The sequence below is a fragment of the Archocentrus centrarchus genome, chromosome 6 (genome assembly GCF_007364275.1).
Source record: "Archocentrus centrarchus isolate MPI-CPG fArcCen1 chromosome 6, fArcCen1, whole genome shotgun sequence".
NCBI classification, from domain to species: Eukaryota; Metazoa; Chordata; class Actinopteri; order Cichliformes; family Cichlidae; genus Archocentrus; species Archocentrus centrarchus.
The window spans coordinates 29,587,309-30,104,319 of NC_044351.1; the positions used below are offsets into that span (position 1 = coordinate 29,587,309).

The 517,011-nt window shown below is 39.2% G+C and overlaps 1 protein-coding gene across 1 annotated transcript; it reads right to left on the minus strand.

The window, feature by feature from the left end:
* Positions 1-79,377: 79,377 nt before the first annotated feature.
* cdh13 (cadherin 13, H-cadherin (heart)) lies at positions 79,378-446,791 on the minus strand. Its single transcript, XM_030732385.1, has 15 exons — positions 446,561-446,791; positions 342,596-342,716; positions 304,267-304,478; positions 290,320-290,433; positions 275,275-275,280; positions 274,460-274,612; positions 244,684-244,828; positions 199,129-199,307; positions 161,676-161,816; positions 148,005-148,187; positions 147,653-147,906; positions 122,321-122,463; positions 100,413-100,646; positions 95,823-96,041; positions 79,378-79,619 (listed from the first exon to the last, which is right to left on the minus strand). Exons 1-15 carry the CDS (start codon positions 446,603-446,605, stop codon positions 79,612-79,614), a joined length of 2,157 nt encoding a protein of 718 aa, XP_030588245.1. The 5' UTR covers positions 446,606-446,791; the 3' UTR covers positions 79,378-79,611.
* Positions 446,792-517,011: the final 70,220 nt, after the last annotated feature.

Consider the following 517,011-nt stretch of genomic DNA (forward strand, 5'->3'; position numbering starts at 1 on the left):
AACAGTAAAATGCAGTTAAAAAAAAAAAAAAAAAAGTTCCACTTATGTGTCGAACAGTGTGGCAGGTTAAAATAAATCTAATCAAACTGCAATTATTAAAGATATTGTAACAAAGCCAGAGGATGATATTATTAAAGATGTGTGAGCAAATGGCAGTAATTGCTATTGGATTTCCAGGTTACAACTTTTTGAAGCCAAACTTATCTCCAAGTATTCTGGTCACTCATGATTTCCTCACTGGCGCGCTGTGTGTGTGTGTGTCTGTGCGCTCATACCAGTCTTGATATTTGTCTAATCAGATTGCAGTTTTGTCACATTTCCAGCCCTGTGCATGTTGATAATGGATTCACAGCCAAGTTCAATATTGTGCTGCTCCGTTGTCTGACACATCTTAGAGCCAATGCCCCCCCCCCTCCAAAAAAAGCAGCAGAGAACCTAATTACAATTGATTACAAAACTGTCTGCTGTGGAAAGTCATGCCTCATCTAAAAATAATTCAGTAATTCAGAAGATCCTTTTCTTTTCTTTTTTTTCTTTCCTAGATGTTAAGTGTGTGTGTGCATGGCACTGGGGCATTTCATTTCTTGTTCCTCGTTCGGAGGAAATTGCCTTACAAATGAAGCTAATCCATTTTTTACACATCGCAGTGACCAGAAAAGTCAGAGAGTGGTGGCTATGGTATTTTCACGTTTTAATTCATTCTGATAAGGTCTGAGATTTAAAAGCCTTTTGTCCTTCTCTGTGCAGGGAGTAAAAAGGGACAGCAAAGGAAATAAGTGCTGCGGGGTAACACTTTTAAAACTCTGATATGTCGGACTTTATTTTAAATTAGCTTAAAAGTAAATAGTGGTTTATGACTTTGAAAGGGTGTTAATCACTCTTCCAAACATCAAAGCGCTGCGTTGCATCTTTCTTCTCCAAATGCTATGATTTCATTTCTTTTCACTGAAGTGCTTGATTAATTAAGCGTTATAGACTATAGAGTATAAACATTGGCACGCAACACAAACAAATCCGTTCCAACTCAGTGTAGTCCAATATTTGTTGCGCTTGCTGTGCCACAGTGGAAAACATGCAAAAATGCCAAGTAAGATTTAATCCACTAGTGACATCCTCAAAGGTAATTACAGAGGAGAAAATGCGCAAGTAATTACTTTTTTGAAACACAAACATGATGGAATTTTTTTTTTTTTTAACCTTCCACACAGGCTGCCATTATGTTCCTGCAACCACTGAAATATTGGCCCACACACATGAACTCTGACTTTTACCTGAGTACTGATAAACAGTTAAATTGTAGCCAGGAAAATCTACTACGCACAAAGCTTCAAGAACTGGAAAAACCTTTCGCTAAAACACATTACAGGTCGTATTTATTAAGCACTGAGCACTCAAAACTCATTTAATATGCCGTCCCATGACTGTTTGGATTTGTTTTGACTCCCTTTGAATGACAGTGGCACAGCAACAGCCTGCCAAATGTCATCAGATTTCACAAAATTTCGATCATCTTTTTTTCAAAACGAGATATTTTAAACCAGCAATAAGAACACTGTTTAAAGAGCACAGACAAACGTCTTTGTGCTCACGCAGCACTTCATTGTTCATACCAGCACCCTGCTGACATAGACTGTTGTTGATTTACCCCAAAAAAGGCAGTTTTGTTTTTTGTATGTGCTTTTGAAGTTTATCTGCTCACTTTGAAAGATGTATCCTCTGGAATTTTATAGAGTGTACTGTTTTATTGCAACACTCACTCCTGACATTTGAGGGAAATCAATGCATCTCGCTTTTTGGGCTTGAGTCGTTTTTTTTGTTTTTTTTTATGATGAAGGCTTTTGCACACATGCTCTAAATGTCATTGTGTGGTCTATTCACTGCTGCATTTGCAGGTATGTGATGATGTGAGGAAAAGTGGGATTTTCAGTTGATACTGAGCTGACTTCACCTGCAGGCCACTGACTTTCCTGTGTATGTGTTCGAGTGTGTGCAGGGAGGGAGGGTTCACCCAAGTGTGTTAATCCATTCTTCCTGGTTGCTGTCCCTGGCCCTCCTTCATGCTTCTCACCTCACATCATCACCATTCTCTTCCTTCCCCACCCCCTGGTAACCCGACCCTGCACCCACAGCCCATCCAATCCCTTGGTCCGTCTTCAAAGGACTTCACGGTTTTACGAGCAATCAGGACACACACGTACACGCACTGTCATCATGTGCGTAGCCGCACACTCTAGAGGGATACACAGTTCCTTTTGAATCTGCCAATATTTTTTGCAAGATGTAACCTTTAGAGGGCAGCAGAGTTTCACTTAGAGAGAGTTGCGCTTATAGTTCGAACAGCACTGCTGTGATGTGTTTGCTGGCCAAACACCTTCATTCCCTCCCTTTTATAATTTACCATAGCCCCTCTCTTCCATATCAAGTTCTTACATACCTCTCTTTCGCTCTCTTCGTTTCATTTAGGTCTGTCCTTTCCTTTAAATTCACCCCAACCACTGCTCCTCTGCTCCAGTTGTGGAGCAGATTGGAGATTGACAGATGTGCTATATCTGGTTATAAGCTGTAATTAAAACTCATTTGCCTTGCTGATGGCATTTTCCACCCCCCTTCATTCATAGCAATTAGTTAGTATTAGTTGACCTGACGTCTTGTATCAGATTGAGTTATTGAATGAAAAAGAGGTAAACAGGCAGAGGTAGCAGTGGCATCACCCTAGGGTGACAGCCACTTTATGCTCTGATACAGTTGCTAGACAGATTGAAATGAGTGTGAAAACTCCCCCTTCTTCCTCCCTCCCTCCCTCCCTCCCTCCCACACACACACACACACACACCTTTAAAGAGACATCCTCTAGGTGCCTCATTGACTCAAAGAGTTGAACATACTCCAGAAATAGAAATGTAAGGTAATGCATATGCATACAACACACATGTACACACTAGGCTCTGTTACAGATTTCATTGATCAGGTGATCAGTCCTTAAAAGTCTTACTCACCTCTGTTTCATCGTCCTCTCTCCTTTTGCCCTCAATAGTTGGGCCACCTGGAAAAACCTGGCAACACGTTTCCGTCTCTCACGTTGCTGATTTAAATTGCCTCCCGCTGTGCATGGGCCAAATTTCTCAAACTTTTGACAGTTGCGAAACAAACCAGATGTTGAGATAAGTAATCGGAGCAGATGTTCTGACTAATCTTTCAGCAATGTTTAAGCACTGACAAAGCAAAATCTGGGGACCAGGGGAAGACATACATGAACTATAAAATATTTGCATCCATGAACAATAGCACTTGTAACTGTCAGTAGCAACAACTACCCCATTTATAATTAGGGTCTTATATTTTTTGGACAGTAACATAGTTTACAAACAGGTATATGATGAATATGCACACTTCATGAAAGTGCAACCTTTCTGCTTTAATCTGAGACCTTGAACAGAAATTTTGCATAAAAGGAATTAATTTTTAATAAATTTTAATCCCCTTTTATATTGTCCAGTCACATTTGAGCCACTGAAAACAGGTGTAATCATCAACTTGCAGAGGCTTGACTATTTCGTGACACAGAAAATTCCATCATTGTGAACTTTTCATTGCCTTCATTTTTGTCCAACTCATGTTATCATTTGCAAGAATGCAAATCACTTAAACTTTCTGATGATTAACGCTTCCGTGAGGAAAGTTTCTCCTTAATCTGCCTGCTGCCAAGACACAGAGGATACTTAATAGGGAAGAGTCATGCTTTCAGTAGGAAGAATATCCGCACATGCCCCCCCCCCCCCCCCCCCCCCCCCCCCCCCATCCATCCACAGCCATCATCAAACTCTACCCTCCTAAAGACACAGCAAGGCCAATTAACCTCCCTCATTGCCACTGCTATAAGCCTTCCTCTCCCAAGGAAATAACGGCATGGGAAACCGGATGGAGGAGTGGCTGAGTTGTGGGTTGGGGTGAGGGGTGTCGATGGGTGGCAATGTAGTAGAGGGAAGGAATAAATTAGCGGAATGAAAAATAAGAAAATGCAATTTATCACACCATTGTCGACTTCCTCTCTCCTATTGCAAATAGAGTATGAGACGAGGCTTGCGTGTCAGCCCAGCTGCTGCATCTGTTTAAATGAGACTCACAGCTTCATGAAGTGAGACTTCGTATCCTCTCAATATGCAGCTCTGCAACCACTGTGCATGTCTTGATGAAGGGAGGCAGACGTGGAGGCAAGTCAAGATGGAGAGGGTGCAGTACGAGCTGATGTGTGGGAGAGAAAAAGAGTAAACCAATTTTTGAAGTGCAGAGGAGGGCTATATCCTTAATGGGTTGCAGGGATGCACGCAGCGACTATAAAAGACAAACCGCGTTGACAGGAAAAGCCAGACTCATTATTCAGTTTGTCTGTGAGAAAAAGTAGGATGAAAAGTCTCACAGTCACTGCATATGGTTTCCATTTTATCAGATAAAGAACAATTTTGAAGATACAGACAGCAATTTATTAGGAATGCTAGTATCTCATGCTATTATAGATTTTTTTTAAAAAAAACTTCGTACTGCGCATGAATGATGCACCTGACAGCTTTTCATAAAATATTAATTACTTTTGCTTTATAAATGAGAACAAAATTGACTCTTATGAATATGGGAAAAGAAATAAATATTCAAGAGGTTTTTCTCATATCATTTAATGGAATTCCGGTGGTTTTTACATATAAAGATCTCAGGGAGTAATTATGTGAAAGCAGTTGTATAATCTCTGAAGAAGTACTTTATCAAGTCTGAGGAAATAACCATGATCATATCATATGAGTTATCTGGGTTGGAGGCTTTATAGAAGGCTCGCCAAAAATGATCTTGTAGTTTGAAAAATGCAAATATTAAGGCAAGGAAAATCAGTTAGATTAATGAAAATGCTGGATTAAAAGGTAATGTGTGATTACCGATCGAGTTGAAATTGTTGGATGAAATATCTCAGTGATTTTTTTGGTTGTTGTTTTTTTTTTTTTAACATCCATAATTCAGAATTTCAGGATATTATCTAAAAATTTTGAGCTGGGTATCTTTACATTTCAACTTACTAACTCAAACATCTGAGAAATAAACTTAAAATTGAGAAAATAACAAAAATTCCAAGCTCTGCCAATGACAGTGGCAGAAATATGCTTCTACAGGACCCACTTCCAGGATGCATGAAGATAAATCCGAGTCCAAAAAGGGAATCCAGATGTACAAAGGCACCAGGGAGACCAGAACATCAGGAAGAATCACAACACAGGCACCACAACTAAGTAAAATGGGGCACTGCATACACACACAGAGGACTGATTAGTTATGGAAACAAAAAGGGAGAGGAACACAGTTTTACACAACTAACAACAGGTAAAACAATCATGGAGTCAGGAATACAGACAGGAAGCAAAATTAATGAAGGACAGGAAAGAAAACAACCTTCAAAGTAAAACAGGAGATCAGAGACTGACAGACGTGAATACTGACACTGAACAATATGACAGAAACAAGGGAGCACAGAGGAACCAAGGAACACAAACGGAGACGCAGGGAAGCACAAACAGAAACAACAGGGAGACTGCTGCAAAAATTGATAGTGATCACACACAAGAGCCAAAACAAGATATCACAAAAATTAAAGTTATGACTAGAAACCATAAAGTGATGATTGCCAGAACTACAACTTGCAATACACTATGAATAAAAAAAAGGAAAGATACAATATCCACAAAAATGTAAACTTTAAACACCAGAAATGTAACAAGAAAAATACAAAAATACTTTGTGGCCTTTTAGTGGCCTTCCTACCTTTATCTTCAGCAGGCTGAGATCACGTGATTAACTTGGGTGATGCAAAATATTCAACTTTCTGACTTTCCAAGTCTCCTGGATTGGTTTCACAGTATGTTTTGTACCCATGCACTGCACTGCCGCCACTGTTTCATACAGGTGATGTTGTACACTTCATATCATAAGCTGTTCCGAGCCTTGCCTTGTTTGCCCCTTGCCTTTCTGTTACAGGCTACTTTATTCTATCCAAAGAATGCTGTTCCAGAGATGGTCTGGCTGTTTTAGGTGTAGTATTTTAGCAAACTCTAATCTGGCCTTTCTGTTCTCAAGACTCCTCATCAGTTTGCACCTTGAGGTAAACCCTCTATATTTGTTCCCTCTGTAGACGTGGATAATGGCTGGATTTTGTTAAAGTGTTTTTCTTCACCATGGAAGGGATCTTGTAATCGTCCATCAATGTCTGTTGTAGTTGTCCAGGCCTTTTTATGTTGCTGAGCACACCAGTGTGTTCTTTTTTGTTGTTGTTGTCAGAATGTACTAGGCTGTTGATTTGACCACTTGTAATGTTCCTCCTGTGTCTCTGATGGATTTGGTTTGTTTTTGCAGCACTGAGAGCAGCTACCAAATGCAAATGTCACATTTGGACTGAACTTGAGATTTTTTTACCTGCTCAGTTTAAATAAAGAAATAATAAAGAAATAGCATAGACTAGTAGCATGTTAAAAAAGACATCTTTTGAGTAAATAGTCTCACTACAAAAAATGTGCATAAAAATGGCTGCAGGACTAAAATTAAAAAAAAAAAAGTGCTAGTGTCTAAAATATATATTTACCTGAGTTTTCATGGCCTAAACTTAGATCGATTTTTTGTGAAAGAGTATCTGTTGATTGGCATGTCTGCTAGAATAGAACCGCCATGTTTCTGGGGATCATATTGTCATGTGTGTAGTTGTGTATATTCACTATCAGTTGGCTCATATTATTTTAGCTGTGCTGATCAGTTTCACCCACAAAGTTTATAGTTTATGGAAGAACAGCAAATTGCACGGGGTTGACTTGAAGACAACTCCTCAACCCAGGTACAGTGTCTGAAGTAATCACTGGCTTAAAGGTAAAAGTTGAGGAGCAAACGTCTCCTGTGCGACCGTAATACCATACACTCACTGGCCACTTTGTTAGGCACACTTGCTAGTAGCAGTCTTGATGCGCTTTGCCTTCAGAACTGCCTCAAAATGCTGTTGTCGTTTACAACTACACCAAGGCACCAGAAATGTCCCTCAAAGATTCTGGTCCATATTTTGGTCTATACTTTGGGGGTGGCTGTGGCTCTGGTAGAGAAGGTTAATTGCCAGTCAGAAGGTTGGTGGTTTGATCCCTGGCTGCTCCAGTCTGCATGCCAATGGGGAAGATACCTTTGGGGTGCCTTGGGGAAGATACTGAACCCCAAGTTGCTCCTGATGTGTTCATCGGAGTGCAACTGTGTGTAAATGTTAGACAGAAAGCGCTTAGATGTAGAAAGTGCTTGTATGAATGTGAGTGACTGAAAGAGACATACTGCATAAAGCACTTTGAGTGCTCATGCAGAGTAGAAAAGCACCACATAAGATTCTATCACTGACATGATAGAATCACAGTTGTTGGCTGCACATCCATGATGCGAGTCACTGTTTCGCCATGTCTCAAAGCTGCTCTATTAGATTGTGATCTGCTGATTGTGGAGGCCATTTGAGTTAAATGAACTTATTGTCATGTTCAAGAAACCAGTCTGAGATTATTCAAGCTTTGTGACATGGTATGTTATTAAGCATGAAGAAATAGATATGGTCAGAAACAATACTCAGGCAGGCTGTAACACTCAATTGATGCTCAGTTGGTACTAAGGGGCCCAAAGTGTGCCAAAAAAGTAATGTACAATGTATGTATATAAAATGGAAAAGTAAAAAATATCCCCCACACCATTACACCACCAGCAGCAGCCTGACCTGCTGACACATGGCAGGCTGGATTCATGCTTTCATGTTGTTTATGTCAAATTCTGACTCCACCATCCAAACAACATGTGCTTCAACTGATCTCCTTATTTTATTTTTGTTGTATTTTTGTAGAATTTCTTTTCTTTTTGTCAAGTACTGATGGAAACGTCTGTGGGGAGAAGAGTTTAATCAAGAGAAGAGCTTCTTTCATTGAAATGGAGCAAATCTGGAAGCTACCACCCTGTTCCAGCTGAGATAAAGAGGCATTTTCGTGGTTGTCGTGCTGGTGCAATGGTGAAGCCTTGGAAGCGGAGATATAAGCCCTTTTTGCCAACAGTCATCATGGGAAATGTCAACTCTCTGCCCAACAAAAGTGATGAGCTGGAGATATTAATGAAGACCCAGAAAATATACCATGAGCGCAGTCTCACATATTTTACTGAAACATGGTTGAACCAAAACATCTCAGATTCTAATGTGAATCTACCTGGTTACACTCATATATGGTCAGACAGAGATGCTAAAGCCAGCGGCAAGAAAAAAGGTGGGGGTCTGGCTTTATTTGTGAACTAGAGATGGTGTAATCCTGCACGTATCACTGTCAAGGAGAAGATGTGTTGTCCTGATATTGAATTATTGGCAGCTGGTATGCAACCATATAATGTAACAAGAGAATTCACTCATGTCATAACAGTACTTGTGTACATTCAACCCAAGGCAACAGTCGAAGTTCAATGTGAACTTCTCCATCAAACTGTTGCTAGGATACAGACTAAACATCCACAGGCGCTCTTCATAATTTCAGGAGACTTCAATCATGTTTCTCTCTCCTTCCACCTGACTGGATTCACACAGTTTGTTGGCTGTCCTACCAGAGAAAACAAAACCCTGGATCTGCTGTACGCCAATGTCAAAGAACCTTACAGAGCTACTGTCTTGCCACCACTCGGTATATGAGACCACAACTTGGGTTTTCTGCAGACATGTTACTAAACCCACAGTCAGGTTATGGACATCTGATGCTACTGAGGCTCCAAGGGACTCCTTTGAATGCACAGATTGGAATGTGCTGCTGGAAAGAGATGAGAACAGTATGGACACTGGCAGGTGGATTGCTTTACTGAATACATCAACTTCTGTAGCGACACAGTCATACCTACAAAAACTGTTCGCTGTTTCCACAATAACAAAACCTGGATCACAAGTGACATAAAGGCACATCCTCAACCAGAAAAAGGTAGCTTTCAGAGATGGTGATAAAGAACGACTCAGACAGGTGCAACATGACCTGAAGAAGAGACTGAAAATAGCAAAAGTGAAATGCAAAAAAAAGATAGAAAGGAATCTCCAACACAGCAATATTTGTGAGGTGTCGAGTAGAATCAATACCATCTCTGGCTACAAGAAAAAGAAATGACAGCCACTTATTGGTGATGTGGAAAGAGGTGATGAACTCAATCAGATCTTCAACAGATTCACTTCTGCAGTCACACCTACTTCCACTGCTGCTCTTCAGTCTTCTTCTTCTTCCTCACCATGCGGACATCCTCACTGCTACTTTTCTAATCCACAAGTGTGCTTCTCTACTACAGCCAACCCATCTCCTTGCATCTCTAATGTGGTAGCTACTCCCCCTCTCACATCTGTTCCTCCGTCCTTGTCTGTCACAGAGACAGGGGTCAGATTAGAGCTAGGAAGACCATGTTCTGGGAAAGCTGCTGGCCCTGATAGTGTGTGTCCAAGGCTGCTTAAGGACTGTCAATTTCTGCACAGGATCTTTAACCTGAGTCTACAGTTGGGACGGGTGCCGTCACTGTGGAGGACATCCTGTATTGTACCAGGTTCCAAAAATAAAGTATCCAGCTAACTAAAGGACTACAGACCAGTGGCCCTTACATCGCACACCCAAAAACCTTGCAATGGCCGATTCAAAGACAAACTTGATCCCCTGCAGTTTGCATACAAACAACACACTGGAGTAAATGATGCTGTCCTTCACCGACATTCTTCACCGAGCCCTCGGTCATCTGGAGTTATGTGGCGCTTATGTGAGAGTTATGTTCTTTGATTTGATCACAGACTATTTGACAGAAAGTTTGCCACATTTTGCCAGGTTGTGGAACTGTGTTTCTGGGACATTAATGAGCAGCGTGGGTGCTCCACAGGGGACTGTCCTGGCTCCATTCCTTTTCACACTGTATACCGAAGACTTCAAATACATTTCTGAGTCCTGCCACATGCAGAAATACTCGGATGGCACTGTCACTGTGGCGTGTATCAGGAATGGATAGGAATCTAAATATAAGGATTTTGTTAAAGCCTTCAGCCACTGGAATCACAAAAACCACCTCATACTGAACACCTCTAATACGAAGGAAATGATAATAGATTTCTTTAAATTAAGGCCCTCTTTACAGCCAGTGAAAGTTTGTGGGGTGGACATAGAGGTGGTAACAAAATATAAATATCTAGGTTTACAACTGGATAACAAAGTAGGCTGGTCCCTGACTACAGATGAACTATACAAAAAGGGGCAGAACCGTCTCTTTTTGTTAAGAAAACTAAGATCTCCTGACATCAGCAGTAATATGATGAAGATGTACACCAGTCTGTGGTGCGAAGTGTGATGTTCTATGCTGCAGTCTGCTGGGGTGGCAGTATCAGAAACAAGGATGCAAGGAGACTGGACAGACTAGAGGATAACTTGAGGAAAACTGGCTCTGTAATTGGAGCAAGAATAGACACACTGGGAGAGGTGGTGGAAAATGCACACTAAAGACATTAGAAGCCACCCTGAACAACTCTGATCACCCCTTTGTAACATTTTTATGGAACAAAAAACATCAGTGCCAGAAGACCCCTCTGTTTTACAGTGGAGAGATACAAAAAAATCATTTGTACCCACAGCCATTAGGCTTTTCAATTTTCATACAAATAACAGATGAGTTATGTCAGACATATGAATTTCCCTCTGGTATCAATAAAGTTATTCTTATTCTTAAATGTTCCAGACTCATCAGACCAGACAATGTTTGTACAATCTTCTATTGTCCAATTTTGGTGAATTTTGGTTAATTGTAGCCTTAATTTCCTCTTCTTAGCTGAGAGGAGTGACACCTAATGTGGTCTTCTGCTGCTGCAGCCAATCTGCTTCAAGGTTCAATGTGTTGTGTGCTCATAGATGCTCTTCTGCATGCATTGGCTGCAACAAGTGACTATTATATGCCTGACGAAAGACGGGAGGTATACCGTGAACACCCATGGCGCACTGGTGGGTATCCAGTAGTGTCCATTGAAGTGTCCACTCAATAACTCAAGAACCATGTGGCCTACACATACCAAACTTCATGGGGAAATGCTTAAACACACTTGACCAAAACACACTTGGGATTGTATGTGGGTTTGTCTCCAGCACTTTAGGATTGTGACTCTTTATTTGTTACATGCCCATTTTTTTTATACTGTACAGCTCATTGGATGAATTTAAATCAGCATACAAACTGAATAATTAAAAAAAAAATCTGTTTATGCTTATTCCATTAAACGAGTACATAGAACGATAACTGTTTTACTTCTTTACAAGTTTTGCTTCTTTATAACTCAATAAGTTATTTCATTAAATGAATAACCACATCTATAATGATCATTTTTTAAAAAGGTTTTCAATGTCATTTGAAAATGCTAGGTCTCCTCACGCTGCCTTGAAGCCAACACAGAGCTAGCCACAGCCACTACTGGGTTCCATCAGTACAGACAAGATGCTTCAGTGACTGGAAATAAAAGGCCAACTCATGGCATGATACTATGCAGCAAAATACCTGTGAATCCAGTGACTGTATCTGCATGTTTAATTTCTCCTAGATATTTGTGATTAGATGGACCTGATATGTATATAAACTAAGCTTCCTCTTTGAACAGGAAGTTACATTTTGTTACATGGCAGTTACATACCTTTGTGAAAAAAAATGTCCTCAGATGTGGACAATGGTATTATTTTATAGCACAACACAACAAAAACAACATGACTTAACAAAGTATAAAACACTATTGAGCAGAATGAAGTATAAGGTGCAGCAAAGCCAAAATGTAATGTCCCCACATGTGGACACAGGGTTTCAGGAGGTTAAAACACAGCTGAAATGATTCTGGTTGAAGTATTCAACACAAAGTCTTATTTGTGTACAAGCCAACATCTACAAATATTTCAGTGTTGCTCAAAGAATTGACAGTAATCCATGAAGAACATTTGCAAGGTAGAAATACTATTCTCTTTGGACACTTCAATGTGGTTTACAGCAAGAACTCACTACAGCAGCTAGCCCTCCAGAAATTTGCCTCAGAACACAGCTATCGACAACAGCTTAGTGAGCCTACAATGGGCAACCAATCAACAATAGACTCGATCTTCACCAACATGACTGCTATGTGGACTGAAGTACTTGAGGTATACTTGGGATGTAAAACAGATTTAAATATAGATTAAAACCATAGAATCAATTTCATTTCTTGACATTGCACTTTACTAGTTCACCATATCAAGATGATATGCACTGCTCAACCTTTGGAGGTCAAGGTCAAAGGTCAAGCTCATATGGTTAAATCTTTTTTTTTTTTTGTTAAGTTTTTTTCATGCCCACTTCATTTCAAATTGATAGTTTGAAGGATTTTGATGAAACCTTGCACGATTATTCTCCATATCAAGACATTATGCAGAGATCAACTCCTGGAGGTCAAGGTCAAAAGCCAAGGTCACTTAATTATTAAATCTTTGTTTTTCATGTGACAACAAACAGGCAAACAAGGCATTTTTGCCCAGAGGACTGCAGCTCACTGGATGTTTTCTCTTTTTTAGCCCATTCACTGTAAACCTCTGGTTGTGTGAACGACCAGTTCAGAGAGATCATAATACCTGTTTTGGGTTCAGGAGCAGGCTATTGGTACATGTTGGTCCCCAGCTTTCCTTTTGTTATACTGTTTTTCTTAAAAATAAATCTTAAATAACAAAGGAAAACAAATGTGCATGTAATAACAGTGAGTGGCTTTCTTGAAGATATAGTATTTGTTAAGAATGGAGAACGTCCAAAATCCTCAAGACAAACACTTTGTAGTTGTAGTAATAGATTTAAAGACATAAAGACACAAGTGCGGTTGATGTGTTCAATTATTATAACATCAACAGAAATTAAAGTCCCGCTGAAACTCTTGTAATAGTAAGTGCACTATTTCCCAGAAGGCGTTAACTCAGAAAGATATTGGGAGGTTGATGTGATCTATTACTCCTCATTTGTCCTTTCTTCTCTTTTTTTCTTCTTTCCCTTACTTTAATCAGCACAAACACCCTCTTCCTCACTATTTTCACTCCATTTCAGCCTTTCTCCTTTATTCCCCTCATTGTTTCAGATACTGCGGTCAGTAAGGCCACTTCAGGTGACCAATGAACAAAGCAGTTAATCACCATGAAGTCAAGCTTTACACTTAATGAAATCCTTGCCTGTGCTTCTCCACACATGCATAGTGCTCAGATGAGCCCTCCCACACACAAACATACACAAATACAGACATATGGACACTGAGTGTTGGTGGGAACTTTGTTAAATTAGTGCAAGTAGGGAGAATGAGAGAAAGGCAGATGGATTCAGCAGAACGTATTCATGTGCTGCACTCTAGAACACATGAATACGTTCATCATCAAGCATCTGCTACTTTTTCTTCTTGACTTTTTGCCCCCCGGCTGTCTCGCTGTGCCTCTCTGCTTGTTTTTGTATGTAGCACTTATAAATGATTTAAAGAAACTTTTCATTTGAAGGGTGTTCAGATACTCAGGTACATCTTGTGTAACTGACACAGTGAGAAGATTCATTCATAAAAAACTTAATCATATGTATTTCTCAGAGTGCTTCAAGAAGGACCAAGGACACAAGCTACATTTACAATGAAAGGCAACTAATACCTCAAACTATTAATGAGAGGCTGATGCACACGAGCTCAAGAGGGAATTCTTAAAACCTTTGTCGCTTTAAAGAAATACAACTATGAGAGAAAGAAACACTGGCACAGTGTTGGATGGACATGATTAATGCAACTTCACTTTAATTCAGCAATGCACTTCATGAATGAGTGGTACAGTATGCATTTTAAAATGCTGCACATATTGCACTGGTATTGCAGCATACAGCAGCAACAATAAGAACATACTATATATAGTATCTCAGTGCTGAGTGGTATATGTTAATTTCTACTCTACAGCCACAAACTGTTTTTTGCACTCCACTCCTATTACTAAATTACCGGTTTGCATCATTTGGAATGCTACAAACATGAGCTGATCCAACCTGAACTATAACTTTGCTTTTACCTGTGTGGGGGAAAAAATGAAAATGCACTTCACCATATTTTTATAATCTTAAAATAATTCTCTAATGAGACTACCCTTGATCAAGATAAATCTGCCAAAGAGACCATATTCCTCCAAAAAGAATCCACCTGTAGCTACCATCCAGTCACACTATGATAATTGAAAACCTAAATTAAAAATTTAGGGTGAATGTTGGTGCTAATTAAATCTGTGCAGTCGGAGAATTTCAAAGACAAGAGCTGGAGGCTTCAGTTTCCAATAGGGCTCCCCTGCTGAGTTCTAATATGCAGCTAGGATAGGTAAGGGCTGCAGCACATTTAGGCTTCTCCATACCTTTATGAGAAAAAGCAATCAGATCTTTAACAATTTAAAAGTACCATTACAAGAAAATGAAAATACATGATGCACTACATCATGTTTGAAGTAGCAAAATTGCTGAAGTATTAGCTGCAAAGAAGCAGGGGGTGGAGATAGTTATGTACAATTTATATACAAAGATGCTGGGCAGTCCAGTGCTTCCCATTCTAAGCCATGACTTAATATTTAAGGTTTTGTATTTTCTAAGCTCATTGTTTAATTTAAAATGTACACTGCTCAAAAAATAAATAAATAATAAATAAATAAAATAAGGGGACACTTTTTTAAAATTAAAGAATAGTATCAAGTCATTTGAAACCTCTGGGATATTGATCTGGACGGTTAAGTAGAAGAGAGAGTCGTTCAGCTGCTTTGAGTGTTAATGAAATTAACAACAGGTGCACTAGAGGGGCAACAATGAGGCAACCTCCAAAACAGGAATAGTTTTACAGGCTGAGGCCACTGACATTTTTTCCTCTTCAACGTTTCTTTTTCTTCATTATTTTTGCAATTGGCTAGGGTCAGTGTAATTACTGGCAGCATGAGGCAATACCTGGATCCTACAGAGGTTACACAGGTAGTCCAACTCCTCCAAGATGGCACATCAATACGTGCCATTGCCAAAAGCTTTGCTGTGTCTCCCAGCACAGTCTCTAGAGCACGGGTGTCAAACTCCAGGCCTCGAGGGCTGGTGTCCTGCAGGTTTTAGATGTGTCCCTCATCCAACACACCTGAATCAAATGACTGAATTACCTCCTCAGTATGCAGTCAAGTTCTCTAGAGTCCTGCTAATGACTTCTATATTTGACTCAGGTGTGTTGAAGCAGAGACACATCTAAAACCTGCAGGACACCTGCCCTTGAGGCCTGGAGTTTGACACCCCTGCTCTAGAGCATGGAGGAGATTCCAGGAGACAGACAGTTACTCTAGGAGAGCTGGACAGGGCCGTAGAAGGTCCTTAACCCATCAGCAGGATCGATATCTACTTCTTTGTGTGATGAACAGGATGAGCAGTGCCAGAGCTACAAAATGACCTCCACCAGCCACTGGTGTGAATGTCTCTGACCAAACAATCTTAAACAGGATTGGGAATGGGATGAGTGTAAGAGTGAGCCAGGAAATAAAGAGGCTGAGCATTATAAAAGAAATAAGATAAACTGCTGAGCTTCAGTATATACTATTCATTCAATAATTTGCTTCTCTGCCTTTTTTTATTTATAGGAACATATTGAACAATATTCATTAAAACATAAGAAAAATCTTAAAATATAGCAGATCTGATTGGTAAGAGTTGCAGTTTCCCTTTTATTTATTTATTTTTAATTATTTATTAACATTTTTTAATTTGGTTAAAAAATATTTTTAAATTAAATAAATTTTATTATTATTATTATTTTTTTTTTATTTCCCTTAGTAGTTTCTCTTTTAGATATAGAAGTCACTTGTGACTGCAACCCTTTGTTAAAGACTGGGAGAGGTTGCCCAATATGGCAGATATTAAGGTCAGGGACTTGTTATTTTTATTGTGCTAGATTAGTAATTAATGTTTGAACAGACAGTCAAATTGGAAGAGGTGCTGGAATTGTAGCAGCACTGTTAAACTGTGACTAACACAGCACTGTTTTGCAGTTTGGTGTCTTAGATACAAAACCATAGTAACAATGAAGGTAACCCTAAAGCTCTTTTTTTTCTACATCAGTGCAGCCCACTGGAAAGCCAGTCAACCTACTGCCAAAAACCTACCCGCCATGGTGACCCTTGTGAAAAAGGAAACAGCCAAAAGTAAAAAGCTAGCGCGTAATGCAAACACAAACCTACTTTTGCAAATATGAGTCAGGGGTCATTTTTATTTATTTATTTTTACATCTTGTCCAATTGTTCATGCCCCTGAAATCAGACAAAACTCCAAGTGTTTAGAAGGTTTAGGTGAGCACTAACAACACCAAAAAAAACCCTACTCTCCCGCTACGCAACAGCAGTACTGTACAGTGCGCAAATTAACTGAAGTCAATCTGAATCATCTATTTGATCTTTTTAGCCTGAACTAGAAATAGTAAAATAATCGCATAAAACCATCTCACTGACATTAACAGTCACCCCCCAATGTGGGAAGCATTGGCAGCTACTCGGGTAGATTTGGAAGATGTACTAGAACTTAAGAGTTCATGTATTCTTATTTTTTTTTATTTATTTTAGTTTAGTTTGACAACCACACTCTTGCTTACTGTAAAGCAGTACAGTTCTCCCAGCAGTGTGTCATGACTGTCTCTCTGACCCTAACTTGGACAGACAGAAACTTCAGGTGGCCTGATAATCCACTGCTGTCAGAGAGGTGTCACATTATTTATGAGACACCTGCCACACACACTCACTGCATTAGAAATCACAGCAGTGTTCAAAAAAAAAGGAAGGAAAAGAAAAGTTTTGAAACGTTTCTGCCATATCTCATGTCCTCAGAATACCATTAGAGATGTAATGCACATTTATTTTCCTTAACCCCTGCCTTAACCTTAACATAAAATCTTAATTCAAAACCTAAAACCTTAATCTAAATTTAAACCAAGTCTTCATCACAAAACTCGACATTGTAAACAGATTTATATCCCCAAAATGTGAATAATATAAACAAACACAAACACTGTCAAAGTACCTTTTTAGCCATGAGACTTTTTTCTCTGAGTTTTCTAAAAAGAAACACACACACACACACACACACACACACACACACACACACACACACAAAATGGGCATTAGAGCACTTGTGCAGCCTTGAAATGGAAGACCAAAGGAGCATTAATGGAACTATCAAGCCTCTCACTGTCATCCTTCCGACCGTACAGACATCACAAACAACCTTGTTGCTACTCTGCCATGGACAGCTTAACCAATCTAAAGCAAAGCAGAGAAATAAACAAGTCTGTGGAGGAGAGCAGATGAGAGCAGAGCAGCACTGAGAGCAAAAGATGCAGGGAGGAGCAAAAAAAGAAAAAAGAAAAAAAAAGACATAAATACAGAGAATGTTAAGGTTTTTAGGCAGCTTTGCTGTGCACATGGAATATAGCATTATTTTTTCTATTTATCCTGACAAGACCCAGAACACTTCCCTGTTTAGCCCTTGTCTCACAGGACTGTTCAGTAAGTCAGCTTGACCAAACATAGTTTATATTTAATAAAGTTAATAAAGCTGCTTCCACCAAACATTGCCTCTTTGTCTCTGTGGAGAAGTCAAGTGGGTATTGCTACATCTATCACTATGACCTTCCTCCTCTGCTTGTACACCATTACCATGTCCGGTTGGTTAACGATCACCACTTTGTTCGTCTGTATCTTGAAGTCCCACAGGATTTTAGCTTTGTCATTTTCAACCACCCTTGGAGGCGTATCTCGGGACTTCCAGGTCATACTTGGCACAGATGTTCCTGTATACTATGCCAGCCACTTGATTATGGTGTTCCATGTATGCCCTGACTGCTGGTATCTTGCACCCTGCTGTTATTTGTTGGATTGTCTCAGGGGTATCTTGGTGCAACCTGCACCTGGGGTCTTGCCTTGTGTGGTAGACCCCAGCCTCCATCGATTTTGTGCTTGTTCCTGTGCTGCCATAATTAGTGCTAAATTTTAGCCCAACTTTGCCCAGCCATTGGTAGGATTTTTTGACGCCAGCCACTTCTTCTATCTGCCCGTGGTACATGCTGTGCAGGGGCCTGTCCTTCCATGATGGTTACTGTTCTTTTCTGCTGCCTGAGGTATTCACTAAGCATATGATCACTTGTAGCCATCTTCCTAATGTATTCATGGATCTTTGTTTTTTCATCCTGGATTGTAGTTCTGACACTCAGTAGTCCTTATCCTCCTTCCTTCTGCGTAGCGTACAGTCTCAGGGTGCTGGATTTGGGGTGAAACCCTCCATACATGGTAAGGAGCTTTCTTGTCTTAATGTCAGTGGCTTCTATCTCCTCCTTTGGCCAGCTTATTATCCAAGCAGGGTATCTGATGACTGGTAAGGTGTAGGTGTTGATTGCCCAGATCTTGTTCTTCCCATTCAGCTGACTCCTCAGGTACTCGGTGATTGCAGCTTTCCTAGTGGCCTCTTCCTGGTTCCCATTTTCCTCTGAGGTCCCAAGGTAGTTGTAACTGTCCTCAATGCTACCTTCTGGTAGCGAAATCCCATTAGTTCTGAATACCTTCCCTGTCTTTGTCTTTGTTACTATTAGACTACATTTCTTCAGTCTGAATGACATTATATATATATATATATATATATATATATATATATATATTAGGGGTGAGACTCGATTAAAAAAATTAATCGAATTAATTACAAGCTTTGTAATTAATTAATCGAAATTAATCGCATTTTAATCGCATTTCAATATTTGACATGAGAAATATTAATTTAAGTTTAGTTGATGAATAAATCAATATACATAAGCTTAAACTTCAACATTTTGTTCATTTTCCCACCAGTCTGCTACACAGACCAACAAAGGGCAGAAGTGCTCCTGTGATAAGCAAACACCTGAAATTAAAGTTAAGCATCATAACTGGATAGTTTTATTCAACATTAATGTCTCACTTAATATAGTTGGAAATTAATCATTAGCTCAGCTGTATTCCTTGATGTTGAAATGTGTTATGCTTGTTTTAACAGCTTATTTTGAATTAAAGACTTAAAATTAAACCACAAAAAGGAGAAAAAGTTTGTTCTCCGTTTAACCAGCTGTTTTTACACAGCTGTGCTTCACACTCACTGTTGCTAGGCGACATGAGTTAGGCAGAGGTGATGGCAGATGACGCTGATATGAAGGCTAGCCGCTCACTTCCGGCCTTTGTGGGCCGGGTCCTTCGCAGGATTCGGCCCCTAATTTGGACATTGTGCGTCGATATAATCTGTATGCCTGGAACTCGTGCACTGAGAAACGTTCCACGGTGCAAAGTGCGATTAAAATGCGTTAAAATTTTTAATACGTTAATTTGACTCAGGTGTCAAATATATATATATATATATATATATATATATATATATATATATATATATATATATATATATATATATATATATATATATATATATATATATTATGGAATGCCGTTTAGGAAATATTATATATATATATTAAAATGAGAGTCTGAATATATTGAATGAAACTTGAATATATTGAATGAAAGTCTGAATATATACAATGAACTCTGAATATATTGAATGAAAGTCTAAATATATGGAACGAAACTTGAATATATTGAATGAAAGTCTGAATATATTGAATGAAAGTCTGAATATATTGAATGAAAACTGACGTCACGGAAGCTCTTGCGCCATCTAGTGTTTTCGTTACGTAAAGCACATTATGTCGCTAGAAGAAATGACACTATGAGTCAATCTGCAGGGAATTTAGTGGCAGAAATCCTAAATAATGAGTAGCTAATTAACACCCTGGCAAATGCATGAACTGGCCAACATAATGCTAGCAGCAGTGTTCCTAATCATACTACTGATGAAGAGTTTTATTCAGTGAATCTCTCAGGTCAGACAGCTCCTGCGTATCAAGCTAACAATAAGCAGAACATGCCTTCCACATCCACATCTCCGATTCTAGACAGGGCCTTCTAGACTTTCATTCAATATATTCAGAGTTCCTTCAATATATTCAGAGTTCATTCTATATATTCAAGTTTCATTCTATATATTCAGACTTTCATTCAATATATTCAGAGTTCATTCTATATATTCAAGTTTCATTCTATATATTCAGACTTTCATTCAATATATTCAGACTTTCATTCAATATATTCAAGTTTCATTCAATATATTCAGACTCTCATTTTAATATACAGTGGTGTGAAAAAGTGTTTGCCCCCTGCCTCATTTCCTGTTTTTTTGCATGTTTGTCACACTTAAGTGTTTCGGAACATCAAACCAATTTAAACAATAGTCAAGGACAACACAAGTAAACACAAAATGCAAGTTGTAAATCAAGGTGTTTATTAGTAAAGGTGAAAAAAAATCCAAACCATCATGGTCCTGTGTGAAAAAGTGATTGCCCCCTAAACCTAATAATTGGTTGGGCCACCCTTAGCAGCAACAACTGCAACCAAGCGTCTGCGATAACTTGCAATGAGGCTTTTACAGCATTCTGGAGGAATTTTGGCCCACTCATCTTTGCAGAATTGTCCTAATTCAGTTACATTAGAGGGTTTTCGAGCATGAACGGCCTTTTTAAGGTCATAGCACAACATCTCAATAAGATTCAGGTCAGGACTTTGGCTAGACCACTCCAAAGTCTTCATTTTGTTTTTCTTCAACCATTCAGTGGTGGACTTGCTGGTGTGTTTAGGATCATTGTCCTGCTGCAGAACCCGAGTACGTTTAAGCTTGAGTACACGAACAGATGGTCTGACATTCTCCCTCAGTATCTCTTGGTAGACAGCAGAATTCATAGTTCCATTTATCACAGCAAGTCTTCCAGGTCCTGGCGCAGCAAAACAGCCCCAGACCATCACACTACCACCACCATATTTTACTGTTGGTATAATGTTCTTTTTCTGAAATGCAGTGTTCCTTTTACGCCAGATGTAATGGGACACACACCTTCCAAAGAGTTCCACTTTTGTCTCATCGGACCACAGAATGTTGTCCCAAAAGTCTTGGGGATCATCAAGATGCGTTTTGGAAAAATTGAGATGAGCTTTAATGTTCTTTTTGCTCAGCAGTGGTTTTCTTCTTGGAACTCTGCCATGCAGGCCATTCTTGCTCAGTCTTTTTCTGATGGTGGAGGCATGAACGCTGACCTTAACTGAGGCAAGTGAGGCCTGCAGTTCTTTGGACGTTGTTGTGGGGTCTTTTGTGACGTCTTGGATGAGTCGTTGCTGCATCCTTGGGGTAATTTTGGGCGGCCGGCCACTCCTGGGAAGGTTCACCACTGTTCCATGTCTTCGCCATTTGTGGATAATGGCTCTCACTGTGGTTCGCTGGATTCCCAAAGCTTTGGAAATGGCTTTATAACCCTTTCCAGACTGATAGATCTCAATTACTTTCTTTCTCAATTGCTCCTGAATTTCTTTGGATCTCGGCATGATGTGTAGCTTTCAAGGATCTTCTGGTGGACCTTACTGTGTCAGGCAGCTCCTATTTAAGTGATGTCTTGATTGGGAACAGGTGTGGCAATAATCAGGCCTAGGTGTGGCTAGGGAAATTGAACTCAGGTGTGAAAAACCACAGTTATAGTATGTTTTAACAAGGGGGGCAATCACTTTTTCACACAGGGCCATGATGGTTTGGATTTTTTTTCACCTTTACTAATAAACACCTTCATTTACAACTTGCATTTTGTGTTTACTTGTGTTGTCCTTGACTATTGTTTAAATTGGTTTGATGTTCCGAAACACTTAAGTGTGACAAACATGCAAAAAAACAGGAAATGAGGCAGGGGGCAAACACTTTTTCACACCACTGTATATATATATAATATTTCCTAAACGGCATTCCATAATATATATATATATATATGCCATGCCGCCCCAAATGCAACACACTGGGATGCACTGTGTATTCTGACAACTTTCTATCAAAACTAGCATGACATTTTTCAGCTACAGTAGCTGTCTGTTGGATCGGACCACACGGGCCAGCCATTGCTTTCGACGTGCATCAATGAGCCTTTGCCATCTACGACTCTGTTGCTGGTTCACCACTTCCTTGGACCACTGCAGACTGGGAACTCCCCACAAGAGCTGCAGTTTTGGAGATGCTCTGACCCAGTTGTCTAACTATTACAATTTGACTCCTGTCAGACTTGCTCAAACCCTCAAATTCTTACACTTGTCCATTTTTCTTGCTTCTAACACATCAACTTTGGGGACAAAATGTTCAGTTGCTCTCTAATACATCTCACCAACTAACAGGTGCCACGATGAAGAGATAATCAGTGTTATCTGCTTCACAGTCAGTGGTCATAATGTCATGCCTGATTGGTGTAAATGGTGCAATATGTGAAAAAAAACAAAAAACAGATGGGGTAAGGTTTAAACTTCCTCCTACACACACACACACACACACACACACACACACACACACACACACACACACACACACACACACACACACACACACACACACACACACACACACACACAAAATAATTAAACATAACTACGGCTTGTTACAAGAATACTGTAGGGTTTTTAATTAAAGTAATATGCACAATATTCTCAGTCTGAATTTTTCTCTTCAGTTCAGACACAGATTATCCAATCAAACATAACAAAACATGCAAGATTTACATCCCTCTTCTACTTAGTACTATTTTGCCATAACTTCAATATTTAATATAAAAAAAGCTCAAATTTCAACAGCACAAAATGCTTAAAAATATTAGGCCACATAAATATTCTGCTAAGGCAGATTCCTACATATCAAACAGAAAACAGTCTCTTTGATGACAGACTTTTTCTACTTTTCTGCAGAGCACCATTTGCACCGCGTCACCCTCTTTTACCCACATGTACAGGGAAGGAGTCGACCCAGTTCACTTACAGAGATCAGCAACAGACTTTTCAGTTTGAGAGCTAATAAATATGTAGAAATGACTTGTCTGTATCAAGTGTTCTACAGCATCTTGAAATGTAGGTTCCAATATATGAATGATGCAGTGAACGATGGTCAGATTAGGGTTGACCTTTTTACAAAGGAATGTGTCTGCTCCTCTCCATGAGCCTATCACAGCAGCTGCACCATCACGCAAAGCCAGCAAAGCCTGCACGTAATGACTGCAGTATGTCGGAGAAAGCAGCCAGGTGCACAGCCGCAATTCAACAAGATGAAAGAAAAAGCTGCACAACTCACCTTTGTACGGAACTGTGATATCAACGCTCAGGCAGGTTGTTGACACGTTAGGATTTTTATGAGTAATGATGCTCTGAATCTGGTTCATTCCACTTTTATGCAATTATCATACTTTTTAAGAGCGGTGCTTTTTGACCTAACGAAAAGCTAATTGTCCTGCCCCACACAAGATCTTGAGCACTGAAAGTGAAATCAGTTTCTGAATTGACTGATATTTGCTAGGCTGTTTCAAGATGCAGTGCTAAAAATCTGAGTAGGGGATAAAAATTTTATCCCCCCACTTTTATATAAACCTGGCAAAAAAGTAAGGCAGTTTGTGTTTGGTTATTTCTTTGTTGTAATAATGCTTCTTGGCAATATATCTTTTATGGTTGGAAAGCCTTAGAAATATGGCGCCATTTAAGGGGAAATACCCTTAAATATTTATGGGCCTTATTTTGTGCACTGATGTACAGTCATGTTGGAACAGAAAAGGGCCATCCCCAAATTTTTCCCACATATCTGGGAGCATGAAATTGTCCAAAATATATTGGTGTGCCCAAGGATTAATGATTACTTTCACTGGAACTAAGCCCAACTCCTGAAAAATAACCCCATAATCCCCATCCACCAAACTTTACACTTAGCACAATGCAGTTAGACAAGTACCGTTTTCCTGCAGGGTTCTAGCCAGAAAAATTTAACAACCCCGCAGTATAGGTTAATCAGACTGCTTGCTAGTGCTAATATAGTGCTAATAAAATTCTTCATCCAATGCTTTGCATTGCTCTTGTTGAGGTAAGACTTGGATGCAGCTGCTTGGCCATGGAAACCCATTCCATGGACCTCTACGCACACTTCTTGAGCTAATCTGAAGGCCACATGAAGTTTGGAGGTCTGTAGTGATTGACTGCAGAAAGTTGATGACCTCTGCACACTGTGCCTCAGCATCTGCTTACCTCACTCTGTGATTTTATGTGGCCTACCACTTCGTGGCTGAGTTGATGTCGTTCCCAGTCGCTTCCACGTTGTTATAATACCACTAATAGTTGACTGTAGAAAATATTTAGCAGTGAGGAAATTTCACAACTGGAGTTGTTGCACAGGCGGCATCCTGTCACAGTACCACGCTGGAATTCACTGAGCTCCTGAAAGAGACCCATTCTTTTACAGATGTTTGTAGAAGCAGTCTGCATGCCTGGGTACTTGATTTTATGCACCTATAGCCATGGAAGTGATCAGAATACTTGAATTCAATAATTTGGATGGGTGAGTGAGTACGTTTGGCAATATAGTGTATATATAAAATATGAAATCACTGTGTGTCTGTTTCTTTGTCCACCAACTCCTCCTAGGCCTAGAAAGGTCCTTATCTACATCCTGTTGCCTAGCAAGCACTTAGCACTGGGCCAAAATGACCTGCTTTAGCTATTAGGCCCCATGGCACCTTCTGAAAGCATCCTGTCATTTTCATTTCATAATAACATCTTATTTGTAGCCATGGAAGCTGAATTATGCACATTATAATATAATATCATCATGTTGCCAAGCAGCCACTTAACAATGGGCTAATATTACCCATTTTTTAAAAAAATGTATACACCTACACCTTATAAAAACACAATATATTTTTCATTTCACAACCAACAGCATGAACCAGCCAAACAATATCATAGCATGGGGGTGCACTGTAGTAATATATATATATACAAAGCCTGGAATAAATATAAAAATAAAATTCATTCATACATATGGGAAGCCTCTTTGGAGGTATTGTTGCCTACTCAAGAGCAAAATGAACTCAAAGCAAATAAAATATGAAGAGGAAACTTGAAAGACAACCAGCAACAAGAAGTAACAACTCTATTTCCAAATGTAACCAGGCAGACAGGTGTGTCAGTCAGAGCCCTGCCTGTGCGTTTCTCAGTCAGACAGCCATGACATGAGGCAATGAGCTCACCTGTGATCAGCCAAAGAGGGTCCTCAGAGTGTGTGGATACTTTGATTCTTAACTCACCCTTCTGTGTTTCTATGCCTTGTTTCACTTTCCATCCCATCCCTCTTATTTTTCTGCTTCACTGTGTTTCACCTACTTTACATCACACAACCTCCCTCAGCTTTTAACCTACAGTATCTGCTTCTTCTGTCTTTATAGTCTCTTTGCCAAGTGTACCTCAATGACTTTGCCTCTGACTGAAATTGAAAATTCTTTTCTATTAGATGTAGGTTACACTGGCATTACATGAACATTGCTTACAAAACAAAAACAAAAAGGGTGGAATTCTGCTTTTAATGCTTGTATTATCTGAAGAGCTTCCTCTCTGTGTCTTTCTCACTTTCACATCAGACATACTAATGGTGTGCTGGCACATGTTTAATGGAACAGATGCATTTATTTATGATTACTGACCACTAGTTTCTTCTTTTGAGTCCCACAGTATTTTTTACTGTTCACATTCTGCCACATTTCCTTTTCCATATTTCCATATTCCTATTTTTTACTCATAAAAATTATTGATTTGCACTATTTCTCTCTGACTTTTTATTGCAGGTAGCCGTGTACTGGTGTCAGTTTCTATGTATAGCTCAGCTAGTGACATTGCAGAGTGTACAGACTGTGTACCTCATGCAAGTATAAGCATTATTTTGAATTTGCATGTAAAAGGGGCAAAAACAACATCTCAGTGAAATGCAAATTGTACCAGTTGATAATAAATGCTTGTCAGCTGGAAAGAGCTCTACTTCTGTTTTCAGCGAGGACACCTGCAGACTCACCTGCAAACTTGCCTTCTTTGCCACACATGATATTGTTCTGAAACAGCAACAGCTAGCTTATATTCATCTCAGGCTGTTACATAAGACAGCTGAGACTTGTTCCCTAAGGTAGTTTCACTTTCAGTTTCATTCATAAATAATTTTATAAGGCAAAATAACCCTAACTTTAGATGAGGTCAACAATAATAACTGCCTGAATTAACCATGAATTACAATATAAAATAAACATTTATAAAATCACACCCACAAACAATAAGCTCATATCATCACATGTATAAATGTGCATCTAAATATTTTGTAAATCACTTACTTAGATTTTCTCAATGATACCATGAACACATTATATATGAGCTTATTAATCAAGAATAGATGTTTATATCTATGTTTATAAATTGCATAATAAGGGGGGTGTAATGCTTCATGAATGATTAATTAAACACTTACAAATACATATAGCATTTGGACACAGCACAGTGTTTTTTTTTTTTTTTTTTAATGAGAAGAGAAAAAAACAGCCAGGTCCTAAAAAGTGTCCATTTAAAGACAAAGTTAAAGAGCAATAATTTTGAATCTAAAGTCTTTGGGACAAGCTGTCAAATGCAGTAAGGATTGTCATATTAACTACTGTAATCAGAACATTGCTTTTGCAAAGGATTAATTGCACTGTGGTTGGTGGTGATTCAGCAGAAAGTGTGCTTTGGATAAAGCATGTGAACATTACACTTTAAAATATGTGATTATCTAGATTAATTAAGCTACACAGATTAAACAGCAAAACACCACTGTGCTCCGGAACAGGAAACAATACCACAGTGAGAGCCAACACCAAGTGACAGCCATATGACTTTATCAATTGTTCTCCAGTAAAAAAAAAAAAAAATCCAACAGGGAAAAAAATCCAATTGCAAACATTTTTTCCTTAAACCAGACGTAGTCAGTTAGTATATAAACAATATATGAACAATCTATATATGGTGAGTTTAGGCAGACAAGAAAATCCTTCTCCTCTGGATGTACCAGTAGTGTCAATAGAAATGTCAAGTGCTGAATGCCTCATTATGATGTTCACACAAGACTGCATTAGCATATCAAATGGTGCTAGTGTAAGCTGCCCTTGAGTTGAAGACACAAGGGAACACGTGTATGTTTGCATACCAGAATTAGACTAAGCAAAGTTCTACAAATGCACAATACACAGATGCAGACTAAATATTGTCTCAATATTTCTCTCTTTCTAATTCTAAAACAGCAACACTAGCTAAGTCTTTAGTGATGGCAAAATAGCACTTTTTTTTTTCTAATAAAGGTACAATTTTGCTCTTTGGCTGCATCATCACCCTCACCAGTAATTAAACAATAAATCATTACATACTATTGCTGTAAACTGTGAAAAATTGGGAAATTGGAAAATTTCATGCATTGTTTTAAAATGTTTACCAGTACTGCCATTTGTACAGCAATGTCATATTCACTCATAACTGCCGTCTAAGGATTTTCATTGTGTAACATTTGTTTAACCCTATTCAACAAAACATGTTCAAAGAAATAGTTTTTTTTTTAAAATACAAGCAAATGGCTCAATTGAGATGGTGTAACTAAAGCCAATAGCTGTTTCTGGGTCCCTTTAAGTTTTCTACCTCAGAGCTGCAAAGTTCTTTCTTCCTATTTTTTAAGGCATCTTTCTGTGGAAATCAGTGTTGATGCCAAAGATGTACTTTTTGTGAGTGTCCCCCTTTTAATTCAACCATGCTGAACAGGTTCTCCTGACCTCTTACAGGTTACCACAGTTCGTCCAGGCAGTTTTCTTCCACTTTCACAGTGGTTGGCCTCTTCTCTTCTGAATTCCCCTTTTCCCACTCTGATGTGATTACTGTTGTCTTTTACAGAGACAGCTCTGATCTTCTCCCTGTCCTCTTCCCAGGCAGCTGAGTCTGTTGTTTCTCTCCCACTGTGCAAAAAGAGCTCCCTAAAGCTCCTTTTTATTTGTCAGTCCTCACATCCATGTTTGATGCCAAATAGGTCTTGTTTGCATTCTTTGTTCACCATATTTTTGGCATTTGTTTCAGGTATAAACAACTTTCCACTGTCCTCTGTGGAGTCTCATTTGTATTCACCATTTTTATTGTTTTATCTTCCCTTATGAGGTGTTTGATAGATAAGTTACTGCTCTCTTCCCTCAGGGTTTTGTTCTTTACAAGTTCTCATAACTGAATAAAGGACTTGTCTGCAATTTGCCACATCAAAAAAAAAAAAAAAAAAAGAGCTTGTAACTATTTGTTATTAAATTAGAACATATTTATGGAGATTTATACAATAATTATATGGGTGGTTTTACAGAAGGAGCTACACACCTCTTACTGTTTCTCTCTGAGTTGTGAGGGATATTAATATAGTAGAAATAATGGAAATAGTTGACAGTAAAGTATGCTGAATGGCGCATAAGTGTAGACATATACACTTCATAATCAGTGAGTCAGTTATTAAGTACATTTTAAAAGTGACAGTAACAGCCACAATAATAGTTGTAAAATACATATACATACATAACATCAGTGTTACTGATTATAAATGCTGTTATATTCATTTGATTTGGTTATTCCCTTTATTGCAATACAAAAGAACATTCTTGCTGCAGCAAGGTAACTTCGAATTCATCACTGTGAGCAATCCAGCTGTGCAACTGGATGTGAATGGAAATGTGTGTGTGTGCGTATTTTGTGATTTCTCCTTGTTCCTCATTGTGGAGTGGGGGGACTACTTTGACTACAGTGGTGCTCACCTTTTATAGAGGCAAAACAAAACGAAAATGATTGGCAACCTGAGATAGACACAAAAAGTACACAAATCACAAAAGGAACTGATGGAAAATATCTCTCAAAAAAGAATCCTCCAAGTTAGCTTGGAGTGCAGCATTAGATACCAGCTTCAGTGATATGATCAGAGGTACAAAGTGCCATATGTGGTGGAAAGTGCAGCACCAGAGCTATTGAGGAATTAACAGGTTAGACTGCCACTGTAACCTAGTGTTTGCTACCAGTAGCTTGCTTTTTTTTTTTTTTACATTGTTGGCCACAGAGGGCGACAGGAAATGGGGGAAGGATACAGGGGAAGACACGCGGGCAGGGTGACGACAGGCTGGGACTCGAGCCTGTGCCGCCCGCGCCGCAGTGCGGCATGTGTATGTGGTCGCCACCCGGGCGCCCCAGCTTGCTTTATTTTGAAATATGGAAAACGTATACGATAAAGCTGTTATGACATTGCAGCAAGGTGTTTTCTACCACCGTGCTGTGTGCACATCCTGAGCCTTTTGTAAATGGAAAACATTAAAAGGTAAACTGACTGCTTCATATGATGTCTGCTAGCTGTTTCATGTATTCTATCTGATCATGGCAGAAAAGAGCAGGCCCGCTTTCTCAACATACCCACCATGCATTATGCAAAGAAACATTCTGTGTGTCTTCATACATATTCCTACACAAGGTTACACACACACGCATCTTTGACAGTTTTTGATTATTTTTCTCTTTTAGCCAAATAAAAACTCCCTCTTCAACCTTGCTTGCTTTAAATTAACCCTTACATAAATTCAAAGTATGCCTAAACACCCACTGCCAAATGCTCATTTGTAAAATATATATATTTTTTGCCTTCATTGCTTTTAGCGCTCTAGAGAGCGGTAGGCAAAACAAGAAAATTAAAAAATAACATATGCTCAGCTATTCAAAGCAAAGATAAGCTTGAAAGATGAGCCTTAAGGTGTTCAGACTGAACACACTGGATATTCTAAAGGGTGGTGTGACAGCATGTACAGTCAAACGAAATATGTGAATGTAAATTCTCTGAGAACAGGGAATTTATGTTTGATCAGGAATTCTGCTAGGGGATTTTGCTCATTTATTTCACGGTCACACTGTGGATTCACTTGCAGTTAAACAGATAGATACTTCATGACACAAAAGAATTGTATCTGTTACATGCCGGCAACAAAAAGAAACCCTGATTCAGTTATCAAAACAGGCTTTGGTAGCAGGACAAAATCATGGAGAGTGCTTCTGAAAATAGTGCTAGAAGTTTCGCTGCAGATTGTGTGGGGAAGCAGTGGCAGCCAAAAGTATCATACTATTGATACAGTGTCATTAGACATACATCAGTAAAGTCAAGATGAACCCTTTGCAATTTGCAGTTCGAGAACAGACACACAAAGAGCAGGATAAAAACACATTTTAATTAAAGATGCTAATCTGTATTTGAAAAGAGCTGCTCATACTGAAGAACTCAGACAATATCCCCCAGCTATGAACTTCCCCAGAGCTCTAAATAAATGCTTATGTTGCTCTGTGATGCTGTTATACACAACTGCTAGCTTACCAGTTTAAAAGGCATTAATAGATCATTAACGTTTTTGCAGCATTTTACCCTGCTGCACAGTGGTACAAAGAGTGGTAGTTAATGCGGGTTTAAAGCAAAGTCAATACAGGCTTTAAGTCAGACATGGACTGTCAGGAAGAACATTAACTTTTAGTAATGTGCACACCAGCGCGATTTTCCAAAGAAATCTATAAAAAGCTTTTAATCCATTATGTTTAATTAATTGATTAGCAGGCTAAAGCTAAACAAATCAACACAATCACAAAGCAAAGAAAAGATTACTCGGATAAAAAGCTGGAAAACGCTGGAAGCATTTGTTAGCTACAGTCATTTGCCCTTATTTTCCTGTCACAGTGGCATCACGGGATACTGTTGAAATGTGATGCTATTAAATCTGTGTACAAGTTAGCAGAGACCTGCAAACTTTTTATGTGTAATTGTGTGGCAGACCTCACAATGACTCTCTTTCTCTTTCTTTTTTTCCCCAGGTACACCTTTGGTAACAGCAATGGCTTCACTAATGGGGGTATTTGCATATATCACCACACCCTGACAATATTCTTTCGCACAAGTGTATACGCTTGTTTTTCCTTGTAAACACAATTTCCACTTATTAGCCCACAAGCCTACAACACTAATTGTCTGAATGTCTGATGCATTTAATTCTGCGTTCATCATCAATTCGGTCTGCGGGCCCTCTGAAAGATTGCGATGAGTCATGACAAATTAGAGGAGTTAAATTGTTTTGTTTTATGCTCTGTCTTTGCAATCACTGTGGTCATGGCATTAGAAATAGGTCTCACGAAAAGAGCTGACCATTAAACAATTACACGCAAATTAGTAAACAAATAAACAACATGATTAATTAATGAATCCAAGAAGTAGAGTGGTCTCAAGACAATTTCATTGCTCTCCATTGTCTGATGGTGTAAGACACTCAGATGAGTTGTTTAAAAGAAGCAGACAGTTGATAATAAAATAATTGGCTCTTGGCCGACATTAAAAATTAAGCTTGGTAAACAATTTAACCAAAGCTTCTCCATCAACAAGTAAGCTTTTTATGTGTTCTCTGTTTTATCTTCAAAATGTTTTACACATGATTGTAAAACTGAAAAGCTGATTCACCTTCGAGGTTTGAGCTGTCTACATCAACTTCAAATTGATTGACACCAGTAGGATCTTAATTCTAAGCTCTCCTCATAAAACCAGGCTCATAGTTAGATCAGTCAGACTGTAAATATTGATTACTGAGCACCTGACATGGGAAGCAATGAAGTACAAAGACTTTGTTACTGTACTAAGTAGATTTTTCACGTATCTGTACTTTTCTTGAGTTATTACCGACTAACAACTAACTAACCAATTAGTTTAACTGCAGGAATGTCTTAAAGACATAAAGACTAAATTATAAAATATGTAGGACTGCTTTCTTGCATTTTCTTGCATATCTCTAAAATTAGAAACATCCTGTCTCAGAGTGATGCTGAAAAACTAGTTCATGCATTTATTACTTCCAGGCTTAACTATTGTAATTCATTATCAGGTTGTCTTAAAAGCTCCCTGAAAAGCCTTCAGCTAAAATGTTGCAGTTGCAGTGTACTGACAGGACTTCCAGTTCAATCCAGAATTGAATTTAAATTCTTCTTCTCAAGTACAAGGTCTTGAAAAGACCTCATAGTACCATATCACCCCAACAGAGCACTTCGCTCTCAGATTGCTGGCTTACGTGTGGTTCGTAGGGTATTTAAGAGTAGAATGGGAGGCAGAGCCTTCAGCTTTCAGGCCCCTCTTCTGTGGAACAAGCTTCTAGTTGGGAGGCAGAAATCCTCTGTACTTTTAAGATTAGGGTTCAATCTTTTCCTTTTCATAAAGCTTACAGTTAAGGCTGGATCAGGTGACCCTCAACCCTGCCAACACTCCTAGGCTGCAGGGGGGCTTCCCACAATGCACTGAGTGTTTCTTCTTTACTCACCTCTTGTCAATCTCTATACACAACTCTGCATGTAATCATTAGCTATTATTAATCTCTGGCTCTCTTCCACAGTGTTCCTTTTGTCCTGTCTCCCTCCCCTCACCCCCAGCTGGTCGCGGCAGATGACTGCCCCTCCCTGAGCCTGGTTCTGCTGGAGGTTTCTTCCTGTTAAAAGGGAGTTTTTCCTTCCCACTGTCACCAAGTGCTGCTCATAGGGGGTTGAGTATTTGTTGGGGTTTCTCTGTATTGTTGTAGGGTCTTTACCTTACAGACATAAAGCACCTTGAGGCGACTTATTTTTACTTTTACTCCCTACATTTTAACACAAATATGTCTACTTTATACCTCTTATTTTTTCAAAACAGGTTCCTTACTTTAGAGTTAAGACTTTTGAGGTAAGTTATTAAGACATTGACGCTGGAACTACAGAGCCTGTGGTCATGAAGGAATGGAAGGATTACACCAAGAAAATCTTGCCAATTAAATCTTTTTTGCAGAGCACAAGTTCTCAGATATCTATCCATAAACTCGTTATGGTTTCTAAGTTTTACCAAGCAAATAGCGAAATAGTATTTCTGGCAAAGCTTTGGAAAATCAAGGGTAGCAACAGTGTCATACACGAGCAGGGTATTTAGTCAATTTTAAGCAATAAATAAAAAGCTCTAAATTTACCACATTTATCTGTGGCCCTGCACAGCTGCTTCTGTCTCAGGAGAGATCTGTGGTCTCCCACTGTTTACCCATCCTTGAATTAAGTAAAACTGTGCAAGATTTCACACCATCAAATATTCATCTTGCTGTAAATAAAGATATGTTCTGTAGTTTATATGCTGCTGTAAACAACCAGAGTCAGATCAGCCATTATGCTTTTCTCTTTGCTTTTCTCCTTTCTGCAAGAGGAGAAATTAAACAAACACTGCAGCAAATTATGCCAATAAGTGTGATGTATTTGTGTTTGCGGTGACCTGTTTGGTCTGCAAGACATTTTTACTTCAGAAATTCTATATGAACATTTGAGAAGGAATGTCTGAGTATTCTCATTTATTTCATTGCCACCTGAATAATTCACTCACACTGAGACTGATGGAAATTCTGACACATAACCCATTTGACGGGAATGTAGTTATATCACATATATAATAATAAAACAGACAAAGCTGCAGAGCCAAAGTGAAAAAAATACCCCTAACTCCTAATGTAAATATAAAAAAGTTTAAATTGTAATACATTCACTGACAAGAAAGGTAATAAATCCACAGGAATACACTCACATTTGAAAGTGACACATTCACCATGAATAAATTGATATTCCCTGTGTAGAGACTTGCGTCACTTTGATTGTTCTTACCTCAGTTTTTGCTATAGGACACTTTGTTCACATTTCCTCCTGCCTTCTACCCTGTTTTTTGTTTCACCCCCTGCATTTATTACTTGTTTTCCAATTTCTCGTCTTCACACATAAAAAAAAACAAACAAGCAAAAAATTGCATTAATTTACAATGGCTCATATTCTGTGTCCTTCTGTTTATGGCGCATGTGCACATGCACACTCACATAATGTTGTAGTTTTTTTATTGTCCTTTTCTCCTATCATGTAATCCAGCTCTTCTGGGGGAAAGCCCAAGGCATTCACAGGCCAGATGGGGTATGTAATCCTTCCAGAATGCTCCAGGTCTGCCTTGGGGTCTCCTCTTAGCTGGACATGCCCAGAATACCTCCCCAGGGAGGGGACCTGGAGGCATCCTGACCAGACTGAAACAACTCAAAAGCTTCTTCAACTTTGAAGTTCTTCCAGCTACCAACACTTCTCAGTCTGTGCCAAGCAGTGAACCCTGATTGTGAAGAAAACTAATTTTGTTTGCTTATTTGTAATTTGTAAAACTGTAAGTGGCATTATATAATTTCCTTCTATTAGACATTTGTGGGAAATCTTGTCCTAATTGTTTAATAAAGTCAAGTGACCTTGTTCTTGACCACAATTCTAATTAGTTCATCCTTAAGTGCAGGTGAACCTATGTGGCAAATATATATTTTCCTTTAAGGCATTCAAAAGATATCTCATTTGGACAGATGGACAATTTAGATCCAAAACCCCTATGGCCATAACTGTTGCCTGTGGAAACACATGACAACTTCCCTGAGCTAGAATAGAATAACCAGAAATAAGCTCTGAAGACAACATTAACAACGTGTTAGCAAATACAGCTCAACGTTATCACTCAGAGCCATAACAGAATAAGCGTGACCATGCAGAGTGTGAAATGCCTGTGAGTGGCTGTCATCAAGTGAATCTTCAGCTCCTGCATAATATAGGTCTCGCTGAGCATGTTGCTGCTAATTGTATGCTTTGAAAAAGACATGCTAATCTCATCTGTCAGCACATAAGATCTCTAATAAATCTTGGAGGAGTATAGAAAAGATAATCAGTACATTCAAACAAGTTTTGTGTCAGTCAAAAGAAACAATGTCCTCTGCCAAGACTTTGCTGGGCTGTTTCTAAACGCTCTTCATCAAGAAAATTATCACTTTATTTTGGGAACCTCCCACTTTTCAAATGGAAGGCTGTAACAAATTGCAAAGTCAAAAGGGGCACAGTTCTGTTTGCCAATTTAATATTTTGGGTGTTTAATTGATGGCCATACTGATTTTACAATACCAGTTAGAGTTTGCCAGAACTGTGACTGGTTAGTTATGCCCTCTAATGTTTTCTCCTGCAAGCTTCCAATGCCAGTGGAGACTATTAATAATAAAAAAACCCACACTAAACAAGTTAAAGAGAGGCTCAGATTTCAGGAACTTGTCTTATTCAGGACGATGTCGTTCAATGTGCCTCAGACAGGCAAAGTTTCCTCTTTGATTGTGATGGAAATGAATAGTTAGTTTTCTGTTTTGGTTGTAGTATCATACTCACAGCAGTGATCATCATGCTTCATTTCACCTAATTGTTTCCAAGTATGTTGGCTTTGGTTTAGTGATTTCATATTGCCCTTAAGCAACCTTTTTGTGAGGTTCCTCTCTCTCTTCATCTCCATGGTTCAGCACAGGTTGGAGGAAATGCACCGTGTAAGACTCTCTCTTGGTCTTTTGCACTTTTTCAGTGATCATTTTATTAGTAAATAAAGTTGAAATCACAGCACAGGCATTATCTTTGGACTATTAATTATGCATTTGTTGTGCATGTACACACTAAACAGGACAGAACACCACAGCACAGGACAATAGAGAACACAAAAAGAGCCAATTTATCACCATTAATGGCTCACAAAACAGGAAAATGTTGCACCTATCTTACTGTCACAGCCACTGGTATGGTACTGTACACAAAATGACTATTGTCCTCCTCTATGACTTTGTTCATTCTGGCAGCAGGGATTTCTCTTTTTTTTCATCCAGTTGCACTTTGGCTCACTCCTAATCCGTGATTTCACACTGTTTCCATCATTTTTAACTGCATGTCTCAGTGCCCATCAAAATAAAACAAATGAAAAGTGTGTTGTAGCATAACAATTTTGCCCATGAAGTCATGCGGTGACAATGAGCCTGCGGGAGCATAATAGCCTCAGCGGAGTGGTCACCGTGATCGCCTTTCATCTCTCTGCATGCTCCTTGATAAAGGGACAGTCTGTATTTTCGGTTGAACTTGGAAGATTCCATAAAAGCACAGGAGGCTAAGCTGTTCATAAACTCTCAGTGCTTGTATCCATCTGTGTGTATGTGGTTGTGTGTGCCGACGGGGCCAGCTGGTGGGACATCAGGTTGTTGCGGCTAATGTGCTCAAGGGGCATCCAGTGCCAAATGGACATATCCCATTTCACTGCTTCATTAGACACACTTACAGTAAACACGTACACAACTGCTGATGTTGCCTCTAAGTCCGGCTATATGAGCATTATGGCAAATTAAAGGGGGACAGATTAGCATGTGAAATTCACTTGTTGAAGAGTCACTGGAGTGAACAGCAGTTCAGCCATTTTAACTAAGGACATTACGCAAAATGCTTTCTAATATATGCCGCTCGGTAAAATGCCTCATTTCAGCCTGTCATTGTTATCAATGAACAGCTCTTTGAGCCCCTGCGGTGCTCATTTTGGCTCTTCGTGTCTTTGTTTTAGCCAGTCAACTGTGTTAGCCTTACCACACCTCCTCCTAACCCCCTCCTCTCCCTTTCTTGCTTTGTCTCTCGTTCATTTTCTCTCAACGAAAGTACAGACGCAAAGTCAAGCTGTTAAGATCAGTGGTGTCTCTTGATGAAAACCCAGGGGAAATGTCCTGGGAATTGCTTTCATTTTGTTAAAGACTAGGCCTTTCTTTTCTTTTGTTTTCAGCTCGACCAGGCACAGCTGTTTGCTCAATTCAATACCAACCAACTCTCGTACAAATGGATTTTCCTCCTGTGTTTTTTTTTCTCAGCCTCTTCCTTCCTTATAGCTTTGTTGGGACTATATGCTCAGTTGTAATTAGTTTGCTCTGAATTAGAAGGATTGTAAGTGTTCAAGCGGTAAATTTTAATATAAAAAAAGTAACACTTTCCATCAAGTACATACCCATTTGAGCCTCATTCATAGGATATTATTGTAAATGTCTTTATAAATGATTAAAATAAATAACAACTTATAATAAGTTTAGAAAGTACTATTAGTAATAATATTTATGTAATATAGATTAAATATTCACTGTTAGGTCATCACTGTGTATGTCCCTGGATACTGTGGCTCCTCTGGAAAAAAAAGCAACAAATTAGAGATGCTTGACTCTCTGGTATAACTCACAAATGTGCACCTTAAAGCAGATGTGTGTAAGCTGGAGAGGAAATGGCATTGCACTCATGTAGAAGACCTTCATCTGGCATGGGAAAAAAAAAATCATTTGTTACTTTATAAAAAAAAGCCCTCTATAGGACATCTTACTATTTGTCCCTGATCAAGGAAAACAGGAGCAACCCCAGGTTTCTCTTCAGCACTGTAGCCATGCTGACATAGATTCAGAGCTCTGTTGAACCAAGTGTTCCTTTAACTTTTGCTTCATGAATTTCCTCACAAGTAACATTTTAACCAGAGGAAAAACAATTTCACAGCCATCCCAAAGTCATTACGATCAGCAACTTTAATATCTGCTGATATTTACTTAGACACTTTATCTCTTATTGATCTCTTTCTGAGTTAAGGTCAATAATGTGTTATTATTATAACATATTATAATATGTTAGTACCAATAGCATTTTTAAAAGTTATGAAATAGTTAACAGTTGAAAAGCTGAACCTTTCTCAATTTTACACCACAAGCAATACAAGTCAGTGGACCCATGAGTGGTACTGCCATTGTAGCCTGAGACATTTGAGTCTTACAGACCCTATTACGCTCCTCTTTGCAAATATAGAGCTGGGAGATTGCTCTATCCTTTCCCAGTCGTTTATTTTGGCCAATGTGTTTGCTATGATGTAAACAGTTTCTGTTTTATAAAAATGTGATTGTTGTTTTTTATTTTACTTTTTTTCAGCCAGCGAACATTACTCACAAGCGCTCATTAATCTGATAATATCACGCAATGGATGATAATCTACATACAGTGCTGTCACTTTACTTAAAAGCCACAAAATCATGCTGCAGGGGATCATTGATGTTCAGGCATATTTTGAATTTCAGAAGCACTTTCAACATGTCTGTATTTCTATGTGTGTTACAGACATGTCCTTCTAAGACTGAAGCAAACTGAAGTGAAAACCCAACATTCAAGCCTGAACAAAGGTTAAGGAGAAAGTACACAGTGTAATCACCTTTGTTACACCTTTGTTATTTGTAACTGCACTCTGCTATGTGGATAACTCTAAAACCTGAATGAAATATAAAGGTAGTACCCTGGCTCAACATGGCAACATGGAGCCTGTTCTGTAATTGAGAGCACAGGGAATCCAGGTTAGCACAACCTGGCAGAAGTGTGTGAGTCCCACCAGCAGTCAGTGACTTGTTTATGTGGAAAAAAAAGTTTATTTCAACAATTTCAGTTTTCCCTTTCAAACAATTTGTTTAAAGCACAGTGAACATAGAAAAATGTATACTAGCTCCTGAAGAAAAGTCTGGTTCAAAGCACTGATATATTGCCACATGAGGAAGTTTGACATTACATTACACATCTGAAAGAAAACAGAGTATTGTTTTTTTTTAATTTAGTGGCAGATACAAAAAAATACATATTCATGTGAATAAGAAAGTTTTCACACGACTCTACGCAGTCCTTTGAAAAACTAAGTACACCCTTACTGCATCCATAGGAATTAGGAGGGTAAGAAGCAGTTAGGTGCTGCTAAAAAAAAAAGCGCTTGATTAATTGATTGTCAGCAAGTGTGATAATGAAGCACTACACAAGAGTTAAAACCAAGGTCTGTTCTGAAAAGAAAATATTTCTTTCCTCCTTGATTTGTTAGAAAAAGCATACGAGCTGTATGTGTTTCTTTCCTTTCAGCTTCCCCAAATGAGAAGAATTCCCTACTCATCCCTTCCTCAATTGACAAACTGCTGATTTGGCTCAGTCTTGAAAATTTCACAGACCATCAAGCTCATCAACCTCTTCAGTAATCACAGTTTTGGTTTGGTCAATGCTCATCAGGTCATACTTGTTACTCCTTAGTGAAGCTTTTTTCTGGCCTGACAGGAACCACACATCTACCATCTGCCTTGCTCCAATCAGGAGGACTTCAAAGGCTGCTATAAGCAGCACCGGGGAGATGAAATATCCCATTGCTATTCCCACTTACATCTGTTTCCATCCAGGTGTTAAATCTTGTAAAACTGTGAGTAAAGTACCTTGTGATTAGTGTCTTTATGCAGCTAGAATATTGTGAAACAGATGAGCTTGTGCTGAAAAATCAGAGCGAGCATTCTTGGGACAGTGTCATATCGTACCTGACCAATACTGGACATGTACTGATGACACAAACTACATTATGATACAGAGGTGGACAGCCAGAGGAGACACTGTTTCCCTAATCCAGGAGTGGTTCAGTCAGAATGTCTCTTACAAACCAAGATATAATTATTAATCAATTCCATGTACTAGGAAGACCAAAATGCAGGGCATGCAGGCAGAGAAAGTAAAACAACAAAGCAAGCCTTTAATGTGCTTCAGCAAATCCCAAAACAAAACACAAACTAAAAATAAATCAAACCGAAAGAACATAAATCAAACCTGAAAAACATGGGCGGACAAATACAGGAGCTAAACAGATGCAAATGGATCAAATCCTACACTGAACTATGAATTTATACTAAGTGCATATGCATCAAGGAGTAAACACCCAGACAGAGGTGTGAGTCTGTCTTCACACCTACAATTTCAGCACAGCTCTAAAATCTTTTTGAAATACACACACATTTCACAGTTAGTGAAATAATATGCTTCTCACTCACACACACACACACACACACACACACACACACACACACACACACACACACACACACACACACACACACACACACACACACACACACACACACACACACACTTCACTGCTTGCTTTTAAGCACGGGAGAAATCAGGTGATGTATTTCATTTCCATTATAAAAACACTGTGATTTTCTAAGAACCAACTGGTGATTAGTAAACAATTTCATTATTGTGTAGTTATGCTGTCCATTCAGACACTGTAATTTCACACAAAGACATATGACTCCACTCACCATAAAAAAACAGCTTCCCAAACAAAGACTTGTTCTACACCATTAACCCTTTATAGAGCCCTCACTGAACTACTCGGAAACTCAAAATTTAAATCCTAGAGTGTTATTGGATTTTGTGTTTTTATAAAATAGATTCTTTCAAATCAAGGACAGTGAAGTTACTATACACCAGTCTAGCATTTTGACCACCTGTCTAACATTGTGTTGGTCCCGATTTTGCTGCCAAAACAGCTCTACCTTAGGTACATGGTACATGTCAAAGAAACAGCCACATGGATGGCAGGACCCAAGGTTTCCCAGAAGAACATTATCTAAAGCATCACACTGCCTCTGCCAACTTGCCTTCTTCCCATAGTGCATCCTGGTGTCAGGTATTCCCCAGGTAAGTACATGCACCTGGCCATCCACGTGATGTAAAAGTCAAACCTGATTTATTAGACATTTTATTAGACATTTATTCTGACACCTTTCTGTCAAAACCAGCATTAACTTTTTCAGCATTTTGAGTCACATTAGCTCATCTGTTGAATCGAACCACACAGGACAACCATCACTTCCCACATACATCAATGAGCCTCGGCTGCTCACGACCCTGTTGCTGGTTCAACACTGTTCCTCCTTTGGGAGACTGACCACCTCAGACCCCACAAGAGCTGCAGTTTTGGACATGCTCTGACCCAGTCATCTAGCCATCACAATTTGCTTATTGTTAAACTTGCTCCAATCCTGACACGTGCCCATTTTTCCTGCTTCTAACACATCAACTTTGAGGACACAATGTTCACTTGCTCCCTAATATATCCCACCCGCTAAGAGGAGTCATGATGAAGAGATAATCAGTAAGTATATATAAGACGAACACATGACACCATCAGCATGTGATTCTACAACCTCAGGGAGACACGGGGAGGCCAGTTTTGATGTACACTGAAGTTACTGTGTGTTGTTCCTTTCCCTCTAAAGGGTTAATGCTGCAATTTATTTTCTAGATATTATAAACACCACATGCTTCTGCGTGCAAATATTGTCCTCTATGAGTCTAAAAGAAGCAGTAAAACAGAAGTACATTTGGTGTCTATAACTGATGAGTAAATAAACAAAGTCACATGTTTTTAGATACTTCTCCAGCAAGTTGTTAAATTATCTTAGGGTATGTCACATTTTTTACTGTGCCCAGCAGCCCTTACTTTTAAAGCCTTAAACGGACTGGCACCTTTGTATCTGTCTGAGCTGCTTCACTGTCACACCCCTGTAAGAGCTCTGAGGTCATCGAACCAGCTGCTCTTACAGAGGCCTAAAACTAGACTAAAACAGAGAGGTGATCGAGCTTTTGCAGCAGCAGCACCAAAGCTATGGAACGATCTACCTCTCCATATCCGCACAGCTCAGACGATACACACATTTAAATCTCTATTAAAAACACATTTCTTTTCCTTGGCATTTGGCTGCAGTGCTACCTCCTTTTAGATGATTGTTTTATGGTATTTTATGGTACTTGTTTTAAACATTTTAATTTTTAATTTTCTTATGTTATTTATTGTTCTTAATGTTTTTATTTATTTACTTTTATTTTATTATTTTATTTATTTATTTATATATTTTTATTTTTATTTAGTATAGTCCTTGGGGTTACAGATCTTGTACAGCACTTTGGTCAACGTCGTTGTTTTAAATGTGCTTTACAAATAAACTTGACTTGACTTGACTTGACTCTTTTGGACAGGTTTAAGACAGGAGACCAACTCAGCAGTCCGATCAAGGACAACAAGAGGTTATTAAGTAAATCTACTCTACGCAATTGTTGTGTTCTGCTCAGCTCCCCTTCAGTCTCTGCTAGGGGCCCCCTGTGTGATATGGATTGTTTTCAAGTAACAGGCGGTGAAAATGGCCATCTCATTATTTTTAATGGGTATTTGAGATGGGTTCCGTCGCAGTGGTGCGCTGTCATTTAGATGCCTGGGCAGCAAGCGGGATGAAAAGGAAAAATGGATGAGGAAACTCCTTCATTTTGGTGGAGGTGTTCTCTAACTACTTCTGCAGCTGCAACAATGTCTTAATATGTGTTTACCTTTATCAGAGTAGTTGTGACACAGGGCTCGGGGAGGAGGCTGGGAATGTGTGTGAAAAGCAAGCAATAAAAATGCTTCTATTGTCTGTCCACCACAGCACTGTGTTTTCATCTGGCTGTAACCTGGGAGGCCACATCATATGCTAATTGTGATAATTTTTCAATCAACATTAGTAAGTTGGCTAGTGAGCACATCTTTAAAACTCCCATCCCAACAACACTGTGATTAGGCACACATATGTTGTATAACCCTGGAGCTGCCAGCAGGCTATACAAAATGGATTTTTCTTTCACTGTGTTTTCCATCTAGATGAGTTTTAATTAAGTCTCCTCGCTGTGATCCCCAGCGGCTGCTCTAATCAGACCACGGGAGCGTTGCCTCTTGCTTGCATTGTAAGGGATCCCACAGCATCTGTTGGGCCCCCTACCTCACTGCAACACCCCTGTATCCAACTATATACTAGGACAGACCCAGAAACACGGGCACCGGGGCAAGCATTTTGATACACCAAAAGACGATCGTTGGGTGGTTGTCATATCATTGATTAAGATTGGTGAGGTTATTATACTGCATGGATATGCACAGATGCTCTCTGATGAAGGCTGGGCTGAGGCACGCTGAACTACTAATTCATAAAAGTAGACATGCAGAAGAAAACCTTTAAAAATAAGAAAATTGCTTTCATCACAATTCTTACTAAAAGTTTTTTGTTTTGTATTTATTATGTCACATGAAATATATTATAAATGTGTTGTGAGTCAAAAAAGCAGGTCTGTCGAGCTCTAAGAGTTTGGAGGGTTTCAGGAGACTTCTTTTAGCCTGAAATCAGATAAACAAGAACAAAAATGTAAAGAAAGGATCGAGCAGTGCAGTTATCTGGCTGCAGTCATTAGGATGTCTGACTTACTAGCTTACACTCTATATGCAGTAATACAAGCAACACAAACCAATTTCATTATTTGAGAGTACAATTACATTAAGAGATTTTCACATTCACTGTTTGGAAGTCTGCTCTACGATAGTGTTTGGAGCTCTGTCCTGCTCTTAATGTGATTTCAGGAGCTTTGAACAATCTGTGAAATGCAAACATGTACTTGTAGAACTCTATGTGTTATGCCAGATATTGCTGTTTATGTAAAATTGTTTTTTTTTTCATTTTTAACCTTTAGTGAACGTTTTCCACAAACACAGTCCCTAAACGAATCCTTGGGTTGCAGTTAGTGCAAATGCAACAACACCAGCGAGGACAGAGAGGTGCAGATTCTGCAGACTTTGACAGACTTTATGAACTTACAACAAAATGCACTACTGTACTGTCTCATTAACATGTTGCACATAGCTGTGCATTAAAAGTTGTAGTCAGTGTCACACATAATTTTATGATGAAAACAATATAAAATTATGTATTTACCAACGTTACAGACCTAATCTTACCCCATTTTCTACTGCTTGTCTGAAAATGGATACATGTCAAAGAGCGAAACTGGGAAATGAATAATTGCCTTCCAGCTGTTTTTTGAACAATAACTTTTTGACTGTTATGGACCCTTTAAGTATATAAGATAGGTTGAAATTTGATGATTTTTAGCATGCCTTACTTCCTCCATCAGCTATGATCACTTATAACTAAGCAAATTTGTCAGGCCTGAAAAAGATATTTAAGGCCTCAGTCAGACAAAGAGACTGCTCAGTGACCCCCGGTAAACCTCTGGTCACTAGGAAGAAATGTTTATTCCACGACCGACTGGTGAGTGGTTGTTGTTGGCTGCTGCCAGGTAAAACTCATCACAACCTGCTAGCAACCACTCTTTGGTTGCTAGCAGGTTGCACTCATAGTTTGCATGGAAGTTGCTGCCAATAACTGGCCGAGCAGTAGTGAAACTTGAAAAAGTGCGACACAAACTGGAAACAGAATTTTTGCCTTCAAAGTAAAAATTGTGCCACTGCAACAATATGTTTTAAAAATGTGAAAAGAGGTTCCGTTTCCGCTTTGCACTGAACTTTTCCACAGTTTCATTACTGTTCGGAGGGTAGTTGGTGAGTCTTTGCAGAAAGTCAGTGTCTTCTAAGCAAAATATGGACGACTGTTGCAATCCACAGGAGGTTTCTGGTGAAGCACTGTATACGTCTTTGCAGCCAATTTCATCTAGTGAATACCTGCAACCTCCAGTAATCACTCACCAACTGGTCAGGGTATTTTTTCCTGGCAAAAGGTGGTTGTCACGGGGCAGCTGACCAGTCACTCGGTCTGTGTGATTGAGGACTAAACTGTTAAAAACTGCAGCCAAATCAGTTTTATTTTATACCCATAGGAAAGAAAAGTGTTGGATAGCAAGATGATAATTTGTCACTATTGTTCACTGTCTGGTGATAGAACGCAGCACTATCATAGTAGAATTTGAAACATTCTCAAACAAGCACTGAAGGCTCCAAGTTTATATTTATGCATCCGGATCATATCCTGATCAAATGTTACATGTCCAGGGACAATACTGATATACTTCTCACTGCAACAAATGAGGATGAGCCTCTTTTTTTTTAGCTGAGATATTCAAGGAGCCTGCAAATCCAGAATCTGGATCAGATCCAGATGGTGTCTGGTTTGGCACTAGTTCTTGGCCCTCCACATCTGTGTATGAAATACCAGGTGAATCAGACCGGTTTTGAGGGAAATGTGATATTTTAAGAAATTGCCCTGTGTGGAGCCTACAGGATAATTGGCTGGTTTTGACTACTTTTGATTTTACCTTTAGATTTCACTTTAAAACCTGTTTACTTTGCCTTGTTTGGTATCATTTTCAGCACAACCTTTTTTTTTTTTCATTTTGACAGACTGACAGACATCACACAAAAAGGGAGTGGAAAAAAGTTCAATTTTTTTTCTTTTACTGTGAAAACCACAAACATGTTTAAAGAACAAGTCTTATAACTTAAAAGACAAACATAAGTTGCAATTTAAAAAAAAAATGATATATAGAAATTTAGCAAACAGCAAAGTTACATGTGCCACACAAATTATTTGTGCCACTCCAAAAAAAAAAAGAAAGAAGGAAAGAAAACAGTTCCTGTCTACCACAGGACAGAGAGGCACATCACAGGTCTGACACTTCCAGGTGTGTCACTCCTGCTGCTCTACACCTGTATACAGTGTTCACATTTGAGTCTGCCTTTGTTGGTTTTTTTTGGCTGGCATCTATGCCTTATTCATGACGACACAACACACTAAAGAGACTACACTACACACAAACTATACACTCCAATACACCAAAAATCTCTTAAATTTCAAAACTCACTATCAACATCGCTGTCTGTCTTTTGCCCCCGGCACTCACACGTTGCCATATAATTTTTTAAGTGGCTCATGTGGTGCATTTTTCACCTATATAATTTTTCTGGATTTCTTTTTTTTTTTTTTTTTTAACCTTGACCCAATTATGGCTAAAATGTAATCAGGTGATCTAGGGGTCACTGGCCATCTTTCGTACAAATACTGTTTGAATCAGACTCGTAGTTTTGCTGTAATACAGACAGACAGACAGACAACAATACCCTGTTTCCCCCTCTGGGGTAACTATATTAAAAGAGAATGAATCACAGCTAGAAGGTGAGCCTGGTGTCATAACGCAGGTAAAAATTATATATGCTTGTGGGTACCAATGCTTGTTTCTGTCGCTCTACATCATATGAAACTATGAATAAATAAAACAAAAACATCTTAACATTGTTTATGCATCCAGCTCCTGTACTTAAGAGGTTTTTAGAACTCAAGAATACTGGAAAAAATAAGACAAATAAAGATTTTATATGGAATGACTTATTTAACATCTAACTGACTCAAACTTAAATCGTCCCTTTATCAGTATGCTCCTGGTCATTCTCGTGACTTGATTAGGCTCAGAGACTGCACCCTCTTTCACAGATAACTTCTGTTTGGTCTTTTTTGATGCCAGAAACTGAGCTCTGATCGTCAGCAGTGATGATCCTCAACATGAATTTTTGGGCAGGCTGACACAGAAATCGATGTTTGCTATAAGATGAAATTGCAGATGCGCATGTGCAAGCTGTGGGAATGGGACTGGGGAGCCATCCAGTGGGGAGAAGCCCTTGAAGGGGACATCTGTCAAACTTAAATTAGTCATGTTCTTTCATTTTTATGGCAGGAATCACAGAACTTCATAAATGCACCACGTAAGTCATTAAGTACTGAATACTTAACGATGTTTGGGTTTCACTCTTTAATATTGTAAGATCTTGATCTGACTATGTTAAGTGCCTCGAGATGACTTACACTGTCATCTGGTGCAGTATAAATAAAACCGAATTGAAGCGCGCACAAAACCAATTAGATCAGTGTGTACTTATGTATTTATATGTATTTATCTATGTTTGTGAAAAGGTTCAGCAGGTTTAGGATTTGTGCAGTAATCAGAAAGAATGATTTAAGCAGGGCCGAACCAACATGGCGCTTTACTCTTTCAATTACATGGCTGTTTTGTTTGGAATTTTCAATGTGATAAAATGAAAGTTGGAATTGGAAGTGTTCAGTTTCTAGAAGAAAGAGCTTTGTCTTTTCATAATTATGCTCTTTCTTCACATTCAAAAGGATTAAAAGAAAAATCCAATTGGAGACGGTCGGTAGGTTTGACGCCTTATCTTTGCTCACTTCTCCATGTGCAAATTTGCTGGTTGATATCCTCAGTGTTCTCGCTTTATTTATGGGTTAGATCTAAATTAATTAATCCTTGATTTCCTCACCAGCCTTCACTTTGTCATTCAATGTGGAACAATGGACAGTAATGGAAATAAAAGCATGATTAAAATTAGTCGTATTAGGTATCACTTTTTCTAGCACTACTAGTAATACTGACATACAGGCATCTGTGTGTGTGTGTATGTGTGTGGGTGCATGCGTGCGTGTGTGCGTCTGTGTGTGTGTGTGTGTGTGTGAGAGAGAGTGTGGGTGGGTGTAGGCTCAATGTTAAGTAGGAGGAAAATAGATTGTTCCTTTTAAAATGTAAGACTGCTGCTTGTTTGTGTTGTCTGAAAACAAGAAACCTTTGTTTATATGTACTTGTCCCCATGTGGCATCATTAGCAGCAGAGTAAGGTGATAAGATGAGATGACAAGCCCTGACTTTAAATCACATCAGTTTAAGAGCAAATCCACAGAGATCTCAAGAGAGTATTTTAGATTTCACCTGCTGCGTTGAGGAAAATATGCCAAAACACTGACACAACTTTTACTACACACACAAATGTTTGTAATAAATGCAGCCCACTAAGGCACGATTATAACAATAATTACTTCTAGGTTGTACATTTTGCAGCAGTTAGGAGTAGAATATCTTGCAGTGCTGTGCATGCACATGAGGAGCTTGGGAAATACAGTGCTGTGCAAAAGTCTTGAGCATTTTCAGAGGAATGTTTTGTTTGTTAAGCCAATTAACACTGACCTATGAATCATTCAAGTATGAAAAAGATCCCTAATTCAAAGGATGAATCAGTGCTGTATCTACACATAACACAGGAATCAATGTTAAATTGTATCTTTTGGCACTTTGATACCAGCAGCCTGTCACAAAAACACGTTTGTTCCCATTCCTTTAGAAGAAGCTATAAAAAATGCCAAAGATAACACAGTTTGACAGACATAAAATAGTATTTTTGCACCAACAAGGTAATTCCCAAAGAGCTAGTAACCAAAAAGTTCATTTGTGCAGTGTTCCTTTAAAAAAAAAAAAAAAAAAACTAAACTAAAGGAACTGGACAAGTGGAGAGAAAAAAAAGAGGTGTAATGAAAGGCTTGTTGAAGAATAAAGGTGGTCATACCAAATATTGACTTTAAAGTTGGAAGTGTACAAACTCTGTTTTTGCCTTATATACTGTATTTTCATGTGTGTTTGCATGTCTGAATACATTGCTGCACGTCTTTCCCGTCTTTCTAGCAGAATATAAAGAAGCAAGGGCTTTTGCAAAGTACAGTTTTCATTTCCAACTACAGGGAACATGTTTTACTACACTGCATGGCTTCTAGCTGAGTCATTTGTGGAGTGTGCTCTACTGTTGGCCTGATGGATAAAGAGGTGTATTTTGTGCAACACCAGTGAGTCACTTTGTCAGTAACATTTGGGCATTTGGTTGTGACCTTAAAAAATACATAAATGTATTTATATTTCCCAGAAGTATCTTTAAGATGCAAAATATGTCTTACGAACAGTCTTAAGCTTAAGAAATGTCTCCCAAAATCAGAACATACTGAACTGCATTTTAACCACTGGGAGGGGACCATTTTTAGCATCAACTTATGTTAATAACATTGTAATAGTGTCTGAGGCCATTCTGTCGACTTGATGTGAAATGCTTCACAGAAAAGCTCCTTCAAACTGCACCTGGACAATATTAATATACACACTTGTATAAAACTAGGTCCCTATGATCACATGTAAACACTTAATGACCAGACTAACTCATCTGAAATGTGATTTTTGCAAATTAGATCAACTTCACATGCACACTCACCCATATAAGCTCTATTAAAAACTGCAAACAAATCAGCTTCAGATCTGAACAAATCTGAAACCAAAATCTAATCACAACAGCTTTTTGATAACCAGTATCCTATTTTCAATAATAATAATAATAATAATAATAATAATAATAATAATAATAATAATAAAAACACAACTGCACCAATTTTAATGTCCTTGATGTAGAGTAACAGAAAGAAGCATTGGTGCCCTGGATGATTTACCTCTATTCTGATTCTTCACTGGAGGAAACTCCAAAAGCATGTTTTTGAAAAATAGGGTTTTCTCAGCTGTTCATCATGAGAATGTGATGTTTAGCTGGTGCCATAAAGTCAGTCCAGAAGGCAATATAATGTGAAGAGTCAACACTCAGCTAGCACTGAGCCAAAAATAAATTTTTTCTGGACGCCTATACAATTGTGCCTGATGATTTAAAATACTATGATATATCCATCTGTTTTCTGCTTATCCAATTCAGGGTTGCAGGGGAACTAGAGCCTGTCCCAGGTGTCATAGAGAGGGGCGAGGTACCCCATGGAGAGATAGAGAATTTAGGGGTTTTGTTTTTTAATTCACACAGTGAATATCTTAGGTATTTATAATGTTATAGCTTCATTATCAGTGTACGGGATCCAAACTGAACCTGCTGAGCAAAAACACACATTGCATGCAAGCCTACAATCATATGTACACAGCTGCCATAGAGCTTAGAACCTCTAGAAATTTTGCATTTCCATTTTAATTATACCACCCATTCCCCAACAACTACAGTGTACAAACACTGAGATGCCTGATACAACAATCTATATCAAAATATAAAAATACAACAGGGGATTATGTGAACATTCATGCTTCCTTTATGTGCATTACTGGCACTCTTAATGCAAAGAACAATTAGCAGGGTTAAGTTAATTGGTGATTCAAATGGTTATGTCCCTGGATTGGATAAGCAGAAGAAAATAGATGGAATCTAAAAGGTTTATGAATACCGATTAGCTTTATCTTTAAGGACTTCAACTTTTACACATGATATTCTTTTTATGTTTTATATATATATATATATATATATATATATATATATATATATATATATATATATATATATTTAATATAAATTGGAAGGATAAAAAAAAATGAGAAAAGGAAAAAAATGAGAAGTTTTCACTGATTGAAGTTTTCCTAAGCTTCATGTTTTGCCGCATGCAGTTTGGGTCTTTTCATTCCCAACCAATATAATTAGTGGATTACAGGGTCATGCTTGTCAACAGTGAATGGAACCATACTGCTCGCAAATGATGTTGGGGAGTTCTAATTCTCTAATCACCTTAGAAACAGGAGCACCATTGATACAGCAGGGCTGAAAATAATGCTGCAGCAGTGCTTTTGCAAATGTCTGTGTGCATAAAAAAACATATACTCATCATATCTTTATTGCTTGTGCCAAAGCTAGGGAAAAAATTTGGGACAGCAGCCATTGTGCTTATTACAGCCAAGTATGCACATATTAAAAACAAAAGGACTTCTGTAAGCTCCTGATTTCTATTAATTAAAAAAAAAAAAGCAAACAGGGATAAAACTGGGATAAAGTCAAACAGAAAAACATTTGTAATAACTGCATAAGTTATGTTTATCAATATATTTTTAAAGATAATTTTAGATGGCATGCATATTTGACGAATGTTGTTAAAATGGAAAAGGAGAGAGGCACAGAGACTCAGGTAGCAAAGAAGCTAAGAGAGCGCAGAGGTGAGGGAGGACATGGACTGCAGCAATGGATGAATAAGGATGATAAAGGACCATTGCCCAGGCAAAGTTTATCCCTTGGGCTTGTAACATGGCTCTGTTGCTCCAGTCTGAAGGCCCCTTTAGGAGGTTAGGGTCAGGCAGCAGCCCAAATCGATGTGCTGAGAAGGGACTGTGGGGCTCCATGCTAATACCTGTTCCATGATAATACCGCCTGCTGAATCCCTGCTGGGCAATGTCATCCATCACCCTGCTGATGCCACCAGCACAGACAGAGGCGGCGGAAGCAAGAGACACAGAATTGTAAAGATAGATAGATGGCTTAGAAATTCTCTAGCGTCTTTGCTGTATATCCCAGAGCTGATTTTAATAAAAGTGGTAATAGGGCAGGAGGAACTCCCTGCAATGTGTCTCTGGCCATTCAGACAAAGAGATAAATGCCAGGTCTTGCAGGTCTTGTGGGACAGAAAGATGTTAATCCATATATTACTTGCCTCAGCCTCAGCGTCACAGCACTGATATATCATAGTAGTTATTGATTGGCCCCTTGCTTGACAAAGACCGCTAAATGAGATATTTCACCCTCAAGAGAAAGGCTCACTGCATTAATTTTGTAGGCCACTGTCTGGCCAGTGTTGTTTTGCCTCAAGTGTAATTTAGTTTCATGGAAGGTCTGCTGGGCCTGAAAATATGCTGTATCACTGGAGCATGATGTCTTAATATTTTTAATTTGTATTAATTTTTTGAGATTCATGGTGGTAACATTACAATCAGCCCTCATATATCTTAGAGGCATTAAGAAATTTCCAACTCTGCTACAACCTTTTCACTACAGAAGCAAAGTAACACCTCACACAATTTTAAAAACATTCATGTTATGATGTGTGTGTGTGTGTTTTTACCTTATTACCTTATTGTCATCAATAAATAAATAATGTTTGAGGGAATGTGTCCATTTGAAAAGTTTCCTGTGATTTTTTTTTTCCTAGAATTTTCTACTTAGATGATGACCCTGTTTGACTTTTATGAACAGCATGTTCATATTAAACTAAAGGAAAAGGTCCATATAAAGAGTGCGCTGGTGTCATCACCTGCAAACGCGGTAAAACTCAACACCCTGCCTACATAGAAAATTCAGCTCTCTAACTTGTGTTTAGCATTGTTAAAGGGTTCATTGTAACCCAGGATATGATTTCTAAAAATGAGACTCAAGTTCTAGTCTACTATTTGAATGTCAACTTTTTTTGCTCTTTTGATGTAAAATCACTCTGCATGGTTTCAGTTACAGTTATTTCAGAAAGGAGGATAAAAAAAAATACTATAATTGTTTAGTTGGTTTGATTTGCTGGATCAGAAATTATTTGAATGCTAGAAACACATTTTCAGGAGCTAAATTTCTTAAGGTAAAAACACTAAGCTCTGCCTTAACACATCTCAGCAGGCATGCAGATCAGACAGACAGACAGAGTCCACTCACCTTGTAAACTGCGCTCTTCTGGACAGAAATCTCAGATGTCGTTCCTGGAATCTGCTGGAGCCCCTCTCCCAGCTTGCGGGTCACTGTCCCGAGTGTTCCGATTGCCACAGGGACCGCTGTTACCTTCACCTTCCAAATCTAGCTCTTCTCTCAGCTCTTTATATTTCTTGAGGTTTTTGTGTTCCTTCTTCATAATGTTGCTATCACTTGGTGTTGTTACATCTATCACTACAGCTTTCTTCTTCTGCTTGTCCACCACTACTATATGGTTAGCCATCACGAGTTTGTCATATGGAGAAACTGAAAGTCTACTAAAAGATGTGAATGCAGCGCTATGGACAATCCCTACTGTATGAAGAATATGAAGATGCAATATGAAAAGCTGGACATCGCTGGGTCCTGACATGATTCACACCTACTGGCCACCTACTGGTCACTCGAGACTGTAAGACCAGACTGACCAACCTGTGCACCACCTGGATTGACTACAAGAAAGCCTATGACTCAGTGCCTCATCCATGGATCCTGGAATGCCTAGAACTATACAAGATCTACAGGAACACAAGAACCTTTATCAGGAACTCAGTGGGGATGTGGAGAATAACACTACGGGCCAACGTCAAGCCAATTGCACAAGTTACTATCAACTGGTTTTCTGCATGAACCTGCTCAGCCAGATCATTAATAAGACTGACTACTGACACAGACTGAGGAACAAACATCAGGCACCTCCTCTACATGGATCATATCAAGCTGTATGCCAGGAGTAAATGAGACATCAATTCACTGATCCACACCACAGCAATGACATCACTACAGCAATGACATCAGAATGTCATTTGGACTGGAGAAGTGTCAGATGGTCTCTTGTCAAATGGTAACAAAGAGAGGTAAGGTAGTTAGAACTGAGGGGCTTGTACTACCAGAAGGCAACATTGCAGACATTGAGGACCACTACAAGTACCTTGAAATCACACAGGCACATGGGAACCATGAAGAGGCTGCTTGGAAAGCTGCAACTGCCAAGTACCTGCTGAGAGTAAGGCAAGTCCTGCGGAGTCAGCTGAATGGGAAGAACAAAATTTGCACCTACGCCCTGCCAGTCTTCAGGTACCCTGCTGGGATAATAAGCTGGCCACAGGAGGAGATAGAAGCTACTGACATCAAGACAAGAAAGCTCCTTAACATACATGGAGGGTTTCACACCAAATCCAGCACCCTGGGACTGTACGCTAAGTGGAAGGAAGCTGAGGAACTGCTATCCTGGATGAAACTACAAAGATCCACGATTCATCAAGAAGATGGCCACAAATGATCATGAGCTTATTGAATAGCTCAGGCAGCAGAACCCTGAGAAGGAAGAGGAACAAGAACAGGAACCATCATAGAAGGACAGGCCCCTGCATGGCAGGTACCATTGGCAGATAGAAGAAGTGGCAGAGACGCACTAATCATGCCAGCACAAGAACAAGCTCAAAGCACAACATCGATAGAGGAAAGGCAAGACCCCTGGTGCAGGCTGTGCAGAGAGGCCTCTGAGACAATCCAGCACATAACAGCAGGGTGCAAGATACAGTACTAGCAGGCAGGGCATACATAGAACACCATAACCAAAGTATACATAGTATACAGGAACATCTGTGCGGATTATTACCTGGAAGTTCCGCGGTCATTGGATACAGCCCAGAGAGTTGTTGAGAATGACCAAGCTAAGATCCTGTGGGACTCACAGATACAGACAGACAAAACAGTGGACAAGCAGAGGAGGAAAGTTGTAGTGATAGATGTAGCAATACCAAGTGACAGTAACATCAAGGAGAAGGAACAGGAGATGCTCAAGGGCTCAGAGAAGAGCTAGAGAGGATGTGGAAGGCAACAGCAGTCCCTGTGGTAATTGGAACACTTGGGGCAGTGACCCCCCAAACTAGGAGAGTGGCTCCAGCAGATCGCAGGAACGACATTCGAAATCTCTCTCCAGAAGAGCGCAGTCCTGGAAAGAGCTAAGATACTGCACAGAACCCTCCAGCTCCCAGGCTTCTGGTAGAGGACCCAAAAAGACAGAGTGGGGAGTTTTATATATATATATATATAATTGCAGTGCAGCGTACCACATTCATTGTTTTACTTTTTCAAGTCTTTGTCCTCTATATTGGCATCTCCACTTTGATGAATTGAAATGAATGAAAACAACACAGCACGTCAATCTGAATGACCTGTGAGTAATGGACCCTTTAAAGCAGATATTTTAACATGTCACAGTATGAAAGGCATCAGTATAATTAATGAAATTAATGATAGCTGAATTTTATATAGCCCCCCCACCCCCCCCCCCGAGTCCTGGTGTTGTGCTTTCACACTCATTGTCACACTGTCATGGCTTTTTGGGGCCATTAATTTTAATGTGATTAGTAACAACGTGGTTCTTTCCTGCTGTGACAAGTCAAGATATCGTCTTTATTAGCCAGTTAATCATCAACAGTTTGACCATAATTCATAAGCAGTGATGCATTTTGTATTTTCTATCAACCCATCATAAAGACTTAATCCTGTTTTACTTGTTTATATAATTCAGATTCAGACAACACACAATACTTATCAGGTCATGGCAACACATGCTTCATTACTTCTTTCATAAGATAACAGTTAAATCCTTGCAATAGGTCTATTTAGATGTAACACATTAGCTATTCAAAGTATCTATTTTGAGTGAAGTTAGACCATGACCTTTGGGTCAGTCTCTTTACTTTGTTCATAGAGAGATAAAAGCATGCTGTGGGTGTCGGCATATTTACAGTCACTATCTCCTCATAGAGAAGTGGTTTAACTGTTGCCTCTTATCACTAGTGTCCTCCTTCACGAATACACAGAGCCCTTAAAGCGATCCAGTGTGCCGATCTAATCGCTTCCTCCATCACACTCCATCTTTTTCTCCCTCTTCTTTTTCTCGCAACAGAAACCTTCTGCACTCAAAAGAAGCAGAGACAAGGGCATTTCAGGAAACTTCACTCCTTAGTGTTTGTTTCCCATGAAAGGGGTTTTTTCTTCTCCCTCTTTTATTCTATTCCTGCCTTATTTTGAGGTTGTATTAAAACGTGTCACTGGGAGAAGATAAATATAGTCAAGGCTATCAGTGAAGGCCAGTGAGAAGGGTGACAGAGAAGCTATAAAGGCTAACATTCATTCTCATTAGCTCACAGCTGAATTACTGAGCCAATTGACTTCCTATATCTCCCAACTGCACTGCTTGTCACCGAGTTGCTCTAAAGCCACTGAAGACTTTCTGTCTATTTTCTTATAGATGTTCCCTTTCAGTCCATACAGATATTCTTTTGTATTTCACCATTTATGCATTTGTTTTCACAGGTAGTAGAGCCACTTCATGAGTGATGTGAATTTTTCATTCGTTATTACTCTCTCTTGAGAACATATGAGACTGTGAAAATGCTCGGGGTAGAAATTGAAAAGAAAGAGGGATGATGCAGTTGCTGTGATGGATCTGGAAATAACTGTCATGATGATAACAACAACATATTGCAGGAAATCTTGGGTCGCTTTTATGTCTGTGGTGCTGTGGAGAAAGTGGAGGCTGAAATAGTAGCCCATTAGGGCTCATCATTTTGGAATAAAAAGTTTAGCAATCACAGAGCGTATGTGTATAATGTCCCGATGTCCTCTTACAGTACTTTGTCCAGATATTTTTGATCACATAATACTTTTTCATGGTTTCGACGAATGAGTTCTCAATCCTCTTTCCCTATAGGTCTGTCAAACATGAAAAGCAATGAAATCAGTATCACAGAAATTCTTGTGATGTGAAAAACATTTCAGAAACACTTCAAGAAGTCTGAGATTAATGTTTGTTTCATTATTGCTAGGCCTGGATTAATTAGTCACATTACAGACTAATTGGTTCCTCCATCACTTCCACATACGATTAATCATACCAACAACTAAAGACTAATGTGGGCCTAGTTACTCTATCATATGGCACTGCTTTTTTTCATGTCCTCATGAAAAAAAATCCAGCACAATATGGTTATTAGTAAATTCTCCATATTGCTTGGCTTTGGCAACATGTTTCTGTGGCTTGTTATGCTGATAACAGGTGAACACTGAGGATGTGTCAAAAACAGAGACCTCCAGGGAGGAAAATGTGAGCGTAATCCACATTTTTGTGTATGTTTTAGGCAGCAGTCCTGTCTTTTCATTGGCATAAATGCCAGAGCATTAATTTGGATTTTACTTTGTCGCATACTGCACACTTTCTGATGTCCAGCAAGACAATGGCCTCCAAACTCACTAGAGTCCTATCTGATTGTGTATCCTCAGAATTCATGGTAGCTCCAATTGGCAACAATTGGTTCCAGACACCCCGGGACACCCCTGGAGTCAAAGCTGTTTTGCAGGTGTGAGGGGAGCGGTGAGGGGGTATTAGGCACATGGCTATGATTTAAAAAAAGACAAACATTTGCATTTGCAGAACACATGGATGCACACACATAGTGATACTGGCTTACATTTATTTCCTGTTTATCTACCCTAACATTAACCATAACCACTACCTGCTTAACACTGCTGTATCACCAATTTGTTTAAAACTTAATTATTCACATTATGAGGACATGTTTTTGTGTTTTTAAAAAGGGAGACCAATCCTTACAGTGTGACACACACACACACACGCACACACACACACACACACACACACACACACACACACACACACACACACACACACACACACACACACACACACACACACACACACACACACACACAATTATGCAGACTTCAATTACGGTTGGAGCTGACACCAAAGCTTATCTGTCACCAGAACTGGGCAGGAATGAATGAGAAAATATTTAATTCACTTGCACAGTATCTGCATTAACCTGTCAGAAATATGTAAGTGCTAACACCTTTAATAGCTTTTAATATTCAGTAAAAAGTGCTGTAATTTGAAAATCTGTCCATTACCACTGCATTCATATTACAGCACCTCTGACTAATGTATACAGTGTGTTTGATCGCCAGTCCCCGCCAATGTCTCACGATTAACTGTGCCTGTCAGTGGCAGGGTAGAAATGTATGACCATTTTATCACCCGTTAAACAATCTCAATAATATCTATTCTTCTGTATGCTTATAATCACAGCCTGTCAATCAAAGTGCCCTCTGGTTTAGATTTTCATTTCTTTGTGTGACACAGTCTACTAAATAAAGTGAATTCTAATCATTTTCACACAGCTGGTTTATTCGTCTTTTTCCTTTCTATTCTGTAAATGAAAGTCAACTGGAATATTTTTGTATCTGTGTGTGTGTCAGTGTGTTATATAGATTTTGCTTTGTGCCCACTGATGCAGAGAATTTGAATTATTCGCTTTATAACAGTTCAGTTCAAAGGCTGTTTTCAATTATGATACCTGATTAGGACTCCTCTTGGGACAATGTGGGTGTGAAAACAGTGGTTGATTAGCATCTTTGTAAAACTATTGATTTTATTGCATCTGTTAGAGGGAAAGATTTCCACTTTTAATTCTTAATGGTTCATGGAGTTTGCTGACTTCTTGTTATTCAAGCATAGCTTTGACAAATTCAGCCAGAGGTATAGTCGACCAGAATAAGTGAAAACACTGTTAATGAAGCTGCCTTTAAAATTATTCAACACCACTGCTATCACAGTGTTTAATAATTTCAAAAATAGGTTAATTTATTCATAATAGCATTCAGTGTGTTGTGTTATAAGCTGATCTGTATATATACTTTAAAGCAACATTAGCATTCATTTCATGTCATGTTTCTGGCCACCTTAATGAGCTCAGAGCTGATACTCTCAGAACTGTTTGGGTCCTTTAACAGCTGAAATGCTTCACTAATTCCACCAGCAGCACTAAATTGGTATCAGACAGCGGCCTTTTAGAGCTCTTTGCTGAAAACCACAGTCTGGTATAGTTTCAGGGGCTGATGTGTGAGGAGGAGCAGGGTCAGCACCAGGGCATGTGAACTGGACAGGCAGCCAGCTTTGACGGGGGGGAGGGCATTTGGCTAAAGTCAGTTTGGTATTGCATATATATAAAAAGAATAAAAATTTAAAAAAAGAGAGAGAATGCATCCATGCTGTTACTTATGTGCAACTGCACTCCCACACATCATGGCAAAAAAAGAAAAACAAAGGACAGTAACTGTTAAATTTCCATTTCAGTCTCATATGATTAATAAACCTATGCACTGCACCACATTCACAGACTGCACAACAAATCTGAGGATAACCAAGCTACTTAAAGCCCCATCATAAACTGGCACGCATAATTACAACCATATATGGATAGCATGCTCATATGGAAATGTACTCACTGCTACAGAAGTGCAAAAATATCTGTCTTTGATTTTCTATAAGTGTAGAAATTGATCAATGAACAATGAAAGGCAAGTGGACTGTGAATACTGAACATCTTTAACACATTTCCATTTTCTTTGAAATTTTCAGTTGAGGTCATGCTTTAAAACTTCACTACATGGACTGGGCCACCTACACATTACACCTACAGGAACTGTTTGGCCATGGAAACCCACGAAAGTCCCAGAGGACAGTTTTTGTGCTGATGTTAATACCAGAGGAGGTTTGAACTCTGCAGTTGAGTCAGCAGAGCGTTGGCAACTTTTATCCACCATGCGCCTCAGGACTCAGTGACCCCGCCCCCCTCCCCCCGCCTGCTACATGGTCTGCCACTGTGTCTGAGTTGCCGTGGTTCTTAAGTGCTTCCAGTTTACAACAATACCACTTACAGCTGACACTGAATATCTAGGAGTGAAGAAAATTCACGAACTGTCTTGTTACAGCGGTGGCATCCTATTATAGTACCACGCTCAGATTCTTCAGTCATGCTGGTTACATGATTGCTGCAGAAGGACTAAACTACTGTACTTTTTTGGAACCTCACATAGTGCCCTGGTATGGGGCAAAGTGTGAGATTTTTTTTTCTCCTCACTCACCCTATTGTATTCACTATGTTTCCATCTTCTTTTTAAAACAGCAGCGCCTTTGATGGCTGCAAGGCCGCAGACACTTATGTCCCCTGTTTGTTTGATTTGCTTGTCTTTTCTTGGATGGGTGTTCTGGAACTCATTTTGTTACATGTCTTACATGTAATGACAATAAACTGATTCTGATACTGTATTATGTGATTTAACATATAGTTGTAGAAGTGTATCAGTGGAAGACAGCTGAGGGAGCCCAGTGACCTTTTTGGGCAGGCCCGAACCTACAAGGCCTGTCTATAATGCAGTTGCTGAGGGAGAGTGACAGGGAAACCAAAATGGTGAATTGATAAGCCATAGGGCCAAAATAGCAAGGTAAAAATAATACAAGTAAAATGCAAATGCGTTGTTTTTGTTTGGTTTAAACAATTGTGCATTCAAATTTAAATCTTCCCTTTCCCTGTCTTGACGCTGCCTATGATTACTTCACCAGCTGAGCCCTGTTTATCAGAGTGCATCAGGCTTTGTCAAAAATGACAAAATATTAGTGTATGCATGGCATGGACTCATGATATCCATTCATCTATCTGTGTCTCTAACGTAGCTCACATCTACTCTTAAATCTAGTAATTAACACCCCACTAACCTTGGCAGCATTGTTTACAGGTATTTTACACCTTTGAAGTGGAATGAACTGAAAACTGCCCTGCAGTTGAATTCTGTGACTTTATTGTATCATCATCTAACATTTTTTTCATTCTTTTGCACTTGGTTATAATGAAACACTGCTGGCATCATCAAGCTGCTGAATTGATGGCATTCTGTCATTTTGACATGGGTCAGTTTAACCTTAATGGTCTTCAAGACTTCATTCTGACATTAACAGACCACAGTACACGTGCAATATTTTGAACTATGCATGTGATTTTACACTAGCCCATATGACTCATAAAGGATCAGTTTTCTTAACACGGTGTATTTTGATAGTTACTTTTATAATTAGAGATGCTATCACTTACAGAAATGATGGCAACATATTTATACAGACTTTAATAAACTTTAATACTTGGCCAGTTTTTAAACTTTAAGCCGTGTGTTATGGCTCACCTGTGTTAAATAAAGAATGGAGTTTAATTTGTTGTTAGATCCTGATCGATTCTGCACTATAAGTCATTGATGGAGTTACTGCTGCTGTGCCATGGCCATAAATGCTTGCAACTCTCTCACTTTGCAGAAGCATATTTATAGATCCTGCTGCTGTCTGGTGCTGTAATTATGAACCCAGAAGGACTTTTAAAAACATCTGCAAGCAACTAGCTTACTTCAGCCCCTTGTCAGAACTCTTTATTTTTTATTACTGGTGAGTCTTGTTAATTTGATCTGTCACAGACTCTTTCTTCATCGTGGTAAAAACAACCACAAACCTGTTTTAGTCTCTAGGAGGTGATTTGCCTCCATCAGCTGATAGCACATGAGCTATGTCTTTACTGTGTTCATATGGCAGTTTTAGTGACGAACTGCTGAAATAGTCTGACATTCGGGTTGCATTAGCAGAAAAACACTTATAACTAATACTTATAAAACATATATAAATATTTTATCATAAAGGAGCAGCTCTGAAGCTGAAGATTAGCTTGGGCAGACTGAGCCTGTAAGACCTTCTAATTCGCTGAGTCATTATCTCCATGGCATCAACTGAAAGAAATCCCAAGCTGAAGGACATGAAAAATCAACTTGATGACGTGGCACTGCGTGCTAAACTGCCAAACAGATTTAAATACAAATTAATTAAAAGTGCTAGAATGCAAACTCTGGTACTTGTGATGGTACAGTTGGCAGATTGTTATGGCTCACTTTAACCTCTGACTCAACTCGAGGTTACAAAAGTACCAGTGAAAACTTGCTGGATGATTGAGTTGATTTTTTTCCCCTCTCTTTTTGATGTTTGAACACCTTGATTTTTCCATCTTCGGTGAAATCATGTTTTTAGCCTCTAAGATGCTCCAGCAATAAAATGACACTCTTTACTTTTTTAACTTTGGCATTAACATGACTACCAATAATTCTTACATTCTTATTTGTACTCGAAATCTCAGTGTGCGAAGAATTTTTAATTACTTACTTGTAAACAGCAATTAAAAATGGGAACGCAACTCTCTCAATGTGACCTTGATGAAAACTGTGTTGGTGCTGGGATGTGTTGAGCTGTTTATATTTATCTGTTTTGTTTTGTTTTTTTTTTACTCTGCAGTGAACTAAAAAGAATTATAGCTTTAACTTTTCTTCAAGCTTTTTGCAATATACTGTCGCTACATTGCCAAGGAAACAAGGAATTATGTAGCTTTGTTCTCTTGTTTTTGTGTTTTTTCCCCCCCCTTATTTATCCTCCATATTCCTTAAGGGAAGACAGCAGAAGTGTTTGCAATGAAGGCTTCTCAAAAAGAACCAAGCAAAACATGACAATAACTCTCTATAATACGATAAGTAGCTTAGCTAACCACTTTGCTGACACACAACCTCTAAACTGGTCTCCCAAATCCGTCGCTTCAACTTCAGGGCTTCTTGTGTCAAATCAAATTCCGGCATTAACAGGCAGAGGTTTGATATTAAAGCCCCTAGGTGATGCAAGATTGGGTTTGAAAAATGTTTGCAATTAATGTTTGCAGAAGCATAGTTAGTCTTGCCTTGTAATTCAGTGCAGTGCTTAATTCAATACACTGGGGCTGCCTTTAGTATTGGCGTGGGCAATATTTGGCTTAACTTTAGGTGCATCAGGCTGTCAATAGCACCACTGCTAATCAACACATGGGCCTGTGATAGTGTGGGTGCGTCAACACTGGGTGAAGCATGAAGTCTAGTCAAAACCTATTTAAGCTAAAGACAGTCACTTGCAAACAATGCAGTAAACAGGATTACACAATTCAATGTATATTACTAAATGGATGCTCAAATGTAGCATAGTGTATTGCTCTGAGCTGTAAATTATTTGATATATATTTTGACCTCAGTAAGTAATGCCACCACTAACATGGAGAAAATTATCTTCCCTTATTTAAAAAATGGGAACACCTTAGGAAATAAAACCCAGCATTCATAAACCACATTCATGACAATGGCACACAAAATGCTGTGATTCTCCGCCCTGTCGCTTTTGAATTTCCTGAATTGATAGCGGCACCATGGCTCATTTCTAAATTACTGCCACAATGTTAGCATTCATTTCCTCCATGGGAACCCAATCCGCTGGTGCATGAAGTCAACAGGCACTGATTGGACTGGAGCAAAGTGCAAGTCAGAAGACAGAATGTGAGTGCAGCAGTGGCCCAGCCACCAAGGAGTTCAGTGGTTTCTAAAAAAAGCAAATTGCCTGAATCAGACCATGACCACACTACGTGAATAATTCACTTACGAGCAAGTGTAGTGTGAATGAGGGACCTGAACTGTTTTTAAAAAATATATATATATAAATATATACATTCAATATAGCATTTGATTGCAAACTTTCAAACATAATTGAAAGAAACAACTTTTGGGGCAGAAAACTTGGTGCAATGTTGCAGCAGGTCCACATGTTCAGTGAAGCACAGCATTAAAAATTTAAGTATCCTGCAGAATGTGGATTAGACTGCTGGAGACTGCTGTGCATTAAAGTGAATGTGGTAAATATTAAATTAAAAAAAAAAATTACACAGTTTCCCTTATTTAATCGTTAATGGTCTTGGCTATAAGAAAATCTGATATTTTACTTTTGCAGTTCTTCAAATGGAGCCTTGTCAGTGACATTTTCTACTTTTCCCCCCAGGAATTTGTGACTGCTGCATTGCAAGAGTCATATTCAGAGCCAGCACTCCTCAGGCTCCAGCTATCATCATTTATTTAATATGTCAATACCTGGTCAATGTATGATCACACAGTGCTGGCAGTAACATTGTCCTGCATTACTGTATGTTTCTGCTGTCGGAGAACTGAACGCGCAAATGGTTGAGTACATAGCTTTTTTGAACAGTTACACATTTTTGCCTCTCTCCACCATCACAGTGGATTTTAAATCAAACATTCAAGATGTGATTGAGGTGCAGACATATTTCATGAAAAATGAAGCTGTAAAATACAAATTCAACAGTCTGAATCAAATTCAGATACTATGTCTACTTCATTTGTCATGAAATAACGAGGGAACAGACCTTACCTGGCCATTAAATTGCTTTTCAGTGAATTGCCTTTGAAAATATTAAAAAGCTGATAAAATGGCTGTAATTCTTTTTAAAAGTTAATGCAATGTGTCTGTCAAACCCCTTGAATTAAAGTTGAAAGTCTGCGCTTCACTCCCATCTTTATTGATTTAAAATCCACTGTGGTGTACAGAGGCAAAATTACAAAAAATGTGTCGTAGTCAAAAAACTTATGGACCGAAGTGTAAAACTGAGAATAAACTTAAATTAGTAGTGAAGAAACAGAAACAGGAAGTATCTGGGTTGCTGTTCATTACAACAATGACAGAAAGGTACGCTGAGACTCTTTTTATAGCAGTGAAATGATTTAGCATTGACCATACTTCCGCAGTTTTAGTTGTCTAAACTCAACCTAATTTTATGTCCCACAAATCATACAGAATCAAAATGCATATTATAAAACCAATACAAAAAAAATGCTCCAGTGTGATAAGCCTTTGAGGAGACAGAACAATTTGACCAGTTTTGATTGAGCTCATAGGTTTTTGCCATTGAACCCTACTGTCCCTTTAAAAAAATTATTCACATCATTCTTGAAATTAAGGTTTTCTTCTGTCCCTAATCATAGGGCATAGTGGCAATGCTAAGCCACCTCAGAAAATTATCTCAAATGTTGATGAATTATGGGGTCCAAGTTCAGTTCAATTCAGTTTTATTTATATTGCACCAAATCACAACAAACAGTTGCCTCAAGGCACTTTATATTGTATGGTAAAGACCCTACAATAATTACAGAGAAAACCCAACAGTCAAAATGACCCCCTATGAGCAAACACTTCGTGACAGTGGGAAGGAAAAACTCCCTTTTAACAGGAAGAAACCTCCAGCAGAACCAGGCTCAGGGAGGGGGGGGTCATCTGCCGCGACCGGTTGGGGCTGAAGTAAATGATAAACTTCAAATCAACGTTTTTTTATGCAGCCATAATTTGAAAAAAAAAGAAAAGAAGTAAGTTTAAGCAACAAAATGGAACCAAACAGACTTCAGCTTTCTCTAACGCCAAAACAGCCGCCCAACGCACACACGCACGCACACTTTCTAGAAAAAAGAAACACAAAACTACAAAAACCAAGCTTACGCTTAGTCACAAAACAGGAGATTTGAACACAAAAGAACAGGGACTAAGGGTACAGTTGAATATTTAAAAAAAAATGACCTCCTACCTTCTTTTCATTATTACTTTTCCTTGACCTCTGAGGAACATGTTATGAGTTCAAGGAAAGGTGTGAAAGAAATGTGGAGAGTGGTGAGCAGAAAATCTAACTGCATTAGTCTTCTTAACAAATGTGAGAGTGGATGCCTGCGGTGTTGGAGCAACAGTGTCGAGAAGAATGACAAATCATATGTGTTAGTTCACTCCAACATGCTCTCACTGTGCTGTCGAATGCAGGACGTAGAAACGAGGACAAACGGTAGAATTGCACAGAAAAAGGAACTTGTAGCTTTTTATTTTTTCCTGCTGGGGAGATGAACTCTTTTTTACATCCTTGTTTAGAGTAAAATTCCCTCTACCCACCATTTATCCCTGCAGACCAAAAGAAAAAATTAATTCATGGTAATCCAAAAGGCTGGCAAGATGACAATGGGCATTACTCTTGCAAACTGAATTATACAGAACCTTAAACACACTGATCAATAAATGTAGTTCATAATCTTGATTTAAAGAGGTCATATAAATCTGCGTTCTTCATGCAGGTCAATACCTTGACAAAAAGCAGGTTTTATTAGAGCAGAGTAATGTTCATACAGTTACCTATGTGTTTAACAGCCTGTTGTTTAAAATTCAAACATATCAGCACCTTATGGGATAAAATGGAGAACATACTAAACATTTACATGAGCTGCACCAATTTGTCAGATTTTTGATTGTTTTCCTGAACTGTAAGATGGTGCATCACTATCAATTATATACTCCCTTCTTTTCATAAAATATGGTCCATTTTGTGCTTTGCTAGATGAGGCAATAAGGAAGCACCTTTCCTTAGTAATTGGAAAGTTCACACAGCTCATATGATGTGACACTTCTGGGTCACTGTTTCACCACTAAGCTTTTACAGGTTTGCCACAAGTCATTTTAAAGTGACACATTTCAAGTTATGTTGAACACGTCTAATCCTAACAATGGCATAATATAGAGCCTGAGGGCCAAATGGTAAGGAGCACTTGGTGGAGGGGCTAGATATGCATTTTCACCAATGAGCAGAATGCTGTTCAACTGTGGCCTTTTTTGTCCTCCTACAAGCTCAAGTCCCCTACCAGAGGCCTGGGAGCTTGAGGGTCCTGTGCAGCATCTTAGCTGCTCCCAGGACTGTGCTCTTCTGGACAGAGATCTCAGATGTCATTCCTGGAATTTGCTGGAGTCACACTCCCAGTTTGGGGGTCACTGCGCCGATTGTTGGGACCACTGTTGCCTTCAACTTCCACATCTTCTCTACCTCTTCTCTCAGCCCTTGGTATTTCTCGAGCTTCTTGTGTTCCTTTTTCTTGATGCTACCACTCGGTATTGCAAGGTCTGTCACTACGGCTTTTTTCCTCTCCTTGTCAAGTCTGGTCTTACAGTCTCGAGAGACTGCTCTATTTACCAGTAGCTGGTGTTTTGCTCCTCTGGTGTTGCTGTCAATTCTTTTCTGGGCCCTGCTCATGTATTGAGCCATGTGCCTGTTCATCTTAGCCACTATGATGCTCGACAGGAGCTTCCTTGTTGTACTGAGGCAGATTATTGGTTGGTAGGGATCAGGACTGTTGATATAACAAAGTGTCTTAAAGCAAAAGAACATGAAAGTATTGTTCATAGTTAGAATTTTGAACTGCTGTTCAATCCTAAATATGAATTAGCTAAATAAATAAATCTTATAGTAAAACAATGTGTTATAAAGCAGAGCAACTCAAAACAGACGTGTGCTTGTACAAATGCAAACTATAGGATGTTTTTGATCTGTTTGCTCATGTTCTTACTGTTTAGTAAATATTTCGCCTTCTCATCACTTGCTGGTGTGGCTGATGTTCTTACTTTTTTTTTTAAGACTCTGCAGACCCAATTTGCCCTTTTTCTGACAAAATTATTAACAACTTGCTCATTACAATTTTTTAAATTTTCATAGAGGTTGAAGGAGCACTAGAGGTAACAATGTGATGTGCATTAGCAATGCTAACAAGTTGTACTGTTGTTTGCAGGTCATCGAGTGCAATGAATGCACTTAACAGCAATTGGTTACTTTCACCCCGAACAATGTGCATTCAGAGCGAGCGAGGCTACCAGCACGTCTTAAGCTGCAAACTCATTCATTTAATTTGCTCGACAGGTACAAAAAATATAATGGAGAGAGTTTAGGCTGCATGTGTGGCACTATGTGCTTTCAGAGATATTAGAAAAGTGATAGGAAAAGGGCTAGATTGAACCGTATGACAACAGGGTAATGGATTACTATAATCTGTAATCTCATTACAAGTTAAAGTTTTACAACAGTCCCCATAAACATCAAAAGCCTATATGGTTTAAATTTGACTGAAATCCCATTTAATATCATCTCCATCTCTTGACATATGTGTAACAAATATGCAAGATAAATAAATATATATATTTACTTTTTCATAGCACTGTGTAAATTTGTTGCAGAGTATTTTTTAATACTCTCAGCAGCACATTGGTGCATTGGTTAGTTCTGTTACCTCACAGCAAGAAGATCCTGAGTCCAAATCCAGTGGCCTGCTGGGACCTTCCATAGTGCAGTTTGCATGTTCTCAGAACACTGAACTGAGGCAAAAAGGCACAACTTGTAGGTAGTCCAGCTTCCTCCTACAGTCCAAAGACATGCATGTAAAGTTACCTGTCAATCCTACATTAGCTGTAGGTGTGAATGATTGCCTGTCTCTCTGTGTTGGCCCTGTGATAGACTGGTAACATATCCAGGGTGTACCCTGCCTTTTGCCCTATGACGACCAGGATGGGCTCCAGTGCCCCCGTGACCCTGAATTAGGTAGGTGGGAGAAAATTAATAGAAAGATAAATAAGCATTAAATGTTACATTAATATATTATGTGGACCTAGTTACAGCTTGCCTGCATGCAACATCTTACTGTACAATACTGTTACTACTAATGATGTTGGAACTGTAGTGGGGATTTAAATACAATTTTCAGAGACATCCACTGAAAAAAATTAAACAATTGACAGCAACAGGAAGTATTGGCGCAGTTAAGTGCACAGTTAGTTCCTCATGGCTTAATTGAAAGCTCAGGTTTGCAGTTTGTATTATTTGTGTTTTACTGGAGGTCATCATGGGTGAGTGAGAGCAAATATAATGCAGGGGCTTTATGGTGTAATATCCATCCTCAGTGATTTGATGGCTAGTAAGAGGATAGGACATTCATCACTCTGTGCTGTTAATCCGAACATTTTTTTTATTATCTGTAATTCAAATTGACTTTACTTGAACAATACAAATTCAGTTTGATGAGCTACAAATCAAATACAAGTTACTGCAGTGAAGTGTTACATAAACCTAAATGTTTAATGTGTTGAAAATTTTGGTGCTCAATGGAAGAGCAGGCGACCCTGTAGCCTGGGTTTGCATCCTGACCAATGGACCTTTACTACGTGTCTTCCCCCAACTCTCTCTCGTACACTATCAAATAAACCCATGGAAGGCACATCGTGTCAGAAATACACAACTTTCACGACAGGTTTCTCTTTCTTATTTTGCCTATAGAAGCTGAAAAGCAAGTTATTGTGCTGTGTATTATCAGGACTCCATTCTCAAAATAGAGCAATTTTTCTTCAATTTACAGCAATCCTTGTAGATGACATTGTGGATTATAATACCTGACTGTTCAGCATATGTCACATCAAAAGGCAAAAGAGCAAGTACTTTATGTCATTTAAAAGCAGAGTGAGAGAGAGAGACCTGCACCTGCAAAGATAGGAAGACAAGATGCCTAACAGTCACAGACAGAAGGTGGTTAGGTCTTTTCACTGATGTGGTGCAGAAATCTACACTCCTTGGCGTTTCTGTTAAATGATTCTCGCTACATCAGGAGTGATATAGTCCAAAAGGCTACACATAAATTTGCCACTAAAGTGATGCAGTAATCATGCAAACATTTGAAAAGCTGCATAAGTGCAAGCCCATCCAGTGAATGTGCTGAATTCATCCGCTGCACCTCATCATCATAGGGAGGAAAATCGCAGGCTTCAGACTGCAAAGCCACATCAGCCCAGCAGTGAAAACAAATTGGTACTAAAAGGCTTCAGCTAAAGCAGTGAAGATTGTTATTGTTATTATATCTGTGCATATGTTGGAGGTATAAAAATTAAGACAACCATCATGCCTTCTTATACTGAGGAGCTCAGCATGGTATCTCCACACCTGGATTTATGTCTCATATTGGATTGGAAAAACTTGTAAAGGTCAGGCTGAAATACATGACATTAATATAAATCTTCATGAATACGCAATATTAACATTAATAATAATGGTTAGTTTTCCTGTTGATTTCATTGTTGTGTACTTGTATTCATTTTCCCCTGGGGACACTGAATGGCAGTATTCAACATAATGGTGTGTTAAAATACAGCAGCAGAGGAGCTGTGTTCACCTTTTTACCTTGATGGTTGCCACAGGTGTTAACATTACCCCCCGATATGTCACATTGTCGGAACTTCCAAAATCTTAAGAATGTAAAACAGCTTAAAGATAAATCCTCTGAGGCAACACAACATTAGCCTATAATGCAAATTATTAGACACACCATGAAGCCATGAAAACAAAAACAACTTTAGCTACAGTACCTGAGATGAATACAAACTGTCAGTGACCTTCTTTTTATTACACTGTGCACACACTGGTAATGAGCTCAACAATATACTTTCCTATGCTAAGTTTGCATAAAGTGATGTCTCTGCTGATAAATGTTATTTTGTATGCATAGAGATTTTTTTTTAGCCAGAAATATACAGGAGGCTATGTTTGGCAATATACTCTCACTATAAGGACAGATGGTATATTGTTGGCATTGCACACTGACATCCGCAACCTCCAGCTTCCTGTTATTGCCTAATTATCAAGGCCTCTTCTTCAATACCTGCGTGTAAAACAACACAGAAAATGAGGTCATAAAGTTCCACAACACTGATATGTTAGGAACCTTGAAATATATTAATACAAACTGACAGAAGTATAGAGAAGATACTTCTTAAGGTGCATTCTGTGTTTATGTGGACTTCATAAAATGGATATTTGAATTGAGTATGACCACTCAAGACTTATTTACAGTTGTGCAAAGAAAAAAAACTAATGTCCCCTTGAAACACATTTGTAGAAGCAAACCCTGATCTTATTCACCTGCTGACAAAGATGAGATACTTGAATGTAGTTAGATATAATATTATTCAGTAGAAAAGGTAAGTACATTTTTGTCATTCGAAGCTATTTCTGCCCCTGTTAGTAGAAAAACCTTTTGCATAATTCCCATTCGGTCTCTAACACCAGCTTGATGAACATTTTTGCATCTCTTCATTGCAAAATTCCTTCAGTTTCACAATGTTAGGGGGTTCTCTGTGTGCGTTGCCCCCTTTCCATCTCCCCACAGTGTTTCAGTGGGGATTTAATTTGCGCTTTCCAAAGAGCCTCCCCAAACCCTCTATTTCTTCTTTCTGAGCCATTCCTTTGGAAATGTTCTAGTGTACTTAGCATCATGTTGAAAAGTATACTTGTTGCTCAGCTTCAGCTTTTGGACAGATGGCCTCACATTATTTCCAAGCACTTTTTGATGTGACTCAGAATTCACAGCTGAATTGTGAATGCAAACTGCATTGTCCCAGAGAAAGTGGAGCAACCCCAAGCCATAAAATTTCTACCACTATGATTCAAAATTTGTATGAGCTTCTAATACTCCAAAGCTTCTTGTGGACTGTATCAAACACTGCAGATCAAATTTGTGCAGTCTCAGTAGAGGCACATACACTTGGAAATAAAAAAAAGGTACAAGATACCTGTCGATCCTGAGGTAAAATTGTATGCTTCTTGGAGACTTATTGTTTGCGAGGACAAGCAGTTGAGCTCAGTCCTGGCAAAACTGTATTTGTCATTCGGTTTAGTAGATCCCCTTTATCTGTAGGCATTTTTTCAATGAGAATGTCCAAAAAGTCCCATAGAGTGTCTTATACTGTACATGTCCATACAGCACATTGGCTGTGCATCTTTGCATGTAATAAAGGAGGTAGTTCTTTCTTAGTGGCATGTGCTACTTCACTTAGAATCTTTTAAAATATTAAGCCTATGAAGACGAGGAGACATTATAAGGTAAAGATGTTGTGTTGCACACACCCTCATAATAAAGATATTTTATTGCAAGTACAAATTCTGCAATCAAAACAATATATATATATAAAGCAAGAGGATACTCTCTCTATTAGCTGATGCATATATATTATGAATGCTATTTAGTTGTAATCACCATTTTATTTTTGTAACATTAGCCCAATCTTTATGAATCTAGGGACCCAGTGCCTTGGCAAAAGACAAGAAACTGAACAGTAATTTGAATGTTCCTCATCTGGAAAAACAAACTGTAATCCATTCTTTGTCTCTAGAGTTTGAACATTGTTACAAAACAGTTCAATTTTATTTATATTGCACCAAATCACAAGAAACAGTGGCATTATATTGTAAGGCAAAGAGCTTACAATAGTTACAGAGAAGACCCAACTTTAAAAAAAAAAAAAAGCCTAGCTCTATTGCAGCATAACTAAGGGATGGTTCAGGGTCACCTGACCCAGCCCTAACTATGAGTTTGATCCAAAAGGAAAGTTTTAAGCCTAATCTTAAAACTAGAGAGGGCGTCTGTCTCTCAAAACCAAATTGGGAGCTCATTCCACAGAAGAGGGGCCTGAAAGCTGAAGGCTCTGCCTCCCATTCTACTCTTAAGTATCCTAGGAACCACAAGTAAGCCAGCAGTCTGAGAGCAAAGCACTCTGTTGGGGCGATGTGGTACTATGACGTCTTTAGGATAAGATGGGGCCTAATTATTCAAGACCTTGTATGTGAGGAGAAGAATTTTAAATTCATTTCTGGATTTAATAGGGAGCCAATGAAGAGAAGCCACTCTGAGAGAAATATGCTCTCTTTTTCTAGTCCCTTAACTTCTTAAACAGAGGGATTGGAATTACAAACAAAGGAACAATAAACAGACTATAGAGGTAGAATTGGGACTAATCATGGGGAGTGGAAACAAAAACAGCAGAAACTAGTCAGTGATAACACGACAAGAGAAATAAGGGTGTGTCCCAATTCAGGGGCTGCATCCTTCTAAGGCAGCATTTTAAGGCCGATTACATCACAGCCAGGGGGCGAAGGCTGTCCCAATTCGAAGGTGCCTTCAAATGTTGCCAACAAATGCAACCTTGTTTTCCCCAGATTTTAAGGATAAGTCCAGTGTATCCTTTGTGCTTTAGCCTATCCCACGATTCAAGCCTGTTGCGGGAATGGTGGAGGAGAGTGGCCGAAAATTTTGAAATGTTATAGCTTCTGTGACACATATTAAATTTTTATGATGTTTTCAGGTGAGAATGTAGATATGTAAACTTTAAATATCTGCTCAATTTTATTGAGGTACAAGGGACAATTGGTTGAATTTTGCTAGCATAGTAATGGCACATAGAAAATTTGGGTGGGCGAGGTATGCACTCTATTGAGTGCCATCTAGTTATTCCTTTTATAGATGTTATTAAATGTCTCACTCCACTTCAAAAACGAGACTGTGGTAATACTTTTCACTGGTTTAAGAATAATAATAAGTGGCAGTTTATCCATGAAATCTTCACAAATGGGATCCATGGTCACTGACTGCTAACCATTTACCAGGGGAAGTTCAGTTTCTGTTGATGAATAACCCCAGTGGTGACCTAATAGCTGATGAAATAAAACAGGGAAGTAATTATTTGTCTACATCATATTATGTACAAGGGAAGACCTGGACCGACAGACTGCTGATCAAAAACATTACAGATAAAGGCTGTTGGAAGGTACATTCATTTCAGTGCAGATCAAGGTCAGTGTAGACTCGTTTTCTATCTGCCTCCTTCATCTGGAGGGTGCAGTACAGCTTGACATGTGTATCCATGCCCTTGATAGTGGCATCCCTGTGTGCCAAGGTTCATAATAGAGTAGTGATTATATTTGAAGAATATATTTGGCGTGCATTTACAGGGGTGATTACAGAGCACTGCTATTTTTTGTATTATTATTATTATTATTATTATTGCTGCTATTTTGTATTTCATATTTATTGGACAAGCTGGGATAATAAAAATAGCAAATTGGCAAAAAAAAGAAAAGAAAAAAAGATAATAACTAAGCAGATTATTCTGGTATCATGCTGACACTTGTGAACTACCATTAATACAAAGTACAGCTGAGGCTAATGTCAGTGTTTTGAAGGTCATTGTTTACTGCAGTGCATTCTCAGGGACTCGTGACCATCCCTATAAATGCTTTAATTTGTTTAAATGAATATACAAAAAGCTGTGTCATCTTTGGTAAGGCACAGCTGTAGTTATGATGATTTGTCACATTTTGAAGTTGACTCTGGATATATGTGTCACTGCTGTTAAGGTTCAGGATGACATGGTCATCAGATTGAAGTGTGGTATTCTACATTATCAGAATGAGGTGTGAAGGAAAATAACACTTGATGGATGGGGAAAATAATAAAGTGACCCTTTGGGCCTGGTTGAATATATTGGTACTGTAATTACCACCAATATCTGTCAATGGCCCATTCAGCGTTTGTCACAGGTTCAGGGCGTTACTTAACCTTGCTAAGCCAAAGTAGAATGAGAGTGAAATGATAATCGAGTAGTCATTACAGATGAGGATCTTGTGTTAATAGGTGCTAAATGATCATCTAGGAGGGAATAAATGAGTCTGAATGGCTGAGTGGGAGATGGTGGATGAAGGATATTAGTATCATTATTACTGGATAGTATGGTTGCTATTGGCATTTCTAGAATTAAATGTATAGATCCTACACACTGCAAAAGTTATAAAGCAGCCACTTGTAATTAGGAAGCAAAATTAAAATGCTCGGCCAATGGATGGTTTTGTTTTTAAACCAATGAGGCATAGGAAAAGTCACTTTGACTTCCCTCCATATGAAACTCATAGTTTGTTTTTCAACTTTGCAACCACTTTAACTATTAAACTTCCTGTGTGTCCTTCCTGTCAGTAATCACCTTGTCCTACTTTTTCAAATCTTCGAGCCTCAGAAAAATGTCTCATACCTGCTTTTTACCCACGCCTGTGTGATATGAAACACACACAAGAAAATCAATCAAGTAACCACCAGGTAATGAGCATATAAAAATATGTGCCAATGCATCATAGAGAGTATTCTGCATTTAGATGTAAATGAAGGGTATAAGTAAGCGGCTGCAATGTTTTTTTTTTTTTTTTTATTATTTAGGTTACTGTGTAGGGCTTACCCATAATTTCCTCATCTTCTCATCATATGCAGTATCTTGTGATAGTGTGTTGTCCCTCATGTTGATTTCCCATGAATTTATTAAAATGTGTGGCACTAAAGTTGAAGGTAGGCTGGCTGGGTGTTTGCTATGGACTCAAAGTGTTAGGAAAAGATAACAACAGGAAATTAGTTTTCGTAGTGTGCTCTGTTATTTTGGCTTCCTTAGTAATACAGTAGCTAGAACTGCGGTGACAGTGTGAATACTTTAAATCAATCCAATGTCCTTCTCTGAGTTCTGTCAGTTTTGAGCACAAAGACAATGAAATACACACTTAGAGGTTGCATTTTCTTAACTTACTCTTTGCTTGGATATCATTATCATGTCCCCAGCAAACAAACTGAAAATAAATAAATAAAGTTGCTCATTATAACCCCAGAAGAAGCAAGTTTCTTTTTTTTTTTTCCACTAGAAAAGCTATCCAGTGAATGTTGCCAGCACATTTATGGGTGCTTTGCAAAAAGCAACTGCTATTAGCTACTTCGACATACTTTTAATGGCTTCATTTTGAGTGCAACCTAATAAAGGCTCCGTAGGTGCAAGAATAAACCTATAATCTACAACATTAGACTATAAGTGAACATTTTTAAAAGTATGCTTGCTGAGTCATTGCTTGCTTTTTGCTGCCACTAAGTTTCCATTTAATTCCAAGGTCTAAAAGTTTTCCTGAGTGTGAAAAAAGCTAAATACAGTTTTAGTTCAAGCAGTTTCTCTTTGTAAAAATAATCAGTGGTTAGCAGACACAGTTTGCCTGTGAAGTGTTCACATCTATGTCAAAGTCAGGGATCAGAGATTTCATTGTGATAGCAGAATTTCTGAAAACATATAAACTAATCTGAGTTACAAAGTGACTCACAAGTAATAAAGTGAGACACCAGGGGTGTTAGGACATACTGTTTGTTAAAATACCTTGGAAAAATAAGTAGAGTTGACAGTGATCTGCACAGGGAGCAGACATCAAAATCAAATGTAGACATCACATACTGTGTTGTATCTCCGTTGCTGCTGAAAACTCAAAGACTGTAAAAATCTAAAGCCACGAATGAATAAAACGTACTGTTTTGAATCGAGGATGTAACAGCCAAGTGACGCTGGGGTTTGGTTGCAGCACTAAAGAGATACTGCATCAACCTGAAATAAAATGGCCATTATTATTGCTTCACCATCACTCCAGATGGTGTCAGCATACATCAGAGGAAACACTCTCTTTTAACCTCTCTGGATAAAAATCACTTTGTTGGCTTAGTGCTCAGCACCTGTCAACAAATGAATAGAAGAGTAATAGAGCAGGAGAGCAGTCTTTCTTGCTGTGTCCCTGTTTCTTTTGTTTGCCCTTCTCCTTCAATTCCCCTTTTTCTTGCTCATTCTCTTTCCCTATACATATTTTTCTCTTTCAATAGAAATTGGTTGGTTTGAGATGCCAAACCGTACTATATAATAATGCAATATTTCAATATTTATTTGAGTATTTCAGCCAATATTCAGTGTGCTGTGCACTGGTAATGACTTTTAACAAGGTATATTTATCAGTCACTATTGTCTGTGTAAAAGAGCACTGTTAACATACTCAACACAGTTACGGGTAAAGGCGACTCAGTTAGGTACACTCTAACCATTTATTTGTTACTGTCATTTAGTTTATGACACAAAAGCAAAAACATATGTGTTCCATGTATGTTAAGGGCCACTAACATTCTGTGATTATGGTACCAAAACTTTGGATCATCCCATACCTCTTCACTGAGTCCTCAGCCTAAATGTTTACAATAGAGCCCTGCACATTTCGTCTTCTTTCTGCTCCTTCCTTTAAGGGTTGATACAGTCGATCATCTGCCTCCGTTTCACCCTATCCTTAGCATCCTCTTCTATCACTACATCCATCAACCTTCTCTGTGGTTCTCTGTCTTTTCCTCCTGCCTGGCAGCTCTCAACCTTGCCTCTCTAACTTTATCTCCAAACTTCTCAACCTGAGCTGTCCCTCTCATATACTCATTTCTAATCCTGACACTTCTAATACAACCTCTTGTCTTCTTGTCAGTAACACCATTTCCAAACCATACATGCCAAAAATTACCCGGTAGTCATCTCCGTCTGTTCCATCCTACCTGCACTCGCTTCTTCACTGCTCTTGTGCGCTGTCTGTTGTGTTGAATGGTTAACCCCAGGTATTTCAGTTCACCCACCTTCACTACCTCTACTGCTTGGATCTTCACTGTTACACTTGGCCTCCCTCTCACTCACACATGTATTCTGTCTTGCTTCTATTGGCTTTTCTTCCTCTTTTCTCCAGAGCATGCCCCCACCTCTCCAGGCTCTCTTCTTAATGCTTCATACTACAGATTGCAATGTTGTCCCTCCATGAAGACCCCTGCCTGACCTCATCTGTCAACCTGTCCATTACCAAGAAGGGGCTCATATCTGATCCCTGATGTATTCCCACCCCCACCTTGAACTCATTTGTTATTCTACTGCACGCCTCACCTCTGTCTCACAGTCTTCATGCAGGTCCTGCACCACCCTTCTAACGACTTTATACAGTGCAACAATTCTCCTCTTGGAACCCCTTCATATGCTTTCTCCAGATCCACAAAGACACAGTGGAGCTCCTTTTGACCTTCTCTTTACTTCCATCAACATTTTCAAAGCAAACATTTATTCTGCAGCACTTTTTCTGGGCATGAGGCCATACTGCTGCTCACCACCTCAAATTATTTCAAGCCAGCCAGAAGTTGCACCTAGAGTCTTCTGATCTATAGTCAGATGTTATATCCATTGCATTGCATATTTCTGGTCCTCAATACTGCTATTTTATGTAACACTGCAGAGCATAATAGGGAGAGAATAGTAGTCTAACACACAACTCATACGAGCTATGGCTGTATTACAGGCAGCAAAATGACATTTTACAGTGAGATGAGCAGTTTGCAGCATCTTACTTCTCTGCTTCTTGTCTTACAGTACTTCTATTATATTACATTTGAAATGTCTCTCAAACAGGAAGCTAATACATTTGAAGTGTCTTGATGGTTTTGTTTTTAAACCAATGAGGCAGAGGAAAAGTCACTTTGACTTCCCTCTGTATGAAACTCATGGCTTGTTTTTCAACTTTGCAACCACTTTAACTATTAAACTTCCTGCGTGTCCTTCCTGTCAGTAATCACCTTGTCCTACTTTATCAAATCACGAGTCTCAGAAAAAATGTCTCATACCTGCTTTTTACCTGACTGTGTGATCTGACACACACACACACACACACACACACACACACACACACACACACACACACACACACACACACACACACACACACACACACACACACACACACACACACACACACACATTTCTGGTCCTCAGTACTGCTATTTTATGGTAACAGTGCAGAAGATAACAGGGTGTGTAGGTGGGAGGGAGAGAATTGTACTCTAACACACAATTCATTCAAGCCATGGCTATATTACATTTTACAGTGAGATGAGCAGTTTGCAGCATCTTGCGTCTCTTCTTCGTGCCTTACTTCTATTATATTACACATTTAAATGTCTGTCAAACACAGGTGATAAATTTGAAGTGTCTTAGAATAATATATGAATCTTATAATATGCCGGTCAGGTGTCACTGCATATATTTTGCAAAAACTCTCAGACCGTTGCCCAGGTTCTTTCATTAGACTTTGATAAATACTTGCAGCCTCACATGGCACGGAGTGCACATTATCAGTAACTTCACTGAGACTGGATCAGTTAGGCTCTGACAGTAAATAAGATTTTTTTGCTCTTTCACACAGCCTACAGGTCAACTATAGTACACAGATTTATATGATGATCTTTTTTTTTAAATAAAGCAGCTCTTCTCTATATGAATCCTGTTCTCTAACTAAGCTGTCAGATTAATCAAAAGAAAAGCTGCCCAACCTCCAAGACCCACACAGTCTCCATCAGTTTCTAGAAGATGTTGCCCTAAATCAGAACATAAGATTCTCCTTCAGGTGCCTCTCATTGATCTGAACTACCACGCTGTTTCCGGAGAGAAATAGACGGATCAAGTGGCTGCATCTATGTTCATAAATTAGCAACACTGTTAGTAGATCATGCAACAAACTCTTTAAACCCACTGGTGCAAGGTTTATGAGCATAGCCTCATATTAATTTGCCCAAAAAGTGCACTAACTACCCATCACTTGTGTTGATTGAGCTGACAGCATGTTCCACTAGAGAGTAAAAAAAAAAAAGTTTTCAGGAATCAGACAATCTGCAAAACAGTATTGTGGGAATTTTCAGTAACGGCTTTATTAAATTAGTGCAAAAGACAGACATAACTCATTCAAAATGTCATCTTTTTCTTTAAGGTGGTCTTCCAAACGGACCCACACACGCTAAGTTCTTTAGATGAGCGCAAGAGAAAAAAGCAGAACTATCCAGCAAAACCACAGCCTTTGTTTTCTTCTTACACATCTTCTTGTGTCTTGTAATGAGAGAAGGGAGAGTGAACAGGAGAGGGCAGAACTGACCGGGGACATAATCAAACCTAAACACAATGCAGTCGTATAAACAAGACTCCTGATTCTGTAATTAATCACAGATTTAAAAAGAAAGAAAGAAACAAACAAACAAAAAAATGTTACAATAAAATAGTCAACACATCAATAGCATTAGAAATAGTGCCTAAAATTCACAGAAAAGGTTTCCTCTTTTTTATTTAACCACTGTCTGGGCGACTCAAGAACTTGCAATCAAAGTACATAAGTTAATCAATAGTATATATTTATACAATGGTAAAAAATAAAATATTTATAATAGTACTTTTTTTTTTAAGGTTTACACCGTTACTATAAAGATAGACTGTTTTCCACTCCATGACAACTAATGCAATAAAAACAGAAGCAAATCGAAGAAACGACTCCAGAGAGTGTCTGACTTTGAAGGCTTATGGCTACCACCTTGTCCTAAAAGACAACAACCACTGCAGACAAAGAAAAGAGGCTTTGTTCTGTCTGCTTAAAGAGGGAAACAAGATCAAACACAGTCTGTGACAAGAAAAGAAAGAAACACATCAAAAAGTCAATGCTCTTCCCTGACCAGGACAGTAGCTCAGTGTTTGCAATGTTTCCTGGTCCAGTGAGAGACAGAGAGAGGTCAATAGATAGACAGGGAGGCAGGAGATGAGTAGCTGATAGATACCGGAGTGATTTTTATTCACGGGTGTGATGAGAAAAGAAAGGATGGAGCAGAAAAAGAAAACAGAGAGAGAATTGAGTGGAAAAGATGCCAAGAGGGTGAAAAATGAAGCTTGGGATGAAGCGCCAGGTTTCAGATGAGCTTGGGGAAAAGACTGGAGGTTTAAGGTGTGGTTCGATATGAATTTGATTTCTTTATCTTTTGTTTTGTTACAATATCAATATACATGTTGTTTCAAGTATCTTCTACGGATGTGGCACGTTGCCATGAATGCTCCTAACACCCAGTATTTTGGCTGCCAGCGCAGCAGAGAGGTGCCAAAATGGGATACAATGAAAACTGTAAAAAGAAATGGAATAATCAATAGTGGATGAAGTACAGGAGGGAGAGGACAGATGAGCTGAGATAAGAGATGATTGTTACAGGAAAGGACAGATGCAACGAGGAAAATACATATGAAGAGAAGGAGACTAGAGTGGCAGGAGGATAAGTGTGAAGTTTAGAAAAAAAACGCACGCACGCACGCACACACACACGCACGCACGCACGCACGCACGCACACACACACACACACACACACACACACACACACACACACACACACACGGTGGTGTTATACAGCACTTGGGCCAATGGGGATTGTGTGTATTTTCTTGTTTGATTTGTCGTGGTTTAGAAGACCTCTTCTCGTTCCTTCTTCTTCCTCTTATTTGTCTTCTTTTTCTTCTCTCCTAAGCCTGGGTTGCGTGGGGGAGATAAGTCGTTGCTTTTCGGTGTTGCAAAAAATGACTACAGGAGGTTTCAGCAGAATCTACAGGCCTGGTGGGAGAAAAGATGAAAGAGAGGAGAGGAGGAAATAAGGGGAGAGAAAGAGAGTGAGAGAGAGAGAGGAAAGAGGAAAAGATAGGAGATACGGTAAAAGTCAAGGTCATCACTGAACCTGATCAACTGCAATCAATTACACAGGACAGGTGATGGTATCGCATCATTAAAGATTCAGTAAGAAAAGAAGAGAGAAGTTATAACTATTCACTCTTAGGCCACCTTTAGGTGCTATCAACTATGTTATTTTCTTTAATGTGCAAGTCCACAGTAAAAGTGTGTCAGCGTGTACTTTCTTTAGCATTCTGGACAGTTCAATCAATACGGCTGATCACAAGCGGCTCTCTCTAAAGGAAGAGCTCAGACTAGTACACCAAGCTTTTGATTTACCATCCCATTAAGAGACAGCTTCTAGACTGGTTGCTGTTAAGATTAATTGGGTGCTGATGCGTATCTGTATGATACTTTAAAGTTTAGTTCAGGCTATAGCACTGAGGACAGGCCTGAAGCAAAAACAAATATGATGTTCAACAGTATCCAACAGAGTAGCCTGGACTGAACTCCTGAGGAGAATCAGGATATAATCTGTGTGAGAACCCCTGTCCATCATAGGTCACATGTTGGGTTTGGACAGTGATACAGAGAAATAGGGGAAAAAAAAAAAAAATATCAGGTATATTTTCTAGTAATGTGACAGCTTGTCTCATCAGTCCGGTACAACTGCTTTCAGTGAGGTAGGTTAAAATTTGATCCAACAATGCTCATAGTCACAAAAATACACAGCAGGCACATACACGCACACAGACACACTGCAGTATGAAATGTGAAAGTTTATTGATTGCCTCTCTGGTAGCCATCTCTGCAGAGTCTGCTCTCTATTTCTGATATGTCTGGAGACGGCTGAGTGTTGGATAGAAACCCTTAGCCCTGTTTGCCATTTTGCTTATCCTGCCGCCTCTTTTTCTTCTATTACCTCCATTTTTATCTCTGCTCTGATGGGACGTGATTATAATACTGGACATGGCATGTTTTAGGCTTCTGCTTTGTCCTTTAACTGTACTTTTGGACAAAGTCATAGTCATACAATCAGGATATGAACACTACATTGGCTACATGCTTTATGAGTCCACACTCCACAAGGCTAATCTTTATTGAATTAAACTGAATGAAGTTACTAATAGCAAACTTATGGTAACAACAAATGAGCTTAGCTTTTACTTTTCATATTGCTGCACTAATCCACATTATTTTGTGCTAATTCATAAGCAGCACATGGAAAAAGGGGGATTCTCAGGTTCTTTATATGACTGTACACTGTCTGCTATAGCAGAGTTAAGCTGCTAACTTGTAGACATACAGTAGGAGAAGAATATGGTCAATATACTGTAAATGGTGCAACAAATAAATAAAACAAACAAACAAACAAAAAAACAAAGACAGCCCTCCTCCTGCAGGGTCTCCCCTCGCTGTCCTCCCCTTCCACCAGAGGAGCTCAGACACATTTTCCATGTCGAAAAATAAACTAACGCTTCCTTCTGGCTCTACAGAGGGTCTAAATCCCATATCACTACGCCTTACTTGTTCAAAGTAGACTTTTCCACTTTCTTCACTATTTAATTGATCTGGTCATAAGAAGATGTATTACTGGAAAAGTCTCCCATGTCAGGTTAGATCCTCTAAGAACTAAAAATGTAGTCTAGAGGATGGACGAGAATCTAGTTCCATCTCAGACAACTAGAGCTGCAATATGGTGTAAGCTGTTGTGGCTGTTTTGTTGTTTATGAATATGACAGCTGGAAAGAGTACTGCTAATGTTACTAATATTGTCTGACTAAAGGACAGTCGCTTAGGTTAGCCTAAGTGAAAGGTTAAAAAAAGGCTCCTATTAGATTAACATGAAAATGTGGTATTTGCATTTACAAAGATTAACAGCTGCGTATTATATGGTATTTGACCATATAAAAAAAAATTCAGTAGAGCATGGAAGAAAATACACTGAGTGGGCTATTATATAATGACATAAGTGATCACATACAAGTTTTTATTGTCTGCTATTGTAATTATAGGAAACTGAGGGAAATCAATCATTTAAAATTTAAGTGAGTAAGAACAGAAGAAAAAAATAAATGAATTTAAAAAGAATCACTTAAACAAGTGGGATGAGGTTTGTGAGGATGAGGATATTAATAAAGCATATGACAAATTTATAAAGATAACAAAATATTATATGCTAAGAATTGTCCCATAAGGCGATACAGGAGTGGTCGAAAACAAACAGATAATCCATGGATCACTAAATGTATAAAACTGCCTATAAAACCAATAGAGAAAGAGAGGAAATATAAAATATATCAAAATAAACAAACTAATTATGAGGATTTGTAAAAGTGAATATTATAATAAAATATTAGAGAATAATAAAAACAACATTGAATGTATTTTGTATGTGTTAAACAATATTATAGAAATAGCTCAAATAATGCAGCTTTCCCTGAATATTTGGTTGAAAATGACCAAATCATAAAAGACACGACAGATGTAGTTAGTGATTTTAATACATTTTTTGTAAACGTGGGACGAGACAGGGTTGGGGAAAATCTGTAGGAAAGAAGTCTTCACTCTTTCTTAGAGCTGTAGAAGGGGAAATAAAAACCAATGGAAACTGTAAAAAGAGGTAATAATAAAACATCAACTGACCAGAATAATATTGATATAACAATAGTGAAAAGAATTATTGAAGAAATTGGAAAATCGCTAACACACAACTGTAACTTGTCTTTTCAAAGCAGTGCATTTCCAAACAGGATGAAAACAGCAAAAGTAATGCCTTTATAGAAAACAGGTGACAGACACCATTTTACAAATTACAGCCCTGTTTCTTTGCTCTCTCAGTTCTCCAAGATACTGGAAAAAGTACTTACAGACAGACTAGAAGACTTCACTGAGAAACACAAACTGCTCACTGACAGCCAACATGGATTCAGAAAAGAAAGATCAACATCTGTGGCATTACTAGAATTAAATGAAGAAATCTAAAATTCTATAGACAAAAAAGGGTATGCAGCATGAATATTTCTAGACCTTAAGAAAAAACTTTTGACACTACTGATCACAACATACTACCCAACAAACTGAAAAGCTACAGTACCAGAGGGGTTGGATGGGATTGGGTGATGAGTTATTTAAGAAATAGGAAGCAGTTTGAATAAATAGGTGAATACAAATCAACCTGCATGTCTATATATTTGGGAGTTCCTCAGGGGTCGGTGCTAGGTCCAAAATTATTCATATTATACATAAATGACATATCGAGAGCCTCAAACATACTGAAATGTGCATTATTTGTGGATTATATAAAACCGAATAATGTGAAACAGTGGTTTGATATTAATATATTGTCATCAAATTTGAGTTAAACAAAGATTATGTGGTTTGTAAAACAAAAACTAACTAATCGGTTAGTTTTACACAAAAATAGCAGGTAGAAACGTCCTCCAAAGAACTACTTTTACTTTCTTACTTTGAGTACATTTCAGAGCCTGTACTTTTTCACTTTTACTTAAGTAGAGAAGTTGAACCAGTACTTTGACTTTTACTAAAGTATTTTTAACATAAGTACTTGTACTTCTACTTAAGTACAGAATGTCAGTACTTTTGCCACCTCTGCTGAGTAATGAGCAGAAGGTTGAAGGTTATGCGATGTCTACAGTAGATACACTCAGCATTTTGCCTTACTTAACAGGTTACCTGTAAACCTTGCCTTTTACTCCTAATCTAGCAAAATGCAAGCAACAAAATGTAAAACAACAAATTTGTAGGTGGCAATTTGTCATAGATAGTTTTTCTTTCTAAAGCATTTGCTGTTGCATTATGCTTTATGGATTTCTACTGTCAGCACATGAGTGGGTGCAAGAACTACGGTCACAGCTCTTGTGTGCTTTGTATAATAAGTTGGCAGTCGCCATCAGTCATAAAAAACAATTCATTTGGCCTGTTGACACGCTGATATACCTTTCAGTCATATAATAATTCCTTATCTTAACCTCGTTTCCTTTGCTTTGTGACATTATGGTGCAATATTGAGGAAAGTATAATATAATATTTTATATATATATATATAATAATATGATCTAATATAATTGTCCCCAGCACTGTAAAAAGACACAGACTGTACAATTCCAAAACATATATGTATATATGAGATTTATTTAAGAACGGGGTGGTATTTTTAAAAAATTTTTCCGTGTACTTTTTCTTGCAGTCCCCCTTTTACAAAACTGGAAAGTACTTGGAGGCACCTGAAACTCACATATTGGGTTTTGGAAATCTAATGAGCGTCTGACAGCTTTGTTTTTCATCTAACCTGAAGAAGTGAAGATAGAAGGTCTTCACGAGAAAATACACTGCAGAATCCATTAACCTCAGCTCAAGAGCAGACAGACTATGAACAGATAGACAGGAAGAGATGGAAGATGGAATTAGACTGGGAGAGACTATGTTTTCTTTTTGGCCACAGCAACATTTTGTTGACAGTGTAGAGACAGGAAATGGGGGAAAGACATGCAAATTGGCGACAGGCCAGGACTCGAACCCGTGCCGACCGCCCGGCAAAGCGGCATATGCATGTGTTCGCCTGCTCCACCACTGAGCCTCCAGGGCGCCCAGGGAGAGATTATGTTTGATGAACAGAATATAATTACTATATATGAGACTGGCCTGGTAATAAATGAGTCACTTCATGTTTAAGCTAGCAGAATCAACTACTCACAGACAGTGACAAAGGGAAAGTTTCATGATTCCTGCTACATTACATTTCTTAATTCACATCGTTCACCATGGAGTGGCTGCTTATAAGTTTATCAAACACAGAAGTACTTAAATATATGCTCTAAATACAAATTTAAAGTATAGGTTATGCTCTCTTGTGTGTACCTTTCATTTACCCATTCCTTTATTTTTTTTTTTTTGATTTCCATGTTCATTTCCCCAACCTGTGCCAAAAATCAAATCAATCTTCATTTTACAGTATGAGAAAAATGGAAGCCATTCCAGCTCCCACCTCCTATTACCATGAATGATCTATTTGAATATCACACAAACTCACTGATGTTGACTTTGTCTCATCATCTCCACTTATGGTAGATCTCTGTGGGTAAAAGCAACCGCTTAATGTGTAAAACCCAAATTTAACAAGCTGCGGGAGGCGGGGAAGAATCAGGACACTGGAAAGAACAGTAACAGTTTCCTGGCCTGCACTGTAAAAACAAAACTGGAAATATTTTTACAAGACAGTAACTTGAAATACAATTGTTTTAGCTTTAAATTTTCATGAAATATTGTGTATTTTTTTTCAAATTTTTAAATAAAAGGTATTTACATGTGTACAAACGGTGATATTACCTAATAATATGGTCAAACACTGTTAATACACCTAATCTGACTTAAAATTACAGAAAAATACTGTTATTAATTGCGTTTTTATTATATAGGCTTTTTGACATAAATTGTTGTTTTACAATGACAACAATTAGGACACACTTACTCTCTGTGTCTCAACATTTAACTGTTAGCAAATGGACCACAACAGATTTAAATTTAGAGTCACTCTGAACACGGCACGGTTCCCAGGTGCTGTAGACACCTGACGATGTTCGGACACTTTAGCAGCAAAGTTATGTTTCAATCCAGGTTGATTTGATGCAGTTGCAGGAAGGTTTGCTGTGTCTCCAGAGTGTGGTAGAGATGGGCTATTACACAAAGAGAGCAGGCGGGACAGGACTGTAGAATGGCATTACCGAGCCACGAGACCAATGCCTGTTTCTTTGTGCAAGGAGGAACTGAACAAACACTGCTGGTCCTTTAGTGGGACTTGTGCTCACAGCCCAGCACCATGCAGATCAATATCCATTCCCCAGAGAAACTGGCTGGTCTGCCACTGGCATTCTGTTCTCCTCTGAGATGAGCACAGGTTTCAGGGAAATGTGACCGTGAGCCGCCTGCTCAAAACATTGTACTTCTTGTTCTCATTTTTTATGCTGGGATTTATCTTAAAAAGCCATCTGCTTATTTAAATACAATAAATAAATAAATAGTAATCAGTAACTGAATGTGGGCTTAACTGTAATATCTTTTTAAAGAGATATTACCCATAAAAGCAGCAAAAGGGTAGGAATTTGCAAAGAGCATGACTGTGGTAGTAGTCTGCACCACAGTAGTGTGTATACCCAAAGAGGTTAGGTTAAGTGGTTGCTTCCCTGTTTGCTGGCAGTTTGACAAAAGTCTTTATCTTCTCTTCCAAAGTTGAAAATTCCACTTTGGAAGTGCCCCATAATCCACAATGGCCTCTCTGTGTGCTGATTTGAAAGTGCCTGTCACTGATATATATATTTATGTATATAGTGCTTATGTATATGTGTATAGTTTTTTGCTATTTTATTTTATTCTATTGAATTTTAGTTTTTAGTTTAGTTATCTGTTCTTACTCATCCTTTTCATTTTTTCTCTGTATTGAGCTGCTGTAATGCACAAATTTCCCCGTCGTGGGATTATTAAAGTTTATCTTATCTTACACCCTTTGGTACTGTTCAAAACTAAAATGTGAAATCTGACTGGTTGCAGTACGGTTCCTGATTTAACCCTCTCAGTTCTTAATTATATGTTTATATTCCAAGTAACTAAGTAATTACAGATATATATTTGATATTTTTAGTGTTACAAACTTTATTTTAAAAAAAGTAGTTACCAGGGTTATTATAGTTAACGAAAACGAACGAAATAACGAAAACTGAAATTGAAGAAACATTGTCGTTAACTGAAATAAATAAAAACTAAAATTAAAAGGAAAAAACGATAACTAACTAAAACTGAATTGTGAGTTTACAAAACTAACTAAAACTAACTGAAATTATAGATATTGTCATTTTTTTTAAAAGTCTTATGGATTGATATGAAATCATTTTTTTCCTCTCTCCGAGTTTAAGCTCGGAACGCCGTCGGGCAAATGGGTGCGCATGTGCGTGCGTGCGCACACCGCGCTGCTCCTCAGAGAGTCCATGTGGAGTGTTTTTTTTTTTTTGTTTTTTTTTACTATGATAGCACAGATAGCAGCGAGTGTCTTGTTGTGGATGATGTACGGAACACTTCTTAGTCAGGAAAAAAAACACCAACATCAAAGTAGACCTGAGAAGCGCACACAAGGCAGCTACGGAAACCGCTCTCATCCTACAAGGCAACCCGGCCTGCACCTCCAGAGAAACGTGACTACTCGTCGGGTCAACGCAGCCCACAACGTTGTGTTTAGTCCTTGTGCGTTTCCGGCTACTTTATCAGTCAGATAATAACAATCAGGACTAATAATCAAAGCATCAATATAAGGACTCACAAATGTCAGCAAATTCCTGGAGGGAGCTGCTGAAACTATGGGAATGGACGTGAAGGAATGAAGAAAGTGAAAAAACAGGGACAAATATGTTTGCACCCTAAAAACTGAGCACAAAGAGCGAGGACCAAAAAAAAACCCAGCACACAACCACAAGGTAATTAACACACGCAATCCAGCTATACACGCATAAATGCGGACATGAGGTCGGACACTTCCGTAGGCTACAGAGGCCGCAAAGACCCTGCAAGTCTAATCAGCGAGCATCTAACCAAAACAGAAGCAGCATCAGGTGGAGAGAACATCAGGATGCAGCTGGATTTGAGCTTTGACTCCTTCAAGGAGTTTGTTTTTGTCAAACACCACATGTAGCTGTTGTTAATCTGCTGCACTGAGGCTGAACTTTATTGGGAGTTTATTGTAGAATTTATCGAGTTTTGGAGTTCATATTGTTCTTTGTTTCTCCCTGTTGATGTTCATGTGTGTCCTTAATATTACACACATTTAGCATGTAGTTCTGCTGTCTGTGAACAGTTGGTTGCTGAATATATTTCTTTAAAGGGTATCTTTAAAGGGTACCTGATTAAGTATGCAAATACTAAAACTAATACTGAAACTAACTAAAACTAAGCATAAAACCAAAAATAAAAACTAATAAAAACGAGAAAAACCACTCTGAAAACTAATTAAAACTAACTGAATTAAAGAAAAAAAAGTAAAAACTAACTAAAACTAAACTATAATGTAAAATCCAAAACTATTATAACCCTGGTAGTTACATGTAAAACTATATTAAGTTATACTGATTTTTAATGATGGAAGCCTGTAATTTGACAGGCATTTACCATTTATTGTTCACAATTAAATTTGTGGATCTCTCAAGAAGAATACAGTATATACATTTCTATTTTCATTATTTTCTGTAATTTACAAATTTTGGTAATATAAAATACACCATCTTTGAAATCACCGTAATCATACCTTTTGACAGTGTACTAATACTTGCAGATGTTACATATTCATAAATAAATAAATAAATACATTTATACCATTTTTTGGGTGAAAACTTCCATAATTACAAAACATATGCTGGCATTGTATATAATGAACAAATCAATGTAAAATTACAGAAACTTATACACTCAATGCATCAAATTTTAGATATGTATTTGGAGCATTAAACTAGAATTTAACAGTTTTCTTTTAAATAAACATGGCATATTCATGAAATTATATTAATCTTCTGACTGTATTTTTACTTTTTGTGTTGAAAAAAATTCTGTTAAAAAATCATTTATTCACACGCACTGTTTTTTGTAATTTTATTTACATTTTCTGTATTTAAATATAACAGGAAAATTCTGTAACATTTATAGGAAAATTTTTTACAATGTGTCTAATTGTTGAGAGGAGAAGAAGGTGCCAGTTGATTAACCCAAGTATGCCATGGTTGCAAGACGAAAACAGAGCCACTGCGGCTTGAGGAAGAGCCATTGTCCCTATATATATATATATATATATATATATATATATATATATATATATATATATATATATATATATATATATATATATATATATATATGAGAGACAGAGAGAGCTCTTTCTGAATTTCCTTTACCAACATGGAGATGTTTGATGACTATGACAATTTCTGTCATTGATTCCTGGGAGTAAGCTTATCTCCTGCTCCATATCAGCTCCCCTGATGTAAACAGCGGTCTATGTCTTTGCCTCCTTATTGCCACTGATACAGATTATGTAGATTATGAGTTCTGTTTGTAGCAGTTTGTACTGATTTATCAAAATGTTAAAAACTGCATGCAAGACTCAATTGTTCAACAGAATCTTCCTGCAGCTCAATTATAAAATTGACTTAAAGCAGCATGAATAAGGATTTGTATACTGTACCAAGGCCATGGAAACTAAATGTGCCATAATAATAAAGCCGTAATGAGAGTAGGCTATGAGAATGCTTGTGGAAATCAAACAGTTGGTGTTCAAATCTGCATTACCTCATCTAGGTTATACATTTTTTCTTCTACTTCAGATTGGGGACTGAGAAATTCCTACACGTCCCTGCCGTTTAACAGATGTACTAACAAATGTAGCAACAAATCATTCATAATACATGAGAGCTGTCTGATGCAGCATATTCATAACCATTAACTATTTATGAACCCTTTAAGCATGACTTGCTAATGATCAAAAAATTATTCAAACATCTTTAAAGCAAATACAACAACATTTCTGGTATTCTAAAATGTCAACATGTACACTTTCCATGCTACTTAGTGATTTTTAGTAGAATAAGTTACTTATCATTACTTATTAATAACTTCTAAAGGCCTCAAAGCATTCATTACAGAATAGTTGGAGCTCAACTGGTTAGAAATTGTTGTCCTAAGAAACAGTACAATTCTTCAAAAGCTCTAGTGTATCATTTCATATCTTGATTTAAAGATCTTCAGAGCTTGATCTAGGGAAGGATGAGACAACCCTTCAGCCGTACACAACTCTCGGCTTGCGGCCTCTTTAAGAAAGCTTTGAAAAAGCCATATTTATACAAGAGTAAATAAGCCTCTAAACAGGCTGTCTCAGTAGCTGGGAGGGGATTAGTGTAGAGCTAGAGAAGGAAGAGGAAAAGTGGCTGTCAGAGCAAAGCGAGGGATCAGAAAGGAGGAACAGTGTGGTCTAAAACCCCAAAAGGATGGAGGTAAATTAGTGGCATCTGGGCTGGGAGTCGCTTGTTGTGTTTCATGATAAATGCCTTGTTTTTACTCCACCCTCTCACTGTCTCTCCTGTACCCTTGGAATTACATCATTACACTTGCTGAAAACACTGAGAAACAGAGAAAAGCAGTGGCTCTCTGCAGTGCAGTGCGTTAATAGCAGGCAAATCTGCAGCTGAAGCCTGTGGTTCTGAGAGGAAAAGAGTTTAGTACGCAGTTTGAGCTTGAAGACCTTCCCAAACTGAGCGCATGCTGGGTGACTTAGTGCAGGTAGGATGAAATGGGTGATTGAAAGTGCAAAAACTGGGTAGGAACTTCAGCACTCACTCCACTACAAGTTTTCATTTTATCAACCTATTTCACATGAGCCAAATAAGCTAAATACGTCACTCTGGGCAAAAACATATTAATCTCCAAAATCCAGCAATGTCCACACTGCCAATAAATACACTTGATTTATGTACTAACCATATTGGCCAGCTTATTGCTTCCAGCCTCACATCATCAACTTTGAACTTTTTTTTGCAACAGTGAGGCTGCTGCAGGGAGATACTGCATGTTCTGTACAGGGCACATGAGTTCACGTGCACACTGATAGGGGGCAGTGTGGCCATCTATAATAGTGTGCCACCTGTGAGTTGTATTAAGCAAAGAATTCCTCCTTGTAATTCTAAAATTAGAACTCCTTCTTATGAGTCACTTTAATTTTTGAGTGCATCTGCAGCCTATGGGGGAAAAAAGCCCATTGGCATCACTCAGTGTGCCCAGTTAGGAAATTCTATCTCTTGTGAACAATAGAGATTTAGCACCCTAGATCTAAATATGCATTTGTATGCGTGTTTGTCGCAATATATCTGCATATATTTCCCCCTATAGGACTACAGAACGATACTGTAATTGTTTCCTACTTTTCATCGTAATCTTTATGATTGTGTATATATATGTAGTGATGCTTGGGAGAGTCTGTAGCGCAGTGAACTACAAAGAAAGCTTTACAGTGGGAGGGAGTGAAAGTAGGCCCCCGCAAAGCCCTAGGATTTATCTACCAATCCTGCAACTGCAAACAAAGATTTGTTGAGCATTAGAAGACACAGTATATGTTGGCACTCTGCAAACAGAGGCACACGTTCACACTCTGTATTTGTCCAGCAGGGTTACATACATTATTTAAGGGTGTCAAAAACAACCCCAGTGAAGCGTTGAATGGCTGAGACGATGCAGAAAGTAAGCTAGGACATGGTGCTGAAGCTATTGGGGAGGGGATGGACTGAAAGGTGGGCTAAGTTGATGCTGGAGACAATAATGGTGCAGTTCTCCACCATATTATGTACATACTTCACAACCCTTTAGATACACAGCACAGGGGGAATCTGCCAGAGAGGGGGAGATGATGCAGTTTTCTTTTCTTGTTCTTTCTCCATTGATTCCATTTTTATGTATTGATTTTTTAGGATCTTTGAATCCTCATGCTATTTCTTCGGACACATTTATCATTACATGTTTAGAGTAAAAGTGCAAAAAGACCGATCTAATGAATAAAATAGTTACCTTGAAAGTAAAATGTAATAAATGTAATAAATGTAAATGTAATAAATTGGCTTATTTTTTTACTTTATTGTATGCATTTAATTGTTATTTTGATAATTTTACTTAACTTGTGTGCATACTTTTACATTAATCTATTTAAGTGTAACATGGAAAGTTGAATTCTTCTACTACAGTACTGCACCACTGTGTAGTTTAAGGCTTCAGTGTACAGCAACAACAGTTGATCTCCACTTACAATTATTTGAAACTGCTGTGCATCTGGAAAACTCACACAAAAATCTCACACAAAGAGAACCAATGTCATCTACTATAAATAAAAAAAAAAGATTTATAGGATATTAAATTCATAGTTCTCAGGTGATGTCAAATCATTATAGGAACAAAACCAGTTTTCTGCTGCCAGTTATTTGCATCGAATTTGCTTCACCAAAATACCCAGTAGTATTTCCACTGGATGCACTAATGACTAGCCACTGCATGCAAACACACTCCTGTTAATCCTTTTACAAAGTTAAACATGTAACATATATAAATGAGTTCCATTCCATATGAAAGTAGCGAGACCAGTGGCATTTTATGTGTTGGCATGGCTGCTGTAGTTGTTTACCCATCAAACATAACTATAGGCCTCTAATAATAGATTGCACACATGCGGAGGAGACAATCACACACAGACACACACAGATATATATAACTATGGAACTATTGGAGTCTTAAAATAAATAAATACGTAATAAGCAAATGGCATCCTTTGGCGGTTGTATCTTGAAGCCACAGAAAAAGAGCAATGAAAGGTCCAGTTTAATAACACATAGTCCACATTTGGTATTTTCCTGTGTCTGTGACTACCATTTCTGTTCTTCATGAAAAGATCATTTATGATATTGTTAATTTGTCTGACTCAAGAAGTGTCTATTCCACTCGGTCAGCTCATTCTGAGACTGATTGTTGTGCTGCCGAGCTGGCTTCCTCAGAACAGAGACTGTGGCTCTGTCAGGACCCTTCCTATAGTCTGTTTTTACACCCAAGGCCTCTCCTGGCCTCGAGTGCCCTGCACCTGTCCCTGTTCCCAGGGTGAGGGTGCCCAAAGTTAGCCTGTCCTTGCACCCACTACTGTTCCCAGGGTGGGGGTGGTTAGAGCTCAGCTTGTCCCTGCACCTGTTCCAAGGGTCAGGACTGTCAGGCCCCAGCCTCAACATCAGTCTCTGGAATCAGCAGTGGACCCAGTTGAGTAGCCCCAACCATCGGAGGAGACACTGAGCAGCCCAAGCCAGCGGAACCAGAGCTTCCAAAGCCGCCCGAACAGTCCCAGATACCTGAACCTCCTGAGCTGCCAGAGCCTGCTGAGCAGCTCCAGTCTCCAGAATCACCTGAGTCACCTGTGAAACCTGAGCTGAGGTTGCAGGAGCCCCAGTCATTGGAGGAGATGGTTGTGAGCCCTGCACAGCCCCAGTCTGTGTGTGAGTGTCCTGTGCAGCTGGGCCCCAGCCAAGGACTGCTTTTTCACTTATGACTGTTGACGCTAGGCCTCTTCAGCCTGTTTAACCTCTGGCTGGCTCAGAGACTTTTGATGGTTTCTGCTCATGGCTTGAGTCAGAGGGTCCCGCTCTGCCTGAGCCAGAGTGTCTGGAGGCAGAGGGTCCCGAGGTAACTAAACATGAGCTTGAGCCTGAGGGTCTTGAGCTACCTGACCTTGAACCTCAGCCTGTACAGCCTGGACCTGAACTGCCTGAATCTCAACTTGAACCTGGGCCCAAGGGTCCTGAGCCTGAGGGTCCTGAGCTACCTGAACTTGCGCCCGTGGTACCCATTGGTCTCAGCCTCCACTGCTGGCCTCCAACAGAGCCACCGGAAGTGGTTCCTGTCCCAGGCTTCAGGGTTGTTCTTTTACATGGATTACTGAATATCTACACAGAAAAGACCTCCATTCTTCTACATATAACCATAAATAAAATTCCCAAAAGTAGATACTGGAGGAAAAGAAATGAAATACACAGACTGCAAACATTCTGCCAATTCCTGCAGCATAAACATTTTCTAGGCAGTAAACAGATTCCAGACACATTTAATATAGATACTTCCTTGTTATGTTCACTAACAATAATCAGTATCCACAAATAATTTCTCTTAATGCATATGCAGTTACTAATTATTTTATGGATTACATTTTTAGTAGACATGGTTGGGAATTAAGAGAGAGGGAGGATGAGTGAAGAAAGAAACAGATACAAGAGAAGAGAAGAGAGAAAAATTAAAATAGCTGTTGCGCTGGCCATGCATTCTACACACTTTTAGCATGGTGCACAAAAAACAAAGAGTTTAATCTCCACACCTTTACTCTTTGTTCTCCTTTTCCCATCCTTCCCCTCTGGCTCTTTCCATTTTTCTTCCTCTCATCTCTCTCTCTCTTGTGGGGTCAGAGTTCAGTTTGGAGATAAGGGAATTGGAACAGGATCCTCTCTGCCTCTCTGTCAGACTATCTGACTACACACTGCAGTGATCAGTCCCCTCTATCTGTCCCCCAGCACAGGTCTCTGTGATGAGCTTGAGAAGAAGTCATCTCTCTGGGCTCCCGCAGTGTGTGTGTGTGTGTCTGTGGAGATGTTCTGTGTTTGAATTGGTGGAACCTCTGTTGCTGAGCTGTAATACTGTCTGAGATTCCCAGTAGAGATACATAGACACGCACACACACTTTTCTTGTTTCCTCTCTGTCTGTAATCTCCAACCTCCAGCTCCAAGGAAACTCTGCTGTCTGCTATGTGTGTTCCAACTACACAAACATGCTTCGGGCCAAATGAATGGACGCGTTCACAGTCTGCACAAGCAGCCCAAGAATCTGTGTTCTGAAGCACCTATTTGGTTAATGAATGCCACTGTCTATCACTGCACTAGTTACAGTACAGTAATGAAGGGTACTGACGCTCAGAGCAAAAAGGACATCTGCGGCAAAGACTCTCCTAATATCATCTTGGCATGTCAACCAATTATAATGCTTTCAAGTTCAGACACATGTGACTGCTGCCATGGAAACCTCATATAGCAGGATATTTCTAAAAAAGGAGTCCGTGAAAAGCTAACTGACTGCTCCAGCTGGGATACTCTCAGGATCACTGCCATAAAACTTTCCAAGAGGTGGCTGTTTGTCCTTGAACGCTGATGCAGCATCAGCTTATGATTAGTGTGTTGCAGTGAAACCGCGACTAATGGCCTATCAACGCTGTCGTGCGGTGTGCTTATGCCACTGCTTGCTACACGCTGTCATTTTAATTTAATACTTTGTGTCCTGTGAATCATGAGTTGTTAACAGAAGTTGCAAGTAACTAAGTGCAGATAGCTGGATCATTAGAGAAGAGGATGAGGAGCGGGCTAAAGGTGCAGCTTCAAACAAAGCCTTCCAAAACACATAACAGTCATCTATTAAATTAAAAAAAAAAAAAAAAAAAGACATTATTCTACGGGACGAGCAACGGGTCATGCTAGAAGCTGTGAGTCACAGATACTGTGAGAAAGAGAGAAGCAGAGATACTGCCCACAAGCAAAGGATTATGGGGGAAATGTGGCAAAATAGAGAGAAAACAAAAGAGAAAGAGGAGTGGTACAGTCAAGGAAAAACTGTGGCAGAGGGGGCTGAAGGAAGAGGGCTTGACAGATTGACAGTAGATGAGAAAAAGGGAGGAAAGAGATATTTAAGATCAGTAAAACATGACAAGAAGAAGAGCTGAAAGGACAAAGGGAAGCACTGACTGGAATCTGTCGTATGATCAGAAGTAAAACGTTTCATAGTCAAACACAAATTATCGAAACAAAGATGGAATAATTACAGCTACACCATCTTTTCAGAGCTGAAATTCTTTTTCTGTCCTTCCCATCCATCACATTCATTTTCTTTTTTACACTCTCATTCCTCATCTTCTTCTTTTCTTGCTTTACTCTGTCACCATCCCTCCCGCTGTAGACAGCCGCCGGCATACAGTGAGCTTGCCTATAAACTACAGAGAACAAGCCCAGACAGAGAGAGAACAGGATCCGGGGGACTTAAAGATGCAAATGATTTTTCTTCGCACCAAAACTAGCTGTTGGATGTCCTCCATTACGTATGTGTTGTAAATGGAGAAGGCTGAATTATTCATACCATCACTTGGCTTAAATGAGATATTTAGAGTAAATTCAAGTTTGACTTGCTGGAGAGTGCCCTAGGCTTGTAGGCAAAAAATATAGAAACATGAAATGTACAAGACAGACTTTTGCATAGTGAATTAAATTATGTAGTCTTGCCAGGCAAGAATGCAAAAGATTTAAACACTCTAACTGCACATGTGAACACACATTATAAGTTCTTTATTGTTTCTCAAGCACAAAAACTGCCTTTCTTCTAAAATAAATTATGCTAGAAGTCTGCACCATTTTGCTTTTTGCCTCTATTGATTTTGTACCAAAATTTGTACTGGAAGCAGCACAACTCTACTTTTGAACTGGGGATAAACACACACACAAAAACTTGAGTTCTCATTTGTTGTGGGAGTTAGGTGTGAAGGTACTTACAGAGTAGGGTGAGCAGGAGTGTTGCGAGCAGCACGAGAAACCTGGCACGATGGGAGTGGGCAGAGCTGCAGTGCATCCGGTTCTTATTACAGATGCACACCTGAACTTTGACCTCTGTGTTATTGGACAAAGGGGGCACCCCTGAGTCCGTGATGAGCAATGGGAGTTGGTAGTTGTCTTTCTTCAGACTGCGCAGAAGCATGATTTGGGAGTGTGTAGCTGTGGGAGACAAAAGAGAAAAATACAGGTTTAATTGGATTGGATGGGGTGGAATGTAATCACCTGTTTTCAATGCATTGTTCATCTTCTCGACATTAACGGTCACTTCTTTTGCAAAGCACAACTAAATGTGTGCGCTATAAAGACGAACATACTCCTCAAGTAACTAGGTGCAAAGGCGTTCCTGACAAGTGAAGCAACAAAAATTGCCACCACTTAAGTTGCGTAAGATTTGTTACATTTTGTTGCATCATACTTTAAAATTCCTCAAAAGACACAGCAGAACATACTGAAGCCAGTGCACTTCATGCTGAAATGTGCCACAGTATGCATAGCAGCACATTTTACCTGTCTGCCAGAGCTGATGGCTCCAACTTGGAGTTTAGGAAGTTTAAGAAAATATACTGATTGGTGACAAATTACAGAAAATAACATTGGGTTTTGTTGTTCCAATGCTGACAATTAATTCCATAAGATGGAACACCCTTTTCCCAGAGGACGTTGCCTTTCTTGACCTAACGGCTTTGGTTGTAGTGGTGCTACGTTCAAATCTCCCATGGGTATTCATTTGGGTTGTGGTTTGGTGACTGAGTGCCATAGCAATGTGAGGAAGAAGAATTTTTTTTTTTTAGTTTTCTGAAGTCTCATTCATCTTTTTCATAAATGTTAGGGAATTGGTTGGAATACTTCCAATTAGGGCAGTAGTGAAGTTGTAGACTGTGAAGAAGAAAAAACTGGGCCTGAGGCCACTATCTTAAAATTTCTCTTGGGAGAGCAGTGGTTGGGGATTCACTTTGAGATTCTGGGTTAGTTTTGTATGAATTTGATCAACTGCATTTAATTCATCTGCATGACCGCAACATAGAGTTCTTTAAGTTCCTTACAACTCTTTTCCATGCTTCAGGACATCTTCTTCAAAATGGTAATGTTGCTGACCTGAAATGTACAGCTACACATCAATGGTTGGGGAAGTAGGCAGGCTACATACCCCTGTCCCTTATACTTATAAGTCATACACATCCACTCTAAGACATCAGGTAAAATAAAGCAGATAAATATACAGCTGACATGCCACTGCACTTACATTGCCTTAATTGTTTTGTCTCTAGTGTGAAGATTCTACATTGAATTACCATATACTGTATATTAAAAATGGACATCACTGGTCTGAAAAGAAAATCCAACATTGAAATGCCATAAATATGGCAATTACTTTGATTGCAAAAAGAAATCCAGTTGTACTGAAGTCTATGAGAATATGGCCATTGGCACACTTGCACTATGACCTCAGCAAACACATTCTTGACAAGTTTATGGTTGCAGGTGATAGTTTAGAGTCTTATGAATGTGAATTATTGTTCTCATTAGAGAAATAAAAAATAAGGGTATGCCTTTTTGCCTACCTTGTAATTGACAAATCACTAGTGTATAAGTGTGAAGCATCGCTTGTTTTTCAATATGATGGATAAAGTTTGTAGTCTTGCTCACTCACTAACCAATGAGTAACCACATAGTGGCTTTGCCCATCTTTTAAGCTATGCCACTATGAACTTATACTACAAACGTAACTTATGGAATTTATTATATTTCATAAGGTCAGCAATTTGACTCCCAGTCCCAGCATATCCAGACAGCAAATGAATACAGCACTCTAGCCTCAAAGCTTCCAGTAATGAGAGCAGCTTTAAAAATGCATGAAAAAAGTTCTGATCTTTTCCTACCTACTTTGTTTTATATGTCAGCTAATTGCCCATCATAGCAATTGAATCATATAGAAACTTAAACAGTTTTAACACACTTCACTACACCGCAGCATGCAGAAAGGACAACGGGAGGGATTGGGCCAAAGTGTGGCTTTAAGCAGCACAGGTGGTGACTGACTGATATATGTTTTCCCCTCTGGGCTTACAGCAGCTGCGCACTTGCTGCAGAGACTGTTCATAATTTCAAACATACAAATCCATACTGACATCAGCCCTCAACACTTTTCACACATGCTGAACTTTTCCCTCGCTGAAAAATATCAAAAAGACCATTAGACAACTTCAAGGTTCGCCAGACTGTCCGAGTTCTGGATTCAAGCAAAAACTTTTTTTAGTTTGTTAGCGTCTTGATTCTTGCTGACTTTAGACAGATTTGCTGATGCAGTTTTGGTTAAATTGCACAACTTTTACTGACTTTCATTAGATTATCCAAGAGACTCCTATATTTTGCTGTTCAGACATACACTGAGGAACAGTTTAAAACAGAAATTTAAAGTGAGGAATACGGAAACATATTTTTCATAGCCACAATACTTCTCCAAGCTTTTAATTGTAATTGCATTTTGTGTGTATGTTGCCAAGACCCCTCAAGCTGTTTTTACACAGAAATATACTGTATTGTCACGGCAGAACCACCAGCTCTCCTGGTGCTACACACACACACACACGGACACACACGGACACAACTGAGATGAGCACAGTGCCAGTCTATTTCACTAGGAATGGGTTCTTTCTCTGCTGGCCCTATCTGTCTCTTCCAGCGGTGGTGATTGAGGAGTGTCTGTACCCCCCTCTTCCACTGTCAGTCACAGCTAATACCTCTGGGCAGGTTTTAGCTCTGGTCTGTCACTCAAACAAACACAGACAGCACTGTCGGTCATGCAACCCTGATTCAGTGTCTTGGTTGTCGGTCTATCCTTCTCCCCACTTCTCTCAGTGTATCATTTTTCTCCTCATCCTTATCATGTGATCTGTAGGACTCTCTGCAGTCATGACTGCTCCACTATTCTGGACAGACCAAATCAACGCTGTGTGACAGGATATCAAATTGTACTCAGATGAACTGACCCTTAAACATTTCTGACATGAAATTTACTTCAGTGCTCTATCAGCTTTCTCTAACACTTCTCATACATTTTCCTTTAAACTTCTAAATTCCCCAGGCTGCTTTCCAGCAACTCTGTGAGAAGTGGGTTAAATTCCCCTGAGAAAGGAAAACCAGTATACAGAGAGAAGAGAGAAGTGTCCTTCAGTCTGTTAAGGTTATTAGGAGAGCAGTGGCCAGCACTGTCACCTCACAACAACAGGGCTCTAGGTTCAAATTTCAGCTGGGGGCTTTCTGTGTGGAGTTTGTTTGCTCTGCCTCTGACTGAGTGGGGTTTTCTCTCAGTGCTCCACCCTCCCGCAGTCCAAAGTTGTGCATATTAGGTTAATAATTTTTCTAAATTGGCCATCTGCGTGGATGTGAGGTAGACGTAGTGCTGTATAAAGAAGAGAATGCAGTTTTAAGTCAAAACACTTAAGACTAGGAAAGTGCTATATAAATGCCAGTCTATTCCACATGGGCATATTTCCCTCTTGATGTTTTATTAGGTGAAGCACTTCTTGTTATACAAACTCAATTATTGTATCTAAGTAAGGCACTTTCCTTCAAAAACCTCAAATACTGCCATTCTATTAGCTACTGCAGGCTTTGCATATATAAACACAAGGTGTCCTTTAGCATCACTGCTTTGACACACCGGTCATGGTAATTATGGATGCTGAGACATAATGGTCCTGTTCTAAAGAGAATCAAAGTCTGAATTAGGAGGAAGGAGCAGTGATTGTGGCATAAATCACAACGTTCTCAGTCACGAGTGTGCATCAGTTCTTATTTTAAGAGCTATGCATGTTTCTTATTTTTATTCTCACTGGCTGATTACTTTTGCATAAACTCTGTTTTACTTTGCTTCCACTCACATAATTACTTGGTAGATTTAAAAAATTGACTTAAGATCTGAGACTTTATAATATTAAGCCTTCACATTGAAAAAATAGCACCTAAAGCTACCCAGTGCATTTTATGTAACAATTTGAGAGTGAGCCCAGTTTGACTATTGTCAGCGCATCTGTTGTGACCTGGTAATCCACTTTTTTTTAAGGATGTAAAAGTCAACACATGCGAGTCTCACAGTACTGTAGAACATGCTGATCTACATTACTGTGCAAAAGTCTTGAGCGACCCCTCGTTTAGTTTTGCCTGATTTCTTGTAATTTTTGAAAGTGGTCTTGAACAATAGTAAAACTTTCAAGGATCTTCAAGGTGGACGCTGGCACCTCTCAGTATAAGCTTTCTTTATACCTGTCCCACACCAAACAGGTATAGTGTGCAGTGTGGGACAGGTATAAGCTTTCTTTATACCTGTCCCACACTGCACACTATACCTGTTTGGTGACCTTGGGTGTGTCATGGGACCAAAATCAATGGACACCTTGTGTGTAGCTCTGAGACATTCTATCTTTGATAGAACCGTACAAGCAGTATGCAAAAATAGGCTAATCTGTCACAGTTCAGTTTAGTTCTGTAAGAAAGCAGACAAATCAAATTTTAAAATAGAATACTTACAGTTAACCCTGGTAACTTTCCATGTTTTGTCTAGGTCAGGTTGTTTTCCCAGTTCTATCTTAAAGGGTGCAGCGTTGGGTGGGAGGTCCTTGTCCCAGCCCCCAACTACAGCAACAGTCACATCATGGGCATCCTCACACACTCGTGCTACTGATGGTAACACATAGGGGGCATTGTCATTGTAGTCTTCCAGGTAAATGATCAATGTGCCGGTACCTGTAGCTGGAGGAGTGCCTGGAAACAGACAAAAAACATACACGTATGAGGAAAGGCGGGAAAATGGCTACTAATTCCCTTTGCAAAATTTAGTGCTCTTCTGTTGGCCTGGATGCTCATGAGCATGTGGTGAATGTGAAATGTAATGATCTGCACAGATGTGAAAAGAGCAATAATACAGTGTGGCTGCAGTAAAACATGGTGTAGTCATTATTTACTCCAGAGTAAATTTTGGTTTTTAGTGTTTTACATTCTGCCAAGTTAAAACATATTCAGTGGAAATCCAAAACAAATCAAGATCTGATGCCCCCCCCCCAAAAAAACAAAAACAAAACAACCCCAGTAATGAATAAAAAAATAGCAAACCCCCCCCCCAAAAACTAAATGACACTACTCTCAATAAGATCTGCGCTGCTTAGCTGCCCTAATTTAACCCAAACAATAAAACACCGTGTGTCAATTTGGTGCCGGAAGAGCATGAATCACAGTGGCTCATGTTTTGCAAAAGCGCGTTCTGACTTGGCATTCAGCGAGCTTCTGTGTTTGGATGAGATTACACCTTACTGAAGGATGCTGTGTTAAAAAGCACCTTGGCACTTCTCTATTATGGCTCTCTGTTTCACTGCGATTAGAGGTTATTAAAAAACCTGCATGGCATCCAATAACAGCTCCGGAGGTCAGTCAGCAATTAACACCTAAAGACAAGATCTGTAATTGGAAAATGGGTCTCCTCCACCTTTTCAAGGTAAAAAAAAAAAATATATTTGCAGACAATTTAGGGCAGAGAGGGGAGAAAAACAAGTCAGGATATATGTACAATAAATGTCAAGTGATTCCGGGATGAAATCCAGTCTGGGTTTTTATAGTGCCTTTAGAAAAAAGCTGCACACACTGAGCAGGAAATGTTACAGCTGTGAAGAGCTAATTGGGTGAAAGTTCAATTTTTGAGGCACACTCTCTTTTTAATACACTGTTTGCATTAATATGAACCACTTATTAATTTCTGAACAATTGGATCATTTGAAAGAGAAACACAAATGATGGATTCTTGTTCCATCAGTGTACATTTTCAATTGTCACAGCAGGGAAAGAACAGGTGTATTAATGATGGCCACATTTCATTAGGAATGTACATGCTGGTCCACTGTCATAGCTTACTGTAGGGGCACCTAATGAAATGGGGCCATCATTAATTCAACCTGTGCTTTTCCTGCTGTGGCATGTCAGTGAAAAAAGGGCTACTGACTGGAATAATGTCACTACTGTAACTTATTTATGCCAGCTTGCTGAGATGCTTAAAACACATTGTTTCTGGATGATTCTTTTATGTTGTAGCTGACATGCTTTAAGATGAAAATATTGTAAAACTGGTCTCATCCAGTTGGCTGTTACATACATTTTAATCATGCTAGCAGAACTAGGTTAAAACTGCTTCTCCTAGAGACTGTGCATCATCCTGAGCTAATGGTCATCATGTTCAAAACATTAACAATATATTTGTTTGAATGTCTGGCTGCATAGTTTACACACTTTTATTTCGAATATGATAGAACATTAAGGGTGATGCTTATTCGAATTTCTACTCAACGCCCAAAATCCAATGAACAGCATGGGTAGGACCACTAAATAATGCTAACCCTAAATTCTTATAATGTGTACAGTGAATAGATGCAGATATCCTTGGACATGGAAGTAATACTTAATTACTATCTCAATTATCAATTTGTGTGGACAAGAAATTGAAGCTTTGGGCTGGATAACCACTGGCATTTAGTTTTTGGTTTTGTATGGAAAACTCTTACTACACAGTTATGTGTTAGTATTATTTGGGAATGATGCAAAAGATAACTTTGCTTTTTTGCTTGGTCTATGCCAGACCTCTGGCACTTTATTTATTTACTTTGTTTTACTCTTTTTTGCATGCCAAGTCCTTTCCCCACAGATTTTTTCCTTTTTTGAATCACTCTTTATTTTTTTTATTTAGTTTTGATTTACCAGTGATAAAAAGTTAAATGTTCTAACTTAGACTCAATTTGTGTGGTACTCAGTTTGTGATGGATTTATGGTATTTCAGTAAGATGCATCTGCTGTATATGTGCTGTATCCCCCCATTGATCTGAGATGAAATCTCCTATAACTCTCCTTCCACAGTTCTTTCCTATTCTTCAAGGATCACAGTGGAATTTCTGGGATGCTGCTGAATCCTCTTTGTTGTATTCCAAAAGCCAAAGTGATCTAATTTAAATAGGTTATCTATAGAAGTCAGGGAGTAGATAATTTAATAAATGGGTAATTTTACTGAAGCAGTACACTGTGTAAATTTTATTTAGGGCTTCAAACTGAGGAGGAACTATTGATCTGTTTTTGCAACACTGTGAAAACAGTGGGATTCATTTTCTTTTGCTTTTTTTTTTTTTTTTACGCCTATTTCAGAGAATTCTTGCATAACATGAGTATATCAGCATGCCATTTACAGCATAGCTTTAGTAGAATTATCCAATTTTAAACACAACACACCTACAATTAACAAGGTTGATATCATTAAAAATCTGCCTGTTTCAAACCACATCAGTCTCTAAGCCAAACACTACCCTGGAAGCTGATCAGCTAATCCACAGTTTTTGGACCTACACCTGCAACTACTGCATTTCAGCAAGTGATTCCTCAGCTAACAGCTGTGTGACCCCCCATAATCATTATGAGCATTCATTACTCACCTGATTTATTCAGTGACTTGTATAAATATAGTTGCTGTCTTGTTTATTCCTTCAAGATCATGGAGGCCAGTGTATAAAAAAAGTTACTACTTGTGCGAGTGAGACTAATTAATAGCAATGTAATTAATCTGAAATATTGTAGTGCCTCAGATTTAATTTGTAACCATTTTTAACACAGCAACACTAACTTTAGATGTCATTAATACACATTATGAGTGGCATGCACTTCATGAGACACATCAAACACGTTGCAATTTTCTGTCTACAAAGAAAAAAAAAGCTCAAAAGATGTGTACTTGGAAAACATTTCCAAGGATAAATAACAGAAATGTCAAGCACACCTAAAAATATATCAAATGGAAAATTTCCTATCTCCAAGCTTTTTATTCACATAAAACCTCTTAAAGAGAAGCCTTGTTGCCCAGGCTACTAAATCCCTCTGGCAGGGCAAAAGAGGCAAGTATCCAAGTGCTAAATATTTAGAATTTGTGCAAGTGCATGACTGTACTGCATGTGAAGTGCAGTGAAACCTTCAAGGCATGTAGACATGCTGATTTTTTAGCATAATGGCCGTAATCCAACTCCCTATACACCATCAAGACACCTACCCATCCACATAGACACAGGAGGCTGTGCTTATATTCCCACAAACCCACGTGCTTTGGGTCAGCAAAGCTTAAACACTCTCAGTGTACCTGAATAAAAGTAGCAGTGATAACACTAAGTATGTATACCTGCAACTCCCTCTAAAAATACAGCCGGGTGTAGCCAGTGAATAAGGACACGAGAAGGAGAATCTTATATTCACCTGCAAATAAAACATCTTCTGTCTGAGATTTTTTTTTTATGGCAGTCTGCAGAAAAATTATATCTACAGCTGCTGGGACTGTTTAGTAGATAATCATCATGATGTATTCGCTAAGCTCAAAACTTTAATTTCATTCTCAGCTGTAAAACCATCACTGGATTGTGATTGCAAAAGATATGGAGAAATCAAATGTAATGGTCGGGAGTGTGGCATTTCTTCTGTTTAATAATCGTGAAATGACTGCAAACTCTGCACTCGGCTCCTTTTCTGCATGCAGTCAAGGAATGAAACAGAAAACAGCCCTTATAGATAAGTATGGCTGTGACAATATCAGCAGCAGATCAAGAGTGGAGAGGAATTACTTGAGCAAAAGCAGACAGAAAATGTGTTCAAAAACAAATCAAAGACAGTAGCTCTTCAGGCGAGACCCTAGATAATCTATTATCACTTGAGACGTGAGACCAAGAGAGTGAGAGCTTGGATCGCCTGTCAGAGGAAAAAAAAAAAAAAAAAATGCAAATTTCAACCTATTTGTAGTGGGAGAGGGTGTCTCTGTGCTTGGCTAACTTTAAATGAAGCTGTTTGTCTTCCTAAATGAATACTCCCCACACCTAATCACTCTATTTCTCTGCTCCTCTCTTCTCCCACTCCTCCTTATCTGCGTTGCATCGTGGCTATGTCATCATCAGCCTGCCTCGGCATTAATGGAGCTTGTCTGCTGGCCCTCACTTCACACTGCTTTGTTGCAAAAGTTCTTTTTGAACACACCATAAGTTTGTGAAGGAGACAGGTAATATATGGATCTCTGTAGCTACAATGTGCACACCCATCTCTGCATGTTAGGCACTACAAAGAACATAAAGAAGAAAGTAGGCAAAGTATCATTTGCGTTAAAAGGGAAAGAAGATGAGTTTTCATGAGTTTTCTCGCTTCTTTTTTATTTAGATGCAAACTAGAAAGCCAACGTGGAAGTGCCAAAAACTGCAATTCCTCAGTCATTTGAAATTGTTGCCCAAATCTAGTCAACCTACATACTGTAGACCTCAATGCTAAAATGCCCACATTTAGAGGAGAAATAAACAGATTCACAGCCTGGAACAAAATAGAGTGTTGGTCTCTATAATTAACTTTCCACTTCATAACTAGATACAGGCATAGTGGTGAGGTGGTTAGCACTGTCGCCACACAGCTAGAAGGTCCTCGGTTTGAATTCATGCTGAAGCTTTTCTGTGCAGAGTTTTCATGTGCTCCCAGTGTCTGTGTGGGTTCTCTCTGGGCACTCTGGCTTCCTCCCACAGTCCACGGATATTGGACATAGGTTAATTGGTGATTCAAAATTGGCTGTAAGTGTGAATGTGAGCATGAATGGTCGTCTGTCTCTATGTTAGCCCTGTGACAAACTGGTGACCTGTCAGTGTTGCACCCTGTGTCTCACCCTATGACAGCTGTGGTAGGCTCCAGCCCACCTGCGGCCTTGAATTGGATAACCAGAAGAAAATGGATGGATGTATCACAGTCTGTGATAAGGTTTTTTTCTTTATAAATAACCACTTTAAATCATATTAGGACTCAAAGATATGCACTGTAAAGAGTGTGGCTGCTTTTACTCACACTTGGATACTAACAGAGGCATTTGAAAGGCTTAATGTCCACTGATTTGACTGCTAATTTAGACCATGATTGTTATGTTGGTGTCTTTTGGAGCCTTAACTTTAAAGCTGTTTAAAATATTGTGAGGCTCTGACATAGCAGTGGTCAGAACAATATTTAAAATGAGGACGGAGGTGCTCATAACCTTTCAGGTTTTGTGTGGAATCATAACTGCTCTTAATATATGTGTGTGCGTGCGTGCGTGCGTGCGTGCGTGTGTGTGTGCGTGTATACGTGTGTCATTTAAAACTTGAGTCTCTTCCTCTAACACCGATAAGAATTGTGGTCAGAGTGACTTACTCAATTATTTTGTTGTTTTAGCAACTGCTACATTCCTAATCCACATTGTCTATCTTAATGGTCATGTTGGCGGGTAATGAAAGAACAACAACTGCAAATAACTGGTGTTCATGGCAGTTTAATAGTTGACTGTTTCAGGTCTGTGCCCCTATTTCCTTTCACATGTCAGAGTTCATGTAAAATGCAGTACTGTTGGCTATGAATCAGCCATTATTTAGCACTCTAGTGGCTGTGTCTTGAGTGAAGGTTTACTTATTTACTTGTTTTCAGTTATCAGAGACTTGAAGGAATTATTAATTTAGTAATCTGAAGATTTATTGGTAAACATTTAACAAGACTAAAAGTCTTCAACAATATACTTGCTCTGTGAGACTGTGCTCAAGCACAGCATAGAGAAGTAAACATGCTGTGCACAGCTAGCTCAAGTGTAAGGCTAGTTAATCTTTGCATACAATATGCATTTTTAGCAGGTTTAATATTCAATTCAATTCAATTCAATTCGCAACATACAATTGCTTCAAGGTGCTTTAAGGCAGTGGTTCTCAAATCCAGGCCTTCTGGCCCAGTGTCCTGCAGGTTTTAGATGTGGCTCTGCTTCAACACACCTGAGCCAAATATAGAAGTCATTAGCAGGACTCTGGAGAACTCGACTGCATACTGAGAAGGTAATTCAGCCATTTGATTCAGGTGTGTTGGATCAGGGACACATCTAAAACCTGCAAGACACTGGGCCACGAGGCCTGGATTTGAGAACCACTGGTGTAAGGTAAAGACCCTGCAATAATTACAGAGAAAATCCAACAATCCCCTATGAGCAAATGCTTGGTGACAGTGGGAAAGAAAAACTCCCTTTTTAACAGGAAGCAACCTCCTGCAGAACCAGGCTCAGGGAGGGGCAACCATCTGTTGTGACCAATTTGGGGTGAGGTAGGGAGACAAGACAAAAGACATGCTGTGGATGAGAGCCAGAGATTAATAACTAATGATTAAATACAGAGTGGTGTATAAACAGAGAGTGAAAAGCAGAGCGTTAAAAAGAAATGCTCAGAGCATCATGGGAACCCTCCAGCAGCCTAGGCCTATTGCAGAATAACTAAAGGAGGGTTCAGGGTCTGTCTCCCAAATCCAACCTGGGAGCTGGTTCTGCAGAAGAGGGGCCTGAAAGCTGAAGGCTCTGCCTCCCATTCTACTCTTAAGTATCCTAGGAACCACAAATAAGCCAGCTGTCTGAGAGCGAAGTGCTCTATTGGGGTGATATGGTACTATGAGGTCTTTAAGATAAGATGTGGCCTGATTATTCAAGACCTTCTATATGAGAAGAAGAATTTTAATTTCAATTCTAGATTTAACAGGGAGCCAATGGAGAGAAGCCAATATGGGAGAAATCTGCTCTCTCTTTCTAGTCCCTGTCAGTACTCTAGCTGCATCATTTTGAAGCAGCTGAAGGTTTTTCATGGAACTTTTAGGACAGTCTGATAATAATGAATTACAATAGTCCAGCCTAGAAGTAATAAATGCATGACTTACAGTAGCTTTTCAGCATCACTTTGAGACAGGGTGTTTCTAATTTTAGAAAAAACAGTCCTACATATTAGTTTAATATGTGCATTGAAGGACAAATCCTGGTCAAAAATGACTCCAAGATTTCTCATAGTATTACTGGAAGCCATGGCCAAGGTTGGAGATTGGCTTATAATTAGCTAAGACAGCTGTGGTGCATTATAGCTTTTTAAATATTGGTTTAATTACTCCTGTGGTATGTAGCCAGTTAATAGATTACAGATAGATTGATCATGTTTGAGATTGAAGCATTAATTAATGGTACTGTAGGACTTCTTTGAGTAGTCTTATAGGAATGGGGTCTAACAGACACGTTAATGGGTTAGAAGAAGTACCTACTGAAATTAACTCAGAAAGATCAATCAGAGAGAAAGTCTAAATAAATATAAGTAGTATTGAAAGTAGCTGAACATATTGATATATAAATAAAAACTACCACTGGCAGCAATGCCAGCTCACGTTTAAAAGTGTGACCTTGCATTGGTGCTATACAGAGTTAGAAGATACAGCAATCTATATAATAGGATGACTAAAAAATTGCAACACTAACTAATTTGCTGTGCAGTGTGTGTATGTAACAGAAGAGTCATTTTGCTGCCTTTATTATAGTCCTTTTCCCTCAGTGGTCAACTTTGTGCATTGTTATGCAGTGTAAAACTTAATCCCAGCATGGCTGCAAAATGTTTAAGTACTATTAGAGCTAATGTAATCCAGTCACCTCCGAGGCCCTGTAATTTTAGCATCTTCAAGACAGGGAAAAATGGCATGAATGCAAATGCAAACCCCCTGCACTGTTTTATTCTGCAGCCCTCATTTTTTCCACTACTGTCCTATGTTTAGTGTTTAATTAGTTTCGGAAAAAGTCAAAGTTTTGGAACCAGTATATCCTCTTTATTCAAATGAGGAGTTTTTTTTTTTTGTGCAAACGAGATGATTAATGATGTATTATTTCCACTGAAAAATTTAACAGTCCAAAGCTAAAATTAACTTTACATAAGTTGGTATCAATTCTAATAAATTGGTTTCAAGAATTACACTAATTAGTGAATGAGATTAGGTCTAATTGTCCTCATCAAAGTAACTCTTCAATATTATAAAAGGGCGATGCCTGGGAGCCACTTCAGGCAGACAACTCCAGTAGCAGTTCTTCACTCACACACTCAGTGAACCATAAATATCAAAAGCACTCTTTTGGTGTCAAATTTAAGATGATTTCTGCTTGGCGTGCTAATCATTTACATTAACCAATCATTGCAACAATTTTCTGTTAAACCCAGCTGAGTGTTTGTGCTGCTCTTACTGTATTTAAAAAGTACCACTTCCAACCTTAAACCTCCTTTCTCAGCTTCTTTCTGTGTCTCCCTTTTATGATGTCAGAACACACACCACAAACGGCACAGGTGGTATTCTGTAATTACTACAATTAATAATATTTAATGAAAACAATATTTTAAATGCATGATTGAAGTCAATGAAGAAAAATTTGCGCAACTGCTTGTTAACAGCAATGAGAAATTTAAAAACACCAACTACACTTTTCTTTTTACCCTGTCCTCTGAACTGCCTCACCCACTGCTGGAGAAGGGGCAATGTAAGAAGTATATGAGGAAGCGCAAGTGTGGGATGAGGTGCTAAGCTAACAAACCTAGCAAGCTGCCATTCCCAGTAATCCTATTCTCCAATGATCACTTCCCAAGAGCTTCAGCCAGGGTTTACTGATTTCCTGTCATTAATTTCCTGGTTGACAACAGATTACTGTTTGGATTCCTCCTCTGTCCTGACTCAGATGTCATCTAAATAACTGTAGCTGTGGTGAATGGCTACGGCCAATTCATAGATGTTGACCACCCTGTGCGCAATTTACTGGAGATGCACCTGAACGGTTTCTCAGTGTCCTCAAAAATGTGTTTTAAATGGTTATGTCATGGTCCCTGAGTCCCCAGCGTTTTGGGATTTGTGGTTCATGATTTATTCTTTGGATGAAAAATGTGACTCATTTTCAAGTTCTGCCTCTCAGAATGATATTATTTCTTTGTGCTTCTGAGTTTGTAATCTTAGCTTCTAGCTCTTAGTTCCTCGTTAGATTATGCTTGTTCCCTTTCTGTTTCCCCCATAGTGTCCCCAACGCTGTCTTGTCTCTGTGTTTTGCCCTTTGTCTCTCCTGTGTTAAGTCGGTCTCTTCCCCGTATTGTTTATTTTCTGTATCTGTGTCTTAGTTCTGGTCTGTGATTCATTCAAGTGTACTGTGTTATTATATTTCCTCAGTGTGCCTGCCTCCCTGTGTAGTCTCAAGTCTTTGAGTTTCTGTTTGTCTACTTCTTGCTAATTTGCCAGTCCCTTGTATCGCATGCTTTGTACTCAGTTTTGCTTCCTTTGTCTCGTTAGTTAGATTCAGTTCACCTGTCTTCCCCTGTTATCTCCACTCTTCCTGATTTCCTCATGTGTGTATATATTGTATGTGTCCTCGTCCTGTTCTTCTTTGTGTCCCTGTCTTTGGCTCCCCTCACACTGTGTGCTCCGTTTGTACGAGTTTCCTCCTAATTTCCTAGTTAGTGTCTCCCTGGCTCCTGTCCAGCCCAGTCAATATATGGTATATTTTCCCTGGTGTGAACCAGCAATAAAGCTGAATTTAAGCTCAGCCCTGTCTTCTGAGTCCTGCACTGGGGTCCTATTCCTGCCTGCGACACAGCCGTTCCATGACAGGTTATTAAAACACCATTAAATAATATTAACCTAGCATATTAACTCTTGGTCATAAAGAAAACATGCTAACCTAATGGAGGATACTAACGTATTAAAATAATGTGTTAGAGAAGTAATGAAGTAATGCTATTTTAGAGTGAATATATTTGGTATAAAAGTCAGAAGGAAGTGATTTAATAGTGTCTGTGTGACAGCAGCGACAGAGAGAGAAAATCATTGTTTTAATTATGATGACATTGAGTGACAGACATTTCAGCCTTTTGGGTGAAATCTCAGCCTGAGCTTCAAGGACAGGTGAAAGCCTTTATTTTCTGTGTCCCAACCCCCAGCTTCTACCCTGCTGGGCTTAAATCATTACTACTTCTGATATGTGGTACCATTATGTTATTTCCTATTGTTCTCTGGGGGCAAAAATGCATACTTTTTTTTTTTTTCTGGTCTTCTGCTTCTAATAGTAATTTACATCGGACAGGCAGAGCAAGCACCGGCCATTTAGGAGGTGTGGAGAATATCCTTTGATAAGATTTCTGTGTTTATCAGAATGCCTCCTGGGCTGTGCTAGTGATTTCCTATAATACACTAACTGCTCACTTATAATGTGCTGAAAAGTCAAGCACCTCTCAATCATAAACAACTGTGATTCCAGACTACTGAAAAATATTAAAGTTAAAACAAGTATTTATATTTTCATTTATTTAGTCTCTAATGCATTAAAACAGAGATTAGCAGCAAATACAATGAAATTTACACAAAATATGAACAAAACATCCATGTACAGTATCCGTGGATGAAAGGTGGACATTATTTGTGGACACTATAACCAGATATATTGAATTACTGTGATAGTTTTTACACATTTCTACAAATTTTCAGAATCTCAAGCTGCAGCAGTCAAATTTTGCAGAGCGCATTTTTGTTGATATGGATGTAGGAACCACACAAGTTGAAGAAATTCTGAGTTGATATTCTTTCTTTAGGCTTTGCTTTCTTGCTCCATCTCCATCGTCCACCACTATTCCTGAAACCTCCACCTGCCCCTGGCTGGCATTTAGACAGCCTTGTTATTCTCCAGTCTGCCCAGAGATGAGAGGAGCAAACAGACTGATTGACTCCTGGGGCTGTCAGGATTAATCCACAGCTAAAGGCAACAAGCTAAGATTATTTTTTTTTCTCTCTCTACCCTTTGTCTTCATATGTCTTCATCTACCCCCAAACACACTTTTGCTCCCAACATTTTAGCTTTAGGCTAATGGTCTCTTTTTGTCTGACTGTCCCATTCGGTTATCACTATATATATTTTATTCTGTTGTCTCACTTTTCCTTTCCACGGTTGCAGAAGAGGAATGAAAAACATGGTTTTGACCAGCAGCACTTTGAAATGTACCAATTTGTGCCCCTGCACGGTATGGTGAGTATAAAATCCGTGATCTGTTTGCGCTTCATCTTTTCTCTTGAGGGGAAATGTGTCATAGCAATGAAGTTTTATGAGAGGAGATGAGGATGAAGAGCACAACAAATTCAAGGAGGAGAAAGTACAACCAGTTATATTTTCATTTTTGGTAAAGAGATCAGTCCTTCTTACTGTGAAATAAAGTCTGGCAAGTACAGTGGCTGTTGGTGAATTCACAAGGTAAAGAATGGTATACTTGTGAAGGACAAAGCTGAAACAGGGCTGGCTATATTTCTTGTGCTCATTAGAATAACTATTATATTGCAGGGCAGCTTAAGTGCAAACAACCAGTGGATGATGCCCTTGGCCAAAAATTTTCACTATTGTTATTACAATTATTTTCCTGAGCCACATAAAAGCGAATGATGAAGGAAACAAAATAACAAGCAAAGAAGTCAGGAGCAGGGCTGTGGTATGAGGAATAGCTCATTGGAAAATGTCACAATATATCATGCTGCTGCTAAACAGGCAGGAAGAGTAATTCACAGGTGGACTACACCAAGGTAATAGAGGAGAATAAGAAAAGATAAATGAAGGGAATATCTAAAATGAGAAAGGGAGGAGATGAGAGCAGGCTAGCCAGCATCGGGGGGAAGTGAATTTGAAAATTATATGATTATATAAAGTGTCTACTGTGCCGAAAAATTGTACACTAATCTAGTTAAACCTGTTCCCCATCACTTTACAGTGTCTTCCAGCAAAATAGGAAAAACCTTACTCTCTATTACTAACTGCACAGCACAAACCACACACACACACACACACACACACACACACACACACACACACACACACACACACACACACACACACACACACACACACACACACACACCCAAAACTATATTTTCCCATTTCCCTTCATCTGCTGAAACTGCAAGAGTCCACTCTGGTTCACACTCTTACATGAGTTCATTCAAATGCATCCAGCTGCAGTATGGGCCACAGCACTGCAAATGATGATGTCTGTATACATTCACTCTAAAATGTATTTCAGTCAGGACCACTTTTTTCTTAATTTCCTCTTGCACAAAATTTATATTTGGTGGCATGGCTCTCTTCTGGAACCACTCTGCACCTTAACATGCATACATGGAAAGCTGAAGATGAGGAGATCCTCATGCAACCAATATGACATTAAGTCAGACCCAGCATGAAAGGAGGAGCTGAGTGGGAGGCAGGCTGATTTGTGACAGAATGTTAGCATCAAGAGTTGAAAGGGAAGATTTACAAGATGCTAGTGAGACTTGCTGATGATAAAAAGAGGGGACTGAACTGTAGCTGGGAGAGTTGAAGATGCTAAGATCTTCATTGGGAGTGACCGGGATGGACAGGATTAGAAATTAACACATCTGAGGGGGACAGCTCAGGTCGAGCAGTTTGGAGACAAAGTTAGAAAGGCGAGGCTGAGATGATTTGAACATGTGGAGAGGAGACATAGTGGATATATTGGACAAACAATGTTGAATATGGAGATGCTGGGACTTCTTTCATTTGCTGCCACAGACTGATGAGCATGTTGTCCCAACAGAGCACTTCCCTTTGAGAGTGCAGGTTTACTTATGGTTCCAAGAGGTTCCAAAAAGTAGAATGAAAGGCAGCGCCTCTACTTTTAAGGTCGGACTTAAAAAAATTACTTTTTGTTAAAGCTTAACATTGGGGTTGGATCAGGTGATGATGAACCATATCTTAGTTACACTGCTGCTGTCTCACTGGGAACAGTGGGAGGCATCCCATGGTGCGCTGAACATTTCTCCTCTCCTCAACTCTTTTCACTCCCTATGCATTTATGCCACTGTTGCATGTCATTAACTTCTGCCTGCTCTCCCATAGAGTGTGCTTTGTCCTTGTCTCTCTGTGACCTCTTTTTATCTCATGTCTTTCCCCTCACCCCCAGCCAGTTGTGGTACATGTAGATGATTGCCCCTGAGCCTGGTTCTGCTGAAGGGACTTCTCCTTCCGTTGGTCCAAATGCTTATTGGGATTTTCTCTCTAATAATGTAGAATATTTATCATTGCAACATAAAGAGCCTGGAGGCAACTGTTGTTGTGAATTGGCACTATATAAACAAAGCTAAATTGAAATGAGTTTGATCATTTTATAAGCAAAACTATATGTTAAGCATTAATAAAATTCTATTTATTTATTTATTACCCTACAGGCGATATTTGATGTTTTGAATCTTTATTCACATGCGCATGTAGTGCAACTGGTAAATTACTGCACATTCATGTCATACAGCTGATACATGACATATTTGCAAAATGGAGTCCATGGCTGGCCGAAGGATCGCTCTGGCACCGATGTTACAGTCCAGCCACAAATGCAAATCTGAGAAATGGAGAATTGGAATGTTGAGTCAGACTCCCCAAACAGATTTTTTTCATTGATTCATTCTGAGTCAAACAAATAACTTTAAAGTGTTATACACTCAGTCATATATCCTCCTTTGATTTCAGCTAGCAAGAGGATTTCACAGAAATAACAGGTGTCTTCTGCACTCTCACTACAGGATTCGCTCTCCTATCTGTTGTGTTTTTCCAGTTCTCTATCTATCTTGCCACTGCTTAAGTCCCAAACCTTGTTAAAACTCCCTTCAGATAACCCACTTCATTCTGTCCCATCATTCATCAGATTCCTCAGGGCTTCAGCAAACACTATCACATGACATACTGCTAATCTGATTGGCTGATCAGAACTGTAAATGAAACCAGCCAGAACAAATTACAATAGGCACAAGTCATTAAGAGAGATGACTTCAGGGAGAGAAACAGGGCTGGGGACAGGTGCATCGCTGCTAGTCTGGCAAATTACTTTCAGAATAGAGTTTGGGTTATCAGTTGCTGCCTATTATACACGGTGATTGGAGAAGGGGGGTATTGATACAGCTTTAAGTGGGCTTACACTGCAAACTCTTTTTGTGCTAATTAAACATCAAAAATTGCCCTCTTTGGGAGGTTTCTTGTTTGGTTTGCTCATAAAAAAAGAATATTTTTTTTTCTGTGATAAGCTGCCAGATCAAAATGTAGTAATGGCTACACATCCAAGTGAAAAAAACCAAACAAACCAAAACAGCAGCAAAACCAACAAAAACCCTTTAATTAATCAGGTAGTTAACTATTAAAATATTCATAGCACTTAAACAGCAACTAACTGAAATTAAGCAGCTGTTTTGTCAGCTGATATAGAGTCTAACCATTCTTATTTTCATGGTTTGCCTTCTAGTTTTTGTAAGAAAGCAATAAACCAAAATTAATTACATGTTCAAAAATAATTAAATACTCTCTCCAACCTGCTTTCCTTAGCTTTTACAGCTGAACCTTTTTTTCCAGTTCTTTGCCAGATTGATAATGGGCTCCTTTCACACAGTGCATTGACAGATGGAAAAGCACACCTGCAAAAAACATTCGGAAATGGCTGAAAACCATTTTTTTTTTTTTTTTAGCCCTGATCTTCTACACCCTTGGTCACTGTCACACTGCAGTGACTTACTTGGATTCTTCAATTAAATCATGCCATCAATACCATCATACTATAATGATCATAGTATATGTATGTATGTATGTATGTTTGTATGCATGTTTGAATCTTCCCCATCTTCTTTTAGACGAGTTTACCTTGATGAAACTTTGCATAAACACTGTCTAAATTTGATCCATGTATTTAGTGAATAAATTTTACAATTTGAATTATCTGATGATCTCAGTATAGGGTAATCAATGTTAAATCATTATAAATGATTAAATCATAAAGAATACATTCCTTTTTTTCAACACAGATGATTTATATGCAGAGTCGTCTGATATTTAATCCTTTTTCAGAAAGCAATGCTGTTGACATTATCAGTGAATTACAGGTAGTCATAAAATTGTTAAACTAAAAAGATGTGCCATGTTTTTAGTGATCAAGTGTTCCAGGCCTGGCAAAACCCATTCACACACACATTCATATTGGACTTTTGGGAATTCAGTCTCTTGCCCAAGGACGCATTAACATCCAGACTGGAGCAGAGGCCGAACCATTATGGGTAGTGGATGACCTTCCACTGCCACCTCAGCATTCTTTGGCAAACTGTTATTTAGTAGTCTAGAGCCTAACAACTTCATAATATTAATCATGAATAGATAAAGTGTTTCAATAGCAAGGATGTCAGCATGGTATCATTTCCACAATCTAAAGTGTAGAGCATGAGCAGACACTAATGTAATGTAACAAGTTTTGCAAGTATTTGTTCAGCCAGCAATGACATTTTGACATAGTGATGAAACTAAAGCCTGGGGATCACTAAAGTCATCATGACTCAAAGAACCATGAAAGCACTTGCATTTAATAAAAATCCATTCCACAGTTGTAAAGGAGCTTACTAATGTAAACTATAGATTGATATCAGATGACAGTATAGATAGAACTGAATTGATATAAATGCAAAGACTGGTGACTCAGATACCAAATATATCCAAACATAGACAACATGTTGATATGGGTGTAAATGGGCCTTGAGAGCTTTTTGTTTGGACTGATTACCTGAACATACTGTACTCATGCAAATGAGAATGCAGAGTATCTAAAAAAACAAAACAAAACAAAAGTAACCTGCACATAAAGCAAATGACCAATTTGACTCAAGTTAAAGTATTTGTTAGAATGTTCATGCATATGTGGGTTAGAGTGATGTGTTTCCACATGTAAAGGAGGCAGGGAATCTCACAAACACAAGTGAGCAGTTTCTCCCAGGTTTTAATTTAGGTGGCATTTCAAACAACTCAAACTACATATCACTGTGGAATTAAAACACCATCCAAACCGTGCACAGCACACTCCCACCCAATCCTGATAGATAAATGCACACAAACACTGAGATGCACAGATGGTGTGTTCAACTCTTCATCGGGAACTAAGCCTCTGACAGATTTCCTATGTTGGTCTAATGACATGCTTTCTAGATAAAGCGAAAGACACTCTCCATCAGCTGTGTTTGCGTGATTCCATCATCTGACTTCATTTTTCATTATCCATCTCTTTCCATCTCCACTACCCACTCATCTGATTTCATTTAGATCCCTGTCATTAAAACTACACCCCGGCAGCAATGTGCTGGGCGAGGAAGTACAGGACCCTCGTTAAGTTTTAATAATTTGGAATACACTCTGATTCAACATCACCAGTAGTTTCAGTGTTTATTAAATAAGTAGCCAGATATTACTGTACTCAGACAGAGGCTCTCTTGCTGCGTGGGCCGAGCCACGTTTTGATTTGGTGTGCCGGGCACAGCGAGAACTTCTGATCTGTGGATAAATCAGTATTCCAAGGACACGAGATGCAAGGCCAGATAACAGACAATAACAGAGAAAGACATTTCTTTCCCTGGCAAAGCCGTACAAAGGTATTCTTTAATCACAGACACAACGTGAGCCTGTTTACAAGGTGGAGACTTCCCCAGTGGGTTCTGCTACAAGTCGAGAAATAAAAGACAAAGGCAGTCAGTGAAGGACAGGGAGAGAGGCAAAGGTTGGGGAGGTGCTACTGAAGCTTTAAAGTGAGAAAGACACTGAGTATTTGGGGTTAATGAAGCAGTGCAGGAAGACAGGGGAGGCAACAGAAGGCAAGACAGTGTTGAGCTGCGATCTTCTGTGCTTTGCAGAGCATATCCATTACACTGTCATTATCTTGGGTCAAGTTGTCTTTATTCTGTATCCTGAACTCTTCCCTTACACTGGCATCACCTTTCCCTACTGCTATACAGGGTCATGACTGATTGGCTGGGTGAGAACATGTTTCAACACGGTGGTTAACCTGCCTGCCTGTGTGGCTGTGACCATAAAGGGGCTGACAGGACAGGAGCTAGAAAGATGGAAGAGTGGGAGTGAGGAAGCACTTCCAGAATTCATATAATCAAGGTTCAGTCAAATGCTGCCTCATTAGGCCCCACATCATCTTTTTTTTTTTTTTTAATATAAATTTAACTCCTCCCAAAAACCTTCATTTCTTTGTCCCGTATGTCATTAATTTTCACCTTTCAATTTTCTCACTACCTTGTCTCATTTTCTTTCATGTTTCTCTTTTTTGTCTTTTTGACACTGAGTCTCCTGTTACTATATTTATCTTTTCTATTAGACACAGTCTCCTCGTCAGCTCTGGCTCTCTTGACTGCACTATACCGGCTCTTTTGCAAAGGTATAGCAGGCAGACAAGGCTTATTTCTAGCATTCGCTATGTTTGTATCTCTTAACAGCTCATAGCTTAATCATAGCTTAATCCCTCATTAATCAAAAAAAAAAAAAAAAGATTCATCAATAACAAAATCTGGGTTTAATGGAGTTCCATTATAGATTAAAAAGCCAGATCTAGAGAACTAGAACATTTGGTTTTCCATAACCAAGACAATCATCTCCACAAGGTTAGCATTTTCACTTCTGTTTTGTTTCTCTCTTCTGTTTTCTGCCTGATGATTTCAGGCCCCGCGCACTGGCCTGACCCACTACCTCATCATGCTTTATATTTCCCTGCTGTTGTTTGAGACGCCCTGCTCACAGCTGGCTGAAGACACAACATGAGTCTATCTGCATTCAGCCTGCCAGGCTGCTTCACTGTACGCTTGTGACATGACAGACACCACTGTATCTGGGCTCGCCCGAAACAGGGAAATTACTCAGCCCATTACGGCAATGAGCTGCACATTGGTTCCCAACGCTTAGTACGGCAATGAGGCAGCACACCAGGCAGCCACTGCACTCGGAAATGGACATATACAGAGACACACAAAGGTGTGCCTCCGCACGCACACACATGTACAGGCAGCCTGCTACCACCATCATTATTTTTTCTCTCTTTTGAGAAATAACGAACCTATTATGTTCCTTTCATAGAGAGAACAGAAACACATATTATGTACATGCATCCCCCCGCCCCACCCCACATACACACTCACACTAATAAATTTTAAATCTTTCCAAGCACCAAAGAGTTTTAATTTGTGACCCATTAGAATTCAGCAGCTCTTCTCTACTTTTGCCTCTCGCTTTTGATTTAAACCAGAGGGGATGTGATGTGACTGTGATGAATGCTGAGACTTATCATGCTGCTTAGTCTGGCTGTATGTATGTGTGCAATACTTAATATTCTTGTAATTAACAAAGCTCTCTGACAATGTTGAAACCGATAACATACACACAAGCAAAAATATTTCTGTCTAAATAGAGGTCTCTTCTCAGTATATCCATGTGTTTAAAGCAACGCTGCTCTGCTCTTTTGCACATAACTTAAGGGTAGGATCGGTGGCAGCAGACACCGAAGATTGCGAGCGTGTGCTGGCGTGTTTCAGACGACTGGGGCTTTGATAATGTATTCATGCCTCCCGATGACAAATGGCTCCCTCCAGGAGGCGGTTTAACATTTAAATGATGAGCAGGAGAAAACATTGAACCACAACACACAGCAGTAAGAGGATACGCAGGTGCAGTGCAGGTCAGAGAGCCTCTGCACAGAGTACGACAAAGACATTAAAAAAAACAACTTTAATCTACCCACAGGAACTAATGCAAAGGAAAGGCAAGGGGGTAAGAACAGCTGGCATCCCAGCAGGGAATCAGAGAGCAGAGGAAAATTCAGTGGCGTGAAAAACCAGCAGCTACTGATGAGTCTATATAAACAGCCCATCAAGCCCAGTGCTCAGGTTGGAACAATATCACTTCAAATAATATTATCCTGCTCCATAGGCCTGCCAGGTGCCGCTGCATAGGCAAAACTCATTTGTGGCTTAAGTCATTAACTTGGGATCAGAAACACATGTGAGAAACAATACAATCTGCACAAGTACAAATGAAGCAATGGCCACTAAATAACAGATTTCCGTTCCGAAATGTGTATGGATACATGTAGGTGTACACAGAGTGGTAAATGATCTGTTCGCTTCTTCTATAAGTGCAACTGATTACTATGGCAACAGAATGCAGCCTCCAGGCTACATTTTGCTGCCGCTAAGTTTTTAGCTTATATGACCTTTGACCTGAGACCAATATCATCAATTTGTTCCCTTATTAAATCTCTCATATGTCTGTCTTTCTCCTTTCTATTATTCTTTTGTTTTGTCCTATTTCTGTCTCTTCATCTCTTCCTTGATCTGGACTTCAATCTTTCCCTGGGAAGGGGAAGCGTGTTTGCACCATCTGTTGCCACCCAGAGGGCTGTTTGAGTTGACCTGCCCTCATGCTGCTAACCAGGAGCTACCATCAATCTGTTGCTAACCATGAAAAAAAAAACCCTTACACTTACACTTTTTGATGTAATTTTATTGAATACCTGTCTTTAAACCTCTTACCACCCATTTATTTCAGTAGATTTCTTTGCTGTTCTGTTTATTTTGTACTTTTATTTTCAGGCACTTGTGAAATAAGCCTCTCCTTTAACCCTTTCTTTTTCTGTTAAACACAGTCTTTCTGCTCTCACCCTCCTCATCCTCTGTGGGTGGATAGTATTCAATGGAGGTCTCTGCATACATATAAAGATAAAAATGTAAGGGTCAATCGATATCCTGTTGGTAGTCGACACAGGCTGGTTGTCATACAATCATGGCGCTGATACTGTAGCTGTGGGGAAGGAACAGATTTGTCCTGCTGATGACATAGCATGCATAAAAAGAGTGGAGGCAGCAGTCAAGCAGGTATGCATCAGTATTCTGTGACTATCTCAGCCAGCTACACACACACACACACACACACACACACACACACACACACACACACACACACACACACACACACACACACACACACACACACACACACTTAAGAATTGTAATTTTTTAAAGGACTGTTTTTTCTTGTGTATATTTCTGTAGGCAAATTAGGAGATGATTCCCTAGATGCCATGCAGTAACTCGTGGTAAAAGAGACCCAACCAAGTACTAAGTGTATAAACATATTTTTCAGAATTATTTTCATTAGCTATAAACCATAATCATCAAAATTAAATGCAAAAAAAAGGCTTAAAATATATTACTTTAATGAATAAAGAATATATGAAAGTTTCCTATTTTTAATTAAATTATATACATAAAGATTTTTCACAATATTCAAATTTTTTGAGATGCACTTGTACTTGCTCGGTGTCGTGCTACTTGCTGCCTTGGACACAATTCGGTTGAAATTTCTAGGCACTGAGGTTTGCTACTAGCCCACAACCTCATTGCATAATGTAATAGCATTGAAAGAGATGCATCCATCATAGCGCAGGCAGTGTCTGCATGCACATAAAATTGCAGGGCACTTTTGTGAGTTGTAAAGGGCTTGTACTTATGCTTATATACTAACATGTGGACCGGAGCATAGCATTTGCTTTTCAAAACTGACATGAGGAACTTTTAAAAACATCTCAGATTACATGTCAAAGACTTTACAATAACTTCCTCCATTCTTCCATCTTTGGCTGGCTTTAACACAGATCTTACTCTTTCACCTGGCTAAGTCCACTCTCCATTTCTCTTTTCTCCACCTATTCGTCACACCCTTCTCCTGCTCTGTATCTTTTTCTTGTTATCTCCTCTTATGTCCCTTCCTTTCTCTTCTTCCCTTGACCCTTCCACCCCCTCCTACCTTCTCCTCCTGCCCCATCATTACTCCTCTTTCAGCGCTCATCTTTCTAAGGCTGCCGAATTCCCCAGCACAACAGTGCTATTCTGCTGCCTACTAATAGAATCCCTCAGTTCCTCTAATGGATCTGTCAGAATCTTCTGAGCACAGGAGACCAGATGGATTGATAGGAGAAGGGAGAGAGACAGAAGAAGGGGGACAAAGAGACAGAGACACAGAGAGATGATGAGACAGAGCGGGAAGCAAAGAGAAAAAAAAATAAAGAAGAGAAATCCGGCAGGGCTCTCAACACTTTCATCTGTGCTTTGGAAAGTCTCAAAGCAGCCGCTCCACTGACACTGCCAAGCAGCCACCATATGGTCTGATAGACGCAGCACCACAAAAGGCCATCCTATTGTTACCATGGGAAAATGACAGTTTGACTGTTGCCAGGTAAAGTCAGGAAGCTTGAGTCTTTTCCAAGAGTGCTTGGTATGTATAAAGCCAGTCTCTGTTTCTACTTTTTTATGTTTGCTGCAGTGCTTCTGAACGGAAACTCATCACCCACTAGTGAAAATGGGAATGAAACTACAGCAGGATACCTTGTTACATGAAGTAGACTGTTTAAGATATATCCATAACAACATTTTGAAAATAAAGGAGTTATTGCAGATTTTTGTTATATGCATCAAACAGAAATGGCAGCTATTTAGTCCTGTGTATGTCCTGTACATATTGCAGATTCGACAATAAAGTTGACTTTGACTTTGAAATAAATATAAATCCTATCAATAACTAAACTGATGATATAAAATAAAAAAAAAATACTATTGCACAATATCAGTCAAACGTACAGTATATGAAGTCATCTAAAAGGGTTTACAGATTACTCTAAATATATAGATATCTTCCATTATGGCCATAAAGTGCAACTCACCATTATCAGTGGCGATGAAGACAGCTGTGTATTTGTTGTCATAGACATACGGAGATTCGCGATCCAGTGAGGCTGAGGTGTTGACAGTTCCTCTGACTGGGTTCACACTCAGCCAGCCTGCAGGGTCTTGCAGAATAGCATACCTGCAATAAGGTTTAGGGGGAGAAAAAAAAGGTTGTGACCATGTAAGGAAAACAACTCTGTGTTCTAGCTTTTGCAAAAAAACCCTTCTGCCTTAAAAAAAAACATTTGCAACATTATGCATGCGACATTTGGCTCCTTAAGTGAAGAAAACTTCAAGAAAACATATTTATAGCATGAAATACATAGGATATTGCTGACACAGCAGAAAGCATCACAGAATTTTGAGACACATATTCACATATTCCACTACTGTGTAAGATGCTGCCATTATTGAAAATGGCTATACTGTATTTAAAAAAAAAAAAAAAAACTATACTTAAAAATGAAATACCAGCAGACTGCAGTTTGATTAGATTTTACCATTTAAAAAGATATCCTATACAGAGCTGAGGTCTGAAGATGATGAGGACCTCTCCAAAAATCTTGTGGGCGAGCGGCCAAGTCTGCATTGCTTTGAAAATGAGCCTGAGAGCAGATCACGACCTTGCTAATGCGGCCATTCAATCGGCCACTGATGGCTGCTAGATGGTGACTGGAAGGGGCTTTCACCTATGCTAACATTGCATTACATGTGATTGCTGTAAGAGCTATGGATCACCACACTACACACACACACACACACACACATTATATATATATATATATATATATATATATATATATATATATATATATATATATATCTATATATATATCACAAGATCGATAGAGGCCGGGGTCTATCACACAAGGCAAGACCCCAGGTGCAGGCTGTGCAGAGATGCCCCTGAGACAATCCAGCACAGAACAACAGGGTGCAAGATCCTAGCAGGGAGGGCATACTGTACATAGAACGCCATAACCAAGTAGCTGGCATAGTATACAGGAACACCTGTGCCGAGTATGATCTGGAAGTCCTGAGGTCAAAATGGGATACGCCCCCAAGTGTGCTTGAGAATGACCAAGCTAAGATCCTGTTGGAATTCCAAATGCAGACAGACAAACTTGAGATGGCTAACCAACCGGACATTGTAGTGGTGGACAAACAAAGGAAGAAGGTTGTAGTGATAGACGTTGCAATACCAAGTGATGGGAACATCAAGAAGAAGGAACACGAGAAGCTTGACAAATACCAAGGGCTCAGAGAGGAGCTGGAAAGAACGTGGAAGATGAAGGTAACGGTGGTCTCTGGTATAGGACCCAAGCTTGGAGGGAAAAGGAAAAAGACTGGCCATAGGGGCCATAGGGGCGATGTGTGTATGTACAAAAATCCCAGCTCGCCCCTATGGCCAGTCTTTTTCCTTTTCCCTCCAAGCTTGGAGTGTGTGTGTGTGTGTGTGTGTGTGAGTAAGTGTGTCCAAACTTTTGACAGGTATTGTACGTATATATACAAAGTATAGCACACACCAGTTTGCACACACAAGCTTAAATATGCTCTCCCCATGTGAAATCATGTGAAAAAACAGCACAGGCAGCTAAAAGTTTCTCTAACACACACACAAGGAGACACACAAATGTGTAGACTTTCTTCAACACAAGGCCGCTCTTTGCCAAAGTGCTCAGCAGTAGACAAATTGTCTTTGAAATGGAGCTCCTCAGCTAACAGAGCGCAACAAAGCCTCTGGAAATGGCTTTGCAATCAACCTCTGCTCACACCTTTCCCCTCTCACTTTCGCTCACATACACTTACGCTACCAGTGATTACTACTGTTAACAAACACATATGTTTTACTGTAACAAAAGAGACAACGCTGTGAGGTTAAATGCACCATTAATAATGACACTTCTATCATTGTAAATGGTCTCTTTCTGCCCATATCTCTTTATTTTAACACACACACACACACACACACACACACACACACACACACACACACACACACACACACACACACACACACACACACACACACACACACACACACTCTTTCTAAACATACTGAAGATCCACATGATTCATAAGGCCAACTTCTCCCTTACAACAGAACTCGGCTGACAGGTTATTAACCTCCATATGTCTCTTTCTTTCCGTCACTGACTGCAATTGCAGACACATACTTTGGTTTCTGTCTTGCATCACTTTTTCATCATCACTGCATTGTGACTGTGAAACACACACACACACACACACACACACACACACACACACACACACACACACACACACACACACACACACACACACACACACACACACACACACAAGCATTTACACAACAATGTTGTGAAGATATTTGCTGTCCAATACAAAAGCATATTGGTACAAGCACAATAACATTGTTGATTTTATTGGATACAAATTGCAAAATTAAGTGCATTAAGCTAAAGTTTCTACTGAGAAATGTATACATGTGTGTAATCTTTCTTTAAAGCAGCTGTGGTAAAAGAGTTGTCAAAATAACCAAAATGTATACTGGCCCAGGGGTTTACAGTCCCATAAGTACCAAAGGTAATACATATGCTCCTCACTCTTTAAACTAACAAAACATTTTCCTTCAACGTAAAGAAACACAACTCTAAAGTTGAGACCCTATTAACTTCTTAGACATGTGATACTACACAAACACTCATGTAAAATATGACGGCATTATGTTTCTTCCTACAGTAGGAGCTCTAAAGGAGTGTAATGCCATTGTCTGCTTTAGTGCAGGCTCAAAGCTAACCACTAAATGAGTCAGAGCCATTGTTTTTTCCTCTCTGTGCAAACATGGGGACAGTCCATTAAAGCCCTTTAAAGGGCAAATTAGAAAGACATTAAAAAGCCATTAGGAATATTCATATCTGGTTCAACATGTTTATCTCCAAAACCAGAAAAGGTCCAAACAAATCAGTCAACAAATGAGACAGCCCACACAGACAATGCTCCGCATGTCCTCATTTAGCTGCAACACACACACACACACACACACACACACACACACACACACACACACACACACACACACACACACACACACACACACATTTCAAAATACAAAAGCAAGCAAAGATAAAACACACAATTTAAAGCAAAAGTGACCTATATATACACAACACTGCATTTATTGTGAAATAACTGCCAAGACAGCGAGGTGATTTGTCCAGATTTTCACTTGAGTTGCAGAAAACCATTACATTGCTCTTTCCACTGGACTGCAGAGCTACACCCTTAGGGGCTACTCTGACCTGCTATGGCTGTGGGAAGGTTTTGGTGAGGGATTGTCCTTAGCTGTAAGAGTACTCTGAGGAGACTGGCCGGGGATGGCAAGAGTCTGCTGCAACTTTCTGATTGTCTTATTAGAAGTGATCTTGGGCCGGAAGCATAAAACAACACCAAACTACAAGGGTTTTTTAAATTGTAAAGGCTCTTAGAGAAGCCATCCATGAAGTAAACTCTATTAAAAACAAAAAATGATGTAAAATATGAGTTTGGTGGTTTGAATTAACACACATATGTAATGCAGATGCAACAGAAACCTGGATTGCATTGAAAATGTTAATTTGATAGCTCATTCTTAAGTTCCAATCTGAAATTAGAGCTTCACTGTCGCCACTATGGCCGTGTGAAAGACGAGCTCGTTCCAAAATTCTGATCTGAGTCTTGTTCCTCAGTTTTTTCAGACAACTCAAAGGGATCTGGGAGCGGGGGGGGGGGGGGGGGGGGGGGGGGGGGGGGGGAGAAAGGTTTGCCACCCACATGTAATCCAGTTACACCAGGAACAAAATGCTGGCATACATTGTGTGCATGTGTGATTATGTTTGTGTCAATAGCAGGTGTGGGTGGAATACACAGAAAAAGAGAGACAATTTGCAATAAGAGCTAATTTAGAGAGAAGATGAAAGCTGACTTGCAAAGTGCTCTAAAGGAAAGCTCTTTGCATAAATTCTGATTATTTCTCTTGTTTGTTTTAAACTTAAGTAGCCTAAGACGTGTTGCTGGCACTCGTTCCTAGTAGCAGTAATTTAGTCTAGTTTGGGTAAATTCCTCGTTTAAATACAGAAAGTGTTATTGGATTTGTCATCTAAAATCCCAGGAACAGTTAAAATTCTGTTCTTTGAATCAGAGGAAGTATTTTAAATTCAAAAGTTGAGCTTTATAAGCTTTCCAACTCGTTTCATTTGATTCATACCACTTTGTATGTTGTTGTTCCTCCTTCTGTGTGCAATTATGTTCAGTCTAAATATCAGAAAAGGCAAAAAAACAAAACAAAAACAAACAAAAACACAAAAAAGCTAGAATAGCAGCCTGTAGATCAGGATCTCTCCTTACCCTCATTCACCATACAGACACAGGCATATACACACGTTTTACAGGAAACAAAAACATGAACATAAAATAGCCACAGCTGCTGCTGATGAAATGAGTATTTTTCCTTCCGGGAGAAGAATAGCAATTTCTGAACATAGTAGTTAGCCTATGGGCATAACTCCACTTCTATAAGTATACTTCCCCAACATTAGTACTTGTTTTAATCAATAAATCCTCTAAATAACTCATTTGTTCCTGCCAGTAAAACCAAAAACATCAGCATTTCTGAGATGCCTTGAGACGTTTGTTTGTTGTGATTTGGTGCTATATAAATAAAATTGAATTGAATTGAAATTAATAACTGCAAAAAAGTCAGCATTAGGAAGGCTGGCTTTTATTTTTTACATGAGCGGAGAAAGTACCAACACACCCACATTTAAAAATTAAAACAAAAGCTTAAAATACACTGTTTTACAATATTAAACACATGTTAGAGAGCTCCATTTTTCCAGAGAGTAAGTAATTATATGGAAGTAGGGTAATGGTATTATAAGAGAGCTGGATGTAAAATGTCTGTCTGGTCCCCAGTGAACATTCAAAGCTACAGTTATGCTTTACACATAAAATAAACCCTTTTGTAGTGTGAATAGATTCTCCAGTGATTTAGTATTTCACTTGGAAAAAGTTGGAGGACTCAGAAGAGACAGGCAGATGAAAAAAATTTTTTGTGACTTTTAATGTATGAACTTTCAAGAATCTTACATTATCTTGCATTTTCCATACTACAACTAAAAGCATTTTTGTTAGTCTCTCCCTGTTTCCTCATAAGTGGCCATCAGGCAATGGCAAGCTGCCTTCAAAGCCCCTGAGGCGATCACACAACGGTTTTCACAAATCGAGTAGTATGCCTTTAATAATGACTTTGACCATTCCTTAACCTAAATCAAGCTAAAGTTTCCTAAACAGCGTTAACTGCTGGGCACAAAACTACACAATAAGATTGTCATAAGAGACTTATGTGACACAGGGACCTTTTGCATTTTACCCCACTAACTCCTGAGGGATGCATCTGCTGTTTAGCAGCTAAATATTTTGCTATCTTCACAAACTTTAAAGCTAACTTTGTTTCTCTGCCATTTTATGTGGCATTTATGAGAGATTGTTTACTGGAAACAGTTGCCTGCTCTATTGAGACTAAAAGATTAGATTAGAATGAAACTCTCAAAGCAAACGCTGAATTCATCTGTTTCTCCCTTAAAGCTGAAACTGTTTTCCTGTTGAGCCTGTGCGGGTTTTACAGTGATGCGACGGATAACTAGGCCCTCGCTTCCCTTTCTGAATATGTACCACTGTCATTTCAGTTTTTGGTATAATTACTGTTTTCATGGCTGTTTTATTTTAAAACACACTGCTTTCATACACACATACTGTACATTTCATGCATCGTCTGCATTTTACCAGCCAATCACTTTCTAGCAGTTCACTTCCCATTTGCGAGATCACCTTAAAATTCCTGGCATTTAAGGTCCAGCGCTCCCAGTTTTTAATTCCTGGAGTTTTACTTCTTTTTCCTTTAGCCCTTTAATGCTGTTCGGATTCTATGCCTTTACAGTATGGCTCAAGTCAATTTTGATCCTGGCCAATAATTCCCTTTTATTTTCTAGGCACTATAACTATCCTCACTTCTGTATAATAACAAATTATCATAAGTACCATTTATATTTATAATTATGAATTCCATATGAATTAACAATTGGAGCCCAAAACATGCTTATGGCAAACTAGTCTGTGTATTCAAAGAAATAGTAGGAAACCTTGTGTGTTTGTGTTTCCCACACTCCGTGAAATGGCAGCTCAGGTGATTTATAATCTTATGACTGTTTCACTGTTTGGAGATTTTCCCCCTGATGCTTCAAAGACCAGCTGGTGCCCGTCTCTGTGGGAACCTGGGCAAATGTGCTGAGAACACAGACAGTTCTCATGACAGTGTCATGGTCTGTCACCACTGTCCCATAAAAAAATAAAAATAAAAAATGCAGAGACATGGTATTTATGATTCAAGCTTCCCTAAAACCACATTTTTTCTTGATTTAACTCACCCTGGCAGATCTGAAATCCAGATTTGAACTGTACAGTTTCAATGTGCAAAAATGTGTAGCATCTGTAGCGTCTCAAAATATTTTCATTTTTGAGTATCATTGGACCACTTCAGTGAAAGTCATCAAAAGTCAGGCTAAAAGAAGGAAATTTAGTGAAGTTGTCCTGCTGTCAAATGTCAAATGGGTCAAATTTGATCTGAACATAATATAACGGTTAACTTTGTCATTGCATATTCTTCTATGGCCGTGTTTACCCAAGAATGTTTTCAGATGAAAACTGTGAAGTTTTGATGCATTTCAGCCTCTCGTTTAATACAAAAATGGCGTGAAAACGGCGTGTAAACGCATGTAAACGGCAAAAATGCTACTTTTTGAAAACGGGGGGTACTGGCACATTTGCACTATGATTGTGACTCCTATATCCACACCACCAACTTGTGGCCTGCCAGTGGGAAGTAGTTGGTGTTTTTAACATCTTGCATTTCTGTGTAAATGGAGATTGTTTTTGAAACGTTTCCATCTGAACGCGTTGCTTTTTTGGTAAAACGACACCATTTCCACTGAAAAAGTTCTCGTGTAAATGGGGCCTATGTTTCCTTGTGTTTTTTTTTGTTTGCCCCTTGCCTGTTTTATGTAACTCACAGGCTGCTTGTGTGACCCTTGTTTGGGTCCTCTTTTGCTGTATGCAATCAAAAAACAGTTTCACAAAGGTTTTACAAAACACTTGTAACAAAAACGATGGCTGGTCAGATAACGCATACACAGACTTTAAGCAGGTGACCAAATGCCCCAATGTTCCTAATAAAGGTGACCCCCCACCCCCCCCCCCACCCCCCCAAAAAAAAAAAAAAAAAAAAAAAAAAAAAAAAAAAAATATATATATATATATATATATATATATATATATATATATATATATATATATAAATAATTCTAAGATGCTTAAGCTCATGCCAGTCCTTCTGCATTTATCTTGCTATTTTACTTTTCATCTTTATATGGTAATTTTTTATTTTGCTTATGGGTTTCCTTCAATAATCAAATAAAATTGAGAAAAAAAACATAATTTTTTTGTGACAAAGTTCATTTCCCACACACCTATATCAGAGTGATGCAGGCATCATTTCATATTCAGAGAGGTCTGAGTTGTTCAAAGATACATAATGAATACAGGTAGGGGTGCCGGAAAGGCTGCAAGCTAAACTACTGTTTTCCTGATTAAAATGCCCAACAGTAAGAAGAAGATAGTGATGCATAATGAGACAAGGATCAGAGTCAAATAACAGAATATATGGTTCCCAGGTGTTTCCGCTGGTCTTTAAAGTATAATGATGAGGATATATCCGAGGCAAAGGGAAACGCATCCAATTGAATATTTAATCCTGAGAAGCATGTGTACACATGGAGAGGAGAAGGTCATGCACCTCTGCTTTACTGGGTCACTTGATAAACTAACCATTTTGTACTCTTATGATGCTTTATTACAACAGTGAATTCAATGTACGCAACCATCAATTTTAAGCAAACTCTATTTTCTCATGCACCACACAAAAGCACATTTTAAGCTTTCTGCAGTGCACCGCAGTAATACACACAGATGGCAATGACAGCGTATTACAGTAAACAATGTTATGCACTCGTGTCACTTGTTTCCCTCGTTTCTGTTTTCTTCCTGTTGGGACTCTCAGCTGGCTTTAACTTTAGCTCACTGCCTTTATCTGTCTCTCTATCATTTTCTTCTCTCTCCACTGCCAACAAGATCTTCTTCTGATTGCAGTCTAACTTACTGTGGGAATGGAAACGGCACAGAGCCAATGCTAATAGTCTGTTTCTATCTGAGAGCTGCTGAGTGTGTGTGAGCGATAGATATGAGAACATCAATCAAGGGAAGCAGCAGAAGTACAGAGGTTGTGCTGGCTTGTGTTTGGCTATGGCAACTGTATGCTTCATCCAAATTTGTGGTTAGCAAAGCGAGAGGAGGAAAGAAAAAGGGAAGGGGGATAGCAGGGAAAGCGAGATAAGGAGAGGGATCAAGGATGGCGATAAGACAGGGACGCATGAGACTGAAACTGTGAATAAGTACATAATGAAAACAAATTCTCGCCCTTCTGGATCACTGAGTCCTACTATATTCTCTTGCTTCTGCAATAGTGATCTGGGATGAGTCAGAATGTTATCAAGCACAACTCTGCAAACTAGTCTCTACCACCATTCTCAGCGCTAGAACTGACCCATTATTCACAGTTATCTCAAAATCAGATAAAGCCTGATTCAGGCAAGACCTGTGACCCAGCACCACCTGGCTGAGCTGAGGTTTCTGACACTACCCTGCTGTAGTGTAAGCAACAGTCTGGCAGTATGTGCAGATCAGTTGGTTAACACACTGCATATTTTACACTGCACTAGAATCTAACACTAATTGACCTTCTCTGCTTGTCTACATATTAGTGAGGTATTTCAAAAGAGTTTATACAATCATCATCGTTTATGACATCAAACTTTTCACTTTAAAAATGAGCAGACTTAAGAAGTGCAAACACAACACAACACTACAAACAATGCGATGTGAGCAGGGTCTGCCAAAACAGGACTCATGAATCCACATTACACATTTACACTGTGCCTGCAGTGTATGCAAAGAGACCAAAGCTTTGTCATTTAGCTTTCTCAAAAAAATAAGAAACCACCATGTGAAAACCACTAGAAATTTGAATGGCTGTTTGTGTTCGTCCTACAGGTTTTGCTGCATGTAGAGGCTGATTGCAGTGAACACAAAATGTTAAACATGCTAAATAGTCCCAAATTCTATTACGCAACACAAAATTAAAGGAAAAAAAAATGACTGTGGGTAATGTAGCTAAAGAATATTACGGTATAATACACCCATTTAGTGTTGTGGTTGTGATGTAAATGGATGGGTGATGGACCAGCAATGCAGGTGTTTATGGTGGGAGTCACTTTAACCCCTTTGTATAAAGTATAAATCCAGTTTGAACACTGAGCTGAAGAACGCCTTAAAGCTGCAGGGAACTGCAAAGTAGGGCGAGGGTTTCTCTTTAAGACCTACCCCTTTCATATTATTTCTCCGACCCATGATTACTTGAAAAATGTGGATATAACCAAAGCCCATTGAAACATTAGTCACAAGGCTTTACACTTTGAATATTGAACTGACCTGATTTATAGTAACTGAAATCAGAGGTCAACAAACATTAACATTGCTTTAGCTGAGCTATAATAAAATGTCCTTTTAATATGTTTTTTCTTTTTCTGAGACACAGGAGGTGGGGGGATTTGGCTTTGAAGCCATGTTGCCAAAACACAAGTGACTTCTTTGGGGTCACCTACAGAGACCTTGGTCAGCTTCTGTGAGCTGGATTTCAACTCTAAACCGAGCTGAGCAGCACCATTTTGGCCAACCACTGCTCTAGGCCATGTGAACAAATTACCCATGTCACACCTGTTCATATTTCTGCTGCGTATCAGCACAGTGCAGCAGGTCTATACGGGGGAAATAAATGTGGCAGCACTGAGAAAACCTGGCGAGTGTTGCATCAATCATCTGTCAAACTGATTCAGTCGAGGTTTGTCTTTGTGTATGTGCCAGTGAGCTAAGCAACTTGGTATAAAGGTGAGAAGGTGTTTCTTTTAGGATATGTACAATGCTGAAGAGTTCCACTGGCAGCCACGAGGAACTGTTAGGAAGCTGTCTCCTGTGAAAACATGTCGGTAGGCAAGAAAAAGCTACTGTGACGCGGCACATCGGTGATTATCACCCATTTAGTGCTGTGGATATTAATTTTATCATGACACTAGCAGAAGCTAGCAATAATCACTGATGAATTATAGGTGTTATATGCGTAAATCAAACAAGAGAGGAGAAAACGCGATATAAAAGGTGTTCTGCAGAGGTGTAAAAAGACTGCCAAAAAGAGAGAGAAAGAGAAAAAATCTGATTGTTGCAAGTAAAAGGAGCCACTTGACATTTCTTTTTCTTTCATTACATGCTTTTCACTTTGACCCCCTTATAGCACGTGTCCACGCCGGCAGCTCTAGAGAGAGCAAGTCTCTTTGCGCCGCCTTTTTCCGGTGCAGTTACTGATCTAGAGAACACTGAATCCTGGATTAAATCAGAACTAGCAAGTGTATGACTGAATATGAATATTCACCCTGCGTCTGATTTTCTTTTTACACAACCAGAAAAGCATCAAAGCCTCTTTTCAGCCTGCTGACTATTGTCTGCTGTGAGCCAGGTAAAGTCTCGAGGAGGCTCTGTGCCAGCTTCGCTGAACAACTGCAGACACTCCGCAGAGTATACTGAACAAAGACCCACTGTGTCGATTTAACGGCAACAGTGGAGCGTGTGCAGAGATGGTGGCCTGAAACTCAAAGATGAACATGAATGGTTTGCATTATTATTTGGCAGGAACAGAGAGGAAAGTGCAGGAACCCTCCTTTGACACATGACTGCATGGAGAAAGCAAACTGGCGATGTACACAAGTGTGCCTGAACATACACGCTGAGTGACACCACTGAGTGTAACATTGTTTTCATAATTTACCAAGCTTGAGTAACACAACAAGGAATGGAAAAAAAAAAAAGTTATTATTATAATAAGGTGCAAAATAGCACCTCTTTGCATCAGTTGAAAAGCATAACCCTGTAATTAACAGGAAGAAAAGCAATTTACTGCTGCTTCACAGCACACTAGCCCTCTCTGCCTTTTCCTCTTGGCATCTTTTAGGATTGTTTTAATTATTTGCTGGCACACTGAGTGTATGAAAGCCTCTCCCTGCCCCTGATCTGCCTCCGTTTCCCCGTCGTCCACACACTCCCTCACTCTTCTCTCTTCTACCACACATTTGGCAAGACTTTACTCAGCTGCAAGAAATGAGAACCAAATTCTAAACATCTGATTAGCCCGTAATCAGTCCCTTCACATCTCAGGACACAAGGAAGAGAGAGAGAGAGAGAAAAATTGCGACTGCATGACTCAGCCTGTTTTGCTCAGTAGACTGACATTAAAATGAAAAACGGCAGCTTGTATCCTTGAAACTTTCTTCAACCTTAAGTCAGCGGAGTAATGGGCTAACCGTACTCTGGCAAATGGGAGTTTGATTTTTATTTCACTGTGGGCACAAAGAACACCAGTTCAGGTGCTTATTACAGACATTCACATCCCTCGTTTTACTCCACTTAGATATTTATTTAAGCTCCACACACTGAAACAATTAGAATGGTGAGAAATAAATAACATTTCCAAGTCTTCTTCTTCAGCTACTTTCCTGTGACTATTGATTTGTCCTGCGGATACCTACATTTCAAATAACTTGGGAAACACTTGCCCTTTGCTCTCCTTGTTTGTGTGGGTGTATTTTACCAGACTAAATGACAAAGGTAAATCTAAGAAAAGAAAAGGAAAAAAAAAAAGCTACTTCTGCCTCACTTGTGTTGGTTGGCTAGTTAACCAGGACTGGAACATTTGGCACTAATGCTGTTTTCTATCATGCTCACACTGACCCATGAAGTGCATACAAAAACACTTCTTCAACTATTTCAGAATTTCCAGGAGGTAGGCGGTGTTTCCTAAAGCACACTAGCAGATACACTCACCCTTGACTTTATTAGGTATATCTTGCTAGTACTGAGTTTGAGCGCTTTTTCCTACAGAACTGCCTTAATTATTCAGGGTGCTGGAAATATTCCTCAGAGATTTCACAGGATCTCACAGTTACTGTAGATTTGTCAGCTGCACATCCACAATGCAAATCTACTGTTCTACCACATCCCAAAGGTGCTCTATTGGATTGAAATCTGGTGACTGTAGAGGCCATTCGAGTTCAGTGAACTCATTGTCCTGTTCAAGAATACAGTTTTAGATTATTTGAGCTTTTGACATAGCATGTTATCCTTCTGCAAGCAGCCATCAGAAGATGGTACAATGTGGTCATAAAGGGAGGGACATGGTCAGCAGCACTCAGGTAGGCTGTGGCATTTAAACAATGCTCAGATGATACTAAGGGGCCCAAAGTGCAGCAAAAAATACCCCCCACAACATTACACCACCACCACATGCCTGATCCATTGATAAAAGCAAAGATGGATGAGCCTACCATCCAAACGCTGCAGCAGAAATTGAACAGGTGTACCTAATGAAGTGGTCAGGGAGTGTACCACTTTGGTACTGGAACCAAAGAATACCAAAGAAAGTGAAGACAAAGTAGCAAAGAGCACAAAGCAAATGGGAAGAATATAAAACAATATAATGCATTTAAATACATGTAATATATAGTACAAAAGAAAATAGCTTATTAATAACTGGATAGCTTCTGATTTGGATGTGAACTAACAATTTATGCACATTGCCATTATACATAGGAAGAAACTAAAGGAATTATATGCAGTTTTTAAGAAATCTGCAAAGACTGTTGCTTATAAATATCCACACTTGCTGTTGTACACTCATTTCTCTCGACCTCTCGTAACAGTGAACCCACATGCAAACCTTGTTAAGTTGTAGCAATGACCCAGTTACTAACTACTGGCTGCACAGTCCTTTGAGGGTTCATTTGTAACGTAATGTGTTGAGAGAAAGAAAGATTGGATGTAGGCAAAATCCACCGAGTAGTATAATACATTTTGTGTCAAACTTTTGGCCAAACAAATGTGCTCTGGTCTTGTGTGTACATAGCTACTTTGAACTTTGAGATGACTTTTGGAATTAGCTAGTAAAAGTTCAGCAACAGCAATATTGATTTCCTCTATACTTTACTTTCCCATTCATCCCCAGTACCTTGTACTTTGTGCACTTTGCCGCAACCAGAATATTTAACTGGCCCAAGATACAGGATACAAGAGACACAGAAATATGGAAAATAGAGAGCTACCCAAAATCAAAAAAAATAAGTTTACACACACACACACACACACATATATATATATATATATATATATATATATATATATATATATATATATATATATATATATATATATATGTGTGTGCCATTTAGGAAATTATTATATATATATTAAAATAAGAGTCTGAATATATTGAATGAACTATATATATATATATATATATATATATATATATATATATATATATATATATATATATATATATATATATATATATATATATCCTCTACTATAACTGTGTGACAAAACAAGGAGAACTCTTTGGAGAGACCCATGATTTGAAAATAACTTTATCCCAGTAAACACCAAATTGTTCCAGTACTATAAGTTCCAAAAGCTTTCTAAATCCAAAGATAGGCAGACATGGACTCTGTCTGAAATCAGATAAAAAATTCTCTATCAGTCATTGTCCAGCAAGATTAAATACCCAGATGATATAATTACCGGTTCCCACCACACATCCTGGCAGTTAATTGGAAATTTTTTTTGCCTAAAGCAACTCACTCATACAAGCCTGACAGAAATGTAGCATAGGGATCATTGAGATTTGTCCACTGTCCATACTTTTTATGTGTTTCTGTAATCTTTTTTCTTAGGTGTTATATCTGTCTGCTTATTCCTGTGTTGGTCATCCTGCCGCAGACGGTGACAATTTCAGGCTGATGTGATCATGATCACTAAATCTGACCCCTAGCAGGTTAGCCTTTCTAGCACTCAGCGCCTCACTCCTTTATACACACGCTGTCATACCTGAAGTCAATCTGTCAATTGATCTGTCTCACTCTCTCCTCTCTTGCCTTGGTTCCTCAAAGCTAGACACCAGTTTTCATGCCTGACATTCCAGTACCCCATCCTCTTACTTTTAAGTCCCATTCCTTTTAACTTGTACAGGACCAGAGTGAGAAGCGAAAGCAGACAGGTAGCTGCTGAATAATGTATGACTGAGCTGTTTGAAATTCTCCCTGTTTTCAAAAGCAAGGGGAAGAAAACAACTTAAATATTTTGGAGGAGATGGAGAAGTCATAGTAGAGAGCTGGCCAAGTTTGGAGAACTCTGAACATTGGCTAAACTGGGACATAGGGTGCTATGTGACAACACACACTTTCACAAACACACTAGATGTTTATTTTTATTGTCACTGCAATTTTCAAACAAACCAAACTTTCTATCGAAGACGTATTTAAAGATTTCTGTTCAAAAGCATTTTTATTTTTATATGTGTGTGTGTGTGTGTGTGTGTATGTGTGAGCTGGTTAGTATCAACTCCGCACAATTTTTACAGGCTAGTGCACACATTGTGACCATGAGTGCAGTTCAGGTCCTTCACGTCCTGTCTCCTTTTACCATCAAGTACTTTAGTGTAAATAGTTGTTCGGCAACTGATGAGTGTCTTGTCACTGCAAATGAGACCTAATTAAATTCACCAAACTTTCTTAATGGCACTTCTGATTAATTGCTCCCCTCTTCACAGCCGACGAGAATGACATCAGAGCAGCACGATGAGTCAAATCTGAGATAGGATTTGGAGAATGTGTACCCCCCCCCCCCCCCCCCCCCCCCAAAAAAAAATTCCAGGGTACAAAAATACCTTGAAGTGCAATATATTTGTCAAGTGCCCACACAACAACCAGAACACTTGTGGTTTATGAGAGATAAACTTTTGTCAAAAAAAAAAGTTCAGCTTTTCCCGTCTCAAATCCTCAGTGTCACATCTGTCTGATGTGGCTTTCCTCCTCAGCACTTTCATTAAACCATTCTGCTCAACTAAAGACCTAAACCAGTCAAGGAGGCTGGAATGCTTTTTCTGCAGAAATATGAGGCAAATCCCCCAGAGTCTAATGGTTTGGCCTAAATACTGAGTGGGATTAACATGACTCACATTTTACTGTAATTATGTAACTTTACAGGGCCAAATCAGAGTAGAGACTATCATAGGTCAGTTCCTGGAGAAGTGCTGTATATAGTGGCACTTGAGCTGCTCTGTTGTTTTTCAAATAGTGTTTCCAGTACTGTCCAAAATACCACAGCACTGTTTTACCCTGAGCACAGGCTTTAATTTCCCCGCCCACAAACAGGGGAATGGGGTATTGCTTTTGGTATGTTTGTCTGTTTGTTAAAAATATTACAGCAAAACTACCAGTACAATGTGTTCTGTGACCCCCCTAGATAATCTGATTTAATTTTGACATAACAGGAAAAGGTAAAAAAACAAACAAAAAAAAACCTGAAATTGAAATGAAAAAAAAAAACAGCCCTGGAGTTTATAGTTAGCGTGTTGTGTAGTGTGTTTAGTATGTTGTGTAGAGCGTTGTGTAGTCATAGACAAGACATATTCAACTTTGTTGTTTGCTAAATATATACATACGTTTTTGAAAATTACAACTTATATTTGTATTTTAAGCTATAAAAAAATAACTCGTTACACATGTTTGTGGTTTTCACAGTAAAAAATTAACTTTTTTCTACTCATATTTAATTTTTTGTGTGATTTTTAGGTCCAATGTGTTAATGTAGTATGTCAAAATAAAAAAAAGGCCCATTATACGCTAGGGCAAAATTAAAAAAAAAAAAAATCATATCTCCCTCAAAATCTGTCGGATTCTTCTGATAGTTGGTACACAGTTGTGGAGGGCCATGAACTAGAACCAAACCAAACATCATCTGGATCTGAATCAGATTCTGGATTTGCAGACTACTTGAAGTTAACATGGGAAACTCCATTCAGCACATCGTTTTGGCCATATCTCAGCTGAAAAAACATTATCCGCTAGGGGTGGGTAAAATAATTGAAGAATCGATGCATCGCAATAATTTCACGCAAAATTCATAATCGATTAGGGGGCTCCTCAGAATCGATTCACCTCCTGACACGTTGGGGGCGCTGCGAGTTTGGTTACTGTGCTGAGCACCTGAGCGCATAACAGTCATGGCGAGCAGCTGTAGAAAGCTAACTCCGTCAACTTTTAAGTCAGATGTTTGGGCTCATTTTGCTTTCCCGTCTAAATCTGGAACTCTAGAAGTCGACAAAAGCAAGGTGGTATGTAAGCTGTGCCAGAGAGAATTAAAGTACTGCAGTAACACGACAAACCTGCGCAACCACTTAACCAGATACCACGCAGATGCGCTACAAAAACCCGAAGCACAACCTGTTGACTCCAAACAGACACAAATCGACAAATCATTCATCTCTAAACTTCCGCCAAGCTCTGCCCGCGCACAAAAAATCACAAAGTCTGTAGCCGTGTTTATTTGCAAGGACCTACGACCGTACAGTGTTGTTGAAAACAAGGGTTTTAACGCTTTGTTGCAGTGACGTGCAGTCAGGGGAGGCAGGTGAGGCACGGCCTCACCTGTCATCGTGGAAATATAAAATTAAAAAATAAATTAAATGGTTATATTCATTCAGTGATTTGTATTTTAAAGTTCTTTTCCATTTAACTACACCATTTTTAGATTAGTTTTTTCAAAATCGCTGAATTTTCGCATTTGCCGGTCAAATACTAAGAGACGAACGGTGAGGCACCAGCCCGGCGAGCCGCACCACGGATTGCGCAATCCGTGGTGCGGCTCAGTATAGTCATTGCCAATGACTACTAACTGTGCTGGCATGCTATGCAGTGAGACCGGATTACTTTCCCTTTGCATGTGGCTATTAAAATGTTCTAACACTTTTACTATATGAACTAAATTTCCATATTTTAGCTGGTGTATATAATGCACAGTTTTTTTTTTGTTTTTTTCATTAACAACTGTATGTGTGTGTAATGCATTCTTGTGTTGAGCGATCATGAAACTGCTGCGAAGAGACACTAGGTGAGGCACGCAGTTCTCGTGCCTCATGGTAGGGGGCGCTGGTGATCCCAGGGACTCTACGACTCCTCGGCGGCAAGCTACCATAAACAGTTAGCAAGGCCAGTTAGTTTTTCCTGTTGCTTGGCCTTATGTTCAACATGGAAGATTACATAACTCAACTGAAAGAATTTTCTAAACTGGACTTTCAATCGAAGCAGAAGATAATAATTAAAGGAAGACCAACACCGGAGCTAAAAGGTTTGCTTCAGACTATGTTAATGTTAAACAAAACAACTGTTGCCAATCAAATGGTGAATAAGCTATATGTTTGTAAATCTGATGTGATGACGTCAGTGCCTCACCAGTCACGACCCTCACCGCACGTCACTGCTTTGTTGTCATGCCAAGCTAAAAGGTACCTTTGCATCCCAGGCAGTAGTGTACCTGCTGAAAGGATCTTTTCCACAGCAGGTGACATAGTCACAGCCCAGAGAAGTGCATTGAAGCCTGAGCATGTGGATCAGCTGCTTTTTCTGAACAAGAATCTCCACGTACCCACTTAGTCTGTAACCAGAAATGAAGAACTGTACTGTTACAGTACAATTCTTCATTTCTGGCTACAGTACTATAGTTCAGTTCAAGATATGTTCAAAAATTAGAGGTTAATCACTACATGTTCAAAAGCTAAGAATGTTTAAAAGCACTAAACTTTTTCAGTGCAATTCAGTTGAATACAACCCTATGATTTGTGTTTAAATCTGCACTGATATGCAGAGATGTTATTGAAGTGCATTTTTATTTATATTAGACTTCCAAGAGATAAGCTATGCCTAATTTTATTTTACATGCACTTTATTTTTTATTGTTTATTAAGAACAGTTTTCTACTTTAAGCACATTGCAGAAAGAAGTTTGTTTCTTTGCTCAGAAATGTGATGTTACAGAAGTTTGTATGAAAATAAATATTTTAAAAATATCAACATTATCTTAAATCATTTGTGTCTTCACAACTTTAAATCAATATCGAATCGAATCGAATCGCAACAGCAATAATCGAAATCGAATCGAATCGTGAGGTTCCTAACAATACCCAGCCCTATTATCCGCATTTGTTGCAGTCAGAAGTATATCACCATTGTCCATGGATAGCTAACATTTGATCAGGATATGATCTGGATACATGAATAAATGACACTATTTTTTGACTCTCTATCAATCTGATCACTCAGATCGCGTACTTTCTCTTTAACACAAAAAGCTTCTACAAAAAATGAAAACAACCATAAAATGAAGCTATTTTAGTCATTAATTTAATTCTGTTCACCTGTGTCCTGTTATCCTCAGCTGTGCCCTTTCTCCCAAATTACCTCATGGGTGTATTTAAGCCCTCAGTTCCTTGTCATGACCTCCCTCATACATAGTGTGGTGTTCTGTTCCTGCACCAAGTCTGACTCCCAGTTCCGGTCTACTCCGGAGAATCTTCTGCATTAAAGTTGTACTTTCGGGATTTCTTGGGCCTGACACCACTTGTTGATTGTGTTGAAGATTTCAAACTAAATTAGTTGCATCTTGTGGTTCACAGAAACTATAAACGCTGTGTGAGAAACTTATTTGGGATTGTAAATTCTCATTAAACCTTTTCTCTCACATCATCAGCAGCATAAAAAAAAGAAAAGAGCTGATGAGATCATTAACTGCCGCGAGACCTTTAGGGGCTCATCAGAGCCTGTGCTGCTTCAAAGGGTTTGTGGTCAAAGTGTATCAGATTTCATTTATTCTTTGCCAATCTGTTACACCCACAAGTAAATAATCTGTTACTCGACAAATTTTAATAAAAACAATAGGACAAGGAAGGATTTGTAATCCATTGGATGATGGGTTACTTTAGCCCTTGATTAACCCTACAGGGTCCTTCATAAGAAGTTTCACAGTTCAGCCTGTCCCCATCCTCAGTGCATCTGCTTGAAACATATTCCCATAGTTTATAGCCTCATAACAGAATCAATAATTGTCATAATTTGAATGATTAGACCTTCAAATCAAATATCATTAATGTTCATTAATGTGGAGGTAGTAAGTTGCCTTGAGTTTGATCTCAGATCAGTCATCCTTAACATGCGTGAAAGCTTCATTAAGTACTTTGTGTAAAATCTTTACAGATTATGCATAGGCTGTTATTCAGATTCCCACTTCACATAGCATCAGATCCGTGCTGTTGACAAGACTCTATCAAGACCTGCCTGGTCACCAAGAAATAGCAACATTAGCAAAACAACAAAGACAAGGATTTTCCCTCCAAATGTTGACGTATTTATTTAAGTTTGTTGCGCTTGCTGAGGGGAAATTTGGTAGTCATTACCGCTACCACTGAAATTTGATTAGGAAACAAAAGCAATCAAAAGAATGTAATTTAAAATAAACTTTTTACTTTTGCTTAATAGATGGCATTGGGATCGGAATACTTTGATGACCTGTTGTTAAATCTGAAATTCTGTGTAAATAGTTGATGCACTAGTATATACGTGTGTTTTTACGGTGCTTGCAAAAACATATGTCATCATGTCTTTAATTTAGCATTGTCTTCTGAAACATTGATTCTTATCACTTCATTACACTTGTAAATACTAAGCAGCTTGTTAAAGGCCCTTTTAAACCCACACAAGTGTGTCTGTCTTATCTTAATAAGTGGAAGATAAAAAAAAAAGAGATGTCAATCAAAAGACTTGTACACTTCTACACGGAACTGAAAAGGGTTCTGATCAGTAAAATAATTGAAACACTATGGACTGATCAACAGGAGTGTAAAGTCATAATCACGTTTAATATGCACTACATTCACTCTGGGAAAAGAAACAAGTCTGCATACATACTGAAAAATGTTTGATTTATCATTATTATTCTCCTCCCACACTGAAATACACAAGCAAAATGATAAAGCTACTCACAGCTGGAAATTATTGTTATCAAACATTTTTTTTTTTTGCACTGATTGCTGATGGTTGTGAAACAGCTCTGTGAACACTCCAATGAAAAAGTAACTGTGCTGATATATGAAAGTCTTCCAAAGTTTTCCTTTGGACATTGGCTGCTTTGTCACTCATTTTCCATCCAGTCCTTGAACCTGTTCAGTGTTTTTGTTTAAGCCACTTAAGAGTAGCTCCAGATAAGAACAGCATGAAATCAGCACTACTTGGGAAATCACCATCTCAAAATGGGTGAAAGGAAATTAAGAATTTATGGCTCATTTTCTTATGAGTATTCTGTAAGAAATTATTACAATTAATCCTTTCCTTCACTTTTGATAGATGTTTGTGTGTAGTGTGTAATGTACAAAATGTACTACATGGTCATATGTCGGCGATGCATATCAACACAGGTTTTCTTCCTAGAAATGAGACATGTTGACCTAACAGAATAGATTTTGCTAAATATGATGTAATTAGCTGCACAAAATATCATAGTATCTGCTATTTTTAAAAGGTATCAAACACATGCTGTAGACATGTTTGTGAGCACAACATTTTCCCAATAAAGAAACGCCTGTAGGGTGAGTGGGGAAATTTTTCTACATGTATAAAAGAGTACTGTAAAACAGTATAGAGGTGTGACAGGGTTCATGTGTGTGAAATGCTGTATTTTGTTTCCCACCAAAAATAAATTCAGTCAAGGTAGCACAGAAAATATATATTTTTCCCTCTTGTACTGTTGGAATTTGAATCCTATCTGCATAAGGGCCGAATCTGCCTCTGGGCTGAGCTGCTGTCCAGCAGTGTCTCACACACAGCAGATTTATAGAGATTTAAAAACACCAGTAGCCACTGCAATAATTGCAAATCATAAAAGGACCCCAGTTAACAATAGTCTATTGTATTCACATTGCATTTCTTAAAGTAAAGCACAAATACTAGACTGTTATGGAAAATACGTGTATATCTTTAAATGAGTCTGACCTCTCAATGCTAACAAAGTGCCATTTGGAGAATGAATGGGGTTCTCCAAAGACGGGTATTCAGGCATGCATGCATGTGTGCACTGGGCACTGAGGACTACAGATTCTGACCAGCAAATCAGACGAATTGTGTTCCATGTCAAATACGTTTGACCTACTCAACCCAGGGGGCAGACACACTGGGGCATACACTAAAAACACACACACACACCTGCACTGTTATGCAGAGGCAGATAGGGAAGGAGAGAAAAAGCAAAAGAGATCTCCTTTTCATATTGCCATTTCATTCTGTGCACACCTCCTATTCTATTTCCACCTCTCCAAGTGTCTGTCTTTCACTATGTCCTCCACCTGTCTGCGGGTCACAGTTGTGACAACTCAAAGTCAATGTTACTGCCAAAATGTCAAGAGGGTGAGATGGCAATAAACACAGTCCATAAAATGAATATAAAAAATGTATGCGGAAAATAAGAGGAGCAAAGTGGTGAGGATAAAGTTAGAAAGATTTATCACATTCAAAGAATATGCCAAAAACAGAGCCAACTGTAACTAGATAAAAGATCATCAAAATTGAAGGCTTTTAATGATTTAATGATTGCCAGTGATACTGATATTGAGACTCAACTAGAAAAGCTTTATATGATTCACAGCCCAGAATATATTTACTGTATCTTAATGTACTGGATCTTAAGATTTGAATGAATGAATGTATGTATAGTGTGTATGTATAGTATAGTATGTATGTATAGTATAGTATGTATGTATGTATGTATGTATAGTATGTATGTATAGTAAGTAAGTAATAAAAGTATAATATATCAAAGCAGTGGGAAAATAAACAGATGGAAAACGTTATGCTGTAGTTTGATGAGAACATACCAGTAAATCTTGAGTCTTGTGTTAGTACAACATTTTTCTGTTGGAGTTCTATTCAGGAACAGAGAATGTGGTAACGGGGTTACTGAAGACCAAGGACAAGTACACAAGATGCAGTCAAAATTTAATGTAAAATGAAGAAAAAAATCCCCCCAAAACAAGCTGTTTTATGCCTTACTTGTTTTGATGAAAGCTTTTTCTTAGCTGAGACCACCATCAATGAGACAATTTCATACGTTAGTCAGTCCCATTCTTTATGCTTTTTTTCCCCCCACCTTCTTGTAATATGAATAGATTCTTTCAGTAATATCAATTCACATACACTACAGTATATTGCCAAACGTATTTGCTTGTCTGCCTTCATACACACATGAACTTGTGCGTGACTTCCAATTCTTAATTCATAGAATTTAATATGTCAACCCACCCTTTGCAAACATAACAGCTTCAACTCTTCTGGGAAGGTTTTCCACAAGGCTTAGGAGTGTGTGTATATGGGAATTTTTGACAAGTCTTCCAGAAGCACATTTGTGAGGTCAGACACTGATGTTGGACGAGAAGGCCTGGCTCACAGTCTCCACTCTAATTCATCCCAAAGGTGTTCTGTTGAGTTGAGGTCAGGACTCTGTGCAGACCCGTCAAGGTCTTCCACACCAAACTCACTCATTAATGTCTTTATGGACCTGCTTTGTGCACTGGTGTGCAGTCATGCTGGAACAGGAAGGGGCCATCCCCAAACTGTCCCAACAAAGTGCGAAACAGCCATCCATCCATCCATCCATCCATCCATCCATCCATCCATCCTCTTCTGCTTATCCTGTTCAGGGTCGGGGGGGCGGGGGCTGGAGCCTATCCCAGCCGTCATAGGGCGAGAGGCAGGGTACACCCTGTACAGGTCGCCAGTCTGTCGCAGGGCCAACACAGTTGGAAGTTGGAAATAGGAAATTGTCTAATTGGAGATAAGGACAGGCACAATCCAAAAATGTAAAAAGTGGATGCGGAGCTAAGTAAAAAGAAAGAGTCCACACACCAGCGAAAGCTCCTGAATGACTTTTAATACAATACCATAATGTAACATTTCGCTCACAGCTTCCCTTCCTCAGACATGAACACACTGTCTGAGGAAGGGAAGCTGTGCCCAAAATTACATTATTACATTAGTTCCTTTCACTGAACTAAAGGGCCAAGCCCAACTCCTGAAAAACAACCCCACAGTATAACACCATACTCCCCCCTCTACCAAACTTTGGTACTTGTCTGACTGCACTGTGCCAAGTCTATTCTCCTGGCAACCACCAAATCCAGACTCATCCATCGGATTTCCAGATGGAAAAGTGTGAGCTGTCATTACAGAGAATGTCTCCACTGCTCTAGAGTCCAGTGGTGGCGTGCTTTACACCACTCCATACGACGCTTTGCATTGTACTTGGTGATGTAAGGCTTGGATGTAGCTGCTCGCCCATGGGAAAGCATTCCGTGAAGCTCTTTATGCACTGTTCTCGAGCTAATCTGAAGGCCACACGAAGTTTGAAGGTCTGTTGCAATTACCTCTGCAGAAAGTTGGCAACCTCTGCGTATTATGCGCCTCAGCATCTGCTGATTTCACTCTGTGATTTTACACGGCCCACCACTTTGTGCCTGAGTTGCTGTCATTCCACTTTGTTATAATAACACTAGCAGTTGACTCTGGAATATTTAGTAGCAGAGAAATTTTATGACTGGACTTGTTGCACAGGTGGCATCCTATCACAGTACCATGCTGGAATTCACTGAGCGACCCATTCTTCCACAAAATGAAACAGTCTGCATGCCGGGGTGCTTGATTTTATAAACCTGTGGCCATGGAACACCTGAATTCAATGATTCGGACAGGCAAGTCAATACGTTTGGCAATATAGCGTATACACGTACCCATACATGAAGCTTGACTCTATTATCACATATCATCAACCACTTGTGATGGACTGAATGAAATATGGTTCAGACGGGCAGAATTCCGATGGGTTTTGATAATTCCATGACTTTACTCGTGGACCACGTTGATGTTCACATTTGTGGTTTTCAGTGAGATACCAAAAAATTATTGGATGTCTTGCTTCTGAGAATATGGTGATCCCATAACTTCACATGTGCTTGATTTTATAAAAAAAATTTGATTTGCAAAACTAATGGTTTTTCAACCTCAAATAGATAAGTCATTATTCTTGTTAGTGTACTGTGCTGCACAGATGGGTGCTTTGACTTTGACAACTGTTTGCCTTGGATTCTAATTTATGTTTTCTTTCCACATTTTACTTCTACTCGTGTTTGTTTTGCTATGAAGAGTTTATTTTAGAACTCAGACAACTATTAAGCTTACATTTTAAAAGAGAAAACACACAAACAATCCAAGAAATAATGAATAAAGTAAGCTTTTGTCATTAGGTGCCCCATTGTGCTTTTCTTGATATTCTTTGTGAAAAGCCAGATCAAAACACAAAATGCCTATTAGCTCCCCTGGTATGTCTAAAGCTGTCATTCAAGGCCAGTTGATGTTATCCAATTTTTCTGAATTTTATAGGATCATAGAGGTGACTTGTGGTGCCACGCAACCAGCTATCAATGTTTTATTGGTAGAGGTTCTGATTCTATCACACCATTTATTGAAATAACTCCATGTTATGTAGCATTTAATACTGTCACGGTGACTACATTTTACAGCACATAAAGCAGTGTCAATAATTTGGGCAGTAAAGGCATGATCTGATGAGTTTTATTTCCACCAGTCTATAATAGCCCCTTGTGTTTACTTAACACTATTTATATGTGATATATTACTCCAAAGGTGCAGGAAAAATGAGGATAATTTAGGTCTGAAAGCCAATAAATGCAGTGATGAGTTATCTTGTAAAATGTAAGTACAGCGCAAACTATGGCACTCCCTCTAGCAGCAAGAGGAATAATTTTTATTGTAGCACACAGTGCAACTAATAGCCTTCCTGTTATGATGATGGTGATATTTGAGAGAGGGCTTCTTCTGTAACAGAGTTAAAGTTAATGAGCTGCCTGATTTCTGTGACTTTTCACTTGACTGGGGAGAACAGTTTGGCCTGTGCCAATAAAGTTCGGATTATCTGGGCAGTATATTTTGTCTGTTTACACAGACAAATAAAACAACCTAGCAGGAACACTAGGAACACAGAATGCAGGGATATGTAATTCAAATTTAGTGGTGCAAAGATGAAATTACGACAGCTCAGCTAAACAGGATACAAGTGAGCCAGATCACCTTGTTGAATCATTTCTCCTATCTAAGATACTTTGTTGCCCATTTACCACAAAAATGTATCTGAGAAACACCTTACCTAATACTCTGTATCTCTAATATGTCTGGATCTGTAGCATTAAGTGAAGCCACAAAGCTGCCCACAGGGATGTTTTCCATTCTGGTGACTATCAGGGGGTCTGGGAAGAACACAGGGCCCTCATTGATGTCCTCAACTCTGACATGGACAGTGGCTGTAGAGCTAGGGCCATATCCGACATCAGGAACAAGAGGATCCTCATTCTCTACTTTGATGAGCAGCGTACGGAATGCAGAGGCTTCATAGTCCAGTGGCTAAATGGAGACAATGATTAGAAAGTTAAGGTTTGTGTTATTATGTTATGTACTAGAATACAGGAATGTCTCCAAATGTTTCCTACAGGGTGCTTTACCTTGACAACTGATAACATTCCCTCATTATTGTCTGGGTTGGTCTGAATCTCAAAGTTCTGTGTAGGGTCTCCACTGATTATAGAGTACATAGCTCTCCATGCTCCTGTGGCTGGATCATCTCTGTCGTCTACTGTCAGGTTGACCACAACACCCGTCGAGCCCTCATACACATGAGCTTCAAACTGTTAAGGGAGACAGAAACAAATTGATATTACTGAGAGAGGCCAACCGAGGATGCTTAAATCTAGAAACCGTAACAGAACAAATCAGACTGGTTCCAGACAGTGGAATCAGTCTGATTTGTGGCAGAGATGAAGACTTCATATGCATTTAAAGGCTTCAAAGACTGAATGTGAAATAAATTTCAGCGGCAGCACTATTGCATACTAAGCCAATCAGACTTATGTAAGGAAAAAAAAGAGGGCTAAATTAAGGCAAATTCATCTTCCCAAGTTAATAATGTTTCTAACTTGAGTAAAAAAAAAAAAAGAAGTGCTTATTTCATATCTGCATAGTTTTAATGCTCACAAGGAAAAAGCAACGAGTATGGAGAAAAATAACAAATGACAGATGTTTTTGCTGAGTTTTACAGTTTGCATTCCCGTGTTTCTTTGCAGCTTTGCAAAGAAACACACTCAGTGTAAACAGTCCACTAGACAAATTTATATGGTACAAAGTCAAAGGCATCCTGTGGAGTTTTTGACTACTGGCAGTACTATAGAGCAAGGTTTCTGTGAGTGCATCCCAATTTTGTTTCCTTCTTGCAAAATATGAAGCTGGTGGGCAATGTGATACGCATTCCTGCTTGCAGTTTTATCCTCCACTATGTTTACTTTTTTTTGCATAGCCTATATGAGTAATTGTTATCCTTGCAACATTAAAATTAATTATTTCAGGCAAACTGTAAAGCGTCTTGTTTTTTTTTTTCCTCTCGTTGATGTTGTATTTTTAATAATGACAGAACATCTATGTAAAGAAAGAGAAAGAAAAGCACGATAAGGCAAAAGTACACAAAAATATATGTAACAGTAAATAGATGAGGTGAGATTCTCTGCAGTCACATCACTGAATGGACATGAATGCATGGAGAAACGGCACACACAACACAATAAACACCATTTATGTCCTCCACTACCAATTCCCCACAGCGAATCTCATTTATTTTTCAGTGTCAGTCACTCACTACCTCATGGCTCATTGTTGGCAGCAGACCTCAATCAGATTCTTATTGATGCATTCTGCCAGGAGGGCTTCCTGCTAAAGACTGCATTGTGATCGGGGTTACCCTTGAAGAAGCACTGGGCAGGCATAAGCAAGTCTGTCAGTGTGCATGTGTGCGTGTGTGTCAGGATCATTACTGTGTCAGAGCTTACACTGTAATCTTTCAGGCACAGAACACTCTGTTTAAGGATAGCGCTGGTCCAGCCTAGATTACTGTGTCTCTTGTCAGCCCATGGTATTGTTGTTTCACAGATTACCCTCTTTCTGCCTTACACAGCCGAGCTTCGTGCATTTATCTGAAGAGAGACCAACATTGATTTTTTCTCCTTCCTTTCTTTTCTCCTTTTTTTATTCATCCAAAGCCTGTTTAAAAAACACTTTGAACCATTCACAGTCATTTAGAATCGAAACACAGTGTTCTTAAAAATGTGAGTTCTCACACGTGCACTGTTGGTCCTTTTGTCCTGCAAGCCAGTGGTTGCCTGTGGGTGTGTGGTTATGGGTTTGGGGATGTATTTTTTTAATGTGATATTCTATTGTTGAGATTTTTTTGTATATAACCTGCCAAGGGACTGCAGATGTAAATTAGCTTTACGCTAACTCTGGTACAAATGGTAACATTTATGTTAATATTGCAAATGGTCCCTTTTTTAAATAAAATTAAAGATAAAGGGAACAAAGGCAAATAGGAGGGTGTTGTAGACATAGACTGATACTCACCTGTAAACAAGTGAAGTATGGTAGAATTTAAATTTACACAACTCTGCTTTAATTTTACTGAGAAACCCTGAAGGCAGGAAGTCATTTAGAAAAATCTTCACCCACAACACCGAAAAGATGCCATGATCAGAAACAAATGCTTGTCATTGTCATTCCCGTGACCATCCTTGTGTGGACTTAGAACGACAGATAAGCTAAAGATAAGGCACATCCAGAAGCCCCCCCTACCCACACGCACACAGACAAAAAGGACGGACAGACAGACAATAGCCAGTTAACTGGGTTTAATCATGTGAGGCAGTCATGCGGTTTGGAGAGAACCTTCTCTGTGTGATGTGGCCACTGGGGCCCTGCCTTACCACTGATAAAACTCCAATTCCAACTAGAGCACAAAACAACCAGACACCTTAAAGGTTAAAAGGAAATGACTAACTACTAGGCAGAGCACCTGGCCTGCAATAACTTAAACACACAAAGAAAGATCACAGGGAGAAATGATAGAGTGTGTGTGTGTGTGTGTGTGTGTATGCACTGCCTTCAAGTTTGTTTTAATCTGTATTCCCTGTAAGTGTGTTATTTAGTATCTGAGACCCCTGTCCCCAGACAGAGATCTTTAGAGTTAGTAGATCTCAGAACAAAAGATGACCACATGACCTGGACACACGCACGTGCACACACACTTAATAAGAAACATATAAGACACACACACCTTCAAACATGTAGATAGATAGAAAGATAGTCAGTCAGTGTTTGCAGTGACCATAAATCTGAGAGTCCTTCACTTCAGACATTTAAGATTCCAGGGAGAGAGGGAAAAAAAAACCCATTGTGGCATTGATTTTCTGCTTCCCATCTCTTTTTATGCCTGACTTTTCAATAATCTGCCCCATGAATCTTCGAGGTAATGCCGTGCTGTCAAAAGATAATTGGGTGATAGTCATTTGAGGCACAACAGCTTAAGAAGGAAAAATAAACAAATTGATTACGTCATATTTAAGTTGACAGTTTCAGTGCTGTAATTTTGATGACTACGATGTTGGCCTTTGTTTACATCTGTCTTCATTTTCCTTTTGAAATGCAATTAGATCTGTATTTTTGTCTTTTATCTTGTACGTCACAGTAAACTTTGCAAACATTCCTGCTGTACTTTAGAAACATCTTTGCATCGTGACTGCTCTTCTAAGCATGTGCTGGTTTGCCTGGTGCCCCGGTCACACAGGCCTCGAGACTGGTTGGTGACTGTCTGGCAAACACCGGTCGCTACTGAAAACTGAGTCTGAGTCTATCATCAGAGGAGTCTATCATCTGTAGTAAGTGGAGGCTGTCAGTCCACCATTTACTTCATCTGGTGTGCATGTCTATTTACTCTCAAGGAGGTTGTAAAACAAGTCCATGAGTCAGTGAAGCTCACTTCTCTCTGATGACAGTGATGCTGGAGTGAGTTGTTGAGGATATCCTGAACGCCGCTGTTAGCTGGTGTTAGTAAAGCTTTCTTTGAAGTAACATTGTTGGACTTGGACACATTAGCGGGCATAATGTTAACTAGCAACCAGCTGTTGTTGTTGCTGTTATTGTTTAGCCGGCTTGTTGTCAGCTGTCCAGAGAGTAACTGCGACAATATTGGGAATAAATACGCATGTTTGTGCATGTTTTAGTGTGTTAGAGCCATGACTTCAGTTCAGATGATGAGGCTTGAAGTGAGGGGAGGAGAAAGATAATGATAAAGAGATGATGAAAATACACATTCACAAATGTTAAAGTAAGTGATGTAATGTTACAGTATTTAGTTTGAAAGAACTATTTGTAATCTTTAAATTAAAAGTAACTTATAAGGTGTACTATGTATGTGGCTGGTCTCTAGCCACATACCTAAAATGTGATTAGGCAGAATAGTGACGTCCATTTTGGCCACTGTATTCAAGATGGTGGGCGACCTGTGTATTTTTAATGGATTAATTATTATTAAGTTTATGACAAGGCATCTGTACTTTATTTAGATTATGTGCACAGCAGACTGAAAGTACCATAATTTTATGATGTTAGCTTCCATATTAAATCATTATCTGTAATATCCCTTTTAAAAGTGCATTATTGCACCTTACAACAGCACCAAGGTACAAGTGAAATTTTCAGTTATTTCTAGAAAAATAAGATAAGCTTTTTCAAAATTCTATTCACATTTGTTTATCTAACACTTTTCCTTCCTTTCATCCATCCATCCATCCATCCTATGGCCAAATATCTGTAAAGCAGATACTGTTCAACATAAGTCGTTTTCCCTTAAGAGTGGTTTTCTCTAAGAGTATTTTTAACCTGGTGCAGTAAACATCTCCAACCCAAAGAAAAACAGCTGGTTGATTTATGAAACCACAACATAATGCCACAAAACGTTCATCTCAGCACTGTCAACAACATTCATTCCACTCCTCCAACAGATGGGTGTGTAAGAGAAACCCTAACTTCTGGCAAAGAGCCTGAGACAGAGATGTGAAACCTTAGAAGAGTCTGCACATCTGTCAGCCTTACCAAGTAACATTAAATGCACTCTGCCTCATTAACACCACTATCGAAACTGCCTCCTTTTTTCTTATACAGGCTTTTAATTTGTCTTTCATTGCCAGCTGGCAATTTCTGCCTGTTTCAAACGAGTAACCCTGCCCTTTTTCTTCCAGTCTGGCTGTTGTGTGCAGCTCTATGGTGTAAAAGTCTAAGTATGTAAATAAAAATATGAGTGCAATACTGTAAACCATTACATATATCAATATTACTTTTCCATCTTGCGGTCCTATTACAGAAATACAAGAATGACTGCACACAATTCCAGTCAAGTAAATTCACATGGTCACCATATTATTAAGACTGTAGCATGTGCAATCATACACACACAAACAGAGATGAATGAAGATCAACTTGCATTATTCCTGGATGTCTGTCAGAATGTGTTATGAATACAGATGGCAGCCGTGGCTACACTGACAGGCAAGCCAACAGGCAGCTGAGCAGCTGTTGATTTGTCCTAATGGAAAGTACTTTGTGACACGTCCTTGTTGCCCTAAAGATTTTCTCTGACATGGAACACACATAACAGCAGCCCATCACGTTAAATCTCCTGAGACAAGACTATTTTGCCTCTGAGAAGCACAGCAGGGAGACACTGCAACACAGGCATTGTGAAAATTTGCAACAAGGTACTATTGTGCACGTGATTGCTCAGGTTCTCACACAATCCTGTACCCAGGAACAGAATACGTTTCTACACCCCCCCCCCCCCCCCCCCCCCCCACCACCACCACCAGGCCCCTTCACCAGAACACACTTACACTCCCCTCCCCAGCTTTAATCCTGCATACACTAAGTGCGCCTGGGGAGTTAATGAGCTTACCTGTGTCTTTATTAAATTTCCACCGCTTCTCTGCAGGCTGTTTCCAGAGATAGATTTTTGATGAATCTGACATTCAGTAAAGCAGCTTTTCTTTTTGGAACATGACAGAGTCTCTATTTGTCAATTAGACCTGTTAAAAAAAATATTCAAGGAATACAGGCAGGCATTAAAAACCCATATGCCTCAAAAGCAAGGTCAGCCATTCAAGTGCTGCAACTGATGCACGGAAGATTGAGCACAGGCTTGTCCATCTGGAATGACCCGAAGACTGAGTTTTGTAACTTCCTGAACACAATCTGACAGTTCAAACTCACTTTGTGCTCCAATTCACTTGTGTGTTTTCCTGTAAAGTGAAGTTTCCACAGTTCACTTTAACACTTTAGAAAGTTACTTAGTCTGTTAGCTGTAGAGTCCCTTTCCAATTGACAACCCCCCCCCCCCAAAAAAACAATATAAAAATAGGTATTGGCTGCACTGGAGGGTGCTGGGCATGGCTATTCTCTCAGGATAGTAATGTTTCATTGAAAGAACAAATAAATATAATTGCTCAGAACAGCAAAAACGGGATAAGCAAAGCCAAACAATGCCAGTAAAACACTCCAACAACATACCAGAGAAGCCACACATTTAGGAGACAACAGCTCAGGTCTTTCTATGAATTTGTCAACCAACTGTCTCTCACAAGAGCTTACTCTAACCTGATTCACTTGTGCATTTTTCTATGTCAAAGAACCACACACGCACACCCACAAGCCCGCATGCACAATTTCCTCTTGAAACATGCCTCCAACTTGTCATACAGCACACAAATCCTTCCCCATTCCCTCCTGTTTGTGACAGAGATTTCTGGCCAGCTATGCCTCAGCATCACCCAGAGTAAAGTCCTGTGTGTACCTCAGAGCTAGTGAAGCAATCATGCAAGGCTTTCAACTAATCCATGACACCTGTTAGCCATCCCCTAAGATAGAACAACACTGACACAGCTCTGTCGCCCCATGCCTGGTGCTACACCCATCACCGCAAATGTCTTTATCAGTGGGACAGATGGATTGCAGGTGAGCATATTCTCGTGGTCGTCATAGAGGAGAGCGCGGAGAAAAAAAAAAAACTGAAAGGAAGGAAGAAGGGACGCAAACAGAAAGACAGACAGGCAAAGAGAGAGAGGGAAATTGAGGGAGGGAAAAATATGGGCTCTGACTGTCAGGGAGTTTGAGTGACAGGAGAGATAAGGTCCATCACAGTCTTCTTATGAGGAGCAGGAGGGGAATAGGCCCAGTCAGACATGCTGCAGAATTAACAGAGCCATTGAAGACTGGAGGTGAGACGAGTAGTGGAAGTGTAGAGAAAGAGAACGGAGGCGAGATCAGGACATTGGTGGAGGTGGGTTAATGAAATAACAGAGTACGCAAGAGACATGAAGGGCAAAAGGTGCTCGGTATGGGAAAACGCATGACTGCCAGTGTCTACTCCAATGCAACATCAGCTGGTAAAAAGTTTAACAATAGACTCTTACTAAGACAGAGTAATATCAAATTCAGCATAGCAGAAAATCTCAGAGACGCTGCACCTAATACTTTGAGTAAATGCATATAGATAATAAAAACCCAGCTGCGACAGGCAGATAAAATTCATCAGGAGAAATATCCATCTTCGTGACAGGAGCATACACGTCTGGCCTTTCAGATGACAGCGCTAAGGGTTACTACATAATTTTTTCTTCTTGTTTCTTCTCCTCATAAAAATAGGATTAGACCCTCACTATAAAAATTAATCAGGCCAGAACACATTCCCCTACAGAAGGAGCTTCAGTAGGAAAATGTAATAAATTTCCCAGTAAGAAAGGATACCTCAGCTTATGATTTTAAAAAATGGCAGATAGATTACATGGAATCATCCATCCTTAAAAAGAACTTACTAAGGAGAAAAGTAATGGAAGTTTGGCAGCTAATTCCCTATTTTTCATAAAAAAGGTTTTAAGCATTCTCTGCATGTTCGTATTTCAGTGTTGCATCAGTGACTCTACAGGCAGGTTGTATTGCAACATTTAGGATCACTTATCTGTTAACTTTAAGCTGCCTTTCACCCCTGAAAATGTGCTTTGGAGTCAAACTGAAATTAATTCATTTGTAACAGGGTAAGGATTTTTTTGCTTCTTGCGTAACGTTAATTTTTCAAAGCTCTGATCACTAGAAGAAGAAAGAAGAAGATAACATAAATTTGGATTTTTAATTGGCAGCACTAATACTCCAGTTTGATTGGAACCATCCATAAATATTTGTGTGTTTACATCATTTAATTTGACAATAATGAGAGCTAAACCCCATTTCTTGCTTTACTATGGAGCAGTGCAGCATATAACATAAAAGGAGATCTGTTCACGTGTGGATACAGTTACTAAAACTATTTATTTATTAGTCACTTAAATTAGCTCTTTTTATGAATAATCTTAATATCTCGCCAAATCATTATGCAAATATTGTATTTTTCAGCTGGGGTGTAGAAATAGAAGTACTTTTATTTCAAGCCATATCTCCTGCATGGGCTCCTGGCTCTCCTCATTGCTTACGCAGTGCTCACCTATATCCAGGAAGCTGGTTATTTAAGTTGGTTAAGGATTTTGAGCGAGTTATTTATTATTTGGAAGGTCAGTGGTTCCGTCCCCAGGTTCTCCTGCATTGTGAAGCCTACTTGGGTAACAAACTGCCTCGGATACATCCATCTGGGTGTCCATGTCGTTTAAATATGAATATGGTGTGTAGTGTAACAATCACTTTGACTGCTTGGTAAGAGTAGAAAAGTGCTACATATATAAGAGTAGGAAAAAAAACTATACCAGTTACTATGGATGAAAATGGTGCAGGTAGAACACAGATAATCCAACTAGTCAATTAAATGTCAGATTAATTTCTTAGAATTACAGAAGACCAACAGATACTGATAATATCACTGCTGTGAGACTAAACTTGGGGTTCATTGTCAGCTTTATTGGCTGGCTAGTGTATTAGTAAGATAGCTGGGCAGTGCAGTATTTAGCACAGACAATTTTATAACAAGTAGGGTCTGAATTCAAATTGTATGAAATGACAACACTGACAATGATTTACACTTACGCTGTGGGTGTAAGTGTAAATTATTACCTGTCTTTGTGTGAACATATTCAATGTGTCCTGGAGCTGAGGGTAAGGGGCGTTTATCCCGGGAAATACATGAATTTCACTGAATCACAGAGGATTTAATTGGCACAGGAAGTCCAAATGTAGTTGTATCCATCAGTGTTATCAAAGTGGTAAATGGGTAATGTCTCAACCTGCACAGCACTGTGCAGCGGCAGCTGTCGTGCTCTGACTTGGATCAGTTTTCAGTTTTTGATATGTGGCAAAATACGGAAATAATTTTATAATCCCTTCAGTATTTGCAAATTGTCACAATGAATGCATCATTGCAATTATCTGGTGTTTTACATTAAAAAAAAGAGAAAAAAGTGTCATGATCCTGGGCCGGTGGCCCAGTGTTTTGTGTTCTTTTGGTTATGTTTTGTTATATCTCTGATTATGTTTATTTGGTTTCTTTCATGTGGGTCTTCAGTTGGTTATGGTTTTGAGTTAGTCGGGGTTTTGTATCCTTTTCTTGTCTTTCCACGTCTTGGTGTTCAGCGTTTATTAGTTAACTGTCCTCTTGTCTGTGTTATTTCCTCATGTTGTGCTTAGTCTGCATTTGTGTCTTTGTTTACTTCCTGTTTTAGTTTGATAGTCTAGTGCTCCCTGTGTGTCATGTCTAGTTTCGCTTCCCCTGTTTGTTAGATTCTGTTCACCTGTGCCCTATGTTCCCCAGCTGTTGTTTCCCAACATTATCTCCTGTGTGTATTTAGGTCTCTGTGTTGTTTAGTTCCTTGTCGTGTCGTCAGTTAATCATTGGTTTTTCCCGCTGTGTGCTTCATGTTACGCATATGTCTATGCTCCAAGTTCATGTTTACGTCTATGCTCCACGTTCTCGCTATGTTTTATTATTAAAGTTTGGAAGTTTAAGCTCCTCGCCTTACGAGTCCTGCACTGGGGTCCTCTGCCACTCTTGCCACAGCCCAAAATCTGACATAAAGAAGTTCTTAAGTAGTAAATTTGACTTCCCCAGAATCACAAATATTAAACGAAGACTAAAATCTCTGATTTTGACTCAGTGACTAAATTTTGTACTAAATTACCTTTTTCATAAGTTAGAAAATATGGGCCTCTTGGGAAATGTAAAAATCATGAAAATTCAAGGGGCTAATTTTTTTCTTTTTTTACATTTTTTATTTATGACTCCAGAGGGACAATCCCACAAATTTTACTGCTTTTATCAACTTTTGAAAGATTGTTCCAATTATTTCCTGCTCTAGAAGAAGAAGTAGTTGTGTGTAGGTGTTGCAGGTGTTAGAATAACATAAACATCTTTGCTACGCAACATAGTGAAGCCTCAAATGTTTGATGTTGATGCAGTATACAAACAGAAATGTTGTGTTGATAAAGGGACAGAGGAAACTCTTGTGAGATGTAGACTCACAGCATACTGTAGCCCCGTTTGACTAATAAGCTGACACAAGTTAACAGCATTGCGCCACCTAATATAAATCAACTGAGACAGTGGAAAATGACCATCCATCATTATGTGTCCAAATTGTAAGCTCATTAATAATACATAATTCTTTGTCTTTCACATGACTGTGTATACATGTGTTTTCACTTTTAGAGCTCTGCAGTGCTGTGAAAAACTAAGCACACCATGTGATTCAATAGCTAACAGCAATAAATAAGTCATAGTTTTCTATGTGACTTTATCAGTCTCTCAGAGTATTGTCAAAGACTTTTGGCCCATTCTTTTTAACAGTGTAGCTTCACTTCATTAACATTTGCAGGTATTTGTTCATGCACAGCTCTCTTAAAGTCTTCCATTTCAATTGGGTTGAGGTCTGGACTTTAAGGTTTAGATGTCAGACAGATGGCCTCACATTTGACTCTAAAAGACTTTGGTATGAAGAAGAATTCATAAAAGACTCAATGGCAGCAAGGCCCCCAGGCCACGTGGCTACAAAAGATCAGATCATCACCCCTCCATCACTGCGCTTGACAGTTGGTATGAAATGTTTGCGCTGAAATTCTGTGTTTGGTTTTCACCCGAAACAGTGCAGTGGATTATAGCCCAATAACACCCTTTGGTCTTGCGTCTCCAAAGGACATTTATCTCAGACGTCTTGCGGTTTGTTGAGATGTAACTGTGCAAACCTAAGCCATGCTGGCATGTCTTTTTTTTTTTTTTTCTTTTTAGAGAGAAGGCATTTTTACTGGCAATTATTCCAAACAAACCATACTTGTTCAATCTTTTTCTAATTGTACTGTCATGATCTTTAACATGTGACATTCTAACTGAGGCCTTTGGTAGTTTTTGATTTTTGTTGCAATTTCTCTGAGCACTGCACAGTCTGAACTTGGGGTGAATTTGCTGTGAGGTCCACTCTTCGGATGGTTGTGGCATGGTGCTAAACACACACCTGAATCCGCCAGACCAGCAAACTGCCAACATTCAGGCTTTTATGGAGGTGGTCACACTTCCTCAGTTAATCAAGTGCATTTGATTAGCAGCACCTAGCTGGTGCCTCCCCTCTTAATTCCTACTTTTTCATAGGACTGCATAGAGTCCTGTGAAAACTTTCTTTTTCACATGACTGTGACTTCAACAACTTCAATGTGCAAAGATGAATTAAGAAGGAAAAAGAGAACAGATTCCCTGCTGGTTGATCTGAGTAGACAAGTGCTGGTCTGAAGTAAAAATGTTCTAAAACATGATGGTTGTCTCTATGCATAGAGCTGTGGTAGGTAAGTCTGAGGGAAAACAGAGGCACCCTGCATAGGGATTATGTTTGCTGAATTCAAACAAAATGTCAACTCAAAAAATCCAGCAACAGTGCATTTAATGAATAATAACAGGAAGGAATACGTCACCTGAAAATTTATGTGCCAGCTTCATTTTTTTTTTTCTCTTCTCAACTCCATACATGTCTATGAGTGAGGTTTCACTTTTTTACTCATCTTTTCATCCTTTTCTCTATCATTCTCTGCGTGCGCTATTCTCCTAAGCTGGAAAAGGAGCTTTTAAAGCTTACATATGGTCTGCAGGTGGTGGTGTCATGAGAAAAAGACAACACAAGACTCTTCTTAAGGAGGGGCCTGTAGAAAGTTCTATGAAAAGCCTTGAATATTTAGCTGAATAATTTATATGGTGAAAGCTTGAGAGCAGCTACTGACACAGGCTTAGCACCAATGTACACTCTCTGGCACACTCACAATATGATGGCGTTCATTTGAGAAGTCGTAGATGATTCATGGGCAGGTTGAGAAGCGGTCAGGGAGAGAGCAGGGTAGAGGATTTATACAGGGAGCTTAACGTCTTCAAACACTTGTTTTATAAAAGCTCAATTTCTCCATGGCATTAAACATATCTCTTCCCAGTGAGAAATGAGAACATTAACTGGGACATGGACATGGTGCACTCTGCATGGCCCTGCCAAAGCCCTCTGAGCTGTAACATTTCACGTCTGAGCTGCACTCCTTACAAGCTCCCCTGACACCCCAATGTATCATGGGAGGGCTGTAGGGGAGGTTTAGTTAGGGCAAAATTTTGTGTCTCAAAACCTGACAACAGCTGTGGGCATTTCTATTAAAAAACATACAACTCAGTGTTAGAACTGCACCTTAAGGTGTAAGAGGGGTCTAATTCTACCAGAACTCATTCTTCCTGTTTTCCACAGGTGAACAGGAAGGATGAAGAGGGACATGAAAATAGCCATAACACATTCATCTTCAGGGTGCACTACTGGGCAATAGCAGCAATATATTATATAACAGCTGATGCCAAGGTGCTATCTATCCATCTACATACATATATATATATATATATATATATATATATATATATATATATATATATATATATATATATATATATATATATATATATATATATATATATATATATATATATAAAATATGGATGAATTGTTCTGAAAAAGGTGGATTGTTTATGAATACTTTTGTATCCTGTATCTTGAATTACAGCTGAAAGTTTCACTTCAATCATCAAATTGATTGTTTGAGTTAAAGTCCGCAGTGGTGGTCTACAATGACTGGCTGGTACCAATTTAGTCTATTAGCTTTTTAATAATTTCTCAAAGCTTTGCTGCTGATGAAACAAACCAACAGGCTACTCTCACCCCTGTTCAATGATTTCTCTATGTGACCTCTGCACCCTCATCACATACTAAAGTGATATGCTATTACATATCACCCATCTGCACCCTCTGTGATCTTTTTTTTTGAGCTTTTCCTGAATTTTACCTTTAGCACAGAAGGATGAAATATCTTTATATGAGAAAACTAAAGGTTGTATTGACTTAGACAGGTCCATGGGTTGGGTGAAAACACACATGTGCAGGAACTGTGGGGTGGGAATATGTGTAGAGGCAACTGAGTGTAGCACAAATGTATGTCTCCATAAACAAAGTCCATCTGTCAAGGCATTGCAAAGGGCAAACTCTGCATAAACCATTGCTTTAAAGACTGATTACCACAGTACAGTCTTGTTCTAAAAACATTGTCTCTACCATAGGGCACCAAACAGAGCAAAGGAAAGAATAGCAGAAGTACAAATGAATATCTTAATTTCACTGAATGTGAAATTGAGAATATCTCAGTTTTGTTTTTTACGAGAAAATAAAGTTTAGTATACACTAAGATGATCTATGCTTTTTTTATATTAAGGTGTTTATTCAGTCTGTCACTGTATCTGGATTGGCTAGGTTTATGACATTTGTTTATATATTACTGCAATTATTGCCATAACTTCTTGTGTATATCCTCTCAACTGTTTTATGCAATTGTGTGTAACTGTAAAGGACAAGGAACTGTTTACAATTTGATTAAATCAAAGAAATTCTTTAGAAAGCTGTAGGATAATAAATTTGATCTGAATTTGCTATTAAATCATTTATACATAAATTATTAGAGTTAAAAAGGCAATATACTATTTTTGTCTTTAAACCATTAGAGTGCTCATTACAGCCCTGAAATGTCCAGCTAATTAAAAATCATTTCAGTGAAGGAGAGACCTTGGTTCAAGCTTGCTATTGGGAAGCATCTGTACTGGTGTCCTGACTCCTTGAAGATGCAGTTTATCTACTAGCCCACACTGACTGTAACCTTTGAAACTTCCTGGAGGGGAAACTGCATATATACATACAGGCAACAAGGGAATAAAAAAAAAAAAAGACCTAGCATTAATAAGAACAAGTAGAGAGCAAAAAAGGGATTTTTCTTACCAGTGGATGTGTGAACTCAGGGGCATGGTCGTTCTTATCTGTGATGGTAATGGTGGCGGTGGCCGTTCCTGTTAGGCCCACCTCACTTCCTGCCATGTCCTTGGCCACAATCTCTAACTCGTATGTTGTGGTTGGCAGTGTCTGGAAAATAAATACAGTGATTCAAGTTTTTTTTTAAAAAGAAAACAAGTACATAAAAAGCAAAATTATACTTTTATGGTGTACAGACGTTCGTAAAAGTATGTAGAAGATCTAATAAAACTGATAGAACCAACAATGTGGTTACACATTTTATCACCACAAAGGTGGTCAAATATATGATTGCTGAAGAAAGGAAAGTTGCACATAAATATCCTTGGTGATTAGAAATGTATATATCTATGTGTATAGATATACCTATTAAATAAGAAACTATTTAATAGGTATATCTATATACATAGAACCTGACTGACAAAGTGAAGTGGGTTGAAAGATCTCAAAAAGCAGAACATCATGCCACAAAAACAGCTGAGAAAGTTACTGACAACTATTAGTCTGGAAATGGTTACAAAGCCATTTCTAAGGGTTTGGGACTCCAGTGAACCCCGGTGAGAGCCATTACCCACAAATGGAGAAAACCCAGAACAGTGATGAACCTTCCCAGGAGTGGCTGGCCTACCAAAATTAGTCCAAGAATGCATCCATGACTCATCCAGGAGGTCACAAAAGAACCCAGAACAATAATCTAAAAAATTGCAGGCCTCACTTGCCTTGGTTAAGGGCAGTGTTCATGATTCGGCGATAAAGAGACTGAGCAAATATGGCATCCACGGGAGAGCTCCAAGGCAAAAACCACTTCTGAGCAAAAAGAACACAAAGGCTCATCTCATATTTGCCAAAAAATATTCAATTCAATTTTATTTATATAGCGCCAAACCACAACAGTTGCCTCAAGGCGCTTTATATAACTAAATATCTTGATGATCCCTAAGACATTTGGAAAACTATTCTGTGGACTGACAAGAAAAAAGTTTAACTTTTTGGAAGGTTTGTGTCCCATTAAATCTGGCATAAAACTAACAGCATTTCATAAAAAGAACATCATGCCATTAGTCAAACATGGTGGTGGTAGTATGATGGTCTGATGCTGCTTTGTCGTCTCAGGACCTGGATGCTTTGCCGTAATGGAACCATGAATTTGACTTTCTACCAGAAAATACTGAAGGACAATGTCCAGCCATCAGTTCATGTCCTAAAGCTCAAGCGTACTCAGGTTTATTCAACAAAAACAAACAAAGTCAAAGTTTTGGGGTGGCCTAGTCAATGTCCAGACTTAAATCTGATTGAGATGCTTTGGCATGACCTTAAACAGGCCGGTCATGCTCCCAAACCCTGCAATATGGCTGAACGAAAACAATTCGACAAAGAGGAGTGGACCAAAATTCCTCCAGAGCGACTCAGTGAAAGACTCATTGCCAGTTATCACAAATGCTTGATTGCAGTTCTTTCTGCCAAGGGTGGCACAACCAGTTATTAGGCCTAGGGGGCAGCTACTTTTTCATATAGGGCCAGGGTAGGTTTTGATAGCTTTTTTCCCTTAAATAATGAAATCATCATTTAAAAAATGGCTGCCCCTCCCTGAGCCTGGTTCTGCTGGAGCTTTCATCCTGTTAAAAGGGAGTTTTTCCTTCCCACTATTGCCAAGTGTTTGTTCATAAGGGGCTGTCTGTTTTTTCTCTATTATTTTAGAGTCCTTACCTTACAGTATAAAGCACCTTAAGGCGACTGTTGTTGTGATTTGGTGCTGTATGAATAAAACTGACTTGATCTGAGTTAAAAACAGGAAAGGGCAAATACTTTTTCACAGCACTGTACAAGTTTTAAAAGCTCAAGTAAACACTTGCTGCATTCTTAATGGAAAGGTCAAGAACACACATTGTGAAGTCCACACATAGAATAACAGCCAAGGTGTTAAAACAGAGAGAAAAAAAAAATGATACAAAAGCCGTGCAGCACAGTATCAAAGTATAAGCATACACATCCATTTTAAAGATCCCCAAGAGCTCAGATCTATTTTTTCACCCATCCTCCACAATGTTCTCCAGCATCGGACTTCAATGTTTCTAGACCCTGCCTCAAAACTATCCATTTATATGCTATAAATTGTACTTCTGTGGTTTTTGCCTTGCTTTCAGAATCTTCACACATACTTTTAGATATTTTTGTGGCTTAGATGTCATAGATTAAAGACTGAGTTAAGGATTAAAGACTAGACTGAGTACACTTTAATTCAGTCGTAAAACTCAAATTAAGTACTTTGCAAGCTAGAGAGATGGCTACGCCCTTGATTAGAAAGTAGATTTCCTGAAGCTGGAAAGTAAACAGCCAAATTAAGCATCCAATCCATTTGCTGACCTGCAGGCATCTGCAGCCTATACAACAATTGGAGAAATATAGCCTATAGATAGAGCGAGGGGATGAGATCCATAATGATCAGAGCAGCAATAACAATTTGTTGCCATAATTCATGTCTAATAGAAATGTTTACTCCAGTGCATAAATAACAGGAGGAAGGGACTGGTAAAGCCAACATTTATTTATCCACTGCAGTGTTTTCGCTCTACTGGGGGTGTTAACTGTCACATGCTTAATAAACTTCATCCATCTGTCTGACTGAAAATGTTGTTGGAGCTCTCCTACACTGTAGATTCACCTCAAAATGCACATAAACTACTCTCCTCGTGCCCTGGTACAAAAATGAGACACACACCCTGGAACACTCTTAGAGACACACAAATTAAGCAATCATCCTGATATTTGCTATTTTGAAAAAAAAAAAACACACACCACAAAACAAATTACCAAGGGATTCATCACAGAGGTCCTTCCTGTTTTGTTTTTCTATTGGGGTCATAACAAGAAGACAAGCCTTCCATGAGGCCCTTTTTTCAAATGCCAACAGAAGGGGATTTAGCTGATGGCTTAAGGTGCTGGCCCAGCTTTGCCTGTTTTACAGTTACATTGGAGAAATGTTTGAGCTCCTTGTGAAAGTGTTTTGTTAGTTTACAGCATATATGGATATATGAATATCAAGATTGTATCAGTTGTAAATGGGTTTTGATTATGTATTTATTTGGGGTTAATATTTATGCGTTCATGTTAAATGTTTGTTTACATTTGTTAAGAATACACACTCATTGGACACTTTTTGTGTGTGTGTGTGTGTGCGTGCGTTGGGGGGGGGGGGGGGTGTACAACTGCACATTAATGCAATCAGCAGAACACATGGCATCAACTCAGTGCATTTAGACATTTAAACATGTTTAAGACAACCTACTGAAGTTCAAACCAAGCATCAGAATGGGGAAGAAAGTTGCTTTTAAGTGACTTTGGCATGGTTGTTGGTCCCAGGTGTGCTGCTGTGAGTATTTCAGAAACTGCTGATTTGTGGATTTTCCTCACACAGCCATCTCTAGGGTTTATAGAGAATGGTCAGAAAAAGAGAAAATATCCAGTGAGCGGTAGTTGTCTGGGTGAAAATGCCTTGTTGGTTTCGGATATCAAAGGAGAACGGCTGGTTTGAGCTGATAGGAACGTTAAAGTAACTCAAATAATCTGTCATTATGATCAAGGTATTTAGAAGAGCATCTCTAAATACACAACACTTCAAAACCTTGAAGTAGACGGGCTACGGCAGCAGAAGACCACACTGGACGCCACTCCTTTCAGCTAAGAAGAGAAAACCGAGGCTACAGTTTGCACAGGTTGACCAAATTTGAACAATAGGGGATTGGAAAAATGTAACCTTATTTGGATAGTAGGGTTAGAATTTGGCATAAACAAAATGAAAGTATGAATCTATTTTGCCTCGTGTCAGTGGTTCAGGTGGTGTAATGGTGCGGGTGATACTGGGACAATTGGGGCCCTTAATTCCAACTGACCATTGTTTAAACACCACAGCCTACCTGTGTATTGTTACTGAACATTTCCATCCCTTTATGACCACGGTGTAACATCTTCTGATGGTTCTCAGTCCAATAGAGCACCTTTGGATGTGGCATTTCTGAAAGCAAAAGGGGGCCCAACCCAGTACTAGCAAGGTGTACCTAATAAAGTGGTGGTTGAATGTACATTTCCTCCAGTTGCATTAATATTTACCATGCAATCTGAGTATCCTTTAACCACCTATGTACTCCACATTCTCTGCCTCATCATGCCCCTGATCTTTAACCTCATTAGTGATGCCGTTATTGTTTATGGACAAAGAGCTGTGACCTGATATCACCTTAGCCTGTACTGAAATCTTGTGCTCTGCTCACTGTCAAACTGAGTGGCAGCGGCAGTTGTCAGTGTATGTGTGTGTGTGTGTGGATGTATACTTTTGCCTGTTCATCAGAGATATTGCGCTAATCAATTTTATCTGAGGCAGGCAGGGGGAGATCAATGGCTAGAAACCTTGAGGCTCATTTGAATTATCACATCAACCAGAATTAAGCGTAAGGAACTGCAGGTAAAGCTAAGGAGAAACTCTCACCCACATATGGACAGCTTAATCAAGCTCATAGTACTTCTTATCAGAAGTAGAGCTCAGCACAAAAAGGTAAAACTTCATACCTGCCCTGCTCATTGTTTCACTAAAAGTGCCCTCCACCTAACCACCTAACCATAAAACAACGGATACAGAGACTTTCAGATAACAGTCAGTAAACCTGTCAAGTCCAGAAAAGACTGTGTAGCCTGGCAGTCGAGTTAACAGTCTGTACATGTGGCTATATGATCAACGCTTCCCTTAAATGATAAACACATTCACGGAGCAGAGCTGTATGGGGGGTCATGCTAACAATCCATTAAAATTTGGCTTGAATTCACCAAGGTCTTCAAGGTCAACTTAACGATTTATTGGCTGAAAATTGACAAAAAACCTTACAACTTAGAAACTATGATTTTAACAAATGTGGTGTATATTTTCAACATATGGAAAAGTACCATATAAAGATTTAAAATAATCACATCACATTAGACCTCTGACTTCTCCTCTAAGATCAATAGATTGATCTGAAGGTCAAAGTGATAATAATGCTGGATAGTGCCATTTAAAATTATGCTTCTTACTGCTTTTGTTTGTATTGTAAATGTAGGCATATAGGGAATGACATATGGCACTTTGGACCGCTGACCTCTTCTTCAAGGTCAAATATGGTCGAACTTTCATAAAATGCCATTTCTCTTTAAAACTGTGCTTAAAATTCTACTGCCCAGAGAGTGAGCTGCCTTGGTGGAGGTTTGTGTTCTCAGAGGGCTTCTTGCTTTAAGCTGACTCTCACTCTTAGACTATATCATTAAATTATTTAACTGGTTATGCTTAGTGATTCTGACTAATGCAAATTTTTCCCATAATCAAGCTAATTCCTATACATATTCTTCCTGTTATTAGCGGTGCTTAAAAATTCTTATCAGTTCCATATTCTCCACATTAGGCTAATTTCCTTATATTAGACAGAGTGAAACAAAATGTTTTGTTTCAAACTCATTTTGATTTTAAAAACACTACCTTCAGTGTTTACCATTTAAATACAAAATGAACCAGGAAAAGCTATTTTTTTTTTTTTTTTTTTTTTTTTTTTTTTAATTGTGTCCAGAAGACCAGTCTAGAGGTCAGTACAGCCTTAAAACATAAACTCCATCCATTCAAGCAGCCGCTCCAAGGAGCAAAAGCAAGACAGTAAACAGGTGTTTCTATCAATAATTTGTCATACATAGCGGGTGACAGGGCTGCCCCTCACAACCAGCTCCTGTTTGATCAAACACTGTGCTGGCAGATGGTGCTCCACGAACCTGTGAGTTTATTAAACCCTTGCACGCAATCACACGTGAACACACACATGCTGACTCCAAAACACACACATGCACACCTGAGCACAGACATATACTTCTGCCCTCCAGCTGGAGAAGAGCAAGGCTCTGGGATACCTGCAGTCTCAGTGGTGTCTAAACACATTCAGCGTGGCCTCCTCTGGCGACTGACAACGTCTTAATGAGTATTTCCTGAGTCTCAACTCAATTATAAACTCGCTGGCAGTATCTGGCCAAGAAAAGATGTTCACATTCACTCTGGGCTAGAGTTACGGCAAAAGGGAATTTTCCCTCCAGGTGTCAGAAAACTTCTACTGGCGGCATGCTGATTGAGATACTCCTCTGTTAGCTGCTTAATTTTTCAGCCTCTTGTTAATCTGTCAGGAAACACTCAATTAAACTTATGAGCAGCTATCCTGTCATAGTCCGTAGGAAAAAAGTTATGTTTCCCCTGTGTGTTTCAGTTTACAAAGTCAATTCACTGCCACGACATCCTTAAGATACAAAGCAGATTAACAAATATCTCAAACACACCATTTGTGTCAATGATTCAAGTAAAATAATAAACAAACAAACAAACAAAAAGAAGATCATAAGACTCAAGAAAATCAAATCACATCAAAGAAAACTGAGTTTAACCACTGAATTTGACAACTAGTATTCAAGGAGAAACCTTTAGGACTGAATAATAAAGACAACCTGGAAGTGCCCAAATGTTCTCAAATGACCACATAAGGTTTCAAGGGTTCTTTGTCATTCACATCACATTTGCATGCAGTGGAATAAAATTCTGTCCTCAGGTCCCAGTGTTGCCCATGTAATAGTTTCAACAGTTTCAAGTAATTTAAAGGACAAATAAATATAAGTAACAATAATATAAAGAAAATACATACATATAGATATACACATACACATACCTTTATATCCACACACACACACAGAAACGTGTGTATATGTGTACCTTCCAAGGTAAATAATATAAAAATAACAGTTTGAGATGTGGAGTAATGGCCAGCTAGAGACCCATGGTGCCACAGCAGTGACTTGTGCAAATGACAGCAGTATGGACGTATGCAGAGTTGTGCAAGAGCAGTACAGCTACAAAGCCCCACCAGAGTTCAGCAGTCTTACAGCTTCAGGGAAGAAGCTGTTCCTTACGCTGGGTCTAAAAGTGACATTGTGAAAATGTTTGTGGTGGAGGTGGCTTTTAGCGAAATTTTTTTTTCATTGCAATTATCTGACAACAGCATGGCTTGCTGTGCAGTTTATTGTACTAACAGCCTGTCCAAAAAGTGATGCAGGTTTGCTGAGTGATGTTCGAATGTATAATGTGTACACTACTTAACGCTAATTAGCAAGTGCTCTGCGTCATTGAATCCTACAGTCTGGATTAATCCTTTCTAAGCTTGCTAATATTAGCTGTGAACTTCACACTCTACCTTCTCAGTTAAATATGGCCACTTTTTCCTTCCAAAACCAAGATGGTGATGGACAAACCAATCGTTGGCATCAGTGGGGCTACGTCCACCTTTCATTTTTAGTCTGTTTGGAAACTCTATTACTTGCAGCTCAACATAAAATCAGGGGATTATCTGCTATAAAACATTAATGCCTGTATAAAATGATGCAAGCCCTTAAATAGACAGTTTACTGTTCACTGTCGTTAATAGTGGAGGTTGGTGTTACTGTTAGAGCTGTTTGTCTGAAAGGCAGATATATTTTTGTCAAGGGACACAAGTTATATTCATAAATGCCCAATGGGACCTTTGCTGAACTCTTGGACTATGAGAAGACCGAATGGCAGAATGAAAGATGTTTCTGTATTCACTTGAAGAATGGCACTGTCTTCTTTCTTATGTGTGTATAATTGTTTTGTAAAACATAAGTGGGGGAAAAACTAGGAATCCACAAGTGATTTCTTTGAGCGATTGTGGTGGTGAAAGCTGACGTAAAACTGAACAAAGAGCTAATGAAGTCGAGCGTACCAAATGATATGACGGGCCTCGTTTCAGCGACATCTGATCTGGGAATGACATTTCAGGCCATCGCATTCTGCCTTGAAAGGATTTTTTTTCCTTTTTTTTTTTTTTTTATCAAAGCCTCTCAAGTAAAGGCTGATCCCTGGCACAAAGCAAGGAGAAAAGAAAGGATGAGAATAACAGAGGTAGAGAGACAGAGAGAGAAATGGATAACTGAGGAAAGGATGAGTACAGAATGAGAGAAAGAGAGCAGTCTGACATCTGAGACACCACATTAACTCTCTGCAAAGGTGTGATATTATAATCAAATCGGCAGTGGGTTCTTTGTTCTCCTCTGGCCCTTCAGTAGTGCTCACTCACAGCACCAAACCACTGGCTAGTTTTCAGGCCTCTTTTCAAATGCTTAGTGAAATGATGACAGACATAAAAAGGCTTAGAAAAAAAAATTAACACGAGTTATATGAAACTCCACTAGTGACAGATTTTCTGCAAGAGCAACATTATTCCTTTCACCTTTATGTATTTCTGCTTAACATTTTTCCTGCTACAAGTGGGTGGGGGGTGGGGTAAACATCAACTTTTCTTTCGTCCTCAGAAATGAAAAAAAATGAAAACACAGTCTGGATTATCAAACTGTGTTTTTTGAGGTTTTCAGAAAATTTCTGTTCTTTGTCAGATCAAGTTTTATTTTCTGTTTATTGTGCTTGGCAGGCTTATTTTGAGATGTACCAACACCAGATAACAATAAAAGAAATGCATATCATAAAATGTAAGATTCAGTTTTCCTTTATGAATCTCTGGAGATTGTTTCTTCTGCTGTTCCATCCATCATTGTCAAAGCCCATTCATCCTTACTGCCTCTGAATACAAATATCCATACTGATATTTGTGAAACTTTGGGACTGAAAGCATTAACTGACCTGTTCTTTGTAAGGGTCACTTAATCAGAGACAATAATAAACGAGATCAGAATATGTATTTTATTTGCACCAGCACAAAGCAATACACCTCGGACAAAAGCTGGAAGACTACTTGGAAATCACTCCTGTGATCTCCTAAGTTGGATCATACAAGTCAGATTTTTGCCTACCTCGGAGGACGAATCTGGTCCCATTGCAATACATTTCCAATTAAATGTGATCGCATGAGTTTAGCGCTAACGCCCTCCTCAGCTCCCGTAATGCCCACTTCCAGTATGTACAGTCCATGAATTTGCTCATTCATGCACAACTACACAAACTAACAACACCTGGATATTGTGTGAGTGTCTTGACAGTCACGTGACATCTGGATTGGCTGCACTGGACGAATCGGTTCATTTCACAGGAGACAATCACGGCACGCCCAGGAGGAAACTGTAAGCTAAAAACTTGCACTTATGAGCAGAAATACGACATTATAAAATTTGCAAAAGCAAATCCAGTGATGAAACAGAAAACCATTGCCATGAAATTCAATATTAGACCCCAAACTGTCTGATATTTTTAAGAATTTTTTATTTTTTATCAATATTTTTTACAAGTCAGATGAAATCTAATCTAATCTAAGGATGGTTGACACTTGCAGCCCTTATCTGGGCCACATGAACCTTGAACCTGTTTCTTTCATCAGCTTCTTCCGCTTGTTTAGTGTTCACAACAGAAAGCCGGAGAATTATGTAGATTGTGGTACAAACTGATAACTCTTAATAAATGTTCTTCCTCTCCAGCTGCTTATGTGTTGAATCAAAATATTTCAGTGGACCTGTTCATCCAAAGGGGAGAGAAAGAAAATTTGGAATGACTCAACTTTGACATTTAGCTGAACATGTATCATTAGGCGATAGATAAGGATTAAACGTCAGTGTAAGAAACCAAATAAAGCTAAAAATAATAGATCCATGCATCCATTTATCCAAGATTACATACTTCATGTGCATCTTGTAGACACAGTTTGCTCACACAAGAACACAATTATGTCAACTACCCTCTGCATCCAGCCTGGTAGTGTTAGCACTGCTGCTCCACTTCAGCAGTCTTCCTGTGAATTTTGGCTAACAGCATTAGCTTCCAGGTCCTCCCCAGGAGACAAGACTGTTTTACTTGCAGATCTGCTGATACAATTTGCTGTTTGCTGTATACGGTATTCTGACCTGCTGATTTTACCTTTGACTTGTAGTCCACATCATTATGGTGTGATTTAATTCACTAAAAGATTTTTATAATCATATTACATTTTCAATACACACTGGACATGTTCCCACTTACTGCAAATGCAGTAATCCATCCATTCATGGCTCCAACTGAGCTCAAGCATCTTGAAATGAAACTTGATGAAATACTTTTTATATGGAAAGTTAATGATTGGACATTAATTATTTTTAAGTCTTACATAGGCAGGACAAAATGATCTTGAAAAGTTGTAAAGTGTGAAATACCCAGAGGTCCATGTCCTCACTGACACTGAAAAAAAGTGTCTATTTTCTCAAAGGGATTTCATAATTTCAAACTGCTTACATGCCACAAACTTTATGAGATTTAAATAATATTTGATATGATGTGCATTATAAGGTAGCCTCAGGCATTTTTCTCCAAACTCACCATCTCTCTCTACTGACACTGATGCAGTTATATATGTGTGTGTGTGTGTGTAAATATATATATATATATATATATATAATTTTTTTGAGAAGATAAATATAAAATAACATCAATTAATTATTAAATTATATACCCTCTAACAGTACATGGGGACAGTAGTCTGTGTTTAGCATGCAGATTATACAGCTGCATCATTTGCTCTATACATTTTACTTGACTGAGAATTTATAGGCACCATCGATGAGTTATACACTGCATACAAACCAAAGAACATTTCATTGACCGCAGGAATAAGCCGGCTGATCCAGAGGTAACTCATAAAGCACTGACATGAAGGACTAAACCAAGGCCGCTTGATTCTTGGCTCTACAAGATTCAGAACCTCATGTTTCATCTTCCCACTTGGGATAACCCTGTGTCCAAAAAAGACTAATACATGAGAAAAGACTGACCGAGCTTTTCCATCACAGGCCTGGAAACTTGTTGGCTTCCTCTCTCTCAAAGAGGTGATAATAACTGACAAATTCTGTGACAATTTGTTTAGTTAAAATTGCTCAAGACTAGAAAGCTTTTTACTAAATAATAATAATAATGATCCTTGAAGTTATAACCAATGGCACAATGGTCTCATACGGTCTACAGCACAGAGGTACCATCAATAACACATTATCAGGACAGGAACTCCCATATCCACAAAACCTTTCCTCACCACCTGCCCCACTTACCAAATTTGCCTCACCTCATCCACTTCTCAAAAGTGAAATTCAAGTTGTAGGATCACAGATTTGTTACAGCAGAGGTGATCCAGCACACGTTTCAGAGCTACAAATGCAAGGGGACATAATGGGAATCCTATGGTGTGATCTAACCTTTCAAGGGTGCATGAGAAGAAAACTTCTGACTTATTCACAATAAAACTTTCCTTTGAATGTATATAGATTGCACTTTTTTCAACTACAAAATGCAAACAAAATTCACTTTGAACGTGGGTGCAGTTTCTGATTAAACCAGCATTCCCTCAGATAATGTCTGAATTTGCCTTGTCCACTTAATGTATTGTTTTTAATGTTTCACAGCATTTTTTTTTCTTTTGCTGCAAGATCTAGTTGTAAAAATTTTAAACCTTGTGTAAAAGGCACGAGCATAAACAAGACCTCAGATAGCATGTGACAGCATTTAAATGAGGGCAGGTGATGGCAGTACAACTTTTAGTGTCTCCACACATAAAATATACACCACACATAAAAAAAAAAAAAAGAAAGAAGACATGCTGGGTTAAGCTGTAGCTGGTTTAAGAGCTTGATGGTCATGCATGGCAAGAATGAAGGCAGGGGAATACAAGGACAGGGATGAATAAATGATACAAATTTCAAATGATTTCCTCTTAAATAATTTTCTTTGCATAAACCATTTCAGGGTTGGGTACATGCAGTACAAACATCTGAAGTGGGAACTGTGCTGCACTCATGTTTACAGATAAAGAAATCCATGGTCAGTATCATCTCATTCACCCAAAAGGACTGAAAAGTACTAAAGAAAAAAAAAAGAATCATAAAAGTTATGTGTGGAAGATTAAATATGTAAATGGGCAAAGAACCAAAATGACTAAAACATAATTTCATTGATCTGACAAAAGTGCAATTCTTAATTTTCTTTCAGGACGCAAGCCCAAGGCATAAAAATGCAAGTTAATCATCTTAAATGCCTTTCAGACTTTGGTGATCAGTGCAGTAAGGCACCAAAAGCCATCGTCTTGTGCCTTATCTCCTGTAGCTACTTATATCCTGTGAGATTTATCTGAAAGGGGGCAGTGCCTATTTATGACAGTAGTAACAAATATAGACAGACTTGCAGTCCCTTGACAATTATATCATGTTAATTGCAAAAAGAAGGATTTGTTATTGAAGCTCTGGAAGCAGAAATGTTCCTTTTTAGTGAGCAGTAGTCTTGTAAAAAAAAATACAGGTCTAAAGGAGAGGGGTTTATAGTCCCAGAGATATGAAAACCCAAGAACATAAAAAACTCTGCTGCAGTCATTGTTAGATGTGGTTGCTACATCCCTAACATGTACTAGAAATTTCTGACTTGCTGCTAGTTTCTCTTTGGCTCAGCTTGAGTCATAAAAACAACAAAACAACATGATTACTCTATATTTTGTTTTATGGGGATAATAAAAGAAGCAAATACTGTTTCTCATCATAAAAATCAGCAGGTTTTACTCACTTTTTTTGGCCAAGATGTGATGACCACTTTTAAAATGACCTCCTCTAACACATGTGGGTGGGAACCCTAAAACTCCCCCATAAAAGTTTGGTAATCGATTCGCTTAGAACATTCATTCTGCACCCATATCAGCATCTAAGGACAGGATTAAGTGAAGCTTCCCTTTATAACATGGGGCATTCAGGATTCAAGCTCAGAAGATGCAATGCTGATGAAAGCCATCATAAATTCTTTCCATTACACATTTATTTATTTATAAGTTTAAATGCGCAATATAATATTTTTTGACAGTTTTCACTCTCTGGTTAGGTTTAGGACAGGATCATGGTTGGATCATGGTGAAAGAGATTCTTCTGCAACATTAATCATGATTAATTAGATTCTTGTTCACGTTCTGTCTTACTGTACCAACATGATGAGCTTTGTAAGCATGGGGGAAAAAAAATGGCAATAATATGATGTACTGGTGATGCATCTCAACCAAACAAAATGGAGTAAAAATGTTTCTTGAAGCTTAATGGAGAATGTACTTAACAGAGGTGGGAAAGTGCTGCCTTTGAAATTGCAAAATTTGAAGAGAATGTTCGGCATTTAAAATAAACAGTCTTTGAATGAGGGTTTTTAGTGTACTACATGTATGCGGTTAACACATCTACTTTTATTAGAGTTTCGAGGTTTCTTTTTAAACATAGAATTGATAAGCTTCTGTATCTTTTGGAAGAACCACATTTGATTAAAATTCTTTCAGGAAATGTTTTTTGAAAGAGCTGAAATCTAGCTGTATTGTGATTTCATTAAATCAAAGCCTAGTTTGTTTGGTTTTTTTTCCTTACACTGGATTTCCTGGCTGATCAAGGCTGCATGAGCCCTAAAACACGCAGCATCACACACAAAATTAAAAATGAGCCAGAGCGGCAGGATTACACGGTCTGTCTGATCTATGTGCACAATAAATACTTCTTTGGACAAGTGAACTTGATAAGTACAAGTGTCTGGCTGTACCATCATTTTAGCTCTCCTCTACTGAGAAAAAAAATGATAAGTTCAAATAATTCAGCTGGAAAGAAACTCGACAAAACAGAGAGCAAATCAACATCCCTTCAAGTGAAACAAGTCTCAATTTTCCCCCATGCTTGATGCTCTAAGGACTGTCAAGTGGTTTTTGTACTTCTCTCCTTCTCCTCCTTTTTACTATCTTTGAATTTCAGCCCCCCCCCCCCCCCCCCCCCCCCCCACTACCCCCCGGCAGCACTCACAAGAATCTTTTGCCAGATTATGTCTTTTTTCTTCTTCTTGTATTTGTTTTCTTGTGTCCTATAGACACAGTGTTGAGTTTACTTACTGCAATGAATACATGAATTCTTCAAGGTATGCATGAGAATTTTGACCCGTGCTTGATGAGCTGCAACAACAGTCAGCTCAAGTAGGTGTTGCGTAACTACACATTTACCCTGCTGCTCAAAGGTTTGAGGCTACCTTAGCAATCATCACCCATGCAATGACACATTGTGTTGCACAATGTTAGTCATGTAAAATAGCAAAATGATCATTAGAAAACTATTTTCCAATTATGCTACCACAGTCACAAAATGCCCACCCCCCCCCAAAAAAGAAAAAACTAGTCAAAAGTGTCCATGTTCTGCTTTCTTAAAACTGTGTGTACTACCACCAACAGCATAAACTGCTTCTGAACAGAAGAGAAAAAGTCCTGTGCACAACTGAAGAAGAGGACAAGAACATCAGAGTCTTCAGATTTGACAACAGATGCCTCACAGGTACTCAGTTTCATTAGATGGTAACCAGCCACAGATGTAAAATATATACAACCCCAATTTGAAAAAACTGAATTTGAATTTGTGGATGGCACAGTGAACTCTGTTCAGAATGATTTCTAGAATTGTTCCTGAGCCCATGCAGTGATTTCCATGACAGAATTTTTAATGCCGTGCCACCTGAGGGCTCTGAAGCTCACGGTCATCTGATGCTGATTTTCAGCCCTGACCCTTGCACACAGAGATTTCTCCAGATTCTCTGAATCTTTTGATATTATTTACTGTAGATAATGAGAAATTCATTATTCAGAAATTGTACCACAATTTGTAGATGCAGGTTTTTGCAGCCTGGTGAACTTATTAAAATTATTATTATTATTATTTTATTTATTTATTTATGGATTGGGGGGGGTTGAGTGTGAAAGGTTGTCTGTTTCTCTATGTTAGCCCTGCCACAGGCTGGGATAGGTGTACCCTGCCACTCGCCCTGTGACAGCTGGGATAGGCTCCAGCCCCCCGCGACCCTGAACAGGATGAGTGGAAGCGAATGGATGGATGGGGGTGTACTGGTGAAGACCTTGATGACATTTGCTCACAACAATGGGATATTTTTACAAGATAGCCACCGTTATCCGAGACATTCTATCACTTCATTTGCAATGTCATGCCATACCATATCCTTTCTCATTGGAGTCAGTGTGCTCCGCCATAATATGGAAGAACTACATAAAGGAGAAGCAGGTTCCAGGAAGCTGGCATTCTGTTTTTAACTGAGCAGTCACCGGACCTCAACTCTATTGAGCTGCACAGGTCAAAGTGCACATCAAACCAGCCTAACTTATGAGAGGTAGCAGATGATGCTAGCAATAGGGTGAGATGGAGGCTGATGATCTGCTGAGATAAACCCTAAAGGGAGAAGCCAGAAGAAGAAAAGAAGTAGTCAATGACTGTACTACAAATTTCTTTTCTCTTAGCAACTCATGTAAAATATGCATTTTTAATGATTGTATGCTGTCAGCGTCCATGCTATTGCAAATGATTTGGGTTATGCTGATATTGTCACAAAACTGACACATTTTCCTCCTTAAAGTATTGATTTCCTAAACAATTCTTGAAACTGCTAACTTTGAAAATGCTGACACACTAAGTCTACATACAAGATACAGCTATGGACAGGATCTCATTAGTACCCTCCATATAATAAATGTCTTCCAATATACTGCCAATCTGTCTGTATTTTACTGCCTTGGGCTAAATGTAGGATGTGGCGATCTCCCGTCCCTCGAGATCACAACAATGACAACGTGGGCATAGAAGACGTATGGATTGATGGATGGATGGATTAATGGATGGATGGAGTGGCAATAAACTGTATTTCCATCTGTAAGGAGACATCTCCAATAAAACTGGACCATATCTGATTCCATTTCAACCCAGGACAAAATTATACTAATAAAACCAGATGGCTGAGGAGTCATGACTGCTAACACTGATTTAACCTTTGTATCTTTTTTCCCATCATTCTCCATTGTAATGGTAAAATTCACACTTCTTCTCTTTCACTATCTTTTTGATCCTTTCTCTCCTTTCCATTTTTTGGCTTTTAATGTGTACATATTGATTTGGGTCTTGCATTTCAGCATTAACCATATTTATCCTGCCTCATCAGGCCAATTAGTAACAGGATGATAAGCTGTTGCAGCACCGGTGTCCCTCAGCTCTCTCTGATGAGTGTGGGGCTAATTGGGGTCAAGGTTGGGTTTAAGGCTGTGGTAAGTTAGAGCAAAAAGCACAAACCAGGGCTAATCTAATCAGGTGCACCATCAGACCACAGTCTAATCACATCATTTAATAAGCAGTTAGATGTATATTAGGGACAGAAATAGTCTCTTATTACCATAAACCCCTGCAGTGTGGAACGTGTGTGTGTGTTTATGTGTATTTACATAAGTATAGATGTGTGAGTGAGAATGTGTTTAAGTTAAGTGTAAACATTATCTTGTGCCTGCCACCATCAGAGCTATCAAAGGCCCATCTGGGAAACGTGCGTGCGCATTTTTGTGCATGCATCTGTGTGTGTATGTGTGTGTATGTGTGTGTGCACAGCAGTCACAGATCCTTCAGTATAGAACCCAGGTGTTCCTGTTTAAGTGTTAATTAGATTAGTGCAGATCAAACGGGGGTGCCATTCGTTGAAGAGTAGAGGTGGCAGGTCCATTCCGCCGGGGAGCTAGTTCCAAATACTCCTCGTCACCTACCAATTAGGATCAATTAATCATCGCTGGACCCCTGTGATTGGTTCCCATGAACTGCTTATCAGTTCAATAAGTGGGGGTGTATGATATGGTGAGAGAGCAAGAGAGCGTGAGACATGATGATGACTCACAGATGTTGATTATCTGGTAAAAAACAGCACATGCTAAGGGATGGTGATCAGTGTTAAATTATTTAAATTATTTTGGCCAGATGGCTGGAGCATCGCTTAAATGCCAGCTTTTCTAAGTTCTCCGGGTTTGCAGGGATACAGTATGTATCCCTGCAAACCCGGAGGGACAAAATCCTGACAGTATGTGTCAGCTCAACTTGCTGAACTTCAAGAATTATATGAAAATGCTACATTATTGTGATTTTAATGACATTTTAAAATCATTAATAACACACTTTATATTTACTCCAAAACACTATATTTGCAATGGTGCATGCACAATGCACAATCTAAAGCAAAGACATAAGTTAAGAAGTTAGCCCGATATAGTTCTTTATGCTACGATTATGCACAAGTACACAGACACATACCTACACCAACATCCCCAGTACTTAATTTCTTTATTGAAGTCCACAAACATTTGATAAAACAAAACTAACCAAGTGTGGCTATGTTACTGCAGAGCAATAGAAACTGAGGACCAGGAACAGGAAGACACAGATCAGTGGTAGCACACATCAATTCCACATCAAGTAGCAGCTACTGATGTGGAATTTTCTGTAGTGCACAGCAGGGAATGACAACAGATGTTTACTTAAATCCTTTAAATTTCAGTATGTTACTTTTTTTGTCATTGTGCCATTACTAATATCAAAGAGAAACTCTCTAGTAGTCATTCGTAGGCTTTGCTCCTGGAAATCTGGGCAAATGAAAGCCTGTGAAAAAACAGCTTTCATATACAGCCATGCAGACTTCATTAATACACCTGCGTGCTTCCTGACAAATCAAGATGTCTGCTGTGAACAAGGTTACATATAGAATGGAATAGAAAGCTTTTATTGTCATCAAACATAGAGTATGATGAAAATGTCGCAGCTGCCACAGTTCAGTGCCTTTTCTTTGTAAAAAAAAAATAAATAAAATAAAGATGATAAGAAAAATACTGTAAAACCAGTATGTATATGCTACAAAGAGCAGGAGAATAAATATCAAAGAAAACAAGGACTTAAAAGGGAATAAATAAATGTAATAAATATACAAAATATTCCACACATGCCAGTTAATTTGCAGAGAAGAGAATGTACCAGATATTATATTGAATATACTAATATAGCACAGGGTTGAGGGATAATACACAACAATAGCTTCACTGATTTACTACTCACTTAATACTCACTACTCACTCAAATAAATAAATATGCCACTTATTCACAGTAAACAGTGGTCTGTGAGTGGTCAAACACTGAGCAGTGTGCTGTGAATAGGTGAAGTAGTCAATAGAAGTGAGTAGTAAATCAGTGAAGCTATTGTTGTGTATTATTGTGTAGTTTTCAAGAGTCTGATGACCTACAATCATACGTGCATGCATTGCGTTTATGCTTCCTTGCTATCCTCATGTTAACAAATGCAGTGTATTTTCCCTTTCTGCCTGGTCCTGAGGCGGGTTCTGTTCGTTTGCAATGAAACATTTGAAAGTTAGCAAATTTATATTTAATTTTAGTTCAACTTCAAAAATACACTTCCTGTGTTCAAGTCGTTCATTCACTGATCGATATATAATAGATACTCAATAGTAAACATAACGCTTTACACTTAAAGCTTTGAACCAAAGTTAATACTTTTTTCTTTTTGTTGCTAAAAGACATCCACTCCGTTACAGATTCGTAGACCCAGTATAGTAAACAATTAATGGTTCAGATTTCAGTTGACTTCAGTTACAACATACCAAGGACCAACATCAGCTGGTTTCCTGCTGACCTTTGCTTGCTTGTTTGCTTCACAAACCCGACGTTACACAATTGCGCAGATATCTGAACCTGCTCAGTCAAGGCTGACAAAAGAGAGACTACCAGAACAAAGCCTATTACAACTCATGGCCTTAAAAATGGAAAGTGATGGTGCTGACTGAAAGCCTGTAACTACAAATAGTAGGTGGACCAGGCATCTGACTCCCAGAAATAATACATTTAACGCTGGAGCCAATTATACTGTACTTGCATTGCAAAAGAGCTTAGGATTTAATATGGATTGCCGCATCTAGGGAGCCTGCTATTTTTTTTGTCTTTGCCTCTCAACTGAAGGACTCTTTTATTAGGGAATAAGGAATCCAGTGGCAGGACCACATGCTGAGTGCTTAACCCTGTCTGTCAACTGAAGTCGGTTTTTGCCACATCTCTCCAAGGAGATGGCTTTCAAAGGGGAAAAGAAATGCTATTGGCAGTATAGAAGAGTATAACATTTTTTACAATTAAAACATTTTTTCTAAGTTTTACTTTCTGTCCAGTTTGGAGGATGGCTCAGTTTGATGAAAATCTGCTTGTAAATTATATATCTTACTACAGTTGGGGAAAATCTAAGTGGCAGGTGAAGTCCACTTCTTACGTCTTTGACAAAGGCTGTGCTGTTTGATGTTTCTTTGTAACATATGTTTATTCCCAGGTAATATAGGGCACAGTTGAAACATATGCCCAGTGATACGTTCTTTCGAAACACCAGAAAAAAAAAATATATGGGTGCATATATGGGGCCTAACAGTAATTGCAGTAATTGCAGTAAAAGCCATATGAAAAAAAAACAAAAACAAAATACATCTAAAGCTAAATTTATTAATACATGTAGTCAGCAGTAAGGCTCCCCAGCCAGACAAAAATAAGGGAAAATGCTGACAGAATGGTACTTGTGTTTTCTCTGCTACTTTTTGTTCAGCCAAATATAAAGGTATCTTTTTATGATTTTATTGGTTTGGCAAAGTGCAATTTTGTGTGGGCTCTGACTGGTCCTATAGTTAAAACTGGCTTGGCTCCCAGGGTTTGTAAAATAGTGATTAGAACACAATGGACTGTGGGATAGTCTATAAATTCTAGGTTAGGTGTCTAGATGCTTGCTGCAGGACACAGTTGATTGAATTGTTTTTTGTTTTTTAACAGTTAGATACTTTAAACACACACATACTCTATATTTCCAAAAGCATTCACTCACCCATCCAAATTACTGAATCACACTTCCATGGCCACAGGTGTATAAAATCAAGCACCTAGGCATGCAGACTGCTTCTACAAACATTTGTGAAAAAATGGGAGCTCTCAGCGTGGTAATGTGATAAGCTGCTACCTGTGCAAAAAGTACAGTCATGACATTTTCTCACCACTAAATATGTTCTCACCACTAAATACGTCAACTGTAGATTTATAACTAAGTGGAAGTGATTGGGAGTGACAGTAACTCAGCCACAAAGTGGTAGGCCACGTGAAATTACAGAGCAGGATCAGCGGATGCTGAGGCACACAGTGCGCAGAGAGTCAATCGCTACAGACCTCCAAACTTCACGCGGCCTTCAGATTAGCTCAGAACAGTGCATAGAGAGCTTCATGGAATGGGTTTCCATGGCTGAGCAGCTGCATCCAAGCTTTACATCACCAAGTGCAATGCAAAGTGTTGGATGCAGTGGTGTAAAGCACGCTGCCACTGAACTCTAGAGAAGTGGAGACGTATTGTCTGGAGTAATGAATCACACCTCTGTCTGGCAATCCAATGGAAGAGTCTGGGTTTGGTGGTTGCCAGGAGAACAGAACTGAGGGGGGAACTCACTGCACTGGGTCAGGTGTAAAGTTTGGTGGAGGGGCATTACTGTATGGTGTGGGGTTGTTTTTCAGGAGCTCGGCCCCTTAGTTCCAGAGAAAGGAACTCTTAATGCTTCAGCATACCAAGACATTTTGGACAATTTCATGCTCCCAACTTTGTGGGAAAAGTTTGGGGATGGCCCCTTCCTGTTTAAATATGACAAAGCAAGGTCCGTGAAGACATGGATGAGCGATTTTTTTTGCATATAAGAACTTGACTGGCCTGCACTGAGTCCTGACTTCAACCAGACAGAACACCTTTGGGATGAATTAGAGTGGAGACTGCGAGCCAGGCCTTCTCATATAACATCAGTGTCTGACTTCACAAATGTGCTTCTGGAAGCATGGCCAAAAATTTCCACAAACACACTCCTAAATCTTGTGGAAAGCCTTCCCAGAAGAGTTAAAGCTGTTATACTGTAGTGGCAAAGGGTGGGCTGACGTAACTCAAGTTCATATGCATGTGAAGGCAGATGAACTTGAGTTCATATGCATGTGAAGGCAGATGAGCGAATACTTTTGGCAATATAGCGCATATCTTAACTGGGTTCAGTTTCTACGCTGCCAAATATTTACTTTAGGCACTAAATTGACCTGTTCCTGTACTTTAGAAAATAAACTAGGACCGCTTTTATTACCTCTTTTTAATTAAATCCCACCTACTGAACTCTTCATCTATTTTTGGGAAAGTACCATGGCATTATGGTTTCTGTGAGGACATTTCATGTGAAAATAATAGCAAAATGCAGTTTATTTAGAAAAAATGACCCATTCCATGTTGTAAACATTCTTCATGGCTTTCTTGCTTTTCTCAGATTAAATGTCCTTATCTCTCGTGGGACAAAAGTGTTGTCACATTGGCACTGTGGGGCAAATGGAGTGATCCGTCTCCCAGTGCCTGCTGAAATGAGGACAGCTTGCTTATAATTGCTGGAAAATGTCACCACAGTTGATTACCAGTGATTTGTACTACTGCAAAGGGAATCCAAATAAAATGTAGAGTTGATGAGTGCATCTTTAATGAGACTCATGCATAGTGATGCCGGCATCTCATTCCACTCTATTTCCTCACCTAAATACATGCAAATTCAAGTGACAAGTCAGTGAAAACATAAGAAGCCATGCTAATGAATTAAACTGAGTTAGAAGTTGTCATTATTTTAGCTAAGTGGTGCTGGTTCTTCGAGCTGGCAACAAATGTCCACAATTGTATTAGACTCAGAGAAAAGAGACCAGTATATGCAATCAGATAGCAATGAGTTTAAAATTTTAAATATGCTACTTAGCAGTTTAGTACGTGGCATGGAGATGCAGGTTTATACTGAGATAATGTGATAAAAGATCATAACTGAATGTTAAGCTCTGTGTTGCTGCACTGGAAAAAATATGTGGGAAAAAAAGAAAAAAGACAAATTTATTTCATTAAGATTGGGATGGATGGGAGGTTGGCTTTAAACAGTCATTTATTATAACAACACTGTTCATTCTGTGGAGAAATTAACAAAGAGAAGGCCACCTGACTCCTGCTGAGCAGTCATTAAGCTTCCTGTTCATAAAAGAAGTGAATGATGAGCAGATTAGTGATTTCAAATTTTGAAACAGAGAACACAAATGCAGCTTAATTTGCATTCTTTCCTGATAGTACTGCTTGGAACTGCTTCCAGGAGTTTTATGAACTAGCTAGCTACTTTCTTTGTAACACACACACACACACATACACACACACACACATACGGATGTCATGTTCAGACTAATGCACAATGAGCAACAGCTACAATCTGCTAAAGGTAAAGAGAATGATTTGTGTCATGGCAAGCATATGGGTTTATGATTTTGCTTACAGCACAGACTGTAGTTAAGTAGCTTGCACACACATTTTTAACACACACTCACATAGCTAAGTATGACAGTAATGGGTTGTGTGACCGTAATGGACTATGTGGTACCTGCATTGGTTTCAGACTTCTATCACTGCTGGACAAAGACACTTATTTCATATAATTTGATGTTCACAAGGTAGTAGTCTATTTCTTTGATAGTGATCCCTTTAAGCGCAGCACTGTCTTCAACAAGCTGTTGACTTGCCATGCTTTATTTTGCAGTCACCTGTTCGGATTCACCAGCATGTAAATCTGCCCAACTCTGAGGGTCCATCAGCATCTGGTGGGTGCAGGCGGGGAATACAGATACAGCCAGATATGTATTTAGGAAGGCTTCTCACGTCTGCCTTCTAAGAAGCAGCACAACAACTTGGCCACAGCCACAGCAGCTCCGACACTTCCATTCTTCAACTGGATTGATTTTTCCCAACCACTGGCAATCTGACTCATCAATATTCAGAATCAGGCTGCCCTAAAATAGCTTCAGCCTCAGGATTTTAACCCTTCAAGTGGAATGCTGTGATTATGATCAAGAATAAGTCAGAGAGAGTCAGCTCTCTCTGACCAATCAGACTGACATTATTTATTTATTTTTTCTTTTCAATTTTATACTTAATCCACCAAAATCTGCTAAAATTCAGAGTTACCAAAGTGTTATTATGTTGCAGAGCATCCTACAGTTGTATGGATCTATCAAAACAAATGTTGAGTGGAATCCTGAGAGTGACGATGAAAGGTGCCACTGCTGAACAGCCGTTTCTAAAATTCCCAGAAATCTGTGTTTTTTCCAGCATTTTTGATCCCTCATGGCTTAGTACATGAGATAAATGCATGATGTTTTCAATGTTGGAAAAGCACATTTAAGTACTGTTAAAAACTGGCAGCCAAATCAGTTTTACACCCACCCTAGGTGTCACAGTATAAAGCAAATCTACAATCTGTATGTAGAATATTTTCTATGGCCACCTTTGACTATTAATAATCAAGGAATATGTAATAGTTTCAATAGCAAAACTCCCCCAATTTAATGTCTATGACATAAAGTAGCAGAAACACTTTAAAAGTGCTTTTTAGCAATGATCTGTTCCCTTGTTATGAAACATTATGGGGCCATTATGGGACCTTTTGGCGTCATGAAGTCTAAATGGCTTGCTTTGTTCTCAACACGACAACAATCAGGAAGTACTGGAAGGTACCATGTATTTTTGTAGATGACAGCTACTTAGTGACCAGTGTTAACTTGTAAGACTGCTGGTGGTCACAGCAACATTGCCAGTCTGGACCATGGTTGTATTTTTGGCTCGGTTTGGTCGCCTGGAGCAAAGCTGTGATGGTTGAGGGTTACTATGACTTCTCTAATGGACCAACTTTCTCCTGTTACCATTAACACTGCAGGCTAAAACACCAATTGTGCAGGTATCTAGATCCATGATATGTGTTGGGCTTTGATTTTTCAAATGATATATTCCCATCTGGACTGACTGTATAGCACTAGCTAAGATTCATACAGTCATGAAACCACCTAGGGAAATCCTAGTTTTATGACATGAGTATCAATACTGGGCATTGTGCTCGTGGCATTAGCAAGTTAAACTTGAAAACCACATATTTGTATACATGCATAGTGGTCACTCATTCAGCATTACCTTGGTTTTAATACCTTGAGCAAATACAGTCTACAATCTTTCAGATCCTATAACTTGTTTTGACCAGCAACCTATCCCACAAGGTGATATGACACTAAAGTTTACCCAAAGTGGCGCTTGTTCAAGTTTCCTCCACTGAATTATCATAAAACAAATAAAACATCTAGAGTGCCAGTGCACATCTCTGTTACTCTATATCTAAACTGGACACTTTTTAGGAACTGTCACAGTTTGGCTGTGAAGATATGGTGACAAAAATGACTGACTTGACTAAAAATAGCCTCCTGAGTGCCCAACCTTTACTTAATTCTGGTGACATTTAAATCCAAACGACAGACGGTAATTCCACCCACAGTGGAGACAAAATGAAAACATTCTCATGAGTTCTAGTTCATGGAGCACATGTCTCTTCTGTTCCTTAATTAGTGTGACCAAGGTCAACATCAAATTCTGTTGCAAGCTTAGAGTAATTTGACCATTGACAAAGACAATGGTGCGGTGACACTTATGCAAAGATCAATTGCAGTGTTGTGTGCAATGACCCCAATTGATTGTTCACTGTAAATGTATTCATTACAATAAACAGAATCTGTGTATATAGATTTTAAACTATTTCTGTAAAGGAGGATGACTACAGCTTTAGATTTCACTTGAGCAATTTGTTAAACATTCATCAAACATTCTGTCAGTGATTTATTTGTTGCCGTTAGGCCATTTCTCAGAAATATCCATCTTATCTGAATGCCTTAATACATCCACCAGATAACTTTGGTTTAAAAAAAAAAAAGAAAAGCTTCCTACAGTAAATCTCGGTTGAGTCAGACCTTTGAAGTGGGGCATCTAGTCCTGCCTCCTATTTCTAACTGAGCCCACTCCTTTTCACTCAGTACTTCAGAGTACATTGTCATCTCGGTACTGGATGACAATTATTCAGACAGAAGCTACACGTATATTATATAGTTCAAATACAAATGTTGTGCTTCTTTCTTTTTTTGAGGGATTTATATCAAAGTCTAAGTCAGCATTATCCTCAAAAAGTATGTAAGCTTTTGAATAGGATCTGTTCAAATCTCCCTAATCCTTGACACCAAAACTGCAATACTGCAATGTTTGATCGTCGAAGGCACACTCATTTCAAGCCTATCCTCCCACTTCAGCATAAAAGACACAACACACACATACAAAAAAGTGTCTGTGCCAAACTAAAACGCTGATATTCTGTGGTCTCCTACCTGATAATTTTGACAGATTGCCATATTTTCAACTAAATTTGCTTCCCTCTTTCATACATATGTTTTGCTATCAATGACTAAGAGAGATCTAAGGGAAATTTTGTCACATAGCAGTTCACTCTGTAAGCAATACACAGGCTGATACGAATCATAGGACAGTTGCTGAAAGTCGTTGGTGGTAATTCCACGGGAAATTAAGGTTTGATCTTTGTAATAGCTTTTGCAGCTTTGAGACTACTACTCTTCAGTCAGGATTAATCATATCAAACATTTCTGACAAAAATATATTTTCTTTTTTGTAAAGGAGAAATCTTTTTATATTTTACAATTCTACTGAAGATGGCAAGGAAATTCTTACACTTGATGTGTCACTTCCCAGGCAGGAATGTGCACTATGCCAGTTTTGAGAAAGCAATTTGGTTAGGGTGCACCACTGAAGATTTTACAGGATGGGTTTCTTTTAATAATAAACAGCAGAAACTGTTTTAAATGATTTTTCTTTTTTACCATCTGTTTTGGTGAACCACAATTTTTTACTCATCAAATGACATCAAGAGGACCATCCCAACTAAGCCTAACGGCATCTAAAAGTATCTAAAACCAAAAATGTTGGCAAAGGCGTGTGTATGAATTTCATTGTACCAATTCTTGTGGTGATCTTAATCAGAAGGAAAGGAAAGAAACTGAGTGACCTGGAATGTCCCTCAGGAAGTCAACGGGCCAGTGGTAAAAGTGCAAAATGAAACTTTCCACTTAGAGCAGAAGACCCTCAGCCCACCCAGTTGCTTTTAACCTGATGGCTTCAACTTTGCCTGTCATCACAGGAGTGGCTACAAAACCCATGCATCAACATAACACTGAGTTGGTGCAGGGACTGGATGGGACTGAGTGTCAAGAAAAAAAAAAAAAGACAGTGGAGGATGCTGGAGCTGGCACTTCAGTAGAAGAGTGATCCCTCTCTCTGAGAGAGAGATTCTTGCTCGTGCATGACTTTGTAAGCGTCTCAGAATGTGTTTCTCATTGGTTGTGAAGACTGATTTTAACTAACTGCTTTGGGCAAAACCATTGACCACACTATAGTATACTCGTACATAGGATACATACAGCGCATTGCTGTTCTTTTTCATCTTTACACATTCCTTTGTTTCACTCCTTTTTTGATTTAAGTGCCACTCCGTGATAATGCAGGTCAACAGATTTTAAAAAAACAGAAAGGTGGGGAAATACATTCATAAAGGCCAAGGTATGATTTATGTGTAGGTGTGTCTGTGTGTGCCAGCCTGTGTTTTGGCTGACCATAAATTTGTAAATAGAGTTTGTGAGTGACTTGCATTCTTATTTTTCTGACATAGCACTGCTTATCTTTATGGCCCAGAGGCCACAAGACTTATCAGGTGCACACTAGACTATACAGGTCACTGCCTGAACCTAGACCAACTCCCTGATGGCTACAGTAGGCTTTGGCATCCATGCAAACTTTTTTGCACTTCATTTCACTGAACATTAAACATCATTTCTGTGGTGACTGCGTCAATGTGTGGCTGTCGTGTGACACCACACGCTTGCCGAGCTATGGGATACTGTATCTCCAGCTTTCAGAGAGACCTGGAGGTCTTTCTCTCTGTGCTTCTGGTCTCACTTGCCCTTTAAAATATGCCATTATATTCACAGTATTCAGAATGTCTTCTGAGCCCCAAGTGAAAAGAGTTTATACTCACTGGAACATAGCAAAATAAAATGGAAATGTTTACACCATGCAGTACTGTAGCATGATACACAAGCAAAGCCATTAAACATCAAGGAACAGTGCACTGTTTAGAAAAATATACTTGTTTGATGCTAGATAGAGTTATATAAGAAAATTCTGACTCTCAGAATCAATGCAAAATCAGTATAAAGCAGGAAGCTAGTATCTAGTTAGCAAAGTGCAACTGAATAGTTCAGTTACTGGAAAAGGCAGAAAATTCTGCTCAATTTGGCTTTTATCCACATCAAGGTACAGTAGTGCCCCTCCTGGCACTCTTTACAAAGTGGACAGTATCCACTGGGTCAAAAAGGCATCTCATCACCTTGAATCTCACTTCGGGGAAAAGGAAGAGGTTGCAGGGTTGGTGGCAATGACAATGGCACTGGTGTTGCAAAAACAAAAAAAAAATGTGGGCAGTGTGCTACATACTAAATTTCAGGTTGTTGGAATCAAATGTTCTCCCTCAGATGACTCATGACATTGTAGTGGAACTTGACAGTTGAATGTTGACAGTCCGAAGCATACGTTTCATTTTTACATTCCTCACCTCTTTGGATCTGGAGACTGCAGGCCCCTCCCAAAACTGCTGTTTGGCGTCTGGGTCACAGACAAAACTTTTATGCCCACTGAGGATTCTCGACACGGAGGTCGGGTCAGTTTGACACAGAATTTGATCTTTGCTTACTGTGTGAGTTTTGAAAATGGAAACATAGCAGGAGCACTGGGAGCAGTTTATGGCCGCACAAGGACACTGCCTTGAAGTGGGTAACAGGTACATGATTTTACTGGGAAAAGTTGAACTTTTTTGTGAACATCAAAGAAAATTGCATTTGATTAAATTCAAGCATTTTATCATATAATAGAGATATAAAAAATGATTCTGCTGAGTACACTGCAAGCACATACATTAAATAAAGACAAATAAACCACTGCTTCCTTTGTCTTTATGTCCAGGGAGAACAGGACTTCTGAAGCCAGAGAGAGAGAGAGCATGAGAGAAAGCTAGATACAGTAGATGATGCTACTTTGCATCCATTCAGTTCAGCTCTGACTCAGACTGGCTACAGATAGATTAAACTAGATTAATTGGAAAATGGCAAGGCAGAAGTTAAACCCCTTGTTTGAGATTCAGTAGGTACTGGGCTTAACAAAATTAGACCATTTACAGAATCCCACTGCTATGCTCCACAAGGAGAATTACTGTATGGCCTCGGCACATATGGCACAATTTGTGTTAATTACAATTTCAGCTGCTTATTTTCTCTTTTACAGTACAACACAAATCCCTGCTGTAGTTTGTGCGACAGGATAAGTTTCTATGGTATGGTGATCTATACACTGATCTTTAGTGATCTTTACCCTGTGGCTGTGTTGACTGATACCTAAAGGGAGATGTGCCCCGACTGTATTGTTTCTGGTTTAACAAGGCAATAAACTAAGCTAACTTTCATCAGCAAGAGAAACTAGTATGGGAAAGGGGGCAATAAAAAGTACTCAGGACACAACAACAAACTTTTCCAATCAATGCGCCTTCATGGAGACAGGGCAAAATTAATTCGCGCTTGAAGTGCTATTGTAAGGTGGAGGTTCAATGAAGAGTAAGAGCTGTTGACAAATACTCTTTATCCTGAGGTCAATGAGGATGGGGAAAAAAAAAATAAGGGGTGAAGGAGAGGGAGTGAGGGCAGGCAGCCAGTGGATGAAATGACACTGAGCACAGACAAAAAGAGAAAGTCAGAAGGTAGAGAAAGAGCCATCAAGAGGGAGGTAAGAGTGCTGATGCCCTCTCTAAGCATAATGACAGTGTAGCGTCACCAGAACCTCTCTGACATTACTGAAGCCCTCACTTCCACTTAGCAGAGACATTTTCCTCCAAGCAGCAAGCAGTTGTCTCGTCCTAATTATTCAGCCTTTCACCTGCATGCCTCACTCTTCTTGTCATTCTCCTTCATCTATCCATTCACAGTTCTCACCCCACTGTCCTTTCCTACTTCCTCTTCTCTGCTGCCCTTTCAGTACCTCCTTAGGACTCAGGAAAAGTCAGAATCCACTCCACGCTCACAGATTACTTTTGAATTTTAAAAAGGTCTTGTGTTTTTTCCCCCCCCTGCACCCCCTGCATAGTAATTTGAATGAACCAACATTTGTGCTCTGCTAATATTTAGCACCTACTGCCACTTCAGCTTTGTTTGTTTAATGGAAATTGTGCAATTTTAAATCTCGCAAAATCGCAGTCATGACACTAACAGTTAGTGGTGCCAAATAGATATATTCTATTATAGACACGTCCAACTTTTTACACCTACTTTAAAAAAATATGTATCAATTAACATAATAAGGCATTTCACTAGCATTACTCGTTCCAGGTGGTGCTAACAAATTATAGCGAGATCTTGATGACGTGTGATATTACCCAACCTTTTAGTAGCAACACTATAGAAACTGCAGGATTGTGAACTCTCAAGAAAAGGTCCCACAAAAGAAGACACTGTGCAATACTGTTCATATTTAAAATTAGGTGTCCCACTGGGTGCCATTAGATGCCCCGTTATGATGACGATTTCCCTTTTCCTGTGTGTTCTTCAGCAGTCATCTACCATCTTCAAACGTTTCAGAATATGAACAGATTGTGTTGCTGCAGTGTCTCTACCCCCGTGACTCATTGAGCATAAATTATGGATATTTGAAGAGTTATTACAGCACTCTGGGATGGCAAGCAGATTACTGAATGTATGCAGCAGTAAGGCATTGCTGTCCTGCAAACCAAAGACAGAGAAGGAGCTTATGCTGTCATAGTACATGCTGATAAGAAAACCCAATTATGCAGTTTTTTTCTGTTATCAGAGAACAAAATCAGAATTGGTTAAACTGTTAATGTTTAGTGATATTATCCAGATTACCTTTATTTTAAAGACAGTAAAAGAAGAAAAACTCTAAACAGAAAATATTAATAATTACCTGGAATGATGGATATGTCTCATTGCATGTTTAAACATTATTTTAATATGGAATAATTTGGACTGTCTCCCACTTCCCTCTCTCTCTTTGTCCTGTCTTATTAGTTTCCATTGTTCCGCCCTCTTAGTATCTTAATGATCCAATTTTTCACCTTCATCTGTCTTATTTTCATTTTCCCTCTCTCATCTCTTCAAAATGTGCCTCTCTTCTCTGCTCGTCAGGGGGAATATAATTCTCTAACTTGTTGTTCTGGTCCCAGACTTCCATTGAGTACTGTCTGTAAGACTCAATTAAAGCAAGAGAGAAAAAAAATAAAGATTAACAACGTGCATTTTTACCCGCAATGCCCAGGGGGCTCAATTTATCTTGAGGAACGCTCAGCTTGGAAAAAAAGAAAAAAAAATCTGTGATTGACACCTCTAACCTTCATTGGGGTGTAATCTTCATCTTTAGCACTCAGAGATCTAATTAATTAGGGGGAATCTCATTTCCTCACTAATGCAACTGGACAGAGGCGTGATAGAGGAGTGGGAGAAGGCAGGAAGAGGAGGAGGCTGAAGAGAGGAAGGGTTGAGATGAAGTCGGAAAGTAGGGGTGCTGTATTTCATCAATGCCTGTGAATGGTGTTCACCTTGTTCATTTCAGGGAAGAACAAGAGAGACTGAGGTGGTTGGGTTCACACCAACTACATTGTATTGATTACAGCTGCCAGAACTCTGGCTACTGGCCATCGGAGACACTGCAGTAACATTCTTTATTATGGGATCTCCTGGTAATGTACTTGTGTGTTTCACTTTCTTTTCTCGACTTCTTTTCTCAGTTAAAGCCATCGTTTATGTGTGAGCCAGTGTGATTGTAATTGGTTTTGACTTCTTGCTGCATCACAAGCAAAATGTGCCTTCTTTAAGACTTTAAGCTACTTAAATAAAAATATAGGGGGAAAAACAAATGTAAAACATGTATATGATATAATAAAAATAGGTGAAATGGGTAAGTAAATAAATATTTGAATACATAAATACAGACAGTACTTAGAAATAAGGACTTGGGTAGTGGTTATAATAAGCCAGATACCACTAAGTGCAAAACACTAGTCATAACAACACTTTATCTAATATGAATTCATGTAAATTCCACAGATACCTTTTACCCTATGTATGTTAGCTCAGAGAAAAAAAGAAATTTGAAGGTAGGAAAGCAGAATTGTAGCACTCCATCCATATGTGTCAAGAAAGAGTTCCCCTCCAATCCAAAGTCTGTTTTGCTAATTGTTATTTCATTGAATGTCTGACCTTTACTCTGAAGAGTGAGCTATGTGCTAAGCTTGTTTTCTCCTTCATCTGTTGAAGAATGAAGGCGTCTCTGTGCTCACCTTAAGGGTGTTAAAACGCACACTGAGAACAAACAGCAAATAAGAAATATATTGTGTACCATCTTCCAGGTTATCGCCACTCTTAATGCGGTCCTGATGTGAATTAATTTCAGATACTGAAGGTCAGCGATGCTCGCATACAGACACACATTAAAGCTGGCAAACACAGGGCTGCTTCAGCTTGATTAGATTAGGAGCACAAATCAGTCTCAAAAGATCAGTATATTAGTCATGAAAAAAAAACAAAAAAACTATCAATTTAGCCAGTAAAAAGCTACCACCCACGCACCTCAGAAGCCTCGGAGCTATTTAAGTTCAAACTGAAACTTGCTTCAGAAAGGATGCAACAGGGATTTAACAGGGGAATGCAAAGACCTATGAATATATTTCACATTACCTGTAGTCCGAACTGGCTGCAGTTCATTCCATTCTTTATTCTCAGGCCGGTTTTCTCAGATATACACTTCTGTAACTCTAAGTTACTTCCACAAATCTCTGAAAGCTTGTGGCTACAGACAGCCTCAGAAAACATTTCAGTAAGAAGTGAATACAAAGTGCCTTGTATTCATTGTTGTTGCTATGAATAAGATCACTATGACGCTTCTAAATTTGTTCTCCATTCTGCCACTCACATTAGCTTTCGCCCATTCTTATTTCTCCATTAAGTCGCATCTCTTAGCAGATATTGAGTCAGAACTTTCTGAGCACACGTCTTTCTTGCCGGCTACGCCATGAAAAGGGCTGAACCTCTTCACGATGATGGAGAGCTTGCGTTTCCATGCCCTCTCTACCTCTTATCCACTCTGAGAACCTATGCTTCAGTCCATACCATCCTGCATCTCTCTCTGTTCAGCTCATCTACTCACACCTTTCCAATCTCCAGATGATAATAGGAGAATGAAAGGGAGTTTATAAACTGAAGTGTACATCAAATCTGCTGTAATGAAATCTTATCAATGTGTTCCCTGTGCTGTATTATTTGCATATAAATGACATAATATAATAACTCTCTCCGGCCTCTACCTGGGAGGAGTAAATATTTCTCTGTCTGCTTTGTCTCGTTACTGTGACACGAGGAAACGAGATGCTAATTGAAGAGAGGAAAGCATCTTTATGTGACGACTGACATTCAATTATGTTTGGGGGATCAGATTAGGTGGTGGCCCCAGAAATGTTTGAAAACAACATTTTGCAGAGTGGCAACTCTGAAGGCGGCCAAGGATGTAATTTGAATGGCTGTTTGAGGCCTGCGCTGAATGGTGCTGCTCTGAATGGAATCACTATGCTATGACCTGCGAGTAATTGGATGTCCACAGTGAAGTGTTGACAGAGAAGGGGAGGCAAGTCTGATGGAAAAAAAAAAGAAGATAGACAGTAAGGCGGGAAGACGGGGAGAAAATAACACAAAATGAAAATAACCAAGAAAACAATGTGATGAACATGACAGCGTAGGGGGAAAAGGAGCAATGGGGTGTGGGGAGTGCAGGAGATCACAGCAGTGACAATGGAGAAAATGAATGCAGTTTTCCCTTAAAGTGGAACCTGCCAAAGTTTCAGGTTTCATCCATCGCAACACACAGGCATGTAGCCACTCCAGCCACAGAGCCAAATAAGCCATTAGACAGGATAAGCTTTCTTATCAGCTGAACGCTGTCAGGAAGCGTGCTGCCAAGGTCGCACTAAACAAACACCAGGTCACTTTACTTACAGCCACCATAGCTTTCTGTGCTGATCAGGGATAAGCGTGCGCATCCATTTACCTGTCACTCTGGATTTGTACTAGTTAAGCATAACAGAGTGAATAATGTCATGTAAACACATTAACAGCACAGGCTGCAATTTCAGTCCTTAATATACACAGCATACAACCAAAGATGATTTGTCAACAGATGATGCATGCACCTCAACAAAGATTATAAAGATTATAAGATTAAACATCCTCCCAGCAGAGACTAAATTTTATGTAATTTAATGACAGTAGAAGAGATTACAGATAAAAATGATTTTGGACTGTTGCTTTCAGGTTTTCAAAAGTACTTTTAAAATTGAAGTTCGACTAATTGTTAAGATGTGCTTTAGTTTAATCTATATGACTTTAAATATCACAATTCTGTGGTAAACACATACACATACACGCAACCAGACATCCTCTTCACCACCGTGTAATTCATGTTTGTAAGACACAGAGGGGGGGGGGCCGAAGGGGTCAGTCAACTCTATCGATTGGCCATCGTGAGCAGTGACAGCTCCCAGGTTGGCCGGAGCATTACGGAGTCGGAAAGTCACACTGCCATTAGCAGTCTGTCCTCTCTGGTTACAGCCAGCCCCCCCATACAGACACTCCATAGACCATAAGAGATTAGAATGACTGGTGTGTGACACAGACAGATGTGTGCGTAATTGCGCATGTCTAGGAAATGTGATCATTCTATGACTGTCCCGTAACAAACATATTCTGCTACAAGTTCAAGCTAAAAACATTGGAAACCCTTCTCATTTGTGTGTCTGTAATAAGGACATCTTTAAGATTGTGTAAGCACATCTCTACATAGACTGTTCAAATGCTATTCATTGTGACACAGTATGAATAAGACTATACCAGAAATGCACCAGTCAGTGATCATCCACCTCAAAATATTTCCTCAGATATATCCAATATGTTGCCAGATTCATTTGCCTATGCCACTGCTTGACATGCACCTCTCCTGACTAGCATGATTAGCTCGGTTTATTCAGCATCACTCAGTGTGCACAAAGACATTTAACATAGCACAAAATCCCACAAACAGTTTATCTACATTCATATAACAGCATGTTATATAAAGTGAGATAATATTGCAAATCCCTTTTATTTGGACTTTATCGGTATGAAAAAGCTCTGTCCAGTAAATTGAAGCATTTTATTTTCAATATCAGTGTTTTATTATGACCACATATTGATGAACAGTTTTTTTTAATATATAATGTATATGCTGTGAATTATAGTTTTAAGACAGAAAGTTGGTCTCCATGGTCAGTAGGTCAGACTTGCAAGCAGCTGTATATAGTTTGATGCAAAATGAAACACCTGATTTAAAATTCAGAGCAGCCGTGTGATTTTGAAGACAGAGGGAAATTTCAGTGCCCCCCCCCCCCCCCCCCCCCCCCCCTGCCGTCCTCCACCTTTGTGGGTTTCTTCACTCCTGTTCTGATTCACATTTCTGCTCTTTCACTTCACGAGCCTTTAAAAATGATGTGCTGCGGTACGGTTGTGACAATGGGAGGTGGTGCATGAAAGCACAGCTGACTGATGAAACTAAGGTTAGACTGATAAATGAGATAGTGAGATTATTTTTTTTTTGTGTGTGCAGGATGAAGGATCAGCAGGAAGATGTGCTCAGCATGAAGCGCCACTATCTCGCAAGGTGTTTTGTTTTCTCTGAACAGATATTATATTAATTTAAGCATATCCAAGATATTCTCACTGACAAACACTCGCACACGCATGCTTAATCACACAAAGGAAGAAAACACATCAACAATCAACTATCAGCAATCTAACATCACACACATTGCCTCTGATACATGCTCGCCTTCATGAAGACCAAGGCAGGTGGAACATGCTTATTATCAGTCTTTATATCCTAGCATCCACTGACACGTGCAGATAAAAAGTTAAATAAATGAAAATTCCAGTGTGTGTACCATATGAATAGTGCTCACATGTGGTAGCTGCACTCTACACAGCCCTACCTCATGAGTAGAAATGTTGCTTGTTTTAAGACAGCCGGTTAAAACAGACATTTTTGTATTGCAGACTCATTAACGGGCGATTTCCATGTAAATCCAGTGAAAGATACAAACACTCCTTGATCTTTTCAAACTTACGAAAATGGCCTCGTCCCTGCAGCATTACCAGTCGTCAGAAATTACAGCCTGCCATTGATCCAACAACCTCGCGTGTCAGAATAATATTAGACAGCAAGGAGAGACATGTCTACAATAAAGTGAGGAGAAAAACAGAGAGTGCTGGAATAAATGTGCATATCAAGACAGGATTTTACGCCTCAGAGAAAGCACTAGAGGGAAAATCAAACTGATTTCAATGTGACAAAATTGATTTTCCAATTTTCTCCGGATTGCTTTCTGCTTCCCTGGGGCAGGTGAGGTGTCTATCCAAATACACTTACAGCGCCACCTAAATTATGTTTGAGGAATTTGAAGAACAAAGGGGGAAAATTTTTCTCCTTGCCTTGGCGTTTTGTCTTTGTTACAAAACAAAATATTGCAGACATACAAAGAACATGCTGTATTTAAAAACTATACTGGCAGATGGATGGCAGATGGAACTGAACAGTGTCATGCTGGAGTCATATTTATGACAATGTGCTAAAGTGGCTGGATGTAAATCTCTTCAAACCTCGATGAGGACAGTTTTGAGGCGATCCTGTCTGCCCTTCCATCTGCCCTCTTTCTGGCTGCATTATTTATTTTTATTCTTTTTTATCCACAAAGATGTTGCACTGCAGCAAGATGACTTCTAAAACCCTGAGAATGCTTGTGAAAAACCTTATGAAAAACCCAGCATACTTATACATTTTTGCAGTGTGTAGATGGGGAGTTAGATACAACATGAAGACAATCATATATGTTGCTTCAGGCTTTTTGTGTTAATACCACAAAAGGTCTATCACATATTGTGCACGGATTAGTCATGGCTGTTTTATTAGAGGAATAAACTCATTCCACTTTTTCTTTGAACCCATTTAAAAGTGAGGAGATTTCAAGGACTGTGACATTCCTCCATGCAGACGTAAAACCGACTCACTGCTTAAAACACTCGACACTTAAAACGCCTTTTTGACTTCTTCCTTCCAATCCTTCCTTCTAAATTAAGTTCTGACAGGTCTCACCAAACTTCAAAATAGCTCCAACTGCTTAACAGATAATAAAAAAATCTCTAATACTTGTTGGTCAAAACAAGTGCAAATCTGATATGTGTGTGAATAAAAAATAAGAAAAAAGAAAACTGAAAAAAAAAAAAAGATGTGTCTGGATAACTGCAGTATCAAAAACCACCAAGGTTTGTAGCTATATGACTAATAATATCTCCAATTTATTTTCATTTTACTTTACATACAGAGAAAAGTAACTTTGCTCTTAGTTATTGGTTATTTTAAAGAAGGTGCTATTAATTTCAGGAGTTTACAACTTGTGGAAAATAAACTGAAAGGAAGAGAAAAAGTGGGAAATTCTGGCTATGTGCCTTCTTCAAAAGCATTCAGATGCATTTTCGAATATTATCCTGTTAGCGGTATAATAAATCTTGGCTGCCGACACTGGAGGAGTACTGTTATTGGTACTGGGTTTTTTTTTGTTTTTTTTTTACACTCTGCTGGAGCATTATCTTTAGAAATATCCTGGAAATGATATGCTTCCAAAGTCTCACTTTCATCCTCTTATTACAGAGGGAAAAAAAAAACCTCACCAGCCTTCTTGGGTAATTTCTCATTCACCTCACAAAAGCAGCCAACAGTGCGCATGCATCGATTACATCTCATTTCATCCTACTTTTAATCAATTAGGCCTCTATTAAACAGTTTACTGTAGCTCATGGATTGGCTCATCAGGGCAGTTAGTCACCATGGTTCCAACAGTTCCGGATGGGAGGTTTTTAGCTTTCAGCATGTTGGACACCACCAGAGTCGGCGGATGAGTGTGTATCACCTCAATTAAACTATTCACTAAGTGTCTGACAACAGCTAATATTCCTCTTCCACCGGCGAACCCAATCGATGTTCTGGCATTCGTCACCCTGCTGGAAAAGCAATCATCCCGTTGTCTCGCTCTGGTTTTACGGGGAAATGGAAAGACGCTCATCTGGCTACCGCGCCTGCTAGCTGGAACGCACCGGTGCTCCCTCACACAAAAGTGCACACAAACATCTAAGTGGCTTCCATGACACACACACACACACGTACACAGACTCTTGAGTCTGCTCGCTGGCGGCACTAGTGACATGTCGGGAAAGAATGGATGCAGGAGCTTCATTTCAGAAATTCCAGTGACAAGTGTAAATCTTGTGACAACATCCTGACCAGCAACAACACACACAGTTTTTTTTTTTTTTCCCCACTTGGGAAAGGATCATCGCTCAGTGTAGAGTGCTACACCACAAACACAGAAATGGATTTGCCAAGTGAACCCACCTCTCTGTCAAGTACAGTGGGAGATATGACTGTGACAATGTCTCCTCTTTCTGCATCAATGTAGAACATGTTCGGTGAAGGTTTGTCTGGAGACTGTCTGACGATGTTGTAGCGCAGTACAGCGTTATCTGTGTTGGGGTCGTCTGCGTCAAATGCTGTCATTGTCATCACTGTGGTTCCTGGAGAAGGCAATAAAGAACAAGGTTGAGTCAGCGCTCAAATATCTCTCTCATATAAAATGTATGAGAAAGGGAGCATAATGTTAATGTCATAAGTGATAGAATTTTACAGGGATTAAAAAAAAAATATTTAAAAAGACAGTAAAATTTGCTTTCTAGTGACTAGGAAATGGACCATTTTAAACCCCCCCTCCATAAATTTGATTTAATTTTCAGTGGGCACATTTTTCACTGCATTAACAAAAACATGAAGGGTGAAAAACCCTGAAATGAATCTCAGGTAAACATTTGGAAGGATGTTAAACTCCAGCCGTAAAAAAGGGAAATCAGCTACATTTCATTTTATTATTTGCACCTGTTCTTTTTCCAACTGTGAAATGTATTTGTCATGAATCGCAGAGTTTAGGACTCAAATGCAGAGATGTGGAGACAGGCTAAATAAACCAAAAAGCAAGTCCTTATTTTGGCTGGTAAAAGCCTACAATGCGAAGTCCACCAGAAAAGCAAACAGAATCCAAAACCTTGCTGGAAACACTCAGGGAAAGTTAACAGATGCTGCGACACTAAGGACTGACAGGACTATATATACACTCACACCTTGAAGGCTAATGGGAACACAGGTGAGAGGAAATGAGACACAGGTGCATGGAATCAACATAGTCACATGGGAGTCACAGAAGATAACTAACTAGCAAAGTAAAACAGAAAGTAAGTAACTAAACAGGGAAACATAAAAGTGAAATTAAATGAGGAAAAGAGAAGGAAAGCATGGAGGGGAAAAAACCGATGGAACTAACAAACTCTAAAATAAAAGGTAATTGGATAAATAAATAAGCAGAATGTGTCCAAAAACTCAGAACCTTGGGTCTAAGACCTGGAACCATGACACAGTATTTTGTGATATTGTTGTAATAGTTAAACTATGTTAAAATACTTAAAACCTCTAAAGCCTGCATATCCTTCAATTAACATAAGATTAGCTACATGATATATTTTATCAATTGAATTCAAATTGAATTTGGTATTCTTATGAGTCCTAAAATGATAAAATCATGGAAGTAAATCCTCAAAAAGCAACATTTTAAGCCACTCCTGTCATGACAGCTGCTTAAAAAGTTAGCCTTTGCTATTAATGTGTTTTCTTCCTCGTGTCAGCTGTAACAGCAGGGTGCACTTTATTTGGTAATGGGAAGAAAAATGGAAATCCTGCCCTCCACAGCTGAGCTAAAATAGGAGGCAATCCTTGACACGCCCTCAGCCCTCAATCTCTGTCTCCTTTCAGTGATGAGATACACTCGCACCAATTCAGGGGGACACGCACTCAATCCACACATCCAGAAGTGTACACAATCAAGTGCACAGATTTGTGTATCCATGCATGCACACATACACGCAAACCCAATCAAATATAGACCATGCAAGGAATGTCTCTGAATGGTGTTTTCCATTTCTCCAGTGTGGGCAGGAGTGTCTATTAACTCCATATCAATCCAATACTCTATGTTGTTGTTCTCATTGGCATGCAGTCAGACACGTCGGGTGAAAATATCACCAACTCAATACCTCCTTTTTGTTTCTTTTTTTTCTCTTTTATATCTTCAACACTTTCTAATAAGTGATGTGTTATTGCATTAAGGTGAGGCAGCATGATGGATCATCTTCTTTGTATTTGAAAGTATTAATTTAAATGATGAACTGTCATTTTTAGCAATACTCTGCTATAATTCTTAATTGACTCAATTAATCATTCTCGAGGATGATGATGTGATTATGGTTCTGGTTTCTTTTCTTTTTTTTTTAAGCAATGTGACAACAAGTAAAATAAAACAAATACATGAAGCAGGTGCCTTTCATTTTTGATATTCACTACAGTTTTATGTGTTTCTTGGCAATAAATCCCTCCTGATTCTTATTTGACCCACATATTTAATAAAACATTCCCATAAGTGCTAAATAACAGCACTGCGTTGCATGGCTCATAAGCATCGATCTCGTTTCATGCTTCTCCTTAATACCCGACAGTACTTTGCCACAGTGCATTAGCCAAACTACTCAAATAAGACACAAAAGAGCTAATGGAAAATATGCAAAGTCTACACTAAGTAATAGTGGCTTAGTAGCAAATGTCTTTAGTCCAGTTGAAGGTAATGAAGGGCAAAGAGGTGTGGATTTTATCCTTCTGGCATTTGCACTTCAAGGTGAACCTGTTAATGGTTAAGTAAACTGGTAATCCCTCCTCTGCGTTATAATTACACCATCCCATCTCCCTCATTACCTATGCTCTGTTTCGCTTCACACCCCAAAAGCTTCACCGTGAAAAATGAGCACGCACACAAACACGCATTATCACAAACATGTGCACACACAGTTTTGCTCACAGCCACACCAACTGGCAGCAACATTAGAGTGTTATAAACGATGACTAAAGTGGTTATCTTGAGCAGATCTCAGTGAATTATGTTCTCATTCTGCTGGAAAACGAAGCTCTCTTGAAAGCAACGCAATCATATTCCGTGCTGATGTCAGAGGCAAGCTGACCTTCTCAATGATTACGGTCTTCATCAGATACCATAATTCCTCACACAAATGAGCATCATGTAACCAGTACACATTCATCAGTCCAGGATACAACGCAGCCATCAGCATCAATCAGCTTGTGATAAACATCTAGCATTTTATAATAGGGCAGTGGTAGTGGGTATACATCCAACACTGATGTCTGTTGTATTACATCATGCAATGATACCATGTGGGTAGTGTCTGTGAAAAGTCATTGGCCTCTCTTATCAGCTTTATCCTCCAGCAGGAGCCAAGCTCAATCAATCCTAACTGTATTGGATAGCTATATGGATGTGAATGCACAGGACTGCCATTACTGCTATCACTTGCACCCATCTGCTGTGCTGCTAGATGACACCAGCTCAGACTGCATGAAGAAAAAAGTCACATAATTAATATGGAGATTGCAGAGTGAGTGTAAACAGTGTGTAATGCATTTCTATCAAGTTACTGAATAATGATTTGCCCAGTCCACAAAAACAGAGCAAAGGAAACTGCAGGGCTTTGAGGTAAAAGATTAGCAATTCATACATAAAAAGAAGCCGCAATTGACAGCAAAAAAGAGAGTAAAACCAGATACACATGTGGATTGATTTCATCACGTAGGCTTGTGGGGCAGTGTGCTGTTGCGTACAGCTAGCTCCTATATCTTTCTCAAACACCAAGGGAAATCAGCAGGGGCCGGCAGATCTCTGGTTGCCACCAGGGAACTGACAGAGTGTCAAAGTCAAGATGAAGCAGGAGAACATAGACAAGACAGGAGAGTAAATGTGATTTTAGTGTGTCTACTGTGTGTTATGAGAGTGGACATGACACAATATTCACATGAACGCAAGTGATACGAATTCTTATTTTCAGTTATTTAGCATGCCCAATGGAGATTCTAAAAACTAGAAATTGGATTTATTTTAATCACAATCAAGTGACAGAAAAAGAGCTGAACCCTTTCTACTCTCAGGTGTGAATGCGATCAACGATAAATCACGTTATCCAACATCGATTTGATGGTGCAGTGAATTATAGCCACACATTCAAAAGCAGAATGCAGTGAAGAGATCGTTGCACAGATAAGAGCACATGAAAGTGTTACAGAGCAATTTGCCCATCTTAGATTTTAAAACTGGATATGAAAATCTTATTCACTGTATGATGGATGCTTAAGGCTTTTAAGAAATAATTTATTGGCCCTCTATTCCATAGCACCACCACATGTTATTGAAGTCAATACCACTTCAGATGGGCTCCTTTTAATTTGAAGTATTAAAAAAAAAAAAAAAAAAAAAGACGACGGAGAGAAAGCAGTATGGTATGCCCAGGATGCTGATTTTCAGTATGTCTAATAAATTTTGTTCACGGATAGTGGATTCATTGTAGTTCTTCAGTTCTCTTAAAAGCATAATAGTAACACCACTGAAGACACAATATTATATACAGTACCAGTCAAAAGTTTGGACACATGCATGACTGGTACTGTATATTAATTCATTTAATATCATTTGCAGTGGTCTTCAAAATTGAGGTCACATTATGAATCTGAGCGACTGCAAGATTATTAACAACAACAACAGAAATTAACAGAAAAGGCACAACTCTTTAATCTTGTGTGTTTTCTTTTTTTTCCTGTTTCATTTGAAAGCTTACACCCTGTCACTCTAGTTCCCGCCCTCACGTATGCAAGTTACCGTACTATCACTCTTTATGCCACCCCCGCCTCCTCCATTACCAAACAAATACATACTGTATGCGTGTCTCAGTTCTCCTTGGTTTTTTGCCAGATTGTCTCTGTTCCCCTCATGCTCTCATAGCATTCTAGTCTTTTCTCCGTGTTGTCAATCTTGTTAGTTTCATTTTATTTATTTATTTTTTTTATTTCTGACTGGAATGGGTTTTTTTTTTGTTTGTTTGTTTTTTTGTGCTGAACTGATCTTATTTGGACTGTCAGTAAAGAGCCTGGCTTTTTTTTTTTTTTTAGCATTACAGTCACATGTGTATCTATGCATCTCACTGTTTATTTCAGACATTTTTATAATTTACCTTACTTATACTACTTAAGTAAGGTAAATTACTTAAAGAAAAACTGTTCCAATCATCACAAGAACCATCAAAATCGTGGCCCGAGGATGCCTCACAGCAGCTGCGGGACTGTTTCAACAGGACAAAATGGGATGTTTTTGAGCACCAGGACCTGGAGGTATTCACAGACAGTGTACTGTGCTACATCAAGAACTGCATAGATACTGTAGCTGTGGAAAAACGCATCCGGGTCTTCCCCAACCAGAAGCCCTGGATGACTCGGGAGGTCCAGCTACTGCTAAAGGCTAGGAATATCGCCTTCAGGTCTGGGGACAGGACCGTCTACAGAACGGCCCGAGCTAACCTGAAGAGAGGCATCAGAGTGGCTAAATCTGATTACAGGAGGAGGATAGAGGGATTTCCTGCCACACAGCAGGCAGGTGTGGCAGGAAATCCAGCATCTTACCAACTACAGGGCCAACCTTGCAGCTGCGGAAAGTGACGCCTCGCTGGCAGAGGAGCTGAACCGCTTTTTTGCTCGCTTCGAGGTGAAGCCAAGCGATCCACAACACCACAACCCTCGTTGTAGAGGAGCATGAGGTGAGGCGCACACTGCGGGCCGTTAACCCAAGGAAGGCTGCCGGACCTGACGGTGTCCCTGGTCGTGTTTTGAAGGACTGCGCTGACCAGCTGGCTGGAGTCTTCACCAGGATCTTCAATAAGTCCCTGGCCCTGTCCACCGTCCCATCCTGTCTGAAATCCTCCACCATAGTCCCCCTACCCAAGAAACCTCACATCTCAAGCCTCAACAATTACCGGCCAGTGGCACTCACCCCGGTGGTGATGAAGTGTTTTGAAAAACTGGTCCGGGGTCACATCACAGCACTTCTCCCTCCTGGCTTTGACCCACACCAGTTTGCTTACAGAGCCAATAGGTCCACAGAGGATGCGGTAACCACAGCCCTCCATGCTGCACTGCAACACCTGGAACAGCAGGGGAGCTATGTGCGGATGCTCTTCGTAGACTACAGCTCTGCTTTTAATACTATCCTCCCTCACAGAATGGTGAACAAACTGGGGGATCTGGGTCTTCCTCACTCCATCTGCACGTGGATTATGAGCTTCCTGACTGGCCGACAGCAGAGAGTAAGGGTGGGAAAACACACATCCACTGCCCTCAGCCTCAGTACTGGCTCTCCACAGGCCTGTGTGCTCAGTCCCCTGCTCTATTCTCTGTACACACATGACTGCACCCCTGCCTACCACAGCAACACCATCATCAAGTTTGCTGATGATACTACAGTGGTGGGGCTCATCTCAGGAGGCGACGAGTCCGCTTACAGGGGTGAGGTGGAGCGACTGTTAGTGTGGTGCAGGGAGAACAATCTGCTTCTCAACACCTCAAAGACAAAAGAGCTGGTAATAGACTTCAGGAGGAACAAAACGGACATTACACCACTGACCATCAGGGGAGTCTGTGTGGAGAGGGTGGCTGACTTCCGCTTCTTGGGGGTTCACACTGAGCTGACAAAAAAGGCCCAGCAAAGAATGTACTTCCCGAGGGTTCTCAAGAGGAACAACATCAAGCAAAATCTGCTGGTATCCTTCTACAAGTGCTCCATAGAGAGTGTACTAACATACTGCATTTGTGCATGGTATAACAGCAGTACTGCAGCTCAAAGAAAAGCTCTCCAAAGGGTTGTGAATACAGCCCAAAAAATCATTGGCTGCCCTCTCCCCTCACTGGAGGACTTGCACAGCGACCGCTGTATTAAAAAAGCACAAAACATCACAAACGACACTTCTCACCCCGGACACTCTTTGTTTGCACTCTTGCCTTTGGGTAGAAGATACAGAGCATTAAGAACAAAAACGAACCGACTCAGAGACAGTTTCCACCCCACAGCAATAACTAAACTAAATACAATTTCAAACAAACCACAAAATCAACATGTAAGATGTGTGTGAGAATGTTATTTGTTATTTATTTGTTATTTTACGTGTAAATGATTAGTCACTATAGCTACTATTTTATTATTATGGCTATTATTTTCTCTTTCTTTCTTTATTTTTAGGCACCGACTGATGGCACTTTTAATTTCGTTGTTCTTGTAACAATGACAATAAAGAAATCTATCTATTTACTTTTATGACACATGAAGTATGAGATTCTTTTTTTCCTTCATTCTGTCATGTACCACTGTGTGGCAGACAGGATGAGGACCCCACTGCAGGACTCTGGACACGGACGTAAACTCAAAAAACACAACTTTATTGCTGGGACTGCGGCGCCAGCAGAACAAACTAGGAACCTTCTTTCACAGGAATGCAGACTGACAGAGGGACACACAGCAGGCAGGAAAACTATGATGAGGACACAACAGAGAACTAAGGGAAATGCAGACAATATATACACATCAGGGCAATCAGGGAAATAGGACACACCAGGGAGCACAGCTGAACAGAATCACACTAACAAGATGGAGGAAGCAAAACCAGAAACAAGCCACACAGGACGAAATAATCCCAAAAGAAAAGAATCAATGGTGACAAAACTTAAGAATCAAAACACAAAACACTGGTCAAAGCCCAGGATCATGACACACACAGCTCTAAAACTATTACAATATCACAGAATACAGCTGAAAGAAGAACAGCTGAAAATAATGAAATGAAATATGGTTTTATTCCATTTGCTGCAAGAGTTTCACAATGACTATAACTCAAAAGTCAAAATGTTTTCTGTGAGAAGAAAACATCACTTTCACTGTACACTTGGCATTACTTTAATTACAGGAGAAAGAATGTTTAAATGAGTCCATTCAGCTTCAATTATGTCTATAAGGGATTAAGACAGTAGTTTTGGAAGAGTGCATTGGTGAAACAGGTGTCAGCAGATGTTTTTGCCTAAACTATTCATTTTTCTCTACCTGTCTATGTTGTTTGCCAACCTACAGTTACCACTACATCACTGCTCAGTGCAAGGATGCTGGCGTGTCTGCTTCCCACGGTGTCTTTTGGTAAAACCTGCCATATGAAGGAGATGATTGCAACCATTGTGTTTCCTTTAAGGAAAATCGCTTGATGTCACATACTTATAATGCATCTCATAAAACAATCTTTTTTTTGGACTATATACTATTTCTTTTTCATGTAAAATAACTATATTGGTAATTGAAATTTTAAAAAAAAAGATGTGGTTTTTGACTGCTGCTGATGAAGGTCATATCATAAACAATAAAGCCATATGATGAGTTGTAAAACTGGTTCATTTTTTCACTGCTGTGAATGTGTTTTTCAAATGCACTGCAGGTCTGCTCCACACAATGCTGTCATGTCACAAACCTACAGTAAAATGCATCTTACACATTGCTCTGACTTTTATTTACTGGACTATCTACCATTTGCTTTCACGTGATATTAGTAAAAAGCTTTGCAAGCAAGATATGATTTATGACTGCTTTTGATGAAGATCATATGATAAACTGTAGAGGGCTGTTCCACACAGTGTTGTTTTGCTCGCTACTGTTCTTGTCTGAACACCCATTTGTTTTATTTCTCCATCTCATTAAACTGATTTGTACAACACCATCTTATAAAGCACCATTAGCACTGCACCACCTATTTGCCAGCTCATTTATTCCGCTGGACTTCACCTGCTTGCTTACTTGCCTGGTTGCCTATCTGGCACACTGCCATCCTTCTCCAGTGTGGTTGTAGTGGCCTCCTGTCAGGGGCGGACACGCAATAAACATTGTGGCTCAAGTATCAAACAAAAAGGAGCAGAAAATAAAACACTATTTCTACAACATAAATAATAAATACATGAAAAAAATATCTTAAATAACCTGTTTCACTAAAACATTAAATGGTTTTTAATGAAGCTGGTGAGGGAATCACATTCAAACTAACTTAATTTGAGTTGTATATATAGTAATGCGCAAAAATCTTGACCCACCTCTTATTTTTTTATATACTTTTTTATATATAAATATTTTATAACCTTGACCTTATAACCTCAAGTGGCCTTGAGCAATAGTTCTCCAGCTTTTCTGAAGTTATTTCAAAGTTTCTTTGGACATTGGCTGTTTTTTCACTCATTTTCAGTCCATTGCTTGTGCCTGACCATTTTCTGAGAATTTTTTTTTTTTTTTTTTTTTTGCCTTTGGTGTTAGGCAGGGACCGGGTTTCCAGGGACCCACCCTGGAGCCAAGCCTGGGGAGTGAGGTCGAGGGAGAGTGCCTGGTGGAGGCCCACTCTGCAAGATCTTCTCAGTCTGCTTTGAAGCGATTCTGGCAAACTGTTTGGTGACTCAGGAAGGCATACTGCGGGTGGGGCACAGCTGACTTCAACTGAGACTATAGTCGGGCAGTGGAAGGAATATTTCGAGGACCTCGTTTCTAGGTGGAGCCAAGCAGCAGAAGGCGTTCACTTTGGTGGCCACAGAATATCATCTCTGCTTTTTGCAGATAATGTGGTCCTGTTGGCTTCATCAGTTGGTGGCCTCCAGCTTGCACTGGAGCAGTTTACAGCTGAGTGTAAAACAGAAGGAATGAGAATTAGCACCTCCAAGTCTGAGCCCATGGTCCTCTGCCAGTAAAGGGTGGGGTGCCCACTCTGGGTCAGGAATGAGTTGCTGCCCCAACTATCTCTGGGTCTTGTTCATGAGTGAGAGGAGAGGAAAGAGGGAGACTGACAGACAGATTGAGGCCTTGTCTGCAGTGATGTGGACACTGCACACTGCAGTGAAGAGAGAGCTGAGCATAAAAGCAAAGGTGTCGATTTACTGGTCGATCTACGTCCCTGTGCTTACCTGTGGTCATGACCGAAAGATTGAAATTGTGGATACAAGTGGTGGAAATTAGCTTTCTCTGAAGGGTGGCTGGCCTCTCCCTTAGAGATAGGGTGAGGAGTTCAGTCATTTGAGAGGCACTCCAGCATTCCTGAAGACTACTTCAAGAAATTACATGAAAGCTTGCCTAAGAAAGTTCAGGCTGTGTTGAAGAATGAAGTTGGTGAGACTCTTTAATGCTTTTCAGAGTTATACAAACTCCATTTTACTGCATTTCCATGTATGTTTGTATATGTTTCAATAAATTACCACACCTATTTCAAATTTTCCTAGCAAGAAATGGCAGGTGGCTTAAGACTTTTACACACTTCTGTACAAGAAAATAATTGCTATAAAATCTGAAAATGAAATTTCATGCCAACACTACCATAACAAAGAAAAAGACCATCAAGTTGGTAAAAAGGTTTCAGTGGTTCAAACATGTTTCAAACAGTAAAACTGCTACATAGGCAATTTTCTGTCTTGCAACTAATTCCTGATTTTCAAACAATATTTGCAATCCCTTCCCTTATGGAACGCAATTTAAGCTTGTACAGTATATGGACTGGGTGTACAACTTTTCACACTGTGTGGTGATCTATTTGTAACTTTATTTCAGTTTTAATATTTTTTTCATTTGCAACATAAATATTGATAGGAATCAATATTTATAGCTAGGAAATGAAGTAACTGTTGTTTTCCAAAAGTTTGACAATTCAGTTGGTCAGAAAACTTCTCTAAGAAAATGAATTCTGGAGCAATAACAGTAGCAGCAGAAGCCGGAGATGTGGAAAGCTGTTGTGGAGCTGTGCCGCACGTAAACTAAATATGAGATAATGAGCCCCGAGCTGACAGCCAAGTAAATGGAGTGAAATACCGTCCAGCTGCCCTATCCTGCCTCTTTTACAATGCAATTTCTCCATTCTATCTTCTCAGCCAGTATCAGCTTAGGCTACAACTGGATCACTGGTAAAAGCTAAATTATAAACAATTCATTGGGGATACAACCACTCAGCAAAGAAGAACAACACAAAGCTATTTTGCAACTTGCGAGGATAACAATTGTGTGGATTGAAAGGTACCATAAAATGTCTGTGCCGGTGCTTATGTATAGTTTAAAATGATTGACAGGCAGGACAGAGGGATAGTTATCCATTCCACCACACAATACTGGTGACACATTGGCTAATAGGACTAAATAACACTAACTAATGAACAGAGGATCCTTCCAAACAAGCTCAGGCTACACAGTGACAATCAAAGCTTGGTAATGATGTCTAATCTTAACTCTATAATTGAAAAAGTAAATGAAGTGTATTAAATCATTTACAAAGAAATAAAAATGATTGAGAGAAAAGCAGAATGCATACAACAGACACTTGGTGTTTAAAGTCCAATAGTGTCATTTCTAAAACTGACTGATTGGGTTGATGTTGAGGTTGCAGAAGTTACAAATGGGAATCTCTGAACCTAGTTAATCAAGGTTTTTATGCTCAGCATCACTGTGAATTGAATCTGAGCACACAGCAGGGAATTATTCTACTGAGAACATTTTTATAAATTAAGTTTCAGGTATGTATTCATAGGCTTTAAGATGCACACTTTTAATGTGAATGAATAAATCAGATTGTTAGGCCAAAATCTGCACAAAATTTATGTCAAATGCAATCCAAAAATAGCTCACGGCAGTTAAACTAACACCAGACCACATGTTAATATTTTCTGTGACCGGTGATAATTATATATGTACCACCTCAAATTGCTCATTTCAGGAGTGCCTGGAACAGGGCCTTGGTTTCACCTGGTTTCACGTTCTACAGCAAAATTCATTGTTTTTAAGTTTATAAATCCACACTGTGGCCCTTTTATTCTGGGTATAATGGTATAATGTTACACTTATTTAAACCTATCAAAATGGATATATCCATAATTGTGGACAGCCCTTAATTTTTAATAAGTATAAAGTTGAGGCTTAATTCTAATCTGCCCATGCATCAGGAGCCCCTCTGTTACTGTGTTACTCCACACAGGTTTTTTTTTTCTTGTGACTACTTTTCAGAAATGTTGAATGAAGTGCCAAAGCCAAAACAAATATCATTAGTATTTTCCACCTTAACCTTGCCTCCAGTAGTGCCTCCAGTAACTCAGATTCTAGTTCTTGAAGCTAAACAATCACATTTATACATTTTACAAGTTTACTGGAACTAAACACTGCTTTCACAGACAATGCTTTTGGCAGTTTTGTGTCAATCATCCCACTTGTGTTGCAGGGTCTTTGAATTCAAAAGCAAAAAAAACATGAAAATACAGAAAAACAAGCAAACATTCGATCGTACAGGCTTATAACAAATGTATAACTATTTTAAATTGGGGAAATTAGAGTCTTGAGACAGGCAGCTTGTCTGTTTTCCTGGATTAAGATAATCTAATTATGTTCTAGATCAATTTTTTGTCCTATTTACAAGTACTATAACGTATATGCACATGCATATGCTCTATACACACTATTTTATCTGTGATTTTAAACAGAGCGTTCTCAGATAGGACAAAGTGTAGCTGACTACACTTCTCTTCCATTTGCATATCCTTTGCCTGTCCCCTCCCCTCCTGCCAGCATAATGAATGCTACAGGTCCCATGAAGGAGTCAAATGTCAGGTCCTGATGCTGGAAGACAGTCCGCAGAGCATAATGACCAGCTGAACCATCTTCTCTCATGACCCCAAACAGAGCAGAGAGGAGAGAAAAGTCAAGTAAATGGGAGAGAAAGGAAAGGGAACGAATTAAGAAATGTCAGACCATGCGGTCAAGAACCTCATAGTAATGGAGCGAAAAAGAAAAAAAAAAGATAAACAACTACTGTATGAAGCACCACAACAAATATGTAAATGAGAAAAGGGTGTTATAAAGAAGGAAAGCAAATAGTGGAAAAAAGGAGGACAAAACTGGTTAGAAACAGGATGGATGGCTTGAAATGAGGTGCAGGGACCAGTCAAGGAAGTAAACCACTGATCAAGAAAAAAAAAACGACTATTAAACCCTGTGGATGGTTGAGGGTTAATGAAATGTTATATTTCAAAAATGCATCAAAGCTGTTGACTCAGTTGTGTACAGTACACGTTTGCAACGCTAATCAGCTAACTCAGTCACAACCTACATTCATTGATTAATGGAACATTGTAGCAGAAATACCATATGATCCCAATCATTATTAAAGAAAATCTAATTACCCTGTGGCTGTGATGCCACCAGACCTGTCCAAATGTTTCATGCTTTTAATGTTCTGCCAAAGAATATGCTTTTAAAAAACAAGTCATTAATCTAGCGAGGCAAGGAAATGACAGAATATTGCTTTTCTTTTCTTAGGTGTAATTAATAATCGTGTGTTCAGCAGATCATGTCTGGTGCTACTCAGCATGCTTATACAGCTGAAGCTACTATAGAGAAATTTTGACTAGAGCTACAAAGGCAGAGACTCTGCAAAGGACTCTTTGGAGATGGCCTTTGTGGGCTGTGGGTATATGGGGAAACTGATTGATTCAGTGGCTGAAAAAAGCTTGTAATTCATGAGTTAATTTTGTTTAGCTGTTTATCCAACATGCACTGGCATTGCCAAAAGCCAGGCTAAAAATTTCCATCACCAATTTCATTTTTGCATAACAGAAAGAAAAAGTCAGTGCTTCTTATCTATGCTCGTGCCTCTGTCCATGTCCCTCCTTTTTTTTTTTTGCACTTGGCTTTAAGGATGAGTTTCTTAGCCAAGGTTGAATCATAAGGTGAGGCTTCAATCTTAACTAGACTAAGGAATATGAACTGAAGGCTCAAGGCAACTTATTAAAATGCAAGACCCCAGAGAGCTATTAGAATGAAAGATCACAACCTTTCACACAGGAATTTATGCAGGAAGTATGCCAACTATTAAGAGACAGATTACACAAAAGAGCTAGACAGTGGTAGACCTGCAGAAAGTGGGGTACTATTTCATGGAACTTAGTAAAATTTGATATGGTATTGTGTTTCATTTTCACCCACACACATGCTAAGCCACAACTCCTGTCTTTTACTTATTCTTGGTTCTATCATCAGTGGACCAATCATCAGTCGGCATACAAATTGAAGGAAATACCTGAGTAAATGATGGCGAACCATAACAGATAGATTCTTCAGGGTGTTGGGGGACCCTGAATGGTTTCATGAGTAGGTAAATTATGTGAATCATACCGTGGCCTTCAGCAGATTTTAACCCGTGTACAGTCTGGTTGAGACTATAAAGTAAGTCTGCCAAAAGTTTTTCATTTGAAGTTTGTTTAAATTAAAATAACTATCACGGAGTACAGACTATAATTAAATTAGTGGGTGAGAATAATCACCCAAACAATCCTAGTGCTTATGTCTTGTTATGGTGATGAATGTATTAATAAGCTAGATATTAAGGAGAAATTAGTTTACAAATACATTTGCTGTCTGGAAAAGTGAAATTACATTTAAAACTATTTATGTAAAGACTGAAACCACATAACCAAACAACAACAAAAGAATAGATGTTGCAAGAGGCTTAAATGAAATAAAAAGATAAAACAAACAAACAAACAAACAAAAAAACAAAACAAATGTCAGGATATAAATGTCAGCAAAAAGCAAAACTATAATTTCTTACATTCTAAGTGACATCTAAGATTGTCCTTTTTGTTCAAAACTAAAATGCTTCCTGTCAACCAACTAATCATTTAGTAAACGGACTAAATGAATACTGCTAATGGGTGCAGCTCTAATTGGATCGTTTGTTTTTAAGTTTTGGCATTTTTTGATCTATATTCAACTTTAATCTCCCTGACAGAATATTCCTAAAGGGATTAATAAAGTTTTATCTAATCTAATCTAATCTAATCTAATCTAATCTAATCTAATCTAATGTTCCAAAACCAAATGTAAGCTGAGCGATCTGATCAAAGATCAGATTGGGTGCTCTGTATTTATATTACACAGTAACACAGGCAATGCTGCTTGATTATAATGTACAATGAGGAGATATTCCTATTGATAAATTACAAGACGCAGTTTAATGTTAACAATGACTTTCCATGTAGCCTTTTGACTCTCTCAAAAATGCCTAAATGAATCTGGAGGGAATGTGTGATTCACAAATCCTCAATCTGCTCCACCACCATTGAGGTTCTAGCTAATGACTTCGCTCACTTTATCAAGACAAAAAAGATACTTCCCCTTTAAAAGGGCACTTCAATTAATTACTGCCGGAAAATCCCCTTTAATTCTGTACTAGAGGCTCAGTGAATAAAACTGAAAACCTATTAGTGAGCATTCATCTGATCGCACACAGGAGAAAGAAGGCTATCAGTGCAGAGCAGCGAGCTACTGTACAGCAGAGCATGGGGACGAGCAGGAGAGGAAGAGGGATGCAGGGCCTGGCATTGGTCCTAGCGCTGGATCAAAGGTAGCGGTGTAAAAAGGTTATTGGATGATGGTTTGCTGTATTTATCCCGACTTCATTCTTTAAGTAGGTTTGACGTGCACTTTCCCTTGACCATTATTTTTTAATGAAAGAAAGAGGAAGAAAACAAAATGAATTCTGAGGGGGAAACCTAGAAATCTGAAGACTGATTTAATGTTATTACTATTTACGAGAAATTTCCTCTTTTCCTTTCAGTCCGTTCCCATTTGCAGGGTGTCAATACTATTTTGTCAAACTCACCGGCGTGACTCATTTATGCACAAAATGTCCTTTGGCTGAGGCTTGGAGCATTAGCCATGGTCACTCTCATCTCATCCTTTTTCAAGATTACTGTTGTGAAGGAGCACACTTTATTACAATTAACCAACATTTTTAATGATAGGGATAATGATATTTTTGTCAATATTAACAGATTTTTTTTTCTAGACCTAAAAAGTAGTGCTTTTATGGTCCTAAACAACCTTTAGGGCCTTATTTATGGTCTTATTCATGGTCAGCACACAACCCTCTTTTGGTGTTAAAAAACTACTGTTGGGATTTACTAAGGAGACACAGTGTACAGTATTGTTTACAGGCTATACTGTGTGTATAGCCATAGTAGATATAGTAATACAGAAAACAATTAATTTAAATTATTGCTGCAAAGATGTTTCTTCAAGCTACTGAATCATGAGGTGTACGTAGTTTTTCACAGGACTGCATAGAATCCTATAAAAAATTTAGTGCACAAAGTTTTAGGAGGATTTACCACACACTGCAGTAAATTTAACAAAAGCACGTCTTATTTGGCACATGATGTGGTTGTGGCAGTTGCTGCTAGGAGTGTTCATTTATTTGGAATGACAAGAGGAGATTTTATCAGAAAGGGATGAAGATACTCCCAATACAAGTCAAATACAAAGGTGTGTCTTTATATGTGTTTTATAGGCAGTGAAGTTATTTTAACAGTGTTTCCAATTTTTAGTCACATATCTACACTGGGATCGGTACACAATGAAAACATTGCGCACGCGCACACACACACACACACACACACACACACACACACACACACACACACACACACACACACACACACACACACACACACACACACACACAGAGCAACATTCCTTTAATTTCTTTTTTATTCTTTTTTTTTAATTCTCTTTAGTGCCAGAGCTGTTACATAACATATCAAAATACTGGTCAAAATTGATCTTTTAATGGGACTGTCTTAATGTGTTTGGATAATTTCTGAATGTTACAATATGTAATATTAACTTTAATAAGTTCCTGCAATCTTACACAGCTAACAGGAAAAAGAAGAGATGCACACATTTCTCCGTGTGGCGCAGTAATTGTATTTTCACACACGACGGCTCAGGATCTGGTGTTAAATAATGTTTTGAGTTCTGCTACACATTGCACAGGTCACATGTATTTCAAGTTTACATGGTGGAATGGTTTGTAATATCAGAGACCTCCTCTGAATGAATCCTGTGCTCCACCTGAGTCTCAACCCACAGGACCACACACACTCCCCTGCATTTTCTAATAGAGGAGTTCACCCCTAAATCAGAGGCTCCAGTGGGAGTTGAACTATGGTTTCCTGGCTGGCAAACCTATGACTGAGACTGGCAGCTGTCAGCCAGTGTTGCTGTGGCCAATGTGTCAAAGAACAGATGCCAATGGACACCTTGTGTGTAAGGGGAAGACGCAGGTATAATATAATGCTGTTTGGTATTTAGGTGTCAAGTACAGACGGACATTAAGCACAACCATCCGTTGAATTTACTTGACATTATTCATGTTCCATTGATATTAACACAATAAAATCACAATCAAGTTTAGAAAACAACAACAACACATTTGGTGTTTGTAGTTGTATTGTATCTCTCCTTTGCAACATTTAAACAAGACTGTGTGAGCGGGTTTTAGTGTGAAAAAAAGAGGCAGGAGCAGAATATGCATGGAGGGGATAGTATTATAATGAACCACCATACTATATCAGAACATTACAGCTCTACAGAGAATAAGGCAAACAATGCAAATGCAAGGAAAGTCTAAGTAGAGCAATGAGAAAATGGCACCGCTAGGTCCAATAAATAAAATAGAGCATACAGAGTGGAGGAAATTGGAAGAAGTATGATCACTAAATCGCAATAAAAACATGAACTTTACTTTCCCTTTAGAGATCTTAGTATTTACACTATAGTACCAAAAGTATTTGCTCATCTGCCTTCACATACATACTGTATGAACTTGAGTGATGTCCCATTCTTAATCCATAGGGTTTAATATGATGTGCGCTCACCCTTTCCAGCAATAACAGCTTCATCATCTGGGAATCCTTTTCACAAGGTTTAGGAATGTTTATGGGAATTTTTGACCATGCTTCCAGAAGCACATTTGTGAGGTCAGAAGGCTTGTCTCAGTCTCCACTCTAATTCATCCCAAAGGTGTTCTCTGGGGCTGAAGTCAGGACTTTGTGCAGGCCAGTCAAGTTCTTATATGCAAAAATCGCTCATCCATGTCTTCATGGACCTTGCTTTGTGCACAGGTGCGCAGTCATGTTGGAACAAGAAGGGCCATTCCCAAAGCGTTCCAAAAAAAAGTTGGGAGCATGAAATTGTCCAAATTGTCTTGGTACAATGAAACATTGAGAGTTCCTTTCACTGGAACTAAGGGGCCGAGCCCAATTCCTGTAAAACAACACACACCAAACTCAGACTCGTCCATTGGATTGTCAGAGGGAAAAGCATGATTTGTCACTCCAGAGAACAGGTCTCCACTGCTCTAGAGTCCAGTGGTAGAATGTGTTACAACTCAAGATGACACTTTGCATTGTGCTTGGTGACGTAAGACTTGGATGCAGCTGCTCGGCCGTGGAAACCCATTCCATGAAGCTCTCTATGCAGCTTGGAAATTTCATGATTGGACTTGTTCCACAAGCGGCACACTATTATGGTACCATGGTGGAATCCATTGAGCTCCCATTCTTTCACAAATGTTTGTAAAAGCAGTCTGCGTGGCACAGGTGCTTGATTTTGTAAACCTGTGGCCATGGAAGAAATTAGGACATTTGAATTCAATGATTTGGATGGGTGAGTGAATACTTTTGGAAATAGAGTGTACAAAGATTTGAAAAGCATTTTTCACCACTGAATATTAATAAATGGAGATGAAATGTTCAAGGCCCAGAGTGCACAAACAAAACTGAGCTGTAAAAGAACAAATCATTCGTAGTACATGGTCATGTACGTTCCTTAATGATCAGCCTATTACCCAATTACCAGGAGTTTTCAAAAAACACAACATAGTGAGAGAAGGGCAAAGTCATGAATTAAACGGCTTTTTGAAAACTGCTTTCTCCTCCAATTGTTCTTGATTTATACCCTGCAGCAACACAATCAATGACCTCAAAACAATCAAAACTTGATGATGCCCTTTATGCAAAGTATTTTCCTCTGTCTTGCGTGCTCTTGGATCTATTTGTCATCCTCATTCTTTCCACTACTTACAAGAGTGGTTTCAGGATGAGAGTTACAGATTGCTAGTGCTCCACTGCCATTTGTTTGTCCTTGACTGAGGATTATGATCATGACCATACATGGCATTCACTGAGCTTGCAACAGTGCAGGATGTTGGAGCACAGCATTCTAGTGACAAGGGATGATATAGCTGGCTATTAGATAGAAAATGCCTTTTACACTCTTTTGTTACAAACAGCAAAGATGCTTTATAGAACCAGAAACAAAACCTTTTCTTTTCATCCAATTCAAAGTCAGGCCTAAAGGTGGTTAAAAAAAAGTGCCACATTTCAGCTATTATGTACCACAAATTACTTTTTTGTAGTGCCACTTATCTTACATTTAATTACATGTCTCACACTGAGATACTCACATTCAGTAGGTGAATGTGAAAACATCCTTCTATGCTAAACTCTGCACTTACATCATTTTACTCAGTAAAGGTCAACCAACGAAGAGAAGGAATCATAAGCTAAATACATTTTTCCAATGTCAGAAATACATTAGCAATAAAGAAGATCAAACTATCAGCAAGTTTCAGGTAGACAAACGTACCATGAGATCATCAAAAAATAAATAAATAATAATATCCTAACAATATCCTTCACTAAACTGCATCACAGACAAAGTGTAAGTATTAAAATCACTCTGATCCTCACCTAAATTTCTGACTTGGTGGCTTCAACATCACTCAGTGCTGTAACAGATGTACCTTCAAATCACTCTACAAAGGTGTGCCTGTTATATATAAATGGATGCTAAGAAAATATCATTTCTATTTTCTATACAGTATTTTTACTGGCTAGTAGCCTTCAGTAGTCTATTCACTGCCATTTCTGTATTTACTGAACTATAATTATTTCAGACAAAGGAACTGAAAAGAAAGCTAAAATAAACACAAACAAAAAAGAAAAGAAAAAAACAATTACAGCTTTCACAGAATATACATTTCTTTTTTTTTTTGGGGGGGGGGGGGGGGGGGGGGGGTGAACACATGAGAACTGACAGATGAAACACTGACAGAAGTTCAAAAATGTCTTTAGGGCGTCAGGAAGGGCAGAAATGTTTCAGTCTGACCTTTAACTCACCAAAGACACACTATATTGCTTTGATGGATGCTCTGATTTCTTTAAATTGGAGTTTTTCTCTTGGCTACAGAATGGTGTATGATACACACAAAAGAACAACGCAATAAAAAGGAGTCAGTTCACATCTGCGGGGGCATGGCTGAATCAATTTTCACTTAAAAGAATGTATTTAGAGCACCACTCGCACAAAAGTTGGATTTCATCACCAATTAAATATGACAAATAAAGGTCTAATATCGCAGCACGGTGGTTAGCACACTTGCCTCGCAGCAAGAAGGCCCTGGGTTTGAATCCACCATCCGACTGGGGCCTTTCTGTGTGGAGTTTGCATGTTCTCCCTGTATTTACGAGGATTCTCTCCAGGTACTCTGGCTTCCCTCCACAGTCCAAAGACATGTACTTAGTGAGCTGATTCTAAATTGCCCATAGATCTGAATGTGAGTGTGAATGGTTGCCTGTGTCTCTGTGTTGGTCCTGTAAAAGGCTGGTGACTTGTACAGTATATACCCCGCCTCTCGCGCTATGGCAGCTGGGACAGGCTTCATCCCTCCCTTGACCCTGAACTGTATAAGCAGCAAATGGATGGATGAATGGATGGTCTAATGTCATCAAAAGGTTATTGGCAATACAATGCATTGATGGTTATAATAATGATAGTAGTTTTCATGTGCTGAGAAAGGAAATGCATTGCGCTGCATTAGAAATTACCTCTTCAATGAGATTAGAAGTATACATTATACATTGCATAATGGCTCATTAAGAGATATTTTCCTTATGAACACTAAGACAAATCCATTTTTTTTTTATGCTACTGATGCTTCTGACAGACAAATGCTTTTCATGCTGGTTAAGCAGTCAGAAAAGAATGAGTAGTCTGGTTTAGGATGATTAAGATGATGGTGATTAGACAATGCAGATAACTTTTTAAATACCTTGAACAGAAAAGCATTTCATGTACAGCATGTTGAACCACGTTATGTTCCACACCTGTCAGTGAAGTGCAAAAAACTGAGGCTGGAGTGATCACAGGTTAAACAAAACTGTGAAAACATAGCCTAGTCTTATAAATTTCAATTTCTGCTGAGGCATACAGATAGTAGGGTCAGCTCGGTGATCCCGTCCTCATTTCCAGGCTGTCAGACGATGCCTGTTTCTCAGAGTCTCTGGTGTCTCACAGACAAAGGCAAGGTTTCCTGTGGCATCAGAGCCATGACACCCTACATTAAAGCATTACTGAGACAGATATATTTTCAAGCTCATCACATGGGGTCAATTCTTAAGGAGACCTTCACATCACATTTAAACTCTTTATGTTTTGAAAGAGTATATTTTGACAGAAACAATGTTTTTTTTCCCCCCAAGAGAAAGCAAAATTAAAAAGGAAGTGAAAACAAAACTGATCACTGAAGGAAAAATGATGTACAAAAACCAAAGCTCCCAAACAGGACAATAACCATTTTCTCCTGGCTGATCAACCATAGTCTCATGGTATGCCATTACCACCCCTTCTGCCTACAACATGCTGGGATGGGAACACGTCAGATAGGTCTGGGTGGAGATAAGACACTGCTGGCAATGCAATGGACAGCATTACAGCATTTTTACTCTCTACATATGAACCATGTGAAGCAAAACATAGTCCCAAGGATATGTTATTGTGGAAGCAATAGAGAACTGCTGCCTACAGTTAAATAGCCCACTACTGAAGAGTTGCAGGGATGGACAGATCAGCTCGAGAGGCTCGGGCTGACAGTGATGGGTGATAGATGCTGCGCAGCCAGAAAGCCCACAGAGATTGGGAGGGGGTATTTGCTGCAACAAATGGGATTATTCACATTTTCTGCTGTACTCCATGACTAAAACCAAGAGTGCGAGAGTGTGTTTGACTCGGAATCTGGACTGAACAGAAACTGACAGACAGCAGTTAAACTGGGAGGTCAAATAATCTAATTACAGAACATATAAAAAGCGTAGATAAGATTTATATTCACAAGCATGCAAGCAAAAGAATGTTTAATTTATATATATATATATATATATATATATATATATATATATATATATATATATATATATATATATATATATATATATATATAATATTTTGTTCCTCCTGTGTGGTCAGCAGTGGTTCAACATTAACTTCCTTTAAGGATAATGTATGGCATGGTTAACATGTTCCTCCCCTTTATTCTCCCTTGTTGTCCCCTTTCTGATATAAAACAAACAAACAAAAAACATGGCAACTGAAGGCTTTATGTGTACATATATGTTTTTTATTTGATCCTTTTTTTTTAAGTATAAATTTAGATTTTGCCTTTAAAGGACACTGTTGATGAGAGTTGTCTTCAGCAGAAAATCTAAATGACCTTTATAAAAGACTGAGGCTGAAAGATCTTCAGTGGCTGAGATAAGAGCCCATTTTGATAGTGCAGATCCATATCAAAAAATTTCATCTCCAAACGCCCGCTGTATAAAACTGAATGTTCCATCAAACTCTAAAAAACACAATAACCTGTTTTGTGAAATGTGAAGACCCAAGCTGCTCCCCTGCAACTCCCTCGTTTTGCTTTCACTTCTGATGCAACCACAGGCAACAGCAAAGTACAGGTTTAATACAGGGGCCAGTGTCCAACTGTGTCTGCGACAAAACTAGGCATTAATATATGGCCCTGTTGGGGTATTTACAAAATATATATATTTAGTACTATCAGGGCAGTGAGAGCATTATAGCGAGTAAAATATTTAAAGGAAATCGCAACAAGAAAAAAAAAAGCTAAAACTTGAAAATAGAAAACTGTCCTCATGCAGATCTAATCTCTCTCCACTAGACAAGGACATATGCAGCTGCTTTCTGTAAATCACCCGAATATCGCCTAACTTTTGGCTACATACAACAGGTCAACCCTATTCTTGGAAAGCAAAGCCCTGTTTAACCTATTGCAACCTCATATCTGACATCTGATATAAACTTCTTTGTGTTTTACTTGTTTATTCTGACAAAAATTGAAATTTCCCAGTATCTCCCACATGGATTCTGAGGAGGTGGCAGGTGTTAAGATACCTCTCAGGTTGATATGGGAGCCTATCCCAGCTGTCATAGGGCGAGAAGTAGGGTACACCCTGTACAATTTATCTAACCAATTTCTATTACTTTTTTTAACTTTTAAATTTAAAAGTGGAAACTACTACAGCTTGAGGAAATCAAATGGAGGAAAATTCAAAACCGCAGTGCCACAGACAGCTGCTTGAGACTGGCTCCTACTCAAAATCAATCAACTTCTTTCACAAAATACTCACTTTTAATATCTACATTACTATTTGGCTCAGTTGCTAAAAATGGGCCTTCCAATATGTGCATTGATGGCCATTTTGGAAATGATTACTCAGTTAATCATATCTGTGAGCTCAGCATGTTTCAGGAGTTTGACACCAACAATAACCAGCAGAAATGTTACATCTTGTTATGTTTATATGCTACTAACACTTTGTTAATAATAATTTACCACTAATCAGTGGCAGCAGTTTGCAATGATATCATATCATGCAAATACATTTATAAACTTCTTCTGCTTACTTAATCATTCAACATTAAGTAAACTAAACTATAGGTTATTCATGTTACTGCTATAAAAAGTTTGATTTGCTGGACATAAATGGCATAAGAGTGAGATAGATAGACAGACAGACAGAAATCCACTCAGTCAATCAGCAAAAAGACAGAAGTATAAATCATAAAATCATGCACAGTCAACATCTGAATGGGGAAAATATTGATCTCAGTGACTTCTATCATATCACGATTGTGCTTTATTCACTGAAGACATACTATGAGCTGCAGTTATGTAAAATGCCTTAATATTGGTCTTCTACCATTCTTCTTGGTAGAAGAATGAAAAAGAAAAGTAGTTCAAGCTGAAAGAAAGCTTATAGTGACTCAGATAACCACTCTATGTAACTGTGGCAAGCAGAGCATGTCAGAATGCATTATATGCCCAAGTCTGAGGAGGATGGGCCACTCCTGAAGGCAAAGGAAAATCTCTAGAGTTTACTCAAACAGAAACACCTAGATCATTAGAAAGGTCAGAGGAAAATGCTGCTCAGGTTTGAGATGATAATAAAATGATAATAAAATGAGCAGAGCCAAAAAGCATCTTCCACTGTACAATAGTTTGAACCTTGAGGAAGTTTATTGTTGAGAAACAACAGGAGAAGACATCGGGTTTCATTCCTGTCAGTCAAGAAGTGAAATCTAAGGCTGAAGGGCTCCACTGTACACCTGTGCACATTCACCAAACTGAACAGCCAAAGACTGAAGAGGAAAAAGAAATGTTGCCTGGTCTGATGAATTCTGACTTCTGCTGAGGGACACAGACAGTTGGGTCAGGAGAAGGCATCAACAGCATGGACCCAATCTGCCTTGTTGGCAGCTTTACTCCAGGCTGGTAGTTTGATGATCAGAGGGCTATTTTCTTGGCAAGCGTATACTCAGTGTGCATCCTTTTATGATCACAATTTATGGCCTTCTGATGGCTACTTCTATGATAACATGCAAAATAAATATTTAAGAGAAAAAAAAAACAACTTTTTTTTTTTTTACTTAACTTCAGTGAATAAATAAATATTCAAAGAATAGGTTCGATGAAGAGTTGTCGTTTTCAGTGGACATCAGATAAACCTATGGCACTGGCTTTCCATGTTCTAAATGATAAATATTTTTTCCTTTTCTAGTCAGAAGTCCATGATCAGCAGAGGTTGGGCCTTCACTGTCAGAAAGAAAGTGTTTGATAGCGGCTCTTTTTCCACTTAATCACAGCCACTACAGTCACGCCCACTGACACCGAAGTACGCATGCTCTATGATGAAGGACAGAAATCTCATTAAAAGCAATAAGACTGCAGAGATTAAGCACCACCCAAAAATGTATCAGCGATGGCAGACTAATCTCTGGGTCCATCATAAACTAAAGCATAACTACCTCAGCTCACGCTTTGCCAAATAAATTCCAGTGTAAACAATTCATGCAACAGATGGTATGTCTCCCACAAAGCCCTAATCTCAAATGTGCTAAATCACATACATTATAGAATGGATAGAATCCTGGAGTGTGCCATCAAAATAATTTCAACACAAGCTTGAGGTCATTGTCCCTTTGGGTGCAGATGAAAGTAATGAGGCACCTCAGTGTAATCTACTCCTTTGAGAAGGACAGGCAGATTAATGGGACAAGAATGTCAAACCAATAACAGGCTTCTCAATCTACTCTACTCTACACTTATAGTTGTGAACTAGTATACTGGCATAGTAATAATATTAATGAAAAGCTATTTAACTTCAAATGATACTTTCATATTCACTGCTGACTACATCAATGATAATTAGGTGCTAGTGGGAATGATTTCACTTGTATTTGTTACAAATGTAATAATTTAATGCCAAGTAATTGAAATGTCACACTTGCTTTCATCTTTAAATGCATTTTTTGTCCAGTTATTTATTGTGAAACACTGCCTTCGAGCACACATGTGTTGCCTTCCCTCGTAGAAAAACCTTACTAGATCCCTTATTTTTGCAGTACTCTGGCAGACTGGTGCCTTGCATTCGTGTTTAGGAAGTTCTGTATTTGGGATCAATTGACTTGTTAATGTTCCATAGTCACTTTTGGTCCACCTTGTAAATGCAGTGGTCTGCTGGAACTGAAACCACAGCAATATTTATAACATGAACAGTGGCTCAGAGTTCATTTACTACTTAACACTGGGTTGGTGAACAAGAAGTAGAGCTGAATCATAAAAACAAAAGACATAATTTGAGATGTGGCTATCTGAGTAACTACAGGTGTGTCCCAGGCAAACAAAAAATTAAATAGACTTCATGTATTTACCAAAATTCAAACAAGAAATTCAGACGGATGTAGATTTTATAAACGAGTTCACAAAGCTTCACAAATGTTCAATATGCGCACCACCTGTGACACGACACGGATCAAGTCGGTAGTCCAGCTCCTGCCAAACACGCTGTAGCGTGTCTTGTGTAACAGTCTTTTTTGTGCCATGTCCAAAGCTGCTTTCCAGTTGGTGCATTTTTATTGTATTTTCTCGAAAGCGCACGCTCTACACTCTTGTTTGACTCTGTTCGAGCATATTCTAACAGACAAGATGCCTTTTCAGTTCCAGTGCACACCATAGTTCAACCTGGGAAAAAAAAAAAAAACATTAAAAATTAAACTAGGTTAGTTTTACTAATTTTGTTCAAATTTGAGATCATTTGTACAAGGATTGTCTGTTATTAGAATACAAAATTATGTTAGTTTTTTGGGACACCCTGAACTTTCTATTATTTATTTGTTACAACTTTTTTTTTTTCCTTTTAATTTGGAGCAAACAGAGAAAACAAGAACAATTTTTAAAAAATGAAATAATTTTTAGCACTGGCTTTGCTCTTTTTGCTGATTCCCAACTAGACTGGCCTGTGTGAGCAAATGTGGTAGAGCAGCAATTTTGTAATTATTGTAAATATCTCCTTTAAAAACAGTCCTGGTGTCTGGAGAGGTGGAAGCTGTTTTCTTTTTGAAACATATTTTCTCCTGGTTTTTTTTTTTTATTTTTGGTGGTGGTGGTTCCTCATTTCCTCTAGGCTGGGGGATAACACAGCATATCTCACATTTGACTGCACATTTTAAATATTTTGTTTCAGTCATTACAGTGCAGTGAGTCTGTACCAAGAATACATTTTGATTATATAATAAGAGATCCTGGCACATGACTACATGCATCTTCCAGTTTTTTTTTCCCTGTTGGTTACACCCCTATAAAACACTGTGATGGCTGTGAAGGTATCGTGTTGGCTGTCCACAGACAGACGGAGATATCAACAACTGCTAAAGTACTTGAACCATATTTGCCATAGTTCCCAAAACATTAGGTGTCTGCCATGCAACACACAAATGCACACACTTTGCATTTCATAGCAATCAATGCTTAAAAAGAGATACTACAAAAAACAAAACAAGACAATGATCTTAAATGTCAATAACTATGAATAAATAAAATGTTCTGAGCTAACTGCAGTTGCTTTTTCAGCCAATTACTGTCTAACTTACAGTATCCGGGAATTGACTCAGTTACCAAAATTACCTCTATTGCTCGGAACCATAAAAGCATTCATGGAGGCAATTAGAAGGTTCTCTGTTGTGTCTCTAGAACATAAATACTGGATCAGTTTTTCCTCGTGGGACTACATGAACCAGCACGTCTGAATAAATGAACTCAGAAAAAAAGCAATTTTCATAAAGCTTCAGGGAAATATGTCTTTGACAGCAGTCTATTTATATCAAGTCATATATGTTTAGCTTTTTTCATCACTAAACCATTTTTCAAACTGTCAGTAATTAAACAACAATAAATGAAGATAAGAAGAGACACATACCTCAATCTAGACTTCTCTTTAGTTGGTAAACCCATTACAAACCTCTTATTAATACAGCAATCCCTCTATAACAGGTAGTTACTACGAGCATCTTTCCAACACTTATCTTTCACAGTGTCCCATTTAGACTGATTTCTGTCTTCAATCAGTGTTAATCCCTTTGCTTAATGGTGATGTATCGCATGTGCTATAATTTTGAGAGTTTGACAATTCTATTACAGCTGCTACTGTATCAAATACATTTTGACAAGACCAGCGACCGCATGATCTCAGCTCAGCACACAGGACAGATGACAGGATCATGGAATTCCTGACTGATGGATACATCACTTTGGACTGCAGAGTTGATTACAGCAGAAAATGTACAGCAGATCACTGGCTTGTTCTCATGTGTGAACTTTGTCATCTCTGCTTGTCTGACAATCCCAGATCAATACTCAATCAAAGAGGTTTTTTTTTTTTTGCCTTTAGCTATTCTGTTGCTTCTAGGTGCAAAAAAAAAAAAAAAAAAAAAAAGACCAGCTTCACTCAAACACAGTAAGGCACAGGGGTTATTGGCAAAGGCGGGAGACTATACAGTGAAAGCGTGACCTGCTGAGGAGGCTTTTTCTTCCAAACATATGTCATCAGAATGTTAAGCCTGTTAATGAAAAAAACTAAAGCACCTTACTGCTTTGAATAAAATAACAATAAGGTTCAAGGGACATCTGACACTTCACTTCAAACACAGTATAATTCCAGGTTCCTGTAGGTCACTCAGGGTGATAATAATTATGAGCTTAATTAGAATTCTTCTGAAACTTCTTCAGTCAGAAAAAGAAAATCTCCAATATGTAATCTCTGTGTTTTCCTTTGAGCCATCCTCACAGTAAACAAGCTATAAATATGCTGTTCTTTCATATTCCACTTGCTAAGGCCCCCCTCCAGTCTTGCACTATGGTGAAAAATGAGAACACAAGGATATGAAATTGAGATATGTGGCAATGATGAGGGTGTGAGACTATTTTTATGATCCTTCAATTAAACTGTTTAGAGCACTTGCAAAGTATCTGTTACAGTTTTATGGCTATAGTGAATTAAAATATTGAAGAAACACCAATGCTTTTCTCTGCCTACTCTCCACTGTACACACAATGTAACTGTTTTTTTTTTTTCAAACATGCTGCTGCAGCTATTATATAATGTGCTATAGGAAAGAATGGGAGTATTGTGTTTTATTTTAGGATCAGCTCATACTGTATGTGAAAATGAAGGCCTAATCAAAGCAATAGTTGTAGGTAAATGCTGCAATATAATAAGAACATATGTTTCATACATTAGCGTCTGCTCAGAAATACTCTCTGAAAACATTTTTTTTATTAAAAAAAGGGGGGGCGGGGGTTAGAGAGTTAACTTTAGGGAAGCTGATTTCAAATATGAAAGCATTATAATGGCTGTGATCAGTGCTGTGAAGCAACAGGGGGAAGATAATCTAAATTGGAGAACCTGGAGTAAAATGAGGGTTTTGAAAGAGGCAATGTCTGCCTTCTCTGGTCAGGGAGGGCGATGAGGAGAGATAGGTTGGTCTAGTTGAACTCGGAGTTCTGAAATTGTGTGTTGGTGAGAAGAGCAGATCCCTGCTGAACTGAAAAGAGAGACAGATAATCAAGCCTGAGTTGATGTAGGGCAAAGGAGAAAGGAAACGCTTTAATAGATTAGCAGTAGAGGAAGGGCCACCAGGGAGGCCAAGAGTTGAGGTATTGTCACACCTTCAATTCCCAATCCTCTATACACTCTCATAGAGGTAGTTTTGGGTATTGTTATTGTGCTTTTAGGCAAGTCGCTCCTTTTAAAATTAAGAATAAATTCTCATCTACAAAACACTCATGCATGATGAGGTGAATACAGAGAAAAAGAGGGGGAAAAGAGGGAATGCCGGGAGGGAGAAAGTTGATGCTATTTAGCTTTGAAATGATGCAGCGAACAACATAGAGCCCATAAGGGAGCAAAATAATTTACTCCAAACTAGAGAAATGTATTCAAATACAGTCCTATTCACATATATTCAGATCAAATCACTACTGAAAATAAAGCCCATTTAGAATACATTTTTTTCTCTCAGTGGTGTAATACATATCACTGCCTATGGTAATTCAAAAGAAGATAGCTCAGTTAAGAAGGCTCAGGAAAATCAATGAAGCCTTACTGTTGAGAAGAGAACAGATGCATATAAATGATTGAATACTCAAATAGTTTCTCACTAGTGTGTCCTTGCCTTGCTACTCACTGACCATAAGGAATCACAGACATGTTTATACAGTTATACAGATCCATAATTATTTGGCCAATAACACAAAGTTTTTGTAATTTTGCCTCTGTTTACCATCGAGATGTGATTGAAGTGCAGACTTTCAGCTTTAATTCAAATGGTTTTGCAAAATGTTGTGCATTAGCTGCTGAGGAATTTATACACCATTTTCAGGGTTCCCGTTTTCAGAGCCTCAAAAGATCATAATAATATGTCCAAAGACATGTCAGTGCAAGTAAGGGGGGCCATCATTACTCTGAAAAAACAAAACAAAACAAAACAAAACAAACAAAAAAAACCAAAGAGAAAAATAAACCTAATAATGAGATAGCAAAAACTTTAGATATTCTTCTGTATCAAGGCCTGGCAGAACATTTCAAGGGAGGAAACAAAGCATTTGCTTCCGGCAGTCACTGGCTACAAAGGATTTCCATTCAAGTACTAATGAGTACAATGAGATCTCCAATCTCATTGTACATCCTGTATAATGACAATAAAGGCATTCTATTCTATTCTATTCTATTCTAAAAACCTTCTTCTTCCCCTCCTCCTCCCCCTCCTCTTTAGGGGTCACCACAGCAGATCATCGGCCTGCATCTCAACTTATCCCCAGCATCCCCCACAGTCACACCAACCTTCTGCATATCCTCCAATATTACATCCATGGACCTCCTCTGTGGTCTTATTCTTTTCCTCTTGCCTGGCAGTTCCATATTCAAAGTTCTTTGTCCAATGTATCTACCATCTCTTCTCCATACATGTCCAAACCATCTCAGCCTTGCCTCTCTAGATTTGTCCCTAAACTGTTCAACCTCAGTTGTTCCTCTGATATGCAATCCTGTCCATTCTCATCAATACCAACAAAAATTGGAGTATCTTCAGCTCCACCTCCTGTCTTTTTGTCAGTTCCTCTGTGTCCAAACCATACATCATAGGAGGTCTCACTACTATCTTGTAAACCTTCCCTTTCACTCTTGCTGCTACCCTTCTGTCATAATTTAAAAATCACCCCTGGTACTTATTCCCACCCTCCCTGCACACTTTTCTTCGCCTCTCTTGTGTACTGTCTGTTACTTTGGATGGTTGACCCTGGGTATTTAAACTCATCTACCTTCACTACCTCTACTCCTTGCAGCTTCATTGTTAATCCTCTCTCCCTCTCATTCACACAAATGTATTCGGTCTTGCTTCTACTGACTTTTATTCCTCGTCTCTCCAGAGCATACCTCCACCCCTCCAGGGTCTCTTCTACCTGCTCCCTACTCTCACTACAGATCACAGTGTTGTCTGTGAACGTCACAAACCACGGACACTCCTGCCTAACCTCATCTGTCAGTCTGTCCATCACCACTGCAAACAAAAAGGGGCACAGAGCTGATCCAGGATCTAATCCCGCCCCTGCCTTGAACCCATCCGTCCCTCCTACCACACACCTCACCACTGTCTCACTGTCCTCATACAGGTCCTGCACTACCCTCACATACTTTTCCTTGTGCAGTACCATAGTTCCTCTCTTGGCGCCCTATCATATGTTATCTGTAGATTCACAAAGCCACAGCGCAACTGACCTTCTAAATTCTCCATCTTTCTCTGCATGAAGCCGTACTGCTGCTCACTGATCATCTCCTCTCTTCTCAGTCTGGCTTCAACAACTCTTTTCCATATCTTCATGGTATGGCTCATCAGAACTAAAATCAATCATTATATTAAAAATTCAGAAAATTGGAGACTCAGAAAATGGTGTAATCAAAGTGGCTGTAGTTTTCAGATCGTTAATGGTATACTTTTGTTAAACTTCTTAAATTAAAAGGCTTTTAATAAGTTTAATTTTTCAAAAACAGAGACATCTCTGCTTTTAAAGGGGCAAAAATTAAATCAGAAAGTCTGCACTTCAATGACATCCACTGTGGTTCTGCACAGAGGTAAAAAAAAAAAAGACCCAAATGGTTATGGACCTCACTGTACACTGAGCAGGCATAACAGTATGACCTTGTCGATTTAATAGCAACTGGATGCAACAAGAGTTATGATCAATAATTTATGCCATGCTTTTTCCTTTGTCCTCATGTGTGATGCCCGTTTGGTGCAGGAAGAAACTGTAAAAATGGAGGAGGAGTGACACACCTGGAAGTGTCAGGCCTGAGATGTGCCCCTCTGTGTTCTGGTGCACAGAAACTGCTGATTTGTAGGCTACTTGAATTTAACATGGGAAACTCTATTTAATGCATCTTTTAGGCCAAATTTCAGCTAAAAAAAGAGACACATCATCATCATTTGTTGCAGTAAGAAACATATTACTGTTGTCCGTGGACTTGTAACATTTGATCAGGATATGATCCGGATACACGGATATAACTAAGACTGAAAGGTTGAAGAAGAGTTTTTACCCACAAGCCATCCGTCTGCTCAGCTCTGAGCCCTAACTGGACCATTATTGCACAGTGTAAATATTATAATTTAAAAAGTGTGTATAGTGTATAGTATATAGAGTATAGTGTATAGTGTGAATTACTTTTTTTTATTTTTATTCTTCTTATTTATATGTGTGTGTTTATTAGGTTGCAGGTACAAAATACATTTCACTGTGCATTGTACTGTGTATAACTGTGCATGTGACAAATAAACACTATCTTATCTTTATCTTATCTTATATATGACACATATATGACACAACTTTTGACTCTATCAATCCGATCGCTGAGTTCCCCTATTATCGCCCAGTTACTTTAGTTCAACTTTTTAAACCTTGTAAAATTATGGGCATGAACAATAGGACCTATGTGTTATCTCAGTGATTGGAGAGTGACGTGTTTGTGAGATGGACAACGCTCAAATCAACCCGTTTGAAGTCTCATTTGTTCTCATCTCTCCCTCTCCCTGTGCTCCTCATAATTGCTAACCTAAAAGCCTCGCCTAGAATCTACTGGTTCAAGAATCTACTTACTCACAATCAAGCTGCTCCGCTCCACCTCCTCTCCACCACCCGGACCTCTGTGACCCTCACCCAGCCAGCCTGCCCACTCTACACCTGCTCCCCACAGATACCCACCAGTCTTCTCAGTACTCCTTCCAAGTTGAACCTCTCCACGTTCCCAAGTAAGACTCAATCTGATTCAGTTCATGCACCAGTCAGCTGTATCCACTCTCTTAATTAACTGTATTCCTTTCCCCGTCACCGTCCTCTCACTACTCACCTTCCTTACAATACAATTTACTTAATTATACACAACCACTTGCCGAGTCTGGTCAGTGGGTCCAGCTGGTCTCGCATCATGACGCCTATATTAGGGAGCAACATTTGTCCTCAAAGCTAAAGTCTTAGAAGCAGTAAAAATGGGCAAGCTTAAGGATTTGAGCAAGTTTGACGAGGTCCAAATTGTGATAGATAGATACCTGGGTTAGAGCATCTCCAAAACTGCACCTCTTTGTGACTTTTCCAGTCTGCAGTGTTCAGTATCTATCAAAGTGGTCCAAGGAAGAAACAGTGGTGAACTAACGACAGGGTCATAGGTGACCAAGGCTCATGGTTACACGTGGGGAGCAAAGGCTAGCCCAACAGACAAGCTACTATAGTGCAAACTGAAAAAAAAAGTTAATGCTGGTTCTGATAGAAATGTGTCAGAATACACAGTGTGTCGCAGTTTGTTGTGTATGGGGCTGAATAGCCACAGACCAGTAATGGTGCCCATACTGACCCCTGTCCACCACTGAAAGCACCAACAATAGGCACGTGAGCATCTGAGCTGGATCACGGAGCAATGGAAGAAGGTGGGCTGGTCTGATGAAACACTTCTTTTACATCACATGACCAGGTGTGTGTGTTGCTTACCTGGGGAACACCTGGCACCAGGATGCACTATGGGAAGAAGGCAAGCCGATGGAGGCAGTGTGATGCTTTGGACAATGTCCTGCTGGGAAAACTTGGGTCCTGCCATCCATGTGGATGTTACTGTACTTTGACACTTACAACTTACCTAAGCATAGCTGCAGATCATGTACACCCTTTCATGGAAACAGTATTACCTCATGTGTGTGTCCTCTTTTAGCAGGATATTGCACCCTGATACAAAGCAAAAATGGTTCAGGAATGGTTTGAGGAGCACAACAATGAGTTTGAGGTGTTGACTTGGCCTCCAAATTCTCCAGATCTCAATCCAACTGAGCAGCTGTAGGATGTGCTGGACAAACAAGTCTGATCCATGGAAGCCCCACCTTGTTAGTGACAGATACTTAAAGTATCTGTCACTAACATCTTGGTGCAGACGCCACAGCACACCTTCAGGGGTCTAGTGGAGTCCACGCCTTGACAGCTCAGGGCTGTTTTGGCAGCAAAAGGTGGAACCAACACAATATTAGGCAAGCGGTCATAATGCTATGCCTGATCACTGTATATGTTCATATATGCTCATATATATAACTGCAAAACAATCATTCATCACACTATATGTAATTTAAATAGAATATATTACTGGCATACTGAGTCATCCTTTTTTTAGTTTAGACACTCTCTCATGCAACTCACTGTCATTACACATGAATCGCCAAGTAATTAAAGAAAGTTAAAAGTTGAGCAGGTGGGCTTATTACTTCATTGGGCCAAATGGCATCATGCACATACACATTCTTAAGTGCAAGGGGGGGGGGGAGGAAAAAAAAACTAATTTATCCCAACATAACAATACCCAAGAGTTAATTGGGCAACAGCCTCTGTAGATACCTTGGACATTAATTTGCCAGGCTTTCTCAGTCTGACAAGCTGATAATGAGGTATTGTGGGACAGCAGGTCACCTGGTAGGGTGTTGGACAGATTGCTCTCCAGCTAACAAAGGTAGAGAGAGAATAAGAAAGGTAGAGACAGAGACCATAATGGGACAAATGGGCACTATCATGCAACAAATTACCTGCCAGTTTTGGTGTAATCTCTCAGCGGAATCACTTTCTCCTGAATCACTCACTTCCCGGTTTTCTTTGTACCCGCCATCTACTGCTGGCACCAACTAACCTTCTAACTCAGCTACTTCTACTAGCTTTCTACTAGCTTCCTAGCTTTCTTTTTTATTATTTGCTGTTTTTTTAGGCATCCTGGCAGCATGCAGTTACTGCCCAACATTGTACAAAGCAGTCGTGATGCTGCAAAAAAAAAAAAAAAAAAAGAGTTTGAGCAAACCCAGCAGACAAGAAGGGACCAACAACAGTTTTAATGACTGGGCTTCAGACAGTGTTGTGTACTGGCTAAAGTTGAAGATGAGTCGTGATGGGATTCTAGGGAAGAATTCAACATAAAGCAGATCAGACCGTGATACAGTGTGTTTCATCCTGAATGGAACAGGAATTCAATGCTGCTATTTCACAATGGCAACCAATTAAGGTTTGTTTCTTTGTATATATGAAGTTACAAAATTTTTGTTTCACTCTTTTTTTTTGTCTTAGTAACACACACATTTTATTTGTAAGTGCTTATGTGGAAATCCCACAGCTTTCTTACTGTGCAATACCTGCACACCATGTAAACTACACTACTGGTATAGTAACTTTAAAAAAAAAAACAGTGCACCAGTAGCTAGTTCACAAAGACAAGACTTCAATCAAGGTTGTGGAAATAAGAAGCTTATTAAAGAGAAAAAAAGATGAAGCAAAAGCTGATGATGTAAAGAGGAAGTTATGTCCTGTAGCTAGCGTGCCAGTGCCTCATCTACAAGCTCAGGTTGGGGAAGAAGCATGTTCTTTATCTAACTACTTAGCCTTGCCCAGTGGCTCACTTTAAGATATAATTAAAGCTTGATAAAAGATACTTAAGATTAGTTTAAAGGCACGCCTATAGTTCCCTTGCAAATTAGTCACCATGGGAGGGAATAGTGTGTTTAAATAATTGGCTGTTAAAACAATTAGTTACGTATATGCATGTAAAATAAATCGATTGATAACACGTTTCTGAGTCATTATTCAGATAAAAAAAAGTTGACACTACGAGAGTGAAACGATAAAGAGGAGGAGAGCACAGAGGAGATGGCAAATGTAGCAGATAGATGAGACACCAAAAGAGCTACTGGAGACATGAAGAGAAGGAAAGGATCAGACGGCTAAGACACAGAGTTAGCATAGTTTGTTACACCTTAAATTTGTCGCAGTTTAAAAGGAGGCCTTGTGAGACTTGCGGGGTTGTACTCGTACTGCTAAAAATAAAAACAATAACAAAGTTGAGTGGGAAGTCACACTGCATCAGTTTTTGCTTATTTTGATTTCATGTTATGAAAACCATAGATGTCAGGTTTGGGCTGTGGCAAGCGAGGCAGAGGACCCCAATGCAGGACTCAGACGAGGAGGTTAATGATAACTTGAAGCTTTAATCCAAAACACTAGGCAGCAAAAACATGAACATGGCATAAACATGAACGTGGCATAAACATGAATGTGGCATAAACATGAATGTGGCATGAACCACACAGCAGGGAAAAACCAACGACGACGCGACAAAGACCAGGGAGAACTGCAGACAATATATACACAAAGGGATAATGAGGGGAGTGGAAATATGTGGGGAGCACCGCTGAACACAATACACTGAGGAGACAAGGGGAAGCAAAACTGCATACAAAGCACAAGGAGCGCAAGATCGTCAAAATAAAACAGGAAGTAACTAATCATGACATGTAAATTTAACAGAGGGAATCTAAACCAAATCAAAACAGAAAACTAGATACAACACACAGGAAACACTGGAATGTCAAACTAAACACAAGACATGAGACTAGGGACTAAGACATGAGAAGAAAACACACATAGGAACCATGACGGAACAGGAGGACATGGGAGGTAAACCAGACTAGACACCGGAGGGATAACACAAACACCTGAACACAGATCACGGGAAGACAACATGAGGGAAACAGGAACTAACCACAAATAACTAAACAGAAAACCATGATAACTAAAACCCTAATACAAAACTAACACCACAACTCAAAAAACAGAAGGTGCACTGGGCCACAGGTCCAGGATCATGACAATAGAAGCAATTAAATGGAACTCCTGCATACTGTCTCACTTAGATGACAAAAGACTATTTGACCTTCAACATGCACTGAATGCATTAATGTCCATCTGGAATCACAGCATACCCATAAACTTAATAACTGATATAGTCAAAGAATCATATTACTATTATTTTGAGGCTTACATTTGTAGCACCTACCACAATATAATACTTTTTCTGCTCTGAGTGGACTAAAAGCCACATTCAATGAATCACACAGCACATTATTCTGTGCCTTTTATTGCTTTCTATCATGCCAAGAATTGAACCACCAACTTTCCAATTAGTAGTTGACCCGCTTGACCTAATGACCCACAGCCACCCAAATATCCATAACTATTAGATTTATTATAATTCAATTTAAGCCTGACATCAAGTTATCATTTTATTTGTCCAGTACTTTGGTTTAAGATGAAATACCTGCAATACCAGCATTATTGTGCTCAACTGTAGGGTCACAGAGCTGATATAAAGTTGCTGTATAATTTCAAAAGATAAAGATAAAACAAAGTAGTGATCACAGTCAACATGTTATATATTGTTAATTTCATTTTTCTGTATCTGTATCTGTACTGGTCTACGTCTCCAGTCTGAAATTATTAAAACACAGGTGCTGATTTCACCGAGCGTGATTGATGTCATCCTCTCAGACATCCATTGATAAAGTATTTTCCTGATCTCTGTTTCCAGCAGTGCCACGCTGACATGTGTGTACTGTAGCTGAGAGAGATGACAAACAGTCACACCACATCCTGCGCACCTAGACTGTGCTCTGCATCATGGGTTCATAATAAAAGGATCCCTTGGGTGAACTGAGCAAGCGTCTGTGGAGCGATGTAGTGTGCTGAAGAGAGGGATGGGGTGTACTAGTCAGACACTTTTATATGCCCCTATTTTTGTGCCTTCCTTAGGCAAAATGACATTTGCTCCCTTGATATTACAGGTATTTAATTTACCAGAACAACCAAATATGGGCAGTCCCATTTGGTTATATGATATAAACAATTTCCCAAAAGCCCTTTTTATAGGAAATATTTTAACTTGTCCAAGCAGGAAAAGCTCATCTGTAACTAATATTATAATAATGATGGCTCAGTTCCATTTAAGTATCCCTGTCAGCCACGGCAGTGAGCCAGAAGGAAAAACACTAGAACAGTGGAAGATAGGACACCTAAAATGGAACAGAGCCATCACTTATGCTATCAATTCCACTAGTGTTTCTTTTTTTTTTTTTTAAATCTAATCTAAAGTCAAAATGTCTGCTGTGAAAAAAGATCTGATGGATTTGCAGATTTACTATAATGTCACATAAAATTACATCTGACGTGACCGGAGATTCAGTCTGTGCTGCTCATCCTTCAGCTATAGCTAACCTGCATCTGTGCATCTCTTTGTGTGTAAGGGATGAGAGCACAGCGGAACAGCAGACCAGAATCTTCCCCCCACTCCCTCCACAGCAGGAGATCAGGACTTAATTACTTCTGATATAAACACAAATTAGTCTGGAACACAGAGATTCAGCTATGAGTAATATCTCCATTTATACCCCATCATGTCCAATTACACAAGATGTATCACCTAGATGTTAGATATAACTTGTCTGCATGATGTTGGCAGACCAAAGATAAACACAAATTACCAAAAAGAATATCACAGCAATTTTCCAGAAGCATTAAATTCCATGCCTAAAATTCAAATCTGACTATTTTCTCTCAGTGAATCCACTAACAATAGGCATAACTCTTCATTATTTGTTCTGTTGATGCCAATGATTCTCAAGTGACTCCCAAAGTTATTGGATGAGTACACTCTGAGACAGACACGTGTGACAGTAACAACTGGTTTTTGCCAGTGAGACGAGTTTCCCAGCAAAGATTTCTCCTGATTTTAATGCAATTAGATTCAGATTTTAGAGTTTCTTCTGCTCATGAAATGCATCTTTTGTTTTGCATATGCAGTTACCACAAATCCATTGTTTTAATGTCATCACTCTCATTTAAGGATAAAATAGCAAATCCAGACCACTCAGAATAAATTAATATTATCATTACTGTTACCTCCCAAATTCCAGAAAAGTTGAGATGCTATATAAAATAGACATATTGGACATCAGAAGATCATGCGTTCACAGAGATTTCTGATGATGATATGTACTGTAAATGATGAGATATTCACAGTCTCATTCCATATTTTGTAGACATAATCTTTTGCAGAATGGCAACCCTTCCCCCATCTTTACAGCTGAGAAACTTTTCCTCTCTAAGATGCTTTTTAAAATACCCAATCATGTTACTGACATGCAGGCAATTAACCCAATTACTTGCAAAATATTCTTTTTAGTTCACTGTTTCTTTTAGCTCCACTTCCTTTTCCACCCTTTTGGTGCCCCGGCCCCAACTTCTTAGAGACGTGCTGCTGCCATCAAAACTCAAAATGAGCTCACATTTTTCATGACACACTAAAATGTCTATTTGATGTGTTTTCTGTGTTCTACTGTGAGTAAAATGTGATTTTATGAGATTTGAAAATCATTATGTTTTTATTCATACTTCCACAACTTTTTTGGAATCAGGGTCGTATGAAAACAACGCTGGATCATTAACGCAGGTTTTTGCAACCTTTTTTTTCTAAATCACATTCTCTCAAAAACATTATAAAACTCTGCACATTAACTCTGCGCTGCTTTGTTTCAGGGATTAAACAACTTACATAATATGAATTCAATTCAAAAATGTCTGTTCTGGCAAGCATCCACATTGGGAGCTTGCATATGATTTTGATGTGGTGAAATACAAATGTGGCGGGGGTGTGAAAATCCCACCAATGAACAACACCATTATCATGCAGCCACTACAATTTCTTTTAATTCCCTCATTCACAGCCTTGATGCTGGTAGAACTAACTTGGGGAAAATCTGTGTATTAATTTACCACTGGAATTAGTCCTCTATGAATCTGCTACTACTCCTGTGAGGGCGACATTCTATAAAATTAACAGTGCCCAGCTGTTTTGGAAATTTCTGAGTCTTTAATTCCTAAGTAATTATTGTTTTGGGGAACATTTTTTTGCATTTCTTAGATAGTGCTGTGTTGTCAGATAGGAAACTCAAGGGAGGACTGCAGAATGGCAGCAGCAAAGGTCTGGCTGGCTAAGAGCAAGTCTGGTGGAGTGGCAGCGACTCGGCCATCAGGTTACTGCTTGGCTTTTTTGTTTTTTTTCTTCTGCTATGTCAGCTCAGATATTTATGATAGGAGAATCTGGGATAACAAGAATACAATGGAAAGTAAATCAAAATGCCTCAAAACTAAAAAAAAAAAAAAAAGAACTGACATTGCTGAAAAGAAAATCAGAAAACCTCAAGTGAAGTCGGCAAAAGAAAGTAAGCAAATATAAAGAGCTCTGAAAAGCAAAGAATGAGAGAATAGAGAAACAGTAAAACTGGTAAAATATGTTACAGCTTAAGAGAATGTAGCCATGAAGGCAAAAGAAAATGTGAGAGATAATGTGGAATAGAAACAAAAAATGAGTGGAGGCGTAAACGCAGAGGAAGGAGAGGGCTTGCCAGTAGACCCAAGCTTTGGCTGTCTTTGTTATCAGTTTGCACAGAAATGTCAGAGCACTGTGACATTCTCCCCTACAGCTTCCCCTGCTGCCCAACCACTACCCTGTAGCACACACACACTGTGAGCACATGCACACTTATTCACATAAACACACGGCATACATACACCATATGCATGTACTACAACAGAAAACAAATATAACTTTCATTATACACTCTCACATTCTTATGGAGCTGGAGCTTTTTTTTATTTTGTCACTGAAAAATAAAGAAATAAAAATATGCAGTACTGTGTAAAAGTCTGGAGCCATCCTTCTTTTCTTTACATTTTGCTGGGCAAATGGGAAGTAGGTGCAACAACTTGTAATAACGTGCAAAAATGCACAGAAATGCAGAGTATAAGGCCAAAACAGAGTTTGTACAATTCAAACAAGCTTGAAAGTCAATATTTGGTATGATCATCTTTATTCTTCACCACAGCCTGAACTCTCTTAGGCAAGTTTCATTGTGATGTCTTCAGGAATGTCATCTTCAAGAATAGTTTTCCGGACTTCTCGAAGGAGATTCCAAAGCTGTTCTCTGAATGCCTTTTGTTCTGTCAGGATGATCCCACACTCCTTCAATGATGTTGAAGTCCAGGCTCTGGGAAGGCCAATCCATGACTGATAGTGTTCCATTGCTTTTTTTTTTTTTATCCAGGGATGCATTTACTGCATTGGCAGCGTGATTGGGATGATTGTCATGCTGAAAAACGAAGTGATTGCCAATCAGATGCTTTAAGGTAGTATTACATGGTAGATCAAAATATGACGGCACTTTTCTGCATTCATAATTCCATCAATTTTGACAGGATCGCCAACACCACTGGCTGAAATGCAGCCCCAAACCATGACAGAGCTTTACAGATGGCCGTAAACACACACTGTACATACTGACGATGATTTGAGACAAAATTTTAAAATTTGGATTGATTTCTCTGTAAGACCTGTTGCCGCTGATTATCAGCCCAATTATTGTGTTATTTGGCATACCTCGGCCTTCTCTCCTTGTTTCTCTTCCTTAAGAATAAATTCTTGACAGCCACCCTTCCACTGAGGCTATTTCTGATGAGGCTTTAGTGAACTATAGCTGGATCAACTGAAGGGCCAGATGCATCTCTCAGGTCCTGTCAGGTCTTTGCTGGATTTCTTTTTCTTATTTCTTAAGGACATGACTTTTAGATACTGTTCACCTACTGTAGATATTTTTTAAGCTTGCTACCTCTTCTTTTGTCCTCCACTTGGCTATTGCTCTCAAAACATTTTTTTTTAAAGGCACACTGCACACCATACTGAGATATGCCAAGTTTTTGGATAAAAGCTCTCCGGGAATCACTCTGTTGGTGCAAAAGTGCTGTTTCATCCCTGTCAAACTGTGTTATCGTTGGCATTTTTTGTAGATTCAACTAAAGAAATTATGTGTTTTTGTGACAGGCTGCTAGTAACAAAGTGCCTAAAGATTTAGCATTTAAAACTGGTTCTCTGCTAAGGTGTCTGTTATGTGTTATTATGAAGAAGAAGAAGAAGAAGAAGAAGAAACAGCCTTTATTGTCCCACAGAGGGGAAATTTGGGTGTAACAGCAGCCGCAGTTATTATAAATATAAATAAAGATATAATAATTCACACTATTATGCATACAGCTCAAGAGAACTTTGACACAACACTGAATCATTGCTTGAGTTAGATACATTTTTTATACTCTCTTATATCTTATCTTATATCTTGTTGGGGGGGGGGGGGGGGTGTCATAGGGCAAGAGGCAGGTTACACCTGTACAGGTCATCAGCCTGTCGCAGGGCTAACACAGAGACACAGACAACCATTCACACTCACATTCACATTCACCTATGGGCAATTTAGAATCACCAATTAACCTAACCCCAGTAAAATCGAGGATACATTACTTTCTGGTAATATGCACCTAAAAAAAATTTAGAGATGAATGATCCATTTGGCTGGATTTTCAATTGCATTTTGGTCCTCCTGTAATTGTGATTTTAAACTGAGCCAAGTTAATAAGTGTGCCTACATCCACCATTTCCTCTAAAAGAAATGCTTCGTGTTTCACACGGCATCATTTGAGATCCAAAGGAGGTCACTCTCTTCTCATATATCTTTATGGATAGTTTCTACACGCACCCAAAGAAGGATGCTAGACAATCAGTAATTTTCTAATAAAACTTAGTAACAGGACTATTTATATGGGAAGAGGTTGTTTATAAGATGAAACCACAGACAAATATCCCCCAGCTCTACAGCTCCCTTCAGCTCTACAGAGCTTATTAGCATCTTTCATCTCATTGTTTTGATTTTATGCCCAGCAACTTCACTGTTGGAGATAACACTCACTGCTCTCATAGCATTTCTTTCTTTGTCAGCAGGAAAAAAGAGAGAGAGAGAAAAAAAAAAGTAATAGAATGGCATTTTTTAATGGTTGCACGACCTGGTGCATACTAACATGACTAGATACAAAGAAAAGGGTAAAGAGAAATGTTTGCTGCAGAGTGCACTTAAAGTACTGAGAGAGGTTTACTGATGTCAAGAGCAACAGCAGAAATCGTTAACAAATCATATTCTTTTGTGTGGCCTCTGTCTTCTCACAGTCTACAGCTACTGATCAACAGGTTGTTGAATAGATGATGTGAATGAATGACTTTCCACAAACACATTACTGAGGCTGAACTGACATGTTGAATAAGTAGACTGTTTAGTACACAGATTTTCAGGCATATGTTAAAAAATCTACGCTCGTCAGAACTCCATCCTTCATCTTATCTCTGAGCTCAATTAGGTCTGGCATCCATGGCAACTACAGCACAAAGGAGCTGTCAGATTACACCATACTGGAAATAAAATCAGTTCATCTACTTTGGCTTATTCAGACAGGGACTTTTTTTTTTTTTGAATACACCATAATTTAATTGAGTTTTAAAATTTGATCAGGCAGGGCTGCAAGATGGTTTCTAGCAGATGATGTCAGAGTTTACCCAGTAATCTATTTTATAAAATAAAATAATTTTAAAATAAATTTATTGGTACTGATATTGAAGAAGTCAAAGGAAACTTGTCTAGTAAACCAATTCATCACTAAAAGCTAGCACAGTGTGATGATTCAGGTGTTATATGAGATATTGCACCTAGTGGGCCAAACCCATAAGAAATTCCCCTTCTTGTCATATTTCATAGAGGCTGCTGGTGCTGCTACTGGCTCAAGCATATATTTGTACAATGTGCACAGACAAACATACACTGACACGTAAACCTCACACACAGACACATGTATCATTGTAATCACAGAAAAGCCAGAAGCAACAAAAAAAAAAACAAAAAAAAACCCCTCCAACACATTATCAACATCATAGGTGCAGGAAGCACATTGTGAAACTCACACAAGTAACAGTTAAAACACACACACACATACACACACACAGCCAATTATTTGGTATTTTTCTTGACATCACAGCTCAGCAGTGAGACTTTTGACAAGATTTCTGACATCAAAATGCACTTTTGTTTTGACTGCATTATTCTAACAGGATTTAACTGTGCAAGTTTGTCAGCCTATTATCTTGTTCCGTATAGCCAGTAATGACATGTTGTTGCTCACCAAATGTATACCATTGCATAAGCAATGTCACACAAGTCAGCATGGAGTTGTCAACAATTCAAAATGTCTCTATGGGAAGCTGCATGTGCGCGCGTGTCTATTTGTGTGTCTCTCCTGTGCCTGCTGACTGATCCGTCTTATCTGTGAAGCTCTGTTGGTGATTAAGGTGTTTGTGAGTTGGTGTTTTCTGTTAACAATGTCAGAATAAACATAGTGAGAAGTGTAATATAATGTGAAGTGTGTATGTATTTATTTTACTATTTGTCCTTTGTGCTTCTAATCATACAACTTCATATTTTACATCTGACAGTGTGTATCTGTAGTCTGTATATGTTTGCCTTTAGGGCAAAAAGACTGAAAGAGGCTATTTTTTTTTTTAGCAAATTGGTGCAAAGAAATTCAAATTCAAGTGGAACAGCGGGGGGGCACACAGGTGAAGCAACTGATTTTTGTTAATTTCATCATCAGTACCAAGCATAGTGCAGCTATGACAGTTAAAAACACAGTATGACTTAGAAGAATTAACTTCTCTGGTATGAACTGACAAAAGTAAAAGCAAAAACAGTGACCCCTATTTTTCTTCTAAAAGCAGTGTATTCAACGTTTGAAACAGCTCTGTCAGAAAAATCATCATTAAAACAAACCTTTTTTTTTTTATGAGACATAAATTGAAATGTCTTCACTCTGATAAACCATTTAACACCCGAACATAATTTGGCAGTGCACAGCAAAAGACGGTATATATATATATATATATATATAAAACCATTGTTTTGATTTGCCATTTAAACTGTATTGTTGAATCTTGAATTTCAGCTTTGAAGACATGCATACACAATTTGCTTGCATATAAAGGTGACAGTCATGAGCAAGGTTGAACTTTCCTGAATTAGAAACAGTGTACATTCGAGTTGGATTTATTTATATTCTAGGTGAGTAAGGGCACAACTGTCACATTAAAAAAACAACAGTTATAGCAGTGACAGCAGCTCAGAGAGCAAAAAGGGAAGCTATGGTGACAAAATGACACATACATCTAAGAGAATATCAGCATTTACAGTAGAAGCCAAAGGTGAAGAGTCTTCATAAAGGCTCCACCAGCCATGCCTCAAAATGATTTATTTTGAAACACTTGACCATGAGATACTGGCAGTAGAGATGGGAAGAGAATTTAGTGTTGAGCTGCAAAGTCTACAAAGAACATGACAGTATTTATTTAAGAGGACCAATTTTCAAGAAAAAAAAAAAAAAACTACAGTTGAAAATGTAAGAAAAATAATTTCTTAAATTATTCTCAGAATTTCATATAAACTCCTGTTTGGCTTAGGTATACACATGCTGGGAAAGCAGCATCATAATCATAATAATAAAAAACCTTGGTGAACAAGAAAGGGAAATAATATAACAATAACACAATCCAGAGTGTCTACACGACACGATTTCTATGTTACATAAATGGCTTTTATCTGCTTTATAATATCTCTCTTCCTAAGAAACACCTTCAGTCAAATAGTTGCAAAAAATAAGTCCTATCAAAATTTATGATGTTAAACACTGTAAATTCTGAAAAATAAAAGTGTTATTTTCTCTATCATATCTGTATTAACAATGTGCATAAATCAAATAAAGCCAATACTCAATACTCTCTTCACTGCCCATGTTCTTGTAAACATGGGCAGTGAAGTGATAACGTGGAACCACATGAAGTTCACTGCTTTCACCAATCATGTTGGTCTTTAAGTGATTTTATTATTAAAGTTTGTGCCATGTGATACTGACTCTGGCACTACAAATACACAGCCAAACCACGTCATCAACACAACTGCTCCTGGCTTCAGATCAGAGGACATCTCGAGCATCACAGTGTATCACAGTGTATGTGATATTATTGTCTAGTTAAATCAAATAACAGTCCAGTTCAGGCCTTCAGTAGAACAATGTCACCTACCTGTAGGGGATCCCTCAAGCACCTTTCCGGTGTAGCGTGTTTCTTTGAAGATGGGTCGGTTGTCATTTTGGTCAATAACAATGATCTTGACTTCTTCGGGTCCCTCGATAAGGTTTCCAGCAAAGTCTGTGGTTGATACCTCCAGCTGTGCGAATCAAAAGATAAGAGAGTTTATTTTCCACATAGTTCTCAACTAACTTTCATTTCAAGAGTTCTTCAGAAAACTGTCGGTTCAAAAAGACGTGCTGTTGTGCATCTTAATACCCCCACCACTCTTTTAATAAAAAGTCATATGAATCAGCAAAAATGGCCTTTTCTACAAACATCACTGCTAAGGTAAAAAAAACAAACAAACACCTCTTTCAAGATTTTATATATGAAAACATAATAAAAATCCTCTGGTCCTTAGTGGGTCATCTAAGTACATCAGATGAGTAACAACACATGACATATTACACCATGTGGTTATTTATTTAACAAAACAAACCAAAATGCAGAAGCAATCTGTGAAAAACTAAGCACACCCCTACTGTTTCCACGACAATTAAGAGGGTAAGTAGCGACCAGGTGCTCCTAATCCAACGCACTGTGTAAGCAGCTCTATCAAAGCAGACTATGTGTTAGACTAGAGCATTCAGGTGTGTGTTACTGTAGCACAATGGCAAAGAGGAAAGACATCAGCAATGATCTTAATAAAGCACTTGCTGATGTTCATCAATCTGGGAAGGGTTATAAGGTCATTTCCAAACAATTTGAAGTCCGTCATCCCACAGTGAGAAAGATTATTCACAAGTGGAAAACATTCAAGACAGATGGCAGTATTCCCCGGAGTGGACATCCACAGCAAAAACGTCTGGCTGCCTTAGTAGATGTAGAAACTTCTTTATACTGAATATTAATAATAATCTTTGCTATAATGATCGTAGCATATGCATGCATAAATGTACATTTGTACCCTATCTCCTCTGAATGGAACTTTCAGATTGAAAATGGATGGATGGATATATTATCTTCATCCTTTTATCCACAGGCCTGACAAAAAGACTTTTGCTTGTCACAGTAATGAAAATTATAATTTTTTGTAGTAGTAAATTTTTCCTTTTGGTCATTTTTTTTTTTTACTGTTTTTCTAAACACTGTTCAGAAATACAATTAATTAAACACAAATAAAATATCAGATTACATGTAAAGAAAAATAAAATGCTAATTGAAAAGCTGGCTCTTTATAAAAGGTTTCAGTCTTTTAATTTATCCTGATCCATAAAACCTTCAAATTTACAGAGAGTATACTTTCTTTGGATCATAACTGTATATCTTGTGTTCCTTTGTAGGCACTTATAAAAACACAGATAACATATAAGACAAATACTGACTGGACTTATCCTGTCCTCCTTATTTCTACCTCCTTTGCCTTGGCTCCTCTTTTACTGAGGTATCTTATGTTGGCCTACATTAAATATTAATGTTTGCAGTTTTCCTTATGCTGCAGTATTTCATGTGATTCCCCCAGTTCACCTAGGGAACTGGACTCAGATAGTAGAACAGTAAAAATATGCGCAGTATCCAATTCAACAAAGTACTATTTTTTGTTCTATTCTGTCAGCCAACTTCTTTCACTGATTTATCTAAATATTATTTCTGACCAGTCTTCCTCCTGACCACACTAACAGCAGTGATGTTAGATTTACCATAAGGTAATTAATATATTTATGCTAGATTTATTTATTTGTATGCTATACCCTATAAGCTACTGTGATGCTAAATAGCGTGACTTCTTGAGTTAGTGTGCCAAATAGATGTATTTGAGTTGATGGGCCTTCATGGAATAATAAAGTCATCAGGGTTTATCCTCTGTGCACCATGAGTCTTTCCTCAAATTGCACAGTAATCTATCAGGGATTCCCATCCAATGCAAGTCACTGAAATGTGAAAAACTGTGAATAGATCAGTTTGTATTGATCTAGCCCGTACTGGGGTAAAATATGAACATTTACATTCACTGTTGCATCCTTATTTGGTTATTTTCAGTTTCATATTCAAAGAAACTCAACACAGTTTCACACACCTCTCTGTTGCACTTATTTTTTTATTGCTGGCAAGATACATTTGCTTTGGATGAGAAGCTGCACTGATGTCAAAACACACTATGTACAGTGCATGTGAATTGCTACCAAATTTGACCTACAGCAGAACATTTTTCAACAGCAAATCTTACCACTTAATCAGCTACATGAAGACTTACTAAGAGCACCAGTATCAAATTAATTGGGATGGCTTAGTGTGATTACCATAAAAAAAAACTAAACTTTAGTCGACAACTGCTGGCTTTATCTCGCCTATTATGAAAGGCGTTCTCAGCTGTGTTTTCTTTCGTTTAGTGCAGTTAGACAAATTGGGAAAAAATGTGGGGTTGTTTTTTTAAGCTCTAACTGCATATGTGGCACATTTAAATGCAACGAACAGACTGGTACCCAAGCCGGTACCCATGACGTCAGCAGTTTTTATTCTATAAAAATACTATGTGTAATTATCTCATTTCAATCTAAATCTCTGGCTAAAACGAGATCAGTTCACTTCCTTTATTACTGCCAGGCTGCAGAGAAAGTGAGTCAAAGAGTTTCTGCTCTATCTCTAGCATCACATTATCAGTCTTTCTTCTTCCTATCAGCAATGCATGGCATCACACAACCTCTCTATCACAGGTCATTCCACTAGTCTTTCACTATCTCATTCCACTGACTTCCTCTTCCTTTGTCCTCCTATCTCTCTATCACCATAATGCCTAGAGCATATATTTTAATGGCCGTAAAGGCACACATGCAGCTGAACTAAGTGTTTTAGGTGTAAGGGGCCTAATAGTTTCATATATCATCTCATCTTTCTTCTGCTCTGAGAATGGACCATGGGAGCTTTGCTTTGAGTAGGGCCATTTCCCCCCTCTAACTCCATCATGCAAAACCGCTGAATCTCAACTAATGATGATCTCAACCCAACATGTGATTTCATCCTATCCACCGAACAGCTCGCAGAGAGGCTCACACATAATAAGAGGTAAACTATTTGGCTGAGACAAGCATTTAGGGATCTACATGGCAAATGAGTTACCTTCCTACGCCAACAAGCAAACTGTATCGCCATGACTTCAGTTACTCACGCAGACACATGCATACACACATTAATATATGCACACAGTGTAGGATTTCATCTCAGCATGTCTGAGCTCTAATGAGAACATTAGCTGTGAGGTGTCTATGCAGAGTTAGATCATTTGAATGTATTATCACACCAACAGCACAGCAATAACCTGTTTAACAGAAGGAGGGAAAAGATAATCAAACACATACCGCCACATAAAAAAAAAGTGTCTTTCAAATAAAAACCAGCCTACACTTGCTGATTTACACAACTTTATTTGATCCACGCCAAAGCTAATGTGTGTGTAATGTGCAAACACCCTAGCTGTGTCTCTACAGCAAATAGTATTTTTTTGTAACCAGAAACTAGAAAAATGTAATGGCAGGAAAAATGTGGTGCTCCATCCTCACGTGAAATCAAAGAAACTATTGAAAAATGTTCTTTGTTACGATTAGTAAATGTGGGAAATAGAGGAGTAGCTGGATCAAGCTGTACTGTATTTGTTTCATGATGCTAAATGTTCCTCAACACAAATATCTATAACAGTGCTGCTTGTTTTCGTTCTGACCTGTTGGTATAGTGATGTCAACTTTAAAAAAAAATGTTTTCAATACTTGAAAAGAAACTGATGTGACTGACTTGTTGTCTGACTAACTTTTCTGTTAAAAACAAAAAGATTACTAAATACAGAAACTATACACTATAAATGTAATGCAGATTTGATGTGCTGTGTGGAACTGGGTCAGAGAACCAAATAACAGTGACTCTGTGTGTTGATGCAATGAACCAAAAACACAGAGAGGTAAGACTGAAGGTGTATGCAGGATGCCGATGGTCTCAAAAGCATCATTTTTCACTAAAAACTTTTCCATCCTGCAGGATTTTTGCAACAGCTGCAATTTTAATCAAATAAATTTATCAAAAAGAGCAGCATAGCATTTTCTTTACACTCATCTCAGCAGTGCTAATACTAGTACTGGGTCACCTCTAAAAGCCTTTTTTTTTAACATTTCTATGAAAAACAAACTCAGTGCTCAAAAAGTCCTCAATGGCTGGATGCTTGTAGAAATCTACTTCTATACTGCCTTCCTCCTCCTCTTTGAGAAGAAAGACTGAAGCAAAAAATGTGTTTATCATTTTTTTTTTTTTTTGACATGTGGGAATCTTTGAAATAAAGTCTTCTGAGACAAAACCAGCTTCCAGCAAATTGCATGTACGAGTTATACTCTACACACTGCCATCATCAGTCACTCCTACCTCCAGGGATCTGCCAACTTCAAACAAAAACAGTAGAAATGAAATAAAAGTAGTGGTCAAAATTAAGTAGAAGAATGTACAGTGTATATATATATATATATATATATATATATATATATATATATACACACCCCGGTCATGCTTTGCTTCCCTTTTAATTAGTTAAATATAATTCTTTGTTTCTGTAATATGCAAAAACTAAACCAACAAAAAGGAAAAAAACAAACAAACAACGAAGCAAACAAAAAAGATCTGTTACATTCCTGGTAAGATTACGTTATAACTAATGCATTACATACCTCAAACATCTCACAGGCTTTTTTGTCCTCTTTCACTGATCATAGCCCAATATTGAAAATTAACATGAGCGCAAGATGGGATAGTGAGTCCATTTAATGGTAAAATTACTAATTAAATGCAGGGATGTATGGATGGATGCATGACTGCACCATTATAGGTCTCTGCTCAGCAGTTTCTCTTTCCTCTCACTCTCTATGATGCCCTGAAACTGTATCAGATGAACATGACTCAGAGCTGAGATCATTAGCACACAGAAACAATGACATTGCTCCACTGTGGAGCAGTCTCAATTTGTTTTAAGGCCAACTATTTGTTTAAACAATGGCTAAATGTACTTGTTATTTGAGTGTTGGTCATACAACTATTAACCATCATTATACCATGGTTTACTTATCTTAAATTCACACTACATTCACTAAAACATTAAAAGCAGGAATATCTTTTGGAGAAACATTGTTCACTCCCTCTAGCAGAATCTTCTATAGACTTGTAAAATAACTGCCAATGGGCTTTAAATATGTTTAATTTATTCTTCGGGCTTTAAAGAACTTAAGTCACTTTTGTTGTTGCTTCGCTGACACAAAGGTATACCAAATGTATACCTGTAACTGAACTATTTAAATGTGCATTTAATTCTGAAATTCTATGGCTTGTTTACATGCAACTTTAGAGCTTTCCAATTTCCTTCATTTCCCTTGTCAGTCTATAAATAGCACAAACCTGGAAAGGTCTTTGTGCCCACATGAGAAGCTAGGTTGATAACAGGGTAGACATATAGGCTGAGGTGTGAGCTAAAGCCCCAGTAAATTTGACACATGGTTTATTGTGTCAGAAGCACAGGAAAAGGTAGATGAGCTGGGGTAGTTTCATCACAGCTTTAAACACAGACAAGAATAGGAAGAGTGAAAAGGAAAGTGCTGAAAGGGACTGAGTCATGCATATGGAAGTGCCTCCGCTGCTTTCCACTGCCATTGCCTCATTTCACATTCACTCGGAATTCATCTCCTCCTGAGCCATTCAAGTAGCCCTCCCTTTGCTGGGGAGGTGAATTCAAAGGGTCTCTGCCTTGCTGCCATTTTCTTAAGATCCCAGAGAAACTGCTCTGCGGTAGCTTCAAGATGAATAGTACCCAGCACCTCCCAAACAGTCCTGTGGCTCAGCCTTCATCAGCAGGCTGCACTCCACCCCGGTCATGCCCTAACACAGACAGACCCCAGGTGGGAGAGCTGTCCCACCCCCAGATACTCTTCTAGGCTCAGTTCGACATACAGCAAACAGGCACAATATGATGACTATGGATCTTGCAGAATTTCTTGACTGAATGATATTGAGCACTGCAATAACAGTGACCTGGCCTGTGAGCTAGCCAGTAGGGAAAAAAATGGGATAGCCAGAGCTTGATGGTTAGTGGGTGGTGTTGTTTGGTGTTGCATGCTCCATAATCCAGGTAAGAAAATCAAGTCAAATTTTAATGTTGCAGAAAATCATTACTCTGGAGATTTTGTACACAGATTGATAAAACAAGCATTTTATTCTGAGTTAATCATGTTAATGCTTCAGTTTATTTCTGACTGATGGGTGCACATCAGAGGTCTCAAACTAGAAACTTGATACTTTAAAAGATTAAAGTGGTTTAGTAAAGCATGCCCTAACATGTTACATGTATAAACCTTTTTACCTATAGCACATAATCTACATCACATTTTAAACATGCTGCAAATAAATCAGTGCAAACATGGTGAGTGCAGACGATATTAACCTGCAACTCTGAACATAACCTGCTCCTCCACAGGTTAGGTGTTAAGCATCAGCTACAATGGTGACGCAGCAAAGTTAAAAGACACAGAAAACTCTCAAAGCTCAACATTGCTTGCTAACCCATGAATCTAGCTTAGTAGCACACCCGTCTGCTGACACGGTTGTCAAACAATAACATTTAGGATCATTATCATTTTGACAGCATGAGACTTGCTGAGTTTAAATTATGTCACACAGATCTGGAAGCCTGTATTTAAGTGGGGTATATAAATCACAGGTGTTTACTTATCATACAGCTTGCATGCTGAATTTTGGTTGTCTCTAACTTAACCCTGACCGTACTGCTTACATGTGAAATATCTATGCATTTTTTTATTTTTCATTTTTGCTTTTGTTTGTTTTGTTTTTTTTCTTCTTCCCTCAAGTCAAAGCTAGCCAGTTGCTACACTGGCAGTTTTTAGCACCACACTTTTGGTAGATAGAAAAACAATTACAATAAAGTTTGAAAAATGTGTGGACTGACTTTATGACAATCCTAACTGCCTGGCATCCACTTGTGTAAGCTTGCATGCAAACATGTTATACTTAGGTCACAATCACAGTAAACTTCACACATTCTACAGTCAATTGGCCTACTCTCTAACTAACTAGTAAAAATTAAAAAGTGAGTATGAGCAAAACTAATCAGTGAGTCAAAACAATGTGAAAAAAAGTCCCAAATGACACAAAAACTGGTCTCCTGCCTGGCAAACGTCTGACTTATTCAACTTCCAGTGAGTTCTTCAAAAAAGCAGATTTTGTCGCATTATAAAAGAGAGCCATTATATGCAGGCATCCAATATTGCTTTGACTGCTGCATCAAAGCACCTACGTACTCCAAAGGGCACCTGATGTGTGTCTCTGCAGCATCTGCAGAAAGGCAGCACTTGATGCCCTGAGATGAGAATGTGTCACGATGAACATGTAAACAGGCTGACATTAGTCCTTACCTCAAAACACTGTTGTATCTAAATATGGCTTTACAGACCTGCTGAGAGAGATATGGACTATTTTATTATCTAAATCTAACCCATGTGATCCGAGGAACAGGCTGTCATTCGCCACTCCACCTGTTGGTGGAGTGATAAGCCTCAGTGTCACCTCTGTCACTTCCTGCAGTCTTAGACTATCACAACAGGATTGCACATTAATACAGCTCTTAATATCCATGATATCATTGCAATCAGGTGAAATGAAGTGTACGGATTATAGTGCCACACTTAAATACGTTAATAGAATTGCAACTGACACAAATATCTTTATCCCCATCACCACAAACTTATGATTTTATCCAATCCCTTTCAAACATACTGATAAGGCAGAGCTTAGGTAACAAGTAAATCTAGGTAAGGAGGAGTGTATTCAGTCATGTTTATCAACCAAAATAATTATTATAAACCAGAACATCAATGGTGTAATAGCTCATCCGGCTCACAATCCAGCAAAATCACATGTAAAACGACAAGGGTGACCTTGACCTTGAGCACATTTTTGAGTGAAGACCCATTAAGTGATCATTGTGTCTAAGTTTGATTAAATTATGGCCAAAACTGTGCGAGAAGCAGTGATTCTTGTACGAACAGACAAATGACAGATACTTTCCGTGGCATAAAGGTCATCAGTTCTTAGGCTGGATGAGATGAAAATGTTGATGTGGTCTCTAGCAAATACAACTCGGATTGTGTTATGTGTGGATTTCTTTTTCGGTCTCTCTAATCCCAAAGTCACTGATCTGAAATGCTCATAATTACATCAAAAGAAAAGAGGCCCTTGGAATGGAAAAGGAGATATAAATAGATGGTCTTTGGAGGGAGAAAAAAATGAATGAAAGATGGAAGGTGAAAAAGAGTAGGGGAGTTAAAAGTATAGAGAAGATACAAAATGATAGAAATGATCTTTCATACAGCTTTCCGTCTGGCAAGATAAAAAATAATCCTGCTTCTGAAAGGCGCTGAAAGAGTCACAAAGGCTCTCCCTGGTGTATAGTGGTACCAAACACCCCCTTCGTATAAGGTATAATTCAATCTTCTTTTGTCTGGCACTCAAAGTACTGTTTGAAGAGCCGGTGGAAAACTAGGCTTACCTGTATTCTCCTATGTCTGGCACATCTTTTGTAATGTTTTATATTTGTCCTTATAGAAGACACTCGGGTTGGGTGCACTCAACATATGCAATCAAGAGGAAAGCTGCATGCAATTAATCTAGATTTAAATTTTCTCTTGAAAATAAAAAAAGAATGACGTGTAAATATATATTGAAAAAAAGTTGAACAAATTTCAATTTTTTTCTTCATTTAGTCTTAATATAAATTGTTATATTGCAAATTATTCTGCCCCAAAAGAACAGCTCTAAGAATCCCTGAAAGCTTGATATTGCCACATTTATACGTACCTTTCAGCAATTTTATACAAGTGATTCCCCGCGCATGGATTATTCGGATCAGAGCATTCTCACTACTAAATGTTTTTACAATAAGGAATGAAAAATTTGGAGATACATTTTTTTCTCATTCAAACAGGTGGTTCTGTCACCCAGCAGATAAAAAGTAAGAATAAAAACAAAATACTAAGTCATACCACAATATTAAAAATTTATGGCAACACAAAGTGACTGAATGAAACTAAATATCAAATGAAAACAAAACAAAGTCAGACAAAAATAATGGTATGACCTCAAGACACCCACAGTCTCCCTGATAAAAAGCTCTGAGACTGCCCTGTGCCACCCCTCTAACCTTCTAACACAGATTTTTTAGTTCTGTCTAAATGAAAAGTAAAGAAACTTGAGAGCAATGTGATTCTTTCAGGCAGCAGAAAAGACGAGTAGGAAACATCATCTTTCAGTGTTACAGTCAAGCAAAATTTCATGCTGTGGATCACTGTGTGAGATCATATAGCTCACATTGTTCACTTCGGACTCTACGACACACAGCTTCTATTTAATAATGTTTATCAATTTCAGTATGTACTGCACAGCTGTGTCAGTTAGATACCAGGTGGCCTTGACCTGAGCAGCGTCAGAGGGTTGATGTCAAAAAAATCAAGAACAAAACTGAAAACTCTTATTTTCTTCACGGATGGTGGTTTATACACCAAGGTATACAAATTTACATCACATAATAACAGTAACTATCTCTATGCAAAATATTGGAATATGCTTTCCTATTAAAAAAAAAAAAAAGGATAGTAATTTTCACAGTTTACTGAGATGAAACTACTTGTACGAGTGTAACTAATATTAATGATGAGAATTAATATTGCCGGGATGTCATAAAGACCACAGAATGAATATATTTTAATTGTAGATGTCCTATAATTCTTAGCACTGATTTACTTTTTTCTCTCCCTGAGGACAGATTCAAATAACTTTGTGACCCTAACAGGTCCATTTGCATTTTTTTTTAAACCAGTGTCGTCAGTTTCAGTCAATAACACAGAGAGCGTTTCTAAAGTATCTACAGATGAAAGTGGAGCTGCCCCTGTACTAAGGTAGAGTGCATTAGGGGTTGTGCCATGTGGCTCAGCAGGCGACAGACAGGCTGAATTAGCAGAGGTAATGCCGGAGGCTCAGCAACAGGGCACTCAATGTTTAATCAGGTTATCTGGGAGAAGGGGCACAGCAGTATGTCTGCAGGGGTTTACGGGGATTTCTGGGAGGACAGCAGGATAGTGACAGAATCCTCAGTGTTGAATGATCCTGACCTGAGGGAAGACTTGGAAACAAGAAAAAATGTTGAAAACTTTGAAGAGCCTCCCTCTTAACCAGTCTGTAAAAAAAAAAAAAAGGATATCACAGGGTGGGGGGCAGGGTTGCTTACATTTGAAGCTACATTTTCAAAACTAATTTTAAAAAAAACAAAAAAAAACTAAGCAGCTGAGGAACCAAACAACTCATGCAAGATGGACTGTTTCTTCTTCTATCAGTGGAATGGGAAGGACATCTCAGAAACAAAGCTAACGAGACAATTACAAATGTGTAAAAACAACGTATAGACCACAGGCATTACCAGCAAAGTGCAACGGCGTGTGAGCCTGTTGCTTGAAAGCACCGGGGTTATATTTCTTAAAGGTAAGAGCTATTATGGCAGCTAGAGGTTTGTTGGCTTTGAGATGGTAGTGATGGTGTTAGCTGTGTGTATGTGTGTCCTTTATCGCTTGCCCACATACAGGGACTAAGTGCACATCAGGCCTGTTTTCCTGTGTGCAGGGCAGCGTATCCTGCTCTCCAAAGCCCAGGAAATTACAGTCCAGCCAAGCAGAAAACAGGAGTGGGATTTGGACCAAGCTTCACCTGTCTCAAGCTATGGGCTCATAAAGTTACACCTACTGTAAATGAGGAAAGCATTAGATTGCTATATGAAACAGCAGTGTACAGGTCTGTGTGTACAGTATGTGCATGCTATGGAATAGAGCGTCAAGTACAGCACATACTGTTAAGTTCTTTATGAATTGAGAAAAGAGCTCCAGAGACACTGTCGGTACACAAGCCATGTGAAAGGGACCTTCACATATACATCTTTTCTACATCATAACTACATAAAATCTGTGTGCATCCAACACATATGACATAATTATGCCCAGCATAAGTCTTTCTTAGCACATGTGAGTCTCTCTCATTCTTAATCTTTCTTTCTTTCTTTCTTTCTTAGCTTTCTTAATTCTTATTCCTGACGCATTGGCATGTTCATACCCAAGCACTTTTTTACACAAATTAAACCCCAGCTGAGATCATTTTAAATAATGGATGTTGATCCATACATTATTTTAATGCACACCACTGTGCATTAAAATACTAAAGAGTTTCTGCTTGGATGATTTAGGCGTGGCAATCAGGAGATTATAGTAATTCATGTGCAATATGCAAACAGATGACCCTATTAAATAGGTGTTTAATGCGTGCATAGCCATTACTGTATTTACTGATTTTAAAAAAGAACACTGATAAGATTAAAGTCAATCAAATTAGATGGAGGGGTAGGTTTATATTTAAAGACAAGCTAGTCACGTAGCTCCAGTTGGTTAACATTAATAAATAGCAGACTGCTCCGTTACACACACTTTACCATCCTTTTATGCAAATTTTCAAAGGTTTAAGGTTATAACATTTCACATCCCAGTTGGCCATCCTATGAAGACTTGATGTAAAAGCAAAACATTGCCTTGTTTGATTCTAAGTTTAAGTTAGGCTGTGTGTGTGTGTGTGTGTGTGTGTGTGTGTGTGTGTGTGTGTGTGTGTCTGGGGGGGGGGGGGGGGTGTTGTTGACTATAAAGACCACAAGGATCTATGATGATATACTACATAAACATGAGCAAAAATATCCAAATACTTATACACAGAAATACATTTCCACAGAAATCATTCACATGTAGGATTACAGAAAACAGAACAATACACACAAGGTCAGGGTCAAATGTTTGAGCTTTTACCTAGTCATAGTTCCTTCACTTCAGCAACATGTAGATTAATACCCCCCACCCCCCACCCCCCTCTCTCATTCTGACACCTAAGCAGAAGAAAACAGCCCCTGGGAGCAGGTATAAGCCAGAAGGACAGATAGAGAGGGAAGCAGTGACTGTAAAATTTGATTAAACAACAAAACCATGTAGACATTCGTGAGATCGGTACTCTGTGCTGCGAGGTATGAGGATCAAATCTTGCAAAGTCACCAAATTGCCAAATCGTGGAAATTATGCGTTAGGTATGTCTGCAAAAATGAAAAGCCTTGAGCAATTTATTGCTCACTTTGAATTTTAATACATATCAGTGAAAAATGCTTTAACTAGCATCTTTGTGCTGTATGTGCTTCGTGTCTGAAGGGGGGGGGGGGGGGGGGGGGGGGGGTTAGTGAATGTGTGTAAAACTGGAGCAACCGGGGGAATTGCAAGCAGTGGGAAAATACATTTGAAGAACTTTACAGACTGAGGAGAAAATCAACAAGCTGTCAACAGATCTCTTATTTCTCTTTCAAACTCCACACTCATGGAGGGCAATGCTAAGTTGCTGGTTAGTGGTGAAATATTTAGCTTCCTAGCATGGGTCATATCACCGTGTAACTGATGAATCTAAAATGCACAAATTGGATAAATGCAAATATCATTCAGATATGTTTAGATGGAATTTCCCATTAATGACATCATTGTCAGGAATGTTGCATGACACAGCTCGGAGCTGATGCAACTCAGTGCTATCATTTCCACTGTTGGTTGTAATGCATTAGAAAGTGATTACAGTAGTGCATTACTGTAATCACATTACATTTTCACTCAATGTAGTAACAAGTTACTTTACTAAATTCAGTAATTACATTGCAGTTACAATTATGTCATTACGGTACTTGAGTTAAAAAGGTCAGGCAGATAGAAAGAAAAAAATCAGACATGCTTTTTTCTTCCTGCTACAATCAGCTGATTTGGTTCCCACAGTGCAGGAGAAGGAAAGTGGTGGCGATATGGACATTACTTCTATTTTTATTGCACGAAAGAACAAGAGTGTGATGGTAAAGTGAAAATCGCATCCAGGACAGAAACAACTACATTATACGGCTAACACAACTTCGGCTCTTTGCACGCATCTCCACAGACAACATGTCACTGCAAAACAAGACTTGACTAAAGTTCATTTATATGTAATTCCTTGTTTCAGTTATTCTGCTTTTCCAGAGTTACTGCGTTTCCTCAGTGTGCCGGCCTCCCTGGGTTCTGTGTCAAGTCTGTGTTTCTCAAAGTGATAAGAGCAGGCACATCCCGAAAAAGTCAAAAAAGGGTGCAGGAACAAAAATATAACAATGGCGGAAAGAAAGTCTGCACACCAAAAGAGCTCCTGGATGAAATTTTAATACAAAAAGACTAGAAAAAGTGACGTTTCAGGCACAGCTGCCCTTCTTCAGATTAAGCCTGTGTTTCTGCCATGACTAGTCATTTCCTGCTTTATTTTGACAGTCCCTTGTTGTGTGTGTGCACTGCGTTCAGTTTTGCTTCCCATTAGTCTCATTCTGTTCACCTGTGTCTTATTCTCCCCATCTGTCTCCACCGCCCCTAATTACCTTGTGTGTATTTTTTGCATCCTTGTCATTGGCTTCCCTGCTAGTTCGTGCTCTTTAGTCTCGTCCTTTGTCTTAGTTTGCAGTTTGTTTGCTCCTGACCTGCTGTTCTGTAGCCTTTGTTAGCCTTGAGGATTGCCAGCATAAAGCTGAATCTGAGCTTTGCCTCCCGAGTCTGCAGTTTGGGCCCCCTTCCTTCTGGCTACACAGCGCACATGACAAACAAAGGCAGTGATGAGCAGTGAGGCTTGCTGCCTCCGCTTCTACCTGTTCATGTTTCTGAAATAGAATCACCAATTGGTTTGAAATCCCTTTGGGCATTTCAGGTCATTTTAAGGAGTAATAAGAAAAGTAATGAGTAATGTGTAATACGCTAACTGGGGAGGATCTCCTGATTTTGGTTTGTTATGTCCATAAAAACAGTTTTGGCTTATTCTTGCTTCTCACTCTCATATCAAATCTCTATCTCTGTGTTCTGCATTTCCTTGTTCCTAGTTACTACCCATTTTATTTAGTTTTGTCTCCTCAGTCTTTGCCTCATTGTTTTGACTTCTTTCAGCTACTTCTCATTCCCTATCTGCTTTCTCTTTCTCTGGTTAGCCCTCAGCGTGTTGGTGCATTTAAAAAGCTCTGCCCTTTGTTTTTTGTCTGATTATGTGGAATCCTCCCGTGTATGTTCCCTACCGGGTTCATGAAAATTTGGGGTTTGTTTTCCTTTTCTTCTGGGCTTGGTTTATGTACCAGATATCTACCTGAATTAAACAGCACATTTTTGTCTTTTTCTGGAATTGCTTGCTATGTGTCAATAGTCCATTTTACTTAAGAAGGTGCCTAACTGAGTGAAGTTAGGAGTACCTCCTTTAGCATAGGATAGGCTGGGACCAAAGGAGAGGACAAAATGCTATCCCATTATCCACAGGGATGGACCATCTGAGCATTCATGAAAACAAAAGTTTTCATGAATGCTCAGACACTGTCTATAATTCAGTGTCTGTTGTTGTTTTGCAGCTTTTAGGAATATTATGAATTCATTTTAACTTTGGGTCAGCTGGGAAAAGTGATGGATAGAGGGAATTTTATTTTGGTCATAGAACCCTAAAGGAGGAGGAGGAGGAGGAGGAAAGGAGTAACACTGGATCACTTTCCACCAATAAACATAAGAAAATAAGATGTATTTAATTTATAGGCTATGAGACAGATTTACTAAACGGGGTAAATTATTTTGATGCCGCAGTTGCAGATCTATTAACCTGAAATCTGTGTGTAACAGCTGACCTGTATAATGTGCAAAAGAGCACCAAACATCATTTACCATCAGGTCACGAGCTGTCCCTGTGTTAATGAAGGTACTGTGCCACATGGATAAACGTTTGCATCACTTTGTTTTTTGTTTTCAGCACACTGCAACATTCAGACATTAATCTAACACACCGACATAGTCCTATCAATAGCTGCATTTTGACATTTCGCTTTTATTCATTACCGATTCAGTAGAGAGAAGCTGCTTGCTGCGTGCACACTGCTGAAAAAAAGATAGTTCAGGTCAGTTCATTCCTGCTTTGTTTCATCAAAATACCAGCATTATTGAGGAGTAGAACTAAGTTGGGCTCGCCTCTAAATACTGACTGAAGATTTAATGCAATTTGCAGTGAAGTGTTTGCTGCAAATGTTAGTAAATCACATTTGCAGGATTTATTTAAATATTCTTCTCCTGAAAGTGAAACTCCCACAACTACATATGTCATAAAGCCAGACACAAAAATACCCGTTCACAACTTTCAGTCATAAAATTGACACCTTGCCTCCTTCAGTAAACCTAGTAGTTTTTTTTTTTAACATCAAAAGAATTGCACTGCCACAAATAAGGGATATTTTTCACAAGTTGTTCTTGTTTTTTGACCTGACAAAAAGGTAAGAGCACATTGTTTTGAACTAAGAAGCGTCTTGTGTAGTTCATCTTCTGGACATTGTAGTTTCAACATACAGTAGCAGAGACTGTCTCATTGTTGTGTAGTAAAGTCATTTGACCTTATCAAATCTCCTATCCATCTTTCATTGACCTCACGATGTTTTTCATTGTGGTTAAGGAAAAGTGGTTGGGAGACGGAGACAGGAGGTACTTTTGGAATGTACCTCTTGTATTTGGGTCCTCTCGAGGGTCCAAATGTCTTCAAAAAAAAAAAAGGTAGGCTCTTTTAGATGTTTTCTGCTAAAATCTAATTAGACCTTCCTGTTCTTGAGTGTAACCAGTGCTGTAAACCTCTGTAGTTCCGTTCCTGAAGGTGTCTTATGGTTCTAGACTTTGGCAATGATATGCCTGCATCTTCAAGAGTGGTCTTGACTTGACTATATGTTGTAAATGTTTTTTTTTTTTCTTGACCAAGAAAAGAAACTTGTGATCAAACACTTTAGCTGTCATCTGTGGTCTTCCAGGCTTTTTGCTGACCTGATCAGTGAATTCCTTCTTAGATTTCTTTCCTAGGTTTATCTTTTTTGCTTTTTGACCCTAATGATGGCTTTCTCCATGATCAACATCCCTTTGGACCTTACACTGACAATTTGAATGAAAAGATACCAAACACAAGTTCAACACTTGGAATCAACACCAGATATGGTCTCTGCTTAATTTGCTGTTGAATAACAAGGAAGTTAAACTGCTTGGCAGGTGACTGTCCAATTATTCTGGAGTATAAAAATGGCTAAAATGTAGAAACATTTAATCCAGTACTTTTAATAAACTCTTGAATTAAAGCTGAAAGTGTGCACTTCAATACCATCTTATTGATTTAGAGGCAAAATTACAAACTACCGGAGTCCGTTCATAGAACTGATCTGTCAAAGAATGCTATGATTCATAGATGTCTAATCTATGAAAATAGGTAAATATGGGTTTAAAAAATACAGATTTATACAGTTTGACAGCCCAACAAAACAATTTTGAGGGGGCAGTTTTCTAGAGTTCTTGAAAACTGATATTTCTAAATCTAAATTTCAAAACAGCTGTCAATTCAAATCTCAGCCATTTTAGAGTTGAGATGGATCCATATAGCTTCTTTTTAGTGAGCACCTCCTTTGTGACTGTGTTCTGTGCCTTGACAGACAGAATATAAGGAGCAGAATACGATGCCTTTATATCTGCTGTCAAAGGATGTCATAAGCAAAGATCACCACTTTCCACTACAAGACACAGGTTGCAACACCTGGAGTTCTGAAGCAAACATCCAAAAGCAGGAAACCAAAATCCTAACCAATTATTAGCATGTTTCGTGTTTATTTTTTTTTTGTGTCTTTTTAAACAAATAAAGCATTGACTGATTTACTTTTTTAAATGAACTACAATTGACTTTGTGCAGTGAACAACACACAAAAAAACTTTAGCGTAAAATGTGTGCAAGACTATTTTTTTTGTACTTCAAATGTCCACTTCTCCAAGGTAAGCACGTATAAAAGACTCAGCACAGTTATTGTTGTGATGACCTGTATTACTGTGGGTCATCCCTCTACCAGTGTAAACAAGACTGTTATTTATCTCTTCACGTTCTCTCCTTCCTCTGTTCTAAGCCAATTAGAGTTCTTTCCCGCCACTATATCAACCCGACCCAAGCTTGTCATAATTGCAGAGATAAGCCTCATACTCCTCTCCCTTCCTCTCTGTTTTCCATCTCATTAACATTCATTTTCACTCTAATTGAGCTTAATAAGAAAATAATGTTTGACATTAAATCCTTGTGAACATGTGGCCCAGCTGATCACTGTGTCTGTTTGTTCTTTCACAGCAAATATTTTACTTTGTCAGGGGTTTGTTTGCTTGCCTTGCTTAGCGGTGCCGCTGCCGTAACAGCCTACTTAGAATTCCCAGTTTTCATCTGTTTTGTGCTGACCGCTTGCTGTTGTTATGCTGAAGTTAGACTGCTTTCCTTAAATGTTTTTGCCCAAGTTTTGCTTAGTTTGGGCTTTTGCTTGCAACAGTGTCTGCATCCATAAATTCCCAAGATAAAGAGTCCAAAACTCTGACCATTGCATTTAGACACCACGTCAGTCAACTTTATTGATTTAAGTTTTTGTTATACTGTGACCTTGTGGGTGGGTACAGCATTTTTGCCAGAAGTAATCAATGACATTAAAGAGTAAAATCGAAAGGAGAATGGGAGAAAGGAGTTGGAGGAAGTATAAGGTATGTGCAATACAACTTTGTATCACTAGCAATGATACTTAAAGAAGACTTTATACCTAAAATATACTGGTTAGTAGGCTATGTCTTACACAGAAGGCTACCAGAGGGCATATATTGACTAGCAGCAAGCTGCAGAGACATGAGATTGATATACAACACTGGATATGAGGAGATTCAGTCAGGACAGAAAATCCAACACTTGACAATAAGGGCTTCTAGAGGTAACAGAATGGAGTTGTATCATGTCTCTTGATGGAGAACAGCCTTGGTCTTAAATATTACTTATAGAAAACAGCTGTTTGCTTATTTTCCTTATTACACAAATTGTATTTTGCAGTAACAGATTTCTGCCACTTGGGGGAAGTAGAAACAAAATATAAACACAAATTTGCCATATTATCATAGTTTTTGTTGCAAAATTGTTCAGTCACCTATTAAGATTGTTGTCAGGATATGGGAGGGCATCATGTCTAATTTGCTGACAATAACTAACCGCGACAATATCGGGAATAAATATGCATGTTTACGCATGTTTTTTTTCCCTGTCTTCAGTTCAGGAGATGAGGCTTCCGGTGAGGAGGGAGAGGATGAGATGGAAGTGAGAGAGGAGAGGGCACTTGTAGAAAAGGCAGATGCAGAAGAGGAGGAGTCAGAGATAATGAAAATATAAATGTACAAATCTTAAATGGTCATATATAGTTTGAAAGAGCTATTTTTGATCTTTAAATTAAAACTAATTTGTAATTGACATTTTTCAATAGTTCAGAGGTTAAGGACGTCCATCAGATCTCCCCTGTCTTTCAGAATTCTAAGGAATCTGGCACTTTCTGCCAGGGTATACTTGCAAAGTCTAGTGAGTCTTAGCAACCCTTTTCAAATGCAATTAGTCATGTGAAGCAACATTAATTCAAACATATTGAAAATAGCAGATATAACAGATTCATCTAACACATGAAAGGGTTTTCCATTTGTTCGTTTTACTTTGCCTATAAAACGTATTTGGAGTTATGGTGATTTTAATCTACCACTGAATATTTCATGTTTCATTTCCATGCAAGCCATTAGCTACACTGGGAAAGGAGACACCCTTAATGAATGTGAGTAGGACAGACTGTGACAGCCACTGGGTAGTACAGACGTATACAGTGTTGGCTCAGTGATAACAAGACTAGGTTGAACTGGATAGAAGACCCTTGTAGCTTTTTGTTATGAAAAATAAATAAATAAATACATGAAAGCAAGTTATCATGTAGGCCTGGCTGGGAAAACAACAGGAAGATTAGAAATATATATATATATATATATATATATATATATATATATATAAGTGAGAATGTGAGGCCTATATGCTCAGGTGCATTATGCAGATGAACAGTATGTGCCTAAAAAAATTTAACAACTATCAGGTTGGAAATAACAATCATCATTAGAGATGGCCCAGATACAATGAATGGCATAATTGATATTAGAAGCAAATTCACTTTGGGCCTTTGAAATAATGACATATTAGACTGGCTGAGTTTTTTTTGAGTTTGCGCTTATGCGCCGAATGACAGTTCAGGGTACCCACCCTTTTTGGAGTTGCTGGGTGGGGTGCTGGAGAGTGCTCCATCTGGTGACTCCATAGTCTTGCTGGGAGACTTCAACGCTCACGTGGGCAATGACAGTGAGACCTGGAGGGGCGTGATTGGGAGGAACGGCCTGCCCGATCTGAACCCGAATGGTGTTTTGTTATTGGACTTCTGTGCAAACCACAGTTTGTCCATAACAAACACCGTGTTCGAACACAAGGATGTCCATAAGTGCACATGGCACCAGGACACCCTAGGTCGCAGGTCGATGATCGATTTTGTAATCGTATCATCAGATCTGCGGCCGTATGTTCTGGACACTCGGGTGAAGAGAGGAGCTGAGCTGTCAACTGATCACCACCTGGTGGTGAGTTGGATCAGGTGGCAGGGGAAGATGCTGGACAGACCTGGCACACCTAAACGTATTGTGAGGGTGCGCTGGGAACGCCTGGCAGAAGCCCCAGTCCGGGAGATCTTCAACTCCCACCTCCGGCAGAACTTCGACAGCATTCCGAGGGAGGCTGAGGACATTGAGTCCGAATGGACCATGTTCCGCACCTCCATTGTTGAGGCTGCTGCTCAGAGCTGTGGCTGCAAGGTGGTTGGTGCCTGTCGTGGTGGTAACCCCCGAACCAGATGGTGGTCACCGGAGGTGAAGGGAGCCATCAAGCTGAAGAAAGAGTCCTATCGGGCTTGGTTAGCCTGTGGGACTCCGGAGGCAGCTGACAGGTATCGACAGGCCAAGCGGAATGCAGCTCGGGTAGTGGCCAAAGCAAAAACTCGGGTGTGGGAGGAGTTCGGTGAGGCTATGGAAAAAGACTTTCGGACGGCATCGAAGCGATTCTGGCAAACCGTCAGGCGACTCAGGAGGGGAAAGCAGTGCTTCACTCACACTGTTTATAGTGCGGGGGGGGTGCTGCTGACTTCAACTGAGGCTATAGTCGGACGGTGGAAGGAATACTTTGAGGACCTTCTGAATCCCACTGACACGCCTTCTGTAGTGGAAGCAGAGTCTGGGGATGAGGGGGATGACTTGACCATCACTGGGGGTGAGGTCACTGAGGTAGTTAAACAACTCCTTGGTGGCAGAGCCCCTGGGGTGGACGAGATTCGCCCTGAGTTCCTGAAGGCTCTGGATGTTGTAGGGCTGTCTTGGTTGACACGCCTCTGCAACATCGCGTGGAGATCTGGGGCAGTGCCATTGGATTGGCAGACCGGGGTGGTGGTCCCCATCTTTAAGAAGGGAGACCGGAGGGTGTGCTCCAACTTTCGGGGGATCACACTCCTCAGCTTTCCCGGTAAGGTCTATGCCAGGGTGCTGGAAAGGAGGGTGCGTCCGTTAGTCGAACCTCGGATTCAGGAGGAACAATGCGGTTTTCGTCCTGGTCGTGGAACGCTGGACCAGCTCTTTATCCTCTCAAGGATATTCGAGTGTGCGTGGGAGTTTGCCCAACCAGTCTACATGTGCTTTGTGGACTTGGAGAAGGCATTCGACCGTGTTCCTCGGGGTGTTCTTTGGGAGGTTCTGCGGGAGTATGGGGTGTCTGGCCCATTGTTGCGGGCCATTCAGTCCTTGTACAACCACAGTGAGAGCTTGGTCCGTATAGCCGGTAATAAGTCGGATTTGTTTCCTGTGGGTGTTGGACTCCGTCAGGGCTGCCCTTTGTCACCGATTCTGTTCATAATTTTTATGGACAGAATTTCTAGGCGTAGCCAGGTGGCGGAAGGCTTCTTCCTTGGTGGCCTCAGAGTCTCATCTCTGCTTTTTGCAGATGATGCGGTTCTGTTGGCTTCATCGGGGGGGGGCCTCCAGCTCGCAGTGGAACGGTTCGCAGCCGAGTGTGAAGCGGCTGGCATGAGAATCAGCACCTCTAAGTCTGAGGCCATGGTCCTCAGCCGGAAAAGGGTGGAGTGCCATCTCCGGCTCAGGAACGAGTTCTTGCCTCAAGTGGAGGAGTTTAAGTATCTCGGGGTCTTGTTCACGAGTGATGGGCGAAGGGAACGGGAGATCGACAGGCGGATCGGGGCTGCTTCTGCAGTGATGCGGACGCTGCACCGGTCCGTCGTGGTGAAGAGGGAGCTTAGCGTAAAAGCGAAGCTCTCGATTTACCGGTCGATCTACGTTCGTACCCTCACCTATGGTCACGAGCTTTGGGTAGTGACCGAAAGAATAAGATCGCGAATACAAGCGGCAGAAATGAGTTTCCTTCGAAGGGTGGCTGGCCTCTCCCTTAGAGATAAGGTGAGGAGTGCGGCCATCCGGGAGGGGCTCAGAGTAGAGCCGCTGCTCCTCCACATCGAAAGGAGCCAGTTGAGGTGGCTCGGGCATCTGATTAGGATGCCTCCTGGCCGCCTCCTGGGTGAGGTGTTCCGGGCATGTCCCACCGGGAAGAGGCCCCGTGGTAGACCCAGGACACGCTGGAGAGATTATGTATCTCGGCTGGCCTGGGAACGCCTTGGAGTCCCTCCGGATGAGCTGGAGGAGGTGGCTGGGGAGAGGGAAGCTTGGGCTTCTCTGCTTAGGCTTCTGCCCCCGCGACCCGGCCCCGGATAAGCGGAAGAAAATGGATGGATGGATGGATGGATGGAGTTTTTTTCACTGTGGCGGTGATATTAAGACATTGACTGAAGCCTCCAATTAGATTTTTGAGCCTTTATGATGACACTATGAATGCAAAAATCACCCAAGGGTAGTGTTTGGAAGGCTGAAAAATGTCCATGTTGGACCAGCAGTCGGATGCATAATCACGGCAAATGCATTAGGTGGTTCAAGCCATTCTAAATTGGCATTGTTGTTATGTGTTGACATACAATGAGTTCATTAAAACACTTTCCTCTGACTTGTAACTCACAAATTCTCAGACTCTGAGGGTCTGTAAATTCTGTTATGGATCTGTGTAACCAAGCAGCAAGCTCGGGGACTGAAAAATGAAGTGCAGTTCCAGAGAGGCAACTTAAGGCTGTCTGTAAAAGTGAGCAAATCCCCCACTGAGCATTAAAAAAAACCCTCTGGGTGGTTTCCTCCTTCAGAACAACTGCATAGTTCTTTTTTTTTTTTTGGAGGAGTAAAGGAGGACATTTATTTCAATTCTTTTTTTTTTTTTTTATATAGTGCCAAATCACAACAAACGGTTATATTGTAAGGTAAAGACCATACAATAATTACAGAGAAAACCCAACAATCAAAACAATGCTCTGTGAGCAAGCACTTTGTGACAGTGGGAAGGAAAAACTTCATAGTCATCACTGGCTCCTGGGCTGCACACCTAGAACCCACAACACTAGCATTCTGGCCTCTGCCATGTTGTTTTTTGAAGGTTTTTTGAGCCAGAAAGTGCTGTTTCAGCATCAGTCATGTGATGCTGAAAAGCTAATTTATGCATTTATTACTTCTAGGCTGGACTATTGTAATTCATTATTATCAGGCTGTCCTAAAAGCTCCATGAAAAGCCTTAAGTTGATCTAAAACACTGCAGCTAGAGTGCTGACAGGGACTAGAAAGAGAGAGAATATTTCTCCCAGATTGGCTTCTCTTCATTGGCTCCCTGTTAAATGCAGAACTGAATTTAAAATCCTTCTTCTTACATACAAGGTCTTGAATAATCAGGCCCCATCTTATCTTATCAGACTGCTGGCTTACTTATGATTTCAAGGATACTTTTTAGTAGAACAGGAGGCAGAGCCTTCAGCTCGTCTGTGGAACCAGCTCCCAGTTTGGATTCTGGAGACAGACACCTCTCTAATTTTAATATTATGCTTAAAACTTTCATTTTGATCAAGCTTAGAGTTAAGGCTGGATCAGGTGACCCTGAACCATCCCTTAGTTATCCTGCAATAGGCCTAGTCTGTTGGGGTATCTTTTTCATTCACTGCTTTTCACTCTGTTTATACACCACTCTGCATTTAATCATTAGTTATTATTAATCTCCGGCTCTCTTCCACAGCATGTCTTTTGTCTTGTCTCCCTCCCCTCACCCCCACCCAATTGCGACAGATGACTGCCCGTCATTGAGCCTGGTTAAATATAAAATAATAAAGAAGCAAGAAAAGAGAGATGGACAAATTACTAAAAGTTAAAGAAAAAAGTTGTTTCTCTGGAACCAGCTAGGTGTAGAAGGATTATTGGGTAAAACTTGAATCAGCTGCTTTTGGAAAGTCAATATACCTAATAATATTAAGATCACAATTTCCTGCTGAATAAATCACCCTTACATTGCAGCAGAGTTGGTAATAGGATGTGAATACCATCCATTGATAACTTGTATTTTGGATCACCTATATCATAAAGTCATGCAAACTCTACTAATCAAATACATTTTTAATCATTATTAATATTCACAAAAATGTAACACCTTCCTATTTTTCCATATTTTCTATTATTGTCTCTTTTCTCTATCTTTCCAGTTCAGCTGAAGAGACCATATGTCGCAATTTAGAAATGCTCCTTAAATGAAAGAAACAGGAACAAGACAAAGATCTTACCTGTGAGTCGAAGCCCAGATAGGAATCAAATATTGAACAGAGATTACGAAAACTGGACTAAGAGGTAGGACAAAAACAAGCAAGAGCCTGACTGATTTTCGTTCAGGAGGAGCTATAATACGGTATACAGTAATACAGTAATTACTAGTGAGCCAATCATTAATAAGGGTAAACGCTGGACTGGGGTGGACAACCTATCCAGTTCGTGGGGCTTAAAAGGCATATAGAGCTGAATGTCATCAGCATAGAAATGAAAAGAAATTACATTAAAAGACTGAATGATGCCAACTAAAGGAAGCACTGTTTAAGATCTGATATCAATAAAACAGCCATGCTTAATACAAACTAGGGAAAAAAGATTATGAATAACAAGAAACATTAAAAGTAATTGATTTATTGTCACCGAAGACAACTTCATTTATGCGCAGATGGTCAAGGGTAACACCATAGGTAAAGACCAAGTCCAAAGTATGTCCTGCAATGTGAATAGGCCCAGATACTTGTTGAACAAAGTTAAAAGAGTCGATGATGCTCAGGAACTCCTTAGTAGTAATGTTTGATGGGTCTTCAGCATGAATGTTGAAGTCCCAAACATGAATAATCCTGACTAGTTTAATAGTGGAGAATAAAGTCTTGAAAGTCTGACACAAAAGATGTAGAAGAGCCAGATGGACGATAAATTAAAATACCATGCATGGGCTGAACTCGACCATTTTTGATCATAGTCATTTTGAAGGAGTCATAACAACTCTCAGAGATCACCTGGCAAGGAAAAAAAAAATATATATATATATATATATATATATATATATATATATATATATTAATTATAGCTGTCCCACCAGATCCATGGTGCACTGAAAAATGAGCAGTCTCCAGGACACAGTTCTAAAAGATGTGAACCTTCCTTCTCAAAATGCCAGGTCTCAGAGATAAACATAAAATCCAGCTTCTCACAACAGAACCTATATTCATTTAGAATATGAGACTTATTAGCAATAGAGTGGGAATTAATTACCATCATTTCGACAGAGTACGTACAGCAGAGTAAGCTGCGGAGCAAATCAGGGTTCCCACCGTGTTAAGCGGAAGTACGCCAGGGGCCATGCCACACTCTAGTGGCAGTGGAAAAACAAACATGTTTTGTTGATTCTGGAAATTATCCATGACAAATTTGATCGCTAGCAGCAAATGGTGATCATATATCTGTAGAAAGACGATGCCAGACATTCCACATTGTTCATGATAGGATCAGTTGTATTTACATTATATATTCTTCCCTTAGGCAATTTTATTAGAAAGCATTGCATACATTTTCTTTGCTATGCAGATGATATCCAGCTTTATCTATCTATTAAGCCAGATGACACACATCAGTTAGTTAAACTACAGGCATGTCTTAAAGGCACTTAGATTACTGTACTTGGCACTGAAAGTCTTAGAAACATGGTGTCTAATCAGATATTTAGACATGATGACATTACCTTAGCCTCCAGCAACAGTGTGAGAAACCTTGGAGTCATTTTTGAGCAGGGTATGTCCTTCAGTACACATTAAACAAATATGCAGGAATGCCTTCTTGCATTTGCACAATATCTAAAATATATTTTAATATAAAATGTTTCAGAGTGATGCTGAAAAATTAGTTCATGCATTTAGTACTTCTGGGCTGGACTACTGTTATTCATTGTTATCAGGCTGTTCTATAAGGTCTTTAGAAAGTTTTCAGTTAATCCAGAATGCAGCAAGAGTACTGACAGGGGCTTAAAAAAAGAGAGCATATTTCTCACATATTAGCCTCATTTCATTGGCTACCTGCTAAATATAGAATTGAATTTAAAATCCTTCTTCTCACATACAAGGTCTTGAATAATCAGGCCCCATTTTATCCTAAAGACCTCAAAGTACCATTTCACACCGATAGAGCACTTCACTCTCAGACTGCTGGCTTACTTGTGCTTCCTAAGATATTTAAAAGTAGAATGGGAGGCAGAGCCTTCAGCTTTCAGGCCCCTCTTCTGTGGAACCAGCTCCCAGTTTGGGTTTGGGAGACAGGAACCCTCTCTATTTTTAAGACTTTCCTTCTTGATCAAGTTTATAGTTAGGGCTGAATCAGGTGACCCTGAACCATCCCTTAGTTACGCTGCAATAGGTCTAGGCTGTTGGGAGCTTCCCATGATGCACTGAGCCTTTTTTCTTCATTCATCTCTTTTTTCACTCTCCATGTATTTATACACTGTTGCATTTAATCATTAGTAATCAAATTTAAACTCTCCCTCTGTTCCATGTGTATCTTTTGTCCTGTTTCTTCTTCTGAGGTTTCTTCCTGTTAAAAGGGAGTTTTTCCTTCCTACTGTCACCAAGTGTTTGCTCATAGCAGTTTGTTGGAGTTTTCTTTACCCTACAATATTAGAGAGGGTCTTTACCCCAGCAGTCTTCATTCTACAATAGCAGTCACCTCAAACTTAGAGCTGCTATTTTAAATAAGACTGAATTGAATTGTCAAAATCTACAATCATAAGATATCTTCATGAATGTCAATATGGATACTTTACAACAAACTACTAGCTACACTCAAGAATAGTAGCATCATATTAGACTTTGCCAAAAAGCATCTAAAAGAACCTGCATGATTTGGAGAAAAAAGAAAATCTTTTGACAGATGAAACCAAGATTAAGTTGTATCAAAACAATGAGAAGAGAATAACACGGAGGAGAGAGACAGCTCATGATCTGAAGCATGCCACACTACCTGTCAAATATAGTAAGGAAATGTTCTGGAATGGGCATGTATGCCAGTGGAATCAGGCCACCAGTGTTTATTTGACTGTTGATAGAAGCAGCAGGATGGATTCTGAAATGTATAGGGCTATACTCTCTGCTCAGATTCATTCAAATGCTACAAAACAGATCAAATGGTGTGTCTCATTGCAAATAGAAAATGACCCAAAAGAAAGTGCAAAAACAAGCCATGATTTTCTCAAAGAAAGGAAATGGGATATTCTTCAATGACTGGGACAGTTACCTGATTTCAACCAAATAGAGGATGCTTTCAATTACAGAAGAAATAACTGAAAGCAGCCAGACCCACCAACAAGTAGCAACTGAAAGTGCCAGAACATTGCAAGGGAGGAAATACAGCATTTGGTGATGTCCAAGGATTCTAGACTTTAGGTGGTCTTTGGCTGCAATGGATTATCATTTAAGCATTAAAAACAATCCGTATATTTAAAATTGTTAGTTTGTTCAAATCTCTGAAAATGGGGTACTAATAAATGGCTGTCAAAACAGTCAATGCAATACTTTTATTAAACCCTTTGAATATCTTGATTTTGTTATTTAAAATCCACTGTAGTGGTGTAGAGGAAAAATTGGAAAAAAAAAAAAAGTATCACTGTCCAAAAAGTATAGACCTAACCATATACCTGTGTGACTCTACTGTTCTACAATGCTGATACAGTGTAAGTACTTAAAAATAGAGCCAAATTTGCAGCGTAAACAAAAGCAACTAAATGATCATCGTTCAACAATGGGCCAGTGGGATGCCAAAGCAGGACACATTTTTTTTAAGAGCCCCTACAGGCCCATGCTCTGCAGTTCCTTCATTCAACTCAAAATAGTCACAAGTCAAACTAGTCACAAGTTACACTTTCTGTGTAAATTTTACAATTAGCACATCTGAGTGAGAAAATTGTCTTTTTTTAAATTAATTTAGGGCAGCATGGTGGCGCGGTGGTTAGCACTGTTGCCTCACAGCAAGAAGGTCCTGGGTTAGAATCGACCATCTAGCTGAGATCTTTCTGTGTGGAGTTTTTATGTTCTCCCCATATCTATGTGGGTCCTCTCTGGGTGCTCTGGCTTCCTCCCACAGTCCAAAGACATTCAGTTAGTTGTTTTAGTTAGTGTTTTTTAAACCTGGGGTTAGGTTAATTGTGTTGCCCCTGTGACGGGCTGGTGACCTTTCCAGAGTACCTTGCCTCTCACCCTATGGCAACTGGGATCACACACACACACACACACACACAGTCTCCCCACATTTAGAGACATTTAGAGGCTGACTGTGGTGACATCAGTGTAATGTGTATAGCTATAACTTGGACACCCCTGTGATGGTTATACCCAGACAAAGGGGTCTTTTTGACCAGAAAACCCCTCTGGCAAAGGTAACTGGAGGTCCTTGTGGTATGTGTGCAGGGACTGACAGGGGTAACAAAGGCCCAGGCAGCAGCATATTTACATGCCTTCAGAGACCTGCACGGAAGCCACAGGGAGCAATCGAGAACCAAAGCCAACTGACACTCCTGTCACACCGCCAAAAGCAGAGTGGGTGCGAGTCCCTTAGCAATTCTGGAAACAGATAAAGCTGCACGCAAACTTACTCTTCCACAAGTTCACCTACAGAAGCCTTGTTACAATTTATTGACCTTCTGGCATGTTGGCTAAGCCTCAAATAAACTGGGCAAAGATGAATGAAAGGGTTATGCTGGATTTATAAGAAAAAAGAAGAGATTTAGGGTTAAAAGGAGGGGCTGGAGCCTATACTAGTTTCAGAGAGTGAGAGGTGGGATACACCCTGGACAGGCGACCAGTCAGAGTAAAAATAAGAGTTCTATAGTGAAAATGAACAAGACAGAAAAGTATTTATTTTATAATCTTGCTTATTGTGTTTTGATAATCTTTGGAAGCCAAAGTGAAAATACAATTTAATTCGGCCAGCCCTAACTTCACCCCTGACAAGCAAAGTCAATAACATTTATTATTTTGTTACAACAGCACTTGCTAAAGGGCTAAGACATAGTAAGGACCAAGCAGACAGCCGGTTCTTGAAGGAAAAATGGATGAACATGTGCATCTCAGCTCAGTAAATGATCAGATTTGAATGGCTAGACATCTCTAAAACAATAAGTCTCATAAGGTCTTAAACTAAGTAATTTAGCACCAGCCAAATATTGCATATTTGCATGCAATCAGATTTATTCACATGATAAAGAAACTGTCAGCTAGCATGTCAGTATATTTGAATTGCTAATATCTATAGACATTAATTTGGCTGTTTTTAAAGACTGTAAAGGAGAGAGTGTGAGCTACCCTTACCAGACAGCAAAAATATTGCTTGTAATACTGGGTCATCATTTCTTTTTAAATATATTTGTTAGCTGCAGCTGATATTTTGTATACAGTACATGTTTCTCTAGGAGATGATTGTAGGAAAGCCAGACCATTGGGTATTCCTGTTAGTAATCCTAATCAGACTGTAGCCACTGCAATCTACTGCCCACTATACATCATGCATGTAACTGAGCAGTGCAAAAGAACAAAATTTGGTGAATATGAGTTGTTCTTTTTCATCAGTGTTTCTAATTGCTCCTCTTCTTCTCACTCTCCTCTCACATCTGTTGGTATTTACAGAGTCAATTATTTCTGGGTTTTTAAAAAATCCAGTTAGCTTATCAACAGCTTGCATCCAGCTGAACACCCTCACTCACGTCTGATTTCAGAAAAATGGATAACATCAATTGACTGACTTAAAAAGTAGACTTTCTATGGTTTTTCTTTTTAGGGGAAATGCTTTTGTTAGGCAGACAAACCCCCAGAGCACAAAATCTAGTGGGCACCTCAAACAGGCTCTAATGTTCTTTTAACATAAAAGAAACCTTCAACTTCTGACTGCTTCTACAAAGTCCATCCTTTCCCAAATACCACCACCAATATTTGTATAGCTGGTTTGCAAATCAATAGCTTTTTAACAAACCACAATAACATTGTTTATTTTTTATATTTCCGTATGCCAGTGTGATGAACACCAAAGAAACCTTTAATTGAACTATTTAAAGTAATGAATAACTTGACTGAGGCTAAAAAACAAACAAACAAACAAATAAATACATGAGCAAAATAAGAACAAAGAAAATGACAGGGAAGACAGCCAATGTATCCAGGAATAAGTGAAACAATGAAAACAACACTGCAATAACAATGTAATAACCACCAGATCTTACAAAGGCTCACACACATGCTGACCTGGTAGAAGCCAGTGGTCTCCCGATCCAGTGAGCGGCTGACTGACACCACTCCTGAATCCATGTCAATGGTGAAGAGACCTTTGGGATCCTGGTCAGCACCAGGGCCTGTCAGTCGGAAGATATGTTTCCTTGATTCCCCTGATGGAATCACCTGCAGACATATAGGCAAATGCACACATAAACACACAAACACAAGTATCAATATCCTGAACAATTCTAAGCTTTACCCATTTCATTTTAGTCAGCTCATTTTCTGAAACAAATAATTAGCCAATTATGATTTCTGTTATTTTCCTTTTTTAAAGCACAGTCCCTTAAAAAAGCACATATTACATTGTTTTTGATATTCATTTCAGTTAAAGAAGCTTACTGAGGCTTCAGTGGTGATGGAAATCCCTGATAACTACCAATTAAAAATTTATATCAGCTAAGACTTTAATTTAATTTCATCAGTTGGTAAATTCATCATACATCTAAAACAAGAACGTTCACATCATTTGTCTGAGCACTGGAGGCCTGCTGTGACCACTTGCACAGACATGATCGGATTTTGATAAGATAAAGAAAGTAAAACAGTTAAATAATAATTAACACAAAAATCAGTTTCTTAATAATTAATTGAGAATTTTATGTTTTGTTGTTGCTTTTATTATTATGTAGGCTCCAGGAAAGAGATGAACTAAAAACTAAACTGAACACTATGAACAAAGCTGTGATGCTTTTCAGGAATTCTGCCAAGTTAGTTGGCTGCAAATTCTATTTTCTCAGGCAGAACTGTTCTGACCCAGGTACTTTTTGGATAGATGCACTCACATGAGTCTGTCGTAGCCAGCAGCATTCATGGGTACCCCAGTAACAGGAACAGGCCGGTTCAGAAAAGAACAAGAGACAAAACAGAGCACGTTAGTCACACATAAAAAGTTAGATATATGGCCAAATATTAGTTCCTGAAAGGTTTGATGGGCGACCCTTGAGGAACTATGTGAATTATAAACCCAACTAAACACCACTGTGAGACATGCTCCACCAACTTTATCATTAAAACATCAAATGAGGAAATGTCCTTGTGAAAAATTGTGTTCTGTCTGTGCAATGAAGTTCAAGAAGAAGCAACAATGTTAAAGATGTTCTGTTGGTGAATGGTAGACCAACACCTTACCAAGATGCTTTATGTTGGTTCTTCCTTTGATTTCTCACCCATCATAGTTTGCCTTTCTGGAAATATAGTAATATATATATACTTTTTTCCTTTGCTAAAAGTCTGAAAAATTATATAACAAAATATTTCCAAGATGGGTTTTTTTTTGTGTGTTTTGGCATGTTACATAAGTGTACCAAATTTCATACATGCATGTGGAACACGGTGGTGGGGCTCATTTTTTGCAACATCATAGGTTTCACCAGACCTGATGCATGTGTAAAATTTAATGAGTTTTTGAGCATGTTTAGACCCTCAAAAGGCAATTCATTTGAAAGAAAAAAGAAACAGAGCGATTGCAATAGGGCCTTTGCACGTTTCATTCTTGGGCCCTAATAAAACAGAGAAATGAAATCAACAAAACTCCAGTTCTTGTAAAGGCCACGCATGTCTTTTTATAGCATGTCTGTCTCCCGAATCCAAACTGGGAGCTTGTTCCACAGAAGAGGGGCTGAAAGCTGAAGGCTCTCTGTCTTCCATTCTACTTTTAAGTATCCTAGGAAATGCAAGTAATTTTAATGCTTCTTATCTAAACAAGATCACTAAAAAGCTGAGGAAAAAATTATAATGCATCTCCAGATTTCACATGAATTATGGGGGAACACTTTGAGGCATATTCACAAAAGTTCAGTTCAAAAACTGAACAGATATTGCATGATCCAAGTGTGTCCAGTGGTGGTAGTAGTTAATATATACTCTGCCAACTAAAGATTGCTAGTTCAATTCCAGCCGGTGATACAAATCCCCTTTAGGGTTGTGTCAGGAAGGATATCTTGTGTAAAAACTCTGCTAAGTCAAACATGCAGAGCTACCTGCCGTGGTGACCCCTTGTGGCAAGGGTGCTGCTTAAAGTACTGGCTGATTTATCTTCTTGAAAGCTAAGCTAATCGCTCAACACATTGACAACGCTGAAAGGATGACACCACCCTGTCCTAGAGCTTTGTTATGCCCTAAAATGCAGACTTAGGCACAAGCTTTTTGATATTACATCTGAGATCCTACACATACTATCAGAACCAGGCTGTCAAATAGTTAAAAAAAAAAAATATGTTCATTATATCAGTGGTTGAAATCAATGAGTTATTTGTGACTTTTTCTAATTTCAAGCGTTTGCCATCCCCACATAAACACGCAAAGGGTCATCACCAGTGTCAGCACTCTTTTGGGCATGAGCACTGTCGCTGTGTCAAGGATCTAAATGGTCGCCCTGTATGGTGCCTGTGATAAGAGAAATGCCATGAAGCTGCCTTTAATGAGAATGCACTTCAGTGGGACAGCAGCTAAAATGAAGGTCTTTCTACTCCTACTTGAAAGAGCATGGGACATGAGACTACAGCGTTACAAGCCTATGCCAGATGAGGTTGAAATGCTTATAGCCTCTCCAGAGCTCTCTGCCATTTATCTCGATGTCCCGCTTCATCTTTTCCATCCGTTCCCTCTTGCTCTTAGGCTCCTTGCTCCCCCTGCTTGTTACTCTCTCTAATATGTCCATCCTCGCTCTTCTTTTAAGCCTTCATATTGCTTTCTATAGTTATCATTTCCCATTTTTCTGTATCATATCCTCCTCCTCTGCCTCTACTTGTTTTTTGTTTGCCATACCAAATGAAGACAAAGAAATATCCAAAATTTCACAAAAGCATACTATTAGTCAGCTTTTTAAGAATAAGTATTCACATACTGGGGATATCAATTTCAATTCAATTTGATTTGATTCAATTCAATTTTATTTATATGGTGACAGATCACAACAGTCACCTCAAGGCACAGTAAATTGTAAGATAAAGACCCTACAATAATTACTGAGAAAGCCTAACAGTCAAAACAACCCCTTATGAGCAAGAACTTGGCAACGGTGGGAAGGAAAAACTCCATTTTAACAGGAAGAAACCTCTGGCAGAACCAGACTTAGGGAGGGGCAGTCATCCGCCATGACTGGTTGGGGGTGACGGAGAGAGACAGGACAAAAAAAAGAAAACATTGTGGAAGACAGCCGGAGATTAATAATAACAAATGATTAAATGCAGAGTGGTGTATAAGCAGAGTAAAAAGAGGTGATTGAAAAAAAAAAATACTCAGTGTATCATGGGATCCCCCCAGCAGCCTAGGTCTATAGCAGCAAACTAAGGGATGGTTCAGGGTCACCTGATCCAACCCTAAGCTTGATGAAAGAGGTAAGTTTTAAGCCTGATCTTAAAAATAGAGAGGGTGCCTGTCACCTGAATTCAAATTGGCAGCTGGTTCCACAGAAGAGGGAACTGAAAGCTGAAGGCTCTGCCTCCCATTCTACTCTCTCAGTATCCTAGGAACCACAAGTAAGCCAGCAGTTTGAGAGTGAAGTTCTCTAATGGTGTGATACACTATTATGGGGTCTGATTATTCAAGACCTTGTATGTGAGGAGAAGGATTTTAAATCCAATTCTGGATCTAATAGGGATCTATTGAAGAAAAGACAATATCAGGAAAATATGCTCTCTCTTTCTAGTCCCTGTCAGTACTCTAGCTGCAGCAGTTCTGATCAGCTGAAGGCTGTTTGGGGAAGTTTTAGGACACCCTGATAGTAATGAATTACAATAGTCCAGCTTAAAAGTAATAGATACATGGATTAGCTTTTCAGCATCACTCTGAGACAGGATGTTTCTAATTTTGGAAATATTGCGCAAGTGCAAAAAATCAGTCCTACATATTTGCTTAATGTGTGCAGTGAAGGACACATCTTGGTCAAAAATGACTCTCACACCATTACTGCAGGCCAAGGTAATACCATCCAGAGTAAGTATCTGGTTCGACACCATGTTTCTAAAATTTGTGGGGCCGAGCACAGTAACTTCAGTTTTATCTGAATTTAGAAGCAGGGAATTAGAGGTCATCCAGGCCTTTATGTCTTTAAGACATTCCTGCAGTTTAACTAACTGATGTGTGTCATCTGGCTCAATGGATAGATAAAGCTGGGTATCATCTGCATAACAATAAAAATGTCTGCAATGCTTTCTAATGCTGCCTAAGAGAAGCATGTATAGTGTAAATAAAATTGGTCCTAGCACAGAACCCTGAGGAACTCCATAATTAACATTATAAATAGAAAAAAGTGAGAGAAACAATCACTCAGAGATTGAGAAAGAGAGAAGAAAGAGGGAAGGCGAGACAGAGGAGAAGTTATTTTTAAAGTTAAGGACTGCTCAGGGACATCTGATAAGCTGTAAGTTTAAAGCTTACATTTTAAAATCAGATCTTGGATCTGTATATGATGTGAAGTTCTGGTTTTTAATACTGTGAAATTTCCTGTAAACTGAGGTACACCAACTTTGTGTTATTCAAAGGTTGCATGAAAATACTGCTGTTTAGTGCAGGATAAACAGGTTGTACTGTGGTGAGTTTACAGTAAAGCTCTGTGTTGGACTGTGCACAGCAGCTGATGTGTTCGTGGTCTGAGTTACAGGTTACATCAGTACAGCAGAGAGGAGTTTGAATTTAAGCTGATGATTCATTTGTTGGATTCCATCTTTATACCAACTGCATACTGTCAGTTTAAAGACAGTAAAAACAGCATACTGTCATTGTAGGGGTGGAAATCAGCTAAGAAAGCTTAGCTGATTTCCACCCCTACAATGACAGCTAAGAAAGCTTGTGAAATACCAGGTTAGATCTCATTGAATTCAGTTGTGCAAATCCACACAGAGCAGTAAACCTCAGAACAGCAGCAGCTGATAGCACCTGCACACAGAGAAAACCTACTGGAACTCACTATAGAAATTATTGTGAGCTGGGATTCTTTTCCCCACTATAACTGATCTTAGTGTCCCCCCCACCTGCTGAATCCCACTTTAACCCCTGATTATGCTCATTTTTCAGGGCCACCTTCTACAATATAGGTTAAAAACAAATAGAGCTATTTTTAAATTCTCTCTTTTTCTCTGCTTATGTTCTACATAACAGTGTTCAGGCTGAGTGCATTTATTAGAGTTAGAATTTAGACTGAAATAAAGTTCGTATTCTCATGTACTAATATTGTTTTTTTACTACACTAATATAGCACAAGGTTCAGTTAGATTTGCACAAGAATAGCTGGTAGAAATGTCCCTCAAAGAGCTAAAAAAAAAAGTTGTTAGGGGAGTCTGAAAAGTTGCTTCTGTTTAGGACTACGCTCCCTCCTCACACTCCCCCAGCTGGTCTGCTTTCCCGGCTGCTTGGGATCTGCTGGGGGAGAGCTGACACAGAGAGCAGGAAAATGCGGGAAGAACAGGAGAAGCAGCCGTGCTTTAGTGACTCAGCTAAGGTAAGCTAATAACTGCACTTAGCTAGCGAATTCCTAAAAACACACTAATTGAATGTGAATATAATTTACAGGTGATTCAGCAGACAGTGTGCTTTGGATAACACTATGAAATATGTCGTTATCTAGATTAATCGAGCTACACAGTGACAGCGCCACCCCTGAGAGACAGCTGTATTCTACATCTAGTTTCATTGTATTCTTTAATATAATTTAAAACTATCAGTGTTTTCCTCGTCTTTGTTGTCTTGTGAGGACATGAGCTAAAACTAAATCTGCTACTCAAACAGGTGGCATAGCTGTCAATAAAGACAGAGATATTTCTGGTCTGTAATCACAGTGACAGCCAGCACCTGCAGAGAGTGACAAACTGGGTCAGATGAAGAAAACTGAAAAAGAATGAGGTACAACATTAGTTGGATTCACAGATGGCTTGGCATCAAACTTTGATAGATGCGGGGGGAGTGGAGGAAAAAACAAGAACAGTTGTAGAGGGAGGCTGGATGAAGGGAGAACAAGTGAGAGACGAGGAAGCGGAGAGCATGCGAGAGGGAGTGATCACTGATAAAGATACAATAACTTCAGCTGGAGAGTAGCTGAAGTGTCAGGAGAAGTTTAGACTGATTAGACAATGTCTCTGTGGGGTAGAAGTGTGATAATTTACTGTGCTCATAGACACATACTCACTCTGATGTACATGCATGCTGGCAAAGAAATGTGCACCCAGTGGCTTTGTCTCCACTGAGTCTGTCTCCCTCTGTGTGTGAGTGGGAGGACTGATGGGAGAATCTCACCTCTTTCTATCAGCTCTCATTACCAGCCAAGCATACATGAAAGACTGTGGGGCTTGTGATACTGCAGAAAGATGACAAGAGGTGTGGTGCTGCTCTGCAACACCAAACACCTCTGAGCACGCTGAGAAAAACGACCAGCAAAACAATAGATCAACAACAACAGAGTGTGGGTTTATAAGTACTGGTTTTAGTGTGTCAAAACCAGGACGCACAAAGTGTCAGCTGGAAAAGAAATGAAACCCTGTAGGTGAGTACAAATACAGTAATGTGAAAAGGGAAGTTTTCACAGGAGTCTATGCAGTCCTGTGAAAAAATGAAGTGCGCCCTTGTTGCTTCCATAGGAATTAAGAGGGTAAGTAGCTTTCACGTGTCGCCAGACAAATGCACTTGATTAACTGATCATCAGCATGTGTGACCACTTCTATAAAAGCAGAAATTCTGGCAGTTTGCTGGTCTGGAGCATTCAGATGTGTGTTAGCACAATGCCACAATCTTCCCAGAAGTGATTGTCCTAGCAAATTTACCTCAAACCCAGACTGTGCAATGCCACACAACAGGACAAGGATCCAAAGCACACCAACAAATCTACAACAGAAAAAGGATCAAAGTGTTGCAATGGTCCAAAGTCCAGACCTCAGTCTGATTGAAATGCTGTGGCTGGACCTTAAGAGTGCCATACATAAACAAATGCTGGCAAACCACCGAACTGAGACAATGCTGTAAAGAAGAGTGGGCCAAAATTCCTCCACAATGATGTGAGAGACTGATAAAGTCATACAGAAATCAATTACTTTAAGATGGTTCTGCAAGGTACTGAATCATAGGGTATACACAGGAATACATATAGTTTTGTGAAAATTTTGGTTTTAACATGACTGCATGTACAAAGATATCGTCCTTAAAAAAATAAAGTTTATGCAAAGAAAACATCACACTCAGTCATTACCATGCAAAATCTCTCCCCACACAAACACACTTATACTAGTCATGTCCTTGTGCTTCTTAAGGGAGAATGAGGAAGTATTTCGACTGTGTGTGTGTGTGTGTGTGTGTGTGTGTGTGTGTGTGTGTGTGTGTGTGTGTGAGAGAGAGAGAGAGAGAGAGAGAGAGAGAGTATGCACTAGCATCCCTCAGTGGTGCTTCTGTTATCCCTGTCAAGGTCACACGGCCAGCTGCGAATGACAATCACCAGCCATAAAAGGACTCCTGGGACCATGCCAGTGTGTGTGTGTGTGTGTGTGTGTGTGTGTGCATGTATCCATGTGTGTGCATGTGTACAAGCATGCAAAGCTTGGACCAGTGCTTTGCCTGATTGTCCTGCCACTCCAGCCTGCTAATGAGAGGGACGAGACAAGGCGGAAAGGCCTAGTGAAGGCACGGACAAATAGAGCAGAGCGAGTCCTCTACACTGGGCGATGGGAAAAACAGTTGGGCTAATTAACATGCTTTGACTGGTTAGTAAGGCCACTGCTAATCATTACCCATGAGCCAATGCAATTTAAGCCAATCACAACAAGCCTGAGAGGAGCAACAATCAAGAGGAACCCATGTATGAAAAAAGGAAGCATGAAAATAAGAGTGTTATTAAGCGTCAAGACTGTGCTAAGAGGGTCAGCTGGAACTGCTGTAATGGGAAATTCTGCTCTTGAAAACAAACTGCAGTTCACACAGTAGCAAGTCCTTGTCACCTTTATAAGTGTTTTTTTTTCAAGGTAACAACTCAGTGGCATTTAAACTCACACACCCACAAACAATGGAGAGCATAGAAAAATGCTAGTTTTCATGATGGGCAAAACGATTAGCAGTCTTTCAATCTTGTTTAGGCTCACACTCGGAGAGCATCTCTCACGTGCATAGTTTACAGCCGGCAAATCTGTCCTTTATTGCTTCCTCTCCTTTTTGTAAGCCCCTCTCATCAAAATGGATTTCACATCTGCTCTGTGTGTCTGGAAGTCCAAGCATGAATTGGAATTTGCATCAGATGGTTTTAACAAACACCATAATGGGGATGATTATCATGCTGAAAGACAGACAGTGAGATAAAGTCAAGAACTTTGTGGTCTTCGTAAGACAATTAAACTAATCAGTTAGATGTCACGAGAAGGCCTGAAGGCTGCCTACTTTTCTAATGTTGTAAACTGTCACAATACAACGTACTCACTGCTTGGATGCTCAGACAGAGCAGTGATGTTAAATACTTTATGTAAAAGGAGAAGCAATAACAGGAAGACAAAGATAAAGTGGTTGGAGAAAAGATGGAGCAGTAAAAAGAAACACTACAGATGACAGACAGCAGACAGAGGGTGAAAAGACAATGGAAACATACAGACTGACAGGCAGAGCAAATCAGGTTGCACTCCTCACTGAAACAACGAAACAAAGGTGCTAGACACATCTATTCACTGTACTGTATTCGAGGCTGTGGCCACAACCAAACCAGGGCCTCATTCCTCTCACCAAAAGAACTTTATTGGAGCTGTCATGTCAAGTCAGACACATTGAGTTGATTTGTGAGCTGGACCCAAAGGTAAGAAAGGATAAACACAGGGTGAAAAACTGACAGCTCCAGTACAATACAAAAAGTTAAAACTCCTCCGCTGAAGGGTTTGAGACTTCATGCTGACACATTGGAGACTTTGTTATTTAATGAATTTTCCTCCATGTGTTTTGTTGCTAGACTGTAAATTTGTGCTTCTTTTTAAACTTAACCAGTGAGACTGAGTTAATGGGTTTTGGGAATTGGTAACCAACTAGCAAGAACCTTACCATTAGGATCCCAAACTTGACTAAACTATTGCTTCTGTTTCTACAACTATGTTTTTGGAAATGCAAACAATTGGAGCCAAGCACGGCAGTTGGTAATGCAGGCTTTTTTTTTTCAACTTAATTAGCTTTAACAAAGTTGAACGTTTATCTATTTTAAGCTTTTACAAGAAAATGGGCTGCATTAGATTACAAAGCCTTCATCACTTCCACTAAAATAAAATTTCAACTAAAATGCTCCAGATTACAGAACACATTTTTTTTGTCTGAATAAACTCCAAATGAAAATAATTGACACATTATTGGCCACTTTACAAAGATGTCCTCTAAATCATCTATGAGAACTTGCTTAAGTTTTCCATATGGTGGAAAATCCATTATAATTCATGCTATATAATGGGCTGAACTTGTTTTTGTTCCATGGGATTCAAAGGGGTCATATTTGAAAATAGGGCATAGTTTTTCAGAGGTACATGCATACATAAAGCTCCTGCACTTGGCATGGCACTCAGTGAAAAGAATCACTGAACTGTCCCCAGTCGCTGTGTGAAATCTCAACACTTTTTGGACCGTGCGTTTCAGAGAGTAGCCACACACTCCAATAGCAGAATAAGACGGATGAACTTAAAACACTCTGGGTTCAACACTGCTTTGCTGTTTGGCTCTCAATTACATTCTGTCCTGTGTTACTGAGGGTTCAATTTTCAGTTTGTTTTTCTTTGGTCATCACTTGTGATTGGCTCCCAACCAGATTTAATAGGGTGCCATGGCTTTAGGAGAATTGCAATTTGAAACATCCATTAGATAAAGGGAAAACAGCTCAAAACTGGAGCAAGCTGATCGCTGTTCAATCAAACAGGAGAGACCCAGGAGTAAAAACATACCAGTGAGTCAAGTTATTTTAAGGTGCTTTGTAAAATAGGCAACTTAGGTATTTTCAGTCTTCAAAAAAACCCAGTTTCCAGTGCATGGCTTACTAAACTACCAAAAATTAATACCACAACAATTAGAATGGCTGCAAAGTAAGAAGTTCATTAAAAAATGTTCAACTATCTGAAATAAAGATTTAAGATGGTAGTGAGACTTGCTATGATACTATATATGGTTTGGAGATGGTTGCAATGACAAAAAGACAGGAGGAAGAGCTGGAGAAGGCAGAGTTGAAGATGTTGAATTTTTCACTGCAAACGACCAGGATGGACAAGACTAGAAAAGAGTATATCAGAGGGACAGGTCAGGTTGAGCAGTTTGGAGACAGAGTTAGAGAGGCAAGGCTGACATGGTTTGAATATGTGCAGAGGAGGGATAGCAGATATACTGGACAAACAATGTTGAATTTTGCAAAACATTTTCCAGTTTCTGTAATGCATGGTGCAGGCAAACAAGTAGGGAATTGTATAATCAAGATGCTCGGATGGTCAGACTGGCAGAATTGACTGTATAGTATTAAGATTTACAGACTTTTTCCTTGAACCTTGAAGTTATCAGCCTTCTATTCGTGCATGATTAAACATTGCGGATTAAATGTAGGATTAAACATTTATTCACCATTTTTTAGACTATCAGGTGAAACTGCAGTGGCATCTACAAAGAGAAACATGTAAGCATATCTGTTTCATTGCATGTTCCAACTGCTATGTGAGTTTTTGTGAGCAGTTTAAGGGCTCCCAAGGGAGGGCAGGGGAGAGACCTCTGTATCAAAACAATTCCACAGCTAGCAGGAGGTGTGACATAAACAACAAGGTTCTTACCTTTCCCCTGTGAGCCCTCTTGACAGCTGACCCACCCAAACCTCTACAATACAAGCCACTACAATACACACACGCACACACACTCACACACCCCACACATGTGCATGTATTCACACAGTACCACATCCAAATTGTAGTCCTCTCAGTCACCACCCTCCCTTGCTTCCTACTGCTTATCTCAAAGAAGGAAGAAGGAAGTATGAAAAATGAATGCCTGCCATATGGAAGTGGTATGTTGTATAGGAAGAAGGAGAGCTACTGGTGTGGAAAATCAATTTCGCCAAGTTACCAACACATAGCTTCTATTAGGTAAAATAGCCAACATTAGCCTGTCTTCTCATGCAGAGCTGAGTGTGGAGATTGAGGGATGAAGTGATACAGGCATGAGAGGAAAATGGATGGAATGTGCAAATAAAAGTGATGAGAAGCAGGAATGGGGCAAAGAGAAGGACAGTTAAGGGACACCAATGGAACGAGAGACCAAGAAAATAATCAACGTCCTGTACGCACAATGCTTCTATTGCCTCATTTGAATATGTACAAGTACTGCACAGGCTAAGGCTGCTCCTGAAGCACTGTTTAACACTCAATCCCCATCAGGTCCATAGCATACTGAAGAAATAATGTGTCCCACACAGATTAGACTATTACGCTGATTCTTGTCTTCCTGCTGTTGACCAGACAAGAAATTTGCATAACCCCTCGGACTACAGACGTCCCTCAAAAGTATTACCTAGTGGCCTGACATATGCACACACAGTCAGTCCAGTCCAGCCTTGTATATCTCCAGGCTTCACAGGAACCATACTGAGTACAGCATTAGTATGAGAGGTAGACTCAGGCTTTGTGCTGTGGTCATGCTCTCCAGGGTACAATTATCCATTATGCGCAGGGTTCAGTATGGGATATCTTTTTATTTTAGTCTCAGTAAGCATTGAGAGATGTGGATGATCTCCTAGTGCCTAGACTTAGAACAAAGCATATTAATCAAAGCTTTGTAATACAGATCAAGATAAATACCTTACACAGGTATCAAAGTTTATGACTTTTGGCTTATCATTTGTTCTACAATAACTCAGGTGAACCGATTTACCTGTTGCAGAGATTTCTCATGTTAAAAAGTCAAATAAAACATGTCTGGAAGAGAAAATGGAGGAGTTTCAAGCATGCTAATATATAATGACAGGTTTATTTGAAGAGTTTCAGTCAGGTTTCAGAATTCATCACAGTACAGCAACAGCATTAGTGAAGGTTACATATGATCTTCTCATGGCCTCTGACAGTGGACTCATCGCTGTTCTTGTCCTGTTAAACCTCAGTGCAGCTTTTGATACTGTTGACCATAACATTTTATTTATAGAAATTAGAGCATGACAGGGCACACGGGTGGCTTAGTGGTTAAAGCTAGCAACCACATACATGCGGCGCGGGCGGCGCAGGTTCAAATCCTGGCCTGTCGTCAATGTGCCCGCATGTCTTTCCCCGTATGTTTCCCTAATTTCCTGTCTCTCCTCTACTGCAAATAAAGCCACTGTGGCTAAGGAAATTAGAGCATGACATTGGTATTAAAGGTGCTGCAGTGGTTTCTATTATCTATCTAATAGACTCCAGTTTGTTCATGTACTGTAAATGGGGAGTCTTCTTCACACACTAAGGTTAATTATGGAGTTCCACAGGGTTCTGTGCTAGGACCAATTTTATTTACACTATACATGTTTCCCTTAGGAAGTATTATTAGAAAGCATTGCATAGATTTTCATTGTTATGTAGATGATACCCAGCTTCATCTAGCCATTGAGCCAGATGACACACATCAGTTAGTTAAACTGCAGGAATGTCTTAAAGACATAAAGGCCTGGATGACCTCTAATTTCCTGCTTCTAAATTCAGATAAAACTGAAGTTACTGTACTTGGACCCACAAATTTTAGAAACATGGTGTCGAACCAGATACTTACTCTGGATGGCATTACCTTGGCCTCCAGTAACACTATGAGAAATCTTGGAGTCATTTTTGACCAGAATAGGTCCTTCAATGTACATATTAAGCAAATATGTAGGACTGCTTTTTTGCATTTGTGCAATATTTCTAAAATTAGAAACATCCTGTCTCAGATTACCAGGCTGTTCTAAAAGCTTCCTGAAAAACCTTCAGCTGATCCAAAATGCTGCAGCTAGAGTGCTGACAGGGACTTGGAAAAGAGAGCAGATTTCTCCCATATTGGCTTCTCTTCATTGGCTCCCTGTTAAATCCAAAATAGAATTTAAAATTCTTCTCCTCACATACAAGGTCTTGAATAATCAGGCCCCATCTTATCTTAAGACCTCATAGTACCATATCACCCCAATACACCACTTCGCTCTCAGACTGCTGGCTTACTTGTGGTTCCTAGGATACTTAAGAGTAGAATGGGAGGCAGAGCCTTCAGCTTTCAGGCCCCTCTTCAGCTCCCAGTTCGGATTCAAGAGACAGACACCCTCTCTATTTTTAAGATTAGGCTTAAAACTTTCCTTTTTGACAAAGCTTATAGTTAGGGCTGGATCAGGTAACCCTGAACCATCTCTTATTTATGTTGCTCTCTTCCACAGTGTGTCATTTGTCCTGTCTCTCTCCTCTCAGCCCCAACCAGTTGTGGCAGATGACTGCCCCTCCCTGAGCCTGGTTCTGCCAGAGGTTTCTTAGTGTTAAAAGGGAGTTTTTCCCTCCCACTGTCACCAAGTTCTTGCTAATGGGGGTTGTTTTGACTGTTAGGTTTTCTGTGTTATTACTGCAGGATCTTTACCTTACAATATAAAGCGCCTTGAGGCGACTGTTTGCTGTGATTATAAACAATATTGAATTGAATAATCTGTCATACAAGTACTCAGCTGTGTCACCCTTGGCCTTTTCACCAGGGGTCAAGCTAAATAAAATAAGGTCCCTGTTAATTTCTGTGATGAAACAATGACTCAGTCATGGTCAGGTATCATGCTATGGAGAAACCATGCCAATTAAATATTCCTAATTAAAACTCAAATTGACACCATGTGAAAATCACCTTTCATTGAGAAGCAGTCCTAATGATAGGTTTGTAAATTAGTAACACCATAGATTAACACAATTATTTTTTATGCCTCAATGCAGCCATGGTTGGAAGAATTCTAAATATGACAGAAATGGAGACACTGAGGATATTTCAAATTTGGTTGGATACTGAATTGATGACACTAATGTTTTAAGACGAAGCAAACAACCTCAGGGCAATAGTTCTATTTTCCCTACTGGTGAGACTTCAAAAGATTAAATGGAGTAACCGCTCTGGCTTGATTAATAAAAATTTGCTTTGCCTTTTTTTTAATATATATTTTCCTATTTCATTTTCAGCTTTGTCTTAATTATGTGTTTCCTAAAAAAAATAAATAAAATGTGCACATGGTAGTTTAATCATGCAGATGACTGCCCACAATATCCCTGACAGAACTTTAAGTGAAAGGTTGTGTATTTACATCTAACATGCATGGTATGAAACAATTATCTTGTTATTTTTCTACTTATTATATTTGCTAGAGATGAACCAAATTTAAAGCTATTTTATTATACTGACTTAAACTGAAAATGATATTTATCAACCTCACATGTCATTACAACATCATCATGAAATGTGTATACAGTAATATACACATTTCATATATATACACTCCAACACTACATGAAATCCTAATATATTAATTAAAAGAAATTAGTTCATAATCTTATCTAAAAGAAAAATTGTATTAATGATTTCCACATACTTTGATTTTTTTAAACCCAGAATTGAGAAAGCACTACATCGCAGTACGTTTGGATGTTATTATTATTTTTAAATGAACTGATGGCATTTAACAGTAACATGTAACAGAGCTTTCCAAATTGTCCCAGACTATGGCTGAAACTAAAACTGAACATCTCCAAATCACAAACTCTGTATACCTAACTTACACATTTCCTTGAGGAGTGAAGACTTCATGAAATTTCAATTGGCAAAGGCAATGCCTGTGATTCTGTTTTTAATAATTTGCATTTCCCTTTTTGAAGTCACACTTGGCTGCTTGAGCTCAAAATAAAATACTGAAATCTCTACCTGCGTTGATCATGATATCCAAAACACAAGGACTAACTCAACCTCTTCGACTAGAAAGTCATGTCTTAAAAGTGATTGCTCTTAAATGTAAAAGTGTATCATCGAATAAGAGCCTGTTTTGTGGGTAGCTGTCTCTTGTTTATATTGCCACCAATAACCACATTTACTAAAAAAAAAAAAAGATGCTCAGTGTCAGTGTAGAATAAACACAACTGGAAATGCGTGGCATTAGTGCTCCAAATACAAATTGTTAACAGCAGGACCCAATAATTAATGTAATAATGCATATTTTATAAACAGTCATTCAAGAAAGTATTTACACCATTTAATTAATTTTCACACGTTTCACATTTTAATACTCTCTCAATAATGTAACAATAATAATCAGATTAGCATTTCAGATAATATTTTTTCAAGTCGTCATAGCTTGTCAAGATATCAAATAAACCAGATAAGTGGGCAATTAAAAACAGCTCAATCTTGTAATTAGTCTGCTTTTGACTGTGTGCAGGATAAATTACTCCTACACCCTTTGAATATTGAAAAGAACTAAAAACTATAATTACATAGTCTAAAAAAAAAATACTCTAAAGTTTAAATGTAAACATATTCCATAAGTGAGTCATATTTTGAAGGTTAACTGATCAGAAAACCTGACAGCCTTAGTCCTTTTGGAACATGCTAAAGACAACACTTGATTATTTTTGCCTTTAAAAAGTTAGTTTTTTTTTTAACTAGTCCAGGCTAATGAAATCTCCCTTATTTTTACACTGCCTACTACAAAATATATCTCTCTACTATAAATTGTTGCTGAAATTGTAACAGATTATTTTGTCTTTGTCTATTTTGGTTAAAATACTGAAAGAAAGCCAATTTAGTTTCAATTTCATTTTATGAAATACAAACTAGTGCACTTTAAAAGACGGATTCATCTGGGAAAACAAGACAAAACTGAACACATGATAGGAGCATGTGTTTCTTACCGTGCCAATGATCTTGGGGAAAGGAGCTCTCTGGTTCTCACTCACAACCATAGGAGGAACCAGCAGGGATCTCTTGGATCTGTATGGCAGCTTTTGGCCAGTACCCAGGATATTCTACAAAACAGAGCAGAGAAACCATATTGCTGAATCTGCCAATAACAGCCCTTGCATTTCGCACCTCGAAAAACTGAAATTCTCCCACAACGTCCCTTAAAATTCTTTCAACATTACTTGTTAGCATATTTTTTTCAATTACTAAAACTCTACAACAACATGTAAACACATACACGCACACAAACACACACACACACGCACAGGCACAGAGCAAGCTGTCAAGTATGCACCGAATACTTTAAAAAATACTAATAGCAGAAAAACCCACACTTAGAAAAACTGCTCATTTCTTTTTTAAAGGAGAGTGGTATATATAATATATAATGCAAAGGGGCTGAACGCTTGCATCTGGCAGGAAGCACCATTTGCCTTACACATTTGGAAAGAAGGGCATATTCTCTGGGAAAACATGAAAAAGCATCGCTGCTGCTCTCACTAAATTTTATTTTATATTCTTCATTTCTGTATTCAGCCTGTATGTTAAATAAGAATGGGAGGGAAAGCAAATCAAAAACAACGATAACAAGAGATGGTAAGAATGAAGAAATGAGCAATGGCAAGGTTTTGGCAAAGTAATTGAATTGTTCATGCAGAAGGAGCCCATCTGAAATGTTGTTTTTGCTCTTGAGAACACAATAGCATAATGTAATTTTATCTTCCATCCTGCTGCTGTAAACAAAGACATGCTTTTTACTGTGTAATATTGTGAAAAATGTTCCCTTTCCTTTTGAAATCTCTGATACAGTTTAGCTCTTTCTGCTTTGATGGTGAAAATAATACAGATGAATGACCCCAGGAAGCTGGAACCTAGGCTGCAAGCATAAGGTGATGGCCTGTCACTGGACGGCAGTCTGCTGATTGCCTGTATACCTGGACTCAAGCCAAGGAGCACTAACACACATTTAAATACTCTGCAATAATGATTAAAAATATATCCAGAAAGTTTGAATATAATTTAGTAAATCTCACTAATAGTACTAAGAATAAAATATAACATTAATCAAATGTTTATTAATGATGTAGCCATAATTTTGGGACCTTTTAATGTAATGTATTACACCAAAATCTAGTTACCAAAATGTTTATGTGCTCTCTGTTTGTCCATATTTATGTCTTTTAAGACTCAATATCTGAGCACACAGCTGAGGCTCAGCAGGGGTGGTGAGATGAGGCCACTCAGAGTCTTGGGTTGAAACAACTGTCTCTGTGTTCATGTTTTAGTGTTATTTGTCTTTTGGTTACATCCCATTTTACTTTGAAGGCTAGTTTTTCACATTTATATCACTTTGGCTTTTCGTTTAGCTTTTGCACCTTTCCTCCCGTTCCCTGACTGCCGGTCCCGCCTTAAAGGTCTCCAGATGTTTCTGGTGTGTTTGGGTTCTAAGTTCTGGCTAAATCATGAAACCAAAACCAAAAGTCAAAATAGAAATTCAGGAGTTCTATTTTACTGCAATAATATATCATAACCAGTTAAAAACTATGCCAATACAAGGAGTTAAGACACTTCATACCTACATAAATAAAAAAAATAAAAAAATACTATTAATATTACTCTCTGATGCTGTCATTTCCGGTAATATTTAAATTTTAATTTTACAAGTAACCATTTGAAAAACTTTGTACTGTAACTCTCTAAGTGGTCAACAAAAACAGAAAACAATTCATAAAAACACAAAATGAATGAAAATATCATTGTTTGAACATGCACGCAGTTGAACAGTTATTTAATGCTGTCCATTCGGTCCAGTCCACTTATATTTCTTTGTTATAATTAGATTCATTTCGAGGAAATAGTCAACACAGCTAATAGCTGTGCATATTTTACTGGTACTGACATGTTAATCATGATGTATACTTATTTCATGCTCAAAGAATCAGCGCTCTGTCTTATCTGCCACAAATCTGTTTTTTTGTTTTGTTTTGTTTTGTTTTGTTTTTAACCCATGCACTACCAACCCCCTACAATTATATTTTCTTTCAATTTATTTCTGTCTGAGTCCTTGGCATTGTTAGCAAAAGTCACTACAGACACTCACTTTTGATTAACCTTACAGGGAACTGGCACTGTGGATTATTCAACAGCAGGACAGACTAAACATTTTCATTACAACTAGGGATATGGAGCAAGACCAAAAAAATAAAACCCAAAATTAGCCCATCCAACAACCACATCACTTTGGAAGGCCATAGCTCCATCCTTCCAATAAGTGCAGCAATATTCAGATGCATACGGATCCCTCTAAAATAATCATAAGTCAGGCCAGAGAAAAAGTAATTATCTGCTTAGAGAGCTAATCTACAACCTGCTTCTTGCCAACCCAAGGACAATACCAGAGCCTTTTCAGCAGAAACGCCATAGTCTTTTATATAAATTAACACAAAAAGTGAAGAAAGTTTATTACTATGGGTAAAGTACTTCTTACATTATATATATATATATATATATATATATATATATATATATATATATATATATATATATATATATATATATATATATATATACATATATATATGTCTCTTATAATCTAACTACAAATATTGACATCCTCTTTGTTGCTGCCTTTTCTGGTTAAAATATTGGAAGCTTAAATCTAGGGAGAAAAAGGGCTTTTCAAAACTTAATTTGGCAGGCTAGTTAAATGATTAGCTTTATTAGCTAACTTGTCAATTTTGCTTATTTGAAAAAAAAAATACATGTAAATTTAATTTCTTTGCCTTTTTTTTCTGGATGCTAATACGGTCGCTGCTATTCGGCACCACCTTGAACAAAACTGCCTCTGCCATTTGTAAGCTCCAGATTCCACTGTCAGAGCTAAGCCTGCCAGTAGCTGTCAATTAAATGGTTACATGCTCCTCTCTAGAAGGCTTCCAGAAAAGGGTCATTTGTGATATTTTCTGAATGTCATATACAATAAGTTTGACTGGAAAAAGGATGACTAAAGACACAACAAAAAGCCTTCTGATTTCATTTTGACTTTGACATTGAATTTTGTCCATATAAGTGAGAAAACAATGGCAATCAAAGGAAACACACACACAAAAACTCTGGCCATTGAGCAAGGGTTAAAGTGACAGCACAAAAATATAAAAGGGGGAATACCAACTTCTATTTTTTGTGAAATAATATACAATATAGATATCCTATTTTGTCCTTCAGTTCTTTTATAGCCTATAGTGCATCACTTTAATGATAATGTACAGTGCACAAAGATATGGTTGCATGAATGCAGTGAGCACTTTGCATGTTTACTGTTTACAGTGCCATTAACACTGCTGTTAGCGGCTTACAGTGACAATGGTGTTGCATTCACCTCTGTCAGCATGATGGAGAGAGAAGAGGTAAAACTGAACCATTTATAGACAATGATTTGGCCCCAAACGCCAAACACTCACATCACTAACCACAGCACCCCTCCACCATCCCAGCTACAAAGTTCAGAAAGCACACAATGAAACAGTAATCACAAACACAACCCAACCAGAACAAACCAAAGACACACCAAGTGGTCTTTGAAATGACCACTCTTATCAAATCCACTGGGGGATGACCTTTGAAATGTCAAAGAGAGAAATCAAAAACCTGACCTTAAACTGTTAAATAGAACACTGTGCAAAAGTATATGGGATTATATGTTCTATTTTGTGTCTAAAGAGCACAGTCAGTGGTGTGTGTATATTTATGTGAGCGGTTCACAACAAGTTTATGGACTTTTAAGTACTGCCTGTAAAAACCTGGCCTGAGTTTGAAGCCCAGGGATGAGCGCATCAATCTCATCGTGCGCAGGTCTCAGCTGTGTGATTTTTGTAAAGATAGGTAGGAGGAGCTGGGAGACACACAGAAACCATGAGGTATTTTTAACTCATGGCGTCTATGGCAGGTTAGAAAAGTAAAGGCTAAGATAAATCATGCTGTCAAATCCACGTCTTCAATGAGCTGAGATACAGTGGATATGAAGAAGGAGTGATGGTGCTTTAAAACCTATCAATGTTCTGCAGGTGGATCAGGACAGTGAAATGCGAGCCTGGTGAACAGCGGGTTCATCTGAATTGAGGATGGCTCACCGCAGGGCATTCTGGGAAAGAAAACTTGCAGCTCTACTCTCTTCGCTCTCACCTTTATACCTGCCACTTTGCTGATCTCACTCATTCTTTTCTCTCACTTAGCCATAGCTGTTCTTCTCGCTTTCACCTTTTGTTTTCTCCCTACATGTGTGATAAATAGTTTTCTTAGAGTTTCGTGACACTATAAGATAAGGGAGCCATGAATCTTTAATGTGTTCTGTTCATAAATTACTGCCGCACCATCAACCCTGATCCAACCTTAAAACATCTGCATCCCTATCTGTCTCTGTCTTTCATGTGATCATTAGGCCATCTCATTGTGCTGAACTGAAAGAGTCATGACAAGAAAAAGGTCTTGTTAAAATTATTTGAGTAGGCTTGATTAGTCATAGGCAACAAAGGTATGCATGTGTGTGTGTGTGTGTGTGCATGTATATGTGTGGATTTGTGTCCATGTGCACATTCTGCATGCATTGCACTATAGTATGTGTGTGTCTATGTGTGTGAGGAAAAGAAAGATTGAACCTTTGTCATTGTCATCTGAGCCCAGAGTTACTGTGGCAGGAAAGTCATGTCCTTGTCCATTCTGCCATTTTCACTCTTAGTGCTATATTGAGAAGTGTCATTACTCATTGCTGACAATGTGTTGGATACCTGGTGAGAAATGGATAATATCAAGGCCGGCATCAGCCACTGGTGACAGGAAAGTAGAGCTACAATTTTCAGAGTGTTATAAACTCTTGCACACTGTATGCAGGAAAGTCAGGCAATTAGTCCACTCACCTAATGTGCAGATGAGCTAACTTATGTTGGTGTCAGCAGTATGTATATGTAGAAAATAATAAATTGGCGTGCTGGCCCGATTACATGTGACTAAACAAAAAAATGTGACATTTTGTCAGTGTATAACCAATAAACCATGAACAATTTTCTTCTTGCTTAATCAAATATACCAAGACACTAATGGCTATTTCAGTATTTAATTAGCTGAATTAATTAATGCTGTGCCAAAGAGATAATGTGTGTGTGTGTGTGCAATCTCATCTCCAAATACTAGTATGGAGTGTGCACTTTTAAAAGTACACACGTAGCTTAAAAAAATATAAATAAAAACTTAGCACTTCTTAGAGACAAATTAAAGCTAAAGGCATAAAACATATTCAAGATTTGGGCATTTGTGATCCAAATATAGGAGCCAATGCGGTATTTCACTCATTAAAAGCAGCAAAGTGCCTGCCAGAGCTCAACTTTGGCAATGTGTACATATAGCTTGTGAAGAATCCTTCTGCTTTCACTGCCACAAGAAAAGTGTACAAAAGCAGAGAGAGCTATTTCTATTTTAAATCTAGATGGTCAATAATGCTGCCAGTGCTTTGACTGGGGAGAGATTTGCATATATTTTTAGACAAATCCCTATTCTTACACTGTATTGTGGATGAAAGTTTGCTATATCTTTTTTAAAATCTGGACCTGTGCTGCTGTTTAGCAGATGAAAGACTGAAGGACACAAAATTCTTTATTGTCAAAGCAGAGGGTCATTGTAGTTTAGGGCAGTACAAAAAGGTGGAAATTGTCAGCTTTGTTCCAGTAGCCATTACTCAGATTTTGAAAAACATGGCTTTTAAGGCTTTTATTTATTTTTCCCTTCATTACTTTGTTCTGTGCTCATCTGTTGTGTGTGTGTGTGTGTGTGTGTTTTTCATTTAAGTGTGCATAGAAAGATGGATGATTCATCTACTGCAAACCAAATCTACGTCAGGGTATAAATAAAGTAATGTTAACCTGAACCTGAATTGTTTTGCTTAGGTTAACTACACTAATGCACACATTAGCAAAATATGGCCCAAGGGCTAGGACCATCACATGAACCACCTCATTCTGACCCCCAATGCCCTAAAGGATAAACAAAGCAAACCCCAAATCAATAAGGCAGAATTACTTGTATGGCAGGGCGAGGCTAATTCAATTCAATTCTCTTTAAATAGCAAATAAAACAACAGTCACCTCAAGGCGTTTAATATTGTAAGGTAAAGACCCTACAATAATATAGAGAAAACCCCAACAATCAGTTTTCTGTTCTTACATGACAGAATTGGTACCTGGTGAGTTCTTCTGCTTCTGCTTCAAGGCTCAATGTGTTGTGCGTTCATAGATTCATCGTGAAATCTATGGCTAGCTCATTTGTTATCTACAGACGTGGGAAGTAACGGAGAACAAATACTTTGTTACTGTTCTTAAGTAAAATTTTCAGTTATCTGTACTTTACGTGAGTATTTATTTTCTGACAACTTTTTACTTTCACTGCTTAGATTTTTAGACAAATATCTGTACTTTCGACTCCTTACATTATCAAAACAGGCTCGTTACTTTAGGTTTCAGATATTTGTGGGAAGTTTTCATTTCTGGTCACTGCACATTCAAACATCAGACCGATCCCAGCTTAAATGGAGGAACAATAGCACGTAAGAGACAGTCATACTGGTGTATCCTTCATCATAGAGCAGTTTTTAAATTCCCTTTCACAGCTTGTGTCCTATATTACAGATTCAAGCTGAGTACATTCATAAAGATTAAAATTTAGATTAAAATGTATTCTCATGAAATATTATTTTATATTATAGCAGATTCAATTAGCGTTGCACAAAAATAGCTGCTAGAAACATCTAGAAATGTAGAAGAGGAGCTACTTTTACTTTCTTACTTTGAGTACATTTCAGAGCCTGTACTTTTGCAGTTTTACTTGATCAAAGAAGTTGAACCATTAGATCAACTTTTACCAGAGTATTTTTTAACACAAGTATTTGTACTTCTACTTAAGTATAGAATGTCTGTGCTTTTCCCACTTCTGGGTATCTATGTGAGACCAGATTAATGGTCACCATGCTTGGCGTTTATAAACTCCTGCCAATGTAGAGAAACTTTGATTCTGCTTTTCTATGTTTTTCATTATACAACAGGAACAAAATATTAGCTGTTTTGATTACCAGCAATATTTTTCCATTCCTTCTCTAAACTAAAACAGTGTCTTTGTTATCCTTTGCTGACCTCAAAAAGTCATCCACGTGATGATCTATGTTTTCCTTGACTTCATCAAAGTCAGACTTTTCTTTCATCCACAGCCAGTACTAAACCCAAAAAGGCAGCTTTCAACTAAATCTAAGAGACATGTGCATCATTTTCATAATCCAATTTTAGCTGCTCTATTTCAGCTGTCACCTAATTTTAGGATTTATTCCAAATTTTATACAATCACCTACTTATACCCCTGACCTTTAAAACTGCTGTATGCCTAATTGGAGACTAACCATCCAAAGACACAGCTCCAGGCAGAACCACTTTCAGAATATTTTTTTATACCTAATTAGTCTCACTCCTGTGAGGGACATTACATAAAATGAATTCAAACAAAACATTCTCAGGTGTTTTCAAAACCTTTGACAGCTTGAGACAAAAGTAATGCAAAATTTCTTTCTTTCTTTCTTTCTTTCTTTCTTTCTTTCTTTCTTTCTTTCTTTCTTTCTTTCTTTCTTTCTTTCTTTCTTTCTATAAACAGCAAATTACTGCTATCTTGATGGGAAAGGAGCTGGACTAAATTGGTAGATAAACCTCATGGGTGGCCTCGAAAATGATTCAATGGTTTCTTTATCTGAAAAATGATCACCAGTTGAAAAATTATGTGCTTTGTACTTCGCTTGCTTAATTATGATAATCAAAACACCATTAGGCAGCAGGTCTTTTCAAAAATTCAAACACAAGAGACTGTCTTGCTGTTCTTGTAAATGAACACTACGTTAGGCTTTCCTGTTCAGCATTTACTCCCACATATGGAAGCTAACAAAAAATCTGTAGGTTAGCAGACATATTAAAGCACTTCAGCAGAGATGGAGAGTGAAGAGGAAATAATGTAAAAGAGACAGAAAACACACAAAGGCAGTAAACAGAATTAACAAATGACAGCTACAGAACAAGCTAAAGAGAGATAGTGTGAGTGGGATGGAAACAGAGAGAGGAAGATTATTTGTGTTGTATAATGTGAGCTGTTGTGCTGTGGTTGCAGGATGTCACATCATAGCCATCCCCGGAAAGCCTTACTGAACACTGAAAGCTTGGTTAGAGAAAATCTATTTGCCATTGCCGGATGAGGATTTCGCACAGGATGCAGTATTACATTTCATTTGGTGCACGAAAATGGATGAAACATAACAAAGGCAAAATAAATAGGCTTTTGGACTCAGATTATTTTGCCTGTTATCAGTTGTTACATTTGAATGGTGCCTGTTTATGCCCCCGAAGGCAAGAAAATGGTCTGCGTAACTGTTATTATGCATAACTGTTGTTCTGCATAACTGTTGTTCTGCACAGTATAACCAAAACACCGAGGAATAATACACATAAAAATAGTCCATATCTTGGAGCATGCATTTGTTAAATTGAAACGCATTCTTCCATTAATTCATATATTGATTGGTTGCAAAAAAGAGGGGAATAAATTACCCATTGAATTCAGGAGTTTCGCTCACAAGGAATCATTCATCAGCTACTTCTTTCCCTCAGGGCCTGTGTTACGCCAAGCTAGCAGCCACACTGAGGAATTAAAAACTGATTCTCTACACCTTCGCTCTCAGCACTTATCAATTATCACCAGCCAATATTTGCTGCCACAACGGCATTTGTTATGCCAATAAATTCACCTAGAAATGTTTCCGCTCTACTTTAGACAGGAAACAAAGGGAGGTATGGGCAAATACAAAATCTAACTTTAACAGGAGCATAACAAAGAGATTTCATAATGAAAATGGTGTTTCAAAAAGACTCCTACTCTGGTACAGTAATTTAAAACCAGGAAGGAGGCATCAAGGCATCGAGGCTTGACTCGGATGCTGAACTGTTCTTACTACTTAAGAATAGTTCAGCGTCTGAGTGCACAATGTTGTCGACAGTCATTTCACAATTCAACCCCCCCAGCTCATTGAAACAAGCTTTTAAATATGCCATGACTTAGTTACTGATTCTTTAGAAGCTGCTGTTGCTCTGAACATGTTTGATGGGCCACTTGAGACGGCGTGGAAGCGCGTGGTGGGGGTGGGGTGGGGGGGCTACAGGATATGGACAGAGAAAGGAACAATAGATTTCCTGATGATACGAGTCCCAGAGCTTGAGGAGCTTCAGCAGATTAATTGATACTGAAATAATGAGAGCTTTTAACCACTCTATCTCACAAGAAACCTTTTCTTCTGCCTGGCCACTATTTTTTTTTTTTAAATCTTTGTTTCTCTCTACCCTTTGCTTAATCCAAGCACTTTGCAACTATGCCTCTGCTGCCTGTTAACTTTAACATCAACAGAGACATTAAAGCATCTGTTGCTAGGAAAGATAAAACACTTAATTGGAGATGTCAAGTTTCCCCAATACAAACGAACAGAATATTACAGCAGGAATGGAAGAAAAGTGAAAAACAAAGGCATAATTATCAAAACACTGTTCTAATGCATTCCTGTTTTTTATCAGTTTTTATTTTGACTTCTGTTGTTGCCACCATCAGACTCTAAAAATGGCACTTTCTTCACTCTCTAGGATGTTATAATAATGCCCATGCAAGCATTTCTCTGAAGTTGTACTTAGGCACCATAGTCCTTTGAGATAAATGCTTATTTCAGCATGCTAATAGGTTCACAATGACAGTCCTAACAGGTGTGACATCTGCCATAGCCACAGTCATAGTCTATCATATTGGCATGCAGATGTTTCAGTGAAACGAAAAGTTGAGGTATTAGGTCATAAACAAAAGTATTTGAAATGCTGACGTCGACTATGAGTCCATAATTACAATTCATCATGAGGGAGGCACGCATGTACCAAGTATCAGGTTTTTTATGGCAGTTTCTGAAATAGCTATTGAGACTTTTAAGATAGTCACATCCATCTTCCAACATGTGTTTATACGCCACAGAAAGATATGTGACAGAGTTGTAAAGAGGCAGGTTTCTTACAACCCCCCTTTGCTCGGTACTCGTGGGTTGAAAAACACTCATTTTCACACCTGATCTTCACTCAGATCACACATTTAAAGTTTTGTAAATCTAGCTTGCACAGCTGCAAAACTACTACGTTGGCAGTATCTATCTACTTTCTGCTACTCTTTTCTATTTTTTTTGTAGGTGTCTACAGAAACACATTTGGCCATAATGACATCTGCACACATAGACACCTTAATGCAAAAGGTGAAATGCTGTCCCAGCAAGTTCTTATAGGAATTCATCTCCTGTGGACTTTTTTTTTTTTTTCAAACTTTCATGGACATATACTGATAACACCTGAAGAATTGACTCTTAGAGCATGGGGATCTGTTGGCTCTGGTAGAATCTGTAGTGGCCACAACTTCCTTGCAGTGATTTCACAGCCACCTTTGACAGTGTGTTCTCAGAATCTATATGGAAAGCTTTGATACCTGATAGCTTCCCATTGAAGATTGTGAACATCCTGCATAGCCACTACAAAGCTGCAAAATGCCATGTTTGGACGGGACATTTGAGACAGAGACTGGTGTATGACAACATCTTTAATATCACAATCAACTAGATTATAAGGTCGGTCGCTGCATCTCTGTGGCCCCCATCTGAGTAACAGAAACTGCATATAGAAGACTAAGCTAGATGACATAGCTTTACTCGCAGAACCTTATCAATCAAATAGATATGGCCTTGAAATATCTTGGCCTACACATCAGTGGAAATGTCTATACAATGCACTTACTGTAAGAAGCAGTGGAAAGATCAGATTTTAACCAAACTGCAATCAATCCCGCTACTCTACAACCATGCAGATGCTCCTTACGCTCTGCACCATCACTGACAGTTGCAGCATAACTACACTGCAGTCGACAAACTAACACTAACACTGAAATCTCCGTGTTGCTAGAAAATGTAGTTCACTGAAAAATGCAGCTATCATGTTTCTGTTAAAATGGAAGAGAATCACATAATGAAATAGCCAGTGAAAGAGATCCACAAACAGAAATGCCTCATGAAAAGCAAACACAAAAGTGCACTCACTAATGCAGAGCCATATGGCCATATTCGTCACCAGGAACTTCACTTTCCGCAAATAACTTGCCAAGGACTAATTAACTTACTTCTACAATGACTTGCCAAAGTAACACCCGTGGACTACCTAACCAAATAAATGATGGTTGCAGACACAAATAAATGAGAGCCACATCATTCCAAAAGGGATGGGGATATCCATTAAGCCTGGTGCTGCAGGAATGGTAACAGCAGGACTCTGAGCGCTGCACCAGAAAGACAGATGATCTCTGGGAAGGCAGAGAAACACCAACTGTACCTGCAGTCTCTGGAAACTTTTGCTAATCAACTTTGCATATTTGGACAAAACTGATGGAGAATTGGGGTCTATTCAGAAATATGAATCAGGGACAATGGTGTGTATTCAGGTGCAGAGAGTTTTGTAAGGCAGTCAATTTGCTCTCAGCAAAAACAAATTTCTCTAGATTACACAAACAAAGGGACACATTTGCAGTGAAACAAAGCTCAGCATAGGGTTGCAGGCTTATAGGCTAAAATCCAATATAACTGAAATTGGCCAGTGTAATTCTTTACACTGAAAGTTGGTGCAAAAACACAGTTATTTGCTTTGCCTTGTAGAGTGTTTCCCTTCCACTGCATTTTGATGTGACCTTGTACACATACGGATTAAATAACACGCACGGAGAGAAATGTATGCACATATGCATATTCATCAAAGTTTAAAGTGTTCAGATACACTGAAGACAGATTTTAAACAGACTGTCTCAGAGCATGTTTGAAGCACTTGTAAAACAATAAATAAATAAATAAAACACCCATTTCTAGTCTGTCCCTTTCACGGGGACATTCCCCTGCACATGTCACCTTTACAAGAGCTGAATATTTTTATATTCTTGGTCAATAATCTGAACCGTCTCAGACACCACGTTTCTCTTTTGCCCTTTTGCTATCTATTGTGTGTCTGTTTATTTTACAGTAGATCAGAAACAAGTATCCCTAGCAGAATGGCATTATTATAATATCAGCATTTTGTCAGAAACTTTTTACTTACTAATCCTAACATCCACTTGGTTTAAAAAAATAAAAAAATAAATAAGGATGTGGGTGTTTTTCCCACTGATCATATGGGATGTCTTTGAGGCGGTTGCAATTATGTTAACTGTTGATAATTAAGGTTGCATGAGCATGCCTCACATTTACAAGTGATGGAAATTCATCAGCATATGCATGAATGTGAACATTTGATGAATTTGGTTTTTAATGTGTTTTAATTTGCAGTTAATATCACTAATGTCTGAATGCTTTGAGAATGGCACGGCGCCTGGGTTTAGATGCCAATCATGTCTCTCTGTTTAAAATAACAGTTTTACATTTAGTGAAAAAAAAGGATATTTTTAACACTTAAAAGTGGAACAGGCAGCACAAGCTTAAGTTTGAACTTAACACAAAATATTTCAGCATAAAAACAAAGAAGAAAAATCTGCTCACAGTGACAGACTGAAGTGCATCCCTATCACATACAAAGGATGTCTGCTGCTTGCCTCCGGTGATTATGTTATGGTGATTAACTGTCTCATTAATACAAGTACAGCATGAGCCTTATTTATTGCCATAGCCAGCAGACACGTACCTTACCTCACAGTAAAAACTCACAACAGGGTGAAAGAGGTTGCCTAGCTCTGTCCAACATTAACAAAATCCATCCGACTACTGAACAATTTCTTTATTCCACAGAGACAGACATGATAAGCTCATGTAAGTCTGTAATAATTTATTTATACTTGAGTTTCCACACAAAAGAGACTCAAAAGGAGTCAAAACAAATGCTTTGTTGAAAAAGCATCCTAACTTAAAAAGTGTCTGTCTGCATTTTAAATATTTCTTACCATTTAGAGGCTGCTAACATGTCAGTCATTGTAGCAGTCACCACTTAGGACAAAGCATAAAAGCTTATGATGCGATCGCTTCACTGGTACATGGCACTGCTTGCTCTGTAGCTAACTAGTAGTGCCTGCCTAATACCCTGTACTGATGTGCTTCCCTAAGTCTCTAAAACTCTCAGAAGCCACACCTTTTGATTTTTCTGCATGAACGCAGACAGCACTGCCAGCAGAAGACTGATGCTATCCACTGACTAGATCATCTGGGCCAAGGTAAAAATGCTGATTTTTACTGAGAAATAGATTAATTTGACTGCAAGACAGTTTGCTGATAGTTTGAATGAAACATTGGTTTGTCTGTTCTGAGTGTATCTTGAAATCAGATCAGACCATAAGAAGCTTTTCAGAGAAATGTCACATCAGGAACACCCAGATATCACAGTTGTGTACTTAACAGCTCAACTGCTAAAGAACAAGATATATTTATGATGTGATAGTTATGAGCTTTACTGGTGCTGAAGGATAACGTTTTTCTTTCTGTTCCAAGTGTTTCTGCTAAAAATAAGCCAACAGCTATTGGCCACTATAAATACATGAGAGTGAATCACTCATCTTTAAAGCTTGATAAGAAAGATAATAGACATGTTCAGCTGTATCAAATTAAGAAAAACCTTGTTAATCTTCTTATGTTCCCAGGAGCTTTGATATTTAATCACAGTGCCTAGTTCTTTTTTTCAGTAACCTTTTCTAAATTTAGGCAAGTCTAACCTTTCCAGTTATGATGACTTACATGTAAAGAAACTGATATAGAAAATACATGCACACATGCAACAAAGTCTACTCACCCTGAGCGTCTCTGCTGACTGACTAGACATCCCTGTGATGTCCACCTGCGCTAGGTCATCTGCATTTGCACTGAGGCCGTGGATGAACAGGACCGGCTCGCTGTGCGGAACATCTCGCAGAGGAACCAGATTCAGATCCTCGTCCACATGAAAGTTGGGATCCGACACGCCGAACGTCACATCCTCATTCCCCGCACAGTCATCAAACTCAACTGTAAGGAACACACAGAGACCTAGTGTGCATTTTGACATCATTCCAAACAAATTACTAACACCAGAAATATGAAGAAAAATCCCCAAAAAAACACAAAACACTGAGTCACTGGGGTATTCCCTGCATTGTAAGGAGCGTGAGGAGCTGTCAAACAATCTACAAAAAACAATTGTATTTCTTAGATATAAACATATGCCCGGAAGATAAACAGTTACCCTGAAGAAAGAGTAGGATGTTCTGAAAGGCTCTGTCAGCTAGGCTACAATAAACTCAGTGATCTCTTTTCATACAAGCCTGCTGCAATATTTATGACCCACCGCGCGCTACGCATTGTCGACTTATTAATGTTTCTGACTTGCTTTCGTGGGACACTTTGTTTTATTAAAGAGAATACAGTTGCACATAGTTGCAAGGCGGAGGGAGATTAAAAAAATACATGAGATATGGAGAAGAAGAAGTGTCACCTCTGAGTTATGTGCATGTGACATGTGCACACGTGGGCTTGTCTTGTCTGACTGAGGGAGATTCTGTCAAGGACTCTACCAAGCTTTATCCCCTCTGATCATGTTCATCCTCGCTTTATCTCTCACACACACTCCCCAAGGTGTTGCAACATGATCCCCATGTACTCCCCCACCATCACCCCCTGACAATCCTCACCTCCCTCATCCCTCACCTTCTCTTTACCTCAGCCTTCTGTAATGAATCCTACTGTTAAGGAGGATGAGGGAGGGAGGAGGGGCACCACAGGAAGTCTGCATGTATGGATGTTGTTTATTAGGAAAGCAGGTACACGTACCATTTTACAACTGTCTTTTTCCTGGAAGTGTAGGAAAATGTGTGGAGGACGAAGACTTACATGGTGGCTTATTAAAGTCTTCATCATCTGTTTTTTTTTTTATTCTGTTTAATATCAGGAGTTGAGTGAAATTGGAATAATGAGATTCTGAATATTCCATATGGTTAGCATTATTAATCAAGCTGTGCGGTTCTGGACTCACAGGTTGTCTATTACAAAGTCTACAAAAGCTAGTTAGTGCATGATAAAAACAAAGATAAGTCTAGATGAAAAAGACTGAGAATCATTGCCATCTCCTCCGAGACTCCGACAGGATGCGGTGCTGAGAGGCGATGACCTACATGACTCAATCCGATGCTTATCTTAACTCATTTCATGAAGAGCTCTGCAGTAACTCATGAGGAGTTGAAGGAAAACCTTCACAAAAGCCTAACTTTTGCATGTTCTGTTCACAGTGGGGACTCAGAGGCCATCTTTCTGAGGAAGAAATGGGTTTAGATGAGCTCATATTCATCTTGCTTCTCAGAGCAACTTGTGGATCAGTGGTGCCTCTTTGAAGATGAAGCACAGCTTCAATGCAGAGGCTACAAACTTTCTGCGCAGATTGAGCTCATTAAAAGTTAAAATAATATTCAACTGTATCTGTCTTGACATCTATATATGTATATATATATATATATATATATATATTTTTTTTTTTTTTTTTTTTTTTAATCAGCGCAAATCACATGATAAAACAACCAGTTAGCACAGGGGTGGGCAAACTTTTTGACTCGTGGGCCACAGAGGGTTCTAAAATTTGACAGAAGGGCCGGACCAGGAGCAGATGGATGGAGTGTTTTAGTAATTCACCTCATAAGAGAAAGAATAACATGGGATATGTAGAAAACGTGCTTTAATTTTAATAGAAAATTAACAAAAGCAATACAACAAAATATCTCTTCCAAGTCCCACAGTATTTCTTTATTGAAATGACTCTTAAAACACTGAAAATTCCATTAACAAAATACAGTTTAAAAAAAAAAAATACTAACAGTTACCATTTTGAAGCATTTAAAGTTTTGATATCCTTCAGGATATTATCATCACTCTCCTCCTCAGCATTTCAAAAATGGTTGGACATGCAGATCGAAACAGTGACAACATGCCAGTATGTGGCCATGTTAAATATATCTGGTGTGCATTGTTTATATTGAGAAGGCAGTGCACCTGCACACCACTTATGAGCACACCTTAACAGAAATGACATGTAACACGTAAATGCATGTTTAAGAGCAGAGAAACTTACTTTTGATTTCAGTGGGAACAGTGTTGTTGGTGTCCCTTTTTAACAAGCGCATCAAAGTCTGGAGTCAGTTTTGTTGTGGCGATTCTCAGGATGGATCTGAGGTGTTGGTCAGTCAAATTGGATCTGTGGCTGGCTTTGTTGAAGTTCATGACGCTGAACGTCTGTTCACACACATAGGTCGAGCCGAACAACGCCAGAATCTTCTGTGCCGTCCTCCGGAGGTTTGGAAACACCGCTTCATTAAGTGACGCATAAAAGTCATTCAGTTTAAGAGAGCTGAACTTCTCTTTCAAGACAGCATCAGCCTGAAGGTCTATCAGTTCCAGCTGCATCTCTTCTGGTGCTGTTTCGGGGTCTTGTGACAGGGGACAGGCCACCAACTGAAGTGACTTGTTAATTTTCTCAAAATCAACAAAGCAACGGCAGAATTCTTTGTGGAGCGCATCCAGTGTCTCGCTGTATTTCTTAACTTTTGCGCCAGCCTCCTCTTTCAGTGTAGCTAGTGTGGGGAAATGAGTGAATGACTCATTTAGGATTTGCTTGGAAAATAAAGCCAGTTTGGCTTTGAAGGCTTTCACGCTTGTGTACAGGTCATGCACAAACCGATCATTCCCCTGTATGTTCACGTTCAGCTCATTCATGTGTGAAAATATATCCACAGCAAACGCAAAGTCACAAAGCCAGTTCTTGTTGCTCAGCTCAGGAAATTCGTCGGCCTTCCCCAGTAGCTCCAAAAATGCACCGATCTCCTCTTTGAGGTCCCACACTCGTTGAAGCACTTTTCCCAAGCTTAACCAGCGGACACGGGAGTGATAAAGTAGGTCATGGTGCTCTGCATCAGTTTCCTCCAAGAACGCGATGAACTGACGGTGCTGAAGTCCCCTTGCACGTATAAAGTTGACAAGTTTTACGATAGGATTCACAACATGATTCAGCTGTAATACAGATTTACATAGAGATTCCTGGTGGATGATGCAGTGAAAGAAAATAACATCCTGGTCAGGATTTTCTTCTTTCACTTTATCCTGGATTCTTCTCAGCAGGCCAACATTTTTCCCTGTTAAATTTGGAGATCCATCTGTGGTGACGTTGATAAGTTTACTCCAAGACAGCTTCGTATTTTCAATGACAGCAGACACCCGGCTATACAAGTCCTCCCCCCGTGTTTTTCCTTTCAGAGACTCCATTGTCAAAAAATCCTCTGTTATTTCAAAAGTATTGTTAATTCCTCGGATAAAAATGAGGAGCTGAGCAGTGTCATTTACATCGTTGCTTTCATCCAGAGCTAATGAATAAAACGTGAATGACTCCGCCGTTTTTTTTAAGTTGCTAGTTAGCTCTTCGTCTATCAGTTCCACACGGCGAGTCACTGTCTTGCGTGATAGACTGATTTTTTCAAACTTGTCTTTGGCCTCTGGACACAAGACACCTGCTGCCTCCACCATACATTCCTTTAAAAACTCCCCGTCAGACAGAGGCTTGCTGGCCTTTGCTAATTTGAATAATAGCATAAAACTGGCCTTGGTACTTGACTCTTGGATGGCACTTTGACGATGAAAAATACGTTGTTGAGCTTGTAAATTAGCTATCAACCTCTGAGCAGTAGCTTCCCGTTCTTTCTCTAACTGCTTGCTAGCATAGTTAGCATGTTTTGTGGTAAAGTGACGGCTGATGTTAAACTCTTTAAAAACCGCCACAGTCTCTTTGCATATCAGGCATACAGCAGTAGATCTGTGTTCGGTAAAAAAATATTTAGTTGTCCACTCCTTATTAAACACTCGACATTCTCTGTCCACTTTTCTTTTTTTAGCTCCGCTCATCATTGCAGAAGTGTTGAGCTGTCAAAGAGGGAAAACGCTGAATAATGATGCGTTCATGCGGTGTCGGAATGATCGTAAAAATCACTTTCCTACTGGGAAAAACAACTCGGCAAGATGGGTCTTCCGACACCACTTGAATGCAGCGTAAGAGCGCACCTCAACAAAGGTCAGTGTGTCAGAGTATCCCATCTAGCGATAAACGCCACAATTGCAGGGAGAGTAAAACATTAACAAGGTTTACCATTATAATTGATTCAAATTCGGGGGGCCGGATTAAAAAGCTTAACGGGCCGCATACGGCCCCCGGGCCGTAGTTTGCCCACCCCTGAGTTAGCATCTAATTTATTCAGACTACCAATCCTCATAAAAATTTATCAACAAAGCAAACTATTGCATTTGTTTTAGAGGATTACTTTTTCTTTGTGCTGCAGATTGTGATATTGTGTGGATTTTTCCCTGCTTGTCACTCTGTGCTGCCTTACAGGTTGCTGGTGGGTGGAGTAGATCAGTTCCGGAGCACCTGGCCACTCTTCCTGGAGCTTTTAAATGAATGCTGTCTCACACTTGAATCTATGCAGAGCCTTTGATGTAACAAGCGGCAGATGCCGTTGTTGTGGTTGTGTCAGCCGCAACGTGTGCCGAGTAACGTTCATGTCAGGTTACGCCGTAGGGTTTCAAAAGGGTTTGTGGTTACGACGCACCTACAACATAGATTTAACACAGAAGTATAATTCCACTGCTAGTCTTTGCGCTCTCACTCTCCCTCCACCCAGCACCAGATTATTTGTTCGATTGGCTGCAGCCATGTTCATTTACAATTCAAACTATGTAGCAGCTTGTGCTTATCATTGAAACACTCATCTAACTGGTGGATGGATGAGTAGTCCAGTGTTATCATTCACCACCACACTTCATAAGCTTAATTAGCATAACTTAACATTAATTGTGGTTTTGAGGGGGGTTGGTAAATAAATTGGTAAATTTGGGTCAAAACTGTGTCTTTCTAATTGTAAGTCATGGCTCGTAAATGGCCCATCAGCCTCTGCCCATTAGATTTGTATTAAATTAAACACAGTCTCCTACAACCTCTGGCTAAGTCTTGGATTTCTTTTTTACAGTGGCATGCAAAAGTTTGGGTACCCCCCCCAGACAAAAATTATAGTTCAGCAAGTTTACGATTAAATTATCTCCAAAAGGCATAAAGTTAAAAATGACATATTCCCTTTATATTTTAAGTAAAAACAATTCTTTTAATTGTCATCTTTTATGTTTTCAAAATAACAAAAAAGGAAAAGGCCAGAAGCAGAAGTTTGGGCACCCTCACGGTTAGTACCTACTATAGTAGCACACCCTTTGGCAAGTATAACAGCTTTGGATTTGCTGTTTAAATCCACCCAAGAGTCTTTCAACTCTTGTTTGAGGAATTTTTATCAATTCTTCCTTGCAAAAGTCTTCAGGTTCTGAGAGATTCTTGGGCTTTCTTGCATCACTTGTTCTGTTGAGGTCTATCCACAGATTTTCAATGATCAGGGGACTGTGAGGACCATGGTAAAACCTTCAGCTTGTGCCTCTATTAGTCTATTATGGATTTTGAGATGTGTTTAGGATCATCATCCATTTGTAGAAGCCATCCTCTTTTCAATTTCAGCTTTTTTACAGATGGTGTTACGTTTGCTTTCAGAATTCGCTACCGATGAAATCTTCCTCGTCCCATTGGCTGCAACACAACCACAAAGCATGATTGATCCACCCTCATGCTTAACAGCTGAAGAAGTGTTCTTGTCATGAAATTCTGTGCCCTTTTTCTACAAACATACCTTTGCTTGTTTCTGCCAAAGAGTTCCATTTTAACCTCCACAGTCCACAGGACTTGTTTCCCAAATGCACCAGACTTGTTCAGATGTTCTTTGGCAAACTTCTGACGCTGTATTTTGTGGTGACGACACAGGAAAGCTTTTCTTCTGATGACTCTTCCATAAAGACCATATTTGTGCTGGTGTCTGTAAATCTTCCTAAAAGTATTTTACAGTCAAACGGGGGTTCTGAATTTCTTTCTAACAATCCTACGAGCAGCTCCCTCTCTGACATTTTTCCTGGTCTTATCCTGGCCTTCACTGTTCCTGTTAACTGCCATTTCAAACTGGGGAAATAGCAACCTGAAGACACCTTTCTATCTTCTTACAGCCTTCTCCTGCTTTGTGGGCCTCAACCATTTTCATTTTCATAGTGGTAGGAAGCTGCTTAGAAGAAAACATGGCTGGGACTACCTTAGAGAAGTCTGGGTATTTATAAAGCTTTGAAATTTGCACCACCTGGCCTTTCCTAATGATGCTGTTAACAAGCTATAACCCTAACAAACAAATTAATTTGGTTGGCTGCATTTTTTTCTTTTCCTTTTTTCATGTTTCTGAAAAAGTAGCTGTTCAGGAGTGTTTGGTGCCCACAGAACTGGTTCAGGGGTCTTGGAGTATTGACCTGTAGTTGCTGCTGCAACAAGTTACCACAGGTATTGCAAAAGCAACCAGGACTGAGCCCATCAATCTCTTTTTTAGATGCATCAGTGTGTATATATATATATATATATTAGGGGTGGGACTCGATTAAAAAAATTAATCGAATTGATTACAAGCTTTGTAATTAATTAATCGAAATTAATCGCATTTTAATCGCATTTCAATATTTGACATGAGAAATATTAATTTAAGTTTAGTTGATGAATAAATCAATATACATAAGCTTAAACTTCAAAATGTTGTTTATTTTCCCACCAGTATACTACACAGACCAACGAAGGGTGGAAGTGCTCCTGTGATAAGCAAACACCTGAAATTAAAGTTAAGCATCATAACTGGATAGTTTTATTCAACATTAATGTCTCACTTGTTATAGTTGGAAATTAATCATTCGCTCAGCTGTATTCCTTGATGTTGAAATGTGTTGTGCTTGTTTTAACAGCTTATTTTGAATTAAAGACTTAAAATTAAACCACAAAAAGGAGAAAAGGTTCGTTCTCCGTTTAACCAGCTGCTTTTACACAGCTGTGCTTCGCACTCACGGTTGCTAGGCGCAGAGGTGACGGCAGGTGACGCTGATATGAAGGCTAGCCGCTCACTTCCGGCCTTTGTGGTGTTCGTGGGCTGCGAAAGACGTGGGCCGGGTCCTTCGCAGGATTCGGCCCCTAATTTGGACATTGTGCGTCGATATAATCTGTATGCCTGGAACTCGTGCACTGAGAAACGTTCCACGGTGCAAAGTGCAATTAAAATGCGTTAAAATTTTTAACGCGTTAATTTACCCGTAATTAATTAATCGAAATTAACGCGTTAAAGTCCCAGCCCTAATATATATATATATATATATATATATATATATATATATATATATATATATATATGTGTGTGTGTGTGTGTGTGTATATGTAGATATATACACACACACACACACACACAAGTATATAAAATGGTAAAACTCAGTATACGTGTACGGTTCTGTAAGAAAACTGTAAGAACTGCTAAAAACAAGTTCATAAGTACTACAAAATTACAAGCTATTGAAATATTCCCTCTACTTATTCATTTTATACAAGGTTACACTGCATTGTTACCATATGATAAACACTCTTGACTAAATGCAGGCGCACACTTCGGTTTCTTGGAAACAGTATCTACCACTTAATTTTAAAAATGATGTGTTGACTGAGAAACACAAAGCTCACTGCATTTAGACTAAGTGATAGTTCTAATGCATACAGATTAGCCCACAGTAGGGGAAAGGCTGTTGTTCAATTCAAGTACAATGGCAACCCACTGCTGTAATTAACACATATTGTTCCACTGATGAAAGTGCTCTAACTTTTATTACCAGCCACAGCAGCAAGGCTTGTATTGTTTTTCACCTCACGTTTTGTGTGTGTGTGTGTGTGTGTGTGTGTGTGTGTGTGTGTGTGTGTGTGTGTGTGTGTGTGTGTGTGTGTGTGTGTGTCTGTCAAATTGCAGTTCTGGTGGGACCTACTTGAACAGGAACGAACATGCTGTATAGGTGCTTGTACATGTAAGTACATGGACACATGTACAGATGTATGTCTGTCTTTCTGTATTTATGTTCAGTCTGTAAAAGATTTTGTCAGATCAACAGCATTTCAATTGTTACATTCACTAAACATTACAGGTCTCACGGGTCAAAGTCCAGTTGAGAAATTACCTCAAGAAAACAAAATAAGACCTTCCACCCTGAATCTACACCACTGTTGCACAATCTTCTTAATTTGTAATGCATTCGTAACGCCTCACTTGAGCTACAAATGCTATGAAGCATAAGTATAGATCTCACTGCCACTGCAGCTGATGAAATTTCATCTTAAGACAGTCTCTAGGTGTTCATGTTTTTAGCATAACATCAAGTGCAATGTGGCTTGGAATTAAACTAGTTTGCTGGAAGACTATAAAGTGAATTTATTTTGAAATCTACTTACTGCAACAACTTGAAGACAAAATGGATCAGAATCAGAAGGTTTTTATTGCCATATGGGTGCATATCTGACTTTAAATTGTTAATCCATACACATCTATCTTCCATCACATCAGGACCAAGTCGACTGAGAGAAGTTTGTACGAGGCATAAAACCAATAGACTGAAGTTTATCAAAGCTCTCGTTAAGTACACTTAACCTTTGTGACTGTAGTCTGGTTTATTTTAGTTTTCACTGCAGACATTTTAAAGTCTTTCCTTTGCACAGAATCTTCTTCTGCCCTCTGGAGTGAAGAATAAAAGTAGGGAGAAGAAGAAGAGAAAGTAGAATGAAAAAGAAAATGACAGAAATGGCAAGGCTACAATGGACAATGAGGGAGAGCTACAAAGTCAACAACCTACTCTCTAGGGAAACAAAGCTCTGTCTCAATATTCAACTCTCCCTTCTAAGCCAAAGCATGAAAGATGTGTTCATTTCCATTCCCATTACAAGCCTCAGATTTATTTCAATAACATGGGCGCGCTCTTTAGAGCCTGCAAATTGCTGCACCAAACAGTGTCAGTGGCATTTCAAAGGCAGCCAGAGAGTGTTTGATGGTATTCTAATGTTGTCAGGTTTTGGGGGGATTTCAGAAGAGGGTATGGTGAGCTGGCGGCTTTGAAGTCAGGCAACAATGACAGAAGCAACTTACCCCTCTCAGCACCCACACCCCCATACACCCACTTTCTGTCTGGCTCATGGTTGAATAACTGTGCACAACATGGATTAGGGTCACCAAAATCCCTCACTGATGATTCAAGAGGAGAAGCAGGGTGTGTCACAGGGGTTCAAGTTTTTCCTAAAGTTTGACTTTCAAGTTCCTTTCAACACAAACACTCCCATGGAGCCTATGGATAGCAAATGTCCCAGAAACTCACTCACCATAGGCCAGGGTTAGTCTAGACCTGATCATCTAACCCATCAGTATACTCCAAAACCTCAAGTTCTCATTTAAGATGTAAAAAAAAAAAAAAAAAACCCACTCACACACAACTTATCTAGAAATTCGAATCCACTATTTATTTAAATAACCAAAGAAACAAAACACTATCAGCATTGTAATACTTTTTGTCTTTTGCATAGTGCTTATCCATGAAGCAAATGCATTAATCTCAGTTCAGACTGGCTTCATATCACTGGGGGAGGTGGGAAACTTCTGATATATATACATTTATTGCAAAATGGAAGGAAAACAGGATGAGAGCTGCAGTGCAGAGGAGACTTTTGGAACCTGCAGTTGACATCATATCAAGCTAATTGATAAGCTCAATATGGCTACTCTTTGTTTCCATTCTAACCCACTCCCCCATTAAGTTACACATTTTTCAGTAACTAAACATACACCTTATATTCCATCATGTCGCTTAACTTCTAAAAGATCAAATATCTTGGGATATTTTAAAAGGACCATCAAAACTGATGACTTCATTTTCTGTCAAAATCATGCTGGATTATGTTGACATCCTGCATTGTATTTTCACTGGCTCCACTCTTTTTATTCAGCCACATAAATCGGATCTCCCGCCTCCCCTGTCAGGTACTAAAGTTTTCCTTTGAGGTGTTGTGAAGACAATTTTCTATCTTGTAACTAAATGTCAAGTCTGCATGATGGGAGAGATGGGAATCAGAGGGCTAATCTCAAAGGTGGCAGCACGGGTGTGTTTAAGCTGATAGCTGCCGTGTCTAACCACACAGACTATGCTCAGCCCCATAAAAAGCCTCTAGAGAACACTATTCTCAAATAATCACCCAGCATTAGAGAGGGAACTGCTTTTGAAAATGTATTTACATCCTGAATTGCATTTTACCCCAGAGTTTCCTATCACTGAGCATTGTGTAAGGCCCATCACTAGGATTGAGTAGAAATGAGGCTCCAGCTTTTTCATCTGGGAAGACAGTTTATACATATTTTGCCAGCTAGGGTGTCCTGATGGCAGAAGCTTTCATCTTGGGTTTAACCAATGATTAAGACCCCCCACCTCGACCTTTACCGCCACTCCAACCAATCCCGTCATGTCAGATGCAGAATTTCTAATCATCAAGTGTAGCAAAAAAGTGTGGTTTTTGCAAACCAGAAAGTGTTTTTACTTTCACCCAAACCAAGCAAATTGTATCAATTTCAGTTGTCAGTGTAAGCATGGTCTATGCCTGCTTTTTATGCACAGTGTTCTAGGGCCCTTGATCGGACTTTGATGTGTGGCCCTGTCCACTGCACTGGTGACTAAAGCCAATTAAAGTACAGCTACTTTCTGATCTCCAGCAGCATCAAAGAACTCCTATGTGGACTGTTAACAGTCAGTCAAGCATGCTAACTACCTGGATAGATGTTTCTATCATCTCAGCACATCTAAGCTATAGTTAATAGGCTCCCTTTCTAGAATGTCATATTGCCTTGGTGCCTTAGTAACATGTGCTTTTGTATATGAGTGTTTTCAGACACAAATGCACTTGATCAAAGCCAGAGAGCAGAAATTGCAATAAGTACTGGCTCCTGTTGTGTTCTGGCTGTTTATGTGATCTAACTGGTGCAGGGCTGCAAAAAAGATGCCTGTCATTGTTGCTACATAAGGTAAAGAACGTAACTGAGTTGTGTTTTTCTAAGCAAATAGTTAAGCAATATATTTTTTCTTAATGTAGAAAATTATAATGGTCATTTTAGAAATGGTTCCATATTGTGGTGGTTAACATATTCTAACAAGCAAAAGATCCCTGCTTCAAGGCCGGGAGGAGACACACCCCTTTGGGGTGTGTGGGTGTGTGGGTGTGTGTGTGTGTGTCGGGGGGGGGGGGGGGGGGGGGGGGGGTTGCTTTACCCTAAACCACTCACAGATCTTTGTCAAAATAGACATTTTTCTATCATTGGTAAGGTAACATATACTCGTGTATTACGACAAACAAACAAACAAAACCCCAGAATATTCATATATACATATAAAGTGAAAATCTTTTGGCTTTTTTTTTTTCTTTTAACTTTGATGGTTCTGGCTTGTAGCTCATGACAATCACAAATAGAATTACTAGAATATTTCATCTAGAGTTTAAGTAAGTTACAATTCAGACATTTGACATCCTCCACAAAGAGGGTAAGTCAAGGAAGAGCTTTTCTGAAACTGTTGGCTGTTCACAGAGTTCTGTATCAAAGCATATTAACGGAAACTTGACCAGAAGGGAAAATCGTGATTGGAAAGTGTGAACAAGCAACAGGGATGACAGCAGCCCTGAGAGGATCATCAAGAAGGAACCAAACTGTTTGTCAGTGGTCCAAAGTCACTTCCCTTCATTTGAAAGAAAATTTTGCATTTCATTTGGAAATCACGGTCCTAGAGTCTGGAGAAAGAGCGGCGAGGCACAAAATCCAACGTGTTTGTGTGAAGTTTCGTCAGTCTGTGATGATTTGGGGTGCCATGTCATCTGCTGGTGTGGCTGGTCCACTGTATTTTATCAAATCCAAAGTTAAAAGAGCCATCTATCTGTTGAGATTCTGATTTCCATTTCTGATAGTACTTAGCACTTACCCACAGTGCCAAAACTACTACGAAATGGTTCACCAACCACGTTATTACTGTGCTTGATGGACTAGTGAACTCTGACCTGAACCTCGTAGAAAATCTGTGAGATGAGAAACACCCGACCCAAAAATGTAGAGGAGCTGAAGGCTTGTATCAAAGCAACCTGGGATTCAATAACGCCTCGGCAGTGGTACGAGCTGATCACCTCCATGCTACGCAGCACTGATGCAATAATTCATGGTAAAGAAGTCCTAACCACGTTTTGAGTGTAAAAACGAGCTTTACAGAAGCCGGGCATTTCTGTATTGTAAATCCTTTTTTGATTCTAATATTTGAGATCCTGGATTTTTGATATCAATGAGCTAGAAGCCCTAATGATCAAAATTAATTAAGGTGTAATGAATATAGAAACTATGAACATTTACACATTTGAAATCAACTGTTTGTTTTTTAGCCTCGATTAAACACTAGATGGACAGTTGTGCTATTCTTACTGATGAAGCTGTCAGGCAGGTGGCTTATTACTGTGTTACACTGAAATGCTTAGTGTTTGCTTTAAAGAATAACTTTTTAATTAAAGAAACTGTTTTGATTTAAGAAAATTTGAGGGTAATATACATATTCATTGTTTGATGAAAGCAGAAAAATGGTTTGTTTATCTACTTATTTTAGAGGCACAGTTTCTTATTAGTGGTGTTTGACATTCACTGCTTTCTTGAGCTGTTTTCTCTCACATAGTGCAATTAATTTCAGCTAGTGGAAAACAGATAGCTAATTATAACATGATGTGCCCCTTGAGTGTTCTTACAAATAACAGGGCTCTGAAATGTCACTGTCAGCATATGCCCACAGAAAAGTATGTCTATTGTTAGTGTTTTATTTTATTTTATTTTTTTTATTTTAAGCTACAACAAACACTGTCAAAACAGTACAGAAGTTACACTGTGCAGGACTGACATTCTTACAATTGTTTACTTGAGGTTCAGAGATGTTGAATCACCAGCTCAGAAATGTGCAAAAGCTGATTATGATAAGCTGGCACTTACAAAATAGATCAGTCACTAAGAGCTTAACAGCAGAGTTAAAGTCATCTTACAAACTGCTCAGCACCGAGGCTATCTGGAGCTGCAGCAGTCTCATTTGAATCAGAATCATTATCTTTCACCGTGTACATGAAAACGGTTTCTGGTGTTGTGCTAAATACAGCAGCTGGACCGGTCTTAATTTGATGGTTTGGTTTGTTACACTAATCTGTGTGATTTCTTGTTATCGTGGTCACCAGCCAGATATATTTCATTCTGCAGTGTTTCAGTTTGCTCCACTGATGGGTACTGATGTTCCAGCTTGTCTACCTATCCTACTGTAAATCTGTAAAATCAATACAAAGGAGAGATGAGACAGTGAGCGAGAGAACAGTGAGTGTGGCAGTAATTACGATGAGATAATGAGGGCCAGCTCTGTGCTCAAGTTACAGATCCTCCACCCGGCCAGGAATGCCAGGACATTGCCTCCAGGCAACACACAAAATGCACGCACGCACGCACGCATGCATGCATGCATACCACACAATTTAGTCGATACTGAACCCAATACTAGTTTTACACTAATTTGTTGGACTCTCATTTAAAGCTGACACCAGAGGCCTTATCAGCCATAATTAATGCCTAATCAGGACCATGTGAATTGACTAATGGTCACATATAGTTATATACATAGAGCCAAATACAGAACAGTTACTCTCAAATTTCATCTCTTCATCCCAAGGCTGCCATACATGTTCATTTTCTCCTCAGTGCTACCTACTCTGTAATGAATGGAGTCTCCAGAAGTTTTATCAGTCATTAAACACCAGCATGGTAACATGACAGTCCAGGCAGTATTTCAAATTTGGGCCTAACAACGACTATTTTTGGCATCTACAGCTCAGTTATGGCACTGGCAATAACTGATAAAATGGGTGGGCCAGATGGGTGGGTTATGACATGTGCTGTGTAAGCCAGAGGTCCAAATATCAACACACTTGACAATGGCTGGCAGAGTTCCCACATCCCACAGTCAACGTTGTGAGTTAGGGCCAAATCTATCCCAAAGAAAACTGCTGATGTGTGTCACAAATCCTCAAACGCTAACTTAAAGATATTAGGATTTGACATCTAAGGAGGCTGGATATCTTGGACATGAATTTTGGCAAATTTATTTAGAAGTTATTGAAACAATTCACAGTACTTGAACACTCTGACATGTTTGTACTTCTATAGTCAGACAGTTGTGAGAATATTTTCTCATGTCATGGCCATGATTGAGATATTTTAACACTGACAAAAAAAAAAAAGTTCCCGGTGGTGGAAGAGAGGTCAGGGTCTGATGAAAGGCAGTTGGATTTATCTTTTGCAGATATGAATGTTAATAGAGCAGTTACTCTCCATTTCAGCTCTATTTTCTCATTTATGGCCAGTTGCATTTTCTCTTGGCCATGAGAAGAACAAGTGAAAATGCAACTGTAACAGAGCCACAGAAGTAAACACTGCTCCAGATGCTATGGCTTTTCTGCTATAGCACAACCATGCTAAACTGCTGTGGGTAATTTCTAAACAGTGTACATCTGCCATGGATGCAGCACTAAGTCAGCGCAGTGTGAGTCATGCACCTGACAGAAGGAGTACAATAGAAAATTCAAATTGACAACCTGTCCATCGATCTGTTATTTTCTCTTAGTTCTATTTAATTTGAATATCTGCAATCAAAATATTCAGCCTTGACAAAGCAGGCAAAACAACAAAGAACTCAAGGCTTACTTGATTTTAACAAGGTTTTCTGAGAATCTTTTCTCTGCCATAATTGCACTGAGTATTTCCCCCAACGGGCTGCAACACTTTTGTTTATAATCACTGGCATTCATCAGGATGCAAAAAAAAGTCTCAGACTATCGTCTCAGTTGTTCATCGCTAGTCACAAACTCAGACACAACACAAACCCACAAATCAGATCCTCATTACTGGCAATGCCACTTTGAGGGGTTTAAGGTGTATACAGTACTATAAGGATAGCAAACTGCACCTCTCAAATGACTGACAGGAAAAGCAGGGTATTTTTACACATACCTTCATTTATTTTTTCATCTGTGCCTATGCATTTAAGCAAGCAAACTGGTTTCTCATTAAAGAAAGTGAGCATAAGTGAGCAATGTTCCCCTACATATATTTAATTAATTCCTGCATTTGTCAATGAGGATGTCAGCCCATGAGTAAAAATATATTCTTCAAGGTTTTTTTGCGCTGCTTGCATATGTAACACTGACAGCAACAGTAAACATCTTGTGTCTCCACACAAGCTGGAAATGTTAAGGCCTACAGGCTTGGTCTTTGATGTCGCCTGTTTCAAGGTTACACCTGCTTAAATATGAATTCATTTAAATTCCAGTTTTCAAAACCCACAGTTGCACTCCTCACCCAGTTTTTATATGAAAATTTAAATGAAAATGTATCAGCGTCTCTAAGCAATTGAGATCCCCTGAAGCCTAGCTTGACAAGGTTAACTGCAGCAACAGATCTGAAGGGAATGAGTGGGGTTTATTCAAGCACCATAACAAACTTCAATCAGCCTGTGTTTGTTAGTCAGTGGCAGGGCAAAGGGTTTCATCAAAGAGGGCTGGGGCATGGCTCGATACCAGCAGATGATAGTAAGATACCCTTGCAGAGGGAGGGAAACAGAGTTATTTCTCCAGTCACATAAAGATACATCAAATGAAAATCTATTTCAGAGTTATGTAGTAACAGTACATCTCTGCTTCATTACAGACTAGCACAATTAGCACACCAAGTATAAAGAGATATTAAGAAAATGCCGTTGGTGCTTAATTGGCACAAAAGCAAATTAGAAAAATTACGATCTTGTCAGTCATTCGTCTGCACCACAGGCAGAAAGCACACCTGCATCACCAAATGATTCAACACTACTCTGTCAGACATTCAGTCTCCTCAGGCAAAATAACTAGACTATTAAAATATCAGAAAACATGCAATCACTGGGGCCATGAAATGGGGATGGATACCTGAATCATGTCATTAGTGGATCTGACTTCAGACAAATGCCCACTGTGGATACTGTGGCTCACAGACAAATGTGTAAAAACAGGACATTGCTTTTCACACTATTTGAGAATTAGCCCTAAACCAATCACACAGAACGTAGTTCCAAAATAAATTATAGATGTCAAATCTCATTCCATATGCAATGAAAAATACATTTACAACATTAAAATCATATGTTTGATCTTGTCTAAGTTCCTCTTGTCGGTCTCGACCCCTGGAGTTTTCCTCTAGTGTGGCACAGGGTTATTGGTACTGAATTGTTGGAGATCCGTGATTTGCAATATATGGCCTCCATTGAATCAACTTTCCCTGGCAACTTGGGCTCTTTTGTCAAGTTCCTTGATTTTGGAGTAGGTTTTATGTTGTTGCATTATGCCAGGTGAGGCTCTTGGGGTGTATGCTACCTTTCTGATTATATTTGTTCTGCAACATTTTTTATATGGCTCATTCTGGTCATCATCCACATAAACATCCACATAAATGCCCAGAACCAAGTTTTATCCACAGAAAATTGCATTGTAATTCAATAATTAATGTTTTTCACTTCACCTATCAGTGATTTTTAATGCTCTGGATGACTAATGTATGATTGCAAAGGATTGAGTATCGCTGTAAAGTAGCACCAGGGGAAGACATTGACAGGGTGTCAGGGAACACTCATCAACTACTGCTGCAATGATGCAATCTTGAATTCTGAAAGTACAGGAGCTATAAATATTAGATATTGTTTTTGGTTCTTCCATATTTTGACCACTCGGATACCCCTTTTCCTGAATATGTAATCTATCATAGTTGTACCTTGCATTTTAAAATGATAGACATGTCACAGTTCAGATTTTAGGATTGATACCCATGTTTTGCCGTGGGCATAAATGATACATTGCAATGGTGCACTGACTGTTTCCAGTTAAAGCTGTTGACATGTTTCCTTTGACTTGTAGGAGGTCTTGCGGCTGCTGTGGAAGTACTAGAGGGATGCCTTGTAGACTTTTTCAGTGTTATATGCAAACTTTTCTAAGTATACATACTTTGCTTGATGAATTTACCAACATTTTGAAACTAAAAGGGCAAAAGCAAACAAACAAACAAACAAAAAATTGAGAGCACTCTTGGGAAACTTTACATGTACAATCACGTGACAAAGTTATTACATCGAAAATAAATAACTTTTATTTATTTATTTTTTTCAGCAAAGAGCTGGTGCATTTAGCCTTGCAGCATATGGTTGTCTGCCCAATCTAATTTAGTAAAAAAAATATATTATGTTAAATTTTTTTTGAATAATAACTGTATATACTAAATCATGTAGGTATGCTTGTAAAACAATATAATAAGTAACATATCAATAAATATCATACACATCATTTATATAGGGTCTTTTGTAACAATCGGTTCAGACACTCAAAGATAGAGTTGTTTCACCAATAACAGCATGTTATTGTTAGCATGTTTGGTGCAGAACAATGGCAGTTTATCAGGAGAAGAAATGCAGACATTATAATGCAGACATTATAAAGGATGGTGGTAATAATTCTGTAGTTTGATATGGAGTTTTTGGTACTTGAAGAACTGGATAGCTTTTCTTCTTTGATTCAACTATGAATTCTGAATCATCCATCCTTCAAAAATATTTGAAAATAATGTGAGGTTAGCTACCAATGTTTGGACCAGCTCTCCATTAAAGGGCCTATATCTCTGATACCAAAGGGTATTATCCTAATAGAATTTACCAGAAACTTGTTTAAGCTGGTGGTGGGGAGACATGCCTAGCCCTACCTGCCTATGTCAGAGTGTCTACCCTGTTTCCTCTACTAATACATCTAACCGAGCAGCTCCACTAGTCAGATACAGTTACCACACCACACCTGTTAATGGCAGCTCTCTCCTTAACCCATAAGAACCCACACCCATTTCTCCTTGGAGGAAAATTATGTGGGTCATCATTCTTAATGAACAGATCACAAAGAAAATATTTCTGACATTTTTTTCAAAATAACTTCCCCCAGATGCAAAGATCTGAAATGTTACTGATATGTCACATCGGGCGTTAAAGGTACATATTATCCTCAATATTAATGAATTTGCTTGATAGTCTTTTCTTGCTTTGTAACACTTACTCCCTTTTTATTATTATTTCCACAACAGTGGGTCAAAATAATAACTTTAGCTCTTGGATTCAACAACATAATCCTCCTTAGAGTTGCTTTACAACACAAAAAGTTGCGCACAGCTACATATTAGAAGTCTTCTTCACAAATGAGTGGAATTGTTAACAAAACTGAAAAAGTGACCAATAAACTACTCTTGGTCAAAACCTTTGTGTATGTGAGGTCCGCTTGGACCAGTGTGACCAGTTTTCCAAGCGAACTCATACTCTCTTTGGTGGTGGAGGTGGAGATGTGGTGCAGAGTAATGGTCAACCCCTTTGTGAGTGCCAGAGAATTAAGCTTGATGCCACCTCTGCCTGGAAGCACCTTTGTTTCATTGGCTTGTTGACTTCAAGTAGATTACAGTCGCGATGGTAGAGCAGCCATGCATTTACCATGGCCAGCATTATGGTCTGCCAACACAGGTACAGGTATCACCTCCGTGACCTCATGTGGTACTTGTGTCTACCAACACATGAATCTAGGAGGTCTACCCCTCCCATGTATGTGTTTTACTCCTTCACAGTGTGTGGCCTGTTGACTTCCACAAATGCTTTGTCTCATTTGCCCCAGCATTGAGCTTTGTCCTGAGGTTCTGCGGCACAGTAAGGGGAGATCAGGGTAACACATCTGTTGTCATACCACTTAACACCGGCAATGCTTTCTTTTTTTTCCACTCTGGCATCAACAGCCCCTCTGCCTCTCTTGGCAAGACTTTTCTCATCCTCAAGCTGACAGCCAGGCGATTGCTTCTGATTGTTCCTACAAAGTAGATCTGCCACTGTAGAAGCTCAAGAACCAGTGCCACTGAAGTGAAAAAGTTCTCTGCAAACACTGTGTAGTTTTGGTTTGATGGCAGAGTTCTTCCTTTAAACAACAGTATTTTGCTGGGCAGGATTCATCTTGGGCTGTGGTTCCTCATTTAACTCACTATCGTCTGAATCGCAGGACTCACTAGACTCATCATTATCAATGTCTTTGCTGCTGGGAGTATAGTCAGGGTCTTCATCTGAGCTATCTTCACATCCCTCAAACTCACTGTCATCTCCTTGAATAATTTCTAGTGCATCCTGGACACTGTACCGCTTTTTGTTCTTCATGCTACAGAAACAAATAAAATGGTAATGAATTATAGTGAATATATTTTGCAGTAGAAACTTGTTTATTAATTTATTTTATTAATTTATATTTATTAGGGGAGCAGCAATTGTTTCTTAACTTAAATCAGCCAAAAAACCTCAGCAGAACATTACTTTATTTTTTTTTGTGACAAATATGCCACATGGAGTTTTTAATGAAAATTTTTTGTGTAAAGTCCCGATGTGACATATATGTCACAGCTATATTTTCCTCATTTGTTTTATATCAAATTATTGAAAGAATTTGATCAGGACAGAATGAATACTATCAAGGACCTGTAATTGAAGGAAAACAATTGATAAATGGCTTGAATATTACCTTTTGAAACAAAAAACAAGCTTTTTAAAATTGGCTTGCTCTGTGACATGAGCCAGTCAGGCACACGGACATCTTGGAAATGTTGTCAAGGTAACATAAACTCACATGACATGTCACATGACCACATCAGGTTGTTCACTATGTGTCACTTGGGGACTCCATGGGTTAAAATATGAGAAACAGCTGAAAACGAAAATTTCCAGAGCATTTAAAGGGGCGGTGACACCTGTGTCACGGTGGGTTCTTATGGGTTAATGATCTGTGTACTTGCCAAATTGCTTTAGTGACCAAGAAAATATATGGATCTGTTACTTTTATGGTTTAGAAAATCTTACAACCACCACAATTGGAAATAATTAATGAAGGTTTCAAAAAGATATTGTCCACAATTTAGTCTTATGCCATTCTAAAGTTGCTGGTGGCCAGAGTAGCTTCATTGGTATGTTTATCCGTTCTCCTATGATGGTACTCACCTCCAACTACTGCTTCTCATCCAGTCTGTCCTGCTATACACTAGGTAATGCATAATCCCTCTTTTTGACCTCAGGCACATAGGCTTCCCTGACATTTTTAGTTGTTATGGAGACAAACTGCAAGCCCCTTGCCAACTTTTCACTGGTCCAGTGCACACTGACTATTTCTGCAGGGTTTTTTTTTTATTTCCTTTCTATAGCCCTGTTCTTAGCTATTCCTGGCCTGGCATTGAGAATACACTTGCCTCACCACCACCCTTCTCTATGTCTGCTGGACTGGCATCACCCCCTTCATTCAGTTCTGCTGGGTCCTGCTCGCCTACCTCTGCAGTTTTAATCCTAGGCGCACCTTTGTTGCTTTCTGAACTTGGCAGGCATTCAAAGCTCCACCTGGCTCAACCCAAATTAATCTCCAGAATGCTTGCCTAGAATCTTCAAGGTCCTGACCTCACTAAATCTACATTTCATGCTGAAAACTTCCTCCAGGGAACTTTTCCCTTCCTTAGGGCTCATTGCCATCTTGGACTGAAGAGCAGGTTCATGTTCTGATTGTCTGCACCTCTTCTTCTTTCATCAGGGTCTAACCCTTCATTTCTGCTTTGGTCTTCATCCATGTCTTGGGCTGGATTATATTAGGGCTCTCTGAAGGTCGTGATTATTCTGCTCCTGTGATTGAGTTAGTGATGATTATCACTGAAACTCACAGTGGCTAGCATTGCCTCTGGTTGCTCCCACTGAAGCGTACCAGATCTCAGTCTGTCAGTACACATCACTACTCTCCTGAGGCCTATCTCACTTGCTGCCCTGAGCCTCTTATCCAAAGTAGTTATCATTGTCTTCTGACAGTCCATAGCCATCTCCTGTCCCACATATTCCAGGATGCTCCATTTCAGGACTTCCTGCTTTTGAGTTGATTTTTAACTTCTTCTCTATAGTCTATAGACTTTATTTCCTCGGAGGCCATTCCTCCAGGCCCTGCTTTGTCACCTCGAGTTGCTGACCGCTCCAAGCTTCTTGTAATGCCTTGAATCAGGGACGAGTGGTCAAATGGTTGGACTACTCTGCACTGCTGACTGGAGGTGGTCAACTCTCCCTCAACACATGCTCCTCTTCCCACCTGCTTGTAGTAATTCCTGTGGGTCAGACAGCTCTGCTTCCCTGGCTGACTGTGTTATTCCGACACTCAGGCTGATAGCTGATCAGCTGTACACCTCGTTTACTGCAGTGGCTGCCTCGACCCAGCATTCACATGTTCATGTTGACATCCTGTCAGCTACACGCTTCCTCTACAGCTACAGCTGCCTTCTAAGTACTCTCTCAGGTCATCATAACACAAAACTGTGGTTGGCTGTCTGCTGGGGTTCTTCCTGAGCCTTTTGTTTTTTTCTGTCAGACTCCATGTTGGGCACCATGTGTTTGATTCCAGATACTGTTAGATCTCAGCTACAACTGTTAGATGCCACACCAACTTTCTTTGTTAACCCAGCCTTTCTTCTTCAGGCTCTGTGTACACTTGCATAAAAGAGGGCATATGATGCGTTAGTTGACTCTTCCTGCAAAAATTGGATTAACTGAGCTCTGCCTGCTCCAATCACATACATTTTGAGAAGAACAGGCGATGGAGATCTATAAAGATTCTAAAAATATATCTGTAGAATGCAGCATTTGTGGTGCAAATAAGACAAGAAAGTAATGCTGCAGATGATCAGTAATGTTATAAATTCATGATTATTGAAAGCAAGCCAAACGGGGAAAAAATGCCTGATCAAAGTAAAATTTACTTTACTGACTAAATGTATTTTATTTTCAGATGATATAATCCATTAAAATATACAGAACTCAGTAGAAAAGCAAACAAAAAACCAACAACACAAGGACAACAACACACTTGTGCACAAAAAAATGTTTTATCATCAGCAATAAAAACAGTGTTTCCAGAAGAAGGAGGGATATTTTTTGTTACTTATCCTCATGAGACCTGAGCTCCTGTTTGCTATGCATCTTTTACTTCTCCTAGATATTTGTGATTAGATGGACCTGATATATAAATGAACTAAACGTCCTCTTCGAACAGGAAAGTGTAGCCAAAGCCAAAATGTTAGGTTCCCATTTGTAGAAACAGGGGTTTAAAGTAGTTAAAGTTAACGCCATTGTAACCATATTCTCAGAATCAGTTAATCAACACATAAATCTATACATGAAATTTCTCAACACAGCATGACAGGTGGGAACAATCATAAACATTTGACTTCCATCATTATATGCAACCTGACGCTTTTTGATTTTTTGCTTCAGCAAAAATGTGCTTATATATGCTGATGTTAAAAGATATTAAAATAGACTCTGAATAGAGCTATTTTAACATCTGTACACCTGTAGAATTTATGGGATAACATATTTGCTTTTGCATACAGATTACAACATTAGCACTGTATCTCAGCAGCAGAAGCAGCATCATAGTGATCATTTAAAACTTGATCTCCCAAACAGAATGAGGGAAACATTTTCTTCCGATTCTCCTTAATTGAAATGATCATTACTGCACGCCTTTTAGAGTTTAATTCAATATCAGACTGCAAACCATAACTTGAGAAAACCCTGAACAGTTGAAGGACAAATAGACCAGAAATGTAACTGATCAGTTTTCTAAGCTGTGTTCTGAGTTGCGGTTTGAGCAGTATAAAGGACTTTACAGCATCGGGATAAAAATGTTTACACAACACTTTCTGCATCTCCAACAGAAAATGTGCAAATTCCAGTGACAATGCGAAACTCAGTTTGTACTGCTGTAACTTAGCTGGGCTTCATTTGTTGGGTTTAGTATGGTACAGCTTAACAAGTTTCATATATAAAATGCATTCCTTCAACAGAGAATTTATCACAATTAAAGGTTATAATAAACAAAAGAACTAATGAAAGACATGGCACTTCCAGCTGATTGTAAATTCAAACTGAGAACAACCTGCTCAGGCTATGTGTTAAGCATACACAATTTAAAAAAAAATCTAAAAAAACAAAAAAGTAAAAACATAGTACAAATGTGCCATTTCAAAATGAAGAAATTTACTGTCTTAATTTTCTATGGATGTATTTTTTTTAACCATGCTTTGGATTTTACCATTTATGGAAACTTTTGTTAAAAAACAAAAACAAACAAATAAAAACAAAAGAAAAAACTAATGTACTGTCAGAAAATACCATTCCATTTTTTTTTTCATCCATCCACTTCTACTTATCCGGGGCTGGGTCACAAGGCCAGCAGCCTGAACAAAGAAATCCAGACACCTCCTCGAGCTTATCCAGCGAACACAGAGGTGTGTTTTGGGTCTACCCTGGGGTCTCCTCCCAGCAGGATATGCCCAGAACAACTCAACTGGCTCCTTTTGATGTTGAGGAATAGTGGCTCTACTCTGAGCTCCTCTTGAATGACTGCACTCGTCACCGAATCTCTAAGGTAGAGGCCAGCCACCCTTCAGAGTAAGTCCATTTCCGCTGCTTGCATCTTCTTTTTGTCACTACCCAAAGCTCGTGACCATAGGTGAGGGTAGGGACATAGATTGACTGGTAATTCGACAACTGGGCTTTTACGCTCAGCTCTCTCTTCACCATAATGGACCAGTACACGATCCGCATCACTGCAACTGCAGCCCCAATGCATCTGTCAATGCACTTCCCTCTTCCCTCACTCGTAAAGAAGACCCTGAGATACTTAAACTCCACCAATTGGGGCAGCAACTTGTCCCTGAGCCAGAGTGGGCAGCCCACCCTTTTCTGGCTGAGGATCATGGCCTCAGACTTAGAGGTGATAATTCTCATTCCTGGGAACTACCACCCCAGTCTGCCATTCGAGAGGCACCGCCTCAGATTTCCATGCAGTGTTGTATAGGTGTGTCAATCAAGATAGCCTTACAACATGCAGTGCCTTCAGGAACTCAGGGTGAATCTTGTCCACCCCAGGGGTTCTGCCACCAAGAAGTTGTTTTAGTACCTCAGTGTACTCACCACCAGTGATGGGCAAGTCATCCCCAGAGCCTGGTTCCTCTACAGAAGATGTGTCAGTGGGATTAAGGAGGTCCTCAAAGTGTTTGTTCTACTGTCCAACTATATCCTCAGTTGAAGTCAGCAGTGTACCACCCGTACTAAACACTGTGTGAGCACAGTATCGCTTTTCCTTCCTGACAGGTTGCCAGATTTGATTTGAGGCAGACTGAAAGTCTTTCCGAGCGCACCCTCAATATACATTTAGGTGCACCAGGTCTGTTCCCCCACCACCTGAATCAACTCAACACCAGGTGGTGATCAGTTGTCAGCTCAGCTCCTCTCTTCACCTAAGTGTCCAAAACATACGGCCGCAGGTCTAATGATGCAAAATTGATAATTGGCCTGTGGCCAAGGGTGTTCTGGTGTCATTTGCACTTATGGACATCCTTATGTTTGAACATGGTGTTTGTTATGGACAAATGTGATTTGATATTACAGAACAACACTTGGGTTTAGAGGCACGCTGTTCCTCCCAATCACACCCCTCCAGGTCTCACTGTCCTTGCCCATGTAAGCGTTGAAGTCTCCCAATAGAAAGATGGAGTCACCAGATGGAGCATGACTGAGCACCCCACCCAGTGACTCCAAGAAGACTGTTTTCCCTGAACTTTCATTTGCCTCGTAAGTACAAATGATGGTTAGGACACGTTCCCCGACTAGAAGGTACAGAGAAGCAACCACTAGAAATAATCCCAATGTACAGGCAGCAAGCTGAGGGGATACAAGTCTGCCATCTCTTGCCAAGAGTAACAGAGACCAGACCATGAGGTGAGGTGAGCCCAACTCTATCTAGCTGCTTTCTCTCTACCTCATGCACTAGCTCAGGCTCCTTCTCCATCAGAGAGGTGATGTTCCATGTCCCACTCACCAGCCTTGATAGCGGGGAAGTTGTCTGCCAGGGGCTCTGCCCTTGACTGCAACTTGACACATACTGCACCCGACCCCTACGGTGGCTCCTGTAAGTGGTGGGTCTACAGGAGGTCAGACCCATGCCTTCTCTTCGGGCTGTGCCTGGCCGAACCCCATGAACTAAGCACTCTTGAGCACCCTCCCCAGGCCTGGCTCCAGTAGCCTATCAGCGAGAGGCAGGGTACGCCCTTTACAGGGTGCAGAATCTCACAGAGAGACTCACACTCACACCTATGGGCATTAACTTACTGAGGTCAGGCTTTCATTATTAGATAATCAGATTCTCTTCCCAGCTGTGTGCAGTATTTTGTTTACTTCTAGTTAGTAATAAATTTCCTTTTAACAACTAGCCTTCAGCTAACTGGTTATAAATGTGCTTTGCCCCATTGCATTGTAAATTGTAATTTTAAGCACATATACTATTTTGGGTTTGAATATTAGCATCATTTTGGCCATCAACACCTTTTGGCATGGGTATATTATACATTGTAAGCACACCCAATGTGATTTTGAAATGAGTATAGCAGAGCCTTTATGGTGGGCACTGAAACAAGGCAGTCTTTTTAGGTCTGTGGAGGCAGCAACTCAAAACTGTGCTCTGCTGTTCATCGGTGCTGGTGGAGTGTATATTTATTTATTTATTTGTGCAGCTGTAAAATGAATGCATAAGACATAAGATACCAGATGGCACAGAGATTAGATATGTGATCAAGTATATATCCACTGTGGCATCATACCTGTCATATTATACATGCAAGTCAAAAGTATCAGTGCACCTATAGCATATGCACAAATAAGTTCATGCCTGGTTTTAAAGGTCTTTTCTGGCCAAACCAAAGGAGGGGATATTTGCCAACCCATTTAACAGCCAAGCTGAAAAAAATGAAACATTCTTGCCAACTGCAGCAAACCCAAACCTTTCAATCATTCACCGCTGTGCTGGAAATACACACATGAAAACGCACATAGGCACACATACAGTTCAGCACACACAAAGCTATAAGCAGGCGTAACGTCAGACACAGCAACGCACAGGCACCCAGCAATGCATTCAAGCATTCAGGCAGATCGATAGGCTTTCAGGAAATCAGTAACACCCAGGTTGAGCCCCTGAGGCTTTGGCCAAGTTATTCAGCAGTTTCCCTGGCCGCTCAAGAGAGCCCATACTGGGCTCTGGGCCAAGAGCCAAAGATGGGAAAGCAGCACATGGGTGGGAACAAAACTTTTTACTATTACAACAATACTTCTGTCACGTTTATGAATGAAGCCATCATTGTATGTTAGTATGTTCACAGTTAATTTAAAATATGGTTTGAGGTCATCTGTATACTCCCTGTTGGTCCAGTCAAAAACAGACTGTCAAGACTTAAGGTGAAAAAGCAATGCCTTTTTTTACCCATCTGTCTTGACAGTCCATCTGTATTACAGTAGAGTAACTTTTTTCTGCTTTACTTAATTGTTGTTTTTGTTATACAAATGCCTGGATTGCGGACATCTCACTGGACCAAAAAATATCTCAGTGTCTTTGAAAGAAATTTTTTACAAATGAAAAAGATCAAAATCAAACTGTCTGCAACAATACTGAATCTCCATTTGGGAAAACATGTTTCAGATATGTTTTATTTATTTATTTATTTTATAAGATGTTGAGCATTATTCAAAGTATTTCAAAATGGATTACTTCCAAAAAAAAAAAAAAAAAGATCAAGCAACGTATTTCATTCAAAACGGGAGATTGGGAAACTTTTTTCTAGTCTGTCTAAATCAGAATACAAATATGAACACTGGTAAGGAAAAGCTGCAATAAGAACACAAGAAAAATAATGTTTTAGAACATTCAGTGTTTGTGAACATGTTTCTAACAGAGAGCAACTTGTTTTTACATTTGTTTTAACAATACGGGATAACATCAATATAATTACAAGAATGGCAAAAACTGGTCATTTTTACTGCTTTAAACATGTGTCCTTTATTCACTGAGTAAAAAATAATCCCTAACAGGCCATACAATGCTTATTTGAAAAAAACAAATACAAAGACCCCTGCTGGTTGACATGCACAGATTTAAATACAGCAACCTAGTTGTGGATACTGCAAAAGGAAACATCAATAGATGCATTGCTTATGATTAGACCATTAGGTTCAGAAGCTGAAAGGACAGAAAAAATCTTAAAAGAATGTCAACCCCAGCATGCTGACTTTACTGTTTGAGTGTGCATTTTTAGCGGTTCATTTTAGGTTTGACCCAAAGATGAACAGCATCAAAATTTCAAGTAGACCATGTACCAATTCTGACTGACACCTGTATTCTTTTTTTGAAAGCATAAATCTCTGGCACCGCTCAGTGTGTGTGGTCTTATCATAAATAACAGGTATTCCAAAATAACACAATACAGCTGCCTGTGTCTTGTCAGTAAAATGGAATTTCCTCATAATTAGAGTTATGCTTTCTGCAGAGCAGGAATGCATGGAGACAGGAGTAATAATGAGGTGAAGATACTTGTGTGAAAGGGTCTGACAGAATGATAAATATGTAACTCGTTTGGTGGCTGTTCTCTGCAGCTGTGTTTAAAGAAAAGACAGATAAACATACCGTGCAATGGATGAAACAACTGCACGCAACAATATATGCGCACTAAGTTTTATCATTTCAAAGTAGCAGACAAATCCACAGATTCACTATGTATACATCAGAAAAACACAGAGCTAGAACATGACAAATATCTGTTAGTTTATATGCATTATTGCTATATATTTTACTACTACTTTAGAGGTGTGTATGTGCTAAAATGTAAGCACATAAGACAATGGCACTTTTGTTAAAAGCTTATCTTTCTTTCTTCCTGCATTTATATTTATATTTACAAAATAGCATCTCAGTACGTAACACAGCCCTCATTTTTTTTTTTTTTTTCAAGTTAGGGACAGAAAATCTTTCATTGAAGTCAGAAAGTTAATTGGCCAGTGCTTATAAAAAATGGAACTATATTTCATCAGCAGGGTTTCTCAAACTGTCACACCAGGAAAGTTCTGTTAATGTAGTATCCATTTTTTCATAGTGTCAAAAGAACTCAATGAGGCTGAGAAGGTTTCGTGTTCTCATACTTGAGGGAATGTTTCTCACCAGGATAAAACCAGAGCTAAATGAAAGTTTCCAAGAGTATTGCAGTAAAGTTATTTCCCTGATATGTTATAGTCCTGATATGACCTAAAGTGGCTATACCCTCGTTTGACTAGTCTATCAACTTGAGTTACAAATTAACTAAAGTCTAAAGAAAATGCAGTTGTTGAGCTTATACAGGGAAAAGCTGCACATAAAGTAAATTCAGTAGTGCATAAAACATACAATGAAAGGTACCCTGGGAATGACCAGTTACTAGAGGGGAGTAGCAGAGGAAATGTTATGCAGGTCCCTATGGCTTTTAGGTGTCTGCTGAATCATCCTTACATCCTCATCCTTACATTAGAGTTAACCAAGTGAAGAGAAATAGGAAGTACTGTATGTATGATGGGCAAGTGATTCTTGTACCTTTATTGTGTGAGAAAAACTAAAAATTGCCCCAAAACCAACAGAAATGTCTGATGTGGTGAAGAATCAGACTGCTGAATGCCATGTACCTCTAAATATGACTAAACACTTCATGAGAGACGGTACCCACACAGCCAGCTATTAATGAGAGTTCTGCTTTAGATAAAGCAACTCAGATTTATTGAATCCTATTATGATAGATGTAAATATTTATTACAGGAAAAGAAAAAAATGAAACAGCATCTTAAATGTAAATGGTGTGCAGAACAATGTCTGGCACTGGTTTCCAGCATTCTCGATTTTACTCTCTGCTTTGTCCATATATTGCAATCTGCCATGAGAAAGTGGGCAAAGGGCACTGAACAGAACAGAGTTCGCTGTAGCATTTAGACTTTAGATCCTATAATTACATTTGCCAGTTTCAATAGATAAAGAAGAGCCTTTTAGTGTGCACACTCCTTCCCACCTTCTATAAACCCACTTTCTTGTTCTGTGCCCGACAAAGCAGATGGATGATCACAAGAACCTCGGACAAATTTTCTTTAATAGAAAGTCGCATTTTAAACAACAAACCTACAAGATGTTTGCAAGCAGGATCCCATCTGGTGCAAACCACTCTGATTGACTGCAATCTCTGATCATTTTAAGCCATCACATGCTTTCTGAATGAAGATGTGCCAACGTCTGGTCAGAAGAATGTAATATTAATCTTGACAGTTTATATCTGCTTGCCAAAACCTGCTCTCTAAATTCCCTCAAAGCTGCAATTAAAAACATCATGTTACTAATTGATGAACAGCGTCTTAGTGAGCAGGCTGTATTGAATTAAACATGTGGATATTTTTCATTCCAGGAGTGCTGTGAAATATATTTGTTAGATCTAGGAAAAGACATACTGCAATTTGCATCAGAAATGTATACTTTTTTTTCCCCCCTGTTAAGTAGGTTAGGCAGAGTCGACACATGATTATAGGAAGGAAGCCAGAGTGATCTCCTTCGGGGGCATAAGAAGAAAAGAGTAAGTGAGAGAGACAGAGGGCAGTCACAGAGAGACACAGAGAGAGAGAGCAATAGTATATCAGTTGGGTGCCAGTTGCACCATTATTGCAGATGGGGTCTTGGCACTGCTGTCTCTTTGCCCCTGATGATCTGTGATTGCAGCCTCTACAGGCTTCCTCTAATGTCAGCTTGTGTTCCAGAAGACCAAGGGGTCCTGTTCAAAGCCTGCTGCATTTGTGAAAGGTGAGATATTCATCTGAATGTCACACAAGATAAGAATTAATACCATAAGGACAATCAAATAAAATGCATTTGAGCCTAATTAAAGTTCCCCAGTGTAGCAAACTGACAGCCCATATCTCGAATGTGATATGGCCTGGCACCTTGTCATTCTTAACTGCAGCTGTAATCAATAATTGAATAACAACAGTGGAGTGCGCATGTTAAAAGGGATCAATGACACTGACAAATTCACAGGAAATTATCAGCTGACTCTGCGATTCCCCTTAGCATGCATTGCAGCATCTTTAAGCTTATTGTTTTTGAGTTTTCTTTATTCACATGTTCACAGGCTTGTTTCATTTTCAGTTTCTTCTACAGTTCCTTCACAGTTTCCTTCGATTTAGCAGCCAGACAGCAACATATTTCCCTGAGAAGTAAAAAAAATGTTAAAAGTGCTAAATGGAGATAAATATTGAAGATTTATAAAGTGCTTTATGTGGGTTATATGTAATTAGGCCACTGTTCATCAACAGGTTTGCACTAGCAACTCACTCAGTTTAGTCCTCACAGCTTGTTTCTGTTGCTATTTAGTTGTTGTACATAACCACTAACCACATAACTACTAACCACGTTAACTTGGATGTGTGACACTCATTGTGGCATTTTAGGATCAAGTGACTAAGGACCCACCCACACAGGTTTAAAGACCAATATGCAACCACCAGTTGCCAAGAAAAAAATGTGTATTTGTCAATTGGTTGCCAAACCTTGGTTGTTAGCATATTGCTGCAGTCATAGTTTCATTGGAAGTGATGGACTTGTCTAAAAGCACTGACCAGCTGTGAAAAGTGGAAAACAAGCCAGGAATGGAAACCATTTGCCTTCAAAGTAAAAATTTAGAGACATGTTGTCTGCAGCTTTGAGACACAACTTTTACTTTGAAGGTGAACCTTCTCTGTGTCGGATTTGCATCACACTCTTTTGAGTTGTTCTACCACTCAGTTAGTAGTTAGCGAGTGTTTGTAGACAAACATGAAAAATTACAGGCAACTGTGACAATCTGCTAACAACCAAAACAGTTACTGGGAGTTTTTTTTTTTTTTGGTGCAGCATCTTCTATGCAACCGATTTCACCCAGCAAGAGCCAGAAACCACAGCCAGTCAGTCAGGGAATACACATTTTCCCCCAGCAACTGGAGGCTGTATCATATCCAGTATGACACAAGTGAGAATCCTCAATAAGAGGCATTAGACATCATTTTTATCAAGCTTGATGAAACATAGAAGATAATGGATGTTTTTCTAACTATTGAGTTTTTCTTTCTTTCTTTTTTTTTTAAATAAAGCTCAGTGTTGTGTGGCTTAACAAACAAACAAAAAAACATATTTGCAGAGTTCTGCACATGTGAACTTTTCCACAAATCACCATTACTTTTTATTGTTATGATATACTATTTTTACTGGAAATGAACAGCGATGATTGCATTTTGGCAAATTAATTTTCAGCCTGCTTGGATAGATACAGTACCAGTCAAAGGCTTGGACACACTCACCCATTCATATGAACGGGTGAGTGTGTATATCTAGTGTAAGTGGCAGCCTCCTGTGCTGAAAAATTAAGCCAACAGAAAGGCCGATAACTGCAGTGTCTGGAATGGCCACTTGATGTCTGATCCTTAAATCTCTCAATCTCTATAGACTCTAATGTCCAAAGGCTGAACATCACATGGTTAATTTTCCATTTCAATAAGACACTTTTTATGCAGTTAGCCATTTGAAGTGTATTAATAAAGATGATATGTTAAAACTTTAAGGCTGTGGGTACTGAAAGATGGGTGCTATTTTGCCTTGGTCTGTTTTCAGTTATCTCTTGCATTTAATATCACAGTGAATTATAGATGTAGCTTGCCTGCAATTAGAAGATGACTCCCAAGAAGTGACTGGGTCCAGTTTAAAAAAAAAAAAAAAATCAAGAAGGCCACACCCAAATTTCCAGCTGAAGGCTTCATATCCACAACTCTCAAACCAATGTGTAACATTGCAGTGGCTACGTCCATATACAGTTTATAGATATATCCTTTTATATTTAATTAAATCAATAATTCTGCTACATATTATACCGAAGGGCCACACAATAATCTACATAAGAAGTCAGAAATTGTCGAGGCATTTTCTTTTGTTACTGATGAGTTGTGGTGTGCCGTAAAAGAGCTGCTGCCACTTCAGTTTAACATTCTGATCTATCGCCTCTCTAAAACCGTCATCATTTACTCTCCTCTTCCTGCAAAAACATTCACTCGCTGCTCTCTCCCAGCCTAAAAGCAGGCTCCAGCCATGAGATGACCCATATAAGGTTGAACTTAGGTGTGAGCCAGATAAGTCCACTAGGAAATCTTACTCATTCTTGTTTTATGCATAGTATCACCTGTTATAAACAAATACCAAGCCCACAGTTCACATACTGTACATACAACCCTCAAATTCACAAACATGTTGTTTGTGAAACACCCACCCACATAATCCACACATACACGCTTGCATACCCGTACTAGTAATGGCCTTTCCTGTAATTACAGTCATTTGTCAAAAGCACACCTTGATTTATGGTCAAATTAAAAATACACCGGAAAAGAAGCTGCGGGTCCTGTAACTCTGGGTATAGTGGGTGATTAATGCAACGCCATTACAGGCATGAGAGTGGCATGATCCGGATATGCACCTTGCCATGCAGGGCATCGTAAGTAGAAACATCAATCCATGCACTCCCAGTCTCTGGATGACAGAGTAGGTGTACTGTGGGTGGGTGAATGGGGTAGCATTGGTCAGGGTGATGGTGGGATGAGAATAGAGTAGGACTGCCAAAATTAGTAAGTAGCACAAGAATATGAGGGACACAGCTGTGTTATTTCATAGAAAAAGTAGATTGTTTATGCAGTAACTCCTTGCAGGGAATCTCCTTAATAAGTTATTTGCTTTACTTTCTGTGGATACCAGGAGAAAAAAACACTTGGCTATGGGCCATGAAACCCAGTGGCTTTTTGCCGAGGAATACCAATAAGCAGGGGATTAAAATGTGTTTTCGCTATGCTAACTTGTAAATACACTCCTTGCATTTCTGTTATTCTTCTTTCACTGGAGACAGTTTGATGGCTTTTTGTCTAAAGTAACAGTGGTAGAATAATGAGGTACTCAGTGACATTGTGAATATTTTGAAGCAATGTGCAACCAGTAGAAAAGCAATATTTTTTAACTGTAGCTGTGGAAATAAGGAATAACAATAAATCAGAAAATTAATGATAAAATTCATATTTCATGTGCAACACGATGGACTGCTTGGTCACAGATAAATATGTGTTTGTGTGTTGTTTGCAGCACGATGAAGTCCACACACATCATCTCAAGCCCTGTGAAGGAAGGACAGCAAACTCTATCATCTAAACTTGGACAGCAGAGCTGAGCAGGAGGGAAGCATATATAAAACAGATGAGAGAGCTGCTCCATTTGTCCAGTTTATCTAAAACCACTAGGCTATATAAGAATTCAAGTACTTTTAAATTGCCTCATTGATAAAGTTGAAGGGAATACAGGCAAAGAGACATGAATTGTGCCAGTGAAGAAATCTTCAGAGCTCAGTGCAGTTAATATGCCTCAGGGCCTGCACTAGCCAGGAGAGCTCCAAAGACTGTTGCTGAACATGAAGTGGAAGGCTTATGGTAAGCAATGCCAAGCCTAAAGAAGTCCAGACCCCTGAGGTAAATTTTTTGAAGTCTTCACAAATGCTTAGTTAAGAAGCATGAGTAATGCCATATAGAATGCTAAAAGCTGCCATGTTTTTATAAGGACTCGTGTGGGATTGGGGGCGGGATTGTGGAAAGCCTTTACAGAGCTATGGTTTTGCTCTGCAGGAAACAGATAAGGTGGCTTTCCCCTTTTTTTTCTCCATATTTTATCAACTGTCAATGTGGTGTGTCCTTAACTCCCAGTACAACATAAAATCGAAACTGTATTTCCACGTAAGGTTTGCAGAAGTTATCAGAATGTAATGTCTTTCTAGGGTGCCTCCTGGCTATAACTGTTGATGAAGAAGTCATTTTTTTTTTTTTGCACAGTAACAGCATCAGCAATACCCTGATATACCAATATTTCTGACAGCCTGCCAAAGTGGTGACAGCAAACTACATCAACTCTACCACCACCTCTGTGAGGGCAGTGATGAAACAAACAAGTGTGCAAAACAAAGTTAAGATGTAAAACCATTGCAAAATCAATACGCATCATTGCTCTATTTCTCCGTAACATGACAGGAACTTCTGAGAAAACTATGAAGTTTTTCAAAAGAGGAATCTTGCTCATAGCAAATGTCACTCACCACACAACCTGCCTAATGTTTCTCAACCCTGTGACAAACCCTGGTATTTGAAAGACTCAAACAGATTCTGTCACTTCTTTTCATAAAATAAATGAGGGTGTCATCAATTTTCAAAATTCCTCCTTCAATCAAATCAAAGTCATTCAGAAAACAGTTTCTATCCTCTTCATCTACATACATATTTTGTCTCTGGAAGTGTTGTGGGAAATGCTTTCTGTTCCTCATATATTGTTCTCAGTTTTCAGTTGCACTACAATTAGATTTAGGCAATGAAACTAAACAGTTTCATTTTTTGAAGTTTGAAATACTTTCTTTTCATAATGTTGATCATATCATGGTACGATTCTGGAAGAAAGTCCTGCAGTTAAACCTTTTTCAACGCGAGGAAGCGGCGATGGTTGCTGTTGCAGTAAAACTTAGAGAATCTTAAACTGAATTGAAAATTTAAATGCAGGATCAGTTCCACTTAAAACAGTTGTTTGATAGTAGGATTTTTTTCATTTTGTTCTTTATTCAGCAAAAATTGCATTTCTCAGCATTAAGTTGAACATCTTTTACTTTTTAACAAGGAGCTGAGTTTATTAAGCAGTTTCCAGGCTTTTCTATGAAACCTTTTACAGTTTTTAATTAATTTCTTCTTTGTCCAGAACATAGTGGTATTTCTATGGTTCAGAACCTTTTTTTAAATTGAGGTATAAGCTGTAGCCTGCATTAGGTTAATTCAGTCTAGCAAAGCAGATTATTTTTCACTCAAATCATAGTTGGTGCATTCAGGAATGTGAATTTTGCTTACAGAACTTTTTACAGTTTCAGTAACAAAATTGGAAGTGGGCAAAAAGTTTCCCTGAGTGTGGATTAAGTGTAGTTGGAAGAAATGGATGGAACGCACTGCTTCTCCTGAAGGTTATATACCTTACATATACAGTACACAGACCACACACCAGTCTTTATATTTATTCTCTTTTAAATTATTACTTTTATGATATCATAAGCCAAGGAATAGCTCTTTTTCCCAGTCATGCTCTTCACATTTCCATGTGCCTACATTTCTATCACAAATATTAAATGTAATAACCAGCTGAGTGGGATCAAAAACAAGAGGTGCAGAAAAAAAAAAGAAGCTATGATTAGGAGCAATACCTAGAGCTAGAGAGGAATTATAAGGCAGTAGTGATGGAGTAATAAAGAGCTAGCGAGGGCACGAAGAATGGGAAAGACAGAGGAAAAAGTCACTGTTACAGTGTATCTGTATGCATTTGTTTCTCAGAAATGCCCATTAGCCGAGATGGATGTCCTTGAACCCAGGTCTGCGCCAACAGGTATCTCTCACTAACAGACCGCCCCTCCACTAGTAATTACACAGGGAGGTCTACAGCAGGTGGCACTGGGCTGAGCAGAATTTACATAAATCTGCATGTGTCACTGAGCCTGGCTGCAGCCTCTGGCACTCTGTATAAATCCTGCTCACACTCAGCAGACAATTTGTTAGAATTTAACAAAAATGGATAGTGGTGAGGAAAAATAGCATCACTGCGCTCTCTGAAACTGAGATATACTAGTAAAGCACTAAGGTATTTCCTGCTAAAAAAAAAAAATGGCTAGCTATAGTTTGACATCACCCACCCACTCTCTCTCTCTCTCCCTCTCTCTCTCTCTCTCTCTCTCTTTCTTTCTCTCTCTCTCTCACACACACACACACACACACACACACACACACACACACACTGCAAGGTATGTGCAAAAACAGCCTCTTTGTCAACATGCTGTTATTTTGCTTTGATTGTCTATATAATATTCTTGCATCTGGTCAATTCATAAGTATCACAGAGCATTCACTAACAAAACAATGTAGTCAATACCAGTTATACATCTTTTGTTGAACACTGAATGCTGAAATCATGCCCCCTATCTGTTTCTTTTTAGTAGGTTTCAACATTTCACATATTTCTCTGGTCTTTCTGCAAGCTATTCAGCTTTAGTAACTGCTGAAGTGTTTGTACAAGTGATTAAATCTTTCAGAAACACTTGAAATTATCAAATAAGCGTTTAGAGTAGAACACTTCTGTTGCATTGTTATGAGCAAATAAATCAACAAAGCAGAATAGAGAATGGATCCCCAGCATGCATCTCAGATTTTTCTTTGTAACAAATCCACTACAAGCCTGTACCTACATTTTTTATGTCCGTATTGAATGTGCACGCATGTGTGTGTGTGTGTGTGTGTGTGTGTGTGTGTGTGTGGCCGCAAACATACCTATACTTTTGTGAGCAAAAGTATAGGTATACTTTTGCTCACCCCCCCCCCACCCCCCCACCCCCAATAGTGAGAGGTGTTTCTGCTGACAGGAGCATATTCAAGGTAATGGAACCACTCTGTTGTCCCAGAGCAGAGCACTAAAGCAGAACTGAGTTCTGTCTCCTACTACACGCACCACTGAACCTCCAGATGACAAAGTGCCTCACAGGCTGACCAAATCAAATACAATAAAGCTGAAAAAGAAGAAAGAAGATTGAAGGAGAAATTCTTAGATTTGTCATATTTTGCTGTATAGGCAGGAAAGTATGTATTTTCAATTGGAGAAGCTGTCCATCAGTTGAATGCCACACAAAGAAACTCTACAAGCACTAAAAGCACTGTGGCGCTAAAAGAAGTAAACCTGTTACTGCTGTGTGTATACATACAACACATTTTGTGCATGCCGGTGAAGCAGGTGATTATATTCTATGAGTGTAGCCTCTTAACGTAGAGAACAATTGGGAGAATAGTGGGGATGATTAAATAAAGAAGAGGCTGAATAATGAGAGGGGAATGAAAACAAGTTCCACAATAAATGACAGAATGAATAACACACTATAAATTATTCCTATTTCAATTTACATATTTCCTTTGTATTTCATCATGTTGTACAAATAAAGCAACAAGTGAGTGGAAAAATGAATTATTAAGCTAATAAATTAGTAAAAAAAAGTTAGCTCTGCAGAAAAACTACTGCTAGCTGACTTCACCTTGTTGATATCTGTGGAAAGATGCCATAGCTCACAACCCCAAAGCAGCAGACTGCTAGCCAGCAGACATTATTGCTGATCTCTGTGGAGACGAAGTGAAGCTGTATAGATAGGCATTGCCAGAGTGCCCCAAAGGAATAAAGCGGACCAATAAGTTGTGGTAGCAATATGGAGTTGAGATTGGACATGTGCAGAAGGCTGTGGGGAATCTAACTGGCCACTGCTTTAACTTAAGGGTGACGAGACTGATTTACAACTGGCTCAGAGATGGCGCTAAGCCTCCATGACAATAACTCCTCAGCTGTGAACTCTCCGACCTCCTTCTCAGCTCCCTCTTATATCTTAAATGTTTTGGTTTTGAATGTGCTGAGATCAAACACAATTTTCTGCATACAGATGCAATTCAGAGTCTGTTACAGACTGAAGCTTTGCAGAAAGCTAAGTCAACTCGAGCATGTAACTGTTGGACTGGGACTCAAAAGCTCCAACAAACACACTTGCGTATGAGCACACAACATACACAGCTAACTAAGCAGCTCAAAGCTGTCTTCAGGGGAGGAACAAAGAGGGAAAAATACTTTTGTAAATATAATTCAATCAAGGAGAATAATTCATTTGCAGACAAAAATGATGTTGTTGTTGTCATTGTGGTGCAAGGAAGCAACCCATTTTACCCCATGTTTATAAACCAGAGGAATTTTAATGAATGTGAATGAAGAGCCAATATGCACACGCATGCACACACACACACACACAAAATTCCACCTTGACATAGTAGGAACCTGGTTCTCCTCAGCATAGATCCCCTTGATATGCTGCTGTTCAAATCCTCAGAAGCCAAACAAGCAGAGTGAGGGAGGTGTATTTGTGTTCTTACAACTACATGCTGAATAGTGTTGTGAAATTACAGAATTTAACTTGTATGTTTGCTCTGTCCATTTTACTGACCTTGCAGAAGGGGTTGGCCTTTCTGGAAAGGTCCTCTGTACGCCACCTGGTACTTTTTGACCTGGAAGCCAGGCACACAGCCCTCATTGCCACCATCCTCTTGGCCACCCACATGGGCTACCTGCAACACAGAAAACACACTAGCTGTCAGAAAAATCCACATTAGCAACTTGGAATCACACTTCTAACACTGTAGGACTTAAAAATACTTCGTTTTTAAAATCAGAAACAAAATCATTGCAACTCAACATATGACATTTCCCCCTACATTTTCACGTCACACCCAAACATAATACAATAGAAGTTGAGTTTTTTTAGGCTAGCAACTAATGTGTCCTTGAACCAATGACCTCGTAAAAAAATGATTTCCTAATCATCGTTTTCAACGTCAAACAACTCTGACTTTACATTCACAGTAATACTAATCAAACACTGCACATAAAGGCACAGGCACAATTATTATCTCAGAAAAATAAAACTGATTTATTCTGTTTATAAAAATATTTAAAGGGAAAAAGGTACTTTGACCCCTCTTTTTTAAGAGGGCATTCCTTTAAAGGGTGGGTGTTCCCATGGAAACTGACTATAAAGTGACTGAAGAGCCTTTCAGTCCAAACACCCTCCAGGTAGGAACATACCAGAGCATGCATGGTATGGAGCTTTTTTGTCCTGATGTCAGTGGCTTCTATCTTCTCCTTTGGCCAGCTTATTATCGCAGCAGGGTTTCTGATGGCAGGCCGGGCATAGGTGTTGATTGCCCAGATCTTGTTTTTCACATCCGACTGACTCCTCAGAACTTGCTTTAATCTCTGCAGGTATTTGGGGGTTGCAGCTTTCCTAGTGGCCTTTTCATGATTCCTATTTGACTGTGAGATTCCATAGTACGTAAATGTCTGCAATGTTGCCTTCTGGTAGTTCAATCCCCTCAGTTCTGACTACTTCCTCTCTCGTTGTTTTTGTCCAAATACATTTCTCCAGACCAAATGACATTCTGATGTTGCTGGAGACCCTACTGGTGTGGATCAGTGAATCAATTTCTCATTCGCTCCTGGCATAGTCAGTCTTGCTAATGATCTGGCTGAGGGGGTTCAGGCCTATGCAACATTGTAGACACTGAGGATAGTTACAAGTACCATGGAATCCTACAGGCAAACCATGAAGAAGCTGCTAGGAAAGCTGCAATGCCAAATACCTGCAGAGAGCAAGGCAAGTCCTGTGGAGTCAGGTGAATGGCAAGAACAAAATCCGGGCAACCAACACCTATGCTCTCCTCGTCATCAGATACCCTGCCAGGATAGTAAGCTGGCCAAAGGAGGAGATAGAAGCCACTGACCTCAAGACAAGAAAGCTCCTTACCATGCATGGAGGTTTCACCGAATATCCAGCACCCTAAGACTGTATGCCAAACAGAAGGAAGGATGCCAAGGACTAGTGAGTGTCAGAACCACTATCCTAGATGAAACAACAAAGGTCCATGAGTACATCAGGAAGATGGTTACAACAAATGCAGCAATGTTTAGTGAGCTCCTCAGGCAGCAGAAACCTGAGAAAGAAGATATCAAAAAATCCTACCAACAGCTGGACAAAGTTGGACTGAAAGACAGTACAAAGGCACTAATCACGGCAGCACAGGTACAAGCTCCAAGCACAAGATCGATAGAGGTTGGGATCTACCAAACCAGGCACCAGGTGCAGGCTGTGCAGTGATGCCCCTGAGATGATCCAGCAGAAAACAACAGGGTGCAAGATGTATGGAAGGTCATAACCAAGTGGCTGGTATAGTATACAGAAACATCTGTGTTGAATATAGCCTGGACGTCCTGAGGTCAAAATGTGATACGCCCCCACGGGTGGTTAAGAATGATCGAGCTAAGATCCTGTGGGACTTCCAGATACAGATGGCCAGAATGGTGCTGGCTAACCAACTGGACATAGTAGTGGTGGACAAGCAGAGTAAGAAGGCTGTAGCAATAGATGCAGCAATACCAAGTGATAACAACATCAGGAGGAAAGAACATGAGAAGCTTGATAAATACCAAGGGCTGAGAGAAGGAGCTAGAGAGGATGTGGAAGGTGAAGGTAACAGTGGTCCCCATGGTAATCGGAACATACAGGGCAGTGACGAGTGAAAGGGACTCACAGTACATTAGTGAATTTACAAACTCCTTTGATCATTAACCCCTTAACTGGCAGCAAAAAAATCACCTGACAAAAACTACATAACGCCTTCTGGTTATTATTGGCTCTGAAAAACCCATTTCATAGCCTATTAATCGGCTGCGTCTGGTCCGCGTGCAGAATGAAGTGCATTTATATGGCAGGCTAGACCCGCCCATTTTGACTGACACCTCATTCGGCCAATAATGTTAAGAAATGGGTTTCCCAGAGCCAATAATACTCAGAGGGCGTCACGTAGCTTTGTCAGGTGATTTGGTGCAGCCAGTTACATGATTGGCCGAATGACGTGTCAATAAAAATGGGAGGGTCTAGCCTGCCATATAAAAGGGACTACAAACGGCCCGTCACCGGGCCCTTGCCAGTTAAGGGGCTACAACAAGTTGACAACTATACAACAATAAGTTCTGGCTATTTCAGAAATACTTTTACAATTAGGTGAAATTATACAATTTCAGACAAACTAAATTTCAAACTCACCACACCCCATGAATGTGCTTTCCCTGGAAATCAAACTGTTAATTCCATTTTGTAACAAGGCTTCTTGACACGTTGGTCCATAAAAATAAAGTAGGTTGACTAAATGGTCTGTGGGTAATGTTGGCACAGCAAGAATACAAAGACATACATTCAAATGCAGATAAGCACGACTATACGGTCACAGTGTTGTGAACACAACCAGAAAACACCACTACACACTACACGCCTTGCTCAGCAAGCAACATGAACACCCATTTTAACATCCATTAAGGGGGAAATATTATAATCTAGCCCCAATGATCAACCAGAGTATTAAGGACACAATGCTAATGGCAGTGGTGTTAGAAAAAGAGGGCTATTATTGTGGGCAATACTCTCCATCAGGGATCCATTTAAGAGTGCACTGGATATGTGAAGGTTATATCGTCCAACTGAGAGATATTATCATTAATGTCAGTCTTTTTACTAATAAACCCTTTTTTATAAAAGAGAATCAACTATAAAACATTTTCAAAGGATGCACAGATGCATTGTATGGAGATAAGAGATTTCTGTGGGTTGATGTATTTGTGTCTGTATACATGCATGTTTTATTGTTTTGCAACATTAGTTTGTATTAATGCCTGAGCTGTTTACAATACATGAAATGATTTTATTTTTTATGTATTTAAGCTTGCTGGTTATATATATATATATATATATATATATATATATATATATATATATATATATATATATATATATATATATATATATATATATATATATGAATCTAGCAGATTTAAAGGAATTGGTAATCTTAGTACAATGATTTAAAAATCCTCTGGTTTAATAATTAAATTTGTTTGTAAACTGTACTATATTGCTTGTGCCCACTTTTATACTGGGAGTCTGCCCGTGTACACCAGCACAGACATGCTAAAAAATATATTTACATAGAAAAAAAAATATGAAATGATTCCCTAATTTTAATATGTGTTTTCATCTGAGGGGTCCAATTCACTGATTATTATTATTATTATAATTTTTGGGGGGATAATTCACCCCAAGTACCTTGTATCTTTTTAATGTTTCTGTGAGGGCATCATTGTTTGGCAGTGACTGGCTCTGTATAAGTTTGCCAGAGTGCTGCACAGAGGGATAGCTATGGTCTGGACTCAGGAAACAAAGAGCCTTGGGTGCACGAAAAGAATATCTATTCAGCTGGAACAATTATCTTGTTCAAGCAACTGAAAATTGTGTATTATGTAACAATGTAATGAGATGATCGACACAGAGCCAAGGAGATAAATGAATCAGACAGCATTTAGCAAGATATGTGGACAACATGAGAGAGAGGAGTGGAGTAAACAAGTCATCCAAATGGTGTGTGTCAGCGGGATCATTTGGATCTCGTAAAATTCTATTTTCACCTTGATATATTACTTATGACTGCAGTTTAGCCTTCAATATACATGTTTAAATCTGCCAAAAAACTGAGATCACATCCAAACCTTTTTTTGTGAGAACTAAACTCTGAGCACTCCTCTACCATATTGCTAAATGTTAAATCATTTAATGTTATACTCTTTTGGTCTTACAATTAAAGCAAACAAACAAAAAATTAAAGTTCCCATCACTACATGCATTTTCTTCCTCTTATCCAATTCAGGGTCACAGTTGGGCTGGAGCCAGGGTGTGGTACACCCTGGAGAAGCCACCAGTCTCTAGCAGGGCTAACACAGAGAGACAACCATTTACACTCACATTCATACCTATAGCAGACTATAGGGACTTTTGCCCCTAGTGGGGTCTCCCAAGGCAAATTGGTCCTGGGTGAGGGACCATATGAAGAGCGATTCAGACGACTCTTATGACAGAGAGATGAAGGGAAGAGTTTAGCGATGCCTGGCTATTGAGGCTGGCTTTTCGAACATTACCTCTCTGGCACAGCCTGAGCTCTAGAACTTGTCTCCTGGAGAGGGGCTAGACTATGTTCTAATCTAGGGTGGATATCCTTGTATCCCCTCAGCTCGCTGCCTGTACGTAGGAGTTTTCACTGGTGGACAAGAGGGTCACTTCCCTTGGCCTTCGGGCTGGGGAACAGATCTTCTCTGTTGTGTGTGCTTATGCACCAAATGACAGAGTACCCAGCCTTCTTGGAGGTGACTCCTACTGGGAGACTTCAACATTCACATGGGCAATAACTGTGACCTGGAGGGGTGTGACTGGGAGGAACAGCCTGCCTGATCTGAACCTGAGTGGTGTGCTGTTTTTGGACTTCTGTGCAGACCTTAGTTTGTCCATGGCGAACACAGTGTTCAAACATAAGAATGTCCATGAGTGCACGTGGCACCAGGACACCCAAGGTCGCAGGTCGATGATTGATTTTGCATTTTTGCAAGATTAGAGTCATCTACTCCCTGAGAGATTTAATCGGTCATCAAAAATACAGGTGAAATACCAAATATTGGCAAAATAGAATGAAATATGACTAAAAGATGCACTCACTTATGTTACTGTTTTCTTCTTAGTTACACTTTGAGGCAAGTCTTTTGAATAAGTCTGTCATAACTGTTTATACATAAAAACAAATACCAACTCACTGTATTTATAATAATAATAATACAGTTATTAAAAGACAATTATGTAACGTATCACTGTGAGTGCATTACATAATTGTCAGTTTGAGTTTGGAAGACCAAAAATTAAGACAATCCACAAACGTGATTTTTCTGTTTCTTTGTTTACTCCACTTCTGATAAATCTTTTGTGGATGGTATTTTTGTAAGAAGTGTTGTTTCCAGGTTGGAAGTCATTCTTGTAGATCACAAAACAGATGCATTATATTTTTTAAAGGATGGTGCGTTTTGTATAGATTAGTTTCTAGGAGGAGAAATAATCAGTTATTTATTGACAACTACTTGGAGTTGTCTTTAGGTTCATATTAGCTCTCTAGTGCAGACAAGGAATGCTCAATTAAGAAAAAAAGAACCATATTCTTTACCTTCAGCATTTCGATCATGCAGTCCCATTATAAGATCTGTTCACAGCATTAAGGTGAAAAGTGCAAAAATGAACATAGAATGAAAAGTACACTGCAATCATCACAAGGACAGTATTTTATGAGGCAGTAAATAAAGTAAAAAGTGTAAAAGTTGGCTTTACAGAGATGAGTAGATAGTAGTATTGATTAAAATGACAGACAAGGGTGACTAAAGGTGTGAGGTCTGAGAGGCTCCGGTTGCTGTTTTTTTGTTGTTGTTGCAGTTATGATGTCGGTCAACACATATTCATTCGGGAGGAGTAACAACAGGTCAGCTCATCACTTGAGAGTTGACATCTGATTTAGTTCAAGTGTGAAGGACCAGTCAGGTGATTAAGGCAATGACTTGGGAGAACACACAGTAAATGTCACCTCTGGTGGGAATCAATACTGCCTCAAGAATTCAGAGTGCATCGATAGATAGAGATGGAGAGGACCGCTATGCCAGATATTTTCTGAGAAGCGTGTGGCAGAAAGCGGTTGAGAGAGAGGCTGTGATGGGTGTTAGAAGTGATGTGTGAGTATTTGTACGTAGACTGTGTATGTGAGAATAAATGCAATTAGACAACGGAAGAAAGAAGAAAGGCAAAGGAAAAAAGAGAAGACTTTCCTGTCAGAGTCTATGTGTTTAATGCATTCTAATGTCTTTATTATTGAGAGTTATTTCACCCGGTTCTTTTTTTATAGAGCCATACATACCATACAAGTGCTAGAAGACTTCAATCCCCCCAAACTGGACTCTATTTCATTGTAGATTCCTCTTTTTTATTTTAAGAATTGTTTTCTATAAGTTGAGTGTCTCCAGGTGATGTAGAATAACTTTGCTGTATCATTGATTATTTGTGTGTTGTGCAAGGATTTGGCACTGATCCAGGATTTAAAATGGCCGTGCCCATATAAAGAAAAAAAAAAAATGTTGTCGCATGTTGTTGTGTCCCTGCATTTATGCTGGACATTCTGCTAGTACCTTGGCATTTCATCCAGCCACCTTCTTGTCTTCCTCATTCCACATTTCCGTTTTCCCCTCAGTCTTGCATTGCCACTGTATCCATCAAGGTAAATGTCAGTGCACACACCTCACTATAGGTCTGGCTGACCCATTCCAGACTGGCAACACACACAGCCCAAGATGAGCCAGAAAACCAAGAGAGAAAGAAAGAGAATCAATCAGGATGGGCTTTAGACACCTGCAGCTGGCAGGTTAGCCAGGCATGGAGCACCTGAGTCATGAAACCATCTGGCTCTTGGCCCATACTGCCGAACCCCGGTCACACCTGGGCCTGTAAAACAACACTGAAGCAGTAAACACACAGCTAAACCATAGACTGTGGGCAGCCAAGCAAGCAGGGACAAGAGAAAAAAAAAAGCACCTTTTGCTGCTGGCTGGTTATTGTGACTGTGTGAATGCAAATTCAGGAGAGTAATAAAGGAGAAAGAAGAGGAAGAAGAGGAAGAAGAGGAAGACAGAGACAGAAATGCAGTATAAAGTAAAAAGGGCAGTAGAGGCACAATACAGGGAAAGTACACAATACAAGGAGACTGCACTGTTGGAGCTGTAAAAAAGGCATTTACTTGCTGAGCTAAACTAAGCTAATTTCCCAAAGTTGACTGTCTTAAAGTTGGCTGATAAACACTTTGATGGGAATTTGCAGTAATTAGTGCATATTCAATACACTTGCACAGTGTAGAAGGTTTAATTTGTGCATGAGCAGCAAAGTTCAGCAACCGATTCCTTTCTCAATTTGAATATATAAATCAGGAGTATGACTTTTTTTAGGGCCCGAGCACGAACTGTGCGAAGGCCCTATTGTAATTGCTTCGTTTATTATTATTATTATTTTTATTATTCAGGCAAATGAATTGGCTTTTTGGGGGCTTTATCATATTCAAAAACTCATGAAACTTTGCACATGCGTCACACCTGGTGAAAATTTAAGTATTTTAATGGGCTCGGGCAAGGGCGCGCCCAAATGGCTCGCTAGCGCCCCCTAAACTGGAGCCCCACCGCTGTGTTTCACGTACATGAATGAAACTTCATACACATGTATATCATGTCCAGGCGCACAAAAAATCCTCTTGGAGCCATGCCCTAAACCCAACAGGAAGTCCGCCATTTTGAATTAATTATGCAAATTTGGCGATTTGCAGCCCTCACACTTTTTCTAATAACTCAGAGGTTTTAGACGTTATCATCTTCATATTTGGTTTGTCTAACCTACACCCCCAGGGGAATCTAAATCTCGAAAATGGTGAGTTTTTGCCAAGGGGGAGGGGTCCTTATGCCCCTTTGAACTTTGATCATTCGCCATGAAATTTTGATTGCCTCTCATTCATACCTACATGATCCAATGTGCATCAAACTTCTCCAGTAGGATGGGGGTGCCCCCCTGAACACATACATATGACAATATTTAATATCAGTCGCAGCGCCACCTAGTGGGAACAGGAAATGTCATATTTTACACTTGGAGGTCCAGCTCCAAAGTGGTTTAGCAGAACCATCTCAAATTTCACCTGGAAAGCCTTAAGAAGTTGGACTTACTGTGTTTTCAAAACTGTGAGTTTTCGACAAAAGGGCGTGACCCTTATGGGACGGCAAAGTTCGATGATTCGCCATGAACACAAAAATGGCTGTAACTCAAAGCCAACTTGCCCAATCTGGCTCAAACTTCAGTGGTGTGATAAGCATGCTGCCCTGAACACATTCATATGCATAAAGTCCATAAACGTTAGAGCGCCGCCTAGTGGCAGCTCGGAATATCTTAAAATAGCATGTTTTTTGAGTAGCCCCGGAGCTACGTTTTATCTACATGTATGAAAATGTACAGGCTCATGTAACATACTAAGACGTACAAAAAAGTCTCTTGGACCCATACCCCAAACCCTACAGGAAGTCGGCCATCTTCAATTGAAGGTGTCAATTTTTGCGATTTCCACGCCTGCTATTTGAACGAACTCGTCCTAGGGCATTTCAGCCACTGACACCAAATTGGCTCCAGATCATCTACACAAGTAGCCCATCAAATATTGTGGAAATCTTTACAAAATATTAAACGGCCTTGTCACACCAGGCCATTAAATTTGGCCTTTGTTTTTCTCCCTCACCACCAAAATTGTTTGTGCACTTGTTCGCACATGCTTTGTCTGATCAGGCTGAAAATTTAATCACTCATGTACACACCCAGGCTGAATCCATAACTACAGATTCAAGACTGTAGGCGCAATAGCGCCCCCTACAGAAGCAAATGAAAATTTGTATGACCGTCCACAGAATTAGTTTTGCTCTGAAATACATGAAATATCTTTCACCATTCCTTACAAAATCCTCATCTATTTGATAAGCCTCCTGTCCTGAACACATTGATATGCATAAAGTCCATAAACGTTAGAGCGCCCCCTACTGGCAGCTTTAAATATCATAATATACCATGTTTTTTAGCTAGCCCCTGAGTTACATTTTATCTACAGCTCTGAAATTTTGCACACTCATGTAACATCCTAAGACATACAAAAAAGTCTCTTGGAGCCATACTCCAAACCCTACAGGAAGTCCAGCATCTTCAATTGAAAGTGTCAATTTTTGCCATTTTCAGGCCTGCTATTTGAATGAACTCCTCCTAGGGCATTTCACCCAGTGAGACCAAATTGGCTCCACATCATCTAGACAAACAGCCCATCAAAAGAGTCAATCAGACCCATGCCCTATTTTGCATGCTGGAGCCGTGACCACACCCCCAAATATTCCATTGCGTCTATGCCGAGAGCAAAAGATACCTTTTCCTATAAAAGAATTCAACTTTCTAGAGACCCATCACGATCACAAAACCTCCGAGTGCGGCACGGGTCGACGAGCGCCACAGGTCGACGCGCGCGGACTGCGAGGGCCCGATATCACCGCTTGCGGTTTTAATTTTTGATTGTCCTGCCTTATGCTAGCCAGGAGATCCCAGTGTTTATTTGCAAAAGGTAGTTTGTGTTATCAAGTCTGCTTTAATTTGAGTAGGATGGGACAGGCTCACACCATTTAATACTTTCAATACATTAGCAGAAAATAATTTGCATAATGAAGAAATACCTAAATGTGATAAAACAGTAAGTCAAGAAGGCTGAACAGGATGAAGGCACGCATGATTCTGTGACAAGGAATAAAAAATGACTTAAAAGTGCAAAGGTCTGGCAAGCACAAAAAACAGAAAGAATACAAAGTTCACAAAAAAAAAGAAAAAAAAACAGAAAACAACAGGGTTATGAAACACATTTCAATGGCTTTTTTTAACAAAAACCAAGAACCATAATGATGACGGGGGATCGCATGCTTTGTCTTGGGCATGGTATTAATGTACTGGCAATGTATTAGGATTTCACTGCGGACAGACCAGAGGGACCTCTAGAAATAGCAAGAGGTGATACTGTATTGTCACCAGGGATAATGCACAGTTTCTATCAATGGCTCCAAGCCAGAGACTTCAGCTAGTCAATGACAACAAAGGATTTTCCACAAAATAGTAAATATAATATATTATGACTTTATGCATGTTTGTCCAGTTATTTTTTTTCCTCAAAACCACAAAACCTGAACCTGTGGCACACTGTTCTGAAACGGCTTTATCACATACACATATTGACATAAATCAGCTCAATTTAAAGAGGAAAATTGTTAATTATTTTTAGCAAACTGAAGATGTTAAAGTGCACTGCCAGAAAACTTATATAACTGTCTGGACTTTCTGTTCTAGTGAAACAGCATGGAGTTTAAACTAAAGTGACCCCAGCATCCAAAGGAATTCAAACTAAAACTCCATGAATAAAACTGGTTATTTAGTTTTTTCTTGTATGAAATAAAAACAATACTGTACAAACCTTTAAATTTATATCAAGAGACCCTGAAGTTAAGGAGAAAGCTGTGCTGAATGTTTTGCAATGAACAGTTGGGCTGCAGAAAAGTGTGCATTTTCCAAATGATATCTATTCATAGATCCTCAACTTGGAGGTGGGCTGAGCACACAGAAAGCATGCTTCCCTTGCACATCATAATCGCCAGCCTCCTAAGGAGCAGAGGGTGACAGTAAATCAGCCTGGTGACTCATTCAAACCATCTGAAGATGGTGACCAGTGCCAGCTGGCTACCAATGTGTCTAATGAAGACTTCCCTTACACTATGGACGTAATTTGACTTTGAAACTTTTAGTGCTACATTTTATTCAAGCAGACATGTCCTATTGCGATGCAAATCCAACATCCCTGGGGGGGTGTAGAGTTGCGTGGTAAGTGAGCTGGCGTAACCCCGACAGTATCATTTCCTCACTGTCAGTCTGCTCAAATCCCCTTTCTAGTTGGCAAGCTTGTCAATACCTCCACCTCACACACCTCTCACTTCACCGCACAGGAACGGGGAGAGAGGTGTGAAGTGAGGAACTGAAAAACAACAAGAGCGTCAGCTGCAGGCACCAGCTGCTATCCAGCAGAATTCATTTGAATGCACTTTATTTTTTTTTCCCTGTTGGGATTTGGCATGTCAATCTGAGCACTTTCAGCTTTACCTAGATGGCATGTTCATTCACCTTGAAAGGGGTGTTCTGTGTAATAGCCTCAGTAGGTACACTTGAAACAGAGTGCTTTAAAAGTATATTACTTGTGACTTTCTCCTGTCTTTGTTTGCGTTTGTTGTGTCTAAACAGCAGCCAAATCAAAGTTTTGCCAAAACCCTCCTGGCCATGGCAGTGACAGATGGAAACTCAATGCAGTGAACCAAAAATGGCGCCACATTGACAGGGAGGTTACACCTTTTCAGGAGCTGTCTGCAAGAGCCAAGCTAAATATGGTGATGTTATCACAATTTGTTCTCAAAGGCTGCAAATTGCAATACAATTTGAGTTTGAAAGGTGCTAATCAGGAGCTCACTTCCAAATACAAAGCTATCAGAGGGAGGCATCGGTCTGCGATGCACATGGGTGAACAGGAAGAGATAAAGAATAAAAAAAAAAAAAAAGTATGCATGCACATTCTCAAATCCTGTGTTATCGCGTCACCTGTGTCTAAAGCTTTTATTGAGCGGCTGCTGGGCTGCGCACGGGTCTAAGTTTAATTCTACTTGTGGTTTATTTGTCATTATCACTTTAAGTTTCTTCATGCTAACTGACCTCTATTGATCAGAAGTAACAGGTTGCTGTTGATACTCTTTCTACAGTGACTCCTCCCTTCACTTAGAATTGACTTGCACTTTCTGATTTTCACCTTGTTTATGATTCAAGTGAAACTCAGCTTCTTCCTACTTTTCCCTCTAATACTTTCTACTAAAACTCAAATTTAATTCACTTTTTCCAAACTTCTTTTCACCCCTCTCACCTTCCTGCATTGGATTTCTTGCTTTTGCTGATGTTGCTCATGCTCCTTTAATCACAAACAATTAACATTATCCGTTTTCCCACTCGCTTACGTAACCTGTATATGTGTATGATTCAGACACCTTACTGATCACACCTATCTTCAACAGCCCAGCGAGCTTAATCAACACCTCACAAAAAACTTGTTTTGATTACATTTCACCAACAGAGACTGAGACAATCAGCACATCACCATCTGAAGTGCATTCTTTCAGCTGCACGTCATTGTAGAAGACTTGCAGATCGTATAAACACATATTTTATTCACAACAGAGCATAGAAACCATTCTAAATGTTTAAACTTAGAAAATGTACCATTTTAAAAAAAAAAGTCATTTTGATTTATTTGACACCAGCACATCTCAAAAAAAGTTGGGACAGGGCCACGTTTACTACTGTGTTGCATCCTCTCTTCTTTTAACAACAGTCCATAAACATCTGGGAACTGAGGAGATCAATTGTTGGACCTCTTCTACTACAAAGTCATGCTGTTATAAGAACTGCAATAAGTGGTTTAGTATTTTCTCGCTGAAATACGCAAGGCCTTCCCTGAAAAAGACATGGGAGCATATGGTGCTCGCAAACCTGTATATACCTTTCAGCACTGAAGGTGCCTTTCCAGATGTGCAAGCTGACAGTTCCATTGGCACTAATACACCAACATACAATCAGAGATACAACTTTTGAACTGAGCGCTGCTGGAACCTTTTTGTTTTCGTGGTCTCTCCCCTCTTTAGTCCAGAGGACTTGGCATCATGTTTTCCAAAAAGAATGTCAAATTTCTTCTGACCACAGAAATGTTTTCCACTTTGCCTCAGTCCCTTTTAAAATGAGCTTTGGCCCAATCGCGTTTCAGGATCATGTTCACATATGGCTTTTTCTTTGCATGATAGAGTTTCAAATACAGACATTGTCCCTTGCACACAGAGTTTTCTCCAGATTCCATCCACATTTTAGGTGTGCTTAGTGTCACATTCTGGCTGTTGTTGGTCTTCTCTATGTTTTACACTCAGCAGTTAATTTTGGTCCTATGTCTTCACTCTCTCTGTATTTGTTTCTGTGCGCTTTTGTCCAAAAGTCACTCAGCCCACTCTTACTGTCAAGCAGAAATGGGGACAGTCTTTGTAACACAGACAGGCAGAGATTTCCCTCTCTATCCCTCAGCGGAGCACAGGTATTTACACATACTTCAAAGAAGCGAAAAAGAAGTCAAGGTAACTTGTACAAAAATATGCTGAAATCTTATGGATATTTTATCCAGCAGAGCCAAAAGGTCCCTCTCTTAGCATCTTTGTACACAGAACAAGCAGATGCAGTGCGGGACTTAGGTGGACGAACATGTATGCCGCCTAGAACGGCAGACAAGTCATGCAATGGAATGAGGATTATAATACACATATAGGGAGTGTAACTTCATTCTAGGCCTTTGCAGTTACCTTTTTGTAATAAAGAAAAAAAAGGACTAATATTGATCCAGTTCCTATTATTTCATATGACACACAGAAAAAAATAGAGATTGTTCTTTTGCTTAAAGTAATCCTTTAACTCTGTCTGAACCTGCTAAATTCTATCTGAACCTGCTCGGCTTAAAGCTTTATGTTGCTTCCTTACAGACAGCTGCGCCTTGGATGTGTTTGGATTGACACAGATTAGAGTATAATGCACCACGGACAAGTTTTCCTTATACTTAAATAAAAAAACTGCATAATCACATACATCTGCTGTTCCCAGGTATCATCACATTCCAACCAAATGTGGATACAAATTTGCTACTTTCAACAGAGCTAGACAAATTTATTTGTGTCAAAAGATTCTTTTTTGCAGAAGCATCAGTAAATAAGAGACTCTGAACATTTTTGTGTGCTATATTTACAAATGCAGAAATATTATACAAATATTATTTTGCTACACAGAAAAGTATTTGGGTCCATATGGTACCTGCAGCATTTCACATTATACACTAAATATTATCAGCTTTCTGGTCTTGCAACAACTTGGCTTCATTATCGCCAGCAAACAGCAGGGCTACACATTATGCTTTATAAAGCAGATATTACTAAGACTAGTATTTTCATTTAATGAGAGTAGACATGTTCAGAGTAAAACAAAGCACAAGCTGTACCTTTAAAGCCAAATGACTCGGGAACCGTTTTTCTTTTTAAAAAATACATTCAAATACGCCAGGACTCATAAATCTACAAGAATGGACCATGTGCTTCCAAAAAGGTAATTTTAAAAACATTTCTTATACACGGGAGTGAAATCTGATTCTTTTGATGGAACGTCAGAGAGGAGAGCCTTACCTGATTTAAGATAGTATAGAAAAATACATTTTCAAACTCAAATGTACACCCAATCCTATTTGATCCTGACAAAAGTGCACTAAAATAGGGGAATCATATTCCAGGCTGTTTCCCAACTCAGGGCCCACACTCAGCTCCAATGAAGAAGTGGATATATTATTCTCAATAAGGCAACAATGTCTCCCTCCACTGCCCTTAGAAGACATAAAATAATATGGATAAATATGCTTATGTGGGGTCTCAAGGACGTCTGTTTGGCATTGGTGCTGACATCTCAATTTTCACTCCTGTGACAAAATACACATTTGACTAGACACCAAAACACTATGTACAAAAAGAGGAAGATATATTGTCGTATGTGTAGAGTCACTGAACATATATTTGACAGAAGAGAAAGAAGTTTTAATTAATGTATTTATTTTTGCAGTGGGTCTGCATGTCAGTACCTCTAGCAAAGAATAAGAGTGTGAGTTTGATGATGTAACTGCAGGCCCAGAGCCATCTTTGCCTCCTTTACACAAGATAACTACAGCAGCCTGACTTTCTGCTCCTTTTCTGAAAAGTAAAGAAGAGCGCCAAACAAAGGAGCAGAGAAAAGCGAGTCCAGCCACTGCTGATTTCATCAGGAAGAGCAGGCAGGTATTGTCACTAATCTGCAGCCATTGATCTCACCCTCAGAGACAACAAGAAGTGTTTTTTTTTTTTTTGTTCTCTATCACTCTGTATTTTTGTCTTTCATCTGCAAGTATATAAGTGATTTGTTCTATTAGACCATAGAAACTATGCAAGATCAATGGCACAACTTTGATTTTGACCGGGCTAAGAGAAGCAACTGATCAGAAGTACATAAGATGATGTTAAAAGGCCCACAATTTATTTCTTTGAAACGAACTTTGCTGTGAGTGAGATTTTTTTTTCTCAGCACACAAGTTAGCTTGAAGCTAACTGAGGATGTAATTTTTATTTTCATTACTTATTGCCTCACAGTAAGAGGGGGCTGGGTTCGAACCTGGGCAGGGCCCTACTGTGTAGAGTCTCCGTGTTCTTCTTCTGTCCTGGAACTCTCCCTATCGCAGTGCTGGATGGCCCTGCAAAAAAGGGCTGTTAACCTGAAGAATTTTTCTTCCTGATTAAAAAAATAGTAAAAACAAAGATTTTTACATTCAAATTTAACAGAATTTTTTTTTTCTTTTCATCAAAAGGACAGTTTATTAGGCCTTTGTCTTCCAGAAAGTTAGGGTGCACACAAGAAACCGAAAAAAAAACCCCAAAAAACAAGCGCCTTCATTTGACTCTATTCTTTGACACTGAGAGATGACCATTTAATATATTTTATACTTAGCTTTTGTAGTGTAGGCTTCCTTTGTGTCTTTTTCAGATTCCAACTCTTTATTTATGTATGTATGTATGTATGTATACACATATGTATGTATTTACTTATTTATCTATTAGACTCAAGAAGGTTCCCTTCGGAATCATGGAGGATATTTCTACTTTTTGCTAGCTGTTTCCAAAAATGTGACCTTACTGGTTTGAAGAAAAATACAGCATAATACTATTTTTGTCTTTTAATATCTTTAGCATTTTTAACAATCTCCAGTTTTATACACTTAAAAATGTAATAAATATAGGTGCATTCTGCGTGGAATGTTCTTTAAAGTTTTTTACATTTTCACAATTTCCCCTCACAGTCTAAACCATTAAAATGTCAACACCTCAAATTAGTTGATTGAGATTAAAATTTTCCTGTATGATGGACTTCAGTTGCTGATATTTCAAGAATTTACTAGCGCTGATTCCATATTTTGATATAGGTTCTTGGAATGAAATAAAGTTTCTATCTTGAATAACATGGCCTAGATTTTTAATACCCTTGTTATGCCATGATGGAAAATTCAGTACTTTCTTTTGCATTGTTCCAAATGGTTGGATAAGTTAAAACTTAGTTATTTCGAAAACTTCCCACCAGGCTGTCAGAGAAGTGTTTATACTAAGGTTTTTTAAAGTAATCATGATACTTGATACTGGAGCTAATGAAAAGCAGATCAGAGATTTTGCTTGTTCTACTTTCAACCATGGGCTGTCTAAGGAACATGGATTTGATCCATTTTGAAATGTATTGCAATCTATTGACTAAGAAGCGATAAAAATTTGGTAGTTCTAGGCCACCACTGCATTTTGGTTTTTGTAAAGTTTTTAAACATATTCATGATGGTTTGTTTTTCCAAGAAATTTTAAGACGTCTGAGTCTAGCAACTGAAACCAAGCAACAGAGGGTTTATTAGGGATCAGTGAGAACAAATGGTTGATTTTTGGCAAAACCATCATTTTAATGGTGGCAACTCTCCCCATGAGTAGGTAAAGTATTTCAACTTGTGAGATCATCCTCTATCATTTTTAATAGAGGAATAAGATTCAACTGGACCAAGTCTAATGGCGGAAAATTTATACCTAAATCTAATGCTGCCTGACTGCAGTGGGGTGGTGGAGATGTTCTGAAAATTACAATTCAGACTGAAGCTTCGGGAAGTAAGATCGTTTGTCCTAACACGTCCATTTGGGGAGCTGTATAGTGTTCTGATCCAGTTTATGAAGGATGAACCAAATCCAAATTTGTGTGAAACTGCTAATGAATATTTACGGTATACATGGTCTAATTTGTTAATGGAACAATAGTCTATTACATTTATTAGTCTACATGTATTTTTGGCCGAGTGTCTACCCTTGATAAAACCTGTTTGATCAGGATGTTTTATAAATGGAGTGATTTTTCCCTCATCTTCTGGCAAAGGCTTTGCAAATTATTTTAAGGTCTAAATTTATGAGTGAGATTGGACAGCAGCTGGATGGGAGTGTAGGGTCTTTATCTGGTTTAAGAAGCAGGCTAATGTTGGCAGAGTTTATTTGGAGATAGTGTGAAATTGTTCTGAATTTAAATCACCATTCTAAAAAAGTGGGTGCTAGCAAAGACCAAATTTCTTTGTAGAACTCTGCTGGAAAACCATCTAGACCTGGGGCTTTGTTATATGGAAAGTACTGTAGGGCTTCATGGAATTCAGATATTGAAAAAGGTGACTCCAGTGCTGTAACCTATTTATCATTTATTTTTGGCAGATTTATATTTTTAAGAAATTCATCAGTGGCACAACAGATGGATTAATCTGTGATGAGTATAAAGCTTTGTAAAAGTCTTTAAAAATTATTAATTTGTTGTGGGTCATCATGAATGTTCCCAGCTGAATCCTTAATAGAATAAATAGCTGTTTTTTTTGTTTGTTTTTTATTTAGCTTTAGCTTGTTAGTGAGAAATTTTCTAGCTTTCAAAGTTCTCCAGATTCAGCCTCTGCACCAGAAATTGTGTCTTCTTATCAATAATTTAATTCCAGTTTTAGTTTTGTCAGGTTGCTAATTATATGTTCTTGTGGTGAGGCAGCATGTGCAGTTTCTAAAGATCAAATTTTTGTTCTAATTCTAAGACAAGTGTTTTTTCTTTATTTTTCTTATGTGAGAGTAAGATATTATTTTGCCCCACATTACTGCCTTTCCTGCTTCCCAAAGAACACATGGGGATATTCCTGGCAGATCATTATTTTCTAAATACATTTCCCACTCTTTTTTTAAATAATTAATGAAATCTTGTTCCTTAATGACGTATTAAATCTCCAGTTCCTAATTGGTGGTGTGACTCTTTTCTGTGTCAGAGAGATAGACACCAGTGCACGATCACTGATAGTCATAGGATGAATCTAAGTGTCTGTGATATGGAGCTGCTAACCAAAAAAGAGTCTTAAGTGAGAGTATGAGTAGTGTACTGGTGAACGAGAAGGTGTAATCCCTCAGAGTGGGGTGGTGTGAACGCCAAGCATCACAAAGACCAAAATCCTTCATGTATTGTTTAAGAATGTCTGCAGACTGCCAGTTCCTTTGACTCACTGCTGCACTGAGCCTGTCAGTATCTGGATTAAAGTCTCCTATTATAAGTGTGGTGTCAGAGTGAAGAAGATATGAAAAAAGGTGGGGTCATCAGCATTTGGTCCATATATACTAGCAATACATAAATCCATGTTTTAAGTTAATGAGTTAAGTATTATAAATCTACCTTCTGGATCTATTGTAGTGTTGCCAATCCATTTATCTTCCTCTTTATCAATATGGCCACGCCTCTTTGTTTGGAGTTGTAGCAGGCTGAGTGTGTGTGCGCAGGTTTGTATATGTGTGTGTGTACGTGTATGTGTGTGTCTGTGTTCTATGTTGGTGTGTGTGTTGTTGTATGCTTGCATATGTGTGTGTGTGTGTTGTATGCTTGTGTGTGTGTGTGTGTGTGTGTGTGTGTGTGTGTGTGTGTGTGTGTGTGTGTGTGTGTGCGTGTGTGTGCGCGCGTGTGTGTGTGTGTGTGTGTGTGCGTGTGTGGCTGTGTTTGTGTAGTAAATTGCAGCACTGAAGGTGACGTAAACATATTGCTGAGTGCAGAAACAAAATAGAAAAGATGTGAAAAGTAACAAGTGAAATAAAACGGTGCAAACACCAAAGACCCTTTTCAAAGTTATTTAAAACAACAACAAGAAAAAAAACAACCCACCGTGCAGATCAAACCAACGTTAAACACTTATGTTGACACGTCTATTAAACCGGTGGAAAAGGAGAGTAACAAGAAAGAATCAGGAAAAGTTGTTGGTGTAGATGTGTAGATACAGATCTCATGTTGGGGGATCTGTATAGCCTTGGAGTGATGTTTTGGTTACAGTAAAGCTGTACGTTGATGTAAAGTTTATCCAATGCGAAGGCAGCTTGGGAGCCTCTTTGGATGCACTTCTTCCGGATCGGGAAAAGGACCTTGCGTCGCTCCAGGATCTCCTTTGCAAACTGGTCATTCACGCTGAACTCCGCCCCCCCCCCCCCGACCACGGATCTTCAGCAGTTCTTTTTGTTTGAAATGTTCAAATTTGGCCACGATCGGTCTGGGTCTCCGTCCATCCGGTCGCTTACCTCCCAGGTGGTGGACCCAACTGAAGGTGATGCTCTGTACTCCAAGAGCTTCAGGTGAGTTTGGATAAACTCTTTCACCATAGTTTCTGTGTCTTCTTTGTCTGCCTTTTCCTGTACTCCTGAAAACACCAGGTTTTCTCTCATGCTGCAGGCCTGGAGCTCAGTAAGTTTCTTTAATTTTTTTTTGAGATGAGGGATTTCACCGACTCCCTGAGGAGGTCGTTTTCCACAGCGAGTGTATCCACCTGCTGCTGGCTGAACTCTTCAGACTCCCGCAGAGCCTGCAACTCTTTGTTGAGGATTTCCACTAGGGCCAGGCATGCATCAAAGCTGGATAGTTTTTTATTTTATTTATGGACTCTAAAATGCCCACCTTGGTGCTGGTTTGTGGAGTGGCCGCCTCAAGGCAGTCTTCAAGGTGGCTTCTCTTAGTGGACGGAGCTCCTTTGCTGCTGGAGGAAGTCAGTGTCTTGTCCGATTTCTCCACGACGACTTGCTCAAAACACCTGTCAATGTAATGTTGTAAACTAATCAGGTCTTCGTCACCGTCCTCCAGAGAGCTGAAATGAATATAAATATACCTAGAAATATATTTTTAGATGCTCAATCTGACCCCGTCATCTTGCCATCACAGTTTGGCCCTTGTCAAAGCATTTCTCCTCCTTCTAACACATCACCTTTGAGGACAAAAGGTTCACTTGCTCCCTGATATATCCCACCCACTAAGTGGTGTAATCAGTGTTATACCCTTCATCATTGGTCGTCATAATGTTATACTTGATCAGTGGAGTCATCATCACAAGCTTGTATCATCTGATGAAAGAAATGTTTTTAATAGGACCTTTTAATCACCGATGCTGTTGTCACAGTTTTATTCCTTGCCTGCCTGTCTTCCTCAGTCTGCTTGACTCTACAGTCTGCAGAGTATAGTTGGTTGATCCACTCCCTCCACCCCAAGCCCCTTTAGAGGTAGGAATCACCATAGCAACCAGTAACTCATCATTTGACAGAATGATTAAAGTCATTTTTTTCAGTCCTATATTCATCATGGCATCTACAATGTCCACTACAGCTTCCTTGGCAGAACATATCAAACAGCAGCACTGGCACACTCAGAATGTCATTAACAAAAAGACTGTCTGTATATACAACAATATAATGACTAGAAATACCATTGCCACACAGGGATGAGGCTGCCACAATATGTTATGTTCCCTTTTTATTTCAGAAGCACTCGAGACAGTAAAGCATACTACCAGACATGGGTTTGTAGATGATTAGATTATGCAATTAGGCCTCAAGCAAAATGATGGAAATTATTTAATATAAAAAGAAAAGAGAAACCAATTTTTCTGTGTGCATGCAGACAAAAGAAAATGAGTAAAAACACAGTAATTTGATTTTATATTCTACATTACTGCCTACATAAAATGAAGTGCAATTATGCAATTTCCAATGCAGTTTTAATAACATGTTAAATGTGTTTTTAAATTATGTCACAAGAGCTAAGATAACCAATACATTTAAGAGGGTTTCTGCAATATTTAGTTTTTTTATAATATTTTTTAAAAATCTGTGTAATTATGTCAATGTGTTGACAGAATTATCACCACATGCATAATTTGACCTTTTTTCTCCATCTTAAGGAAATAAACATATCCCCGCTCCCACTGGAACCCGATGAGTGTTTATTGAGTCGTATATTCACTGTTAAAAGGTTGAGATGTGGAACTTTTTAAGTGTTCTCCATTTTCTACTTTTTAATGAATAATCCATAAGTATTTGATTTAATGATAATTCTGAACTTTTCTGAATTTGCCTTCTGCTGATGGCAGGGCTATGCCAATAAATATAGCTAAGCATTAATGAATGCTGCAGCTCTGCAAATTGAACTCCAGCAAGAAAGGGGGAAGCTTCCGTGGAGTGTCGCCCACTCATCTTCCAATTTGTCACTGAATAAGTTGTACCAGCAAAGTTTGATGAATGGAAAACAATTTATGTATTCATGTCCACCATAATATGCTGCATTACTTTGCCCTTTTGAGCTGACACACATGCAACCCAGCTGTATTAAAACAAACAAACAAAAATAGAAATAGATATTTCTCTATCAACTGAAGATGGTAATGTCTCCATAATCTTATACTATGTCTCTTGTATTGTGTCTTGCGTGGTCAGTGTCGAAAACATTTACTTGAGTAGGAAAGAGATTTCTTTTTTTTTTCATTTTTGAGTTTGTAATATCATTCCATTGAAGTTATATGAATACAGTAAGGAGTTTTCTTTTCAGGTGGTTTTCTGTCTCAGTGTAATGCACTGGATAATCATTACAACCTTACTTGTGACTTCAGTGTTGTTATCATCTGACTGCACTCGTATTAACACAGCATTCTGTAACATTCAAATATAAATAGCTATGTTTCTACAGACTTTTTCACTCTATAGTAAAGAAACAAAGCAATAAATATTACAGCAGTCCCCTGCCCACTTACAAAGTAGTAAATATTGAATATGTTAGATAAGCTGCAGTGCTGCTGCATAGAAATAATTGTAACAAAGTAGTAAATGTTTCCTCGGTCCGCTCCCACCTCACTGACCTTCCCAGTGTCTCTGGCCCTGAGATGGGATGTTAATGCCTGTGTCTGGATAGCTGCCATACTGCAGCCTGTGCTCTAATGGATTGATAAAAAAGCTCTGAGCACAGAATCAATCATAATATAAACCTGAAGTGAAGCTTGTTAAACTCTGAGGAAAGTTCCTCTACTCTAATGCCCCTAATCTTCAGCAATTTGCTGTCCAACAGAAGGATTGCAGTTGTTACCTTCCTCCTGCCATGCGTTCAGAGGCCAGAATCATTTCAGGTGATGGACCTGAGGTGACTCTGAGGGAAATAGGGAATTTGTGCTGAGGTCTCTATGTGTCTGTGGATTTATCTTTCTGTGCCCACATCTCTCTGCCATCTTACCCAAACTAAGTCAGTGCTGTTGCATTGGCAGGAACACTAACCATAAAAGCAAAGGAGGTTTCTGCACAGTATCTTAGCTGTTCCTACAGGTCTGCACTTTTCTGGATAGTGACCTCTGAGTTGTCGGGAATTTGCTGGAGCCACCCTTTCTATTTGCGGGTTATAGCGCCCAATGCTTGTATTAAAACTAGGACCACTTTTCACATTTGTTCCTGCTGTGCCTTCAGCCCCTGGCACTTATGGATTTTCTTGTCCTCCTTCACTCTGATTGTTATTTCTGCCATGATCACAGCCTCTGCATTATCATTTAGGCCAAATGTTTCCAAGCCAGCCGACAATGTTACCAAAGCCTACGTTGGAACATGAGCTGAACACGTGCATCTAAAGACATATCAGCTGGGACATCCTATGCATCCTATCCTATACAAAGTCTGCGATATAATAATAAGATTTGGACTACTGAAACAACATGTAAAATGAACTTCATACCTACTGGGTTGGATGTCTGTGTAGGTTCTCATTCATCCAGGTCATGGTCATCTCAAGAGCTTGAGAAAAAGGCGATTGGACTTCTTTAAGTTTGTGAAGATGTTTCACCTCTCATCCAAAAGGCTTCTTCAATTCTAAATCCAAACAGTGGAGAGTCCCAGGTATTTAAACCCTAGTGGGGGTTGTCCCCTTTGGGCGTGGCCATTGACCCACTAATAATCATGTGCATCACCACATGAGCCATGGTGCAAAAAAGGCGTGTGTCATTACCACCAGGAGTTTCAGGTGAAACCGCTGTCAAACCTTGCCCCACCCCATCATGTGACCGATTGAGGTCACTTGAAGTAAGGTGTGTGGGGTTTGAGGTGCCTGGGGAAGGATCTCAAGACTAATTTTAGGTGGCTGACATCTAGTGTTGTAAACCACCACCTCTGTTCAATGATATCATGGCTTACCACCTCTGTTCAAGATGTGAAACGTCTTCAAAAACCTAAAGAAATCCAGCTGCCTTTTTTTCAAGCTCTTGAGAGTACTGGGTTGGATCCAGTTTTGCTTTCAGAACTGCCTTTGTTGCACAGATTTAACAAAGTGCTGAAATTCTGGTCCAAACTGACATGATAGCATCACACAGTTGATGCAGATTTATCCGCTGCACATCCATGATCACCTGTTCCACCACATCCTAATGGTGCTCTATTGCAGTGGTCCCCAACCTTTTTTGAGCCGCGGACCGGTTTAGTGTTAGAAAATATTTCCACGGACCGGCTTTTAAAGTGTGGCGAATAAATACGTCAAAATAAATGATACGACCATAACCAAGTGTGATATTTTCTACGTATAATAATAAAAAACGTGAATCCACTTTGTATTCGTATGCAACTCTATCAGCAGCGTTCTCGTAACATCCCGCCTCAACATGAATAACAGGCTCTCTGCCCACAGTGCTCCCTGGTCAGCTGTTAGAGCCATGGTAAAACATGCCTTCAAAATAAGATACACCGCAAAAACAAATACAGTAGAAATCACCTCAGTCGGATTCAAATGGCCCAGTTTGGGGTCTATTATCGAATTTCGCTGCAATGGCTTCTGCTTCATCTATGAATTTGCTTCTGCAAATTTTATAATCTGAAATTTTACTCGTAAGTGCAAGTTTGTAGCTTACACTTGCCACGATTATCCCCGGTGAAATGAACTGATATAAACACTAAAACAATTTCCAGGCGTTGTTAGTGTGTGTAGTTGTGCACGAACGAGCCGATGCATGGAAGTGGGCGGACAGGAGCTGAGGAGGGTTTTAGCGCTAAACTCATCCAGTTTATGCGATCACATTTAACTGGAAATTTATTACAATGGGACCAGATTTTTCATCCGAGGTAGGTGAATATCCGACGGATTTATGTGATGATTTTATTGGAATTAATGTTAGGAAAAATCAGGACCTGCAGATGCCATCCAACTAGAGCGAAAACCCGATTTGTGCGACTTCGACTTAGGTGATTTTTACTGTATAAAGCGCATGAAAAATACAACTCACCATAACACTGAATCAGTGTAAGCCCCCTGAGCTTGTTTCTCTGATACTCATTTTTGCTGGCTTCTGGTTTGACTGGGTTCGGCCGATTTCACATGGAGCGTGGCTGCAGAGCCGCGGTGTCAAGCGCTGGAGAGTCAGTTTGATGGCTGGGTCTACCTCACTGCTATCCCCGGTGTTGATAAATAAAAATGGTAAATGGACTAGTTCTTACATAGCGCTTTTCTACTCTTGTTGAGCACTCAAAAATTTAAAGAAGCGTTATGTAGGTCAACCAACCGATTTCGTTAGACAGGCCTGAAGCTTCTGGGTTTAATTTTAGCGGTGACGTATCATGTGAGCAGAAACGTCTTGACACGTCAAGAGGAAGTCATGGAGGGAAGTAACGGAGCGAATCCGCCCATTTTTCAAAATAAAATATAGTTTAGGCGCAGATAATAAGTAAAACGGAAATAATTTAAGTTATTTATTCTTTATGTGCGGCCCGGTACCAAATGTCCCACGGCCCGGTACCGGTCCACGGCCCGGGGGTTGGGGACCTCTGCTCTATTGTATTGAGAACTGGTGACTGTGGAGGCCATTTGAGTACAGTGAACTCATTGTCCAATTCAAGAAACCAGTTTTAGATGATCTGAGCTTTGTGACACAATGTGGTATCCTTCTGGAAGCAGCCATGGAAAGACGGGTACACTGTGGTCGTAAAGGGATGGCCATTGTCACCAACAATACTGAGGCAGGCTGTGGCCTACTCAATTGGTACAAAGGGGCTGAAAAGTTTTTGATGACACATTTCTAACATCAATAACCTAATAAATACAAAGTTATTCAGATATTGAGACAGATACATTTCTAATCATTTTTTTGTCTGTTTTAGAACACCTAAATATGCACCTATCATTTCAGACAATCAGATGCCTTAAATATTGTTTGAAAATATGCATCCATTTGAGAAGAGTGAAAAGTGTAAAGAGTGAAGAATGGTCAAATAGTATTGCTGAGTAATGGCTGAAATAAGCCTTCAGTCTGAGATGGGAAGGAAGGGAAGGGTAGGGACAAGAATTTTGCAACATTTCCATGGGTCAGACAGTATTTTATTGCTCAACAATAAATCAGATTTAATATCCATTGTGCTGCAGGTCTTGCATGGGTACGAATCAGTATGGAGAGTGAAAGAGAGAAGAAAACGAGGGAAGGAGGCAGGCACAACTGAGTGGTATAAATAAAAAGTGAAAGGAGAGGAAACAGAATGGGATATTGGGGCATTGTTATATTAAATCAGAATAATAAAGATGTACATTCACAAACAGTATCTAATAGAGGCGTCTGGGAGCCAAAGAGCCACGGTTCCCATGCGGATGGTATGGCATTTCACAGTGATGCTGACACAAGGACACAGCTGCAGCAGCCAGTTTTAATCAACGCGGCAATGTAACCCCCACTCAGAGAGTAAAGTGGCTTATGGTGTAAAAAGCCACTTTGCCTCTCCGGGTCCAGATGCCTAAAGTGTTGGCGTGAAATAACAAGCTCCTCTACTAGTTTAAAGTGTGTCGTAACCTGTTGTAACGGTGTCAAACACCCTAAAGAAGGCTTATCAAAGAGTAGCACACAGTTTGGATGCTGCCAGTGCTAATAAATCTATTCAAAAACATTGTGAGAGTTTTATATTGTTGCTTTAAACTATATATCCTGAGCTCTATAAGCCACCATGTGCTTAAAAGGTTTACTAGTATTTGATGGAGTGTGATAATTTCATTGTGTTTTGGAGAGAGGGGAAGAGACATAAACAACTGTCATTAGCTCAAGTCATAGAGCACAAATACAAACACAAAAATGCAATGTCTGCAGCCAAAGGAGAGGAATATTAAGACTTTGCTAAAAGCTCAGTGCTTCCCCAACAATTGTTAGAATTTGTACTGTATGAGGCTTCTTGTTTAATGTTGCAAATTGGAATAGGACCACTGTTCATTACGCTGACCATTTGCCATAAGCGTTATGATTGATGGCGTGCACATTTCTATCAAACCAATTTGCTACAGAAGGCAGATGATTAATTTTAAAAGTTACTCTGATGTGCTCTAAATATAAAGTATAGTTTGCATGCAAGCAGATTATTACCAGTTCCTAGTGCTGCAAGTAGGGCACCAGATAGAGCAAAAAAAAATACATTTCTGGTAGGATTCCAAATGAGCTGTCATAATGATGGCTTGGAGCTGGGTTCATGTCTGTAGCTTGCTATGAGGTCCTGACCCTGGTCATTTTTAGAGCAAATGTGATGACCACAGCAAACTCATGTAATATGGTACTATAATCCCAAACTACATACTTTCATCTCATTTAGTTGTCTACATACGTTTCATTTTATTTGCAGTCAACTGTTAAGGATTTTATTTTTGGAGAGGACACCTCTTATCTGATAAGGTCATGCTATTTGGAGAGGCTTGAAAAAGGTCAATTTTAGCAGAACTTTTGAACAGGAATATGATGGACTGATTTCTTTGGGTGGTTTAGTTATTTGGTCCAACAAAAGATCTCAAGGACAGGCTAGGTGCTAGGAAAGCATTCTAAGGACCGAGGCCTCAGTATTTTTGAGACATTGGCTGCAGCTCTGGTTGGATTCAGTGGTGACTGAATAGAAATCACATTTGGAAGGCTGACTGGAAAGGTATAAATGTTGCTGTGTAATAAAGTAAAATAAAAAAGCTCTGAAAAAATAGCTGGAGTATGTTAGCAGCAGCCTAACATAAGAATACCAATAGTTATAATACACATACATAATTAAGCCTATGTAAATGTAGTCAAAGATATTTAAATCTTCACTTACTGTCTAAATCTTTTTGAGGCCCTCCACTTGGGACAGTATAGCAACAGTATGAGCGATACAGGATGAGTGCTTGACAGTGCATGTTCCAGCAATCCGACAGTTGCCTAATCAATACTTGTGCTTCTCGTTTGTATTCCACTGTAGTGTACCATGAGTGCCTGATCACTTGTCTGCCTTTGCTCATTATGGCTACTCAGATGGATACTGTACATCTGCCAGCCCTTGTCATTATAGATAAAAATGTCACTTCCTGAGAAACCTCTCCCCCTTTTCTGTGACAGCAGAGTATCAATGCTTGACTGCATGTCCCTTTCTCATTATGGCCACTCATACAGAGTTACATCAGCTGGCCAGTGTCCAGCTCGTCAGCTCTATTTGTGATTAAATGACACGTTGCAGATGTGAGGTCAGTGCATAGTGAGATAGCTGCCACTTGTAAATGTCTGTTAGTGCACACAGGTCAATGGGCACATTGTCAAGTGTGACTCATTTGATTTATACCACTGGGTCACTTTGTAAGGTTTATAAATTTAGACTAACAAATGGTTCCCAAGCCTTTTAAATTTGGTTAACTCATCTAGAAAATAATCTTGATAGACTCACACATGCTACACCTTCAGAAATCTAACAACCTGTTTTAAATTCGATTCATAGTATTATGGTTGTGTTTAGAAGTGAATCTAGATTGTTTTTTAAAAAAAAAATCTTCATTCAGTAAAGACAAAGAAGGGTAGTAGGTTTTGTATATTTCAGTTCACTGTGTATCAAACAAAGCAAAGCAAAACAAAAAATGTATCCAGCTGTTTTATTCAAGTTTTTCTTTTCTCTTTTGTGAAAGGTTTACACTAATAGTTTCCTGTATCACAGCTACATAATTATTGCATTACTTACTAAAAAAAAATAGTGTCTAAAGGATAGAAGAATAGTGTATAAATAGAAATTGGTGTGTGCATACTTGATTAAGTCAATGGCGGTGTGTAGCGGTGGAGGACTTTGCTGGCCCTGCAAGAGAAAAGGTCGTCATTATGCAATACACAGTGTGCCTGCAGAAACTATGGCCCAAGTAATGGTTCTCCACCATGCCAGAGTTGGTTGAATTGCTGTAGTGTGGATTAGTATTAGATTAGTTTCTGCTGTTGGTGTTTGAACTCGGGATTTATTTGTGATGTCATATGATGTACTACAAAATACACCGCTCAACAAAAATTGAAGGAACAGTTTGAAAACATATCAGATCTCAATGGGGGGAAAAAAAATCAGGTTGGATAGCTATACCGATATAGACTGGGCAATGTGTTATAAATGAAAGGATGCCACATCATTTGATGGAAATGAAAATGATCAAAGTACAGAGGGCTGAATTCAAAGACACCCCGAAAATCAAAGTGAACAAATGCGGCAGGCTAGAATATTTTGCTGAAATTTGACTGCAGCAACTCAAAATTATACTCACTAATTTGAATGGCCCCCATGTGCTTGTATGCATTCCTAACAACATTGGAGTATTCTACTAGTGAGGAGACAGATGGTGTCCGGGGGGAACTCCTCCCAGATCTGGTCTAGGGCATCACTGAACTCCTGGACAGGCAGCATCGGCCGGCCCAAAATATAATGTCCTAGAGATGTTCTAGTGGATTTAGGTCAGGCGAGCGTGGGGGCCAGTCAATGGTATCAGTTCTTTCATCTTACTGGAACTGCCTGTGATACCTAATGGTGGTAAGGATGTCATTGCCTAGTCTGTAAAGATCTGTGTGTCCCTCCATAAATATGCCTCCCCAGACCATCACTGACTCCACCACCAAATCGGTCATGCTGAATGATGTTACAAGCAGCATAATGTTCTCCACAGCTTCTCCAGAATCGTTCATATCTGTCACATGTGCTCAGGGTGAACCTGCTCACACAGAGTGCCAGTGGTGGACCTTCCAATTCTAGTATTCTACGGGAAATACCAATCAGGTTCCATGGTGTTAGACAGTGAACAGAGGGCCCACTAGAGGACATCAGCCCTCTGATTGTTTGGTCAGAGACATCCAGTGGCCTGCTGATGGACATCTAGTAGTGCTCACCCTGTTCCTGTCCTGGTGATGGGTTAAGGACTTTAACTGACTTGATGCTATACTAAAAAATGTTCCTTTAATTTTTTTGAGCACTGTACTTCAACCCAATCTCACAAAGACGTCTAAAATTTTGAAAAAGTACCATTGCCATTAAATCTGGCTTCTGCATGTGTCAGAATCATAAAACTAAGAATTGCAAGGTTTATGTGATTTTTTTTTTTTCACTGAACATATTGAACACAATATTAGAGACATGTTAATGTTACATGGCTTCTAAAGATGACAGTAAAATTATTTGCCACATACATAATGTCACATATATCTGCAGGTCTTTCACAGACACCCTCGGCTTGAAACACACATTTCTTAAAAAGCCAATCAGCATATATTTGTGTGTTTTTAAAGAAAGTCATTAAATTTAAATGACAAAAAAAATATCCTCCTTGCCTATCTTTTTATCTGGAAGCTCTGGAAAAATTGGATCTAATTTAAAATGGGTCTCATTATTTACATGCTACAATTATACAGCCAGGTTTACATTTATAAGACTTTGCTGGTACATGCACATTATCTCTCCAGCTTTCACATACATTCCGCTCTTCATCTTCAAAGCTTCCAAATATAGCGTGCACTGTTTATTCTTGTGCTATTCTGGTGCCTCTGAGCAGCTGAGGTTATTACACTTGGGGTGAAATCTCAGACTTCACTGGAACAATTACAGTCAATATGTCAGATTGATTCTGGTCAGTCATGTAGCTCACTTTACAACACTGTGGAGCAGCTTTTGTGATCAAGCACTGTGTTGCGCTCTATGTGTGCATGTGTGTGAGAGGTACAGGACTGTTAGTGTGCTCACTCTTCCACACGAAGATGCTATGATGTTGTTTGATTTCAAAATCAGTGCACTGTAATCGAACAAGAAACGGCTTTGCGCTGCCTGGCTGGAGATAAATGAATAGCATGCAGGACAGCAGCAGAGGTTGAACTGGGGTCAAGCACCACTCAGTCTCCTGTGCTGTCTGGCAGCACAGAGACTGCACAACCTGTCACAATACAGATACCCCTAGAGAAGGACAGCATGAGACAATGAAAAAGAAGAGAGGGAGCGAGGAAAGTCAGCTGGAAAACAGAGGAGGGGCTGACTTCTCAACTTGAATTTGTGAGCAGAGGAAGAAATCCAGCAATACTGATAGATTATAGGTATACAGGGGTACATTTATTCTCTAATACAGTTTGGATACACTTTCCCAATCCTATGAATGGGAAATTGTATGTAAACTTTTGACTAGTACTTCAAGTGTCTAATGGAAGCAAAATTCTGGCTGTATTAACTTGTTAACTTTTAAGTAGATACCCCTTTCAAAAACAATTACAATTATTCCCTTTCTATTAATTGTGTATAAGAATTCCCTTTTCAGGGCCAGTGTGCATAACTCAGAAGCTGTAGTAGTTGCTGCACTGCCCATTGCATTTCCTGTAATACTGGGTGAAAGCTTTGTTTAGTGCTCTGTGCAGCCTCACCTGCATTAGGCTGGCTGGGGTTAAAGCAACTCATCTGTCTTACCGGAGCTACAGGAAGGAGGAAAGAAGAGTAGTGAGGACAAGACTGGCTAAATTTCAGGTCAGTGGGGGACAGGAGGGTAGGCTGCTTAAGTGTTATCTCCCAGCCAACATCGTTCATCCACTGCCAAGGCCATAGTCATAAGAGGGGCTGCACATTAAGAAGGATTTATGCTCTATCCAAACTACATGTCAGACAGTCAGATAGAATCAGAATACCCATCTCCCTACACCTTTCCAGCATTAGATAGGTTGTCTATCTTTATCTATTCTCTGTAACTTTTCAAAACTGACAATCTGACATTCGCACTCACTTTGTGTTGTGACTGCCGAGACTGTGGAGGTGAGGAAGGCGTTACATCCTGTAATCCTGTTTCCAGCTTCGTTTGTATCTCAACCATTTCTCATATGTACAGCCCAATGCCACACATCAGTGTGTGCATGGAGAGGCACCTTGAAACAGTATACTGTTATTCTCCATTTTTAAATTATCCCACTTTGCCCTTCATTTTACCCTGCCTTGTGGTATGCCCAGTCAGAACAACTTACTTCCAATATGGCTGGACAGTACATCTTAAGAGCCAGTTCTGATAGACCATAACTCTGCCCTTATACAGCCCTTGTGGGGGGCTGTGAGTCACGGGGAAACCTCTGGCACTTGCTCCACTGATAACCGTGTTATTGAAGGGTGGGGACATAATTAGATGGTGCGCCAGTGAGTACAGAATGTGGAACATCATTAACAAGCTCACATTGCTGAAGTGGGGACTGTAATTAAAGGGCTCCCACCACAGTTGGAGGGGGCTTTGACTGGCGAACCAGAGGGACAAAGTGATTTTGCTCATTTGCTACTAGCGGCTGTAGTGACCTTCACACCAGTTATCAGTAGATGCATGTGTAGATGGTGCACATGTGTTTCTAATTGTGTGCACGGGTGCACCAAAGCTATGTGTGTGCACGTGTGTCTATTTTGAGTGGAAGAAGACAAAGAAGTGATACTAGGTCAATTAGAAACTGGATCCTACAACAGAATAGAAAAAAGAAATGGGGGTCAATGATGGGACAGCCAATTCACTGTTCTCTATAACAGAAAAGGCCAGAGGAGAAAATGTCTGATAAAAGAGCAGGAAAGGAAGTTATATTCAAACCCCTCAGGGCCAGAGACAGATCACAAGGCTGAACTGTGAATCGTTTGCTTCTCCCTTGAGGAGGCTTTTGTAAGTACTGAAAGCGCATTAAGTGATTAATCGCAGTTCTTTTCCTTTCTCCTATTATTTTAACTTGTAGCACAGGCATTTGTGGATTTCTTGCTTTATTTCTGTCACTCATTCGGTTTTCTGCTCAAATCTTTTGGGTGGGGTCAAAAGTCAGCCTAAAATTCTTAAATGGGATTGTCTGCCTGTGAAACAAGGAATTTGGTCTATACTGGAAGTTTGGTCCGAAAATGACCGAAAACAACATGATGAGTCACCCAACGGACATCCGGGGTCAGAGCTACAACTCTGGATGTCTGGTTGAGTTTGTTACTGGCCTGCACTGCTGGTAGGAGAGCGTCACAAAAACAATTTTTTAAAAAATATTGTCAAAATACATCACCTGATGCAATATACCTAGAACTAAGCAGAGAATGTTTAGCAGAGAAAAGAAAACAGCAAAAAAAAAAAAACTTCTTCAAAATGGTTACTGGATAAACATGGCAATAACAGAGACATAAGACTTCAGAAAATTATGTCTAAAAAGCCTTGGCAGATTATGTTTTCAGTCATTTCTAATTTTAAGGTAGAAGAGGTGCTGCTACATGACTAACTTCTGCAATATTACAAAGGCTAGCATTTTTACATCAGTCCTTTGAAAATGCTTACAAAAAATTATGTAAACAGAACGATAATTGTTAGTTTTACCAATCATCCTATTATTCCATTCAGAACCACAGTTAGAATAATGAAAATTTCACAGCAAACTCCTGACTTCCAGCACAACTTGTTCTTGTACTGTTAATTTAAGGTGAGTATTTTTGACAATCACAATTTATGTTGTGAGTTTTTGGAACAATAGAGAACTCTTTTATAGCACAAAAAAAGTATACAACTAACAATTTCTCTGCAATCTCTCTATGTACTATAAATATGAAATCTATTGTGTGCTACTATTTTTGTCCACTGGTTGTTTAGCTGTTCACGTATAGCTGTGAAAGTCTACATAAGTAGGAGAAGAAGTGCAAATACAGCAGGGAAGCAGAAATTGGAAGAATGAATGTTTCCATGGCACTGGCTGCACAGTTACTGTAGAAAAATTGTTATGGTCGTCAGCAAGATTTCTTTCTTTGACTGAGCTAATCCAATGGAACAATTTTTAGTCTTCTCAAAAGAACCTTTACTGTCATCATACAAATGGATGTGAAGAAAATGCTGTCTATATATACTGAACAATTGATAAGTTGTCATGTTGGAAGCAGAAAAAATGAGGAACCATAAGGATCTGAGCAAATTTGGACAAACTGTGATTGCTAAAGACCGTCAGAGTGCTTCGAAACATACATACCACAAGCTGCCCATGAGAGGACAATTGTTGAACTAGTAAATGTGTGCATTTAATGTGCATGGGGAGTGGAGGCTGGTGTGTGTGGTCTGATTTCACAAAAGAACTACTGTGGCACAAACTGCTGAAAACTGTAAAGTGTCAGAGCACACAGTGTATTGCTGTTTGCTTTGTATGGGGCTATCAAGCACTGGTCAGACTGCAGAGAGCAAATTCCATGTTGAAAGCACTTACACTGGCTACAGGGGTGTCAGAAGAGGTCCAGGGAGTAATGGAAGGAAGTGGATTTGTTTTATGCACCTGGTTTTCCTTTAAATTTTGTCAATGTCCAGGAATGAGTGCATTGTTTACTTGGGTAACAGATGGTTAAAAAAAAAAAAAAAGCTCTCAGAAAGATCTACATAACAGCAGGCAGATGGTTTTAAAGTTGTGGATAGTCTGTGTAATCTGTGTTGTGCTTTCTGGATGATTTCTCACCTGTTGTGTTGGGGTTTTCAGCATCCACTGCTGATTTTGTGCAAAAGCACGAACAGATATATCCACAAAAAGATGTACTGGCTGCATAATGGCCATTCATATGAATGGATAATCCCTTGACAATCATCAAAGCCCTTCAGCAAACACTAACACCATTAACACTGCCATTTGAGAGGGACGATTGATTTATTTACCTGCAAAGGAGTTTTAATTTTGAGAACCATCACAAACTACACACACTTCTATCAGGCACTCAGGAGCCATTTGACAGATGTTGATGGGAGAGTTATTTCTGTAGAAAAACTGATTTCTTCATAATACACACATCTCAACTTAACATCTCATCTTTAAAAAGACATAATTAATTGCTCTCATGCTCCAGTCGGACTCTAAAAGTAAATGTAAATGAAGCTAAAGAAATATATGTGACATCACTTTATTCCAACTGAAAGAAAACCAAAGTTCATTTATAGCAGCCTTAGGTTAAAGACACCATGTCTGAATAAAAAGCATTCCTTTATTTATTTTATTTTATATAATTATTTATATTTTACAGAGTATAGCATTAAGTTAAATAAACTTCTGGCATCTTGATCTGGTCAGTTGAGTAGCAGAGGGGGTTGTCAATTAATGTCAGCTGCATGGTGTTAATGAAACTAACAACAGGTGCACTTGAGGGGCAACAAAGAGACAACCCCCAAACAGGAATGGTTTGTGTGGACATTTTTTTTTCCTCATCTTTGTTGACTATTTTTCACTAGTTTTGTATTTGTCACTACTGGCAGCATAAAGCAATACCTGAACCCTCAACAGTTTTCACAGGTAGCCCAACCCCTCCAGGATCGCACATCAATACATCCCATTTCCAGAAGGTTTGCTGTGTCCAGCACAGTCTCAAGAGCATGGAGAAGATTCCAGGAGAGCTGGACAGGGCTGTAGAAAGTCCTTAACCCATCAGCAGGACCGATATCTGCTCCTTTGTGCAAGGAGGAACAGGATGAGCACTGCTAGAGTCCTAAAAGATGACCTGCAGCTGGCCACTGGTGTGAATGTCTCTGACCAAACAATGAGAACCTCTAAAGGCTAGGCAACAGCCCCCTCACTGCCATTAAGTATCGGGATGACATCCTTGGACCCACTGTCAGACCCTACACTAGTGCAGTGGGTCCTGGTTTCCTCCTGGTGCACGACAATGCCCAGCTTCATGCGACAAGAGTATGCAGACAGTTCCTGGAGGATGAAAGAATTGATTCTGTTGACTGGCTGACCTAAATTCAGTAGAATACCTCTGGGACATTATGTTTCAGTCCATCAGCCAGGTTGCACCTTGGACTGTTGAGGAGCTCAGTGATGCCCTGGTCCAGATCTGGGAGGAGATCCCCCAGGAAACCATCCATCGTCTAGGTTGATAATTTAAATTTCCATCAAATGATGTGACATCCTCTCATTCCTAGACTGAAGCACATATAACATAATTATATGTGTTAGGTAAAGTGTTTTTAAGCACATGTGATAGTGAGAGAAAAGGGAGCACAAAAATAAATATAGGAAGGTTAGAAGGAAAGGAGGAGTAGTGCTATCAATCTGTGTACCATGAAAAAACAAAAGGTTTAATACTGCAAGCATTCTTGTGAGAGCAAGTGTATGAGAAATCCAATCAGATAGCATCATTGGCTGACACATATAGTACTACTATGTGCCGTTCTGCCTGTTCCAGTGTGAGAGCTCAGATGAGTAGAGAGAGATGGGATTTTGAAAATCATATCTGGGCAGCCACGCCCTGCAGTTGATTGATTGGCCCTTGTGAAGTTATTTTCTCTATTTTCTGTCTTAATATCTACTTTCACTTCCCTGAGCAAGGTAAGAGGTCAAACAAGTTTATCTGTTCCACAGCGAAGGCGAAGGAAGTGTACGATGTGTTTATTCACACATCAATGCATCCTGTCTACTTCGCTCATTTTCACTATTTCTCAGTCGCTTTATCTAACAACTTATCATCTCCCACCCTGCCTCTGACTCTTATACAAATCTATAAAATGTCATCGCCAATGCAAGCTATTTTAGAAACACGGGAATCAATACACATTCCGACAAGCACAACCTTGTGTCTTTTCTGTAAACGGCAAACATGGTGGTGGGAAATTTCGTTTGGGGGCTGTAATCCAGTTGGATGTAGTTAGCAACATGTTACTACATCCTGGCAATAAATTATGCTGTTTTTTGATCACACAAAAATTCTTATCATATTCCAAGTCTTGTAATCATGAACATGATGTAGGATGATGTGCAAGATAGAGAGACACAGTGTCCTACCTGACTTGGCCCTGTCTTTGTTTTCCATTAGTCTGAGTTATAGCAGCTATGGCACTCTATGAGAGCATTTAAGCGTGGTGATAAATACACACAACCACTAAAATAAAGCTGACTGACAATTCAGGGACGACACACACCTACATTGTCTCTGCATCATCTGTCCCAGCTCCACTGCTCTAGAAAACTCTTACTTCATAGAGATTGCTTGTATATCATTTTTAATCTTTACAGAGGCAAAGGGTCAGACTTTCAGTCTGAAGGTCCACACATTAAAAGCAACTCTATCATGATATGAATGATGAGTGGTGGTTTTATAATTACTAGTCAACCACCTGGGGACCCTTCCTGTTGTCTGGGAAGTATCCTTTGCTTCTGTGAAAGTCAAACATTGATGGGAAGAATGGAGGTAAATATATACCCAGTAATATACTGCAGGTCAAATTACTTTTTTTGGAAAGTCTGATTCATTTTCTGCTATTAGTTATTTCTGTGATTCACTGATCTTGCTTGGCACTTACGTGTAGACCTCAGATAAGTGCCAATATGATTAATATGATTTTATTGTTCAAATCAAACACTCAAACACTCCAGTATTTTGCTTGACTGGGCAAAATATTGGAGACTCTGTACCACTGCCAAAGTGCCACTAAATGCACTGAAATGTTTGACTTTCATTCCCACTGTGTGGTATGTCATCAAAAGCAAGGCAATGAACTTTCAGTTCAGTGTTGCAACGTGTAATATAACATTACACATAACTGTCTTTTGACTCTGCTGCAGAGGAACACAAAGAGAAAGCATAAATGCTTTAGAAAATATAATAAATCAACCAGAATAAATCAGCTCAATGGGAAAAAAAGAATATTACACAAGAGATGAGAGCTGTGAAACTTAAATGAGGATTGAGGTAGCTACTGGGAAAGAATGAAACCGAGAGGGAGAGAGACAAGTGGTGAGAAGGCTGTTTGTTTATTTTTGGTGAGGGAGAATTTAGGTACTAGCACTTCAGTGAACAAGCAATCAAATGTTGAAAACACAGCCTCATTGTTGACATAAATCATAATTATACCACAGCCTTGCTCTGCATTTCCTGATATAAGAGCAGTCGCAATAGAGAAAATTACACATGCAGTGTTGTGATGGAGTACTTTATAATCATAGGTTATAACTGATGTTGATCTGAGTGGCTCATTTTAAGTATATGCAAGGTTAATTTTGGTGTGTTATGGGTGTGCACGCGTGCACTTTGGTGTTCTCATCTATTTCTGCGCTGACATCTCTCGTACAGTTAAGAATAAAATTTTAAATATGTACTGATTCGTGTAATGTTTATTAGCAGTTTAAAGGTAACATTCGGCTTGGGATGAGCTTTCCTTGGTTCACTAGACCACATGATCCAAATAATTACTGTCAGAGGTCTCTTTAGTTATATGCACTGGCACTCCCAGAATAAAAATTATAGAACCCAAGTTGAGTGCTTTGGCAATGCGCCCGTTGATGCCCATAAGCTATAGATTGCTAAAAATATGGACATCAGTATAAGATTCTCAATACATGTTTAAATCAGCCTCCTGATCAAGCTCAAACTGAAAGTACATTTGGCTATTTTTAGGGTAAAAATAATAAAATTATTGTGTTACAGCAATAATAATAATAATAAAATTTAAATTGTGAAATATTGTAATAGGTCAAATATGTCAAAATCAACAAGTTTAAAATAGAATGTAAAGTGGTTTATTAAATGTAGTAAAACATTTCATACTCTTAAAAGTGTTGCAAGAATATAAATCATTATCTCCTAGACAGATGAGAGTTTGTTGTACGTGGTAAAAAAGATTTCCTCTATCTGTACAGGTCATGATTATCCAGGATGGATAACACTTCGCTCCACCACAGCTTCATGTGTGTCCAGTTTGCAGCCAATCACAGAGCTGGCCTTTCTAATCAGTTTATTCAGGCTGTTGGTTCCATCAGCTCTGGTGTTGTTCCCTGAGCACAGCAAAGTACGCTGCGCTTGACACAACTAAAAGTTAGAAAATCTACATCATTCTGCTGCATACACTGAAGGATCTCAGCTTCCTTCGAAGAAAAAAGGGGCCTGCTAATTCCCTTCCATGTATACTGGTCTTCCAGTTCAGCCTGTTGTCAGTGTGGATGTACTTGTACTCGTCCACCACATCAACATCCTGTCCCAGGATAGACACGGGTCATGTGGCCGTCTTCTTCTTTCTGACATCAATCACAATCTCTCTGGTTTTACTCACTTTCAGAAGTAGGTGATTCCTCCCAGATCACTCCAAAAAAAAAAAAAATCATCCACTCTGTGCTCTGTGCTCCTCCTGCCCGTTGCTTATACATCCAACCGGTGCAGAGTCATCAGAGCATTTCTGCATGTCCTGTTGAAAGTTTTGTCTTATTATCATTATTATTAGTTTTACAATAAGTTTTAAAATTGCAGTTATCTAACTTTGGGGATGACTCAGAAATCTCTGTTTTGAAATAAAAATGCATTTGGTTGTAATTAAATCATGAATGATTTTTAATGAGATATCTACACTGGCTTACTGAGGCCAGTGCATTTTCAGAAAACATTACTTATGCTTTCTACTGGCACATCGTGCTCGCTAATGCAAGTTTTTCGTGTTAAAAGGCTGATTGATCATTTGCAACACCCTTTTCCAATTATGTTGGTATGGCTGAAAACTCCTGTGCTGATTAAAGAGCCAATAAATTTAGCTAGTTGAGTGTCTGTGTTTGATTATGTTCTCAAAATGGCCCAGAAAGAACTTTCTTCTGACCCTCATCAATGTACTCTTGTTCTAGGAAATTAATGCTGTTCCACACAGGAAATTAAATTGCCAAAAAAAAAAATAATGAAGCTGCAAATAAATGTCACATCTCAAACTGGCCATTAGAAGGAACAGATATACATAGGTGAGCAAAAAAAAAAACACGCACACCCAGAACAGAATGACTGAGAGAAAGTTTTATGCACAGAGAAAATTTTGAAGCGTGTGACTCAGAAGGAAGAACATCTGTCTGACAAAAACAAATGAAAAGACGCAGCATCTTTAACAGCTTGATCCTACGCTTGACCACTTGCATCATAGTGGAAAAAAATGCGATTGCTTTGAGGTGCGCTGGTGGTGGTAAAGCAGAAGATTTTACAGGATAAGAGGTCTTGAACATGATGGCTATTATTCTGTTTTACAGTGACATGCCTTACCTTGTGTACACTGCTTGACTGCAGTCAATTTCCTCCCACAACAGGACCACAACCCAAAGCACAGCTCCAAACTATGCAAGAGCCATTAAGAGAACAAACCATCAGCTGGTATTCCGTCTATAATGGAATAGCCAGCATAGTCACCAGATCTCAAATGCACTGAGCTGTTATGGAAACAGCTTGAAAGCACTTCAGCAGGAATGGGATGATATTTTTCCAAATACCTCAACAAATTGATAATAAGAATACTAAAATTCTGCGAGGCTGTGATTGTAGCAAATGGATGAGTTTTTGTCAGTCATGATTATCAGTACAGTGCTTAACAAATTTATTAGACCACGTAAGGTTTATGCCTAAATTAAGAGTATTATAATAGTATTATAAAGCACATTATTATTTCTTGATTAAGATGCCAAATTATAGTTTTTTACTTGCATTTCTGAACAGAAAAAAATAGTTTTTGTGGTTCAATCTAACACTTGGTTAATTTCTGACCTGAGACGTCCAGTGTACCAGCTCAAATTTTGACAGTTATGACAGGTAATAAACGCGTTAAGCACTGCATGTGTGTGTGTGTGTGCGTGTGTGTGAGAGAGATGCACGTGCCTTTTTTCTCAGTGGTCGGTTTTAATTTCATTTTTCATGCTAGTTTAATGTTTCTCATGCCAGGATTTCAGAAAAAAGACTTTTTCCCAAAAAAATTAAATCAATTGAATTGCTTGAATCATACTGTATGAATCTTTTTACTCAAATATTCTTGAATTTAAATCTTCTTGAATTTAGTGATCTTTTCATTTGATCTTGAATGGCTGTGTGACCTGGAACTGTATGTATTGAAGGAGAATACAAGCAAGAGTTTGTATTCTCCTTCAATATGAGCTCCGTAAATTATTCAATTATCATCCTTCCAATGTTTACTAATGATTGAAATATCACTGTCAATTGTGATTAGTGATGAACGGAATGGGTGTACAGGTGCTGTAAAACCCTCAGCTCAGTGGTGTGCTGGTGCTGTTGGAGATCTTCTCAGTGTCACACAATCATTTTTTCTTTGCTGTTCTTCTCAACAACAGGTCTAATGAGTGGTGGAGGTGGTAGAAAAACGACATGCAATCGCATGTCCCGACTTCTGGGATGGCTGGGATGTAAATGAGCTAGTACAGTACATCCAGTTACATAAGAACCGAGAGTTATGCATTACAAATACTACACCCATCTATGTGCACAAACTAGCCTTATCCAGAAGTGAAATAGTATAATAGAGAAAGAGAATACATGTCAGAGCTATGAAAGGATAGAGCGTGCAGGTTGTAACCCTTCCCAGAGTCCTCAGTGATCACAAATCATTTGAGGCGCATCAATCTGTGCCTTTCTGCGTCACCTAAAACAGATGAGAGGAATTGAAATTTTGCACTTAGCCAGCACTCACTGTGTAATATTAGTGTAAAAGGGTCTTCTGAAGAGTCATGTAGTAAAACAAAGTACCTTCAAATTCCCAGTGCGAAAAATAAAGACTGAGCAGTTACTGCCACTGTCACCTCATCACCTAGGGACCATTCATCAGCTCACAGTGAAAGACTAAATGAGAAAGAGTCAGAGAAGGAGAGAGAGGACGTGGAAGCGAAGAGAAAAAAAGACAAGGAAGAGGAGGTGGAGGGACATGGAGCTGACAGGTTGGCGGGGTGGCAGGGGAGTAACAGGCCCAGAAGGTCTGGAAAGCAGTGAGCGTCGCTGAGCCGGATACACACACAAATGGACTGTACCCAAAACACACACTACACGCACAGTAGTGCTGTCAAGCTGTGCCCACAATGCATCAAAGTGTAGCTACACACACTCAACATCACACTTTGTTCTTCATTTGTGAGAGGTTGTTTTTGAGGAGCCTCTAATTGAGACCTTTTACGCAGACTGGGAAAAGGAGTTGAAGCTATGCTACAGTTGTTTTTCTTTTCTTTACAAAAAAAAAAAAAAAAGTTAGGATGCTGGCAGAAAGACCCATCATGAGATTTGTTGTGTTTCTTCATTTACTGATCTAACTGAATAGGACACACAAACCCTGCTAAAAGAGGTGAAGTAGAATGTCATATTTTTCAGCAGTTAGATTGCTCAGCTTAGTCATGAAGAAAAAAGAAAACGGGAGGAGGCATTAATTTGGGGGAGTGAGCTGTGATTCATGGTTTTATTCAGTAATGTTCATTTTTAGAGGAGGTTACAGAGAAATCACAGGTAAAAATTTGTAATATTTTCAAGGATCCTTTCTATTCTGTTCACCATTTGGACTTATTTTAATAACCTTTTTTTCACAATGAATGATGATGAGCAACTTATTAAAATTTTATTCAAGAGAAGAAAAAGCCAGACAGTTGGAATGGCATATTTAATTTGCATTAAAAGCAACATTTGTGGCACCATTTAGCCAAAAATATGACAAGATCATGATTAACTAGTGTACTTTATTGAGAATTTTCCTGGAAAGCGAGCCATAAAGCACAGTGCTGTGTCTGCTACTGTACTGACAAGATATTTCATACAAGAAATTGGCATAAACACAAACTGTCCTCTGTGGTAGTAAGAATTGGAGCTGTCATCCTCTCAATGGAGTAGGATTGGAAATATAATACAGAAATCACTCAAAATCCTTGTAATTACACACACAGGCATTTAAGCATGCAAAGAAAGGCACATGTGCACACGCACACACACACACATAGATATACACACACAGAGAGAATCTCTGCTATGAGCATACAGTGTTTTCAGAAAATCAACTAAAATTAGTGTGGAAGAAGAAAATTCAGGTCAATTCTCTGCCGATTTGCAAGGTCAAATATTCATTCTGTCCTCCAAAATGCACTGCGCATTTCAAGACGAGTTGAGAGAAATTGGATTCAGCTCATGCTAATAGGGGAGCGCATCTTCTTTTACATGCAAAAATTGGGATTTTTGCATGTAAAGTCTCACGGTGAGGCGCTCTGTCGTGGACTTTGACATGCAGAAACACACACGGGCCGTGCAAAGGCTTGATCTTCAGCTGTAATTGGGTTTTTAATTGGATGATACCTTGAATGTAATTTTAGATAAAATGTAGCATATTTGTTGACTTTTTAGAACAGAACAAAAATGCACGGTGTGAAATATGACATACAGTAAACCCATCTTCACTGTGACAGTTCAGGCTTTACACACAATCCACTTGCACTTGTGTGTTTTATGAATCTGATGAAAGCTCTGAAAATACCTCAGGAGCTATAGTTCCCTGCTTAACCAGCATTGCTTCCCTTCCTCTGTTCTCACTTGCTTAGCTATTAAAATCCAAAACAGGTAGATTTTTTTTGTTTGTTGTTGTGATCTATCAACAATACTCTAAGAACTCTTCAAGTTTTATTTTATGTGTGCAATATCAACAAATTAGAAAAGGAATATACACACAGACAGGAACCTCAGTGCCAGAGTGTGTTATAGTATGTTAATCCAAGTTGGCATGTGCTATGCATCAATAGTGGTCTTGTATGACCTCATGATATTCATGGGGGCAATTTAAAATCTTTCTTCCTCTCAACATAAAACTGATATTTTGTATTTTTCTTCTTGTCATCTCTGGCTTCCTCCATCCATCCATTCTCCTCCGCTTTTCCGGGGCCGGGTCGCGGGGGCAGGAGCCTAAGCAGAGAAGCCCAGGCTTCCCTCTCCCCAGCCACCTCCTCCAGCTCATCCGGAGGGACCCCAAGGCGTTCCCAGGCCAGCCGAGAGATATAATGTCTCCAGCGTGTCCTGGGTCTACCACGGGGCCTCCTCCTGGTTGTAGGGCTGTCTCTGGCTTCCTCTCTTTCCATTTTACAGTTATTACAAGACATTTTTGGAAAATTTTTAATTCAGCTGCTGATCCTAAGGTGGATTTTGTGGTAAGAGTAGAAAACAGTCATTCACCACACAGTTTGAAAGTGCTGGAATATAAAAATCTCTCACACAAATGGTGATTGGCGGATGTTTTTCACTGACCTTTGATCTACTGTTTCTCTCACTGCATACATTTTCATTAATTTGTTTGTTTGTTTGTGTGTTGCAGTAGGTTCCATATATAAATCAGAAGGTTAAGACATGGTGTGAAAATGTAGACAAAAAAGTTGCATATTTAAACCACAATATAGTTACACTAATCATCATTTACAATGTGTAAGCCATAAATTGTGATGTTGTTGATGGTCTCACTCCAGATTTGGTCTACACAACAATTAATCTGAGCATAGCCATAGCTAACATGACCTATACATGCCATCTGATTAACATGAGTATCACTGTCAACTCCCCCATTGGTGCGTATATTTTAGGAAAGGCTTTGCTAATGATTAAATTATTATATATGTGATTCAATAATATATTTTATAGACTTGCACAGGAGAGCAATAGTCCTCCTCATGTCGGTGTCTGTGCAGGAAAGTGCTTGTTGTCAGTGAGAGGAGCATGTAAAATCAGATCCAGAAAGACATTACAGATATTGGCGATGTAGAGTTCCGCTCCCGGTATCTTGGTCCAGAGCAGATGGCCTCAGATCCATTCAGCCAAACCCTTAATAGAGCCACAGCTGCTGGCAGACAAAGTGAATCTCCCTCCATATGTACTTTCTTGGAAAACACAACACTGCTCTGTTTGCACCACTGTGGGAGAGTGACAGTCCACGAGCTATGACTCAGACCACCGATACTTCTCCATTTGAATCAGTCTACACAGGGCAATTTGTTCTAATTTAGTAAAGGTTGACCGTGGACAGGCATGCTCGCGTCTCCTCCTCTCACTGAACAATAGAGCCGACATCATCTTATTCTACTGCACAACTTCTGACTTATTTTCAAAAGTGATTATTTTCATAATATTTGTAATAGTAATAATTGCATATTGTGTTTGTATTTTCTTTAGTTTCCCATTTTAACTGGTCACCAGTTCTTTTTCTCTGTCATAGTCTTGTCCCAAGTAAAGCTAGGTCATGTTATGCCTTTGTTTGCAATATCTTAAAGCTCCAAGAATTTGTCTGTTCCACAGCTTAAACAATAAGAGCGAGGTCAACTCAAAAAGCACCGAGCTTTCCCCTGACCCCGTCACGGATTAAGCAAGTGCAGAAAACGAATAAGTGAGCACTAGCAGGCCAGTTTCTGCGGTTCTCAGTTAGAATATGAAATGTGACTACCATTGTCACTGTCACTGTCCACAGGGGAATTCAGAATGTACAGTGAGGGTGCTGAACTATAGAATAAACATTCAAAGGATGAAAATTCTTAAAAGTCTCACTCAGAAAAGAAACCTTTAGCTAGAAAGAAACTGTCTTGGGAAATACAGAGCCAGGTCAACCAAGGAAAGAAAGTGACAGGGAAGAGGAAAGATTTTCAGTTGACTTGAAGGGACTATGAATGCTAACCATGTGAGAAAGGAGGATAACATTACTAATTAACAATAACTGCATCAATTGAATGCCTTCTTACGTGACTTGAAGTGTCCATGGACCAACAACCCATGCTGAATGCAGGAAAACACAAAAACATCCGAAGCAAAAAAAATAAAAATATAGTGACAAAGTGCATGTGTGTGAGCTCTACAGGGAAAACTCATTAAAGTTACTGCTCTGTATTTTGGGGAACGATAGTGACAAGAAAAACTTTCCACCAAACTTGTGAAGTGTCTACATCAAAGCCCGAACAATTCATATAGTGCTAATCTGTTTTGGCACTCAGCAACCACAACCAGGATAACTGCCCACATTTAGTTACAGACACACAAAATCACACACATACTTCAAAGTTTGGTGCTTTAAGTTGTTATCTAGCTTTCCACAGCACACTCATCCCAGGTGCCTCATGGTGGCTGAGTGTCCACTAATGGCTTCACTCCTTCAAAGCTGTTCCCGTGAGTTTCTGGGAATGTTTGTGTTCAAACAGAGTGTTAGGAGTAATCTGAGGACAAAATGAGAGGGACAGGGGAGGACATCAATAACTGATATAAAAGAAAGAGAAGGGATGTGAATGATGCACAGAAGTAATAACCAATAGGGGGAAACGACACATGGAGAATCTAGGGGGAGTGAGCAGAACGGCTATGCATATTTCCATTTGTGTGTGTCTGTGTGTGTAGTGTTGTATGACTGAGGCAAATAATATTGTCAAATATAAGTTATTATACGACTTTTTTAGGCAGATGCAAAAGCAGAGGCAGCACGGTAATGGCAGGGAATTAGGTTTGCAAAAATATCTGAGGAACAATCATGCGGAGGGTTTAACACTTAATCAAGGTCATAAGAACTGGTTTGGTCAGGTTAGGTGGATATCAAGCAATCGGCACAGTTTGCAGTAACAATGAGAGCTGGAGGTGACAGTGTGTGTGGAAAACCAGAGGATGGCTGAAATCAATTTGGAGATGATGGCACAAACAATAAATAGTGTTAGAAAAATCATTTGATGCCAAAAGAGTCGAGGACTCTATTAAAAAAAAAAAAAAAATCAACTGAGGGTGTATTGGTGCATAGCCAATTCAGCTAGAGTATGGCAGCACCCCATGGCGCCAGTCTGGACAGACAGTACCATCTGAGCTGCATGGGTAATATGACTATTCATGTTAGGGCAAACACAGCCTACAGTAGGTCTATTTTTCTGAAAAAGAAAAAGATCGTGACCTGACGCTCAATCAAACAAATCCACTGAATACACAAACATAACAAACAGAAACCAAAGGAAATGCAAAAGTAGAAACTAGGACAGTCACTCCTCAGTGTGTCATTTAGTCACACATTCAAGTCATTCGCACAACATCAGCCACACAGCAGGACTCGGTGCAGCTCAATGCTTCTGTGACAATGATGATTACAAACCTCTGACAGAGAGTTGGGCATCATCAGTGTGCCAGTTCATGAAGTGCTTTGGAATAATATGGTCCTCCAAACAATTATCCCAGCAATTATAACATTATGCTTTCCAGGTTAATTGCTGAGCTCTAGTAATAAATGTTGATGTCTTCTAGGCATCACATAGAACAGGTAACACAAGTGGGCAGAGGAAAATACTGATTTAAAATAAGTTATTATCATAAATTATTGAGCCCAAAAACGCCCATTGTCAACGACCATCACACTGAGTAGACAAACTTCCAAAATTTGAACTAACATTTCTTGAGTCACTTCCACAGTACTAAAACAGGACCCAGCTTGTAATGAGTTGGATGAGAAGACAAGTCATTACAAGCTGTTTTACAAGTCAAACATGGGAGGCTCCATGAAAATAATGATCCCAACCAAAACATATCAACTATCCCTGAAAAACAGCGAGCTGAGTAATGGTGGGAGCTCAATTTTTAGTGTGCAGGACCTACGAGTGAGATCAGTGTACCTCCTGGTAAGAAAACAACAAATTTCCTCATACACAGTATGAAAACTATGAGCACAATAAACAAGCTCACCAAGTCGTGCTTGAAATTGAATAATTCTAAATCATGTAGAGAAAGGCTTTCTTAAAGTGTTTTAGCTTGAGCTTGAGCTTTGGAGCTTAAACCCTGAAGGCCCGCAAAATGAAACCAGTGTGGAAGCTGTTTATGCCAACTCTTTGGTATGAATCCAGAATCGAAATGGTACGCAGAGACTCTACTTTCATCAAATTATCTATCTGACTGCAGGCAACCATGCACAGCTCATCCCTCTAAACAACCCCCTGGGAGGGTTTACCCTCTGATCAAGGTCTCTCACCTGTGAAGCCTCAGAGCACATCAGACCGACTGAACTGAATACAGATATGGGTAAATGAAATCATGAAATATGAATGGGCATCAATCCAAAATGTGAAAATGCAATAGCTTTTCAAATTAAAATGGATTTTCTAACTATTAGAAAAAGTGATAGCCCTTGGTAACGTCACACAGATGGTGTCGTCCTACAGATGGGGAGCTGTATAGAAATGGAGATGGGAAAACGAAACTTTCTGAATGTTTGCAGGGCAACATAACTCTGAAACATGTGGCGCTGCATTTCTCTGAGTCTACTTTTCAAACTAAATGTTTCCCAATGACACTTTTTTTCCAAGCAAACTGTGAGCAACTGTTTTAATGAGTGAACGAAGCATCTGAAATATTATGAAGCAAAAAATACTTGCTGAATTAAAACAAATGTCTCTATGCCGGATACAGGTGGTGAAACAGCTTCACATGCAGGGAAAGCCTGTGGGTGCACAAGTGCGCGGGAAGCCGGGGGGCAATATGACACACACAGACACACGCGTGCGCACACACACAGGCGCTCAGACAAAGCCTAACAATTCTGCTATCTGTCAGAGCTATTCCCATGTAGGGACAGCTGAAGTTGATCTCATTAACTTGCCCTTCATTCAAACAGCTAATTACACACAGACACACAATCACGGCCTTCACGGCACAATCAAGTCTTGACAGAGGCAGAGAAAAGAAGACAGAGGCGGGCTAAGAATGGGAGCAAAAGTCAGCGAGAAGCACAAAGGGAAAGTGAGAGTGGGGGACATACTGAGAAAGAAAGAACAACAGCAAAAACAAAGTAAAAAGGAGGCAGGAGCACGAGTGGAGGCTTCATTGCTTCTAAGCCTTCGACAAGCATTATACTTGAGTGTAAGCTGATTTTCCCTCTCACGTACAGCAGTGGATTGGCTCAGAGTCAGAATCTTTCTGAAAAGCTATTTGTTTCCAATATCCCTAATAAAGGAATTAATGTTATGTTAATGACTTTCAGCCTATTACTGCACTGCTGATGGATCCTTCTGTACTTGAAAATGTCTTTTCCTCCAGAACCCTACCACATGTTTTTGTGTGTGTGTGTGTGTGTGTGTGTGTGTGTGTGTGTGTGTGTGTGTGAGTGTGTCTCAAAGTCTTTGTCAGGTAATTTATGTAGAGACATTAAGCCGTTAATACATTGTGTTACAAAAAAGACGACAATTTAATGACATTGCGTAGATGAGCAAACTTGCCATCAATAATGCTGTATAATGAAGCCTGCTGAAGTCCTGTTGGGAATGGAAAACCGCGCCTGCTAAAGCTTAAAAGAGAATACTAAAAAGTAAAAAGTAAACGAACGGAGAAACAGGAAAGCAGATGTTAGAAGAGAAGGATATAACAGAGCAGGGGTGGTGCTTTGGCAGCACCTGCCTGCTTTTCTCTCCCAGTTAGCATCAAGGTTTTCATTTGGGAATTAATTTTTCCAGAAAACATATGTGGTACTTTGCCTTTTTTTTTGAAGAAAAAAAAAGACAAGTATATGAACGATAGCAAGCTTTTCAGCTGGCTATTCAGTGGGAACTGCAAACATCACAAACTGGTATAGATTGTGCTCAGCCAATGACCCAGAGGCTATGCAATGGGCAATTAAAACCGCCCAGAACATCACTGAGAATCAGCGATATCAGTGAACTGAGGTGTTTCGGCTGAGCCCAAAGGATACTGAAGACAAGGCCCACCCTAACCACAGCCTGCTCACCCTGCTGCCATCTGGCAAGTGATACGATACGGGCATATCTGCTGCAGAACCGTCACTTTTTGGAGCCATTTCTTTACTCACTCTGTGTGATTACTGAACTCATCCTGAACCGAAACATCACAATGAAAATAGCTTCGTTTTTAGAAATCACTATTTTTTTTTATTTTTCTTTGTTTTTTGGTATTTTTGTTTAGTAGCATAAAAGGACTGCATACAGTATACAATATCATGCAATGTTGTGTTGCATAATAATTATTCATACTGAATCATGAAATCCATAAAATTATGAAAGAGGTGATTGAAGCCAAGAAACTCTTTCTTGCTTTAGTCATTTTCCTAATCACTCAGCCATTTTTCTCTTCATATCTCCCCACTGCTCATCTTCTCCCTTGCGGTGTCTGACACTGTCTCAGTCTGAGCAGCAGAAAGTTATGAAACATTAGTCTTTGCTGCAGACAAATGAAGTCAGTTCTGCATTTTAGTCTGTTGTTACTGCTTCATTTTGTTTTTCCCTTCTGTTATCTCTGGCTCTGTCTCTACATTATTGCCTGTGTTATTTCATTCAGTCAGAAGTGTATCTTTGACAGTTGGCTCTCAAGGCCATTGTTGGGTTTGTTGTTCTGGCAATACATAAACAGAACAAGATGTGAAACTAAAACCTGAAAATACAAATATAAAGAAACAAACCAGGAAACATTATAATAAGAAAAACACAAAACTCAAAACAAATGACTCACAAGGAAACTGAAGACTCTGGGCCCAGGACCGAGAGACCGTGACACTCAACCTTTGGCCACAAAAACTAATCAGTTCATTCTTGAGTCCAAGTGTGTGTTTGGAGATGTTCCCTCAGGGCATTTCAGAGATACTGCATTCACAAAAATTTGATGAAGAGATATGGGATAATATGGATGGATGTAGGGACGCACGATGGGTAGCAAACCCAGAAACATAATGCCAATGATCACAGCTGCCAGTCACCAATGAGTAAAAGCATTAATGTTCCCCAACTATAAAAACAATAGTGTTTTTAAGAAAAAGGCTTTGGCATGAATCATTGTTAGGTCTGATATTGTTTATCTGTCAGCAACATTACTGAAAAAACTACCAGGCTAAATTTCATGAAATCTGGTGGAGATGTAGAGCATCTGCAAAGAGGAATAACACATCAAATCTGGTGGGGAAACTAGATTGTTTATTTAGGATGTTTAGCCTTTAGACTTGGCAACTACACATGTAAGCAAAGACCCGGAGCATAAAATGATTTTAAACAATATGGTGTCAAACTAGAAGGGCACCCAGAAGGCACAGCCTTTTTTAAAGGATGAATTAAAAATTACTGCTAAAAGGGGTTTGGTGTTAAAACTTTTCCACAGCTGCCTGCTACAAAGTGACAACGCACGGCTTATTCATTCACAGACATGTGGTAAAAACTCTGTGTTCCATGTTGTGAACAGACATCTTAATTCTGAATGAAAATGCTTCATCAGTTGAATGAAGCTTTATTATCAGAAGCTGAATCTGTTTTATTGAAATCACTGATCATGGTTTTTTTTTTTTTTTTTGACATTTCAATAGGCCTGGTGGGATTTAATCTCTATACAGGACTGTCGTACTTTTTGCAGCGCTACACTCTGCTCCTCGACAGCAGCCTCAGCTGCCCTGAAGTCAATCAGACAACTGGGAATAAAATGAACTAAGCAGCAGAAGATTAAGACGGATTACAGCTGGTGTGGTTAACCATATGAATGCAACTACATTACTATAGAAACAGCAGCTTGTGATGGTATGCTGTGTCAAGTTGTGGAAATCAAGTTTTGTGATTTGAAATGTATGCATGCATGATTATACATGAAGATTAAAAAAAAAAAATGAAGAAAAAAAGAAAAGAATAAATATAACCCATACACAGCCCCACTGTGAAATATGCCCAAACCAACATGGCTACAGTGACAAGTGAACTAAACTGTATTTTTCTATGATGGTTTAACTCACATTTAAACACAGGAAGTCCCACTGAATATTAAAACCTGATACTCAGAAACACTTTTTTTTAAACTTATAAGCACTTCAACAGCTGCTCCCAGTGGATGAGTGTTTTTAACATAACTTTAAAAAGTGGGGCTGTGGTTCTAACAATTCATTATGGAATTAGGGACATTTACACCAAGCCTTTTTTTTTTCACTGTTTTATATAAAACACTTCTATGCATTTTTTAATAAAAGCACTAACAAGAGGATAAAAAGCCACTTGAAAATCAGTTACTGTACTTGATTCTGCCAGCCCCTTACTCAAATAGGTCTTGAAATCTCTTTTTCTTTCTTTTGAAACTTTTTTCACTTCCCGCATTACTTGTTTTCTCATCTTCTCTCTGTCCTCATCTCTGAGCTTCTCATTCATCACGTTTGGTGGTGACAAAGATCCTATACGAGGGTACTGGAATAAATGGCCTCCTGCCCTGCCATCGACAGGCTCTACTCAATTGAATTTAATGCTTGGCTGCTCTTGTATTTTCTTTCTCAGTCTCACAAACAAACTCATTTATTCTAATTTCTTGATGTCTCCATTTGCATCTGTGAACTCTAACATAAACTCCACCCTCTACTGGGGCTGTGCTTGACTAGTGTGGCATCCATTAATTAACCACTTAATCAGAACTAATTAATGTAATAATGCATGGCTTAATTAACAAAATTGCTATAGGCATTTCAAAACAAGGTGTCCAATATCTAACACAAATAGGTTGGGAAATGGCAGGTAATTATTCCTTGCCAAGTTAAGTGAATATCAGTAGATATATACTGTGGCTACATTGAGCTTGAGCAGAAGGGAGCAACTGTAAGTGATGGTAAGTGATGTTTCCATGGTGTTAACAGAAAATGGAATAAAGGAAAGACAACTGGCCGAGCATCCGAGTAGACATCACTTAAATAAAGAATGAAAATGTAAAGATAAAGGAGACAGGCAGCCTTTACCACTTAAAAGGTTAGAATAGAAGAAGAGTATAGATACAGAACAGCTGTCTCTTTTCAGCATGCATACACTGTGAAAGAGGAACTCTTTTCTCTCACTGTAAGACAAATAATTTCAGCTTTTCCATTTTCTGCACATATATAATTGTTTTTTACGGCTCTACAGATATTAAACGTCAGGGCCGACAACAATATCTGAATAGTTTGCTTTGGGTTATACGCAATAACTCCTAATCTTGGCCCTCATTTACTAATATGGGCATGGAAAGGATCTTATCCTGCGCACAAACAAATGCATCTTTGCGTGGCAAATGCCTGCACCTCTAAGGCGAGAAAGCAGGAGAAAATATGACTGAAGAAACTGATCAATCGTCAAAGAGGACGACAGAAAAGGCGCAGCTTTTCAAAGTGTTTCCACTGGAGTGACAGGTAGGAAGAAAAAGAAAAAAATCACTATTCTCTAGCATCTGTGGGATAACGCCAAGAAATGAAACTGTACGTGATGACACCGAGCAAGGATAGAAGTCATAGTAGTATTCATTTTAAAGACTTATGTATACATTTCCTAAGACAGCCAGGCCTTCATCATTAGTTTGTATATGTGGTCAGAGGGACTTTTAAATTTGTTTGTAAAAGATGAACAAATTAATAAGTTACTGATTTGTGTGTGAAATCTTCATACGCACAATTTACGCACAGATTTGTGCATATGCAGTGTTAGTAAATGAGGGCCAATACCGTATTTTTCGGACTATACGTCGCTCCGGAGTATAGGTCGCACCAGCCAAAAAATGCATAATAAAGAAGAAAAAAACATATATAGGTCGCACTGGACTATAAGTCGCACTTTTTTGGGGGGGGGGGGGGGGGGGGGGTGATATAATCCGAGACCCAGAGCAGAAATTCCATCTTGAACGGCAATTTAAAATAATAATGGATTAAAGAACAGGACGAACACGGTTACGCCTACGTTATGCTAACGTAGCACATTCAGCTACATGACGCACAAGGAACACATGTTCGGTATGTTAACGTAACATTAAGTTATTCAGATAACCATAGCATAAAGAACATACTAACAAGTTAACCAAACCATCAATCCATTGAATTCTTCATCCTCGGTGTCACTTCTAAACAATTCCGTACACTCCGTAGACGAAGCGCCGCTTCCTCTTCTGTGTCGCGTTAGTCAGACTCGTCGTCAGCTGCAGTTCCAATTATTCCAGTCTTTCTGAATCCCAACAGGATGGTTTGTCACTGAAGCCCATGTTTTCTTGATCCATCCAATGACTTCCAGGAAAGTTGGGTGGCGCATTCTCCCAGTTGCCGTTAAGCTGTGCTCTCCATCCATCATCCACTGCGCCCACAGGTTACACAAGACTGCCTTAAAGCTGCAGTTCACGGAAATGTCAAGTGGCTGGAGTATTTTGGTTCATGTGTTATAAATTTCACATATACGTCGCTCCGGAGTATAGGTCGCACCCCCAGCCAAACTATGAAAAAAAGTGCGACTTATACTCCGGAAAATACGGTAATTCTAAAAAAGAAGCACAAGAGTTGCAGCAGATGCTGCGGCTTTCCAAGGTTTCCCGAACTACCCAGATTCAGTACCTAATCATTTTCATGACCTTTCACAGGAAAATCCTCAGCTTCTACACCTTCTTTATCCAACCATCTCAGTCGTGGATGACTTCTGTTCTTTCCATATAGTACAAAACATGATACACTACACCTTCCACTAGTTTGCAAGACAAAATCACGTCAAAGTTTGCAGTGGTACACACACTAATACAGTATCTTGGGAGATGATTCCTCAACAACCTAAATCACCAGCTTTGAGCTCAGCATTATTCTGGCTACTGTTTTAAAACACAAAGTGCTTGTAATCATAATACGTTCTAAAAATGTCTGTTTGTTTGCTTTGTTTGTAGTAATATTTTGCTGTAATATGTCAGGATTGTGTGTTTGTTCCATGTCCAAAGTTCGGCATTGTGTAAAGGCAGAACACAAAATACACAGAGGAAGGAAAAGACTCTCTCAGCTAATCCTCTTGCCTTATGAGAAGGCATCCTTTCAGTCTGGGCACACCTGTGGGCAGCCAGTTGCCCTGTCTTTGCCTTTTCCTGTTCCTTTGTTCCCTGCAGAGTCCAGCAGTCTGGCACAGAGGAGGACGGAAGATCTACAAAGATCAATTTGTTGTCATCTGTCTGTCTGGGACACGAGGAAGCTGGTTCATACAAATCACAATCATTGCACAACTCTCACAGAAGGCAAGACTTCCATCCCAATCTCTCCCACAACACTGCACTCAATAACGGCAAAACCAGAGCTGCAGAACTGAGGAAAAAACGAGCAAAAGAAAATCCCCGCGTCTGAGAGCTCAGTGTGCTGTTACGAATTTTCTGCCTTCCTGGATCAACGCATCTGAGCTTTCAGCCAGGCAGCTTCAAAACATACACATAAGAGAACTTGTACACATGTGAGAACACACGTGTAGCAGAGACCCACAAAGCAGCTGTCAGTCAATCAGCTATGAGCTTGTTCACATACTCAGAACAAACGTTCTCTCCAACAAACTTCAAAAGCTTGTTACTATCGTGTCTTCTCAAAGGAGCTGAATTTAAAACTACTTTGGAACATATGAGTTATCGATCAGATCAATCAAGGCAGAGTTGTAGACACCCTAAAACCTTTTATTTGTCCCAGAGAGGTGGTAGACGGAGCAGCAAAAGATGACTGAGATAGTATTGCTATATTTATATTTCTTTATATTCGCAAACCTATATCAGAAAAGTGAGCAGCAAAACAATTCAATAAATACTCTGCACATGATGTTCTCAAACTTGGTATACTGGTAAAGCAGCTTTAAAATATATCACTGTTTAGTCACTTTACTGGTTGATTGGTAAATAAATATAATATATAGATAATGTATTCTGAAGCTGTCAATGGCTTGTTGACGTTTTCAGTATGAACATATTATTTTTCCAATGACAAATCTGCAAAATCAAAATCTGTTAATTTGACCTCTGCTTATCTTGTTTTGTCTTATTAATTCAAAACTGCTCTACTGTGTAATTGTGCCATCTGAGCGACTTGCAAATTTAATCATAAAAATGTGCTTCTTGATTAGCTCATGAAATCACAAAGACCATTGTAATTTAAAGTCAAACACCCCCAAAAAACATGATGCCATTCCTACACGGTTCAGAGGAGAAGTGGATCATCATTGTTAAAACACTCCTCTACCAGATCAACCACAAAATTAATACATTGGTTATGTTACACAATGATAATAAGGGACTTTTTGAGGGACCTTTCTTTTTAATAGGTCATATCTTATCTTACAATTTATTTGTAAAACTTTTAAAACTTTTTTTTTTTTTTATGTTTAAAGAAACAAACAGAGCTGAGAGAACTTACTACTTACTACTGCATTCTCTCACTGTTGCGATTCAAACTTAGCTGAGAGTCTTACATGTAATGTAAACCCTACAATAATACAGAGAGAACCCCCAACAATCAAAACAACCCCCTGTGAGCAAGCACTTGGCGACAGTGGGAAGGAAAACTCCATTTTAACGGGAAAAAAAAAATCTTACTGGCAGGCTAAAAGTAAATGCATCGGTTACACTGGTAAGGAAATTCAGCAGAGTATAACGGCTCCACAGTGACCTACATACTGGAAACAAACTTTCACAGTTCTGGAGAGCATTCACAAACATAAGCAAGGTGTAACACTTTTATCTGACAGTGACACCTGACAGTGGGACCATCACTCTGAGTATTGGGACAGCTGCATGTGTAGTGGATGGACAGCCCCTTCAGCCTTAGTTATGTTGATCCACTCAATGGGAGCTTTATGCAAAGGCTGCTCCATCAATAACTCATAGACCAGCTCGTTTCACCTGACTCACAAGCAACCTCCGTGCCTTGCGGGCACTTCCTGCAAAGCAGTATGTTGTGATAATCTCAAGAGACAGAGGACTTGCTGGAGAATACATAAGCAGATCTGTTTGTCATCGGCGCATGTGTTTTTGAATACATGTTTGTATCCTCACAAATGTCATGGTAAAAAGAAACATTCGGTCAGTTCTGCGATTTTACATATCAGGATGTAATAAAAAAATTATCTTTCCTTTAGTAGGTCTTAAAATTAGGTAACCTCAGATAAACTGTAAAACATAACATGTTAGACCATGTCATTATTTCTTTAACAAAAATTAAGCCAAAATGCAAAAGTGGTGTGAAAAACTATGCAAGTGCTTCCCTCAGATTTAAGAGTGGAAGTTGCAGCCAGGTGCTGATAATCAAATGCAGTTGATTATCTGATCGTCAGCAAGCGTGACCACATCTATATAAGCAGACATTTTGGCAGTTTACTTGTCTGGAGCATTCTGGTGTGTCAATGCCAAGGAGGAGAGACATCAGCAATGATCAGCCCATTAATCTGGGAAGGGTTGTAAGGTCATTTCCAAGCTATTTGAAGTCCATCATTCTGCAGTGATGTTTTATTATTCACAAGTTGAAAGACTGTTGCCAGTGTTTCCAGGAATTCCATCAAATTCCCCCCATGGTCAGACTGTATAATGCTCAGAGAAACGGCAAAAAACTGGTAAAGTTCATGGCACTGCAGTTAGAAAAAGACTGAACAAGTATGGCTTGTTTGCAAGGGTTGCCAGAAGAAAGTCTGTTCTCTAAAAAGAATATGACCACACAGCCTATGTTTGCAAAGTTGCATCTGAACAAACCACAAGACTTCTAAATTAATGTTCTTTGGACACACAAGACCAAAGTGGCGATATTTGGCCATATGCACAGCGGCCCATTTGATGAAAATCAAACACATCATATCAACTAGCAAGCACAGTAGTAGAGGGTTAGTGATTTGAGCTGGTTTTGCAGCTACACATTGGAATCAACTATGAACTCCTCTGTATACCAAAGTATTCAAAGTCAAATGTGAAGCTGTCTGTCCAACAGCTAAAGCTTTGTCCAAACTGAGTCATGCAACAGGACAATGATCCCAAGCACACCAGCAACTCTGGAACAAAATGCAAACCTCAAAGCTCAATGAACCGAAGCAATGTTGCAGAGAAAACTGGGCCAAAATTCCTCCACAGCAATGTGAGAGACTGATGAAGTCATCAGAAAATGATTACTTTAAGTTTGGCTTATTTCTGCTAAAGGTGGTTTTATAAACTATTGAAACTATTACAAACTATTGAATCACGGGTATACCTTTCCCTTCTCCCTCACACAGCTTCTGTATTATTTCTTGGTAAATAAATAGACACAGTGTAATCTGCCATGTGTTGTTGTTCATCTCAGTTTGTACTTACTTAACTTTTAAGATGGGGTAAGGACTAGATCATGTTTTATGTCCTGAATGTAAAATCTTAGAATTGACAGAGGGTGCACTTTCTTTTTACCATGTGTGTATAAATATGTTGTGTGTGTGTGTGTGTGTGTGGGGGGGGGGGGGGGGGGGGGGGGGGGGGGGTTCAGACTGAGCGGTTCTCTAGTTTCTCCACACAAATGCAGCCCATGCCACAACACCCAACATGCTAAAAGTGAAAGGGCCAGATAACAATGCAGGTCCTGTCATGTTTGATACATTCTGATGAGGCAGTCAAAACAAGGACAGAAGCTATGAACAAGGTGAGGCACCTACAGGGATGACAGTCTGCAACTATCAGTGAACCATGTACACAGGCTTCCACTAAACATGGTCACCGTAGCCCAGCAGAACTCACTGCTCATAATGCAGAAGCACAAATACGATTTTTGAGCATGAAAGACACACATGTAGTTGTGTTCCTGTAGTTGTATGCTGACAAGATGCTTTTTTTTTTTTTAATCATGTCTTGGTGGGAGCAAGTGAAGGGCATGTAGAGGGTAAAAAAGAAGAGAGGACTTCTTGTGGACAGCCGATTGCCTCAGTTTCAAGGATAAATATAGCTGTGGCTAGATGTAGTGAAGAAATGCTATGAATATTAAGGGGTGTAAATTATGGGAGAGCACCTCTGCTCTGACAGACACAGCATTAGTCAGTGATGCAGATCACTGAACCATCAATTGGTCCATCTGTTTCTAGTTCTGGAGTATTTTTTTTTTCTTTCACACCCCTCCCCTCTTTCTTTTGGCTAATCCCCACTTTCCTCCTGCTTTTCTAATTCTAATTTAGCTCTCATTTCTCTCAATCATCTTGTCTCTCAGATTTTTTTCATTCGTCGTCTATATCTCAGTCACTGAGGGCAAATGAGATAACATGTATTGGCTTGCCATCTTCAAGCCTAGTTTATTTTTCCTCTCTCTGCCTGTGCTTGTCATCAGTACCTGGCACAGCAGACGGTATAGTTATTATTCCCCAAGTATATCAGTGTGCGTGTGTGAGTGTGTGCGAGTATCACTGATTGTTTGTATCTTTAAGACCCTGCATGTCTTGTCTACTTGCTGGTTAAGTGGCTTTTTCTCTGTGTACCACCAGCTAAGTGTGAGATTTCAAGTATGCAACACACTCTCTGGAGTTCATTCAAATCTTTTGCACATCCGCCCTGTTCAGCCTATGGTGCTTTTCCAAGGGGTGGGAGGTCAGAGCACAATGTGACCTGTGACTCTTTATGTGTGATACAATATCATAACTGGTAACGGTTGGAAACATGTTAATTGATGTTACTGAAGAAAAATCATGTCATTCAAAACTAAACAGAACAGTTACCACATTTTTACATTTTTTTTACTCTGCATTGCATGTATAAAAGCATACATTTGAAAATCTAAATCTTGTTGCATATTTGTGTGAGTGAGGATTATATTACTCAGTCTGTCTCGTGTACAGTACCCTTTCATCTCCTTACCCCCTGCATCTAAGCCCCGCAGCGGCCCAGCTTGGCGGTGCCAGTGCTCTCGTTAATCACACAGTGTCGGGCCTTTAATAAGTCCTTGATGGGGGTTTCACCATGAACGACACTCTTTATCAAAGGTTTACACTGCCAGTGTGAGCTGGAGAATGATTGATCCCACCATGCTCAGGTTTGCCCTTCGTGCAGAATGACAGAGTAACACCCACAAGACCAGCGGTAGACAGCGGTGCTCAAGCATGTGTGTAACTCAGCACATGTCTCTTCGAGTGAATGAGAGTGCATTAGGGAGACAGTAATGCTATAGCAACGGACAGCTATGTTTGCAGGATGGATACATCTGTTTGTTGCATTTCTCTCTCAGTCTAACCAACCCTACGTGACACTTGTTTTAACCTTCCCTGGCTTTTGCTGGACGGTAGTCCACTTAACACACTTAACAAATGAATCATTGTTTTCTTTTTCACATAATACTAGCTGTATAATTTTGAAATTTGAGGAAGTTGAAAATTTATAGAATGAAAATTTCAGTGTACAGTAAGTGCACTGTGTTAAAAAGGGTAACAGTGGGGAAAGCATACAATAAAAAACCAAACCTATCCTACAACATGTAATCAAATCCTACAAAGACCCTACAATAATACAGAGAGAAACCCCAACAATCAAACAACCCTATGAGCAAGCACTTAGCAACAGTGGGAAGGAAAAACTCCCTTTTAACAGGAAGAAACCTCCGGCAGAACCAGGCTGAGGGAGGGGCAGTCATCTGCTACGACTGGTTGGGAGTGAGGGGAGGGAGACAGGACAAAAGACATGCTGTGGGGGAGAGACAGAGATTCATGTTAACTAATGATTATAAACAGAGAGAGAGCGTACTAAATTCCATTGGCCTAGATGTAGTTTCTTTATTCTACTCTGCAAACCTTTTTTCAGAAGGGTGGAGCAGGTAGGTGGGAGTATATTAAAAATGAACAAAGAACACAAAAGGGTAGAATATGTAAATTATACAGATAACAGTGACTGCATTCTTATTTGCAGTCTTATTTATCTGTTCATAGCTAAATAGAAAACTGCAATGAAGTGAATAAATCTAGGTGTGTGGTTGAAACTACTTAAGCTTACTCTATCCTGTGTATCCACTTCTAACAGGTAAGAATGCGATCAATGATGACCAGCTTGAGAAAATCATTTTTGCTTTATCAAATACACTTGAAGCTGCAAACACTGTCCAATAAGCCTAAATTCATTAGCCTTAAGTGTTACCATTTATTTGTGAATGAAAATTAATTTATGTATATAGATGATCAACACTAGAAAATGATAAAAAGATGGATTCTACTCTTGCAAAATTGCATAACTGAATTTTCACCAGGTGCTTCAACTACAGAACACTATAATTTTGGAAACATTACAAGACTCACAAAAACCAAAATCAGGGCAAAAATACTTTGAAACTTTGAGTACCACGTCTCTGGTATTATTCAGTCACTATGAAAAGAGAAATTGCACAATGCTTCAAAATATCAGTGCCAATTGTTTGTAAATGGCAGTGCTGGAAAATGAATGGCTTGGGGAAGTTCACTGCATAAAATCTAAAGAGAACAATTTGGTAGTCTGTGGCTGCAGGCAACTCGGAGATTAGAAAACTGTGAGGGTCTACCATCTAAATCTGTATTATTTTCTGACCTTTTACTGTCCCTCTCTCTCTCACTCACACACACACACACACACACACACACACACACACACACACACACACACACACACACACACACACACACACACACACACACACACACACAAACCCTTCACCATGAGGTGGTAGACACACCATCTGGTCAAATGGGCACAAAGACAAACAGAGAGATTGAGAAGGAGAGATATTAAACAAGTGTGTAATGTTTCAATATTTGCCTGTTCTGTCCATGTGTGGCTGTATTTTGTCATGAGACTCTCTTGGCTGTGAAGTCTGTCCACATTCATGGTAATGTTCTCTTCCACAGCCCCTACAGGTTTCTGCCACAGGTAGCCAAGCTTTTTGTTTCATGGGCGAAAAAAAAAAAAAAAAACCAGCACCTGTTTACATATCCCTTTCACATTGTTCTTCCAGCCCTTTTAGCAAAGGCATGCTTTTATAATCATCACAGTAACAATAGAGAAGTGTAGCAATTTTTGTTTCCCTGACCAGTGCTGTACCTATGGGTTCAGAGACTCATATAAATTCAGGACAAACAAAACATCTAATAAAAGTGGTGCAACTCTGTCTAAGGCAGCAGCAAAAGTAACAAGTGCAGGTACTGTATACAGTAATATATGTAATCCACATTCTAGTAGAAATGAAATACTGCCTTATCAAACCTACGATTACTTTTTAGCTAAGCAGCCACATAAACTGAGCTCCGTCAGTTGTGAGCAGGGGGGTTGTATATAGACTTATCAATGTACACACGGAGTAATAGATGGATGTGCAAAAGGAAATGGCAGCAGAGGTAAAAGGCAGCATTCAAGGGTAAAATAGCTACAACCACCCTGTAACAGCTCAGCCATGCTGGCTAAAAATTATATTATGTTTCAAAAGTGAATGTGTTTAGCAAACCAAAACTTTGAAAAGAAACAAAATATCTTTCATTCTGTTAAGGCCAAACTGAAAATGTAGGAAATTTGATGGCATCCAAGTATGCGTTGTAAAAGTGGCAACAAATGATGAGAGGACGGGAAACGAAGCAGCAGAAAATAATTACATGACTGAATGTAAAATGTAGTTCCACTGAGGGTTATCTTCAGTTGTGGAGTTGAAGGACATATTTGGAATATCAAAGCAAACAAACGTATATGTTATTTACTGTTTTGAGGCCCTGGGGTTGCATCCTGGAGTTCTTACATTTGTATCCTTAAGCATTTAGTGTCTTTTTTCTGCTTCTGCTGTTGTGCAGTTAACCTTTCTGAAAGATTTCTGCATTAAAGATCTGGGAAATAATACATTTCAATTTTCTACAAAAAGGACTCAAACTATATGAAAACCTACAACAATACCTCCTTGAGATCCAAGGCAATGCTGAGAAACCTGAATGTTTCTGAGTGTCTTCCTCTGCCCTTAGGGACACCAGCTACACAATGACAAACACTCATCTTTAAGGTCACACATACATAGCCATTCAAAGAATTAAAAAAAAAAATAATGAATTTCCTGTGTCCAGCAACAGTTGGTTGAATTCCAAAGTGCCAAAGACAGTGTGTCTATTTTTCTGTGGCTGTAGTTGTGATGAATAACCCTGCATATGTGCCTATGGGCAAATTCCATTTCATTTTTCTCTCTCTCACTCACACACGCACACAAAGTTACACAGAGACACCCCGTGTCCATCCCTCTTCTTCCTTCAGTATGCTGTTAGTTTGTCATTTGCCAGACAGTTTACATATCACATTCACTGAGACACCTTACTTTCAGCGGAGCGGTTATGTGGACCTTGTCATCTGTTCTACCTCTGAAAAACATCTGTTATTTAAGTGCACATCAAATGGGCTTGGAAATGGGTTTGTACTTGAACTGACTTCTGTGACCATTGCAGGAGAGCTTTTTTTTTTTTTAATGTTTACATTTTATTTATTTATTTATTTTTACTAAGCATTTACTTTGGGCTGGTTGTTGAAATCTAGTATCTCTTATATAATGTTTCAATTGAGGCCATAAAATGAAGATGTAAAGGTGCGATTTTTCCTCAACATTAAAGCATCTAGTTTACGAGATGTGGTTTCCATTTTTTTTTAACCCCCTGGTTATTCTGATCTCAGCTAAAACGCCTTTAGGAAAAATCTAATCACTGCAATTCCCGACTCACAGCCAGTTGCTACCCCTTTATCACGTCCCCCACCTCTGCTGAAAACCAAACAACTTATACATTATTATTTTCAAGGACCGTATACAGCTAGAACCTGCTGTAATGGACCTTTTTTTTTTTTTTTTTTTTTTTATATCATTATTACCACCTGCACCTGTCAACTACCCGTCACCCACATCAACTTCAAACTTCTATTTTGACAGCACCTGTGACAGGAGATGGTAATAGTTAATTTGTGGCTTTAAGCACTTGTCAAGCGATAAAGATCAATAGCCAGTTGTCACACAGTTTCAATGAAATAATAGAAGAGAGAGTGTTGAATGAGCTAAAAAAAAAAAAAACCTTACCCACAACAGTGCTCCTTTTTCGTATTGTTAATCTAAGGTTTGACCTAGTCATCAGTTAACTCATGTATACGGCACCTTGTAATGGATGTTCCTGAGATTCTAGTATGTCAAATGCCAGTCGTCCCCAGAGTTGAAGGCTGTCTTACTGCCACATGTCAAAACCCTTGATGTACGAGCCACTTTCCCTCTGCTTTAATGCATTTAAATGGAGCTGTGAGTCCAGCCAGACCAGCCCAATTTCAGAACCAGCGGTAAAGGCTCAATCTCATCTGCTGCCCTGGTGGACGCGCGTGTACATAGGAAATGAAATTGAAAATCCATCAGGCGCACCCACATGTACACACATATATACACACTCGCAAACCAAACACACGCACTCACAAAGAGACTTTTTCTTGAAAAAAAAAAAAAAGGCCTAAATCAGATTCACACACACACACATCCACAGAAACACACTCACTTATCTCACATTTCAAAGTGTTATAATAATAACGGGTGTGTGATGAGCTGCTGTCTGATGTGGAAAGCTAATCCAAGCAAAAAAATAGATTTACTTGAGTAATTGAACTATAGTCAAAGAATTATAAGGGTGAAAGAGCTTGAGATTGTACTCATTGTAAAGTAATTCTAACCTTGAATTTAATTAAAATACTTTTTTTTTTCTTTTGTAGACTTCTCGGAGTGTGTGAGCTTTAAATCGTGAAGTCAACCTTACTTGCTTAACTTAACAAATCATTCATCAGCTTTTTTCTTTCGTTACATAAATATATAATTGATATGGACACCATATATGAAACTCACCTCTGAATGCAAAGATAATCATTAAAATGTAAAGAGTAATAAATTTGTAAAGTTAAAGTATAAATAGTAGTAGTAGAAATTAGCAGTCAGTCTGGTCTAACACAGTGTACATCAACTTCACCCATAAGGGTTAAACATAGAAACAAAACCTTGAACTTTAAATGTTTAAAGACATTCCAAACTAAATATTCTGCCCTTGCTGGTTTTCGCTGATAACAAACGACAGACAACAGAGCTCTGGGTAAACTCCCCAGACACTGGATTGCCATAGTATTTATGTCTGAGTGCATATGCATGTGACCACACAGTGAGAACATCTGCTTTCACTGAAAGAGCACAAATATTTGAGAACCTGTACTCGTCCTGCCAACACCTGCCTTCCTGAGTGGGGCACCAGACAGATCCACAATGGGCATGAAGGAAGCGAGGGGAAATATCAAGAGCCAGTGACATGTAGGTTTGGCGCACTGTCACTGAGGAAATGTCAGGAGAGCACAGCACTGGTTCCCAGTTACGCCAATATCTTTCTTGGCTGGGCCATTTTGCAAATGTTTGGATGGTTGGTTGACCTTGCATCTATAAGCCATGCCGAAGAATGTAATTTCTGTTGTGATGCATTGCTTGGAGGCCAAGGTTAGGGATGATTCAACTCAGTAAAGACTCAGAGGTTCAAATTAAAATGCCTATTTCAACAAAGTCAGCGGGTTTGTGCTGCAGAAGTAAGCATTTGGCTGCTTTCACGTACGCTGAAGGGCATTTCTCGAGAGTCGTGAAGTTGCGTTTGTGGAACCAGGAACACAACTTCACATGGCCCGACTCAACAAAATGATCCACTGCAAAATGAAGACTAGATGTTAATTGCTTCAAAGATGCTATGTAAGTCCACTTCATAACATACTAAGTCTGTACTCTTCCCATTCCTGTTTTATGATTCAACTACAAATTTAGAATCATTAAAATTAAAAGACTGACATTTTCACATATCAGTTGTAAACTGTCAGTTGTAAACTGACAGGCCAATAAGGCTGAGAGAAAAAAAAATCAATAGATATTTGATGCAAAAATCCTAAAGACACTCTTCAGAGTCAAGAACGCACAACAAAATACACCCACCCACCTCCCCCCTCAGATGTTTCGAGCCGGAAAAGCAAAGACATATTAATGATGCCTTCATTCCACTTAGAGGAGAACCTGATATTGTGTATGCTGGTTTGCTGCCATTGCTCACAATGACATTTTTATGGAACTGAGCCATCATTAGCATTATTAATTATCCTTTTTTACACTCAGATCAAAATCCAAAATGTAAACTACAACATTTATAACAAAAGTCAATAAATCTGCTATGCAGCTCCACACAAGTCTGCAATGATTGTTGGCAAAAGTCACATTAAGATATTAAGCTTTTAACAGTAGACATTTTGACACTGATGATATAAAAGCACAGGTGTAATTAATAAAGATGGTGTGAATGATGTGAATGTTGGCATATTTACTGCAAACACAGACCTGTTATTAATGGTCTCATTTCCACAGTTTTTCTTCTAAACCAAGTAAAAATCAGCAGTGATAAATTTGTCTTACAAACACATATCCTGCTCCTGAACCACTTGAATAAAACAGAGATAATACTTGTACTGTCCTTAGCAGCGCTGATAAGTCTGTTGGAACAAACACTGCCACCACCTCAGAAGTAATTAACTCAAGTTAGCTACCTGCAATTACAAATCAGCTGAGAAACACATTAACTAAAGGTCTAGGGGATATGTGTAACAATAGGAACTATTGTTTAAGTACATGTTGCACTGAAACTGCCCGCCTGTTGACATGGAAACAGGGACTGTAGCGTGACACGCTAGAGAAAGTGTGCATGTTTTCCCTAGTGTGTGATGCTTCAGCCACACTAGGGAAAACAGGATCAAAATTATTGTGACCGCGCGCAGTGAACTTGCCATCTCATTGTCTTTGCAATGATTGCTTCAAAGACAGGGTCCGGGTCTGCAACCACTCGCAGTCAACTGAAGTCTTCAAAGCACGTTTGGTGCATCAAGGCAACGATAAAACAGCAGTAAGAAGAAGTCAGTCCACTGTCAATCTGTTATCAGTTTGTGACTGAATGGGGTCAAGTTGGCAATTACATGCAATCTGTGATAATGATTAACTCTGGTAAACTGGCAAAAATTGCAAGTCCGTTGCCATCTGTTCAGAGTCCTTCCAGAACCTCATAGATTTGAAACTGAAATTCAGATATTCCTCCACAAATAGTGACGTGTAGTTGCTGCAGGATGGCAAATTAATTGTAAAATCACATAAGTGCTCGTCACTATCTTTTCTACATGAATATAACCAGAATACAATCAGTTGGTGTTTTTGGCCATCGGAGTTAGACCCAAATGCACGTTTCAGGAGACAGAACTAAGGGAATGTACAAAGGTGAAACTCTAAACCATAAACATACTAAGAAACAAACTGAAGACATTTAGCAACAGCAGAACTTAAATCACCAAAAAGGCCTTGTGCCTTGCCTCCTGGCCGCTCCTTGCTGGTTGCCTCCTCCCCCCTACCCCCCTGGGATGGGGGTGCCTCAGGGTTCCTGGGTGGGGCTGGATGTTCTGGCGTGAGTGCTGGCCTGCTCCCCTTGGGGGTGCGGTGCGGGGCTGCGTTGGCTTCTTCGGCGTGGGGGGGGGCTCTGTGGAGGGTCGGGCGGTCCTTGGGTGCCGTGGGCCCTGGGGCCCTGCCGCCAGCCAGGGGGCTGGCCGCTGGGGGGGGACTGGCTTCTCATCGCCTTGGGTTCCCTGGAGCCCTTGCTCCTCGACTGGGGGGGCTCCGTCTGAGACCACCCTCTCGCGTCTGCTGGGGTGGGTGTGCGGTTGTCTTTGGACTGAGTAGCCGGGGGTCTTCCTGGCTCTTGGTGGGCTGCTGGTGGCCTGGGTTTCCGGAGGCTTTCCCTACCTGCCTCTGGCTTCTGATGGGTGGAGCTGCAGCGTTTTGCCCTCATTGGTAAGTACGTTCCATGACACAGACACAAACATGACACAGACACAAACGCCCACTCAATCACAACTCAACAAAATTTTTGGTGTGCGTAACACGCTTTGTTAGTTTTGTTTTTCACACACAAATTTATTTTTGCAAGTATTGATAGTATTTTTTTATGTTAAAGTGATGAACTATCTGATTAATAGACTTGTGCTCTTTCCCCCTTTTTTTTTTTTCTCTCCTTTTTTTGCTCCCTTTCTCTCTCCCTTTTTCTTTTCTTTATTTTCCTTTTCTTCAGCCTGTCAGCTCTGGCTGTTACATTGTATATGAAAAAATAACTCAGATAAATAAAATAAAGGGTTAAAACATCAACAAGAAGAGCCTATTGAGAACCTATAGAGCTCATCTTGAAATAGCAAATATGTTTGGCACAACAACGCATTCAGATCACAGTTCTGCTTGCAAGATCTACCAGACATGACAGGCTTAAAAAAAAAAAAAAAAGGAAAAGGAAAAAAAAAAAATCACCAAAAAGCACAAAACACTGGGCAGAAGACCCAGCACCATGAGACTTGGCAACCAGTTGAGTACTACTGGGAAGAGATGTGCCACAGACAAGTTCTGCTTGTTCCCATCGTTTGGTATTGCTACGTCTATCACCGCGGCTTTCTTCCTTTTCTTGTCCAGCACTACTATACACAGTTGGTTAGCCATTACCAGTTTGTCTGTCTGACTGGAAGTCCTACAGGACCTTAGCTCGGTCATTCGGTCATCCATTTTGACCTTGGGACTTCCTGGTCATACTCAATACAGATATTCCTGTATACTATGCCAGCCACTTGGTTATGGCGTTCCATAGCATCTTGCATCCTGCTGTTATGTGCTGGATTGTCTCAGGGGCATCTCTGCACGACCTGCACCTGGGGTCTTGCCTTGTGTGGTAGACCCCAGCCTCGATCTTGTGCTTAGAGCTTGTTCCTGTGCTGCCATGACTAGTGCCTCCATGCTATCCTTCAGTCCAGCTTTGTCCAGCCATTGGTAAGATTTTTCTATATCGGCCACTTTTTCTATCTGCCAGAGGTACATGCGGTGCAGGGGCCTGTCTTTCCATGATAGCTCCTGTTCTTGCTCCTCTTCTTCTTGGGTTTCTGCTGCCTGAGGTACTCACTAAGTATGTGATACTTTGTGGCCATCTTCCTGATGTATTCATGGATCTTTGTTGTCTCATCTAGGACAGTGGTTCTGACATTCACTAGTTCTCGCCCTCCTTCCTTCTGCTTAGCGTACAGTCTCAGGGTGCTGGATTTGGGGTGAAACCCTCTATACATGGTAAGGAGCTTTCTTGTCTTAACATCAGTGGCTTCCATCTCCTCCTTTGGCCAGCTTGTTATCCCAGCAGGGTATCTGACAACAAGCAGGGCGTAGGTGTTGATTGCCCGGATCTTGTTCTTCCCATTCAGCTGACTCTTCAGGACTTGCTTTACTGTCTGCAGGTACTTGGCAGTTGCAGCTTTCCACGAGGCCTCTTCATGGTTCGTATTTACCTGTGGGATTCCAAGGTACGTGTAGCTGTCCTCAATGTCTGCAATGGTGCCTTCTGGTAGTGTAATCCCCTCAGTTCTGCTGTGTTAGACCTTAACTGAAGTATGCTGCAGAATAATGCTTTGGCCAACTTAAATTAGTTGCAGTTGACAAGGTACCATCTTTGCATGCTGGCATACAGTGTGAAATACTGTTTTGTGCTGCTCATTTTGTCATTATTTGTTGTCAGACAGGATAGATACAATATTCATAAAGAATCTGATTCAGGCTTTATTATTATTCCTATTAATAAGAATATGAATAACAGCAATAAGAAAATCCAAAATAAAAGTGACCACTGCTGCCTGCATGAGGTGTGGAGAGCAGTGAGAAATGAGAGGCTGTGTATTTCTGTAATAACAGTGGTACACTTTAAGGCTGATATAAACAAAGGGATCATTTTACTACTACACCATCCTGTGTGAACATAAGTACACCTTTGTTTTCCTTAGTGCAGTAGTTTATACTTTCACTAAATTTCAAGCCCAGCACAAATAGAATACATGTTGCCATCTTTATTAAAGTGAATTACTGATGAATCACCCTAATGCATAAATCATACTATCTATATCATTAATACCCTCATTTTATGCATGAGCCATTATGATGAAGAAAGGAAGAATAGAAATGCACTGCAAAAAGGTATATTGCCAATATTGTAAAGCCTCCTCCAAAATTTTTCAACTCTTGTTTTCATAGGAGTTAATGTCTTTTTAAGAGGAGACGAGCTCCACTAGGCACCTCTGTAGGTCATGTCCTACTAGCATGGCAATTCTGTTCTCTAATAAACAAATAAGAAACAAACCTTTCATGATGTTGGGGTCCTAATAAGTCATTTCCTGTTATGTTTTTCTATTGTTGAACCGCCTTTATTCCTGCCAATTTTGCCCTTTACCTACCCTTGTCAGATTTGTTTGCCTCACTGCCTGCCTTCATGTGTATGACCACTTCCTGTTTTGTTGTTATAGTTGCATATCAGCCAGTGGATACTTGTGCATCATCCCATACACTGCCACCTATTGGCCAGTCATGGGAAGTTGTTTTGGTATTTTATTTATTTGAATGTAGTTAACAGGATCAGGATTAGTCAATACCAGCAGTATCATTTTCTGTTATTGGTTTGTTAAATGCATATTTCTCTGGTTCAAACGCCAAACACATGGTATCCAGCTGGGTGTACATGTTAGTAACTCCATGAAAAAGAAGTTCATAAACAAAATTTGTTGCATTGTTTTTTTGTTTGTTTGGTTTTTCATGCCCAAAGAGGAATATAAACACTGAGGGAAAAAAAAAATATTGACTGAGGTTCTCATAATTCATGCATGAAAGGGTTAAGAAAACATTGAACGCAAAATGAAAACTTAACTGCATTTTCCAGCGGCTCTGCTACGGAGCCAAAAGACCTCCTTCCCCTCCTTCATCATTTGATCCTCTCAACACCTGCCTTCAGGAATTGTATCAACTTCAACAAGCTTTCACTGAATGAACATTTCTGTTTAAGTTATAAATATTCATCTTTGATTTTTCTCAATTTACTTTGCCCCAAGAGAAACACACAACTCTGAAAACCAGTGTGCAAGAACAGAAAACCCGAGGTAAAGAGTGAGCACATATAAATATAACATTGTGTCGTTGCATTGAATCAATCAGGAGACTTCCTATTCATCATTTCCTATTCAAGTTGCCTCAGATTCCTTAGGGCTACAATGAAGGAAAGTTGTTTCAACAAGCTGCAATGACCCTTCAAAAAAGCACTTAACAGAGAGCAGATGTCCATCAAGACCTGGCTGTCTCCCCAAGTTCTTATTGCTCTCAAAGCTCACAATGTATAAGTGACTGAAAGAAACAGTTACACAAGCCAAGAGACATGTTTTACAGTCAGCAGTATACTGGTTTGGAATAGTCTTATATTCTTAACTGATGTTTTATCAAACAAAGGCCCTATGGGAAATTAGGTATATGCTAATATGGCATATGTTGAGTTGTATTTTGAATATTAATTTGTGGATTATATTTCAGTGTTTAGTTGACATTTTCTTTAGAAATATTTACAGTGGAAAATATGGAAGGCAATGACAAAGCAAGAAAACTGTGACATGGACTCTGGAGTGTGTGCTGTTCCATCCATCCACTCTCTTCCCCTTATCCTGTTCAGGGTCGTGGGGCGGCTGGAGCCTATCCCAGCTGACATAGGGTGAGAGGCAGGGTACACCCTGTACAGGCTGCCAGCCTGTAGCAGGGCTAACACAGATAGACAGACAACCATTCACACTCACATTCACACCTATGGGCAATTTAGAGTGACCAGTTAACCTCACCCCAGTAACTACATGTCTTTGGACAGTGGGAGGAAACCCACGCAGACATGGGGAGAACATACAAACTCCAAGGTGGAATTGAACCCAGACCTTCTGGATGTCATTCTAGCTGTGAGGCAGTCGTGCTAACCACCATGCCACCGCGTTGCCCCCAAACACGCCACCGCGTTGCCTTCTTCCAGTTTTCAGCACCAGTTCGTACTGATATCTTCTCTTATTTGCACTGTAATATACAGGGGTTGGACAATGAAACTGAAACACCTGTTTTAGACCACAATAATTTATTAGTATGGTGTAGGGCCTCCTGGTGTAGGGCCTCCAATACAGCGTCAGTTCATCTTGGGAATGACATATACAAGTCCTGCACAGTGGTCAGAGGGATTTTAAGCCATTCTTCTTGCAGGATAGTGGCCAGGTCACGATGTGATGCTGGTGGAGGAAAACGTTTCCTGACTCGCTCCTCCAAAACACCCCAAAGTGGCTCAATAATATTTAGATCTGGTGACTGTGCAGGCCATGGGAGATGTTCAACTTCACTTTCATGTTCATCAAACCAATCTTTCACCAGTCTTGCTGTGTGTATTGGTGCATTGTCATCCTGATACACGGCACTGCCTTCAGGATACAATGTTTGAACCATTGGATGCACATGGTCCTCCAGAATGGTTCGGTAGTCCTGGCAGTGACGCGCCCATCTAGCACAAGAATGGGCCAAGGGAATGCCATGATATGGCAGCCCAAACCATCACTGATTCACCCCCATGCTTCACTCTGGGCATGCAACAGTCTGGGTGGTACACTTCTTTGGTGCTTCTCCACACCGTAATTGTCCCGGATGTGGGGAAAACAGTAAAGGTGGACTCATCAGAGAACAATACATGTTTCACAATGTCCACAGCCCAAGATTTTCGCTCCTTGCACCATTAAAACCAACGTTTGGCATTGGTACGAGTGACCAAAGGTTTGGCTATAGCAGCCCGGCCGTGTATATTGACCCTGTGGAGCTCCCAATGGACAGTTTTGGTGGAAACAGGAGAGTTGAGGTGCACATTTAATTCTGCCGTGATTTGGGCAGGCGTGGTTTTATGTTTTTTGGATACAATCCAGGTTAGCACCCGAACATCCCTTTCAGACAGCTTCCTCTTGCATCCACAGTTAATCCTGTTGGATGTGGTTCGTCCTTCTTGTTGGTATGCTGACATTACCCTGGATACCGTGGCTCTTGATACATCACAAAGACTTGCTGTCTTGGTCACAGATGCGCCAGCAAGACGTGCACCAACAATTTGTCCTCTTTTGAACTCTGGTATGTCACCCATAATGTTGTGTGCATTGCAATATTTTGAGCAAAACTGTGCTCTTACCCTGCTAATTGAACCTTCACACTCTGCTCTTACTGGTGCAATGTGCAATTAATGAAGATTGGCCACCAGGCTGGTCCAATTCAGCCATGAAACCTCCCACACTAAAATGACAGGTGTTTCAGTTTCATTGTCCAACCCCTGTACATGGACAGCAAAAATAAATACAGGCTTTAATATTCAATTCAAATCCATTTTATTTTTGTAGCGCCAATTCACAACAACCTCAAGGCACTTTATTTGTAGGGTAAGCCCCGACAATATTAGAAAGAAAACCCCAACAATCAAAGAACCCCCATGAGCAATCACCTGGTGACAGTGGGAAGGAAAAACTCTCTTTTAACAGGAAAAAATCTGTTAAAAGGCTCAGAAAGGGGCAGCCATCTGCCACAGACTATTTCTATTTTATTCTTAATTTATTTAAATTTTGATTTAAAAGGTGGACATAATTCCAGCAGTAACCTTAACCAACAATTCCTGGTAGACAAAGACAGAACCAAGTGGGTGGAATGTTGGACCTTTGTTTTTAATTGCTTCAGCTCAGTCACATTTTAATAGGCATAAATCTTATCAAATCTTACCCACATAACCACAAGCCCACAAGCTGTGATCGCCATCAAGAACCTTATTTCCAAAAACAATTTCATTTATACAGCACATTTCATTCCAGCTGGATGCAGATCGATCTGAACAAAGCAAGAGTTGCAATGGAAGTTAACGCCGCAGAATTATCTAGATAATGCTAAACTTTTTTTTTTCTATTGTAAAACAAGGAGCACAACTGAAACAAGAATGTAAATAACACACGAGTTCAAAACCATTAAAAGGTAGCGCCATAAAGGTAGCGCCGTTGAGAAACGGTTGCATGACCTCAGACATCTGTCCCCCCCCCGGATGGATGTTCTGTTAACTGCAATTTCCCCATTTGTGGGACTAATAAAGGCATTCTTGATTCTTGATTCTTGATTAACAGCATAAGACCATAAAACTGATTAAGAGGCAGAAAGGAAATACAATGAAGATATAAACTATTAATTAAGACCAACATTAAAATGAAATAAAAAAAAAATCATTATAATTAAGGCTGGCAAAATAGTGAAAAAATACTGAAAGGCACAGCTAAATAACAATAGCTCCTAATATGCACCTAATACAACTGGGTAGGATAAAACCAGGGGCAGTTTCACGATTATGATTATGATTATGATGTGTGGAACAACCAACCAGCCCATATGAACTTAGGGGTCCCCGGTACTCTGAAGTATTTACACACCAGAAACAATCTGATTCCTACACACTAAAACAGTCCAAATTAATTCTGCTTTTTCTGTCTGTAAATCACTATTCAATACTGTCTTCACGTTTAACCACTAAACTTTATAGTTTACAATGGTGCAATAGTCAAGCATTACCTATGGTGTAACTATATTTGAGCTAAGGCATAAACGCATGCACCAACCACAGAATGACTGCTGTGAGTGCAATCAAGAAATCACACTGACCATTCAAGCGCTTGACCTCAAGCCTAAAGGGATCAGCTATCTATACAGCAAGCTGCAGCTGTGGGCCACTGACCAAAACTGACAAGACCATTCCTCTTTGAGGGTTCTAAACTTTCCTCCGAGAGCATGCCTCTGCTTCTTAAACAGGGTAAATTGAATTAGGACATTTCAGCAGCTGGCAAGTGTGAAATTGAGTCGAAGTGTACCCCGAGGTAAGGCATGTGAGATGCCGGATTTAAACACCCCAACAGAACAGAGCAGGATCAAGCTTTGTCTGCAAGCTGAATTCTAAACAAGCAACAAGAAGAAAGATAAGGGACAGCTTCAGCGCACTGAGTTAGGGCAGTAAGGAGGTTTATGTTTGTATGTGGGTGGGTGCGCATGCATGTGTGCAAGTGAGCGTTCAAGTGTGCGCATGTTTGTCGATGTGCGCTGGGATTATATCACCACAGGGACAATAAAGTCAGTCGAGTGATATGCAAGCTATCTGGGGAGAATTTCCCAGCAGAAGCCTTAATCTCATTCTTGCCGAAGCTTATAGTGCCTAAAACACAAAATCTCAGTCTCAGCTGTTAAGAAAAAATACAAACATGGAGAGAAACGATAACATGCTGTGTTGGCCTATGTTTTTCATAACAAACGGGCAAAGTATTCATCTGTCAGTCACAGCTAATGCTTCTTATTTGTTCAATTCAACTTGTCGTTTTTTCTTTTTTTTTTCTTTTCCAAACCAAACTATATGCATACATAAATCTGGATTCCTCAAGGTGTAATGATGAAAAAAATCAGCTGCAAGTCTATAAGAATACAAATAATACACAAATAACATAGAGGATTGTTTAACTCGTGCTCATTAGGTTGTACCTGCTGCGTTCCTGTTGGCTGGTAAAAAAAAATGAGTATGCTTTTAATGTTTCTCCTCAGTGTGCATGTTACTAAACATTTTCTTCCTGCTGTCTTCCATCAACATAAACAGGAAAATCTTTCATCCATCCATCCGTGTGTAGTCTAAGTCATCTGTGTGAATGTATCCTGGCCTCATACAACGTCGTTATCCATCACAGCATTATAGTGGCCTTCCTCTGTAAATTATAACGCTGTGTCAACGACCTCCAAAGATATACATTTTCTCCCCTTCTTCTTTTCAAACTTCTCTCCTCTTTGATACATTTTCCCCATTTTTTTCCCAACATCAGACCATCTTGCTTTGCTCTTTCCCTTTGACCCTGCAGCCAGCGCTTGTTTGCTTCATCTCTTACGCTATTTCCAGCCTTGATGCCAAGTGTTTGCCTTATCAATCACATTTTCGCATCTATTCTTTCCCTCGAGCAAAGGACTATTCCATCAGTCACTGCTCAACACCCACATTCACCCTCTCTCACCCCATCGTTGTGATGGTTAATTCCATCAGTCACAAGTCTCTCATACACCCTCACCAAGCCCGGCCAATTCCATCAGAGCGTTAATCCATTTAAGAGAAGGCAGCTTCCTGCTCGGCTGGTGTGACTGAGAAGTGAGACCAGCAAAAAGATAAATAGGGAAAGCTTTATCAGAACAAATGTAAACAGCTAATACAAAAATAACTAAATAATAATTAGTGTTTCATTGTAATATGAGGAAATATGAGTTGAGCCTAAAAACCAGTCTTGAAATGGGAATGATGCTTGGAAAACAAGATAGGGGTGGAGCTGGAAGCACAGTGTTTGCGAGAACTGGAAGCCCTTGGGTAAAGTAAGGTTGGTTGTGCCAAGAAAAAGACCAATTTGCTTTGAGGAAAAGGCAAACCTTGAAGTAGTGAGCTGTTGCCTTACACATGCAATATGCAAAAATGACTGCTTTGCTTACTTGATTGAAACAAAGAGAATATATTTCTGTAATAGACCCTAAATCTCAGCAGCTGGTGTATCACACCGGTGAAAGTGAGATGAACATGGAAGAAGAAGACCCATATGAAGAACACCAGGAGGCAGACTAAAAGTCTAAAACCCAGTCTTCAAGATAAGATAAGATTTATCTGTCACATGCACAGTTATACACAGTGCAACGCACAGTGAAAGGATGCCATCATTTTTTGATGGAAATGAAATTTATCAACTTACAGAAGGCTGAATTCAAAGACTCCCTGAAAATAAAAGTGAAAAAAAAATGATGTCGTAAGCTAGAACTACTGAGTATTCAAAATAGCACTCAGTAGTTTGTATGGCAATGTCAGGGCATGATCCTAATGAGACAACAGATGGTGTCCTCAGGGATCTCCTCCCAGATCTGGACCAGGGCATCACTGAGCTCCTGGACAGTCTGAGGTTCAACCTAGCAGTGAAACATAATGTCCCAGTTCTATTGGATTTAGATCTGGTGAGTGTGGAGGCCAGTCAGTGGTATCAATTCCTTCATCCTCCAGGAACTGCCTGCATACTCTTGCCACATTAGGCCGGGCATTGTTGTGCACCAGGAGCAGGCCAGGACCCACTGCACCAGCGTAGGGTCTAACAGTAGATCCAAGGATTTCATCCCAATACCTAATGGTACCCAGGGTCATTGCCTAGCCTGTAGAGATCTGTGCCCCTCCATGGACATGCCTCCCCAAACCATCACTGACCCACCATCAAGCCAGTCATGCTGAATGATGTTACAGGCAGCAAAATGCTCTCCATGGAATCTCCAGACCTTTTCACATCTGTCACATGTGCTCAGGGTGAACCAGCTCTCATCTGACCTGCTAATTCTGGTATTCTACAGCAAATACCAGTTGGGATCCACGGTGCCAGGCAGTGAGCACAGAGCCCACTAGAGGATGTTGCCCTCAGGCCACCCTCATTAAATCTGTTTTTGATTGTTTTCACACAAGTGGCCTGTTGGCTTCAAAGGAGGAGATACTGGTCTTGCTTAGGAGTTATGGACCTTCTATAGCCCTATATAGCTCTCCTAGAGTAACTGTCTCCTGGAAACTCCTCCATGCTCTTGAACCTGTGATGGGAGACACAGCAAACCTCAATAATGATGATGTACCATCTTGGAGGAGTTGGACCACCTGTGCAACCTCTAGGGTCCAGGTATGGCATCATGCTACCAGTAGTGACGATGATCGGAGCCAAATGCAACCAAAATGCAATCAGCACCTCTTCAATCACTCAGTGAAGCACTCTCAATCCCTAACTCTACCCACACATTCATGAAAAATATCAAAAAATTATAATTGACGTCTAATAGAAAACACCTGTTAATAAACAGGCATGGCTGACTACTGATGTGCACAAACATTGATATTAAATACCAGCAGAATGAACAGAATGAAGAGAAAGTGTTGCTGAAACCATTGCAGGAGCCAGACACAGACACAGCAGACTCCTGCACTAATTTCTTCCCTAACCCAAAAAAAAAAGGAATAATGAATGTAACCTATACTGGAAAGGTGTGATAGTCTGGAACTCTGCAATATACCCTCATGGAAGAGGTTCATTACAAACTTGCTGTAATGTTCTGCCTTCCTGTGTTCTCAAGGAAACTTCAACAGTAACACAGACTATAGTCTCATCATCCCAGAAGACTCCTGCGAAAAGAGGAAGTGCTCACCAGGCTTTGTGGCTTGGGATTCAAAATGGAAAAAATAGCAGTTATAATGGAGAGGTGGTGCTGAAATGGGGTGGAAAAGAATGAAACAGAAGACCAGAGATAATGAATGGGGGGGGGGAGCAAAAGCCTTTTTTTTTTTATTAGATAAAACACGAGTAAGAGTTATTTGTCATCATTTCATTTTGAGCTGTCATCATCTCTGATGCAGTGCAGCCATTTTGTTTTAATTCCCCTTTAATCTGATCAGCAGCTGCTCTGTTGTTGTTCCCTTTTTACTTCATTACAGGCTTTCCATTATAGGCTTACAATGCTCTCATTATCTTGCCTGTAGAGTTCTTTGTTACTGTGAGTTTTGAAATATCATTGGAAGGTGATATTATATGCCTAACAAAATAAGTTGTGTACCTTAAAAAGTATTCTCTTTCATGTATTTATTATACCCTTGCCCGTGCCTTTTTGCTTTTCATCTCTCTATTCCACACCTGTGATTTTCTGACAGCATCCATCTTGTTTTATTTTTCTCTCCGTCTCTCAAAGCCAAACTTCACCGGCTGAACTCTGAAGCAACCTCAAGTTTCAGTAATTTTTCAACGTTCACATACCCTGATTCTTTTTTTCATGCCAACCCATTTTAGGAGATTTTTAATCATCTCATCTTCACTTCACTCCCTCCCATTACTCCCCGCTCTCCGTCTCTCCTCCACCTCAGATTTTCCCCTTTTGTCACCCATAGCTGGCTGCTCCCCCTCACCTCAGATGACCTTTTCAGAGAAAGAGTCAAAGATGGAGGGGAAAAAAAAGAAACTCCACAGAAGCACAGAGACATCAAATGCAGTCACAGGACTGTCCCTCTCTCCCCCTTTGAATATTGCTCAGCATTCTTCTCGTGTACATAAAATCGCATCACCAATCTCACTGCAAGTGCGTATATCTGTGCAATTTCCATAAGTTGAAAGTTAGTCTCAAGAGGCGGCCTGGGGGCTGATGATCAGTAGCACTTCCATCTTCCCTCTGCTGCCGGCCTCCAGGGGACCACACAAACGCACATGTGTGTAGAGACACAATTTCACACACATGCCTACACGCTCACACAGTAGCACTCAGACATATAAAGATGCATGCGCATCACCAGTCTCGGGATCATCAGTGCCTGAGGCTTGTCTTTGTCTCTGTCGGTCTCCGTCTTCACAAACTCGATTTCTCTTTCTGTCAGCATACGCTTCGTTCTGACATCATGCAAGCTGAGAAAAGCCAGGAGACAAAGTCTGGCCACTCAGTTAAAAATAAACTGTACAGTAGCTAAGCAATAATCAAAATGTGTTTTGTTTTTTCTTAGAACAAGCTGGCAAAGTGTGCGTACTGAGACAAAACACTGATTCCTCGGCTATTTAGAAGTCTCTCTTGCAATAGATATAAAACTGAGAATGAAAGCACATGTAGACCACACCGGAGCTTTGTTCCCAACCGTGAACCATTACTCCCCACTCTCTGAATGCTCCATCAACTTCCCTCCCGCCTCCCTTGTTTCTCCTCTGTCCTCCTCTATCTCTCTCGGTCTCAGGGATGCTGCTGTAAAACAAGTGTGATTTGTTATTCTCAGTGGAGTGGCCTGTTATCAGACAACCCCTGTTGTTGCGATAAAACAGGAAGCAGAGGGAACAATATCAAGGGATAAGCTGGACAGGGCTATCATCAGACCCTGCTACTTTAATCTCTTGCCTTCCAAGCAGACCAGTAATAAATAAAAAAAAAAAAAAGATTCTTTCTTCCCTATATTCCTTCTAAACCTTTTCCTCTCTTTCTATATAACATTGAAATCCCATGACTCATTAAAAAAAAATCATTGGATTTGACAGGTTGTATGTTGGACATCTATATCATTTCAAAGCTGTCGTGGCCTGGAAAGATCTGAGTAAGAGCTGAATTCCCTCTGAGCAACAAAGATACAACAAGCAGCTTTGCAGTCAGTGGCATTGGCTCACATTTCACATATGCTGCTTTTTGTTGTTTTATCACTGCAGATCAAGCGAGAGTTGCCAAATGATTTGTTTGTCTGCATAACAAATGTTGAACCATGCCTACCAAAGTTCCCGCGGTTCAAGATGATGCCCTCGATTGCTTGTATTGTCAGACCAACAGTCCAAAATGCAAGTTCATTTTTAATAACACGGAAAACAGTCATTAAAGCACATCTCCTGGGTTAGGATTTTATGGTTATGTCTTTGTCACATTCTGGTTGCTTTCCAGCAGGAACAACAATCACTGACAAGCATTGACTTCAATAAATATTTGATGTTGTTTTATACAATATATATGTTTGTTGTTTAAGCTCACAGTTACTTTCAGTTTCATTCAGCTCTTCTTTGCACAGTTGAAATCTGTTCTGTTGCGAGTCCTCATCACAGAAACATTATTATTCATAAGAAAAATGTTCTAAACTGATTTCAATCAAATGAAATTAAGTGCCTTGAAAGTGAATGAATTAAGAAGCACAATGCATGCATATTAAAAGCAGAAACAGTTTGGGGGACAAATAATAGACACTGACTGTATATAAATGACGAACCTATAGGTTCGTCATTTATACACTGTGATCATACTCAGTTGGTTTCTGGACTCCAAAATTTGAAGCCTCAACATTAATATTTAAGGCCACCCTCAACTGAGCACTTGAGGAGCTGAAGTTTTTGGGCACTTTTGTGTTAGTGTCATATGTCTGCCTGCTTGACAACAGAAACTGCGGTAGTTGGCTCTGCACTACTAAATCATTGATTAAGTGATGAAGTAAATGAAGTGTTTTAAAACTAAAATTGTATTAAGGGAATGTAAAGAGACATGAGGGTAAGGGTTATACAGCATAGAATGACAATAACAGACACTAGTGCATCATATAAAATATATAAGTTTTAAAAAAAATAGCTAAGGGCACAGTAGATGTCACTTCAAGCAGTAAGTAACCTGCATGCATACAGAGCCAAGGTGAGAAAAAAGGGTGCCTTGGAAAAGCTTTTGAATGATATTTGATGGTAGCACTTAATCTCTCTTTCTCTTACTGCACACACCTACACACACACACACACACACACACACACACACACACACACACACACACTAGACTCAACCTGTTCCCCAGTTGTCTGCTATTGCCAGCGACCAAAGGCAGGCCTTAATTCCCTCCAATCACAACTACAAAGCCCAATCTCTTCACCCAGAGAGAGATTCAGCAGGATAAAAAAAGATTGCCTCAGACCATTCTCTTTCCACACTCACCACTCACCATAATAGCACACATATAGCTACGTGTAAAACCTCTGCTCGCTAGCCAACAAAAAAAATGAGAAAAAGAAGCCCACCTACGCTTGCAAAAACACATACACATGCCCATTTATTGTTTGTCACTTTTCATATCCTTCCTTATTTACCCTTCCTGTAATACAACGAAGAGAAAATTAAATAATGGAAAACAACCCTGCACTTTATTTGTTATTTCTCTGCCTTCTGCTTTAAAGTTATTGAAAACTTGCTCTTGTCACCATTGTTTAACACTTAGCCTGAGGGGGGAAAAAACATCCATGCATCTCTCTTCCAAATCCATTTTCCACTTTTTATCTCTCTTAAACCAAGAAGTTGAGTAGCTCCTGCACAGGAAATGAAAGTGAGAAAGCATTACCTCCTCTTTAAGTGTATTGACAAAACTATCAGATGTCTTGCATAATGAGTGGAACATTAGGGCTGATGGTTTTGATTCAACAGACATATTATTCTTCTAGTAGCTACTTCTTTGGGCAAAATATCATCAATCTGTTTGGATCAAGCTCAACTCTGGGGCTATAATTGGTCTGCATAAACCTGCAAATAGGGATGTTGGTGCCAAAGATGGATATTAACCTTATAATTGCATCATATATGATATATGATAGTTTTTGAGATCTCTGCATCATCAGTGCATCTGCATGAAATTAAAACTCATGTATGCAAATTGATATTATTTTTGTCAAAAGATTCAATAAACACTCCAATTTCAAAGAGACAGAATGGCAGTTATTTCATGTTTCAGGCTTTATAGGGTTAATAACTTAAATATAAAAATCAGATCCAATGAAGGCATCAAAATAATGTCAATGTCAATTTTATTTCTTGAGCACATTTAAAAACAACATTGTTGACCAAAGTGCTTCACAAGATCAGCTACAAAGTAACAAAGAAATTTCCATTGATGAATAAAATAGAATACGACATAAACATAAAAAACATTGACAATGAGTTGGACTTTTCCTCAATCTCTCGTTGGAAGCTCTGCCCTCAACTTTTCAGCTGTACTGTGTTCAGTCAGCCTGCAGTGCCCTGGCTGAGGCCTGTATACAGACAGATGATCTTGCCTGAATCCAAATCTCTTTCCAAATCTCTGCAGCCATAGCTAGTAATATGATAATAAAAGGGCTGTTTAGAGAACACAATGGCTCCTACTAGAGCAAAACTGAGACTGTGATGATGATAGAGGAAAATGTTAGAAATTCGTGGCAACAGAGCCACGTTTGTACACCAAAGTTATGTACAAGAGATTTCGATTCCAGGATTTAGAGGTTTGTGCTTGGCCATAAAGGATAAGACTGGCTTTGTAAACAAGGCCATTTCATTTTGGGGTGTGATAGTTCTTCCATATCGGGTAATGGAGAGTTCTCGTGCTGGGAAATCTGGGATCATTGTTAGTGTGTGTAGACGTTATGAAAGCATATAAAAGTAGAATACTGTTGTGAAGCAGAGACTGTACAAACCAGCGGAATCAGTTGAAATCATAAAAAAATATAGACCACTTCTTGTCATTTCAGGTGATTTCTAAGTGGGTAAAAGATACGTAAAAAATCACCTTAATTTCATTGCCTAACATGGTACTGTTGCAATCAAATCAGTCTCAAGTCAAAAAGCTCTCATGTTTTTCTGTCACACACCAAATGGTGAACAGACATAATTAACACATAGTTAGAGAACAGGGTGGAGCACTTATCTGCTTAAGAGCCAGATATTTCCCTGTGGAGTTGGTGGAGAACACACACACACAAAAAAAAAAAAAAAAATGCTATTGCTGGGTTTAAAACCTTCAACCAAAGAGGAAAGCAAAACTGAGGAACACATGAACGAACACGTTTTGTGAATGAAGTTTAAAAAATGAAAGAGTACAGATATATTTAAAGCTTCTGAGTCTGTGTAGATTCTCAGTCATCCAGGTCATAGTAGACTCTGGAGCTTGAAAAAGGCGACTGGACTTCTTTTTGTTTTTTGAAGACGTTTCACCTCTCATCCGAAAGGCTTCTTCAGTTCTCAACCAAAAGGTGGAGAGACCCAGGTATTTAAACCCCTGTGGGCGTAGTCCCCTGGGGGTGGTTATGACCCTCTATTGATCATGTGCGTGAACACATGTGCCCAGGTGTGAAGGGGGCGTGGGTCATATTTAATCAGTGGTTTCAGTTGAAACCAATTTAGGACTCCGCTCCATTGTTTCCTGTGGCCTATTGAGGTCACTGGAACAAAGGTGTGAATGGGGGTTGAGACGTCTGGGAAGGGAGCTCAGGACAGCACTGTAAGCGGGGGAAAGTTGGTGACGTAATCCACCTCCTCTGTTCAATGATGGTTGTTCACAGTGGACATAGATGGCTTCTTTCACTCCTCTTTCAAACCATCTGTTTTCCCTGTCCAAAATGTGAACATTGGCATCCTCAAAAGAGTGCCCTTTTTCCTTTAGATGCAGATGTACTGCTGAATCTTGTCCTGTCGAGGTGGCTCTTCTATGTTGTGCCATTCGTTTGTGAAGAGGCTGTTTGGTTTCACCAATGTAGAGGTCCGAGCACTTTTCACTGCACTGAACAGCATACACTACATCGCTGATCTTGTGTTTGGCGGGTTTGTCCTTGGGATGAACCAGTTTTTGTCTTAGGGTGTGACTTGGTTTGAAGTATACTGGGATGTCATGCTTGGAGAAAATTCTTCTGAGTTTCTCTGACAAGCCTGACACATATGGGATGACAATGTTGTTCCTCTTGTCCTTCCTATTCTCTGTAGTTTGTGTTTGGCCTTCATTCCTGTGCATCTTAGCTGATTTGATGAAGGCCCAGTTGGGGTAACCGCATGTTTTGAGGGCTTTCTTAATGTGTGTGTGTTCCTTATGCTTCCCTTCTGCCTTAGAGGGAACACTTTCCGCACGGTGTTGTAGGGTCCTGATCACCCCAAGTTTGTGTTCCAGAGGGTGGTGGGAGTCAAAGAGGAGATACTGGTCTGTGTGTGTGGGCTTCCGGTAAACTTCAATGTTGAGGCTTCCATCTTCCTCGATAAGCACCGCACAGTCCAGGAATGGTAACTTGTTATCTCTGGTGTCCTCCCTGGTAAAACGTATGTATTTATCCACTGAGTTAATGTGACGAGTGAAGGCTTCTACTTCTTGGGTTTTGATTTTGACCCAGGTGTCATCTACATATCTGTACCAGTGGCTAGGTGCCATCCCTTTGAAAGAACCAAGAGCTTTACTTTCCACTTCCTCCATGTAAAGGTTGGCTACAATGGGAGACACTGGTGAGCCCATGGCACATCCATGCTTCTGTCTGTAGAATCCATCATTGTATTTAAAATATGTTGTGGTAAGGCAGAGATCTAAAAGTGCACAAATCTGATCTGGGGTGAAGCGGGTTCTGTTCAGTAAGGAATCGTCTTCCTGTAGTCGTCTTCTGACGGTCTCCACTGCCTCAGTTGTGGGTATGCAAGTGAAAAGTGAAACCACATCAAAGGACACCATGGTTTCATCTGGATCCAGTACAAGATTCTGGACCTTGTTAGTAAAATCTGTAGAGTTTTCAATGTGGTGGGGTGTGATGCCAACAAGCGGTGATAAGATGGTGGCGAGGTGTTTGGAAATGTTGTAGGTGACCGAGTTTATACTGCTGATAATGGGTCGAAGTGGGACTCCTTCTTTGTGGATCTTTGGGAGTCCATAAATGCATGGAGTGGCTTCTCCAGGGTACAGGCGGTAGTAAGTGGGGCGGTCAATGGCTTTTTCCTTTTCAAGTTGTTGCAGGCAGCAAACAACTTTTTTCTTGTAGTTTCTTGTGGGATCACGTCTCAAGACCTCATAAGTATTGTTGTCACTGAGGAGTGTAGTAATTTTGTTGTGGTAATCCGATGAATTCAGCACAACCGTGCACCTCCCCTTGTCGGCTGGCAGTATGGTGATGTTTTGATCCTTGCTTAGGGCTGTGATGGCCTTCTTCTCCTGAATGGTGAGGTTGGATGGAGGAAGTCTTGCACTGGAGAGAGTGCAAGACTTCCTCCAACATTCTTCCAACATTGAAGTTTACCGGAAGCCCACACACACAGACCAGTATCTCCTCTTTGACTCCCACCACCCTCTGGAACACAAACTTGGGGTGATCAGGACCCTACAACACCGTGCGGAAAGTGTTCCCTCTAAGGCAGAAGGGAAGCATAAGGAACACACACACATTGAGAAAGCCCTCAAAACATGCGGTTACCCCAACTGGGCCTTCATCAAATCAGCTAAGATGCACAGGAATGAAGGCCAAACACAAACTACAGAGAATAGGAAGGACAAGAGGAACAACATTGTCATCCCATATGTGTCAGGCTTGTCAGAGAAACTCAGAAGAATTTTCTCCAAGCATGACATCCCAGTATACTTCAAACCAAGTCACACCCTAAGACAAAAACTGGTTCATCCCAAGGACAAACCCGCCAAACACAAGATCAGCGATGTAGTGTATGCTGTTCAGTGCAGTGAAAAGTGCTCGGACCTCTACATTGGTGAAACCAAACAGCCTCTTCACAAACGAATGGCACAACATAGAAGAGCCACCTCGACAGGACAAGATTCAGCAGTACATCTGCATCTGAAGGAAAAAGGGCACTCTTTTGAGGATGCCAATGTTCACATTTTGGACAGGGAAAACAGATGGTTTGAAAGAGGAGTGAAAGAAGCCATCTATGTCCACTGTGAACAACCATCATTGAACAGAGGAGGTGGATTACGTCACCAACTTTCCCCCGCTTACAGTGCTGTCCTGAGCTCCCTTCCCAGACGTCTCAACCCCCATTCACACCTTTGTTCCAGTGACCTCAATAGGCCACAGGAAACAATGGAGCGGAGTCCTAAATTGGTTTCAACTGAAACCACTGATTAAATATGACCCACGCCCCCTTCACACCTGGGCACATGTGTTCACGCACATGATCAATAGAGGGTCATAACCACCTCCAGGGGACTACGCCCACAGGGGTTTAAATACCTGGGTCTCTCCACCTTTTGGTTGAGAACTGAAGAAGCCTTTCGGATGAGAGGTGAAACGTCTTCAAGAAACAAAAAGAAGTCCAGTCGCCTTTTTCAAGCTCCAGAGATTAAAGCTTCTGACTGTGTCCGTGGAGAAGGGCAGTTAATCTGCAATACTGTGTCCTATATGGTGACTTATATATTGGCATGTTGATGCATGTGAAAGAGAAAATGAAATAGAAATTGCTTTACATCCTGCTGTTAAATTGCTTTTCCTTTTCTAGCTTCAATCACATTTCATTTGCACTGTACTTGCTTTTATTCACAAGAAAATCCATCGCTCAGCTAATATCTTGTCTTTTTAGTTCTCCTAAAAAACTGTAGCTCTGATCCTTTAATAAATTTCTAGCTGTCATGCAAGCATACATAGTATAGAGAAAACGATGTCTCAATATAGTAGCATGTATATGGACTCCATTTATTGAAATAATACTTACACCTCAGCCATGTACGGTTGGGTGTGGAATGGTGATTGGTTGTGTGTGTGGTTTCTGGACCCTCATATCTTAAGGTATCTACCAAAACAAATTTTGGTTCTTCAGTTATGCTTTTCTCATGAGTGAGTGAGTGTTGTCCAAATGCTCCAGACACATTAAACAAGCAAGAAAAAATAGCACCATAGATTAAATGAGAGAGAGTCACAGGTGGGGTGGAACAAGGTGCGGAAATAGATGGGAATAGAATATAGGTAGTTGCTTAAAAGACTACAATTTGTCATTCTATGCAGCAGCCTGTGAACCCTCTCACCAAATAAATATTCATGACAAGTGGAAAGGGTCATTCAGTCTCGTCCTCACACTTCTGGAAAAAGCCTGGGTAAATCTCCACGTGAGAAATGACTCTGTCAGGACCCATTTCAGAGCCACAACTCAGCGACCCTGTCCACCCACAGTCCACACATGAGCGCTGCCAAACAGGCTCCATCTTCTGTAATTCCTCTATATCTTTTTTTTTTTTCCTCCAAACCTGCTTTTACTTTCTCTGCATTCACCACCTGCCTCACCTCACAATCTACCATCATTACCTCCACTCTCTAGTCTCTCTTAGTCTCTTTCTCTTAGTTTCACTTTTCCACTCTTTCACTCTGCATCTTGAACCACATTAAGGATGAAGCAGAGTAGCTGGACAGACTGGTAATTCTGTGTGATGAATGTAAAGCAGCTCCATGGTGTGCATTATTACGTCTTATGTCTTTTGCACAGATGGGTATCAACTCTGTAACCAGAGAAAAATAAGAAAATGTGAGGAAAAAGAAAAGAGACAAAGAAAACTGGAGCAAAAACAGATGAATGAGACCTACAGAAAGAAAGACTGTTGCAGTATTGGTGAAAGTAGGCTCAAAGTAACTGTTTTTCCAGTAGGTTTCAAGTATTGATAATATAAAGTCTAGAGTCAGAGAATATCAGACTCTTGATTGCTTCTTGTTAAGACTGCTGCTGTACCTAAATTCTGTTTTCTGATGAGAGATATTGAGTAAACACATCTAGCATCAGGGTTTGAGTCAAACCTGAGAACTAAGTGATTACTAGAATAGACTGAAGAACATTGCACAGGGAAGCACTGTACCAACACATCCTACAGAATTAATTATGCATGTAACAAACGTAACACAAAGTCAGGATGCGTGAATGTATAAAAAATGTAAAATGTATAGCTCTTTTGGCAACTAGTGTGGAAGAAAATGTGATAAAAGTTTGTGTTGGTTTGGATGTCTTTTCTTCCTCTGATGGGAAATAGAATGGATGTCATGTGTGACCCACATGTGTGAGATACAAAGTCCTATGGATCCCATTAGGGCTCTGTGGGGGCAATTAAAATGATGATGGAACCAGATGAGCAGAGTCTGACAAAGACGTGTACAATAGGGCATAAATCAAAGCTGTAGTATTCAGAGTGGAATGGAAAACTGATATGCATGCTTTGGAGGCCATTACAGGGATAGACTGCATTAGCCTGCAGTATAGCATTGCTGTTACAATGCAAATGTCAATTCTGCAGTTTTTAGCCCATAATCTTTGGTTAGCCCATCACAGAAAAGTTGAAAAACAAACAAACAAACAAAAAACCATTCTCAATGTTCATTACTGACTTAAAAAATAAAATAAAAACTGATATACTGTCTCAATCTGATGACTGCATGTTAATGTCTGCTCTCCCACACAGTTATTACCACTTCTTAGTTAAGTCAAGTTACTTTCCAAGTTGATCGTGCAGCAGCAGAAGAAGTGTCCACCCACCCACTGCAGAGTGCTAATGCCTCTTCACATTCAGACGGTGAGAGAGAATAAATTGTCTGAGCTTTTGATGTTGAGAGCCTTCAAGGAGCACCTGTGGTGGAGTCAATACTTGAACGTGCATTTGCTTTCTGAAGTGTGTTTGATTGGGAATGTTTAGAAATAACATTTTGAATTAGCATTGAATATTAGTGCATTTATCAACAATAAATAGAATCCTGATGGCTAACACCTCTATTTCTGTGAGCTACACATCATGCAAAATTAAGGACAGTTTTGAATTGATTTGTATGGTATCATAGTTTCTGTGGAGTACAGACTCAAGTAAAAAAAAAGAGAGAAAAAAAAGGTGAACGAAAAGCCTGTCAAATATTTCCAGTTAAAGAATGAATCAATAGCTTTTTAGCCTTCTATGCTTCTCAATTGCAGGTGCTTATACTACGTTAGAAGTTGATTTTACCGTTTGATATGTCAGTGAGCTGAGAAAACTGATCGCATGTGTATTTTTCTTTCCTCACGTGCCAACGTCTCTCTCACACACACAATAATATAATATTAAATATTAAATGTGTAGATGTTTTGAAGAGAAAAAGAAAGAGAGTTTTCGTATTTCCCAAAATGTCAATTAACTTTGAGCGACATGCTTTGTTGACTCATTCCTCAGTGCAGTGTTTTTACTTGATCTCTGCAGTATAAAGTGACTTTTGTTTAAGCTTAAATGCATATTTGACTAGAGCCAGCACAGCATATTCAGCAGAAATTATTGATTTGTTGATCAGTTTGTATATAGTAATGCTGTTTCTCACCGAAGAACATCTTTATATGTGTTATGCACATGTTTCTGTCAGTGAGCGAGACTGTGCAGAAGAACAGCACCGTGCTATGCTAATTTAAGCCCATTTACAAGTCAAATCCAGGTTTTTGTTTGAATCTATTTTCATAAAAATAAGAAAAAATTGCATAAACAATCTGATCACTGATATAAAAAATACATGTAAAATCTGCTTCTGACAAAATACAACATTGGAATAAAAACTTGCTTGAATCAAATTAAGAGAAAATCGTTCTTTCACACTTAGGGCCAGTGTTTCATTTCAGTTCCCTGTTGGGGGTAGTTGTCAATAAACAAAAAATCTATTAAAATACATTTCGGCAGGTGTGCAAAAGCATCTTATCAAAATTAGAGATATATTTTATATATGTATATATATATATATATATATATATATATATATATATATATATATATATATATATATATATATATATATATATATATATATATATATATATATATATATATATGTATATGTTTGTGTGTGTCAGTGGATGCTTTATTAGTTAAACCTTGCTAGTACAAGGTTGGATCCCCTTTTGGCTTCAGAACTGTCTTCGTTCTGTGTGGCATAGATTCAACGAGGTGCTGGAAACATTTCTTAGAGATATTTTGGTTCATATTTAGATGATATCATCACACAGTTGCTGCAGATCCATGATACAAACCTCCCATTCCACCACATTCCAAATGTGCTTTTAATGGACTGAGATTGGTAAGTTTGGAGGCCATTTGAGTACAATGAACTCACTATTAAGTTCAAGAAAACAGTTTGAGATGATTTGAGCTTTGTGACATAGTGTGGTATCCTGTTGGAAGCAGCCATCCAAAGATGGGTACACTGTGGTCTTAAAGGGATGGACATGGTCACCAGCAGTACTCATGTAGGCTGTGACATTTAAACAATGCTCAGTTGGTAATAAGGGGCCCAAATTGTGCCAAGCAAATATCTCCCACATTACACCACCACCATCAGGCTAAACTGCTGATACAACGCAGGATGGATCCATACTTTCATGCTGTTTATGCCAAATTCTGATCCCAACCCTCAAATGTAACATCATAAACTGAGACTCATCAGACCATTGGTGAGCCTATGTGAATTATAACCTCAGTTTCCTGTTCTTAGCTGACAGGAGTGGCACCCAGTTTGCTGTCTGCTGCTGTAGTCTATCTGCTTCAAGGTCCAACGTGGCATGCATTCAGAGATGCTCTTCTGCATACCTCATTTGTAATATGCAGTTATTTCAGTTACTGCTGCCCTCTTATCAGCTCGAAGCAGTCTGGCCATTCTCCTCCAGTCTCTGGCATCAACAAGGCATTTTTGGCCAGAGACCTGCCGTTCACCGGGTATTTTCTCTTTTTCACCACATTCTCTGTAAACCCTAGAGATGGGTGTGCAGGAAACCCCAGTAGATGAGCAGTTTCTGAAATACTCAGACCAGCCCATCTGGCACAGACCATCATGCCACATTCAAAGTCACTTAAATCACCTTTCTTCCTCATTCTGATGCTTGGCTTGAACGTCTGCACTTTGTCTTGACCATGTCTACATGCCTAAATGCACTGAGTTGCGGCCATGTCATTGGCTGATTATATATTTGTGTTAACGAGCAAACCCTCAGGTGAATATAACACAATGAGTTTTAAATTGACATAAATGACATTCTCTATTCAATCCTATTTGAAAATATATCAGCAGTATAATATATACAGACTTCATGTGTACTGAAACCTCTTTCACCCTTGTTGTCTTTTTGAGCTTTTGACCTTTCTATGAAGTTGAAAAAAATTACGTAAATAATTAGAAAGGGTAGGTTTTAAATACAGTTAGGTCTTTTAATTTGTTAGACAAAGACATAATTTTGTAGTTTTTTTTTTCTCTGTACACCGTCACAGTGGATTTTAAATTAAACAATCAATATGCAATTGAAGGGCAGATGTTCAGCTTTAATTCAAGGGGTTTCACAAAAATTTTTCATTAACTGTTCCCATTTTCACAGGCTCAAAGTTACTTGACAAGCAGTTTTATGGCCAGATGAGGACTCTTCCCTAATTATTTCTTGACAAATGAACCAGACACAGCATGCTTTCACTGTAAATTTCAATATGAGGTCCAAAGAGATGCCAGTCCAAGTGAATGGCGAATACCAGCAGTACTGAAAGCAGCTGGGTCTGAGATTGTTCTGAATAATTTTTTCTCTAATGGTTAAAATTTTATTTGTAAAGAAATTCATGAAGTCATTACTAGTTAAAGTTAAAGCAATACTTGGCTCTACAGAGCTCTGACTCTTTGTCAGCCTGGCTACAGTGCTGAAAAGAAGCCTGGGTTTTTTCTTATTTTCTTTAATCAGTGATGAATAGTAAGATGTCCTAGCTTTACAGAGGACTTTTTAAATAGAGCAACAAATTCTTTTTTTCCAGGCTAAATGAGCATCTTCTAAATCAGTGAGATGCCATTATTGCTCCAGCTTACAGGTTATCTGCTTTAAGCTGCACATTTTGAGTTATACCAGAGAGTCAGGCACTTCTGGTTTGAAGCTTTTTTTTTTTTTCCTCTGAGGAGCCATAGTATCCAAAGTCATACACAGTGAGGATGTAAAACTATTGATGAAGTAACCGATCTCTGTGGGAGTAGAGGTGCTCTCCACTGTGTTGGCACATGGCATTGAAGAGGATAATAATGGAGGAATTATATCCTTGAACTTAGTTATAGCACTTTCAAAAAGACTTCTATTGAAATATAATTTATTCCCCAGTGCCATGTAATCCATTAACGTAAATGTAAATGTTATTAAGAAATAATCAGACAGGAGGGGGCTTTCAGGGAATACTGTTAAGTCTTCAGTTTCTATGCCATGTGTCAGAACAAGATCCAGAGTATGATTAAAGTGGTGGGTGCTCATTTACATTTTAAGAGAAGCCGGATGAGCCTGTAAATACAGTGTTGAGGCTGTCCTTTTCAGCATCTACATGGATGTTAAAATCACCCGCTATGATTATTTTATCTGAACTGAGCACAAATCAGATAAAAAGTCTGAGAAATCAGACAGAAACTCCGAGTAAGGACCAGGTGGACAATAGACTACAACAAATGAAACAAGTTTTTGAATTTTCCAATTAAGGTGGACAAGGCTAAGAGTCAGGCTTTTAAATGGATTAAAACTGTGTCTGGCTCTATGGTTAATTAATAAGCTAGAGTGGAAGACTGCTGCTACTCCTCCTCCTCGACCTGTGTTTCGAGCATTCTGACAGTTAGTGTGACTCGGGGGTGTTGATTCATTTAAACTAACATATTCATCCTGCTGTAACCAGTTTTCTGTAAGGCAGAATAAATCAATATATTGATCAATTATTAAATCATTTACTAAAATGGACTTAGAAGAGAAAGACCTAATTTTTAATAATCCACATTTTCCTGTTTTACTCTTTGGTGCAGTTGCGGGATGCTATATTGATCTTTTTTTTGTAAATTTCTATCCTTAAATAGTTTTTTGCTGGTTTTTGTTTTGTTTTTTGGTGATCTGGAAGCAGGCACCGTCTCTATGGGGATGGGGGTTTGGGGGGATAAAAGGAGGACAGAAGCTGCAGAGAGGTGTGTAAGATTCAACTCATTGCCATTGCCCACAACAAAATGATTGTTCCAGATCACTCATCCAGAGACAAGCATCTGCAGTCATGCAGCCAGAGACCGGCGCTACTGTCAGGCAATGTGGTTTAAGTGTCTTGCCCAAGGACACAACACAGTGCAGGGGTTCGAACCGGCAACCCTCCGGCTGCAAGGTGAGCACCTACCCACTGCACCACTGCAACTCAATAGACCACAATAGGAATACACGCAATAGCATATCCCCATATTGGCATACGGCACATACAACTGCAAGGTAAAGTGGATAAACTGTACTTAGAATAGTTTCTGTCTATTATCCTGCTGGTAGAAGTAAAGAAAAATGTCTCCTGCATTCATTCTTCTAAACTTTAAGTGGCTATTTACTGCAGACCAGCCATGACAGACACATTCAAAGATATCTCCCTACATAAACACTATGTGTTTGGGCTTAATTATGGTATGCAGAGAGCTAAATCACCGTGGACTCTTCCAAAAATTGAAAATCCATTGTTTTCTGTGTATAATAATTACAAGTTTATGCATATTATTATGTTATTATAAAATTATCTATTAAATTTTAAGAGGTATGGACCTCCCTGTCCATCCTGGTATTTTAATTGTTAACAAATTATATACTTGTTTTTAGGGTTTTGACATTACTTTTAAACTTGAAGACTGCTGATTTGGGATCAAATAAAATAGCAAGTTTTAATAACAGGCATGCCTCATCTGTGCTTAATTAAATCTCAAAAACAAAACCAAAAAATTTTGATAAATACTCCAGTTCCCATGCATACACACATATTCTAGCTCACTAAAAAGGACACTCTCCTTCCTACTGTGGCTCCATTAGAAATAATTATCCCCAATCGATCTGCCAGTCCCTCTGTGGAGCAGTAACATGAGCTTGTCTCAGCTTTAACAGCCTTCAAATGTCTGTCAACTGTGTGTGTGTGTGTGTGTGTGTGTGCGTGTGTGTGTGTGTGTGTGTGTGTGTGTGTGTGTGTGTGTGTGTGTGTGTGTGTGTGTGTGTGTGTGTGTGCGGGCGCACGCAATGGTATATGCTCGAACAGCACGGTCCTGGTCTATACAGAGCATTGTTTGACTTTTGACAGCCTCCTCCAGTTTCTGTAATTCTGTAGGTGGCTTGTCCCAGTGCCGCAGCAGAGCGTGTCTCCTAGTGGGAGTCTAGGGAAGGTAGAAAAGCCTTCTTTGAGCAGGTCAACCACAGGGGGGGACTGTAATAGTAAATGCACTGATAACCGACCACCTGGTGTGACTCTACTGCGGCGTGAAAAACCAAGCCGTCACTATGGGGGCCACCACAGCGGAAAATTGTGTCCAGTAAAGCATGCAAGGTGGGGAGAGGATGTGACAGTGAAGACATGCAATCCTAATGAAAATCAAATCCAGTCAGCTCGCTTGTGGCAGAAAGCCTATAGCACACACTGCATCTCCCCTATCATTGATAAGAGGGGTGAAGTTGAGATAATGAAAGGGGCGGCAGCCAACTCTATGTCATATCACTGTTGTCAGGTGAAAACTTTGTATCTCAAAAGCATAATCCTTTCCTGTGGTGAAAAAACAATCCTGCTTTAATGACAACCATGCAGTTTTCAGCTGTTTGAGCTAGTTACATCGTAAGTGTGAAGAGGAGAATATGGTCTCTACGGAAATCTCTGCACTTGCCTTGCCAGACCACAGCCAAAGCCACAGTTTCAACTTTACCTTCATTACTGCTGCCTCAGCCATCCCATGAGGATCACAATACTGCCAACAACACCAAAAGCCCTTAAGTGTACTTGCAAATAGCTATCTATGCACTTATGCAGATGGATTGCTCCATGCCCCAAACTCTATGTTTTAATTACTTCAGGTCTGTAAGACCAATTCCTGCATGGATCACCCAAAACAAGAACTGGCTGAGGTGGTCTGAGATCTCTTTGAAAGAGTCTTTTCAGATCAAGAATTTGCTCCACAAATAGTCAGCAATGAAGGGTATTAACAACAAATGATCATTTTGAAATTAAGGAAATAGGTCAGGTAGTTGCTAGTACATTGATTCTAGTGTCAACAGAAGGAAAGAAGGTTCAAGCTGCAGTAAAGTTCTGGGGTGGGGGGTCACACCATTAGCCAATGCCCTCTTAATGGCAAATACTGCTCAAGTAGGTCATTTGCTATGGCATCTGAGGAAGCTTAAAAAAAGACCTTATTAGGTGAGTATCCTTTGAAATGAAGATACTTTTGGTGTAAACATGCAGCAAAAGTATCAAATATAGCAGTACTGCAATGTTTCTGGGCCTACATATTGTGCAAATTTTAAGGCTCATAAGCAAATTCCTTAAAAAAGTTAAAAACTCTTCAAAAAAAACCAAACCAGAAAATAACGCTGTCATGAATGCTGTTACCAATCCATTGGCATTCCCCTTTCCTCTTCTTTCCACTCAATTCTTTTTGCCCCATCATTTAATTCATTTGTAAGCTCAAAGCCGTGGACCTGCTTGAATTAATATGAGATAAACCTCTGAATAGAGCGCGACATTAATTGTGTCCAAAGGAATTCAACTGAAGTGGCAACCCCCCTTCTGTCAGTGGCAGGCAAAAGTTGGCTCTCTCTCTCATTCCCCCACATGCTGACATCAAAAGCAATAAGTGGGAAGAGCTATTCTAATTGCCTTGAAGCGACCTGCCTGCGTAGGCACCAATATAGTGCTTTGTGTGCTCACTTCAAATGAGTCCTCGAATCCCCGTCTTTTTCTTGACAGTCAAGTTCAGGGGTTTAAATGGCCACTCTACCTTTGCAAAGCACCTGTGCAAAAAAACACTTTTGCCATACCAGCATACATCTATAGGAAAAACATCTCACAAAAACAAATGTACTCACCTACACAGTCACACACACAGTTTAAACACTAAGTGGATCTAAGTGGTAATTACCCCTGACATCCATTCAAAGAATCCCTGGCATTTTGTTGCCATCTAGGCAACTGGGGTGGTACTGCATGCATCAGAGCAAATGTCAAATCCCACCTTTCTCCCACCTGATGCCTCTTGAATCACTGAAGCAGGGATAATACAGCATGAGGGCTAACAGACAGGCAAAATTAGATGCAAAAACCATTCTGCTGTCTACCTACCAAGTGAAAAGGAGACGAGATATTTTCAGAACTGAAAGAGGGGAGTAAAAGTATTAGAAGTGGGATGATGAGAACAAAAATAGGCTAAGATTCACTCTAGAGCCAGCAAAGACAAAAAAAAAAAAAATAGGATAAAGTGAATAAGCTGTAGTGATTTCTCGTAAAAGTCAAGAAGACCTTCTTAGCTATCATTTCCGTTTAACAGCAGAGAGGGATTCGATTACTTCAAAGACCCTTGCTGAACACGGAGAGAAGTGAAAAACCCCAGAGTCATGTTGGGAGAGAATGAAAAAGTAGGGCTGATGCCTTCAAACAATCTCATCACGCTCCAGGAGTAAAGTGGAGCATTAGAGAATCAGTTTCCACCGGTGCTTTAAGAGCAATGTTAAAGTCAAGGTGATGATACATCTTGTATTATTATCCAGCTTTAAGACCTTGTGCAGCATCTTTGGCTAATTTGATATTTGTAACAAAAGTGATGCAGACTTTGGAATCAAATTGCTGTTTTAATGTATATTAATAGCCCTGATATTTAGATCAGTTATAAATGAACATAAAGATAACGCCTTCAAAAAAAAAAAAAAATTGCACACAAAATTACCATTAGATTTATGAAACATGCGTACCAGACTGTTTTGTTCTCACCACCACAGTCTTAATTATTCAGAATTATTATAGTTAGTCTTAATTATTCAGAACCAACAGTTGTGCACAATCTCCATACAATTCGTATAAAATCTGCGTACTGCCCGGTCCCCATTTCTCTATATAAGGAAACACGTTTACTTCCAGATGAAGCAGAAAAAGTGATGATGGTGTTGTAAGAGAGAAGCTTGTACCTCCAAGGCAAGAAATAAGGAGAAAGTCTGACTGTAGAAAATTGAATAATAGTGCCTGAGATCCAAGGAGGAAGAGGTGCAGCCTTCCAAAGTGTTTCCACGGGAGAGATTAAAATAAATAAATAAAAAGCAGCAGTCAGGCTGGAATAAGGGCAGTGCTGAATACACTATATTGCCAAAAATATTTGCTCGTCTCCTTTCCCATGCATATGAACTTGAGTGACATTTTTATTTTTAATTAATAGGTTTAATACAATGCCGGCCCACCCTTTGCAGCTATAACAGCTTCAACTGAGAAGCTGAGAAGGCTTTCCACAATTTTTAGGAGTGTTTATGGGAATTTTTGACCACTCTTCCAGAAGCAAATTTGTGAGGTCAGACACTGATGTTGGATGAGAAGGCCTGACTCACAGTCTGTGCTCTAATTCATCACAAAGGTGTTTATCAGGTTGAGGTCAGGACTCTGCAGACCAGTCAAGTTCTTCCACACCAAACTCGCTCATCCATGCTTTTATGGGTCTTGCACTGTGCACTGGTGTGCAGTCATGCTAGAAGAGGAAGGGGCCATCTCAAAACTGTTCCCACAAGTTGGGGGCATGAAATTGCCTTGGTATGCTGAAGTATTAAGAGTTCCTTTCACTGGAACTAAGGGGCTGGGCCCAAGTCCTGAAAAACAACACTACATCATAACCCCCCACCCCACCCCCCACCCCCCTCCACTGGACTTTTCACTTGGCACAGTGCAGTCAGACAAGTACCACTCTCTGGCAACCTCCAAACACAAACTCATCCATCGGACAGAGAAGTGTGATTTCTCACTCCAGAGACCACATCTCCACTGCTCTAGAGTCCAGTGGCAGTGTGCTTTACACTATATTGCCAAAAGTATATGCTTTGCATTGCCCTTGGGGGTGTAAGGCTTGGATGCAGCTCCTCATCCATGGTGACCTATTCCATGAAGCTCTCTACGCACTGTTCTTGATCTAATCTGAAGGCCACATGAAGTTTGGAGGTCTGTAGTGATTGACTCTGCAGAGAGTTGGTGACCACTGCACACTATGCGCCTACACTACCTATATCACCTACTATCTGCTATACAATCTAGTGCACCTGAGACACTCACTGTGGCTCAGGTAAAAAGAAAAGTTGGAATCAAAGTTGATATGAAAAAGACTAAGACTACAAAAAAAAGAAAATGAAAAAAAGAGCCGGATGACAGGGACCATGTGATCTGTGAGCTGCAGGTGAAAAAAATTACTGCAATGGGGAAAAAAATGACAGATTTGTGCATGAGAAGTTCATACACATGGTTTATGCAGGTTACAGTTTTCTGTGTCTTAAAGCCAAGCTGGCTGTTAAATCTAGACTGACCTCATCTCGTGGCAATTTGTGTAATAGTAACAAAAGTTGATCTTTTTTATCATTACATGGACACAAATATTTATTTATTTACTTTTCCACAAGACATTGTCCTCTGATTGGAATCCTTACTGCTGTACCAAGACATAGCCAGGGAGAGCACACCTATGAGAAGTTCATGAAAAATTGGTACTTGTTGGTCTTTCAAGCAGAAAGCACTGATTGATTTGTGTCCATAAACGCAAATCAATTGATAATATTTTGTTACTTATCACCAGACTGTGTGTTTGAATGCGTTTGGTATTGACACAAACTAGTGCAATGAATTTGTGACTGTTTCACTGTCTCACAAATGCAATACACACGTACAGGCACACTTTTATCTCTGTGAATACTACACTGGGTCGCATTAGAATTTACAGCTTTTCTTTTTCTCTGCTATCCCAGTGAACGTCATTTTCCCTGTGCCATAATAACTGCTTTAGGTTGGATGTCTAGATGTCAATTCTCCAACCTAATTATTAATGATGCTTTAACATCTAAGCAGATATGAAAAGAAACATCAAAGTTTAAGCGAGCTGAGTTGCCACTTTTTACACCTCATTTTTAGCAAGGAAATACTCTAGTTTTGCCAGCGGTAGACTAATCCATAGGGGATAGTGCAAGGTAAGCATATGGTAGTCTATGCATTGCATACTTATGAATGAGTGTTCATCTATTTTTAAAGACCTCCTTAAACTTTAATTTAAAAAATCTTAAAAATATTGCTGAAAGCAAGAACTCTACAAAACAGACACACTCATTTTGGTGCTCATGTGAATTTCTGTGTAAAGCCTAACTGGGAGTAGGTCAGCTTGAAACCTATTGGTGTATTGCCACCCCAGAGTGCTTATTACAGCACAGCAGATAACTGTAAGGCTTTAGAATTTTCTCCCCATTGCTCCATTTAGTTTGATAATTTCAAGTAAATATGGGGGCGGGATAAGTAATTCCCACTATAAAATGCAGAAAAGAACACCAAGAGAGTATGTGTCTTTCATTTATATCTACTACAGTGCAATATATCACCTACCACTTTAGCTACCTAGTGACCAGTGACAAACTGCTGCAGGACACTCTACCTAAAGAAATATCACTAAGGAGCAGCTCACCTAAATAGATCACGTGCAGCTGCCAGAAACCTCAATCACCACTTTGACCCTGTGGCTGTGATTAACAATGCAGTTAGTGATGAAAAGCTAGCTATTCAGTGACCTATGCCTTATTCCTGACTCATGAATGGTCTGGGACACATCTCTTAGTTTAGCAAGCAAAGGCTAATGCAACTTACAGTATCATCGACTGCTGCTATTATCAGTTAAACTACTCTTGTGGAAGAAATAGGACCCCGCTGTACCAGCCTTTTACATGAATACACCCACTGTGCTGCTGGCGCCTTCACACACTTTGAGAGGAGTCATCGTAATCATGCTGAAAAAAGAAACTCGTTCCTCTTGCCAAACATAGTCTTGTGTTTCTGTGTGTGTGTGTGCATGTGTGTGTGCGTGTGCGTGTGTGTGAGACAGAGAGAAAGAGAGAGATAGCAAAAGAGAGCAGACGACGTATCTGGATGTTTTGGAAAAGAGAGACAAACAGAACAAGTGAATACCTCATGAATATTTGTAATGTATTACACAGGGAGTTTGTTAGGGCTGATGCTGGACGAGGAAGAGGAGGAGAAGGTATGGTAAGAGCACCAGAGAAAGCAACAAAATAACAGGGGACGAGCTCCGCATCTCACTTTCTCTGACACTTCAGATTTTGAACCTGGCCGTCCGAGGCACAACTGCTTTTCTTTCATCTGTTTATCCGGACCTGGATACATACAGCATATGGCTCTTTGTCTGTCTGTCACCCACTTTATCTTTGTGCTTGTTCATCTTCTTGTCTGACCACAAAACTGACAGGGGGAAAACAAACTGAGATGAAAGCTTGATCAACTGGAGAGACAGCATTGCACTGCACCGCTATGTCCTTCACACATGGTTACTGGGGCCTTTTTGTGCATGTGTGTATGTTTGTGTTAGTCCTTTTGCTTGACTCACAAATATGCCATTAATCCAGTCTGCTAGAACATGGCATTTTCTCTTTTTTTTTTTTTTCCCCACTTGGCACGTTTCATGATTAAACTACGCAATGTCCATTGGTGTTTTGCATAATTAGGCCACTTATATCAAATGCAGCCAGATTCTAATGGAGCGCTAAGGGGACATATTTACTTTAATTACTACTCTCACTATCACTGCACTTCATCCACCCTTGCTTCAACCTCCTCTAACCCACTCCCTTCCTCTGGTGAATGCAATGGCAACGTCAAGGGAAAGAAGATTGAAGAAGACTGTTTTTCCCTCAAAGGTCACACCCTCTCTCATTGGAGTTAAGATAGCATTTGACCTTATAGCCCATTACAGAACATGTTGTTCGACCACAGTCACAAGGGAACAAATGGATAAATAAAGAACTCTGTGTTTCTGACTGTCAAGGAAAGAGTGTGAACAGGTGTGCGTGTGTGTGTGTGTGTGTGTGTGTATTTCCCTCAGTATCCATTTGTGTTAAAACTTGTGTGATTGTGGGTCAGGTGTATGGGCACATGTGAGTGTTTTATTTACAGGAAGCTTTTAGAGTTTCCTGTCAATAATAGCAGAGTCTGAAAAAATCTCCAAAGAGCACTCTAACACCACAGACCACGGTTGGCTGCGTGTTTCCACCCAGGAAAGAGCATAGATAAGTACAATGTGAAGGAGAATGAAACCTCAAAGCCCTACACTAGAAAGCCTATTTACCAGCTGATTGTTAGAAGCACAGTAACACCAGGGTACATTTAGACAGCAGACTCTAGATTGGAATCGGACTGCTTCCACTTGAACCATTTCATGCTCCTTTTATTCAGAATGTTTGTGTGCCTCTGTAGGCTGCTAAAATCCCAAACTTCTGTGCAATTTTTCTTAACTCTAACCCTTTATTTTGGCAGCATGACTATGGGAGATGAAACACCACACAGCACTGCGAGAGGAGATGAGGGAAGAATGAGAAAAGAGCAGAGAAGTGCGAGGAAAGGCGAGGACCACAGACAGAAGAATGGGAAAAAAAAGAGAAAGAAAGAAATCACCCTGCCTTAACGACTGGCGTTCCTGATTAGTGTCATCATTAGACTTTGTAACTTGTCATACTTTCGTTCTTTAACTAGACTCCATTATAAAAAAGGGCATCACTGAAACAGCATTTAGTAGCAGAGGAGTGGCAGGTCTGAAAAGACACTCCACTCCACATAAGAAACCTTGAGAGAGAAAAAACAAAAACTTAGCTGGGGGTCTGCATTTGAAAGGATAATTGATTGTAACCAGTGATGGGCATAAGAGGCTGCATCTGTGTAGTTCATGAAGATCATGAGGAAAGCACACTAAAGTGCATGGGCTACATGTAGTGCAGACTGAGCATCTTTCACTATCTACTGCAGAGGATAGTGATGCATATATAATCCCTTTATGACTGAAAACTAACCCTAGTGGTGTGTGTGATTAAAAATGACTCAGCCTAGAAACAGAAAAAAAAAGTCTAGAATTTTAAAGACTGTGATGTGATGCGTATCTGTTGCTGCCCCCCCGAAAATAAATTACACCGGCATACCAGAAATGGCAGTGTCCTCTAATTTTGATAATGCTAGATCAATGAACTCCCTCTGAGTGTGTGTGTGAGAGACAGGACAGATAAAAGAATAAAATGTGGCCGTGTCAGGTCTCCCGGTGTATATGTGTGTGTTTGTATGTGTCACTGCGAAGGTCAGCCCCATCTGTGAGTAACACGAGACCATGGCGAGCCTCTGCCTTCAGCAGAACACTTAAAACATTTTTTACTGGGGACCACGACCTCCTTCTTTTCTATCTGTCTCTCTCAGCGCCTGAAGCAGCTTAAACAGGAACTTTAACAGTCCGTTGGTCACTGCGGCCGTAAACGTCCATGACAGCAAATCTTCATGCAGACATGCCCAGGTGCCAGCATGGGAATTTAAACTGAGAGTAAAACTGTCACCCTCCACTGGTGACAAAGGGCGAGTGAGGTGAGAAAACAGCGTGTCGCATTTTGAGAAAATAAACGGTGGATTAAGTTTGGTTGATTAAGGTAAACAGTTAGTTTGATGGGGCGCGGAGGGCATGACGAAATCTGAAGAGTGAGAAAAAACAAACAAATATTCATTGGAGGAAGACAGAGAGGAGAAATAAAAGTGGGAAAGGGAGTAAAATCATTGCACCTGCACCTCCCAGCTGGGCTGCGCTTATTCTGAATCACTGCTCCACCTGGAGAGACTGCTTAGCGTTCGATTCGGAAAACAGGGATTTATTACCGAGGAGGGGGCTGCTAGTGCTGTGTGTATCTCCATATGTGTGCGTGGGGGGGGGGGGGGGGGGGGGGGGGGGGGGGGCAGTTTAATGTGGAGATGAATTTGGCTCCCTACTTAGATCTAGAAAGAAAACTTGAGCCTACACTCTATAATATGGCAAGTTTGGACATTCCTGTTACTCTAAAGAAAGAAAGGCTCGTTTGTGAATATTTATTTATTTATGGGGTTGATGAGTCAAGTAGAATAACTGTGTGTAAGTTCACATTTTTGCATAAAAATCTTTTTTTGTTTGTTTATTTCTGGCCAGACTAGAAAGAAGATTGCTTAAGGGGGAAAATACTGTCATATGTTTTAGTTTTTCGGTGGTTTGCGTTAGTCTGTGTTGAGTCACATCTTGAATCATTTACATTTTTGAGAATTCAAAGTACATGTAACTGTCGGTTCTGATGGGGCAGCCACAGGACAGAGATTCAGATTTTTTTGATAAATATTCTTCCATGGAGCCAGGTCAGCATGTAAATAAGCCACCTAGAAGTAAAGGCCTAAAGGAAAGCCCAAAGCATGTTTGAATGAGCATGCATGTTTAAATTAACACCCACAGCTGTTATGCTTTTGGAATTACATAAAGTAAACAAAAAAAAAATTACCTAATGTTGGAGGCATTTTACAAGAGGACTCTTCCAGGACTTTTTTTTTTCCAGGACTAGTAAAATTAATCTAGTCAGTGGAAAGCCTTCTTAAAAACATAAAAATACAGGTGTGCATAAGATGCAATGCATGAGCGTGTGAGTGTGCAAGAAAGAGCAGAGCCTAATCAATAAAATAGGGAGTTAAATAATTTCTTTGTAGACACTATTTCCCTGAATTATGATCTCAGCAGATAAGCAGATTGACTTAAAATGTGGAAATCAACCGATGGTTTTACAATTAAAAGTGAATAATGCCCAGCAGGATGCGTGCACTTAACATACACAGGTCAAACAAGAAATACCACAAGCGCTGTGCTGCCTTCTGCCTCTCTCTGAGATGAGAGAGAGCAAGAGACACAGAGGATAAGAGAAGGGAGAGAAGCAGCACAACAACACAGAGTTTCCCAAATGAGCTGTTTGCCTGCCACGCTTCGGGGCTCTCCCATTGTTGCAGTGTTTAGAAATAGTCTCAGCCAGGATGCTTTAAAATTAGCTGCTGTTTAAACCTTTGCAGCATGCCACACGAAGAGACCCTGTCATTACACAGTGAATATTTCAAAAGGAAAACTTGTGATGATCTTTAGGATGGGAATATACAGCAGTAAGAGAAGGTCAGAGATCAAGGCTGGAAATGAACATTTCTGCACTTGGATCCATTCTTGCTCAAGTTCACTAAGGTACATGAATATTCAAGGGGAAAAAAAATTGACAAAGGTGTATTTACAGGGAAAAAAAAAAAAGATTCAGCAGCCTGGTGCTGCCCTCTTCACCGAAATCCTACTCTAACGACTTCACTGGCCATTAACAGCTGTTCCAAGTTACCTCTCTCGCTTCATATTAAAGTCAGATCAAACGGGCAAGTGGCTCTATCACAGTGGGAATTAAGGCTTTATTAAATATCTCATGGGAACCCACGTTTGCAGTAGGCCAATAGACTTGAGTAAAATACCCAGAGAGAAGCCCAACACAGCAGAGCGGCCAAGTTAGTTCACTGCCCCTCTTTCTGTGTCTCTGACACCCCCCGCTGCCTTTTTCTCTTTTCCTCCTCTCTTCTTCTCCGTGCTCCTGTGTGCTTCCCACTCACACACTCACACCCTCACAAGCCCAAAGAAACGCTCAAGTTGGTGGCTGAGCGGAATATAGATGCGACTGGAGACAAGAGCTGGAGCCTTGATTTGCACATAGACATAGGATACACCCTGCGCTCTGCTTCTCGACTGATCTCCCTCTTCTCCATCCTCTGTTTCTCTCCTCCTTCTTCTGTTTTTCTTTCTCTGGACAAAATGTGAAAGGCATTCCTGAAGTAAACGAACCCTGCGCGGATTCCCAGACCCCAATACCCTCTGCCCCAAACTCGGCGCCCTAAATGACAACCATGCTCGCAGAAGGACTAAACGGGAATAAACTTGCTGTGACACGGCTCTCCAGGTGATCTACTGTGTGCCATTTACAGACTCGGGACAAACTTGACAACCCATATATTTGCGCCATTAATATGAGTAGCCCGGGTGAGACCAGGCGAAAGACCGAAAAAGCGCGTCGGATCGCTCTCAGTCTCAGAGAAATAGTCCCCAAATCCCTCACTCTCACACGCACGCATCTTGTCTGTCTTACCTGGTGGAAGAGAAAAGCCAACAGAATGCAGACTCCAATCTCCATGGTCGGTTAAATTTCTCTGGGTGCGAAACAGAAACAGATTTCAAGACAGGGTGATAGAGGACTCTGTGAGCTGTGTTCATAATTCCACTGTCCAACCGCCGGAGAGCGAGGAAGGAAAGCCTTTCGCCGTGAGCCGCCAGCTGCCAACTTCGTCCAAATATAACTGCAGTCTGATCAGCACAGCGCTGGATGGTGAAGGCGAGACCACGACCAATAGATTTATGAGCAGGACAGAGATGGGGGTGGGTGAGACGGAGGGAGAGGGGAGAGGTGGGGGTTCGTGGATGAGGTGGGGAGTTCGTCTCGATCTAAGTAGAGGGTCAGCATCCCCGATTTGGCTTTGACCGGATTTTAGACACTCAGTTAATTTTTGGAGTTTTCAGTGATCGGCAGATGCGGCGGCAGGTTTCGAGGATTCATCAGCATCACGCGTATCGGGCCGTTTTAGTTTTTACACCCGACAGGTTTATAGCCCTGATAGTGTCTATAATTCCTCCTCTTTTAAAGATTACTTCCATCAGTGCCTCTGGAAGAGGCGCACGGGAAGCCTGTGGAAAGACGTCCCATAAACGCACACAATGGTGATGATGCCTTTTGGGCACCCCGAGAGAAAGAAACTTCCGTAATGATACGTTTTAAAACCAAACTAGAAATACAAGCCACGACAATACAACTAAAGAATATTGCTGTTGGAACATGAACTGGGGTGCACTCTTCTGATTTATTCAGGCTTTAATAGCTTACTTTAAAGATGGATTCGTTTCACAATTTTTCCTTGCTTCTAGCTAAATGATCAATTGTTAATTTGTGTGGGGGAATTCATTTGTAGTCAGAAGAAGTGTTCTCTTCTTCAGTATGTGCAACGCAAGCACGTTGAGGACATAGTTCAAATTTTCTTGGCATTTAGTTTACTGTGAATGCAAAACCTGAAATACAAAACCCGCCTAAGCAGGTGACTAGTTTATGTTACTTGTTCATCCAGCATTCTTCTAGCTTTATGCATCCATGTAAACATAAAGCATTTATTTACAAAAAACTACAGTGCTTGAAAGTGAGTTCTTAAAGTAAAGGAAAGAAAGAAAATTTTTACATTTTTCAGATAGAATAAAGGGGCGTAGCTGAGAGCCACAAAGGCTCATCCATTCACCAGCCTTTTACTTTAAAAGACAAGCTCCTTGCTCAGGTATCCTTGAGAAAAACACTCAGTAGCTAAAGTCATGCGGTTGTGGTACTGACTGTGACCTCTGAGTTGCAGGGTGAGAATAATCAATTAATTACAGCACAATTATTAAAGAGGAGGATGACTCATTAAAATTCAACACTGTTGCTGATTAGCCCTACTAACATAAAATATAGTGTATCAAGATTGCCTTTGGGTTCTTTCTCCAGACGATGGTGAACAAAGCATGTAGGGCATTGGCTAAAAAATAACAGTTGCCCCAAGATGTATGAGACTGAGTAATGACAGGCATTTCAGTGTGTTTTTATTTAGCTGACTGTTAAACATATATTCAACTTGTTGATATTTAATAAAGAAAGAAAAATGTGGTGAGTGATGGCCATGGTTCAGATATCCGCCAATCTACCCACTCAGGATACTCAGTGAGCACCAAACATTTTCTCTTTCTAGGCCCAAGGTCCAGAAGTCTATAAAACCAAACCCATCAGTCTTTCTTAAGGGGCAGAGTTGTCACAAAGCACACTTAATCTTCATGCAAAGTACTCTTAACCTCCAGCACAGAGACAAGTCACAGAGGTTGAAACAGACGGATTGGTCTGCTATTCAAAGGAACCGAACTGTGAGATAATGGAAACATCAGGGCTTCCCTCTTACTTTCTCCCTCGCTATTCCATCATCTGTCAGTTTCTTACAGCCAAACAATCATAACAAGGTATATAATATAGTGACAAATTTCTGCATACACCTATCAGAGCCACACAAAAGTCATTTGTGGGTCTGAGTATCTCTCAGTGCAGCAGTCAAATTCTTCCCTTCAGTTTCTCAATGGATGTGAAAAATGAGGGCAAGAATTGTTGTGACGCCTGAGGAATTGCTTTTCCGAGACAATTTTTCTGCCATATTCATTTATCAGTAAGTAAAAGCATAGGGATTGTATCACCACTGTCTGCTTAGTTCAAAGCACACAAGTTCAGCTGCGGACCGAGGGAAGATGGCTGGTATAATCAATTAAAATGACATGGCTGCATGGAGAACAAAATGTCAAACAGTGTCTAGCGTTTCATAATCATTCCTAGATCTTTTCGATTATGTGAATCACAGAAAGAAAGTCATGTTCAGTTTTGTAAGCCATGGCTAAGTGGAACCAACAACTCATGAGTGAAACGTCTGTTTCAGCGGCAGAGGAAGGGAGGGCTTAGCTCAGTCAGCTTGAAGGCTCAACTTCATTAGTCCAAAATACTCATGCCTCAATTTTGTAACCACAGAAATAGAGTGGATCCTAACTGGAATATTTGTGACTATTGAACGTTTTCAATTAAATATATTTCTTTATGTCAGATTTGATACCTAAAAATGTGGTTAGTAACTGGGTTTGACTGCTTTTTTCAGGCCATTTTCAGCAGCTTGGTGGGATATTGTCACAAATTATGGCTGCAAAACAACATTAAAAGTAAATGGTGGCTCATTTGTCTGAAATAGGAGCATAATATGCAGCTAGTGAAGCAGGATGTGGCAGAGGCAATGCTGAGTAACCTTGCTGTTGTTTGAGGTTTTTATTCCCTCCATTTAATATCAGAAAAGATAATCAGCTGCATTCAGTAACCTATTCAAACTATATATTTTTTACTTACACTCCATGACAATAGTCAGCCTTGATAGCCAGGGATTGTCCAGCAGGGTCTCGGCCTTTGGCCAACACACACTGCACCCAACCCCTACAGCGCCCTGTGGATAGTGGGCCTACAGGACGGTGGGCCGTGTCTGACCAGGCCCCACAGGTTAAGACTCGGCCACTGGGTGCTCTTACCCAGGACCAATTTGCATTAGGTGACCTACCCTACCCTATATCATAGCCCCTGGGATCACTGGGGCACACAACCCACCCCCACCATGATAAGGTGGTGATTCATTGAGGGGTACTTATCCCACAATAAAAATCTGCAGCCCTCTGGAAAATAATAATTAGGTCTTTCAAGACATACATTATTAATAATGTATATTTTGTATATTTCGATTCATCTTTTTTCTGCTTGTCATGGACAGAATCAAAAAATATAATATTTTTTGATATGTGAGAGGTTAGACCAACAATTTAGTATTGCACTTCTACAAAGTTAAGAGACATAAAAAGAGGAATTGTCAAAAAAAAAGGTAAAAATCCCAATAATGATCAATACTACATTTCTCATATACTTATATCAAAGGCATCTTCCACTGTCTGGTAGATGGCCACTGGGGGGAAAAACTCCTAACCTCAGTCAAAACACTGTTATTTCATCACTGTGGTATTATGAGGGTTATTTTGTGAAGTTCATCACACCTTTCAAAAGCCCAACATTTTCTCGCCTTCCCTAAAATAAATTTCCCTGTTGAAGCAGACCCCAAACCAAGAAGCTATGCACTTTATTACCCTAGAAAGCCAGAAGATGGGCATCAGGGTATTTCCAGCACAGAAGAAAGGTAAAGTAAGGATCTCTACAATATTCAGCTTTCGTTCTCACGAACCTTCTGTTTCCAGCTGAAATAAAATACTGCTCTACATGGAGCAACCCACACTTCTAACAATGCCTAAAAGCACCCATCATAACAACTACCCTCAACCCAGGAAGGCATGGTAATGGTAATCAGTTTAAGAGCCCAGACATGCAACTATTTCATGAACCTTTTGATCATTATTTAAAAAAAAAAAAAAAAAAAGAAGAAGAAAGCACTTTTCTAAAAACACAATCTTTAATTTACACCTCACTTTGGAACAGAGACATAATCAGAATGAGAATACATAATAATCTTTGGTGCTTCTCTTTCTTCTTGGTCCTGTCACACTGGCATACCCTCCATTCTCTCCTCTTCCTTTACTGTAGTCCTTTTTATAATTAAACATATAATTCAGGAAGAAATTATTTCATTACTTTCATTATTGTTTTAATTTGATTCTATTCTTCAATATGTTAGAAGTACATTTTCTCCTATACAGTAACTGTGTGTATGTGTGTGTGTGTGTGTGTGTGTGTGTGTGTGTGCGCACCATGTTAAAATCAGGTAGTATTATCTCGATGACTCTTAAAGATAAACTTGTGATATAGTCATAAGAATCGTGATGGCATGAAGAGTTTAAATGTGTACCCAGAAAATCGTTTAAACCAGATTTAACTTCTTTTACAGTTGCATTAAACACCTCAGAAGCCTCATTTTTGTGAGCAGCCTCAGACGCCTTGATGTCCAGGAAAGACAGTTGACACTGACACCTGCCTTTAATGACAAAAATGTCCCCGACTGGTCAGATGTGTCGTTGAATTTCACAAATAAAAACACCATCGTTTTTTTATGTAACTTTGTCTTCCTTGGTGTAATAATAGTTACAAGGTCTCAAATACAGTCCTCCTGCTGAGCAACCTCCAGCGAGATGCTGACACAACCATGACTCAGCCTCACCGTAGCTCAGCACCCAGCTTACACATATGTAGATCGTAGCAACCTTCTTCTTTGTTAACTCGGTTTTCAGATCTTTAGACGGCCTTCTTTGTTTAAATGCAGTTCCAAATTCACGACTTCATCTATCAGCTTCTTTTGAAATTACTGCTTATTCACATTTATTCATATGCTGTTTATTTTCTCTTCAGCTTTTGGTTTTACAGTTATTCATTCATCCATCTGCATCTATCATTTATACAAAATGACTGTCTTTGTTGTGTCTTTGTTGTAGATTAGAAAAAAATATTTTACATACCGAGACGTGGCATTTGTTTTTCTATTGTTCACCACTCAGTCCTTAACTTTATCAGATTTTTACCTCATTTTAAGTTAAATTTGCTCCTAATGTTATTGGTGCTTACTTTAAGTTACTTATTAAAAAATTGAAAAAATAAAGAACGCCTGAGTTCTCACATCACGTATAAAGAAAAGTTACTTTGAATGTGGCATGGTTGTTGGTGCCAGTGAGACTGGTCTGAGTATTTCAGAGTAACTGCTGATCTACTGGGATTGTCCTGTGCAGCATTTTCTAAGGTCTATAGAGAATGGTTGAAAAAACTGAAAATATCCAGTAAGCGGCAGTTCTCTAGACAGAAATGCCTCATTGATGCCAAAGGTCAGCGCAAAGTGTCCAGACTGTTTCAAGCTGATAGGAAGGCAACAGTGACTCAAATAACCATCATTAGAACCATGCAGAAGAGTATCTCTGAATGCATAAAATGTCAAACCATGAAGCAAATGAGCTACAGCAGCAGAAGACCACACCAAGTGTCAGTCTTGTCAGCTACAGTAAGAACAGGAAACTTAAGCTGAGCACTGACTCACCAAAACTGGCCAATTGAAAATTGGAAAAACATGGATGGATCCATCCATCCCTTCCACTTAGCCTTTCCAGGGTCGTGGGGGGGCTGGAGCCTATCCCAGCTGTCATAGGGCGAGAGGCAGGGTACACCCTGTACAGGTCGCCAGCCTGTCGGTGGGTTAACACAGAGAGAGACAGACAATCATTCACACTCACAATTATGCCTATCAGCAATTTAGAATCACCAATTAATCTAACTCCACTACCTGCATGTCTTTGGACTGTGGGAGGAAACCGGAGTACCCGGAGAAAACCCACGCAGACACGGGGAGAACATTGACTTTCATGTAGTTTTTACTAGCTGAGTAGAGCTGTGCTTTCATGTGAAAAAATCTGTAAATTACCCTCATGATACATAAAACAGATGTTGCACTTTTCATCATGTTTCTGTGGATGTAGACCGGTGGTAATATATGGAAAAGGGGACGTAGACTTTCTACATATAGCTTTACTGTGCCAGAACATGACCCATTTTACCAATATCAAACAAACAAGTAGAACAAAAGGCATAACTATGAATGAAAAAGATAGCTGCTGTGCAGCTAAGCAGGAGGAATATGAGACGAGGTCTAGTATACCTCACTACTGATATTAGTATTAAACTTGGCATCAATATTGTAAAGTTTTGTAATACTTAAAGTACTGTTCAGAGCATAATGGGTGACTAGACATTCCCACTTCCTCCTCTAAACAATACAAATCCTCAATGGTGCAGAAATCTTGAACTGTACCACAATATAACCATGTATACATGTTTCCAATTATTCACATTCATTGGACTAATCATCCGTAACAACAACATGAACACACAGGGGACACAGGGAAGCAATTAGCTCCATTTATCTGATTTAAGTCACAAAATGTGCTCTCTCTCTCTCTCCCTCTCTCTCTCTCTCTCTCTCTCTCTCTCTCTCCTCTCTCCTTCTCTCTCTCTCTCTCTCTCTCTCTCTCTCTCTCGCCCTCTCTCTCTCTCTCTCTCTCTCTCTCTCCCTCTCTTTCCCCCCCCCTCTCTCTCTCTCGCTCGCGCTCTCTCTCCTGCATAAAGGTAAACAAATGGCTTTCTCTGCCATTTCTCCTGAGTAGGATGAGAGACTGCTATTATTCCAAACAATAAAACAGCCTAAGACAGAATTCCAAGTGAATTCTCATTTATCTGAGCCACTTGCCACACAGTATATGATGTATAGTATATGTGTATGTGTCAGATTAAGCATTCACTCCCTGAGAAGTATTGCCACTAGATGGGGTAAAAGTGTTCTCATCAGATTGATAAATTTTTCATGTGGAACATCATGAGCAACAAATTTTAACTAAAAAACAAATACACGACAAAACAAACTTTTTTGTCGAGTGTGTAAATTTATGAAAAATGTTTGGGTGGAAACTCCCACTGCTGTTTTTGTTTGTTTTTTTTTTTTTTTGCGCTTATTTTTGTTTGGAAAGGAATCTATTTTCCTATAAAAATACTTCTACAATTGGAGTACTTCAGTAAGAGTCTCAGGCTTGAGCTCTTCTCTCTGTCTCTCTCTCTCTCTCTCTCTCTCTCTCCCCAGAAGCACCCACTGGAAACCCACCCTCTCTCTTATAGATCGAATTAGAGATCTGGGGATACCCACTATGAATTCTTTCCTCTAGACCTCACTGACAAAAGGAAGCGAGTAGACGCCACGTTTCTTGAGAGAAAGACTGGATCACTGAACCCGACATCCGGTTCTCATCAGTACTTACTTGCCTAGTTTAACCTGAAGATTTTAAAATTTGAACCTTAAGGTGACTTAAGCTGACTGATGAATAAATAAAAAAAGTAATTAATTAAATATTGATTTGCATATCATCTTCATGTTAAAATAATGGCCTTAGTCTTTTTTTTTTCAGTTTTTTCAGAAAAGACAAAAAACTAAATGAAACATCGAAAATGATGATGATGATTTAGGAAAAAAAACTTTCATTAAAAAAATGACTTAGGCCATTGTTTTAAGAAGGTGACAATATATGAGTTTTAATTTGCATCATATTTCTACATCCAGTATTTTTTTACTTATTCATTCATTGCTTTAAAATGTATTATGCAATTTATTTATTTTCAGGGGAAAAAATAAACTGATGATGTAGAAGTCTCAAAAACTCATGTATCAAATATGATACACTTGGCATTAGTAAGTAAAACATTGCTAGTGGGGCACTAGAGGGGAATGCCTTTCTCAATAATATTTGACTAATACAGGACTTATTCTTTTTTTTTTTTTTTGACACATTCTAAGTACATATGTTTTCTACTGATCTCTGGGTGCTGCCAAATCAAACCTGTCCTCCTGGACTGGAGGACTTGTTGGCCAAACCATATGGTGAAATGTACCACTGACAACTGTCAAATTATCAAATTATTTCAGTTGATCCAGACAGGACCTGTAGTTGAGCTGCTGACTGACAAGACCATTCCTACAGCTGCCTTGCATCTGTGGCTGAACAGTCTACACAAACCAACAGAAAAGAAGGAGTAATGCGATATGGCTACATCACTGGTTTGCCTTTAAAATGGGAAAAACAAATTAGTAGGCATCTAATCCATTTTTCTGGGAGCCAGGGCTAGACAGGCCTGAGCACAGCTCTGAGCTTCACCCATCTGGTCCTGTAAGATGAAATTGATCTCCAGCTGTGAGTCAGCCTTTTAACTCGACATCAGTGTTTGAGCCCATTTGCACTGAAGACCAGCAGCAGATTATTTAATGTGTAAGCTGCATGTCCACAAACATTTGGTCATAATCGTCCCTTGGTATGTAATAAAGATAATTAAAAAGATTCACTTACAATGAATTAAACATGAATTAATATATTAAGTTAGGTAATCAGAGAATCGTGTACTTTTGCCTTTTATTGCCAACATTTGTAAATAAATAAAAATACGCTTTAAAATAATGTTTTATAATTGCTGCCAGATCACACTCATCCAAACAGAGTGCATTTCCTACACTATCGTCAGTGACACGTTCAAGCGTTGAGAGGCTCAAGGTGTGTGCTCGCAGTGAAGAAAAATAGCAGTCGGATAAAGGTCATATCATGCTTCACCAGACCACTTATAGTGCCCAGAATGGCTCTTTTGGACAAGATTATAAGCAGTGAAATCTCAGACTCAGGCTACGGCTTGTTGTATTACAAGTGAACCAACTGCGTACAAGAAACTAAGTATCTATGGTATGTAAACACTTCTTTATGTTTGGGAACGTTGGATTAACATAATTGATTTTGTTTTAATAGACAGATATTTCTTTCATTTAAAAAAAGGGGGAAAAACTGCAGCTTTTATTAAACAAATTTACAACCATTGATCCTGAACTGGCTTGAGGGAGCTGGAGCAGATGGTACGTAGCCAGTGAACAGGATCTCATTCCAATAGACTAAAGTACAAAATACAGTAAATGAGGTTTATGGTCACAAATCTGTGATGATCACACACCTATTCATAAATTCTCTGTGAATTTTTACATGAATGAATGTAACTCTCATGTTTTTGCATCACATGTCTCACAGTTACACTCCACTCACCTAATTTTGCATTTATTTACAGTGAAAATAAGCGTTCTTTGGTCTGCTGCTTGAACATTTTTAAATGGCAAAGAAACATTTATTTCTGTTTATTTTAAAGATTAGTCAGCTGGTCTCATAAGGAAATCATGCCTGAGAGCTGTTGTCCACGTCTTATACTGCTGGTTACTGAACAGCTCGACTGGAGCAGTTGGGTGCACTGGCTATGGGCACTTCTATAGTAGCACATGACAGATGTGAAAAATGCAGGGATGGAATTGTTCCTAATCCCCTCACATATAATTGCTCGTTATCAGGTCTTTCCCAACATCGCACCTTGTACTTAAATCCGTAAAGGCGCAAGCTTATAATTTTGCTTGCTGCTAATAAAAGAATTTCTAGTGCCACTCTCAGGCAGCCAGAAACCAATGTTTATCATCTGGTGGAAGAGCAGATGAATTGAGCACATCATTAGCGTCTCCTGTAGTGTACAGCTGTTGGCAATAACAACTCCACTTGCTTTTAATGCTGTTTTGAATCGCACCCTCTTGTTTTTCTCCTTGATAGAGTAAACTGAATACATGAAAGCTAATTCATTGCCAGGTAAAGGACTTGGTTGTATATTGTTTGTCTCCTCATTATCATTACTTCTAATTCTTTTTAATAACATGAAGTGATATATAAAAAGTACTTATACTACATCTGAGTGTATTATTATTATTTTTATTATTTTTATTCATTCATTTATGCCTTCACATGTGGTCAGTAGACATACTGCACGTACTAGTAGCAATCAGACATTCAAGAACAATATTTGTTAAAGAAGGATATGCTGTAATTAAATTTTTACAATGCAAAGACTGATGATGATATTGGACAGTATTTGGCACAAGACACTCCATTTGTTGCTTTCAATGTTAGGAATTGTGAACTTCTTTTAGTCTGAGAAAATTGACATAAGCTATATTTCATATAAAATCTTATGTGAAATAATATCTGCTGTAAGATGTACACCAATCAAGCACAATGACAAATTGTGACGGCTAGACGACTGGGTCAGAGCATTCCAAACTGCAGCTCTTGTGGGGTGTTCCCTGTTTGCAGTGGTCTGCACATGGAGAGCGAAGGCTGGCCGGTGTAGTCCGATCCAATAGAAAGCATCTGTAGCGAGTTTGAGGTGTTGTCTTTGCCTCCAAATTCCCCAGATCTCACTCCGATCGAGCATCTGTGGGATGTGCTGGACAAACAAGCCCAATCCATAGAGACCCCACCTCGCAACGTACAGGACTTAAAGGATCTGTTTCAAACGTCTTTGTTTGAGATACCACAGCACACCTTCAGGGGTCTAGTGGAGTCCGTGCCTTGAGCAACATAATATTAGGCAGGTAGTCATAATGTTATGCTTGGTCAGTGTACAGTAAGCCACTTATTTGTTGAGGTTTAGTTGGATAGTCCTCGATTTGTTTTTCAACTTGATCTCTCTTCTCCAAAGTAACACATTCTTCATCTTGAAAAAAAAATCTTTTGGCACTTTATTTTGATAGCAAAGAGTAAACAGGCAGACAGAAACTGCAGGATCAGAGGTGTGTGACATACAGAAAAACACAACTCCGTGGCCTAAATCAAACTCTTGAATCCTATAGCATGCATTGCAACATGTCTAGACTCTGATGAAGAGGGCACTGATTAAACCATTTATTTTTGGATGTTCGTGATATTCAAAGTATAATTTTTGATTACTTTGGTGACATATATTAATATTCCAGTGACCTTTTTTAAAAATTTTTTGATTCAATGTGTCTACTCAGTGTGTATGTATGACCTTCAGGTGATAAATCTTAATTTTTTTTTTGAGCTTGGTTGAATTAAGTCCACAAATATTTAATTGTAGTTCAAAGGTTTACCAGCTATAATAGCCTTGATAAGGCTTTAAGAGTAGCATTATCATCAGGTCTTTGGTTCAGCTATTTTGTATAGTATGATCTGAAAAACATTCAATCAGTGGTCAGTGCCCAAGGTGCTTTAGACTTTTAGTTGTGTTCCAATGAATCACGTTATGAGAACTAGCTAAATTATGTACAGGTAATGAAGGTGCTGGAGAAAGGTCCAGAAGGGCATCAATCTGTTTCCATCCCACTCATTAAGAAGCCTCTTCTAGAGTAATTTAGACTGTACAGCACTTGCAGCAGTAATTTTCTTGCATGGAGTATTAAGTATTTGATAGTGAGCTGCTCTGTACAAAAAAGGATTCTCACAGCAGTTGTAAGAGAAAGACTATAAGACTATAAATATAAATGCTAATGTAATTTAGAAATAAATCATCAAAAGTGATTTTGAATGAATGAATTTTGAATGAACTGTCAACCGGGCTCCCTTAAACAGAAAAACAAAATCACATGAGATTTACACACACACGTTTGTGCAGTGATAAGTAAAGCTAAGTCCAAAGTCCACATGCCAGCTAGTGGTGGTGTGTCTTTTAGCAGCACAGCTCATTGTTTTTTCACTATTTCAATATTATTTTTATCAAAGCAAATTGACAGCAGTAACGCTGCTGTATAGATATGAAATCACTTCATCTTCCATGCATCACACTGAGAGACAACAAAGACATGAAACTAATGAGCTGTTCTCAAACATCCCTGCGTCACCATCTGTTATTGTTCTCCGGCTCCACAGCCAGTCAGTGGCTGAGTAACTTGATATTGTCCTGTGAATGACTATTAGCCTAAATGGGAGAATACAAAGAACAGCATACAGGAAGTGGAATTTAAAAGACTAATTAGTTTTAAAAGACTGTTTGTGGTATTTTGTGACAAACTGGGCTTTAACGCAATGGCACATGTAAACAAATGTACCTTTGAAGCAACAAAACATTAAAACTATCCAATGCATCACTTAAAAAAATACCCACTGGGTTATGAAAGTTATATTTTGTGTTTTTAATTTGTTTTCAAATTCAGTTTGTATGTTTCAGTTCAGAATCATTTTTTTCAGCTGACATGCAAATATAACAAGTTAAGCTATCAACGTCAAAGCACATCATCTAGTTACCAGAGCATGTCTAGTACTTGGAAAATGTTTGAATGATTTTGGGCTTTGATGTGCATTTCTTTTTTATCAGTGATATTACTGACAAATATGAAACTTTGTGTGTAGGTGAAAGCTATCGGTGCTGCCCTTTAATTTTAATTAACTGATTTCATGCAGCATCCAAATATATAAATTCATGTGAAACAGCTGAAAAGGAAACATTTCACATAATTAAACATTTAAAGTAGGTAGGTATCCTGAGAGCAGGAGAGTTGCAACTGCCTCACCACCTCTGTGTCCACCTCTTGGCTTGTCTTCTGAACAAAGCCCAAACCACTCCAATTAAGCAGCATTGCATGCAAGGAAATCTGTATCACTATGAGGAGATAAACAACTTGATCTTGTTTCCTTTTTTACCAATTAAACTTCTGTTTCACTTCAATTACAGATATTCTGATCATATACCTCATATGCTGTCCTCCACATGCTATTTAAACAGCTTTAACCCATAATGGCACAAATTGCTGGTGATCAAGATTTAAGAAGGAAATCCTGCAATGCCTGTAAACTTTAAGGTGGAGCTGCTGCAGATTAGACGGGCACAACAGTAGATCTGGGAAATTTGGAGGCCCTTTTTACCATACCTTATAGCATTGTATACACTCCAGGCAGCCACCCACAGCCACATACCTATCTCAATCACATAACTTTGTACTTTGCCAGTAGCTACAGTTCCCTTAATTTAACAAAGATTTTTGAAATACTGATGTTACATCATCTTTTTTTAAGCTTTCATGACTACCTACATCAAAGTCCAGGCTCAAGGCAAAAGCAATGCATTTTTTTCCTCTGAAATGGGCAAGAATCTTTCTGTTCGAATCAGACTGATTATGAAACCAAGAAAACCTTTGAAAACGGTTTGAAAAAAGTGGCAATCACCGTATGTTAACCCAAACCATCATCAGCTAATCCAAATCAAACTGTTTTTTGATGCCTAAACACTCGACTGAAGTTTACACAAAGAAAGTATTTTAAAAAAAATAAATTTGTTTTCTGTGTGACTTAAGGCCTCTTTCCATCCATGCTATCAATTAGTGAAAGTGAAAGTCCACACATGATTCAGGTATTCTAGATTAGCTGGGTTAGTCTGTGTGTTTGTGCTCATGTGTCCTCTTTGAGTTTTACTCTTCTACTGCTATTATCACTACTATATTAATGGGAATTTTTTAACCTGTCATATGGCTGAAAACTGAGATAAAAGAAAGAAAATGAGAAAAGTATTTTGAAGAACTTTTGCCTATATTTTATGTGACTGTACTGACAAGTGGGATTATAACTGGCCTTTTTAGTTTTGATGCAGGGCTTACCTGAATGAAGATTTGTGTGTGTGTGTGTGTGTGTGTGTGTGTGTGTGTGTGTGTGTGTGTGTGTGTGTGTGTGTGTGTGTGTGTGTGTGTGTGTGTGTGTGTGTGTGTGTGTGAGCATGTAAGTGTACATCCAGGTACATATGAATGAATGTCTGGAGGCTTACCTGTGCTGTCCAGTATGCTTTGTTCTTTGTGGCATTTCTGATCTCACAGTATAAAAGCAACCTGATGAGTACACAGAGAGACAGGGAAGGAGAGCACAGGTGAGGAACTCCAGCACCCAGCTGTCAATCTGCTTCAGCATATGGTGACAAGGCTATTAGGTCAAAATAAATAAATAAATAAACAGAACAGCAAAGATCAAAAGATCACATAAATGTCTGTCAAAAAGCTAGTCCCTTCTCTTCATCTCCATACTACATCTTCAAGGTGTAAATAGTTTCGCTTTACTGAACAAGTTCACACATGTTGAGATAATGTTCAAAAGTCACCGTAGTACAGCATAAAAAGGAAACGAGCAAACCAAGCTGCATAAAGCTCTGAAATAACGTGCTCAAAAGTCAGCATTATCTTTTACCTTCTTCCTCTGTCAGTCTCACAAACATTATTCACCTAGTTGTCTGTTGTTGTATGAGATGTGAAGGAGGAAGTGGGGACTTTCCTTCTACCGTCATCTTTTCTCACAGTGGATGAAAAGCAGTTGATGAACCAACCAACCAACCAACCAACCAACCAACCAACCAACCAACCAACCAACCAACCAATCAATCAACCAGACGGACAGGCAGGCAGGCAGGCTGCTAGTTCCCAGTATAGTACAACGGCCCATTGATGCTCCCTTTGAATTCCCTGTAGTGGAAACATTGGCAGTGAATCTCAGTCAATTCATCAGGCTTCAACATGGTATTTCTTACCATTAATGACTATATAATGGCAAAGTTAATAAAAGAATGGTGCATTATCAACATTGTGGGTAAAACAAAGAATCATCAACTCACTGACACAGGGGGGAGAAGTTGTACTATGCACACCAATAATACCATAATGACAATACAGGATTATGAAGCTAATATGTTATCTGTACAAACAGTGGCAGCCGAGAAGGAAATTATATCCTTGTGAGTGTTAAACAATCATCACAGCAGCATGTGATGCCAATATGTATGTGGCATTTTTTCAATTAACAGTCACATGTGATTAGTTCTCCCAAAGCTAATTGCTGTCTATTTTTAGTGTTATTCAAACTGTGTTAGTGTCTGCAGAGAGGGGAGGATGTTTAACCAGGCAAATCTTGGAAGTGGGTCAGGGGCAGACTCTCTGTTCTTGTGCACAACCCTGAAAACAATGTAGTAGTCTATTCCAAGCCGCTGAAATAATGGAAATACAATGAAGTTATACATAAGATGACAGAAGTGATGATGAATGGATGGTTGCACTAATAGAAATTACTTCTCTGAGGGATGCAGAAATTACAAAAATAAATAAATAAACTGACAGCGGTGAGAACATAAAAGCAGGGAAAATGACCAGTGGAGCTGTACTTAAAATTTATTAACGGGGTTATGATTATACTGTTTGATTCATTATCACCCTAGTTAAAAAATAATGGATATAAGAGGAAATTAAAAAAAAAAAACAAGGTGAAGAATGTGATCAGACACCCGCTGTGAGTACTGGAGTGAGTCTGTACAGACTGATAATCGGGGCTGGATGGATGAATAGATGGTATCTTTGGTATGAGCAATATCATCAGCTTGTTGACACATTTCCTACTGAAAGAAGAAGATGGCACCAAAGTTTTATTTTTCTTACTGACATTTTCATTTATTTGATCTTTATTTTTAATCTAGGATATTAATCAGGTGAATGGTTTCACACGTTGCATGCAGAGTTTCAGTCTGTCACTATATTTTGTGGCCTGGATGAAAACATACAGTAAGGTAATGACTGAGATGGCTAATACTGCTTTACATACAGTGAATAAAGGAGTCCTACTGGTGATAAATATATGCATATAATCAAAAAGGGCACCATTTGTTATGTAGCTGTAAAAGGACAAACACAGCATGCTGTTTAGATGCAGACTCCTGGCTTATATAGAGTAAGAAACGGAGTATGCATTTAGCTGCAGAGGACCCCTACAGTACTATGTAACATGCTATCTTGTTCATCAATAACTGTATTTGTTTTATTGTGCCAATACCTCTGTGTTTTATAAACATGGTATTTAGTGAGGTATGGAAAGGTTTAATTAACTTACTTAAGAATAGCAACACACTACATTTACCACTGCAACCTCCCCTGAATTGCACAATTAACCTGATAATGGCGTGCTGTGACTTAATAGTTCACGGCCAAACAGGAAGATGAAAAAAAAAGAATGATAAGAAGCATATCCTTATCTTAAAGACTTTGCCTGAATGGATAAACACAAAGCACCCACAAGCAGAGTTCAATAATTAGATCAATTAAGCCAGTGGGTAATCAGATACAGGAGGAACCGACTCACAAAAGCTTCCTTTCAGGATGTGAAATGAAGGACCAAGTGAACCTGCAGCTCGCGTTGTGCTGATTGAAGGGCAGCTTAATATGGACTTATTTGTGGGTAATGCACACACATTAACATACTGTCTCAAAACCTGGGAAGTACTTAGCAGGAGACAAGTGAAATCTTGTTTGTCTGGTGAGAAAATCTCAACTAAAAGCCTTGACAAGACATTAGGCTCTACTGCACTGATTATCACCCTCTGAGAAAGTCAATCAGCCCTTTCATTTACACCCATTTCCTGCTCTTACCAAGGTAGCAAAGCCAATCCCTATAATAACACAGCCATCCATTTCTTGCCTTGTATCCATCTCTGTCCATTTGGCCTCCATTGCTGAATCTCTCCATTTTCTCTCTTTATAGCCAAATTAAATGGACACGTCGTCTGATTTTTAGGGAAACACACACTTATGCAGACATAAGTGCACTGAGGCCTCATTAAGGTATTTAAGCAAAAAAGAAAAAATGCCTCTCTTTAAGCACCTTGAGGCTGATATGGAGCCATCTCCTAAGATTACGGCTGAATAGTCAGTACTTTTCAAGATGATAACCTCACCAAGCTTTCTTTTTCTTAATCTCAGCCTCCACCTAACAGTTAAGTATGGCAACACGTTTCTTTTGAAAACAAGACACACACTACCACAAAGTGTGACTTGTACAATATGCTCCATTTGCTACTGCTGGATGTTATTCCATGGCATCTTCCACTTAAAGGCATTCTGTTGCCTTTTGATCTCTCTCAAGATTGAAAGAATGAGCTGAGCAGGATCTCTCCATGGTACTGAACTATTTCCAGCTGAACAGCTGCCCTCAGGCCATGACAAGCAAAAATATGCGCCAACCATATGAGACAGTGCTATCCATGCTACAACAATATTGCCTGGGCAGTGGTAACACTGGCTAAAAACCTGTCTGAGTGCATCTGTGCAACTGTAGATCTTAGGACAATGGCTCAGTTTATTTATATTTTGCTTCACTGTTTTAAAAAAATCACTTATATAGCTGATTTGTAGAGTAATTACTTTATTGTAGTTACTTTATTGTTAGTTTGGCTAATGCCATTTTTCATTTTTCAAAATGAAAAATGGCATTAGAGCTCAGCTTTTGCATTTCATCCAACACTTTAATTAGAAATGTATCTGTGTCAGAGCTATGACATCAGCCAAAGTTATTCTGTCCTCAGAGTGCAGGTTAAAGCAAAAAAAAAAAAAAAAAAAAGGTCCGGAAAAGACAGCAGGACACATCTCCTGAAAGAATTTAATTTAAACCATTATGACACACTGAGATCACACTGCATGTGAACTTCATTTTACATTTTTGTCTTCTTTGCTCACACCTTCTAATACAGAAGTACAATGAAGTCCCTGCCAGCCTGTTTAGATTTGGTACAGTTTACACACAGTTTTTGTTTCTTACTAAAGTTCAGAATAACCATGTACGCATGTGAATATGAGAGAGATAAATTAAGAACGTATAGATTGCCTCATTGGTTTCAGTGTGGGGTTAATGAAGTTTTAGGAGTGAAAATCCCACTGACACCCAGCATTGTGTCTCTGTTGTAGCTCTGCTGCGGCTCACATGTAGCGATGAATATCTCCAGTTTTAGCGATAGCAGTTTATTATTATTACACACAGAGTGTAAATATATTACATGCACCCTGGAAGTTCGTACAGTGTGCAAAATGATCTGTGTTTACAGCCCACTTTTCACCAACATTATTGCACATTTTTAGTACCAAGGCATGTAAATATGTACAAAGATAAATATAAAAAGTATAAGGTGAGAGCCTTTTTTTTGCAACCACCATTGACTGACTCAGTATGCAGACACAGTTCCATTGGTGTTATCTGTAGGGGTTGGACAATGAAACTGAAACACCTGTCATTTTAGTGTGGGAGGTTTCATGGCTAAATTGGACCAGCCTGGTGGCCAATCTTCATTAATTGCACATTGCACCAGTAAGAGCAGAGTGTGAAGGTTCAGTTAGCAGGGTAAGAGCACAGTTTTGCTCAAAATATTGCAATGCACACAACATTATGGGTGACATACCAGAGTTCAAAAGAGGACAAATTGTTGGTGCACGTCTTGCTGGCGAATCTGTGACGAAGACAGCAAGCCTTTGTGATGTAATAAGAGCCACGGTATCCAGGGTAATGTCAGCATACCAACAAGAAGAATGAACCACATCCAACAGGATTAACTGTGGACGCAAGAGGAAGGTGTCTGAAAGGGATGTTCGGGTGCTAACCCGGATTGTATCCAAAAAACATAAAACCACGGCTGCCCAAATCACGGCAGAATTAAATTTGCACCTCAGCTCTCCTGTTTCCACCAAAACTGTCCGTTGGGAGCTCCACAGGGTCAATATACACGGCCGGGCTGCTATAGCCAAACCTTTGGTCACTCGTACCAATGCCAAATGTCGGTTTCAATGGTGCAAGAAGCGCAAATCTTGGGCTGTGGACAATGTGAAACATGTATTGTTCTCTGATGAGTCCACCTTTACTGTTTTCCCCACATCCGGGAGAGTTACGGTGTGGAGAAGCCCCAAAGAAGCGTACCACCCAGACTGTTGCATGCCCAGAGTGAAGCATGGGGGTGGATCAGTGATGGTTTGGGCTGCCATATCATGGCATTCCCTTGGCCCAATACTTGTGCTAGATGGGCGCATTACTACCAAGGACTACCGAACCATTCTGGAGGACCATGTGCATCCAATGGTTCAAACATTGTATCCTGAAGGCAGTGCCGTGTATCAGGATGACAATGCACCAATACACACAGCAAGACTGGTGAAAGATTGATTTGATGAACATGAAAGTGAAGTTGAACATCTCCCATGGCCTGCACAGTCACCAGATCTAAATATTATTGAGCCACTTTGGGGTGTTTTGGAGGAGCGTGTCAGGAAACGTTTTCCTCCACCAGCATCAAGTTGTGACCTGGTAACTATCCTGCAAGAAGAATGGCTTAAAATCCCTCTGACCACTGAGCAGGACTTGTATATGTCATTCCCAAGATGAATTGACGCTGTATTGGCTGCAAAAGGAGGCCCTACACCATACTAATAAATTATTGTGGTCTAAAACCAGGTGTTTCAGTTTCATTGTCCAACCCCTGTAGATGTTTACTAAAGTTTGATTTTAGCAAAGACATCTACACTGTATTTCAACCTTCTAATCAACATAAAATTGCAGTGTGGGAAATCAATTAGGTACAGACATTAGCTACTACATTACATTATATTAAGAGGTTTGTAGGTGTCACAAAATAGCCATGCAAACACGAACATTCTCACTGACAGCAGTGAAGATACAAAGTAAACTCATTTCCTCATGCAGACACAGTACAATCACACAACATGTCCATGCGTGGAGACAAGAAAATGCTCACACCAACATTTGCTTTTCAACTAAGATGAGGCACATCCACAGCAGGAGTCGAGTTTCATTTCACACTGAATTAGTAAGACAAGTGCATACGATTCCAAGCCGCTGTCCATTTGTGTCTGTGCACAAGCACATGTTTATGTGTGTCTGTGAAAGTGAAACAAAATGTGTGGTACAGCGAAGACAACTCAACAGCAGAGAGCTGGCATGGATTTTTAACCGCAGTGTTTAATTACAAAACCATTAGAAAGTCTGCATGCTCCATCCTGTCAACCATCATTCCACCCCCTTTCATGTTAATCAAAGGCATATTATCACAATGTATGCTTCATTTCATAATTAGACCGTCTGCATAATAACCCTATCTCAGTCATTTTCTAAGGAAAATGCCCTCAAAATAGACATTCAACAGGGTGTTTAGTTTCACACTGCTCAAAACCACATCATCTGAAATTAGCAGTGAGATAAATCCCACCTAAAAGCAGAGTAAAGGAACATAATTATGATCATGGGAAAATGTATAACATGCAAGTGCCTTTAAATTAGTTACTTTATATAGTTAATATTACACACACAGAAAAAAAACATTAAAAAAAATCTTCACTCATATTTTAGCTCCAAGATTTACAGAATTATTATTTAGGGTTTGTTCTCTACTGTAACCTGTTTTTGATCATGCTAATTAAATTCTTGAGACTAAACTGTGTTTGAGTACAATTAGAAAGGGTTGTGCTTGATTAAAAAAAGTATAATTGCAGTGCAAATGGGTAAAATGGCAAGTTTTACTGTGAAGAATGAACTTGAACATGTGTCATAAAAGGAGAGCAAATGTAGAAAATTTTCAGAATTGATCTCTGTACAAGACCTCTGATAGAAATGCTAGAAATTGCGACTCTGACTCAGTTAATATCAACTCCAATTGATGGCAACAATAAAGTAATATTTTAAGTTTATCCTGGAAATGATGCCCACCTTTCATCTTTAAGTCTGTTCTGCTCAACAGTGATGTCACATAGTAATAACCACACCCTGAAGTGCACTTCAACATCACTGCAACACGACAAAAATCACGAGAACCTCAGAAAAAGCACTTTCAACTTGTGTTAAGTGGTCTTCATTACAAAAGTTCATTACATTACGAATGTGTGAGACCTCGCCTCGAATGCACGTTTTTGTCTTTAAGTTTTACGCTACTGTCCCATTTCAGCTCTTAGCTGAATATTCAGCCTGGGTTCTCCATCTCAAGCAAAGGTATTCACAAAAAGCACACACTCCTGGTGACAAGCATTCACAGCAATATAAGAAAGCACGCAGCTGGTTTGTTGCATGCATGCTGCTTGTACTGGATCAACCAAACTAATGACCAGTTCTTTAGCTCTGTTTGAAACTGTCCGCAGATATTTCTTTTTATCACTATCAGGGCCCATTAAGCAAAAAAAAAAAAAAAAGAAGAAAGAAAGAAAGAAAGAGAAAGAAAAAGAAAAAACAGAACAAAAAGCACGCCTTGAGTTTCCCTGTGGTTTCTTCCTCTCAGAAGGCCAGTGAGTATTGAAAGCAGCTCAGCACTCAGCCCTTTTTCAAATCCAGGAGGCAGGATGATTGGATAAGTATTCACTGCGCATCATCATCCCTGAATGGCCTCATCTACCTTTGCTCTCAGTACTCTATGCTCACTTACCGGTATCCATGCATAGAGTCTCTAATGCAAGGGACTTGGTGAAGAGAAGGAGTAGTTGAAGAGGGTGAGGACAGTTTTGAAGTTGGACCGAAATGAATGTCAAATATAGCCACATGCTGCATCCCACTGTCACATACTGGCATGATGGCTCATGGATTCCTAGAAAATATTCCAGCTCCCATTTCCCTCCATCATTCTATTGGTTTTTCTCATTCCCACTGCACCACTTTTTTTTTTACATGGGAACCCATTTAAATGCTGCACAGTGCAATGGAGAAATAAATTCTATGTTCAAACATCACTGTAAACAATTCACTGAATAATTATGCAGACCTGGTGAAAACAAAATCAAGTAGATTTATTGGAGACAGCGAAGGAAAGAATAAAGGTTAAGTGTGTGCATGTGTGTGGGCATGTGACTAATGTGTGAGAGAATAGGTTTTTGGGGCCATATGGACTGTGACTTCCCAGCCGGAGGTGTCCGTGGAGCTGTCTAGCAGTGCGTTAATCTGGCAGGTTTTAATAGCAGAGGCAGGCAACAAGCAACAGCTCTGCACTCCCACATCAATTGAACAAGTGCAGGCTTCTCCAGCAGCTAAATGGACCATGTCTATGAGCTAGAGGATCTTCTTATTTATGTGTATTTGTTTTGTACATGTATTATTTTGTACCCCCCCACCCCCCAACAAAGGAGAATGATATGCAGTGAAATCATTTTGCCAATCTCTGCAAAAGCCTCTCTTTTTCACGGGGTTGCTCTTTAGACCAAGATTTGTTGTTACCTTCATGGTTAGAATTTATAGTTTATAGTTAGAATAATCATTATGTCGGATATGGCTGCAAGTGACAATAAAATAAACAATGCAGAACTCTGATGTTTCAGTGTACTCACTGGCCTTGCAGATTCATAAACTGCCTTTTGCCCTAACTAAGTCATGAGGTCACTAACTATTTGATGCTGCAGATAAAATCATAATAGCCTCAAAATAAAGTTTCTGTGCTTTTTGTTGGAGCAGATTAATATCTTTGCAGAAAAAAAAGAATTACCCATTAGGTTTGGGCAATTTGAATGGCTAAAAAGGCAGATTATTTATTTTTCTGTAACAGTGCACCAGACTTATAGCATCAATTACCTCCCCTTCGGTTTAATTTCACATATATGAAAAATTTGGAGTCACGCTTGTATTTACCATACATAACACAATACTATTAATGGAATATCTCTGCTACAACTTAGGGTTAGAGTGAAATATGAAATGAGGAATGAAAGTAGGATAAAGGTTCATGATGAACGAAGGTCCTAAAGTACAGGAATGTGTGTGTGGTATAAGTGTGTACTCCACTTCCAAACCCACTTAAAGGAATAAGCAATATGAAGAGGTACTTATATTATCACTTCTGTGACATTTACACACACAGAGACACACACAGACACCTAGACAGAGAAGGAAACACACGCCAGACTTTTAGTGCTTCCATTATTTCTGAGGAAAGTTCCTTTCCAAGCTAACCTGCTGAGGTAATCATAACTGCAGTGAAAAAAATAAAATAAAATTAAGAATGTGTAAGAATGGTACAAAGCAAAAAGCATTTTTTTTTTCAATTAGCAATCTTATCACCCCTCTGTGGTGTGGGGCCACTGCCAAGCAGAGACAATGGCCACACAATGCATTTTCATTCACAGCAGTTTGCCTTCTTCAGAGCACACCTTCTCCAAACAACAGGCTGGCATTGATGTAAAACATTTTCTAATTAGTGTTTTCATCATTTGCCTTTGTTCACTGATTTGCTATTGTACTTAATACAATGGCGGAAATTATACATTCCTGCATCCGCAGTCAATGTCAAACAGCTTCCGTTAATTTTGGTGACAATCCAGACTTGTATTCCTAAAAGGCAAAGTGTAAGTTTATGATGGCAGTGCAGATGGTAGTACAGATTAACACACATAAACATTTTCCTCGTGTTTTCAGGTTGCATTAATCTAAATATATTGTAAATGGTATAGTTCATTGGACAACATATTTAACAGTTTTATGTGGTCACTGCATTATCTTGGGATTTTTTTAACAGTAACAGTAAAGCTTGGGAGATGGCATCAATTCAAATCAGGTTTATTTATATACTGCCAAATCACAACAACAGTCGCCTCAAGTTAGAGACCCTACAATAATAATCAAATCACCAATCAAATATTTCTCCAGGAAAGTCATCTGATTAAACCCTCTAATTTTGTAGTCTCTCCAAACACAGTGCTTTGTATTTAGTGCCAATTAGTCTTTAATTTAACACATTAAATGTGTTGAATATTTGCAGAATCTACCACTTAGAATGCTCGCTGCAAAGGTTTTTGCTGTTGCATTTTGCATTGTCTTTCTAATCTAATCAGTAGTCTTGTGTAATGGGTTTAGTCAGCTTGTGTTGCTCTGTTTTCTGTGACCAGGATTTCCTTATCAAACTTGACTGAAGGGTGCAGTTTCTGTGCTCTGGAAGTTCTTTGATCAGACTGATTGGAACACATTCAAGGGATGTAGGGGATACGCAGACCCAGAGGAATATGCATCATCTGTCACTTGCACCATCTGCAAGTATGCAGATGATGTTGTGATCACAAAAATGATAGTATCCAAACAAATTCCCCAGCTTAGTGCAGAAAATGTGATCCCTCAAAATCTGCAGAGCCACATATTAGCATTTTTGACCAAAGAGCCACTGGGACAGTGTTTCATGCTGCATTCAAGGTCTGCATATTTAGCAACTAAAGGTCTGTCTTTCTGTTTGAAACATTGAAAACTGCCACCAAAGATGATAATTTATGTGGTAGACAGCCTCATCATAAGTTATGCATAAGTGCACTCAAGGTAAAGAACAGTATGCAAGCTTGCCAGTCCAAACATCACTGTGGAAAATGGGTAGGTGGAAAATGTTTTAAATGCCTGTAAAAACACCATGAATTAAGGTGGATGTCTCCTAATACTCTTACAATAAAACTGCCTTTATGCCGAAGAAGTATTCAATTTTAACTCAAGGCCTTTCATGAAATATGTGAAAGAACTGTGAAAGCAGGCTGCAGGTTTAAATCAACATTTCTGCTCCATGGTGACAATAATCACTGAGGTCTATGCATCCCAGAGAGACTAATGCTGCTTTGTGCTTAACAATCATGGCCAGATTTCACAATCTTGTTTAGAAGTTGTAGTGCTTCAAACAAAAAAGTTCTGCAACTGGTTGTGAAACCTGCACAGTACATTAAAAAAAAAAAAAAAAAAAAAAAAAAACTGGTCAGCCTGACAGAGTCATCCAAAGCATACTAGCTAGTATTCTGTTTTTCCTTCTTTTGTTTCTTTTTTTTGGCTTCTTTCTAAAGTTCACTTCTGGAAATTCACTTCTTACAGGGGTAGAATCCCATGTCTACAGAAGCATTTTAAGCCGGCTATAAATGCCAGGCACTTTTCTGAAGTGGGAGCCCTGTTCTTTCAGTTCTGTTTGCTCTTATATGGAATATCTCCAGCACCTGACTCTCGCTGCTTACCTGTTAGACCCAGTCAACTGAATCTTTTACCAAATATTTCTTTTCATATGCTGTATAGCTGTCATAACTTTTTCCTCATTGTTGCTCTGTCATTTTTCAGCTCTTATGCTAGAAGGAGGTGGTGGTAAGTGATGTAGTACTCGTGTAGCTTGTTTGCTACAACTGTTTGCATTGTATGCCAATGATTAGCCTTCCCTAAGGTTAAATGGACACACCCTCCTATAATGCAAGCCTTACTTGCTACAGTACATAGCAGGTTAGTTTGGAGATCAGCATTGCCTTACCAATCAGTTCTCTTGAAAAAGTAACATCACCATTCCTAGAAGATCCTGCTGACCTTGGTGCATCAACACTAAGAGGGCCCTGCTTTTATCGATCATCTAACTCTTTGGCTTTCACTGACAAACATCAATGAGAGATAATGATTTTTAGTGGAGAGGCTTTTTTTCTTCATATATATACTTTGTCATTCTGGCTGCAAGTAATTTCAAAGCCTCAGTTCCTGGAGACAGTGTTGAGAGGTTTCAAAACATTTCTTTTTTTTGACACAAGCCACCAGCAGTCAAAATATGTGAAATTACTGAAAGCGCTACAGTAATAATTTATGGGCTGACGAAGATTTTAAAGCACAGAGAGCACTTTAAAACATCCATGACTTCCTGCCAGAATTAGATGTCACCACAAAGTGCATTATTTCATAATTAATGGGAAGAAAAAAGCATTAGAGAAATATTATATCACGCCCTTTTATGTGCTCAAATATTGTGGCTCTTATCTAAATGCTAACGCGATGTGTGTAGTTCTGTTATTTTTTTTTGTTTTCTTTTCTTTTATGACTTTTTAATGGACTTTGATCTTTATGGGTGAGCAAAGGTTTTCACATACTAAATACTATGTAGTTTCAACAGTTCTAAGTAACAAGAATGTTTTATTTACAGTCTCTAATTTGAAACTACGACTACAATAAACAGGGCGTGGTGGTTAGCGCTGCTGCCTCACAGCAAGAACATCCTAGGTTTGAATCCACCTTGACCGAGGCCTTTCTGTGTGGAGTTTGCATGTTCTCCCCATGTCTGGGTGGGTTTTCTCCTGGTACGCCGGTTTCCTTCCACAGTCCAAAGACATGCATTTAGTGGGGTTAGGTTAATTGGTGATTCTAAATTGCCCATAGGTGTACTGTAAATGCCCCCCCGCCGCCGCCGCCTCCAGGACTCTGAAAAGGATAAGCGGAAGAAAATGGATGGATGGATTACACTGAACAGAATATGGGTTTTAGATTCAAGCTGTGACCAGATTTTAAAAAGCACCACAAAATGGCTTTCTTGGATGGATGGATTTAACGCTAATGGCTTTGATGACTGGTTGTCGAATAAAAAGCACAGGGAATCAAAAAGAAAGAAATTAAATAAAAGTGGTGAATACAGGAAATAAGAGGGAAGCAAGCTAAAGAGCCTATACTGGAGCTGTGTGACAGGATTAACACATTTAAAAAACATTTTTTTTTTTCAATATAACCATTCCTTCAATCGATTATATTATTGCTTGTGTACCTCACATATAGAAATGAATGAAACTATATTATGCCATAATCTCAAACCTACTCATCCAGTATATGTGGGATTGTACATTAGTTATAATTTTGCCTCTGTACACAACTCCAAATCTTTTATCTGCTTAATTCGTAACTAAATAACAAGGGAATAGGCCTCACCTCGCCATGAAACCATTTGTCAGTTAATTGTCAGTTAAACAAGAGACTTTCTATTAAAATGACAGCAATTCCTAAATAGTTAATGCACTACTTGTGTTAAACCCCTTGTGTTAAAGCTGGTGAATTAATTCTGCACTTCAATAACATTTTGATTGTTTGATGTAAAATCCATTGTGGAGGTGTAAAGAAACACTGTGCCATTGTCCAAATACTTGGATACTACTGCATATAAACGTGTGTGACTATAAAGATTTTAACTTTCTCTTATGCATATGTGTGAAACAGCAGCTGAAAAGTCATTAAGCTGATCATTTGTGTCAGACATCACTTTATGCAGTTTTTATGATTTTTTTATCAATACATGAGGAGATGTTATTGTGTGTTGTGCATATTGTAAATCTCTATGGGTTAGGGTGCTTATTTTTGATTGAAGGTTATGGAAAATAGAACAAAATTTATGAAATCTGAATGCGATGTCATAAAAATGTTAACAGAGTCAAAGATGAAAATCCCTTGTGGGATTCACAAAGCGTGTACGGACAACCAAGTCTGTTCTTACCAACCCGAGTATGTTGATGAATTGCATTTGATCTTAAAATTGGATGAGCAAGTAATTTGTAATTAGCATAAAAAAAATGCCCAAATAACCTTTTTATGAGTGCAGCAGATTTAAGTGCCTTATGCAAACCACAAACCAACAAGTCACTGCAATTTGTGAGGTAGAAAGAAAAGCAACAAGAAAGGAAAAGAAAATACTACTAAAAGGTGGGAAAACATTTTCTTATGCACTAAAGGAAACTTTATTAAGATGAATCACAATCTTACTTTCAAGTGTGGGCAGTGGAGTCAGAAGAAGAAAGAAGAAATCAGCAGTGCAATTAATGCTTTATGTTCCCGTCTGCTGCTTGGATTACTTTTAGATTCATGAGAGGAGGGCCAGTCAAAACAACAAATACAGAGTGATGGTGCTGGTGCTAAGCCAGTTCCACCTTGAATCTGTCATGTTCCCAGGGCTTTTGCGAGTTTGTATATTATTAGAGTTCTTTGATTTTGTGATTATTTAGAGTGTTTCTGTTTGTTATTTTCATGATTTTAGTTTTTGAGTTTCTTGTACAACTTTTCTAGCCTTCCCCAACATTTCACATAGTGTAAAGTTGCTGTGTGAAAGTGTGTGTCTAACCTTTGCTTTTGTGAGTTACTTCCTGTTTTATTTTGTTAGTCATCTGTCTAGTGTGTGTTGTAAATTAGTTTTACTTCCTCTTGTCTCATTATCTTGATTGTTTGCGCTTGTGTATTTCCCCCAGCTGTGTCCACTTCCCTTTGTTAGCCGTTTGTGTATAAATAGCTTCAGTTTCAGAGTGTCTGTGATCTTCCCTTGTGTGTTCCTGCCTGTGTTCTTGTGGCTTTAGTTTCACCTTGCCTTTTGGACTTTGTGTTTCATGGAACAGGCTAAATAAGCAGATTTGTCTTTTTTTTAATCCAGTCTACCTCCTGGGTCCACATTTGGGGTCCTTTACCTGCACTTAATGAAGAATCCTTTACTAGCACATATTTCACCAGGTGAAAAAAACAGAACATTAAAAAAAAAAACTGTATCTTGGAGCCTGTAAATTTCTTGTGGTTTCTTTGTGTGGTTTTTCAACTTTGAGACCACCAGTAAAGTTGTGCCCAACTTTGTCCTTTGACGATGCATAGAAAAGATTTAAAATTGCAAATCAGCACAGAGTTGGTGAAAAAGAGGGAATGGATGAACAATTTTGAGTCCACAGTGTTTCTATGTTAAGGGTACAGTTTGCCAGTCCACCAGTTGGTAACCTAACACCCATAAAGGCAATGCTCAGTTTCAATCCAAATTGAAATTGAATTGAATTGAATTCATTTACCTCTACACTGTGTGTGTGTGTGTGTGTGTGTGTGTGTGTGTGTGTGTGTGTGTGTGTGTGTGTGTGTGTGTTAGGAAAGTGATCTTTAAGACAATATAAAGGGAAAACCATGTAAGAAAAGAATTACTGCACTTTCCTCTGTTCAAAACAAGATGTGAAATGTGTGTTCAGACTTACGCAAACTCAATCTCAAAGAAAACAAATTACCGACTGCAGGAGAGACCCAATCTTCTTCTGAATAGCTCCTCTCTTCTCTCAGAATTCCAATGAGGCCATTTCTATCATCACCTATCCTAATGTCCTCATACTGTATCCATGTGATTTCCTGTACTTCCACATTTCTTCTCAACTCCTCAAATGTGATGTCCTTTTCTCATCCTGCGTCCTAGTCTCACCATATCTTTTATTTCTCATGATGTTCCTTTTTGTTTCTACTTTTTGTTTGAAATCCTCTACTCACCTCTCTTCTCCCCAATTATCCTCTATTCTCACAGTCAAGGTCAAATTTATTCATATAGCATATTTAAAAGAACAGAGTTGACCAAAGTGCTGTAGGAGAGTAATTAGAAATAATATTTCCAGTGCATTGCCATTCCAATGTATTCCATCTTCAGGCTTTCTGGTGTCTGCGTATACAGCTCAGCGTTCAACACAATCATCCCGGACATTCTCACCACCAAACTGCACACCCTGGGCCTCCCCCCTCTCACATGTTCCTGGATCAAGGACTTCTTAACCAACCGGCCCCAGACTGTGAGACTTGGCCCCCATCTCTCCTCCACCCGCACACTGAGCACTGGCTCCCCACAGGGCTGTGTGGTGAGCCCCCTCCTGTACTGCCTCTACACCCATGACTGCAGTCCGGCCCACAATAACAACCTCATCGTCAAATTTGCTGACGACACCACAGTGGTCGGACTCATCTCGAAGGGAGATGAGGCAGCTTACAGAGAGGAGGTCTTGAAGTTGACAGCCTGGTGTTCAGAGAACAACCTGGTACTGAACACCATGAAAACCAAAGAGATCATCATCGACTTCAGGAAGCACAGGACTGACCCAGCTCCCCTCTACATCAACGGCGAGCATGTGGAGAGGGTCCACACCTTCAGGTTTCTTGGTGTCCTCATCTCTGCTGATCTCTCTTGGTCAGATAACATCACAGCTGTTATCAAGAAGGCTCAGCAGCGACTTCACTTCCTGAGGGTCCTCAGGAAGAACAACTTGGACTCAAACCTGCTGCTGACCTTCTACCGCTCATCCATTGAGAGCCTGCTGACGTACTGTATCACAGTATGGTACGGCAGCTGCACTGAGGCAGACAGGGTCAGGCTTCAGAGGGTAGTCAAGACAGCACAAAGAATCGTTGGCTGCCCTCTCCCCTCCCTGATGGACATCTACACCTCCCGCTGCATCAGCAGAGCCAGGAACATCATCAAGGACAGCTCACACCCTGGCTTTGACCTGTTTGACCTGCTGCCCTCTGGCAGGCGCTACAGGTGCATCAAAGCCAGAACAAACAGACTCAAGAACAGTTTCTTCGCCAGAGCAATCACCACCCTGAACTCACACACTCACCCACTGTAATTGTGCAATATTATATTATTCATACTGAACAATATCTGACATTCCTATATTGTGTAATATCCAGTATTCATTCACTAGTGCAATATTCATTCACCAAGTGCAATATTCATCATCTTCATTATTATATGTATACACATATTACTTTTCTTACAATGTACAGATGCACCAATGTATGTATATATTTTTATACATGCTATTTTTTGTATATTTTACACATTGTTTATTTCTGTATATCTCTTGATTATATTGATCATACTAGATTATAATATTTTCATAATATTTTTATTTTAGAGAGTTTGATTTTCTGTTACATGGCACTGAACAGGAGTGGTCCTCCAATCTCATTGTACATCCTGTATAATGACAATAAAGGCATTCTATTCTATTCTATTCTATTCTATTCTATTCTATTTGTCATTGCACTAAAGGCAATGATAATGGAAGTTCACAGGTTTATAAATGCTTGTAAACATCAAACAGCAAAATTGTGTAAGTTAAGTTCTAAGGTAAGAGCTAAGCTCTGACTCAAGCTTTCACTTCCTGCTTTATTCCCCCTTTTCTTTTACTATTCTGTCACTTACTCTCATTCCATTTTCCACTCACTCTCCCTTTCTCTTCTTCTCAATACCCCCTCTCACTGTCCTCCACTTCCTCCTATATTCACCTAATTCACTTATCTTCCCACTTATCTTGCTTCCTCCTGCCCTTGTTGCTTTACACCTCATTGAAATATGACTTCATAGGTTAATTTGTGGAATCTTAGTGCAGGTTAATAATTGGCGATAACCAAGATGACTCATGATGAATGCGAGCAAGTTTTGAGAAGTGTCACAAAAAATAAACTATCAAGTCATTCTTACAAAAGTCAGGTAGTTCAAAATATCCTGATCTAATGCAACAGTGGACAAAATTAGAAGGAGCTCCACCTATATTCACTGCCCACCCAGCCATCTGACATTAGGAAGGGTTAAAAACGCAACCAGAATATGGAGTCACAGAATTATATGAAGTAGCAATGATGCAAAAAAGAATGGTGTGACTGTGTTTCATTTTGCTAACTAATGAAAGTATACAGACTCAGTTACACAGAAAGAGTGCAAATAAGATAATTAAAAGTTGAAAGACTGGAAAATATGAAGGTCAAGTATCTTGTTGGAATATCCATATACCACATATAATACAGCTTCTCATCTGGCGTTCTGTAGCTTTCTCATCCAAAATTCAGTAAAACAAAGAAAACCCTCACAAACCCAACACAAAGAGGAAAATCTATGAAAGAGTGAAATTAGAGAAAAATCCTCTGGGGATGCAGGGGCACTGTAGGTGGGAAAAATTCAATCACAATGAAAAGAACACTGCAAAAATGAGCAATACATACAAACAGTAAGATTAAATGAACCCAAAATGGATATAACAAAACCAATATAATAACTCATACCAGTATAAAAATGTAATAAAGTATCAATCAATTAAAAAAAACATTATGAGTTTGTATGAACGGAGAATCATTTCATCTAGCCAGCCTTGTGAAAGAAAAGTGCAATATATGAAACCATGGTGATAATATCTAGCAGATGGCTATTGTTGCAGCTTTACAAAGAGAAAGAAAAGCACAGAGACATCAACACAGATCAGAACAGGAAAGGTAGTAAAAATAAAATCTCTGGCTTTTGTCTCAAGAACAAGGATGCCTCAATCCATTAAATATGTTATACTTTCACAGCACTTTAAATTCAACTCCTTAGATTGGAAGACAGTGACAATGTCACTGCTCATGCTGGTTATACTTTTCAAGGTCCTTCTAGATGCTCTACTTCCTGATGCTCATTAACAGAGGAGCATGTCATCATGCTCCAAAATTCAGTTCATGTAATCAGGAAGTCCATTACTTCAGAACACTTTTGAAAAAAAAAAATTGATAGAACTCTACAAACACATTAATTATAGGTGAAATTAGAAAGAAAGAAGATCACATGTATGCCGGGGGATGGGGGGGGGGGGGGGGGGGGGGGGGGGGGGGGGGTGAGGAATGCACGCAAAGATCAAATTTCCAAGCAAGCCATAAATTACTGGTCTCAAATGGGGACAGTAAGTGGTTGTCCAGCCAGATCAGGTCTGCACTTGTTCTCATTAAATTTGGCATAAATTTTGGGTCAAAATGTTTCAGTTGGCATGTCAGTCAGAAAGCCAATGAAAATGCATTTTAAAGCTTGACTTACTTAAGAGAATTCTAAACATACAAGTACTCATCTGATCCACTGGTAATGTAAGAAGATTTATTACAGTGCAGTGCAGTTTTTAATGCTAAAAATTTCTTTGGGTTCAAATGTGAGCAGGAATGAATACAGGGGTTGGACAATGAAACTGAAACACCTGTCATTTTAGTGTGGGAGGTTTCATGGCTAAATTGGACCAGCCTGGTGGCCAATCTTCATTAAGTGCACATTGCACCAGTAAGAGCAGAGTGTGAAGGTTCAATTAGCAGGGTAAGAGCACAGTTTTGCTCAAAATATTGCAATGCACACAACATTATGGGTGACATACCAGAGTTCAAAAGAGGACAAATTGTTGGTGCACGTCTTGCTGGCGCATCTGTGACCAAGACAGCAAGTCTTTGTGATGTATCAAGAGCCACGGTATCCAGGGTAATGTCAGCATACCAACAAGAAGGATGAACCACATTCAACAGGATTAACTGTGGAAGAGGAAGCTGTCTGAAAGGGATGTTCGGGTGCTAACCTGGATTGTATCCAAAAAACATAAAACCACGGCTGCCCAAATCACAGCAGAATTAAATGTGCACCTCAATTCTCCTGTTTCCACCAAAACTGTCCGTCGGGAGCTCCACAGGGTCAACATACACGGCCGGGCTGCTATAGCCAAACCTTTGATCACTCGTGCCAATGCCAAACGGGCTGTGGACAATGTGAAACATGTATTGTTCTCTGATGAGTCCACCTTTACTGTTTTCCCCACATCCGGGAGAGTTACGGTGTGGAGAAGCCCCAAAGAAGTGTACCACCCAGACTGTTGCATGCCCAGAGTGAAGCATGGGGGTGGATCAGTGATGGTTTGGGCTGCCATATCATGGCATTCCCTTGGCCCAATACTTGTGCTAGATGGGCGCGTCACTGCCAAGGACTATCGAACCATTCTGGAAGACCATGTGCATCCAATGGTTCAAACATTGTATCCTGAAGGCAGTGCCGTGTATCAGGATGACAATGCACCAATACACACAGCAAGACTGGTGAAAGATTGGTTTGATGAACATGAAAGTGAAGTTGAACATCTCCCATGGCCTGCACAGTCACCAGATCTAAATATTATTGAGCCACTTTGGGGTGTTTTGGAGGAGCGAGTCAGGAAACGTTTTCCTCCACCAGCATCACGTCGTGACCTGGTAACTATCCTGCAAGAAGAATGGCTTAAAATCCCTCTGACCACTGTGCAGGACTTGTATGTGTCATTCCCAAGACGAATTGACACTGTATTGGCCACAAAAGGAGGCCCTACACCACACTAATAAATTATTGTGGTCTAAAACCAGGTGCTTCAGTTTCATTTCCAACCCCTGTAGATCTGATGACGTGACTAGATAAAATGTGATTATTTAACAACCTCCTTCAAACCGTGGAAGCAATTTTTCATGTCCATTTATATAAAAGGGGGACTTTTGTGTCCTTCAGCATGAATCAATAGATCTTTTTTCGATGTTTTCTCAAATTTTGGGGAGACTGTATTGATTATGGTTCCTTCAAGTGGCCTTTTTTTTTTAAAAGGGCATTAACATTCATTTATATTGCATACCCTTTCACAGCACTTGTCAATACTAGTTTTTTTTTTTTTACATCACAGTGAATGTGAGGAATAAAACCCCTACTTCTGTGTTTTATTCAGAAATCCTTCTGGTCCTATATTCATGGATGTGGGGTACATGCTTATTTTCACTGACTCAAACACACACACACACACACACACCTGAGCATAGCGTTTGCTTTAGGAGAGGAACAATGATTGCCATAACTCTCTGTCAAGCATATTGACCGGCAAACTTCTAGAAGGGATCTCCATGAAAAATGACTGGCTGTGTTGCCGTGCTCAACCTGTCCTGCCACTGGTATACTAGGTGCATTAAGTGAGTTAACAGGCAGTACAAAATCACTCATGAACAAATGGTTTCTGACTGCAACCTTGTTCCTCAGAGGAAAATATGTCAGGGGAAGAATGATGTTGAACATTGATCCTGTGCTCTGCCTCGAGTCCAGCCTCTCTTTGTGACTGGATATAACATAACACAATGAAGGACCATGGTGAATGGCAGGACAGGGAGTACATATCATACATCAAATTCAAGTAGTGGTTGTTAGTTTAAGTAAAAGGCACACGATTAAAGTGGGCTAAAAATAAAAAGACAACACATGGACTGAGCAAAAAGAATTACTGAACAAAATAGAAATATTGGGAGCGTACGCTTATGGTGTAGCTTAAGTATGATACATCTGAAAACAAAAAGCACCATAAGTTCAAAAGAAATAATTCATCACAGAAAAATATTACACTATAACTACAGTGTCCTCCATAAAGTTTATCTCTGTACACTACTGCAGTGGATTGTAAATTAAACAATCAATATGTGATTAAATTGCAGACTTTCAGCTTTAATTGAAGGGTTTTTAAGAAAATTTTGACTGAACTGTTTTTGACTGAGCTATTTTTATACATCCCCCATTGGAAGGTAAAATCTAAATATGAGCACTGATGACCTTAGCAGGACAATGGAGTCTCCAGCTGGGGTACCTAGACTGGGGAATCCTTCGCCACCCAGAGACTCCACAAAGGTCCGATACTCTGAACTGCTGCACTAAAAACAGTCAGAACCAATTTCCCAACACAAAGGAATGTGGAAATAATCCTCTCATCTACTAGGGAAGACACAAATATACAGGTTCCAAGCCAGGGGGTTACAAGTATACCCAGTCCTGCTTGGCGCCATGAGCAAATAAAGTCCAGCCACTCTCCAGGAGATTGGCTCCAGAGCCTGCGCACTGTGTTGATGAATATTGATTTCAAGCAGGTATCTCTCAACCTCCTGCATAACCTTGGGCTCCCACCACACCAGAGTGATGATATGCATGTCCCCAAAGACACTTTAAGCAGCCCAGGACTGGATAACCAAGGCCTCTATCTTTGACTGTGGTCCAGTCCATAAAGCACCAGACCAGATCAACAAAAACTATATTTAAAAAAGCAATTTCAAGACAGGAAATAAAAATGACATTTTTTTTTCATTGTATTACCACACACACACACACACACACACACACACAACTATATACTGATAAGAAATTATCAGTATATAGTTGTGTCTGCATGTCTTTGGACTGTGGGAGGAAACCGGAGTACCACTGTGTATTAATTAATGGTAATTAATTTATGGTATGCTCTTAAAGAGACAAAGGCACCGAATAGCTCAACAAGACCAAAAAGCCTGGAAGACCACAGAAGATAATAGAAGTAGCTGATCACTGGTTTTTTCTTTGGTTGAGAAAAACAACTTCACAACATCTAGTCAAGCCAGGAACAGTCTTGAAGATGTAGACATGTCATTGTCAAAATCTCAAATGAAGAGATACTTGAATGAATGGAAATACAGAGCATTTACAACAAAGTGAACCATATGTTACACTTAAGAACAAAAAGACCTGGTTAGAAAACATCTAAAACAGCCTGCAAAGTTTTTGAAAGAAAATATTGGACAGAGGAAACAAACCAGAATTATGGGATGGAGAAAATACAGAGAAGGAAAGGAACACCTCACAATCTGAAGTGTACCGCATTATCTGTCTAACATGGTGGAGGTAATGGGCATGTATGGTTGCCAACAGAACCAGGTCACTAGTGTTTATCGATGATGTGACTGCTGTAAGAAGTAGCAGGATGAATTCTAATGTGTACAGGGCTACGCTGTCTGCTCAGATTCAGTCAAATGCTCCAAAACTGATCAGACACCACTTCACAGTTCAAATGAAAAATGACCCAAGGCAAATCAAGAATTCTCAAGGCAAATAAATGGAATATCCTTCAATGGCCATGGCAGTCACCTCATCTCAACCCAATAGAGCATGCTTTTCAGCTTACTGAAAACAAAACCAAAGGCAGAGACCCTCAAACAAGAGGCAACTGATGGCAGCTACAGTAAATGCCTGGCAGAGCATCGCAGAGTAGGAAAAGGACTGGGGTTCTGGGCACCAGGCAATTATTGACTGCAAAAAATCTTAACCCCGAAGTTTGAAACTACTGTCATGTAAAAAAAAAAAAAAGAAAGAAAGAAAGAAAGAAAGGACACCCTGTCAATTCTAATGTTTTACATATCTGGATTCCTAAGTAGGTCTTAAAATTAGGTAAATATAACCTCAGATGAATAACAAAACTGATGTATTATTCTGTTTCAATTCAATTCAATTTTATTTATATAGCACCAAATCACAACAGTCACCTCAAGGCACAATATATTGTAGGGCTGCAACGATTCATCGATTAACTCGATTAAATCGATTCTAAAAATTTATCGACACAAATTTACTGTGTCGATGCTTCGTTTAAACTCTGCAGCGCTCAGCTGTCTCGGTGTAAGCGGCGCTCCTCACTAGCATTAGCAGCATTAGTGCTGACGTTTTTTTGTGGGTTTATTGGGGGCTGGCAAACCAACATAGAACTGCATTACCGCCACCTACTGGACTGGAGTGTGAATCACTCACGTATACACAAGCACACATTCTAAAAAGCTCTCCGTCGCTGCGATGGATTTTATTTAACACAGAGTGGATCATCACTAGAGTTGCCACCTGTCTCGTAAAATACAGAACCCCGTATGTTACGGGACTCCGTGGAATACGGCTCCGTAACATGCCGTGTTCCATACTTTACGGGACGGGTGGCAACTGTCGCTGACATGCATTTCCACGCCTCCATTGCTCTCTGTGTGTCTGTGTGTGTTGTGCTCGCTGAGAATTTCAGCTGCTATTTTTGTCTTTACTTCAGCTGTAGCTACCAGAACTGGTTTGCTAGCGAGCGCGGGCCATTAGCAATAGCGATGGTTCGGTACCGGAAGGCCCGCCCCCCAGGACCGAGGGGCTCCTTCAAAATATTTTTTATACTTTAATCCCTTATTAGTGACTAAATATAGACCTGCAGTAGAAACGTATTTTCGAGAATGCTTGTGAATACAAAGCAGTACACCATTACTCACACATGCGCCATGGCTCCCACAGCCACTAGTTTTTCAAAACACTCATAGCAGGCAGCTGTTTTAACTGCGCAAGCGCAAAGAGGCGAAGCTGTGACGGTGAGCTCAAGTAGTGAAAAAGGAAACGTTTTTCCAGCGTCCAAAACGGCAGCTTTTTCTTTTAGTAACCACCATTAAATCTGTGAAACAGCTGGAGGTCCTTCATCAAGCACCTGATCAGCAAGTGTTAAGGTGAAGAAAAGAGAACTTTGTAGCTGCTCCATTCACCGCTGTTTGTTCACATGGCGAGAAACTGCATTACGGAAGTTAAAATATGCAGATAAACTGTTAATAAAAAAAAGTATTTCTTATCCGATTACTCGATTAATCGCTGGAATAATCGATAGAATACTCGATTACTAAAATAATCGTTTTATGCAGCCCTAATATATTGTAATGTAAAGACCCTACAATAACCCTATTCCATTATTTACTTTAAAAAATTTAGCAGTGTGTGAAAAACTAAGTATAGTCCATGGGTGTACTTTCTTTTTACCATGTCAGTTTGCTCAATTACTTTTAAGCCTCTAAGATATATATATATTAGGGCTGGGACTTTAACGCGTTAATTTCGATTAATTAATTACGGGGAAATTAACGCGTTAAAAATTTTAACGCATTTTAATCGCACTTTGCACCGTGGAACATTTCTCAGTGCGCGAGTTCCCGGCATACAGATTATATCGACGCACAATGTCCAAATTAGGGGCCGCATCCTGCGAAGGACCCGGCCCACGTCTTTCGCAGCCCACGAACACCACAAAGGCCGGAAGTGAGCAGCTAGCCTTCATATCAGCTGCCGTCACCTCTGCGTAGCTCATGTCGCCTAGCAACCGTGAGTGCGAAGCACAGCTGTGTAAAAGCAGCTGTTAAACGGAGAACGAACTTTTTCTCCTTTTTGTGGTTTAATTTTAAGTCTTTAATTCAAAATAAGCTGTTAAAACAAGCATAACACATTTCAACATCAAGGAATACAGCTGAGAGAATGATTAATTTCCAACTATATTAAGTGAGACATTAATGTTGAATAAAACTATCCAGTTATGATGCTTAACTTTAATTTCAGGAGTTTGCTTATCACAGGAGCACTTCCACCCTTCATTGGTCTGTGTAGCAGACTGGTGGGAAAATGAACAAAATTTTGAAGTTTAAGCTTATGTATATTGATTCATTCATCAACTAAACTTAAATTAATATTTCTCATGTCAAATATTGAAATGCGATTAAAATGCGATTAATTTCGATTAATTAATTACAAAGCTTGTAATTAATTCGATTAATTTTTTTAATCGAGTCCCACCCCTAATATATATATATATATATATATATAGAGAGAGAGAGAGAGAGAGAGAGAGAGAGAAATACAAAAAAAGTAATTTCTTTACAGTTAAACAGAGGTGGCAAAAGTACTAACATTCTGTACTTAAGTAGAAGTACAAGTACTTGTGTTAAAAAATACTTTGGTAAAAGTCGAAGTACTGGTTCAACTTCTTTACTTAAGTAAAAGTAAAAAAGTACAGGCTCTGAAATTTACTCAAAGTAAGAAAGTAAAAGTAGCTCTTTGGAGGACGTTTCTACCTGCTATTTTTGTGTAAAGCTAACTGAACCTTATTATATATTATTGTAATAATATAAAATAATACATGAGAACACAAACGTTATTCCAATCTAAATTTTAATTCTAATGAATGTACTCAGCTTGAATCACAAACTGTGAAAGTGAATTTAAACACAGCTCTGTTCTCTGTGTCCTCCATAGTAGAGGGTGACTGTGCCTCCACCTAAACACCAACATGAGGATACTCAGGGGTTACAGTGGGATTCAGAAGGTGGAGGAACCCTAAGATCAGCTGTAGTGGCTCTGCATGGGGAGAAGAATCACAGCTTTCTACTGTGAGCTGCAGTAAATGATGTTGGTGTGCAGGCTGTGATCAGCTGACCTGCTGCTGCTCTGAGGTTTACTGCTCTGTGTGGATGAAGTGAACTCACAAAGATGTAACTCAGTATTTCACAGCTATCTGAGCTGATCTCCATCCCCTACACTGACAGCATACAGGCTGTAGAAATGTTGGATTCAGTGAATGAATCTCAGCATCAGCAGCTTTGATTCAAACTCATCTCTGCTGCACTGATGTAACCTGTAACTCTGACCATCAACACAAACACTGTGCTCCAGTCCAACACAGAGCTTTACTGTAAATACAGTACAACAAGATAACCTGTTTATTACGTACTAAACTGCAGTATTTTCATCCAATCTTTGAATAACACAAAGTCAGCATACTTCAGTTTATTTTCCAGTCCTTACCTTTAAATCTAACCTCTCTTCTTCCTCTCCTGTCCTCTTTCTCCATCTCTGAGTGAACTTCTCTCTCTTTGCTCTCCCTGAAATACAGCAGCTCTTCTTTTAGCTAGCAGACACACTGTGTGACAAACTGCACACACTTTGTGTGTTTGCTGATATTTGTTGAGCATTTAGAAACGTTGCATTTACCTGCCACACGTTACTCCCTTAATGCTCGCTCCTCTTCAGCTAAGCTGTTTGTGTCCTGCGAGCATAACTTACGGACTCGGTCCGGCCCGCTGTGACCCCTGATTATAGCGCTATAAATGATACATTAATTATATGGGTTTGTGTATTTAATCCCTTTGTACCCGATAAGCCCCGGTGATGGAGGATACGCCAGTACGATTGTCTCTTATATGTTATTATTCCTCCGTTTAGGCTCAGATCGCTTGATGACTGACGGCGCACTGACCGGAAATGCAAACTTCTCTCTGACGTGTTAAAAAGTAACGAGTCTGTTTGAAAATGTAAGAAGTAGAAAGTACAGATACTTGTGTAAAAATGTAGGGAGTAAAAGTAAAAAGTACTCAGAAAAATAAATACTTAAGTAAAGTACAGATACCTAAAAAATCTACTTAAGTACAGTAACGAAGTATTTGTACTTCGTTACTTCCCACCTCTGCAGTTAAAACACATTTTTATAAAACATCTTGAATTCATGCTGGAACCCTGCACTTCTACCACATCTTGATTGATTGAAAACATATTGCAATGGTATTCAAATACAGTAAGTGTGAAGCAAATGATAATCTTAAAGAAAAAGAAATTGCATTAATCACAGTTTTAATGAGAGATTTTTATCCAGTGACCTGCAGCATTGAATCACGTATCACTCCAAAGCATGGGGACACAGACACTGAGCCTTTTCCAACCAACCTTGGAAAGTTAGATGAACACTGTATCTACGGTAGCCATGTATAACACTAAATGCTTAGAAGTATAGTTTCTATGTGACTGACTGAAACGTCTTGAATTTTTTTTGATGGAACTAGAGTTAAACTAACAAAACTCAAGTGACAAAAAATGTTTCTAAAATGTATTGTGGAATTTATAATGTGACCAGTTTTACATGATGCATAAAGAACACGTCAGGAGACTCAGATCAGACATTAGTATAGTATAGTATAATAATTTGTTGTGGCTTGCTTGTTATCAAGGAGAGTAGGGTAACTATACATTTTACTGGTTGTATTGTCATCATTGTTTTGAGGCTATCCATTGTGAGCATTTTTATATTTGAGACAAATCTTCTGTTGATCCCTTCATTCAGATAAGGTATTTTCTAATCTTCTGCCTATAACTCAGCTTCCTGACCTTTGTAGACACAAGCAACCATAAAGTAGACAGATGCAAAAGAAAGACTTCAAGGCCAGCAAAAGAGACTCGTGCCAGAGTCAGTCTTTGAGGTGACTCATAATATTACAGAATCCCTAGATATGGCCATTTCAGGTCTTTTTACATTTAATACACATTTTTATCAGAAGGCTAAATCTGAAACTAAAGTCTCAAACAGAAACTAATTGACCATTCTCTGCTTGTGTTGTCACTGTTGCAGGATAGTGGAGCAGAAAATGGCAGTGAAACTTGTTGTGGTGCTATATAAGCTGGTTAATCTTATGGATATTTGATCCTAAACCACGATCTTTTCCTAAACTTAGCCATGTTGTGTTTATGCTTGAAAAAGTAGTGACTAAGAACAAAAAGTCAAAAAGAAAAAGTGTAAAAACAGTAGTTCTACACAGGACACATCTCAAAAATCAAAGTCCCATGATTTATGTGGCCATCACCATCTTTGCCTCTTTATGTACATTTGTGAGTTTTATATTTCTTCCTCTGGCATTAGTACTGCCCTGTGAGTTGAAAAGTGATGCCCAAGGATACTCTGTAAATTGAAATGTGATGAAAAACAGACCTAGGGAGTATAAGGGTGCTTGTTTTCTAACATGCTTGGCATAATAATTTTAAAAGATGATATAGCTGTGTTTATACAGTCCCACTGCAATCAGTGGCAAAAAAAGAAATAACTGAGAATGCTTTAAAGTTGCACTATATGCATTTTTGTTTAAAATGTTCCAAAATAAACATATTAGCACAATGAGTGAAAATGACATCTAAGGTGTTTTGCCAAAGATGTGTGGCGGAGATAGCTACTAAAATTAGCATGTTAACAGCTAGCCCTAGCTAGCCCCAGAAGATTCAAGTGAGTCACTGCAGAATCCTTTTTATCATCAGCTGAACACGAGAGGAAGACAAAGTACACCAGAAGGTGTCTTGTAACCTCTTGTTAATCATCTTAAACCTACTGCCAGCAAAGAAAAGAAGTAAAAGAAAGTATTCACAAACACATGCTCAAAAAAAAAAAGTCAAACATGTTCACTATAAACTTTAGACTGATGCCACACGTGAAGTTTCCTAACAAGATCACAGGGGAACTGACACTTTCTCCAGAAGGAGGGACCAAATACAAGCAATGAGAAGTATCTCCTCGTTTCCTAAAGTAGGGGTGGACACTGACACCATTGCAGCTTTAAGAATCAAAACACAGTAAGAATACTAAGATACAGTAAATACATTTCCACAGAAGTACAATGCAGCCTTCTCCTTCATGTGTGCATAAAAGAGAAGAAACTGTGTAAGTGTAAGAATCAAATTGCGTAAGTGTTGGCTCTAACACAATATTAAAATAAGCAAGAGTTCTTGATGTTTTGCAGTCTAAACTAATTCTCAAGGCCAGTTGGACTTGGCCTTGACTTGCTTTTGACTTTACAACTGTGACTCTTCTCTATCATACTGAGCCAGTTAAAAATAATACATTCAAAGCTTTTTATCCTTCCTTATTTAATCTGAAGACCAACAAAGGCCTGTTAATGTCCTGCAGTGCTTAAACAGCAGGTCAGAGGCAGTGATTAATCAACTTCTAATATCTGTCACTGATGCATTAATGACTTAATGGCAGGGGAACACATTTTTGAACATCATTATTATACTTCATGCTAATAATTATCTAAGATCACAGGAAAGTGAGTGAGTCAGTTAAATAAGCGATGCATGCAGATGGCTGCTGATTAGCAAAGATACTCCCTCTGTATTTTTTTAAAGAAGCTTGGGTAATACTTTGCAGTTGCCAGTAACCCTCTGATACACAGTAAGCGTTTTCTATTAAGGCCACCAACAGGAGGTGTGGAGGTCTAAATGAAACACTCCTGCCTCCACATCAAACACTAAAAGAAAGGCCTGTTCAATCCTCCTACTCTATTTACTACATCGCTGTTTTTACCACACTGGGAAACAATCATATCATCCTGGCTTTCTTTTGTTGGCTACTTGCCACAGTAAGAAAATATTTTCTCTCATGTTCAGCTAGCAGAATTTTAAAACAAGCAAAAAGTAAACCTTGAATACCGACTTTTAATGTGAAGCAGCAGTAGCAGCAGTATTTGCAATCATCTTCACAAGAATACTTTTTTAACCAACACTTTGTATATTTGGAATGTGTCTTTAAATATATTAAAAAGACAGCCAATATTGCAGAAGATATGCAGAACTCCCCACTGTTGGTAATAGTGTGCCTTCTAAGATACAGAGAACCCCTGGCTGTCAGTATTGGGTAAATGGGAGTGGAGTGATGGGGTTGTGGCTGGCAGGGGTTGTATAAAGCTCCACAGGCCATCTATTTGGTTTGAGCTTTAATCTCTGTGGCAACAAACTGAGCTCAAGACCTTCTGAAAATCATTTCTGTCTAGCTTTCTTTTTCTGTCATTCAGATCACATCTTACAGCAAAACTGAAGTTCCTCACTCATTCCCTGTTAGTGTCATTGCAACACATAGGTTTTAATACAGTAATGAGTTAATGTGTTTGATCATTTTTCCCGTGTGTGTGTGTGTGTGTGTGTGTGTGTGTGTGTGTGTGTGTGTGTGTGTGTGTGTGTGTGTGTGTGTGTGTGTGTGTGTGTGAGTGAGAGGGATCGAGAGAGACACTGGGTGCTTTTCATTATGTTCACTCTTCCTGGCATCCTCTCTAATTCCATGACCCGGAAACTGTCCCCCTTCTCTAATCATGGAGTACTTCCCACTCCTTTAAATGCATTTTGAGAAGATGAGATGGGAGGAACCACAGCAGGCTCTTGTCTTGTGACATATAAATTGCATGCCTTTTTTAGACCAGGGGTCGTCAACTACATTTGTTCAAGGGCCAGAATTTTTCTCAGCAGACAGTACGAGGGCCAGATGCTCTCATAAAGCCAGATAAAATTATTATTGTATCCTAAGTAATATATTATCATTTGATATATCAATTTTCCTTTCCAAAGTTATATTATTTTTAATAATGTGATGTGCAAGTCTTGCACTTATATGTTCTTCTTGGTTATGTTGATGGTTGTTATGGAAACACTGCAAATGTGTGCAGCTGTTCTCATTACAGATATAATGAGCACGGAAACAAAATGTGAAATGAGAGCAACAAGTTTATGGATGCGCAATCTACTTTAACTTTTTAATAGCACAAATGACTCAGTTAGTTTAGGAAATTTTCAAAGTTCACTTTAAATTACTTTTAAATTTTACTTCATTTAATTTATTACTGTTTAAATACATACAGTATGAGGTACAACAAAAGCAGAGAGTTAATCATCACATAATGTTTGATCGCAGCTTAGTTCACACTGCATTTGCTCTCATTCACAGATTTTTCTATTTTGGCAGTAGCACATCAAAAAATGATCACCATTTCAGTCAGCAGTCCTTACAAAGCTTTTGTACTGCAGATAGAATTGTTATCATTGTATGACAAGTCGAACTAAATTAGAGATTGTTACATCTGTTAGAGCAGCCATACTGATATTGCAACAAAAGTGATTACTGAGAAATTAACCATCACTAACATCACTCTTGACCCCATTTATCCAGAGGCAATCAGATAATCTATCAGCAATCTCCAGTAATAAAAGTATAAAAATACGGACAACTGCCCAATTCTGAGGTAATTTCCTGGTCTCATATTATTGCAGATTGAATCAATACAAATGATTTGAGACATATGAAGTAAGACAAACTACTTTAATTCTTAAGACGAAAGAATTGCATGAGGAAGTGTGTGCAGAGGGATTTTCATGCTGTAGAAATGTTCAGAAATCAGCCTGCTTGATTACTTTTGAGAGAATTGAAATGCTAAGGACAAACCAATTTCTACTCTCTGGTGATCTGTTATGGAGATTATGAAATGTCTGTCTCCAGTGAAAGTTTGGTGCCCATGATAAACTGTTGCCGGTCCTTTCCTAACCCACTCACTAACAGCTCTTGCATTCTTTGGCACTCAAAATACTTCTTAGTCTGTCTTACAATCTCTGAATGGAAAAAGTTATGTGACTGGTCTCACATGTGGCTCACATTCCATGAAATTAACATCTTCATTGAGATCAGTTTCCCTTTAAATCTGTAAATCTCCCATTTAAATCTGTAATTATATCTGCACAGCAAGGTGTGAGTTTGATCAATTCGGATACAATTTTGCACACCCTATTTTTTGCTCATTAAAACTTTCAGATTAATATAATTCAAGCAAAATTTTCAGCTATAAAATGGCTTTTCTAATAAATAATATTAGAGCCCTTTGGCTGCAGTTTTTCTTTGAAGTCCTGTTTTGAATGTTGTCCAGCACAATATGATTTTAGCAGTTGTCAGCAGGCCCAGTTAAGCCAAAGCAGCCACTAACATTATGTGTTAGTAAACATGATTCAGTTAAAATTAACACCCTAAATTTGTGTTGAAAAAATAGCTTATGTTGTGTTTAATGATTAACCCTCAAAACTATTCACCAAAGTGAGGAAGTCAGGTAGTTTTGTTATGTTGGTGAACAAAGTGCTCTGCCTCTAAATGGGAGAATGATGAATGAATCATATCGCTTCTTTTTGTTAAGAGGTCTGACAAATTGTTCTGATAAAGTGGTACCTGCTGACAAATTAATAATGGATTGACTGAATTAAAAACAAATGTCCAAGAATTTTACTATCGACATGTTAAATATGTAAATTTCACAAAAACAGATACAAATCTGCATGGAAGTTGAAGTTAAATACTCTTCATAAATACAACAACTCAGTCCTTTAGAATGTGTTCAAAACAAATAGGAAAACTAAACCAGTATTTGTTTATGCATTATCTGTGTTTGTGGGCATTGACTTTGGTGAATAATTCCTCTCTGCTGTCCTTCATTTAATGCAGGACAGCTTACTATTTAGTCAAAAGTACGTGGCTATATCAAGTGAAAGTCACCTGTTGATGCATGTGCAGCTGGCCTTAACCAAAGCTAAAGTAAAGTTTACTTGTTAATTTTCTTAACCGATTATTGAAGTCCTGCACTAACCTCCATATCACTGTTTGTTCTGCTTTGTTCAATTTTGTTTTCTGATCTACTACACTGTAGAGAAAAAAAGAAAATTCACTTGAATTTACAGTAAAATACTAGCAGCTGTGACTGCCAGAACCTCACTATAAAAAATACGGTGATTTCACAGTTTAGAACTGTTTTGTTTACAGTAAATTACTGCAAAATATGCACTGACCTGTTTGTGGTAATTTCCTTTAAAAAAAAGGATTTTAAATTGTTAAATTGACAATAAAATACTGGCAGCTGTGGTTGCCAGAACTTCACCATATAAAATACAGCAATAGTGTAAACATGTTTATGGTAATTTGCTACCTGTACTATAAACCTGTATATGGTAAACAATTTTAAAAACAAAAGATATACTGTAAACCTATTCAAACCTAATTTCCTGAAAAACATAGTTCAACTGTATGATATATTACAGTTTTTTTTGTTTGTTTTTTTAAATCAACTTTACGGTAAAATACTGACAGCTGTAGTTGCACTGTAAAAAATATGGTCCAACACACAAGAAGTTAGAGTTGGCTGGCATGGATTTTACAATCAAGAACTGTTTATTAATGACAGATAAAGCTTATTTTAAACTGAGAAACATTTTTAAAATAAAAGAAAAAAGTTTTGCATTTACACATTCTTTGTGAAAAAGAAATCTTGGCCCAAAGTGTATCATGAAACAGGACAATGATCCCAAGAACAGTTTAAAAACAGTATGGATGGAAAAGAAAGGAATCAAGGTCTTGCATTGCCCCAGTCAATTTCCAGACCTCAACCTGACTTAAATGTTGTGGCAGGACCTTAAGAGAGGTGTGCATAATTGAATCTCTGCAAACCTCAATGAACTTGAGCAATGAACTGTTGCAAAGATGAGTGGACCAAAATTCCTCCACAACAATGTGAAACACTGATGAAGTAATACAGAAAACCATCACTGCAACTTATTGCTGCTGAAGGTGGTTTAATAAGCTATGGGATGCCCTAAGTTTTGTACATACTGTCTATGCATTCTGGCTTAGTTTATGTTAAATAAATCATGACACAGTGTAATTGTCATGGCCGGGGAGGAAACGGACGAGGAAGGACTCACATGAAGGACTCCAGAAGCAAACATAACTAAAAAGGGGATTTATTTCAACGGGGAAACACAAATACAAAAACCTTGGAAGGGAGGCACAGGGAGACGAAGGGCAGGCACGGGGAACACAGGAACATGCGGGCACAAAACATCAACGACGCGACAAGGAACACATGGAAACTGAGGGCTTAAATACACACTGGGTAATCAGGGCAAGAGGAAACAGCAGGGAACAACAGGTGAGGCAAATGAAACTAATTACACAGGGGAAGCAAAGCTGAACACAAAGCACAGGAAAACCAGACTGTCAAAATAAACAGGAAGTGACAAACCAAGGAACATACTGACTAAACACGGGGAACAGGCACAGACTCAGGACAGAGACGCAGACATATCACAACACTAGGAAACACAAGACAAACATACTGGGAGGAGAAGCTCAGGAAATAAACTAAACACAAAACGCTGGGCAAACGGCCCAGGACGTGACAGTAATGTGTCATGTTTGATCCCCTGCTGAAGTCTCTAATTTTTATGGTAGTTTAATTGTGTGTGTGACAAACAGTGTAAATCCAAAGATGTTCCATTTACCATACAGTTAAGACACATACTTTATAAACATAACAATACAGAAACCATTAATCCAAATAGTTGGTGATTAAATTCCTGTCGGTCAGCAAACTGATTAATGGACTAAAGGCTGCAACTCTAATACATGTTTTACCTTGAAATCAAAATTATTTAACCAACAGAAACCATATGTTTGATATCTTATTTCTGCAGATAGATATGAGTTTTCTGAATGGTCAGATGTTTCATACATTAATTTAAAGGTGCAACTCAGCAAAATTTTCAGCACAATTTATTAGGAACAAATATTTTCACAGTGTGTGCTCTCTACATATGACAGTAAAAATTGAAGTTATGTATTGTTTCTTGATTTATGGTAATTGAATGTTTCTACTACGAAGGTTTTCCATTTTGTATTTTACACTCTATTACTGGTGATATTTGATCGTTTTGTAATGTTTATTACATTTTTTTACAGTGTACAGTATTCTGTCAAATTGGGTCTTTCATTTTCTATTTCGTTACATTGCCCACTCTGCAGCTGATGTAGTGGAAGTGGGCGTCCTATGTTTAGTCCCATTCAAGGTTTAAAAACGAGTCACTGCCCTTGAGCCCATCCTCATCTCCTCCTCACATCTTCTCCTCACAACCAAAATGGGATGGAATGTGGGTTGTTGGGGTGTCAGGGAAATAGTGCTGTACTAACATGGCTTAGCGGCATAAAAAGCCTGTCTTTTCACTTGCTGAAACAAGGCTAACTTGACTTTTTTCACACGATGTCATTAAACCAGGGGGCTCAGTTTTGCTGAACTGGTTACATTTCCATACCTATAAAGTGAAATTAATTTGAACTCCCAAAATGGCCTTTAGACTAGGGGCGGCTGTGTCTCAGGAGGCAGAGCAGGATATCTTTTAATTGCAGGGTTGACGTTTTGATCTCTAGTCCCTCGTTGCCCCACCTTGTATCGAAGCTCTGCTGGCAAAGGTGTGTGAGTGTGAGTATGGGTGTGTGAGTGTGAGTATGGGTGTGTGAATTAGAAACACATTGGAAGATGCTCTGTAGAAACCAACAATAAGGAGACAGGTGCTGTAAAGGTGCAGTTCATTTATGTTTTAGCTGTATGCTGACAATATTTCTGCTCTTCATGGAATTCCCCATATGCAGTGACTTACAATATACAAGTCAACACGGTGAGCCAAAAACGGGGTCATGGACCCTTAAGGCTCATGGGGAGTCAATGCGTCATAAGACAAGCTTAGTTCTTCATTGTTACAATCCATGAGTATCACAGAAATAAGCACAAGCTGTTCTTTGGCACTGGTGCGTCAATCTGTGGAGGTGTGAGGACAAAACACAGTGAAACTATCCTGTGCTTGTTTCAGTTCAGTCGACTTCCGATGATTTTTGTTTCTCTGGACAGAGATAGCCAAGCTGTTTACCTGTGTTTCAGGGCTTCATGTTAAGCTGCCGGCTGTAGCTTCATGATTAATGTAGGAACATATGAGTTATATGGCTTCAACTAACTCTTGGCAAGAGTTCAGCAAGCATATCTCCTAAAGCACTGAACTGTTCCTTTTAGACTTCAGTAGGCATAATTTTACGTGGAGAGCATCTTCTTTACGTTTACCTCAGCTTATCTGGTGACATTTTGATGAGATTTTGGCTCAATATTGCAAAGATGGGACTCCTTATATGAATTTCCTTAGATGCCCTTTCTAACAATTCCCAACTCAAACATCAAAACAGAATCTGATCTTCTAATCTAATCTTCCGGTTGCAAACAATTGAAATAGAAAAGGAAAAGAAAAAAAAAAACAAAAATAAAGAAAAACAGAAAACAGCATATAAAAAAATCATTTAAAAACAATTCTTTATGCTCTCAGTGGGCTCGGAGAGTTGCACAGATTCTGGTAAGATAAAAAAGAAGAGAGGAAGAAAAGCAATTTGCAAAGCTCATTTGTCATCTTTTTCAGGACTGATGATTGATCCCTCACACAATGGCTCAGTTAAGATAGAGCTATGATAACGATGTCTAAAGTCTAGTGATGTGAAACTTCTGATCTGTCCCTTTGTGTATAAAGTTTACATCATGCTCAACCATGCAGTCAGTCAGGCCAAAGAGATGAAAGAAGGGAACAGAAGAGGGGAAGGTGATTAAGCAACTACAGATTCAAAGGCCCAGCTTTTTTTTATTTTTTTTTTTATGATTGCATTCTGGCTATCTGGCAAAACAGAGGGAGTACAACAGGATTATGGCCAATAGCTAATGAGCTATTTAGTGCTTGCAGCACTGCCAGGAGAGAATGTTCTGCTGGTCGTTCAATTTGTACATTAATATTCTACAGAGCACTAGTATATGCATTTGAGAGCACACAAAAAAAGAAAAGTCAGCTTCTTAAATCTGAAGGACTTGGAATGTAAAATCTTCATATATGTGTACATATGAAGATTTTATCTTTATCTTCATGTACAGTCTATAGCATGTACTGCACGGACACTGCAAATTTCTTACTACTATTTTTTGTGCTCATACTAATGGTAAAATTTCATAGCTACAGTTTCCTTCTGATAAGGTGTCATCATACCTTCAGAGTAAAATTCCAATGTTTAAATTTGGAGGTCACACAATTTTTATATTATAAGACACATTCACTGGATTAATTACACCTGTTCATCTGGTTGTTGACTGTTCACTGTACTCAGATGAGTACAGTGAACTCAGTGTACAGTGAATGAGGTAGCAGACTAATTTCAGAGACAAGCTGGCTGACATTTGTTTAAGCTCAGAGTTGGTATATTTGTTTGTTACGATTTGCTGCTAATCTGTATGTTACAATATTGTTGTTTTATGGCTTCTATGGCAGCTTTAAGAGTAGGTTCAATATTTCTGCTCAGTCAGCAAAGCTAAAGCGCTATTCCACCCTCTGTGCCTGAGCAACATCTCTATTCAGGTCTCCGTGACTATTCATCTCCAAGGATAGACAACCTGGCGTGGGATAACCACTGATGACACTGACTGGTTAAGTAAGAAAGTAGTATGTTTGCATGGTCTAGCTGAAGTCTTGCTGACCAAAGATCATAGCCATCACTCTGCCAGACCATCCGACTTCATTATCCAGCAGGAGAGGAGAACTTAAGTGGGTCTCAGGAGCCATATAAGCCCACAAATCACTTCCATCTCAGTGTTTGATGGTCTACTTTATCCTTTGCTTTTTCTCTGTTCCTACCTGTTCTTGGTGTGATGCTTTCTGATCTTCTCATTGAGCAATGATGAAGAAAGGCTGCAAGAGAGACTGAGAGAAATGAAAGAAGGCAGGGAGAAAGGCAGGGGTAGGAGTAGGCTGGAGGGAAGAGGGAGCTTGTCGTAACAACCTTTTGTGTCTGTCTGTGTGTGTTACCAGAGGAGCAGACACCTAGATGAAAATGGTACATTTTGCACTGTCTCTGTGTGTCTCATTAGCCTCCCTCTCAAGCATTCTCTTCACCTCACACTCATTAGTGCAGTGCCTTTTATCAACATTGCATATGAATTTAGCTCCATGTCTTCTTTCTAATTCTTTGCTATTCATAATCTTGTTCCTGATCCTTTGTAGGAGAGGATGACAGAAGGAAAGAATCACAGATGCCCAACAGCCTTTTGCAGGCCTCTGATTCATCCCTGCTGCTTTCTGATCACCAGGGAAGAACAGCAATCACCTGACAGACAACAAACTGAGCTGAAATGTCACTGTTACCCTCTACTTAATTTCATATCAAAATAGCAAATCATTTAAAAGATCTATTGTGCTAAAATGGTTTGCATAAAACATTAGTCTATACTCATAATATGGCTGGGGAATGTGCAGACTCAATTCCGAGTAAAATCGTTTTTTATTGGGTACTGCAGCTGCATCAAAACTTCTCAGATTCTTGATACCTGGTGTCAGCAAAATATAGTCAAGTTTTCACAGGAATCTATGTAGTACACCCCATGATTCAGTAGCTTGTAGAACCATGTTTAGAAGCAGAAAATCTCATACATCACTGTAGAGGAAATTTGGCCCACTCTTCCTTACAATGTTGCTTCCTCCTCTGGGACAGTGTTTTTAAAGGCTGGGGAAGTTATATCAAAAAGAAGGAATTGCCTGATCACAGGTAGATCATTGGGTACACACACACTCACACACACACTTCCATTTGCTCAAGAGAGGTTCAGAATACAGGAGTGGTCCGCACAAAAAAATGAAGTCAGAGCCAAGAACAGACAAAATGTCACATAGATCAAAACACTGCCCCTCACTGACACAACAATGATGCTGACGACATCTCTTTGGCCTTAAAAGGCCAGCAGTGATGACAACGTGACAAACAGACGAGTTAATCAGCAAACCGCTTACAGGTGAGAAATCGAGAGGAGGGTGGGGAGACCAGGAGGGAACCATCTCCAAAATAGGAAATCACAGTGACACGCCGACAGACACACATACACAGACAGGTGAAAAAAGAGGGAGCACAAAGGTGGAGAAAAAGAGAGAAAATGTTGGCCAGCATGGGAGGACCCAGGGACCATGACACCCTGATCCTGTGGCTGCAAATGATCACCCCTCCACCACCATGCTCGACAGCTGGTGTGAGGTGTTTGTGCTGATATGCCGTGTTTGGTTTTCACCAAACATGGCACTGTGCTTCATGGCCAAACATCTTCACTTTTGTCCTATCTGTACACAGGACAGTGTTCCAGAAGTTTTGTGCTCTGTGCAAATGCAACTTTGCAAACTAAGTCATGCTGCCGTGTTATTTTTTAGAGAGAACAGGCCTTCTCCCGGCAACCCTTCCAAACAAACCATACTTGTAAGGTCTGACCTTGGGGTGAATGTGCTGGAATATCCAGTTCTAGGAAGATAATGGCAAATGCTCCAAACCAGCAAACTGCCAGAAATTCAGAGGTGGTCACACTTGCAGATGATCAGTCCATTTGCAGCAGCACCTGGCTGCTTCTTACCATCTTAATACCTATGGAAACAGAAAGGATGTAATTTCTTTTTCACATAACTGTATGCTGTGAGGCATTGCCACTTTTCTTAAAATTGAGTGAAACTAATTGGAATGGCTTGAACAGCGTGTGTTAACCTGAACACTGCAATCCACCACCCAGTGTGCAAAACAACACAATCTGTCAATTGTATTTTTGTAGTTGCATTATTTGAGAGGAAGCAGGGTATTGCTGCTTCTGTTCAGTGTTGTAATGGCCTCGCTCTACACTGTGATAACAACAGGGGAGTGAGGAAGTGAACACAACCCACATGATTGTGCACTGATTTTCGCATATTTTGACAAGACCCTTTAAACAGTTTTAGGTTCTTGCTCATCAGTGCGGGATTCTTGAGGGATTTGGCCTTGACACTGCAGAGTAGCCTATCACCACTCAAATATTTTCAGCGAACCTATACATTTTGGGAACACTGTTCACCACCTCCTCTGTGTGGTTCTTCATTTGTTGTTTTATTATTTTTCACATCATTTTTTTCATTTTTCTTTTTGATGTCTCCCCCACACATACATAAACTGATCAAGCATAACGTTATGATAACCTGCATAATATTGTGTTGGTCCCCTTGTTGCTGCCAAAAGAGTTCTGATCTTTTGAGGCATGGACTCCACTAGACCCCTGAAGGTGTGCTGTGGTATCTGGCACCAATATGTGTGGCAACAGATCCTGTAAGTTGAGAAATGGGGCCTCCATGTATTGGACTTGTTCGTCCAGCACATTTGACAGATGCTCAATTTGGAATTTGGAGGCCAAGTCACCTCAAACTCGTTGTGCTCCTCAAACCAGTCCTGAACCATTTATGCTTCATGTCGGGGCACATTATCCTGCTGAAAGAGGCCACAGCCATCAGGAAATAAGGTTTCCATGAAAGAGTGTATCAGGTCTGCAACAATGCTTAGGTAGCTGGTATATGTCTAAGTAACATCCGCATGTATGGCAGGACCCAAGTTTTCCTCAGGAGAACATTGTCTAAAACATCACACTGCTTGTGATATAAAAGAAAACATTCATCAGATCAGGCCACCTTCTTCCATTGCTCAGTGGTCCAGTTCTGATGCCCATTGTTGGTGCTTTCTGTGAAAAACTGTGGTCAGCATGGGCACCCTGACTGGTCTGCAGTTATGCAGCCCCATACACAAAAAGCTGCAATGCACTGTGTATTCTGACATCTCTCTAGCAGAACCAGCATTAACTTCTCAGCAATTTGAGCTACAGTGGCTCATCTGTTGGATCGGACCACACAGGCCAGCCTTCGCTCCCCGCATGGCTCAGTGAGCCTTGGCCACCCATGATCCTGTCACTGGTTCACCACAGTTCCTTCCTCCCTCTCTCGTGCTCTCTCGTGCTCTCTTTCTTTCTCTCTCTCTCACACACACACACACACACACATACACACACACTTCAGTCATCTAGCCATATTGCTGAAGTGCTACAATATGACAGATCTGTATGCCAGCTGTAACCTTCTCTGTTCTCCTTCTCAACTGAAGGAAGTCTCATTCACTTCTGTCTCGTGTATGTTTTTGCTTTTACAACTGAAAATCGCCTAGCTGTCTGACTCCTGGGAGCACTGCACTTTACTAGGCAAAAGCACACATTGTATCAAACAAACTCTACCTTTTCCCCCCTTCAAACCACCATGTGTGTCCACTAACGTTAAGGATGACCTTTTTCATATAGAATGGTCCAATCTGGTTTACAAGAAAGCGTGGAAATGGCATTAGTATATTTAAGTTGATCTAAGCAGAGGAAACAGAACAGACTCTCATTTAAACTGTGTAGAAGTTATATGCTTCTATTTCCAAACAAGTCAAGAAGTCCCCTAAATAAAACCAATACTCAAGAATGACCTCTTTAGCATTACTCTTCACATGGACCTATATCCAAACACGCGCATAAGGTGTTTTACTTGAAGGGTGGTAGAAGCAACAACACTCTGGCTCTGCGGTCTATTATCTTTACAGCTCTCATAACCCTTACATCACGGAGCTGTCATTCCAGGTTCGATCCCCCATTAACAGCTGCGTTTGCACATCAAAAATGAATGTCCCTTTTAATATCGTAACCCGTCCACTAAAGGTTTACAATCCAATGAATTCATGTAGTGTTTAATGGAAACATCAGAGGGGAAGGAAGATTTCAATAAATCGCCAAAATATCTGTCTCACTGAGCTGAGCTGGATGACTGACGGAAGCATTCTTAGCAAAAATAAAAGTTAAAGTTACAAAACTGTAACCACAGCTCGTATTTGTTTAAAAATAAAAAATACTACTGAAGTATTTACATTTTCTACTAAATACAGCAGATTCACAATTTATTATAATTACTGTAAATGACTGAAATGCTTTTAAAATGAGGGAACGAAAGCTAATTGGTGGTCAGGTACAAGAGAACCCGTCTCCCACAACACACACACACACACACACACACACACACACACACACACACACACACACACACACACACACACACACACACACACAAACTAAAATGCATTAACCTGATGACAGAGATGCATTCAGGCCTGACCTCCAGCAGCTAGCCCTTTAACCCACAGGCTAATTATAAACCTCATTATGTTCTTTCAGTCTGGTTACCTCATCACATTAATTCTGCTATGTGGTTGGACAGACTGGCAAAGGAGTACAAAGATGAGGCCTGTCTGTAGGCACAGCTCACATTCTAACAGAATGATATTTGTTCTCATGGTATAATTTTTAATTTGTAGGCGTTGCACTAAGCAACATGCTTGCAAAACAAGAGGTGGGCTATTGTTCATACTTCAGCAACAGCTGCAAATGTTCTGTGTGGCATTCATTGGAAGAGCAGATTTGTTATTTGTTGACAATATATTTTTAAGTAGAAAACTTTCTAATCATGGGCTGGTGTTTTAGTGAGTTCATGGGGCAGGTAATGTCAAGTAAAACAACATCTAGCCACTGAGCTGCAACCTGTGCATACACTACATTCTTGCTTCACATCTGTCTCTTCATGGCTATTACAATGCTATGTATTCATGGGCCTTGTCTACTTCTCACTCATAAACATACACACATATATGCATGCACAATATGCAACAATTAAGAGATGAGCAAACAGTCTGGTTTGACTGCAGCTGAGGTTTGAGGTCTGATGTGACACCTGCAGCCGTGCAGTTAGTACATCAGAGCACGTCCACAAATTCAATTACCCAGTCTATGTTTTCAAAAACAGGTTGTACAACCCAGTTATCTGGAATTGAATTGAAGGTGAATTTAATTTATATGTATTAAAGAACAATGAGCCGTGTTCCTGTTACTCTGCACACACCAAAGATGTCTGAATAAAAAGGTTGTGTGATTAAAATTTACTATAAGACCTCTAGAATCCACATACTAAAGTCTGCTATGAACATGTGACCTGAGCATGTGTCCTTTCAGCCTGTAATGTGCACAAACTTCAGTTTCACAAAACACTCCACAAATGTGCAGATTAGACTAACTGGAAATTCTAAATTGCTGTAAATTATTGTCGGACTGAATGGGCTCACCTGTATGAAAGACAGGTGACCTATCAAGGTTATCTTTTGTCTTTTACTGCAGCCTCTCAACACCCTCAGTGATACAAAGAATGGGCAGGTGGATATAAATGAGGTAATGCTAATATTTCATAACATGTATAGAACCACAAATGAAGGTGATGAATGTCCAAGTGGATCAATGGAGTTTTAATGTTTCTTTAAGCTGTTAAAATCATTATTTTAATAATGTTCTGCAGAATTTCCAGCGTACACACTGTGTGAATTGATTTCTGCTGCTTTAAAAACCCTGAACTTACATATTGATGAAAGCTAAGGTCAAAAATGTCCATAATGTGGAAAAAGGTGGCAAATGTAGAAAATTAAAGAATTCTAACTGAATTCACATTTTTTATTTCCAAATTTGAGCCGGCACACTCGACTTCTCTGAGAAGTCAGAAATTGATTAAACATAACGTTCAACAGCTAAAACAAACGTTTCCCTTTAGGGATGCCAATAAATAACTGCAATTTGGTGTCTTAATTAAAAAAAAAAATACATTTAGCAGTTCATAAAAATGTGATGTTAGTTTAAGTTCAATTGCCTTTTAGATTTCAGACTCTATTTTAATTTAACTATTTTAATTGAACTGGCAAGCTGATATCAGTTAATAACTCATCATACTATACTGTAGAAAAATAATTAAGGTATATATTGCAGGCAGATCAGTTCAAGTGTTTTCCTAGGATTTCTGTTGTTTCTTTCTCTTTATGTAATCTCAGACTTGCAACATCATAGTGATGCTCTGTGGATACCAAATCATCTGTTGCATGACTTAATTTCTTAGCTTCAGCCACATGAAGCTAAGCACATGTGTAGTTGTCATGCATCTTATCATGTTGTGGAATAAATTTGGAGTAAGAATCTAATCAGCTAAGATGACTAAACCATCTCCACCACACTGATGAGCATCTTGAGGTGACTGTTGTGATTTGGTGCTATATAAATAAATTGAACTGTAAATGAAAAGGTTTCTGCAGTTTTGCATATTCATTGGAAATATACAGTAAAAAAATGTAAAAAAAAAAAGAGCCATTAAACTGTGTAAACTTGCTTAGATGATAACCTCATAAAGGATTTCTCTCTGTTGTTGATTATAACTACAGATATCTGTAATATAGAAATATTTATTTTTTGTAATAATTTGTTATGTTTACCAGTGCTGTACCAGTATTGCTACTTAATAAGTAAAAGTAATTACAAGATTTTTAATTTAGCATTATAAGACAATTCCTTTATCTCAGCTGGTTATTGAAAATTAAAAGTGCCCTCTGGACTCTTTTTTGCTATTTTTTTTTTCCCTTTCAGGCATCAGGTGAATAAAAAAATCATATTTTATTTGGGTTGGGGGTTTCTTACATACAGTATGTCTGAGGCCTCTTTCAGTTCATTTTCTTATTTTTGTTGCCTAAAATGTGTACATATTATTCCACAAATTATTATTCGTCCTGTGTTGAAAATCACTGCAGTTAACTGAGCATTGCACCAGGGATTGCTTGGTCACAAATGCATAGCTATAAAAACTCTTTGCACTTCCCTGAATATACAGTATTGCTTTGCACTCTTTTTTTTTTTTTTTTAAGATTAATTTCTTCTTGGTTATCCAAGCATTACCACAGTTATTCTGTGTTCTTCATAAACCATGGTTTTTCTCATGAACCTCGTCCTCATCTGAGATGACAGTGGAGCTCTGTTTCACGTTTTAATCAGATTTGTTTTTGTTTTTTATTTTATGTTGGCCTTTGTATTTTAACTGAGCTGAGATCTAATTAGGTTAACTACAGGCTTTGAAAGCCTGTTTGCTATCTCCCTGCTCCTACTTGGGCATATCTGTGTCTGACAATGCTTGCCTGGTAGCATCTTCAAAGGATGTTCTAAATTTAATGCAAGTTAAATTTCCACATGGCGTCAGGACTGAATGATCATTTTTGCTAAATGGTAAAACAGAAAGCAGATTGTTTTAACACAACCTGTTCTAATTCCAAGGGTATTCGATGCTGCAAACTTATCAAAGCCTCGGGCATCCAAAATGCTGCAGGAGTATGCAGGGCATTGAAATGTAAGTGGAAAGGTCCTCATAGTCATTATTTCTCAAATGGGAGTGAGACTGTATTGCTATATGAACAAAAACTGTGGAAATCTATTATGGTCGCAACTGCATAATATTAGTTTTAAGGAGCGGGATACAAGAATACTTACTTCTGTTTGAAACGCCATTTGAAACCTATGAATTGACCTAATGAATTATGTTAGTTAAACCATAACTTTATGGTCATTTGGTCATCAGTTTGTGTGGTAAACAAATTAAATCACTACAGCCTGGTTAAAAAGAAAAAAAAAAAGAAGAGCTTTGGGGTTACTACAGTAGTAGCCAAATTCTAGTCAAGCTTTGTCTCACTTGCCAGTCAAGCTTTGTCTCACTTTCTCAGGCTTTGTGGAAAGCTAAGCTAACCAACTGCTTTCTGCAGCCTAACAATTAGAAGACAGATATGAGTGCCATCAATCCATGGAGCTAACTCCCTGCAGAAAAGCAAATAAAAGTCCACTCTGTTTAAAGAAACAGCAAACTGTTCCTTCATGATGTGTTTAGAACCTTAAGAAAAAAGAAACATCATACATGATTTTCATTAAAAAATGTTTCCATATACTACAAAAACTTGCATATTCCTCCTTCACAAGACAGGCACATTATGAGAAACCTGCTGTTGCTTTTTTACTGTTATCCCTCTCATGATGCAGAGCTGCCTCTTCAATCCTGGTTGCTGAATTTGTTCAACACATTAAAGAGTATTTGAGCTTCTACTAAGAGAGCAGTTTGGATTGAAGCATGTAAGCTTTACCATTCAGCTTTTCAATGGTAGGGGGGGTGAATATGAAGTGTCGCCATCCACAGTGTTAGTTCCAGCATTTTTTTGGTCCAAATTATGATCCTGTCTGAATGGCATGTCTGTAAGTTCAAGCCACGTTTTTTGTAATTTTTTTTAATAATGTGACATGGTGAAATCTTATTTCTTAACATTTTCTCACAATTTTCTGAGATGTGACAACACTGAGAGTGTAAAATGTAGCACAGAAGTAAACACACACACAAAAAAGCCCAAACTGCACGTTCGCATTCTTTACCATAAATCACTTTTTTGCACAAAATGTGAATCAGGCTCGAATAAAGTTTGGTATTAACAAGAAACAGACATTAAAGAGTCTGTGCTTAGTTTAATATTGCATAAGACCGCTACAGTAGGAAGAACAGATGATCCTCCTGTGTAGTTATCAGTGCGTATTACTTGTTCCTATTCTGACAAGAGAACATTTTACTTTTATCTTATCGTTCTTGCCTTTTGAGATTTGCTTTTAATGAAAGTTGTGTTAGACATAAAATGTGAATTCCTTTATCGGTAGTTCTATCTATTGTGAAGCCTTTAACAGAAGTTGGAGGTATTTAAGTTGGATAAAGGATAACAGACTGTGTATCTACTTCTAAAAGGCTTTAAATTTTTGTGTGTGGAAACCAGTGAGTGTAATATTCTCTACTAAATCTTTGGCTTAAAAAAAATATTGGTTCGAGATTCTTTAGTACCTGTCTGTCTTTTCCAAAGCACTTTTAAGGACTAATAAAAATCAAATGCTTTGGCTTTCTATATGAGTCCTGTGTGCTAGACATTTTTTTTGTCCAATGCAAAGAAACAAGAAACTCACTAGTTCCAAAACAAGCTCTAAACACCAAAGATTATCCAGCTAATTACATATTATCTTAGACAACAGACAGCCATGGGAGGACCAAAAAGAGGCACATGCTCAACCATTAAGCGGGCAATTACAATTACTATCAGTTCCACAGTTTTACTGATGAGGAAAGTGATAATGGTGACAATCACAGTGCCTAACAAAGCATCAAGTAATCAGAAGTGGCAATTGGACCCTGCAGCCACAAGAACAGTGTTAACAAGATACCCCACAGAGAAACAGGCTGAATTCAGGTAAATAGGACAGGAAGTGTAATCACTTACATAAATCTCAGTGTGGATCTATTGATGGCTCCAGAAAGGCAGATATGTTGTGAGGTTTGAACAGCACTTGACACTTGAAAAGCTCAACTGTTAGATTTTGTCACCTCAGAAGATGTCACAACATTCAGAAAGCCGTTGAGCTTTGATGCATCCTGAACATGTCTCCCACTTTCTGTCACTCACTAGTGTCTTGCATCTTCACAGTGTAGAATGCATCCAAGGTGACACGTCTTTTAATTTAGTCTTGGTTAATTGTGCTTAATTTAAATGAAAAATGTGCGGATCCTCACCATCTTTGATAAGTAACTCAGCTGCTAATTATTTACTGTCCTTAAACACAGCACAACATATTAAAAGAACTGTAGCGTGCCAGACAGTACTGTTTTTTTAAAGATGTTCTCTTTGTGTGACAAATACAGTACTGTGCAAAAACCCCGACACTTTTTTTATGTTGCTAGGAAAATGGGAAATAGGTGCAGCAATTTTTTGAAACATGTGCAAACAAAAATGGAAATACAGAATATAAAAACTGAGCTTGCACAATTCAACCAAATTTACAAATCAATATTTGGTATGACCTTTATTCTACAAAACATCCTGAACTCTCTTTGGCAAGCTTCCTTACAATCTATTTAAATAGTCTTCAGGAAGTTCTCCAGGCTCCTTGAAGGGCATTCCGAAGCTCTTCTTGGATGTTGGCTGCCTTTTGTTCCATCCTTCGTCAAGATGATCCCACACTGCTTCAGCAATGTTAAGAGGAGGCCAATGTCTGGGGTTGCCAATCCCCTAGTGTGCTTTTACTTTATTGGTAGTGCATTTGGAATAATTGCTGAAAAATGAAGCCATTGCCTGTCAGACGGTTTTGCATGTGACGATCAACATCTGATGATATTTTTCTACGTTCATTTCCATAAATTTTGACAAGTTCCTTAATAGCGCTGGCTTAAATGCAGCCCCAAACAATGACAGAGCCTCCACCATGTTTTACTTATGGCTGTAGACACTCAACCTTATACTTCTTTCCTGACCTCCTCCATACATAATGATTTGATCCCAAAAATTTCAAATTTGGACAAAAATTTGAAATTTTTGTTATGAAATTGATGCTGGTTTTCAGTCCAGTTCTTGTGTAATTTGGCATACCTCAGACTTTTCTCCATTTCACTTCCTTGGGAATGGCTTTTTGACAGCCACACTTCCACTGAGACCATTTTAGGTGTTTGTTGGATTTTTTGCCCTCGTATTTCTTAAGGACATGTTGTTCAGAAACTCTTCATCTGCTTTAGATTGATTTTTAGGCCTGCTACTGCTTTTGTCCTCCATTTCTCCTCTTTCCTCCAATTTTTTATGGATACACTGCAAGTTTTCAGCTACTAACTCTTTGGGAATCAATTGTTGGTGCAAAAATGCTTGTATGCCTGTCAAACTGTGTTATATTTTGCATGTCTTTGTAGATTCAGCTAAACAAATGGGGGGAAGGTCATGTGTTTTTGCAGCAGGCAGCTGGTAAGAAAGTTCCCAAAGAAGCAATTTAAATTTGGCTATTTGTTTGGCTAAGTTGTCTGTTATGTGTAGACACAACATAACAAACATTCAGCTGAAAATGGTCAGGTACTAGGACTGGACTGAAAATGAGTGAAAAAGCAGCCAATGTCATTGGAAGAGCTTCAGAAAGTCCATTCCTAAAGACAAACGGTAAAAAAAAAAGTCAGTCTGGGCAAAATTAGGTAAACAGAATGGTAGAATTCCTCTTTCTGTGTTCACACATTCAATGCATTTTTAGCCACTTCTTTGTAGAGTTCACTGCATGTCCAAATGGCCAATTTGTGCTACAGAGTGCGTCTCTTGTGGTTTTAACTGATTTGTTTCTTCATAATACATGACTTCTGAGGACATAAAAGGGTGGATATACTGTACAATTTGGGGGGTTTTGTTTCTCTTTGTTTTGTTTTGTTGTGTTGTTAGAAATTGGCTGAATGCATCTACAAATGAAGTACTCTGTCTGATAGAGGTAATGCAATTTAGGTTACACGAGTGCTACCATCTTGTTTCAGCAACGTGTTCTCGTTTAGTGCTGATTCAGGACAATTTGATTGGGCAGACCTTTCACAAGTGTTTATTTTGGTTATGCGTATTCATCCACACAAAAAAAACTTACTCTTGTGTAAAGTGAATTTGAATTAAGTGAATAATTTTGCAGCCCTTTATAGTGTAATTATTCTAAACTGGGATCCATTATTCCACCTAGTGGCTTGGCAATGAAGTCTTCTCACTGAACTTCATTCCACTGTAGGAGAATTGATCTGATCATAGTAGGGCTGCATAAAACGATTATTTTAGTAATCGAGTATTCTATCGATTATTCCAGCGATTAATCGAGTAATCGGATAAGAAATACTTTTTTTTATTAACGGTTTATCTGCATATTTTAACTTCCGTACTGCAGTTTCTCGCCATGTGAACAAACAGCGGTGAATGGAGCAGCTACAAAGTTCTCTTTTCTTCACCTTAACACTTGATGATCAGGTGCTTGATGAAGGACCTCCAGCTGTTTCACAGATTTAATGGTGGTTACTAAAAGAAAAAGCTGCTGTTTTGGACGCTGGAAAAACGTTTCCTTTTTCACTACTTGAGCTCACCGTCACAGCTTCGCCTCTTTGCGCTTGCGCAGTTAAAACAGCTGCCTGCTATGAGTGTTTTGAAAAACTAGTGGCTGTGGGAGCCATGGCGCATGTGTGAGTAATGGTGTACTGCTTTGTATTCACAAGCATTCTCGAAAATACGTTTCTACTGCAGGTCTATATTTAGTCACTAATAAGGGATTAAAGTATAAAAAATATTTTGAAGGAGCCCCTCGGTCCTGGGGGGCGGGCCTTCCGGTACCAAACCATCGCTAGTGCTAATGGCCCGCGCTCGCTAGCAAACCAGTTCTGGTAGCTACAGCTGAAGTAAAGACAAAAATAGCAGCTGAAATTCTCAGCGAGCACAACACACACAGACACACAGAGAGCAGTGGAGGCGTGGAAATGCATGTCAGCGACAGTTGCCACCCGTCCCGTAAAGTATGGAACACGGCATGTTACGGAGCCGTATTCCACGGAGTCCCGTAACATACGGGGTTCTGTATTTTACGAGACAGGTGGCAACTCTAGTGATGATCCACTCTGTGTTAAAGGAAATCCATCGCAGCGACGGAGAGCTTTTTAGAATGTGTGCTTGTGTATACGTGAGTGATTCACACTCCAGTCCAGTAGGTGGCGGTAATGCAGTTCTATGTTGGTTTGCCAGCCCCCAATAAACCCACAAAAAAACGTCAGCACTAATGCTGCTAATGCTAGTGAGGAGCGCCGCTTACACCGAGACAGCTGAGCGCTGCAGAGTTTAAACGAAGCATCGACACAGTAAATTTGTGTCGATAAATTTTTAGAATCGATTTAATCGAGTTAATCGATGAATCGTTGCAGCCCTAGATCATAGCATCTGCTTTAGTGATGAAATAATAAATCTAAAGAAATAAGCTGGTGAGCAGAAAAACAACATACAAACTGAGAGATAATAAACTATTCTTAGAATCTATTTGTTTTTGTTTCTAAGATATAAGAAGGAAATATAAGAATGACTGATGTGCAGTGCCAGTCAGAAGTTTGGACACACTCATGAGTGTGTCCAAACTTCTGACTGGTACCCTGTGCATGTGCTGTTATGTTGCATCATATGCACTCATTGATTTAATGAGTTATTTATTTTCATGGACACTCATTTATTTACACTTCATTTTTTCTGACTCTTACTGCTTGCCATTTCTGCATTATAGACAGCATTAATGAACTGGCACTGACTGAGATTATCTTTGTTATTCCAGCATAATATGACAATGTTCCAAGAGCTTCTTGTGATGTCGGAAATGTTCAGGAAGACACAGTACAGCTCAGGCCACTGTGGAGGAAAGTCCAATAGAGTTATTATTATTATTATTCCTTTTTTCATTTTTAAATGCTTCTAAATCTTTCTAAAAATTTCTGATTATGAAAATATGATGCATATTTCCAGTGTGACCTTGTTAGGACCCTGTTATTGTTAGGACCCTTGTTAGGACCCTGTCATTTAAAAACGATACATGTCATAAAATTAAAATACCCTTTTCAAGGTCTCTTACAATATACAATATCAATTAATAGCTTCTTACAATCTATAAGAATAATGTCAGCTACTCTTGCTATGGCTAAAAGTCATCAGTAACTGTCCATTACGCACAATATTGCAAATTGATATATTTTTATTTGCAGCCCAAGGCTTCAGTTCTCTACTTTAAGAGCTAATATTTTACATTTGCATGTGCTGTCAGTTCTTAATTCAGGTTATTTATTTTGTTCTACTGAGCCAAGTGATGAAAGGGCATCTAATAAAACAGGAATTACACAACACAACCTCCCTGCCTGTGCTTTTTCTGTTCCCTCCTCCTCCTGTGAAGAGTCAAGGATGTAACGTGTGAATCCTTGAAGCCCAGATGGCTCAGTGGGTGGTCTGAATGCACCTGAGTTTTGCTGTCGCACTGGAACCCCTGGTGAGATAAAGGACTATGTTTACTGAAAAAAAAAACACCTTTGAAAAGGTGGCTGACATCATGTTGACCTGCTTTAAAAGGAGGCTTACATCTGAAAGATATATCAGCATCTCTTTTTTCAAAGCCTCCTGCTCCATGTGAATATCTGTGCGTTTGTTGCAATTTATCTTAATAGGTCTCTTTCTCATTTGCATGTGTTTAGGTCTGACTCAGACAGTTACATAGTCGTGCAGGCTCCAAGACAGCTTGTCTGTGGAAGACAATAATAAGTAGAGCAAGTAAATATAGGAAAGGTTATCATTTACTCTTCAATATAAAAAGAGGATTTCGAGTGCCCTGAGCTATCTGTGACCGAAGCGCTGAACCACGGGGACTTCTCCATCTGTTAATGTGCTCTTCTGCAATTAAGGTGCAAGTGACCATTATTGAGTTATTATAACTTGGTATCAAAATGATGACAAGAATTAAATAAGATGGGGCTTTCAGTCTTCCTTCCCATCTTAATTTTGAATCATGAATTTCACATAGGCAATCTCAAATGTGTGATTATAGAAATAATATATACAACTGCTCACGGCTGTCTGCAATATCCAGGCAGTCAAATGGCAAGTGTTGTATGATTACAATCAGGGATGAGAAAAGTAAGAAGAAATGAAAGGAATAATGCATTGCTGCTGCAGAACAGAGAGGAAAAGATAAAGTGTAGAGTTTGCCTGGGATTACAGCTCTGCAGAGAATATTCAGAGCTGCAGAAGAAAAACGCGAAACTGGGCTGAGCCTAGAAGAATAACACTCAGCCTGCGTGTCAGAGATCGCTCTTAATTACCTTCAATCTGAGCACCACACTTTGTCTCCCAGACTAATGACTAATGGGGATTAAGCCCTGGCACGGTGCTAATTAGCCCACTTTGGCTCCCTAGGCATCCAAACTCAAGTCTCAGACAAGACGCCACCAACCAGAAGAGGGTACTGTTTGTTTAATTTTTGCCTCTCAGTCCTATCTGGCCTCTGACCTTTGTGCCTAAATACCCACCACATTTTCTCCCATCATTTAAACACAGAGGTGCAGTTACGTGTGATGAGATTCCAGTAGTGGTCAAAGAACAGATTTGTTAATGATGAAAGATCTGTCCTTTTTATACAAAAGTATTATGCCCTACATCAATAAACAGCTGATGAATCAATACCAGTCTTGCGCAGTAGAGATATTTTCCTTCTGTTACACATTATCTTACACATCAGTGGTTCCGACCCTAAAGCTTGAGTAGCCTCCAAGAGTCACAACATCTGGCAAGTCTTAATCTGATTAATGGAGTCTTAAAGAACATGAGGGGGAAGTTCACATGTGTTGTCAATAAACAAAATATTTCCTGGAGAAAAAAATATAGAAAATACCATTTTTAAAGGCATTTAAATGTAAAAATAATCTTTGATGGTGATTACATGTACAAAGGTGTGATGATTTTGTGGGATGAGACAGTTACAAGAAAATTAGGAGACCAACAATACCACCTGGGGAACTGCAACTATGAAAATATTAATCTAAAAAGTCTTACATTACCAACTGATAGTAAAAGCACACAGACTCGTTACTGGTTGGTGAGAGGCATGGCAGATGACTTAAATCAAGAAATCAAGAAAAAGACTAAAGCTGCAAGAAAATAAGTTAAAAGCCAAACAAAACCCACAGAATTAGATCATTTAAAAAATTGCACAATACTAAATAGTTAGAAACAGAGACTCCACTAAACTAACAAATCTATACACCTGGAGGCCACTTGGGGGGGCACTTCACACTGATGAGTGCCCAGGGGTACTACCACCTACTCGTCCAGTGTGTCTCACTTCAAATTTCACTGCAAACCAAAACAGTGTCCTTTACATTTGTGTCCCAGTGCTTTTACTCACATGCATAAGTGCGGGGAGGAGACCTCACCAAAGGTGCTTAGCCTCCCAATAAAATGACCCTCCTCCTTACCAAACAGACAAAAAATGAAACAAAAACACATTAATAACTTTTAAGAAGCCAAATAAACAAGACAGGGTGATTCAGTTAAAATACGAAACACTTGTGTGGTTAAAACACAAACAAACAAAAAGCCCTGAACAAGCCTACTATAATCCAAACTAGAGACTTAATGCTGTGGTGCTGCTCACCACCATCAGGGATCAGGCAGCAAAGCACAGTCACCAAGGGAAATAACAAATCTGGTCCACAAACACCAGGATCAGACTATAACAGAAAGAGTTGCTAAATGTGCTCTAACATTAAATAAATGTTTCACATATCTGCAATCAGAATGAGACCAAAAAGCCAGGAGAGACTGCACAGACTAAACGTGCCCCTTACGGTATAATCAAGCTCTGATTGTAGAACTAGAGGAGGAGTCAGGGTTAGTGCTGTGTGCAAAAGCACTGCCCAGGTCAGGAACATGTTCTCGGTTGGAACTCCCCACTATGATTTGTTCAATTAGATAAGTGCAGATCCGGTACTAATTAAATTAATAAAAGAGCACAGATTTCATTGTATTACCTTTGTTTTAGTGAATTCATTACTGGTGGGATGTGTTAATACTTTTCCTCACATTGCAAGTGTGAGGGAAAGTATTAACACATAGCACCAGTCCTCACACCACATAGTGTGAGGATTGATTTTTTTTTTTTCCCAGTGCTCTGTTTGATTCCCTGTCTCCAAACCTGTTCATCTGTCTAAAATCTACAAATAATTTTTTTTTAAAAAGTTCAAAATCAAATCTTCCAACCATTATAATAAAATATGTCATTTTTTTCTGCATTAATCTGCTTCTGAAAGGAAGAAAGAAAATAATTTCCTCATTCCCATTCAGTTCTTTGATTTAATTGCTGCTGTGCTGTAGTCTAACCCTCGGGAGAGCTAAGGATTACGCATCATAATTAAGCAAACTCACAAAAACTGCTGCATCCACTTTGTATAGTCAGAGCCAAAGATCAAAACTGTGGGGCTTAATTAAGCAATCATGTCTCTTTTTTTTATGTATTCTCCTATTTTTGAATCAATTTGCATAGTATTTTATACAGTCTGGGAAAGAGACAGCTCATTTCTATTCTCATATTTTCCAATTAAATTAAAACACTTACCTGTATACACATCTCAGAGAGTTGGTTGAGAGATTTAGTTGACTCTTGTTTCAAGCCATTAGTGTCTTTTGCAAAGAACAACTGGGAAACACAGATGAACATGCATAATTCTATTATTCACTCTGCCAATGTGTAGTTCTGCGGCCAGTGCAGAAACTTTAATTTCTGAGCTAAATGAAGACAAAAATCCACATTTTTCAAAAGCTAAGAGACATTAAGGGTCCAGATTTCTGCACCAAAAGTGAGTAAAGCATGTTGATGGCTTTCAGTTAGCTTTGGGGGCAAAGTGTAGCAAAACTTCCTGCTCTAGTTAAATCACCATTAGGAAGCTTAGTCACCTAGAGAACAATCTATCAAAATCTACTTTAAAAAAAAAGTAGCTGGGGTTGTAAGTGGAGGAGTTGACTCGAGCTAGTTCCAGTTTTAATTTCAGGATGTACAGTTTTACTGGCACATCCTACAAAAAAAGAGTCATCAAAAGAAACTCTGGAGATGACTTTGGCTTGAAGTGAATCTGAATCCTACTGTGTGGAGAGTGAAAATGAAAGATGAAATGTGTGATTCCCTGTGAGACTCCTTTTTATTCTGCAGCATTTCCACCACAATGCCCTGGAGGAGGCCAAACAGCATTTTCTGTCAATTAAATAGACTGTAATCCAGGACACCATGCTGCTGTCCACCTGCTTCACTTTGTGCTTCACCCAGAGGAGCTGAATGGCCATGAAAACAGAGCAATCAAAGAACGCGGCTGCCATCTTGCTACCTGTATACATGTCTCAGGCGGGATTAAGCCCTGTGGAGCTGTTATATGATGAAACTGTGGTACTCTGGCTGGAAAAAAAAAAACACATTCAACTGGGACATAGATTGTTGTTAGTCTATTCAGTATTGGCAGTCATTTTTATAGAATCAAAAGATTATTTTGAGACAAAAAATAACACATATATCATTTTGCTGGATTTATTATAATTAATTCAGTGTGTATTTACTGTGTTGTGAACTGCTTAATTTATGCTTTGCATTTGTTTTTACTGGTTTCTCATTCTGCCATTCCTCCGGCATTTGCACGGACTTGTCAGGAAACAGTGAGCTTCTATATTCGATGCTAAACAAACAGCACCAGCACAGCAGGACAACAGCGATCAAACACATAATTTCAGTAGTGTTTCCTGTGTACAACTGTTTTATCAGAAATGGTTATGAGTGAAATGACTAATTTCTTCAAAAAAGATACATATATCTTGTATTCTCTTCACTTGCTCTCATCTTCAAGATTAATTTTTTTGTCTTATCAAAGCCGCTCCATGAGTTAAATCTACTACTGCAACAGACTTATTATGTGAGCCCACCAACGCAGCCAATGCTATTGCTGGTTTAAATTCATATCCATTAATCAGACCATTCTTTGAGGTTTTAGAAATCCATTTGACTTTCACTGAAGCATGAGGATAACAGTGGGCATCCTGAGCTGGATGAGTGTGCGCATATTCATAGACACAAATTTTCATTACATTCTTATCACAGTGTTGATATCATAAGGACCAGTAATGGCAACTTATATTACTTATACTTGTAATGTTTGTTCAAAACTAAAAGGAAGGAGGTCCTACTGATGTAATTAACATTTGTATTCTGGTGACTGTATAAGCAGATAAGAAGTAATAAAATAAAGAGGGAATCAATCACTTAATCTGCTATAAGCTGATGTCCATATTGGCAGGAAGATTAAGGCTTATCATTTGTGTTTTCCCCTGAGAGCACATTTGCTGTCCAAGATCACTTTTTGTCTGATATTTTTCAGGCAGAATATAGAAAATCATCTCATGATCAGCAAAGTTAGAGGAAACAATGTAGTTTTTTTTTATGGCACGATGGCGTGGTGGTTGGCACTGCTGCCTCACAGCTACAAGGTCTGGGTTCGAATCCATCTTGGCCCATTCGTGTGTTCTCCCCATGTCTGCGTGGGTTTCCTCCCACAGTCCAAATACATGCAGTTACTGGGGTTAGGTTAACTGGTAAGTCTAAATTACCCATAGGTGTGAATGGTTGTCTGTCTCTCTGTGTTAGCCCTATGACAGGCTGGCAACCTGTACAGGGTGTACTCTACCTCTCATCCTATGACAGCTGGGATAGGCTCCAGCTCCCACCCCTGCATCCCTGAACAGGATAAGTGGAAGAGAATGGATGGATAGCAGTTGTGAAGTTAAAGAATTTTCTCCAGTCATCCTTGAGTCTTCATCCATTTTATTAGCAGCAGGCATACAAACACATGTTGTTGATATGGTGAAGGTGACACACTGTCAAATAAGATGTTCATCAGTTTCGACTGAGGTGTGAATTGCTGTGTAATAACATACACACACACACACATATATATATATATATATATATATATATATATATATATATACTAGGGGTGGGACTTTAACGCGTTAATTTCGATTAATTAATTACGGGGAAATTAACGCGTTAAAATTTTTAACGCATTTTAATCGCACTTTGCACCGTGGAACGTTTCTCAGTGCGCGAGTTCCCGGCATACAGATTATATCGACGCACAATGTCCAAATTAGGGGCCGCATCCTGCGAAGGACCCGGCCCACGTCTTTCGCAGCCCAAGAACACCACAAAGGCCGGAAGTGAGCGGCTAGCCTTCATATCAGCTGCCGTCACCTCTGCGTAGCTCATGTCGCCTAGCAACCGTGA

Coding starts and splice junctions, on each gene's coding strand:
- cdh13 (XM_030732385.1), bottom strand. CDS start 446,605: ATGGAGATTGGAGTCTGCATTCTGTTGGCTTTTCTCTTCCACCAG. Junction 304,479..342,595: donor AGGCCAACCCCTTCTGCAAG/GTCAGTAAAATG, acceptor TGTTCCTTACAG/TTGAGTTTGATGACTGTGCG. Junction 96,042..100,412: donor GAAAGTTACCAGGGTTAACT/GTAAGTATTCTA, acceptor TGTCTCCCACAG/CTACACACTCCCAAATCATG.